This window comes from Engystomops pustulosus, chromosome 5 (assembly GCF_040894005.1).
Source record: "Engystomops pustulosus chromosome 5, aEngPut4.maternal, whole genome shotgun sequence".
NCBI classification, from domain to species: Eukaryota; Metazoa; Chordata; class Amphibia; order Anura; family Leptodactylidae; genus Engystomops; species Engystomops pustulosus.
This window is the reverse complement of record NC_092415.1, coordinates 181,839,347-182,374,736: the sequence shown is the minus strand read 5'-3', so window position 1 is coordinate 182,374,736 and position 535,390 is coordinate 181,839,347. Positions and strand designations below refer to the sequence as shown.

Below are 535,390 nucleotides of genomic sequence, written 5' to 3'. Positions count from 1 at the left end.
AAGTTAAATCTCGTGCTCAGTCTTAATCAGTCGGATCATTCCGACGACACAATCCCCTGTTAAATACCTGTCACGGCAGGGCAAAAGCCAAAAACGTTGGGAAGTCCGACAAAAGTACGTTCATGGACCATTAGTAAATAAGTCCTATAAAGACAATTAAGCCTTCTGACAAAACAACATTCCAACAACGGAGCTCAGTCTGAGCCCAGACTCTTTCACACCTGACTAGAAACACAATGGTTTCAAATGGTAGCCTGGACCTGAGTATGTGAAGAGTGAGTGTGGTTGTCAACTAAGAATCTGCACCTCAAGGTTCCATCTGGAAAATTTGCTCCTCGCTACATCGGTTCTTATTCAGTAATCCAAAAGATCAATCCAGTATACCCCATACCTTCCGTGTCCACAATGGCCCACATTTTCTAGAAACAGTACAGTCTCTACTATGTGCACAGTTTTGTAGCAATGTGTTGCACACTTTACCCTTTGGGAGCTACAAACAGCCAAGGACCGATCCAAACCAAAGTCCCACAATTAAAACAAAAAAAAGTTACTCTGACTGGAGCTCCAGGTCTTCCAGCTATTTCCTTTTTTTTCAATAAAATGTTCCACAAGCTTTCTTTCGATAAATGTATTCTCTTCAAAAGACTAGCACAATTGCACAGATCCTCCGATAAGAATAGGCCATTATTCAGACCATCAACACTGTGTTTTGTCTTCCTTTGTTGCCACTATTCACCATAGTAGATCGCTGGAAGAAATACCCACATGGATAGCCTAGTATGTTCTTCACAGAGCTAGTGCGCACGCGCCCGCCGGGCCACGGAAGCCGCCACTGGTCGAGGAGAGGTGAGAGAGCCTGCGACCAGCCTGGTGGGGCACACAGAGGCACACAGGTGCGACTGCGACCCGAGACATGAGTCGCAGGAGCACCCATGACAACAATGAGCAGTAAGTGTTACACAAGAAGAAAATAAATTTAGAAATATTCATGTATCCAAGAGCGAGAGGGCCGTAGCCCTAACATCCCACACCATCAAATACATCAATCAACCGGATCAAGTGGAGGAGAGAGCACAGAAGAGTTCAGGGTGCTATGCTCTAGATCAGGGGTCAGGAACCTTTTTGGCTGAGAGAGCCATAAGCGCCATATATTTTAAAATATAATTCTGCGAGAGCCGTACAATATGCTTAAAGGGACACTGACAGAACAATGGCTCCAGCAGTCATTAGTACAGCAAGGAGTGTTCCTCTCTCTCCCCCCCCCCCCCCCGTACTAAGCTTCCACTGGACCAAAACAATTGTAATTCCCTGTAAAATAAAAAATAGATAATTTACATTCGAGCTTGTTCCAATACAGACGCCAACCAATGCAGAACATCCCTATACAGACGCCAACCAATGCAGAACATCCCTATACAGACGCCAACCAATGCAGAACATCCCTATACAGACGCCAACCAATGCAGAACATCCCTATACAGACGCCAACCAATGCAGAACATCCCTATACAGACGCCAACCAATGCAGAACATCATTATACAGACGCCAACCAATGCAGAACATCATTATACAGACGCCAACCAATGCAGAACATCATTATACAGACGCCAACCAATGCAGAACATCCCTATACAGACGCCAACCAATGCAGAACATCCCTATACAGACGCCAACCAATGCAGAACATCCCTATACAGACGCCAACCGCTGCAGAACATCCCTATACAGACGCCAACCAATGCAGAACATCATTATACAAACGCCAACCAATGCAGAACATCCCTATACAGACGCCAACCAATGCAAACATCCTTATACAGACGCCAACCGCTACAGAACATCCTTATACAGACGCCAACCGCAGCAGAACATCCCTATACAGACGCCAACCGCTGCAGAACATCCTTATACAGACGCCAACCAATGCAGAACATCCTTATACAGACGCCAACCAATGCAGAACATCCCTATACAGACGCCAACCAATGCAGAACATCCCTATACAGACGCCAACCAATGCAGAACATCCCTATACAGACGCCAACCAATGCAGAACATCCCTATACAGACGCCAACCAATGCAGAACATCCCTATACAGACGCCAACCAATGCAGAACATCCCTATACAGACGCCAACCAATGCAGAACATCATTATACAGACGCCAACCAATGCAGAACATCCCTATACAGACGCCAACCAATGCAGAACATCATTATACAGACGCCAACCAATGCAGAACATCCCTATACAGACGCCAACCAATGCAGAACATCCCTATACAGACGCCAACCAATGCAGAACATCCCTATACAGACGCCAACCAATGCAGAACATCCCTATACAGACGCCAACCAATGCAGAACATTATACAGATGCCAACCAATGCAGAACATCATTATACAGACGCCAACCAATGCAGAACATCCCTATACAGACGCCAACCAATGCAGAACATCCCTATACAGACGCCAACCAATGCAAACATCCTTATACAGACGCCAACCGCAGCAGAACATCCTTATACAGACGCCAACCAATGCAGAACATCCCTATACAGACGCCAACCGCTACAGAACATCCTTATACAGACGCCAACCAATGCAGAACATCCTTATACAGACACCAACCAATGCAGAACATCCTTATACAGACACCAACCAATGCAGAACATCCTTATACAGACGCCAACCAATGCAGAACATCCCTATACAGACGCCAACCGCTGCAGAACATCCCTATACAGACGCCAACCAATGCAGAACATCCCTATACAGACGCCAACCGCTACAGAACATCCCTATACAGACGCCAACCGCTACAGAACATCCTTATACAGACGCCAACCAATGCAGAACATCCTTATACAGACGCCAACCAATGCAGAACATCCCTATACAGACGCCAACCAATGCAGAACATCCCTATACAGACGCCAACCAATGCAGAACATCCCTATACAGACGCCAACCAATGCAGAACATCCCTATACAGACGCCAACCAATGCAGAACATCCCTATACAGACGCCAACCAATGCAGAACATCCCTATACAGACGCCAACCAATGCAGAACATCATTATACAGACGCCAACCAATGCAGAACATCCCTATACAGACGCCAACCAATGCAGAACATCATTATACAGACGCCAACCAATGCAGAACATCCCTATACAGACGCCAACCAATGCAGAACATCCCTATACAGACGCCAACCAATGCAGAACATCCCTATACAGACGCCAACCAATGCAGAACATCCCTATACAGACGCCAACCAATGCAAAACATTATACAGATGCCAACCAATGCAGAACATCATTATACAGACGCCAACCAATGCAGAACATCCCTATACAGACGCCAACCAATGCAGAACATCCCTATACAGACGCCAACCAATGCAAACATCCTTATACAGACGCCAACCGCTACAGAACATCCTTATACAGACGCCAACCGCAGCAGAACATCCTTATACAGACGCCAACCAATGCAGAACATCCTTATACAGACGCCAACCAATGCAGAACATCCTTATACAGACGCCAACCAATGCAGAACATCCTTATACAGACGCCAACCAATGCAGAACATCCCTATACAGACGCCAACCGCTGCAGAACATCCCTATACAGACGCCAACCGCTACAGAACATCCTTATACAGACGCCAACCAATGCAGAACATCATTATACAGACGCCAACCAATGCAGAACATCCTTATACAGACGCCAACCAATGCAGAACATCCCTATACAGACGCCAACCGCTGCAGAACATCCTTATACAGACGCCAACCAATGCAGAACATCCCTATACAGACGCCAACCAATGCAGAACATCCCTATACAGACGCCAACCGCTGCAGAACATCCCTATACAGACGCCAACCGCTGCAGAACATCCCTATACAGACGACAGCCACAGCAGAACATCCTTATACAGACGCCAACCAATGCAGAACATCCCTATACAGACGACAGCCACAGCAGAACATCCTTATACAGACGCCAACCAATGCAGAACATTATACAGACGCCAACCAATGCAGAACATCCTTATACAGACGCCAACCAATGCAGAACATCCCTATACAGACGCCAACCAATGCAGAACATCCCTATACAGACGCCAACCGCAGCAGAACATCCTTATACAGACGCCAACATGTGTCTAAGCTGCTGCATAACCTCACATTAATGTAGAAATGCAGTGGTGGGGGAAGATATGTGAGGATGATGCAGCTATGAAGCTCTCAGGAGAGCTTCATAGCTGCACACAGGACACTAAGGGGTTAAGGCAGAGTGTGAGGAGACACTGGGGGGGAGGGAGCACTTATCTCTGGCTGATCCCGGCTGCTGACTCCTTCTCCTTCATGTCTCCGGAGTATGCAGCTCTCTGGTCTCCTCTGTCTGAATCTCCCGCGCTGCTACATCCAGCCCCGGGATTGGCTGCAGGCAGACAGTCTCCTCCCCTCCCTCTCACACACAGAGGAGACTGCTGCAGGGAAGGAGAGGGAGGCGCCGCCCCTGAATTAACCCCGCGGACCCTGCGCTCAGGGCCGCCGATAGGGCAGTACAACTGGTACTGCCCTATGGGGCCCGGACTCTAAGACACTAGGGGGGGGGGCCCGGGGGCCCGGCCGGTGGGCCGCAGACTGTGCGGTCTGTGCTGCACACAGGTGCGGCCGGTCGGTCCTGGGCCGGTCTGGGGCCGGGCCGGCGCTGATCCGGGCCGCCCGCACTCCCTCCTTACAATTTTTGATTTAATGTATAGTACCTGCATCGTACGATCGTTCGATGCAGGTACTATTAATCAGTACACAGACGCAGCGCAGCACCGCTGCTTCTGCGTCTGTGTATACAGGCAGCTACACAGGTTGCGCAATCGACGTCAGGTTGCGCAACCTGTGTAGCGTGGAGGAGGCTGGCACTTACCATGTCAGCTCCGGCCCTCCCTGCAGCTCCGCGGCTTGGTGTGGAGGCGCGGGGCAGTGACGTCACTATCCTGAGCCTCTACACCAAGCCACAGAAGACCGAGGACAGGAAGAAACCTGCGCCAAAGGGGTGAGTATTATGTATTTTTTTTTTAATTATAGAAAGGGGACATTAATTTTATGTCTGGGGCAGGGGGGGGGGCATTATTCTGTATCTTGGGCCCGCAGGGGGCATTAATTATATGACGGGGGGTATTCTATATCTGGGGCTGGCAGGGGCATTATTTATGTGTCTGGGGCAGGGGGGGACACATTCTGTATCTGGGGCCCGCATGGGGCATTAATTATATGACGGGGGGCATTCTATATATGGGGCTTGCAGGGGGCATTATTTATATGTCAGGGGGGGGGGGCTTGCGGATATTATTCTGTATCTGGGGCCCGCAGGAGGCATTAATTATATGACGGGGGGCATTATTCTATATCTGGGGCTGGCAGGGGGCATTATTTATGTGTCTGGGACAGGGGGGGGGGCATTATTCTGTATCTGGGGCTGGCAGGGGGCATTCTATATCTGGGGCTGGCAGGGGGCATTATTTATATGGTGGGAGGCATTATTCTATATCTGGGGCTGGCAGGGGGCATTATTTATGTGTCTGGGGGGGCATTATTGTATATCTAGGGCTGGCAGTGGGCATTAATTCTATGTCTCGGGCAGGGGGGCATTAATTATATGTCTGGGGCGGGCTGGGGCCATTACTTCTATGTCTGGGGTGGGCAGGGGCCATTCATTCTGTGTCTGGGGTAGGCTGGGGCCATTCATTCTGTGTCTGGGGTAGGCTGGGGCCATTCATTCTGTGTCTGGGGTAGGCTGGGGCCATTCATTCTATGTCTGGGGTAGGCAGGGGCATTTATTATATGTCTGGGGTAGGCAGGGGCCATTCATTCTATGTCTGGGGTAGGCAGGGGGCATTTATTATATGTCTGGGGTAGGCTGGGGCCATTCATTCTATGTCTGGGGTAGGCAGGGGGCATTTATTATATGTCTGGGGTAGGCAGGGGGCATTTATTATATGTCTGGGGTAGGCAGGGGCATTTATTATATGTCTGGGGTAGGCTGGGGCCATTCATTCTATGTCTGGGGTAGGAGAGAAAGAAGAAATAAATTACCCTTACCATTACAGTGTGTTACATTATGGGGCACTATTTGTGTGGTACTAATATTTCAGGGGGCTCTATTACAGTATTTGGGGCACAGTATTGGTGGTAGCAGAAGAAGGGACAATGGGAAAGTGCAGAACATAAGACGTCTGTGTGGTAAACTCTGCAGGAATTCTGTGTACGTGGAGGAAGAGACAAGGTGATGGTGGAACTAATGGAGAAGAGGAACGAGAACAATCCGAGGACACGTCACCTGATGTCACTGGATGCAATAGGTGAGGATCTCATGTGTTTTCTGTAGCTGTATATGATAAATACTGATTTTTTGCATGTTCACTTCTGTGTATATATGTAGTATTATAGTAGTTATATTCTTGTACATAGGGGGCAGTATTATAGTAGTTATATTCTTGTACATAGGGGGCAGTATTATAGTAGTTATATTCTTGTACATAGGAGGCAGTATTATAGTAGTTATATTCTTGTACATAGGAGGCAGTTTTATAGTAGTTATATTCTTGTACATAGGGGGCAGTATTGTAGTAGTTATATTCTTGTACATAGGGGGCAGTATTATAGTAGTTATATTCTTGTACATAGGAGGCAGTATTATAGTAGTTATATTCTTGTACATAGGGGGCAGTATTATAGTAGTTATATTCTTGTACATAGGAGGCAGTATTATAGTAGTTATATTCTTGTACATGGGGGGCAGTATTATAGTAGTTATATTCTTGTACATAGGGGGTAGTATTATAGTAGTTATATTCTTGTACATAGGGGGCAGTATTATAGTAGTTATATTCTTGTACATGGGGGGCAGTATTATAGTAGTTATATTCCTGTACATAGGGGCAGTATTATAGTAGTTATATTCTTGTACATAGGGGGCAGTATTATAGTAGTTATATTCCTGTACATAGGGGACAGTATTATAGTAGTTATATTCCTGTACATAGGGGGCAGTATTATAGTAGTTATATTCCTGTACATAGGGGGCAGTATTATAGTAGTTATATTCCTGTACATAGGGGGCAGTATTATAGTAGTTATATTCTTGTACATAAGGGGCAGTATTATAGTAGTTATATTCCTGTACATAGGGGGCAGTATTATAGTAGTTATATCCTTGTACATAGGGGTCAGTATTATAGTAGTTATATTCCTGTACATAGAGGGCAGTATTATAGTAGTTATATCCTTGTACATAGGGGGCAGTATTACAGTAGTTATATTCCTGTACATAGGGGGCAGTATTATAGTAGTTATATCCCTGTACATAGGGGTCAGTATTATAGTAGTTATATCCCTGTACATAGGGGGTCAGTATTATAGTAGTTATATTCTTGTACATAGGGGTCAGTATTATAGTAGTTATATTCTTGTACATAGGGGGCAGTATTATAGTAGTTATATTCTTGTACATAGGGAGCAGTATTATAGTAGTTATATTCTTGTACATAGGGGGCAGTACTATGGTAGTTACATTCTTGTTTATCAGAGAATGTATTGTAGTATGTTTTTAGTGTACATATATGGCAGTATTAAGTTGTGTGCTCTTAAAATAGAAGCATTATTCCTCTATAATAGAGGCAGTACGAGTTGCATTTACTTTATCCATTGAATGCTGATGCTTATTTATTGGCATTCTTGTGACTACACACTTATAGATGCATGCATCTAATAAAGTTATTTTTATAGTGTGGTACATGAGTATTTTGTCTTTATATATATCCCTTGTTTAAAGGGAATCAAGCACCAGGTGCACAGCATAGTACCTGAAGGTATCATGCTATGCACCTGATGACCCTGACTTCAGCACTGTAAGTTCCATCAAAATGGCCTCTATGGTTATCCTTTAATGCTTTTATAAAGAATTATGTTAATTACCAGCTTAGGAGCAGTGGGAGTGCTCCAGTGCACCTAAGGGCTCCTTATGTCACCCAGCGGCCAGTCCTGCGGTGATCCGAAATCCCGATACCTGTGCCTGCTCAGCAGCCTCTGTGAATCAGTGTGCAGGTGCTGGGACTTTAGGTTTCCTTGGGGCATGCAATGAACGCTCCTTCTTTTCCTTCCCATTGGTTCTGAGGAAATATGAAGTCCTGACCCTTATGCAGTGATTCACAGAGGTTGCTGAGCAGGCACAGGTACCAGGACTTCAGATTACCTCAGGACTGGTGGCAGGGTGACGTAAAGAGCCCTTAGGTGCACTGGAGCACCCCCACTGGTAATTAACACAATTCTTTATTAAAACATTAAAAGATAGTGGCGGCCCTAGCAATTGCACTTTATAATGTTATATTTGTTATATGTTGTCTGTTAAACACTTTTATATGTTTACTGTTCACCATGCTTTAGTTTTTGATGCCATATTTGCACTATAATAAATATACTTGACCAAAAGTATGACTCCTATTGGCAATCTACCAGAAGAGTGTGCCTTGTCGTAGCAACAGGCCTCAAACCCTGTTTGTGAAAGGTCACTGCGGGGGGCAGGAGGCTTGTTCGGTTTTGGGGTGTGTTGGGGCCCAGACACTTTTGCTGTATGGGGCCCCGAATTTCCTGATGGCTGCCCTGCCTGCGCTGCTCTGCAGAATACATCCAGGGGCATAACTACAGCCGGGGGCACAACAGCCTGGTCTTGGCAGGCATATTAGCAGTTGCTGCGGCTGTAGTTAAGCCCCTGGATAGGAGCCCCGGCTGCGAGCCAGATGCGGCCATCAAAAGAGCCATATCTGGCTCGCGAGCCATAGGTTCCCGACCCCTGCTCTAGATACATGATGCCACCATCCATATTCTTATATGGTAGAGTCAAATTCATCAATTTCTTCCATAGGGAAATCGTGGGGACCCTTTTAGCCATCAAATGGTGGCAACCTCCTTTAAGAATTCTTCCTTCTATTAAATTGCCCCTGTTCTGTACCCTTATTATTAATATTTAGGGGCTGGAAACCCCCTTTCACTTAATTTATTGCGCTATGAAAGTTCCTCAAAATTTTGTAGTGACATAGAATTGCAATTTAATATTGTGAAAATTAATTTGTGGAGAAAAGGGAAAACTGTGATATAAGGAAACATAATAAAGTGCGTACTTGTATACAGTGGGCATGTAGGTGTGCAGACCATATGATCTTTGCTGTGCAGTACATATCCTGCGCGTATTGAGTCTTTTATAAAGCAAATCTGTGGAGATATCACAATCGTCAACTACTGGTGACAACTCCTCATCTCTGGAGCTTTCTTCATGACTGCTTCAGGTAGGAGAAGGATTCGGATACAATTTTTTATAAGTTATTCTGGATGAATCATACCCCAGGGTGGGTAAAAGTAAAGAGGTATGATGGTAAGTCACCTCTGAATGTAGATGTGATTATATGGAGGGAATATGACTTCACATAGACAGTTTACATGGAAGGTTTTCTGGTTCTATAGAGGGAAGTTATACTGGAGTATTCTGATTGGTGATTGGTGATACTGAGCCATTGGAAGGATAGAGAGGCACCTGAGATCAAGGTCTGGGAAGATAGAGTGGATATCCTCTTTTTTGCTGAGAGACAAGAGGAGTTTGAAAGTGGTGTAAAAAGAGATGGGATGAGGGACTTATGGCTGAATAGATCTAGTGAACAACAGCCCTTGTATTATCTATTAGCAAATTACAAAGACTCCTCTTATTTATCTGTAAAAGTGGATGGTCCAATACCATGTATCTCTTTGGGTCTAGGTTATTCGTCAACCGCCAGGGATGGGAGAGATGGGGGTGGGTTAAAAATTGTATGAATAGTCTATCCTCGCTGAAATTGATGTAAAGGAATTGTTTATGTATGTATATTGCGTATTCTGTAATGCTTTTCTTAAAATAATAAAGAAAAAAAAAAGATTTAAAAAAAAAAAGTAGATGGTTAGTTTGTATGAACATAATCCGGCTCTACAAAGAGGAATCTGACCCTTCTGTGAGGTGGTGGGTTTATATGGCAGTATTTTATCTCTACAAAGAGGGGGGAAATATATTTATAAATTATATAATAAAGTACAGGAAATGTTTGTCTACTAAAGACTTACCGTATATACTCGAGTATAAGCCGACCCGAGTATAAGCCGAGGCCCCTAATTTTACCACAAAAAAACTGGGAAAACCTATTGACTCGAGTATAAGCCGAGGGTGGGAAATGCATTGGTCACAGCCTCTCCAGTATGTAGCCAGCCAGCCCCTGCCCAAGTGTATATAGCCAGCCAGCCCCTGCCCCAGTGTATATAGCCTGCCAGCCCCTGCCCCAGTGTATATAGCCTGCCAGCACCTGCCCCAGTGTATATAGCCTGTCAGCACCTGCCCCAGTGTATATAGCCTGCCAGCACCTGCCCCAGTGTATATAGCCTGCCAGCACCTGCCCCAGTGTATATAGCCTGCCAGCACCTGCCCCAGTGTATATAGCCTGCCAGCACCTGCCCCAGTGTATATAGCCTGCCAGTACCTGCCCCAGTGTATATAGCCTGCCAGCACCTGCCCCAGTGTATATAGCCTGCCAGCACCTGCCCCAGTGTATATAGCCTGTCAGCACCTGCCCCAGTGTATATAGCCTGCCAGTACCTGCCCCAGTGTATATAGCCTGCCAGCACCTGCCCCAGTGTATATAGCCTGCCAGCACCTGCCCCAGTGTATATAGCCTGCCAGCACCTGCCCCAGTGTATATAGCCCCCCCCCCCTTCCCCGTCGTGCAGCACAACAATACCAGATGGATCACACAGAAGATCTACGGGTGCCGCCAGAAAGGCAAGTTTTGATTTATTTTTTTGACTCGCGTATAAGCCGAGTTTGTGTTTCTCAGCACATTTTTTGTGCTGAAAAACTAGGCTTATACTCGAGTATATAAGGTAATACCAATATATAAATGTCAGGATCAGTGGATCCTCTGGACCACCGCGGGAGATGGAACTAGCCGACACCTGGGACCGGAGCCCAAGTGGCACCTGGTTTTCACCAGAGCCCGCCGCAAAGCAGGTTGGACTTGCTGCGGCAGGATACCACCAGGTCGTTCCACAGGTGCGACCAGCCCGCGGTGGCAGCCGAGGTCGAGGTACCTTAGTGGATGACAGTCTTGTAGTCAGGTCCAGGCACAGGGTCAGGGCAGGCGTCAGAGATGCAACGTCAAGTCCAAGTCCGAGGTCAGCAACGGGAGGTCCAGGCAGGTGGGAGTGGGAACACAGGCACACGGAACACAGCAACACGGAGGAACTCGGGTAACACAGGAGCGGGAACACACAGGAATACACGGGAACGCAGGAATACACAGGAACACAGGAATAAACAGGAACGCAGGAATAATCGATTGGAAGCTTTCTTTTAGGCTATGAGGCACAAAGATCCGGCAAGGGTTACAGGAAGAGGCAGGCTTATGTAGAATTGGGCAATATGGCCAGCGCCAATTAATGGCGCGCTGGCCCTTTAAATTTGGAGAAGGTGCCGCACGCGCGTCCCCGACTGCTAGGGAGCGCACGTGGCACCTTCTCCAAATTTAAAGGGCCAGCGTGCCATTAATTGGCGCTGGCCATATTGCCCAATTCTACACAGCGGAGGGGAGCAAGCCAGGAGCCGGGACGGGTGAGATGCGCTGGCGGTGCCCTGGCGGGGGAGGGCAGCGCGGGTGAGCCCGCGATGTGGGTCGCGGGACCACCCGTGACAATAAAGATACTTTTTGCAACATAGCCTTCACTTCCAGTAACTGGAACACCGCTTTAAGTGTATCATGCACCATCCTACGGCTACATTGCTGGTGGTGTAACTCCGGCAATGACAGGACGACAAGACTTCTGCCTCCTTGTTCAAACAAGTTGGGTTTTTTTGCTCATTAAAGGGGTTATCCAGGTTTTAAAAATTACTGAGGGCAGTGCTGGGGTGGGCTATTTAAACATAATAAACATGTACTCACCTCGTCTGGCACTGCCGATGTCCCGCGCCGCGGCCGGTCTTCTCTGTGCGCCAGTTTCATTACAAGGGCACACAGGGAGCTTCCGGCCGTCCGGAAGCTCCCATCCGACACCATCTCCCAGCGCTTACAACGCTGAGAGATAGGGACGGATGGGAGGAGCCGGCCACATCGCGGACCGGAAGCTCCCTGTGCGCGGCTTCTGTGCCCCTGTAAACAAACAGGGTCACGGATCGAAGGGACTGCGGCGCGGGACATCGGCGGCGCTGGAGGAGGTAAGTGGATGTTTATTATGTTTAAATAGCCCTCCCCAGCCTGGCCCTCACTAGTTTTTAAAACCCGGATAACCCCTTTAATGTGCTTAATGTACACTCTGCTCCCCATCTTGACAGAAAAATGTAGATATTTATATTTAGTTTTTTATTTATTTATTATATTTTATATTTTTAGTTTATTGAATAAGAAATACTGAAATATCACATGCCCATAAGTATTTAGACCCTTTGCAGTGACACTCATATTTAACTCGCATGCTGTCTATTTCCTTCTGATCCTCCTTGAGATGGTTCTAATCCTTCATTGGAGTCCAGTTGTGTTTAATTAAACTGTTGATGTGAGCCAGATGAGGCACATCCAGCCTAGTGTAAATGTTGACATTTTTTGAGGCCACGCAAAGCTTACCGTATATACTTGAGTATAAGCCGACCAGAGTATAAGCTGAGCTACCTAATTTTAACACAAAAAAAGAGAAAACCTATTGACTTGAGTAAAAGTCGAAGGTGGGAAATGCATTGGTCACAGCCTCCAGCCAGTATAAAGCTAGCCAGCCCCAGCTCTCAGTATATAGCCAGCCAGCTCCTGCACCCCAGTATATAGCCTGCCAGCCCCTCTAGTCTATAGCCTTCCAGCTCCTGCCCCCCAGTATATAGCCTGCCAGCCCCTCTAGTCTATAGCCTGCCAGCTCCTGCCCCCTTGTATATAGCCTGCCAGCCCCTCTAGTCTATAGCCTGCCAACTCCTGCCCCCCTGTATATAGCCTGCCAGCCCCCCAGTATATAGCCTGCCAATTCAAGCCCCCCTGTATATAACCTGCCAGCCTCTGCAGTATATAGCCTGCCAGCCCCTGCCCCCAAGTATATAGCCTGCCAGCCCATGTAGTATATTGCCTGCCAGCCCCCGCAGTCTACAGCCAGCCCATGCCCCCTGTAGTATATAGCCTGCCAGACCCTCTAGTATATAGCCTGCAGCTCCTGCCCCCCTGTATATAGCCTGCCAGCACCTGCAGTAAATAGCTTGCCAGTCCCCCTGTATATAGCCTGCCAGACCCTGCCCCCCAGTATATAGCCTGCCAGCCCCTGCCCCTTTATAAAGCGTATTTGCTTTATAAAGGACTCAATACGCGCAGGATATGTACCGCACAGCAAAGATCATATGGTCTGCACACCTACATGCCCACTGTATACAAGTACGCACGTTATTATGTTTCCTTATATCACAGTTTATTTTCCCTTTTCTCCACAAATTCATTTTCACAATATTAAATCGCAATTCTATGTCACTGCAAAATTTTGAGGAACTTTCATAGCGCAATAAATTAAGTGAAAGGGGGTTTCCAGCTCCTAAATATTAATAATAAGGGTACAGAACAGGGGCAATTTAATAGAAGGAAGAATTCTTAAAGGAGGTTGCCACCATTTGATGGCTGAAAGGGTCCCCACGATTTCCCAATGGAAGAAATTGATGAATTTGACTCTACCATATAAGAATATGGATGGTGGCATCATGTATCTAGAGCATAGCACCCTGAACTCTTCTGTGCTCTCTCCTCCACTTGATCCGGTTGATTGATGAGCCTATGTGTGCCCCACCAGGCTGGTCGCAGGCTCTCTCACCTCTCCTTGACCAGTGGCGGCCTCCATGGCCAGGCGGGCGCGTGCGCACTAGCTCTGTGAAGAACTTACTACGCTATCCATGTGGGTATTTCTTCCAGCGATCTACTATGGTGAATAGTGGCAACAAAGGAAGACAAAACACAGTGTTGATGGTCTGAATAATGAATGGCCTATTCTTATCGGAGGATCTGTGCAATTGTGGTAGTCTTTTGGAGAGAATACAATTATCGAAAGAAAGCTTGTGGAACATTTTATTGAAAAAAAAAAAAAAAAAGGAAATAGCTGGAAGACCTGGAGCTCCAGTCAGAGTAACTTTTAGTACATAGTACAGACTGCACTGTTTTTAGAAAATGTGGGCCATTGTGGACACGGTATGGGGTATACTGGATTGATCTTTTGGATTACTGAATAAGAACCGCTGTAGTGAGGAGCACATTTTCCAGATGGAACCTTGAGGTGCAGATTCTTAGTTGACAACCACACTCACTCTTCACATACTCAGGTCCAGGCTACCATTTAAAACCATTGTGTTTCTAGCCAGGTGTAAAAGAACCTGGCCTCAGACTGAGCTCCGTTGTTGGAATGTTGTTTTGTCAGAAGGCTTAATTGTCTTTATGGTGCTTATTTACTAAGGGTCCACGAACGCACTTTTGTCGGACTTCACGATTTTTTCGGGTTTTGCGCTGCCGTGACAGGTATTTAACAGGGTATTGTGTTGCATGCGATCGGATTGTGGCGCAGCTGTGCTGGCTTTCATGCGGAAGAAATCAGAAATCATCAGACCATTCGACTGATTTGGACTGAGCACAGGATTTAACTTTCAAATTGTGTCACAAGCCCAAGCACTTACATGCAACAGGAAGAAGAAGGTGAACTCTAGCGGACCTGAGCGGGGAAGTGACACATGCAGGAAATCGGGCGCACGATCGGGCGGCAGATTGCATGTGCAACATCCCTCACCGGGGCCTAGCCTTTTCTTGGGGCCTGGAGTCAGCCGGGGCCCGCAGTACCTGAGTGGCTGGCGGTTGCGGCCTAAGCACGCTTGTGTCACGGTGCTTGGTATGGGGAACCGGAGGGCTGTCCTACAGCCTGGCAGGTCTCCAGCAGGGTGGGGAGAGGCGGCTATAGCGGATCTCCCTGGGGCAACCCTTTGGTGTCTAGAGTATGAGTCTCTGTGTGGTGGACAGGGTGCCCGTGATGGTGGAGTACTGGAGAGGTACTTGGAGGGAGCCACAGGATGTAGATCACCAGCCTGGATGCAATGGCAGGCTGGGAGGTAGCTGTGTCCTGGAAGGATGCTTCAGCTTTATCCTGGATTGCTTCAGGTATCACCCTTGAAGGTAGGATGATACCCCTTTCCTCTCTCTCTCTCTCTCTAACTTGTTCAGACTCTCTGGTCTGTCTGGAACTCCTCTAAGAGTCTTCTCTAGAACATTCCTGGCCAGGGGTTTTATTACTCCCCTTGGTCAGGTGGTGGCTGCTCCTCCAATTACCTCTCAGCTCACAGAGAGAGGATGCAACACATGTGATTGGCTGACACATATGACATCACATAAAACAATTAACTCCTGCCTTACCAGGCAGGATCTACCACTGCAATGTCCCCTGTGTGATGTAGTGACATGCTGTGGGGCTGACTAGACCCTACACAGGCTGCAAGCTACATGGTGGGACGTATTCGCAAACACAGCTCTGCCTTGCATCGGCGAGGGTGTTGCATACCCCCGGGGCAATTGAAAGAGCCGCCCTCGGCTCGACTACAGATGATTTGGGGGCGCAGCGGTGGATACGGGCACTTCGGGGAAGTGCAGGCTATGTGAGGTGTAGGGACAAACCGCCCATGGTCCTGGAGACAGGCACCTGGGTTGGTGTCGGACTAAGACACAGATATGTAAATGCTAAGTATGACAATTGGTCGCTAACGCCATTAAACCGAACTGTACAGTAGGAAAGGTGTGGTGTCATGTACTGTAATCCACTCCTTGCACCAGGGCCTGTATATTTGTTATATAAACACTTCTTCCCTAGCGACAAATATATAGGGTGTATATGCATTACATTAGCATATGTGACACAATTAAACATTATACTACATAGAGACGGTCCGACACAGCCACAGTACAACCTGTAAAGCCTATGAAAGGGTTAATGCAGACTACTGGCATATATTCTGACAGTGTGCAAACAGTAGGTAAATTCACATTGGCTTAGGAGCCCAATGGGTACACATCTTGAACGTTACAAACGTTACAGGAGGTAGGCTACTCAGGGTAGCAGGATAAAATGTCTCTTTTCCTGCAAAGGAAAGGCATAAAAAGGTGCAAGCATAATGTCCATACCTAGAAGGGAGGCATTAAGTGCAAAATAATAAGTGGTCAAATAGCAATAGCAACTTTTCCCTGGAGTTGGCAAAAGTCTCACAGAAGGTCTTTAATGGCAAAGTCCATCTTCTGGGCACAGCCCTTGATGTGGGGAAAAGTGCAATAAAGATGCAAATGGTCTCCTCTAGTGTAGAGGGACAGAGTCCTTTGTAGGAATCTCTGCTGTGGCAGAGGAAGGGGTGCTATCATAGCACAAGACAGTAGAAAATCTCTTGACTGAGATAAATAAGGGTAAGAGTCTCAGGACAGTTTCTGGCTCTTTAGGGAAAAGAGGAATAGATACACATATATACACATTGTACAGTACCTGAAGTGGGCTACAGCCCTTCAGGGGTTAGTCAGATGCATCGCTGGGTTTAGCAGGGACAGGATCCAGCTCCAGCAGGGAATCCTGTGTATTCTCAGCGGTGGAAGGTTCCGGCTGGGGACACCCGGTGGCAGTAGCGGGTACTGCAGGTGCAGCAACATCCTCCTGACCTTCAGGGGGAGGAGCGCTGTCGCCCAGGATGTCGGCTGTTCCAGCCGGGGGCTCAACTGAGCCAGGGACCACAGAGGGGTCCAGCAGTAAATAAATAGGGGCCTGCGGCAGCGCCGTGGCTCCCTCTAGCTCCGGTTCTTCTGGGGCCGGGTCATCACCCCATTGGTAACCGGCAAGTGGAGAAGTAGGCCTCGTCGGAACCTCCGGACAAGGTTCACTAGCTGGGATGTCTTCTCCCACGGAAGAGCCGCGGGACCTGGCAATGCTCCCGGCAGGGGAGACAGTGGGGGTGGCGCCCTGGATCATGCCCGGCCCATGGATGGCAATGGGACCCGTACTCACGATTACCGTGGACGGAGCATTCACGTGGGTCACCGCCCGGGGACTCGCAACCGAGGAAGAGGAGGTGTTCGGGGATTCCGGCCACTCGTCGTCCTCATACAGCTCGTCATACGGTGGGTAGCGGTCCTCATCGGAGTCGGATATCCGGATCACACCAGCCGCCCATGGTCCTCGGGGGCCCTCCTGCAGGGAGAACTCGATACACTCTCCTGGCTTCAGGTTGTGCAGGCTCTCTGGCAAGTCAGGCCTCTTAACAGACCGGCGGGGAATAAATACCTCCCGTCCGGTGTAGTCTTGGGTGGCGAAGCCATAGCCGCGTTGTTTGTCAAAGAACCGGACCATGCCGGTGGTGCGGTTCTTTTCCACCCAGGCTCCAGCTGCAGACCGGCCGGCCATGTAACGCTGGGCCTCCTTCTCGCGGCGTCGCTGTTCGGATACAGCGTCTCGGAGTCTCTGGCGGACGGCCTCACCTCGGCCTCGAGGCTGTGGAGGTGCCGGTGCTGGGGCTCGTGGCTCCGGTGCAGGCTCGGATCTCCGTGTTGGTCGGGCAGAGGCCGGAACAGGAGCAGCCGGAGGATCAAGAACCGTCTCAGCAGGGCTAGCAGGCCGAACAGCAGGGACAGTAGGCCTCGTAGCAGGTGGCACCGCAGCAGTAGGCCCAGGCGCTGGCTCGACAGGAGTCGGGGCCTCCCCACGTGGCGCCTCCACGTCGGCCCGCGGTACCGGCATGGTAACCGGGAGAGGCACGAGGAACCGCCCGGGTGGTAGTTGGTACTCCGTCACCGTCTGGACATATTTCCTGGTGACGAAGGCTCGGGTCAGCCCTCGATGCAGCCGGTGCCCAGCAAAGGGCCTCCGGACCGGCTGCGCAGAGACCACAACCATGGTCTCTAAGACATCATAAAACTCTGGACGCTCCACAGGAGGGAATGGTGGAGGACCCCACATGGTGCTGACCTCACAGTCCAAGATCCGCATGAGTTCTGGTGTTTTGTTGAGGCGGGGCAGGAAGTCCGCGTCGCGCCAGAGGGAGGAGTCCAAGTCCTTCCCGCCAAGAGCTGTGGCGGGCTCTAATTTTTCCTGCGCCACAGGAGGCGGGGTTCGCGCCCTTCGCGCGTGGGTGGAGCTTGGTGTGTCGTCTGGGTTTCCCGCCAGTGAAGGTTTTGGCGGGCTGGAATTACTTGCTGCGCCACAGTTTCTGAGGTAAAATCTTTAGGCGCGGCAGCGCCGGATGTAGCAGAGCTGGTACAGTTCTTGCAGGGATTAACCTCTTGAGTGCTGGTGCGGCGCTCGACAGCACGTGGCAGCATTAACACAGTCCAATCCAGAAACACACAATCACTTGGGCCTAAACCCGAATGGCAGCAGGGTTAGGCAGCACAGTCTTTAATAAAGGAAAGTCTTTAATGCCGTAATAAGGCACAGAAGTATCAATCCTGTTCGTGACGCCACTTGCAACATCCCCCACCGGGGCCTAGCCTTTTCTTGGGGCCTGGAGTCAGCCGGGGCCCGCAGTACCTGAGTGGCTGGCGGTTGCGGCCTAAGCACGCTTGTGTCACGGTGCTTGGTATGGGGAACCGGAGGGCTGTCCTACAGCCTGGCAGGTCTCCAGCAGGGTGGTGTTGGCAAGAAATGATGAGGGAGAGGCGGCTATAGCGGATCTCCCTGGGGCAACCCTTTGGTGTCTAGAGTATGAGTCTCTGTGTGGTGGACAGGGTGCCCGTGATGGTGACAGCCGGAGTTGCAGGGACCAGACGGAGGCAGAGGTTGAACAGAAACACTTACAGTTCTTTATTGGAACCGACAGGAACATCAGCAACGTGCCTTTAACAAGATGGTGGAGTACTGGAGAGGTACTTGGAGGGAGCCACAGGATGTAGATCACCAGCCTGGATGCAATGGCAGGCTAGGAGGTAGCTGTGTCCTGGAAGGATGCTTCAGCTTTATCCTGGATTGCTTCAGGTATCACCCTTGAAGGTAGGATGATACCCCTTTCCTCTCTCTCTCTCTCTCTAACTTGTTCAGACTCTCTGGTCTGTCTGGAACTCCTCTAAGAGTCTTCTCTAGAACATTCCTGGCCAGGGGTTTTATTACTCCCCTTGGTCAGGTGGTGGCTGCTCCTCCAATTACCTCTCAGCTCACAGAGAGAGGATGCAACACATGTGATTGGCTGACACATATGACATCACATAAAACAATTAACTCCTGCCTTACCAGGCAGGATCTACCACTGCAATGTCCCCTGTGTGATGTAGTGACATGCTGTGGGGCTGACTAGACCCTACACAGGCTGCAAGCTACATGGTGGGACGTATTCGCAAACACAGCTCTGCCTTGCATCGGCGAGGGTGTTGCACATGATTGTCAGACAATGTACTTTCTGTGAACTCCTCTGGAAGGGTAAGTAAATAGTATATAGCCTGCCAGCCATGCCCCGCAAGTATATAGCCTGTCAGCCCATGTAGTATATAGGCTGCCAGCCCCTGCAGTCTGCAGCCAGCCCCTGCCCCCTGTAGTATATAGCCTGCCAGAGCCTCTAGTATATAGCCTGCCAGCTCCTGCCCCCCAGTATATAGCCTTCCAGCCCCTGTAGTATATAGCCTGCCAGTCCCTGTAGTATATAGCCTGCCATCCCCTGTAGTATATAGCCTTCCAGCCCCTGTAGTATATAGCCTTCCAGCCCCTGTAGTATATAGCCAGCTAGCCCCTGTAGTATATAGCCTGCCATCCCCTGTAGTATATAGCCTGCCCATCCCCCCTTGTAGTATATAGCCTGCCAGCTCCTGTACCCCCAGTATATAGCCTGCCAGCCCCTGCCCCCCCAGTATATAGCCTTCCAGCCCCTGTAGTATATAGCCTGCCAGTGCCTGCAGTTTATAGCCAGTCAGCCCCTGTAATATATAGCCTGCCCATCCGCCCAGTATATAGCCTGCTATCCCCTGCCCCCCAGTATAAAGCCTTCCAGTCCCTGCAGTATATAGCCTTCCCATCCCCCGGTATATAGCCTGCCAGCCACTGTAGTATATAGCCAGCCAGTCCCTGTAGTATATAGCCTGCCAGTCCCATACTATATAGCCAGCCAGGCCCTGGAGTATATAGCCTGCCCATCCCCCCAGTATGCCAAGCCTGTAATAAACAAAAAAAAAATTAGCACTGTACCTTTCTGATGCCCCCCTCAGGTCCTTTTCTTGCTTCCGTTGCTCCGGTGCCTCTTCGGGGTCTTTCCGCTCCCCTTCTGGGGCACCGGAGCATTGAAAGCAGAAGAGGACCTGAGGGGGGCAATGGAAAGGTGAGTACAGTGTTATTTTTTTTTATAGACTCGAGTATAAGCCAAGTTAGATTTTTTCAGCACAATTTTTGTGCTGAAAAACTTGGCTTATACTTGAGTATATACAGTGTATACAGTTCAATTTGGGACCATGTGGACTTGTAGTTGGTTTATGGTCCCAAATCGACCTGAAAGGTCTTCTTAAAGTGCCAGGGTCAAACGCAAACATGGCTCTTAAATTATAGCGACACATTGGTGCTTCCATCTTGGATCCAATCATGCCACACATACCCCCTGCCCCTCCCATATGTCACCAGGGGCAAACATTGGTTGCTATGATGGCTGGGCGCCCTACCAAGTCACCCATAGCTGTCATAGCAAGATCTGTAATATAATGTGTAATATGGATCCATGAAATTGCCAATATATTGCAATTTGGTATATTACAAAAAAAAATTTTAAAATGACATTTTCCAGAAATAAAAATAAACATAATAATGAACATGTCATCCCCGCGTGCTGATCTATTAAACTATCGAATAGGATTATTCCCTGCTGTGAACTAAAAAAAAAATCTATACTTTTTTTGTCACTTGGCCACACATAAAAATTCATTAAAATGTGATGAAAAGGTCATATCGATGAAAACGTCAGCTCCTCCTGCAAAATATAACACTTTACGCAGCTCTAAACAAGGAAGTATGGGTGTCAGAATTCAGCGATACAATAAATTCGTTTTTCTTGAAAGCTTTTAATTATTTTTTTAAATGTTAAAACATGACAGAAACTATATAAAGTTGCTATCTACACGGCCATACGGACCCAAAGAATAAAGGGGAGGTGTCATTTGGAGTAAAATCCGTAAATACGAAGTCTGTAAGAAAATGGGTCGGTTTTGTTTTCTTGTCAGCTTATAGCATTTTGAAAAATTTTAAAATCCTATTAAAAAACAAACAAACTGGGATTAAAAAGCTAAAAGAAGAGCAGATCCTGCCAGAGGGGGCACACACCAGTATGTCAGTGTACTTGGTTTACAATCCTTCATCCTGGTGATAGACGTCTTTTAAATACCGACAATAGGAAGTGCAATTTCTCATGCAGATAACAATACAGTTTTGTAGAAGGAAAAATGAAATAGTGATGACCTTTTAAAGGTGGGGAGTGAAAAAATGAAAAACGCAAAAACGATAGGTTAACGGATGTCTGCTAAGGCTTCGTTCAAATCTCCGTTCCTTACCTTAGTTAAAAAATGGCAAGGAGCGGAGCTTTAATGTATCAGTTAAAAGTCCCATTGACATTAATGTAAGGCTCATTCACACTACAGCTCCCTACGTCCATTCTTTACCTCTGTTAAAAAAGTGAAGAACTGAGGTTTTACGTATCAATTAAAAATCCCTATGAGACGAAAAAAAATCCCATTGACATCAATGAAAATTTAAATATTTTGTTATGTTCCGTTTAGGCAGGGATCTGTTATCCATGTGTTTTTTGGAGAGAAAAAAATAGCGGAGGCTGCAGTACTTTTCCTCCATTTAAAAAAAAACGCATGGATAACGGATCCCTGTGTAAACAGAACATAACAGATTACATAAAATTTCCAAAGGGATTTTTAATTAATTAAACCTTCATTTTAACAGAGCTAATGAACGGAGGTTTGAACTGTAGCGTGAACTGATCCGAACAAAAATATCCGCATGCAGTGTGAATACGCCCCGTGCGATTTTTGCCGAGACCGGACTGTCCGCCTATGACCAAAGCGCTTACTTTGGCGTCACCTGTTGCTAGGAAATCGCCTTGAACTGGGAGGAGATCCCAGCCGCAGTCGGACTCCGCCCACTCAGCGCCGCCGGACTTCCCCGTGACGTCAGCGGCGGTTCCCTGCGTCAGGCGCAGTGCGCTCCGGGGCCGCGGCGTTTACCCCCGCCCCTATCTTTTCTCGACGGCCAATAGGTGGAGACAGCGGAGGCGGGACTTCCGGCGGGCGCAGGAAGTTACACTGTCTCGGTTTTTTTTCGTCCTCCTCCTTCTTTTTTTTTACGGGATAGAGAAATTGTCGTGAGGACCGCGGGCGTCCCGCCGCCACCAGCAGCTGCCAGCCCCGCCCTGCGTCCCGGACCTCACCGTGTACTCGGCTGTTCCCCTGCGGCCAGAGCTCCGGCGTGTGTCCGCCTTGTGTTCCCGTCGTCACGGAGCGGAGTGTTCCTTCTCCTACTTCTTCCTCCTCTGACAGAAGAGCCGAGAGAGGAGGAGGCAGCAGCCGGGGACTGCAGGTGAGAGAGAGCGGCCTGTGCCCGGACTGTCCCCTGCCCTTCCCCCAGCCCCTCCATAGCACAAGCTCTGGACATCATTGTGGCCTTCATCCTCCTCATCCCACTGCAGACCCTACAGTCCTCCATCACTGTGCTGGCTGATACCAGAGAGTAATAGAAGCCCAGGGCCTGTCACACGGAGAGGTGTGACAGAATGCTGCCCTGCATTGCATACATATGGTAGTCACTACAACCCTCATCCTCCTCATCCCCTGACTAATGACTCCCAGCCTCACGCCCCGCACTATCGAGCCTTTTGTATCCTAAAACCTTTTATCGAAATGTGAAATGAAATCGAATTGTCTCGTCATTAGAAGTGGTAACGAATAACACGTCTTGTTGTGTCTTATAATTTTTGGCCTTCGTTTATTTGACTATAAATAGCGTTATTTGTGTCACGGCTTGAGTAGACGGCCTCATGAGTTGTATGTTATCACTGATGAGGCCGGTCCCGTGCACCTGCTATTACTGGGGGTCTACAATATTACACAGATGAGTCTATAGCTGGATGCAGGACAGGATTTTGGTTAGTGAAGGGTCTCCCAATCTACTACTACAGCAGTAGTCATCTGTGTTGTCCTACTCACTGTAATTTGCAGATCCTATATATGTGGAGGGTAGTCGTCTGGACTACCCTGTTACCACCATCCGCTGGGGTCTGTTTTGCAGGAAGCCAGTTGACCTTTCAGTATATTTTTGGGATGTTGGAGGAAACTGATCTACCTGGAGCAAACCAACTGAGAACATTCAGAATATGGCGGGCATTTGTCAGTGCTTCTACACGTAGAGGTACCGAATAATCGCCTATGCCTTTTGACTTGTCTCATATATTCCGGCTTAATCCTTTAGCTTACCTGTGATGTGTGTGCCCATTGCCTCCATGTTGTGTCTCACTATCTGCGGGGTTTTTTTTTTTTTTAATTGATTTTTTATTTTAAATAGCTGCTGTATGTGAAGACATAGTAATGAGGTTCTCTGCTTTCATGATGGAACACACGGTAGTTTTATAAACTGTAGTACAGAGAAGAACTGATCATTGGCTCATGTAAATTATTCAACATCTAGCATGAGGTTTCACTATGGCACATAAATTTGTGTAAAGTAGTGGCCGCAGCCACAGGAGACTTTTTGTTAAAGTGACTCATCTCAGGCAATACTTGACTCTTCTCACCTCACTTGTAATTAACTTCCGAAGTAATTATTTTTTTTTTTTTTGGTGAATAAGGAGATTTCATATAATAAAGGAAATTCCTGAAATTATCTTTCATGCTCTACCTGGTAGATTAGTGGGGGGAAATCTGATGACAGATTTACTTTGGTGGAAATCTATAATCAAAATCAAGAGATTAATCGGTGAGACTTAATTCTAGACGTGACTGATAATCTTATATTTGTTATCCATTGCTTCCTTCCTTCTAAAATTAACTTTGAGAATTATGTTAATGAGCCAAAATGGCTGGATCCATCACAGGCTGTCTTGCTGTGCAACATCACCCTCCCTGCTCCATGCATTAGGCACAGGGAAGGGTGAGACAGTGTAACAGCCTTTGAAGACACCACATCGAGCGGCTATGGTAATATTTTTCATTAGTTGTAGACAACCCCTTTAAGATTGACTGTTGTTAGAGGAATACAGGACCAGCTAATGTCAGCTTGTACTCTGGTTGTAGGATGCACTGCTGAACTTGTGTAGCTCTGATTGATAATGACCCTCAGATTACTATGGAATGGGGACACATTTATTACATGAACAGTTTCTTGCTCCCTATAAAAAGTTGAACAATGTCTAGAGACATTTTTTTTTTTCAGAGGTCACAGCCTATGATGCGCTCCGCAGATTAATACTACAGGCTGGCGATGGGCCAGGTCCAACGTGGTTCCATATGTGCTCCACCACGGTTCACTTACGGTGAGCGAGGTTATGAACTCTACAGAAAAGAAAACATGTGGAAAAACATGTTTGATTTGTGGATTTTGACCCATTCGTCTGCTGAAACAAAACAGAATTTTGAATAAACGCGAAACAGAATTTCGTTTGCCTTCAGTGACATGTTAAAAATTATTAACTGGAGGAGCTTTAGGTGCAAAGATTCCAACAGATGGCAGGCATGATCAGTACCTCACCAAGAAGAGCTGATGAAAGCTGTAGGTCAGTGGTGGCGAACCTATGGCACGGGTGCCAGAGGTGGCACTCGAAACCCTTTCTGTGGGCACTCAGGCCATCACCCCAACTCCTAAATTGCCAGATAAGACTCAAAGCTTTCTCCTGTGATCCAACACCGCCCAGGACGTGCCAAGCTCAGCGCTATTTTAAAGCGACATCCTTGGCTGCCAGGACTACAGGAGGAGCAAGAAGGTGTGGATAGAGATGGATTGTCATTGGAGATCCTGCTGGAAGGAAGCTACAATCCAAATTTCTCCATTATCTATTTATTGTATTGGTGTCCTCAGGACGCCAATACAATTAAAACTTGATACCGCAGGGATCAATAAATTACTGCTTAAATTGTCATGTTGGCACTTTGCGACATATAAGTGGATTTTGGTTGTAGCTTGGGCACTCTGTCTCCAAAAGGTTTGCCATCACTGCTGTAGCGGCATATCTTCATTTTATCCATCAATAGGGTTCCTGGAATCCTCATGTTTGCTATGTTATAGCCATGTCGAGAGGACAGCTATGGATTTGCGACTAGTTCATTCATGATGTCTTCCAAACTTAATGTTTTTACTATTTTCAGGATTATTTACTGTTAAAATTTCTCTGATTTTGATGTGGCCTGTTCATTACATGGAATGTGAAAGTTTTAAGCATTTTTTTTTTTGAGACCCATTGAAAGCTCTGATCCTTTATGCAATGATCTGTCATCTTCTGAACCCCACAGCGAGTTACATTGGCTGCATAGAGGATGGGCTTTATACAGGTCCCATCAAGATTTTCACACAAAACCTCACTGTAAACTTTATGCCGAGGCTTTGGAATCTTTGTTTCGGCAATCGTTGGAATTGTGGACCTTCTACAGCAAATCCGCAGTGTTTGTCCCAATACTAAGGAAGTTTTCTAGTGAAAGTAAAATGACTAAGTGACAAACACCTTTTAACAAAATTTGATAAAATCCCATATTCTCTTAAAGGATCTTATCCTGTTGCTGCATTGAATCCCAACCCATAGTCTTGTCACAGACTATAGCAGGTCACCGGTACATTGTCGTTGACTGCAGCAATTCCATAATGTCATTGCAGCATCTAGTCCAATATGTATTTTTTTTTTCTTGTGGACCAAGTTCTCCTTGGCTACGTGCATGCCATCTTTTGGTTTTGTGCTAGCTGTTGTATCAAATGGTTCCATGTCCACATTACATGATTGTTTCCACAGTCCTGCGTATGAGTCGACTACCCGAGTTGCAGTTTATAGAACAGGTTCCTGTCTTGGTTAGTCTTAACTTCTGTCAATGAACACGTGATCGGGCTGCAACAACAGACCAGGCCCAGTATTGCCCACCTTAGGCTGGGTGTACACAAATCTGCTCAGCCTACAGAAATGGACCTGTGTTCTTCTCACTTTCCTTGGAACAAGCACAGAGTAGTGGATGGGAAACTTTGTATTATAGTGAATTATTATTCAAGTACTCTGACTGCCTCTTGAACAGCAGCATTAGCACTGTAATAACTGTATATCGCTATGATGCAAGGATTCCCGTCCACTTTACTCTGCTTGGTCAGTTGAATCTGACAGCACACTCATAAGTTCCCATGGATTGAGCACATTTGTGTTCAGTGGGCTTTTGATGTATTTTTGTATGTTTTGGGTCCAAACTTGCTATGCTCTCACAATATTCTAGTACTGAGAGTAAAAATAACTGTAATTTTATGAAGTTAAAGCTCCATGCACACGTCCGCAACAAGCCCGGGGGAGAGGGGGATGTGTTCATAGCTCCCGCTCCGTAAAGAATAAAGTAAGTCCTATACCTGCCCTGATTTGCGGAGCGGGAACACGGGCCAGATGCGGTGCTGTGAGACACAATGAGGAAGATTTATCAAGCTGTCTTAAACTCAGAATATTCTTGATTGCAAACAATCACAGCTCCCCTTTAAAATATTCATGAGCACTTGTAAAATGAAGCTGAGCTGTAATTGGTTGCCACGAGCAACTAAGAACATTCTGAGTTTAAGACAGCTTGATAAATCTGCCCCAATGTGCTCGCCGCATGGTATCTGTGTATAATGCACTTCTATAGGGGCCGTGATCTAGCTGCCATCTTTGTTGCCAGCTTATGGACGCCCTTCCCGGACGTGTGTGAGGTCTAAGATGTTTTTTTGTTTTATAGGAATATCTCTTTAAAAATCAGAAGGCTATGGGCTGCCGATCCATCTTGTATTGTCAGTGAATGGTTTTGCAGGTCATCATTGTCTCCATGCTCTGAATCTTGAGAAGGTCTTGCATTCTTTATTTATTCAATCATTGGTAAATCTTTCCTATTGTGGTGTTTTCAGCCACTGTATATGTTGATGGAGTGCCCACTACTTATACGATCATGTGGTTATTCTTAATGAAGCCATAAATGGTATTTTTTTTTAAACTTATAGTAAAAACTTCAGTTTATCTGATATTGCAGTGTTTTGGTTTTTGTAATCACACTGGAATGGGATCTGATGGAATAAGAGCGGCTATGATTGTCCAGGAAAACCTTAGGAACACTACCTTGGTCCATTAATCGCAGATTGTGTTCTGGCAAGGTTTCACCCTCCGACCACAATAACAGGGGTGGGACTCTGAGCATCATAGTTACACACGATGCAAGGAGTCCCTGCTACCCCCACTATAATCATAGTATAGTGTTGCTGCTGTTTGTAAAGAAGCAGGGACTCCTTGGCATTGTGGTTGGTGTGTGAAATCAGCTGTGGGTTGATTACGATGTCTATACTGAACTCTTTATGAATTACATCCCAACCGTGGCCCTTATCTTGTGTTTTCAAATCATTTAAGTGTGGGATGGAACTGGCAGCATGATGGAGCGGTATGATTTATATAGTTCTTCTGACCGTCTGTCTGTCCAGGAAGTTGTCTGTCATGGATAGTTCACTATGATGCCCATCTTAAACACTGCATAGATATACTGGTGCCCTGTGATCGTTCCTTGGTGCCTTACAACAAACCTACTTACTTTATATCCTATTGGAAGTGTATTGGATGATAGTAGTCGCACAACGGATCTCTCTCTGCCTCGTGGCTTCCGTTACGAGCTGTAGTCATGACGCAGATGCGCGCAGGGCCTAATGTGTATCCTCTGTGGCACCATCAATTACTATAATTAAACTAAGCAGCAGAATACTCTCAAGATGTTCCTGGTATAAGCCCAGATGTGTAACATTGATGGAAACAATGCTGGTTGTGTGTGGCATGCGAGATTTGTGGAGAAAGTCACACAATTGCTGATGTGTTATTTGTGGGTTCCTTGTAGAAGTATCTAGTAGTTATATTTGTGACAATGTAGCAAACCTCATAAAACAGTTGATGGATGTAAATTGTGAGACTGAGCGGACAGATCCATCCTGAGCGCCGCAGAAGGATGACGGATGCTTCGTCCATCCGTGTGGTTTATGTGGCTATTTCTGGAGCTTATGTCACTTTGTTAGTTGTACAGGTCATACATATTCATGTGGAGCAGCGCTGGTTATTCCAGCCTGGCAGTATTTGCTTTTCAATATCACCTTAATACATTATCTAAATAGCAGCGTTATGACATCACCAGCCACGCTCTCGCCCGGGCTGACACCCTGTGATAAAAAATCTCTTACGGCTGGTGCATGCACTGCCTGCTGTGTTTGCTCACAAGTATCTGTCATACTATAAGGAGTCTTAGTGAATGGTTTCCTTATAGTACATTCATATGTGATTTTAACCCTTAAAGAAAATCTACCATCAAAATCGTGCTGGGGGGGGGGGGGGGGACCAGGAATACTCATAGATTCGGACATCGTGACTGTGGTAATCTTATTTTAGTTAACCAACATAAAAAACTTCTAAAATTATGGCAGAGTCAGAAAGGCTTTAAGGGTGTTCTCGGAGCCCATCCATGCTGCAGATTCACAGGCTGTTACAATGAGCAGATCTAGCCTCACCCAAACCCCTGTGCTTGCTTGTATTCTCTCTTTCTCTGTGTGTAATCTAACAGCTACAGGAAGTGTAGGTAGAAGGGAGACTTGCTCTACTCAGTGTAATAGTCTTTGAAGCTCCAGCATTGAGGGGCTCTGGTAACTCCCCAAGAGAACTTCTGGCTCATGAGCATAATTTTAAACCTTGATTTTAGAAGGTAGGCGGCCAGGGATAACAAATATAAGATTACTGTAGTCACAGTGCCTGGATCTATGAGTAAGTGTCCCTAATTTATCCTGCTTTTATTTCATTATTCAATTATTACTTCCAGTTCTGAAACAAGGATTTATAATTGAATAGTACAGGTGAGGATAAGACATTTTGTCACGTCTTATGAAATTTGCTTTTCCATGTCAATATAAAAGTCGCTCTCGGTGCCCCCCACCAAAAAGTTATAAGACGAGATTAGAGCGTTTGGAGCAGCGCTGGGGGCTCTTCAACCCATATGAAGCCCAGCGCCAGATATCTCATAATGGCCCAAGATTTGTCAATGATGACTGGAGTTCAAGGATCGATCACTGTAGAAGGAACTCCAAGCCTCATAGTGATAAATGTCCCTTCTTCTTGTCTCTGTTTTGTGGGGAAGAATGGGCTCCTTTCATCATATATCAATGATGCAAGGAGTCCAGTACCCAGCACTGTGCTCAATCCATGAAATCCAATCCGCACAGTTTTGTGGCTTCATCTACTGCTCCTCCCCACACCCATATCTCGTTAGACATTATTTTGAATGAAGAGAGAAGTTTTTTTTTTACAACAAAATTTTGCATAAATATTTTGGCTTAAACATATCCTACTAGACCAGTGATGGGCAACCTTTTGAGCTTGGCGTGTCAAAATTCGCCAAAAAACCGAGCATAACTCGGGTGGTGTCACCTTGAGGAAAAAAATAACATAATTTTGTGATATTTATAGTTTAAATAACAAATATGTATAATTATTTAACTTCTAGGGTACTTTAACCCTAGGTTGTCTAAGTGATCCTACCATGTACCAATATGGCAGTATATGGGGATTTTCCACATCATCTATTTATTACAATGTGCAAATCAGACACGTGTGAAAAGCTTAGTAACCTGCAAACTTTGTCATGACAGTTCACAGGTTATAGCTGTAACGATGTCTTGTATGTATGATGAGAGTGGTTGTCCTCCCTCATCCCTGCTGTGGAGATGGTCAGAGTAGAGGTGACCTATCACAACAACTCCCCCCAGCACAACTATCAGGAGCTGCAGAGGAGTTTCTGGAGTTGATGGTCGGGTCACCTCTCCTGGTGCTGAGCCCCGGGATGATACCTGTGCTGACTGGAGACACGGGGCACAGCTCACACAGGGGGAGGGGCCGGCCCAGTGGAGGAAGAGGAGGAGGAAGTGCTGTGAGCTCAGTGCATGGGAATCTCTCAGCCTCCCGGCTACTTCACCTGGCCTTGTAGGAGCCGAGGATGAAACTTAACTCTCTGGCAGCCGCGTGTCACTGAAAATGGCTGGGTGTGTCAGCACTGACACGCGTGTCATAGGTTAGCCATCACTGTACTAGACTGAATAGTCTAGAAGTCAAAATAGTTTTGACACTTTTACCTTCCTATGCTGTATCCCTTGTAGCTGCCGATGCAATGGAAAAGTTGTCTCACAAGTAGTCATTGCTGCCATGGAAAAAAAGAAAAGCCGCATCAAAAATTTATTGTCAATTATTGGAGAAAAAAATAGATTTTGCCCCCATTCTGGTGTTGTACTCGTTGCTGTCAGCTGGATGGTGAGCTGTGTCAGCTCCTGCAGAGGCTGCACTGCGTCTGCTGCATCCTTCTGCCACTGCCAGCTACTATCCCCACTACTACTATGGGCCGCTACTCGCTATACATTGTGCAGGAGCTTATTACAGGACCTCTCAGGAGTTTTTGGGGCTCTTATTCCGTCTTTGAAAGTCGTCCGAGAAGAGAGAAGTTCTGCCTTGTTATTGTCACGAATACAGCGTTGCACTTCTTACTGTGATCGTGTTAAAACTTCTACACCAAGGATGTGAACACAAGTGCCCGTTGTAGAGATGTAGATACACAATATACTTGCCCGAGGCTGATGTCACATTCATGTTTTTAGTTTTAGTTTTTTTTTTTTTCCTGGTTTGAAAAGCGTCTATACTGTATTGTCTTGTGTGTGAATTATTCAATCAGAAACTACACCCTGTAGTATGAACCGTGTCTAATGGCATTATATTATTGCTCAGATAAGTTAAGGCAAAGGTTTCCGGCCAATCTATGGCCACATTTATATCTCTTTTATGGGTGTTAAAGGAGTATCCCTTTCTGAAGCATTTTATGACTGATTCCTTATCTAGCAGAATAGGTGACGAGTATCTACTACAACACTACTATAGATCAGGTGGGGGAGAGAAAGCTTTAGTCCTTTAAAGGGGTATTCTTGTCTCGGCATTCACATTCAATTTAATCTGCCATACATATGCATTTCTTCAAGTAGATATTATTAAAAAAACAATTACCTGTGTGAAGATAATTTCTCATACATGATAGGCACATAGTTCCTGAGAAACAAGACATTGTCCTTGGATACGACCACCTCTGCTGGTGGGATTGCATAAAGAAGCAAAAATTCTTTGGATATGAAATGTCCAGGAGTTGCTACATGACCCAAAACCGTCCTGTGGTAGTGAACACTGAAGCCAGGAGGTCAGCTAGGGCTCAATAGCCCATGTCTGGCCACCGCTGCCAGTGTGTGGGGTGGTCATATCCGAGGAAGCTCTCTTGTTTCTAAGGGACAACATGGCTACATTTTATGAGAAATTATCTTCATGCCAACATATTTTTTAATAACATGCAATTGAAGAAATGTTTCCATATGGCAAATGAATTTAATTAAATGTGAATGCCCAGATGGGAATACCCTTTTAAGTACAGCGCTGTACCTTGTATAGTGGCTGGTATTGGTAATGCAGCTCGGCTCTGTTCACTTGAGTGCAATTGAGCCTTCAGGTAATGTAATAAAATGGTCTTGACGTCCGAGACCTATGAAATGGGAGCAATAGACACATGTAACCACTACAGTTACTTTATTGGGGGTTCTGGGTGCTTTACGTATAGTTGAGCGATGAAACGAAACACAGAATGCGGCTCTAAAGTGGTTTTCCTGCCATTTAAGAGATTGTGTCAAGTTTGTAAGTTATTAACTGGGATATTCAAGATGTTGAGGGGTTATGGCAATTCGGAGAATGGGGGTCCTCTTCTCACTAATAGATGTTTGTCCTGCGTGTTGAAAATTGTGGTGCACAGCCCCTAACAATCTCCAGGACTCCTATTGTACTGTCTGAGACTACTGGAGATGGGCAGGCAATGCACTCTACCTCCATACTCCCATAGTAGTAAATGGAGCATCAGGACTACCTGCACCCATTGAGATCTCCACATATTGCTGAGGCTCCCTTCCGTACAATCGCTTTGTAATCCCCTATAAGGTGGGTATGAGATATTGTACAATCTTGGTACAACCCTTATAAAATTGGCTACCTATCCCTTTAGATAGGTGTTCAATAAGAGACTGACATCCCCAAGACTGCATCAAAACAATGTAAGGCTAATGTAGTTGCTGTTCCTACTAGTAAAACTCGCTCTGCTTCTATAGTAAATATCCTTTATCGGTCTTACAAGTGATATCTTAGGAGGAGGTTCATATATTTCTGACCCTTAGGAATCTGTCGTTTCCCATTAGTTCCGCTTGTAGTGTATGAGGAAAGGTCTGCAGTGACATTTGCCCGGTGATGAGCTCCACACCAGATATTTGTGCTGTGTAAGCTGAAGGCCCTATGACTGCACATCACCGAGCCAGAAAGACTGTGAATGCATGAAATAACAAGAGCATGAGGTCACATCTGAGCAGATGACAAGGGTTTTCCAGCTTTGGATTAGTGCCTTTTTCTCATCCCATTAGGAAGAATGCCTGTATCTAAAGCGATCCTGGGAATGTAGAAGAGTGTGAGCTCTTGATCTCCACTTGAAACCTTGTGCCCAGGTGCATTGGCCTTTAATAATCTTCTATACTACATAAAATAACCCTGTAGGTTTAAGGATGTGCTTCAGTTTTCTCCAATCAAGTGCAGAGTTGAGGAATCAAGAACAAGTGGAAGGAGAATCAGACCACTGCGAATCTACCATTTCAATATGACTCTTGCACCTTAGGATGTTTAAAGTTTGTGAATTCTTTTTGTGGCTTTAAACTTCTCCACAACAGAATCACAAACCTGCCTTCATGATCCAGAACCCTGAGACTAACACAAAGGAGGTGTAGTAATACAGAAACTGGATTAAAGTTATCGTAATCAGTCATTGGGGACAACATTGGATCATTCAGAGATCCTCACTGAACTTCTGGAGTCAGTTTGCTGCACTAAAAGTAAAGGGGCCAAATAATATTGCACTCTCCACTTTTATTTTAATTTTTTTTAAGTTTAAAATATCAAATAAAAAAAACATTACAATTTTATATCTTTGTTTGACGCCTAAAATGAGGCAAAAGGTAGAAAAGTTCAAAGGGCTGAATACTCAATCAAGGTGCTGTACTTAGACTAGAAGTGGTTGGTCACTAATGGGGCATGGACATATATAAATATATATATCCCTGCACTGCTATGGGAGTTGTTTTGACAGAGGTGGCATCAGCCTATACAGTCAGCAGGACACGGGACACCACAGGAAGTCCTGAGTCCTGCTGCCTAGGCATCACGTGACCCACAGCTTCTGACAAACTGACTAACTCCTTTTCAAGTTTAAGTTTTTAAGTTTAGGTATTGTAGATATGTAGTGTGTATTTCCAAATCCCCAGAAAGTAGAACCAGACACATTCCAATGTAGTGAAATCCTTTTATGTCGTGTTCATTATGCAGCAAAAAATGCAGCAATTTTTTTTTTGCGTTTTTCATATAGCCCTTCCCTCCCACACAAGATTTACAGTATGTAGCAAAATGTTGCACTTAGAACATGTAAGTTGTTCTGCTTGGTCCATGCAAATTTGTAATAAAATCCACTTTTCTTTTCTCGGGATGCTCCTGCATAAATGACTTGACTAATCAAATACATCCTAGGCCAGTGATGGCGAACCTATGGCACTGGTGCCGGAGGTGGCACTCAGAGCCCTTTCTGTGGGCACTCAGGCCATCAGCCCAGGACCAAACAGGAACAAATCCATTAGCTCTTCCTGCAGTCCTAGGCAACTTATGAGATGCTGCGCTCAGCACTATTTTACAGCGACACTTCATTGACTGTTTGGAACTGCTTGATAAGTGAGAAGGTGTTGAAAGACGTGCATTATCTTTGTGGTCCTCCTGCTGGACCCACCATTCTTCCTAAACAGAGAGACCCTGCAGAGAAGCTACAATAATAGTCTGAATTTGCCCACCTTGATTCAACTGTATCGGTGGCATCAGGTGGCCGATACAATTAAACAAGGGGAAAATAAGGTAGCAATAAGTTACTGTTTAAAATGGCACATCGGGGTAAATAAGTGGCTTTTGGTTGTAGTTTGGGCACTCGGTCTCTAAAAGGTTCGCCATCACTGTCCTAGGCTCTGGTCGCAGCCAGAATCCTACCCACCCATGGGGTGTTCAGTGAGTGCACAGGTATTTTTTGCCATTGTGGCCCTTTTCAGTGTTGGGGGTTGTGACCTTAGTTGATTTGCACAGGCCTCATTTAGTATCAGCAACGGAGTATCAGGCTTTCAGAAGTTGGATCTGTAGAACTTGGTGTGGGGTGGTGGGTTGCTGCTTGCTAGCCCGTGTAACAAGATACTAGGTATCGCAGCATAGCTCATACAGGCCGCTGCAGTTTCATGATGAGGGGATTTCTCTTCTGTGTATCCTTCATTCCTGCTGGGAGCTTAGTTCACTGAACTCTCGTTTTTAGAGCCTAACAAAGGGAGTCATCCAGTGAGCTTAACTAGGCCACCACTAGTTACTCTCGTATCTGACTCCTCTGCAAACGCTGAACATGATTAAATAGTTTGTACTGCAGCAACTGAAAAAGTTGCCATGAAACTATGAAAAGGGTTTATTAAATATCTGCACTTTTGTCAATGACCGATCAGAGATAATTTACCCTCCCTGTATAATATAGCAGTGACGTTAGACCACACTAATCTTGCCATCAAATATGGCAGAACCCTTCATGGAAGGGCTAAAGAATCTTTTAGCTAGCAGATTCTCATGGCATCCACACTAGAGACGCGTCATCTGTGACTCTTCTCGTATCAAACTAGGGTAAAAAGTTGAGATCTGGATTGGTAAATCTTACCATCCCTAACATTTCGCTCCAGCAGAAGTTGGTTGTCTCCCAGCTTATTACTAGTCTTAACAAGTTAAAGGAACACTCCAGTCACAGCTGATTCATTATCATCCCTTGTGCAGGTCCAGAAAGGAGGAGCAGGACTCAATGAGTTGGCTTCGACTAGAGTTCCTTTAAATGCATGCTCAGCCATACAAAGTGTGCATGTGCATCCGAGGGAGATTTTGGTGGCCACTGCAAAACTATGGGCACCATTAGACCTTAAAGGGAACTAGTCACCACATTTTCACATATACAGCCGGTGACTGGTTATAAGCCAATAGAGCCCTATTAACTGACGCCCTTCTTTTAGCTAAAAAATGTTTCCCCGTCCATATAAAATCACCTCATATATTATATTCCATGGCATCAGTTGTGGGTGTGTCCTGCTCAGCAGGCTCCTCCCATCTACTCCTTATGCTTTATGCCTCCTTAATATTCAGTTCAAGTCATGTGACCAGGGTGACATCATCTCAGGCCCTTTAACCTCTTTACATTAGCAAACTGTACACCATGCACTTGTATATTCTACTCCTCTCCATCCTCCATGGAGCTGCTGTGATTTCATGTGATCACGTACATGATGTACAACTTGCTATTGTTAGAAAGCTAAAGGACCTGCAGTGATGTCACTTTGGTCACATGACATGAATGTAACACAAGGCACTGTGTAAAAAAAATTTACACAATATTTCCTACAAGTACATGGAGCTTTATATGTCTGTAGTAGAATATTGGCAGACCGTCCCAAAGTACAAGGGAGCAGGGCCAGGGATATGAAGAGACAGAATAATGGGATGTGGCATTAGAGAGAGCCTGAGAGAGCCATTACCAGCCTGAGAGAGGGAAGAGTCACTAGACATGAGTCAGAAAAGCTCATTTGCATATCATAAAATTGTTTAATTAAGATAGTGCCCCCCAGGTGATATGGGGAGGACTTGTAACCATTTATCAGCAGGCATTGTTAGTCAGGGGGGTAAAATTCTGGCGACAGGTCTTCTTTAAAAAATTCTATTCCAATATATAATATTTAGTAAATGTTTTGTCTTGCAGGTTGATTGACTGCCGGATGTCTGACCTGTGACGCATGTGCGTTTGTGGACTTTACTTCAGTTTTGTGCATCTATTCGAACTCTTGAAGCAGCTGTAAATCCAAATACAGCTGACGAGCAAGGTATGTAATACATCTGATGGACAGTCTGCTTCTTCACGCTTTGTTCATTTGTTTAGATGGGTTTTATCCAATATAATCCAATTGCACAAGATTTATAAAGTGATATGAATATTTAAACTCATGTCCTGCATTGTATTGGAGATCAATGGATATTTAATAGGTTTGGTGAGAATAAAATCTGTGTGAAAGTACGATAAGAAACTACAATAAAATGTATTTTATTAATTTTTTTTAAATACTTTGACAACTTTGACTTTTGTTACATTAAAATTTATTTGCTGTCCTCCTCTGTTTAGTCTGTCCCTGCAGTGGCTGTGTTGATTATCTCTGTCACCATCCTTTTAAGTTTACACCAATTTTCTACTGGTTGTAACTGCCAGAGCAAAGGGGCAGCTGCTCCCCTCTCATTGTAGAGGGGGGTGGGAGAGGTCATTTTATGCTCTGTGTGTAGTTTGCAGGAGAGATCTGTCTGTGCAACTATGTGGATGTAGAAGTCTCCTACACAGTAAAGCAAGGTAAAAGGGCTCCCCTGTTCCCTATGAGTTCCTCCAACCCAGTATGTGGTACTGAATTACTTTCTTTCTGCACTACAAACCTTATCATACAGACTTCTCACTCCTCTGTGGACCCCCACCCCCCATCCAGCCTCTGCCCCCTCCAAACCAGCCTCTGTTCTACACAGGAGGAACACACTAACCATTGGTCCTCACCCAACACTTCATGTCACTATTTCACTGCTGATTTTTTTTTTTTTTTTGTAACGTTTATTATCATGTGTACCTCATGCACTTGCATTTTTACACATTTACATTTTTTTTTATCACAATTCAGCATCAATACTTAATGCAATCATTTTTACAACAATGCAATCACTCTCCACCCTCCCTATGCTCTGGCCGCAGATCTCCTCTCACTGCTGATTTCTACTTTTTATTCCATGCTCCTCCATGAGGTCACTGTATAGATCGTGTATGTACACTTTGTAGTGTTCAGTGGATTTGCTTGTAGGAATCACGCTTCATTTGTTGCATAACTTCAGTTAGTTTTCACTCAAGTTACTTTCTGAGAGAATATAAAGCACCATGGGAAGTGAGAGGAGCTTATTGACTCTGCTTTAGGGCAAAGACTGAAACAGTTTGGTCTCCGCCCACTTCTTTTGCAAAGGAGAATATATGGCAAGTAGCTTCATAACAGAACATGCCATAACTTTGGAAAGAAAAGGGATGGCAGCACAATGTTGGCATCATTCTGTTTGTTTTGAAAGGGAAGAATCACAAATGACAATTTGTTAAAAATCAACATGAAATAGAAGTTATGTTTTAAATTTTACAGAATTTGACATAGAGGATTAACACTAAAGCATCAGAAAGTTCTATATACAAATAAAAACTAATCGCATTGCCCCAAACATGTTTTAGGAGCCACAAGAAGTCAATCCTTTTTTTTTTTTTTTTTTTTTTTTATAATTTCAGTAATTGTATTGATCAACAAGATCTTGCCATACTCTCCAAATGTATTTTTGCCATAAATATTGTAATGTTCTTTTTAATGTACAGCGAGCCCTCTACAAATCAAATCCAAAAAAAACACTTTTGGGACTGTGTTTTTTGTTTTTTTAAAGCCCATATGTGCAATAAAAAATCTTAATGGAATTCTACAATCTTCTCGTGTCCACTCCATTCATTGCCCTTCACAGAGAGATCTATCAAAGAGAATCTGTCTGATGGCTCATTATTTGGCACCTGTCTGATCTCCTGTGGGTCATAAAAGCTCATATAAGGCTAATTATGGTGAGACACATGAGGTTTTTGATGTTTTTAAAATTTTATTTACATGGATCTAAAAGGAATATTAAAAAAATTGGTTTTCTGTCCGGCTTTCAGCATAGACAGCTTCAGCAAAATCTACAAACATAAACAGTTTATCAGATTTATCAGTGTCTACTGATGAACAATACATTTTGCAAAGTTTTAGGACGGCCTTGTCTTTAGTTAACGGAAACCTATTAATATGTATCTACCTAATAACGTAGATCTGATGGTAGGTTGCTGTTCAAATTCTCACCCCGATGATTTTCTGTAATGCTAAAATTCAGCAAGTTCACATAAAATCGTTATCTTGGATATGTGTTAATTATTGGCAGAGGCTACTGGTGTGTGGAATAGCCTCACTGTGGAGCAGGAGTAAGGGCTTATCCATGCCCAGATAACCTTAGGTGATCCACCTACCAGCGCATCTTCAGCTGCGCGGGCTGGCCCCCCAAGGCGGCGATATGCGCAGTAGAAGAATGAATCCGGCACATATCTGCGGCTTTAGGGTGAGGCCGTGCTGCTGAAGCTGAAGATGCACTGATAGGTGGATCAACTCAAGTTACTGGGGCATGAAGAAGCCTTTACTACATTAGAGAGCATTGCCTCTATTCCTTCATTATCCCTCTACATGCCTGTATACCCAAGCAATGAGGTCCTAAAGCTGTATGCAAATGTCCTGTGAGATGTCCAATGAGTCATTAGCATATTCATCTGTCCAGCTTATTCATGAGTGGGAGGCACAGCCACACCCACAGTGCTTGACTGACAGCCTGTATAATGATGTGCTTCCTGGTGCTGGCGCCCCCTGCAGCCTGTATCTGTATAGTAGAGATACAACAGCTCCAGGCAGCCATGTTATAGCAGAACATGTCAGGTACTTGTGTAGCTGATGTCTGTGTCTCAATGTGTATTAGGAGGGAGAGCATGTTAGGAGATAAAGCACAGACACCAGCAATGCTTTACTATACATTACACACAGACATGAGCAGCAAGAGGGGAGGGGTAACAGGGGTGACATCACTGCCTCTGACCATGTGACCAGCCACATAATAAAGAATAGATGATTTTATAAGGATTATTGTATGAAATGACTAGATAAAGGCTGGGATGGGATCCTTGTGAGCTGCTCCAACAGGTAGTGGAGACAGGACTAGTGACACAAACCCGATGAAAGGTGTCCTTTAAAAGGGACAGATCTCATTGTACGGTACAGATGACACCTCCCCTTTTATGCTTTGGACCAGTACTATCATGAAGCACAGAAACACCCATACATTTCTTTATCTGGATCATTGAATGAGGACTATGGGATGGTTTTAATGGCCAGGTAGCAGTGCCGCTGCGCAAGTAATGCAATTATTATGCATGTACAAGGTTTGCAGGGAGACTGTGACATCACTAGCTGTGTAGGAGGTGCCGGTGGGCCAAAGCGGGATCGGGGCTGTACATAAACGACATGACTATAGAGCTCTACAGAGCTCCTATAGCTAATTTGAATAAATATAAGAATATTTTCTTCAAAATTTGGCTATTCCAAGAAATAAACTAAAATTGCATACAATGTCATTCTCACATTGGTTATGTTTGCTGTGTAATACAGAAGACACCTGCCACATATGTATGTAAAGCTCAGTCTACGATCTTTCCCCGTACAGGGTGAATGACGCTGTACATACACACTAGTCCTTACAGGGGTTGTACCAAGTTTTAGGTTTCCATTAAGCTTGCAGAATTTTGGATTTTAAACTAAAGGGCACATGGTCAAAAGTCACCAACGGTAACCCTTTAATCCCTTAGTTACACATCCCCAGTTGCCTCTCACAAGTCCATCAGCACTGACTATCCTGTTTCATGTAACACAGGCAGATTTGTAGGGCCTGTAATATCTCCAGCCTATAAATGTAACATTTTTAGGGACAGACACAAGTTACAATGCAAAATCATAGAAATGATGTCAAATTAATGATATGAACTGGTTCTGAATCTATGGCAAGTTGATGAAACAAATGGGCTGAATATTGACAACTCTGACGGCAGTCTCTTACTCATTCGCACCTGGTTTTTTTTTTTTTTTTTGTGTTTTTGTTTTGTTGTTTTGATTTTCTAAATAAACAATCCTAAATTGGTTCATTAGTTAGGGTCTCGGGTCAGTTTGTAGAAGGATGGTGATATTTTGTAATGTGGCACAACTTGTAATTAATGAAAATGTGATCGGAGGTTGGACTCCTAATCCTCAAGTTTAGGGCAACCTTTAGATTATTTGTAGTGGTGGTGATTATATCTTTAGAATAAAAGATAATTGTGCCTGATGTGTTAGTTGTATTTATCATCAGCTTATCTCCTCCCCCTCCCTGTACAATGACCTCTATATAGATAACACTGACCCATTATTACATCACTACTGACAATAGATGATGTCACAGCTTATCTCCTCCCCCTCCCTGTACAATGACCTCTATATAGAGAACACTGACCCATCATTACATCACTACTGACAATAGATGATGTCACAGCTTATCTCCTTCCTGTACAATGACCTCTATATAGATAACACTGACCCATCATTACATCACTACTGACAATAGATGATGTCACAGCTTATCTCCTCCCCCTCCCTGTACAATGACCTCTATATAGAGAACACTGACCCATCATTACATCGCTGATAATAGATGCCCCCCCCCCTTCCCCCCCCCCCCCCCCCCCTGGGGTACAAGTCATGTATCACATCTATAAAACCCTCTACCTTATCCACATAAATGCTATAAACCATATCCCTAAATTTTCTAGACAGCAGTTCCGGAAAGATGGTTATCTACATAATCATAGAAAAAAAAAATGAAAATTAAAAAGAAAATTGGTGCAATAATTTCTACCTTTTATGGGTCCAGGCCCATGGTTTTATGTGTCTGCACTACACATTATAGCTGCGATTTGTCTGTCTGGTGGCAGAGCAAGCACATTTCTCAAGCTGAAACTAACCTCTCCCCCGCCAGCACAGATCAGTGAAGTTGATACAAATGCATCATGTAGAAGCCAAGCCATGTGTCATAAGTTTTATTTTATCTCGTGTGACCTGTTCTGTATTATCCTAGACACATAGCAGTCCGAGCCTGAACTCGTCTCTTCCAGGGAACTCCATCTAAGTCTTTTCATCTGTACTTGAAATGCTCAGAATTGGGCTTTGTTCACATGGCAGGAAATAGTTCTGATTTTGAGGTCCTGGTTTTCCTACTAGAAATTTGAGCTAAAAAAAGAAAAAAAAAAATCTCTGATTTTCATGACATAGCGGTTTATGCTGCGGTTCACTTATCAATATGGTTAAATTCTCCAAATGGGGTCTATTCCCATTTGCCAGGATTTTAACTCTTAAATGTGAGCACCCCCCCCCCCCCCTTCCCTAAAGCTTCCTGGTACTTGGCATGGAATAATAAATAACATCTCGGAAAAGTAAAATTTGTTACGCACACTAATAAAATTTGTTAGCCCTCACACCACTCTGTACACGGAAAAACGAAAGTTATGGCTTTTTAAAGGGGGGAGAGCGAGAAATGAGCGAAAAAACACTCCGTCCTTAGGGGGTTAAACCTAGGTTGCCTGATCCTACCATATGTGAATTTACCATATACTCTATTACATTGTGCCACTGGCACACTGTAACGGATTTACGGAAACAAGACTGCCTCGAACCTTATAAATACCCGAAGCTGTCAATGCAACAGATTGTCACTCCCTAATGACGTCAAAGGGAGCGACAAAACAAAGATGGAGGAGCCCATGTGCCTTCGGATTTTGACCACCACCGGGAGTGATCAAAAAAGGTTGGCACCTGTGATCGTTGCTAGTGGTGGTGGTTCGCTGTAGTATGCGGAAAACCAATGTCTGTATAAGGAAGGCTCAGCCCGTGGGTTCTCCATGTTTTCTTAATGCTCCATATACAATTTTGTGAGGGGGGAGTTGCAATACAGTAGAGGGTGGGCTCACATAATACTTGCATTATGAAATTTTGTATGTCACGTCTGTCACATGTGCTCAGTGTGAATCTGCTTTCATCTGTGAAGAGCACAGGACGCCACAGGCAAATTTGCCTATTCTGGCCCAAGCGTGGTGTTGGGATGTGAGCACAGCCCCCATCTGTGGACGTCACCCATTCTCATGGAGTCAGTTTCTAACAGCTTGTGCAGACACATGCACATTTGTGGCTGCTGGAGGTGATTTTGCAGGGCTCTGGCATGTGTTCCTCCTCTTCCGCCTTGCACAATGGTGGAGGTAGCAGTCCTACTGATGAGTTGTTGCTCTCCTATGGCCCATTCATGTCTCCTGGTGTACTGACCTGTCTCCTGGTAGCGCCAACACTGATAGACACCGCAAAGCTTCTGGCCACAGCTTGCATCGATGTACAATCCTGGTTTGGCTGCACTTCCTGAGCCACCTTTGTGGGTTGAAAAGTCTGTCTTATACTACCACGAGTGTGAAAGCACCACCAACATTTAAGATTTACCAAAACGTCAGCCAAAAAGCATCAGAACTAAGAAGTGGTCTGTGGTCCCCACCTGCAGAACCACTCCTTTTATTGAATGTTATTGAATGCTTATTGCATGTGAAATTGATTGTCAATTAGCATTGCTTCCTATGTAGACAGTTTGATCCACTTGGAGTTATATTGTGTTTAAGTGTTCCCTTAATTTGTTTTGAGACGTGTTTATCCAGTATCACAGGAGTAACATTCCCAAAGCTTTACTCTCTCCCCAATTTTGACGCATCTCGCTTGCTTGCGCACTGGAGCTGGAGTAGTGCACATGTTCATATAAAGAGGACGACACACTTTATATCGTGGTTGATCCTCGTTTTTCAAAACTAAAGTCTGCTCGCCATCACATGTCCAGGTAGAGCTTCAGTGTAGCAATTGGGTGGAGACACTTAATAATTGTATAGCCTGGCACAGTGTGTCAATTTTGGATATAGTTGTGATTTAATAATTTCCTATTTTTATGTATCATCTGAGGTGGCCCTCGCCTCCATCCAGGTCACATTTGTTTTTTAGCCGATTGTTAATCCAACCGAACATTATCCATACTTGCCCGCTCCAGTGAGAAGCCCACCCGCCTAGATGACATTTGAGCGCTGGCTGTATTTGTTATAGATATTTCATTGTACATTCATAATCTGTTGTATAATCCGCATATCCATCACTAGCGGCTAAGCTGGGAATAGTCTTGGCAGGTAACCTCTCCAGGAAGTCCGTGTTTACTTATACTTGTCGCAGTTCCTTTTCTACAGAACCAGTTGGCATCTTGTGATCAGCTTAGTTTTATATCGGATGAAACTCTCTGACATGTAGTAGAAGGTAAGGAAAGGATCTTGGTAGGAGAACTTTAAAGGAAATGTTCCACCAGATTCAAGCACCATACGCCAGGGACACTACATTCATAGATCCAGGCACCATGACACTGGTAAGCTTCTTATGTTTGTTATCCGTGGCCTCCTAACTTCTAAAATCAACTTTTAAAATTATGCTAATGAGCCTGAATGGGCTGTGGTGGGCCCCTCAGTGCATCATCTCAGCAGAACATGTTTTTTTCCTTTTGCCAGTGTAATCTAGCAGCAGCAAGAAGTGCAGGGGAACGGAGACCTGCCCTGCTCACTGTACCAGCCTGTGAAGCTACAGCACTGAGGGGAACTGGAAACACCCACCAGAGCCCTTCAGGCTTGTTAGAATACTTTCAGAAAGGAAGGAGGCCATGAATAACAAATATAAGAAGATTATCAGTGCCTGGATCTATGAAGTGTCTCTGGTTTACCATGATGTTTTTCGATAGGAGATTCTCTATAAGGTCCTCCACAGAGGTCTAGAAAACAATATTGTTCTACAGGAGCAGCAACTTTGTGTATTATAGGAGCTGTTCACAATCTGCCCAGAAATAAGAGGATCTTTTAATTACGTTCCTTACAAGTGTTAAAGGGGTTGGCCACTCTTTTACTTAAGTTGTCATGTGCCTTTACTTTCCTTTAATAATCCCTGAATGCTGTGTGCAGACTCTCCATGCTTCTTTGTTTAACATGTCTAAATGTTTACAGCTGAATAGGATGATGCAGCAGTGAAGTTAGGAATAATCCTTCTCCCTTCCCTCTTTCTGTCTGACGGTGAGAAGAAAGATTCAGTGTGGGACCCCAGAAGTTCCCTTGTAAATGGCCGGTTGGTCGTGTTGGCACTGCTCGCCCCTTCGCTCTCCTTAGAAAGCTGGGTGTCCACGGTGTGGTGAGACGCTCGATGTTCACCACACTGTGAAAGGTTGCCATAGACCTCTATGGCGGCGTGATCTGACCATGAATGTTGGTTGTGTGCCTCAGAGCAGTGAGGGGAAGTTCTGTATATGCAGAGGGCAGCCGGGTGAGAACAGGTAAAGGCTGACACTATCAAAGAAGGCAAAGACACAGGTACATATACATGCAGAGACTTGTCTAATGGAAGGGATTTATTTAAAAGTGATAAAATGTTATCTATTTTAAGAGGGTGGAGGTTTTACCAAATCCATCATGGAGATCTAGTTAGCAGAGCAGGAATGTGTAGAGCCGCTGACCCGCTGCAAGGTGTTTCCTGCTTGGCAGTAACTTACGTGATGCCGAGGTGTCATGAGTGCTTGTTTTTTTTAAGCACTTTCTTCCTGCTCCTTGTTTTATATGCAGGTTACGTTTTCAGGTTTCTACATAAATTTTGCATGATAAGATGTCTCCTCAATCCAGCTGTACATGTTCTGAGTTATTCAGATTAATATGTTCTAAAGGGAAATTTAATGTCTTTATTGTACAGAACAATAACTTTTCTAAAAGTATTTCTTGAAGAGTAAATCGAAAAATCAAAATAAAGCATAATAAACCAGGGACAATTCCATAGATCCATTATGCATAGATTTAAAAAAAAATAATATATTTTTTTTGCCCATTTTGGTTCTGTTTAATGTCGTGGTTACCCCTTGACAAACCATTAGATACTTTTGTATCCCGTCCGATGTGCACACTCGTAGTACTTCTTCCGTCTCAAAGCTTAGGTTTCTAAGTGTCATGTTGTTTATTGCCAATAGAAAAGTAAAAAATATAATTGCTTAAATGGTTTGTACCAACTATTTACGGTGGCTCAGTGGTTAGCATTACAGCCTTGCATCTGCAAAGAGTTTTTATGTTCTCTCCGTGGGTGTCCTCCGGTTTCCTCCCAAACATACTGGTAGGTTGATTAGATTGTGAGCCCCGTGGGGACAGGGACCAATCTGTCTAGTGCTGCATAATCTGTGCGCACCATATCAATAAAGGAATTAATAATATTATTTGTGCTCCCCTCCCCACATGATGGTTGATAACAAACTGATTGCTTAGGGTCTAACTGCTGGGATCACCAGAACGGAGGTCCCACACTCAGTAATCCAAGGAGCTGCTGGTTGAGTATTGGGTACTCCATTGTATTGTAGCATGGAAAAGCGCATCACTCGGCTATCTCTGACAACTTCAGACGGCCTGGCACGCTTACCCGTCTCCTGTCCAAGCACCTGGTACAGCGCTGGGACATGAGGACGGGAGTGCAAGCCAGGTGGTCCATGTTGTTGGGGCGAAGTTCTTGTGCCCCTGTAAACAGGTGGCACGAGACTCTGGGAGCACAAGGGAGCCAAGTACAGCTAGGTTTTTTATTCATGTCTGACAACCCCTTTAATTCCAAGCTGTGCTCAGCAACCTCACACTACCATACTGTTGAATATCGCAGGTTACGTACTTGTCCTGCTTTAACCAAACAATGTGGAGCGTGATCTCATGCACAGAGATCGGTATCACAATAGCCAACACACTAAAGAACAAGGTTAATTCAAAACAGAGAAAAAGAACAAGTGTGTAAATAAACTTTATTACAATTAGTAAACAATGACCGAAAAAATCCTACATGCATGATTAAAAACACTTTAAAAGTGTACAAATACACATATATACAACTGAGTGGGTCGGAGTCTGGTAACAAAGACCCACATACGGCCACAGGTCAACACAAAATATGTGGATGCAATTTCCTCACAAGAAATAAGGGTAAAGCCTTCGGCCAAGGGTCTGTGACCTCGCATTTCCTCCTCCCACTAGGGCTCTCATGCTTGGCAACTTTGATCATTTGGGCTCTGCTCTGTTCTTACCTGATGGGATCACCTCTGCTCCCGGTCTCACTTTTTGCCTTGCCGATTGACCTTAACCCTTTTTTTTTTTTCTGGGTACTGAATATCATTCCAATCCGGCTCCTTTTCCTGAGCTTCTGGACCTGACAATTTTAGTACCTTCTCAGGATAGAATTCAGGTATAGTTTTCAGGGCTTTACTTCTTATGTACTTCCTTATTTCTTGTGAGGAAATTGCATCCACATATTTTGTGTTGACCTGTGGCCGTAGGTGGGTCTTTGTTACCAGACTCCGACCCACTCAGTTGTATATATGTGTATTTGTACACTTTTAAATGTTTTTAATCATGCATGTAGGATTTTTTCGGAGATTGTTTACGAATTGTAATAAAGTTTGACTTTTTAGCCTTTACACACTTGTTTTTTTCTCTGTTTTGAATTATACTTGTCCTGCTGCTCTATCAACTAGTGAGAACATGAGCCCAGCTTTCCATATTGTTGGGGGTTCTGTCCTAGGGATAGTGGGGTCCCAGCAGTCGGCCCCTCACCGCTCAGATAAATAGGGCACACCACGCAACAAGTCAGAAATTACACATTGGTCCTTGCAGGACGAGTTAAAAGTTTACAGCACGGTGGGGAAATTTTCTTGTCCGGGTCGCAGGATTAGCAGGACCTACACTTTGATCTTTGTGTTGTCCAAGAGGGCGAGGGACTTGCACCAACCCGCACAGGAAGCATTGATGTTTCTTTCAAATTCAAATAATGGCACAATTTTGCTGTAACATCTGACTAAATAGCAATAGACAAATAATCATTTTTAGCACAATCTGTTACTGTGGTTTAGATATGACCAAGAGCATCCTGTTGTCAGGCCTTGCTGGAGTTTTTTCTGTACTTTTTTTGCTTTTATTTCAGACAATATTTATTATGCTGATGTGGGCTGTGCAGTAATGATCTTGGCATGTTATTATTGAGTAACTTGATTTCTTTTTTCCATTTTTGCAGCTCTCTGGGGTGACTCGTTTTCTCTGAGGAGCCTAGAAGCAGACGGCTCATGACTTCAGATCAGGATACTAAAGTTGTGGCTGAACCGCAGGTACAGCAAGTCCAAGAAGCCAAAGATAGTTCACATCTTGTAAGTACTGAATCATGTGGTGTCTGCAGCTGATGCATGCGCTGGTCCCTTCCATTGATCGGTACCCTCTTGTGGGCCACCCGGTTATGTGGTTCGTCCCACGTTCCAGCCCGTTCGAGTTACACGGTTGTGTGCTTAAGGCCTTAAATAGTCACTTAACCACAGTGCAGATCCGAGTACATTATAGTGATGTGTGATGCTAGAGGTCCCTTCTTCCCTGACTGGAGAGAGCAGCAGTGTTAGTCGGAGAGAAGGGACTCCTATGCAATGCCTGGCACTGTAGTGTGTCCATAATATCCAGCCACTGCGTTGTATGTGATGCGTGGTCTTGTGCATAATGATCATCACTCTCAAGTTTCTCTGTTGTCTGTCTTGATTGAGCAGCAACTCAGATGTGAGATTGCATAATGGTCAGAGATGAGGATGGAGTAAATATATTGGAATAAAATATTGAGATGTTTAGAGTGCATATTACTTATCACTTAATATATTAACATTCCTGCGACATTGCTTTCAGTAAGGTCGGGGATGTTGTGTCTGACCAGAGGTCTCTCACTGATTTGGACTGTACCGCACAGGTTCTCCACACAGGGAGGTGCATACTCCTGTCACAGCTAATGATGGTTATAAGTTAGTTTATGATAATTAAGTTGACTGTGCAGCCCTATTATATGGAATATATTGATAATTATTGCACTGTCCTCCCAGCAAGCATAAATGGCACAGTCTCTAGCTGTGCATGTGATGCTCTCCTGCTGCATTATGAGCAAGTTAAAAGTAACAAAATACATTTTTATAGTCATTATGTTGTGTCATGAGGGCAGACGGTATAGACATCTATGATGTACGCTGTAATCAGGTAAGGAGTGCACATATGGGGGGGGGGCAGTGTCTTTTCTGTAGCAATTCTTTCATATGTGCTTTCCTGTAATGTCCTATTTGATCCTGCTGATTCTGACTTTTAGGCCCCTTTCACACGAACTTATAAAAACGGCTATACCATTTTCATACGTGTAGCATATGGCCAATCTGGTCATCCATTTACACGGCCGTATTGTCAATCGTAACCTGAGCAAGACTTTAAAAAAAATGTATTGTTTGCTATTCAGTATTTCCATCGAAGTGTATGGGAACGTGCAGGATCCAGGTAGATCAGAACCAGTGGGGGGAGCCTTCTGTCAGCCAGCCATCATTTTCTGTGTAAGCATTGTATATTATATGGATACGGTTGATAAACTTCATGTATATACGTATTCATACTGCACAGAGATGGAGGGCTGGAGAAGTCCTATGTTTATGTGAAAGGGGCCTATGTATAGATTGCCCTCTACTGGGTGCAGGGTATTGGAGACCCCATAGAATCTGGGAATCTGGTCTTCACCACCAGCTTTGAGACAATTGAGAATTGGGTGCCAGCCACCTAGACTCCTAGGAGGATGATGATAAAATGTACACTGTATACTATTAATTTATTCATAGTTTGTAGGGAATCTAAGTTACGCTACTTGTTGTCTTCTGAGGCGCCTAGGGGTGAGATGATTTACTTGTAGTGATAAAAACTGGCGAGAAACTATCCTGTATTAGGGGCATCTATAGATGGGGGAGTCTTTTTGCAGTGTATAATCTGGAGGCCTATTTATGGCGATGAGTATCTTGCAGCGTGGCCTGTGCTGCAGACTGATAGAAATAGTCTATATGACAGGTGCAGTGCGGGGGTCTCAGTGTAATGTGATCATATCCTCCTGGGATCCCTCCTGCTGCCCTGGGTCACATATAACCTGCTCATGTACATTGTGGCCGTAGCCGCTCATTCACATTCTTATGTGGCATTTGTAGCTAAAGCTTCTTGGCCACAATACAGTAACATATAACTAATAGACATGATGGTAAAAGTTGAGAAACTTGAGTTTAGAACTTAAAAAAAAAAAAATAAATATTATTTTTGCCCAATAGCAAGTGAACCAGAATATCTGAGAGATTCACAGATTTGGGAAGGATTGTCCACTTTTTATAGTTATTTTGTTAGATGGGCCCCTTCTATAACAAGATGATTGAGCCTCCTACATGACTGCTCTAAATACAATACTTTTTAATGGATCAGTGTCTACGGCTGTTAGTTTAACCCCTTAAAAACTTGCCCCGTTTTTGTTGCATTTTTCACTGCCTACCTTGAAATATCAATAATCTATTTGTCCGTGTACAGAGATGTTTGTTTGGAAAAAAAATTGGACTTTTTAGTTATTCTATGCTGAGTACAGGCAGTCCCCGGGTCTGTAGGTTTGTTCTTAAGTTGAGTTTGTATGCAAGTCGGAACTGTATATTTTATCATTGTAATCCCAGCCAGAACTTTTTTGGTCTTTGTGACAATTGGATTTTAAAAATGTTGGGTTGTCATAAGAACCAGGATTAACACTAAAGCTTCATTACAGACGCCTGTGATAACTGTTATAGCTGATTATTGTAGCCTAGGACTAAACTACAATAAATTACCAATATCCAGAGGTCCGTTTGTAACTAGGGGTCGTATGTAAGTCGAGTGTTCTTAAGTAGGGGACCACCTGTACTGGGAAATCGGGGGGGATATTCTGAATGCAGTGAAATTGGTGAAAAAAAAAACATTTGCACCAGTTTCTTGTGGGCTCAGTTTGTCTTTCACTGGATCAGTATGATGAATTTTATATGGGTTTTATTAAGTTATAATACACTTTAAATAAATTAAAACTTTCTGTACGGCAGTTCTTCATTTCGCCATCTTTCAATACTAATAACATCGGTGTACGGAGCTGTGTAAGATGTAATATTTTTGCGGCGATGAGCTGTTCTCTAAAATATGTCATCTAAAGCACTCACACTGTTCACATTATGCAGTTTTGTCAATGCGTTTTCGGCCTCCGTTGAGGAATATAATCTCCCCGCTGCCGTTCTCCTTGGTCACTGTATAATGGGAATGGATTAGTTGCCTGATGATTCATTTGATTATTTTAATATATGGTTTTAGTTGGCTCCCGATTTAGTTCTTAAGCTTTTAGTGGATGAAAAATTAAATTTACAAATTTACGACGCTCAAAGCGTTTGCTGTGTATGACCAGTTTGTCGTTTCATCAGTTTAGTCTTTTAATTGAATAATTTATCAAACTTGATCCTTCCTGAGGGTGCTGTCACACGTCGCGTTTACTGCATGCGTTTAAAAACGCATTGCTACAGCTGAAGGGATATTTCCCTAATTAAACAGCTGTTAGCGCTTGCGTTTACAAAACGCATGCGTTAACCGCGATGTTAGCGCATGTGTTAACAATGCGTTAACACTTGCATTTTGTAAACACAAGCGTTAACAGCTGTTTAATTAGGGAAATATCCCTTCAGCTGTAGCAATGCGGTTTTAAACGCATGCAGTAAACGCGACATGTGACAGCACCCTGAAGGAGGACATTGATGTCTTGCAGCTAGGATAGACTGACCCGTGTAATCGTGCAGAGGCTGCAGCCCCTAAGGCAGCTGGGATTTAGACGACCATAGAACCATCAACTTACCTATCCCTTAGATAAGCCATCAGAATTGCTATCCTTAAAACCCTTAAAAAAAATCTCCAATCAGCTTGGCCTCCTTTTAAGTGTGTAGAATTCTAGCCCCATGACGGAGGTGACCTGAATGAGGATGTATAGAAATTTTCTATGGGCTGGTAAGAGAGAACCTGCGCCAATTCTGCAACAAGAACCCACATGTGAATTATTCTGCCACAGACCTCACTAAATCTGCTGCCGGTCTGTAGCTGAATCTTCATGTATGACATGCAAATTTCAGTCCTTATGTCTAACTGGGTTATATTGGAAAATCATATGTATAATATTTCTGCCGTGTGTAGTGCCTCAAGTCCATAGACCATAACAATCTGGAGCCGACTCGCTATAAAGAGATTTCAAGGCAAGATCTGTGCAGATAGAAGATGTAAGTAAGCAGTGACTTCATCTATTGTCAGTAGTGATGTAATGATGGGTCAGTGTTATCTATATAGAGGTCATTGTACAGGGAGGAGGAGGAGATAAGCTGTGACATCATCTATTGTCAGTAGTGATGTAATGGTGTCAGTGTCATCTATATAGAGGTCATTGTACAGGGAGGGGAGGAGATAAGCTGTGACATCATCTATTGTCAGTAGTGATGTAATGATGGGTCAGTGTTATCTATATAGAGGTCATTGTACAGGGAGGAGGAGGAGATAAGCTGTGACATCATCTATTGTCAGTAGTGATGTAATGATGGGTCAGTGTTATCTATATAGAGGTCATTGTACAGGGAGGAGGAGATAAGCTGTGACATCATCTATTGTCAGTAGTGATGTAATGATGGGTCAGTGTTATCTATATAGAGGTCATTGTACAGGGAGGAGGAGGAGATAAGCTGTGACATCTATTGTCAGTAGTGATGTAATGATGGGTCAGTGTTATCTATATAGAGGTCATTGTACAGGGAGGGAGAGGAGATAAGCTGTGACATCATCTATTGTCAGTAGTGATGTAATGATGGGTCAGTGTTATCTATATAGAGGTCATTGTACAGAGAGGAGGAGGAGATAAGCTGTGACATCATCTATTGTCAGTAGTGATGTAATGATGGGTCAGTGTTATCTATATAGAGGTCATTGTACAGGGAGGGGGGAGATAAGCTGTGACATCATCTATTGTCAGTAGTGATGTAATGATGGGTCAGTGTTCTCTATATAGAGGACAGTGTACAGGGAGGGGGAGGGGATAAGCTGTGACCTTCATTTTCTATAAACGAGTTGACTGCTGCACAAAAGACCCCCTACAGACCTGGCAAGTGTCTGTATATTATAAGGCCTCGTGACATCAGTAAAAATTGCATTGTCTTTTGACTCGTAACATTCAATATTTATTATAAAGTATTTGTAATATATTAAACCTTAAAGGGAACCTGTCACCAGGAACCTCATTTTTCACTAAAGACAGATTGTAAAAGCCCATTACACCAGCAGTGAGAACATGCCTTTCTGCCTTTTCTAAGCATTTGCATTACAATATAATTGTGTGTTGTAACTTACTATTCCTCCCTGACAAAATCCTGGAGTAGTCACAGGGGCTGGACTTTGGTTTGGATGCATTTCAAAAAACATGTGCCATGTCTGTGTTACTCACTCCTCAGAGCTTGGCTCCCACCTTTGTGCTCCTGTCTAGCTCCACCTCCTGCTTCTTCTCAGAGGTCACAGCCCAATCAGCCTGGCATCGGTGGGGGAGGGACAAGCTGTACAGGAGCACAAACATGGAGACAGCCTGCAGCTCAGACAAGTCACATGTTGTTTTTTGAAATGCATCCAAACCAAAGTCCAGCCCCTGTGACTACCCCTGGATTTTGTCAGGGTGCAAGAGTAAGTTTTAACACACAATTATATTTTAATGCAAATGCTTAGAAAAGGCAGAAAGACATATGTGCACTGCAGGTTTCATGGGCTTTCACAATCTGTCTTTAGTGAAAAATGCGGTCCCTGGTGACAGGTTCTCTTTAATCTGAACACCGTATACAGTAACCTGCTGCGGTTTTTCTCATGCAAAATTCACACTAATCCAAGCTTCTCGAAATATTAAGAAAATAAATCTTCTATTTTTTTTTCTGCTTTCTGTACTTGGCGACCCATCACATTGATAATTTCATGTAGACGAGTGAGAATGTGTCCTAAATAATAATAATGTTCTATGTAATAATATGTGTAATGAAAGGGTAAACCTGATGCTACATGACCATCATATATATCAGTTCCCGAAGGAGATCTTTTAGATAAATTCACTTTTTGTAGTTTTTAGTGTATGTGTTCTCCATAGAATGGATTTCCCTATAGTTGTACATATCAGATGTTACCATGTGGAGGGACTACTGTAACCAGGATTTGGAAATCCCATAACTCCAAGTCTCTGGTCTCCTCGGACCACCCCAACCCCCAGTTTTAATTTAACACGTAAGAGTTAAACAAGTAGCCGCCTGGCTTTGGCAGCTGTTGGTCTGCGCCTTGGCAGATCTCCTCAATACAGAGGCCTCAGTGTCTTGGATTGTAATTTGAGTGACAATAGCATGTGTTTTGATTTGTCTGTCTGAAGTTACTATTTTTGACTTGTGGGCAGTGGCCTGTATCCAGCTGTAGCGATTCCCTATAGTAGATTCATTAAAGCATCAGCCTCGGCACGGGCAGAGCATGGTGTTACAATGGGTTGCTGTTTTAGCAAAGAATTATGCCCACGTGCCAACCTTGAAAGGACCAGCTTGTTCGATTCCACATCATGTGAAGATTTAGAGAAAAGTCCCACAACGCAAAGTCAAATTGAAGATCGACACGTAGGAGAAAACTCATCAGATAAAGCGGTGATTCCGGACTCGGGCTCCAACTACTCAACGTCCTCTGCCGTAAAGTCAGCGGTGACAAGTAATGGATTGTGTAAGGGTTCACGCTATCCCTCCTACAACAGCATGGATAACACAGAGCACAATGGACCAGTGCAAAGATCCAGCTTAACCAGGTCAGTTAATTTGCTAAATCCCATAAACAGTGCAATAAATCGCCTGTCTAAGTACGAACCTTTACAGAAGGAAATCGATGTAGACGTTACAGAAATTTCTGAGTTCCAAAGCACAGTCATAGCAAATTGTACAACTGAAGGCAGTCGCGCTGCAGTTGTAGCCTCGTGGCCTCGGCATGACCATGCTTCAAAGGATCTAGTGTCACTGAATCCAGAGCAGAACTTGCAGGAAGTTCCTTCCTTAAAAGCAAACTTCTTGGCCAGCAGCCACACCGCATGGCAGAGCTCATTAACACAAGAGGAGAAAAATGCTGATAATCCAGAGAATAGGAGCGGATCGGATTACTTTCCTGCTAAAAGACAAATAAACGAAAACCTGTCACCTCAAAGCGATGCAGAGGTGATGCAGAATTCGAGGACTAACACCTTCTACAGCATATGTTTAGTAGATGATGATGATATCATTGAAGATCTTTCGGAGAAAGCTCATACAAGGAGGCAACATGATACTTTACCCAGCGAGGACTCAGCTGCTGCGGAAAGTATGTGCGACGCATCAAGCTGTCCGAATCCTGGGATAGAAAATGTATTTACCGAGCCAAATCACGTGCCCAAAGCGTTTCATTCAGATGAAATTTTGGCTCAAACTGCTGCACCAAGTTTGACCTCCTTTGGACCTCAAACAAACGATTTGAATGAGCTCAGTGACTGCATTTTCAACATGGTTAGCCAGGAACCCCTAACTGAGGTAGAAAATCCTACTGGTCATAGTCCGATAAATTGCAAATTCCAAGAAATAAGCTTTACTGCTGATGGACTATGTTTACTTGAAACCACTGATGATATTTCCACTTCAGTAGATGAAATAAAGGAGCAATCCTGTGATGACCAAGCCCAGTTGTCATTTACTCAACCATCGTTCCATGAGGAGGAGCCAAAAACCACATCTGATTCGTCAATCCAAAAATGTTTTGGGACCACTGAATTATGTAAAGAACCAATGGGATGTGCTCCAGAGATGGAATTTAATAAATCCTTGTGTCAAAGTTTTGAGGCTCTGCTCCTGGAACACGTGGTGGATGATGACCTTAAAGTCAACTATAATGTGAATAGTAAGGCCGAAGAAGAAGAGAACTTTCTTGAGAATGCTACAGAGGACAATTTTGTAGGAGATGACTATGCATCAAAAAGTGTTGAGCTTGTGCCACCAAATTTGGAATTCTGTAATTCCGTAAGTAATGGACAATGTAATGGATACTCTAGTGATCACACTTCTCATGTTCCCATTGATAAAGATACAGCCACTGAAATCTCAGGGTTATACCAGAAGCTTGATGGTACCACAGAGGAAAATATTTCTGATGCTTGCATCGATAAGGAGCCGTCCGATGTAGTGGAAATGGCCTTCCACATCGCCAGTCATTGTGATACATCCAATCCAGACTCTGACCTTAGCAATGGTTCATCTTATGTAGAAGATGCAGAGAGAACGGACCTTGGTACTGTCATAGAAGATGATACACCTCATGTGAAAGATGATTTGACTCCTGATCCATCTTCTGAAAAGCCAATAATTGATGGGGACATTAAAAGGAGTTTGCTAAGCACTATCTCTACGAGTAGTGGATCCAGTGTCGTGGAGTATTTTGATATCTCTCCAGTTATCAATTCTAAAGAGGATTTTCATAAAACAAAGACCTTTTCTAATTCTGAGTACCTGGTACATGAGAAGCTTCACAGTCCTGTATTTAACACCACTAATGGTGAATTCATTTATAACACATACTTACAGAATGAAGGTGTCGATGACATTGCAGACCAGTCACACAACGACCCCATTGTGGTCATTCATGGTCATAAAGTCCCAGTCACTCCAGAAACCTTAGGTGGTAATTTTGACGGAGGGGCAAACTCTTGCCACGATGTGGACACTGGACTCTCAGAATTAGGTAAAATGAATAACCTTCACGACTTTGGGTCCAATTTTGATGAGGACCAGGTTGACCAGTATGCAGCTACTCCATCTTATGAGATACACGCTCTATCCACTGACTTTACAGATGGCAAAGAGTCTGGGCAGATTAGTGAGCAGTGTGTCCTCGACTTGATGCAGGATCTACTTCGAGAATCTCAAAATAAAACCGGTGATCTTTGTGTAGGTGAGGAGCAGACTTTACCCCTCTCGTGTGTATTGTCTGGAGAACATTTCATGGTGGAGCCTGACTATAAAGTGGATTACTTGTGGTACGGTTCTGCACCCGGAGACCAGCATTGTGACCCCCAATATCGGTGCATGGATGAAGACTTGGAGGTTGCGGACATCAGCTCAGGGAAATATGCATTTCAGCTGCTGGTTCCAGAAAGCAGAAGCATTTGGGGTTGGCCTGAGATCAACGGGGAATCTGTAAGTTGTTTCTTATTGCTGGGTATATTGAAGGTTCCCTCAGAGGGAACCAATACATGAACAACCAACCTGTTATACTCAGGCTTAAACTACTAAACTATTGCTCTAGAAGTATGCTTAGGAATGGCTTGCTTATCTGCATGTTCAATCGGTTAGCAGCCGGCACTGTATACAGTGACAATGGTCAGTCAGTTAGGACCACCCCATTCACCCTTCGGCAGACAAGCTATAAATCAACATAGTGGATTTTTTGGAGGGATGAAGTGGGTCAAGAAGTGTCTAGACCCATGTCCCAATAGAACGGGTCATCTAGTTGATAGTCTAGGCAAGACACCACTGTGGTGTGGTGTGTGTGTTATGGTTTAGGACCAGATTGAGGGTTAGCTAGCAATTTTTATTTTTGGGTGGGATTTTGTAATCTTCAACAATATAATCTTTATCTTTCCCACTTGTAGGTTGAGATAATGACATACTGATGAGACGCTGTTTAAATGTAATGGACTTTAAGACGAACCCCCCTTTGGATAATAATACCGTGTGCCCGTACCGTGTAATTTATTCCTTCACATTTGCAATGTGATGGCGGTATTATGTAGAACACAGCTGTTGTGTTGTCAGGTGGATCTGTTTTGATTCCATAGCAATGAATTATGTTTCATTATCAAAAATATTTTATACAGGCCACATGAAGAATGTCTATTTAATGTTAGTTAATAGGTGAGATCCTACTACATGGAGGGCTCCATACGTCTGTGGGCTTACGATGATTCTCTGTGCAGAGTTCCTTGTGCCCAGGGTAATGCACACTCTTGATCCTATGTCAGTGGTGTTAGACCTGCAAGGACCTTTCCAAAGCGGCCATCGCCCCAATGTGTTTTTGTTACGTATCAGAAGACTATTTTCCTTTATATCATTTCTATTAAGTCAATAAAAACACATTTAGGAGAATTGAGCATAATTTTCACCCTCAATAATACTTATGTACGGTAAATGTAAGAATTAATAACCCCACAACAATATCCTACAAGTCCTTGCCGTGCAGTGTTGGAAAAAGATAAAATGCCGATTTATAATGCAAAAAGACTAAAATCTGAATTGATTCTTTTATTTTACAGGAATCAGCAAAGGTTTCTGAATTGAACCCCAATGCTAAAGTATGGGGGAATCACATGCTACATGTGGAAGCAGGTGGCGCTACTGACGGGACAGTCAGCCAAACCTGGGAGGAGCTGCCGGATGAACCTCCTGATTCTTCCAAAGAAGGTATAAACTTTCCTCGCCTAATTTTCTTTAAATATACTGTAGCACTATGGTGCCGAACAATCTATAAGGTTTCACATAAGTTACAATAAGACAGGTACAAGACTACAGTGATCAGGAGACGATGATGGCTCAAAATCAATATGATGGGGGGGATGGAGATGGAGACTTGAGGTGAGGGAGCACTTATTGTGTGTAGTAGGAAATCCTAAACGGGTGGGCTTTCGAATGGTTTAGAAGGTGGGGGTCAGTCTGACACATTTTGGACAGATCTAGTATGGAAAATGCACGGATGAAGTCCTGGAGATGGTTGTGAGAAGAACGGATGGTGATAGAGTGAAGCTAAAGAACTTGTTAGGAACGAATGTTACGTGTAGGACAGTACTGACTGATGAGCTCAGATATACGGAGGGGACAGGTTGTGGGCGGCTTTGTAAGTCATGGTTAGTATTTTGAGTTGAGTTTGCTGTTCAATGGGCAACTAGTGGAGAGGCTGACAAAGAAACAAGGAGATGGCATTGAGGATGGATTGCTGCGGTGTTAGAGAGGTAACTGGGAGACCACAGAGAAGAATGGCGCAGTAGTGCAAGAGGGAGATGATGAGGGCATGGACAAGCATTTTTGTAGACTCTGGATTGAGGAAGGGTCTGATGCGAGAGATGTTCTTGAGGTTGCAGGTTGTAGTAAGGGATAAGTCATATGTGCTGTAAATTCTGATGCAAAAGACAGAGAACAATTGAAGATTTGCCACTATTCGTGATGTGGTCTGTTATGACATCTGCATTAAGACCATGGACTGGCTGAACTCATAGTGACATCTAATGAAAGTGGTAGCTTCTCCCCCCTCAAACAGCAGCACTGGTCTGTGAATATAATGGAGAAGGGACTACTTGTATAATATATCCCTATTGTGCTCAGGGTCCCAGCCTCTGCAATTATTGTGGTTGGTGAAATTTGGTGGTCTGTGATTCATGGTCTGACCATGGGTGTCTAGATAAGCTCCTAATCAGTCAGTCTATCTCGCAGTGTGTCAGTGTCTGCCTTCCTTAGTGTCCTTCTGTCACTGCCTACCCCAGCTACATAATAATACTAAAATCACATAACCATATGAAAGAAAATAAACTACATGGTTGATACTTTAGTGCATTTAACCCAAGTATACTTTCATGTGAGGTGTTGACCCTCAAACTGGATCCCCCACTTCCCCCTTATTTGTGAAAAAGGACTTGGCTAACACTGCTACGAGATGCTAATTAACCTTCCTTTGGCACTTATGCCCGCCCCCTGGAGCAACCCCTCTGCCAGAGACGGAAGGGGCTTCTGTCACGTACACAGGAGCCCTTGAGACTCATTGACATATTTGTAAAAGTCCTTTCCATAATGTCATAAATCGCCCATGTAAAACTCTCAAGTAGTAAATTTTAAACATCACATCTAGAGTACATGTTTTTGTCACTCCTTCTGTTCATATTCCTTCCTACCGCCCCCCTCCCCCTCCCTCCCGTAATACTCTGTGCTGTGCCGTTCAACATTCAGACCAACACCTCTAATCCAGATTCAGGCATATAATCTGACCGCCCCTCTCTTCTCCTCTGCCTCGTGCAATCCCATGTAATGTCTCCATCCCAAATCCCATTAGACTGTAAGATCTGAGCAGGGCCCTGTCTCCTATAGTTATGTCAGGCCGCTCTGCCTGGGCTGGAGAACACTTTTCTACATCCATATAGGGTACAAGATTTAAGACTGAATCACTACTGTACATGTGTCCACGTCTTGTATGTTATCAAAGGTTATGTGCTTAGGATTTCTCAAGTGAGATTTGCACAACGTATCTACATCTATAGTACAGTAAATTGTTCTTGATGAGGATCTTGCACATAACTGGATTTAATATGGGTCTGAAGACGCCTCTGACCCATATTTATAGCATAAAGGGTAACGTCTGCATGGAGCACATCCATGTCACCACTGGCTCTCCGCATCACTAGAATATATATTTTATAGAGATTTTCTATTACTATAGCTGTTATCTATTATGTAATCTACATTGCGTATAGTCTCCCGCTGGGTACCCTGCTGCCTCTTATTACCCAGTGAGGTAAGGGTTCTGGCATGGTAGTGTATGATCAGTCATCTGAAGGACTAGTGACCCGTAATGGTAGCTGATCATTGGAGGTCCCAAAATATTGGCTATAAGTGACCGGCCAGTCTCTGTAAGGGCTTTATTTACAAGATGTGGCAGAAAGCCCATCTTTCTTGCTCCCTTTACTTGGCTTGCCATGTTCATAAAGTGTAACATCTTGCTGAACTTGTCTGTGTGTTTTTGCCTCTTTCTCAGTGCTGGATAACAATGGCAGCGATGAGCAGAAAGGACACAATGCTGTGCTAACACAAGACCCGTCTCCGTCGGTTCCCGTGTCAGACCAAACAGATATGAATACGATATCTCTGGGAAACTCAGAATATGAATCTATGCAGGAAACCACCCTTTCAGGTACAGTCATCCTTCACCAAAAAGTGCAGGTTTATGCCATTTTATCTTGGTGTGAAATGTAAAGATTTATTCCAAACGTATACATTTGTTCCGACCGGCACTTGTATGCACATCTAGGTATAGAAAGAACTAGAATATGGCCCTCCAGATCAGTCCTTTGGGAGCAGCAACAACCATAGTTAAAGAAAATTTACCATAAAAATCCATCATGATAAACCAGGGACACTTACTCATAGATCCAGGCACCGTGACTGTAGTAATCTTCTTATTTGTTATCCACAGCCTCCTTCCTTCTAAAAATCAACTTTAAAAATGATGCTAATGAGCTTGAAGGGATCTGTGGCCCTCTGTGCTGTCACTTCACAGGCTGTTACACTGTGCAGGCATCGTCCCTCCACCCCTCTGCTTGATGTAATCTCACTGCAGCGAGGAGTTTCAGTACACAGTGGGAGGTGGGAAGTTCTGCTGCACAGTTGACGGCCTGTGAAGCTACAGAACGGAGGGGCTCTGGTAACACCATGCTCCTTAGCATAATTTTAAGTTGATATTAGAAGGAAGGAGGCCATGGATAACAAATATAAGGAGGTTACCACAGTCACAGTGCCCGCTAAGTGTCCCTGGTTTATCATGCTTGATTTTTATTGTAGATTTCCTTTCAGCTGCTATGCCGTAAGGCCTACTGCACATGAAAGTGTTTGGCCCGTGGAAATGTACAAGTGTGCTGGTCAGATCCCACAGACAGACAACATTTCAGTGGATTGGAATCCTTGCCTCATACAGGATTATAATGCAAAGACTTCCTGTCTGTAGCGCTGCCACTATAATTATTCGTATCGGCACTGCTGTTTGGCTGGAGAACAGGGAGTCCTTGCATCATACTTCTATATAATACACTGCAATAGGTCCTTGGGACTGGAGCAGAACACGTGTCAGTTTCCATGGGCTCGGAAACCTGTGTGCTGCAGGCCTAAGTTGCTTTATTCACCCCATGGAGTAAAGCCAGTCTAGTGATCAAGTGTAATGTATTTTCTTTTTGTACCTTCAGGGGCTGTTGACCTACCACAGCCAGAAGGTCAAGAAGACCTACGAGATGTGCTCAAGAAAACACTGGAATTTTGCTTATCTCGGTAAGTTCATTTATTGTAGCCACACACAACATGGATGTTCACAACAGATGTGACCACTTTCAGGGCTGCAACTAGAAACACAAAACCCCATCCTGGTTTGTTCAGGTTGAGAAGACGCTTGTAGGACATTTCTTCGACCAACGACTCGACCCAGGGGAAAGCTACAAATCTCAAATAAGACTTCGGGCATTCACATTGGCTTTCCCTTGTTAAAAAAGGAGTTGAAAATTTCTACAGTGGGTTAAAAATATTCAGGTTCTTATCACCCCCCTCTACCACGTACCAGAGATACCGGTGGTGGGCCCTAAAGATGGTTCCTTTCCTACTCGTTATCTTTTTGTGATCAAAACATTTTTATACAAAAATGTTCTTTTGTAATGTGCTTACATTTTTTTTTTTATATTTTCTAATATTTCTTTTTTTTTTCTCCCCAGAGAGAATCTGGCCAGTGACATGTACCTTATATCACAAATGGACAGCGATCAATATGTGCCAATTTTGACAGTAGCAAACCTTGACCACGTCAAGAAGCTCAGCACTGACATGGATCTAATAGTTGATGTCCTGAGATGTAAGTATGAGCAACCTCTGACAGCACGGAGCATAACTCACATGTTTGGCCCCCGAAAGGAGGATGTGGGTTAGCTTGTTCATAGGAGGTCTGCGGCCTTGTGTTATCTATCCCTGCTCCTATGCTGTGCTAGTTTGGAGAACAGCATAGGGGTCTGGGTCCCCCAATCCTCCCCTATCCACGCTCCTCTGATGCAGCAACAGTCGCTGTCTTGTCTTGTGTGCGGCGTCTTCCCCGGCTCTGAAGCCTGCGGACATGGTGAAGACATCACATCTGCTGGCTTCAGAGCAGGCACATACAGATGAAGAAGAGAGGACTGTGGGGGCATTGTGACTACTGGCTACTGTGTGGGGGCACCTACTGGTCATGCCGTTGTCTCTGGTTATTTAATATGTGGATCCCCTGAAATGTCTCATTGTAATGGTAACCGTGTAGAAATGTAACTACTAATAGTAACTTGTAATCAAATGACATTCGGCCCCATATGGCAAACACAAGGCTGATTTGGCCCTCGGTGAAAAAGATTTTGACACCCCTGTCCTCCTCATTTGGCACACAAATACAAATATATAGAATTGGTGGGATCTCCTAAAAATTTAGAAATGGTCACCTTGTCGCTTGTACAGATCGGTTTAGCTTGTGCAGTTACTCCTGGTTATGGTACTGCCGTGTTTTAGTTGGCCCTCAGTACCGCATACTGAGATGTTTTAGCGAGCCAACATCCATTCCTAATTCTTGATTTTTTTGTTCTTTTTGTTTCAGCTTTGCCTTTAGTCCAAGTGGATGAGAAAGGAGAAAAAGTCAGACCGAATCAGAACCGTTGCATTGTTATTTTACGTGAAGTTCCCGAATCTACTCCAATAGAAGTAAGTTCGACGTCCACATCAGTCTGTCTTTTATATTGAAATCTGAGGAACAATAATAGTTTTATGAAAAATCTCATGTGTTGCCTTTTTATAGTCCAAAATAAACCAGTCAGGAAGAGTCCACATACTCTGTAGTGGTTAGCACTACAGCCTTGCAGAGCTGGGGTCCTGGGTTCTATTCCCACCCAGGTCAACATCTGTTAAGACTTTGTATGTTCTCTACGTGTTTCCTCCGGTTTCCAACACTCCAAAACATACTGGTAGGTTTGATTTGGCAAGCTCTGAGCAGCGCTGACGAATCTGTAGGCACTATATAAAGTAGTAGTAGTAGCAGCTTCTCTTTAGGCTAGTAACTGGAGTGGGTTATCTGAAACAAACCCTTCAGTGTCCCATCCACTGCCAGGGTTAATACAAGAACCTGTGCCCTGCAAACTTGTTTCTAAGGCCTGTTCACACAGTCATTACACATTACACTTTCGGCTTAATGAGAGTCCTGTAGGTTTGCCACTGCAATTTTAGGGTAATTGCCTGCCGATGGAAATGTCCTTATCCCATGTGCCCGGCTTTAAAGTGCCCCAGTGAATAGGAAGTTTTATATTAAGAAAGGTGGTAGGCAGGTAGTGGTGAAAGATGTAATTTACTTTACTAACTTATATCAAATGTCTTTGTTCAGAAAAATTTGGGAAAATTATGTAGTTTTTTTGGCCTTTTGTATTGCTGACTATCTCTTTTCTCTTGATCAGGAGGTGGAGGCCCTCTTTAAGGGAGAGAACTTGCCGAAGTTTATTAATTGTGAATTTGCCTACAATGACAACTGGTTCATCACATTTGAGTCAGAAGCTGATGCACAGCAGGTAATAGATTCAGCTTGTGCCTGTGTAACCTTTGACTCCCTTTACACGCATCTTAGGTTATAGCCTATGTGTAATTGGGGGAGGGGGTTTTGTCATATGCTGGGACATCGAGTGCTATTTAACCTCTTCCACCATGCCTGATCTATCAGGAGGTGACTGTGCTGCCGGGCAATTCTATGCCAGGTCCTGGCGCAGGCTATAGATGAGCGCCGGCTCAATACGACTCCCAGCACGGCCCCCTTCAAGCCCCTTCATGGTTCGAAACAAACAAACATTAGCCACCATAGAGGTCATACTAAATTTTTTTTTAGACAGGTTATAATACTTCTCTTAACAGGAGTATTTTTGGTGTATCAGGGGTATTATATTTTCACTTGTACTAATAACATTATCTACACCTACGAGTTATTGCAAGACCATCATTACGGTGCATAAATATTTGGGAGTATGAAAGAGGCGTTATACAGTGTAGTTAAAGGGGATTGGGTGTTATACATTGTGGCGGCAGGGAGATGGGTGTAGCTGAACTCCGGTCATACAATCTTCTATTAGGCCCGGAAGCTAGAGCATTGAGGAGACATGAAGAGACTGCAGCTCCCCGTACTGACATGGAGAGATGAGATTTGCTTTAAGCGGTTTTTCCAATGAGTGAAGCTGCCTCTACGTGAGCTAGAAGTAGAGGTGTTAATTTGATCTCTGGCCACCACCCCCCACACCATGTACTTTGTGGGTCCCCCACTGCTTTCTAAAACATGGTCCAACTCAAGTAAGAAATTGTGACCCACCAATCACTTGCCTAGGAAGGTAACCTCAGCCATTCATTGGCCGAGCACTCGTTTCCTGTGCGTCAAGAGAGCAGCGAGTTAGGCACAGCGGTTCCCGGAGAAACGCCGCAACAATTTGTTTTACGATTTTCATTTATCAAGAAACGCCGCCTGCCCCACTCTCTTAGGGAATAAGATGGTAAAATATGTATTTATTTACTACCCAGGAAATTTGTTGCGGTCACACTGATCTATACACTATCTAATGGAAAACATTTAATTTATTTTTTTTAACCTTGTTCTGTGCTGTTCCTCAGGCTTACAGGTACCTAAGAGAAGAAGTGAAGATGTTTCAAGGAAAGCCGATCAAGGTTAGACAATGAGGAGCAGTGATAATGCCGTTTATTTATTCTGAATCCTGAATTTTCGCTGACTTTTTACCTACCTTATGTCTATTTTCAGGCTAGAATAAAGGCAAAGGCCATCGCGATAAACACCTTTTTGCCAAAAAACGGTTACCGACCTCTGGACATGAACCTGTACACACAGCAGCGATATACAACATCCTTTTACTTGCCTCCAGTGTATAGTCCGCAGCAGCAGTTCCCACTCTACAGCCTCATCACTCCACAGACCTGGTCTACCGCACACAGCTACCTGGACCCTTCTTTGGTAGGTTCTGTTTATTTGACGGTCACGGTAAAATTAGATTTTTGCGCTGAATTTCACAAAAAATTATTTGCCATTACAAAACTTAAGAGCAATTGACATAAAAACCTGTACGTTCAGATACTAAAGCCAGCTCGATATATTTACCTAGGTGACTAATCTCCACTGGGATTCTCCTTTCTTTTTCCCTCTAGGTGACACCTTTCCCTAATACTGGATTCATTAATGGGTTTACATCTCCTACTTTCAAGCCAACGGCATCACCTTTGACATCTCTCCGACCTTACACACCTAGAAATAGGCAAGTTTTACGGCTATGATGACTGCAAATGTAATTATTTATGCGGAGTGACCCCTCTATTTCCCAGGCATTGAGAGAAATTACAATGCCCAGTTGTAAACTTCTCTGCAAATATTGGCTGCACCACAACAAATCTAATATAAAATTTTCACCCATCCTATGAATAGGTCTTGGTGGGAACCTCAATGGATCACAAGAACCAGGTCCTAGTGTCTGTCAGCTATACTAAGCTGTGGTCATGCATCACTCACTGCTATACTCTTGTGTGTTGTCCCACTGAATTTAGTGGCAATTCACGTGTCCAGTACTGCTCTATTCATACTAGGGGTTCTGGACCCCCTTTCTTGAGGTTAGCTGATGTGAGACCCCCCATTGATTAAGGGCTTGTTGAAAATTTCACTCATTCGCAGGTATAACCTATCCGTCCTCTCAAAGGAGTTGTCCACTTTTCCACATTTTTTTTTTTTAAATGTTTGTAGGGGCAGGGTATTGGGTAATATACCTATATACATCTATTAATGGTTCTGCTACGCTTTCTAGACATGTAAAGTGAAGCCTCCTGTCTTTCACCTCATCAGCCAGACATTCCTGACCATAAAATGGCCGCACATGGAGGGTCATGTGATCTCTCTCCATGAGCAATCGCCCTGCCAGGACCTTATGATAGTATTCAGGAATAGAAGATCAAGGTCCTGGCAGGGCGATTGTTCATAGACAGCCATTTTATGGACAGGAAAGTCTGGATGATGAGTTGGAACACAGGAGGCTTCACTTTACATATCAAGAGAGTGGAGCAGAACTATTATACCAATGTATATTTAACTAAATACAAATGTATATTGATAAATTATCTAAAATCCTGACCCCCACACACACGCACTCTTACTAACCTATCACAAAGAACACAATATCACATATCCAGGTATTGCATTTCATCTCTTAAATGGTTTCAGGCCCCATGTACATTGCTAAATAAGCCCCAAGAAATTTCTTTGGATAGGGGTTTCAGAGATGATCTGATCATTTGAAAACTTGAAGGCTGACCATCCTGGTGCACTGTAAAACATACATATTGTGCATTAACCACTTGTTTTCACTGCATTACCTATTCACCTCCCAACCAAACTCCCCCTACCCACTACAAGGACTATACTAAGGGCTAGGTAGGAGACCGGAGCCAGCCATCCACTCTTTATAGTCACTATGCAATTTTAAATGAGTTCTATGGGAGAGGATAGAAAAATATTTACCTCTGCTGGAACCCTGCGGAATATTGTGGGTGGCCATCTATACTGGGGACTTAAACGTAACTTGTCACTAGGGACATCATTTTCACTAAAGACCGGTTGAAGAAGCGCATTATAGCTGCTTTCTCTAAGCATTTACATTTCAATTTAATGGTGTTCTAATTTACCTTGCACCTTCACTTAATCCTCTGTGTAGTCCCAGGGGTTGGGCCTTGGTTTGGAAGCATTTCAAATAACATGTGACTTGTCTGTGCTGCAGACTCCTCAGCTCTCCGTCGGCAGCTTTGTGCTCCTGTACAACTCCTCCCTCTCCCACTGATGTCAGCTCACCTGTCTGTGAGCTCAGTGAAGGAGCAGGAGGAAGGAGCTGTACAGGAGCACAAAGGTGGAGGCCAAGATCTGAGCAGTCGGCTTCACACACATGTTGTTGTTTGAAATGCATCCAAACCAAAGCCCCAACCCCTGAGACTACACAGAGGATTCTGTCAGGATGCCAGGTAAGTTATAACACACAATTATATTCTAATACAAATACTTAAAGAAAGCAGAAAGGCATATGTGCAGTGCAGCTGTAATGGGGTTCTACAAGCTATGAAAATGTAAATAGGGAAAATAAGGCCCCTGGTGACAGGTTCCCTTTAGTAAAGGGCCCATCCTCCTCATTCGATCCTGTAAATAGCTCTCTTATGTGTATGGCCGGTCTTGCTGGACTTCTTATTTCATTTATTTTTAGGCTCTAAAATATTTCATTCACTATTTTAATTCTATTTACTTCTATTTTTACTACCCTTATAATGTAAACTCTCTCATTATCAGAACCTTTCATAACCTTCAGATTGTACATTTGTCGCTTTGCTTGCAGTGGACTTGCCCAACAGCAGGACTCTGATCAGTTTCCTGGATGGATTTCCTAAGTGCATGTGTCAACAGACTGAGAGTTCAGAGAGCTACAAATAATTTAGTCATTGGCTAAAATACCAGAGAGCAAAAAACTATTTGCTTGATGAATTTCCTGCAAGTGCTTCCCTGCAGTGATAATTTAGCATGTATCGTTCACAAGATGCAGTTTATGCGTCCTTCACTGCTGCACGAATGATGCACGACACATAACGACCTTAGAAAGTAATCGGAAACCACCAAAAATGGCATATGGGGGAGGGGGGGAGTTCTGGAGATTTCATTTTTGTTATTTCTCAGCATTTTTTCAGATCCCCCCCCCCCCCCCTTAAAGGAAATATACCACCAGGATGTGGGACTGTAAATTGGCGTGTGCTCCCTCTGGCCGGATCTGTTTTATTTTTTTTGTTTGTTTTTTTTAAATTTTATATTTATGTATTTATATATATTTTGATTTTCAACTATATATAGCGAATCATGGAATTTACATTGCAGGATATCAACAATGTCATATATCCAAAAGTCAACACAGGTAGTCGGAAATGCGTTTGGACTCTTCTCTACCTGTATACTGGATCCCGCAAGCGGCGGAGTAGAGCTTAAAAGAGATTTCCATATGAAGTCTTAACCTTACTTCGTGTATGGAGATCTACAATGTGCGACAGCTGCTCTTCAAGCTTCCAATGCCCTTGTTTTTAAGCGGGGGAAAAAAGGTGTTCAAATTATGCAAATTAGTCTGAGGGGCTTCACTACCACTTAAGGAGCCCAGAGCCCTGAAGGCTCATTTGCATAATTTTAAAAGCCTTTTCTTTTTCTTTTTTTTTTTGTAAGAACAGGTTTTAAAAATCTAAAAGAAGAGCAGATTCTGGCAGAGGGGGAACAAGCCAGTAAGTCAGTGTGCTTGGTTTACAATCCTTCATCCTGGTGGTAGATTTCCTTTAAATGAAAGGTTCCTCCAGAATCAAGAATTTTAAACCAACCACACTGGTGTGTGCCCCCTATGGCAGCATTTTCTCCTCTTTTAACTACTTATTCCCTTGTTTTTACAAAAAAAGGACTTCAAATTATATTCAAATTAACCCAAGGGTCTCAATTAATAGATATGGAAAAATGGAGCACCTCAGACTCACTTGCATAATATTTGGACCTTTTTTGGTCAAAACAAGGGCTGAAGAAACTAAGAGTAGATCCTGCCACACACCACTATGTCAGTGTGCTTGGTTTACAACCCTTCATCCTAGTGGTAGATTTCCTTTAAAGAAGCTGCAAGAAATGGAGTCCAGCTCCAATGCTCCGGTGTTCCTCACCTGTCTTTTATTTTTCTTCACAAATTACCTGGTCTATAGTCTTCTGATTTCTGCAGCCAATCCCTGGCCTCATGCTTAATGCCGCATTTGATGGCTGAGAACAGTGATTTGATGGCTGAGAACAGATGTTTAGTCAAATGTAGTCAACCCTTTGTATCCTGTATTGATTGGTTTTCCTTTTGCAACGCTTCAAGTGTATCCATCTGTGTTATGGGAGTCGGTCACACCAAGGATGATATCTTGACTATTTTTAGCTCATCACACTCAAAGGATTGGTGAAATCCTGGCAAATGCCGAACGTAGCGTGCAAACGTGACGTATATCTTGCCTCGCCATATAAATTCTCAAAGTTTGGAGAGTATTTGGTTGTTTGATTTAGTTTTGCAAACAGATATGGAAAAACTCAAAACGTAAGAGTTTGCAACCATTTTGCGGGAGCCAAAGACCATGCCACTTCATCTGACGTCTGGGATCCGTCCACCTCCTCGATGACTAGTAATGACTTGCATTGTGCATTGGTTGTGGTTGTCGCTCTTTGTTTCCGCTTTCTCCGGAACCAGTGTAGATCGCAATCATCTATACGTTATGGTAACGGGCCAAGCTGTAGTCTATCGGGGAACAGAAGATGTTCGCCGTGGTAGATGGTATATTTGTGTAGTGCCGCATGGGCGGACAACTTGTTTTACGTGAATGCTTTTGTGCTGCCAACTTCACCTTCGAGAAAACGGAATATTTTATTGTACTCTTCTCTTTACTTGCAACTTCTGTATTTGATAATCCTCTAGGAATCCTGGCAAGTCCCACCTTCGGCATACAATACCTAGTACTGATAGGGGTACGGCACTTCTTGATGGTCCAACTATCTTCAACTTTACTACTGATAGATTAATCAATGGTGTGCGAGGGCCACCAGCACGACAGCCAGGACAGACTAGAACGAGAATGCCGAATACGGCAACTTTTGTCAAGAGGGATGTCGGTACTGGGCGAGTGGAACCTACCGCTATTGATACCTCCCCTGGTCTCGGGAGGGGGAGGTGAGTTTGCGTGCGCTGAGGCCACAGATGATGTTGTTGTGTTTTACTTGTAAAGGATTTTTAATTTTTTTCCTACTACTAGGAACCGTGACTTCTATAATGGATTTGTGTTAATGTTTGCCTTGGGTCTATAGTTTCATGGATAACCAGACCTCTCTTTAATCCTTAGGAAAAATTCTTATGGATACAGAAAGAAAAGGGACGACAAGTTTGTGGTGAGTTTACGTGCTTTTCTTTTATGGGATTCCATCTTTGAGATGTATTTCCATATATGGCCATTTAATGGGGATTCTGTGATCAGAACTTTTATAAGGTGATAAACATGGGTTTTGACCTTGTAAAACTGAGGGTGATAGGTATGGGCTCTTTTAGATCTGTATAACTACCTTTTGCATGTATCTGTGTTGGTAGAAGCAGGGCTATGAAAAATGTATTTATATTCCAGGAATGTTTGATATCTCCTTACTGGACATAGCACAGCCCCTCTGCTCTGCTATAAGGTGTTGCTGTACAAGGATTCTGTTTAAACACTACAGCAATGAGTGATTTGTGATGTGTTCATTGAAAAGATCACTCACACCAGTGCATCACAGTGCTCCAAGACCAGCTACAATCCTGGAATATAAATCTAATGTTTATCAGTTTTGCTGCTACCTCATCAGGGTTAATGCATAATACTGTCTGTGGATTTGTATGGTCAAAACTGCTGACTGATTCCCTTTTTTGCCGGGTCGTGTTGTTGGGGAAGCTTTCTACATGGGCAGTGACATGAGTGGGGTAAGATGTAGGGCAAAGAGGTGATGTGAATCTGTTTTTTTCCTGTGTTTTTTCTCCTTCCAGAGAGGGCAGACACAATCGCCTCCACCCATTAAGCCACCGTCTCCTAGCTTTGAATTAGGTCTGTCAAGTTTCCCTCCATTACCTGGTGCTGCTGGCAACTTGAAACCTGAAGATTTCTTCGAGGCCGGTTTATCTAGTTTGGTAATAAGCACATCAAAAGATAAGGTACGAGCAGCTCCCCTGCCGCTGTGGTCAATTATCTCAGTATTATTATTATTTTTTTTATAAAAGTAAAGTTGGAAGGAAAATGCAAGATGAAGAAAAACCAAGCAGGTTTCTGTATGAAGTCGTCTTTGATGTTTATTATTTTTCTCTTATTGTTCATTTTCCATTTATTTTTTTTGTAGAACATTAATGTGGATGCAAGTACAAACACTGTCCCCTCGGGAATCCCACGGGAACCGCTGCTGCCAGTCCCTACTGTCCTACCAGTGACCTACCAGAGTCCTCCCTCCCCTTCACCTTCCCCAGAGTAAGTATTCAAACAAAAAAATCAATACCTATGTCCAGGAGCCAAAATCTAATGTATGAATGCTGTTATCTTTCACGATTGAAAGAACAAATCAATGAGGGTCCCTGGTAGTAGACCCCCATACAACATAGAGCACAGGTGTGCATTCCTTCACTTTTGTGACTTTTAGGACAGCTGTCCTGTAAGCCATCCCAGATGTCCCTTAAAAGTGAATGGCGTGCAGGTTGTCAGCGGGTTGCATTCTGTGTGTATGGAGGCGTAAAAGTTCCCTATTGTAGTCATTGTTGAAGGGCATCTACCACCAGGGTAAAGGAGTGTATGCAAATAAGCCTGAGGGGCTGCAGTCTCCATAGGTGTTAATGGAGTCTGGAGCCCCTCTGGCTCATTTCCATATAGTCTTTCATCCCGGTGGTAGATGTCCTTTAAGGATCCCATTGAACAAACCCTCAGTTACCCAACAGGTACCTTCCAAGATTAGTGTTGGCTCCAATTGTAGCGGTTTATGACAGATGCCTGATGTATAATACAGCAGACACCTGCGTTTACAGAGATGGTTCAGCTTTTGGACCCTCTCCATGCAGTATTTCCCAATGTGCGGCATACCGGTGTGTTGCTTGTTTAAAGTGTTCAATATGTATTCTATAGTACTCCCTATGTGGCAATTTTAGTCTTTATTCAAGATTGAGCTGCAATAGTAGCACACATCATGGTGAAGTACAATGCCGTTTTTGTAATAATGCGGCCATGTTTTTCAACCATTGAACAATCCCTTTAAACCAACACTTTGTTCCTCCTTGCTGCAGGACCACACAGATGCAGAGCAGTCCCTTGTGCCCAGTGCTCCCCTCTCCCTCCACCTATCTAAGTGTTTTTTGCTTCATTTATTCTTTCAGTGAATCTAAAATAGTTGACGTTCAGCAACGGGGGTCTCCAACTATTGAAAGGATTTCAAACACACTCAGTACTGCTAGTAAATCCATTCAGGTCAATGGAGCTGCTACAGTAAGTACCTATGTTGGTGAAATATATACTATCTGCCCGGTATTGTATCATCTCTTGGAATAAGTCATCATTTTTTTTTTCTTATTTCATTAGGAATTAAGAAAGCCAAGTTATGCAGAGATATGCCAGAGAACAAGCAAGGACGGGCCTGCATTACAGCCCTCGAAAGAACAGAAACAAAACTCTACCGCTTGTGTCAAAGAAGAACGGAAGGCCAACGACACATCGGTAGAGAAAGCCAGAGACACCCCTCCTCCAAAATCTAACCCAGGGCGGCCCAAAGACCAGAGGAGACTATCGGGGCGCAGATCTCCTCCACCTCCTCTGGCTGTCGGGAAGCGTGTAAATAAAGAACCTGGAAGCCCACTAAAATCTCCTCAATAGAAGGGGAAAAGGCCAAAGGGAGACCTACACATCACACATTAGCTGTCATGCCACACCCATGTATTACTGAATGAGTTGCTGGATAAGGACTTGTAGTTACAGACACTTCTGTTTTATCTACATTTTTTTCCACAGGTTAAAGCAAACCTGTCCGGCGATCTCTGCTGCCTTATAGGAGAAGCCGGTATGATAGAGGGAGAGCGGCCGAGCTGTTCAATTGGAGGCAGCAAATATGGTGTTATAGGGGTTGTCTCAAGTATTCCACAGGACACGGGACTATTAGCTGTCCGGTGAGGGTCCGACTGCTCAGACACCAATGACTAGAGCGGAGATTTGTTTCTTAGTAATGGGTGCATGCACGCTTCCTGTCGCTCCACCCATCCTTGACTGTCATGACCATGTTACAGCAGTCGGACCTCACCGATCAGCTAGTCCTGTGGATAGGGGATAACTGTAAGGAAATCTACCACAAGGCACAGTATGGTACACCAGTCACACTTACACGTTGGTGAATGTCCTCTGAAACAGCATTTATTCTTCATTTTATGCTCGAATGGCCTCATTTTGGAGAAAATCGCCTTTTAAAATTAAATAAATCCGCATCAGGGCCTCCTGTCTGCAGCACAGGAGCCTCTTCTGGCTCAGTCTTCCACGAACTATGCACGCCTCTGTTCTGCAGTGGGTCGGGAGTGAGCTGGGCAGTAACTCAGAGGCGTGCATAATTAGCAGAAGACTGATCCCGAAGCTCCTGTGATGTAGATGGGAGCCCCTGAGGCTTATTGGCATAATTTTAAGACTCTTCTCTCCAAAACTAGGCCATTGGAAAATAATGGAAGAACAGATACTGTTTAAGGGGACACACACTTGCGTGTAAGTATGATTGGTGTACAATACTGCATCCTTATGGTAACATTTTATTTACATACTTAACCCAAGGTAAAGGTAAATCCTGAAAGGACTCCTGGGATTAGGACAGGGTCCTAATGACACCCCCCCACTTATCCTCCCACATTTGGTGAGTGTCCTCTTCCATACACATTGATAGGGCTGTCAATCACATTGTGTGGGCGGGATTAGCCGGACTCTCGCTGTCTCTCCTAGGAGTCCTGCCAGGATTTACTCTACATATAACCAAGCGCAGCTTCTACCTCCTCTGATATGTGCGGGCTGCAGAGATGGCAGACGGCTTGGCTTTAGGTGACGCCAGTTTGTACCATTCAGCATTTGGATATTAAAATTCAAGTGACTTTTTTTTTTTTTTTTTTGTCTTTTTCTATTAAAATTTTATTTCCTCCTCTTTTTAAGCATTAGCATCTAATGCTACCAAGACAAACTGGCTACTGAAAGTTTTGTTTGTGCTCCCTTTTCATTTTTTATTTTTTAGGTCGATGCGATTTTGTTTAACCCTGCGACTAACTCCTGTCCAGCTACACATTTACAGAAAAAAAGAAAAAACACAAAGTTAGAGTAGTCGGATGTTTCAAAGCACATTGTTCTTGAAGATATTAGAGAACAGAGTTCAAGCACTTACTGCTTTCTATCTCTGCTCCAAGTAGGTTTTCATTTGCCCTCTAACCTTTAGAACTATTGCTCCTTTTTTATGTTTTTTTTTGTTTGTTTAAAAAAAAAAAAAAAAATCTTCTATTTTTTTTTCCTTTGGCCCATGAATCCCTTTATTGCCATGATGCATCAGGGGTAAAACTACTTAATGACATCTCCCAGTTGCCATAAACGTTTCCGTTTTTTGATCACACACCAAAAAAAAAAAAAACGGGAATGACGATGTATTAGAATTTTTGTTTTCTATATATCTAATTACATATATATATAAAAATATATATATCTATATATAATGGTGGGAGATGTCTCAACCACCTTGGGATTAAAGGTTTATTGCAGGTTGTATACATTTAATAGGTTTTTTTTTTTTTTTTTTTTTTTTTTTTTTTGGAAGGACAAGGATGCACTAAATTTAGCACGTTTCTAATAAAGAAGAATCTAAATTATTTTAGTTTTTGAAATATGTAAAGTTTAAAACAAAGTATTCGCAGCAGCGAAAGTTTACGCTGTAGGGTACAGTTTATTCCAGGCGTGTTTTCGTTTGTGTGTTTTTTTTTCTTGTTTTTTTTTTCGCCCTGCTTCTTTCTCTTTTACCGCTGCCGGAGATTTTCCTGCGAGATAAATGACAGGTTTTAGGCAGCGAGAAGAACTTTAACAGCAGTTTTCGTTTCCTATTTTTGTTTTGGAATTTCTAATTTTTTTTTTTTTTTTAACTATTTCCATCCAATATTTAAAGACTTGAATTTTATTTAAACTTGAAAATGACTTTGCCTTAACTTTTGTATAAGACAGCTTAGATTTAATTAAAGTCTGACCCCCCCGCCCGGGGTTAGCCTGAGTGAAATACAAAAAAAAAAAGATTAAAAAAAAAAAAAAAAAAAAAATAATAAAAAAAAAAATTACTTGGTTTCAGTGTGTACCTCTGTTATGACTGACCTGAGTAATAACGCTGTTGTACAGGAACTAGCAACAGGTTTTTTTTGGGTTTTTTTTTTGTAATATACCTTTAAGATCTCAAACATTTTTGATTTTTTTTTTCTTTCTTTTCCAGATTGTTGAAATTGTAAATGCAAATAGTCAATACTGTATTAAATACGTGCACTTGGAAGTGTGTGCTTTGCTTGTACAGTTGTAAATAATCAGAACATTTAAAAAAAGGTACCCTACGGAAAAAAAAAAATGCTAAAAAATTATTGTTGATATATTATAAATGTTGCTGTTGAGCTGGATGTAGATAAACTAAATGTTGTGGTTTGCAAAATTTTTTTTTTTTTTTTTTCTTTCAAAATTTTTTTTTAACTGGGTGTGTTTGAACTGACTTTGCCTATTCACTGCAAAAGGGAGATGATTGCTAGAGTCTTATCTGAAAGTAAAACCCTCATCTATTTCATCATTCTTGAGACAGACGCTTTCCGCCACCATTGAGTATCTTATTACGTAAGAGACCGTTTTATCTGGCGACTTGTGTAACGCTCATTGGTTTTGAGTCGATCCAGAAATACTATGTTTTTAAAAAATGAAAGACAAAAAAATATATAAATATAGCATGCTGAGAAAAAAAACTAGACCTGACAAAAACTTCTACCCAGAGCCATTAACAATGGGGGTTTTTACATCCGTCAGTCCTTGGATGGAATTTTTTTTTGTTTTTTGTTTAACTTTAACAAAGCGGTTTTCAACGAGAAGCTCGTTAGTCAATTAACCGATGTCGGCCATGACAAATTATCCAGGAGCGTGACGGGTGTCAGTAACACTCACACTACAAACGGTGAACTTTTATCCTTGCACAAAAACTTGACAATGTAATTTAAAAACAAAAACACTTAAGTAGTTAACTAAAGGGCTTTCACGTTTCGGGAATAGGTCTAAAAATGTCTTAAAGGGGTGGTCCACTTTCAGCAACTAACTGATATTATTGCCTTAAGGAAAAGTTAGACAACTTTCCAGTATACTTTCTGAACCAATGCCTCATGGTTACCCAGATCTCTGCTTGGTGTCATTAAACTGGAAGCTTCATTGTCTACTTCCTCGGTCATGTGATGTCACACAGGTACAAGGCTTGTTTTATCCCTGGTCATGTGATGTCACACAGGTACAAGGCTTGTTTTATCCCTGGTCATGTGATGTCACACAGGTACAAGGCTTGTTTTATCCCTGGTCATGTGATGTCACACAGGTACAAGGCTATACTCTGATACTAAAGAGCTGTGCATCTGTATGACATCACATGACCAGGGATATAAGGAGCCGTGCACCTTTTTTGACCTCTCATGATTGTGGACTTTTTTTTTTTTATCCACCAGAAGTAAACAATGAAGCTTCCTGTTCAATGACTGCAAGCAGAGATCTAGGAAACCGTGAGGAATTGATACAGAAAGTATATTGTGAAATTTGTACAACTTTTCATTACACAAACCATATCAATTACTTGATGAGTGGTGACAACCCCTTTAAGAGCCCACACCTATTTTGACAATGGGGGTTTTCACATCCTCCTTCCAGTTTTGGGCCACAAGTGCCGGAACTGCAAGTTTTGAAATCCTCCGAAAACGTATCATATAGAAGTTACCGGAAAGAGTCTGCCTTATGCAACCACCTTTTCCATCCTCCGTGGCCTCACTTAAACCCTTTACCCATTAGTGAGTGTGGTCCGGCCATCTAATCTGTGCGTTTGTGGGTTTTGCGGAACCCAACCTAGAACCACAGAACTGAATGGACCTGCTGAGATCAGTTCAGTGATTCTACATTCTGTCTGATAAATCACCATGAAGTGTGTGGAGCTTTATAGATGTGGGTCCAAACTACTCTTAGATTTATGGGATCTGTTGTGCCTGAGATAACCCCCCCACCCCCTCCCTCACCTCCCGGTTCGATTTCCTCTAGGCTTTATTTTGTGATTGCCGAATCGTCTTGACTCTCGGTTCAACACAAAAGTTCAAAGGAAATTATTATATGGGGGCAATGCTTGACATGTCGTAGCTACTAATCTATACAGTATTATGTACGTGCGGCTCCTCTACCTGCAACACTACAATGTTATGAACATTAAGCGACTCTTGGCTGTTGCAAAATTACTCTTTTTATGGTAAAACTCCATAGCGGGAAGTTGGGGGTATCATTAAAGGGGAGGGACTACTGTCATACTTAGGCAACTGTTTACATTCCCAAGATTCTACGGCGCTCAGTTCTTTGGAAGAAAAATCGCTTTTGTCATTGGCAAAAGTTCTTTTAATTTAAACATGAATTTGTTTTCAGTTGATCTTTAAAATGTTTTAATTTTTTTTGTTTTCAAAGTTTTTTTTAATTTTATTTCTTCTGGTCCTATATATTTTAATGTGCATTTTTTTAAGCCCGCATACACGGCAGAGTATTTTAGAATCAGAAGGCCGCAGTGTTGTACTGAGATCTATTCTGACTTTTCGAGGTGTATTTGGCAACAGCTGAGCGACTGTGGTACATATCTATCTGTCTCCTGAACTTCTGGTTAAACAATTTTTTTTGTGTTGTGAATCTTTTACACTAACGGCTGCAGACGGTTCACTTGACTTTGTGCAGGTGAATTTACGTGAAATAGAAACATCTGAGGGTTTTTTTCACTTTGTCCTATTTCTTCCATTAAGACTGGAATCAAGCATAACTGTAAAGTATTGGTAATTTAATTTTTTTTTTGTGACATACAATGTAAAAAAAAAAATGTCTAATTTGAAAAAAAAAATGTAGGTTATGAAAAAAATAAAGATTTAGGCACTGTTATGTTTTTTTCTTTTTTCCTTTAATAAAGGCTCTTTGTTTACGTTAATTACCTGTTCTGGTTCGTAAGAATATTTCCATAATTACTGTGAAGGTATGCTTAAAGGAAACTTACCATGAGTTATCTACCATCGAAAGTAGGTTCCTTGTATCTACATCTGTCTAATACAGTATATTTGACTAATTTTAAGACCTAATCTAACTTTTAAAATACTTTTATGAAAGTAATATGTAAATTAGAGGCTGCTGAGGTGTGGAGTAGCCTGGTTGGGCGCCATGTACATGCATCTATATCAGTCATTGGTGGCAGTGGCATGAATTGTAAGCATAGATTTGGAGATGCACGTCTCCTCACGGAGGCGGAGCTCTATAGCACCCAACAAGGTCTGAAAGAAGAGGAGGGCACCGAAAAACACGCAAGTGGGCGTCCCTGCAGAGGCTATTGGGACCCGAAGTAGCTTGGCCGAGCGCCAAAGCACCCCAGTATTGTCTACAGGCAATTTACATATTACTTTAATAAAGTTTTTGAAAAGTTGGATTCAGTCTAGTCAAAGATTAGGGCAGATGTATCTACAAGGAGTCTGCCATCAGATCTACTTCTGATGGTAGATTCCTCATGGTAGGTTATCTTTTAAGAATCTATAGAATGTGTATTGTCAACCCAAACTTTATTCCTGTTGGTTCACCTTAAGGCTTCATGCACACCACCACGTGGGGGAGTCCATTATATGGCCGCACAAATTTCATCCGTATCATGGCAATCTGTCATGGCCCATGATCTAGCGGCTTGGAGAGGAATGGGTGAGGAGCGCTTACTCCCCTTTCCTTCCCCATCCAGCCCAGGCGAGCACAGAGCTGTGTTCAAGCGGTCTTAGGCCTCTTGCACACAAAGGTATACGGCGGCTCGAAAACTGCTTCCATAGGAGTGCATTGTGCATGCTCTATCTTTTACCATAAGTACAGCCCATCAGCGCTCACCTTTCCAGCCGAATGTATCCTACACCCGACCCGGGAATAGCATATGTTTGTGTGAAAGAAGCCTTAGGCTTTAAAAAGATTGATGGTAATTTTACCTCAATCCATGTCCTCCACATTCTTTTCTCAGTCCTGTGATTGGCTGTAGGACAACTGGCTATAGCATCTGCCTCTCTCCTGTGTCTTCAAAATACAAAAATATCCATAAGCCATTTGTTCTTCACCCAAAGATGGAGCAGATGGTCAATAGCGTTTGTTCTCTGCAGGAATTTCTGCACAGTTAGCAACTGGGGCTATAGGAATTTTTGGACAAGAGCGTCCTTTACAGCGATGGCACGGTGTGCCCCTCATTGCCCATCTGTCTACCTTTTCTTACATATGGTAAATGTCTTGACAGAGAATGTGAAAATTACATTGAAAGGGCTGTGCCAAGTTAGGACGTTATCCCATTTATGTAGGTTACAAAATAACCAGGTGAGGGGTCTGACTGCTGAAACCCTCCCCGATCATGAGAACGGAGGACCTGTTCTCACTAATGGTGGAAGTGGCAGAACATGAGTAGAGGCTCCATCTCCAGCTTTCACTTTCTATAGGGGTGCCAGTTATTAGTGCCATGCACAGCAGTATTGGACACTCCTACTATTGAACAAAGTAACTGGACTCTTGCTCAACCTGCTGCTCTGACCATTGGGAAGAGTGGGACCCCTATTTTTGTGATCAGTGGTGGTCCCAGCAGTCATTCCTCCACTGTCCATTGGACAGATGCCAACATTCATTACTTAGACTTTTGTAGTGCACAATATGGTTGAGGTTGATTATTTTTTGTTTTCCGTCTGGAAGTGCTCATCGCTATGAGTTTGTGGATGACCTTGGTTCTTGCCAAACAATCTGCTCCCAAGAAGCGGAACTATTCAAGTCATAATGAAGGATGGTGGATCCAGCACAACCAGGTTTGTTTCAAAGTCCAACAGTCTATCGAAATATTCATAAGATCGATGTGACAAAGCCAGATCTTTGTGCACACAGAACTGTACAGCCATGCTCCATCACATTGTTTTGTTTTTTTTTTTGTTTTTTTTAATAAAGACTTGGATTTTAACGCTAAACCATTCGTGCTGGATCCATCGTCCTTCATTACAACTTGAATGAGCAATCATGAAGCCTTCTGCTGAGACCTGCACCTGAGGTTGGCTGTTCCAAAGCTTCCAAGTTTCCTTTGTCAACTGAACCCTTTGTGTCACCTCTAGATGGAGTGTTTGCCCCCTTGTCATACAAGATGATTTTACATGGAACAGCATTCACCATTCTTTTTTCTTTATACCTCCCTTCTTAAAGGTAATCTACCATTTGATGCATTATGACCCAAACGTACCTTGAGAATGCTGTAGTTACACTGATGCCGAAACATATCTTGTTTAATAGCTGAGATGAGTGGTTTTGCTCAAACATCAATTAAAAAATTATGATAAAGAGGCTCTGTTGCTCCTGTGGCTGCCCCAGTGCTTTCATCACTGTAATTATGCACTGCTCCAGCCTTGTCCTACCCAGCATAAGCTGAGAATACGTCAGCACTGTGTTCTCCCTGACAGGCAGAAGTAATCAATTGCCACACCATCCCCCAGCTGCTGAGTCATCCAGCTCAATTTGATTAGTCCTGGCTGGACAGGTCAGGAAGCTCTGTGTAATGTGATTATGTAGACACCCAGCTTTCCCAAGATCCTGAATTTTATAATTGTTTTTTGAGCAGAACCACTGGGATTAGGGATTAAACAAGATTTCTTTTTTGCATCAGTGTAGCTACAGCATTCTCAAGGTATGCTTGGTTCACAATACATCAAAACAAATGGTAGTTTTCCTTTTAAGACTATATACATTTCATTCTTTTGCTCATAATTGAGAATCTCCATACACTTTATTAATCTTTTGGCCCTCATTTGTACCTTGTACAACTCCAGGGCGTCCTTTTAATGAACCGGTGCCTAGAACTAAACTGTGTATTTGAGATAGGGGGGCATGTCCGGCACCCCATGCTGCTAATTACGCCGTCTCCTGCGTGACGTTACCTACCTCTCCAAGCATGGGAAAGGGGTGTTCATAATTAGCATATATATATATATATATATATATATATATATATATATATACACATATATACTGACCCATCATTACATCACTACTGACAATAGATGATGTCACAGCTTATCTCCTACCCCTCCCTGTACAATGACCTCTATGTAGATAACACTGACCCATCATTACATCACTACTGACAATAGATGATGTCACAGCTTATTTCCTACCCCTCCCTGTACAATGACCTCTATGTAGATAACACTGACCCATCATTACATCACTACTGACAATAGATTATGTCACAGCTTATCTCCTCACCCTCCCTATACAATGACCTCTATATATAACACTGACCCATCATTACATCACTACTGACAATAGATGATGTCACAGCTTATCTCCTCCCCCTCCCTGTACAATGACCTCTATATAGATAACACTCACCCATCATTACATCACTACTGACAATAGATGATGTCACAGCTTATCTCCTACCCCTCCCTGTACAATGACCTCTATGTAGATAACACTGACCCATCATTACATCACTACTGACAATAGATGATGTCACAGCTTATTTCCTACCCCTCCCTGTACAATGACCTCTATGTAGATAACACTGACCCATCATTACATCACTACTGACAATAGATTATGTCACAGCTTATCTCCTCACCCTCCCTATACAATGACCTCTATATATATAACACTGACCCATCATTACATCACTACTGACAATAGATGATGTCACAGCTTATCTCCTCCCCCTCCCTGTACAATGACCTCTATATAGATAACACTCACCCATCATTACATCACTACTGACAATAGATGATGTCACAGCTTATCTCCTACCCCTCCCTGTACAATGACCTCTATGTAGATAACACTGACCCATCATTACATCACTACTGACAATAGATGATGTCACAGCTTATCTCCTCCCCCTCCCTGTACAATGACCTCTATATAGATAACACAGACACATCATTACATCACTGCTGACAATAGATGATGTCACAGCTTATCTCCTCCCCCTCCCTGTACAATGACCTCTATATAGATAACACTGACCCATCATTACATCACTGCTGACAATAGATGATGTCACAGCTTATCTCCTCCCCCTCCCTGTACAATAACCTCTATATAGATAACACTCACCCATCATTACATCACTACTGACAATAGATTATGTCACAGTTTATCTCCTACCCCTCCCTGTACAATGACCTCTATATAGATAACACAGACACATCATTACATCACTACTGACAATAGATGATGTCACAGCTTATCTCCTCCCCCTCCCTGTACAATGACCACTATATAGATAACACTGACCCATCATTACATCACTGCTGACAATAGATGATGTCACAGCTTATCTCCTCCCCCTCCCTGTACAATAACCTCTATATAGATAACACTGACCTATCATTACATCACTACTGACAATAGATGATGTCACAGCTTATCTCCTCCCCCTCCCTGTACAATGACCTCTATATAGATAACACTGACCCATCATTACATCACTACTGACAATAGTGGGCGAACTAGCGAGTCTGGCGTCCACATGGTGGATTTTATATGCGCATGTTTTTATTCTATTTTGTGAGTATGTTTTAATAAAATAAACTCCATATATTTGAACATACTACCCTATCTGCTGCTTAATCTCTTCTATAGTAGCTGTACACTATTTGGCTACAGGATGCAAGAAAACGCAGCTTAAAACTGTCTGAATAGCGATCTATTCCCATCCAAATACCGTTTGTGTGGAAGTGTACTGAAGAACTTGGAACATAGTTGGGAAAGGAGTGAAATCATCGATTTATCAAAGGATATATAAAAGGACACACAAGGAGCTCCGGTCAGACTGTTTTATTTTTACTAATTGCTAGATGTGGGATCCATCTGTGACTGTTTGGCAGCTCCTATAGGGGATAGTGTGCATCACAAAAACAATTTTTCTTTTGTACTACTGACAATAGATGATGTCACAGCTTATCTCCTCCTCCTCCCTGTACAATGACCTCTATATAGATAACACAGACACATCATTACATCACTACTGACAATAGATGATGTCACAGCTTATCTCCTCCCCCTCCCTGTACAATGACCACTATATAGATAACACTGACCCATCATTACATCACTGCTGACAATAGATGATGTCACAGCTTATCTCCTCCCCCTCCCTGTACAATAACCTCTATATAGATAACACTGACCTATCATTACATCACTACTGACAATAGATGATGTCACAGCTTATCTCCTCCCCCTCCCTGTACAATGACCTCTATATAGATAACACTGACCCATCATTACATCACTACTGACAATAGTGGGCGAACTAGCGAGTCTGGCGTCCACATGGTGGATTTTATATGCGCATGTTTTTATTCTATTTTGTGAGTATGTTTTAATAAAATAAACTCCATATATTTGAACATACTACCCTATCTGCTGCTTAATCTCTTCTATAGTAGCTGTACACTATTTGGCTACAGGATGCAAGAAAACGCAGCTTAAAACTGTCTGAATAGCGATCTATTCCCATCCAAATACCGTTTGTGTGGAAGTGTACTGAAGAACTTGGAACATAGTTGGGAAAGGAGTGAAATCATCGATTTATCAAAGGATATATAAAAGGACACACAAGGAGCTCCGGTCAGACTGTTTTATTTTTACTAATTGCTAGATGTGGGATCCATCTGTGACTGTTTGGCAGCTCCTATAGGGGATAGTGTGCATCACAAAAACAATTTTTCTTTTGTACTACTGACAATAGATGATGTCACAGCTTATCTCCTACCCCTCCCTGTACAATGACCTCTATATAGATAACACAGACACATCATTACATCACTACTGACAATAGATGTCACAGCTTATCTCCTCCCCCTCCCTGTACAATGACCTCTATATAGATAACACTGACCCATCATTACATCACTGCTGACAATAGATGATGTCACAGCTTATCTCCTCCTCCTCCCTGTACAACAAACTCTATTTAGAGTACACTGTCCTCCACAACCTGCTGGTAACACCTGTGGGTCTTAACTGTTTTAATGCCCCCAGTGGGCTTGGGTTATTAGTGGGGGTGAGGGTCCGGGTAACCAAACCAAACTTTTAGCGTCAGGTTGGCCAAACCCCAAAAGGTCCGCTCATACCTACTAAGGAAGGAAGGAAGGGGTAAAAGTGATGCTGGCTATATGAAGAAAAATCAGCCTTGCTCCTCACCCCTCCCTCAGAACTTCTCTTCAGCTGGGTCAACAGTCAGTAAGGAGGCTGGGGTAGCTTGACTTTATTCTGAAGCTCTCCACCTCTATGACTAAAACAAGAGACATCAATTACATTTTTTTTTAAAGACTGGTGACTTGTAATCCCATAGGTAGAGGCATTAGTGGAATATATATACAGTTTAGACACATAAAAGGTACAACGTGAAGTTTGTAAGGGGGGGGGGGGTTCTCTTTAAGTTTGAGGCTGTAAAGACAAAAAGTTTAAGGGGTGTAAATACTTTTGCAATCCAATGTATGTGGCTTTAATTTTCACATTTGTAACATCATGACCCACCACCAAACATAACATGTGCCTGTCCAGCTAATACACCATTTCTCAAGATTGGATAATACCATAAAAGAGAGAAATGGAAACTAATCTGTTTCCCCCTATGGAAGGAGGTGAAGATGTGGGTGGAAGGACGGATGGAGATTTGCGCTGCTGCTGATTAATCATCCTGTAACCTGAGATTGGCACAGACAACGCGGACGTCACAATGTTTATCTACACTTTCCACCGGCTTATAACATTGACCGCTGATGTGAATACGCAGGAAACAAACATCCTCCTGTCACCCCGTGTGGAGCTCAGTTCCTCGTGGCTTCCTAATAGAAGGCGCTCAGTTAAGTAACCGGGATAATTGTATTTGTTACGGAAAACATGATTTACAAGTCACCTTTTCCGTACCTGATAACAGCGGGATGACAGTTCTGGCCTATTAGCAGGTTATTTTCCACACAAGCACAGTGTACTCGCAGTGTGTCGCGTGCGTTATTGAAAAGCACAGGATATATGATAAAGATTAAAGGGGTTGTCCACTTTCAGCAAATAGTTGATATGGTATTTGTAAGGAAAAGTTCTACATTCTGTATCAATTCCTCACTGTTTTCCAGATCTCTGCTTGCTGTCCTGCTATAGAAAGTTTCTTTGTTTACTTCAAGTGGATAGAAATATGTTTATGTGATGTCACACAGATGCACAGGTCGTTATATCCCTGATCATGTGATGTCATGTTGCACGGCTCGTTATATATCGCTGGTCATGTGATGTCACACAGGTGAATGACTCGTTTTATCCCTGATCATGTGATGTCACACAGGTGCACGGCTCGTTATATATATCACTGGTCATGTGATGTCACACAGGTGCTCGTCTCATTGTATCCCAGGTCATGTGATGTCACACAGGTGCTCGTCTCGTTGTATCCCAGGTTATGTGATGTCACACAGGTGAACGAATCGTTTTATCACTGGTCATATGGATGTCACACAGGGGCACAGCTCGTTATATCTGTGGTCATGTGATGTCACACAGGTGCGTGGCTTGGTATATCCCTGGTCATGTGATGTCACACAGGTGCACAGCATTTTATATCCCTGGTCATGTGTTGTCACACAGGTGCACAAGCCGCTATTATAACATGGTGGTGTGTCCCTGGTCATGTGGTGTGACATCACATGACCAGGGACAGATTCCTATCCAAAGAAAGTTTACACAAAAGCTTTCTATAGGAGTACAGCAAGCAGAGATCTAAAGAAAAAGGTGAGGAATTGATACAGAAAGTATATTGGAAAATTGCATTACTTTTCCTTAAACAAACAATATCAATTATTTGCTGAAAGTGGACGACCCCTTTAATGTGCAATGCGTGTACATTGATAGTTTTCACATTCATTTAAAGGGTTTGTCCTCGGTTAAAGGGATCTGCTTTTTTTCTAGTCCCACATCCATCGACACTTTGTTTTTGCTATTCTAACTCCTCGTCTGCAATTCCCTGGCCCTTTAAATGTAAGCATGTTGCATGTGTTCTGGAATAGAGTCACATAATCCCTTCGTCCACCCCGGCACGCTCATGTCATTATTCAACAAGTGGAGGTCATACTTTTCTAAGAATAAATGTGAACACAAACCTAATGTCTGACGCAGGAGGATGATTCACGCTGATCTTGATGCAATTCAATAGCCATCAAGAACTCATCACAATGACTCACTTCTGCAGATCTCATGTGTGCACCAAGAAAGTGGAATGTGATGACGCAGAACAGATTCCAGTTGCCATAATCTGCATAAGAGACCACCATGCCCGCAAGAGGACAGGCTATTCAATGGCTTGTTTGGATGGGATGTTGTGTCCCTTTAACAATTATCAAGTGGTCACAGAACTCAAACTATTGAGGCAATGCACTAGGTGGTTGTAGTGTTCTTAAGTGATGGTTACAACAGTGTTACAGGGCTCTATAAAGTGCTCCTGAATCAGATGTGGCAACACACAGAAGGTTAGCCACTGTCTGGTCATAGGCATTTTACAGTGATACTGTAATAACTGGGGTCATAACAAATGCCATCCTTACAATGCAAAAAAAAAACAACAACAATGTAAAGCCGCTTGTGCGTAAGTTTAAAAATCTGCACCAGGAAAAAAATCGCAGCTGATTCTGGCTACATGTGAGTCTACCGTAGGATGTCCGTAGGCTGCTCCCCGGTCTGTCCTGGTCTCCATCCCAGTGGACCCCTCAGAGAACTGTACAACAATTTTTAACTGCCTGACTTATTATTGCTGAATCGTTCCTAGGATGTTTTCTGTTCATTGTAGAACATTCCCTCAATTAGCCCTTGTGATGGACACTTGCAGTATAGTGTTTCCTGAAGTGTCCCACACTGTGCTCCTAAAGAATATATAACCCTCACAACACATCTGACCACATTGTTTCATCAACATTTATCACATATACCTTATACTGTAACCCCTAAATGAACTAAAAATATACTATACCCCTTTGAAAAAAAAATGATACAGTACCACCTATACAATAAAATACACTGTGCCCCACTTAATTATAAATATATATAGCTCACTCAAATACAAACTATGCCTTCACACCATATTATAATGGACACCATACCCCTTAATTATAGCAACCCACTGCCCCCCACAAATGAATTCTATAGAATAGAATAGAATGCTTTATTGTCCCCATAGGGGAAATTGATTTTTTCACAACGACAGCAGCAACACCTCTATTCATGATCACAATTATACATATACAAACAATCAAGATACTAGCATACATATATTACAAACAATTAAATACATCCACAGATAATTAAAAAAAAAATAAAAAAAAATTAAAAGACGGTAAAAAGAAAGAAAGCACCATGGTTAAAAATATTAATTACTTGCCCATGTTAACTAGTGCAATTACCGTATTTTCCGGACTATAAGGCGCACTTAAAAGCCTTGGATTTCCTTGGAAATCCAAAGTGCGCCTTATAGTCCGGTGCGCCCTATATGAGGGCAGCGGACCCTACTTACATAGGTCCCCGCTACCGGAGACAGCAGATCTCCAGCGGGAACTGCAGACCACGCGGCACGAACAACTTCTGCTGCGTGGTCTGCAGTTCCCGCTGGAGATCTGCTGTCTCCGGTAGCGGGGACCTATGTAAGTATTCCATTCTCCACCTCCCCCTCACCTTTCCCGCTCACCTTCCCCGCGTTCCGCGTCTCTTCTCGGCGTCGCGTCCCGTCACGTCCCGTCGGGTCTCCGCTCCGCCCCCGGACCTCCGCCACGCCCCCGACCCTGCGCCTTATAGTCCGATGCGCCTTATATATGGAATTATTACATATATAAGGCGCATCGGACTGTTGCGCCTTATATTCCTGTGCGCCTAATGGCCCGGAAAATACGGTACCCTAGGTATGAAAGAGTTTTTCTACATTTAATATGCAGAAACCGTTCACTAAATGTACTACGTTGACCAATCAGTGTGTTATGTAATGGGTTTTTCTCGTTACATACAATGGACTTAAATTTGGAGAGCATGCGTGCACACAAGACTGACTCCCAATCTTCCGTCTTAGAGCCAACAATTGAGCTCACCTTCCTAACCAATTTCTTAAATTTGTTTACGTTAGTCGTGCGTGCATTGTTTCCCCAGCACACCACCGCATAAAATAAAACACTTCCAATCAACATGCTATGGTCCACATCAAAAGACCTAAGGGATCTTAAAAAGTAAAGTCTCCCAGACTCCTTCTTATACAATTTCTCAGAATTTATATGCCACAATAACTTATCATCCAGATAGACGCCCAGATACTTATAGTTTGTGACACGTTCCACTGCGACACCCCAAATCTTTGTAGGCTCACAATCAGTATCCCGTTCTTTTTCGGAAACTAATTACCATTTCCTTGGTCTTCGATAAATTCAATTCCAATCCATTTGTGTCACACCACTCCGAGAACAAGTCAATAGTTGACCAATACTCAGACAAATCTCCCTCTTTTATACACCCTATTATCGCAGTGTCATCCGAATACTTCGTCAAGAAACACTGACTTCTATTTTTTTGGAAGTCTGCAGTGTAGATGGTAAATAAAAACGGGGCAAGAACAGTCCCCTGTGGGGCTCCAATGTTACTCACAGCCACATCCGACACAGTGTTTCCAATTTTCACCTTCTGCGGTCTTAATGTCAGATAATTAAAGATCCACTGGATTAGGCCAGAACCAACCCCCATTTTACCCAATTTCTGACATAGATTATCCTATTAAAAGCACACCCAAAGTCGTAGAACATTATCCTAATGTCAGACCCCGGCTCGTCCAGGTGCAGGTATACCCTGTGAAGCAGGTAAAGAATCGCATCCTCCACACCCAGACGTGTTTGGTATGCGAATTGTAGAGGGTCAAGATACGGTCCAACTACTTCAGCGAGATGTCTCACAATAAAACATTCAAACACCTTCATAATTATCGGTGTTAATGCTATCGGGCGGTAGTCATTTGGTTCTCTTGGAGCCCTGACCTTTTGTACTGGTATAATACACGACGTCTTCCATAACGTAGGAACCACAGCAGCTGACATACTACAATTAAACAGGACCAAGTTCCCGAGAGCACCTTCGAAGGATTTTCGCGCTTACGCAGTCCGGCCCTGACGACTTTCTAACCTTTAGTTTTAGTTCACTTATTACATCCTCTTCCGAAATTGAGAAACCAACATCATTATTGGCCATACTTCCCAAACTAAAATCCTCCTCGTCAGTATCCCCATCACAATCGGTACGGGGGGTCCTATCCCCTGTACTAAACTGATTAAAAAAGGACATTCGCATTGTCTCTATCCCCTGGAAGACCACCCATCTTTGCTTCATACCCTTCCAGACCTCACTGACATGGTTAGCAGCCAGTTTGCATTTCAGTCTCTCTTTATATCTATTTTTACATTCACGGATCATAACTTTAACCTCCTTCAGTGATTCCCTATACAAGTCCCCATCCTTTACCCGGAACGCTTTATGTTTCTGCTTCAATAGAACTTGAAGCTCTTTAGTGACCCATGGTTTAGAATTAGGGTATTTCTTGATAGTCTTGACTGGCACTATAGAACCTACGCAAAAGTTAATGTAATCCGTCACCATATCCACACACGTTAATGTCCCCTCCAGATTCACTAAAAAACAGGTCCCAGTCCGTTGTTGAAAAGCACAACTGTAATTCACACTCCACCTCCTCAGACCACTCATTGACCTGAAAAGATAACAGGGTTAGATTATGGTCAGATCTTCCGAACGGGGGCAGAGTAACTGGACGATATGCATCTTTAACATTGACCAACAACAGGTCCAGAACATTCTCTCCTCTGGTTGGGTTGGTGACATATTGCCAGAACTTTGGAAATAGTTTTTTCCCGTCCACGTGGTTAAAATCCCCCGTGGCGATTATCAGACCATCCGGGTACCTAGTTTGCATATCTCCCACCACCGCTTGCAGAGTGTCACTCGCAATTTCTCTATTTGCAGAGGGGGGGGATGTATGTACCAAATTCCCTTGGTAGATATATAGGTCTAATTGCTACTGCTAGAATCTCAATGTCCTTACAACAATGCTGGCCACGGATCGTTACCTGTCCCCTCGGACACCAGGAATCGTTGGTATATACCATTACACCTCCGCCCCGGCCTTTACCACTTAGCCCAGACCTATCCAACCTAAAGAGACTGAACCCTGGCCTATTATATACAGTGCAACCCACTAATTTACTCAGTATCCCCTTATATATACATATATACACCCCAGTACATCTATAGCGTGATGCAGGCAGCAGAGGGTTTAGATTCAGCACTGCAGGGGATCCCTGCTGTTAGCTCCTGCCATCCATATTGGAGAGTCCTTGTTCCAGGACATTTTGCTTACTTTTTTCCAGTAGGTGACTTTGTGTCCTTCACAGGGGACAGACTAGTGAGTCAATTCCAATTCCATTTACCTCCCCTTCTATCTCAGCTATTGGGCCAACAGTTGGGCTGTTCATCAGCACAACCTGCTCTTTTACCAGTCTGCAACGTTTGGCCACCATTTATGGTATGTAATCTTTTCGATACATCTAAGGAAGTCCAAGGACTAGCTCATCCACATGCCCTAACCAGTCATTACTTGACCTTTGCTGTATACTGCTAGTACCTTGTACTCATCACCAGCTACCAAGTGACAACCTGTATATAACACTTCTTGGCAAGGGGGTCACAAATACATAACTCTACAATAACAATACAAGTGCAATGAATAATTGAGAAGAAAGCATTGAACAGTGTGAATCAATTATTCCCAAATACAAAAACTAAATTATATGCACTGCTAGAATTATATTCATACTGATCATGCACTTATGCATTAGGGAAGCTGCCTCCTTCTAAGCCAACGAAGACGGAGAAATTGAGAAGGTGACCTGTGCAATATATATATATATATATATATATGCATAAAGTTAAAGTTAAATCATTTACATTTCCCTAGAAAAGATATAAAAATAAACAAATAAAATCAGAAATATGAAAACAATGATTCCCAGCAGCGAACTCCATAATGGAAAATAACGTCCAAGCTTCCAAATTGACACTTTATAACCATTTTGCATATAAAATTTTTTATTAAATATATCATCAAAAGGTTTCACTGTCTCCAAAATGGTATCACTGAAAACTTCAGCTTGTCCTGCACAAAATGACACCTCCATACACAAGAGTACGAAAAAAAATTGACATTTTTTAAATGTATACTGTCACAGGTGACCCCGTGCACTGCCCGGCCCCGGTGTGGAGTCATGGCATGGGTGGCCCCACGATCCATGATGTGGATCGCGGGTGCACCCTTTCTCCGCTGTCTGCTGCCGCTGCCCCGCTCCCCCGGTTCAGTACTTACCTCTCCCGGCTCCTGATGGCCCCATCGCGGTCCCGTCCAGGCCGCAGGTCTGTCTCTTGACTAGAACGCGCGCTCCCGTTGCTAGGGCGCGCGCCTACTCTCTAAGAATTTAAAGGGCCAGCGTCCTCCTTATTGGCGCTGGCATTCCAAGCCCTGCTATATAGCATGGTGACTCCAAGCATCCCCTGCCGGATCTTCAGGTCATTCTGCTGAAGAGAAAGCCTCCTGAGTATTTCCAGACACCTCCGTGTTCCTGTGGTGTTCTTGTGGTGTTCCCGTGTTCTTTTGGTGTTCCCGTATGTAATCCTGTGGCGGTCCTGTACTCCTGTGGCGGTCCTGTAATCCTGTGGCGGTCCTGTAATCCTGTGGCGGTCCGGTTATCCTGTGGCGGTCGGGTTATTCTGTGGCGGTCCGGTCATCCTATGGCGGTCCGGTTATCCTGTGGTCTTCCGAGGTCCTGCCAGCCGTCCTTCCGTGGTCCTGCCAGCCGTCCTTCCCATGGTCCTGCCTACCCGTGGTCCTGCCTACCCGTGTCCCTACCTTGGCTGCCACCGCGGGCCTAGTCGCATCCGTGGAGCGGACCATTTAGACTGCGCTCCCGGGTTGCGGCTAGCATCGTTATCCCCTGCGGAGGTCCAGGGAGCCCACAGACTTTAGCCCCAGAGACTCTTCCCGCACCCGAGTGCGGGACATATACAAATATAACCAACATAAATTTGGTATCTCCATGATTGTACTGACCCAAACAATAAAGGGGAGATGTCATTTGGAATGCAAAGTGAAATCTGTAAAAACAGGAAGAAAAAAGACACAAGAAAATGGCCTATTTGACATTTTTTCCAACTCTCCAGTACAAAGCATGGAATATTGTCTGTACATTGGATAAATAAAAAAAGTTTTTGAAAGTAAGGTAGCAAAAAATGGATTGGCAAAATGAAAAAAAGGGCATTAGCTGCAAGGAGTTAAAGGGTTTGTCTACTTTACCTCATGTTTTTTGTAATGTGTGTGTGATGGTGGGGGGGCAGTATATTAGGTAATTACCAATATACATCTATCTACAGTTCTGCTCCACTTTCTTGATATGTAAAGTGAAGCCTCCTGTCTTATACCTCATCAGCCCAGACATTCCTGACCATAAAATGGCCGCAGATGGAGGGTCATGTGATCTTTAACTGGTGATTGTTCATGGACAGATAAGATCACATGACCCTCCATCTGCAGCCATGTTATGGACAGGAATGTCTGACTGATGAGGAAGACAGGAGGCTTCACTTTACATATCAAGAAAGTGGAGCAGAACTGTAGATAGATGTATATTGGTAAATTACCTAATATACTGCCCCACCACCACCTACACACACATTACAAAAACATGAGGTAAAGTGACCAAACCCTTTAAGGGTAATTTCTAATGATAGTTCTTGAGAAGAAAGAGTGATGTCAACAATACCCTTGTAGGGAGCAGCTGAACCATCAAGTAATTTATGGCAGACAACTTGAAAAATATCCCCAATATTTCAAAGCAAAAACATTTTCTGCAGCTCTTTACAGGTCATGGGGTACAAATACAAACAAAATAAGACATTGCAGAGCACAAACATGGATCAGGTAGAAAAACAGGACCCTGTTCCCAAGAGCTTACAATCTATGAGGAGGGAGATGTGACAGAGGATGGGGTATAGCATTAGCCATTAAAATGTTCCAATTTCATTATATGATGGATGCCACTCAACCCCCATCAACTTATACCAAAGTCTAGGGTTCAGTCATGGGTTTCATCATTTTGACGCAATGGGGTTTATTTACTAAGGGTTACGGATCGCACTTTCGTCTGGCTTTTCACCGTTTTCGAGATTTGCCCGGCTTGGACAGATATGTAACAGGTATCTGCACTTGGATTGTGTCGCACGTGATTGGTTTTTGGCGCAGCTGCGCTGGCTTCTGTCCGACTGATTTGGACTGAGCGCAGGTTTTAACTTTCAATTTGTGTCACAAGACAATGCACTTACATGCACCAGGAAGAAGAAGGTGAACTCTATCTGAGCGGGGAAGCGACACATGCAGGATATCCAGCGCACAATCTTAGTGAATCGCGACAGAGAGCATTATCATCAGACAATGCACTTTCTGTGAACTCCGCGGATCGGGTAAGTAAATGTGCCCCATTTTTTTGCTAAAGAATTTACAATGAGGGGAAATGTGAATAAAAGCCTAATGATCAACTTTGTGATAAATTTCTACTTCCATCTTACTTTCCAATGTAATATCCATAGGATGCCGGTCATACCCAACCTTAGCACAGGACACCAGCAGTGCCAAATGCATTACAATGGTTCTGCCACCAGATGGCACAAGATGCCCAGGCCACAACCTGTCATTACATATTTCATTATTCGTTATGTGAATTGGTATCAACTACTGGGGACATGACCAGTACAAATGATTCTAGAATGTTATATTTGTTTTTATGACTTTAGTCCTCAGTTACCTTGTGACATTAACTAATAACTGTGACATTATAATTTTTCAGTTTTTTTGCCAAAAGATTTTTAACAGCTCCCCCCCCCCAACTAAATTCCATTACTTTCCATATCCTTAACATTTTATGTTACCAGATAAAATAGTGAAGCATCTTTAGGCAGTCTAAGGCAAATAATTCCATAAGGTGCTCCTGAATCAGGTTAGAACATAAATTCAGGTTGGGCCACACCTATAACATAAAAAACAGAGGTAGAGCAGAGAGGGGAACACAAAAGTAGGGGGGGGGTACACAATGAGAGAAGAAGCAGAGGGGGGGGGGGCACAAGGAGAGGTGGAGCAGAGGGGGGAACACAAAAGTAGGGGAGCAGAGGGGGGGGCACAATGAGAGAAGAAGCAGAGGGGGGGGACACAAGGAGAGGTGGAGCAGAGGGGGAACACAATAAGAAGGGGAGCAGAGGGGGGACACAATGAGAGAAGAAGCAGAGGGGGGGCACAAGGAGAGGTGGAGCAGAGGGGGGAACACAATAAGAAGGGGAGCAGAGGGGGGACACAATGAGAGAAGAAGCAGAGGGGGGGACACAAGGAGAGGTGGAGCAGAGGGGGGAACACAATAAGAAGGGTAGCAGAGAGGGAAACACAATGAGAGGCGGAGCAGAGAGGGGAACAAAATAAGAAGGGGAGCAAAGGGGGGAACACAATAAGAAGGGAAGGAGAGAGGAGGGTACACAATGAGAGGGGAAGCAGAGGGGGGAACACAATAAGAAGGGGAGCAAAGGGGGGAACACAATAAGAAGGGAAGGAGAGAGGGAAAACACAATGAGAGGCGGTGCAGAGAGGGGAACACAATGAGAGGGGAAGCAGAGGGGGGAACACAATGAGAGGGGGAGCAGGGGGGGGGACACAATGAGAGGTGAGGCCGAGAAGGGAACACAATAAGAGGAGGAGCAGAGAGGGGAACACAATGAGAGGCGGTGCAGAGAGGGGAACACAATGAGAGGAGGAGCAGAGGGGGGAACACAATGATAGGAGGAGCAGAGGGGGGAACACAATGAGAGGGGAAGCAGAGGGGGGAACACAATGAGAGGGGGAGCAGGGGGGGGGACACAATGAGAGGTGAGGCCGAGAGGGGAACACAATAAGAGGAGGAGCAGAGAGGGGAACACAATGAGAGGCGGTGCAGAGAGGGGAACACAATGATAGGAGGAGCAGAGGGGGGAACACAATGAGAGGCGGTGCAGAGAGGGGAACACAATGAGAGGGGGAGCAGGGGGGGAACACAATGAGAGGCAGTGCAGAGAGGGGAACACAATGAGAGGCGGAGTAGAGGGGGGAAAACAATAAGAGGAGGAGCAGAGAGGGGACCACAATGAGAGGCGGTGCAGAGGGGGGAGCACAATGAGAGGTAGAGCAGATGGGGGAGCACAATGAGAGGCGGAGTAGAGGGGGGAGCACAATGAGAGGGGGAGTAGATTGGGAAAACAATGAGAGGCAGAGCAGAGGGGGGAGCACAATGAGAGGAGGAGCAGAGAGGGGAGCACAATGAGAGGCGGAGCAGAGGGGGGAGCACAATGAGAGGCTGTGCAGAGAGGGGACACAATGAGAGGAGGAGCCGAGAGGGGAACACAATGAGAGGGGCAACAGAGAGGGGAACACAATAAGAGGGGGAAAAGAGAGGGGGATACAATGAGAGGGGAAGCAAAGAGGGGGACACAATGAAAGGGGGTGCATAGGGGGGAAAACAATGACAAGGGGAGGATACAGGGGGAAACACAATAAGAGGAGGAGTGGGGGGATTCAAGGATGAGCAGAGAAGAGGGACACAATTAGAGGGGGAGAAGAGATGGGGCAAAATTATATGGGAATCAGAGATTGGGGTGAACATCAAAAGGGGGATGAGGGGGGATTAAATGAGAAGGGGAAGAGGGAATGTAATATTATACAGTCTGGTGGGGTAAAGGGAAGGATGTGGTGTCACAGGAAGCAGCATTATATGGTATATATGCAGAGCCCTATATAATGAAATGAGAACATGTATGTGTGGGATTGTATATAAAGAAATGGGGGGTAAAACTGTATATCAGGGGCTTTATACACTCACCGGCCACTTTATTAGGTACACCATGCTAGTAACGGGTTGGACCCCCTTTTGCCTTCAGAACTGCCTCAATTCTTCGTGGCATAGATTCAACAAGGTGCTGGAAGCATTCCTCAGAGATTTTGGTCTATATTGACATGATGGCATCACACAGTTGCCGCGATTTGTCGGCTGCACATCCATGATGCGAATCTCCCGTTCCACCACATCCCAAAGATGCTCTATTGGATTGAGATCTAATGACTGTGGAGGCCATTTAAGTACAGTGAACTCATTGTCATGTTCAAGAAACCAGCCTGAGATGATTCCAGCTTTATGACATGGCGCATTATCCTGCTGAAAGTAGCCATCAGATGTTGGGTACATTGTGGTCATAAAGGGATGGACATGGTCAGCAACAATACTCAGGTAGGCTGTGGCGTTGCAACGATGCTCAATTGGTACCAAGGGGCCCAAAGAGTGCCAAGAAAATATTCCCCACACCATGACACCACCACCACCAGCCTGAACCGTTGATACAAGGCGGGATGGATCCATGCTTTCATGTTGTTGACGCCAAATTCTGACCCTACCATCCGAATGTCGCAGCAGAAATCGAGACCCATCAGACCAGGCAACGTTTTTCCAATCTTCTACTGTCCAATTTCGATGAGCTTGTGCAAATTGTAGCCTCAGTTTCCTGTTCTCAGCTGAAAAGAATGGCACCCGGTGTGGTCTTCTGCTGCTGTAGCCCATCTGCCTCAAAGTTCGACGTACTGTGCATTCAGAGATGCTCTTCTGCCTACCATGGTTGTAACGGGTGGCGATTTGAGTCACTGTTGCCTTTCTATCAGCTCAAACCAGTCTGACCATTCTCCTCTGACCTCTGGCATCAACAAGGCATTTCCGCCCACAGAACTGCCGCACACTGGATGTTTTTTCCATTCTCTGTAAACCCTAGAGATGGTTGTGCGTGAAAATCCCAGTAGATCAGCAGTTTCTGAAATACTCGGACCAGCCCTTCTGGCACCAACAACCATGCCACATTCAAAGGCACTCAAATCACCTTTCTTCCCGATACTTATGCTCAGTTTGAACTGCAGGAGATTGTCTTGACCATGTCTACATGCCTAAATGCATTGAGTTGCCGCCATGTGATTGGATGATTAGAAATTAAGTGTTAACGAGCAGTTGGACAGGTGTACCTAATAAAGTGGCCGGTGAGTGTATAATGAAATGGAGGAAACTGTATATAGGGGCTTTATATTATAAAACTGGAGGCTGTATATAAATAAATGAATTAGGGGGTAATGCCCCATATTGCCCATAATTCCCATATTGTGCTGCACACTATTTTCTTTTCAAAGTTATTGCATTTTCTCTTCTGAAAGTGTATAACAAAAATCTTTCTCACTAGAGGGGAAGTGGGAGGAGACTAACCTCTTCTGGTACTTGCCCTGAAGTTGAGTCAAATTCAATCTGCCCAAATATCCCATGATGCCTTGTGTTCTCTCTCAAAATAATTTAGCATTAAATACATTTAGTTTTCCACAAGTAAATCCACTGAACGCTGCACAGTGCACATACAGGATTTATATGGTGACTAGACTAGCCACAGGATATAGATAACAAAGATAATAGGCAAAGTTGTTCTACATACCAAAAGCTATTGATCTGTGGGGAAAAAAACTTTACAGTTGTTCCTTAACTTTCTGGCTGATGTCTGTAGATGTTGCCTCCATCAGCATAATAGAAATAGACAATAGAGCACAAGGCGCATGTGCAGACAGTTGTTCAGGTTATTTGAGGGTTCAACAGACCCCTGTTAGGCAGATGGCACCAAGTGGTTAAGAGGTTAACCAACACAGAGCTAGTAAGATCAATGAAATGTACTAGATTTCTAGGCTGGCTATTCACTTTAAAGAGAACCTACCGACCCGATTCTACCTATAAAGGTAGATCGGGTGGTAGGTGGATGAATGGGACATGAGGATAGCCCTTTTTTGGGCTAATCCTCACGTCCCGGCTACCTTTTAGAAAACTTTAATGCTGGTATATGTAACTTTTTTTAAGCGGCTACTAGGGCGTGGAGTAACCGGATATGAGGCTACAAGTCGCGGCTATTCCACGCCCAAGTAGCCTCTTAACTCCGTCTACCATTTAATCTTCGGCGCGCAGCTCCTCGCAGCTGCGCGCCCTCGTCCCAGTCCCCCGGCATCTGCGGCATTCTGCGCATGCGCAGTAGCTCCGGCCCCGGAGCCGCAGCTGCCCAGCTGAAGGCCTACGTTCTGCGCACTCGCAGAACGCCGGGGACTCGGACGAGGGCCGAAGATTAAATGGTACGCGGAGTAAAGAGGCTACTGGGGCATGGAGTAGCCGCGACTTGTAGCCTCATGTCCGGCTACTCCACGCCCCAGTAGCCACTTTAAAAAATTTACATATGCCAGCATTAAATTTTCTAAAAGATAGCCGGGACGTGAGGATTAGCTCAAAAAAGGGCTATCCTCATGTCCCATTCATCCACCTACCACCCGTTCTACCTTTATAGGTAGAATCGGGGTGGTAGGTTCCCTTTAAGGATATTTGAATGATGAACAGATACATGTAAGGATTCCTGAGTCATAAATTTGTCCATCTGAATCAATCTGGGTGGGATTAAATAATTCATGGTAATGGTTTTCATTTAACTTGAATTATTGAATACGAAGGATGTTATTTTTTTCATGAAATGAGTCACGGAGAAAGTTATGTATCATGATTAGAGACATTTTCTTTCTGTTTTAGGTGTTCGGTGTATTAAGCCCACATTTCATGGCAGAACTTTTGTCCTGGGCCCAATACCTGCTGCTCCGGTATCGGGAGTTTAAGCTGATTTTTTTGGTTATTTTTATGTTTTTGTTCTCCACATGGATTGAAGTTATACTGATGCAATGGATAAAGTTATCGTAGGTACCTTAAGTATTGAACCAAAATTTTTATTCCTCAATATGCAGAATACAGGCAGTCCCGGGGTTATGTACAACATAGGTTCTGTAGTTTTTTTCTTACGTTGAATTTCTATATAAGTCGGAATTGTATATTTTATAATTGTAGCTCCAGACAACATTTTTTTGGTCTATGTGACAATTGGATTTAAAAATTGTTGGGTTGCCATAAGAACAAGGATTAACAATAAAGCTTAATTGCAGACGGCTTTTATAACTGTTATAGGTATTTATTGTAGCCTAAGGCTAAAGTACAGTAAATTCCCAACATCCAATAGTCGGTTTGTAACTAGGGGTCGTCTGCAAGTCAGATGTTCTTAAGTAGGGGCTCGCCTGTGTACTGGTAGATAAAAAATTTTAATTGTACAAGGGTAAGAATGGGGAGACCAGGCAGAACAAAGCCGTGTGTAGATCTTGGGTCGGAAATGATGATCCCGTGGTCTGTTTGCAGCTCTACAGTGTGTGCCTAGGACAATAATAAAATACTGTCCCAAGCCGTAAGCTTGAACAGGGTTAGGACCTACTCATAACGATAGACTGGTCGAAACAAAAAAACTACTCGCCACAACCTCAAAACCAGAGAAAGAAGAGCTTTAAAAGCACTCATGCAAAACCCCACAATAGTAATCAAGCCAGCAGATAAAGGGGGCAGCACAGTGATCCTTGACAAAACAGACTATATCGCAGAGAGTCAACAAATACTATCAGATACCAAGTATTACAAAAAACTCACCCATGATCCGAAACATTAACAACTTAACCTCCTGTCCACCCTAATCAACCAAGCTTCTGAACAGGGCATCCTAACAAAGAAAGAAAAAAAGTATATTATCCCAAAAAAAACACGGACAGCCCTGTTTTGCTACCTACCTAAAATTCACAAAAACCCGACTAAACCACCCGGCCGCCCAATAATATCAGGAATCAACTCAGTTACATCAAATCTCTCTGAATACATTGACATCCTACTACAAAAATTTGTCCAGATCCTCCCTCAGAGATTCGGCACAGCTTATCATCGAACTAGCTAAAATACAGTGGCAGTCAGATTTTATCCTTATCACAATGGATGTCTCCTCACTATACACAAATATCTCACACACTCTGGGCATCAAAGCAGTAAAACAGACTCTCCACACGGACCCGTCATTACCCCCAGCACAGATTGCATTTATTCTGGACAGCATCCATTTCATTCTGGAATATAACACCTTCGCATTCCAAAAGGACATTTATTCACAGGTCAGGGGGACAGCTATGGGGACAAGATTTGCACCCAGTTATGCAAATATATTTATGGGCTGCTTCGAACACACTCACATTACAGGTAACACCAACTACAGTCACCAGATCCAATTCTTCAGAAGATACATAGATGATCTTTTCATCATCTGGAAAGGAACAGAAGCCCAAGCCATAAGTTTTGTTAAAGAGATCAACCAGAACTCCTGGGGTATCGAATTAACAGTCAACACATCCCAGACACAAATTGAATTTTTGGACCTCCTAATCCAAGTTGACGAACAGAACTCTCACTTAACCACCAAAACCTTTTTTAAAAGTGTAGACGTAAACAGCTTTTTAGATTTTTCAAGCTCACACTACAAGAAATGGTTACAAAATGTACCATACGGCCAATACAAAAGGATCCGCCGAAACTGTACCGACCACAAAACCTTTCAGGCGCAATCTAAAATTCTTAGGGATAGATTCACAGAAAAAGGCTATCCACCAGAACTACTAAAGAACGCATATCAGAAAGTTAACCGCCTTACACAAAAGGACTGCCTGATCCCCCCCATAAAAAAAAGCACATACCCCTTCATATAAGTCCAACTTCATCACCACTTATACCACAGACCATAACCTTATTAGACACATCCTTGAACAAAACTGGAATATCCTCAAAAAAGACCCATACATTTCAGAATTACTCCCATCAAAACCACATCTCACTTTCAGAAGGGCCCCTACTCTCAAGAACATTTTAGCCCTTTTTCCCAGAACTGAAAGGTTGCTACTAGAGATGAGCGAGTATACTCGTCCGAGCTTGATGCTCGTTCGAGTATTAAGGTACTCGAAACGGCTCGTTGCTCGGACGAGTATTTCCCCTGCTCGAGATCGAGCATTTAATTAAAAAAACACAGTGAAGAACAGTGAAGAATAGAATAAAAACAGTGAACACAGCATCATTTAAGTGAAAAAGACAGTGAAGAACACAGTGAAGAATAGATTACAGATGTTCTGCACATCTGCTTACTTGTCGGAAGATACGCGCGGAACGGCAGCAGGGAGACATCAAGCAGCAGGGAGACATCAAGCAGCACGGGGAGACATCGGGCAGCGGGGAGACATCGGGCAGCACGGGGGAGACATCGGGCAGCACGGGGGAGACATCGGGCAGCACGGGGGAGACATCGGGCAGCGCGGGGAGACATCGGGCAGCACGGGGGAGACATCGGGCAGCGCGGGGAGACATCGGGCAGCACGGGAGAGACATCGGGCAGCACGGGGGAGACATCGGGCAGCACGGGGAGACATCTGGCAGCACGGGGAGACATCGGGCAGCACGGGGGAGACATCGGGCAGCACGGGGGAGACATCGGGCAGCACCGGGGAGACATCGGGCAGCACCGGGGAGACATCGGGCAGCACGGGGACGACATCGGGCAGCACGGGGGAGACATCGGGCAGCAGGGAGACATCAAGCAGCACGGGGAGACATCGGGCAGCACGGGGGAGACATCGGGCAGCACGGGGGAGACATCAAGCAGCAGGGAGACATCAAGCAGCACGGGGAGACATCGGGCAGCACGGGGGAGACATCGGGCAGCGGGGAGACATCGGGCAGCACGGGGAGACATCGGGCAGCACGGGGGAGACATCGGGCAGCACGGGGGAGACATCGGGCAGCACGGGGGAGACATCGGGCAGCGCGGGGAGACATCGGGCAGCGCGGGGGAGACATCGGGCAGCGCGGGGAGACATCGGGCAGCACGGGAGAGACATCGGGCAGCACGGGGGAGACATCGGGCAGCACGGGGAGACATCTGGCAGCACGGGGAGACATCGGGCAGCACGGTTGAGACATCGGGCAGCACGGGGGAGACATCGTGCAGCACCGGGGAGACATCGGGCAGCACGGGGGAGACATCGGGCAGCACGGGGGAGACATCGGGCAGCACGGGGAGACATTGGGCAGCACGGGGGAGACATCGGGCAGCACGGGGAGACATCGGGCAGCACGGGGAGACTTCAGTGGAAGAAGAGGAGCGGATCCCGGGACAGCGTATCACCCCGACAAGTAAGCAGATGTGCCGAACATCTGTAATCTATTCTTCACTGTGTTTTTCACTGCGTTTTTCACTTAAATGATCCTGTGTTCACTGTTTTTATTCTATTCTTCACTGCTCTTCACATCTGATAACTTGTCGGGAGATAATATACGCGCGGAACAGTGAAGAATAGATTGCAGATGTTTGCATACATCTGCTAACTTATCAGAAGACATTCTTTTTCAATTAAATAACACATTTTATTCCTGAACCATGGTCCCTTTGAAAAATGCTCGGGTCTCCCATTGACTTCAATGGGGTTCGTTATTCGAGACGAGCACTCGAGCATCTGGAAAAGTTCGTCTCGAATAACGAGCACCCGAGCATTTTAGTGCTCGCTCATCTCTAGTTGCTACAAATGCAACAAGGAAAGATGTAAGACCTGTGACATCTTGTGCAACAAAACCAAAGATTTTAAGGCCCTATCCACAGGAGAATCATTTAAAATCAATTCATTCATCAATTGTGGCTCAGATTACGTCATCTATGTGCTTGATTGCCCATGCTCCATGCAATATGTGGGACGCACCACCCAGAGTTTAAGAGAACGTATCAATACCCATCGGAGCAAAATCAACTGTGGTTATCCCCTATACAGCATATCCCGCCACTTTACATCTCACCACAATATTGAAACTTATTCCAATCAAACAAATTCCAACCTCACACCCCGACAGGTTTAACCAACTAGTCCGTAGAGAAAATTTTTGGTTTTTTAAATTAAATACCTTGACTCCCAGCGGTCTGAATGAACTGATCGAACGTATTTGAATTTATAAATATCCACACACTCCTTGCAATAAGGTTTTAACTATTTATTTATGTATTTATTACAGCTATTTTTCATATTCATTACAACTGCACTTATTTGTATTTATTTATTGCAACTGTACCCATAGGTTATCCTCTGTCTGTTATCCTTCTATTCCAGTCCACCTCATTTTTTCCACCGTGCTTCTTGCTTCTGTCCTCCTTTTTCTTCCAGCAGACCTCTGGACACATCATTACCATATACCAGAAAATCTCACACATTTATTTATACATATACATTTCCATACCTTTCTATATAAAATCCATCTGTACACATATATATATATACTTTCACAACAAATTACACACGTCTTTTCCGACTCTACATAAACACACACTCATTCTCACCCACTCATACATTCATACCCACTATTACTATATTGCCTCCAACTACACATAATATATGTATTTCCTCCCAGTCCAGCTAATTCTCAGAACAACCCATTCACTCCTGTATATCCCATTACCGCAATAAGTATCTATCTCCTTGCCAACACACTCAGTCTATCCATCACATCCCTCTGTTCACCGCAGCAGCGATCCTACTACCTACTGCGCATGCGGCTAGTTTCATTATTATCCCTGCACACTTAAAGGGCTCCCGTTCCTATTGGGCGCACACTTCACACCGAAACTAGGCAAATAGCTTTCACCACCGGACCAAGTAAGTTTCTCTTTACCCCTGCGACCCTACCTATTGTTCCAACTAGGGGAGCATATCTTCTAAACTCCCTTTCACCCCTTAATAGCCGTCCTTTGCCTACTCTGGGTTACACACCTCACCTTGGCGATCAAGGTAATTCTCCATCTATTTTACATAATTGATATATACACCTTCCAAACTCATGGCACCACAGATCCTCTATTATTTTTACATCATTGACTCTATCTGTACATCCACTATACTATAGAATATTCCCCCAATTCTCATCTGCCCTATCTACTTTCATCTATTTTTTGCTACTATATTCTATGAATTTATATGTGCATGAAATTTTATATTTATTAACTAACATCTACTAACTACTTTTTTATGCAATTTACTCTATGATACTGATTATATGTCATTATATGTACCAAATGTATTTTATTCTATACCATCAATTATATGTCATTATATGTCAATATGTGTACCATACGGACTGTATTCTACAGACATACCCTTACATTTTAAAGTGGCTATCTCAGCCTTAAAAAAGTCTTTTTTATATGTATATATTTCCTAAATCACTTTTTACATATATACTTTTTTACCATATTATTTTGTTTAGCATTTGTCACGGACCTGAGGAAAGGGGTAGACCACCCCCGAAACGCGTAGTCCTTTTACCATTTAAATAAATATTACCTTGAACCTCACAATCTGTGTCGGACATGGCCTAATTGGGGCAGCGCGTCTTCTACAAACCCGGGTTTTTCAAATCTTTATATCCATGCTACTCTGCCATGGGCAGACGCCTTTCCATACATGGGAAAACAACCTCTTTGCATGAGCCCATAGAAGAAACTGGGAACGTGTGCTAGCTGTAGAAACAACAGCTAGCACACGTCCATAAAAAACAGCTGTGTTAGGGTGTTCACATCATGTTTACTGTAGAAGGTTTTGTAGGTTAATCAATTCAACTTGCCTCTCATTTTCAGGTGACAATCGGATGTACTGTCCATTAAGGCCCCATTCACATGACCGTTGGGGCAATGTATATCTGGCTCCAAAACTTCATCTGAATATACGCCCACCCCCCATAGATGGCTGTGGCTTCTGGGCTCGGTACAGTGAGCACAACGAGTGCTCACCGTTCCGAGCCATGGTTGCAAAAATGATAGAGCGTGCTCTTTGGCGGTAAGAACGCCCGTGCAGCTCTATTTTCTTTGGAGAGAGGAGGGGTCAGCAGCACTCATCTTTGGTGTGCCTCCTCTTTGCCGACCAAGCTACGGCCAGGTGGGCATACGTTTGTATGAATGCACCCTAAGGCTTAAGATGATCTGGCTGGATGAGAGCTCCTATCTGCCCTGGACTCTCTAATACCATAGGTCTGTCAACCTGTAGTAATGAATTTAGGGGAGAGGGACTCATGTCATGGGCCAACTTTTCAAAGGAGAGAAAGACCCAATGTCTGGTGCCCAATCACCAAAGGCCTCTACTCACCTTAGTACCTGCTTCACCCATGCAACTGAAACAAGAGCATGTTTGCCTCAAAACTTTATTTTATATACATGGTTTATCTTCACACAACTTATGGAGAATCATATTTACATCAACTTACCAGTTTGAAAGACTCTTTTTGCCCTTCCTGGGATATATTATGTGTGATTCTGGTCTGCTAATGGATCTTGAGACATTGAAGACAGTCTTTGATTGGCCTCAATCCCAGGGTGTGATGATCAAAGCATCCTGGTATTTGCAAATTCATCTTTAACTTTCTTATATTGCCCCCCCCCCCAAATGCTTGACCTCCGAAGCTAAAGCAGGCTTCCTGGTGACAGACATCTTGTTGTAGTATGAGTGCTGCTATGAGACTGTCCCCCGTGTCAGATAGGAGGTGGCATTTCCTGCAGTGTCGGCATAACATTATATGAGAAAAGTGTTTATTTGTTATTTGCAAGATTTTTTTTCCCCATTCAAAGAGAAGATCCACCAAGAAATGGCTTAAAAACTGAAAGGTTTTCGATCAGTTCATAGTTTGAATCTGAATCACATTGAGATGTTGTGGAGCCAGGGCTTCAATAAGAGTGGTGGGGGCCCCTGGGCCCAAAACTGCCGGGGGTCCCCAATAATTCTTTTTTTAAACAAAGCAAATACTTAATAAAGTAAAAATAATAGTTCTTCAGCCTTTTTTTAGATAAAGGTTGTTGAAAAACCTCTACATACTTACTTCAGTTGTACTTCATTCTAACTCTCTGTATATCATAGCATTCAGCAATATTGATGTCCATAGGACAACAATTTTGCTGATGATAAAGCAGGAATAGGGGAAGACAGGATGGTGGGGGCCCTCTCTTCCTGCTCTCTGCTGGGGGCCCGGGGGTCGTGCCCCTAATGCCCTTCCTATAATCCGGCCCTGTGTAAAAAGCTATTTAAAAGCAAATTTAAAAATATCATTACAAAAAAAATAATATAGAGTAGGAAGAAGTTTGTTCAAAAGTCTTCACTTTAAATTGAAATACAAGCCAGTTATTGATTGAATTGTTCACTTTAATCAATTCTCGATGACATCCAACACTATTTGACTCCTGAGCTGAACATTGACCTTTACCTGAATGGACAATATGATTATTGGATTTGCTTGGCTATGATTACATTAACAACCAGTCACTGTCAGGCTGCAGTTCAGCGCAAGTGATCCACAATATTATTTCATTACTACACGGCGACCAGTTTATTGATTTTCCTTTTTATAATACCAGGGTTAAATTTTCTCACAATATCGGATCAGCGTTCTGTCTAGTGGAATGGTTTGTCATTATAGAATGAGAAGTATTTGTCAACTTGAAAATAATAATTGTATAATACTATAGATATCAATTAAATGTGCATCAACATAGCTATACCAGAAAGCAAAGTCCATTTCCACAACACATTTTATTCCAAAATATCTATAATTAAAAGTAAAATATCAGTGCAAATAGTCAATAAAAATTTGCAGTTTTGTGTCTACTGAGTTGATCTATTGGGGCAGATTTACTTACCCGGTCCATTCGCGATCCAGCGGCGCGTTCTCTGCGCTGGATTCAGATCCGGCCGGGATTTATTAAGGCAGTTCCTCCGACGTCCACCAGGTGGCGCCGCTGCGCTGAAGTTCCACGAAACGCACTGGAATACACCGAGCCGGGCTGAGTGAAGGTAAGTGCAAGCTCCACGACACATTTTTTTTCTTAAATGCGGCGGTTTTTCCGAATCCGTCGGGTTTTCGTTCGGCTACGCCCCTGGATTTCCGTTGCGTGCATGCCAGCGCCGATGCGCCACAATCCGATCGCGTCCGCCAAAATCCCGCGGAAGTCGGCGCAAATCGGAAATATTCGGGTAACACGTCGGTAAAACGTGAATTGGGCCCTTAGTAAATGACCCCCATTGTGTATTCATGGTAAGAAGACTACAGACAACCGGTGTGAAGTCTGATCCTAGTCCCATCATACACCCAACCCTGTCCCTAATTCTTACTAATCTTTATTTGATAAGTAAGAGGACAAATGAAAAGTGTATGACTGCAGGATCCATGTACACAAGATTTGCTTGTAGTGAGTAACCAATGAGTAGATACTGGTAGGTCTGGATATGTGCTGTATACACAAAATGGTCAGAGGTTTTTAAATATGTTCACTGGTAAAATAGTAATTTTTTTCATGTAAAAGGGATTAAAGGGGGTTTTCTGGACAAAAATATGGATGAACTACCTAAATAGAGAATGCAACGAGAAGCAGGCAATTCGTTTCTCACCAGTAATGTACTATAGCCCCAGCTATAACAGTTATCACAGGTGTCTGTAATTAAGATTTATTGTTAATCCTGGTTCTTATGACAACCAATTATTTTTAAAATCCAATTGTCACAGAGACCAAAAAATTTTGCCTGAAGCTACAATTATAAAGTATACAGTTCTGAATTACATACAAATTCAACTTAAGAACAAACCTGCAGAACCTATCGTGTACATAACCCAGGGAGTGCCTGTACAGCTTTGTTCCCATTCAAATAAATGGTAGCTGATCTGCAGTGACCTAATGTGACCACTGCACAACGAAGGGAGCTGTATGCTTACAGTTTATCAGATGATCTGTAGGGGTGCTGGGTACTGGACCCCCACCAATTTCAGCAATTAAAATCAGCATAGCATAGGCTATTGGAACATGTCACCAGCTAAAAATGACTTTCATGATGACAGGTTCTGCGCTTTAATCATCTTTCCAAAATGGAAGAACTAAAAGCAATAGATGATGGCAGGGTCGCTGTCCTTTTTGCCCTTTGGAATCTGTGACTGACCTTTAGGTATTCCACCTCCTGTGCAGCTTGGGTATCCACTTCTGCTGTTCCATGATGATCCCTGCTCCACATGTTCCCTGGTCAAAGTTCTGGGTTAATAGTGATTATTTTTCTGTCTTGTGCGTCCCATTGATTACCTCCAGTATGGCTGAACGGAGACGTCCTCCCTTCTTTCCCTTTTTCACTCCTGTTTCTTTGTGTTGTCTAGTCTTACACTTTGATCTTTGTGATTTTGTGATTTGGATGACTTTTACTGATTGTGGCTCTTGTTGTATGCTGTTTGCTCCTCCCGCAGTCTCCAATACTATGTAATACTTTTCATGGCTGTACTCATCCAGTGGATTGTCTTTATTTGTTACAAGATTACATTGATTGGTTTATCTACTGTTCGATTACCTTGTAGCATGTTAAATAAAGATTTATTAACCCATAGATGCTAACTGCAATAAAAGAAAACTTCAAAGTTGATTATACCGGTGAATTATTCAAGTAATAACTACAACTATGGCTAACTCGCAATTCCATAGATTTCTGCCTATTGGGCACATTCATGGTACTATGAGGCAGTCTGCATGAACCTTGTCTCACCGCGCCTTGTATATGCCAAATGGGCGCGACACAAATTATATAGCAGGTCTTATTCCTGCCTGGATTTGAAACATGGCTGGTCATTTCCTTTGGATGTCAGCAGGGTAAGTGATGCCCACCCGTCGATGTCAGACGGGCTACAAATGATGGCACATGGCCGAAAAAATGGACACCATGAGGCTTAAGACTGACTCTAAATCTGAAGCAACTTTATCCTCAATGAGTCATGTTTTGCTGGACTCGACTTCTTTTACATTCTTTTGTACCATCAAGAAGCCAAAAGTTCCAGGGCAACATCTACATTCTCATACACTATGCTCAACCGAAGGAGCACCAGCCACATATAGCAGTCAAGTACTTTCTTCTGTCAAAATACAAACCACTTTTGCTTGTAGTCAATAATCACATAATGAAAATATACCGTGTGCTGGCTGGAGTCTAAATGATCCAAAATTCTACCAAACCATTGACAATGCTGTGTAGGGTCTTCAATAATATGGCCACAAACCGATAAGCAATCTAGAGGTAACCATCTGCATATTACTATGCAAATCAGACAGAAATTGCTCCAGCAGTAGACTTGTGAAGATTGTAAGCCCTTATGAGCACGGCCCATGTTCCTATTGTATTGTATGACCTTGCTATTGCTCTATAATGTCTTATTTTGTTTATATGTCATCCATGATTTGTGCAGCGCTGCAGAATAATTAATTAAAAATGTATCATATTATTTACCAACAGACACAGCAAATACGAGTCTCCCCTGGAATCACTATAAAACCCACCCTTATAGCCTGAAGTTAGGTTCATTTGCATTTATAGAAATAGATAATTATTTCCGCATTACTTCTTCTGTACAAAAAGTGTATGTTCCTGGTCATATTAAAGACCCCTACAGGGCACTATTATGCTGGGTAAACATTTTGAATTCCCAAATTAAGGACACCCGATTTACAGACAACCCCTACCTCTGGTGAAGCTCTCTGGATGTGTTATTTCTGTCCCAGGCTGCAATGATCAGTTGTAATAAAGTTTAATTGATAATCCTTGTTCCCGTGACAGCAAAAAATTTTAAAAAATCCAGTTGTCACAGGGAGAATTTTTTTTTTTGTCGGAATTTACTATTATAAAATAATTTGAGTGCGTTCCTCACTAACGGGAGTCCCCGCTCTTCACACTACCCTCTAGCGCTGCAGCAGTCATAGCACCGCATTCCACTTCCACCTCCTCTTCGCTTCATTTACCTTGCAATCCGTGGCTGATGAAGGTCTGAATTATTAAGACCAAAACGTTACAAAAATTGTTATTGGATTGCTTTTCTCGTATCATTGGAATAAAAATTTCCTCAATTTTCTTCAAAAAACCAAGGAGTGCCAAGTTTTTCTTCATTGACAATCATAAAATATACAATTTACAGACAAACTCAACTTAAGAACAAGCCTAAAGAACCTGTCCTGTACATAATCCGGGGACTGCCTGTATTAGACTACATTTCTGAAAAATACCACCATCATTTACCAATGCAGTCACAGGGTTGTATGTTCCTTGAGTTGAATTTGGATGTAAGTTGGAACTGTATATTTTATAATTGTAACTCCAGACCAAAATTTTTTTGTCCCAGTGACAATTGGATTTTCAAATTTTTTTTTGCTGCAATGTAACCAAGAATTATCAATAAAGCTTCATTACAGACACCTTATAGCTGATCATTGCAGCCTAGGAGCATCCAAAGATCTTCACCAGAGGTCACAGTGGGCAGAGGGCTCCGTCTGTAACTAGGGGTTGTTTGTAAGTCAGGTGTCCTTAAGTAGGGGCCCGCCTGTACAATTATATTAGTACTACATTAGTACTAATTAGTAAAAAAAATGTTCAGCATAGTTTTTTTTTTTATAACTTTAGTTTTTACTCTTCATATGAACCAAGCCTACCCTTCCCCCTTGCCCCAAACCCATTGAAGATGCAATGTGTAATAGGTAATAAGGTATATCCAGGCTACCAGTGCTATCCGTCCAACTTTTTCAAAACTTTTCTTTTTTTTTTTTTTTCCACAATTTTTTTCCTACTGTTCCTCTCCACCATAGCTGACTGTGGCATTACAGAAATTTTGGTGTAAGCAGAGACACTATATTCTCATTGGTTTCTAAACAATGTTAACTTTAAAATGTTCATGTTAAGTTGCAGCAAACTTGTAATCCCGCTTATTATACAGCCTATTGTTCTGGTTCTCTGGTGATAGCGCGTCAGGGATGTTTCTCCAACAAGCGGCTTGTACTTCCTACGCTCCCTTAGAGCCTTGTCTAGGCTCATTCTTCACTTGCTGTTTGTGTTTCTGTGTGTTCTTTCATTGTCTAACCTAAGGGACCTCTCTCTTATTTTCCTATTCTTTCCGCCATCAATCAGCAATATTTTCCCTCTGGTTTCTTATCTCTTCCAATCAATTTCTGGCCTGTGTTTCTTCTTTTTTTTCTACCCAACAGCTGCAGATTGCCTTTGAATATTAATGAAACTAGCAATTAAGTTACAGAATTTGTTCTTGTTATTTCAGCTCTGTAATATATTTACAGAAATGTTATGGCTGCATTAGCATAACGCCACATCCCACGCATTTATACTCCAGTATGGACCCAGTAGACTCTACGTGATATCACTGGGATATTTGTTATAACTTTCCTGTGCTAAAATCCTACTATAGAATCAATGACCATTAAAAATAAGTAATCATAAAACAAAAATTGTCATAACACATCTGGGAATATGAATGCCTTCAAATGTAGGGGTAATCTACCTAAAAGGGATTTTCTAATGTGTGAAACTTCAGAATTCTGATTTCAAAAAGTTGAGCTTATGGGGCACAAACTTTTTGCTTGCCTTTTTCTTTACTTTTTTTGTGACCTTTCATGGCGAATGTGCCTAAGACAGTCTCCCTCCAAAGGTCACCATTGTATAGTTTTCTGCAGTTATCACCTGAGTTATCACCTTAATACAGATTCATCAATAAGGAAAAACTGCTAAGATACATCTGACCCACGTGAAAGGCTAAAAAAACAAGCCAGACGGACAAAGCCAGACTTATGATACATGTACTATCATGTGCGCATTTGCGGCAGAAAATTCCAAGTTTTTGCATGTTTACATTCACACTCCGTTTTGTAGAAGTGTCTCTGAAAGTGGACATGGGTAGCCAGAAAAGACAGATTAATTAAGTGCCTAAATATCACTCCAGTAAAGTTGTGATGGAAAAAGTGAAATAACAGGCTGAGCGAGGACCTTCACCAATTCCACCCTTGTCTTTTGTCTGAAGAGAACATCACTAATACTTATAGGAGAATAAAAGAAAAACAGCAGGACCTGCTCACAGGAACTCCACTTGGATCCAGTGGAAATGGCAACAGAGGAGTTTAGAGACCAATCATCGGGGCGCACTGCGGACAGAAGAAGCGGGGTCCACCTTTTCTTTATTGAAGGGATACAATCAATGCAGGAAGGTTACACGCCGTGGCTAGACGACATGCCATTTCACGCATAAATCGCTTTCTCAAGCCTCATGCTAATACTTATGGCCATCAGATATTGACTAGTAGACTGCAATTCCGAACACTCATGATCCACCCTCTCATGAGGCTATCCCAAAACAGGATAGGGGACAACTATCTCCCGGGGGGTCCCAGACAGGTTTCCAGTTTTAGTGGGCAGCCGTCAAGTTTATTTACTCTGCTGCTCCATCTCAAGTCTATGGAGCTGAAGAAGAAGCCAAGTGTAGAGTAATGAGGGATGGAGAAGCTCTTTAGGTACATTCTAACTAGTAGCAATATACTAGACCTCTACAGGGACAAATGTTGCAGTCTTGTATAGGCTTAGCATCCAACTATAATAGAAACATCACCACTAGGGGTATCTGTAGCAAGCAGGACTATGGGGATTTATATATTACATACATTTCACTCCACTGTTTGTTTCCACTCACCAGTAGGAAGTTAGATTGTGGAAGGCATTTTAGTAGCAGTAACAGAAGTCTGTGGACACGGTTGGAGTCACAATCCACCCTTGACAATGCATTCATTACTTGTCAGATGTGATTATTCGCCTTTATTTCCTCTCACATCCCGGCATCCAGCGTTTTACAGCCCTTCTCACCCACTCGCTGCTGCAGGTGGATGAAGAGAATCTTCCGTCCAGCAAAATTCAAGTTCTTTTTACTTTTTCCCAAGGAACCATCTGGATCCAATAATTCATGCCAGAGACGGCAAGATTAGAGGTGGCAAGTTCAAAGTGTTTGTGCAGGCAGGATTATTTAGTGTGTGAGCCAGCAATAGTGTATTAGAGTAGACATGAGCCCAACACCTGTAATTCCTGGGGTCTGCCATAATACAGCAAATGCAGATTATAGCGTATGGAAGAACATCCAGCTGGTGTCCAGTTATCGTGGCGATTTATAAAGATACACAACAGCCGGAGAAAGATGTGTGTAGTATAAATATAAATAAAATATAACTCATAAATATGAGTATAACATAAATTTAAAGTGACCATTGAGTCAAAAGTAAAAATGTAACCATACATTGCCAACATAAAGTAGATATACTCGGTACTTTCCCTTTTCCCAATCAAATAATTCTGTATTGATTTTCCCTACGAAAGTCTAAAGTGAGCTCAAGGACTTGATGATGTCATAAGTCGTCTCCAACACATAGGCCCACATTTACTTACCCCGTCCTGATGTGTTGCCCAAAAGTGCATTGTCCGACCGGAATGCACTGTGCCACGAATCACTACGATTCTACGTGTCGCTTCAACGCTAAGGTCAGACGGAGTTCACCTTTTTCTTCCTGGTGTATGTAAGTGCTTGATTTTGCGACACAATTTGAAAGTTAAATCCCGCGCTCAGTCTGAATCACTTGGATCGTCCACCGGCACACCCCCCCCCTCCCGATTTCTCGCATGAAAGCCAGCACAGCGGCGCCACATTCCGATCGCGTGCGACAAAATCCCCTAATTAAATACCGCGAAAACGTCGGAATATCCGACAAAAGTAAACCCTTAGTAAATAAGCCCCATTAGGTTGATCCCATGCTCATGACATTATCGGACACGAAAGCCTAAGTGCAAATGGACCCCCTCAAGCTATGCCACAATTATGGATTCTTAGCTTAATAAATTCTGTTATCTACTCAGGGCAAATTGGCTGCGATTTTCAAAGCAAACATTGCATATGGCAGCCATTTTGTAACATGCAAATTGGGCTTTAAAACAGTAATATTGAAAAGAACGTTACATTGACTATTTAAAGGATGTCTACCATCAGATTCCCTGATGATAGATGATTACTGCTCGGCTTCCCCTCCCGTCTCCTTTGCAGGAATCTGATTCCAGTATAGACAGGAACGGCTGCATTTAGAAGAAAAAATGGTTTTTAACATATTCAAATTAGGCTGAGGTGCTCTGCAGAGCACCTCCGAGCTTGTCTGTCTTTTAATTTATTCGCTGCTCTACTCTTGCCTCCTGCCCACACTCTGAGCAGAGAGACGTCATCGGGTCTTTGCACTAGTGTGGACTGGACAAGATGGGAGGCAAGAGGAGAGCAGTGAATAAATTGTTCTTTTATGGGGGCGCAGAATTGTGGTGCTGCAAGTTAATCCATCACTTTTTCGGCATTTCTATTTTACCGAACGTTTTGTGACAGAGGCATATATAAATATATATATATATCTGTATTAAATAGTCTATGTATTTGTATCACGCTTATAACTTTCCATGCCTTTTTTGAATGTTTGTCAACTTTTAGCTTCCAATCTACCCAAATCCAAGATCTTCTGCTCATCATCTTTTTGGGGGAGAGAAGCAATGAAACGATTCAAGAGGTTTTCCAGAAATGAATGTAGAGCACCTCTGCAGAGCACCTCCGAGCTTGTCTGTCTTTTAATTTATTCGCTGCTCTACTCTTGCCTCCTGCCCACACTCTGAGCAGAGAGACGTCATCGGGTCTTTGCACTAGTGTGGACTGGACAAGATGGGAGGCAAGAGGAGAGCAGTGAATAAATTGTTCTTTTATGGGGGCGCAGAATTGTGGTGCTGCAAGTTAATCCATCACTTTTTCGGCATTTCTATTTTACCGAACGTTTTGTGACAGAGGCATATATAAATATATATATATATCTGTATTAAATAGTCTATGTATTTGTATCACGCTTATAACTTTCCATGCCTTTTTTGAATGTTTGTCAACTTTTAGCTTCCAATCTACCCAAATCCAAGATCTTCTGCTCATCATCTTTTTGGGGGAGAGAAGCAATGAAACGATTCAAGAGGTTTTCCAGAAATGCTGGAAAACCCCTTGGGGGGTTGTGCTGTTTAGGCTTCCGGCTCTCGCACCACCCTGCTACTTTTGTCCTACACGTGAAATACATTACATACCATATTTCTGCTTATTTTATTAAATTAATACAATATCTGGGTATTCTTATTTAATTTCATTCATCTGCAATATATGTACATTTCTTCAATTGAACATTAATAAAAAAATGTACTTTTGTGAAAATAAATAGCTGTGTTGCTACTTAAAAATGAGATAGCTGTTCTTGGATACAACCACCCCGCACTCTGGCAGTGGTGGCCGACTATGCAGTATTGAGCCCTGTCTGACCACCTGGATTCGGGGTTCATTACCACAGAATGGCTGCGGGACATGGAGTAACTCAGAGACATTTTATATGCAAGAACTATTTGTTTCTTTGTGCAAACACTCCAGCATTGGTGGTCGTATCCGAGGGCAACAATGGGACAAATTTATAAAAAGTGTCCTAAACTAGACAGTCTTATTCTGCACTAGAATGCTGTGTGTAATGCTGGATGATAAATCTGTCCTAGTATAAGACTGTCTAGTCACCAAAAAGTTAGGACATAATTCTGTTGGGTTAGCAGTATTTCTAGCGCATGGACCTTTTTGCCGCAATACCACGACCCTTTTATTAAAGTATCATAGTATATAAGGCTGGAAAAAGACGCAAGTCCATCAAGTCCAACCTTTAAGAATTAAATACATTTTTTTTCCCCATAACCCGTGATATTTTCTCTCTCCAGAAAGGCATCCAGGCCTCTCTTGAACATGTACATAGAGTCCGTCATAACAACCTCCTGCGGCAGAGAGTTCCACAGTCTCACTGCTCGTACAGTAAAGAACCTTTGTCTATGTTGATAGTAGAACTGCCTGTCCCCTAGGTGTAGAGGATGCCCCCTGTCTATGGTGATGGTAGAGTCACTTCTCCTCTAGGTGTAGAGGATGCCCCCTGTCTATGGTGATGGTAGAATGTCCTCTCCTTTGCCCTCTTGTCCTGGTCACAGGCCTAGGTATAAAAATATCTTTGGAGAGATCCTTGTACTGTCCGTTCAGGTATTTGTACATTGTAATGAGGTCTCCCCTCAGTCGTCTTTTTTCTAATCTGAATAATCCCAAATTTTGTAATCTGTCATTGTATTCTAATCCCCCCATTCCCCTAATAATCCTGGTTGCTCTCCTCTGCACCCGTTCAAGTTCTACTATGTCCTTTTTATACACTGGTGCCCAAAACTGTACACAATATTCCATGTGTGGTCTGACCAGGGATTTGTATAAGGGCAAAACTATGTCTTTATCATGAGAATCTATTCCTCTCTTGATACATCCCATAATTTTATTTGCTTTAGCAGCAGCCGCCTGGCTCTGGTCACTAAAATTAAGTTTACCATCCACCAATACCCCCAAGTCCTTTTCAGCTCCAGTTTTACCAAGTAATTGACTGTTTAGAACATAATTATATTTTTGTTTCCATGGCCCAATTGAATAACTTACATACTTGAATACATTTATCAACATTAAACCTTATCAACCATTTCTCTGCCCACTCCTCAGGCTTCCACAAATCCCTCTGTAATGCTAAACTATCAACCTCGGTATTAGTTACTTTACGCAGCTTAGTATCATCTGCAAATATTGAAACTCGACTGTGTGAACCCGCTACAAGGTCATTAATAAAAATATTAAAAAGAAGTGGCCCCAATACTGACCCCTGTGGCACTCCACTAGTAACATCAACCCAATCTGAGAATGTGCCATTAATGACGGCCCTTTATTTTCTATCACTAAGCCAATTACTTACCCAAATACACAGATTTACCCCTAGTTCCAGCAGTGTCATTTTATGTACCTACCTTTTATGCGGCACTGTGTCAAATGCCTTTGAAAAGTCCAGATATACAACATCCACAGCGTCCCCCAGATCCAGTCTGGAACTTACCTCCTCATAGAAGCCAATCAGATTAGTCGGACAGGACCGATCTCTCATAAACCCATGCTGACGCTGGGTTATAAGGTTGTGCACAGTGAGATACTCCAGGACAGCATCTCTAAGAAACCTCTCAAATATTTTCCCCACCACAGAAGTTAGACTCACAGGTCTGTAGTTTCCAGGATCACTTTTTGATCCTTTTTTGTATATTGGTACCACCAGTCCAGTGGAACATAACCAGTGGAAATCTTCAAATATTAAAAATAATGGTCTGTTTATCATGGTACATAATTAATGCAGAACCCAGGGGGTAATGCAGACAGTTTTAAGTGCAAACTATGACAGAATTCTGTTGTGGACAGATTAATAAATCTCCCCCATTATCGTTTGTAAGGGACAACATGGCTCCATTTATGGGAAATTATCGTCACGCAGCTACATTTTTTCAATAACATCCAATCTAAGAAGTGTATTTCTATGGTAGATTAATTAGTCATAGTCCAGATAAGAATAGCCCTTTAAGTTGAAATCTTAGTCTTAATCTTGGAAGTTTTGATTCCTGCTCCTGAAGCCACATTTACTTGTTTCCTTAGGTTATTACATGTTGAGCTATACTTATGGGCAGCATGGTGGCTGAGTGACTAGCACTTCTGCCTTACAGCACTGTGGTCTTGGGTTCAAATGACACCCAGGTCAACATCTGCATGTTTGTATTATGTTCTCTCCGTGTTAGCGTGGGTTTCCTCTAGGTACTCTGGTTTCCTCCCATACTCCAAAACATACTGTTAGGTTGATTAGATTGTGAGCCCCATGGGAACAGGGACCAATTTGACAAGCTTTGTGCAGCGCTGCGTAATCTGTGTGCGCTATATAAATAAAGGAATTATTATTATTTTGAGTGTTTCTGATCCTCAATATTATTTTTGCCCAGCATAAAAATCCCAAATTGTAATGTGTGTGTTGTTTAGCTCCAAGAACTCCAATACCAAGACAGGTAGTAGTAATACTGTATGATATATAACATGTTCATTGTACACCTGAGAGCAGAGGGCCTTATGCGGCATAATTCCCCAATGGAGGAGACCAGTACTATTAATAATACATACAGGTCTGGTAGAGATTTTGCATTGGGGCCCAGCACTTCACGTTACACCTCTGGGTAAGGGATATGTAAGAACAGCTCTGAAATATTTAGCTCGGTCTCAAAAAAGTGGAGTTTTTCATGTATGTGTCCCTATAATTTCTGGTTTAGCATAGATTGTTCTAAGATACCTGTGACACTACAAAATCTGCAGTAGGGGGAGCTATCTAGCCAGTGTGTATCACATAGACCGGACTATTTTGTGCTACTATGAAACCTATCAGTGTTATTGTTGGCAGGACGCATAATGCTTCTTCTTTCCCCACAGCATATACAGTGTCACCAAAGTGCGAAATACATTATTGTGCTAGAATCTCCTTCCTGCTGATGTGTAGGGGCAGGGTAACCCCATCCTGATTAGGATTGTGAGTGGGGTTTTCTCGTCTCCATCTTTATCAGAATTGCAGGCACTCCAGGCTTTTCCCATTGGTGGCTGCTATTGCTAGACCCACTCAGGATGCTTTTAGTTTTCTATATCCGTTAGCTATAAATCATGGTATAGACAGACACTATAAATAATATAATATTCAGTGTACAGTCATGAAATATACAACCAGCATCAACAATGCGATATCAGTGTTACAGGAAAAACAGCTTTTTTCAGAAATGATATACAAGGAAAAAATCCCCAAATGAATTATTATTGTAGCTTTTATATTGTTTTCAGACTCTGCACATAGTACAGTATACATGAATAATACAGATGGTCATGTCAAAATATGCACAGTGATGTCACAGTACAGGGATTATACACACAGTGATGTCACAGTACAGGGATAGTACACACAGTGATGTCACAGTACAGGGATAATACACACAGTGATGTCACAGTACAGGGATTATACACACAGTGATGTCACAGTACAGGGATAATACACACAGTGATGTCACAGTACAGGGATAATACACACAGTGATGTCACAGTACAGGGATTATACACACAGTGATGTCACAGTACAGGGATAATACACACAGTGATGGAGTCTGGAGACTTAAGCCCAGAACTGCAGCTCCATCACTCGGACTCAGTTCCATCTGAACCAGCCCAGCCTGCATCAGACTGCGTGCACCTTTCCTGTGGACTGGCTCTCCATGACCTTTACATCTTAAGAATCTGCTGTTCATTGTTTTGGCCATTGCCTACCGTTCAATAAAAAGTTGATTTGAACAATGTTGCCTCCGTGTGATCCCTGGATACGGCTGCTTACCACCACGGGCTTCTCCATCCATCACCCAGGGGTTGCCCCAAGGACAAACCATTGCATCAGCCTCTACCTCCATATTTCTTGCACACACCACCTGCTGGAGACCTACCAGGCTGTAGAACATCAGCGTGTCCAAGGCCGCACTAGCCAGCCACACTGATATTCTGGGCCCCGGTTGCCTCCAGGCCACCAAGAAAAGGCTAGGCCCCGGTGGGGGATGTTGCAGATATAAAACACAATGACACACACAGCTCTGCTATTTCACCTAATCAATAAAACACACAGTCAGCACTACTACCGCAATCCCTCCAACCCTCGGATCAAGAGCTTATCTTGTCTGTAGAGCAGATCTCCTCTGACTGGAAGTACCTCTGGCTCCGGTCCTTTCTGCATGCTACCCCACTTTTCACAGGAGATGTGTGTTCATGTGAGAGGAATCTGACCCGACAGAAAGACCTTCCAGACCATAGTCAAGAGTTTATGGTCGTATCTAAGGACAACCAAAATATACAACATCAAGTACTAAGAGAGACAGCTTATAATTATATCTGTGAAATGCTGTATTTTTGTTAATAACATTGAACTAGAGAATGTGTTATCTTGCCATCCTGAGCATATTTAAAAATTTTGTCTTTTGTGGGGACCTGGAGGTTTTTAATAGGCTGGGCAGGGAGCTACTGGCTATATACAAGGGAGGCAGGTACTGGCTATATACTAAGGGGGCAAGCACTGGTTGTATAGTAAGGGGGCAGGTACTGGCTATATATGAGGGGGCTGCTGGCTATATACAAGGGGTCAGGCACTGGCTTTATACTAGGGCGCTGTTGGCTATATACTAGGTCTAAGGGGGCTGGCTATATACTAGGGGGCAGGGGGCTGGCTATATACTGTAGGGCTGCTAGCTATATACTAGGGGGGCAGGCACTGGCTATATACTAAGGGGGCAGGCACTGGCTATATACTAGGTGGCAGGGAGATGGCTATATTCTAGTGGAAGGGGCTGGCTATATACTAGGCGGCAGAGGGCTGGCTATAAACTACAGGACATGGGCTGCTGGCTATGTACTAGGGGGCAGGCGCTGGCTATATACTAGGGGGCAGGTACTGTCTATATACTGGGGGACTGCTGGCTATATACTGGGGGAAAGGGGACTGGCTTGCTATACACTGGGTGTAGGCTGTGACCAATGTATTTCCCACCCTAGGCTTATACTCAAGTCAATAGGTTTACCCAGTTTTTTAATGTTAAAATTAGGTACCTCGGCTTATAGTCGGGTCGGCTTATACCTCTGTGAGTGTTGTATGATATCAACCAACACTGCTTTTTTTGTATGCTCTCTCTTTGATTGTATTCATACCCCATTGACATCATTATTTTGTATAATGTTAAGTTAATTTTCTCTTCAATATAATTTCTTTAATGTAAAATAATAATAGGCTGTGAAATACTAATAATGTCTTATCAGGAAATGTGAACCATGGCCATGTATTTTGTCAGGAAAAAATATAAATCACAATTTTCCTTTCCAAAGCTCTGATATATCAGTTATGGAAACAGATGAGCAGCTTTGTATTCCGCTCATGACTGAGGTTCACGTAAAGGTGGTGTCTTAGAAGTCTGTAGTGGAAGTTGTAAGGAGACCAGGTGCTCATCCAAAACATGAGATGAAGCTGTTGTGGGAGAACGTCATTCTCAGCTATCACAGCTTCCATGCAAGATATAAGCAGAGTCTCGAGATTTTGCTGATTTCCGAACGCTCTCCTGCCAGACAAAGACCTGGAGCTTGTGTTGATAAAGATCTGGACAATTTGTTTCCAATTCTTGGCTTCTGTGTCTATTAGATAAGCCATCCTCCACTTAATCAATTATTTGATTATTACCTTTAAATACCTCTGCGGAGATTGGGGTCGATAATCGCTGTGTTCTCCGGACATTTAATGACCTTTCCTCACAATGTGAGGCCTCAACGTCTCTGACCTCCTTCTGAGGTCAAGCTCCAGCCTGTGCTGACTGACGATTGAGAAACCTGAAAATATATATGTAATATATATAAATATAAAATACAGGCATTTATTTATTTGTTAAAATGTATATATATATATTTTTTAGCTAAAATAAAACTGGGTCCTTTGTCTTATTTTTTTCTGCCTAATAGAAATGATGTTGTCGTATTTTCTACACGGGGCCACAGATTATTGTATACGTGTATAACATGTAATAAATGTATAAGTGTGTAGCATGTAATATTTGTTTGTCATTTGTTTGTTTTTTCATTAGTGTAGTCTTACGCCATTGTTTTAGGTTTAATATCCAGGAGCTGCATGGAAGGTAATGGTAAACCATGAAAATTTCCAAAGGCCACTGACTACCCTTAAAGGAAACCTACCATGAGGAATCTACCATGAGAAGTAGATCTGATGGTAGATTCCTCCTGCTGCCTCTGCCCTAATCTGTAATTTAATAATCCTGGAACCTAACCTAACTTGTTAAAAACTTTATTTAAGTAATATGTAAATTATCTGCAAAGGCTACTGGGGCGTGGCATAGCCTTAGCTCCCAGTGCCCGGCCAGGCTTGTACACGTCCCAGTCAGGGGTGCACCTAGCCTTTCTGCTGCCTGAGGCGAGCTATAAAAAGACGCCCCCCCCCCCCCGACTCCATATATGTAATATATCAAGGAGTGTCAGGACCAGACCCAGATGCAAAATACATAGAGCATCCCACCGTGTACCATATAATACATACAGCGTGCTGCCATATACCATATAATACATACAGTGTGCCGCCATATACCATATAATACATACAGTGTGCCGCCATATACCATATAATACATACAGTGTGCCGCCATATACCATATAATACATACAGCGTGCCCCTATATGCCATATAATACATACAGTGTGCCCCCATATACCATATCATACATACAGCGTGCCGCCATATACCATATAATACATACAGCGTGGCGCCATATAGTATATTTTACATGGTGGCACACTGAATGTACACACATACATACACATATATAAACAGTATATACAGCAAATATACAGACATACATATACAGAATCTATATATTACACACATACAAACACACACAGACACATCTATGCATAGATACATTCATACACACACATATATATACACATACATAGTAGTTACCTTCACTCTTTTCTTCTTTTCTCGTCGGCCTTGTCCTCCGGTGGGGGGGGGGGGGGTTGCCGGGGAGGTGAGAACCGCAGCCGGGGTGGGGAAGGGGGGTAAGGGGATGTCGGAGCCGGAGGGGGGGGGGGGCGGCGGAAACGGAGCGGGGGGGGGGGGGAAGGGGAACGACGACGACCAGCGCGGACACTGGGCTGGGGCAGGGACTGGTACCTGTGCCGGGCGGTCGGATGTGGTAGGCGGGCCTCGGGGGTGGAAGCGTCGGCCGGCGCACAGGTACCTGTGCCGGCCGCGCACGTGTTGAATGGATGGGCGGGCCGCGCATTTGCCCGCGCATTTGTACCTGTGCCGGGTGTTTGGATGTGAAGGGCGGGCCGCTGGGGGAAGTGTCGGCCTGCGCGCTGGTACAGGTGCCGGCCGCCGGCGGGTGAATATGATGGGCGGCGGTAATGTTGGGGGGGGGAGTTTGGGGGGCGGTAAGATGTGCCGGCTGGAACACTTGCCAGCGGGCGGGAGCCCGACGCCGCCCCCTAGTCTAGCAGGAGGCGCGCCGCCTGAGGCGAGAATCTCAACTCGCCTCATGGAAGGTGCGCCCCTGGTCCCAGTGTTCTCTGCAGTAAATCTGTGCTGCCATTTTGGGGTGGGTAGTCGCTACCCATGACATAATCAGGGAGCCACAATCCTCCTAGCTGGTTTCGTAGTGCTGGCCCGCATGGCTGCATTAATTTTAAATAAAGGAATTAATGGCAGAATGGCAGGAGGTTGAGCGAACTCGGATTCACAAACTTCAGGACTACTCATCTCTAAATGTAGATGCCTCTCTTATGAGAAGGCCCCTCATTCCTATTGTTTCATCTGGCCATTTGTTTATGTATTTATGTTTGTATTTTGTTTGTTTAGACTGGTATAAAAGTGCTACGGAATATGATGGAGTCGTATCAATAAGGTTTTTTTTATCATCATCGTTATTATTATTTGGGACATTGTGAGTAAACACAGTAGATCAGAGGCCCACTAAATACCAGCACTGCCCTTCCTGGCCTCTTGACTGCTCCTCACAAATTCATGGAATTTGTGTTGCATGCTGAATAGTGCAACCGTGCTCCACATTTATCATGCAGTCTGACAGAATTGCGGCACACACCTCATGTTAAAGGTGCACCAAAAAAAATTAGTGCTCTCTGTCAGGGCAGTGCAGGGGGCGCCAGATTAATAAGGAACGTGCGCCACAAATCCTGAATCTGGTGCCATCTGCACACTACCCACTATGCACTGTTTTTAGTAAATGTGCCCCATAGAGTCATGGGGGGTTGCATTTATTATCGCCTTACAAACTGAAAACTGTTTTTCCATTGCTGCACCTCATTAATGAAGTTGCGGTGCCACTATTTTGCTTGTTTCTGGACTTGTTCTTTTTTTTTGGGCGCTACATTGTGTCTTTGATTGTGAATTTGTTACTTTTTTGCCACTTCTAGTTTACCAACTCCTTTTGTGGCACAATTTTTGGTGCAAAATTCTAGCATCTAAAAGCTGATGTAGGGAGTTCTATTTCACCTTCATGAATGTGGAGACCGCTCTAAACCTTATTGTTCGTGCACAAAATCATTAGTCCATTGCGCCACAAACTTACATCCCACTGAAAATTATAGCACGTCTCCTGCGCCCCCCTGCGCCCATGGACTGTTGACAAACGAAGAACCCACACTACATACCAAAAATCTTTATGTAAAGCAACAACGCCGACTTAATCCATTGCTATCAGGACACCTCCTTGATTTTTTTATAGCTGTGTTCAAGCACAGGAATTTCCGAATCTGCATCCTCACAGCCAGGATCCTGGTCATTTGCATGGAGAAGCTCCGAGCCCAGCGTGACATACAGCTTAAAAACCGGTATAAGGAGTTACAGACGTGTCATTAATGTACCGGCAGCTGCATTATCTCCTGATTTGCATAACTGTTACCAACAGCACAAATTTTACATGTTTGCAAATGAGTCCTGAGGCAGTGCTGGCATCAAGAGAGAAAGTGGAGATGACTGAAAGAATGATATGTAGAGGCCAATGCGCATAGACATCTGCATTCAGTTCATAATTACATTCATTCTGTAACAGTCTACGAGACTTGTAATTGCTATTATTTTTACATTCGGCCATGCAGACAGCTCAGTGCAGTTTCCAGATTAAGACGTTATTATGATGATCACATATGTCACCATTGTTCCTTCATGTGGTTCATCACAGAGATCCGCGCTGTCTTACAATGGAGCATCTGGACACCGTTTGTGAGTCACACAATGGAAGCTTCTATTTTATTTGGGGTTTTTTTTCTTATCGAAAGATCTAAAAGCTCATTTTACTCTTTTCATTCTCATTTATCAAGTGTCACTTGACTTATGTAAAAGTATTCAATTCTACAGGGATTGTTTAACTACAAACAGATGTATGAATACAGGCAAATCTCTATATTGAGGGTGGGGTCCAGTTTTCTACAGATTTCTTATGAATTGGTAGCGGAATGTGGCTGCAGTTACAAGTGATGACGTGAACTAAATCTACATGCTAGAAAATCTATATAAGTGATGATAAAATAAGTAGAACATCTTCATACGTACAAGCTAGAGGGGGTAGCTTTAGTCTAGGCATAAGTAGCAATAGTCATTTGGATTCTAATCAGACATTACATGTGATCAGTATAACAGTCTTTATTTTGAGAGAGTTTATTTATATTCAGGTAATACTAGAGATTGACATGCTGTTTTGTAATAGCGTTATTTGTCATGGCTAAATGAATCCCAAAATTCATAATTGGAGCCTCAGTCTAGTTTAGAGATATTTACAGATTTCTAAAGAGGTTTCATGAATTTATAGAAATAATTAAAAAAATTTTAACCATTTTCTATATATAAAATAAGTTACAGAATAACAGCTTAGAATAACCTCTGGGTTGTACAATCCCGTAGCTCTTTCAATCCATAATACCTTTTGATCCAATCACAAAGTTTTGTATTCCCAAAAATCTATTTTAAAAAACTGCTAATGTGACCACCCATACCCCATTCCCCTTGCCTCATTTCAGCTATGACAACCTCCTTTTCTGAAGCTTCCTTCACTCAGTAACACCAGTAGGCTCTCTTGCAAGATCTTTCACATGGACAGTAGATCTTACAGTCCGATGGCTCATTCGGTCCATTGTAATGTAGAGCAGTGTCATGCAATGGACCAAAGGATCTACAATATATATAGGATAGAATAGAGATGTAGCTGAGTAAAGGAATGTTCAGATAATGAGAAGTGGAGCAGATAATATGGGGGGAGAGAGTGGGTAGATAATGGGGGGAATTTACTAATTCTGGCTCAAGCATCGGAGATCAGTCTCCGGATAGCACAGCCCAATGTTTTAAACTGGCGCACAGCTGTAAGTAAATAATGGGTAGATGGTAATAATCAGTTGTGCGCCATAAATATGCCAACATCAAAGAGATATGCGCCAAAACCTTACAAGGACTCGCCTTAATTTTGCTCTCGGACTATTTTTTCCTTGTCTATTGTGCGCCAAAAATTGAGCCTAAAAGTGCCGACAAAATACACATACCGTATATTCCGGCGTATAAGACGACCTGGTGTATAAGACGACCCCCCTACTTTCCTGTTTAAAATATAGAGTTTAATATATATTCGTCGTATAAGACTACCCCTTTTCCAACGCATACAAAACACCGGTAAAAATTTAAAAAAAAACAGATTTGAATTTAACATGGTCCTTTTTTTAATTTCAATTCTTATGACATGCAGGTATATAGCAGGAAAACTGTCGCTCATAAACATAAGGCATACAACAACAACATTACCATTACAGCACAGCCCCCAGTAGTATACAGCACAGCCCCCAGTAGTATACAGCACAGCCCCCAGTAGTATACAGCACAGCCCCCAGTAGTATACAGCACTGCCCCCAGTAGTATACAGCACAGCCCGCAGTAGTATACAGCACAGCCCCCAGTAGTATACAGCACTGCCCCCAGTAGTATACAGCACAGCCCCCAGTAGTATATAGCACTGCCCGCAGTAGTATACAGCACAGCCCCCAGTGGTATACAGCACAGCCCCCAGTGGTATACAGCACAGCCCCAGTAGTATACAGCACAGCCCCCAGTAGTATACAGCACTGCCCCCAGTAGTATATAGCACAGCCCCCAGTAGTATACAGCCCAGCCCAGCCCAGCATTTTAAAAAAAAAAAACTTATATACTCACCCTCCGGTGGCCCAGATGTGCTGCGCTGCTAGCACCGATCGCGGGTGTTTTCACAGCGATGGCTGCCGGCAAAGCTGCCGGCAGCCTCAAAAAGATAGCGGCGCATGGGCGCATACTCACCCTCCGGTGGCCCCGCGGCTCGTCGTCAGTCTTCCGCGCCGGCTTCTTTCTTCTGCTGGGCGCCGCCATTGATCTTCCCCGGCAGACGCCTAGTATGACGCGCCGCTGCTGACGTCATACTAGGCGCCGCCCCGGGGAAAAACATAGCGGCGCGGAAGACTGAAGACGAGCCGCGGAGACATCGGGGCCACCAGAGGGTGAGTATGCGCCCATGCGCCGCTATCTTTTTGAGGCTGCCGGCAGCTTTGCCGGCAGCCATCGCTGTGAAAACACCTGTGATCGGTGCTAGACTTTTGTCTTCAAAAGTCGTCTTATACGCCGGAATATACAGTAAATGTGACTGATAATGTGGAGTCGGGATAGTCGGAAACATCTGTTCTTTCTGGCGCAAACTCATTGTAAATGATCCGCAACAATTCTGCGCCCAAAAAAACAAAAGATCCAGGCATTTTTTAGGCGCAGATACGATAATACATGTCCCCCAATGTGCTGGAGCCTACCACCAAAGTATATTGGACTAATTTGCATATTTAGAAAGGCATATTTGCATGGAGATACAGAACAAGACTGTTATTTAGGTTTGCGGGGCTATAATGACAAGACAGATTCCCTTTCAATTGCAATGTAAGATGCAACACTGGAATGAGGACTGTAAGAGATATATTGTTATTTACCCCTAATTTATACAAGAATGTCTTGGCTTTGAAGATTCCCAGGTTGTATTCCCCAATCAAAAAAATTGGGCAAAGGTCTTTACTAGTGAAGTGGTCATGTGACAATCAAGAAAATGAGACTGAAGCATAGTAAGAAACAAAGTCAAAGGTCAAGTTACCAAGCGATAAATACAAAGGGCAAGGCAAAGGCAATATCCTGAAACAAGGCTAAGATCAGAATCAGGAGTCAAAATCAGGATCAATTGGGAATTGAGATGAAGCATAATTGTCAGGCAAGGTCTGACAGGACAAAACCCCTTTAAACAAGACAGACAGAAGCTGGAGAAACGGAGAGAAGCATCTGGTTACCTAGTAACTGCATGCATCTGTTGGCAGGAGCTGCGGCCGCTCATCAGGATGGGGTGCTGGAATGAGATGAGTAACATTCTGCTGGCGTTATGTAAAAAACTCAGCCATATTCCATCAGATCCTGCGTACCAACCTATTCTAGAGGAAACAACAATAATACAGCACAAGCAAGGACATACAGAGCCTATAGCAGTGATGGCAAACCTTTTAAACACCGAGTGCCCAAACGACTACCAAAACCCACACATTTTTTTGCCAAGTGCCAAAGAGACAATTTAAGCAGTAACTTATTACTCCCTACTCTGTCACAGGTTTAAATTGTATAGGCAGCTGAGGACACCCATACAGTAGAAAGAAGGAGAAGAAGTTTGGATTATCATTGTAGCTTCCTTCTAGAGTCCTGGGCTGCCTGGGAGTGCAAGAGGCCTTGCGTCCTGTCTGGCGAACTCTGCGCTGGGGTGATGGCAAGGGTGCCCATATAGAGGTCTCTGAGTGCCACCTTCGCCACCACTGGCCTATAGTAAGTGGCAAACACACAGCAAACTGTACAGCAGTAACATTAACGCTTTTACAAAAATATTGGCAATTTGAGGACGAAGGTTGAGTGTTCACCTTCTTGGGTTGTTCTCTAGGACCAACAACCTTCAAAATTGTATAAAATATAATGGCTGTCGTGTAGTAAATTCAAAGAATTGGTGTTCATGGGAAGAAGGGACATCCAAATTCAGGTCTTTTGTTTAAGTGACTTTTATTTAACGGACAAAGCAGTTCCCCTACCAAATAACTTTCACATAACCAAGAAAACCACTATTAATAGTTACAATTGGTCTACAAGAATACAACCATCTAAAATAACTAAAAATAATAGGAAATAGTTAAATATACTTTATTGAAGTTATTGACACAGTGGTGTCGCAGCAGCTGACTTCATAGTGTGTGCCGGCGGGCAGAACGCAGAGACACTTCTCTGCCCGCTCAGTTATATGCGAAGAGAAGAAGGAAGAGGAGCCACATGGAGCATCAGAAGGTGAGTATGAAAGTTTTTTTTTTAATACACCCAGGGACTGCTGGGCATTTCATCAATAGGGGGCTGGATGCAGGGCATTTCATTAGTAGGTGGGGTTGGCTGCAGAGCATTTCATCAGTAGAGGGGGCTGGATGCAGGGCATTTCATCAGTAGAGGGGGCTGGATGCAGGGCATTTCATCAGTAGAGGGGGCTGGATGCAGGGCATTTCATCAGTAGAGGGGGCTGGATGCAGGGCATTTCATCAGTAGAGGGGGCTGGATGCAGGGCATTTCATCAGTAGAGGGGACTGGATGCAGGGCATTTCATCAGTACAGGGGACTGGATGCAGGGCATTTCATTAGTAGGTGGGGTTGGATGCAGGGCATTTCATCAGTAGAGGGAGCTGGATGCAGGGCATTTCATCAGTAGGTGGGTTTGGCTGCAGGGCATTTCATCAGTACCAGGGGCTGGATGCAGGGCATTTCATCAGTAGAGGGGACTGGATGCAGGGCATTTCATCAGTAGTGGGAGCTGGATGCGAGGCATTTCATCAGTAGGTGGGTTTGGCTGCAGGGCATTTCATCAGTACCAGGGGCTGGATGCAGGGCATTTCATCAGTAGAGGGGGCTGGATGCAGGGCATTTCATCAGTAGAGGGGACTGGATGCAGTTAAATATACTTTATTGAAGTTATTGACACAGTGGTGTCGCAGCAGCTGACTTCATAGTGTGTGCCGGCGGGCAGAACGCAGAGACACTTCTCTGCCCGCTCAGTTATATGCGAAGAGAAGAAGGAAGAGGAGCCACATGGAGCATCAGAAGGTGAGTATGAAAGTTTTTTTTTTAATACACCCAGGGACTGCTGGGCATTTCATCAATAGGGGGCTGGATGCAGGGCATTTCATTAGTAGGTGGGGTTGGCTGCAGAGCATTTCATCAGTAGAGGGGGCTGGATGCAGGGCATTTCATCAGTAGAGGGGGCTGGATGCAGGGCATTTCATCAGTAGAGGGGGCTGGATGCAGGGCATTTCATCAGTAGAGGGGGCTGGATGCAGGGCATTTCATCAGTAGAGGGGGCTGGATGCAGGGCATTTCATCAGTAGAGGGGACTGGATGCAGGGCATTTCATCAGTACAGGGGACTGGATGCAGGGCATTTCATTAGTAGGTGGGGTTGGATGCAGGGCATTTCATCAGTAGAGGGAGCTGGATGCAGGGCATTTCATCAGTAGGTGGGTTTGGCTGCAGGGCATTTCATCAGTACCAGGGGCTGGATGCAGGGCATTTCATCAGTAGAGGGGACTGGATGCAGGGCATTTCATCAGTAGAGGGAGCTGGATGCGAGGCATTTCATCAGTAGGTGGGTTTGGCTGCAGGGCATTTCATCAGTACCAGGGGCTGGATGCAGGGCATTTCATCAGTAGAGGGGGCTGGATGCAGGGCATTTCATCAGTAGAGGGGACTGGATGCAGGGCATTTCATCAGTACAGGGGGCTGGATGCAGGGCATTTCATTAGTAGGTGGGGTTGGATGCAGGGCATTTCATCAGTAGAGGGAGCTGGATGCAGGGCATTTCATCAGTAGGTGGGTTTGGCTGCAGGGCATTTCATCAGTACCAGGGGCTGGATGCAGGGCATTTCATCAGTAGGTGATGCTGGCTACAGGGAATATCATCAGTAGGGAGGACTGTCATGCAGGGTATTTTAACATTAGGGGGTGCTGCAGGGTATTCCATCATTGGGAGGCTGCAGGGTATTTTATTATTAGGGGAGCTGCAAAGCATTTCACCATTAACAGTGGGGGTGGGGATAGGCTGAAGGGAATTTTATCATTACAGGGACTGCAGGGCATTTCTTCATTATGGGGCCTGCATGGCATTTCATCATTAGGGGGGGGCTAAAGGGCATTTTATTATTTGGGAGTCTGCATCAGCATTTCATAACTAGTGGGGCTGCATCGGTATTTCATTACTAGGGGGACTGTATGGGGTGCTTCATTACTAGGGGCTCTGCTGCAGGGCATTTTATTATGGGGGGCTGCATGTAGCTGAAGCCATTAAAACTCCAACAGACATTTTAATGGCTCTATTAGTCTGTTATTGATGTAATTATTGTAAAATGAAGGTTCAAAAGCAGGTATGAACTGGCACTAACTTTTCACTAAGATTTTGTCACAATTTTTGAGCACATTGGTACATCTTTTGATTTCCCCCCTTTTCCACTTCACTTTAACGCTTTTTGTCAAAAATGGTATGATGAGTCTAATTATACAAATTAATCAAAATGGCATATAGAGGTACATTTAAGTGCGCCATTGTACAATAATGCTCCCCTTTCCCCGGGGAGCCAAGCGTGTGCCTGAATGTGCACCGGAAATTGCGCCTATTTCTGGGCTTGTACGCCAGAATTCAGGCATGAGAGTCCTCACAGATGTGCCCCATTAATCTGTAGAACCAGCAGTAATTATTAACATCAAAACTAAGAAATACAAGGCAGAAGACAATGGATATCATTGTAAGTAAGCCATGTAAAGAAGTTTGGCTAAAAATTACCATCTTGACACAGTGGGGCAGATTTACTTACCCGGTCCATTCGCGATCCAGCGGCGCGTTCTGTGCGGTGGATTCGGGTCCGGCCGGGATTTATTAAGGCAGTTCCTCCGCCGCCCACCAGGTGGCGCTGCTGCGCTGAAGTCCGCTGGAATGCCCTGAAATTCACCGGCCCATTCCTAGTGAAGGTAAGTGCAATTTTCGCTACACATTTTTTTTAAAAAATGCGGCGGTTTTTCCGAATCCGTCGGGTTTTCGTTCGGCCACGCCCCCCCCGATTTCCATCGCGTGCATGCCGGCGCCTATGCGCCAAAATCCGATCGCGTGCGCCAAAATCCCGGGGCAATTCAGGGAAAATTGCCGCAAATCGGAAATATTCGAGTAACACGTTGGGAAAACGCGAATAGGGCCCTTCGTAAATGACCCCCAGTTTCTCTCCAAGTCAAGCAGGTGGTTTCTGGATCTAATGTCAACTAGACCATGACTCCTGACAGCTCTTGTTGTTCTGTATAGATCTTACGTCCAATTTTAAGTTTTCTAATAAATGGTTGAAAGAAAGAATAAAAATATTTTAAAAGTTTTGCCATGAAAGAAAGCTCTCAAATGTTAATCCCCTAGTGATATTTACACAATAAAGATCATTTTCAACCCCTTTTCTTTACAATTTGACTCAGTTTTATTGTTGTTTTAACTCCTATAACACACACGCAGTCAGACCTGCTATACCTCCTTCCCCTGCTATAAAGGTCTTATCTGTAGTTTGTATATTAAGTCTTTGCTCACTGCTTTTTTCCAGCTTGTGTCTGAACTGGTCTTGTAATTCAGAGGGTGAGGGGCAGGAGGCAGAAAGCACTGCAGTGCGCAGATAGGAAAAGCTATTCATGAGAAGAATCTGCCCTGCCTGACCATAGTCAAGAGATTTACTGTCAGATTCCCGGACAACCAAATTGGATACACCAGGACAGGTTGGAATTATATATGTGAGATGCTGTATTTTTGTTAATAACAGTGAATTAGAGAATGTGTTATTTTGTTATCCTGAGTACATTTAAGAATCTTGTCTTCGTGGGAACACAAATTTTGGACGAGCAGCAATATCTGCCCATTGACGATTAGATTTTTGATACCGAAACCTACATAAACTTTTAGTTATTTCTAAATCCTTTCACAAACTTAATTATACTCCTCTTTGTCCCATAGTTGCTATGTGTAACATTATTATAAAAATAGTCATGATTTCTTTACAAATGGGATTAAGGATTTATCTTTATCACATGCAATTTATTACATTTTCTCGGCCTTTACATCCTTATACGTTACATATGATCACTCTAAACCTTATGACTCCTGTAGTTTATATGTAATTTTGTTTCCTGAGGCATCCATTTTTAGCAGGTCTTCTTTCTTCTTACATATTGTAGTCATATCATTAGTCTAACACAACATCAAAGAGAAAGTGAGGAGCTGAATAGAGATGTGGTGAATGATTCCCTGAAGACATTGTACTCTCGGTAGCAGATAAGTGGTAATCTTCCTTTCTCGGTGGTGGGAGATTTTAAATGCCATTTACAGACAATGGGTTCAAAGCAGTATTTATGTGCCCTAAGTGTAGCATCAAGTTTTCGATTTAAAAAACTGTCTAGTTAACTCAAATGCTTAGTAATGTTGGCTCATCTCTCAACCTGATCCACTCAATGACCCCCTTGGTCTCAAGAGGAGGATAAGATGATGTAAGACTATAGGCTTAAAAAAAATTGTTTCTAGTTCTGGAATCTGCTGCCTCCCCCTCCGAGTAGTGACATCACATCCATTAAGTATCCAATCAAGACACAGTTCACATGTCTATTATAGGGTTACGTTTACATCTCACTGTAGCCCTCTGTTGTAAGATAACATTGGTGGGATTCCCTACGCATCCTAAGGCTCCATGCACAGCTTTGCATGAGCATTGCTTGCTACCCCTCCATAGGGAGCAAAGTGGATGTGCAGGAAATCAGGGCAAGAATAGGACTTGCCTTATCCTTTGCGGTGCGGCTGTCCGGCTGTCCCAGTACAAAGCACTTCTCTATGGCGGTCGTGAGCTAGCTATTGTTTTTATTCCATACTTACGGCTGCCATTTGCAGACGTGTGTATGGAGCCTTACAAAGGAGGGATAGAATGTTTTCTAATGTATGCTCATACAGGAGTATATGTCATCTGCTTTGGCTCCTCCCCTTTAAAGTGGGAGGAGCAGTGAGCATTGCCCCCAGTAATTGGCTGCTGCTGATGTTCAGGGTTTCTCCAGTGATATTACTGGGGACATTAGGGACATTTACATCACACAGAACCTCCTAGAGCAGTGGTGGCGAACCTATGGCTCGGGTGCCAGAGGTGGCACTCGGAGCCCTTTCTATGGGCACCCAGGCCTTCACACCAATTTAGAGTTTGCCAGATAGGACTCACGGCTTTTTCCTGTGGTCCAATACAGCACAGGATGTGTCATGCTCAGCGCTATTTTAAAGCAACATCTTTGGCTGCCAGGACTACAGGAGGAGCAAGAAGGTGTGGATAGAGATGGATTGTCATTGGAGCTCCTGCTCTGGGTAACCTGATCCTTCCTCTTCAGGAGACCCTGGTGGGAAGCTACAATCCAAATTTCTCCATCATCTTTCTATTGTACTGGTGAACTCAGGACGCCAATACGATTAAAACCTGAGATACAGCAGTGAACAATAAGTTACTGCTTAAATTGTCATGTTGGCACTTTGTGACATCTAAGTGGGTTTTGGTTGTAGCTTGGGCACTCTGTCTCCAAAAGGTTTGCCATCACTGTCCTAGAGCATACATTCAGTGGAGGCTGGGGATGGATGCGAAATAAGCTATTTCAGTATACTGTTACTGTTTCCCAAAAAAATCTGTTAAAATATTTATGCAAATTACTTTTTTGGTACACCAGGTTGGGCCAGATCTGCTGATGCACGGATGTTCTTCTTTTTACACCTTCATTCTGAAAGGGATGTCAATCATAGTGCTGGTGTTGCTTGGTACTGGGAATCATAGGAAGTTCCATTTATATCCTGTAGCTGGTGGCGGGACAGAAGGCACTACCCAGGCAGGGGCCTGTGCCGTTGGCTTCAGTGTCCACTATATTGCGGACATACAAGGAAGTGGCCTGTGGTCCTGGGGTCGTGTTATAGCCAGAGCCTAAGGACCTAGCAGGGGTTGTAGTGCCTATAGTAGCACTTGCAGGTAATTTGCTGATTTTTAAAACAGGCTTGCCCACGAAATAAATTTTTCAAATTTTAATTGATGTTTACTCAATAAAGATCATTTTTAACCCTGTTACTTTACAATTTTACTCAGTTTTATTGCTGTTTTAGCTCCTATAACTCAGTGATGGCCAGTGTAAGATTCCAGAGTGTGGGAAGGGACTTCATGATTCCTCTGTGCTATGATATGCTGTGTGCTGACAATGTGCTTATATTATCAGAGTAATCAGGGGCGTAACTTGAAGGGGTGCAGAGTGTGCGGTCGCAACCGGGCCCAAGAGGTTTAGGGGCCCATAAGGTGTCAATTTCCCATATGAGAAGACTAGTACTATATAATATACATTATAGTCAGGGGCCTTGCACAGACTTTGCACTGGAGCCCATCAGCTTCAAGTTACGCCACTGAGAGTAATATATGGTTTATCTACACTTTATTTAGGTTTGCATTATGCTAGTATCTGACACATAAATAAAGAGAAATCAGAGCCATGAAATGGATATAAAACACAATGCCACACTCAGCAGTGCGACCTTGCCACATAAATTACAGTAAGCACTGGTTATCTTGTCTGTAGCTTGTAGAGTAAGTCTCTGCACACTGCTGCTTTCCGGCAGGAAGTGTCCGTGCCGGAGCTGGTTTGGTAATGCAGGGGGGAGAGGCAGGATGTAAAGAGCATTGTATCGTGCAGACAGGGAAAGCTTTCATGGGAAGATTCCGACCATAGTCAAAAGAATCACGGTCGTATCCAGGGACAACCAAAATTGTGTACACCAGGACTGACATAGACAGGTTGAAATTATATAATATACATATATATATATTATAACAGTAAATTAGAAAATACGTGATTTTATTATCCTGACATTCCGCTATCCTGGAGAATCTGCCAATGGAGCTACTCTGATAAGTGGTTTCCAGATGGTAGATTTCATTTATAGCGAACCTATCATCATCATATCACATTTTCACCCAATGACAGGTTACCATAGCCTTTTTTATAATCATTCCCAATCCGCTTTTATATTTATCATTACTGCTTCCGTTCACTTTTAATAGCTCACGTCTGCATGAGGGGAGTTGTTAGATATATGTGAATATAATAATAATGATTCCTTGACTCAATCCAGTTTGCTGGTCGGAAGCCAGGTATACTTTTACCAACTTTTAAATGTGAGTGGAACCAGTAATGTTAATTATAATAGCAGATAAGGAATTGGTGAGAAAAAAGCTATAAACCCATCTGAAATCCTGATGGCTGTTTCCTTTTAAACGGTAAATAGACCTGTAAAGTAAATTTACCATCAAAATCACCATGAAAAACCAGGGACACTTACTCATAGATCCGGGCACTGTTACTGTGGTAACTCTTTCCTTCTAAAATCAACTTTTAAAGTTATTCTAATGAAGAACATTACCAGAGCCCCTTCAGTGCTGCAGATTTACAGGCCGTTACAATGATGAGATCATGTCTCACAAAATCCCCCTCTCTCTTTCTCCCTCAGCTTGTGTTATCTAGAAGTGCAGGAGTACAGGAAACCTGCTCTGCTCATTGTAACAGCCTATGAAATTACAGCACTAAGCGGCTTGGGAAACACCCACCAGTCATAGTCCCTGTATCTATGAGTAAGTGTTCCTGGTTTATCATACTTGATTATGATTGATGATTCACTTTAATGGATTAAAATCAGAATCACATTTTACAGTCTGAATGGACTCTGGATTCTGAATTCATATCTTCTGAGCCACACACAGAGTTTCCTTGTTGGGAGTGAATTGACTGCTACCTTGCAGTAACTGATTCCTTGTAAGTTGGGTGGTTCAATCTGCAACTCAGTCTTGGTTTCAGCTGTGGGTTGAGTAATGCAGGGCCAACCCAGTCAGCTGATGGGGGCTCAGTTCACTCGTGGCTGGTTATTGTTTCTTTTGCGACTTGACTCAGTGTACCTGAGCCTGATCCAGTTGTTCTGTGACCTGTGGTACATTGGCCTGTTTTACTTTATACTTTTACCTGACTGTGTTTACCTCAGACTGATCTCCTACTTCTGTGTCTTGTGGTATGACTTATCCTGTCAGATTTGGATCCCTGTGTACCCCCAGCATGTGCCCCTACCTTGCACCCCAGTTTGAACTGTTAGTTGTACCTGATAATGTATCCTGCCTGATACATAACCCAGTTTCCTTATGGATCCGGGACCCTGGAACCTCAACCCTATCTGGAAACCCTGATCTTTAATTCTGTACCCTTTTTGACCTTTTGGAATCCTGTATCCTGCCTGATTTGGAACTCTGAATCTGTACCCTGATTCCCTGTACCCTGTTCTGAATGCTGTAGATAGTGTACTCCAAACCTGGTTTCAGAGCCTGTACCCCAATCCTGTGCCTGTTCCCTGATACTCATATCTGCATATTTATCTAAAACTCTGACACCTATGGTATCTTTTCACAACTCTCCCAATCCAGGTCCATGGCCTATGCTAAAGATGATTCCGACCATGTTCCTACGCCTTTTGTGGCAAGGTTCTGTTCCCAGGTCAACCATATACTGTCATAGACTACGAGGAGTCCTCAGGGTTTATAATATCTTCCGATATTATTAAACTACTCAGTTGTTCTTCTTAACCTTTTTTGGCCTTGTTAGAAGCCATAGCTACAGACCCAGCCGATCTACCCCTAAAGTGCCTTGTACTTGGTCCCCATGAGAAACGCACACATAGTAGCTGACTATTCCCCCCAATTGATTCAGAAGCTGCCCTGCTGTGGAAGACGTGCTCCCTAATGCACACCAGACTCCCTAATGCCTGTGGATTAAGTTCCATACCTTATCAATTTTGTTACATGGTCCAACCTCCATAAATGTACATGGTTTTTATTATTACTATGCAAAAGTGTTAGTGCATATCCCACCCATGATAAGTTGTTGGAAATGTGGTCGCCATGCTGGAATTATGCCCCCTTCTCCTGCTTTACCCCTCTTAGACCTAGCACTTGGAACGAGGTTGTCCAGAGGTTAAAAACCATTGCTGTATTCATCCAAAAACAGTGCACTCCTAACTATCTGTAGTACATGGTATTGCAACTATGCTCCATTCAATTCTTTACAAATGAGTTGCATTACCGGCACGATCAATAATCACTGTTTTTGGAAGAAAGCAGCCATGTTTTTCAACCCCTGGACAACCCCTTTAATGGATGACATGGTTGTCATCTGCAGATAACATATTTATGACTGCACTTTTTTGTTCTTTGTTTCAAGTTCCAGATCAACAACTGAATATAACAAACCTCCCTCTAGTCAATGACGTCACTTCACAGTAAAAACAATTCGTCCTACAAGCTCCTAACGATTACTCGCTACACTTACCATATTTTATACGTGTGTGCCATAGAAATATATTTGAAAGAATTGGGGAGTTTTGCAAAGAGTTTTATAGTAAAAGAACAAATGATACATCCACAAGGCTGATGCATGCATTCACCATCTGCCCACACATGCTGTAGCCTTTAGTCATGCTGAAGAAGTACAGGTTGTGCCATAGACCATAACAATTTTACGAACAAAGACTGTATCATGCATTCTTTTCACTGCTAGGGTGAATCTAAGGACTATGTACTCAAGGGAACCTAGAAATTGTATCTATTAATACATTTCAAGAAAAAACATAGCAGGAAGCCAGTGTGGGTCCACACAGCTGTATAGAAAATGCTACGAGGCCCAATATGCAAGAGGGCCAAACTAGTCACTAAACCTTTGAAATAGAAGTGCATAGAGCCGTTGATAATAGTAAATTTAGCGAAAAGCTTCATTATGGAAATCAGCTTCTCCACCATATTCTCTGCTCTTTCTCCTGTAGTGAGCAGTGAATGTTAAAAGCTCCATCCACTTCAGACAGATGATAAGGCTAATGATTAACTCTTTCATACCTATAGACTATTTTCCTCGATTCATCTCTCTGAGGAGCTTAGACTATCCAGGGGCTGTCTGTAAGGAGATAAGTCATTAGACACTTCATGAGGTCCCTTTATCTTTCAGCTGTGGATACAGGACAAAATGCTGATTTACACAAACTGCTTAAATGAGGAAGAAAGGCAGAGGAAAAAGAAGGATATGGGCCAAGATTTCTTTTATAAAGTGTATTGCAAAGTTTACTATTATCATCTGCACTATTTTGTCAAAAGTTTAGTTACGCTTTAAGGTTTTGTAAGCAATTTCAGAGTGGACCGGGGGTACTGGGGGGGGGGGGGGGTGTAGATTTTTCAATGAAAAGGAACATACTTATTGGGGCACATTTACCTACCCGTCCGACGAGAATGCACAGCTGCCGCAATTCACAAAGATCGTGCGTCTCATTTCCTGCATTAGTTGCTTCCCCGCTTTGGTCCGCTGGAGTTCACCACCTTCTTCCCGGTGTATGTAAGGGCATTGGTTGCGACACAATTTAAATATTAAATCCAGCACTCAGTCCGAATCAGTCGGATTGTCTGACGGCCCGCCCCCCCCCCCCCCAATTTCTGTCACATGAGAGCCCTGTGCCATAATCCGATCGTGTGTGACACAATCCCCTTCTAAATAGTTGTCACAGTGGCGCAAATCCCGAAAATTTCCAAAATCCGACTAAAGGACTCTTGGTAAATAAGCCCCATTGTGTCTCTTGGAAGTGTAGTAATATATATATACATTTTAATTGTTCTATGGACTGGGATGGGATGGAATAAATCAGTCATGTGCATAATCCCTGTTAAAACTTTGATAGATTTGTATTTTTGCACAATGACCAGAATCAGATGAGGCAGAGCTACAAAATGAGGGGGAAAAGGCAGCAGTCTGAAACCATAAGAAAATGACGACATATGTATCTGACTACCTTAGGCTTTCTGTAGGCACTGTGGCTAAGCTGTAGACACTGATGATCATTGTGGATGAAAAAAACAGCACACAATTATCCGTATGGTTGCATTTACAGATCCATTAGTATTTCCAATTTTTTTGTGTTCCATTACAGAAATAAAATAACAAGTGGGGAATGGTCCCTTATATGAACACACATGTGTTCTGATAGACTTGATTGCTTATAATGGGGTCTGCTGGGTTTCATGTAGAGAATCCATCATCGGGATGTGCAATGGAAGCTCATATTATAAAGATATGGACGTATCCTTATTTTTGAACTCTTAACTTTACATTCACTTTAATTGCATGTTTACTTGTAGTCAGATTGTATTAGAAGAAGTGATATCCATCACGATAGCTGCAGTAATAAGCTGGGCATAAAGATTAAGTAAAAATCAGTTTTTCCCGTCTACTTCTACTTCCTAACTAATGCGCAAGGGAGTCTCATGACTCCGCAGCAAAGAGTGCAAAAGGGGGGATGGAATGGGAATATTGGATGCTTATAGGAATCTGTTTCATTCCGGAGCGTCATTGTTGCCTAGCAATGGTTCCTAGGCAGTAATACCTATTGCAAATTTCACTAGAAGTGGCATTTACATTTACAGGTTATGCTGCCAATAAAAATCGCTTATATAGAAGAATGGTAAATAAAAATAACAAAAATAACAATAATTCTTACTATCACTGGTGACTACTAGAGATGAGCGAACACACTCGTCCGAGCTTGATGCTCGTTCGAACATTAGCGTACTCGTAACTGCTCGTTGCTCGGACGAATACTTCGCCAGCTCGAGAAAATGGCATCTCCCGCCGTTTTAATTTTTGGCGGCCAGAAACAGAGCCAATCACAAGCCAGGAGACTCTGCACTCCACCCAGCATGACGTGGTACCCTTATACGTCGATAGCAGTGGTTGGCTGGCCTAATCAGGTGACCCTGGAATAGACTAGCCCCTGCCCGCGCTGCTCGCATCATTCTCTGTCTGGATGCCGTTAGGGAGAGAGCTGCTGCTGCTGCAGGGATAGCGTTAGGGTGTTATATTAGCTTACTGTTAGGCAGGAGTGATTCTACAAGAACCCAACAGCCCCTGTTAGGGCTAGAATAGCCTTATATATTTTTTTTTTGTTTGTTTTCTTGCGGCTGGGCTTGCTGGCACTAGTAGTGCAGCTAGTACCATATTGTGAGGAATTTGCAGGGAGACTTGCGAACGTTATATTCAGCTCTTAGTGACACACACATCTCAAACACCTAAGTGGGACAATTTATTAGGGGTTTGATTGAATTAGGCACAGTCTGACGATTTTTTTTTCTTTCAAAACTTAAAGTTGTTGTGTGCTGTTAGAAACTTGGCAGACAAGAACCCAACCGACTTTCTTAGGCCTACAATAGCGTTATATATATATAACGACAATTTATTAGGGGTTTGATTGAATTAGGCACAGTCTGACGATTTTTTTTTTTACTTTTATTTTTTTTTCTATAACTCAAAGTCATCAGGCACAGCACAAAATCCAGTTGTGTGCTGTCAGTGTAGGTTATAAACTAGCCATAGCAATAGGATAGCATCGTTTTGTAAAAAAAAAACACAAAAAACACAAATAAAACAAAAAAACCCACAAAAAATCCAAAAAAATTTACAGTTTACACTTTAATTTTAAAAATGTTGAACCCGAGGGCTAGGGGTAGAGGACGAGGGCGTGGACGTGGGCGTCCAACTACTGCAGGGGTCAGAGGCCGTGGTCCTGGGCGGGGTGAGACACCACCTGCTGATGAGGGAGCAGGGGAACGCCGCAGAGCTACACTCCCTAGGTTCATGTCTCAAGTTACTGGGACTCGTGGTAGAGCACTGTTGAGGCCAGAACAATGCGAACAGGTGATGTCGTGGATTGCGGACAATGCTTCTAGCCATTTGTCCACCTGTCAGTCTTCCACGCAGTCCACCCATGTCACCGAAATCAGCACTCCTCCAGCTCCTCCACCTCAGCCTCCTTCCCCCCAGTCTGCCCCCTCCCAGGAAAATTTGGCATTTGAACCAGCGTACTCTGAGGAACTGTTTTCTGGACCCTTCCCAGAGTCACAAACCACTTGTCCGGTTGCTGCTGAGCTCTTTTCCGATGCCCAGGTTTCCAACGGTCGCAGTATGTGGGTGATGATGACATTGTTGACGTAGTGGAAGAACTGTTTAAAGAGGTGTCGGACGATGAGGAGACACGTTTGTCAGACAGTGGTGAAGTTGTTGTCAGGGCAGGAAGTCCTAGGGGGGAGCAGACTGAGGGATCGGAGGATGATGAGGTGACAGACCCAAGCTGGGTTGATAGGCCGGGTGAACACAGTGCTTCCGAGACGGAGGCGAGTCCTCGACGAGAACAGGTTGGAAGAGGCAGTTGTGGGGCCAGACGGAGAGGCAGGGCCAGAGCTGGTGCATCAGCGCCAAATGTTTCACGTAGTCAAGCTCCCGTGGCGAAGGGCTAGATTTACGGAAGTCTGGAGGTTCTTTAAAGAAACACCGGATGACCGACGGACTGTGGTGTGCAACCTGTGCCACACCAAGATCAGCAGGGGTTCCACCACTACTTGCTTAACTACCACCAGTATGCGAAGGCATATGAATGCTAAACACCCCACTCAATGGCACCAAGCCTGTTCACCTCCGGCCGGGCACACCACTGCTCCTTTTCTGTGTCATCTGCTGCCTCTGCTAGTCAGCCCCCTGCCCAGGACCCCGGCCCAAACACCTCCCTTGCGAAAACCACATCTTCGCCTCCACGATCCTCCACAGCATCCACCAATGTCTCCATGTGCAGCGTTCAGCTCTCCATACCCCAGACGCTGGAGCGCAAAAGGAAGTATAGTGCAACCCACCCACACGCCCAAGCCCTCACCGTCCACATCTCCAGATTACTTAGCCTGGAGATGCTGCCCTATAGGCTGGTAGAGACCGAGGCCTTTCGCAGCCTCATGGCGGCGGCCGCCCCTCGGTATTCGGTCCCCAGCCGCCACTACTTTTCCCGATGTGCCGTCCCAGCCCTGCACCAGCACGTGTCAGACAACATCATCCGTGTCCTGACCAACGCCGTTTCTGACAAGGTCCACCTGACCACGAACACGTGGACGAGTGCTGCCGCGCAGGACCACTATATATCGCTGATGGCACATTGGGTTAACTTGGTGGAGGCTGGGACCGAGTCTGACCCTGGGGCTGGTCATATACTGCCGACGCCGAGGATTGCGGGGCCTACCTCGGTCCAGGTTTCTCAGGCCTACTATGCCTCCTCCCACCCCCTCCTCCACCTCCTCCTCCGAATTACCATCCATGGGCATGGCGCCATCAGTCGGTAGCTCTAGGCACAGCAGCAGTGCCGTCGCTAAGCGACAGCAGGCGGTGCTCAAACTGCTGAGCCTAGGCGATAAAAGGCACAACGCCCAAGAGCTATTACAGGGCATCACGGCGCAGACTGATCTGTGGCTGGCACTTCTGAACCTGAAGCCAGGCATGGTTGTGTGTGACAACGGCCGTAACCTGGTGGCGGCTCTGCAACTTGGCAGACTGACACATGTGCCATGCCTGCTGGCCCATGTGTTAAATCTCATAGTTCAGCGGTTCCTCAAGACATACCCCAATCTGTCTGATTTGCTCACGAAGGTGCGCCGCATCTGTGCGCATTTCAGGAAGTCCAGCACAGATGCTGCCACTCTCAGGGCAGAGCAGCGCCGCCTCCAACTGCCCGCTCACCAACTGTTGTGCGACGTGCCCACGAGGTGGAATTCAACATTAACCATGTTATCCAGAGTTTACCAGCAGCGCAGAGCGATTGTAGACTGCCAGATGTCAACTTCCACCAGAACTGGTAGTCAGGTCAGTCAGCTTCCTCAAGTCTACAATGAGGAGTGGACGTGGATGTCTGATATCAGATTTCATGCTAGGCTGCCTATCCCGTGACCCTCGCGTTCAAAGAATTTATTCCAGCACCGATTACTGGGTATTCACTCTCCTGGACCCAAGGTACAAGCAAAATCTTTCCACTCTCATCCCTGGAGAGGAAAGGAGTGTGAGAATGCATGAATACCAGCAGGCCCTGGTGCACAAGCTGAAACAGTATTTCCCTTCTGACAGCGCTAGCGGCAGAGGGCGTACTTCTGCGGGACAATTAGCGAGGGAGAGTAGGCGAGCAGGCAGCTTGTCCACCACTGGCAGGGGTACTGTTAAGAATGGGTAACACAAAAGACAGGGGATAGTGTGCCCTGAGCTTGCCCCAGCCTCTGTCCCTTCCTATAGCCCCCCCACGCTAAACCGTGGGGCGACTACTTGAAGACTCGAAATACACTGATAAGTGTGGGAAGGGAAACACAAACAGACTGACAAACATAAAACACAAAAGAATGGTTAACTAGCCAGAGTCACAACAAGAGGGTACGTCAATAGCAAAATCAGTAGGCAAAGAGTCAATGTCAAAAACGAGCCGAGGTCAACAACGATACAGATACAGATACAGAGCAAGTCAAACCTAATGCTGAGAGCGAGTGGAGAAAGGATTTCAAACACTGGCACAGGTGACTAGTGAAGCTGCAATTTATGCAGCCGGAACCCCACCTCCAGAACCTGATAGGAGCTGGACAGCTTCTGGGAATTAACCCCTCATGGTGCAGAACAACCAGGCACCAAGCAGAGGTAGAACAAGTCCCAGCAGTTCCGAACACAACTCCTAGACAGCGCGAGATCTTAGCAGCCGCTGCCCAGGACGAGAGGTGGAGCTCCCTACAACTACTGGGTTTCAAAGCTGGACATGTGGCACGAACTGGCGCTGTACGCCTTGGAAGTTCTTGCCTGCCCTGAATAAAGCCTGGATTTCTCAGGATTTCTATTCTCCACCAGGTGAAGGAAGCTCAACCTGAATAATTTATGCACTCCTCCTCCTAATTTTCCTCCTTCTCCTCCTCTTTGTACACTAAAGCAGAGGAAACCGGCTATTTTTTGCCAGGGGCAACTGGCTCTAGCTATAGTACTCAATCTATTTAATTTTTCTGGAGGGCCACCTACCTGCTCCTATGGTTTGAAAACTTTTTTGGACTGCCACATACAGGCACTCAATCTATTTAATTTTTCTGGAGGACCACCTACCTGCTCCTCTGGTTTGAAAACTTTTTTGGACTGCCACATACAGGCACTATCCAAATTAAATTGTCTCCATAGCAGCCTCCACAAGTCGTCTTTTTAGCTGCCTCCACACGTCATCTCCATAGCTACCTCCAAAAGTCGTCCATATAGCTGCCTCCATACATCGTCCCCTTATAAAACGAGCTGTGTCAGGCAGAATTTTGGGTTGTTTTCATGGCTTCCACATCAAACTTGTTAACTTTGTCGCCACCCTGCTGTGTTATCCACAAAATATACTGGCAAACTTTTATCATTTACCGATATTATTTCAGCGCTTCTTGCGCATCTGTTTACATTCCCCTCACCCGCCATAACCCAAACTTATAAGAACACTACTACACTTGATCTTATACAAAAGGTTCTTAGAAGTGCTGTTTGGGGAGGAGCCGAGAGACAGGGGCTTGGACAGGCGAAAGCTCGCCTGGCAGTGGACCGCCAGCTCCAACCCAAGATCCAACTAACATAGTTTTAACTGCAGCACCTTTAATCTACTACTACCTTACTGCCTCCATACATCGTCCCCTTATCAAACAAGCTGTGTCAGGCAGAATTTTGGGTTGTTTTCATGGCTTCCACATCAAACTTGTTAACTTTGTCGTCACCCTGCTGTGTTATTCACAAAATATACTGGCAAACTTTTATCATTTACCGATATTATTTCAGCGCTTCTTGCGCATCTGTTTACATTCCCCTCACCCGCCATAACCCAAACTTATAAGAACACTACTACACTTGATCTTATACAAAAGGTTCTTAGAAGTGCTGTTTGGGGAGGAGCCGAGAGACAGGGGCTTGGACAGGCGAAAGCTCGCCTGGCAGCGGACCACCAGCTCCATCCCAAGATCCAACTAACATAGTTTTAACTGCAGCACCTTTAATCTACTACTACTTCACTGCCTCCATACATCATCCCCTTATCAAACAAACGTGTCAGGCAGAATTATCAGGTGTTTCACCAGATACATAATGGAACTCGGCCCATCTGTCGCCGCCATGCTGGAGACCTGAAGTTGCAATGATAGCAGCAATATGGATGCCCCATACTGTCACTCTTAATTATGGAAGTCGTCTCCAAGGCTGCCTCCACGCGTCGTCCCCTTATCAAACGAGCTGTGTCAGGCTCATTTTTCGGGTGTTTCCCCAGAAACGTTATGGAACTTGGTCGCTATGTCACCACCATGCTGTGTTATCGACTAAATATACCGTCAACCTTTTGTTGACATAGGAAATCATTTCAGCGCTTCTTGCTCACCTCCTTTGGTTCCTCTCTGCCACCCATTGGTTTGAAGCCTGAGTCCATTTAGGGTATGTGGCCATGACACTCTCTAGCCTGCCGCTGCTGCCGCTGCCTCTGCATGCCGTCAGGGTCAATTATTGCATGTTTTAGATGCTATCTAGCCTCATTTGGTCACTTTGTCATGGCCATGCTGTTGCCCATAATTTTGGCATAATGGTGTGATTAAGCAGCCTCAGAGGCATCCATGCATGCTGCCCCTGCTGTTTGCTGTCCATTTCCGTGGTGCTTACATCATTTTCTGAGGTTCCCAGGTGTTTGGCCAAGCTTCCCTGTGCAGACCCTTGGTCCCCTTGAAAAATGCTCGAGTCTCCCATTGACTTCAATGGGTCTCGTTATTCGAGACGAGCACTCGAGCATTTTAGTGCTTGCTCATCTCTATTGACTACATTTGTCTGATGTGAAATGGGCCGGCCCTTACTTCTTATAACACCATCCGCTGATTCCGAAGAGCGTATATAGTGGCTTCCAGCATGTCATTTCCCTCAGAGATATGTACTCTAGATAAAAATTATGCGCCAACAAGTATCATCTGTCAAGGGAAGAGTTAAACCTATTTCATACTTGGGAAGTTTGTCAGAGAGAAAAGAACAAGATGGAAAACGCTTAATGTGGCATAACAAATGTTTCTTCATTGAAAAGCTCATATCTCTATTCAAATGTCCAGACAGAGTTCTATATAGTCATGTGTCGTGTCCAGATACATTTAGATTCCATATTGCTTATGTTGGGCTTACAATTGTTGGCATGAAGGTGGCATAGGGATGCAAATAGTAGTAATTCCTGCACATGCGCCAGGAACTGCAACTATAACAAGGCTTGTAAACCAGAAAACTGGCATACAAACTTTGGCAATCCCCCTCAATGAAATCTTGAGGTGTCCTACTGAATCAAAGACATTTGGGTTGGACCATTAACCTAGTCCAGTAGGAAGTCCATAGAAATGAATGGAGTAAACCACACATAGATTGCCACCCAGAATGGGGGGTTATGGAGCCCCTTATCCTGGAGATAAGTATAAGTACCAGAAGAGAGGCCCACAACTATCAAACTTTTATGCCAAACCCTATTTATCTCTGGGAAATGTATTTTTGTTTTTGTTTTTATCAAAGGGGTTTTCCTACAAAACTTGATTCCCCTAGTGATGTTTACACAATAAAGATCATTTTAACACATTTCTTTTTTTTGCCCCCCTAGGTTACTTGAACCCTCGGGGGTCTGATCACCTCTGCCATGTCCTGCACTACTACGATATTGCAGTATATGGCATATTTGCTACTGGTATCTAAGCACCTGCTTCAGGCAGATACTTAAAGATCAGGCAGAATCACAGGTCCTGGAGTATTACAGAGACTCCAGGATGTCATGGTAACTGATCGCCACCCCCATGCGGTCACCTATGGGTGACGAGAGAATTCAAGATGGCAGCAGCTTTGCCAGTGGCTTTTATGTAGTTAACAACTGCGATCGGAGCCAGCACCAACTATGGGTATTACCGGGGGGGGGGGGGGGGTGTTGCAATATGCAATCCGTACACCTGGCCCAATGCTGTACCCTAATAGAATGGCGCATGTCGAGAACAGGTTAATATAAAGTGATAATAAGTAGTAATTACAGGGAGCCTACCCGTTCTCAAATCCCCTCAGAATAAAAAAAATCATAAGCCTTCCAAACAAACTTTAACTGTTCCCCAACAATTTTTGATTTTTATGAAAATTCCATTTTAATGGGAAACTTAACTAAAAGTGCTATTTCCGTGTATAATGCTTGGTGCGACCGATACATTAAGAACATGCGCCAGAAACTTTTTTGTGGTGCACCTTTAACATAGGGCATGTGACACAATTTGCATCTGAAATACGGCGCTCGGTCCAAATCAGTCGGACCGACTATGAGCACGCCCCCTAATTTGTCTGGCATGGAGGCCAGCGCAGCCGAAACACAAAAGGGTTGCGTGCAACACAATATCAGCGCAGACGCTTCTTAAATACCTGTGCAAACTGTTTTAGCCTAGAAGAATGTGCAAAGTCCGACAAAAGTGCAGCGCAAAGCCCTTAGTAAATGCGCCCCAATATGTATATAAATACAATTTCAGATTCATCGCCAGTGGTACCCCCATTTGCCGCTCATTACTGCACAGCATTGCCTCTGTACACAATGACTGACATCTCCCCTAAAAATAAGATAAAGCGAATAGAAAAAAAATGGAGCACCATCAGACATGATTTTGCTCCGAGTGCCGCAAGAATCCTATTTGAATAAAAATGAATTTTCTTGAAAATTATAAAAATAAGACTCTGCAAAACAGGAATATATTTATGTCTGCAACATTTATACAGTGCCCTGTACAATGCTGGTATTACTGCTGGTTTTATTTAGGAACTAATAGACATCTTAAAGGGGCTTACCAGGCCAAATCTATTGATAACATATCCAGAGAATTGGTCCTCAATATTATGCCTCATAGCAACGTGATTGTGCACAAGAGAGGTCAATGGTGGACATTACCTGGCTACTATGGACCATCTGTTCATTTGAATGGGAGATAACATGCAGTGACTCAGTTCAGCCACTATACAGGAAATGGAGCTATCAGCTTCACTTATTATTCACTGCTCATCAGCTGCTGGAAACAGCTCATCTGTGGGGGTTCTGTGTGTTATTCCCTCACCAATCTGATAACGGTGACCTACCCTTAGGATAGGTCATTAACATTTTTAGTCTAAAAAATCCCTTTTTTTGGTTTAGTTACTTTTGGTCCTTAATATTTATATATACAATAAAACCATACAATACTTAAACAAATGGAATATGACATAGACATTAAATATAGCTCCTTTAGTTCAGTAAAAAAAATGATGTCATTATTATATTAGGTCATAAAAATCTGACATAGGCCTTAAAATCCTGAAATATTTCCAATCCTGGGAAACACCATCTGTAACCAGAAATCACATGATAAAATCAATATTTGTGTGAACAGCGTATGTTAATCCAGCACATATTTCATGGGGCAGCCTCACAAGACACAACCTTCAGTGACATTGAGAGGGAAAAATGTATTTCTTCCAGCAGTTGTCAACAAGATGGGATAACAAAACACAGAGCAATATGGGCATGCATGAAATGTTTGGCATACGATCACGAAATCCCATCATAGCCATGTGAGCGTATTGAATATCTGTAACGTAATAAACCAAATGCCAGTATGCTGGCACTACATAGCATAAGATAATAGGGCTTATTTATCAGAACACTGGCATAGAAGCAGAGGCGGAGCTAGGGGTTTAGCGTAGGGGGGAGGCAAAACTCACCCAAGCAGGCCCCCCAACCCATGTGTACCAGTATTCCACCATACAGGGACCATATTAGTTCTCCTCACCCCTCCTTATAAATAATGATAGATAGATGGATTTGGGACACTACACTGGCCACAGGTCCTTATGGGAAGTTCATAAATCTCTAGATGTGAGTCCGATGAGACACCTAGGACTCACATCCAGAGCTCTTGGCGCCTTCTCTCTCAATGTTTCAATAAAGCTGCAACACTTCGGATTCATAGTGCACACTCTGTACCTAAAGAGCATGTGCAGTGAAGCCAGGCTGTACTACTCCGGATTCAAAGCACACACTGTGTACCTACAGAGCTCGTGCAGTGAAGCCAGGGTGTACTACTCCAGCTTCATAGTGCATGCTGCATTCCTACAGAGCTTGTGCAGTGAAGCCAGGGTGGACTACTTCATCAAGAGAATGTGCAAAGCAGTAATCAAAGCAAATGGAGACCACTTTGAATAAACTAGAATATAAGACATATTTTCAGTTGTTTCACACTTTTATATAATTCCATGTGTGTTAATTCCTAGTTTTGAAGCCTTCAGTGTGAATCTACAAGTCATGAAAATAAAAAAAAAACCTCTTTGAATTAAAAGGTGTGTTAACATTTTTGGTCTGTACTGTATATATATATATATATATATATATATATATATATATATAGAATTGTTTTTGGAAATTCTTGAAACTATGTGATTCAAAAATTGATATCTGTGTGGTACAGGCTAGATTTGTGATTTTTATATTCATTAGGGCTGGAAAAATACACTATGAAGTGGCTTGTACTCATTAGATTCATACATAAATATATTTTATTTGAAGGATTTTTTGATCGGACATCCAGTTTCAGATCCTATTGCCTGAACATGCTATTGGAGAGCGCCCATCCCCCAATTATTATTTTTTTCTGTGATACTACTATGCTCATTTGCCTCCAGCATTGCCTTAAGGAAGGAAAGTGAAGGATGACAGGCCATTGAAATCAATGAATGTTCTTGCAATGCTTTGTTTATGTCTTCCAGTCTGGGATCTCTAATGGCTTTAGCTAATAGAGTGTATATGTCTGAGAAGGGACTCTATTAGCTGTAATAGGACATATGCAAAATTGATGTCTAAAAGCAGACACCTCCCTTTAAATTGTTGTCAACACGTATTTCCTTCAGGTCCTTTCCCACAGGCCCATTCATATGGACACATCATCTTCTGAACGTTCATTGGTATGAAGGTTTGTTTCTGATCTTGGCCCCTTGTAAATATGTCCAGTGATCAATAATGTTGATCACATCTTTGATGCTGAAATCAAAATGATTGTTTTTTGAAAGTACATTCCCTTGTGTAAGAATAATCGGGCAGATCTCTTAGGCTTGAAGCGCTCTATAAATCACTGGACTGAATATAACTTTAAGTTTCAATCTGAAATGGTCCACTCATCCTTACTTAGAGGAAGTACAAAAAAGCCCCCTGCAAATGGAAAAATGTAAAAGTTCTGGCTTTAGGGAGTAGGTGAGTAAAAAATTAAAATTCACACACACACACACATATAGAGCATATACACATCACATATACACATACATCCAGTGCTATATACAGACTTACAGCATATATACACACATACAGTATATACACATTGTTCCCTGGAGACACATAAACCATATACACAACTCAGATACATATACAGCATATACACTCAACGGCCACTTTATTAGGTACACCATGCTAGTAACGGGTTGGACCCCCTTTTGCCTTCAGAACTGCCTCAATTCTTCGTGGCATAGATTCAACAAGGTGCTGGAAGCATTCCTCAGAGATTTTGGTCCATATTGACATGATGGCATCACACATTTGCCGCAGATTTGTCGGCTGCACATCCATGATGCGAATCTCTCGTTCCACCACATCCCAAAGATGCTCTATTGGATTGAGATCTGGTGACTGTGGAGGCCATTTGTGTACAGTGAACTCATTGTCATGTTCAAGAAACCAGTCTGAGATGATTCCAGCTTTATGACATGGCGCATTATCCTGCTGAAAGTAGCCATCAGATGTTGGGTACATTGTGGTCATAAAGGGATGGACATGGTCAGCAACAATACTCAGGTAGGCTGTGGCGTTGCAACGATGCTCAATTGGTACCAAGGGGCCCAAAGAGTGCCAAGAAAATATTCCCCACACCATGACACCACCACCAGCAGCCTGAACCGTTGATACAAGGCAGGATGGATCCATGCTTTCATGTTGTTGACGCCAAGTTCTGACCCTACCATCCGAATGTCGCAGCAGAAATCGAGACTCATCAGACCAGGCAACGTTTTTCCAATCTTCTACTGTCCAATTTCGATGAGCTTGTGCAAATTGTAGCCTCAGTTTCCTGTTCTTAGCTGAAAGGAGTGGCACCCAGTGTGGTCTTCTGCTGCTGTAGCCCATCTGCCTCCAAGTTGGATGTACTGTGCATTCAGAGATGCTCTTCTGCCTACCTTGGTTGTAACGGGTGGCGATTTGAGTCAATGTTTCCTTTCTATCAGTTCGAACCAGTCTGCCCATTCTCCTCTGACCTCTGGCATCAACAAGGCATTTCCGCCCACAGAACTGTCGCTCACTGGATGTTTTTTCTTTTTCGGACCATTCTCTGTAAACCCTAGAGATGGTTGTGCATGAAAATCCCAGTAGATCAGCAGTTTCTGAAATACTCAGACCAGCCCTTCTGGCACCAACAACCATGCCACGTTCAAAGGCTCAAATCACCTTTCTTCCCCATACTGATGCTCGGTTTGAACTGCAGGAGATTGTCTTGACCATGTCTACATGCCTAAATGCACTGAGTTGCTGCCATGTGATTGGCTGATTAGAAATTAAGTGTTAATGAGCAGTTGGACAGGTGTACCTAATAAAGTGGCCAGTGAGTGTATATCTCAGATATATGTTATATACATATTCTGCTGTACAATGTGAAGCATAATGGGGCACATTTACTTACATGGTCCCCGGAGTTCATCGAAAGTTCATTGTCCGACAATATCTTGCATGTGTCGCTTCTCTGCCCCGGTCCGACAGAGTTCACCATCTTCTTTGTGGTACATGTAAGTGCTTGGGCCTGCAACACAATTTGAATGTTAAATCCCGCACTCAGTCCGAATCAGTTGCATTGTCTGACGGCACGCCCCCTTCAACTTGAGTCGCATGGAATCCAGCGTAGTTGCGCCAAAAATCGATCGCGTGCACCAAAATCCTGGCGCAGACACTTGCTAAATACCTGTCCAAGCCGTGCAATCCCCAAAAACGGTGCACAGTCCGACAAACGTGCAAAGCGTGACCTTTAGTAAATGAGCCCCAGTTTGTATATAATGGAGAACACCCTCCATTCTTTAGTGTTAAGTTGGATGACGGGCCCCCTGACACTGCTGGCCTGACATAGCGCCTGCTATGTGTGCTAGCAATGTAGTTACGCCCCTGGGGCCCATAAATATGGACAGAAAGGAGATGAAAAAATTCAGCATTCTTAAATAAAAAAACACATTAGAAAAAACATGTATATAGACATATTACTATGTGAGTCAAAAAACGAGCTCCGCCCTCCCCCAGACACAAAGTCCAGAGGCCTTAAAGGACACCTGTCATCAGGACTGTGTCACTTGTCCTGTCACTACTACCTGTTGGAGCAGCTCACAAGGATCCATCACAGCCTTTATCTAGTCATTTCATACATTAATCATTATAAAATCATCTTTTCTTTATAATGTAAATGAGGCTGGTCACATGGTCAGAGGTAGTGATGTCACTCCTGTTCCCCCTCCCCTCTCCTCCCCCTGCTCATGTCTGTGTGTAATGTATAGTAAAGCATTGCATCTGCTGACATGCTGCATCCTCCTAATATACAGGTGAGAGACAGACATCAGCTACACATGAATCTGACATGTTCTGCTGTAACATGGCTGCCTGGAGCTGCTGTATCTCTCCTATATACACACACATGCACACACAGGCTGCAGGGGGCGTGGCCACAAGCACCAGGAAGCACATCATTATACAGCCTCACATCATTATACAGGCTGTCAGTTATGCACTGGGGGTGTGGCTGTGCCTCCCACTCATGAATAAGCTGGACAGCTTGAATATGCTAATGACTCATTGGACATTTAACAGGTCATTTGCATACAGCTTTAGGACCTCATTGCTTAGGTTTACAGGCATGTAGAGGGACAATGAAGGGATAGAGGCAATGCTTTGTAATGGCAGTTTATGAAAATCTATTTAGATTAGGGGGGTTATTTTGCATGACGGGTTCTCTTTAAATACATTGCATGAATGGTTGGTTGTGTTATATTGGTTTGCAATATATATATTTGGTCAAGTTAAAATGAATGAGAGTTCACTGTACTTTGCAGCCCACTGTTCATTGAATCCTTCAAAGACCTCCAAGAGACATCATAGCTACAGGTGAGAATTCACACAGCAAATTCTGCTTTTATAAGAACTGCAAGTCAAGACCGTCATAAACAACATTTCTTGTGTTTTGTCTGTGTCTTCCCAAGCCAAAATTTTACAATGAATGAATTGCAATTCCAATGATATCACACTGTCATATGTCTATAGTGCGCCTTACTTGCTCAGAACGCTATGAATAAATGAAACCGAAAAGTACATTTTGGAGACCTGGGATGTTTAATTATCTCGGTAGGCATTACCATCCAATCCTTTCATGACAGAATTAGGTCTTTCAGGCAACACTCTTCATGTAGGCAGGAAAAGCAAATAGATCTCATGCTAAAGGTGTCAATAGTCAGCAGCAGATGGTGGTGTGAGGCAAAGGAAAAGCATACAGCCATGAATCAGAGGACTCACCCAGGCAGGAACTATTGATTAAGACCAAGGGTCCTTCATTTTGTGCAGATCTTGGATTAGAATACTAATTTCTGCCTTCAAACCTCTATGTGAAATATTGAGGATTCGACTTTTAAGTCAGTTTAAAGAATGTATCAAATATTTCCTGCACAGAATTTCTTAGAAGCGATTTGTATTCATTCAATCTTTTTGTGAAGTTCTTTGAGAACGACCACAGTAAGGGGGCAGCACACGCCTTGACCATAAGAACTGTATTGTGTGCTGGTCTCAGGTCATTTTCTTGTAAACCAAATCCAGGGTGTGACCAACAGTGCAATGGAAAATTTAGAATGAATAATAATAATTCCTTTGTATATATATATATAACTGTCCCCATGGGGCTCACAATCTAATCAACCTACCAGTATGTTTTGTAGTGTGGGAAGAAACTGGAGGACCCGGAGGAAAACCATGCAAACACACAAACTGTTTGCAGATGCTGACCTGGATGGGAATTGAACCCAGGACCCCAGCAGTGCAAAGCTGTAGTGAAAACCACTGAGCCACCATACTATCCATAGAATTTATTTCTGAACATGACTTACAAATACTGATACTACATACACAATAATACTGCAATGTAATAATAATAATAATAAATAATAATAATAATCTTTATTTATATAGCGCCATCAAATTCCGTAGCGCTTTACAAATCAGTGTAAAGTATTTCCATCACAGCAATTTGCTACTTAGAGGAGAATAGCCCTGTATCTGCCATTTTCAGGTCTTATAGAAGTTAGGGAGTTAATAGGTCATAAAAAGAATTCTACCATCAAAATCCACCATGATAAATCAGGGACAATTACTCATAGATCCAGGCTTCGTGACTGTGATAATCTTATCCATGGTCTCCTTCCTTCTAAAATCAACTTTTAAAATTAAGAAAATGTGCCTGCACGTCTCTGGTGAGTGTTTGCAAGAACCCCTCAGTGATGTAGCTTCATTGGCTGTTGCAGTGAGAAGAGCAGATCTCCCCTCCCCCTGCACTTCCTGCTGCTGCTAGATTGTAGAGGGAGAAGAGATAGACATGTTATGCTCATTGTAACAGCCTGTGAATCTGCAGCACTAATGGACACTGGTTACATCAGGCTCATAAGCATAATTTTAAATGTTGATTTTAGGAGAAAGGATGATATGGATAGCAAATACCTGTAGAAGAAGATTTCCACAGTCACTGTGCCTGGATCTATTGGTGTTCCTGGTTTATCATGGCTGATTTTGTGGTAGATATTCTTTAATTACTATTTTCACATAGTAATATTCTGTAAGTTGCATCAGAATTGCAAATCAAAGTTCATTATGTTGACAAAATATAATATAAGAGCTATTCATCTTTCCATTATGTGTATTTTCTGAAGGATGTGTAGGGTATTGGGTAACATATACAATATACACTCACCGGCCACTTAGGTACACCATGCTAGTTACGGATTGGACCCCCTTTTGCCTTCAGAACTGCCTCAATTCTTCGTGGCATAGATTCAACAAGGTGCTGGAAGCATTCCTCAGAGATTTTGGTCCATATTGACATGATGGCATCACACAGTTGCCGCAGATTTGTCGGCTGCACATCCATGATGCGAATCTCCCGTTCCACCACATCCCAAAGATGCTCTATTGGATTGAGATCTGGTGACTGTGGAGGCCATTTGAGTACAGTGACCTCATTGTCATGTTCAAGAAACCAGTCTGAGATGATTCCAGCTTTATGACATGGCGCATTATCCTGCTGAAAGTAGCCATCAGATGTTACAGGGTACATTGTGCTCATAAAGGGATGGACATGGTCAGCAACAATACTCAGGTAGGCTGTGGCGTTGCAACGATGCTCAATTGGTACCAAGGGGCCCAAAGAGTGCCAAGAAAATATTCCCCACACCATGACACCACCACCACCACCAGCCTGAACCGCTGATACAAGGCAGGATGGATCCATGCTTTCATGTTGTTGACGCCAAATTCTGACCCTACCATCCGAATGTCGCAGCAGAAATCGAGACTCATCAGACCAGGCAACGCTTTTCCAATCTTCTACTGTCCAATTTCGATGAGCTTGTGCAAATTGTAGCCTCAGTTTCCTGTTCTTAGCTGAAAGGAGTGGCACCCGGTGTGGTCTTCTGCTGCTGTAGCCCATCTGCCTCAAAGTTGGACGTACTGTGCATTCAGAGATGCTCTTCTGCCTACCTTGGTTGTAACAGGTGGCGATTTGAGTCACTGTTGCCTTTCTATCAGCTCAAACCAGTCTGCTCATTCTCCTCTGACCTCTGGCATCAACAAGGCATTTCCGCCCACAGAACTGCCGCTCACTGTTTTTTTTTTTTTTTCGGACCATTCTCTGTAAACCCTAGTAGATCAGCAGTTTCTGAAATACTCAGACCAGCCCTTCTGGCACCAACAACCATGCCACGTTCAAAGGCACTCAAATCACCTTTCTTCCCCATACTGATGCTCGGTTTGAACTGCAGGAGATTGTCTTGACCATGTCTACATGCCTAAATGCACTGAGTTGCCTCCATGTGATTGGCTGATTAGAAATTAAGTGTTAACGAGCAGTTGGACAGGTGTACCTAATAAAGTGGCCGGTGAGTGTATATATATTTAAGGGTAGGTCATTGAAGGGTATATATAAGGGTAGGTCATAGGTCATTGAATCAAATTTGTGTGGGTCCAACACTGGGCGAATCCATAGATCAGCTGTTGTTATCAGTTAATATACAGAGAAAGTAACACAGAGCAGACATCTCTGTGTACTGGCTGAAAAAAGTTACTTCTTGGAGCTTTATGTTTATCAGATGAACTGATTTCTGGGGATTCCATATGTTTTGCCTCTGTAAGGACCTACTGTATGCACATGTTATTAATATTTTTGACCAGAGAATAAGGGATTTTAGTAGGAAACCCCATTTAACATAGATATCCCAGGTCAATTGCACAACTTTTCACCTGAATGGTCTTTGAACTAATAATTACTTAATAGGACTTTACAGAACTATCCAAATCAAAGATCAATTAATGGATGTCTTCATTTTTCACTACATTTATTAATTTTCAAGTCATCAATAATAGTATCTGTCTTATTATAATCTGACTTTTCAGCCATCCCAAAAAACTTATTCTTTGCCACTTGGTCAGGAGGACCCAATGTTTATATCTAATCTATAAATGGCTTGTAAGACTATATTATCAATCAAGATAGTAGGAATCCAGAAGTATCAAAACTAAAATTCCCTACCAAGAACTAGCTATAAAGAATGACCCCCCTTCTTCTTCTATTGTTGCACAAATCTGATTGCTTCTAGCATGGAAAGAATGACCAACGACGTCTGAGGGCCAGCTGTCACCACACAAGACAGAGAGGATCAAGTAAAAACAAGTGACCCGTGTGCTCCTTCACAAGAGGCCCACTTGTAGACATTGTCACCCACAAGGCAAATATCACACGCGTTGGCCCTCATTACACTTTGCCAAACAACAGTAAAAATTAAGCCCAAGTGAAAAGCATGACTACATGTAAAGACACACAAACACACTGACATTATTTACCAGACAAACTAGTAACAAAATTACTACCAAAGAACAGTAAAGAGAATTTATCATTCCACTGCACCAGAAAAGTGGCAAATTGGAAGCAAACCTAACCTGGTATAGTGTCCTACATGGCCATGTCGGGTTCCCTTTAAGCACACAAGGATTGTGAGATGGAACACAAGTCTCATCATATTGCCTTATTTTCTATAGAATGGTGCAGATGACAATGGCCATTTCTGAGGATTTAGAGGGCTAAGAAAGAAGGGATCTCACCAGAAAGAGAAAAGGTGAAGTTATTATAACTTAACATTTATTAACAATTTTCTCTTATCGAAGATCCGAGGCTTGTTTTACATTGGGAAACAATATTGGGGATTTATAAACACACTTGCACCACAATTCTGGTGGTTTTGCACCAAAAACACAGTCAAAAATGTCTTGCACCACAGTTATCAAGGCCTTTAGAGCTTTTTTTGGCACTTTCCCGACTTGTTCGATTAAGGGGGCATGACCTTCGGGAGATGGGTGTGGTCTTGCAGGAAATCATCTGTGCCCAAAACTCTGGCACACAGTTTAGGCCAACTTAAAGCAGGTCTAAAGTAGGAACCGACTGTCTTATTCTTCATCAGTATTCATCATTACAGTGATAAATCTAGTGCAACAAAAGACTAGTGTTTTCCAGCTAGAAACTGGCAGAACCTGAGACACATTGGGGGGGGGATTAACTAATTCTGCACGACTGTCGGCATCGGAGATCAGTCTCCGGAAAGCACAGCCTGATGTATTAAAGTGGCTGTAAGTAAATAATGGGTAGACGGTAATAATCAGATGTGCGCCCAAATCTTACATGGACTGCGCCTTAATTTTGCTTTCTGACCATTTTTTTCCTGATCTATTGCGCGCCAAAAATTGCGCCGACAAAATACACATAAATGTGTGGAAATGTGGAAAAGTTAGGCCACGCCCACTTGCACACAAAAAAGACGGAGGAGTAGGGATAGTTGGAAACATCTGTTCTTTCAGGCGAAAACTCATTATAAATGATCCGCAACAATTCTGCACCTAAAAAAACCAAAAGATCCCGCCATTTTTTAGGCACAGTTACGATAATACATGTCCCCCATTGTCAGCACACTGACATACTGGTGTGTGCCCCTGTGACAGGATCTGCTCTTCTTTTAGCTTTGTATGCCCTGGTTTAAAAAAAAAGACTTGCAGAATTATGAAAATTAGTCTGCGAGGCTCTGGGCTCCATATGTTTGAATTTAATCATTTTTGAAGCATTTTTTCTCAAAACCAAAGGCATGAAAAGCTTAAAGAAGAGCAGAGCCCACCATAGGGGGCACACACCAGCATGTCTGTGTGTTTGGTTTACAATCCTTGATACTGGTGGTAGATGTCCTTTAAGACTGACTACTTGTGCGCCGGAGTGTATGCGAGGTCCAAACTGCCATAGATTTCAGCTTTTACATGTGCCAGTTATTTACCATGGTTGTCTCAGCCATTTCCTACCTAGTCATGCCGCATTTTTCAAAAGTAGGGACAAAAAGTTGGAATTTTTTGTGTGTGGTTTCCTAATTTTTATGCATTGTACAACCAAATGAGCTGAACAACTCCTTTAAGATTTGTATGTGTAGCTGTGACATATTCCTCAACTGGTTACTGCCGTCTGAGGGAATACAATGCACACTGCACTGCCATTATGTGTATTAGTAAAATTGCCTCCTCATACATTAGTAAATCATTCACCTTGAACTTGTTAAACTTTATGCACTGGGGCCTGGACAATCCCTTTAACAGACTAAGGTAATAAAAAGATTAATTGTCAGGTCACAGACCTTTAACCTCTTGGCAGCATGTGTCATATATAATTCTAACGCCAAAGTGTTTGTCAGTCCAACATATATGTATATTAGTGCTAACTATATGCTGCAGCAGCTGGGAATAGGGATCAGTGTAATCCCAGGCGTAACCTCTCTATATCAACAACAGAAATAGGGGGCTCTGGGTGCTGTTGGTTTGTTATGACAGCTAGGGACTACAAATGGTTCCAAGGTCCGACATTTTCTTAAACCATTACCATTACTGAGCATTGTTGATGTATGGAAAGGCTGAATTCTCATGTGGCATTTTGTCACATTTTTAAATGCATCCAAAACACACGTGGAAGGAGATTGGCCAAAACGCATATTCGTTTCCAATGAAAAGCATGCGTTTTATTGAAAAAAAAACGAATACGCATTTTTACAAAGCCCCTCCCACTTACATTTTGGATGGATTTAAAAACTTAACAAAACCGCCACATGAGAAAGCAGGTTCTAGTTCAGATGCAGAAAATGCTGAATATCCAGCAATACAATTATATTGCAGTATCTTGTATGAGCACTTAGACTCAAGATTCAAGTACCCTAGGGGGCCTAAAATCAAACAAAAGATAAATACAAGTTTAATCCCTGAAAGTGAGAATAGAATTAAAAACAAATAAGTAAACATAACCAAATAAGAAATAACTAATAAGTAAAACATAACATAAAAATGGTTAGCTACAAAAATTCTCGATCTATTGAAAAAAAAACAATTACTCAATGCCCCTAACAGAAAAAAAATATCCAAATGTCCGAATCAACACTTTTTTGTCATTTTCCCACCCATAAAAAAGTGATAAATGGGTTGTACAGTCCCTATAATGGTATTGTCAAGGAGATATTAATTGTGAATGTATAAGATGGGTTTAACAACGGGGTAATTACAAACTTTGTTTAAATATTTGGCATCTATTGAAGCGTCCAGGCAGCTTTTATGACATCCTGGAGCTTTAACAGCCTGATAACCTCTGACCTGAAGACTGGTCTGTTCAGACCCCAAAGGACATTTGGTCTCCCTACCCCCCCTCTTCTGCATCAGGATTTGGAAACAAAGAAATGTTTAAATATTCCTGGACTCTCCCCCCTCATTAAAACTTTGCCCAATCCTGAATGACCCTCTGGACTAATTAATGAATGGGAGGTTCTGAAATCTGAACCAAACTGAGAAGTTATAAAACAATATGAAATCCAAGAATTGGTGTTCACATTTTGGGGGCTGCTTGACAAGCTGAGTGTGTCCCTTATTTCTCCCACCTCCAGGGAATCAGGATTTACTATAAGTTGTAAGTTTCTGTTAGTTTTCTCCCTTTTTATTTTATAACTGTTTTGCCGTGTTGTGTGTCATTTTATTTTGTAATTCTTTTGTTTTTAATATCTTTTTATGCACTGATCAACTTTTTGTAATTAAAGCTTTTCACTTTAATTTTGGTCCCTGTATGCTCTGCGAACTCATAGCCTTGTGAAGTGTGACTAGCTGTGTTACTGCTAAAGTGCATGTCTAGTGGTGTGACAAAGTGACTGCTTGAGAGCAAGAATTGATGTAGAGTGGGATACTTATTGGTCCCAGTATAAATGCAATAAGTGGTGGCAGCGGTTCTGGTGCTGGATCTGTATGAGGTGTTATTTATGCTCAATTTGTGTCCTGAGTAAAAGGTGAGCGCAAGTTTGAGTAGGCTAAATTAACCCGTACAGTTGCACCCCAAGTCACGTGACGAGGCGGCGGCGTTCCTCGCCGTGACAAATTGGTGGCAGCGGTGGGATAGATTCATTTTTGTCAGAGCATTAAGTGTTGGGATTAAGTAACTAACCCCTGCACTTAAGGACTAGTGGAATCCTTGCGAGGAGTACCCTAGTTTTACACGGACCAAATCAGTGCTGTTCTAAGACACACGTGCAAACAGTTTCCCTTCCCCGTTTTTCTTTTCTATCTTTTATTTGGCAAAGGTTGCATTCAGTGATGGCAACCATCTACAAGAGACAGAGCAAGGAGGCTCTAGTCCACCTCTGTGAGCAGAGAGGTATCGACCCGGCTGACAAGTCCAAAGAGCTGCTGGTTTGTGCTTTGATGGAGCAAGATGCAGAGCAAGGATCTGGCACGGCTCAAGGGAGCCAAGATATGGACATTAATCCTGGAAGAGTTTCCCCTGAGGCTACCCACAGCAGGAGCCCTCAGGTAGGCATGGATGTGTCTCTACAAATGGCCCTACAGCAGCTAGGTGAATGTGATCCTAGCCTGCGTCTGCAGCTTATCCTTCAGTTTAATCAGGCGGCCGCAGAGCGAGAGAAGGAGAGAGCGGCCGCAGAGCGAGAGAAGGAGAGAGCGGCCGCAGAGCGAGAGAAGGAGAGAGCAGCCGCAGAGAGAGAGGAGAGAGCAGCCGCAGAGAGAGAGGAGAGAGCAGCCGCAGAGCGCCAGGCTGATAGAGAATTCAGGCTGGAAATGGCGCGTATCGAAAGGGGTATCAATTCTGTGCAACCCCAATCCCAGGATGTAGGCCCCAAAAGACCCCGTCAAGAACGTTTTCCAGTACTGGACAAGGATGGGGACTTGGACATTTTTCTGCGGTCTTTTGAGAAGACCTGCAGACAATACCATCTGCCCCGTGAGCAGTGGGCACAGTATTTAAGCCCAGGGTTAAGAGGCAAAGCCCTGGAAGTATTTGCTGACCTTCCTCTTGAGTTTGATGAGGACTATGATGCTATAAAAGCTGCTTTGATTAAAAAGTACAACTTAACTCCAGAGGTGTACCGCAAGAAATTCCGGAGCGTAAAGCGAGGACCAACTGACAGCTACGCTGATGCAGTAGGCAACTTACGGACTACCTTTCTACAGTGGACCCGAGGACTTTCTGTCAACAGCCGTGAGGATCTGGAGGATCTCATGATAAAAGATCAGTTTCTGCACATTTGTCCTGTGGATGTACGACAGTTTGTTTGTGACAGGGAGCCTAAAACTGCGGATGAAGCTGCGCAGATTGCAGACTCCTACACCGCCAACCGGATGCCTGAAGGAAAGAGGGAAACTTCCCCCCAAAGGTCCTCCAGCTGGAAGGAGAAACAAACCAGGACAACATCACAACCTTCTGTCTCCAAAGTGGGTGAGAACATTACACTGAGGGAGTCTATAAATCAGGGGGATATGCGCAAATGTTTTAATTGTAACAAAGTGGGTCATCTGAGGTCTGCGTGCCCAGAGAGAGGGGCGACTGTCTACTCTACAGCACCAGTAGTCATGCTGCTTTCTGGTGATATGGAGAAATTACAGCATCATATGCAGCCTGTGATAGTGGGTGATAGAGTCACCCAGGGATTAAGAGACTCAGGGGCAAGTTATTCTCTTGTTCGCCCTGAGATTATAAACCCTGAGGACATCATTCCAGAAAAGACTTTGCCTGTGAAGGGGATAACTGGGTGCCATCCAGGAGTGCCCGTCGCCAAGGTTTTTATGGACTGGGGTTCTGGTAGAGGTATCAGACAAGTGGGAGTGTCACAAGAATTGCCTGTGGATGTATTGTTGGGAAATGATTTGGGAAAAATGACAACTGTGTATGTGCCTGATGTACAACAATCATATGAGAAAATGGGCAGAAGCCCAAGGGGACTGATCTGGGAGGGAGGACAGGATAGCAAGAGCAAGGCTATGCCTGCTCCAGAACCAGAGGTGTCCCAGTATGAGGAAGCTACGGGGGAGGGGGTGGTGAACGGGCCCCCAGAGATAACCCTGCAGTCAGCAGATATGGTGAAGGGTGTGAGAGGCTGCCAAGATGGAGTCTCTGAATCTGCACCTCAAAGCTCTAAGGTCCTGAGTGTGGATCTGGTGGAGGCCATTACTCAAGGAGAGGTCCTAGAGCAGACAAGAGGTGTCAAGATGAGTAAGGCTCAGAGCATGAGCCACAAAGATGCCTCTACTCAGACTGGGGAGATGCAGTGTGTCTATGAGCCAAAGACAGCGTGTACACTAGAACCAGTGCTGAGAGAGGAGATTGGGGTCCACAGTGAGGTCGGGTTCCCAGTGATGAGTGTTGCCAGTGCAGTTTTGGGGAGCGATCAGAAAGGGGAGCAGGGGCATAGGGACTCTCAGGAGAGCGTTCAGTCAGTGGTCCAACATAAGCCCTGTAGTATAAATGATAAAGAGAGGGACTCTAATAGCTGTACAGCGGGAAAACCAAAACATAATGTAACTGGGTACAGAAGTCCTACACTTAACTCCATTGGCATTTCATCCAGCAGTGAGAGGGTTAACCATTTCACACTTGGGAGAGGGGACACAGAACTTAGTGTTTCTGCAGCACAAAGCCATAAAGTCAGCAGGGGGTCCCAGCACAGCAGTGTACAAGTGACCAGGGGAGATAGTACTTGGCCTTATACACGGGACAAAGGACCAGATGGTTGATGTGCCCAGGTAATCACATCTTATGGCAATGATTTTTATGGTACTGAACTTCTGCTATGTATTATTGGTAATTGGCTTGGGAAAATTTAAAATGGCGTGGGTCTTTTCAAATTTGCCCAATCTTGAAAGGGGGAGGTGTCAAGGAGATATTAATTGTGAATGTATAAGATGGGTTTAACAACGGGGTAATTACAAACTTTGTTTAAATATTTGGCATCTATTGAAGCGTCCAGGCAGCTTTTATGACATCCTGGAGCTTTAACAGCCTGATAACCTCTGACCTGAAGACTGGTCTGTTCAGACCCCAAAGGACATTTGGTCTCCCTACCCCCCCTCTTCTGCATCAGGATTTGGAAACAAAGAAATGTTTAAATATTCCTGGACTCTCCCCCCTCATTAAAACTTTGCCCAATCCTGAATGACCCTCTGGACTAATTAATGAATGGGAGGTTCTGAAATCTGAACCAAACTGAGAAGTTATAAAACAATATGAAATCCAAGAATTGGTGTTCACATTTTGGGGGCTGCTTGACAAGCTGAGTGTGTCCCTTATTTCTCCCACCTCCAGGGAATCAGGATTTACTATAAGTTGTAAGTTTCTGTTAGTTTTCTCCCTTTTTATTTTATAACTGTTTTGCCGTGTTGTGTGTCATTTTATTTTGTAATTCTTTTGTTTTTAATATCTTTTTATGCACTGATCAACTTTTTGTAATTAAAGCTTTTCACTTTAATTTTGGTCCCTGTATGCTCTGCGAACTCATAGCCTTGTGAAGTGTGACTAGCTGTGTTACTGCTAAAGTGCATGTCTAGTGGTGTGACAAAGTGACTGCTTGAGAGCAAGAATTGATGTAGAGTGGGATACTTATTGGTCCCAGTATAAATGCAATAAGTGGTGGCAGCGGTTCTGGTGCTGGATCTGTATGAGGTGTTATTTATGCTCAATTTGTGTCCTGAGTAAAAGGTGAGCGCAAGTTTGAGTAGGCTAAATTAACCCGTACAGTTGCACCCCAAGTCACGTGACGAGGCGGCGGCGTTCCTCGCCGTGACAGGTATGAATGGAAATGTCAGCAAAATGACACTGCTCCTAAGTAAAGCTCTGTGCAGCGCTGCGTAATCTGTGTGCGCTATATAAATAAAGGAATTATTATTATTATTAAGTATAAAAAAGTTGTGGACAGGGCTGCACTCTCTATGAGTGGAGTTGAGCCTCTTGCCTCAGGCTGCAACACCAGCAGGGACAGAGTGTGGGAGTAGTTGGATCACAGTTGACCACTATAAAAGAAAGACATGGCACTTAAAGGGATTGTCCGAGACTTCTTAAAAAAAAACAAAAGGTGGCCGGGAGAGGGCTGTTTGAAAAAATAAAGATGTACTTACCTTACGGTGCCCCCCGGGTGTCCCGCGCTGCTATCGCTCCAGTCCCCGCACCATGTAAACAAACATGGCCACTGGAGCAGTGCTGGACTCAGATTCCGGCCGGCTGTGCCTATCCACGCCCACCTGTCCCAATTCACAGCATTTTATATATACGGGACAGACGGTAGTCGGGTCTGGCCGGAAGCTGAGTCCAGCACTGCTCCTGCGGCCATGTTTGTTTACGGAGCGGAGCAACAGCAGCGCGAGACACCTGGAGGGTGCCGGAAGGTAAGTACATCTTTATATTTTTAAGCAGCCACCTTTTGTTTTTTTTAGGAAGTCTTGGACAACCTCTTTAAGAGTATCCATTTACAATACTTACCAAACAGAGAAAGGATCTCTCGTGTACACTTGTATCTCTTAAAACTTTATATCTGGTGGAGACACTGAGGCACATTTACTAAGGACCGTGTGCCAGTTTACTTTTGGACTTTGCACATTCTTTTATAGGCAAACTGCTTGCACATGTATTTAAGAAGTCCTCATGTTGTTTGAAATTTGTGTCGCGTGAAGAATAATGGAAGCTGTGACACAAATGTTGTCATTGAAATGGGTGTTCCGGTGCTCAGTCGGATTGTGCGCCACATTTATCACGTAGTCTGACAGAAATGTGTTGCACGCCCCTTATTAAAGGTGCACCAAAAAAAGTTAGTGTACTCTGTCAGGGCAGTGAATGGAGCGCTAGATTCATGAAGAACGGGCACCAGAAATCATGAATCTGGCACCCCCTGCACACTACACAGGCAAACTGCACTGTTTTTAGTACATGTGACCCACTGCATGATCAGGGGGCGCCTTTCTTTATTCGCCACAGGCACCATGGAAGCTATGTTCACCCCTGGTCATGGGCATCCGAATATGATAAATTTTGCAACAATAAAAAAAGATTTAGATTTTTTGTAACATAACAAAACAATACAAAACCAATATAAATTTTGGTATCCCAAGATTGTTTCAACCCAAAGAATAAAGGGGGTGCGTCATTTGCACCGCAGAATGTAAGCAAAGCTGCGAAAACAAGAAAATGGCGCAAATGTGTGTGGTTTTTTTGTCAATTTTGTCACAATTGGATTGATTTCCAAGCTTCCAAAAAAAAAAAAGTAGGAAAAAGAAATCATTGAAAAGTTCTGCCTTTTGGAAGGAGGGGGAGCAAAGAATGGAAACGTATAGAACACAAAAAAAAATAAAATGACAAATGTGAAAAGCGTTACATTGTGCAGAGAAGATTCTATGTGACATTTTCCACTTGTTTCACACTAGTGATGTCAAATCTGGGTCACGTGACGGCTTATCCACGTGGGAGCAGCACCAATGGAGAGCTGCCCATATGGTGAGAGGGTGATGCAGCAGGGCATGCAGTGAGCGCAGGGCACTGCGTCTTTAAGGTGCACTGTGTGTATGTGCAGCACTGGGAGCCCCTCCCTCCTCTTCCTCCTCACTGGAAGGAGCAGGGAATGATCTGCAGAGCTGCCAGGGTGGGCTGCCCGTCTGCTGCTTTGTGTGCTCCATGCAAATAGGAGCTGGCCTGATGCAGTGCAGCCCTGGGAAGTGACAGAGAAGCCTCGGCACCTTCATCCCTGGCACAGGAGGGGGCAAATCAGTGCATTTCCTCTGCAACAACCTCCCCCCCTTTGGCTCTTCCCATGCCTGGCTGAGGAGAAGCCTGACAAAGACACAGCTGGGGGGGAGACTGAGTGCTGCTTCTGCCTGAACCCCAATATAAAGCTGGAGAATGGCTGACCGCAGCCTGGACAGTGTGTCCCTTCCCCTGGAGGTGAGAGCCAGGCTGGCAGAGCTGGAGCTGGAGCTGTCTGAAGGTAAGAAGCTTCTTGTGCACCTCCTGATCTTGGGATGACTGCAGCTTTTCCCTCCCATGTTACTGCAGATCCCTCCATAGCATCCATCCTCTGCCGCCTTAACCCGTTCTGTGCCCCCCACCCCCATGGCTTTTATCCGTAATGAGCTTATGCCCTGTTAACCCTTTTGCCGAGTGGGCGGCGCTGACGGGGTTAAACCGCTGTCATCCAGGGCCAGATCCCTCTCCTCCTAATGCTGCTGTCATTCCGTGGAATAATACCATCACCATTCACCCAGGTTTTTGCGATTTAGACATGGCATGGCCAGGGTGGTGGAGACGTAGACGGATCTTCATGCCTCACATCCTAAAACATGTCCTAAAAATATCATTTACAGCGTGTACAATGTCACCAAGGCTGTGACATGCCCTCTGTGCCTCATCCCCCGGTGCTAATGCCAGGCAGACATTATTTTTACGTCTTGTTGTCGTCGCTTTGTTGTGTTTTTATGCTGTATTATATGCCAGGGGGTCCTTTGCAGCGTGCAAATTCCAAATTAGGGAACGATACAGTGGAAAAATATTTATCTGTCACTTATCCTTTGTCTCCCAGTGCCCGTATTTGCCTGGGGTTGGCATTAATCCCTCTCTCCCCCCTCCTACTACTAGATAATAATTGCCATAAAGAAGTAAAATATATCAAAATCTCACCCCCAAAAAAATGTTATCTCCCGAAGTCACATTTGTTTACTGTCTGGAATCAATCTCAATTACAACATTCCCTGTCTAAAGCAAAGGAGCAAAAGTATTGCTGGCATCACCATGGCAACCCTGCGTGCAGCATCCCCATTTAGAGAGAAGCCATCTTTAAATAGTCCGACGCCAACCTGTTTAGGTCTATACTTGAGTGTGTCCCTTTTTTTAAATTCATTTTTATGGATTTTTTGTAATTTTTTTTTTCTAGAATTTATTTTTTGTTGTATAAATTAACCCTATGGTGAGTCGCCCAGATTACAATTAGATGTGATGGGCATTGTTCAAAATGAATGAATATCGAAAAAAAAAATGTTGTTTTTGGACAGTATTTAAAAATATCCACCATAGAGAGTTTTTTTTTTCATTTTTCCCCCCATTGTCTCTGTGGTAATAGAATTTCAGCAAACATTCAGGAATAATGGGGCCTGGGGCCTACGTTGTTGCTCACTGCGTACGTTATTGTGCCATGCTTTTACCATAGAAGAGTGGATTAGACCACAGCGGCAGCATGTGCCCGACTTAACCAATTAGGGCTACAAAATCAAGGTGGTTTCTGGACGCGTTGTTTATGTTGTAGAATTTGATGACATAATCTGGGGTTCAAGGCCAGGTGATCTGCGGGTGTGATTTGTCACACACACGAGTAGACGAGTGCCCACATCTACACGTGCATTTAGTACTATAGATAAATCGTTAATAGTAATTTCATTCACAGTCACATGGAAATACTGTACTAGCGGTCCCCTACTTAAGGACACCCAACTTACAGACAACCCATAGTTACAGAGAGACCTCTGGTGAAGCCTTCTTAATGCTTTGATATCGTTCCAGATTACAATAATCAGCTGTAAAGTGTCTGCAATGAAGTTTTATTGATAATCCTTGGTCCCATTATAGCAAAAAATGTTTAAGCTCCAATTGTCACTGGGGCCAAATTTCTTTTTTGTCTGGATCTACAATTATAAAATATACAGTTTTGACTTGCATACAAATTCAATTTAAGAACAAACCTCCGGACCCTATCTTGTACGTAACCCGGGGACTGCCTGTATAGGTAATTCCTCGTTTTCTGTCATGTTGTCCATATTCCTATTCAGTTTTCTCAGTACTTATTTTTGGGAGTGTCTATCAGTATGGTTGTCACCTAGCCATAAATGGCTGCTCCTCTTGGTTTGTGGTATTAGCTCTTACGTACACATATGTAGTTTTTGTTTGTGTGACGTCTGAGAGCCTTAAAAAAAGAACTCGATTTAAAGTGAATATGTCTGTGAGAAAAAACGAAACATACACAGGCTTATGTAAAACAAGGCCAAAAATCTAGTTTGTGTGAATATGCCCTTACTGTGTGCCGTGTCATAAATACCTCAGAAAATTCAAGTGTTATTTACCTCAGGGCGCATTCACATGTGGCGTTGTGCATGCGTTTCAAAACGCAGTGTAATGACTGAAGGGAAATTTGTCTAGTTAAATTGCTGTTAACATTTGCATTTACAAAATTCAACTATTCTATAGGAAACATTTGATGTTAGGATTGATGTGCTGCTGATCCACATGTGGATTAGGCCCATTTATTGGGGCTATTTCACGTGGACATAATGTCAGGGAGCATGTGAACGAAGTTAGAAAGACCCTATTTATTTTTAATAGAAAATTTGTAAGGCTAAATTCACACTTGCGTCCTGCTGGTTCTATTAATAACAGGAAAAAGTTCCATGACTCGTCCAAAGAAATGTAATGGGCCATTATCTTCTATACATTAATGTGTGATGGGTATAGAAGACCTTGCACTTTTAGTTTCTTTTTCTCTCTCCCAAAATGGAGAGTGCAATGGAAAAAACCCTGATGTAAGTGTTAACTGGGCCTAAAAGTATGTGTCCAATCTTGAGTGTTTGAACAGGGCCTTGTTACCCTTACCTAATATAGCTGTGTTCTGTTAGGTCTCTTTGGAACTAGGCCTCAAAACAACGCATGGTCCCTGCCAACGTCTTCTCTGTGTCTTCTCCTTTCACATTTTATAAGCCTGCAAGTAAAATACTGTAAAGTGTCAGATGAGACTACAGATTCATAGCAATACAGTATCCTAAGGTGCACCTCCTCATTAAATTTTTTTGGCAATGACTGGGTCTAGATTTAGGGATTTATGAATAGAAGTCAAAGACGACAAGACTGCTTCTATCTACTGGTATGTTTTGTACTGAAAAATGCTGCATAATTTCATGTTTTATACATGATGATACAGATTTTTCATAATTTCCTTGTAGTATTGTCTCACTTCAATACAATTTATTACTTAATACTATATTTCTTTGGTTTGGTTTGGTACAAAAGTAACCGGCTCCTAGTGCTTGATCAAACGCCGCAGTGTTAGAGTGATAGCGTTATCAGAAACCTCCGGTAACGCTATTAAACACTGTGGCGGGGTACAGTGTAATCATCGGACAGCTTGCAAAGCTGTCCGATGTATTCATGAGGGGGCGGTCCGAGGCGCTGCCTCTTCCCCGGACTGCCCGCTAGCTCCATAGGCCGGCAGTGACTGCCGCGCGCTAGGTGGCAGTCACCGCCCCTAGCCACGCCCCAACCCCGCTCCCTCATGAATACGTCGGACAGCTTTGCGAGCTGTCCGACAAATACACTATACCCTGCCGCAGTGTTAGATAGCGTTACTGGAGGTTTCCGGTAACGCTATCACTCTAACACTGCAGCGTTTGATCGAGCACTAGGAGCTGCTTACTTTAGTAAGCAGCTCCTAGTGCCGATAAATTGGCTGACAGGTCCTCTTTAAGCTTAGTTATAAGCCTATAGAGTTTTTAAGGAACTGGCATTGGCAAAGTTCTGGAGTGGAAAGATTTGGAGTTGTTTTGTCAGTTATATTTTTTTCCCCTATATCAGATGCTCTTTGCTAAGGCATGGTTAGTCCGCAAATTTACAAGAAGCAGTGGTCTGCACTGTGGTGTAAGTCTTCTTGAGTGCAAATGAGGGACCAGCGGTCCCTTTTTTGTGGCCCATGTGTCATTGGAATGTGAATTTACATGACTGTTGAACAGATTAGGGATACGACCTGCTCTGAGTTTTGTGTCTCAGACATGGCATTTAAACGGGTTTTCCCACGAAGCAAGTCAGGTCCTATCCTGTGTATAGGGCCTAACTTGAAGGTCGGTGGTGGTCTCAGTGATGGGAACCGCACGAATCACAATAACGGGGGGGCCTATGTACCCCGTCACACCTCTCTTAGTATCACCAAGATGGATGGAGCAGGTCCTCGCACATCTGCGGTCTGCCTTGTTCATCTCAATGGAGCATACTCGGCAATCTCCGTCAACTCCTTACAGATGAGCTGGGCAACCTGGCCATGTGTGGCCGGCTGCTCTGGTCATTTTGGTGGTACTACAAAGAGTGTGACTGGGGTACATTGGACCCCTGTTCTAATGATCTGTGGGGGACCCATCACTGAGACCCCCACCGATCATCAAATTAGAACCTGTCCTGTAGGGAAACCCCTTTAAATGTTTATCAACCTGATCAGTGCCAATACCGTATGGTTGACTTAGCAGTGGGTGTTTACTGCAATATGCAGCAAACAACTAGTATGTATGTGGAGTACCCAGCCCATGCTTCCTCTTCATACATCCCTAACGATGCCATGATATACTATTCCTTCATGTGGCCTTAAGGTGTTACAGGGGCTCATTAACCTCAGGCAGTAAAAATTGGGGGCAGACCTTGGCCCGATCAGGTTTGCGTTTCTATGGAAACTCAACAATCAGTAACCAGAATCGGTGTCAAGCATAGTTTTAATGCAAGACATTCAGTTCTGGTTACCAATCAAATGAGTTTCCATAGAAAATCATACGCGATCGGGCCAAGACCCGATGCGAATTCTACTACAAACACATATCAAAAGAGAAGAGCAGAAATCTCTGTCGGGAAATGTCACATTACATATTGTGGCCATGTATAATAGGAGTTGCAGTATTTTTTTAACAGCTTAGATTATTCTAGATTGGACGCATGGAACCAATTGAAGTCTGTAAAATAAACGCATCCCACAGGGTACGAGAGTCAGCTTACATGGATGAGCACAGCCTAAGTTATATTGTGTCCAACACATGGAATGATTACTTGTTGTAACTGTTTCTTTCATACAAATGTATCCATTATAATCATATATATGGCCCAGATCCTTTAGGTATATAAAAAAAGGGTTAAACACTTTCCAGGAATCTGAGCCGAATGAGTTATAAGAAGGCATGGACGTGAAGCGGTTATTTGTAGTACAATATGTGATACTTTGACTACTTAGGGGCCTCTCTGGGTGACAGGCCGTCACCATCTGAACACTGTGAGAGGCTTACGTTTATAGGATCATCAGCTGTCCAGGAAGCTGTTTTTGTATGAAGCAGAGCTCACTTTGTTCTCTTCTGAGAATAATACTCTGCCTGACTTCATAATACTGTGTAAAGGACTACTACTAATCTCTATTATGTCCAGAATTGTCTGTTCAAACATTTGACTTTGACCCGAATACCCCCTCCCAACGTTTCCCTTTTCTTGACCATAAATAGGCCCCCTGACCCCCCAGGTCATAAGGATTGTTTGCTCTTAGAGAACTATGAATCTAGATTACATTTAGATTTTTTTTTTTCTCTCCTATTATAACCGTCTTGGAGGGCGCTCTGCCAAGAAGATGAATTCAGCTCATGCCGGCCCCGTCAGCACCAAGGAGGAGCATAAGACGTTGTATTCCTTATTTATCATATAAAAGGGTGGGGGTTGCAGATCTTGGCCCGTGGTCAGGACAACTCTACACTTTTTCTCTTTTTTTTGGGCTCATGATTTTTTTGATGTCACTGTTTTCGTAACAGCTTTTAAGAATCTCCTCTGACTTGGAGGGGTTTCACAACTTTCAAACCCTTGTATATGGGAACTGCTACCATTTTTATGAGAATATTAATGCTTTCGTTTGCCTGTGGTCTTTACATGATTTTGGTTTATGCTGTATATGTTGATACAGTGTGTTTTTGTATTTTATAGCCTGTGTTTTTCTGCTGTGCTCACTCATAATATCTCCTTGAAGGACCTTGCTCTATAGCCGCCACTGAAGCCATCTCTCCCGGATAATGTGAACAGAATATAAAGAGGGGGCATGGCTGTCATTCAGCTGCTGAGGGTCTCTGTGAATTTGTGTGTCTAAAGCTTACACAGGAATTTCATAGTGACATTGGCTTCATTCACTTGCAGTGATAGGTTTCTTTATATGGACAGACCTTTGTATTGTGTGTGTGTGTGTGTGTACGCTCGTTTTCTCTCTTCAATATGTTATGGACCCATCAATTTTCCTTGGATTCATTTATTCCTGAAAATATGCGTATAAGTCGACAGCTGGATGTTACCTTACCTTACTGGAAAATAAAACCTTACAAAATTTAGGCCCTGATCACATGGGTGTATTCTATCCTTCAAGGGACCTTGTTATCAGCTTTTACCCCACTAAACTAGCAGCCCCCACAGGTACGTGAAACGTCCTTATTAGTTTTCCTCTTTTTACCTAAAATATAATATCCTTCAAAGTCATGTGCAATGAGATGAACAGAGTCTGAGATGAGTCAAGCTGGGAGGCTTTACTGGTGTATCCTAAAAGATTAGAGTCTCCTCTTTCAAAACACATCAGGTTTGCGGTTCTGGGAGCTAGAACCGGAGATAGACGGTTAAAGAAAAAGTTGGGAACAGGATTTTTATTGGCATCTCTTGCAGGTGTGATTGTGTCGGAGAGCTCGGTGACGTCTCCGGCTCTCCAGCACTTCCTATTCAGGCGCACGTACGGTCGCGCGCATGGTGCGCTGTGAACATGTTATGGTGCGCCAAAGGGGGTTGAAATCAAATGAATAAAGAAGCTTTTCAAGCGATACAGCGGTTTGTGAAAATTAGGAAGATATGCTCCGGCACCAGCTCAACCTAAGCTGGTGCAAGGTATTTCAGGCTTATAACTAACATTTTTAAGTGGTAGGTTTCCTTTAGCTGCTTATATATCTGGTTCTGTATACCACAGAACTAAAAGCCTGGTATGATGTGAAAGATGAGATTTGTATTGTTAATTTACTATAAAATCGTTTTTCTAGGTAGTATAGAAGAGAAGTTAGGGTCCTCTGAATTACCGCCCCCACTGCAGCCTCTAATAGTGACTCTTCTCTGCTCATTTGAATATTAATTTATAAGTGATATATTTTATAGGTAAACAGATGACATTTAACATAAATGAGGCAAACCTAGGAAGGATGTTTTTATACCGTAGCTGAGGGGGCTGCTATTTTAGTAGGGTAAAAGCTGGTGACGGGTTCCCTTTTAAATACAGATAATACTATGGCTGTATTTGGCAGCTTGAACATTGCCCTGGGACCTTATCTCCTAAAATTATAGTCATCCATGATACAGGGAGTCCTTGTATTTCTTTGGGACTACAACCCATCATGTTTATAGCTTAGGGTTGTAGTCCCCTGGAAAATTAGGGACTCCTAATATCATAGATTACTCTAATGATGGTAGTCTGAGTCTTGGCACAGTGTTCACATGGCCATCTTAGATCTGTATTGTGCAGACTAAATTCGTCCATTTAAAGAGGTAGTTACCCATTTTGGGCTGCAGCAAAACTTCAGGTAATCTGTAGCAAAATGTAGCCATTTCTTGATGCAGCGACTTGCAGAAGGCAGTATAATCCTCAGCAATATATACTGTGTGTCCGTAGCCTTAAAGGGGCTGCACTTAAATATGTCAGGGGATCCAAAAAATTTTCTTTAAAAAACATGCAACAAAATTCAGATGTATTCTTAATCTTTATTTATATAGCGCCATCAAATTCCGCAGCGCTTTACAATTCAGATGTAAGATCACATGCAACAGTCTCTATGCGATTCATCGCTACAAGCCGCTGGTTAGCACTATGGCTACATGTAGCTCCTGTCAAGCACTTAATGTAGCGGACACCGTTTAGCTTACTCTATAGGTTTTTTCCTCTGTCATTAAAAAAAAAATCTACCGTATATTTCATACTTAAAAAAAAAACAATGAATTTAAAAAACAGAACCGATACCAGACAGAGACCTTTTAACCTTGACTCTTCCCTTATTGGTAGTGAGATGGGAAGTGTTATTTTCGGTTTTACATTTTGTAAATTATAGAGAAGGTGTTAATGGAAAAATTCTCTGAATGGACGATTTTCAAGAGGGAACATTCTCTCTGTGGTTAGAGCTTGATGGAGCTTGCCAGGGTGTTTCCTGAAATTGTCTGGGATTTTTTTCCACTAAGTGGGCAGCTGATCAGCTGAGACCTCCACGGGCTGATGCAATGTGCATGTCACTCTCTGTAGACGTCTGAATATCGGAGTTTAGACTGCAGCATCATGAACCTTCTCAAAGGAAATCTACCATTTAAATCCAGCATGATAAACCAGGGAAACGTACAGATCCAGGCACTGTCACTGTGGTAATCTTCTTATATTTGTATCCATGGCCTCCTTCCTTCTAAAAGCAACTTTTACAATTGTCGAAAGCCTCCGGGTGGTGTTACCAGAGCCCCTGTGCTGCTGCAGCTTCACAGGCTGTTAAACTGTACAGAAGCACCCACACACACTATTTGCTGGAACTTCCTCTACTGTTTGAGATTACATCAGGCAGAAGGAGACTGAGCAGGGTGGAGATTGAGACAGCGTAACAGCCTCTGAATCTGATAATGCTCCCAGAACCCTTCTGGATCATTAGCATAACTTAAGTTGATTGTTAGAAGGAAGGAGGCCATAGATAACAAATTTAAGAAGATTAACACATTCACGATTAGCACAGTAAGTGTCCCTGGTTTATCATGATGTTAGATTTCCTTTGAGTTCAGTTCAGCTCTGGTGAGTTATGGACTATGTCTTGTTCTGAAGATCTCAGGTAGCTCTGTTTGTTTACTGTCTAAGGGCTCATTCACACTGCCGTCTGCGGGGCCGTACATGCGGCCGCATGTACGTCCCCATAGACGGCAATAGCGGCACGGCGGGCCGCACCCCGCAAAAAGATAGAGCAAGCTTTATCTTTCGGCAGATGTGTGGCCGTGTGCCGCTATCTCCTATGGAGGGAGGAGGGGTCACCTCCTCCTCACCTCCAGCACACGGCGGTATGCCCACACGGCGGGCATACTGCGTGTGAATGTACCCTAATCACGTGCCAAAAACATGTTACAGAGCAGTAGGAGCTAAATAATTATTTTTTTGAACTTCCCTGCACATTCTGGGCTAATGAGTCCAGTGGACTACACTCTGTGGACTACAAGGAAGGAGTGTAGGACCACTCACACTTTGCTTCCACTCTGCTTCTAAGCCTAGAGTGTACAGGGAATTATAGGAATAAAATACAAATTACTTGTTTCTAGTTAACACTGCAATAGATTAGCTGTCGTCAAGTTCACGGCTCCTAATCTGTTGCAAGTACATCCCATGGGAAGCCAACCTTAGACTTTCTTATATCAAAGACCTTGTTCTGTGCAAGCACTCTTTAAAGGGGTTGTACAAAAATTTGTATGTGTCTTTTAGGACCCGTACAATCAGGAGAACAGTGTCCCAGTGAACGGGGGTTGTATGACTAATTGAATTATGAATGTGTCCGAAATTGCCCAGCAGAGAGCTCAGCTATCTTCATCATTCCGATTCACAGCGCCAGAAATAGCTGGATCAAACCCTCCGACACTCCCATACTGTGGAATGGAGTATCAGGACGCATGATCAACCTGCCACTCCCCCATTAGTGACAATGGTACCCCAATTCTCTGGATTGCTGGGGATACCATTTTCAGGTTGCAGCAGTCAAACCCTCACTGATCAGATTGAGTATCACCCCTTTAACTGCAAGTAATTCTAATCTTAACATAATTACTATACATATTGAGAAACATGGTAGTCAGATTGCCATGGAATATGAGGATTATCTTGTCATTAATGATATGGATACGTTCTCTGTTGTTACTGCACAGAACAGGCTGATTCCCTGTGGTGGCTAACCTATGGCACAGGTGCCAGAGGGAGCACTCAGAGCCCTCTTTGTGGGCTTTCAGGCCAAAGCCCAGGGACAGGAATCTTTCTGCAGTCCCAGTCAAGATAAGAACTGCTGTTTCAAAGCAACACATCCTTGGCTACTTGGAACTGTAGGGAAAAGTGAGGTGTGGACAGGGCTGGACTATCTTGGGAGGTCCTGCTGCTGCCCCCACAAATCTTCCTGTACAGGGGGACCTTGGAGAGAAGCTACAATGATAGTCTGAATTTGCCCTCCATCTTTCAACTGTATTGGTGTCCTCAGGAGGCTGATACGATTGAAAGCTGTAGAAGGGAGCAATAAGTTACTGCTTAAATTGCTGTGTTGACACGATAAATAAGTAGGTTCTGGTTTTAGTTTGAGCCTCTATAGATATGTGATCAGTATTGATAGGTTGGACCCTTTAATTTTTTTTTTTACATAACAGGCCAATTTCCCAGAAATACCAAACTGTATATGCCCCTATGGATACAGATACAATTAGACAATTTCTTTTTAAATTTTGATGTCCTTCAAAAATGTTGTGAACCTCTCTGCGTTTTCACTCCTTTTAGGTTTTGGATTTTGCATAGAACTAACCTTGTGACTAATTCCCCCCCCCCTTTCTTTGACCATCTTATGGTTTGTTGGCAGAGTCAGTGCCACATGAGTGTTAACATAATACAAGTCAGACTGGCAGCGTAATGTCATTCCTCGTCTTGGCAGGGGTTCTGCTCCAGTGAGGGACACAGTTCATTCCATCTTTTTTTGGCTTCTCATTGTCAGTGCATTATCTCCATTGTATATGGGAAATGACCTTGGTTAGGACAATAGTCAGGGTCCGTGAGGCTGGCAGGCTGTAGCAGCATTGCTTAACAATGGTCGCCACTGTGTTTTTGAGGACGGAGATGCTGCTTTCACCCACGTGGACTGATGTTTGGCACTAAAAAAGATCTGAACTCCCTGACAGAGCTTCTAAAGAGGCTAATATAGAGGGCAAATTGTGCTAATAGATCTGTATTGAAAGCTGTTCTTTACTGACAGCTGGGTCCCCACTTCTGCATTCCTGGGACAGTTTAAAGGGGAAGCACACTTTCTTAGAAAGTAGGTCATCTTAAGGTTCTTTAAAATTTTGAAGTTACAGAGTAGGATGAGCTAATAATTATTAGCTTATTTAAGTTTTTTTGCACACTCTCTGGACTAATGAGTCTAGTGGACGCTCCTACACAGTAATTGACCCGCTGCATAGGAGTATGCATCTCCTACAAGGAAGGAGTGTAGGGCCACCCACATTCTGCTTCTAAGCCTAGAATATACATGTTGTAGCTTGCACTGTGCAAGGGGTACTTCCCACTGTGTGTGTGACAAATGCTGTATTCCTCCCAATGTGTTTGAGACAGTGTAACATACTGTGAAGCTGCAGCAAATGTCTCCCAGACCATTCTGAGTATTTAGCATCATTTTAAAAGTTGATTTTAGAAGGAAGGAGGCCTCGGATAACAGTCACAGTGCCTGGATTTATGAGTAAGTGTCCCTGGTTTATCATGCTTGATTTTTATGGTAGATTTCCTATAACCTTTCAGAAGTTTGGGCCCCTGTGTTCAGCTGCAGTCTGCAGTTACCTTACCTGTGTCGGTGGCCTTGTCCTTGACATTCCACGGTAATTGGCGTTGGTGGTCTCCTGACTAGTCTCAAGCTGGATTTATACTACTTGCTTTATACATGCCCAATGTTCAGAGCATGCTCAGTGAAGCGAGGTGTCATCGGCTTCACTATGCACAGTGCAAAACTGTCGGGGGTTCTGAAGTGGACTCAAGCCATTGGACCCCACCACCACCTTTTCCACCAGGAATCTTGGGAGTGTGTGTCATTTATATGATAATCTTCAGTGAGTCAGAAGTCCGGTCTGGTGGATACAGCGTCTCTTCTGAACACTGAGATAAGACAGAGGCGTCTCTTGTGAAAGTGAAGATGCGTGTTCAGCACTATGACTGCTCGGTGATATGTGATGGTTCACAGGCAGAAGCAGAAAGCGGGTACGGTGGAGATTGTGAGATTAAGCAGCAGGCACAATGGTATACAAAAAGCAAACAGAGCCTAATGAAAGAGACTGGGTGTATTTGAATAGGTCCACTGCATCTATTGACTCTGCTTTTCAGCCTCCTCTTGAGGATCCTCCTCCCGAGGCACTGTCTGCATTTGTTGACTTTGTCATGGAGTAAGGTAATGAGGTTGCTATTTGGGGGAAATAGACTTTGCATGAAAGACGTGGATTGTTCTATACTAAGCCTTGCTCGATTGTTCCCTGGTTTATAAAGCATATCCAGTAACCCTTTAAGCACTAGATTGTTGTAGATCTGTGCCTGTTTCTCCCTGTTTTTCCAAGTTTGGAGTCTTGCCTTTCCATTTTGACATCACATTAGTACTGTAATGGTAGAGACATTGGGTGACAAGGTACGGTATTACCTTAAAAAATATTTGGAAACTTTCAAGGACATCTACTACCAGGATGGAGGATTGTAAACCAAGCACACTAACATATTGGTGTGTGCCCCCACGTGTCAGGATCTGCTCTTCTTTTAGCTTCTTGTGCCCTGGCTTTTACAAAAAAAGTATTTTTTTTTAAATTACGCAAATGAGCCTGAGGGGCTCCGCTTTCCATAAGTGTTAATGGAGCCTGGAGCCCCTAGGGCTCATTAGAATAATATTTAAAGCGTTTAAAAAAAAACAAAAACACAAGGGCATAGGAAGCTTAAAGAAGAGCGGATCCTACCAGAGGGGGCACACACCAGTATGTCAGTGTGCTTGGTGTACAATCCTTCATCCTGGTGGTAGGTGTCCTTTAACACTGTAAGCTGTTTTATTGCAATATCTACAGTAGATTAGAGAACTTGATTACATTTTCCCATTGTCAACTATTTGATCTCTAATAAAGAATATGACCAGATGATTTCAAAAATACACTTTCTATGAAATGAGAAGTCTGCTTACGTCTTACTGATGTGGTATATAGGCAGTAGTAGATGACAGTATGAGCGGTTTTGGTGACAACCCGAGACTTGTAGGGAACTCATTACCACCCATGCTTTGATACTGCTTTGTAGAGGTGATGAAGAGTGGGACCTCCAGTCCTGAATCCTCATACATCCTCTCAAAAGAGATTCAGTGAACTTTAAAGATCTAAAGGTCCATACTGCAGAACTGAAAGTCAAAAGAAAGGATCCATTTACTTTCTCAAGTAGTTTGATTCCTGTAGGTCAGTGATGGCAAACCTTTTAGAGACCAAGTGCCCAAACTACAACTAAGACCCACTAATTTATCGCAAAGTGCCAACACAGAAATGTAATTAGTGACTTATACTCCCTGCTCTGTCACAGCTTTCATTCATATCAGCCCCCTGATAGACACCAATAAAGCAGAAAATTTAAGAAATTTGGATGATCATGTAGCTTCCCTCCAGGGTCCCATAAACAGGAAGAATTGTCAGGGCCAGAGCAGGAGTTCTAATGATAATCCAGATCTGTCCACACGTTCCCACTCCTGCAGTAGTCCCAGGTAGAGCTGTCACTTTAAAATAGCTCTTTGCACAGTCCCGGGCTGTCTGGGACTGCAGGAAGATACCTGGAGTCCTCTCTGGTGATGGCCTGAGTGCCCACAGAAAGGGTTCTGAGTGCCACCTCTGGCACCAGTGCCATAAGTTCGCCACCACTGCTGTAGGTAGTATCAATATCAAACTATTTAATCAAATTTGACTTGTGGGGGCCCACAATTTTCATTCAACCCAAGTCTTAATGTGTGTGCCTCATAGGACTTTTTTAAAATAAAATTTCTAAAGATTTCAAGAACAGCACCCGCTACTTATGAATTTCAGGTTCTAATAGTATTCTACAATAAATGGACATTTGTTCACTCTCCATTTCAGAATTGCAGCTGGAACCCAACTTTTTAGATTCCTATAACTGGCCCTTTCTCTGTACATTCATTGTAAACTTTTTGCCCTAGTATAGTGACTCTTTCTAGGTATCTGCTCACTGCCTATGAGGATGCAGCACAACATTATCATCGTCCATAGAAGAAGGTGGAGACTTCTAGTTTTTATTTAGTTTCTATTAATATTCACGTTTGGGTTTCATCCGGTCACTGGTCTTCATGTCTCAACTTGTCAGCTATGGAAGGGGAGCAGAAATAAACTTGTACTTTGGCTTGTATTGTTCTTGAGTTGTGTAGCTGTATATATTAAAGAGTGACCTGTTGAGATGTTACATGATTCTTCTAAGCTTCATCAGGCAGTCCGCTCGCTATTTGACAGCTGGGATCAAAAGAGCTGAATGAACAAGGCCTAAGTGCTGTATTAAAAAAACTGCTATTTAATTCAAATGAGAATAAATCCATGGTCTTCTCCATCAGAATAAATAATATTACTGACTTGGAAATTGAGGACATAGTGAATTCTACCTACGGTAGCTTCTTTTACAGATTTGTTTTTTTGTAGCACAGATGATTGAATTCAAAGTGTTTTATGTCAGGACCTCAAGTGGTAATTTATGGGGAGTCCATCTACTCAAAGACACTGGCACCCATATACCCGATCACTGCCTGGCTACTAATGTAAGGTGACATCACCCTTCGAGAGGGTTTCTATCTTTTATTAGTATGTCATCATAAAAAATAACACTCAAGTTTTTCATGAGAAATCTATTCTATTTGAGTACTTTTTTTGTAACATTTATGTTTATATGGTAATGTTAATTTATTGACTACATAAAGCATAACGCTGTTTTACCTCTCTCCACCCGTGCCTTTCTTCCTAAAGCTAAGTCTACACCTACAAGAGATTTCTGTACTGAAATTGTTGTGAGTCGTTAATTCAGTATAGTCATACTTGAGTGTTTTTGCCAATTTTTTTCACTGCCTACTCTTTATTTTCTGCTCCTGGACAACCTGGTGTCTCTGTAGAATTTCTTGCCATCTTTTCTTTTGGTTTATGATTTATATGACTTGGTCTAGGCTTTTGCAGGGTTTTGTTCATACTTTAGCGAGTCTTACAGTTCAGATTGTTTAGCCACCAGATAACCCTCCTGCCCCCGACATGTGTTAAAGCCCCACTGGTCAATCATAATTCCAATGACGTCTGTAGATTAAGGAGGTAATCTACGCAACTGATAGTTGATCGTTCCGGTTGAAATTTTTCTGTGACATTTTACAAGATTGAGTTACGGTATGTTTTTCAGTCCCCTTTGGTATTGTGTATCTATACAGGTAAATTGCTGTTACTTTCAGGCCATTGCTGTAAAGATTGCAGTTCCAGCCAGTAAATGGTTTGTGCAAATTAGTCTGGCACCTACACAATTGCTTCTTCCCGGTGTGATTCCTAGAACTCTGTAGGATGCTACATAGCAGTGACATCTCTGAAAGTGACTTTTTCCAGACAAATGCTCTTTGAGGCAGCATCCTATGGAAGGTGACGTTAAAAGCTGCTCATTCAGGGCAGACATGTCCTTTGACACATACAGAGATTTCATCTCAGCTGTTCATGTTGGCTAAAATGACTAAGTGTGATAAATGTTTGTAGCGCCATGGATGTCACATGAGGAAGACAAGTTAAACATAGACATAGGAGAATCCTATTCAGGTAATCAAAATTGGAGGCAAAATGGGTAGCCAACCAAATTAATTTAGGATTATGAGTTGTTTTATCTTTTTGTTTTAGATGGCCAAAAATTTTGACAATTATTTTTGCTCAAAATTCAGGTCGTTTCAAGAATACATGATATTTTTCCCTAATTGGACCTAATCCCCATCCAGGTTCCAATGTAAGGAAGAAACTCAGTTGATCATGATAGTGGTAACATCCAGTTGTCTTGAAGGTCTAAGTAAAAATAAGTTATTATTTTGTGGGGAATACACACTTATACCAAAACAGACTTATGGGGGAAGCTATTGGGTTTTCTTGAAAGTGTAGTTCAGTCGTTTTTCGTTTTTTATCTGCAAACTTAAAGGCACCAGGTATATTTTCAAACTTTTTGTATTGTAGTGCAAGCATCTGAGGACTTTTTTTTTTTTAGGAAAAATAAATTTAGGTTCTATATGTAAAAGCTACAGGGACCTGTCAATAGGTTGATGTGTCAAAACCTTATAATACGTTCCCTTTAAACAAAATATACACATACAGGCAGTCCCTGACATAAGAACACCCAACTTACAGACTACCCCTAGTTACAAACGACTTGCATACAGACCTCTCTGCCCACTAGGCCCTCTGGTGATGCTCTCTGCATGCTGGTAATTTACAGAACATTGGGCCCAGGGCTGCACTTATCAACTCTAAGGGCTCATTCACAGGAACGTAATCATGCCCGATATGTGGCTGCACTATTTGAGGCCACATATTGGTCCCTATTGATGTCTATGGCGCCTGGTCAGTGTGTGGTTAGAACACAGTGGGGCACATTTACTAAGGGTCCGTGGAACGCATTTCTGCTGGGTTTCCCAAATTTTTCCGTTTTGCATTAAACTGGGGTTTTCGGCGCACGCGATCGGATTTTGGCGCATTGCCACTGGCTTTCACACAGCACAAATCGGGGGAGGGGGAGGCGCACTGTCAGACGATCCGACAGATTCGGACAATGCGCATCTCACATACACCAGGAAAAAGAAGGTGAACTCCGGCGGACCTGAGCGGGGAAGCGACACATGCAGGATCTCGGGCACACGATCTTGGTGAATCGCGCCGGACTTAATCTTCGTCAGACCGTCTGGATCGGGGATCGCAACAGGACCGGGTAAGTAAATGTGCCCCATTGTCTCCCCGCACCATGACCGTGAACAGAGAAATCTAGGACATGTCCTATAATATCTGCTCGCTTCTGTGCCGCTGTATGTGGTCAGCGAACATACATTGTGTGAATGTTGCAATGAAGCGTTATTGATAATCCTTGCCCCAATGACAGACCAAAATTTTGTATATCCTTTTGTCACCAAGACTAAAAAAATACTGTCTATGGAGTTACAATTACAAAATCTAACCGTTCCTACCTGCATGCATATTCAACTTAAGAACAAACAATTTGAACACATCTTGTAAGCAACTCGGGGACTGTCTGTAATCTATAAAGCAATCCCAATATAAATAAACACATCTCTATGGTATAATAATGATCTCATAGAATACAAGAAATGGACAAACTGGGTGCACACAGTCTGAGGGAAGGGAGAACCCCAGTTCCACCTCCCTGCTTTGTATGCATACAATACAATTTTGTTTTATAGATATGATTTATGATTTCATATCATAAAATATGTTTTTTTGCTGACATTTGCTATTCACCCTAACTTCTGGGAGGCCTGACTCGCTACACACAACAGCTCGGCGAGCTTGGCCTTGTCCCCTGCATTGCTTGACCTCCAATATGGAAGAGAATAATAGCTCCATTGTTCCAAAACATTTCTTTGAAATACAGTCAATGGTAACTTTGATATATAGATGGGACATTCCAGGAGAACGTGGGTTGTAAAGGGAAGGCTATCTGTTCTCTTGAGGATTCTTCTGCATCACTTGGTGTGAAATGTCTGATTTTACTACCAAGTTTACGTTGTATTGCTTTATAGATATAGAGATTCCAACATGAATACACCCATGGCAGGACTCCTAGGGCAGGACTAGGTGGCATCTCAAACATTAGGGAAGATTTACTAATACGGTCTTGAGCCCCATTCACATGAACAGCCATTTGGGACATTTGGGTTCTTCTCACTGTTTCAACACCCAGCATGCATCCTCATATCATTCTTAGTCCTCATACACATGCCCATAGTTTCTACATTGTTGTGTATGAGATTGGTTTCTATTATCATTTTCATGTCACACATGTCACACACAAGTCATCGGAATGGAAATGACGGTCCACAGGACTGTGTAGGTAGCCTTATAGACTGGACAATTTTTGATATGAGCCTGTAGTTGATGCTAGATAATAAACCTCTCTCATTATTAGACTGTTTTAGTATAACTTTACTGCTTTGATTTAGTTTATACCTGAATATTGAGTGGAAAATTATCCACATATTTAGCAAATGGTGTTACGATGAAGGCCGTGCCCAGTTTTGCTTACGTCACTCCAATATCTGCAAAAACAGTCAAAAACTTGGCCTACAACCCTGAACATAACTGATGCCCTCCATTCTTCCGTGGGGGCCACTGTTACTTTTTATTTACCTCTTCACATTGGATCTCTTTAAAAAAAAAAAACAAAGCTCGAGGATCAGGATTGAGGTCACCACACAAGGTTTTCTGAATGGGGATGGCTCATTTAAGGTCCATCATCCATATTGTGCAAGTGTGTTTTTCTTTGTTTATAAAAAGGTTTTACAAAAATATAAGTGGGCAGATAAGTCATCAAGATATATTTTATCCAGTGGAGGAAATAGAATTCCAGAATGTCCAGGCAAATTCACGATTCCTCCAAGGAGTCTTGGGAGATTTTCTTATACTGTTAAAAAATGACCCCAGAAAGTTAGCCCCCTATCTTCTGGGATTTGACAGGCTTTGCTTTCCTACTGCTTAGGATTGCTGCAGGGAGGATTTAGTTAATAGACTCGGCATCGCTGGTAATATTCAATCCTAAAGCCACATTTTTGGAGACTATGGAATTTGTATGGATTCAGAGTACAGATTGCATTTCATTGTAATTCCTGAAGCATTCACACAGGCCTCTCGTTCTTTTTCCATCCCAGCCATTTATATATAATTAAAAGGAGATGGTAAATCCAGCGCTGAATCTCAATCTGGAATTGTTCCACTTAGGGGGAGAGAAATATGCCAGTTATTTGGAAATGCGCTTTTTAACCTTTTGGCTCCCTGAATGACCTGTAAGAAGCCTGCAAAGAATTAATTAATAGTTATTCCATAAATCTGTTTTTCATTTGATGACATCGCTGAAATTTTTTTTTTTCTCCTTTTGCCTGGGTTCATGAGACATTTTTTTTCCATTACATAAGCCGTCTTACTCCGCGTGGAACAAAGTTAAAACTTAAGTCAATGACGTACATTTCGGCTATGGTTCTATCATACCAGCGATGTGTGGTCCCCAGGTGATATATTCATCAGATGGGGAGAGGTCACTTATGAGTACAAGAGGCACCTTAAAATAAAGCAATGAAAGCCGTTCTTGAAGGGATATTGGGGTAAAGGTGAAATAGAATAAGATCTTGTACTTGACCTCACTCTTTAGCGGAGTTCTTGCATGTAACTCCTTGGTAGAGGAGGACCAAGCCCATCCTAAACTGCATTCCTTTTATACACAAAACTATTACAGGGGGTCTTACTGTGGATACTTACTGTCACTTATACGTACAAGAGGCACCTTAAAATAAAGCATTTCTTAAGGGACTGTCCCAGAAGGACAAGTTTGTGGGGTACCACTGAAATAAAATAAGATCCTGTACTTGACCTCACTTCTTCACGGAGTTCTTGCACATGACTCCTTGGGAGAAGAGGACCAAGCCCATGCTAAACCGCATTGCTTTTATACATGCCACTATCAAGGGGGTCTTAACGTGGCTTCCCCCTATTTAGAGAACATTCAGACTGGTCTGGTCTAGCCTAATGTGTGCATGGTGGAATATGGAGTAATAAAGAATTTCACAAAAATGTTTAAAGTTTATGTTTTTGGTTGGCCTCAACTTCATTGCTTTTATAGTCTACATAAATATCAGTGTAGCTTTAGAAGGGCATTCCGGCAAAGACAAATTCTTAAATATACTCAGGATAACAAAATAACACATTCTCTAATTTACTGTTATTAACAAACATACAACATTTTAGATTTAAGTCCAACCTGTCTCAATTTAAGTCCAATCAGTCGTGGTGTATACAATTTTGGTTGCCCTGGGATCCAGCCATAAAACTTCTGACTATGGTCCAGCAGGGCAGATTCTTCTCATGAATGGCTTCTCCTGTCTGCACACTGCCTCCTGCCCCACCCCCATTCATTAAAAGACCAGCTCAGACACAGGCACTTACTGCCAGCAAGCAGCTTTGTGCAGAGTTTACTCTATAAGCTACAGAACAAAAAGATTTTTACCCATGGGAGGGAGACACTGTGTGTGTTCTAGCTGAGATGTAGCAGGGCTTAAGTGTATCATTGTGTGTTATGACCATCTCGTGGATCTCATAATCTCTGATGATTTTCATCTCTCATCTTTTTTTTTTTCTTTGTGTCGGATAATAATGAATGTTCAGAAGTTAAATAAAAGCGTAGATAAACCTGTACCCTGATAGGTACATTCCTGTGCTGGAGAGGAGGAGGAGGTGACCCCTCCTCCCTCCATAGAGAATAGCGGCGCACGGCCGCACACACGCCAAAAGATAGAGCATGCTCTATCTTTTTGCGGTGTGCGGCCCGGATCGGTGCCACACATGTGCCGCTATTGCCGTCTATGGGGACGTACATGCGGCCGCAAATTTGCGGCCGCATGTACGTCCCCGCAGACGGCCGTGTGAATGAGCCCATAATCTAAGCACATTGTCAGCACACAGCATCTCATAGCATGAAGTATCTGCTTAGAGAGTCCTCGTCCACACTCTGGATTATTACACCATCAGTAATAGGCGATAAAACAGTAATAAAACTGAATAAAATTGTTAAGTAAGAGGATTAAAAATGTGCTTTATTGTGTAAACATCACTAGGGGATTAAAATTTGATAACTTTCTTTCATGGGCAAACCTTTTTATCGATACAATACATTTAGCGTTGCCACCTTTGCAACTCAAAGATTAAGGGCACAGTAGGGGGAGGATACAAAAATACAGTCCACAATAACCCACAAAACCAAATACTAGCCTAAAAGAAAATCATAAGACCGGTCCAGTGGATCCGCCAAATTACACAGGCCTCACTTCTCCTCTGCCTGTAGCATGCAGGAAACTTGTCGTTGACCTTATTTAGTCTCCGGTGAGTTCTAAATACATGGCGGCCAGTGTCTTTCCATCAGTTAGTCACTGGACACTTCAGATGCTCGTATAACGCGTCCCTAATTGTATTTGTTGTCTCCATAACACTTTGTACCGTAAGGTCCTGTGATGTAAATCAACCCCAGTGAATGTATAGTCCAGACATCCTCTTACTGACATCTTGACGTCTTAATCTGTACAAACAGCCGCTAATATCTGCTTAGACGTATACATTTAAGACCTGCTATTAGCCGGGGTCCCTAGGCTTTCTATTTTACCTCCAGTAATGGGTTTATTCTTGTGCCTGTGACTTGAGGATCCGGCCACATGATGACCCAACGGAGACAACCAAGCCATGAACGAATCATTCCATAGTGGGGTTTCCCGGTGTGCACATAAAGGTAGATTAATCTTTTTGTGCTGTGCTATACATAGCTAGAGGAATGGTGTTTGTTGAGTCGTGAAGTACCAGACGTGTCACTATGGAAAGTCACACTGAGAAGATCACCCAAGGGAATGAAGACTCACTGCAAAGCGGCCGGCTAAGGAACAGCAGGGGGGGGGGGGCAGGATTTGCCTTCTCATAGGAGAGTTGTGTTTCATCCGCAAGCAGGTAAATGCTGAGATAACAACTGAGTGACCTCAATCTGTTCTTTCAATTAAAATGCTGGGTTTTCCTGGATACTGAACAGTATGTGATGCACCTGATTCTGTTTCATCACCATGACACCCCTGAGTGATGGAAAGTCTATTGGTTATTATATGAAATTGTGTATCTTGGGGCTTTTTTACCATGGGCAACCCACAGATCTGTCGGTTCAGACATCCGTTTTTTTTATGGTCTGTTATAAAACCACAGGGACATGCTCTATTTTGGGCTGTTTTACAGATGACACATGTCCAGTAATCAGTATTTTAGTCAATAAAGAATGGCAATGTGAATGAGCTCCAAGTGCATTTTATTCTTTAGAAAAATATTTATATTTTGCACAATTTTTTTTTTTTTTTATAAAAACCAACATTTTTGGCATAAAATTTATGATTTGATGTGCACGTTTTGGAGCACCTTTTGCAATTAAATGTATGATAATCGGTACATTTGTGTTGCTCCTAACACTTTCTAGTGAGGTGGATGTGTCAGGGGCGGGACTTATATAAGAAATTGGGTATCCTGAGACCAGAAGTGGCATATATTGCCGCTTTGGATCTACACCTAGTCCTAGCCGGCATATATTTTATACTCTGTTGCATAGGATGCTTCTGATTTTATCAAGAGGCCTACACTTAGGGGAAATTTACTATCATAATAATAATAATCCTTTATTTATAAAGCGCACCCAGATTACACAGTGCTTCACAGAACTTGCCAAATCGGTCCCTGTCCCCAATGGGGCTCACAATCTAATCAACCTACCAGTATATTTCATGTGTGGGAGGAAATCGGAGGACCCAGAATCAAACATGATGAGCCAGCGGCGCCTACTCTGCGTAGTCTTGTTATATTTGTTATCCTTTTAAGATCAACTTTTAAAATTATGCTAATGATCCAGAGGTTCTTCCGTGGTCCCTCTGTGATTTTGGTTTTAAAGAGTGGAACATTGGGGGTCATTTTTTTTCCCGGTCCTGTGGCAATCTAGCGGCGCATTATCCGACGAGCATTCGGGTATTCTGGCGATTCACTAAGGTCGTGCGCCCGATGTCCACCAGGTGTCGCTGCTGCGCTGAGGTCCGCTGAGGTCTGCCAGAGTTCACCAACCTATTCCTGGTGCATGTGAGTGATTGATTTTGCGCCATAATTAGTTTTTTAAATTCCGTGTTTTTCCTGAATCTGTCGAGTTTTCCGGCGGCCACGCCCCCGATTTCTGTCAGGGAATTCGGCTCACAACGGAAAATGTCGGGAAACCCGACGAAAGTGCGGCCGCGGAGCCCTTCGTAAATGATCCCCATTGTCTCACCCTCACCCCTGCTCCCTCATCACTGAGATTACAGCAGGAAATACTGAAGCAGGGGGGAGGGTGAGACAAGGTAACGGTTTATAAAGCCAAATCACAGAGGGGCTAAATGTAAGAGTTGATCTTAGAAGATGGAGGCTGTGGATAACAAATGTAAGATCACCACAGTCACGGTGCCTGGATCTATGAGTAAGTGCCTCTGGTTTATCTTGCTTGATTTTGATGGGAGATTTCCTTTAATAAATTAGCTTTTTTCTTCTGTTATGGAGTGAAGACCAAGACTAATGGAGGAAGCAGCCATCTTGATTAATCTTCCCTAGATTTTTTGTTCTAATTTTTGTTTGCTTTTTTAGCTGCCATTTTTTTTAAGCCAGCATATTCTCTAGTGTGACTCTACAGGGTATCTATAAGCACAGAGTGTTCTTGTCTATAATAAGTCCAAGTAAAAGTTGACCCTTTGGAGAGGGCGTTAAATTACAATTCCTGACATACTTAGTTTTAATGAAAGTTCTGACTTGTCCAATTAAAAGTGGCGTAAAAATAGTTTGTAGCTAAAGAGAATTGCTTTCTATGTGTACGACAGGTTAAATTTAGCCATAGACGTAGACATAAATTTTCTTTTAATAGGAAAAGGTTTTTCGTTATTTTTCCTAATAGAAGCTTTCACAACCAGCTGTGATGGCAGAAAGAGGTTTCCATTGAATGTCTGGTCATGTGAATGGCTGACCAGGTATTACATCCAGGTTTTCATGAACTCAAAGTCTTGAGTAGTGATATATTGTATCAGATTAAAATGTCAGGAGATAAAGCTCTGCTATTGCTATATCTGTACAAGTCTTGGTATAGATGTGGCGGCAGCAATTAGGCTTTATTTATGAACCAATAATCTTCTGTGACCACGTCTTGATTTACTGTGACTTCATGTCTTCGGCCCCATTCACACAACAAAGCTACGTCCATAGAACCAATATAGTTTGTTAGTACGGAGCTCTAAGCCCCCTACCAACCTACTGCAGATTATAGAATCAATGCATTTGGGTTTGGTTTGATTCGGCTCAGGTTGAGTACCACATGCTTCCGCTTCATGTTGCTGACGACAGAGCTAGTGAAGACCAATCAGAATTGAGCAGTTTGGACATGTGACACGATAGTTTTGCTACAGTTCACTTATACTGACTTTACTTTATCTGTATGTAGTTTTCTGTGTTCGTTGAAATGATATTTCGCTTGCCCTGTAGTATGTCTGAGCCCTGCTCTCTATATATCCGTCACAGCGTGTCTCCCAGCTTCGGGCCTGGTAAGGATAGGAGAGGGAGGGGGGCACAAGTGTATGTCCATGTTTTGAATTGCATTCCTTTCTTAAATTAGAAGCTCTTGAAGATCAGTTGTTGTTGTTTTTGTCTTTTTTTTCTGCGCTTTTTCACCCACGTGTTATCTATGCTCATAAATATAGTTTTTACTTTTACTACTTTGTGTTCAGTAGTTATTTTGCTTATTTTCTCAACTGGTTTTCTATTCTTGTTCTTATTGAATTTTTATGTAAGTCAAATTAGGTATATTTTAGAAGTGTAACTCCAGGCAAAGTATTTTTTTTTTATCCCTGTGACAATAGGATTTTCTTAATTTTGCTTTGTCATGGGAACATGTATTAACAATGAAGCTTCATAACACCTTTGATAACCCCTTACAGTTGATCATTGAAGTTTGGGGCTAAAGATCAGTGAATTATAGACCTCCAGAGGTTAGAGAAGGCACAAGGGTCTGTTTGTAACTAAGGTCCTCGTCAACATGGGGACTTCCCCTATTTGCCTAGAAATTGGTCCAATGAGCATCACGAAAACCGGCTTTGGTGCTTGCACCGTCTGCATGTTGTATTGGTAATGTCTGGAAAGTACACCCCAGCTTCAGCGCTGGGTCGCCTTAGGTCTGTACACTGTGTGGCATCGCTATTTCTCCAGCGGTCAATACAACATTCAATGAAACATGCCAAAATTGATGTCCTTATTAACTCATTAATTTACAGGGAAGGTAGAACAGATCTTTTTGAAATCAGAGGTAAACTAAGGTACTATAGCTTTCAGCGGATTCTGTGCAATGACCCGTAAAATAAGCTAAATATTTTATTTCTATTCTCTCTTTTGTATAAAACAAAAACGCAAAATAAAAAGAAAATGCATTTTCCACAACACTGGATATGCAGGACGTTTTTGTTAAGGGGAGGTCTGATTTTTTTAAAATTCTCCTATACCACATATGAAAGGAACACTCCCGTCATGCCTCACTGGTTTCTATAGGATAAAAGGATAAAACTATAGGATAAAGAACTCCACCAGTTCATATCTGGCCTACAGGTCCGAACTGCCGGTGTTTATGCCAGCATTTACTAGGATGCCGGTGCCTATTTGAGAATGCGGGCACAGGACTGCCAGCAGGGCCCTGCACCATGCATTATTCAATAAATTAGCTTTGACTAAAGGGTTCCTTAAAATTTTTGGTGCTTGTAATAAATACTTCTGTTATTATGCTTTGTCTGCAACATAAAGATCGACTGTTAAGAAAAATCACACTCACTATGGTCAGAACCTCCTCAAATGAAACTACCATACTTTTTAGTAATTTTTTGTAATTTTCAATAATGATCACCTATAGCACACTTTAACAGGGTATGTATAGGACCCTAATAGGATCACCCTGCTAAACTTAGGAGACCCTCAAACTAATGATATGCGAGTGAGTATGATGAAAGGGGAGTGCAGACAGTGATGACTGCACAGTCCCCTCCATCCTCCAGATGCCAGCAGGACATGGGAAGTCACAGGAAGTACTGAGTCCTGCTGCCTGGGGTCACTTGACCCATGGTAATTGGCATACTTTAGCAGGGAAAGTAAAATAAGGGTAAATCTATTAGGGTTTTATAATAACCTTGTAAAAGTTTAGTATGAGTGGTGTACCCCTTAGAAAATTGCATGAAATAAAATATTCCCACAAAGACCAAACCTGTGTTTGAGTTGCAACTCAGAAATAGGTCCCTTGCATCGCATATGGTAAAATTTTCATGCTGTACGTAATTTATTGAATTAAATACATACGATACTTGCCCAAATCGATGAGCAGAATACTTCGAAGTCGACTACTATCTTAAAGCTGCTACATTTTTTTAATAGAAATTCCTCCAGGATATCCTTCCGTTTCCTCATGACACAATTGTAAAAATCATGTAAAAAGCTGAAAGATCTACTGAAGCATGTAAAGTGTTAATATAAATACTTCTTCTTGTATAAAAGAGGCAAGATTACACCTACGAATTTGAATAAGAAAGTTTTATACATACAAAGTCATTATGAAATATTTCCTTTCTTGCGTCGTGAACTAGACGTCTAAGCTTTCCGTTTTTGGTTTACATGAAATGATGAAGCATCACATGGAGCGCAGGATAGTGATAAAGTGACTTTGGAGAGAAGTGGGTTTTAATTTCACTTTTAGTGGCTAAGTGCAGTGTTATACGCCAAGGAGACATCTATTAGGGATCTGTTTAAGTGACATGCAAGCTGGCCTGGTCTTCAACTGATCAATGCCAATCTACCTTCTCTAAGCCCCGATTATCAGCGGACATCAACAAGCCCACTGTGTCTAACCATACGTTGCCCTGCAACTTTCGATAAATCACAGACCATGCAATGCACCAGGTCTGTATGTGCAGAAGCTTCTATTATAGAGCAACTTCTTGTTCTAACACATTGGAAGGAATTTATTAAAACTGCCTTTTTAAATGCTAGTCTTAGAAATACCCCCGCTGGCAGTCCAGTGCAGGAGATTAGTAGATTCAGGGGCAATCCTGTTTAGACCTGGTCTGACCTAGTGGAGACGTTTCCTAACTAGCAGGGACAATAGCAAAATGCGTCGGGCTGCGGCATGCCCGCCCCACTCCCAACCTGGACACATCCATAGTGGCATGCAGGTTGTAAATTCCCCGGAACTGGCAGGGATCGGGAGATTTTCATGCATTCTCTGCCAGAAAACTGTTGGAGAAGGCATAATAAATTTCCCCATTGAGATGAGACGTTCTAGTTGTACAACATATTTGGAGTATTTTCATGCCCTGTGTGGGAGACGGGACAACTCTCTTTATAGCCTTAAAAAAATATCAGTACTATCTGGCTGATAAGAGCACTCAAACACTACATCAGACTTTAGTTTGTGAGTCCAGTGTATTCATCCTCTCGGACCACCCCCCTCTGTACAGTGCTGTCTGGAAGCTGTATATGCAGGTCAATCACCACTGAGAAAGTAGGCGGGGAAGTAGTAGGGGGTGGGCTACAGTAATTTCTTCTTTTGAATAATCAAAACAATAAGTTGGTTGTATTCTTTGATCGCTTGGAGTGCCTTATTTTTTTTCAGTTACTTTGGCTACTATTTTTGGGTTTGAGGACCTCACCTATGTTGTTCTTTGCTTAGTCTGCTGGGAAATTTTGCTTTAGTGGTAGTTCAGCATTGTACGGTGTGAACATAATTGATCATATTTTACCAAATCTTGTGACTAAGGCTCTATGCTCATGAATGTTGCTTTTTTTTCATTGTGCTAGCCTTTTTGTTTTTTAACAGCTACCACAGATCTCCAAGCATTACTATGTTCTCTTGCACTGGGCTATGGTTTCTACGGCCTAGCATGTGGGTTGACTACCCAAGTAGCAAATTATAGAGCAGGTTCTATTCCTGTCCGAGTTTGCCGCTCAAGCATCAGCGCCTGTGTGGCCTCACACGCTTATGAGACACAGGTCTGTTGTTTGGGGGCAGAGGAAGCCTAAAACTCCTTTTCTTTGGGTTTTTAGCCAGCAGGACATCAATATGCTGTAGGTTTACCCAGCATTCTTCAGGCTTTACATTGTTATGGTTCAAGGAACAGAAGACGCGTTGTGCCATAAATTCTGTGGCAAACTTGTCCTGATGTTACGTAACCTAACGCGTATGAGCACGTCAAAAAAGGAAAGAAAAGAAATGATGACAAGGCTTGTCTTCTTGTGCTCTAGGTTAGCACTAGGTTACCCTGGATTTAATGACATTGTCAAGGTGACACCAGCCAGAAGCAGCTAATACAGATCCCTAAGGGGTTGCCATCTATGAAAAGCAGTTTCCTTATTTCACTATGGTGCAATCGAGCATCCTCCCTCCTAGCTCTCCTCATTCTTTTTTATTTTCCTATGGCAAAACTCCGACCCCTGTACAATACATTGTATTTGTTAACTACAATATGCAAAAATTCTGCTGACTGCACACAGGCATTTGCAAAAAAGAACAACCACAGAACAATCTGTTTTTACAGAAAGTAATCACAATACAGAACTTTACCTGTTTGGCAAATACAAGCACAAAATAATAAAATCAAATTTTATAATGTCTGTTCTATACAACCTATTTCCCTATGTGGGTCTAAGACATTGGCCCACATTTATTTAAGTGTTTGCACCAATTTTCTGTCTGACTTTTCACTGAAAAGAACATGCAAAACTACTTGCACATGTATTTATGAAGTGTTTGTGCCGGTATTGTGTCGCGGCTAGACGATGCCCGACATGCCACAACATTCTGCACCTAGAGGGGCATTCCTGTGCAGAGTTAAAGGTGCACCAAAAAAAGTTGGTGCCCCCTTCCGAGCAGTGCAGTGGGTGCCAGATAATGAATACTGTGTGCCAGATTTCACAAAATCTTCACGCTCCACAGCTAAGCTGCAAATAGTTTAACTACTTTTGTTAAATGTGGCCAGTTGTCAGGGGTCGGCTGCAGGTTTTAGTAGGCCTCTGGGCGAGAGAGCCTCTGTAGGTCCCTTTGCAGTGAACTTGCGTGCCAGCTTTATAAATTCAGAAACTAAACCAGTCTCCTGTTTCCTAAAATATTCCCTAGTTTATCATCTCAAACAGCTGCCTAATGGTTATTTTATATAAAGCCTCCCTCACACCCTATAGATTCCACAACACTTGCCCGGGAATGCCCAGTGCCCTTCCCGTTCTGTATGGAGATGACAAGGGCTTTTTTATATGATTCAGGCCACTTTACTGAAATCTATGGCAAAAGCTAGTTAAAAATCTACAATAAATTTCAATGAACAATTTGTGAACAAAACAAGTTTCCAGGAATCTCCTAGAATACAGTAAAACTCTAAATCCATGTGTACTCTTGACCATGTGACTTCCCCTCTGTAGTGAAGTGACCCTTTAAACATGGGAGGAGATCTGTACCGTTTTGCCAAATCCACAATGTATAATGAGGAGATGCTGTGTTTTATATGATGGTATAAAGTCGTCCATGTCGCTCTGATAGTAAGGCGGTTTACATTCGAGCTTGATGTTTCAGTTCTGGGGCATGTTATCTGCACTGGAGCGGATATAATGTTCTCCTACTCTGAACATTAATGCTTCAAGTGGCAATTACTGCCCATAATTATATTTCTCTAAGTTTATCTGAACCAGGGGAAACATTGGAGCCTCTGTGATATGCAAAATTTAACCACAGCTCAAGTTCTTTTTCCTACTAGCCATACTCGGCTTTTTGCTATGCAAACGTATGCAGGATTCCTGTGCCAAAAAGCAAAATAAAAAAGTTACTACTTGTTTAATGGTATCATCCCTGAGAATTTGAATTCTGTGGGTTCCAAATGTTTTGAAAAGTTCTAAGACTGTGTTCTTACTGGTGGAATGTTGCTGTGCAGGATAGCGTAGTCTTCTATAGGATTCTGTTAACTATAAAAAAAAACGTACACCTCATGTGACAATCCCTTTGGATCTATAACAAAAAATTGATTCTATTCTTCTTAACTTTTTAAAGGGGTTGTCCAGTGACAACATATTGGCCCCTAGGATGACTTGCTGATCGGTGGGGGTCAATCATGGATCATGAGAATTGGGATACGTTGTACCCCTGTTGCACCCTAAAAGAATGGAGTGGTTGGTTGCACATGCATTCTGTAGCCTATTGAACTGGTGGAATTAGTTGAGCGCGGCGCTCAGCCAGCGACATAGAGATGAATAACGCAGCTGGGCGCATGAGCAACTTGCCGCTCTATTCATCTGGGGCACAATGGGGCTACGACGGACCCCCGTTCTTGTAATCCGTGGCTAGGAGATAACGTGTTGTCACTGGACAATCCCTTTAAGCTTTGATATATAGTCTAATTACAATGTTACAATGCAAGTACAGGCGGTCCCCTACTTAAGAACACTCGACTTACATACGACCCCTAGTTACAAACGGACCTTTGGATACTGGTCATTTATTGTACTTTAGTCCTAGGCTACAATGATCAGCTATAACAGTTATTAATGGCGTCTGTAATGAAGATTTAGTGTTAATCCTGATTACTATGGCAATCCAAAATTTTTAAAATCCAATTGTCACAGAGACCAAAAAAGTTCTGTCTGGGACTACAATGATAAAATATACAGTTCCGACTTACATACAAATTCAACTTAAGAACAAACCTCCAGACCCTATCTTGTATGTAACCCGGGGACTGCCTGTATGTTGTTTGCACCCTTTGAGACTTCTATAGAAAGACTTTCAAAGGTACTCAGTTCATACACGGGGCTTTGAAAACTATGGCTGTGTGTATGAGCCCACAGAAATTAATGTGCATGATCGAGTAATGCCATCTGTGAACCTCAAAAAAAAATGTAATAACTCCTCTAGATAACCTGATTGGTGGCAAGTCGACTAAAACAAAGCTACTAATGACCCTGGTATCTTCGCCCCAGTTATTCTGTTGTAGTTGTAGATCAATACTTGAAAGGCATAGCCCGTCTTAGCTTATGTCTGTTTAGAGAAGGTTTTTTGGTATGCTAGGCCTAGTCTTTTTCGGTAAAAGCAGCATCATTAAATATTCATGATGACATTTTTCTGCTATTGTCCGAGCCAGTGTGATCAACCTGAAGGAATTCAAATAATTCAGCCCCATATCTGGCTGTCAAGGCCTTTTTTGTAGGCTGGGTGAGAATAATCCAAAGGGCGGTACAGGTGAAATTCACCAGGGACATTCCAAGAAAATTGGTCGGAGCTACGATGTGGAAACATTGGAATGAGACAACAGCTGTGTCAGAGTGTTTTGTGGTATGTGCTCTTAGCAATGAAGTCCCGGATGAACAAAATATAGAGAATGTAGATGTTTCCACATGATCGCCACCTAGGAAATAATTTCATTTTATAGAATGAGATATATACTGGATGGGGGAAGTTACAAAACATGGAGGTGGACAACTAGAGTCATCACTAGACCTTAATGCACCTTCAGGGTCAAGGTAAGGACATCTGAGAACGAGGGAACATATCTGAAACCTCTGAGATGCTCTTCTTCTCAATGTCTTTATCTGAGATAGAAGCATATCATTTACCAAAACATTTGGGAGGATGTAAGAAAAAAACATTAGCCTAATAGATGCCTATATTTCCTGCAGGCTCAGCCGTATACTCTGGACCAAATATAGCCAATCCTTTTTTTCCCTATTTCCCAGACATTCTAGTCTAGATTCATAGATAGTTTATAGATATATGTTGCAGCAGGTTTTAGAGTTATAGAGTAACTAAACCATTGAAGAATTTTTTTTTATTTATTTCAGAAATAAAAAGTGCCACTTTTCTGTGTCTGTTTTCTGCTCTTTCTCCTGTAGAGAGCAGTGTATCTGAAAGATGTTTGAGATCTTTCCTTTTTAGATCGATAAGAAGGATGAGGATTAACTCTTTCCACACCTACAAAATATTTCCCTTGATGAGTCTACTTTATGAGGTGACTAGCATTTCCTTTCTCTCCATCTTCCAGCTGTCTTTGGATACAGGACAGAAAGCTGATTTACAAAAAACACTTAAATGAGGAAGAAAGGCAGTAGAAAAGAAGAACTAAGGAACATATTTCTTTAATAAAATAAATCACAAATTTCACCGTTCTCATTTGCACTATTGGTTTATGCAATTTTCTGAAATCTTTAGTTACACTTTAAATGCAGAGTTCCTCCCAGGAGAGAATGAAAGAGTCTTGAAATCTTGATTACAAACCCCATACAAGATTATTAGTACACATATTCAGGGTCACTGTATGTGGTTATCAGGACTCCCTGGACCACATTTATCAAAAGTAGTGCAGTTTGCCTCAATGTTTGACTAATGTGCAGGGTGCGCCAGATTATTGAATACTGGCACACGTTCTTCATGAATCTGGCGCCCCCTGGCCTGGAATTTTGTCGAGTCGCAGTAATAAAGGTGGTGCAAGCACAAGTAAATACAAGTGTAAGCAGTTTGCATGTTCTTTTCAGTGCAAAGTTGGACACAAAACTGGTGCAAACACTTTAATAATTGTGGGCCACTGTCTCTCCTAAGATTCTAACTTGATTTACTTTGCCTTTTACTCAAAAGCTCTGCTGTTAATCATATGAACCAGGTTTGTCTTAATTTAATGGTTAAAGGGGTTTTCCCACAAACAAAAGTTAGGCCCTATCCACAGATCACGAAAACAAGGGGTCCAATGGGGTCCCACATACCTCTGTCGGACCCCTCGTCGCTCCATCAGATTAATGGAGACGGCCGTTCTGCTCCATTAATCTTTGTGACGGAAATTTCCGACGCCGCTGCTTCATTACTTTGACGGAGCGACAAGGGGGTCCGAAGGAGGACTGAGAACCCCCCACTAATCAGCAAGTTAGGCCCTGTCCCGTGGATAGGGCCTAACTTTTGTTTGTGGGAAAACCCCTTTAAGTTGATGTTTATAGGATACCGTTAAATTGAGAATAACAAGTCGGTTTCTATAAAGTAAGCTTTATTGTTGCTTATTCCTCCCACTGTCACTAAGTATTCCTGTCTTTTGCATCCATATGGTAATGCCTCTCTCCCACTTCTATGCCATGGGCTGCATGTCTATGACGTATATTTTTCATTCATACAGTGTATAACAAGACCCCCTGGCATGGACGTATATAGAGCGACCTCGTCTTAATTGTGCCTTCCTGATTTGTTTTTCCATGTCAATCAGATTTTATTTATGTTCCACGGATCTTGGATTGAACAAACCCTGGAGAGAAAAATGTTCTTCTGAGAAACAAATGTGCCTAATAAATCTTTTTACGAGTGGCTAAGTGAGCGGAGTTTTCCAGATAAACATTGCATTACTTTATTTACTCTGTAACTCGTGGGCTCTTCATTTTCAGGGGGTTGTAGCTTTGGCCAGTCCTGTCATATTCGTTTATTAGTAAAAGGATTCTCTGTGCTGGAGGATTTCTCCCAGGAAACTGTAGATATTTTAAAAAATGTTTTGCCACAGGACACCCTAATTTTTTTTTTAATTAACAGTAATACACTGTTGTTGTAAGTAAATAAAGAAAGGAAGACCCCCGGTGTGTTGTAATGCCACACAACAACGGAACACAAAAGACCCCATTGACTCCAGGGTTTGTTATCGCTTCATGCATAAATTCTGACAGGACTCCTAGGAGAGACAGTGAGAGTCCTGATTACCCCGCCCACACACAGTGATTGACAGTGAGAGTCCTGATCAAAGAAAAAGAGAAAGCAAGTTACCCTCACCAATTCCTATGATGATGGTGTTGATGGCCGTTACGACTGTGGTCCGAATACTATAGTGACGTCTCTATACTATTTTAACTTTGTGGATTTTATTTTTCATATTTTTGGCTGGATGCTGGACTTTTTTCTAAGAGTCCTGATTACCCCGCCCACTCACAGTGATTGGCAGTGAGAGTGCTGATTACCCTGCCCTTACACAATGATTGACAGTTCTCCATTCTAAGGGTGTGTGTATACAGACGGCTGTGTCTCTACTAGGAGTCCTATCAAGATTCATGCTGGTGGCACACAACCATGGTTGGTCCATGAAAAATGGACTGTGTCCAACCTCCATCCGCTGTCTTGTGGGGAAGAAGGGACTCATTACATCACAATATGTCACAATGATGCTCTGGTCATGTTTCTCAGCACTGGGTCGGTCGAACCATAATCTTGTGCCGCTGGCCTCAATCTAAAATGAATTTCTTTCTAATAAGCCAGTGTTTTATACACCACATGTGAATGTATATGTAGAAATATTCCGTTTCTGTTGGAATATGGTATTCTACAGTTTTCTAAAGCGTGGTTCAAAATTATTACAAAACATGATTTAAATTAACTACTAGATGAGTTAAAGTCTACAAATGTACCTCCTTCCAGGCATAAGACTGCATATTACTGCAATGTATATTGCACACTAATATGTGCGGGATTCAATGAGAAGATTAATTTTACATGATTTACATGTAAAACAGAAACTGGGTCATATATGCATTTACAAAATGTCTATGCATAGAAGCAGTTTTTCATGATCTCTTTAATCTGTTATAAATCTTCTTTGCAATTCATGTTAAGGCAGCCATGGAGGACCGTATATATCATTACTGTGCTCTCATTCTAGATGAAGATAATCGATAGCTGTAGTGTATCTGTGAAATAGGCCAGGAGTGTTTCTGGAAAGCAGGGATCAAGGACACCAGTAATCTTTCTAAAGTTTGCCTCCTTTATATATAATATTAAGATAAACAATTCTCACAAATAAATAAATGATGAAATGTAGTTTTAGGGAAATTTAGATTTGGCATACTGAAGAGTCAGACAATGATAATAAAAAGATCCACCATGGAGCCATCTGAGAGTTTTAATCAAGGTATTGTGTACTAAAAATGCTAAAAGTAATAGAAATAGTTCCCAGTAAAAGTTTGGATTGGATCTAAGCCCTACATTTACAACCAACAGGGGCAGATTTATCAACCCGTTTAATGACACAATTTAATTTGCTCCAAAAACTAAAATGCCTTACGCCACATTTATCAAGGCCTTTAAACAGATTGACTAGGTGCATTGCTATGTTGGAAGTGAAGTGGTGGTAGCCGTAGTATACTTTTACAGAATTTAGGTATATTATTTTTGTGAATCATATGCAGTGGCCCCCACATGTTGAGCCATGATGTTGGAGCTATGCTGGGGGTCCTGAGCGCTAAATGGGGCTCCTGAAATGCTGTAGAGGTCTACTTTGTGCTTGCTGGATTATTCATCCAACTGTTTTGGATATACATTTTATTCTAGTGTAAGGGCAACAAGACTGATACATCAGTATGGCAGTGGCATAACCTTGTGCAGACAGATAAAAGGCGCCAAGTTAAAAACTATCTAATTTTGACTCGTAACTAAGAATACATTTTGTACAGTTGACGTGGCAAAAAATGTAGCCCAAAATAAACACCTTCTAAGTGTTGTTCCTTAGTTTCCACTTTACAAGTGGAGAAACTACAGAGCTCGGTTTATATGGTAAAGGGTGGAGTGGAAAGTGTTCACATTATGTGCAGAATCGTGAAGTAAATTCCTTTAATCCATATCACTTTGTAGTGCAAAACCTTGAGATAATCCAGATATTACAAGACCACAAATGTAAACTTTCCATAGATATAAGTTGTCATGTGATCTATGAACCTACTACAATCTTATATATTTAGGACATTATATATAAATCAAACCTTTTTCATTTTTTTTGATCAGTTGTGTCTGATTTTTGACGGTCAATTCCATAGTTTTTGGTTCTCCGAGAGCTAATCTAAACCCTGTTTATTTTTTATGTTTATTAGATCATTCAATTCAGAAAGAGAAAATGTAAAGGGGAATTAACATACAACAGACTGGTTGCACACTTGACCGTGTGGCCCCAAATCGGTCACAAATGTGGATATATTCTGGCCCAGGTTGTGCTGTGGTTTCTCCAAGGAGAGAACAGAGATACACTGAAAATCTGCAGAAAAATTGATATGCCTTGGCTTTTAATTTCCATTTTGGTGAAGATTTTAAAATGACTGTAATCTGCAGGGGATTATCTACATTCAGTTGCATTTGGGAATCTGCCGCATATCTTGACTGTGTGCATTTACCCTTAGGCTACCTGCACTCAAACAATATCGGCGTGGCCATACGGTAGTGTGAAGATTCATACAAGTTTCTGTTGCCGGATGATAAATCTGCCGTAGTTAAAGACTGGCACCAGGTCACGTCCCCTTTATTGAACCAGTTGTAGGAGAGCCAGAAAACTGTCAGATTTATGGGGGACGTATATAAGGCCAACATATATATGGCATATATACATCCCCCATGCATCGCAATGGCCTCACGCCGTTGTACAGGAGCGGTACGAAGCGGCATACGTGCGGCACCGTTCAGTAGCCATGTTCTATCTTTTTACGGAATACAGTGCGGTGCGCTGTATATTTCTATGGAGAGGTGCGCTCTCCCCCTCCTCCTCTCCCTGGCTCCGATGTATGCCCACCGTACTACGATACGGCGATACGATACATACATACGATACGATACATCGTGTGCATGTAGCCTTAAGCGCGGTCCCTTAAAATAAAGGCTGTGGGCACTGATGCATCAAAAAATGTAATCTTCAGTTCTGGTCTAAAAAGGTGGCCGATTTTCACTCCACTTAAGGGGAATCCATCACCATGTATAACCATCTCTAACTAAGTGGTATGTTACGTAGGACTATCCCCACACACGACTTGAAACCCACCAAGCAAAACTTCTGCAATGTCTGTGCGAAATATGAAATTTTACAAAACAGATGACAGCGACCTATCTGTGATTGATATTCCGGATTGTTTTATAATCAGTTACAATCAGGTCCTGTGGTTGGCAGATTCAATGTGTTCTCCTGCAGGGAGTAGTTCTGCCCCACATTTCTGCCTGGTACACGCAGGAGATGAACAGTTAAAGCTATTTAGCCAAATGCAAGCAAATGGTTTGGTAATGTTACATGACAGCTCTCTCCAGCAAGCCCTGCATTTCATTCCATTTTAACATGCCTGAGAGTGGATCTATTTTCCGGTGTAGATTAGTCACAGTACAGGGTTGCTGTGTTAATTTGACTGAAAAAGACAGATGCGGGCTCTGCTGCTTTAGCAAGGCAACCAAGAACGCTGAAAATTTTGGCCTCAAATATTGACTTTGACTTGTTTGTTTTTAGCAGTTTAGCTGGAATCTGTATGTAACATTGTAATGGTTCTGCGTCATAAAACTCTGTGGGGCAAGGTAGAGGAAAGTGTGCTCATAAATCATGGATTTGGGTTCCTGCGCTATAAATATCTGCACATTGGATGCATGCTGACAGTTCAGTGCTGAAAATACATGCTGGTTATGAAAAGATGACGTCTCAGGGAACCTTAATGTATAGGCCTGGTAATCCTGCAGGAAGATGATGATGGCCTAAAAGCTACAGAAATTCAGATTTACAGGAGATCCATATAATGTATCTGCGGGATATGTGTACAGATAGCAGACCAAATATAAGTGTTTTAGGTGAAAAATTTGGTTTTATAATAGTGATAGTTGTGACTGTGTCATGGTATCAAAGATTATTTTCATCAGTCAATAAAACAAGATGGGGGGGGGGGGATTGCCCAAGTGCCAAGTGCCCAAATTACAATCAAAACCCAATGCGACAATTTAAGCAGTAACTTATTACCCCCTGCTCTGTCACAGGTTTAAATTGTATAGGCACCTGAGGACACCAATACAGTAGAAAGAAGGAGAAGTAGTTTGGATTATCATTGTAGTTTCCTTCTAGGGTCCTGGGCTGCCTGGGACTGCAAGAGGCCTTGAGTCCTGTCTGGCGAACTCTGCACTGGGGTGATGGAGCGGGTGCCCATAGAGAGGGCTCTGAGTGCCACCTCTGTCACCCGTGCCATAGGTTCGCCACCACTGGCCTAGGTCATGGCCGATCCCATATGCATTTTTATGCAAACACATGCACTCGGCAATCAGCTCCCGGTGTCTTTCATTTGGACACAGGCACAGCACCCTCTGTTCACTTGCTTCGTTTGAATTATGTGAATACAATTCAAGTGCAATGGGGACGTTTCCACCGAAATGTTTGTGATCAGTAACGAGCACCATGGGGGAGATGCATCAATCTGTTGTACATCACAAAACTGGAGTAATTTGCACCTGAACCAAATTTATTGAAGGTTTTAGACCATTTTAGGCAGTTTTGTGAATTGTCCAAAAAAGGCCCATGTTCCTCAGTAACAAGGGGGAATGACCAGAAAATTCAGTCTGTGCACCAGAATATTCTATATTGAAGATCTATTGTTGGATCGTTTGATTCAACTAATCAGCTTCTGAATACATCACTGCATCACATATAGCGCCATACATTTATAGTGGCTGTTCCTGGTATTGCAGCTCAATCACATTCACATGAAATTTTCTATGCTTCAACCTTGGTATTTGACCTTCATTCAAAGCCCCATAATGGGAATATAGTGATATTCCATCACGACATAAAGTAGAAATATGCTTTTAGGCTCCATTGACACTAAACACATGTCTTCCATGTATAACCTAGATATGACAGCTGTGGTGGATCTGTTATTTTGATGACAAGAACAGTAACGTGGATGGTCAAGTATCAGATTAGAGTCCACAAAAAAAGTTTTTTTCTGCTCGAAGTGAACAAAGCCTGAAAGTAAGCAAACGATGAAACAAACAGGATTACGGAGGTGTGCGTATCTCTCCACCTCGAGCTTGTGTGGATTGATTTACTTTCCCCAGATCTCTGTACACTTTGGGATTCTGCTTGTGTTTGTCTTGCGATGTGACAGCAGAATGTCGGTCCAGGTGACTGATAATGTTGTCACCCTCCCTGCACAGGACACGGTGTGAGTGCACCGGGCCGGGGTGGCATGGCGGCAGTTGGGTGTGAATCGGCTGGACGTGTTTGGGAAGGGCGTATGCTGGAAGGTTTGCTATGTTCTTTGACAAGTAGCAGCTGTTCCCTTTTTCTAGCATGTGTAAAATCAATGCTTGGATTTTGGATAGGGATGGAGGTTAACACTTTCCACGCCAGCCATGTTGCTTTTCCCTCCTGTCGGCCTACACTGACGTTAGATTGCACTGGAAATGGGATTTTCTATAAACAGATCAACCTTGGCCTGTGTTTCGGTAAAAAAAAAATGAGCTGCCAAACGCAAGCCACTCTGAGGGATGACTAACCGTCTATTGTGAAGGACAGACATTTGTAGAGCTTTTAGCTGGAGCAGGTGTCCCAGGGAATTGCCTCTTGAATAAAATATATTGAGTTCATGTGTCTGCGCTATTTATTTTTGCATATAATTTATGGGGAGCATTGTATAGATATTGTAAGGTGTATATAGATATTACTCACAATTCCTCCCCAATAATTTTTTTTAAGCCAATAAAATCCATCTAGTAGATTTTTTTTTTTTAATGATCGTTGTACACGGCTCATTCGGGTCTCACAAATTCTGGTCATGCCTCGTCTAGGCTTACTGGACTGAACCCTGTGCAGCTAAGCTGAACGCAACATGGTTCTGTGTTTGGGTTGGTAAATCTGGATTGAATGGAGGGTGACTGCTGAGACCAGGGATTGGTTTAACAGTCCCATGCACAATGCACATAACATCAACTTATCCAGGACATGTAGCAAGGGAGAAGTTTTAAATAAAATCGGAAAAAAAACCCCTTAAATAAAACTTATTGGAGTTGCTTTCTTTAACTCTCTCATGAATATCACGGATAGGGGTAAGCAGTTGTGATCCATAATATACTCAACCATAATCGGGTTATTGAAGTTCTAAAAGGAGCTCATCAGTATTCCCATCTGTTGGAGGCAGACACCCGGTACGTCAGTGGTTAGAGTTTAAAGCTAACTCTCTGCACCATTCTCTTTTGTGGTGGCCAAGCTGGGTAACTGCAATTGGTTGTAGGACTTCCAGTAATCTGACGTCGATGACATGCCGGAAAAAGAGGTACCAATTTTCTCAACCTGAAAAACTCCTCGAAGCCAGTTCTGTAGCTTTGAAACGTTCTTCTGGGATTTGCAGTCCTTTTTTTCCTTTCTCTTATTGTAGGGATCACTTATCCTGTGAGTGAGCTCCACTGTGAGGCACAGCTGCTATAGTATGACAGTGGTGTATTTACCAAAGAGTGAAGACTTTTATGAGTGTTGATTTATTTGGTTTAAAGGGAGTGTCAAAGAAAAATGAAAAACCTCCAAGTGGTATGGGCAGGGGAGTCAATAAATAAAAAAAATCTTTACACGTACTCACCCTGTGTTGCTCCACAATATCTTGGGCCTGCTTTTGGCCACTATTCCCATGGATCACCCAATGAGTAACCGCCTCAGTCCACCGTTTAACACAGGAAGTGAAGTCCGTTGGAAAATCGAAAGCCAATCCTTGGATGGAGCTAGTTAAAATCAGAAGTACTGGAGCTTGTCTAGAATCGAGAGCCGTAGCCGGGGAATTATGTGGTCTTGTTTTGGTATCAATAAATAATATATTCTTTTTGACTTTGTTTGTACTTGACTAGGCTTTACCAGGGGGGTAGTTATAGTTTTTTCGCATCCTCTGTTTTCGTGAAATACCTTGAGGCCGTAATGTACTACTTTGATGAAATCTCATTAGCAGGACAGTCCAGACCCTATAAACTGAGTGGCAAGTATACCATCTGTTGACAAGAGGCACCACAGTCTGGCAGAGCGCACTTCAAAAGCTTTGTTCTGAATGATATGGGCGTCGGGCAGACGAAGATTTCTCTATTGCATTTGTACTTGCTATTAATGGAAATCTGAAGGGAAGAAATCAAGCTATAAAATTTCATACATAATCTGCTGTGTGATTAAGAAGATTCTGACAGCCTGACCTGTGCTGCTCTGGAGTTTATTCAAGATAATGGCATGAGGTTTAGATGTTCTAAATTCACTCATTTTAGGAAATATTGTTTCATTTTACTTACAGGGAATGTGTCACTAACTTTTGTTTTGACCAAAATATATCACTTATTTTACTTGTTTCTATTTTTTAATTGTACATTTTTTTTCTCTAGTAGCAGCATTTTGTGATCTGTCTCGCAGCAATCTCATGGCCATAGACAACAATGGACTGTAGGTCATTGTGCAGGGAGAAAACTGTGATATCATCTATTGTCAGTAGTGATGTAATGATGGGTCAGTGTTATCTATATAGAGGTCATTGTACAGGGAGGGGGAGGAGATAAGCTGTGACATCATCTATTGTCAGTAGTGATGTAATGATGGGTCAGTGTTATCTATATAGAGGTCATTGTACAGGGAGGGGGAGGAGATAAGCTGTGACATCATCTATTGTCAGTAGTGATGTAATGATGGGTCATTGTTATCTATATAGAGGTCATTGTACAGGGAGGGGGAGGAGATAAGCTGTGACATCATCTATTGTCAGTAGTGATGTAATGATGGGTCAGTGTTATCTATATAGAGGTCATTGTACAGGGAGGGGGAGGAAATGAGCTGTGACATCATCTATTGTCAGTAGTGATGTAATGATGGGTGAGTGTTATCTATATAGAGGTCATTGTACAGGGAGGGGGAGGAGATAAGCTGTGACATCATCTATTGTCAGTAGTGATGTAATGATGGGTCAGTGGTATCTATATAGAGGTCATTGTACATGGAGGGGGAGGAGATAAGCTGTGACATCATCTATTGTCAGTAGTGATGTAATCATAGAAGTATTATCTACTATTGTAATTTATGTATTGTAAATATTCTATTATTCAATAAAAAGCTGTATGCCATGCATTTCTCTCTCTGGTCCAAAGAAAAGACTGACGCTAATTCTGTAGGGGATTACTGTGTAGCCCAAATTACATCAAAAACAAGATAAACATTAGAGGATAACAACTCTATAGAAAACACCATTATTCCACCACCGTTGACCTAAGATAATGTCAGAGCTTATTTACCTGAACAGGTCATGCCTAGAAAAATCTCCATAGACTTCAATGTGTCAGCACCAAATTATTTCTATAGACTGCTAAATGCTGTTACTTGATCTCAGGGCAGTTGGAAGCCCCCATAATCGTCATCATTGAACTAGCCCATATCTTTAATATACTTATACTATATTTAGTGTCTTGGGCTCCTTAGGGTACTCGTCACAGGCATGTATTTAAGAATTGCTCCAAGAGCTTTCCATCTGGGTGTTACCACTTAAAGCTTTTGCCCTGCCAGGACTTGGAAAGAGCTCCTGTCAGGTAGATTTGTTACTGAACCACCCACAGGTCCTTATGGACTGCATGTGCTGTCACATGGTGCATTTTTGGACCATTTTTAAGTTTATGTTTACCATGCGTTTGGCTGGTTTTATTCCATTTCAAAGCTGCCTACACTTCCAGAAATGAAGACACAAAAGATTCAAACCAGCCAAACGCATGGTAAACCTACAAAAACGCATGCATTTTCAGTGCATTTAAAAAGTGTCCAAGAACACACCATGTGACTGCACCCTAAGTGTCCCAAATGGCCCTGTATTATTTCAAACCTGGCTCACAATTAATAAATAACACCCATATATACTTAACCACATAAGCAAGTGATTTGACCCCTTTATGACCGAGGGTCACTTTGTTTTTTTCATAACATTTGAGACTTTAACTTGATAGGATAATTTTGACTACAAATATATAAAAAAATAAGCATTTGTTGTGTTTCTTTTTATCAAAGATTTTTTTTAATAAGTGGTAAAACTGAATAAAGTTTTATTAAAATATTTTATAAATACGTACATGGTCATCCCATCCCCTTTTCCAAGTTCAGCTACAAATGCAGATGGTGCATGTACTTCTGTAAACAAGTCTTTCCTGCAGCTCCTTCTAAATTCTGGAGGGAATGCCTATATCTCCTGGCACCTAGAAACATAAATCTGGTGTCTTTGATTTAAGATTGTGTTTGGACAGAGATATGCACTGTTAAAGTTACAGTCGGAAATTGAAAGCTGCATATAAAAATCAAATTTTTTTACTGCAACTTTCAGAGTGGATATCTCCAGGTCTGTGAAGCATCCATACACTATCCTTCTGTTAATATGACACCAAGATTGTGTTTTTAGGTGCCAGGGTTTAGGAGATATATCTGTTTGACGTTTGCCACTGTCGAGGCATTCATGAAGGTCCTTTCTGCATCGGGCATGTGCAGATAAGACGTATATAGCCGCATGGCAGTCATGAAAGGGTTACTTGAAGCTGGTGTAGTATATTCCAACTCCACTGTACATGAGCAGTAGATTAGACACATGTACAATAAAACTGTGGTGTAAGCCGCCTGCTTCAGTCAATCCCTCGAAGCACCAAGAGATGGGTCCAATGCTCCTCATATATATATATGTATTGTTTTACAGCAGTCACAGAGTTTTAATACCGGGTAACTTGTGACATGAATCCAAAGGTCTACCCTGACAGGTTCTTTTTAACTGTGTACCGGTCTGCCCAAAATTGTTATCAATTCATATGTTAAGTCTAGGAGTAAGACATGTTAAGTGAGACTAAGTCAAAGGTCATCTTCAAGCCATTCCTCTTTCTTCAGAGGCCTCTTCCAGACATTATCAGGTTTTCCATTCAGATTTGCATGTTTTTGGGTAAAAGCACTTGCAACCAGCAGGCCTAGTGGTGTTCTTGTTGGTGGCACAATCAATGTTGGCCTCCTGAGACTTTTGGATCCTTTTTGCACTCAATTTTCAGAGTTTGTAGTCATTGATCTCGTGGGGTTGACCCCATCCTAGTACTAAATGCCTTAGTACACAAGTTGATTTAGGCATTGTATAGTGTTATATCATGGATAATGGAGTATGTATTGACAGTCACAGCACAATATTACTGTATAACAAATGTTCACAATGTGGCGGTATTCAACATCAATAATTAACCTAAGCCCTTATTGATTAGCGCATCATAACCAAGGTAATTACCCCAAGAGCTCTTTCTGAATACTAAACCTATCTGATTCCTTCATTCCCTTAAGATAAGGATTTTTGGGACCTTATGGATTGGCAGGCCCAAGAACCGCAGCAAGAATTTATCTTGCGCTGTATTTTTTAAGTCAGTTTTGTTGATAGGGCATCTATTTTTGTCTGATATTATTCTGCGTTTCTATGTTTTTTTCTATTGAATGGCATTTCATGTAGGAGTGTGGTGTGTGCTTTTGTACCATGCTGTGTTTCATTGTGGTGGTTTTTTATTTTTAGCTTCATAGGAAAAGTAGGTTGCTGTTTGTATTGGATATTTAAAGAATAAAAACAAAGAAAAACTAAAATGTTATCCGAAAATCACCGGAGAGAACATATTAGATTATCTCGGCAATTTACTAAAGATTATTCAAAAAAATGTTTCTTCATCCATTACTCTGGCTTTGGCATTAAGAACTGAAGTGGCTTTTGGCACTGCTGGTACCCCCTTGATCACAGGAATGGACCCCAGCCAATCACGAGAATGGGGGTCCCTTGTTGGAGCGACAGGTTCTGCCTCTCCATTCAATACTGAGAAGTAATGGAAATTTCCAAGCACAATGATCAGCTGTCTTTTGGATTTCCCATTATTTGAGTATTGGAGATGCCCAGTTGAAGGTACCATGCTCCCATTGTATTGAATGGAGCTACAGGTCAAGTATGGACTCTCCAACACCCTCCGGGAAAGCCGGTAATAGCCGACCATTGTTCACAACAATTTCCGTTGCTCCTTAGTAGTGAATGGAGCCGCAGGACACATGCTCAACCTGTTGCTCCAAAAATTAGGGAGAAATGACCCCATTCTCGTGATTGGTGGGGTCCCAGAAGCTACAAATGGTTCTGCAGTTTTTGATCCCAAAGCCATCAATTAGTGAGAACGGGACCTCCTTTCTTGTGATTGGTGAGGTTCCCAGCAATTAGATTGTTGTCCCCTATTCCTTTGATAAGAGATAATAATCGAACTTGGTCCAAGAGGGGCGTTCATTAATGGATTGTTGGGGGTCTAACTTTTTGCATTCGCTGTTCTGGTGGGCATTTTGGCCTCTTCGTTGCGGTCTATTAGTAGCGACATTACAAAGCATTGCAGTGTCTTCCTATGTGAGTGAATAGGATGAAGCTGGAGGTGATCTGTGAGCAGACCACATCATCTGAGCACACCAAACCCCCTCTTCTCAGCACATTGGTGGGGGTGTCATGGACCCCCAATTAAGCGGATTGTCATAATAGTCAATTCTTTTTTATTATGTAAAATCCTCTTAATAAAAAATTATTTTATTTTTATACAGAAATTTAAAATTAATATAGAATTCTGCTTCAGTTTAAAATCCAAATGCAGCCTGTATGTTATGTATTTAGTGAAACACAGAACTATAATAATGGCTATTTGGAGGCCGTCCTCTCATCACCTTGTCAGGAAACTGTCTTAACTTCACAGGTACATTTAGGAAAATACACAGCGAGCAGCTCGGCACCTGTGTAAATAGATCCCCTCACGTTTCTATGGGATTTTATCATATCCATCATATAGGGCTAGAAAATCCAGGTGTATCGCCGTCTGGTATCCTGCGCAAACTGTAAGGCATTCATGTAGTCTGTCCCGAATTTAGTATGTTTACCTGTATGATGTCATTATTTATTACATTAGTCCATATGTTGGTATTTTGTGAAGTAAAACACCTCTTATGTAGTATGTGATGGGGAGGAATTTATCACCTTAAAGGGGTTTTTGGGGGGCTAGAGGAGAGGTAACCGGAGACTGTGTTAGAGCCATATGTTGGGAGCAAATATCCGAAAGATTGTCCAAGATGCACTGAAGCCTCTGACGTTTTGCACTGTATGGCCAATCGGTTGTGTACAATGTATCACTACATCATGATAAAAATGATAGTACGCGGTATATGTATTTTGTGGTTGCCCTGCTGTTAAATAGAAAAAATAAAATAATGTTTGCCAGGTCCATGGAATCTAAAAGGACTGCAAAGACTGATTGGGTGAATGGAGCCCTATAAATATTTACTTATGTTCTGCACTTCCCATCATATATTCTGAACGTGCAAAGACCCGGACATGGGTCATGATTATAGAGAAGGCATCATGTAAGAATGAAATGGGTTTCTCGAAAAAAAAAAAAAAGATATATCGGTATATATAGGTAATGGGGATAAAACATTTATTTAATTCTTAAGGTTGGACTAGATGGACTTGTGTTTCCGTTCTTATATACTATAATGTCCAGGTGATCTATTATCCACCTATGTACTTCAGTAATATTAAGTTTTTCTTTTTTTCTTTCTCTCTTTTTCTTTCTTTCTTTCCTTCTCTTTCTCTTTCTCTTTCTTTTTCTCTTTTTCTTTTTCTTTCTTTCTCTTTCTTTTTCTCTTTATTTTTTACTTTCTTTCTTTCTTTCTCTTTCTTTTTCTCTTTATTTTTTTCTTTCTTTCTTTTTCTTTCTTTTTCTCTTTCTTTCCTACTTTCTTTTTTTCTTTCTTTTTACTTTTTTTCTTTCTTTTTCTCTATCTAAACTTGGAGTTCTGCCTGCCTTTCTGCATATATCGTTTGTAGACGCTGCCTGGACCTGTGGGCCCTGCACCCCTCTCAAGTAGAGTTTTCATCACACAGTGATGCATTGGACCTTCTGTTACATATCTATCTATCTATCTATCTATCTATCTATCTCTCCCTCTCTCTCTCTCTCTATCTCTAAATGAAGAAAACCAAGTCAAGCACAGTGGAAAACACCTCAATAGAGGGGGTGCAGAGCCTCCATAGATCCTGGCAAGATCCTTGACTAGTAAAGTCGAAACAAACATAGGCAGCACTCCAAACTTTGTAAATTCTAAAGGGTGAAGTTTATTGAAACAGTGGCGACGTTTCGATGTGAACTCCCTTCATCAAGCTTGATGAAGGTGGCTCACAACGAAACGTTGCCACTGTTTCAATAAACTTCACCCTTTGGAATTTGTGAAGTTTGGAGTGCTGACTACACTTTTTTCAATCTATCTATCTATCTATCTATCTATTCATATCTTATATCTATTTACGGTATATATCTCAAATATCTATCATCTATGCATCTAATACCGATCTTCACTTGAACTGTTTTCTTTGTCCCTGTCCTTGTATTGTCCTTTTTTATTAGTATTTTCTTGTCTTCTGTTCTCTTATAATCTAGATTGTTTACAGCTCCCCTTTCTAATGAGTCTCTCTGTTATCAAATGAGAGCTAATTGGAAATCGGATGATAGTTGAATGATTTCCTCAGTAATGACCTATCTGTAGTTGTGCATTGGGGCACATGTATTAGATTGGTGAGTAGGGAAAGGGTTACAAATTAGCACTTGTGGCCTTAATCATTTCCAGCCATTTGCTTGCACTTCTGGAATGAGGATGATGTCACGTCCTGTGATATAACAGAACCTGGTTCAATCCCCCCCCCCCCCCGTGCCACATTCTTTAACCCTTCTCTTTCTAGTCACCGTCTGACATACAGTGAATATTTCATCTTCTGTATCCAGTAATATTACGTGTATTCCTGATGATTACCGAAAAAACGTTTCACATGTTCCTTTTTCTGGCTTTTACGTCTTCCGTTAATATAAAATTGAATGTAATAAATGTGTCTGTAATAAATATATCTCGGCTTTTATAGTCAAAAGGTCACTGAATGGGGACTTAGAGGAACAATACGCCGGATCTCGGTGTAATTTAAATGTATAAATGTTTTGTTGTGATAGTCTTATTGGATATAACAAGATTACTTGCTTGGTCGAGAGAAGCTTTTCTTGGATAAATTGCTGGTAAATTCAAGTCATTTTATCTCTGTTACTCTGTATGGCAGGTAATGACTACAGGAATGGCATCGCAGTATGCGGCTCATATTTCATGATGACAATGTAAGCGGCATAGCAGATTCCACATACAGTAATAAATACCAATATGCAATAACAAATTGGGTTCTTCAGTTCTGAACAAGGATCGGTATGACGTCAGCATAGAGACTTGTTGGCTTTGTAACTTGTTTGCTGGATGTAATGTATTGGATGTTGTTACATGGTGGGGAAAGAAATTAAAATTTAGTTAAAATACAGTCAATCTGGGGGCAATCAATCCAGTAAAAGTGCAGAGAATTCTGCCTGTGATTGTGATCAGATGTGGGTGGTCACTTCTTGTCTATTGGTGCCTGTTTCTTGTTTACAAGTGGTATGTATGCCTGGTCCTGGACTGTAAGTTGTGTTCTGTTCATAATGTAATTTATAAAGTAAATCTACCATCAAAATCCATCATGAGAAACCAGGGAGACTTTCTCATAGATCCAGGCACCATGACTGTTAAACTAAATCATATTAGTAATCAACTTTTAAAATTATGCTGCTGAGCCTGAAGAGCTATGGGTGTGTTATAGAAGTCCTCTGGCTTCACAATATGTTGTTACACTGTGCAGCAGCACGTCTGTCTCACCCTCCCCCCTGCACTTCCTATTATCTCAGCAGCAGTGAGGACATAGTGCTTGATCAGAATGTAATGACAAGTGAACCTGCAGCACGGAGGGGCTCTGATAATAGCCTTTCTAGTTAATTAGCATAATTTTAACAGTAAATTTTAGAGGGCATTGGGATAGTAGATAAAAGAAGATGACCAGAGTCACTGTGCCTGGATCTATCAGTAAGTTGTTAAAGATTTTCTTTAATAATGAAGCCTCATAGGAGAATTTGAACCGCACTCACCATTAGATGACATCTAAGCAGTATTGTTAGAATTCAATCATTGAATGGAGGAAGGTACAGGACTAGAGATGAGCGAGCACTAAAATGCTCGGGTACTCGTTATTCGAGACGAACTTTTCCCAATGCTCGAGTGCTCGTCTCGAATAACGAACCCCATTGAAGTCAATGGGAGACTCGAGCATTTTTCAAGGGGACCAAGGCTCTGCACAGGGAAGCTTGGCCAAACACCTGGGAACCTCAGAAAAGGATGGAAACACCACGGAAATGGACAGGAAACAGCAGGGGCAGCATGCATCGATGCCTCTGAGGCTGCTTAATCGCACCATTATGCCAAAATTATGGGCAACAGCATGGCCATGACAGAGTGACAGAATGAAGCTAGATAGCATCTAAAACATGCAATAATTGACCCTGACACTATAGGGGACGGCATGCAGCGGCAGCAGGCTAGAGAGTGGCATGGCGACATACCCTAAATGGACTCAGGCTTCAAACCAATGGGTGGCAGAGAGGAACCAAAGGAGGTGAGCAAGAAGCGCTCAAATAATATCGGTACATGATAAAAGTTTGCCAGTATATTTTGTGGATTACACAGCAGGGTGGCGACAAAGTTAACATGGAAGCCATGAAAACAACCCAAAATTCTGCCTGACACAGCTCGTTTGATAAGGGGACCATGTATGGAGGCAGTGAACTAGTAGTAGATTAAAGGTTCTGCAGTTAAAACTATGTTAGTTGGATCTTGGCATGGAGTTGGCGCTCCGCTGCCAGGCGAGCTTTCGCCAATCCAAGCCCCTGTCTCTAGGCTACTCCCCAAACAGCACTTCTAAGAACCTTTTGTATAAGATCAAGTGTAGTAGCGTTCTTATAAGTTTAGGATATGGCGGGTGAGGGGAATGTAAACAGATGCGCAAGAAGCGCTGAAATAATATTGGTAAATGATAAAAGTTTATTAGTATATTTTGTGGATAACACAGCTGGGTGGCGACAAAGTTAACAACTTTGATGTGGAATCCATGAAAACAACCCAAATTTCTGCCTGACACACCTCGTTTGATAAAGGGACGATGTATGGAGGCAGCTATATGGACGACTTTTGGAGGTAGCAATGGAGACAACGTGTGGAGGCTGCTATGGAGACAATTTAATTTGGATAGTGCCTGTATGTGGCAGTCCCAAAAATTTTTCAAACCAGAGGAGCAGGTAGGTGGCCCTCCAGAAAAATAGAATAGATTGAGTGCCTGTATGTGGCAGTCCCAAAAAGTTTTCAAACCAGAGGAGCAGGTAGGTGGCCCTCCAGAAAAATTGAATAGATTGAGTGCCTGTATGTGGCAGTCCCAAAAAGTTTTCAAACCAGAGGAGCAGGTAGGTGGCCCTCCAGAAAAATGGAATCGATTGAGTGCCTGTATGTGGCAGTCCCAAAAAGTTTTCAAACCAGAGGAGCAGGTAGGTGGCCCTCCAGAAAAATAGAATAGATTGAGTGCCTGTATGTGGCACTCCCAAAAATTGTTTAAAACAGAGGAACGGGTCGGTGGCCCTCCAGAAAAATTAAATGCATAAAGTACTATAGCAAGAGCCAGTGGGCCCTGTCAAAAAATAGCCAGTTTCCTCTGCTTTACTGTACAAAGAGGAGGAGAAGGAGGAAAATGAGGAGGAGGAGGAGTGGATCAATTATTCAGGTTGAGCTTCCTTCACCTGGTGGAGATTGGAAATTATGAGAAATCCAGGCTTTATTCATCTTAATAAGCGTCAGCCTGTCAGCGCTGTCAGTCGACAGGCGTGTACGCTTATCGGTGATGATGCCACCAGCTGCACTGAAAACCCGCTCGGACAAGACGCTAGCGGCAGGGCAGGCAAGAACCTCCAAGGCGTACAGCGCCAGTTCGTGCCACATGTCCAGCTTTGAAACCCAGTAGTTGTAGGGAGCTGTGTGATCATTTAGGACGATGGTATGGTCAGCTACGTACTCCCTCACCATCTTTCTGTAAAGATCAGCCCTACTCTGCCGAGACTGGGGACAGGTGACAGTGTCTTGCTGGGGTGACATAAAGCTGGCAAAAGCCTTGTAAAGCGTACCCTTGCCAGTGCTGGACAAGCTGCCTGCTCGCCTACTCTCCCTCGCTACTTGTCCCGCAGAACTACGCACTCTGCCGCTAGCGCTGTCAGAAGGGAAATACTGTTTCAGCTTGTGCACCAGGGCCTGCTGGTATTCATGCATTCTCACACTCCTTTCCTCTGCAGGGATGAGAGTGGAAAGATTTTGCTTGTACCGTGGGTCCAGGAGAGTGAACACCCAGTAATCGGTGCTGGAATAAATTCTTTGAACGCGAGGGTCACGGGATAGGCAGCCTAGCATGAAATCTGCCATATGCGCCAGAGTACCAACGCGTAAGAATTCACTCCCCTCACTGGCCTGACTGTCCATTTCCTCCTCCTCCAACTCCTCCAACTCCTCTTCTTCTGCCCATACACGCTGAACAGTAAAGGACTCAACAATGGTCCCCTCTTGTGTCTCGCCAACATTCTCCTCCTCTTCCTCCTCATCCTCCTCCACCTCCACCTCCTCCGATATGCGCTGAGAAACAGACCTAAGGGTGCTTTGGCTATCAACAAGGGAATCTTCTTCCCCCGTCTCTTGTGACGAGCGCAAAGCTTCCGACTTCATGCTGATCAGAGAGTTTTTCAACAGGCCAAGCAGCGGGATGGTGAGGCTGATGATGGCGGCATCGCCACTGACCATCTGTGTTGACTCCTCAAAGTTACTCAGCACCTGACAGATATCAGACATCCACGTCCACTCCTCATTGTAGACTTGAGGAAGCTGACTGACCTGACTACCAGTTCTGGTGGAAGTTGACATCTGGCAGTCTACAATGGCTCGGCGCTGCTGGTAAACTCTGGATAACATGGTCAGTGTTGAATTCCACCTCGTGGGCACGTCGCACAACAGTCGGTGAGCGGGCAGTTGGAGGCGGCGCTGCGCTGCCCTGAGAGTGGCAGCATCTGTGCTGGACTTCCTGAAATGCGCACAGATGCGGCGCACCTTCGTGAGCAAATCTGACAGATTGGGGTATGTCTTGAGGAAACGCTGAACTATCAGATTTAACACATGGGCCAGGCATGGCACATGTGTCAGTCTGCCGAGTTGCAGAGCCGCCACCAGGTTACGGCCGTTGTCACACACAACCATGCCTGGCTTCAGGTTCAGCGGTGCCAGCCACAGATCAGTCTGCGCCGTGATGCCCTGTAATAGCTCTTGGGCGGTGTGCCTTTTATCGCCTAGGCTCAGCAGTTTGAGCACCGCCTGCTGTCGCTTAGCAACGGCACTGCTGCTGTGCCTAGAGCTACCGACTGATGGCGCCGTGCCCACGGATGGTAGTTCGGAGGAGGAGGTGGAGGAGGGGTGGGAGGAGGAGGAGGCATAGTAGGCCTGAAACACCTGGACCGAGGTAGGCCCCGCAATCCTCGGCGTCGGCAGTATATGAGCAGCCCCAGGGTCAGACTCGGTCCCAGCCTCCACCAAGTTAACCCAATGTGCCGTCAGCGATATATAGTGGCCCTGCCCGGCAGCACTCGTCCACGTGTCCGTGGTCAGGTGGACCTTGTCAGAAACGGCGTTGGTCAGGGCACGGGTGATGTTGTCTGACACGTGCTGGTGCAGGGCTGGGACGGCACATCGGGAAAAGTAGTGGCGGCTGGGGACCGAATACCGAGGGGCGGCCGCCGCCATGAGGTTGCGAAAGGCCTCGGTCTCTACTAGCCTATAGGGCAGCATCTCCAGGCTAAGCAATCTGGAGATGTGCACATTAAGGGTTTGGGCGTGCGGGTGGGTTGCACTATATTTGCGTTTCCGCTCCAGCGTCTGGGGTATGGAGAGCTGAACGCTGGTGGATGCTGTGGAGGATCGTGGAGGCGACGATGGGGTTTTTGTGGCAGGGTCCTGGGCAGGGGGCTGACTATCAGCTGACACAGGGGAAGGAGCAGTGGTGTGCACGGCCGGAGGTGAACGGGCTTGTTGCCACTGAGTGGGGTGTTTAGCATTCATATGCCTGCGCATACTGGTGGTAGTTAAGCTAGTAGTGGTGGAACCCCTGCTGAGCCTGGTTTGGCAAATGTTGCACACCACAGTCCGTCGGTCATCCGGTGTTTCCTTAAAGAACCTCCAGACTTCTGAAGATCTAGCCCTCGCCGCAAGAGCCCTCGCCACGGGAGCTTCACTAGTTGACACATTTGGCGCTGATGCACCAGCTCTGGCCCTGCCTCTCCGTCTGGCCCCACCACTGCCTCTTCCAACCTGTTCTGGTCGAGGACTCTCCTCCGTCTCAGAAGCACTGTGTTCACCCGGCCTCTCAACCCAGCTTGGGTCTGTCACCTCATCATCCTCCGATCCCTCAGTCTGCTCCCCCCTCGGACTTCCTGCCCTGACAACAACTTCCCCACTGTCTGACAACCGTGTCTCCTCATCGTCGGACACCTCTTTACACACTTCCACTACGTCAAGAAGGTCATCATCACCCACAGACTGTGACTGGTGGAAAACCTGGGCATCGGAAAATTGCTCAGCAGCAACCGGACAAGTGGTTTGTGACTGTGGGAAGGGTCCAGAAAACAGTTCCTCAGAGTATGCCGGTTCAAATGCCAAATTTTCCTGGGAGGGGGCAGACTGGGGGGGAGGAGGCTAAGGTGCAGGAGCTGGAGGAGTGGCGATTTCGGTGACATGGGTGGACTGCGTGGAAGACTGACTGGTGGACAAATTGCTCGAAGCATTGTCAGCAATCCACGACATCACCTGTTCGCACTGTTCTGGCCTCAACAGTGCTCTACCACGAGTCCCAGTAACTTCAGACATGAACCTAGGGAGTGTAGCTCTGCGGCGTTCCCCTGCTCCCTCATAAGCACGTGGTGTCTCACCCCGGCCAGGACCACGGCCTCTGACCCCTGCAGTAGTTGGACGCCCACGTCCCCGCCCTCGTCCTCTACCCCTAGCCCTCGGGTTAAACATTTTTAAAATGAGAGTTATAGCTTTAATTTTTTTTTTACTTTTTTTTGTGTTTTTTTTTTTTTTTTGTGTTTTTGAGTTTTTAAAACCAAACAATGCTATCCTATTGCTATGGCTATTTTCTAGCCAAGTATGAAAGCACACTACTATGCCAGATGAGATGACACCGAGTTATTAAACAAAATAAACGTAAAATAAAAAAGGACAAATGGCAGACTGTGCCTAATTGAAATCCAACCCCTACTAAATTTTCCCACTTCGGTCTTTGCAATGGATATGTGCGTCACTAAGCGCAAAACACAGCGGTCGCAAGTCTCACTACAAATTGCTCACAATTGGCTAGTAGATGCACTGCAGCAAGTACAGCCACCAGCAGATCAACCAGAAATCAAATATATAACGCTACTGTAGGCGTAAGCCGTTTGGATTCTCCTATGGCTATTTTCTAGCCAAGTATGAAAGCACACTACTATGCCAGATGAGATGACGCTGAGTTATTAAACAAAATAAACGTAAAATAAAAAAGGACAAATGGCAGACTGTGCCTAATTGAAATCCAACCCCTACTAAATTTTCCCACTTCGGTCTTTGCAATGGATATGTGCGTCACTAAGCGCAAAACACAGCGGTCGCAAGTCTCACTACAAATTGCTGACAATTGGCTAGTAGATGCACTGCAGCAAGTACAGCCACCAGCAGATCAACCAGAAATCAAATATATAACGCTACTGTAGGCGTAAGCCGTTTGGATTCTCCTATGGCTATTTTCTAGCCAAGTATGAAAGCACACTACTATGCCAGATGAGATGACGCTGAGTTATTAAACAAAATAAACGTAAAATAAAAAAGGACAAATGGCAGACTGTGCCTAATTGAAATCCAACCCCTACTAAATTTTCCCACTTCGGTCTTTGCAATGGATATGTGCGTCACTAAGCGCAAAACACAGCGGTCGCAAGTCTCACTACAAATTGCTCACAATTGGCTAGTAGATGCACTGCAGCAAGTACAGCCACCAGCAGATCAACCAGAAATCAAATATATAACGCTACTGTAGGCGTAAGCCGTTTGGATTCTCCTATGGCTATTTTCTAGCCAAGTATGAAAGCACACTACTATGCCAGATGAGATGATGCTGAGTTATTAAACAAAATAAACGTAAAATAAAAAAGGACAAATGGCAGACTGTGCCTAATTGAAATCCAACCCCTACTAAATTTTCCCACTTCGGTCTTTGCAATGGATATGTGCGTCACTAAGCGCAAAACACAGCGGTCGCAAGTCTCACTACAAATTGCTCACAATTGGCTAGTAGATGCACTGCAGCAAGTACAGCCACCAGCAGATCAACCAGAAATCAAATATATAACGCTACTGTAGGCGTAAGCCGTTTGGATTCTCCTATGGCTATTTTCTAGCCAAGTATGAAAGCACACTACTATGCCAGATGAGATGACACTGAGTTATTAAACAAAATAAACGTAAAATAAAAAAGGAAAAATGGCAGACTGTGCCTAATTGAAATCCAACCCCTACTAAATTTTCCCACTTTGGTGTTTGAGGTGGATATGTGTGCCTCTAAGAGCTAAACACAACGGTAGCAAGTCCCCCTGCTAATTCCTCACAAAATGGTACTAGATGCAAATAAAAAAAAAAAAAAGTAGAACGTTATTGTAGCCCTAAGAAGGGCTGTTGGGTTCTTGGAGAATCACTCCTGCCTAACAGTAAGCTAATAGAACACCCTAACGCTTTCCCTGACCAGCAGCAGCTCTCTCCCTAGCGGCATCCAGACACAGAATGATCCGAGCAGCGCGGGCAGCGGCTAGTCTATCCCAGGGTCACCTGATCTGGCCAGCCAACCACTGCTATCGACGTGTAAGGGTACCACGTCATGCTGGGTGGAGTGCAGAGTCTCCTGGCTTGTGATTGGCTCTGTTTCTGGCCGCCAAAAAGCAAAACGGCGGGAGCTGCCATTTTCTCGAGCGGGCGAAGTATTCGTCCGAGCAACGAGCAGTTTCGAGTACGCTAATGCTCGAACGAGCATCAAGCTCGGACGAGCATGTTCGCTCATCTCTATACAGGACATATACAAACAGTGCAAAGACCTCGAGTGCCGTTCAATTTCTCCTATAAGATTGTGATCAGTCAATCACAAAACCAAAATCAAGTGGGTTTGCATCTTCTTAAAATAAGCCCCAGAGTCGATTGGCCTTTTCTAGAGCTGCACCAGTTTTCTAGATTGTGCTTTTCTGGAGAACTCAAATTTGTCTTCAAAACAAATGGCTTGTCTCATTGTTAAATCTATCTGCAGTGTATAGTTTTCCTGAGTTGATGCTTTCTATATACTCTACAGTATTCCTCACATATCGATCCCTTAATCTAACAGGTCCCAAATTTCACCCAGACCCCTTTGCTTTGCAAAGGGCAAAATACTCTGCTATCCTCAGACTTTTATGTTAATTTGTATCTTATAAATTTGCATCCATTGCAGACAGGGCGAGATATACCGGTATATTGATTTTCATGACCTGTCATGTTGTGTCATCGTATTATCAGAGGTGAAACATGAAGCTGCTGCACCTCAATGGAAAATCAATAGCAGGTCCCTACTGGAATATATCTATATTTATAGCGCTGATTTCTTCATATGGGATAGAGATACCCTATGGGCCCTAAAAGCTTGTAGTAATCTCACCTAAATTACTTTTCTGGATATCATTTTATCTAACACAATTAACCCTGTTTGCATATGGAACATACCAGCAATGGGAATTAGATTTTTGTATTATTGACCAATGCGAAGATATTGTAATTTTTCTATAAGCTATGTTATACCATTATTATGCGAGTCTTTCAATAGATAGTGATAGCGGCACCTCCCACAACCCTTTTATAGTGAACGGCTTCACAGAGGGTAGGATCGGAGATAATCTTGCTCGTGCTCAGAGCCCAGAATCATGTGGTGCCAATGTCCCGAAAGGATGCAAGTCCAAACAATTCAAAAACAATTAGAAGGAGGAAGGGCGGCACTCACCCAAATTCTGTGTGAAATCAAGGTTCTTCTTTAGGAATAAAATCCAGACATCAACACCAGGGTGCAGCGGGGAGGGAGTGATGCATGGTGCATGCATGCATGCATCACCTAATAAAGAAGAACCTTGATTTCACACAGAATTTGGGTGAGTGCCGTCCTTCCTCCGTCTAATTGTTTTTGAATACCATTATTATGCATCTTAACATCCTCTATCACATGTTGGTTTTTCCCTGACATTGAGGCATTCACAACACACTCTACACCTATGTGCACATGTACATACAATTTTACAAGGTTCTGAGGTCTCTGGAAGCAGTTACTTTACTCTTCTCATTCAGGAGCCTGATAAAGTGTCTCATGACTTCAGTCTTTATAGACAATTTCTGGATAGTCTAATCTCCTAAGGGAGCTGAATTTTTAAGGGAAATATTCTCTAGGTATAGAAAGAGTTATTTTTAAGCCTCCTTATCTATCTGAAGCTCAGAATCCTTTCAGATACACTGCTCACTACAGGAGAAAGAAGCAGCAAAAAGGCTCAGAGAAGCTGCTTCACTTAATGATGTATATTGTTAAGTTTACTATCATTACCTTTACCATTCCTTTCTGTAATAGAAAAGTGGCTTCCAAGGTATAGTTTTATGCTTTAAGTAAGTGACTTTAGGGTAGCATATTTCTTGTCTGTATTAGGACAGGATGGTGATCACTGGCACCGGATCGGAGTTTTATTTACTGTCAGATACTCCCTGCTTCGCTGTTCATTTTTTATTTCTGTTCAGCAATTTGTCATTTTGTTATCCCAGGTAAGGAACTTCTATCTAACAATTCTGCAGAGTACAATGTTTCAAGTGACTAGTGAAAGATCTTGACAGGTCCATGAATTTTACAACCGCTGATTGATGGGGTTGCTTTGTGGAAGCAATGTATTATTTTTCTTGCCTTGTGATGGTGATTTTTCAACAGGTGAAATATGGTCAAAAGCGGAATTCCCACTTCTTCCCTGTTTTTAGATTTTCTGATTTATTACTGAATATTTTATGCGGAACAAAACACTTTAGATGACAAAAGGAGGAGATATTTGAATACTTGGATACTTCTTTTGAACAAAATGTGACACATATTAAGAGTACAAACAAAGAAATCATTACCTACTAAAAAAGATATAGAAAATGCAACATTTTGCCTAATTTAGAAATCCGAATGCAGACAAGTTAAGACAAAACTGTTAGTATACCCCTCTTTTCTACTCGGAAAGAGACTCTTTTGGTATTCACCCATTAACCCCTGCACAGGGGTTTGCATTTTGCTAAGACTTGGAATAGTCTACATATAGAAGGCAGGTGATCATGGCAGGTCAATGGACACAGGTAAAGAGTGGTGAGGAGAAGGCTGAGGTCGGGGAAGGCAACGTTCTAAAGCAGTTGAAAAATCTTACAATGGACCGAAGATGGGGATAGGCTGTAGAGAATCGCAGTCAAGAACCAGAGCAAATGGAGGGTACAAAGAGTGTAGAGAGCAGAAGAGAAACACAAGGAAGGCCACGAGAAAGGATTGAGAACTTCCTTTTTTGAGCAAGGGGGGGGGGGGGGAGTGGACAGTGGGAATGAAAGTGGGAATATGATGTGTACAAGTTTATATTGTGTTATCTAAAGGGCTAAATAATTAAAAAATAATAAAATAAACGAACAGGGGTCATCAGGAATCGGTCATGGACATTTTAATGTGGGTCTGGTGTCTCCTTAAATTACACGGGACACACAGTTCCTAGAAGTGCAACAAGTAATATCTATTATTCTACAAAATAAGTTTTGGAGCAGTTGGGACGGTGTCCCCATTTACCTACCTATAAAAGGTTTAATCGACTTTAATGTAATATTATCTCAAGGCCACCTAACATATACTGAGACACCATAACTGTTACATTAAGGTACAAATGACAGAATTTTATTGTTACCGGAATATCCCATACTTATGCTCTTAGTAGTACCCTCTGCCATGTTGACATGTGAACCATGTGCGGTCGTGTCCGTATAGCATGTACTTGGATGTGTCATCCCCTGTAATCTGTGTTTACATTGTATCTGTTCAAATTTGTCTTGGTGGAAAGAATAATGTGTCAGCACTATTGGATTAACAAATAACAGGAGAGATACAATATGATATCATTAATATAATGTTAATAAGTTACTTTATAACCAAAAAAACCCAGCAGCCTGGATAATTAGGTGGTGTTTGCACAAGGCTTGTACAGACTAAATAAAAGCTAAGCATTCCTCGCCTTCCCTTATCCTGTCTCCTCTTCATATACAGGTCATAGTCTGTACTGCACAAAATATGACCCCTCTATTTACACCCTGTGTTATATGGGTCTCTTGTTTTTATTACGTCAATTTATGAAAGTTGGGTAATGATACTACTATACCCTTTTGTTGTGTTTCAGTGTTATTTGTATTGTTTTCATAGAATTGAGAACTTAGCAGTAAGTTGTAGAGGTCTTTTCTGGTTTACAGCCTCTGTTAGATTATGAATGATTGTCATTTACTAACAGATAGCAGAGATCTTCCAAAAATAACAAGGATGAAGGAACACAGTTTTTAAAAAATTTATAAAGAGGTGACACAAAGCGCCTAAGTGTAACCTGGACATTGCATTTATGGGAATAAAGCTTAGCCACCTCCTCACCTCAGGACTTCGGTTTTCAGCACTGACCATCAGTTGGTTGTAGGACCGGAGTGAGTTGGGGGTCCTAGGTAATGAGTTATTGGAATGTAAAACAAACTTGTGGGTGCAAGGGTGCAGCTTAAAGCTACGAGCTCCAGTTTGAGTTTTTTTTTTTTTTTTTTTACTTATCCTTCTCCATATACCATAGGCCATTTAAAAGAAATCGGCCACTCAAAAAAACACAAACACAACCTAGAAATACCGCCGCTCCTCTTCATCTTGATCCCAGCGCTGTCCGTCATTAGTATTGACACTCTGGGATCACCTATAAAAAAGTTATCTTTGGAGCGCGGGGACAAGATGTCTGAGGCTCTGGGGTGCTAATTATGCACGCCACTGTGCCTCCGTCTCCCATGCCGGGAGCATGGGAGAGCGATGTGATGTCACGAGAGAGGCGTGAATTCATGCCTCTCCTGTGACGTCCCTCTCGCAGCATGGGAGAGGGAGGTGCAGGAGTGTGCATAATTCTATCACCTAGATACAAAAGTTATAATTATCAGTACGGAGTGCTGATGTCCGGCGCTCCGTGCTGCTAATTCTAACCTTTTTCTTTACTAAGTGATCTCGGCGTGTCAAGACTAGCGACAGAGAAGGTGAAAGTTCCAATTTTTTTTTGTGTGTTTTTTGAGTGGTTGATTTCCTTTTAAAATAACGTCTTCTGTTGTAGACACCAGTAGCTGCCTCTACTCTGTAGTCATATCGATTTAGGAATTCTACATTCTACTTCTATTCCACGTAAATTAGTATTATTGTGGAACCTATTCCTTGCATATTCACAGCAATTGTAAGGTAGGTAATGGCCCCATGTGTGGTGTATCTGTCTTTGGTCTGTTCATGGTATATAACTACTTGGAAATGGACTTGTGTCAAAATACTTTTTCCTATAGAGGCCAGTGATACAATATTTCCTTGGTAGTTCGCCAATATATATATTTTTGAAAAAAGTTTGCCCATGCATGGAACTAAAATTAATCTACAGCGGGGCACCACAATAAGCTGTTATGTAATGCAACCCACTTCGCTTATACTCCTTTACCAAAGCTCCCAATCCCAGTACCACAGGAAATACTATGAGAAGCTGATCAGCCAGTGATTGGCTGGGCGGATCTAGTATTTCCTGTTGTATTAGAGACCCAGGAAGTGGAATAGGGATTGGGAGTGTTGGTAATGGTGCAGTGGAATTGTTATGTATTATTAGTAGTCATCCCTTGTAGAGTCCCATTTAGGTATAGTTTTATTTTTTGGGACAACTATTTAGTAGTAATAGTTCTATTATGAGATCCGAGTATTTAGATTTCATAGCATTTCATGACATAGTACTAGTCCGAATACAGCTCCGGGAACCAGGCAGAAGTGTCATGGTCTTTACTTTATGGTGCTTTGTAATTAGATATTAGTGGTGATTGTATTATTTGAAGATTGGATCATTTTGGGTATAATTAGGCAATTTTATACTTTTTATGTTGTCATGTTTAATGTGTTTGCTATGTCCTGTGGCTCCTCGGTCGTGTTATAGTGGACTCAGATGTTCCGTCTATTATTTTCTTATAGAGGGACTGTAACTTCTAAATTATTCCCTAGTTGACGCACATCAAAGGCTCAAGGAGGTCAGTCAAAGTGTACACATCCTTATGGGTCATTAGGGGGATCAGTCACAGGAAGAACGCTTTCTCTTGATCACAAATTGGCACAAATACCCAACCGCACATCCCTGTTTTTTCCTTCAAAATGACGTTTTTCTTCTCTATTTTTTTGTAGTGTTCTACCTCTTACAAGTATGCACTTCATTAGCCTGGCAGCCCAACGAATGCAATAAACTGACAGCTCTTTGATATCATGATCTAAGATTTCACCTATAAAATAAGAAAGTGGCATGTTTATGCTTTGTGTAATGGTATAAAATGTGGGAAATATTAATCCATTATAACTGAATTGACATCAGAATTTTGGTGGATTTGTTCGGGTTTTCAGAATGTAAACATATGTTCTACTATGAACAGCTTCATTTGGTTTGTATATATGTGTGTGTGTGTGTATATACAGTGTATAATACTGTATAAAAGATACAAAAAAATCATTCTTGCCGTGTTCTATGCATCTGTCAAACAATAAAAGCTGGTTTAATTCAGTTGTAGTAGCAGTCAAGATCTGGTCGTTGCATGCGTTAATATAGGACTGCAGGATTGGACATTATTGGTTATTAATGGTTTATGTTCTGATTTTAAAATTTGTAATGCTTTTTTTATTGTATTTTATTTCTATGTTGTTTGTGTTTGTCAAACAACAATCTTCTTTTCCCCTTTTTGGGGACAATAAATGTAATTATTATTATAATACAGTGTGTTTGTGTATGTATCTATCGCTATATAATCTCAAAGTTGTCTTACTTTTTTATTACATCTTTGGGTTGACACTTATTCAAGGATTAGAGGGCGTCTACCATATCCCCTGGGGGTATGAACTGTTGGTATCATGTTGTAGAGATATGCAATGATGAATATTATTATTTCTATCCATTTTGGCTTTTTTGAGAAAGTTCCATTTCAATATATATGCAAATGAGGTAGTTGGTGCACCAAGGTTGCGTCATTAGCACCCAGAGCACTGCTAATCCTACCTGGACCACCACCTTTCCAACAGATAAGCAAGACATTTATCTTGTAAGAAGCATGGTGTGACGCTGGAAGAAGACGGAAGTGATTTTTGTAGGAATAGCAGTGCTCTAGGTGCTGAGGACATGACAATTTCCTTATTAGCATATGGATAAAACTTTGGAGGTAATAGCAGTAATATTTTGGAGAGGGCAAAATGGATGGACACAATACAGATAAGTGGTTTATCTACAACATGTTGCTAGTAGATAGTAGACTCATTTTAGGAGTTGAAGTTGATGGAGGTGGCGTAAGTTCTTTTTGGAATTTTGGTTCCATCTGCTATGAAAACAAAATTTCCATTGTTGAGGCCGTGATCCACTGCCATGTGTGATTTTGTTAGAAAAATTGCAGTAGAATGTGTGTATAGAGACCACTCTAGAAGGTTTGTGGTGATCGAATATGGAACCCTGGGCCGTGTAATGAAGTCATAACTTCCTGCTTGTGTGTTGTTTCATCTCCTCTTAGTGGATTCTATCAGTATCTCTCCACTGATAAATGTCACGGGAGGACTAAAAAAATACCAGAAGCTTCATATGGGGAGGACTAGACACCTGATTTGTTTCCTAAAGAGAGATGAGTGAGTCATTGAAGCTGTCAGCTCCGTATCCTCAGAGTAAATTTATAATCTGTCTCTTGGCAGTGCCACCTCCATACCATCCAATACTAGGAAAGATGCATCTGCTGGTAATACAGTATGCTTCTCCAAAGCACTTACTCGCCTTCAGATTTGAGAACTTTACAGCTCGTTGGACTTTATTGATGTACTGATGTACATTGTGTTGGAATTTCTAAGTAAAGGGGGCTTGTTCGAACCACTAACATTTATGGTATATGAAAAGGAGATGAAACCTACATAGATTTATACAGTATGAGGTGTTTTATATGAATATGCATATGTATGTAGATATGGGTGGTGGGGAGGTTAAGGACCCCCTTTACATCAAATGAGGTGCCTCTCCAACTCCAAACTCTCCATCCCCTGCCTGGAAGTGGTGACCTTCTCATTAGATGGATTAGTCGGTGAAGGCTTCTCATACCCATATATGTGTGGGTTAAAAATATGGATCCCCATCTTGGCTTGTGCACCCAGGCAGAGACTAGACGCCTTGTGCTTTGGTTACTGCATTCACTTCTATGACGGAGCTCTGAAGGAGATGTGACCCACTTTTGTTGTTTTTGGTATATTCTATTGATGAAATACATCTTTGAAGGGTTTTTAGGGCTGGGGTGGTAACAAAAAAAATTTGTACTGATATTGCTACGAGTCCCAGTAATTACAGTATCTGTCAGAGGAACGGACGCCCTGTAGTTCAAGGAGACCACAGATTGGCGTGTAAGGGGTCCCATAATTTTGCTCTTGTGGCTTGGCACAGGTGCCGAAGAATGGGAGTACTGGCACAACAGGGAACATACAGACATGTCCACCTATACCTAGGGAATAGATTTTGTTGTGTTTGGTTTTGTGGGTCCAGTACAGTCATCCTGACAACATTTCACCTTTGAAAAGTGAGAAATGCTGTGTCATCACAGAATCCATTAGTTCAGTGTCCTGTTTTAGGAGCATGATAGTAAAAACCTGTTTTCACACCTTTATTGATAAAAATGGTTATTTATACCGCACTGCTTTACAAATTATAGGGGACATATACAAATATTATATTACATTACAAAGTACAAACAGTCATATGGAGCAATAGGAGGGAGGGCCCTGCTCACAAGAGCTTACAGTCTATGAGGATGAGGGGATGACACCAGAGCTTACAGTCTATGAGGATGTGGGGTGACACAAGAGCTTACAGTCTATGAGGATGAGGGGGTTACACAAGAGCTTACAGTCTATGAGGATGAGGGGGTGACACAAGAGCTTACAGTCTATGAGGATGAGGGGGTGACACAAGAGCTTACAGTCTATGAGGATGAGGGGTGACACAAGAGCTTACAGTCTATGAGGATAAGGGGGTGACACAAGAGCTTACAGTCTATGAGGATGAGGCGATGACACCAGAGCTTACAGTCTATGAGGATGAAGGGGGTTAAGCAAGAGATTAGTCCATGAGGATGAAAGGTTTGATACAAGAGCTTACAGTCTATGAGGATGAGGCGATGACACAAGAGCTTACAGTCTATGAGGATGAAGGGGATGACACAAGCTTATTGTCTATGAGGCTGAAGTGGGTGACACAACAGCTTACAGTCCATGAGGATGAGGGGGTGAAACAAGAGGTAAAAGAGCTTGTATAATGGTCTAGCCATTCTTTATAAGGTTTGAACCAGCCATCAGCTGCCATCTTATATACAAGGTCAAAGGTGAAAGCCTGTGGAGAAGCCTGGAGCTTGGTATATATCTGGTGTTTTCTGGATAACCGACGGGAAGAGGACATAGGATGGAATAGTAAAGAGAGAGTTGAAATTTCATGCAGTTAGCGTGTGTGATAGATCTGCCTAAAGTCATGGGTTTTAAGAGCACGTTTGAAACTTTGGTGGTTGGATATTAGTCTGACGGTCCAGGGAAGGTAATTCTAGAGAATTTGTGCAGCTCGGGAGAAGTCATGGAGAAGTGCGTGAGAGGTTCGAATTAAAGCAGAGATTAATCTAATCTAATATAATTTCCCTTTACTGATATTTGTCTGGCCTGTTACCCATTGTGTAACTCTTACCAATCACGGAAACCATGTACCAGTCTAATGCCATAGCAGATTGCTGTCATTTAACAACTACTGAGCGGGACTTTATATTCCTTTACATCGAAGAGGTGAGAGAAAAACCTTCTCCACGTTACAGATCCGATGCTGATTAGAGATGAGCAAGCACTAAAATGCTCGGGTGCTCGTTACTCGAGCCGAACATTTCCCGATGCTCGAGTGCTCGTTTCGAGTAACGAGCCCCATTGAAATCAATGGGAGACCCGAGCATTTTTCAGTAAAATTACAAACTGAACGAGCACAGTGAAAGAACACAGTGCAGAACAGATCGCAGATGTTCGGGAACATCTGCGATCTGTTCCGGAGACACGCGTGCAGAACGGTGTTCTCCGCAATAGTATTTGAAGAACAATATGTGTGAAGAACAACTTGCAGATGTTTGGAAACATCTGCAAGTTGTTCTTCACACATATTGTTCTTCAATACACCGTTCAATACACCGTTCTGCACGCGTGTCTCCGGAACAGATCGCAGATGTTCCCGAACATCTGCAATCTATTCTGCACTGTGTTCTTTCACTGTTTTTTTCAATTAAACAATTAAATTAAATGTTTTAATTGTATCTTTTTACTGTTCTTCACTTTTTTTTTTTAAATTAAATGCTCGTTATCGAGCAGGGCAAATACTCGTCCGAGCAACGAGCCGGTCCGAGTATGCTAATACTCGACCGAGCATCAAGCTCGGACGAGTATACTCGCTCATCACTAATGCTGATTGAACATACTCCATTAAATTCACTGTATTTTTCTTCTCTATCGGAGGAAAGTAACTTCACAGCCAGTCATTTCTATAGCCTGTGTGTGTCAGCTGGTGACTGCATATGTATGTGGGCAGTCAATTAAGGCTTTGTGCAATATCTGCTTACTTCTCGACAGGAGTTATGGACACAGATGCAGGGCAGGCAGTGGGATTCCCAGGTTATTTTTACACCATTTATCTCTCTCTTTCTTTTTGTTCCTTACTTTTATGTTAGTCTTAATCTGCGGTGCTTGCTTTTAGATGTTTTATATATCTATTCCTAGCGGTGGGCGCTTACAGACCGACTGCTATTTCTCTACATTAAGCTTTTAGGTTAACAAATGAAAAGAATGAGCAAACAATTCGAATAATTAGGATGAAAATATATACTAATTAGGGAAAAATGTCATTTTGATCTCATTTTAATATTTTTCTTATATTGTGATTGCTGAAGAGAAATTTCTTCTAAATTGCAATGAATGAATAGTAAATATTTCGACTTTAAATATCTGAATTATACTCTTATTTCCTGTCTTCTAAAGCGGTAATGAGAGTAGGGTTTACTTTCACTTGCACAGGGAAATTGTAATATTACATGATTATATTATATGACTATATTAATGACAAGTGACCTACAATGTGACTTGAACATGGCTACTATCGGTTGGGGGTCAGTGGCTGAACTTATGGGTTTGTTCTTATCTGATAGCTGGGGGGTCCCTAAGTTTAGACCACCAGTGAATATAAGAACAGAGGCTTGCTGGTGAGTTCAAGACTGACCTTTGCTCCATTCACTTCTAAGGGGCTGCTGGAGATAGCCAGTCTGGCTTTCCCATTGATAGAGTACCTCACCTTTCAACAGATTTTACCACAATCACTAATTCCTCATGTTGAAATGAGGAATAACACAGTATCTGGTCACTTGTTATCTCTATTTTTCACTTTTTTGTACTCTGAAACCAAGATTTGTCATTTATAGAACTCTGAGCTCGAAGACCTAGCTGCTGTGACTCCCTGCTCCTTTACATAGATGTTCTAGGTAATCTGGTGGCCTAGTGAGCTTCATCTTGAAAGAAGTTCAAAGTTATCAGGAAGAAAGAGAGCATTGATAGGAATACAGTAAGCGGATATTGGTGATAACCTATACAGGCGATCCCCTACTTAAGGACATTCGACTTACATACGGCCCCTAGTTACAGACAGACCTCTCTGCCCACTGTGACCTCTGGTGAAGCTCTCTGGATGTTACTTTAGTCCCAGGATGCAATTAGACTATGGAACTCTCTGCCGCAGGAGGTTGTTATGGCGGATTCTATGTACATGTTCAAAAGAGGCCTGGATGCCTTTCTGGAGAGAAAAAATATCACGGTTTATGGGGATAAAACATTTGTTTCATTCTTAAAGGTTGGACTTGATGGACTTGCGTCTTTTTCCAGCCTTATATACTATGATACTATGAAAATTTTTGGATCCCAAATGGGCATAGACCACTATTAACACTACAGGCAGTCCCCGGGTTACATACAAGATAGGGTCTGTAGGTTTGTTCTTAAGTTGAGTTTGTATGTAAGTTGGAACTGTATATTTTATCATTGTAATCTCATCCAGAACTTTGTTGGTCTCTGTGACAATTGGATTTTAAAAATGTTGGGTTGTCATAAGAATCGATATTAACACTAAAACTTCATTACAGAAACCTGTGATAACTGTTATAGCTGATCATTGTAGCCTAGGACTAAAGTACAATAAATTACCAATATCCAGAGGTCCGTTTGTAACTATATGTAAGTCGAATGTTCTTAAGTAGGGGACCGCCTGTACTAAGAAATGCAATTTTTTTTTTAAATGTTAAGCTTCACTGTATGTAGATCATACAAATCCCTGTTCAGGAATAGTGTTCTGGTATATTCTGCGTTGCTCATGTAGTCTGTACTGATAAGTTGCAATTATTTCAAAGCCAATCCCAAAAATAAATTGAATCCTCTATCTATCATTTCAGGGGAAAATAATTCAGTTTCCACTAAAAATAAAAATCTAAATTCCATAGATTGGTGACTCCAGAACTAAAGCTCATGATTTGTCTGCCGGCGAGTGCTCATCCAAGTAGAGAAAAGCTCATTGCCTTGATACGAAGCTGCAAGTTCTCAGGAGAATTTATCCAGGTACTCGACAAGGTGGTTTTTAAGTGAATTGCTGGCCTGGCTTTACGTGGAGAGAACTAAAACTTGTGGGAGGCTGGAAAGTCATTTTTATTACAAATGAAAAAGCTTATTCTAGCCGAGTCCCTGATACATTATTCTCAGCCGGCTCCTTCCACTGCAGAATATTAATCCACTTGGTTTGCATATTTAGGATTTTTGTAGCTTTATTTCCAGTCTACCTAAGGACAGGTGGTAATCACTATTTAAAACAGGATTTTATAGAACAGGATGTAAGTCCCTGAGTTTTGGGGTAAAATTTGTTCTGTTTTTTTTTTTCTTTGCCTCAGCTGAACTAAGCTGCAGGAGAAGTGGATACTGATATAAAAGTTTTTATACTGTGATGAACTAAAAAATTGGGTTGGAGTAAATGGAAATAAATTTTCCAGGATGCGACAAGGAAAACCATGCCTCCTTCGCTACCTCGTAAGGCAGCCCCCCTTCCGTCAAGCATGACTTTTAGGAATTCTAATGACACTGGTATATCATGTGACGTTCATGAAGATGTGTTGCATGAATAACATGACTTTAATCCCAAATGCATGAGTTTATTCCTATATATTGACAAACAACTGAATGTAAACCTGCCAGGGTGACACTAATCCACCCACAGGCTATTATGCAGTGGTGGTTAAAAGTCCCATTTTCCCTAAAGTGAGCAGCTCCTAGCACTCTCTAAGATGCAGCAGTGTTACACAGCGTTACACCCTCCGATAAAGCTAGCAGACACTGCCGCACTGTACAATAGGAATGCCGAACCGCGCGAAAAGTGGTCATGAGGGGACTGGACTAGGAGGAGGTGACTGCCGCATGAAGCTCGGCAGTCACAGCCAGCATATGGATTGGGCAGGGCGGTCCGGGGAAGAGGCAGTGCCATGGACCTCCCCTCATGTTCCTATTGGTCTTCACAGCAGTGTCTGCTAGCTTTAGGGGGTGCTCTGATAAAGCTAGCAGTGTAACACTGGCAGCACTACTTTAGTAAGCAGCTCCTAGTGCTTTTTTTATGGGTGACAGGACCTCTTTAAGTAGGCCCCCGGGCAACATAGCCTCTGCGGGCCCCTTTGCTGCGGGCCTCTGCAGGCCCTTTTGCTAACTCCCAAATTTTGCTACGGAGAAAGTGCCCCAAGGCAATATTATTTTCTTACATTAGGGAGTTGAATCCCTGGGACGCCCCCTTCCCCCACCTCGAGTGGGCCCTCCAAGTTGTTCTGGGTCCCGGCACTTGCCAGGGTATGCCAGGTGCTGGTGTCGGCCCTCTTTATGCAGATCTCCAGTCGAAATACGGTCTGCAGCTTTATATGGTCAAAACTGCTGACAGATTCCCTTAAAAAACATCAGTAATGGTCCATGCAGCCTCGTTGTGTTTTCCCATAGTACTCCACTGATTCTGGTGAAGATAGATAGATTCTTCTCTGTTACTCCCCCCGTTACTGTCCGAACCGCATTTCTAGCTCAGGACCACTGATCTGACAGTGGATAGTCTTATTATCATAGGGTGATAGGGTGTGGGGAATCGCTCTGGCAGACGCTAGGTAGCAGTGCAGGAAGCAGGGACACACACATTTCGACTATATTATCCAATCAAGTGTTTTGTTTTCACACTTTAAATGTCACAACATAAATTCAGCCTTGGCGTAGGCATGATCAAAAGAATTTCTCCCCGGCTGGGCACTGACTAATACAGTATCAGACCCTAACTATCCGAGTACCTGGCTGTCAGGAACTTGCTTTCATCCAAGAGGGTATGGAGGCATCGCGTTACCTTTCTGTTGGCAACACAGTCCGGCATTCAGATCTCTAGGTGGTGCCTCACATACTACTTCTCGCTTGCACCCTAAATAAGGCTGTAACAAGTCCTGTGGCCCACACCTGTGGTCTATACAGAAACCTAGAACCGAAGCCCGGATGGAGTTAGGCATCCCTCTATCAGCCTACCCCTACTCCATAATAAGCAGGCCCAGTACGGACATTACAAAGCTGTCTATGCTAGCTAGGCCAACATAGAAGATACAGACTTCTCCTGCTTACCACTTGTCTGCAGGGACCCTTACATTACTGCAGACAAGTCCAGGTTTTTTACCAAACACCCTCCATCTGCCTTTACGACAGATACTGGGTCCTACCAAACACAACAGATTTGTAGTACTGGGCTAGGGAAGACCTCTTGGAAGCGCCCATCAGATCAGTTGTGATCCAAAAATATTGATGTTGATGGATTTTTCGGGAAACCAGAGGACTACAGAGAAAATTCCAAATGTGCCAGGATCGGTGGAGTGGTAAAATTGTTGTATAATAGGGACGGAAAATCTGAAGTATTCATTCATACATCTAAAATGTAGATGACAATAGCTTTATTCTAGCAGAATCCATTTTCTAATATGTTCCTTTTATTTTTCACGTGGAAAGCTGCTATTAATCAAAAAGTGATATAAAGCCCTGGAGTCACAACATAATTGGTAGAAAACTTTCAATAGCAGTTTTTTTGCTATGAAGTCCGACATTAGAGCTGACATTGTCAGGCTGAAATTGAAGATAAAATAGGTTTAATATAACAGTCCACCTACTAACTGCCCCGGGCATCCAAAATACCATCCAAAATCACTGAAGACTGAGTATGTTAATTGAATTTCCGCCAGTGTAATTATCATAATTATTCTATGAATATGTTTCTCTTGATGGAATTGTAACAGCAATTTACTCTGGGAAATTCGGGAGCCTTGCTTTTGTTTTTACTTTTTTGTTGTTTTGAAAGGTATTAATAAAAAATTAACTTTCTTGACTACCGAATATACTCGAGTATAAGCCGAGACCCCTAATTTTAACACCAAAAACTGGGAAAACCTATTGACTTGAGTATAAGCCGATGGTGGGAAATGCATTGGTCACAGACCCCCCAGTATATAGCCAGCCAGCCACCTATAGTATACAGCCTGCCCCCAGTAGTATACGGCCAGCCCAGCTTGCCCCCAGTAGTATACAGCCAGCCCAGCCTGCCCCCAGTAGTATACAGCCTGCCCCCAGTAGTATACAGCCTGCCCCCAGTAGTATACAGCCTGCCCCCAGTAGTATATAGCCTGCCCCCAGTAGTATACAGCCACCCCAGCCTGCCCTTAGTAGTATACAGCCACCCCAGCCTGCACCAGTAGTATACAGCCTGCCCCCTGTAGTATACAGCCACCCCAGTAGTATAAAGCCACCTTAGCCTGCCCCCAGTAGTATACAGCCACCTCAGCCTGCCCCCAGTAGTATACAGCCAGACCAGCCTGCCCCCAGTATTATACAGCCAGCCCCCATGTAGTATACAGCCAGTCCCCATCAGTATACAGCCTGCCCCCAGTAGTATACAGCTTGCCCCCAGTAGTATACAGCTTGCCCCCAGTAGTATACAGCCACCTCAGCCTGCCCCCAGTAGTATACAGCCAGCCCAGCATTAAAAAACAATAAACTTATATACTGACCCTCCGGTGGCCCCAATGTGCAGCGCTGCTCCCCGATGTCCGCGCGGCTGGTCTTCTGGCTTCCGTGCCTGTCTTCTTTCTGCTGTAAGATCGTGCTGGGCGCCGCCATTGCTCTCTCCCGGCCAGCAGCCGCATTTAGTATGACGCGCCGCTGCTGACGTCATACTAGGCGCTGCCCGGGAGTAAAACATGCCGGCGCACAGCATGATGTTACAAAAGAAAGAAGGCACGGAAGCAAGAAGACGAGCTGCGCGGACTCGGGGGAGCAGCGCTGCACATCGGGGCCACCGGAGGGTGAGTATGTAAGTTTATTATTTTTTAAGTATTTTTATTACTCGTATTCACTCGTGTATAAGCCGAGGGGACGTTTTTCAGCACATTTTTTGTGCTGAAAAACTCGGCTTATACACGAGTATATACAGTAATTGTTTTCCTTGATCAGATAAAATTCCAGTTTTGTAGAGAATTTTTATTTTTGTGTGACTGTTGGCCAAAACTGCCAAATTCAGTGGGTTTTGCCAAACATCTTATGAATTTCAGCTGCCCTCTCCCTTTCCTTGTTCTTGGGAACATTGGCCTTCCCCTTTTCAATCCCGTACACATACATTGTTTGAGCCGGGAGCAGAGTGACATAATGTAGCTGCTCAGCCCTCCTATCCATAGCCGACTTTTAGTGTCCATATTTTTATTTTATATTACACTTTATTTAGGCCAATTTTTTGGTTTACAAGAAACAGCATAAAATAGATAAAACAAAAGACTCGCCGAAGGCAAATATGCAGTGAAGGTAAAAACATCCAAAAAATATTGCAGCAGGGATGGTAACATAGGCAAGCAATTTCCACAGGTTAATGGGGAAGTTAACATCACAAGTGTCCATATTTCCAAAGAAGCCTACCAGGGTTACTCTAAAATAGTGAGTGGGTTACAAAAGCAAAACAAGATAATTCACACCAATGCTCACCGTAAACATTGGTCAGACCATTTAATGTATTGATGTTCTCTCAAAAATAACCATAACAATTTTTGTAGCCACTCTAGATAATAGATGAGGGTCATGAATCGAATGACCTCAGAATTCACTAACCGCTTATACATTCAAAGTTTTTCCATACACGACAAGCAATTTAATGAATAAAAAAATGACAAAAAGTTACTTGATATAACAGTTACTTTTTATTTATTATTATCATTTATTATTATTTTTGAACTTTCTCAATTTTTGAATTTTTTTTCAGATTTTAACTACTGTTCCCTGAAATCTTTGTAATCTTCCATTATTCGATAGCAGTTTGCTCTGAGAAAGTGTATAATATTGCTTTTAGTCCTTTAACGAGGCAATGGTGTCGGTCTCTTTGTGCCCTGGTTGCCATGGCAAAATGTTTTCCGAGCCATGCTTGTAAAATCGGCGTATTGAGTGGTCCTGCCGGGACCCCCTTCAGCTATAAAATGGATAGTTATACATTGTTTTCTGCTGCCAGGGAGAGGCTTGAAGGCATTTCAAGCAACATATTTCTTGCGACTGTACGTCTACTGATGTCACTTGCAAGTCCCCGACACGTCTAATCACCCTCCCTCATTAGCAGGTTGTTATGACTTTGATTTCATCATAGGTTTTTCATTCGGGTTGCAGGATTTTATCTCTCTCCTTTCGCATCTGTTACAGGAGCTGTGAAATAAGAAAGTTACTTGGGGGAGATAATTTTGAAAAATCTGTATGTTAATAGTAACACTTGCATTGCAATGACTGTCTAGCTAATCCAGTTTTGCTTAAAACCCCAGCGTATGCCAGCACATCTCTCTTGTAAGGTACAATCAATGTTTTATGCAACAATTTCTCGCTGCATAATTCATGGAAGAATTTTTATAGGCTCCAGAGAGTCTACATCGAATGATAAGAGCTTAAAATAAACTTTTCGTTTTTGTATATAAGATTGGTTCCATTTCTATGGAGAGTAGTGTCTGGCTGGACACATCTACTTTGGCCGTTGCTTAGCCATTGTCATCACTAGGGTTTTATTGGCTGGAGGTCCATGTTGTAATACATCTCAACTAGGAGGTCTAGGTTTCTAGCAAATTTTGTCCAAGTTTTTATGTTCCGTTAAGTTGGTCTTTTACATTATACAAAATATTAAGTAATTCCTTACTATGGCGAGTGTTATACATTGATCCAATTTCTGAGAAAGGCTCACTGGAGCTGAAACCTTGCTTTTTCACATGGAAGAAATCCACTAAGGTATATTTTTCACTACAATCGGGTGTGCTGCCTTTTTTTCCTTTGTATCTATAACTGGAGGTCCTTTGTTTACCCATTGTCTGTTTTGATAGTGCTGCTTGGATCTTTTCTTACTGAAAAAGTAATTGGCGACAGTGAAAATTGCTCCCAAATGCCAAAATTTGCCAATTTTTTGCCATTTCACAACATCTAAAAAAAATACTGTCAATTTGAAGTACAATTTATTACGCAGAAAACAAGCCCTCACACAGCTCTGTACTCACACAAAAAAAGTTATGGCTTTTTAAAGATGGGAAGTGAAAAATGGAAATTCAAAAAACAATAAAGGGCGAAGGGGTTAAAGGGATTGTCCGAGAGTTTAAAAAAATTTATGGCCTGGAGGGGGCTGGTTAAAATAATAAACATTTACTTACCTCCTCAGTCCCTCCCGGCATCATGCGCTGCCATCTCTCCTGTCCATGCCCCATGTAACCAAACAGGGTCACAGAGGGCACACTGCGTTCCGCTTCTGGTGAAGCTGAGCGCGGCGCAGCTTCCTTGCCCCTGTTTGTTTACATGGGGAACGGACCGGAGAGATGGAAGCGCGGGACGCAGTGATCGACCAAGGTGGTAAGTATGGTAAATGGTTATTTTTTTTAACCAGCCCCCTCCCTGCCACCAATGTTTAAGAGAATAAAGGATACTCTGCTTAGGAAAATCTTTATATTTTAAAGAGTTTCAATTCCAGTTCACACGTGCATCCAGATGTTTCCGTTATTTTCACATCACGTTATATCTATGCCCTACCAGCACATACGCTGAATGTGTCTGCTGACTTATACTGCAGGTGGAGGCCTTCTTCAGGCCCCGGTTAGATCGGTATATGTCACATCAAGCAAGATGCAAAATAAAAAGCATAGCACACTAGAAAAAAGCTGCATACACTCAGCTGAGGCCACTAGCAGTTATTGGGAAGGATTCCTACACCTGCTGATTTATTCCATTGTTCTTCTCCCCATCATACACTTTCCTGTTCGCACAGGCTACACCTACTTACCTGTACCGCAGATTTCTTCACGTTATTTAATTTTTTTCTTTCTGAAAATATCTTGCCAGCAAATGAAACCTGGGAGACCTGTAGGTTGCTATAGGAACAGTCGTCAGCCCACTTAATAATTTCATTTGTTGATTGTTACCACGGTAACAAATCTTCCTAGATTTGGTTTCCGTTTTTTTTATTAAGTCACAAATATATCTCTTTTCATGATATGTTGCCTTAAAATATTTCTGCAGTTTCAACAGTCCCCCACCCCAAACACTGAGAAGTATTCCACCATTTAAAGGTTTGTTATCGTCCTGTGGCGTCTTCGGAGATCCCCGTGCAGCTGTATAGCACTTGTTCATCTCACCTCCTATAAATAGATATCATTGTTTTATAATTATATCGTTTTTATGAGTTGTTTATAATTACGCTCACACGTAGGGGGCGATATGCGATCGTGTGCAGGAGCTCGTCTTCCACGTTCATCCTGCTTACATATTAAACTCTAAAATTTGTGAAATGTTTCCACCTATTGTTGCACGAAGAATATTTTGGAGGCTATAGTTCTCCTTGATACTCCCTGTAATATGTGTTGTTTACTGTGAAGCGTGGGAGTTGCTGCTAGACACCTAATACTGTTTATCTGTCTGACAACCCCCATAGGCAGTAGATTGTCACTAGGTGCTAGATCGGTTCCACAGAACGTGTTGTTGAAATGAATAAAATAGTCTAGTCTGGCTCCGTTCACATCTCTATCGGGGCTGTATGTCAGGTTTTCTGTCACATCAAGCACAGCATGCCGTGCCTGCCTTGCCGCTAGAAGAATGGAAACCCTTTATAAGTCAACAAGACTCTTTGGATCCATCATGCCATAGATCTGCCTTGTCGAAACCCCATTATAGTATTATCAATGACACCGACTGAACCTTATTTAATTGATTATGTGATAAGTACTGTCCCTAGACTGATCAATTCTGATTATAATCACGGGAAGTAGCATAGCATTTCCATTTTAGTATTTCCTCTACTTTACAGATTTTTCGACCCAGTGCGATTGCTACTTTACTGCTTCACCTTTTTTCTTCAATTGGATAATTCATAGGGGCAGATTTATCATACTCATACTGGTGATGCATATAATGTAAGCACCAACCAGGCCCCCGCCCCCCTTACATCGGATTTATTTGGAGGCTTCGGCCAGTGGGGTAGTTCTACGGGCACGTGTTACAGCTAGTGCGCAGGAGTAGGGCATGGACGTCCCATACCAGCCCACTCAGCCGTTGGACACCCACCACTGCACCCCAATCCATGGCACTTATCGCGGAGGTGGCGTAAGTGAATGCGCCGGGAATTACACCTATTTCTGGGCTTGTACACCAGTTTTCAGGCATGCGTGCCCTGAGAAATCAGTCCCATAGTGTTTTATAACCCATGTTTAATGTATGCCTTGTTAAAAGCAACATAGACTTTTCCCAACTTTTTTTTTTCTTTTGGGGCCTATTAGATTAGGCTAAAATAATTTTACCAATAGGGATATATTAGAACTTTCCTACCCTTTGTGCCAAACAGTTTGTATGGGTGACTAAACCCAGCAGGGATCCCCTGCTCATCTTTCACCAAATTCTGGTAAGCTTCTGATCAACTCCCAATATGTAGGAGCTTCAGTTAGAAGCTTCAAAAAAGTCCTGGTGCTCAGCTTACTCAGCCACATCAGTCTTTTTCCCATCTCACAGCAGAAAGCTCAGTTTAATAGCTCAGTCCAGCTGTATCCTTCCCTCAGTTAGACCCACTCCTCCATTTGTAACACTCACTACTCAGTCTTTCCTCTCCTCTTCCTAATAGTGTTCGTACATCATCATAAGATCTTTGACTGAGAGAGAGAGATTTTTTACGACACATTGGAGAAGAGAAGAAGTTTATTATGCAGTGTGAATAGAGACGGGAGTTGGGAGCAAAGTACAAGCTGTGCTTGTGTATGTGAGATACAGACAGTAGACGACCAGTGACCAGTGCTAGTGAATACCCCACAAAACCCCAGTGAAGTTTGGGGATCCGGTAAGCATTGCACTCATTTCTCTTAAAAGGTCATGTGAGGACACGGCTGCCTTCTCACCAGTGACTTTACTCTGTCAAACCGTTGCTAGGGGTTGCACAAAATTCTTACTGTAGCGGTTTTTTTAAAATATAATTTATTTTTTATTTTCTGAATATAAGATTTGTACTTCATTGTCTAATTTAATCTAACTGCTGGTGTCTGAAAGGTTATACAGGGAGATAAAAATCAATATCTGATTCATTATTAAAATGCAGTCTCCAGGGTAACACATCTCAATGCTGTGTGCATATTTGCATGAACCTACTCTTGCTGTTATATTATATGACGTGTGCATCTTATAAAAACTTTGGAAGAAATATTATATGTTTTTGTAAGTTTTTTTTGTATATATCTGAAATATGTCTTGACAGGAATTCATATTTTCGTGGTTTTCTACGTAAATTACGGCATGGGTAATGGATTTTCCAAGAATTTTGGTCTATACTAATGGTAAACGAAGGCTATCATTGTATAAGGGGTCATAAATGGTAATAACCAGCAGAACTTGAGGGCTGGGGATCTCTAGCTCTCTTACCAAAGCCCAGCTATTTGAAGGCTATATGAGGCAAAGTGCACACATTTTATTTGCCTTAAGCTGGTTGCTCAAACTGCAACCAGCTTACGACTACCATTGATTTCCATGCATGGTCACGGTGCAGTGACTGAGCTGGGGTATCGTGCCACAAATAGAGGAACTACTGTTTCCACCCAGATTTGTGACAGCTCAGCTCCTATGGAAATGGGAAGTCCCAGGGCCATCGCCAACAGGGCTGAAACTTCACCCTGTTTGTGAACCTATTCAAGTTCATGAGCAATGTGCACTTGGCCTTGGTAAGATTCCCTTGGATTGGAGTTCAACCGATCACATTGATAGTCTTTTTTGGATAAATTTACAACCAGTTTTTCTAGGATAGGAATACTGCCGGCTATAGTGATATATACCCAGTTATCAATTTTACGTTATTTGCTTTATTTTGTGCTCTTTTGCCCACGGTTAGTTTGCCGTTTTGACACTAATTCCGGCTATTTTCAGCTTTCACATATCGTTAACTCATGCAGGGTTTATTTTTAGATACTGCGTAAGGAAGAGTTTGGTGAAATGTTTCCTGTACTCCAAAATCATAGGAACTAGAACTTTATGTTTCTAAATTGTTTTACATATTAGTTTATTTTCAAAGAATTAGGGAGTTTACACTTTTTTTTATTTTCTTGTAACTTGGAATTCTGCTGTTATTTTAAAGAATATTTGAATAAATGAATTAGCAATATTTGTCCTTGTAAATGTGAAGTGTAAAATGGAATGGATTGATTGTGCTCCATATATTTCGAGAACATGTATCAGAGATTTTGCAATGTCAGTGAATTATGCTTGTGTGCGCACTACTTTGTGTCCTGACATTCGCCAAGTGTAACAAATGACAATCACCAGATCCCCCCCCCCCCCCATTGGAAAATCGGTCCTTCTGTTCCTCTTAACAAGGTCACGGTCTTTGTGATCCTCCATAACAGTCAGTGAGCTCTCTATTTACTGGAATTTATAGGGTTCTGAGTTCTGACAAAATTTCTGTGCAGATTTTCCACCCCTGTCCGGCGCTCCAGTTCAGCGTTTGTATGCAGAGGACCCGTTGTGATGCAGCTTCGACAGCCGCACACCTACTACAGCAGCAGTTGCAGGCAGTAGTGGACGTATTCCCCTTGATGCAACGTCGACTTGGAGCCTCTGTATATGAACAAAGGTTGGTGTTGATGGGCACTGAACTGCATAGCCACAGAGGGGTGAAGGTCCACATATAAAATCTCCTACATCACACATGTTGGATTTCATAAGGGATAGACCCACAACAATCTATGTCAAATCTGGTGACAGCCAACATGTCGTCCATAGGAATCCTTTTTCTGCTTACCCGTGGATATGCAGGAGAAAGTTTTTAAGACTTTTCTGTTTTGGTTCCATAAAGGAAATTCAGAGGATGGCCACGATCCTTACAAAGGCCTACAACCACCACCAACCTGTTGTCCAGAATGGTTCAAGGATTCGATTGGTCTCCTTCAGAGTTCTCGAGGATTCTGGATTATGCTCAACTTTGCAGGCTTTGTATTCTACTGGAGCGTATATAATTTGGCTGAAAAAATTACAGCTGTATTTTGATGCGTTAATATTATCCTCCTTTTCATTAAAAGTGTCTTTGTTTGCACATGATGATGGCCTTTTAATGAATAGTTTGAGTCTTTGGTGACTATTGGATTTTTATATCCGGTACAGGGAGAGATACAATGTGATTCCATACAGTGCAGTGTAAGGATTAGCAGGCAGTACATTGCTTACAACAGTCTAATGAGCTGGACCTCTAAATGTTGTATCCACCATCTGTCGCGTGATTGTTTTGCCGCTGATCTGAAGTGCCATCATCTTTTATGACAATCAGATTTTTTTTCTGTTTTTTGAAATATGCAAGTAAGCTAATGAACGCTATCTCATGAATACACCCATTGTCTTCCACCGTGATATCGTTATTTGATCAAGCACTTGCACTTGATGTCATGTTGAGGTCCATCTCCGGTGCATTGATAGTAGGTTAGTATTACATAGCTTTTTCTATAAACTTGGTCTATTACTCTTAAGGCACTAGTCCTAAAAGTGTATTCTTCAGTGTGGGGGAGTTAAAGTTACTAAGCAACCACAGTACTTGACTTGGCCGGGGGACCACCAGTTCTATCTGCTATCCAATTATATACAATATACCTATACTTTACACAAGCATGTCTTAGATTTCCGTTACTGGGGAGCATTAGCTCTATCACTAGAGATTATACTTTTTATTGATGCTCCGTATTTCTCCTTCATTTTCATCTCTTCTGTTGGTTCTTGAGTCACATACCTAAAAGAAAACTATGAGAGGTTGGCCATACCCATGGTGCACTAAGGCCACAGATTTTCTCTAGAAAGGCATGCTTATGATGCAGGATACTTCACCTTTCAGGCCTTATGTTTAGTTTAGTAGTGGTAGGGGAGATAATAGATTGCCTTTAAAGCATCCCTTGTCCCTTACCCAGACCTTATGTCAGTGATGGTGAACCTTTTGGAGACAGAGTGCCCAAACTACAACCAAAACCCACTTATATGTTGCAAAGTGCCAACATGACAATTTAAGCAGTAACTTATTGATCCCTGCTGTATCACAGGTTTTAATCGTCATTGGAGACCCAGAGCAGGATCTCCAATGACAATCCATCTCTATCCACACCTTCTCACTCCTTCTGTAGTCCTGGCAGCCAAGGATGTCGCTTTAAAAAAGCGCTGAGAAAGGCACGTCCTGGGCTGTCTTGGACCGCAGGAAGAAGCTTTGAGTCCTATCTGGCAAACTGTGTGGTGGGGTAAAGACCTGGGTGCCCACAGAAAGGGCTCCAAGTGCCACCTCTGGCACCCGTGCCATAGGTTCGCCACCACTGCCTTATGTCAATTATATCTGCTATGGAAGAATAAAGCCTCCATATTAAAGAAAGTACGGGCGGGACATTGTTCTCATTGACCCTTTTTCTCCACGTAATGGTGGAAAACACCACTGACACCACCACTGAGACTTATAAACTGCGGGCAGCATGTTGCAGGGAAATGCGCTGTGATTTCAAAACTACCTTTATTATTTCTTCCATTGTGGGGTTTCTGATTTTAATGAGACAGTTGGTGCACCAAAGTTGTATCCTTGGCACCTGGCATACTGGACAACTGCCCTTTATGTCATATAAGAAGGAGACTTGTCTTGTGAGCAGCATGGGTCATCACTGGGAGAAGATGGAAGTGATTAAGGCAGGTTACTGAGGACACAACCTTGGTGCCTCATTAGCATATGGATAAAACTGGAAATTTCCCAGGAATGGCTTAGTAGACAGAAATAAAAAAGATGCGTTAGAGATCATAGTGCATTTCTCTACCACATTCACCACCGGGTAGAGGTGGAGAACACCCTTTTAGCAACATGTGCCACACTCAGGGGAATAGTCTTAATTGTAATCCTTTAATTAAATATATTCTACAAGTCAAGACCTCATGGTCCTCTACAAGCAACTGTTCCTTGTACTGAAATCTCTCCTATTCACTTAAGATGAGTTTCTATGCTTGTACAAACAATGAAGTGACTCCTCCATTGTTCTGATCAATAGGGATCCCGTAAGACGGACCCCATAATCAAACATTGATGACAAGAGAGAGCAAAATGAGGCTTTCAAATCCTAGAACTGCACTCCAGGAGGTAATTGGCCAATTTTAGGATTGTCAAACATAAGAATATATAGTTATGTACATGGAAAAATATAACAAAACGAAATTAGAACTTTTATGTGATTTGGCTACCTGTTACACCATCTATTAATGTGATTTCTGTAACGTGAGATAACAAAGAAGGACTCGTAAAAGTTCTACATTGTGACATCAGAAGCCCAGTTGTGTCTATGTGAGACATATTATAAGTAATATCTCATGTAATAATTTGAATCTGCAATGTTTTGAAGGTGCAGCACATTTGAGGGTATAAACACAGTATAGACCCCTTGTGTCCCTTATAATGTAACTTGTGTGCACCTGTTACTGTGGCTCGGTGCCCAGAATCCACTGTGGTAATTACTGTAAGCCCTTGTGTGACTAATCCATCCTACACTCACAGGAATATGTTAGCTGCTGGAAGAATGAGAATGTATGGAGATCATAGTCACTTCTCAAGAAGAACACCGAATTATGTGCATGTATCTCGGGCACTGTATCTGTACCACTTTATTAAAGACACACGAACCCCATTCTGCAGAAATAATTTCTTATGTAGTGTAATAATAGAGTCATAACTAAGTACAGGTGGTCCCCGACTTAAGAACACCCAAGTTACATATGACCCCTAGTTACAAACGGACCTCTGGATTGTGGTAATTTACCGTACTTAAGCCATAGGCTACATTGATCAGAGGTGTCTGCAATTAAGATTTATTATTAATCGTGGTTCTTATGACAACCTAAAAGTTTAAAAATCCAATTATTGCAGAGACCAAAAAATTTTTGGCTGGGGTTACAATAATAAAATATACAGTTCTGACTTGCATACAAATTCGACTTAAGAGCAAACCTGCAGAATCTATCTTGTACCTAACCTGGGGACTGCCTGTACTACATTGATACTGTAGGAATACAGGGTATAAAAGTTACAGAATGGGTATTGGAATTCACAGTTAAAATATACACGTAATGCATAGAGATGCAAGAACCGGAAGATTGAAGAGACCCCTCTTTATTGGGAGTAGTGAGTCGCCCTCTCTACCTTTTGACAATGGAAAGTAGATTTGCTAAAAACCCAATCATAACTGTATTTTCACAGATTGGTTCTTACATGCGGATTTTGGTTTATATTCCATAACACAATCGGCACCCCTTTTAGATGAAAAAGCCACCTAAATATAGGTAGGCTTCTTATGGAGAAGTTGAAAATTGGCTCCATTATACGAAATGAGGGTTAGTCCTCATGCAGGTCCATATAAATGCAAATTGGAAATCTAGTTCAAACCAGAGTTTCATGCAGTACATGTTTTCCAGGGCCTACTCCCAACATGAAGACCTAAGATAAAACCAAGAGGTGGAATGAGGTCTCCATCAACCCTGGGTCTAGAGTTATTAGTTTTATTGTACTCATTGTTAATCTATTTCAAAGTGATAACATCTTAAAATATGTATATTATGTACGTATGTATTGATCTGTACATTTTCCGCTACGTTAATATGGACTCTTGTATTTGTATGTTCCCTTCTTGTCCATGGGACAAACTTTTTATCCTTTTATTTGTTCTTTTTACTGTATTTAGTCTTTTTTCACTTGAGATAGGGGTACTTTTCCCCAAAACGCGTTGTGATGTGAAGACAATTTTTAGTTTTCACTTCTGAGTGCGCCATTCAATTAGACCACCCCCACAAGTACTGGGTCTAGAGTTGGCTTTGTCATCCGTTCCTGGGATGTATTACCTCTTAATTACCTGCACATAACAAACTATGAGACCTAATTAACCAAACTCCAGGCCAGAAAAAAACTCCTTTACTTCACTCAGTTTGGGCATCTTTCAATTTGCCCGTTGGGATCTAAAACCTAAGAAGCAAAGGACCTATCCTACTTGAGATCCATTGGTTTCTGATGATGCAGTCTCCACATCACATCTCCAGTCGTACTATGTTCCCTGCTCAGTGGCGTAACTAGAAGCTGATCATGACTAAGATGCAGTCGCGTCGAAACGCGCAGATCATTGTATTGTCCATTCCATATGTGTGCGGTTATTTGAACAAATCAAGAAGAATTTTAATGAAGTTATCGTGTGGAGATATCTGGAGTGCTGCCAATCCCTGTTTTTGAAACTATAGTATTAGTCCTCTCATATGGGAAAGTGACACCATAAGGGCCCCCTAAACCTCTTGGGCCCAGGTGCAATCGCACCCTCTGCATCCCCTCAAGTTACACCCCTGTCCCTGCTGCTAAACCAATTATCTTCTGCTCTAACGGTATTTACCTGAAAATTCCAGAATCTTCCCATCCGAGTTTTGTTCCCAATCTTCCTGTCGTAGGTGCCGGCAACGTGTGAGCTGGATAATGGTGTTAATACAGCATCTTATACATCACGCTATGTACAGTCTGCGTGAGAAGAAAGTTCATGGATTCCTTTCCCCAGAGGATACAAAAGTCATATTGGATCTAATAAACAAATCAGTGTTCACTGGGAATAATGGAGAGCGCCTTATTGTTGCTGAGAAACTGCTCGTGGTGTCATCTGTGATCAATGTAACTAGTTATTTCTACACCCCCCTCCTTTTTCTTTTTTTGTTAGTGGTGAAATTAATATAATCCTTCTCGGTTACATAGATGTTGACAAATGCAATTGCAGATCTGCCATTTTGTTGAGGTTAAACCGTGCTATTAGCAGACATCTTACTGAACCATATGAGGCGAGGGAGATGACTAAAGGTATAATTAATGCACACTGTGAGGATATGCAGAACACTCTCTTCAGGTTTACTCACTGCTTGTGTGCCAGCGAGAAGAACTGATATATTCCCAGGGATGGTTCATTCCAGCCCACACCTCCAGATGGGTTGATACATTACCAATCTATTTTACCTATTTGTTCATGAGAAAAAAAGGAAAAGAAGATGACAAAAAAAAATAAAATTTTTTACATAAAGTCCTGGAGACTTGTTTTAAATTTCAGTGTCTTAAAGGGGTTCTCCCGCAGTTGAAAAATGTGGCCGCTCTCTTCCGAAAAACACTGCCACACCTGACCATGGTTGGCGCAAGTATTGCAGCTTAGTTGTAAAGAAATGAATGGAGCATAGTCGCAATACCACACACTACCCATGGTCAGGTGTGGCGCTGTTTTTGTAAGAAAACAGCTATGTTTTTCAACCTCAGGAGAACCCCTTTAAGGAGAGATCTTTGAGCACACTAGAGGATAAAGTAGATCTACAGACCCCACTTTTTACCCGACAAAAACGAAATATCCAGCAAGGTTTTATTTATTTTTTACAACATTATAACGGTTTGGCCTCTCTTTTGACATAAACTGGCCCTCTGGCTTTACTGCCTTAATAATAATCTCTGAATGTTTATCAAGTGATTTATCAGTCTTGCTACTTACTTTAGTGCTGGGTGTAGACTCTCTGTGATTCTTTGTTGACATGTGTGAGCTCCGATGAATAGGAGGGGCGGCAGCAGCAGAGATATGACTCCTCCTGCCCTTCCTCTCTTCCTGTCTCTGTCAGTGAGTTGGACTGTGAGTGGGAGAGATGCACAGTGGTGGATGCCATGAGGACAGGCTGGAGCTGTGAGAGACAGGAAGTTGTGTGTATATGCAGAGTCAGCTGGTGAGATAAGTAAAGGCTGAAGCTTTCAAAGGAGGCAAAGGTACAGGTAGATGTAGAGACATGTCTAATGGAAGAGATTTATTGAAAAGTGGACAACTCCTTTAACCCCTTTCTGACGTGCGCCTTACAGAACTTATTTCCTTGGGATTATTATTTAAAGGGGAAAAAAATTGACCAAATAAACTATAACCAGTATGTTGTCTAGCAGCTTTACACCTTCCAAATCATGTTTCTTTCATGGCCCGGCATGGTTTCATCACCCAGAAAATCTACTTTGAACAGAGATGTAAATTGGTATAAAGTCAATGAGGTGGGGAGTTTAACACTAAAGTCAACCTCTCCCCAAATCAGAACGCCTCTTCCTGTGATTTACATCATGCACTGGACCTCTGGAGCTTAGTGATATCTCTTACAGCTGAGCATTGCAGCCTGGGGCTGTAGTTCAGGACACTAGGCAGCGAGGTCGGTTTGTAAGTCGGGTACTGTGTGCATAGCTACAGTTTTTTTTTTTTTTACTGTGTTTTGCTTGGAATATAAATTTCACCCATAAAAACTAAATATATGTCAAAATATGTATAAAATATATGTGATGTATGATGGTGATATAGGGGTATATATGACATAAAGCATATTAAAGGACCGTAAATGTCATTAGTAAAGCAAAAAAAAACAATGGGCAAAACTGAGTTAATGACCTGCAAATAAATCGGAACAGATCTGTTTTTTGTTGAAGGATTGCAGACATCATTTAATCCATCCTCGATGGTTAATCTGTCATTGTACATAGTGCTAATCCATGTCCATGCTAATTGAACATCTTATACTAATAGCACTTTACCACTAATTAGATTTCCACCCTGTTGATCTTTTAGTGAATTACGCTAAATTGATTACTTGTATTTTGATGGAAATTTTACTTAATTTTATTTTTAAATATTTAAAAGGGTTTGTTGTTTTTCAGAGAGGGCTGATACCAGTAGCACTGGATGCCGCAATTTAGACTAAATGTTAAAGGGGAACCTGTCACCAGGGACCTCATTTTCACGAAAGACAGGTTGCAGAAACCCATCACACCAGTGCAGTGCAAATATATCTTTCTGTCTTTTCTAAGCATTTGCATTACAATATAATTGTATGTTATAACTTACCTTGCACCCTGACAGCCTCTGTGTAGTCCTAGGGGTTGGGCTTTGGTTTGTCTGCATTACAGGAGCTCTACAGGAGCACAAAGGTGTGGGCTAAGAGCTGAGGAGTGAGCAGCACAGACAAGTCACACATTGTTTTTGGAAATGCCCAACCCCTGGGACATAACAGAAGATGCTGTCAGGGTGCAAGATAAGTTATAACACAGTTATATTTTAATGCAAATGCTTAGAAAAGGCAGAAAGGCTTCTGCAACCTTTAGTGAAAATGAAGTCCCTGGTGACAGGTTCCATTTAAAAATATTAATGTATGTTCATTGGGGGTATAAGTACTTGCCCTCAAACTAGTGTTGGGTGTTCCTTCAAGGAAGCTTAATTGGATCAGTGGTAACACATATGCTATGTTTAAAGTATTTTGAGGCTGATGGAGAATAGTAGCTAAAGGGGAGTAGGAGATCTCCACATGAATACACTGGAATCATAAACTAATGGTCGGAGTAAATTTGTTTGTTTTGCATTGCTCCTTAGCCGTATAGACCTATAGATGTGCATATAGATAATTTTGAGGCTGATGGAGAATAGTAGCTAAAGGGGAGTAGGAGATCTCCACATGAATACACTGGACTCATAAACTAATGGTCGGAGTAAATTTGTTTGTTTTGCATTGCTCCTTAGCCGTATAGACCTATAGATGTGCATATAGATAATTCCTCTAGGCAGGTATTTCTCAAGCGTTACATATGCCTATGGAAGTATTGTAAATGTGGAACCCATGGAAAGAATAGATCATCTGAATTAGGAACATTGACAAGCAGGAACAGTTCTATTACTACTACATATTATATTAATCTCATCATGGCTCATTCTGGGAAGGCCGGTTTTGTGATGCACTTAACAGTAACCATTTCCTTGAATCGTTATGGGGAGAAAGTAGAGCTATTAAATCCGCCATCTCTATCATTCAACCACATCCACTGCTACGTCAGGAGAGGCTTCATTTACCCGCAAGATCACGGAGGATTTTCCTCCACGGTTAATAGGGAAATGCTCTGAGATATCCATAAACAGGAAAAATTTGAGATCACATGACTATAACGCCTGAAATAAATAGTTCACATAATTTCGAAAATGTCTCTATAGTTGTGTAATTTATCGCTTGTGCTGTAGACCTCCGACCTGCTGATGGCGCCATCATTGTTAGTAGGAACTCATTGTTGACCTTTTTTTTTACATGTCTGGGCATTTGCAAACCTATAAATGCTGTGTGATTTCAGTAACCTAAATTCTTGATGTGGTTTGTAGAACAAGTCACTTTCCACACTTAAAGGAAATCTTCTTTCAAAATCCATCATGATAAACCAGGGACACTTACTCATAGATCCAGGCACCTTGACTGTGGCAATCTTCTTATATTTGTTATCCATGGCCTCCTTCCGTCATCAATGAATGTTTTAAATGATGTTAATGAGTCAGAAGGGCTCTGGGGGCATTACCAGAGCCCCTCTGTGCTGTAGCTTCACAGGATGTTACACTGTGCAAAGAGCACTTCCCTCCTAGGAACGAGGTCATGGATAGCTAATATAAGAACACAGTCACAGTACCTGGATCTATGAGTAAGTGTCCCTGTTTTATCATGATGGATTTTGATTTCCTTTTAAACTTTTTTTTATTCTAACTTTATATATCCCATAATGGCTGAAATTTAGAACTATAAAAGTTATGCCTGGGGCATTCATGCTACGTCACCCGAGTGCCTCATGTGCAATGACGTGTCTCCACCAGTATTGTGTCGTGGTTTCTCTATGCACGCCACAACAGATTTCCGTGCACCTGTGGCGTTCCTATTTGCACCGGCCACCACATTTATGTTGACAAGTCTGACATAATTTTGGTTCCCGCCCGTTAAAATGAGTGTGCCAGAAAAAAATTGGTGCACTCTGTCTAGTATTTTGGGCGCCTGCAGGGTGCGCCTCATTCATGAAGACCGGAGCACGGGTGCACTCTGCACTTGCCTCACTATTAGTAAATATGGTCTGTACAGGCGGTCCCCTACTTAAGGACACCCGACTTACAGACAACCCATAGTTACAGACAGACCCCTCTGACCTCTGGTGAAGTCTCTGAATGCTTTACTATAGTCCCAGACTGCAATAATCAGCTGTAAGGTGTCTGTAATGAAGCTTTATTGATAATCCTTGGTCCCATTACAGCAAAAAATGTTTAAACTCCAATTGTCACTGGGGCCAAATTTTTTTGTCTGGATCTACAATTATAAAATATACAGTTTCGACTTGCATACAAATTCAACTTAAGACAGGCTGAGATTTTTCATAAGAGAGAGATTGCTCGACAGAGAATGTCATACCCTAGGTGGGAGAGCAATTAGTTTAATGGGGTAAAACCTGGTGATGGGTTCATTTTAAATTTAACTTTAAGACTATATTATTGGTAATTACAATTCCAGGAATGGAGTTTACACATGTTCTTTCTTGTGCTAGAGAATCGTCATAAACATGACTTGATGGAGCGGCTCTATTTCTAATTGAGAGTCCGTATTCTAAATCATGGCCTAGAATTCCATGGGGGGGGGGGTCACATCCCACTAAATTGTAATTAATGTACATTTCTACACGCTGGACACTTGCTTGCATAAAAGAACAGTGACAAATGGCTCCCTATGGATCTAATCAGTATGCGAGTGAAGTGGCCCTCCTCAGCGACAAAATATTTTGCTGTTGTGCCGCCTTCGGGAAGCTGTAATTGGAGATGAGAGATAAAACCTTACAATAACGGTAATGGTCATTCAACGATTTTTCGGGCAGTATTTTTTTACTATGATTCAGGAACAGAATAATGAAAAACATTTGCTCATCAGCTGAAAAGTATTTTATAGTATTTTCCTTTTTGTTGTTTTTAGTGATTTTTTTTGTAGGATGATACAGTGGGGCAGATTTACTTACCCGTTCCATTCGCGATCCAGCGTCCTATTCATGGTGAAGGTAAGCGCGTGTCCAGCGACACTGTTTTTTTTTTTAGATGCAGCGGTTTCTCCGAATTTGTTGGGTTTTCGTTCGGCCAGGCCCCCCGATTTCCGTCGCGTGCATGCCAGCGCCGATGCGCCACAATCCGATCGCGTGCGCCAAAAACCCGAGGCAATTCAGGAAAAATCTGCGCAAATCGGAAATATTCGGGTAACACGTCGGGAAAATGCGAATCGGGCCCTTAGTAAATGGCCCCCAGTGTGTCGCATACATGTGTTCATATTCTCTGAATATTCTTGTAATTAGAAACTTTCCTTTCTTATTAAAGGTCATCACGTTAGCAGTTTGTAGTTTGGGGATACATGTTCCATTACTGCAGACTAGACAGCTGAGAATCCAACAATTGGAGCTTTCTTATCGGGATAGAATCATATGATCGGAACATTCTTCCCGAGTCTCGGAGTTAATGGTATGCGTTTAACCTCTTTACACACCATAAGAGTAGCTCTACAGTATAAGAGTAGGCAATGTTTTTTGGTCTGTTAAAATCCGATCTATTTTTAACTTTATAACTGGACTATTTTCTAATTTATTTTGTGAATCCAGATGTGGAAGTGCAATTTTTTTTTTAATGTTGCAAATTTAGGCCCAAATCCACCCCAGTCCACTGGTGGAGAAAGATTTTCACAGGACACTGGATTCCCATCTTGGTTTTCCCTCTGAAGATTCACAACATATATTTCCAAACAAAGGGCAACAACATATCCCACTGCATTTATACATCCTGCTGTTCAGCTCCTCTCCCCAAAAATCAGGAGGAGCAGTAAACATTTGCAGCAGGCAGTGATTTGCTGCAAAAGATCGATGATCATGGTATTTCATGTGACATACCGGTACTGAACACTGAGGGAACACCGAAGGTCTATGTTCAGCAGAGGCCAGGAATGGATGCCATACAGATTGGAATGGCCGCTGAAAACATACTTTTTTTTCAACAGGCATCCGGATGAAGAAGAGTGGTCTTCCGGACCATCAACACTAGGTATAATCACATTGCCATTCCACAAAAAATTGCATGGTATAGAATGGGGGTCATTACAGTCCTAGGCCTAGTAAAGAAGTGTATTATACCCCAAAAAGATGGAGTAGCAGAGAGTATTTGCTATAACATACAGCTGACCTCTTGCTGCAATGTTCAGAACTGGAAAGAACTCTACAGCATGGAAGTGGTTAGACTGAGGGTGGGGGTGGGGGTCTCAGTGATCAGACCTCCACAGATCACGAAAAAATGATGGGGTCCCATGTACCTCAGTCGGACCCCTCGTTGCTCCCAGAGAGTAATGGAGCAGAGGATCGCGCGTGACTGTTCTGCTCCATACATCTCAACGGAGCCAACGGAAATTTGTGGGAAAACGCCTTTAATTGGCTCCCCAATGAGAACTCTTACTTCCTGACCCAAGTCAAAAGGACTTTTGACCCCCATTAATAACACCTGATATGGATTTAACGACATATTCTGGGAAATTATTCTTAAAATCTGCAATAAGAGAACTGAAGTGGCCGATGATGTGTAGTCATATAACATCAGGATCTTTCCCCTAGCCCTAGACTGTGGAGTAACAATAATGTCTAAGCCGGGGGAATCCCAGATTTTTTTTGTTAAGTGACATATGAAGCTTAGGGCTTTATAAATGTAGGTACTGCTCTATTATGGAAATAACCGGATATCATGGAGTGTCTCTTTATCTTTATGGAGGTCAGAGTGCCTTCTGAGTATCTGCCTGGCACTTATCATACAACATAAACCATGGCCTTCTAGTGTTACACTGAACAGACAGGCCGTCATGTGAAATGTCACTTTGTGCTTGTCATAGTTAAGGACTGCTATTTAGAACAAAAAAAAAATCCTCTAACCTTCAAAAAATAAATGAAAATATCACATCTGTGAAAGCCTGACCAGTGATCCGGCTGAGAATGAGGGAGACATGTGCTCAGCTTATCTTCTCCATTTATGTTGTAAGTTATCTCGTGTTTATAGCTTTTCCTGTTTCTCAGCGTGTTATCAATATCTGATATTTCATTTCCTGGAAGGAAAATAAAGAAAAGTGAATATTTTGTAAGTCTGCCAGATTTGTATAATAATGTAGCTCTGCTGAGGTGGATAACACTGGAGCATTGTAATCCTTATTACAATTATGTCTCAGATCTCTTTGTTGGTTGGACCAATTTTTATGAGATTTGAGGAGATTTTACCTAGAACTAAAAGAAACAATCACTGATGAATGAAAAGTGTGTGTTTCATTACTCCTGTGATGGTGCACAAGGTCAACTTAAAGGAAATCTACCATTTGATTTCATGCATTGTTAACCAAACCTACCTTAAGAATGCTGTAGCGACTCTGATGCAAAAACATATCTTGTTTCATCCCTGAACTGAGTGGTTTTGCTAAAAAAAACAATTATAAAATTCCAGACCTTGGAAAAGCTGGGTGCAGACTGTCTTCCGTGCAAAAAAGAGCTGCCTGAACTGTCCAGGCATAACTAATGAAACTGAGCTTGATAACATATACACAGCACTGGGGGAAGGTGCGGCGATTGATTACTTCTGCCTGTCAGGGACAACACACTGATTACGTATTCTCTTATGCTGGGCAGGACAAAGCTGGAGCAGTATACAATTAGGGTAAGAAGAGAAGAGCTGGGGCAGCCACAGGAGCGACAGAACCTCATTAAATTGTACTTTCAGCACTCAGTTCAGGATTTAAACAAGATCTGTTTCTTCATCAGTGTCGGTACAGCTTTTTCAAGGAATGCTTGCTTTTATGCATTATGAACCAAATGGTAGATTTCCTTAAAATACCAGGAGTTGCAGTGGATTTTTTCCGCAAATTAATAAAAATTCCAGGCCCTGATATGTCTTTCAGCATTGAAGGGGTCGGCCACTTTACCTTATGTTTTTGTAATGTGTGTAGGTGGTGGTGTGGGGGGGGGGGGCAGGATATTAGGTAATTTACCAATATACATCTATTAATAGTTCTGCTCTGCTTTCTTGATATGTACCTCTTCAGCCTGACATTCCTGACCATAGATGGAGGGTGATGTGATCTCTATCTGTCCATGGCAGGGCAATTGTTCATGGACAGATAGAGATCACATGACCCTCCATCTGCGGCCATTTTATGGTCAGGAAGGCTGATTAGGTAAAAGACAGGAGGCTTCACTTTACATATCAGGAAAGCGGAACAGAACTATTGATAGATGTATATTGGTAAATTACCTTATATTCGCGCCCCCCCCACACACACACACACATTACAAAAACATGAGGTAAAGTGGGCAACTCCTTCAAGCTTGAGTAACATACGGTACAGCAGAATTTTACTAGAGCATTCCTTTAAATGAAGCAAAGATGCAATTACTGAATACAGGCAGTCCCCGGGTTACGTTCAGGATAGGTTCTGTAGGTTTGTTCTTAAGTTGAATTTGTATGTAAGTAGGAACTGTATGTTTTATCATTGTAACCCCAGCCAGAATTTTTTTTGGTCTCTGTGACAATTGGATTTTAAAAATGTTGGATTGTCATAAGAACCAGGATTAACAATAAAGTTTAATTGCAGACACATTTTTTAACTCCTACCGCTAATTATTATAGCCTAGGGATAAATTACAGTAAATTACCAACTTCCAGGGGTCTGTTTGTAACTAGGGGTTGTTTGAAGTTGGGTGTTCTTAAGTAGGGGACCGCCTGTATTACCAAGGCAAGACTTGTAGTGGGGGATACCGGGCATAGGAACATTGTATAGTTTTTCCACACTTTGGTGACATTATCCCAGATTGTCCCGAGTGTGAACAGAAACATTTTGTTTTGCACAAATAAATGTCACTGTAGATTAGTGACAGATACACTACATCTAAATATTTGAAGGCCGACTTCAATTATCAGCTCCTTCAGTATGTGCGGCTGCATTCAGTAACTCTGCTAATGGACTTCTGGGCTCTGAAATACACACTCGATCCTGGGAAGCATATTTATTTCATGTTTTGCTTCCACTGTATAATTTATGAGACTAAATTTGTCTCAAATACTCTGCCGGTCTCTCATACTGGATGTATATACTCTAGTTTTATACCTTATCGTATGTACATCTAGAAGGTGGAAACCGGGGGATAGTATATTGTATGAATTGTCGCAGTTTCCATATTTCCCCCCTTTTTTTTTTTGCAACATTTTCTTTGGTTTTCAAAAGAAAATATAAAACAATGAAATAAACTTTAAACATAATTCTAAACCATAATTTTACAAAAAAACAGATGATCATAATTTAGTACAGGGCCCTCAAAGTGTATCTAATCTTTTGACAGAATCGCATAAAGTAATAGTACAATATGTAATATAACACTGAAATAAAGCCCCAGTTACCATTGAGAGGGGTTGGTTGATAAGTAGGTTACTGTCCCCAAAGCAGTCATGTAGGGCCTATGGCATCGGTGCAAGAGGTGGCACTCGGAGCTTTCTATGTGGGAACCCAATATATCGACCCAGCACAGATTTCACCAGACAGGAATATTCATGCAGTCGGTCTGGAAAGGGCTGGTTTATTTTGGAGCTCTTACTGCTTCCCCCTAGTTTCTTCCTGTACCAGAGAGAAGCTACAATGATGGTGTAAATTTGCCCTTTTTCTTTAAACCGTATTGGTGTCCTCAGGATGCTGATACGATTGAAATATGTGGCTGAGCTGGAGCCTAGTTTTTCAGCACAAAAAAATGTACTGAAAACCCAAACACGGCTTCTACTCGAGTAAAACAAATATATAAAAACTCACCTTTCCGGCTTCCCCGCTGCTGGCTATATACTAGTGCAGGGGGCTGGCTATATACTGGGGCAGGGAGCTGGCTATATACTGGGGAATATGGGCTGGCAGGCTATATACTGGGGGGCAGGTGCTGGCTATATACTATGGGGCAGGGTCCGGCAGGATATATACAGGGTGGAGGATGTGTCCAATGCATTTCCCACCCTCAGCTTATACTCGAGTCAATAGGTTTTCCCAGGTTTTTGTGGTAGAATTAGGGGCCTCGGCTTATACTTCGGTCGGCTTATACTCAAGTATATACGGTTGTTGCTGATTAATTTGCTGTTTTGGCAATTTGTGATAAATCATGTTTTGGTTGCACTCGTTCTCTAAAAGGTTCACCATCTTTGCCTTAAAGGGAGCCTCCAGGCTTCCAAACCAGGTTTTTGTAAGAGATTTAGAAGTCACCCAGCATACTTGACCTGTTTAAGTGGGATATGTCATTTTCTCTTTTATGCACATTAGTTTCTATGTAGACTAGGGTTGTGCCTTCTACTGCACCCATTTGTTTTTTATTCTGCAATGCCCAGTGCCCCTGGTATAATAATTGATGTGGAAACAAGAATTTGGGCCGAAAGACAAACTTTGCCACTCCCGATGAATGTCGCAGAGGTGGGAGACACATCTATTGTGTATTTGTCTATTTTATAGGGGATAAAAAGTTGGCTAGTGAGGACTCCTATGATCCAGAGAACAACGGTCCAGTTCCCACAAATTGATGGAACTCCAGGCGGAGCATGCCCCCTGACACTCCATTCCAGTTTATCAGAGTGCTGCAGATAGCTGAGCGCTATGCTTGGCTCACATAAGTGAAGTGAGCGGTAGGGCCCCTGCGTATCCTGCAGCTCCAACAATTTGTGAGATTGGGATCTTCGTTCTCCGGATAGCGGAGGTCCCATTAGTTAGGGCCTCCCTCATCAGCTTGTCATTCCCTATCCTGTGGACAATGTATAAACTTCGGACAATGGGTTTATACACGAGAACACTGAATACCACTGCAAATGTGTGTTTTTCACTCCTAATTGTGATGGAAATTTCCCTTTTAATTTTGTGACCCAGCCAACATTCTCTTTCACATAAAGCTTCTTAAAACATTCTTCAAAGTAAGTTTGCTTATATTACACATACTGCTTCATCTATATTAAGCTTTATCACAACACAGGTATTGATGAAATGAGAAGATTAGGTGTCACGTTTTGTTAGAGCTGCCACCTGCTTTTCCACGACTCTCATTTCCATAAAAGGTTATCTATTTCTAAAAGTATATTTCCAATAGCATGATCAATATTTCATGTGGTATTGGTAAACTTACAATATATTACAGAGGTGTTCCACGTGTAAAATATTGAGCAATCACATTTTTATTGCTGGTTCCAAGGCAAAATGTAGGCTGGATTTCGGATGTGTATTTCCACAGTGTGATCTGTGAGCTTCAAAGAGCTTGGCCACTTTCAAATAAATCTCTTGCATTAGACATATGTATCTACCTCTCCTTTGTGAGAGGTAGATAAACAGCTTCTTCTCTCTCACTTTTGGCTCTTCTCATGGCATTTCCCACTGTGTCTTTCTTCTCAAAGTCCATCCTTCCTGAAAGAGTGAAGAGCAGGATGAGTCATAACTATGGCTACAGCTTTTCCTAGTCAGCCAAGCTCAAACATGTAAACAAAGAAGCAGGGGGAGTTTGCACACAGTACAAAAGTAAGTAGCAAGAATGCTAAATCACTTGATGAGCATTCAGGGATTATCCACAAGGCAGTAAAGGTTAATGGGCAACTTATGTAAAAGAGTAGGTGACCCCTTTTAAGATTGTTATTCAATACTTCGGTCTTAATAAATTCCACCCAGTGAATATATTGTTAGTGAATTTCTCTAAAACTGTGATGTTGAAAACATCGCATTAAACCTTTTGTAAAAATAAGTTTGTCCAAAATCTGTGTTTGGGAACCCAAACCAGCAATGTTAGGCACGGACTCAAACATTTAGTAAAGTAAGCAGCAGGACTGATGAATCGTATGATAAAAATTCAGGGATTATTATTAATGCAGTAAAGGCACATGGCCAACTTATGTAAAATAGTTGCCAACCCCTTTAAGGGAAATCTATCACTTGTTTTTATGCATTGTGAATCAAACATACCTTGACAGTGTTGTAGCTAAACTGATTCAGAAACATAGATTATTCCCTAAGTGGTTTTGCTCATAGAACAATTATAAAATTCAGGACCTTGGGAAAGCTGGGTGCAGACTGTCTTCCATACATAAAATAGCTGCCTGAACTGTCCAGAAATGTCTAATCAACTCGAGTTGGATGACTCATACAAAGCAGCTGGGAGATGGTGCAGCGTTTGATTACCTGTGCCTGTCAGGGACTACATAGTGATGATGTATTCTCTGCTTATGCTGAGCAGGACAACGCTGAAGCAGTGCATAATTTGGGTGAGGAGAGTGCCCTGGGCAGCCACAGGAGCTCCAGAGCCTCATTATCAGAATTTTATAGTTGTTTTTTTTTTTTTAGCAAAACCATTCAGTTCAGGGATTAAACAAGATATGTTTCTGCATCAGTGTATCTACAGCATTATCATGGTATGTTTAGTTCAAAATGCATAAAAGCAAATGGGAGATTATCTTTAAGTAGAATAAGGAAAACATGAGCCATGTAGCTATTGTGCAGAATTATACGTTTCTGTAGTATTATACAAACATAATTTATTTTTCGTCCTCCCCCAGCCCCTCCTTAAAAGTCTACAAATCTGAAATGTTGCAACTTATTATTCCATGAATATTAGTATTACATACATCTGGAGATTCTGTACATTACCCTGGTTCTATGGTTGGTTTGCACTGGATGTGAGACATTACTGCCAGCACTGCAGTTTTAACTGCAGAGAGAAGCTATACTGATAGTCCTAGTTTACTCTTTCATTTCACGGAACATTTTCCAGATTTCCATCAATTTCTAAATGTTTCTTCCTTATGTTTTATGTATTTTTAGATAAATGTAGAGGTAAAGCAATAGGTGGCGCCTGGAACTTGTGTCCGATCTAGTAGTACCGCTCGTTAGTAGCCCTCTACCATCAGTATGGACAGTTTTTGTCTGTTTAACGTTAATGTTAACATACATGTATAAAAAAAACGGCTACAATTACACGTTGCAATTATTTGCAGTTTTTTCCATGTTTTGCACTGCAATCATTAATATTATACTATAATGCTTCCACAAATTAATTCAGGGCTCATTGGCACCAGAAACTGTAGTCTTTAATTTGTTAACTACCTTCATCTGCATTGGGTCTCTTTTGTGCATAGAAAAGATGCAGTCCAAAAATAAAAAGATGGCAACATACAAAACAATACAATTTTAAAATTGTATAAAACTATAGGTTTTAATCATTTAAATGGGTTTTCCCATGAAACAAGTTAACTAGCTGATTGGCGGGGGTCTCAGTGATGGGAAGATCAACAGAACAGATCACGAGAACAGGGGTCCGATGTACCTCAGTCAGACCCCTCCTCACTCCTTGTACCAGCCAGTTGCACTGCCCAGTTCATCTCTTTGGTACCGATCTCATTATGGATGGCCTATTTACTGATATTACTGCTTTTGCTGCTCATATAGGGTTTACCACACAACTTTCCTAAATTCTAAAGTAGAATTGTAGGCCACATACTGTAGTCACTTGCATTTCTACTGTAATTGTATAATAAAATCTGCATATCATGTGGAGTATGTTAGGTTGTTGTCAGGCGGGGACTTTCTCTATTCTCCTTATTGACAAAACATGCATCCTTGGCCGAAAGTGTGTATGAGTATGTGGTAGACAGGAGTAATAGGTTAGCCAGGTTTTCTAAATGCATAAGGACAGAGTCAGGCATGTGATAGGCCTACTAATGTCTTTGGTTATATTTGGCATATGCTAGCTGGATTTTGGGGTTATTATACGTAGACCAAAAATGTTGCATGAACAAAACCTTCAGTTTTGCATAACCATTCTGTATGTAAAGGGTTCTTAAAAGGCTTTCCCAACTTAGGAAGTTATCCCCGATCCACAGGATAGCGGATTATTTCCTAATCAGTTAGGCTCCGCCATCTAGGACCCACACTGAACATGTGAAATGGGCCACCAGCAATTTGGAGAATGGGGATCCAATTCTCACTAATGGGTAGAGCGGCTGGGCGTGCATACAATTCCATGAGAGCAACCACTCCCTCAATTCACTCCCTCCCTTAGTGATAGTAGGATTTCCACTGTCTTAGTTGCTGTTGGTCCTGTTGGTCATGACCAGCTGATGACCCTAGCTGATTGGTAAGTTATTCCCTATCTTGGGACCTCACATTCTGATGACGTATAGGACCGCCGGACTGTTGTTTATGATGAAATTCCTATACGTCATCAACATTGGATTGGTCGGGGTCAGGCCTGGCACCCTTACTTATTGGCTGTTCTTGGTTACCTTCAAGGTCGGAACTGAACAGTGTACAAATGCAGTACTGGTTAACAATATAAAAGGTTCCCTGTATTCACAAACACTACAGACTATGGTAATGTTAACTAGTGCTGCATTGGTATAATAGAGCCAGAATCGGATGTATCCTTACATAGTAATCTATCAAAAGGAACTACCATTCAAGTGAATGTTGAGAACATCTGATGATGGTATTGAACGTTAGACGCCCCTATCAATCAGTCTATTAACTATCCATTGGGGGTTCAAAACATTTTGAGATTTTTTTGTTTTTTACTATTACAAATTTAGTCTTTTAGTTTGTGTGTTTTTTTTTTTTTAGTGTTTATTATTTTAGAATAGGTGATGATGAAGCGTCTTCCCATCACCTTATCTGGACAATGGAAACTTGTACATACAACATCTAGAGTCTATATCCCATTCGACGATCTGTGATTGTTTGTGCTCGGCATGATGAACAGAAGCTCGGTTCCAGCCAGACCTCCTGTGTACATAACACATAAAGATAATATACGTCTGTTTATTCTGGAACACACTGAACTTTGTACAGCTGTTTCTCCCAGGATTAATTGACGTCCAGCTCTAAATTTATAGCCGCAGGAATAAATCTTGTTTAAATAAGAAACCTTTATGGTAAACCAATAAGAAATATGGGTATTCTTTACAATTTATTGCCTCCTAATTATGCTGAAGCATTACTGTGATTAAAAGAACAAAATTAAGAAAATAGGAAAAAAAACTTCATGGCCTATTAAAAGCTTGCTATTAAATCGTGACCTTTGTGTCCTTTCTATGGTTACATTGCTGATTGAATTTGTAGCTTAGGACAGGTTCTCAGTTTGTGATGTCCCCCACCCCCAAATTATTCTTTGTCCGTTTGTTATGGCCAATTTGCTTCATATGTTGTCAGTTTTTCACAAATCCTCATGAACTATAGTGTCTGAGTGGTCCTTCATTGGTTTTTCCTCCCTCCCTTTTTATATCACTTTTATATCACATATGCCTTTAGATATGGCAGGCATATAGGGTGTTATCTTGTCGTATTTAAAATGTAATAGTTAAATGTGTTTATATATTTGAATAAAAGAAATGGATAAATTATTTATGGTTTCAATAAAGCTTTGGCCGACCATTGAAAATGGTTAAGCAATGGTTTTCCGTGTGGTTATTTATGTTTGGCCTATGCATTATTAAAAGTGCCAATCCTACTCTGGGTTAATAAATGTTTATTATTTAAGCAGTCTGATTAACCCAGAATTTAGTTGAAGTTGATGGTTTTTATTCCAATTTAACCTTTTTGTATGCACAAAAGAAAATAAAACTGACACAAACAGAGGGCGGCACCTACAGTGATGACCTGTGACCAAGGGGAAATAAACCAGACCACAATTGGGGTGCTTGGCTGTATTCCCCTTGATCGTTAGCCTGTAACTAATCAGGTTGATAAGCCTTCAAATGTCCTATGAGAGGTGGTCGGAAACAAAGTAGATTGGCAAAAATTGTCTGTTATGGTATCTGAAGCTAACCTTGGCCATACAACCGATAACCACTACAGGAGATCGTTAATGAAAGACATGCGTAAATGGCACAACGGGGCGCCGATAATCGTAAATGGTTTTAGGGAGTCTCAACAACAGTAAAAACTAATTCTGATCCCTTTACTTTTAATTGAAAATATTTTTTAAATTGATGAAGTACAAATTCAATAAAATATATACCCAATAAAAAATAAAGTCCAATTGACGTGATTCGGATTAGAAAAACCCTTAGTAAAAGTTAGGACATAGATGGGCACAGATTGAGCAACAATGATTCATACCAATTGGATTATGACCAAACTCCATTTGTACTGGAGATTGGTATAGAACCCTATTTAGTCCTTTTAAAACACAGATTTCCCATAAAAGTTTTTTAACAAATTTTCCTTCACCCACCCCCTTAGCTAGCTATCCACCATTTTCAAAGTGAATCATAAAAGATTCAGATTGGATTCAGTGCTGGAGAAACGTCAGATTCATACCGAATCTACAAACCAACCTTATTCTATAACATTCACTTGTCGGAAAAACACTGATTATGATTTGGAATTTTGTGCAGCAAAATCTGCATCAATTTACATAATGTGAACTTATCTTTTAACAGAAAAGAATAGTAATAATTACTCAGAAATGAACACAAGACAGCCCATAACAGAGTAGAATCAGCGGGCTTTGGAATTTTCCTGATCTTTCCTAACAATTATTGTGGACTTGGAGAAGTACACTGAAAAGCAATTATTACTTTCCATCAGATGCCTTTAACAGGAAATACTGTAACTAGGGGATAACCAATATGGCCGCACTTCCTGTTGTTGTCATGTTTGCAAGATATGGCTTCTACAGCATAAAATGCCAACTACCGGACAAATGTAGTATCCCCTTGGTTCCCTTCACATGAACATAGAATTTGTGTGCTCTGCACATGGACAAATGCTTTTCTATGTGTGAGTGGCGTCCAAATATAGCTGAAGTGAGTGGGCGAGAGGGGGAAGAGTCTGAGATTTATTAAGGCTTACGTCCTAATGGGAGCATGCGAGGAGATAACATGAATGAATGGCTTGGCTCTGTGCTTTGCATTAGGTTCTTGTATGGCAGTTCTATTTTTAGATTTAATTAAGAAAAACGTATTAATGCATTTCACAGTTGTTCATTAATTAGCTTTCAGGTTGGGCTACTTATCGGCTCTGCATTCCTCTAAACAGATGCAGTACGAGCATTGTTGCCTGTGGCAGACTGTATGCCCCCCAGGCCCTCCTGGTTCCCACCCATATCCACAGAAATCGCGTTGTGTACCGCCAGTTTTACCTTTGTACCTTTTGGTTGTACCTTTTTTTTCCGCAGACTTCTCTCTGCAACAAAATCATTGAAAGTTTCTGTTCAGGTTTTTAAATCAGTTAAAATTCCACTGAGGGGACACTAACGGGTGCTATGACCATATTCACAGGTCAGTGATCATCGATTGGAAGTTTTGGCTTGGCAAGTCAGCTCTGATTTGGTGTGGTCATTCTGAACTCCTGATATTACAGGACATCTTCAGTTGTGGCCACAAATGCAAATAATCAAGTAATTTCCAGGTGAACACCTTGAGATTCGGGGGTCTCCATCAGTACACTTATTTTGACGTTACTATTTGAGGTCCTCTTCTTTTTGTGCAGTTTTACTCTGAGACAGTCTTGATACACGAGCTCATATCCTTATATTATGAATTACTACAAAGGTTTATTTCAAGCAACTGAGGATCAAGGATTTGTTCTCATCTAACAGATTACTTTGCCTTCAGTAAATATATAATTTGCAATTTAATTTGTATGTTTTCAAAATGTACAGTAAATTCATTTGTCCATGGTCGTCTTCTAAACTGTTCTAAACTGTTCTAAACTGTTGGATACATGGCCATATTGGCCATGGCCATATTGAGTGTGGCCATGTATCCGGTGTGAAGCACCCGATTTACATACGACCCCTTGTTGTAGACTGACCTCTCTGCCCCCTGTGACCTCTGGTTAAGCTCTCCGGATGCTTTACTTTACTCTCAGCTGTAAGGTGTCTGTAATAAAGTTTTATTGATAATCCCTGGTCCCATTACAGCAAAAAGTTTTGAAACTCCAATTGTCACTGGGACCAAAAACATTTTGTCTGGAGCTACAATTATAAAATATACAGTTCCGACATACATAAAAATTCAACTTAAGTACAAACCAAAGGAACCTATCTTGTATGTAACCCAGAGAATGCCTGAATGCCGTAATTGGTGGAGCAGTGCCTATGCAATGTGTTTTAGTTGGTGGGGACATTTTGTAAGTGGTGACATTACAATAAAAAAGAGTATCAAATCTTATGATTTGGGCCAGTAAAAATGGAACAATTTTGAGCTGAGTTTGGTCCGATTTTAGTCCTAGTGCTAGTATCTATTTTTGTAGTTCTTTGCCGTGTCAGATTTTCACATCATTTTCAGATGGCTCTGAGATACTTCAATGATAGACATCAAAAATTGACTAGAATGACATCCTGATGTTATTTGTTTTTTTTTGTTTTTTTGTGCACCCGTTGACTTCATTGGCCGAGTTTCACACACGACTAGGATCAGTCTGTGAAAAACGGACTCTAGCACAATAGTCCATCATTGGGTCAGAGTTCTGTCTGAGTGCTGTCCGATGTAGACTCGAGAGAACCCTTCGTGGTTAAATGACCATAAGAGAAGGTTGTTTTTGTTTTTTTTTATTTCGTTTTTTTTCTTAGTATTGAGTGGACTCATTCAGAGGTTCTTGTTTCAATAGGTTTTTAAGGTAGATTTAATCTGATTTTGGTGGAGCGTTGGATTGGACATTGACTTGTCGTTGCTGATTTGTCTGCTTTGTGAAAAGCACAACACTTGATGGCAATGTAATTAGGTGCAGCAGTGCTGCTCGCTCTCCGGAGTAGCTGATGCAATGCAGCACCAGCAAACATCTGCCTCCGATTACGAAATAAAAATCCCCTTCCACTTAATCCAGGGATGGGAAAGCAACTTGTTCCTCTTATCTTGTGGATTCTATTTACAAACCTTTTTTTTCCCCAATTAATGTGCAATAAAGGAAGTCTAATTTCTAAATAATAGAACTGATTTGCTGGTGTTATAATTTCTGTATTGTCGGCTAATTAGTATGTTTTTATGGCGGTTATAAATTGCGGAGTCTTTTTTTTCTCATATTGGTTTAATTTTTGAAATGAAAACTTAGATACTGTTTCTTCTCAACACTTCCTGAGATCTTTGTCTGTTTAACAATGCAATAATTGGACACACTGAAGATTTCAGTCATGTGTTCTGCTGCCGTCACGCAGTGAAGAAGAGGGGGGGGGGGTGTCTTCCTGCGATCGGTCTCCTCTGTGCGTTTGTGAGCGCTGTGTAAAGTTGGTAATTGATGTCAAGTGTGTTCTTCATAAGACTGAAGTATACACAGCGAGGCTTTATTAGTAATAGAGCCGGTTGTCATTTAGAAAATCTTTTATGTGGCAATCCAGATCTGCTTTTATTAGCTTGTTGGTAATAATCCAACAATATCCTGGGCCTACGTGCAGATAAACTTAAACCCATTGGACTAGAAAATAAGAGAAAACCTTTCGTAAATTAAATTATAGAGAACCTGTTGGATGGTTGATTACATTAAACCAGTGATGGCAAACCTTTTAGAGGCTGGTTGCCCGAACTACAACCAACACCCACTTATTTACCATCAAGTGCCAACATGACAATTTATACAGTAACTTATTGCTCCCTGTTCTTCTACAACATTCAATTGTTTGACCCCCTCAGGACACTAATACAGCTGAAAGCAGAAGGGTAAATTAAGACATCAATGTAGCTTCTCTCCAAGGTCTCTCTATGCAGGAAGCAACATGGGGCCAGCAAGGGACCTCCAAAGATAATCCGACCCTGTGATCTTCAAATAATGACCTTTCTTATGGTGGCCCTCACTAGTTTTTCTGTTGCTAAAAAGTTCTTAGGTTCCAAACGGAGTCATCCAACTTTGGTTGGCAACTTTGGGTGGCGGACCAACAGACAATTTGTATTCCAGCAATGCCATGTTTCTCCATTGCATGGTCCTCAAGTGAACCAAGCTTAACCATCACACTATGCTTGTCGTAAAGTGAAGAGCAATGAGTCTTGTAAACCCCTTTAACCTAACAAATAGCTTTTTTTTATCCTCCTAGTCATCTCATGGGACCCCCTTAAGTACTTGGCTTCTAGCCCCCAGACTATCATCCTACATGGTCCTTGTAATTCTTTTTATCTATCTCTCTGTCAACCATCTGTGTCCCTTATGAGATAAACGAGGGGGCGGAACTGGCAGAACCGTTAATTTGTGAGAATCCTATTCATTTGAATAGCAAAATCTTTTCGGCTGCTCTGGCTCCAGCATTTGTTAATAATATTCACCCATTTAGTAACCTAACGTCATGTTACAGATCATGTGTTACAGTTTTGTCCTTGAATAAACTGCTCCCAACTGTATTGTTCAAACAAATTATGTTTCTTAGGAGATTTCCCCCCTCTGAGACGTTATATTTTAAGATCTTATTGACCCAAATCTGCTGCCCGGACAGATGTTAATAAATCTCCCATAGTATTCCAGAATTTCTATCCACTATTCTACTACAGTACATTTTGTGGTTTCTTCTTTTTGGCGTATTTAAATTATACCCAGATGCATCACCAAGTCACTGATTGGCTGAATGGGTATTCCCAGCCGTTTCCTGCTGGTTTACGACAGGATCAGGAAGTAGCGATGCACAATGGTTCGCTCTAGTGAATGTAGGTTTTCAACTTTAAACTAATTTGTATCCCACTGACCCCAGTTATGGTCCAGCTAAAAAAAAAAAAAACACTTGACACTTTTGGTTCCAACAAAATGATTTTTTTTTGTTTTTTTCATTGCAACCTTGCAAATGCCATAGCTTGTTTTTTTTCTTTGCAAAATAAAATAATTAAACTTAAAGGGAACCTGACATTGGGTTTTGGCCTAATAGCCAATTGTCAAACAGCGTAACACCTTCTAGTTTTTGTTTGTTGCATGGTCCACTGTGGTGACATCATCTAGAAAATCGACTTTGAAGTGAGATGTAAATTCTGAAATCAAGGTGCGGGGCTCTCGACGCCTCCTCCTCTGTGATTGACATCATGCGACCGACCTCAGGAGATCTGGTAAGTGAAGTCTCTGGATGCAGGACCATCAATTACCGTGAAGGGGGCTTTCTGAGGAAGAGAGACCTTGACTTCAGTGTTAAAATCTCTGCCTCCTTGACTTTATTTAACCAATTTACAGCTCACTTCAGGTTGATTTTTTGAATGATGCCACCTCACTGGGTCGTGAAAGAAACATGCGTTCAGCTGCTTGGCAACATACTGGTAGTGGTTTCTTAGGTCAATTTCTGATTACAGATTTCCTTTAATAATGTATTGAGAATTGGCAAAATAATTATTTTTGGCGGCGGAATTTAAAATATAAAATGTTATGACCATAATATTAGGTTTAATTCTGGTATACAATTTCTGATAAAAAATTACCTTATTCTGTGGGTCTGTACAAAAGCAGCAATACCATGTTGGTGATCAGTTATATGACTCACATAAAAATCTTCACTCTCCAGTCCTCGCAAAATTAAGCTTACTTCTTATCTATCCACATGGAAGGTGATAAGTGTCTTAGCACTTTAGGTTTTACTGCTGGGACCCCAACCAATCATTTACAAGGGAGTCCTGTGCTCCCCATTTAAATGGAGTGGTGGTTGAGCATTTGCACTACCTGTCCTTACAAATCTTTTTGGGACAGATAGTAATAGCGATGCTCAAAGTTATGTTCTGGGGGGCTGCACGGCAATAACATGTTACCCGGAACACTAACTACACGCTCCCTATGCTGCGTATGATGCTCCAATATAGGCCGTCCTAGGAAGTCTATTTATATTTATTATATACATTTATAGACCACCATTAATTCCATGGTGCCGTGCAATCAATAAGAAATTAACATACATTACATTACAAATGCAAATACAAAAACTATAGAGATCTGGTAAAAGTGGAAGGAGGACCCTACCCCTGAGGGCTCACAATCTATACCGGAGGGAAGATGGAGACACGAGCTAAGGAAGCGCTTAGATCTAGGCACCTTGAGTGTGGTAATCGGCTTATATTTCTTATCCACGGACTCCTTCCTTCAACTTTTAGAATTATGTTAATGACCCAGAAGGACTCTCAGGGTGTTACCAGAGCGGCACAGGGTGTGACACTGTGCACACTTTCCCACTGTGTGATATTACAGCCGGCAGAGGAAGTGGATAAGTGCTAAAGGAGCAGGGTGGGAGAAGTTCTCCTGTGCACTGTAACAGCATGTCAAGCTACAGCATGGAGGGGCTTTGGTGCACCTTTTGGTTCATTAGCATAATTGTAAAAGATGATTTTAGAAGGAAGGAGGCCATGGATAACAAGTATAAGAAGATTACCACAGTCACAGTGCCTGGATCTATGAGTAAGTGTCCCTGGTTGACTTTGATGTTAAATTTCCTTAATAATTTTCAAATCAGGGTCATGGGGCATTGTTTTGGTAATTCGTGGAGATAAAAGTGGATAGATTGCCATGGTTTGGATGCATCACCTTAAGCACATAAACAGATTTTGCAGCCGGATACACGTCCCCATAGTAGCCTATAGTGCCCTGCCATGGTACGTTGAGAACCCGCACCGTGCCAAGCACTAGGTGTTGCTATGGAGAGGGGAGGAGCGAGCAGCACTCAACCCTCCGCCTCTCTGTCCGAATGTATGTTATGCCCGGGATGTAGCTTATGTAGTTCGTGTGCCAGAGGCCTTAAGGTGCTGCCACACGTCACGTTCTTGAACCATTTTAAAGCATGCATTTTCAGTCCATTTAAAAACGCTCCAAAAACGTGACGTGTCACAGCACCCTAACTGTGGAAAGGTGTCATTTTTTTAATATTGGGGATAATGCTGCAAAATCTTAGTAAACACTGTGTAAATCACATCTACATCCCCGATCCAAATCTTCATTGCCATGTGATCTTCCGCCTTTAGGTTTTCCGCATGTGAAATTAACCTTATTGACCGACACTGTGCTTGCTTGTCCTCTAATCCCCCTAAGAATAGCCATATTTGTGTGCATCGCTTTGTGCCATTCAGCAAGACCCGGCTAATGAAGGGGCCTAATTGATTAGCCGGCGCTGCCTCGTGTGCGCGGGGCTGATCCTATTTATAGCTGGCCATACAATAAAGCAGGAGTGTCTTTCAGGGTTCAGTGAGCCAGGGATTTCAGTATAATTACAGGTATCGTACCTGCAGGCATCACTGCTGCCACAAAACAAAGGCACAAATTTATTTTTAAGAGGCAGCGGAGGCTGAGTCATTCTCCCTCACATATAACTACACGAGGAATAATAACCCGCTAAGGAAATGCTTCCCCCTTGATTGCTTTAAAAATAAAAAAAAATAATGATGTGGCTTATCCAAAGGATTTGTCATGCTTTTCCTTCTACAATTTTTTTTTAACAATTCTAGTCCTCCCAAATTTAGTGTTGGGCAAAACTAAAATCATAAAACCAGATTACTAAATTATGCATTTCTATGGAGTGCAGTAACCTAAAGGTGGCTATAGGGCTGATATTCATATTGGATCCAAGGGACCTGAAATTGGAGGACTAGGGGTTACAGTTGGGTTTAGCTCTGCTCTTCTTGCTCTATAAAATACTACCTGCAGATGGGACACAACCCTATGTAAAATCTTCTCAGTTCCTCCTGATCTATAATGTGCTGTCTGCAGATAGGACACTGTACTATTTGCTCATCTCCTCCTGCTTTATAGCATGCTGCATGCAGATGTACACTATGTACAAGCAGCTCAGCTTTTCTTGCTCTATAACATGAGACTTGCATATAGGAAACTATGTTCAATCTGCTCAGCTCCTCCTGTTCTATAACCTGCTGCCTGCAGATATGACACAACGTACAATCTGCTCAGCTCCTCCTGTTCTATAACCTGCTGTCTGCAGATAGGCACTATGTCCAATTAGCTTAGCTTTTCTTGCTCTATAACCTGAGACTTGCATATAGGAAACTACGTACAATCTGCTCAGCTCCTCCTGCTCTATAACATGCTTCCTGCAGATATGATGCTATGTATAAGCTGCTCAGCTCCTCCTGCTCTATAACATGCTTCCTGCAGATATGATGCTATGTATAATCTGCTCAGCTCCGCCTGCTGTATAACATGCTTCCTGCATATAAAACTCTATGTATAATCTACTCAGATTGTAATTTATAATTGAAGCGTGGGCTCACTTGCCCTAAAGTTACCGGTGTTACCTATGTAAGGTTGTGCATAGATTGTCTTTTGTTTTCTTAATTTATTGCTGCTTCACACACATAAAAGCTAAACTGAGAACCAGAGTAACAAGTGTGAGGAAGTTTTATCAGTGCTATGGAAGTGCAGTGTGATTTCCGGGTCTTCCCTGCTGGCAATGCTGTGATTATTTTGTATCCAATGAAAATATTGACACGTTTAACATCTCGTGTTCGGAACGCCACATACTGCGGCCAGAGAGAAAACATCACATGTTCGTCTGTATAAGATCAGAGGGGACGATGATGATTTCCATTGCGCGTTGCCATTTTCTGATATTAATGGGGTTATCTGCTGCAGCTGACAAAACATGGACCTAAAACTGAGCCTATAGGGAAATACTATAAATTAAGTACATTAGATAACAATAATGGTAAAACTGCTGCAAAATCTGTCTTTTTCTGATGTCCTGTTCCCATCCACATGCAGACTAAGAGTTCCCGCACATGAAGAAGCCAAAACTTTGCCGCAAAAAAATAAGTTTCTTCCATTTTACATGACCGATCTGTCTTATATACGTTTTGCACGTATCGTTGGGTATTCTATACATGATCCATGAAAAAAAGTTTCTGACTGGGACATCTTGTACTTTAATGGCTCGTGCAATACAATAACAGCCATTGACATTCAAATGTATTGCAGCTGTTTGACCGTTCCAAAAAAAGGTTTTTAACTGTCACGCGTTTTGAGCCATAGTTGTTTCCCATATTACGGCCTGATGTGTGGGATAGAAGATGTGAGAGTGTAGGGAACGGGAAAGTTAAAGGGGTTGGCTTCTCTTTTATATACATTGCCTGCCTTTACTGCCTTGTGGCATGTGATGCTGCAGTCCTGCCACTTACTTTTGTGTGCAGAATCTTGATGCTTCTTTATTTACGTGTCTGAGCCCTGCTGAATAGGAGGAGCTGTAGCAGAAGAGTTACAAATCATCCTGCTTCCTCTACCTGTCTGTCAGTGAGGTTGGAAGGTGAGAATAAAGGTACAGTGGAAGACGCCATGAGAACTGTCTAGTGTAGTGTAGAGGAAGCTGTGTATATATGGAGTAGGCAGCATGGTGAGAACAGGGAAAGGCTGACTCAATCAAAGTCAAAGAAGGAAAAGACACAGGTACATATACATACAGTGACTTGCCTAAGGGAATTGATTTATTAAAAGTCTCCAACCGCCCCCCCCCCTCCCATCGACATACAGCATGCCAAATTTACCAAGAGGCAGGGGCGTCTTATTAAAGGGGTTGTCTGAGCTTGTACTTGCCTCCACAGTCCCTCCCGGTGTCCTGTGCCGAGATCTAACTGTGTTGTGCTCAGACCTGGCAGATCGAGGTGGCTGGCTGTGTCCATCCGTCCCTATATCCCTGCACCTGATACAGTGGCCAGCCACCTTGGCATTCTGGAACGGGTCTGAATACCGCTTCTGTGCCCCTGTAAACAAACAGGGGCACAGAGACACCGTGGCGTGGGACACCAAGAGGGACCCAGGAGGTGAATACATGTTTTTTATATGTCTCGGACAACCCCTTTCAATCTGGAGGTGTGCTCCGCCTCCGGAATAAAATCTCTTTTTAGACGTAGTCTGATGGTTTTTTCCGGCAAGACAAAAGTAGAGAAGGCTTGGGGCACCACCCTATGCAGACAATGCATAGATAAATGTCCCACAATGTATAGTTGAAGACTAGGCAGCGTTCAGGGTGCCGACTTGGAAAAATTCTAAGAAACCAGAAACGTTAGAATTTATTTTTCCATGTTGATTTGCATTAAAAAAAATTTCCAGTAGATTATTATTGAAGCAAAGTGTATAAAATTTTTCAAAACTTTTAAGTGCCTCAAACATGAATAAATCTCGCTAGTACTTTCAAATTTGATGTGGGTTATCAACACACATATAGGCGTTTCAATGATTGGGATGACAAATTATAATAGGTTGACATCAAATTGTTTTTTCTTTAGCCCCTTGAAATTCTATTTAGCTATATGCAGATTTTACCATGTTTTTTCGTCCTCTCAGTAGTGATAGGAAAATCCAAGGCAGAGTAGAGTATGCCCTAATATTCACATATATCATAGAGGTCCTATCTGTTGTATTGCATTGGCCAAATGTCACCTGTATATGGAAACACTAGTAGAATATATGGTCCTGTAGTGCACAATATGGAAACTACAAGTCCACGACGGACTCTCCTGAAGATGGTAACCACCATGCCTGGGTAAGAATGCTTTGGCATAAACATAAGTAATATTCCAAATGGAATTATCCCTTAATAGAGGAACGAGCAGCTGGAAGTAAAGACGGGGTAATTTCTGTAAAAGCTGCAGCTGTCAGTGAGTTAGATCTCCGTCTTCAATCATATTCATTTGGCGTGCAGAGAGTACATATTTTGAATTGGAGAATAAGATATATCTTCCTCTTTTTATGTGCCTCAAAGAATATTAGTTTTCCAAATTGCTGAATTCCGGATGGCCGGCAGAAATACAACTACCAATTGACTTTCAAAGGAATCATGAAAAAGACTGTTCCATTACAAAATAGATTGCGAAGGTTGTTAAGACGGGTAGAATGGGCGGCACTTGTATGCTAAGCAATTCTGTGTTTTGTTCTTTGTGGTGAAGTTATCTGTTCTGTAGCTATAGTGGAACTTGGTATTGGCCAATCGGCATAGCAGCTGTTAGGAGGTCAAGACTAGAGATGAGCGGAACCGAACTTTGTTTGGTGTCCTCCGTTCTGCAACTCCGCATATTCCAGTCGTGTTTCTTGATAGCGTTTCAGAGAGCTTTACCGACCCCCCTCAACCACCAATTGCAGACATGCCTAGTTACTAGGATATAAAGCTGCCTGATGGGCTGCTCTACCTTCCATCAAGCAACACTTTCAGGTTAAGCAGAGCAACCAAATAGAGGACGCCATACTAAAGTTCAGATCTGCTTATCTCTAGTCAAGAGCTATAGAGAGTGGTAGTGCGTATACTCTACTGCTATCATCAGGAGGGTGGAATATGAACCTTGTTCTCATGACTGGTGGGTTAGACCTCCAATGATCAGGATGTTCTCACCTTCTATGTGTATATGCTTGAAAAATGCCCCTAAGAGTGGAAAAATCCAGTGTATGAAAAGTACCATATGGCTCTTTGAACTGAAATATAACAAATGTCCAACTGGGCTTCCTTGGGTACACTGGTCCACAAAGTACTCTAAGGCCTCTCCATTGATCTGTCTAGAACATGGGCAGGCTTGATATCATTGCATAAGAAACAGACACAAGTAATAGATCATTTGCTTCAAAATCTTCACCAGATTGATAAGATTTCTAGGATCTTCTTCTGGCACAGTCCAACATGTAAGACTTGTTTTTCAGACTTTTTTTCAGATATTTGTGCATTTGACTTCTAATGTTGTGAGTAATAAGTTGCGCTCAACTTTTGCCTTGTGTGTTTGTATTTGGCACTGATTCTCCTTCGAATTGTCGGATTTGACAAATAGAGTTGACCTCCATGTTGCGGAGACCTTCTCCACCTCAAGGATAGTTCGGAGCATTTGTTCCAGTCACTGGTTACAATTCTTTGTGCATCATAGTCTTAGTATAGATGTTTATGCTAGAAAATACATCTGAATTTTCTGAAGACTGTCCCCATTCGCGGCCGTCAGAGGTATCACATTAGTGGAGACTAGTGCGAGGAAGGACTTGGGTTTTGATTCTTCAATCAGCTCTTCATATTTCAACAGGATAATCTTTTTTTAAGAGAATTAAAATTTTCTGCAATACTAACACATTTCCAGACCCCCAGTGATGCCAACTCCTGACATTGACTGGTCCCTTGAGCTCTGTCTAAATTTCTGTATAAGCCAAAACCGTACAGTGCAGGTTTTCGCCATCTCCAATCCTAAGGTATTGTCTGTAATGAGAAATTTTTTTAACTTTTTATCTTGTTCTCAATATATATATATATATTTCCGCTGATGTGGCAAATTCGAGTCTCCTAACTAAATGACACGGAGAGCTTGTGCTTCGTTCCTGTGAGACAAGTGTGTAGCATTTTGGATCCAACCAGTACAATCCGCGCCAGACAGATCTATTTAGATGTCATAAAATATGTGCATCATTTGAAATGACTCCCATTGACTCCAGTGCCAAAAGCAATGACTTCCAAGCATTAGACAGTAAAAGACATGGCCCCTGCCAACTGTCCGGCCCCAAAATACTTACAATTTAGAGCTTTATACAAGACAAGTTACAGCAAACGGAGACTAAGATGTATGTATAAAATAATCAAATTTGATCAAAGCTGCATTATACTTAGATTAATTTGTTATTTTAGGACATTTTACAATGTGTACAATACTATCCTACTGTTTGTACAGTAACTTAAAGAGGACCTGTCACCCAATTTATCGGCACTAGGAGCTGCTTACTAAAGTAAGCAGCTCCTAGTGCTCGATCAAACGCCCCAGTGTTAGAGTGATAGCGTTACCGGAAACCTCCGGTAACGTTATCAAACACTGCGGCGGGGTACAGTGTAATTGTCGGACAGCTCGCAAAGCTGTCCGACGTATTCATGAGGGGGCGGGGTTGGGGCGTGGCTAAGGGCGGTGACTGCCGCCTAGAGCGTGGCAGTCACTGCCGGCCTATGGAACTAGTGGGGAAGAGGTAGCGCCTCGGACCGCCCCCTCATGAATACATCGGACAGCTTTGCAAGCAGTTCGTTGATTACATTGTACCCGTTTTGATCAAGTGTTTGATCAAGCACTAGGAGCTGCTTACTTTAGTAAGCAGCTCCTAGTGCCGAAAATTTAGGTGACAGGTCTTTTTTAAAGAAAGAAGATATAACTAGATTGCACAATGTACCTTACATTGTTCTGTATTACACTCATTCACAATGTGGAGGAACTAAAATGTCTTGGCTTTACATTATGCGGAATGACATCTGTACATTAGTCTTATGAAGTGAAAAAAAACGCCCTTTTACTATATTATAGGAGCTGAATTTCTGATCTGCTTGGTAACTGTATACTCAGAATTGTGATTCCAGCTCTGGAGCATCAAACAGGCTGTAACTCCAGATAAGGATAAGCAATGAATTAGATATACAAATCTACCAACAAAATCCATCATGATAAACCAGGGACACTCACTCATAGATCTAGGCTGTGACTGTGGTAATCTTCTTATATTTGTTACCTCCTTCCTTTAAAAATAATTTAAAAAAATATACTAATGAGCCTGAAGGGCTCTTAGCGGCATTTCCACAGCCCCTCTGTGCTATAGCTTCACAGGCTGTTACACTTTCTCCTCCCTTCCTCTGCCTGCTGTAATCTTACTCAGTCATGGGGCGGGGGGCGGCAGAGTGCTCTTGCACAGTGTAACAACCTGTGAAGCTAAAGCGTGAAGTAAAAGTTGATTTAAAAGATGATTATGAAGGAAGGAGGCCATGGATAACAAATTTAGGAAGATTTCCACAGTCACAGTGCCCGGATCTATGAGTAATTGTGCCTGGTTTTTTGATGGTAGATTTCCTTTAGTGTCTCTCTCAGAACCCCAAGATAGTCATGTAGCTGATTATGTAACTGACAGAAAGAAGTATACTTCCAGGGGAACACGCTCTTGTAATATTTTTCGTGTCTTGGACTTTTCAATCTTTTTGTGTATTGATTTTCACTTTGACCTTTACATTATGTGTTTTCCTGTGTTCCATACACTACTGTTCTCCTTGTTAGCAGGATCTGTCTAATGGATTTTTAACCATAGGATGATATAGTAATTTGTCAGTGTCGGAGGGTTACACACAGGCACGGTCCTACTCTTCATTTTATGATTTCATGAAACATGATTATTGTTTTATAATGATGTTTCATTTGAGACATAAACACCAGATATCAAGATCATAGTGATCTTCCACGCTCCCATGACTGAACTACACTACCATGACTGCAATCAAAAAGATGACTTTTGGCTAAAAAACATTAAGGGGTTTGCCCATGAAAGAAAGTTCTCAAATTTTAATCCCCTAGTGATGTTTATACAATAAAGATAATTTTAACCCCCTTACTTTCAATTTTATTCAGTTTTATTACCGATTTAGCTCCTGTCACTCAGTGATGGTCGGTGTAAGATTCCAGAGTGTGGGCGGGGACTCTCTAATCAGACACTTCATGATCCCTCTGTGCTGTGAGATGCTGTGAGCTGACAATGGGCTTAGATGATCAGGGTCCAGGGTTTATCTATACTGTTATTTAGCTTCTGAACTTTCTACTGACAGATAGAAAAAGACAGATGAGAGATGAGATATAATGAGATCCATGAGATAGATATAAAACACAATGACACTCTCAGCTAACTCGCCTATAACCTATATGCCTCCCTCTTGGATAAAGACCTTACCTATCAGTAGCTTGGAGAGTAAGTCTGTGCACAGCTTACTGCTTACTGCAGGGTTACTGCTGCTTGCTGGCAGTAAGTGCCTGTGTCTGAGCTAGTCTTGTAATGCAGGGCAGGAGGCAGAAAGCACAGCAGTGTGCAGAGGAGAGAAGCTATTTATGAGAAGAAATTTGACCATAGTTAGAAGATTTATGGTCATATCCAGGGGAAGCCCAAATTGTAAACACCAGGACTGATAGACAAGTTGAATTATATCTGTGAAATGCTGTATTTTTTATTAATAACCATTAATTAGAGAATGTGTTACTTTGTTAACCTGAGTATATTTTGGAATCTTGTTTTTGTGGGAATACCCCTTTAATGCACATACGTTTGCTAAAAATTATCCCTGTGTGCTCTTTAGTTTTTAAACCATTTAATTCAATGGGTGAATCGTCCATGCAAGCTGGCTCATAGGTACACCAAACCAACCAATTACAATATGTGTGTCCAAGACCCCTAAAGTGCACATGGCCACCCAAACCACCCACCAAGTTTTAATCTGCTCTGTTTTGGGGACCTTCACCCATATACTGCTACACATGTGTACCAGCTCCTGATACACACCTTCTAGGACCATTGAAAGTCATTTAAAGGTTCTAAATTGCAGAACTGAAAGAATTAGACAGGGACCCATCGGTCCAGTAGGACTCATCGGAGCATTAATCTGCCTCAGCTTGTAATTTAATTTGCTTGGCTTGGCTAGGCCAAGATTAATACAAAACAATTTCAAGAGAATTCCAAAAAGGGACTTTTTTTAAACTTGGCTTGTGCTACTTTTTTACCTTGTCTTGGATTGTAAAAGGACAAAGTTTATTTACGCCACATCCAAAATTGTTTTATCGTTGAAAATATCAATGTGTCAATCATTTACCCGAGCCAAATTAGACAGCAGAATCCTAAAAATATACAAATAAAAAAAGACCTAAATACTATGTAATGGACTTACCCATAGGAGACCACTCATTGCAGAGAGGCCCTTAACCTTTTAAAATCGGTCTTAAATACTTGTCATTAGGAATATGAAGGTAATTTTTGATGGAGCTTTGAGTGATAAAATGGTAATTCATGGTGACAGGTTCCCTTTAATATCAGATTAACTGTCAGCAAGTGGTAAATTTGTTTTCCGACATATTAAATTGCCACATGCTTTTATTTAAGGGAAATGGTAGCCAGGAAGCCATAGCAAGATGACAACTAAATCACAGCATCAAAACGACTTTATATCCCGATAAGCTCCACAATCAGGCAGGGAAAGAAAGATGGTCACAGTAAATCAGCCGTCTCCATAGTAACCCTCGCCTCGAAGCCGACTCCGCCATAGATCTGCAGTGCAGTATAAACACTGCGAGCAGGGGCAACTAATCCCGTTTTTCTGAATGAAAGACGCATTTAAAGGAAACTGCGTGTATTCCCAGACAACATGTATTAGTAAGTCGTAAATGGAAAAAGACTATTTCCAAGAGATTAACAGATCTATTGATCCCCTGCTGACTACGGTACATGGGGATGATCGTCTTTATTTTTCATCCTGTGGTCGTTTTGTATAGTTCAGGAGTCATTAAGTAACATTTAATACATGTGGCATTACACATAACGTGGCTCATAGTAGGAAATACCCTACATTTTAATATGTAACCTTGGTAGATGTCACTTAAAAAGATTCTTTAAGGTATCAAAATTGATGATGATCAATAGTGGATATGTATTAGGTAAGCTCAACACCTTACACCCCCCAACACACCTAAACGCATAACCAAAAGCTGATATGGCATCCTGATGTCTGATCAGTTGGCTCCAACCATTAGGGTTTCTTCTTTAAAGGGAACCTGTCATCAGAAATTTACCTAATAAACCACAGCCAGTATGTTGCAAAGCAGCTGAACACATTCCAGATCATGTTTCTTTGGTGACCCAGTGTGGTGGCATCTTTCAGAAAACTTTGAAGTGAGATGTGAATTGGTTGTAGAAAGTCAAGGAGGCAGATATTTTAACACTGAAGTCAAGCTCTCTCCTCTTCAGAAAGCCCCCTCACAGTAACTGATGGTCCTGCATTCAGAGACCTCAATAACCAGATCTCCTGAAGTCCGATGCAAAATGTCAAACCAAGGTGAGGAACTCTAAACGCCTCCTCCTCTGTGATTAAGTTTTAAGTTCTCTGCCTCCTTGACTTCATACAACAAATTTACATTCCACTTCAAAGTTGAATTTCTGGACGAGGCCACCAACCTTGAATATGGAAGAAACAAAAACTAGAAGGTCTTACACTGCCTGAGAATATACCAGAAGTTGTTTATTAGGTCAATTGCTGATGACAGGTTCACTTTAAATGTATTATTTTTTGTGTATGTCAAGCATGCACACTAACATTCTGTTCAAAGTTCTTTGGACTGCCAAAGAAGCCCCAACAATCAGATGTTGTTGACCAATCCAAAAGATAGACCATCAATATCATGATCCCAGGAAATGTCTTTACTAATACTCGTAGCCTAATTTAGTTGCCAAGACCCCAAAAACCTTTCCCATTCTCGCAATCCCGAATTAATTGTACATCCTGTCCAGCCTGGCATAAATTTCAGCTATAACTCACGCCAGGATACTGGCTCAGGCTATAATAACTTACCGATAGTCCTCCACTTAAGAACACCTGACTTACAGACGAACCGTAGATACAAATGGACCTCTCTGCCCACTGTAACCTCGTGGCCATGCAGCAGGAATCGTGACTTTTTCATGCCTTTAGGACCACAAAATACAATGGCATATAAAGAAGTTTAACGTCCCCTTTGTGTTGTTGCGCTTTTTGATTTTAATTTAATTCTAACTAATTTCTAACTACACCCCTTATTAAAGAACCTACGTGGTCACCTAAGGCCATAATGTTTGATATAAGGGTGATGACACAGATACTGGATACCGTATGGTCTAATGAATGCACAATGGGGGTCATTTACTAAGGGCCCAATTCGCGTTTTCCCGACGTGTTACCCGAATATTTCCGATTTGCGCCGATTGTACCTGATTTGCCCCGGGATTTTGGCGCACGCGATCGGATTGTGGCGCATCGGCGCCGGCATGCACGCAACGGAAATCGGAGGGCGGGGGGGTGGTGTGACCGAACGAAAACCCGACGGATTCGGAAAAAAACGCCGCATTTTTTAAAAAAATTGTGTCACGAAAATTTCACTCACCTCCATCCAGGATAGGCCGGTGTATTTCGAGGCATTCCAGCGGACTTCAGCGCAGCAGCGCCACCTGGTGGACGGCGGAGGAACTACCATCATAAATCCCGGCCGGACCCGAATCCAGCGCAGAGAACGCGCCGCTGGATCGCGAATGGGCCGGGTAAGTAAATCTGCCCCAATGTCTCATGTAACCTCACTAGGCCATCGGGCGGCCATACATTGGGACTACCTTGTATGCCGTCATCTTTGGATTTTTTTGTGCCTTCTCTTGGCACACAGGTTACACAGCACACACTCTATGAAATGATCGCTTCATCTGTATGAAGAGCAGGTAGTCGAATGTCTGTAAAAGTGTTATATGAAATAAAATGTTTTTCTAGGAGAACGACCGAAGGCACTCTTCACAGCCATGAGCCACATATTCCCTAGACAAGAAATTCATTTTACAGAGAAATAACTTTGTGACACTCTGAACCAATTTCCTTGTCATTTTGAGACAGCTAAAAACAAAGTAATAGTGGCAATTTTTAAGAGAACCAAAAGAATTTTTTGTAGTTTTTTTTTTTTTTCAATTTGTTTTTCACAGTAATAGAGGAAACCTTAACCTTCCTGCTTTACTTTGGAAGTTTTTTTTTTAATTAAAAAAATACATTTGAATAACACGAGGTTCACGCTCTGAGCAGAGGTGTCTTCTTCTAGAGCAGCTGGAATTATGTCTGTAATTGTCTTTTAAGACTGATGCAAATTGAAGGGTAAAAATGTAGACTCCATTGATGCTGAACATTCATCATTTTGTTCAGCCATCCTAAACGAGGGTGGAAATGTGTTGGTTTTTTCAAGCTAAGTGGTTTTGTGTGACAAATAAATATCACCTGTCTCTTGTGCAAGCATCCTAGTCACCACAGTCAGAGATCTAGCTCGCTCTAGAGACAGGACACCCACTTCTGTAACTTCTCGAATGTCCTTCATTTTGCCCGATACTACATACTATATACACAGAGCCACATAGGGTTTCATATTGGATAGATGTTTTTGGGAAGAAGACAAGATACTGTATATATCTTTTTAATAAGTATCAGTCCTACTAAAGTGTTTTTGCCCCTAATATGTGGCAAATGGCCTTTTTTCTTTTGCTCTATTCAAGATCAAAATTCAAGATAGAAATTAGGTTGGGCTTGCCAGAACTGTGTCTTTCTTCAACCTTTATTAACTATAAAAGGTTAGATTCGTCACGATTTTTCTCTCAATTGTAAGTACATTTAGTATATTTATATTTAGTGCTGCCGATGGACAGGGTATCCTCCAAAGAACATGGTCCTTATATGGACAGTTATGTCATTGGGGAAACACCCACAGCGTATGTTGAGCATACTGCCATACAGTCCTCCATGGGCTAATATGGCCTCTGCTGAGCACTTTCCTAAGTTTTTTACCTAAGCGTGGGGGTCCGAGATGTCAGGAAACAAATAGTGATCTGGGTGCTAAGAAGTCAACAATGAACCCTTCAATACATTAAGCTGCCAGTTTGCGATTTGTCCTTATAAACAGATGTAAAATATGTAATAAAGTCCAACTCAAGGATACTTTAATCTTGATAAAAGAGCAAATTTTAATTAAACATCTTTAAAAGCAAAAGCAAGCCACTGATACACAAATCTTGAACAAGAATGTGAACAGCAGCCTAGCCCTTTTGGGAAAGCTTCCTTCTTCGTGGCCGAATAATCATAACTGTTGCAATTGTACATTACTCTACAAAAAGCGTTAAAAACTTTTATTTTAAATTCAAATCCACCCTTTGCTATGGATTCTATTTAAATTATTTAGTGAGTAAATTGGGAGAGTTTGTTTTGCCTTGTATAGAAGCTATCGGAAACCTTTCAGTGATTTCCTTTCAGTACTAGCTATTTCTGGGATTTGTTAAGCAATAAGGATGCCCTTAGAAAAGGAAAAAGTCTACAGGTAACGTTATAGAAATGGAGTTATTAGAGTCCGGAGCTAGGAGTAAGCTGCGTATCTGACTCGTCAGGAATAGATCGGAAGCCAGCATTGATGGACTCCATTTAAGAGATGTCATGAATGTTGATACTGATGAACGATAATTAAAGTGCTGACGGGTCATAATGTTTCGGCGAGGCAGCATTTTTGATAGCGCCTTTGAAATACTGTGGGTTATAGCGGATTACTCTACACACTGCAGTCTGGTACAGCTTTTAAAAATTATTTTTTTTGTTTTTACATTCTATTAGATTAGATTTTTTTAATTTGTGTCCAGCTGTACAAATGCACTTTTGGATTTGTATGTTGGTCTTGTTTTCCGGAGGAGAACTTTAGGTGCAGATGTGTAATGTTTAAAACTGTGTCATTTGCAGAAAATTCCTGTAGGAACAGCACTTGGGGGGGGGGGAGGGGGAGATTTATGGAAATGCTATACTTACCCTTTCTAGAGAGTATACTTATATATACTGCTCACGCTGCTTCTACTCGGTTTCACCTTAGACATCAAATGTATCCTTGGTAAATCTCGCTGACCAAATGGGTTGATGAAGAGGAAAATGGATATTTGTTGGAATATCGATTTCCAGTTTTTCCAGTATAAAATTGCCCCTCATTACCCCAAATCTTGTTAGTTGCGTCATTTGATTGTTTACATGGGAATAAAATTATTTTTGAGTTTGGAGTTAGGAACTTAAAACAAAAAAAACCCCAAACCTAAAATTGATCACGCTCCCAGTTTGAAGTAATTCCGGATTTCCGGTTCCGGGTCCTGCGCTCAACCAGAAATTCCAAGGGGTTACAATATCTACTTCATCCTGTGACTAGTCACCTTGGACCAAGGGACAGCACAATAAGTGAATCGAGGTGACTTCCTATGTCCGAATACACCTGTTATTGAATGAAACGGGTTCTGTGATCTCAAGTCAAACACTGAAACACTGAACACGAAAAACGACGCCAAAGAAGGTAAGTATGTTCTTTCTTTTTTTTTCTTGCCCTTACACATGGTTCCCTGAGGGTTTTCCAGCTGAACAGAAGTCATATTACAGTAAAATGTTTTAAAATTTCCTACATTTGTTATAAGATGATAGTTGTTCACGATAAATTTTTTTTAAAGTGAATTTTAGCACTTTGCAGGTTCATCAATCACTGCAGCGGCTTAATTCACTATAATAACACCTATAAGATAACACATTCTCATCTCATAAGTCTGCAGCTTCAGAATCATTTAAAGGTTTCTTTTAAGTTATGTCTTAAAAGTTTTTACTGCTTCTGCTGAATACAAAAGCAGATGTGAATACAGGCTAATTGGTTCCCTTACCCTATTTTTCCTCTCAAGGCATTATTCCGATATGGTTAAGAATTAAATGTTTTCTGCAAGATAAATTGCTAATTGCACCTAGCAATTCCCATCTGTAGGGAAAAAGTTATACATAATGGAACCGTAAAATAAAATAGAGGATTTAGTCAAATAAAATCGTCATAAATGAAAATCACAGTTTGGGTTTTATACACGTCTACATTTATTTAGGTGTTGCCAAGTCAAAAGTTACGAATTGCTTTGTGTGCTCAATTTTGTTAGGTAAATAAGATGGACTATTTACTCTGGAATATTTATTTCTCGGAAAAAAACAATAATATAATCAACCTCGGTGGTTGTCTTAAGACACTTTTCACTTATCCAATGTATGGGTGTTAGGGGTCCTAATGCTGGCACCCTTATAGGTCTTAAATACAGGCAATATAGCAGAAGTTGCAAGCATTGCATTGGTTCCAAAAGTCACATCAAGTCTTGAATTACAGAAGTTGAGAACGTAGAGATCCTGGATTTAATGGTTTGATGCTCACCAGTAGAAGTAGTGTGACACTAGAGGATCCTCTAGCAGGCTCTGTCATAATAATAATGATTGGACAAGAAGGAATCGTGGACAAGTAGGTGTCTACTTTCAATGGAGTGTTGGTCCAAAGAGCCTGTTCAAATATAAAATTTTTAGGGGCTATGGACACCTAATAACTCTGTCTTTGGTAAATAGAGAATACTTAGAAGATATCGGCATTGGGTTGTCCCCTCTGTCGAAACAAACTTGGCACCACGTAAAATTTAGAGAAACTGTTAATAATATGAATCAAAATAAATTCCAACAAATGAATAATCATTAAAAAAAAATGTACTGCCAGGGCTATGTGTTGCTAAGGTGGCAGTGTAGGCTCCACACTGAATGCCAAAACTCTCTGGAGATGAAGAATGTTTTTAAGGTAATTATGGATATGGACATAAATCCTGAATTTTGTCTTCATTATGTTTCCCTGAACTAAAGCAGATACTATTTTTGTCTAGAATCCGGCCTGCCAGTCTATTAACGAAATGAGAAAAACGTAGACGAAATGAGCAAAGGGTAAACACCCCTATGTTACCTTTCATGGCAATAGCATAGCTTAAACAAAATTTCCAAAATAGCTAAATTTTCACATCACTTAATAGCACAAAATTGTGACTTCATGAGGAGCAGCACTTTCTGGAATGTGTGACTATTATTCTGCAATTTTAGCAGTTTTTGTCCTAATCTTAAAGGGATTTGCCACTTAGAGAAAACTTTAAAAGGATAGGTATAAGATCTTAAAAGGGTTACTCATATTACACTTGCCCTGCTAAAGTTTCCTGCACGTCCTCTCCGTCATAAACACTCCGATACTAGTGGTTAGAGGGGCGTGTAATGACTTTAATGTAATTGATTATTGCACAGTCACCGCAACATACTGGAAGCCAGCAGGACATCACAGGAAGTTACTGAGTCCTGCAGGCCAAGGGTCATGTGACCCATGGATCCTGGTGGCAATTGGGAAACCTCTAACTGCTGTTTTTGTTTGTTCTGCTGGTCTCCACTTAGTCCCTCATCCCTCTTCATTTCTTCTACTCTCTATAGACCTCTTAAGGCTCTTAAAAGTTTAGTATAGGGTCTGAAGTGGTGCCAAATTCATCTCTATGGTGAGCATATGTACTTTAACCAGTATGTCTACTGCACTGTGAACATACAGTAATTGAACATGACTTTTTCAAAGATATGTAACTAAAAAAGTTGTAATTAAACCAAGTGACCTTAACCTCGACCTTCATGTAATTGCCCAGAAAGATTGGTGCTGAAGAGGCAGCGTTGCTCATTGAGGATAATCACATGCTGTGTATAAAATGTTTATTCATCTTCTGATATTATCACCATCCATAATTCCATTTCTCAAAATTCTCCATTTTGAAAAACCATAGGAAAGTCTGAAACTGACCTAAAGTTGCAGCTAAAGAGATAAACCAAAACAATGGAGGTGTATACCGTATAATATACAGTAATTGTGGAGACATTGGTGACCACCTCTATGAGCACCTGTAACGTTAAATCCATATGCCTCATATTGTGCAGATCACCCCAGTGCCACCCTAGCAGCTCTGACCCATTTGCCTAACCATCACATTTAGTCATTCAGATCCTTACAGTTGTCTATTCTTCCTGCTTCTAACTCATCAACTTCAAGAACTGTCTTTTTACTTGGTTTCTATTTTTTTAAAACTTCTTGCAACTCTATAATTCTATGTAAGGTAATCGTAAAATAACAGCTTGAGGTTGCTTATACACTATATAACCCAACCACATGTGACAAGTTTTTATAGTTAAATACCTGGTTGGGTATTTCCATCTCAGCCATTCATAGCTGAGGCTCGATTGGGCCTTGCTCTGCCCTGCTTCAGTGGTCGGAATGGCTTTTCTATGCAACTTTATAGCAAATTGAAGTTACAATTCAGAAATGGTGTTTCTGTAACTTCAGGAACAGCTATAACGCCTATTTACCTCTTTGAAAGTTACGTAAACTTTGTAGAACAGCCAAGTTCCGCTTCTGTAGCTCCAACCACCTCAACGTGACAGACAGGGCTCTTCTCATTCCCAGCCACGAACAGCTGAGATGGCAAAACCCATACGTCAGACACGTATAATGATGTTCTAAAAACTTCTACAATGGATGGCAACTTGGGGATTCTTCTATTACTAGGTAATTTTTGACTTTGCGGGAAATGTACTCAGAACATTGTTGAAGTTCGAGTTTATTTGTGTATGAAAGGGCCGTTGTAATGACTTAAATATGTCTTGCCTGCAATGATTAATTTCACTAGCTGTTTCTTCCAAAATAACTGTTTTCCAGGTCATCCATGTATCTCGGGTCCCTCAGCAATGAGATGGCATGGGAGGTCTTGGAAAACAGCAGCATTATGTAAGAAGGATTCATACATATTTTCAACATTTGATTGTGTTTGTGTCGTGTTTCGACGTCTCCTCGCCACCGTGATTCCTGTGATTTATTTCTGCAATCATGCAATGTTGTGCTTCTGGGAGTGTACCAATCAGGAGCTCCTTCATGGTGACAATGAGAAATTAGGCTCAAAGAAAGTCAAGAGCTTGTTCTCTACCTCAATTACCATGACATGAAATGGCGGTCTATAGCGTGTCATTTCATGTGTTGATTATCCATTGATTTGACTGTTATGTGTAATGCTATGTGATATTTATATAGCATTCGATACGAAATTCTAAATTTACACACATCATAATTTCAAGTGGTGTGTGTGTGTTCAATGACGAGCTAATTAATAAATGAAATGGAGAAATAAACACACAATATCTTAGGTGTATAACTAGTAGTGTAAGTGTTTCTGGTTCTGTATCTTAAAGTTGCTGGATGATAAAACCAAAGCTTCTGGGCGCAGCCATTTTCCTATGCAGTCCTCAGGGGAGGTACATTAAATGCGAAGCCTTGATTAAAATAGAGACTGTAATAAACATAAAAGTGGCATTAAGTCATATTATAGTAAAACGTGGCATTAAAAGATGCGCCACTTTATAATTTTTTGACTTGCATAGCTGTTTTTGACTCCCTAGCAAGACATATCTACAATAATTTGTGCCAGAAGATAGGAGCTAGTTATAGCCAAAATAGAATTAAAATCTGAACTGGCATCATCCAGAATATCATCTTTGAAGTGAGATATAAGTTAGTTCTATAAAGTTACAGAGGCGGAGAGTTAAGCATTAAAGTCGAGCTCTACCGGCCATAGAAAGGCCCCGCTGCTGTGGTTCACCAGACTTCATCCACATGTTATGTTCATTGATGAAGAGACATCGAAGAGGATATTCTGAAATGGGGAGAACTCGACTTAATTGCTAAATTATCTGCCTTTAAAGGAATATGATTTGAAAGTTAAGCTGCTTCACAACAAACCTGCTGATGGGTTCCCTTTGACAAGTTAGAGACCCATAAAGAGGTTGTACGGGATTGCAAATTTCTTTTGTACTAAGTGGTATAAAAATAGCTCTATTGTGCTCCTCCCAACACCATCAGTCACTGGCATACATAGGCTCCGTGGTCACAATAAAAGTGTGTACCCGCTACTTCCGAATACCATTGCAGGCTGTAGCAGGTGCTTGCGAAGCAACAAAATCTCCACTGAGTTTCTGCATACCAAGAGAGAGCGGAGGTGACTGGAATCACCGCACTCGAGAGCATCACTGCCGCCACAGGTAGAATCGATTAAGTAAGGAGCGAGATATTCCAGTCTAAATATATTCCCCCTTAAAGCAATTAGTGATAACTTTATATACATTCTTCGGTACCATACCTCCAAAATCTGATGTCTGCAATCACAAAATGGCTTCACCCTGAGGTTACTGACAATAAGAATGTTAACAGGATGAATATCAAATATGTGTTATTAATCGGGATGATTATGTGAGCATTACATTTAAGAGACATTTTTATTTTTTTGATTACTAAACATATTAAGCCTTGGAATACCTGGCCTGAATTTCATTTTCTAAAAATCTTATTAATAAAGCAGAGCAATATAGAGAAAACATTTCTGTCTCTTTAGGTCATGACTTTTTGCTGAGGACTGAGTTGTATTTTTGTGCCGATAGTTAAGTCATAAATTTTGGCCAAACTATGGGTCTTGACCATCAACTTATTAGTTCTCTAATGCTATTATTTAACTCGGTGATGGACAATATCTTGATCAATTAGCTGACCAATCAAAGAGCACTGTATCATCTTCATCATTTACTAACTACAGCACCAACCATTGCATTGCATTGCATTCCTGGTACAGGACTAAGCTACTTCCAGTGTTTTACCTGATAAAGAGGAAACCTCCACATCATCGGAGCCAAGTTCAGTTTTCTGATTGGTGGGGGATGCCAGAAGTTGGATCTCCACCAATTGCTTAATTGCTAAGGATAAACTATAAATTGTAAAGTCCCATGAAAGCACCAGAGGTGCTAACATTCATCCTTCATAAACAAGGGCAAAGGGCAGCGGGGTCAAAAACAAATTGTTATTCAGATCCTTTTCCCAAATTGAGCGAGAAAAATATATTTGGATTTTGAGATTTCTACTTTACCATATAAGAGAAAAGTTTTTGTAAAAAAAAAAATTATTATAATTTTTGTTTTAGTCTATATTTTTTAAATCTATGCTGTCTGTGAATGAAAATATTTAATTTCTACATCTTAAGAACAATTGCTCTGACACAAGGGCATTGTTGGGCACAAAGTATATTAATACTTTGCAGAAGTTTTTATTCTGTGAACTTATTCTGTGTAGGTGGAATCCCCTTATATAAGCGAAACAATCAATCTGTGTGGTCAGAGTATAGAAAACTTTTTCCAATGTGAAACATTTTTGTAATTGTATGAAGCTTTTTAATTCTCTCTTGTGTTGATTTAATTCTGTGGGTGTGGAGTTTTTTGATATTCTGTAGGTTCTTCTGTAACTTTAAAGTTCCTTTATGTACTCCATCAATAAAGTTTCTTAAAGACTTTACCAATGCCAGCCCATAATATAAAAAACTTATTGGCATTTGTCTGATTCATGCAGTCTGGGTAAATATAGGTGGCTTCAGGCATTGGGAGATTTGCTGATCTCAGATGGTAATTTGTTTGGCTCCAAAAAAAATGACATCAGCCAACTAATGAGCAGTTGCCGATTTGTTGATGATTGGGCCACCAGTCGGGAACAAGCATTCATGCCAGATTGTCAGTAGGGAGCAAAACTTTCACAATCCAATTTGACCATACTGAAGAGCAGATATAAGGGAAGAGTTTTTTATATTTTGGTTCATTAGTCACATTATTCCCATTTCCACTTTACGCTATTTTTGAAGATGGAGTATTATGTTCGTGTCTGTTCATCCACCATCACTTTGATTTAATCTTTCAAAACAGTTGTTATTTGTTGGGTTCCCGATAAGAATGGCTTGTTGTTTGAATGATAGAGCTTGCTTCTTAAGAGAGTTTTGTTTCTCTACCTTCTTCAGTTGATCATTACACAGGGCAGAGATGGGCTTGGTAGTCTTCTCAGGAAATGAAACTCAGTTTGGACTGTGCCTGCAGTAATGGTGGACCAAAGACAGTGTTTTTATTTGACAGATCCATTGTTGGCCTCTGATCACATATACTTAATGGAGACTCATCAAAGATTCATCAGATATGAATTTTTTTAATTTCATAGGTAGCGGAACGGGATCTGATCTGACCTCATTATAAGTCAGCGGTGTCCTTTAAACGTTGGTGGTATTTGTCTTGTGTGGGTCCACCTATGCATCATAGTTTCCTTCATAAGGCGGGGATCATATGGGTTGTAATTAATGAGGGTTAGAAGTGGAATAACTAGTGGTCAGTAGTCGATTATAAAATAGGGCTGTAGCCCAGGGCCCAAGGCATCCCAAACCACCCACCAAATTTTATACGGAGAAGAACCTCCACCTATGAAATCCTTGGACATTTGTTTCTGCTCTCAATACACATGTACACAAGAGGGTCTTCCAACGGTTCTGAAACTGCAGATTGAAAGCAGTCAGAAGGAACATATCCTCCATTTTCCTTGAGTTTAGTCCATATGTAGGAAGTAAATTCCAGACTTGTGGGGTTATAATATTCATACAACCCAGGGCCCATGGCTAGTCATAATCCGCCCCTGATGATGGTTAACCCTAAGTGATCTATACTGTCTCCATAGTGGATAGGACTCATTGAGGCTCAAGACCAAAGCAGAAATAGGACATTTCTTCCACACGGAAATCCCTACGGACATGTAGCCCAGGTCTAAAAAAAGAAAACTTCTGAATATTATAAACTACATTCTTATTAAACATAATTCTATTATCACCTAAAATAATGTTTATCTTCCTCTCCAAGTAATTCATGAACAGGTTAAATCTGTCTCCTCTGTCTGTCTGAGTTTTGTATGAATCCATTCAGGTTATGAGGAAAAATAGGACATCTAGCTCGTAGCGGATCCTTATTTTTTTTCCCTTCTGTTATTCCTATTTGCTAAATTTCCTCAAATAGAAACGACTGGATGTAAAGTGCATTTTACCTGCGCTTGGGATGATGTCCTTGACATAATGTGGAGCTGATCACTGCTATAATGAAGTGGAGAGTAGAGACTTGCTCTATAAATAGACATGCTTAGTAATCACGACGTGTTACCAAGAGTAACAACAGGGATTCACTGCTGACGTACGAGAGAGATGCTGTTACTTAACCCAGACTATTCCAAGAACTTGTACTTTTCCTTATGGGTCCTATAATAATGTGTGAGGGATCTGACTTAATTGCATTGATGTTTGGAGTGTGAGAATATTAAAATATGAAAAAGGCGAATGTGCAAAAAGTTATTTATCTCCTCACAATTGTTCTACAGAGCTTCTCAAGTCCCATCATTGATGTCATCTGATGATGTTGTGTGATACTGACTTCTAAATGATGCGTATGTACAGGTAGATGGATCGGTCTGGCTATGACAACTTGGTTTGGGAGTTCATCGGAGTTGACACGTCTTGTATTCAGCTAGTCAAGTGTAAGGATAATATTTGCTTTTGTGAATCTACACTAAATTCTAGAGAGGAAAAAAGTTCCAATTCCCTAGTGTAATTTTTGGAAAAAAACCATCTCTATTAAAATAGAGGCTGATTTTTCATCACTACACCATGTCCAGTTCCATATGGGATTGGCCCTATTTTAAATTAGTGTCCCACTTCGGTTAGCACTTTATTAGCATCTAGTGGGCATGGCATTCTGTAGAGAGGGCACCAGTACTGTCACATAAGGCATGGTCCTAGAAAGGGCATTGAAGATATTGAAGGAAGCACCAAGACACTTGTTCAACCACTATTTTATTAGGGTTGCGCAATGTATAGAAACCTGGTACTTGTTTGATACTTGCATACTCGAAATGGTTCAATACTGGGTCATTTTTGATATCGAATGACTTGTACCTTTCTACATACTCTAAGTAGTTGACTGCAGGGAAATCTTCAGACGAGACTTAGGGCAGGGAATCCTTTGGATAGATGTGTCAGGCCTTTGGAAGAGCAGGAACCACGTCAGGGATATATCATGAACTGTCCCTACGTCACTAGGAGCTTCCCCTGACACAAGGTCTCAAACAATATTTAATTGAATAACATAAAATAATTTACAGACATCCACTCTCTACCTGCCATAGAGATACAGAGCCTCTATCCACTAGACCAGTGATGGCGAATCTTTTAGAGACCGAGTGCCCAAACTACCACAAAGACCCACTTATTTATTGCAAAGTGCCAACACAGAAATTTAATTTGTGATTTATACTCCCTTCTCTGTCACAGTTTTCAGTGAGGACACCAATAAAACAGAAAATAGTCCCAGGTAGTCCTGTCACTTTAAAATAGCTCTGTGCACAGCAAGTCCTGGGCTGTCTGGGACTGCAGGAAGATACCTGGAGTCATCTCTGGTGATGGCCTGAGTGCCCACAGAAAGGGCTCTGAGTGCCACCTCTGGCACCAGTGCCACAGGTTAGCCATCACTGCACTAGACTATGGGTTTACTGGTTGTTAGTGGGAGGACTTTAACTAACTAAGAGCTTCCATAGAGATACACAGTGACACAAGCTCATTTCATTGGTATATAGAGTATATATGTATTTTCTGAGATCTCGCTATATATAACTACATTATCCTTTTTTAAAAAGCATATAATAATTATTATTACATTATTAGTACATTAATACAGTTAAATTGAATTAATAAAAATGTAATTAAAAAACACACAAAATAAATTATACATTTTATATTACATTTCCAAGACAACCTTCACAATACATAAACAAATAATAAACTGTCATAAAAAAACTAAAGCTCTCCTTGCAAAACGCTGGTTGAGTGTTACTGATCGCATATGTTTCACTGGAAATGCAATGTAAATGTCCCATGCGCCCACACCCTTAACATTAAATTCAGACAATTCTTTTTTCTTTTCTTGAAAGCATCGTATCAGGATTGAGTGATACTTTTCTGGGTATCATATCACACTCATACGCGCTGTCTGTGCAACCCTATGTTGCTTTTTAACTTCTCTTAGTGGCAGCGTTCCTTAGCAGGAGAAATGGACTTACCCTACCTTTAGTAAGCTCTTGATCATTCAGCAATATACAATAACTTGGGTCTCACTCCATTTCATTGAAGCACATTGGCATTTTTTAACCTGTTTCGGACAGGCAAAATAGAAAGTTCCTTCACTCCTTTGTGAAAATTCCAGTAGTTAAAGGGGTTTTCCCATGAAGGCAAGTTAGGGCCTATCCACAGGATAGGGCCTAACTTGCTGATCAGTGGGGGTTTCAATGCTGAGACCCCCGCAGATCGTGAGACTAATGGAGGAGAGGCCGTGCATGACCGTTCTGCTCCATTAATCTCTATGGAGCTGACGGAGATTGGTGAGTGCGGCGCTCAACAATTTCCATCAGCTCCATAGAGATTAATGGAGCAGAACGGTCATGCACGGCCTCTGCTCCATTACTCTGAGAAGTGGCGAGGGTCGGTCGGACGCCTTGTTCTCGCAATCTGCGGGTGTCTCAGCATTGAGACCCCCACTGATCAGCAAGTTGGGCCCTATCCCGTGGCCCCATTTTTAGGAAGCCAAGTTCTGCTGCTCTAAGTGCTACCAGCGTTATGGGTAGTATGAGCGACTATTTATTCTTTCAGTAATATAAAGGGGTGATAAATGTAGGACCCGCTCACCATGTTCCTCATACCTCACCATCTGGCTTAACATACTCTTATCTATATGACTGATAAATGCGCGTGCGTACTAAACCCCAACTTATTTAATGGTCAGTTAAAATCTACATTAATTTTAACAAGCGAAGCAAATTGTAATGAGAAGTCAGGAAATTGCTCTGATTGTTTATAAATGGAAGCAGACAGTACGTAGACATCGAGAACCGCATGGCCTCCTCCAGCGAACCAACAGCACGTAGCAGAACTTCACAAGCCGTAGTCATTTCTCCCGCCCATTGAACTGATCTCTGTATTCATTTCACAGTGAGCCGTTTGCTGCAGTTTTGGATGTGCTGACCTTATCTCGGTCTCCCGCTCGTCTTTTTTTTTTTTTTTTGCTTTAAAATTGCTTCAGAGAAAGTCTGAACTGAACAAATTAGAAAGCTTACACATCCAGCATTGCAGAGATGAATTTTTCGTGAGTTTCGCGTCTAAAAAGGAACAAGTTGTATCAATTTGGCAAAATCGGAAATAAGGAGAGATCTAGACTACACAATCATTCGGGTGTTAAGGGGTCCATCCTAGACTAAACAACACAGGGGACACATCACACTATAGAACTATATTTAAATATCTTTTATGGGTAGTTTAGTTGCAAATGACTAAGCTATGCTTATAGGACCACAGTTGACGGTCTTATAACTGACACTACCACTGTAAACCACATACATAACCCTGCAGTAAGAAGTTTGTATGGATTGTTGGCCAAGCATTTGTGGTGCTGCACTGGGTGCAAATTAAAACTGCCTTTGGCCCTGGGCTATGTAAGTATGAAAATTTTGGAACCCCCCCCCCAAACTAATCTATTTTTTTATAGTTTGACATTGACTACTTACATACAGTAACAGAACAAAGCTTCAGGTGAAAGGAGAGGGAGGTCCTTTCGGTCTGCTTTTAGTTCTGTTGTTTATCAACCATTTAAGGACCTTCAAGGGTCCAAGAAGGGCTCTTGTATACTTGTGTGTTGAGATATGAGGATTTCCTTTCTTTATTATGTCTACAGGGCAGCATTAAACATTGGTGGTTTGGGGGGCCATGGACCTCTAGAAGCCTTGGACCCTGGACTGCCTCCCAAATCTCCCACAAAATAATATACAACTGTGATGCACTATTCTTTTATTGGACTGAGAACACAAGATCTAGCAAAAGGTAGTGAATGGCTTGGGACCCCTATCTAGTGAATGGTGGAGGTCCCTGCAATCAATATTTGAGGCCTAGGCCTGAGATGACGAGTGTTGATTGTGAGGAAGCTATCTAAGACTTTGGTATAGGTATGTAATTTTACAACCCGTATTATAACTTAAGTTTAGGGGTCCCTGATATTACAAGCCCCTGAGATGGGGTAAGTGCAATAGAGCAACTTTGATTCTTGAACATGGGTAAAAAAATAGCAATCTACTACTAACTAAACGATGGCCTTGGCCTAGTTGGATTTGCTATGATCTTTAGGTTATGTTTTTTTGTAGTTGGGATATGTTCCAACCACAGACATCACCAAGATTTGGTGAATTCTTTACCCCATCTCCACCAGTTGGTACAGTCCTGTTACAGCTTCCTTAAGACAATTGTATTAGAAAAATTTTCATTAATAGAATAGAGATTCTCCATTATAAATCTGCTTAAGAGTGTAACACTAGGTATTTACTAGGCTGCATTCTGTCATGGAAACAGCAAGAGAATGGAACATTTCATATCCCAAGACCAAGTGTTTGGCTTGGCACATGCCGTTCTGTTGGCTTATCACCACTGGCATGCATGTTTGACATTGTTCACTTTACATTATTGAAATGCTTAAGCAGAGGGGAAGAATTTTAGAGCCGGCTTTATTGATCGCTTAAAAGCAATTATTAGCAGATTCCAGTCGGTTGGGATGGATAGGGGACGGAGCTAGTGAAATTTTTTGGAAAAATGCAGCTGTCAGTTGGTTCCTGCAGAAAAGAATTCTTGTTCTGGATCGTAGATCGCTGCATGAAGTAATTGGATTCATGTGGTCTCACTTCAGGACTGCCAGCATTCCTCCTCCGGAAAAGGGGTCACCAGTTGGATATCTACGAGTTACATTTTTATTACTCCCTTATGTTCTGCTAAGCAGGGTGACATTTATTTTATGCAATGTCAGGGAAACGCATATTGTTAATATTATCCAGCTTATCCATCCAGGGGTGGGTTGAAGCATTATCAAAACCATACTGTATAATGTATAAGTTGCCATACTTTACAACACGTGGAATGTTTTGGAAAGTTTATGGGTCCAACTTTGGTTGAATACATCAACCACAACAACATAAATTTCCACCATGTGTGTGTATATATATAAATATATATATAAATGTTGATTTGATCGTTGACATACTTTTCCGACTTTTTGCCTCTGTAGTACCGGGTCTGAGGCAGGATCAAGATAGCCAAGGATGAGGATTCCACAGCCTGACAGATTTTTTTTTTTCAGGTTAAATCTACTCTTACTTTTGACTGGTGTAGATTCAGATTTTGACAAAAAGGACCCATCTTTATCAGCTGCAGCTGGTCTCATTGTTCTTGTGCAGAAGTTCAGATTTCTTGAACTGGTGTACATTTAAAAAAAATGTATATCACTGTTAGTTTCCTCCCCACTGTTTTGGATCCAGTGGTTTTTTGGATTGCTTCTGTGTTATTTATTGGTCCGTCTTGACCAAAGAAAATAAGACCTCTCCATTCATCGCTAGTATATGGATCACCTCTGTGACCAGTGATTGGATGACCTTTCTGTGACAAGAAGGTCCCTGAACTAGAAACTGCTAGACAACCAGATCAGGAATGGCTGGGAATGGTTAAATATTAATATTGTTACCCTTTCTAGTATATAAAAACTTAAAACTTTAAAGATGGATTTGGGACACTAAACAAACGACAGGTTCTTAATCACCCTATATGAGCTCTTTCAATGGATTCTTAAGAAACCAGTGTATGCTTACCTAGAGGTGAGTCTGATAAGGCACACCAGGCCCAAATCTGTAGTTCTCGGCACCTTCTCCGGTGATTCTTCAATGAAGCCGCCAAAACACCTTGGATTCATTGAGCATGTGCCGTACACCTGCAGTGGACTACATCGGCTTTACTTGCAGCAGTTTTCAGGCACAGAGTGGGGAAGACTGAGGTGAGTATTTTTATTTATTTATTTATTTTTTAATGTGGTCGCGATCAGGCTTTTTTTTTTTTTTTGCACTAAACCACTAGGGCAAGGACCTGCGGGTAAATTAGGGTCCCAAATTCAACTGACCGGTTCCCTTTAATTATTACATCCTTTTTCTTCAAACAATATTCATATATATTCACATTTTTTGTATCTGATATTGTAGCTCAGATGAATATAATTACCACATACTCGACTGTTTCTGTGTTTTTTTGTTTTTTTAAGACATCCTAAACTTCCATAGGACAGCTAAGTTCCAAATAAACCGTATAAAATGTATAATAGTGAAACAAAATATTTTAGGGCAACTCATATTTTTTAAACTACTAATCGTTTTTTTTTTTGTTTTCTTTTTCATAGTGTTGTGAATACCCACTTTTTATATCCATTTGCATATGTCTTTTTGGTTTTACCTTTTTTTCCCCAAAAAAAATCACATCAAAAGAGCTGCATACAGATCGCTTTCACATATAATTTTGGACCTATACACTTCCAAGACCTTACATGAACATACTTTTTGGGCTACATGTGTAAAAAATTGGACACCAATGTAAATCTACCGTAATCCCTATATTCTATTATTTATTATCTTTTTTTACTGTATAACAGTATATGGTACAGATGGCCTAGCTCCCATCCAATAACACATACTGTAGTCCTTGTGGACAGTATGCCATATAAAGCAGTAGCAGAGGAAAGCAAATATTTTACTAGGTTCTAATGCCCATAAAATTCCAAAAATGGAAATGACTGTGTCCTTGATGCAAAGTGTCTGCTGCAACTTTTAAAATCATGAAATATTCTGACACTAGATATGGAAAACTCACTGTAGAGACAGCCTGTGTTTACTTTTACAGTAAGCCAGTCCATAAAAGCAGCACAGCTCTAGTCCTCCACTCCCAGGGAGTTCTGGGAAATCCAGGACGACCACACAATTCTCTGGCCTAAGACTATTTACGTCTCTCGCTGGGTATTCGCACCATTGGCTGCAGGCCAGTACGTGGGGAATTCGCTTCTGCTCTTGGGACACAGGATGTCATAACACGGCTGCCTTGAGCCGAACATGAGACAAAGCTTATTCTTCATCCCAGTGTGTCTGAATATTATCTTGTCAGCAGATGTGTCCAGTCTCTATGACCGTGATTAGGCTCTAGAGCTGAGCTCTTAGTAGAGGTTTCCATTACTGAACTGTTTCCGTATATGAGATGTATGTATTGTACGCGTAGGAAGTCGCCATTGTTGATTGTAAATGTAATATTAATGCAAGATACTAATTCACCATAATCATGGACTGGTGACTGGAATGAGAATTAGAGGCAATTTATTACCAATTTTCTTCTATTAATCTGTTTACTATTCCTCATTGTAGATTTTTGTCTTCTTATATTTCCTCTCTGTGGTTATATGAGCTTTTATCATGATGGGAGTTTTGATAACAGCATTTAGTTATATGCTTTAAGGCAGTTTATATGACCATTAAAAGCCAAAGACTCTAACCAGGTCTGTAGGGTGCATGTCCATACCATTTGCTTTTATGCATTACAAACCAAACATACCTCGAGAAAACTGTAGGTACACTGATGCAGAAACATATCTTGCTTAATCAACGGACTGAGTTGTTTTTCTGAAAAACAATCATAAAATTATGACAATGAGGTTCTGTTGCTCCTTTTATCCTCTTCAGAGAATGATGTAATCACTGTGTTGTCCCTGACAGGCAGAAGTAATCATTTGTTGCACCATCCCCTGGCTGTTGTTTTTAAACATCCAGCTCAGGTTGATTAGTCCTGTCTGGACAGTTCAGGAAGCTCCATGTAATGTGTTTATGAACAGCAAGCAGCATGCAACCCAGCTTTCCCAAAGTCCTAAATTTTATTTTTTAGCAAAATTATTTGAATCATTGATTAAACAAGAGTCTCTGCATCAGTGTAGCTACAGCATTCTCAAGATATGTTTCGTGCACACTGCATAAAAACAAATTCTATATTTCCTTTAAGCTGTGACATCATCTATTGTTAGTAATGATGTAATGATGGGTCAGTGTGATCTATATAGAGGTCATTGTACAGGAGGGGGAGGAGATAAGCTGTGACATCATCTATTGTCAGTAGTGATGTAATGATGGGTCAGTACGATCTATATAGAGGTCATTGTACAGAGAGGAGGAGGAGATAAGCTGTGACATCATCTATGATCAGTAGTGATGTAATGATGGGTCAGTGTTATCTATATAGAGGTCATTGTACAGGGAGGGGAGGAGATAAGCTGTGACATCATCTATTGTCAGTAGTGATGTAATGATGGGTGAGTGTTATCTATATAGAGGTCATTGTACAGGGAGGGGAGGAGATAAGCTGTGACATCATCTATTGTCAGTAGTGATGTAATGATGGGTCAGTGTTATCTATATAGAGGTCATTGTACAGGGAGGGGGAGGAGATAAGCTGTGACATCATCTATTGTCAGTAGTGATGTAATGATGAGTCAGTGTTATCTATATAGAGGTCATTGTACAGGGAGGGGGAGGAGATAAGCTGTGACATCTATTGTCAGTAGTGATGTGATGATGGGTCAGTGTTATCTATATAGAGGTCATTGTACAGGGAGCGGGAGGAGATAAGCTGTGACATCATCTATTGTCAGTAGTTATGTAATGATGGGTCAGTGTTATCTATATAGAGGTCATTGTACAGGGAGGGGGAGGAGATAAGCTGTGACATCTATTGTCAGTAGTGATGTGATGATGGGTCAGTGTTATCTATATAGAGGTCATTGTACAGGGAGCGGGAGGAGATAAGCTGTGACATCATCTATTGTCAGTAGTTATGTAATGATGGGTGAGTGTTATCTATATAGAGGTCATTGTACAGGGAGGAGGAGGAGATAAGCTGTGACATCATCTATTGTCAGTAGTGATGTAATGATGGGTCAGTGTTATCTATATAGAGGTCATTGTACAGGGAGGGGAGGAGATAAGCTGTGACATCATCTATTGTCAGTAGTGATGTAATGATGGGTGAGTGTTATCTATATAGAGGTCATTGTACAGGGAGGGGAGGAGATAAGCTGTGACATCATCTATTGTCAGTAGTGATGTAATGATGGGTCAGTGTTATCTATATAGAGGTCATTGTACAGGGAGGGGGAGGAGATAAGCTGTGACATCATCTATTGTCAGTAGTGATGTAATGATGAGTCAGTGTTATCTATATAGAGGTCATTGTACAGGGAGGGGGAGGAGATAAGCTGTGACATCTATTGTCAGTAGTGATGTGATGATGGGTCAGTGTTATCTATATAGAGGTCATTGTACAGGGAGCGGGAGGAGATAAGCTGTGACATCATCTATTGTCAGTAGTTATGTAATGATGGGTCAGTGTTATCTATATAGAGGTCATTGTACAGGGAGGAGGAGGAGATAAGCTGTGACATCATCTATTGTCAGTAGTGATGTAATGATGGGTCAGTGTTATCTATATAGAGGTCATTGTACAGTGAGGGGGAGGAGATAAACTGTGACATCTATTGTCAGTAGTGATGTGATGATGGGTCAGTGTTATCTATATAGAGGTCATTGTACAGGGAGCGGGAGGAGATAAGCTGTGACATCATCTATTGTCAGTAGTTATGTAATGATGGGTCAGTGTTATCTATATAGAGGTCATTGTACAGGGAGGAGGAGGAGATAAGCTGTGACATCATCTATTGTCAGTAGTGATGTAATGATGGGTCAGTGTAATCTATATAGAGGTCATTGTACAGGGAGGGGGAGTAGATAAGCTGTGACATCATCTATTGTCAGTACTGATGTAATGATGGGTCATCGTTGTCTATACAGAGGTCATTGATTTGTAGAGCGCTATGGAATGTGATGGGGCTATATAAATAAAGATTATTATTATTACTGTATAGGGAGGGGGAAGAGATAAGTAGCTTTGACATCATCTGTAGATGGAGAATAAATAGAATCTGTTAATTTACATTAAAGTTTGGGGTCAGATAGTAATGGGGTTAGACACAGGCAGATGAGAACAGGGCGGCTGCAGATTTAAGTTCTCTGTGTCCAAGGGTTATTGGTGCCTGAATGTCCATGTCAATTTTATACTTTTTTTTTCATGACATGGGAGAATTTAACTTGATTTTATTAACAACATGTTTTTTATAGAGTTTGGAAATAACTTAAAATGATAAAAACCAATGCTTTTTTTTTTACAATTTTTCCCATTCATTTTTATTTTATGAATATGTGCAGCATCAACCCATCACCATTTTCCCTATAGAAGCAGAGGGTGCATGTACTTTTGCAAAGTGTCTTCTGCACCTCCCCTTGTATTCTGCCTTGGACTGACAGGCTAGAGGGGGCTCACTTCAAACGGTCCTATGCCCTGCAGTGTGGCACCTAGAAACACAGTTCTTTTCAAAGACAAGAATCTCCCCTTTTAATATGATGTCACCTAGATACACAGGTTTGTGTTTCTAGGTGACAAAGAACCAGAGAGAGATCCCAGTTACAGCTGGGAACTAAGCACAGGGGGGCATTGGAGAGGAGGGGGGGGGTGATCGCTGCTGACCCCCTTCCCTCTTCATTGTGATGCATGGTGCCCATGGTGGTGCACGGTACGGTATGGTAGCACTCTTGGCCGGGCATCATAGCTGTCTATGGGGACGTATATCCGGCTGCAAACTTGGGGCCAATATACGTCCCCACAATGGCAGTGTGCAAGGGGCCTAAGGATAGAAACAGCTTTACATGTTGTATATCACAAGAATATGACAAGCATAACCATGACTGTGCGCCGAATTAATTTTTTTTCTGGTATGTCTGTTGTAAATTAGGTTTTTTTTGTGTGTTAGAGTTTTGACTATTTTTCAGCATTTCTAATGTTTGGGGTGGAATGAAAAACATGTGGCCATTATCTTTCCATCAGGAATGTTTTTTTCGGTTTTATAAATATTGCATTTGGGTTCTGCGATTGTTGAGCTTGAGTTATTGAGCGGAGTATATTAATGTTTCCTGTGTGGCCCTCGGCTCTGCGTCACACAATCTGCACGCGCACGTATTGATTTACCTTATTCTCAGTATATTCATAGTAAGGGAACATGAAATGGTGGAATATTTTAGACCAAACTATTATTTGGAACATTATAGTCTATGATTCTTGCTGGTTTTCTGTCTCCTCACTGAATACAATCTGTATGTGAGCAAATGTAACTAGAGGAGTTGTTCTCTTCAGACCCTATCAATTTGATGATAAATTTTGGTACTGTGGGCCCCATAAATGCAGGGATTTGTAAGAAGCTGATAGAATTGAGAAGCTACCACTTTCTCTAGTTAATAGTCTACATTGATGTGATTTGTTCCAAATGTATCAAATGTTTTATAAATTTGGTGCAGCATTAAAGAGGACCTTTCACAACCTCACAATTGGTGGACATGCTTTAAAGGGGTTTGCCCATGTAAGAAAGTTCTCAAAGTTAAATCACATAGTCCTGTTTACACAATAAAGATCATTTTTTATCCCTAACTTTTCAATTTTACTCAGTTTTATTGCTGTTTTAGCTCCTATCACTCAGTGATGGTCAGTGTAGTCCCCGCCCAGGGAGTGGGCGGGGACTCTGAAAGTAGATACTTCATGATCCCTCTGTGCTATAAGATGCTGTGTGCTGACAATGTGCTTAGTTTATCAGGGTACAGGGCTTAGCTACACTTTTATTTGGCTTCTGAACAGTCTAATAGTATCTGACACAGAAAAAGCGAGATGAGAAAGATCAGAGCCATGAGATGGATATAAGACACAATGAAACACTCAGTTCTGCTGCCTCACCTAATTAATAAAACAGAGTCAGCACTGCTATGTCACCCCCTTCCCTGGGATTCCGAGCTTATCTTGTTTATCTCTCCACCTTGCTAGAAGCACGGCTGAACCAGAAAGCGCTTCAGTCTGTAGTGTGCTTTCTGCCTACTACTCCTCCCCATCTCCTGCAATGCAGAGGGGATTGTCTGACCTAAGTCAGAACATTTACGGTTGGATCCAGGGACAACCAAAATTGTGTATACCAGGACTGATAGAGACAGGTTGGACTTAAATCTGTGAAATGCTGAATTTTTGTTAATAACAGTGAATTACAGAATCCTGTTATTTTGTTATCCTGAGTACATATAAGAAACTTCTCTTTGTTAGAATACCCCTTTAATATAGGGCTACACCACAGATTCTGGAGCACTTTGCTTTTTTTTTCTAGCCCCATGGTTGCTCAGATAGCAGTCCCAGTATATGAACATTATAATCCTCTCAGATGTCAGAGAGAATGTGCTGGAGCAGAGGAAGAGGGGGCACATATCAGGATAGATACCAAGCAGGTTATCATAATTTCACCTCCTCTCTGACAGTGTAGAGGATTACAATGGTCACATGCTGGGAATGATATCTCAGCAATCCTGGAGGCTAGAAAGAAAATGTCTATGTACACCCTTTCCGACTTTTTTTTTTTGTCTGTTTTATTTATAAAACATTTTACCAATAAGATTGTGTACAAAACTTACTCTGCATTATGTCACACAGTTTTCATGCATGGCGTTACACAACACAGCCTCTTGTTGCTTTCTTACAAATTCATTCCCTCTTTCTCCTCATGCTCCTGTCTACATACTCCAGCGAGTCCTGCTGATCCACTCCCATCTCACAGCAGACAGCTCAGTCTAATACAGCAAGTGCTTCCATCCCTTGCTCCTCCCTCTATGTATGTAACACCTACTCACTGCTCAGTCTTTCCTATCCCAAATCTAGATGAGTAGATGACAAACGCGATCTTGTAATAACTATCTCCCTCAGTCTCTGTATCCGTATTAGGTTAACTATGCATTTAACAGGCCACAAATAACAGTCCTGTGGTCCATATTAAATTGGTGTGTGCGCCTCACTTACCTTCTTGTACTTAGGACCAAAAATGTGTAGTGACACTAAATGTCCTATATTGCAAATGTTTAAAGCCAGAATTCTGCAGTGAAGGGCCTGATACATTCCTGTATTTTTAAATTTCTGTATTATGGAGTTTTAAAGGAAATCAAGTATCAAAATCCATCATGATAAACCAGGGACATTACTCATAGATCCAGGCACCATGACTGTGGTAACCATCTTAGATTTATTATCCATTAATCCTTATTTCTAAAATCAACATTTAACATTATGCTAATGTACCAGGAGGGCCCTAGGGAGTGTTACCAGATCCTTTTGTTGCACTGTCTTCACTGGCTGTTACACTGTGCAGGAGCATGTTTCCCCTGCTCCCTTGGCATTTACCCTCTCCCTCTAATCTCTCACACAGTGGGAGGGGGGGAATGATCTTACACAGTGTAACAGCCTGGGAACCTACAATTCTGAGGGCCCTTGGTAACACCCTGAGGAGACCTTTAGGCTCATTAGAATAATTTTGAAAGTTGATTTTTTTTTTCAAGGAAGGAGTCTTTGGGTAGCAAATAGGAGCAGATTACCAGCCGGGTGCATGGATCTATGAGTAAGTGCATCGGGTTATCATGCTTGGTATTAATGGTAGCTTTCCTTTGATTTCAGTATGTGGGGCTTGGTGGGAGGGGGGCAGGTCTTGCAATCAAAAAGATTTAACATGGTGTAAATGTATAACTTCTAGTGGCAAAGACCCAAGAGGTCACAAGCAAGGGCATTAGTGTAACGTATCAGGCGAGACTGAAGGCGACTTGCTGAAGTTACATTGAAATAGAATTATCTAGCGTTGAGCGGCTTCAGGATAGTGTCAGGATACATAAAAATAGTATTGTCGTAGAATGTCCAGATGGGTCATGAGATTGTATATTTCTTGCAGGCGGCTCAGTGAGGATTAGTTCATGTTTCTTTCCTTTTTAATTGGTAACTTTTCCCATTTCTGAGGCAGAAATAAAGGTCCTTAGAGAATAAATCCGTAATCAATCTAAAACGCTTGAATTGGTAAAGATGGTATAAAATATGACTCATGAGTTGCTACACAAACAGCTTTATTTCTCGGTAATCCCTGCTGCCAAGCGGCTGACACCAAACTTGAGTCATCAGTAAACAATTCTCAGAAAATTGTTTCTTAGGGGGAAAATATGGAGCTAAAAATAAAAGAGAGCGAGAGAAATGTTTTTATCCAATTTGTATTCAGTCATAGAATAAATTGAGAATTATATACAATACAGTTACATAAAATGTCAAAATCAGCAATAATTTTTTTTTTTACCACAAGCGAGTCCCCATGATTCATTGACAAGCCTTAGTTACCTCATAATTTCACTATTATGCATAGTTGCATTCAGAATTTTGTTGAATATCTTTGTACCGTTTATGAAAATAGGCAAAGAACATAAAAATTTTGTTTCTCTCCATGTTGATTCCTTTTGATTTGGATAATGGTGGAATTTATTTACAAACTGTGGTAAATTTGAGGTAAATTATGGTAAAAATTGATGTTTGCGCATGGAAGGTGTACATTTCCTGTTCTAGCTAAAGGGGTCGGAGTAAGAACATCTTTACCTCACTGTAGCTTATCATTTGCTCTGTTGCTTTCGGTTTTGGTCCTCATGGGGCACAGGACTTCACTTCCTGTAGGTATTTCACTTCCTGTATTGTCCCCTGATCCAAGGAAGTGACTCCTTGGTTGAAGCAGTTCCTGGCAGTCTGGCGCAAACCTAGAAGTATTGGGCCAACCTGGAAGCTTTTCATGGAAAACCCCTTTAAAGAGGAGCCGTTGTAAATCCTTTCCACCACAGATAGTAAGGATAAGGACGAGCATCCATTGAGTGGACCGGCTGGCTCCTGCCTAGTGTGCGTAACAAAGGTGCTGAGGCCTAACTCCAGTCAGATGGATAATTAGATCTCAATAATCTAGTTGATCAGTCTCCAACTTACATCCTTGAATCAGGATGCTTTCTCCAAGGCTGAACAAATGGAGGCAATAACTAATAGATGTCTAGAGGCAGCAGTGAGAATATCTAGAATAGGCCGCATTCAGACGTTGTGGGGATGTATATCGGATATACGTTCCCATAGATGCCTATGGCACCAGGGCGTCATCGAAAAAAAAAAAGATAGAGCCTTCGGCTGTAAGAACTGCCATGCGGGGCTTCTGCCATTGCATCAAAGCACCAGAGATTTCTTGTGATGGCACATCACATTTCTTGTGGTTTTAGCTCTGTAAAGGGAGCTGCACATGGTCAGTATTTGATCTGTATTTTGCATCAGTGTGTGTTGGATTCCACTTTTGGTTTTTGACTTTCAAAGAGCAAAGGTGTAAGGGAATGATGCCTATATCAGTTACATGTTTTGGACTATATAAACCTCATAAACTCAGGTTAAAAGTATAGTTGGGTGACTGACTGAACTGTGGCTCCCTATTATATATTTAATAGGGAGCAGTTCAGGACCAGAAGAGCCGGCTCTTATCAGTGAGCGGAGCCTAATGATCCAACTCACTAAGAAGAGCCGGACTTCCCATCACTGCCATATATCATTACTATCTAGACTCTGCTGGTGTCATGGGAAGCATCACCCTGTTTTATTAGTGGACGTGATGCAGCCGCTCTGCAGACGTCTTGGACAGCTCCCACGCGTTTCTCCTTTGGATGCATTTCTCTTTTAATCCTTTGGACTGGGAGGTTGCCAAGAAAACGTTGATTTGTTTGCATTTTGCTACGTATTGAGCTCAGCCTGCGTCCACACGTGCCCTGAATCTTTCCTTTGTCTAGTCTAAGTTGCTGCACCAACAATTACATTGTTTTCTGTTTTGAGTTTTTTATGGCTGTAAATGTGAAACTCACATTTAACTTGCATATTGCATGACCCGTCTGTGTTTTGAGTTTGAGATTGTCAGCAAATTATGAATTAGTGTAGTGTAAGGGTTTTATTAGAAAAGGTTTGAAGCATGACCCTATATGCAGTTTGCTTAGCTCCTCCTGCTCTATAACACACGGCCTGCAAAAAGAGACAGTGGGGGGAATTTATTAAATGCCAGTCTTAAAATTCTGACGCCCATATCTCTTAGTAGTAACGGGTGCAATTGCCACCAGGATTAGGTCTGACCCGGCTGAGATTTCTGTTATAGTCTATGCCGGGCGTTTACACCCCCTGCTTGCCCATCTATAACTCTATGCTCTATAACTTGCTCTATAACTTGCTGCCTGCAGATAGGACACTATGTACAAGCTGATCAGCATCTCATTCTCTTTAATATGATGCTTGCTGATAGGACACTATACAATCATCTCAGCCTTTCTTGCTTTATAAAATGCAGTCTTCAGATAGGACACTATGTACAATCTACTTAGCTCCTTTTGCTCTACAACATGCTACCCGCAGACAGGTGTCTATTCATATTGTGCTCAGCTCCTCCTGCTCTATAACATGCTACCTGTAGACAGGGGTCTATTCATAATGTGCTCAGCTCCTCCTGCTCTATAACATGCTACCTGTAGACAGGATCCTATTCATATCAGCCGAGCTTTTCCTGCAGAATATTCTACATGACCAGTTCCTTTAAATCAGTGCCACACTTTTGCATTGTTTCAATGATATGTTGCGATCTTTGTTGTACTTTCTCTTAAACTTTCTCAGCTTACCCAAAGGTTTTTCATCTTAAAATCAAATTCCAATGTCCACATCTTTCTGAAATCAATAGTAAAGTTAAAATGAGGGCAGTCGGCCGGTGATGAACTATCCGTCAGGCTGTAATCCACCTTATTTGTCGCAGCAGGTCGATGTGACAGTCTCGCTGTGACCTGCCACAACTAATAAAACGGATTACCCTCTGATGGATACATGCATCATATACACTGCCTAATACTCCATATTTTACATTCCGTTTATGTACTCCGGGAGAGATCGGCATCTTTAGCGCTAATGTGTCACCTACTTCATAAATTGATTTATTTAAAGGAAACAGGGATGAAAGGGATTCCATCTCGGCGCTCTATGAAACGCGTTTCATGCCTGAAGATTTTCAATTACCCATCCATCAGGGCGTCCACAGGCTCCAATATTATGTACAAATATGTTGGAATCTTCTCATTTAATAACTGTGGAATCCGCATACTAAGGCGATGTTCTCTATTTAATGAAGTAACGCAGTATGTTCATGGAAATCAGTTCTGGCACCAGTTATATCACCAACAATGGCAGTGTAGCAGCGTTTTTTTTCCATTTCTAACCTATTCACAAGATATCTATTAAATAGGATACAATTTATCATAAGCATATACTAGAACTTAAAGGGATTTTCCAGGCTAAAAATATTGATATCCTATTTATCGAATATCAGTCTAGTATGATAGCTGTTCTCGGCAGTCTAGCGGATCCATTAAAACGTTGATACCTAATGGCTTCCATCAGTGCCCTTTGAACCGATTCTGTTAGGCTTCTGTTATTTGACATGAAAGAAAACTGCAAAACTAAAAGAATTTGTTCCAACGGACACTAACAGAAGACATTAAAAAACAACATTCAATTGGCAGAATTGTCCCTTCTAGTTCATCCTTAAAGGGAACCTGTCACCAGGGACCTAATTTTCATTAAAGACAGGTTACAGAAGCCCATTACAGAAGCATTTGAATTACAATATAATTGTGTGGTATAACTTACCTTGCATCTTGTCAGAATCCTCTGTGTAGTCCCAGGGGTTGGGCTTTGGTTTGGATGCATTTCAAAAAAACAAACGTGACTTGTCTGTGCTGCAGAGTCCTCAGCTCTTGGCCCCCTCCTTTGTGCTCCTGTACAGTACAGCTCTTCCCTCCTGCTCCTTCACAGAGGTCACAGAGGGGTAAGCTTACATTAGTGGGGAGGTAGGAGCTGTACAGGCACAAAGGTGGGGGCTGAGAGCTGAACAGTTTGCAGCACGGACAAGTCACCTTTTATCGAGAAAATTACAATGTTAATATTGAATACTAATAAGACTCTAAATTTGTGGACATTGGGAGCTGGTAGACACCCTTTAACTCTTTTACTTTTTAGACCTTGTTTTACTGTGGATCTAAAAGGAGTGTTGTACAGTACAGACCAAAAGTTTGGACACACCTTTTCATTCAACGAATTTTCTGTAGTTTCATGACTATAAAAATTGTAAATTCACACTGAAGGCATAAAAACTATGAATTAACACAAGTGGAATTATATACTTAACAAAAAAGTGTGAAACAATAGAAATATTCTATTCCAGGTTCTTCAAAGTTTTCTTTGATTACTGCTTTGCACACTCTTGGCAAATGTATATGTAATAAATTATATTGTATAGTACATATAAATTCCATTATTATGGAGGCACTGTATGACGGTATTATTTAGATTAGATTAGTTATATTTTGTTTGTTGTATTATTTGGACACTGAATGGCAATTTGGCTTGTAGTGGTTTTTACTTACGGCGGAATTTAGGGCCTGGTAGAATCGCTTACCGTATATTACTTTATTATATTATGTAGTCACTATATGCCAGTATTATAAAAATTTACTTTTTGTCTGGCAGTACTACTTGGACACCGTATGGGAGATTTCTTTTGGCTGTGCTATGCCTTGTAGTGGCTTTTACTTGAGAGATGATTTAGAAGCTGGTAGAATCACTTATTATATTACACTATTATGTAGGCACCATATGACAGTATGTTTAGATAATATACGTAGGGTTTATTTTATTTAGTTTGTAATATAATTTGGACACTGTATTGTGGTGTTCTTTGGGCTGTGGTATGTCTTGTAGTGTTTTTTTTTTACTTAGGGGCTGGTAGACTCACTTGCTTCACTACATTATATTATGTAGGTACTATATGACAGTATTATACAATCATGCCATTATTATTACATTTTGTTTTGTAGTATTGCTATATGGCAGAATTCTTTTGGATGTGGAATGTCTTGTAGTGGCTTTTACTTGTGGGGGGATTTAGGAGCTGGAAACTCACTTATTACACTAAGTTATTATGTAGAGTCTATATTACAGCATTTTTAGATCATATATGGAGGTATTATTTATATTTTGTTTGTCGGTATTATTTGGACACTGAATAGCCTTATTCTTTGGGCTATCAGTATGACTTCATGTCTTTTCACTTGATGGGTGATTTAGGAGCTGGTAGACTCCCTTTAATTGGGCTAATCCCCCAGAAACCTACGTTATAGAAGACCTGTCACCACATAGTCCAGGTAATAAACATCACTACTTCCTATATTATACCATGACACATGATGCTGGCTATCAGTGCTCATCTCCAGTTTCAGCCCATGAAGCTACTGAGAGGATCAATTAGATTAGTCCATAGGCTCCTACACTTTAATGATGACGGTTTCAGTGGTCCCTAGAGACTTAGGACGGCAGATGTGCCTCACGCTCCCAAGCTCTTCTCTCATCAATTTCTATAGTACATCATATACCGCTAAAGTTCCCAACCTGACGATATCGCCTAATGGCAGTAATATTGTGAACACACATGGGGGAGGGAAGCATATTAAGCCCATATTAGATATGTGTGTGTGTGTGATTGGATGTACCAGCATTTTTTCGACTAGTCTTCATCCACCTTCATGTACCGTTTATATTCTTCGACTGCAATTGTGGTAACACTCACGCATTGATCACCGTTCACATCCTGCAGATCCGTCTTTAAAAAAAAAAGGGCTTTGAAATGTTTCTTCGTAAAGGTGATGATTAATTTAGATCTAAATGTCTTCTTTAAGCTGGAGACCTCATGCAGCTTTCAGCGTCTACTGTGACGTAGGGAGGCCTTCTGTATGAAGCATTAATGTGCGGTACATTGAAAGTCACCCTGCATTATTAATAATAGGGAATGCAATTATGTAAGAGATTGCTGTGTGAGAGGTATAGGGTATTGTTAGACTGAAGGAGACTGCACCATATTCACACGTGGTTATAGAGAGCACTGGGATACAGTCAGCACATGGATTTCTACAAGCCCCACTTAGATAAATGGATGCACAGAGAATTCTGCAGGGAAAAAAACTTGATCAAAATTTACAGCTCCCCCCCCCCCCCGGTTTTGAATAGATACAGCCCCCCATTAATGAATTTATACAGCTCCCCCCAGTAATGATTATACACAGCCTCCCCATTAATTAATATACAACTACCACCGGCCGCCCCAAGGAATACATACGCAACCCCCCAATAACACATAGATATATACACAGCCCCTCCTCCCCAGAATGACATGGATACATACACAGCCCCCCAATAATACATAGATATATACACGGTCCCCCAATAATAGATAGATATATACACGGCCCCCTGCTGGCATACATAGATATATACACATCCACCCCCAGGAATACATAGATCAGTGGTGGCGAACCTATGGCAAGGGTGCCAGAGGTGGCACTCAGTGCCCTTTCTGTGGGCACCCAGGCCTTCACTCCAGCACAATATTTGCTAGACAAGACTCAAAGTTTCTGTCTCTTCAGGGGACCCTGGAAGGAAGCTACAATCCAAATTTTCTTTCTATTGTATTGGTGTCCTCAGAACGCAATACGATTAAGACTTATGATACAGTTGGGATCAATAGGTTACTGCTTAAATTGTCACCTTGGCACTTTGCGACATAAAAGTAGGTTTTGGTTGTAGTTTGGGCGCACTGTGTCTAAAAGGTTCGCCATCACTGACATAGATATATACACAGCCACCCCCAGGAATACATAGATTTATACCCAACCCCCCAATAATACACAGATATATCCACAGCCCCCTCAATAATACATAGATATATACACACAGCCCTGAATGCTCTTCTCACCCTCCTCCTCTCCATCTCTGTCCAGGACTCCCCTGCTGTTGACACTCTCCAGTCCAGTCAGGAAGTAGCTTCACTGAGTGATACTGCCACCTACTGGACATAATATTTATCTCTCCTACAAAATAAAGAGGAGATAATTATTGGTATGTACTGTCAGCTGAAGTTTCTTCCTCAGAACCTACATACAGCAGAACAGAGCGGACTATAATCTCCCACTCTGGCTGCTGCAGGTTTGGCAGGATTATTCCAAACCTGCAGTTCTGGTGGAGGCCCTGGGGCACGCGCCCTGAGAGCCCTCCCTATAATCCTGCCGACAGCAATAGTCCTGAATTGATTTACTGAGGTCTGCTGGAGACTTTTCTAGACATGCTCCGTGCAGATATAGGGAGGAGATAATGGTGATCACATCTTTGTAGTCAAAAGACTGAGCGCATTGTACTGGATGCGAGTCCTTGCATCATGCAGAAATATGATGCAAGGCTTCCTTGTCTGGTGGACGAACTGCAGCACCAACATTGTAAGAGTTCTTACAGTACCTATACTGAAGTTTGTCCATAGACATGGAGTTCTTGCATCATATCTCTGTCCTGTGCAATGTTTTTAGTGCTGCCTCAGCAAAATATAGTCCATTGTTTGTAGTATATTATGCAATTTTTACTCTGGATGCTAGAAGAGATGAGCGGATCCGATGTTTCTGTTTGGGTTGGGGTGCGTCCAGCACAACATGGATATTGACAAATTAGTTGGCAATCAACCTATCCGGCAATCTGACGTCAATAGCAACTAGCCATGGCTGTGATTGGCCAGGGGTGTCTGGCCACCAATCTGGCCAACATGTCTGAGTCACCTTGGGTGAACTTCAACCCAAACTGAAAGATACGATCCGATCATCTATATTAGTAACCGACAAGGTGCTGGGATTGGCCTTGGCTTCTTTTAAGGTTACAATGCACTAGGTTAAGGTTAGCATTTAATTTTATTTTGCCGGAAAGGGCAGGATCGGGAAGCTGGATTTCAACATGGCTGATACTATTGTTCTCCGCATCGGATCGAGCAGCGGCATCCCCCCCCCTCTCTTTATTTAGAACATATGGACGCTTGGTGTTGGTGGATTCCATAACTATTTTCAATGACAATATTTTCTTTGAGTGTCTCCTCTATAAATAAAGAACAAGGCGAGGTCTTCATTGAAATCCTTCATTTTAATGATGTCATTTGTACTTAGCACACATGTGCTAGGAATATCCATTAGTAACACTGTTTCTGTGTCTGCATCGCTTTGGCAGGGACTATGGTTGTTGCGGCCTGTGTTTTGCTGACCTTTTATTTGGCTTGTGTTTCCCCCATGTCTGATGTAACATTGGTGAAATTTCACAAATTTAGAAGCAACAAAAAAGTTCCCAGCCTCATACATTTCTCTTTATTTTTGGCAGGTGACATCACACAGAAAGGTTATGAAAAGAAAAGATCAAAATTAATAGGAGCCTATTTGCCTCAGCTACAAGGTATGTCCAAAGTTTTATAAGCTAAGTTTTGCGTTGGTATGTAAAGGAAATCTACCATCAAAATCCATCATGATAAACCAGGGACACTCACTTATAGATCTAGGCACTGTGATTGTGGTAATCTCCTTAAATTTGTTATCTTTTACCTCCTTCCTTCTAAAATCAACTTTTAAAATTATGCTAAGGAGCTCATCCCACCCCCCTGCTCTCTCCCTTTTCCTTCTGCCTGTGTAATATAGAAGCAGTTGGAAGTGCTGAGGGAGGGGAGACCTGCTCTGCTCATTGTAACAGCGCCTGAAGCTACAGCACTGATGGGGCTCTGGTAACTCGCACCAGAATTAATTTGGCTCATTAGCATTGTTTTACAAGTTGATTTTAGTAGGAGGCAGACCACAGTCCTGGTGCCTGAATCTCTGAGTAAGTGTCCCTGGTTTTTCATGCTTTATTTTGATGGTATATGTTCTTTAGTGGCAAAGATTGATTTCTTCTGTAAGGTCTATCTTTAGTAAATATTTGTCCTCTTGGAAATATGTGAATAAAATTATAATATTCTACACCTTGGAAAAGTGATTAATTAAAAAATGTATTGCTCACTCTTCCTTTTGCACCATTTCCAGTTCCTGTTGCACTTCACTGTGGACAGGAAACATTAGGTGGGGGGGGGGGGTGCGGAGGCAATTACTGGTTGTATGGGTGACCCACCTCTACCGCTGGTTGACATAGGGCCCTATTGGTTGGTACTTCAGTGATGCAACATATTAACTTTCATTAAGTAACACTGGGGGAAAAAAAGGGTCCCATAGAAAAAAAAGATACCCTGGGCCCCAGGACTATATAATGGTTTGAAAGGAAGGCTTGGCTCACTGACACTACACTGGGATCAGACACAGGCAAACTTTGCATCTAGAAAGTTGTGACAGTGATTGTGACTGTGTTTGTGCTACATTCTGGGACCTCTTCTACCAGCTATGAGCATTGCAGAATTTGTCTTTGGCTCCTTGTAGCTCCTTTCCACACTGCACCCCTGAAAATACTACAGTCACTCACAGTATAGAGCTCCCGGAATTAACACTATTTCCCACACTGTGCCCCTAAATAATTTTCCCGCAACTGACCATTAATAATTTATTAAATACACTATGGTATGTTGTCAAAGCAACTTTTACTCACTTCATAAATAATGTATGCAGGCCCCCTATTTATAAACTATAGTCCCCCTGAATACATTGTAGCACATACAGTGCATTCAATTTTACTCTAAGTTATAGCACCTCCTACCCCTAAACTCCATATCCCCTAATTTATGTTCAGTACCTCCTTATAATTATTTATTTATATACGGGCAGTCCCCTGGTTACGTACAAGATAGGTTCCATAGGTTTGTTCTGTAGTTGAATTTGTACGCAAGTCGACACTGTATATTGTAGTTCCAGACAAAATGTATTTTTTTGTCCCTGTGACTAATTTAATTAGAGTTTCAACATTTTTTGCTGTCCTGGGACCAAGGATTTTCAATAAAGCGGCATTACAGACACCTTACAGCTGATCATTGCAGTCTGGGACTAAAGTTAAGTATCCAGAGAGCTTCACCAGGGGTCACAGGGGGCGGTGAGGTCTGTCTGTAACTAGTGGTGGCCGTAAGTCGTGTGTCCTTAAGTAGAGGACTGCCAGTACTTCATACCCCTAATTAAGTAGTATACAGCCCTTAATAATTAACTTTACTACAGCAGTAACCCAATAATTTATACAGTGTACAACTTCATAATTGATGAATAATACCCCCCGCCCCTCCATCATTTATATTCCATTTTCCTATTTTCTATATTTTTTTATTTTACTACCTGTATGTCCAGGGCTACTTATTTTTACCATTTCTATGGAGAACCCCCTGGGCTGCCCCTTCAATCCGATTCTTCTGCCTGGGCTCTTGAGGAAGGATGCAGTAGGTGCATTAGGACCATGCGCCGCCTGTATCATAGAGAGAATGTACACAGAGATTAGCACAGGTGCCATCCTTCTTTGTACAAACTTTATGAATTTGTCCTTGTATAATCTCCTAGTACATTACGTAGATTCCCGTCTCAAGCCAGGATATAAATTGGGTTCATATTTTTGTTAGATATCAAACAGCCGGAAGGATTGTGCCTTCAACGTGTCAAATTGAGCGATTCCAATTCTTGACAGTCGCCTGAGCCAGCCTGAGGCCTCATTATGTTATGCAATATTTTTGTAAATTATTTATTTTTGCTGAGAAAATGTTATTGGACTGTACATCTAAACTGTAAAATAATCTACAGTTTTTCTATCTCTATTGCATGGACAATGTATTAAATTAATATTTTTGCATTATTTATTTATTTTTTTAACTTATTTTCAATTTTTTTTCTCAAATCTAATCAGATTGTTCTTGGGCCACTGAAGGTGGCTTGTAGCTGGGCCATGTCTTGACCAAGGAGGGCATTAGCCCAACACATTCATAAGGATGATGTGTGTTGTTGCCATTGTGAGATTTTAGGCCCCTTTCACATGAGAATTTTTTTTGACGCGCAAGTTCTGTACGTGCAGGAATTGCATTGAACTCTGATCCATTGTATTCAGTGGGCAATGCATTTTTTTCCACTTACACATGCATGTTTTACATACATGATGTAAATTCTCTTGGCTTCTCAGCGCATTTTGCTTTTTTGGTCTACAACAGTAGCAAATGTATTGATTTAGTTTAGATTTAGATTGATTTAGTCTCTAAGACAGCATTAAGTTCTATACAGGCACCACCAGGATGAAGGATTGTAAACCAAGCACTTACATACTGGTGTGTGAACCTGCTGGCAGGATCCACTCTTCTTTAAGCTTCTTATGCTCTTGTTTTTAGGAAAATAAGGATTTAAAAATTATGCAAACGAATGTGAGGGGCTCCAGGCTCATTTGAATAATTTTAATAGCATAAGAAGCTAAAATAAGAGCAGATCCTCTCAGAAGGACACACACTAGCATGTAAGTGTACTTGGTTTACAATCCTTCATCCTAGCTGTATATGTCCTTTAAAGGGAACCTACCACCACAAATCTACCTATAAAGGTAGATTGGGTGGTAGGTGGATCAATGGGACGTGAGGATAGCCCTTTTAAGGGCTATTCCTCACGTCCCCACACTTTTTTTTGATAACTTTTATTATCCCTATATTCAAATTTACTTATGCGGCTACTGGGGCGTGGAGTAGCCGCATCTGAGGTTACACGAGGCGGCTACTCCACGCCCCGGTAGCCACTTTACCCCTCCTACTCACCCATCTTCGGCGCGCAGCTCCGTGTAGCTGCGTGCCCTCGTCCGGCGATCCTGCCGTCTGCGCATGTGCAGAAGAGCAGGCCCGTGCCTGCGCGCTCACTGCTCCGAAACAGGCGCGGGCCTGCTCTTCTGCGCATGCGCAGACCGCAGGATCGCTGGACGAGGGCGCGCAGCTACGCGGAGCTGCGCGCCGAAGATGGGTGAGTAGGAGGGGTAAAGTGGCTACCGGGGCGTGGAGTAGCCGCCTTGTGTAACCTCAGATGCGGCTACTCCACGCCCCAGTAGCCGCATAAGTAAATTTGAATATAGGGATAATAAAAGTTATCAAAAAAGTGTGGGGACGTGAGGATTAGCCCTTAAAAGGGCTATCCTCACGTCCCATTGATCCACCTACCACCCAATCTACCTTTATAGGTAGATTTGTGGTGGTAGGTGCCCTTTAAGAACACCCAACTTACAGGTGACCCCCCAGTTAGTAATGGACCTCTCAGTCCACCGTGACCTTTGCTGAAGCTCTCTGGATGATTTCAATTTACTGACCTTAAGCCTTAGACAGAAATGGTTAACATAAGAGTTATCAAAGCTATTTACAATGAAGCTTTATTGATAATCCTTGTTTCCATGACAACCAAAAATTTTGAAAGTCCTTCCTCAAAGGTACATAAAAAATCATTTGTCTGGGGTAGCACTTACAAATTATGCCTGTTCCGATTTACATACAAATTCAACTCAAGAACAAACCTACAGAACCGATCCTGTATGTAACCCGGGGGCTGCCTGTAATCTTCCACCTGCATCTCTATACAGTCTTTCAACATCAGAATATTATTAACTTTCTTATAATTAATTATATTTTTTTAAGTTTGCTATTTTTTTTACTTTTTTTTTTACTGATATTGATATAAAATAATTTTATTACTTTAGGTGTGGATCAAGTACTACCACCGGAACGTAGAACCCCTGTCACCCCTTCCTCTTCCTCTAGATATCATCGTCGGCGCTCCTCAGGCTCAAGAGATGAACGCTACCGATCTGGTAAGAAGATCTATCCAGACGTGGAAAAATTGTAGTTTGAGGAATAAAAAATCTTTCAGGTTTTTAGATGTTGCATGCTATTATACAGATTATTAGAGCAAGCCCTGGTTGGCCCCCGAACAAGATACTAAAGTTGGGAGAATATATATGATGCTTTGGCCTATAGAACAGGCTTTTATCAAATCACTAGTTACAACTTCAGTGTAAAGTATGGGGAAAAACAGAGTAGCAACCTGTGCACAGCCTGAAAAGAATATAGTAAAGTACATTTGAAAGCTCCCTGAAGGTAGTAACCCAAGTTTATCTTTTGAAACGCAACTGTAAAGTAAAGTTTTTTTTATATAGCTGTAATAGCTGAAAACTATTTTTGTTTTCAAATATACATCCATTAGCTTATTGCAACAGTTTTTCTGCTAATCTTTAACTATCATCCTGTCTTGAGCCTCTCCCCTCAGCTTGGCAGCTAAGAATGATCTGTAGACAAAGAGAAGGGAACAGTTGAAGCAGTCTACGGATTGACTATACACTGTGCTAGTTTTGATCGGTAATTACAGGAACCAGCGGCATTTCCGTCATGTCTGCTCTGTCTCCACTCTGCTCTCATGTTCCCACACATAGTCTCCTCCTCCTGCAGCTGCTCGATTCAATAAAGAATCTGTTATCATTCATGAACCTTGTCTGCACACCATCAACTTCTCTCTAGGCTTTCACATGGCTTTAGCAGGATCAGTGAAGAGAATGGGGTAGGATCAACACAGCAATCTGATACATAGGAGCTGCTAGTGCTATAGTGGAGAGCTCAGCATTATGGGAAGTGAGATAATCTGCTCTGGCCTCAGGAATTGCTTGACCACTCCAGAATAAACTACGGATGATTTCACAAGAAAGACCGATAGATATACCAGGATGTATCTCAGGCTAGCAGCAGCTAGAAGAACCCAGCAGCATGATATAGGTCTTGTTTAAATTGCTGTCAAAGGCTCTCTTCAGCTGTGCTAAAACTACTATTGTCCAGGTAACTTCAGAGCTGCGCTTTAGGGCTTCAATGTCAATTTCATATATTTTATTCTCTTTTGTCATTTAATAAAATGGGGAGAATAGTTTGTATGTAAGTGATGATTACTGCTGTTGTAATTTGCTGTTTTTATAGATGTACATACAGAAGCAGTCCAGGCAGCTCTTGCTAAACATAAAGAAAGGAAAATGGCCGTACCCATGCCATCGAAACGCCGCTCCCTTGTAGTGCAAACATCAATGGATGCATATACACCCCCAGGTAAGCTAATACAGAATCATTTTCAGAACATTGTTGGAAACAACCAGGTCATGCTTTACTTAGTGTTTTTTTTACACCCCAAAAAAACTTTTTTTTCGCTGTATATGGTAACTATTCCTAATGAATAGTTTTGTTACTGGGAGCTAACTACTTTTTTGAATAACCTTTTAGCTTAAGGAGATCGGAATGCTATCCCTAATTAAAATTGGTACAACCCTGTTAAAAGATGAATATTTTTTAGTTACAATCTTTAGACAAAGTTGAAAGAATTTTCAATAGCTTTTGTTATGGGAGGGTGAATCCTGCACCCCGCTCAATCTGTCAGAAACTCACCGCTATGATATTGATGCTCAATCCTAAGAATAAAATCCTGGAAAACCCATGTGGTGGCACCACTTGTAAATTGGAGCTTATCCAATTCCCACACAGATTACAACACTACTACTACTAGCAGCTTATACATGTACAATAGTTTTTATTAGATGCACAAACATGTTGCTTCTGCCCCAAAGAGGAGGCCTTTCCTTCACACTAGATGCAAATGTCCTTTTGTCATAACTTTTAACTCATCTGTCTGAAAGAGATCTTTTTGGGCGTTGGTACATTATTATGCCTGTTTCTATGGCAGATACCTCTTCAGGGTCAGAAGATGAAGGTTCAGTACAAGGGGACTCCCAGGGAACTCCCACATCAAGCCAAGGAAGTATAAACATGGAGCACTGGATTAGCCAAGCAATCCATGGGTCCACCACATCAACCACTTCTTCCTCTTCAACGCAGAGTGGGGGCAGTAGTGCCGCACACCGATTAGCAGATGTCATGGCCCAGACGCACATAGGTATGTAGTAACCCCGCTGCTGACTGTATGTATTAAATTCTTTCTTTGACAGAAGAGACATGTGTAAGCTCAAGGGTGTCTTTAAATAACCCGGACAGACATTGAAGAATCACACTCCTGCAATAAATCCATTTCCTTGCTAAGACAATGTCTCAGCAATGGCTGTACTACAAGATGCTGAGAGGAACACTAATAGTCTTAGTGTGTGATTTCCTACACTAGTTGTATGTGCCTGAGTGAGCAAAACAAATACAAATGGTCATCTTAAAGGAGTGTTCTGGATGTGGTGAATATTTTTCTAATATGCTTCATTAACCAATCCTTCTTAGTTTTTTGTGTAATTAATCTACTCCTTACAATAGAACTGTGTATTCCTGCCTGCACAGTGTGTGCCTATGGAGGTTGCATGAGCTTAAATCTAATTTCCCTGTGTTTGGTTAAACAGCTGGGAGAATGGAGGATTAACCCCTTCACTTTCAGCTAGATCTGCAGCCAGGGAGAGAGCAGAAAGGGGTTAAAACTCACAGCTGTGTAACAAACAGAAGAGAAGAAAGAGACCTGTCTTCTTCTAGTTAACAGATTTGCTATGTAGAAGTAACATTGTAACTTAGGGGCACTTAGCAGTCTGTTCCTTTACAAACTAAGAAGAATTTCTTAATGAAGAATATTAGAAAAATGTGCACTACAGTGATGGTTACACTTTAAGGGTCAGCAGTGTGTCCATATGAGCTGGGTTCGGTTTTATAACCAGTGGGGATTAAGATCAGTGGGTATTTATGTACCAAAAACTCTGTAATCCATAGAATATTACAGCAAAAAGTTTTCACATTGTAAATTGGTGGCTGAAATTAAAGAGATTTTAGACGAAGAGCAATGATTTCCATGGCAGGAGGGATGGCTTTAGTACAAAAATATTGCCATTTTCACCTTTCATTGCCATTTTGAAGGCAGATAATGCTTCAGCCTATAACAGGATTTGTGATTGGCTTAAGGGAAATCTACCACCAGGATTAAGGATTGTAAACCAAGCACACTGGTGTGTGGCAGGATCTGCTCTTCTTTAAACTTCTTATGCCCTGGTGTTTACTAAAAAATGCTTTTAAAAATATGCAAATGGACCTGAGGGGCTCCAGGTTCCATCAGTGTTAAATGAGTTTGGGGCCCCTCAGGTTAATTTGCATAATATTTAACCCCTTTTTTCCCCTTAAAACAAGGGCATAGGACGCTTAAAGGATAGCAGACCCTGCCACACACCAGTAAGCTTCCTCTGCCCTTGATTTTAAGAAAAAAAGGCTTTTAAAATTATGCAAATAGGGTCTCTGTGTTCCATTAATACATATGGAGGCAGGAACCCTGAGGTTTTCAAAAGCTTTTAAAAAAAAAAAAAAAAAACGGGACATAAGAATTCTCCAAAGAAAGGCTGAAAAACGTCCCTATTTATTGTGTTACAGCCATCTCTGCTGCTAGGGAACTTTTTGTTTTCCTTGGATAACACCTTTTTAATAGAAAGACTCTTTTTTTTGTTTGTTTTTATAGTGGTTGAATTCTGTAATTCTATCTATTAATTTATGTTATCCTTATCTTAAGCTTTTAATGGAAAGAATACTCACAGGTATTAGGGGTCAATAGAGTGATTAAGACTTTTAGAGTTCAATATTTTTGTAATAATTTTCTAATAATAAGATTTATGAAACCTTCAAAAAGAAGATGTTTATTTGGTGCCCGCGTCAACCAATCACATTGGTTGTTATTGAAAACAGTTTTCTTTTCGGGAGTTTCATAAATCCTCCTTACTGTCTCTGACCAATAGACCACATTGTCATTACCATTGTACCTATACGATGGCCACCCACCATTAGTGTAGGGGATGCTATCATAGAATATCTTCAGCATCTCTTGTATTTTATCTCACAAGTTCATTGAGACTTTGCTATCTTGGCTTACAATTGCTTTTCTTTCCTGAAGGGAATAGGAGGACAGATGGACAGTATCACAGTATGTATAGCTGACTTTTTGCATCTTGAATTTGCTCTCCAGTGCTCGCTGCCCAAGCTTCTACCTTGTTATGTTGACTTGTCCCCTTCCCTAGTATGGCAATATGCTCATTTCCCAGTCATGTTACATACAATCCACAAGCATTGAATGTCATTGGGTTTATTGTTTGGGGATTGATCAAAGGGTTCCTCCTTTATTGGAGAATATTGGGTGGTGGAAGACGGTAATGCTACTGAGATATCTATGTATCACAACCATTTTCTTCAACAGTCTTTTGATATTAAGTGTGCCTAATGGACTTCGCTAGGCCAGAATAGTAGTTTAAGACATGGCATAGATTTTCCTTGAAAATCTGTTTATAATCTGTGAGTTCTGCAATAAAAACATCTTGGATTATAAACCATCATTGCACATTAACTCCTTCACTGCTTAGCTGAAAGGCGATCCTCACATCTTGGTGTTTTACCTTCACTGACAGTTGTGCATTCCATCAAGGAACACTTTCAAAATGAGTCACATGACACAAGTGGTCGCGGCTTTTTCTTAACGCCCAATGGACAGAATCAGGCGAGTGCTAAAGGTGCTTCTTGCCATTGGCAAAGCACACCTAAAAATGGTGAGTACATCAAGTTTCAAAGAATCCTTGCTCCTCCCTTCCATTTCTTTGTCCTATTTTGTAGACATATTTTTGGTGTGATGTTGTGCCCCTTCACATATATAAACCTGAACTGCTCAGACACCAGGTAGACTCTACTGGAAAAGAGATATTTTATGCCAGAATTTTGGTGGTTTCCATTGACTGACTGGCTTTTATGTTAGATAATTCACTATTTGTTTAACCCACTTTCTTTAAAACCACATTACAAGTTATCATTGTCAAAAAAACATTAAGTGAACCTGTTACATTGTAAATGATCTTTGATTTGGAGTGATAATGATATAGAACAGGAGGGGCTAAGTCAATTGATATATAGTTTTATGGGAAAAATCAGCATAACATGTTCTGTCCAGGTCACGACCTCAATAGAAGTCATGGCTGCTTGGCTTTCAATGGAGAGAGGAGTGGTGAGGAACGCTCACTCCCTTCTCCACCTGGCCATGTGTTACACTCGGGATATGGTCCAGGCGAGCACACGGCTATGTGAATGTGGCCTTAAGTGAACGTCACCTTTTCCTTAACTTTGCACAAATCTATAGTCCACTTAGGAGAAACTATTTTCGGTTATTATGTGGCTTGTAATATTTATTCTTGCTGCATAGGAGTTTGGCTGCTTTGACTCTATCCCTTTCCCTCTTGCTAACTAGATGAAATTCTTCAGAGATTTTTGTTAAAATCTGGTTACCACATGGGCCGGGACACACGGATCAAGCATGCTCATGTGTTTTTTAGGGTCTAGTTACTAGAATGGTTACAAGTTTAATTACTATTCCCTTTTTTCAAGTATTTAAGTCCTTTACTATATTTGGGTGATCCGCTTTGCATAAAAATCAGACTTAAATTTTTACAAACTTGACTAATATTACAGATTTATTTAACTTTTTTGTGATTTATATGTCATGGCTTGTTCTTGTTCGTAGTGTTTTATGATCATTCTCCCACAACCCTTTTACCCCTGAGAATAAAAAACCCCACCATACAAGCAATTGTTTGTCGGAGTTCAGATACGTTCCCTGTTCCGTTTCTTGTTTTTGCTTGTGGAGTTTGTTGAGCATTAAGACAAAACCCCAGCATGGGCTTGCAGTATTTCTTGTCGTTGTGAGACATTAATGGAGTATTTAGAGTTTGATGTATGATGGAAGGTTAACTTGACTCGGGTCAGTACTTCCAAATTGTTCCTGGCTGATGCTTTTTGATACATCCCCGCTGTGCGTTGGGGAGGGGTGATTTGTCTGGGAAATTTGTCTGTGTAGTAAACACTGATGCTGCCTCAGAATGGCTTTAGTAGAAGAAGCAATCAATCACCCAGCCGCTTCTGGTTTTTGCATGCCAAAAAAACCTGACATCCTAGAAGGCTCATTTTTTACATACTTTTACTCATTACAAACTTCAGTGCATGCAAACTCTATCCCGAAAAACAATAATACATTTTTGAACCTCACGCTGCTACTGGATTTAAAGTGAACATGTCCCAAATCCTGAAATGTCAAAATAAATCCTTGTATTCTGCATGAAATAACAATCGGAGATCAATCAGAGATCTATCTATTGCTTTATTAACATCCAAAAATGTTCATGAATTCATTGACAGTGTGTTTCCCTATAGGCTGATACTCTCTGCACCAACTAGCCATTTCTTTCTAGGAACAGGTCCTCTGTGGGGGGGCAGTTTTAAAACTATGCCCACTTTTAATTTTGTATGCAAATTAGAGTAAGCAGTAGAGTAGAATAGAGTAAAGTAGTTAGAACGACTACTATCAGGTAAAGTTGGGCCCCTTTGATATGACAGTATATGGAGGTTGCATGATAGCCTTAAAAATGGCAGCTTGCATATGGCCGCCTTTTAAGTGCATTCTGCATGGCATGGTATAGTGGGCACATGTGTATCACCGTACCGTGCTGTTGCCCAACAAAAGGATAGACCATGCGTACATATGGCCCGGTGGCATGCCTACCTATAGAGATGGTAGTGGTGAGAATCACTTACCCCTGCATCTCTCCAGCAGATCGTACAGTACGTCCCAGCCCAGGTGTAGCCTGGGTTTGTGTAAAAGAAGCCTTAGCTGTAGCTTGTAGAAATGACCTTCCCTCATCGGAATGGCATTGACAAGTATAATGGCCTTTAACCAGTTGGTAGACAAGACCCTACTCCAACAACTCTGAATTGAACCTGAGCTACATATTGTTGGCTGCTAAAAGGCATGTGGTCCGTTGTTGGCATCTGAGATGGCCACAATAAAGACTGCCCAAGCCACAAACTTGGGTCAAAACAGGACCTTCCTTGAGTTCTGCAGAACAGGGTGTCGGCTTATACACGGAGCCATAGTAAAATGCATTCTTTATACCACTACGAGAATGCTTCCAAGAAAAGAAAAAAATAAAACTTTTTTGGTCAACTTGACTACAAAAATTAATATAAGCTAAAAAAAAAATCTGAACTTGCATCTCTGTACTTAAGACTTGATTCTTTATGTCCATATGCCTCCATAATATAGTATATATTGGATCATTCCCCCTTTAGTTTCTATAGTAATATCCTGAATATGATACAATAGGCTGAACGGGCCCCTATTTGCTTGTGGAGCATCAAAATATTCTGTAGACATTAAATAATGGTCATCACCCACATTGGTACCTGACCTCATTCTAACTTGAAATGGTTTTATGATTCATTTATAGAGCAACATTAATTCCATAGTGAAGGGAAAAAAGAAAAGAAAAGTAATGGTATCGGCTCACCCCAATGTAGCAGCAGCTTGTGTTCGACGTGAGATCAGGCCAGGTGCACGGAATGTTCCCACTCACTGGTCCGGCAGTCCACAGTGATATGCTTCATAATGAAAGGAAAACGAAGGAAAAAAGGGTCGGGAATCCGGCAGCCATACAAGAATGTCCAAGGGTAAAACGACTTCTTAAAAAAGTATTCCAAAAAGGTTTATTTCAACAAAGTTAAAAACATACCTAGCCCACATGCTAGGGTATGGACACAGAGGCAGGCAGACAAAAGAAACACAGCACAGTGTGGTGGAGGTAATTCCATAGTGCTGCTGTGCTTTCAATGAAAGGTTCACATACATTACATTAAGAGGAGAACAAATGGTAGTAGATAGGAAGCTACGTTGAACTACAAAAAGTAGGAACCATTATCTATAAGGAAGAGTATAAGGAGAGATGAGGTGAGGCAGCAGAGCAGTGAGGTTGGTAAGTTTTCAGGTTATACTTGAGTTTTTGGAAGGTTGGGGACGGTCCGACACATTTTGGTAGAGAGTTCCAGAGTATGTAAGGTGCATGGGGAAAGTCCCGGAGACGGCTGTGACAAGAGCAGATGGTAATAGAGTGAAGAAGATCTTGTTTTTCGGAAATCCCACCATAAAGCAGAGATCTATCTCTGTTTTCCCTGTAGTGGTCAGCTCTGGGAACTTCAGTTGCACTACTATTCACGTGAATGGAGTATAGTGTTAGAGATTGGGACAATACCCTCATAATCTTCATGTAGATGTTGCTTCATGTTAACCACATAAGTGGACCATTTATCTTCTTAATTTAAGCAGCCATAATCTCATTAATGGAGCAGTTCCTTTCACTATAAATCAATGTGCATAAACATATATACGGTATATATTGCTCAAAAAATAAATGGAACACTTAAACAAGACAATCACAATCTGCAAAATCAACACAGATTGTGAATCGGTTGTGCAAATTCTACAGACAACAAGTTGAAATGGCAGGCAGTTAGCAAGACAACCCCTTTAAAGGAGTGGTTCTGAAGGTGGTGACCACAGACCATTTCTCTGTACTCATCCTATTTGGCTGTTTCTTGGGTCACTTTAGCATTTTATCATTGCTCTTACCCCTAGAACAGTGGTTTTTAACCTTGTTTGAGGTACCAAACCCACCAGTTTCATATGCACATTCACTGAACCCTTCTTAAGTGATAAATATGTGTGTGTCTTGACCTCTGTGGCGGAGGCTGTGCCAAACCCCTGAGACTGACTCACCCAACCACGGTTAAGAACCACTGCCCTAGAGGAAGCATAAGACAGGGTCTACAACCCACCGAAGATGTTCAGGTAGAACAGTTCATCTAATATTTGGCAAGAAGGTTGGCTGTGTCTGTCAGCATGGGGCAGATACCAGATAGTTGATAGTTGGATCAGCCTGAAAATTGATTTTCCACTTTGATTTTGAGTATCATTCCAAATTTAGGTCTCCATAGGATTTTCATTTTGATTTTCATTGATCAATTTTATATCTTACTGTTTTTAACACATTCCACAATGTAATGAATAAAGCATTGAAACTGGAATATTTACTTCTATGAGCTCTAGGATGTGGTATTTTAGTGTTCCCTTTATTTTTAGAGAAGTGTATATTGTGTGTACATTGTAACTGTTCATGCATTTATTACATACATTACACTTACTAATACTTTTTCCCGCTTGCACCGTTGATAAAAGAAATCTAAAAAGTTAGTTTACAACTTTCATATTTAAAGTTATCACACAAAATATGTTGTAGTTCCTTTTACTTTCTTTCATACTATCATCATACCTTCATACGCTCATAGCCTGACACTGTGTCCGTGTTCAATCCTATTAAACTCACAGAATTCACAGTTCTGGAAAGCAGCACTGGACAGCATTATTTATTATAATTCATTATCAATGAGGAAGAATCCAGAGCGATTTACGGATGGAAATGTGCGTTCCGTTGAGACAATCTCCATTAAAGCAGAAACGCTTTCTAAAATGATTTATCATCCTATATACAGAAAATATGATGTAGCAGTCATTAAACATGGGCAACCTGTCGACCAAGATAATAAAATAGCGTTATTTATGTTTGTAAACATTGTATATCAAGGATACATGATGTTTTATATGCTTTTGGTTTTATATGTTGTAATAATGATGTAAGCAATGCAAGAAATGCTGGACTACAACTCCTGCACTTACCTGATATGTCTATGGAAATTGCCGTTCTCCCTCCCTGAAATTTTGAATAGACATTGGATGCATTTTTGTCTCCCTGCTCCCAGTTTTTGCTTTGTTTGCAGATTCCCTGGCTAATATTTGTTTTTTGTTAATTTCTATAATGAATGTTTTATACACTTGCAAAGCATCTGTTATGGCTTCATGTAGAGTTTTATCATTCTTACGCGTCGATGATGTTTGCTCTGTGTGTAATATTACGTCCATTCTTGATACGGTCTGACGTTCAGTTCTGAGATTCTGGTCCAATTTATTGTTTGCATTTTGTGGTCTGTTTCCAAATGACGCAAATGTGTCTTCTCTTTTAGCTCAGTCGTACTTTGTATTTACAGAAAACCATTCAGCGCCTCCAGATGTTACCACGTACACCTCAGAGCACTCCATACAAGTAGAACGACCACAGGGATCCACATCACGGGCCACCTCGAAGTATGGCAATGCTGAACTTATGGAAACAGGAGATGGTAAGTAGCCGATCGAACTGCTAAAGGAAAATCTGATAACTTTCATGAGATCTTAGGCTATTCCTGACATGTCTCCTTTTTTACATACTTTTTTCAATTAAAAAAATTATATTTGGTAAGTTCTGGAGCATCTTTTCATATATTAATTTATTTTTAAATTATGTTATTTTTTTAAATATTAAGGGGTGTGACACAATTACCACAATTTACCAGGGTAAATTTAATACCCTAATGGTGCCCCATTTTATACTGATTCCCTGTAAACTTTTCCCTTCTGAGTGTATGAGCTGCAGGAGACTCAGCCACAACCGCTTTCAGGACTTCCAGTGATATCCCAAGTTCTAACCAGCTCTCTTTACTAAATCCATGCTCCATCTTGGAACACTATTCCCATGTCACTGGATGGGGAGCAGTAAATCCGGGCTGCCAAAAGTAACCTTTTTGGGCTCTTGAGACTTGCGTAGAATTTCTGAGCTAAACAGTGCAGAGCAGTAATGATGAAATTGCTTTGTTGCATGAAATCAACTCAGATGATTTTTACCTAAATTATTCTCCTGCTTGACTTCCGATTTCATTACCTTGTGCCTAATTGAGATAATATAATGCATATACTGTCCCTTTATGACAAATAAATTGTGACACTGTGGCGATACCTATTGAAAATCACGAAAGCACTCAACGAATTTATACTTTTAATGAGATTATTCTTTTACGGTAATAGGCACTAAAAATAACATTACCTACGGTGTACCGCCGTATAATAACCAGTTATTTTCACATACTCCTAATTAGTTTTCTCTTTATTCATTCATTCCTGTATTAAAACCAAAATCAAGTATTGTCGCTTGGAGAAGAGATCCGGATCTGTATAAACAATCAGTACAGTGTATTGGAGCTGATGTTACCGTAATTATTTTGAGGGGGAAAAAAAACAATCATTTTAAATTATGCAAAAATAATTACAGCTAGCTGCATTTCACCAATAATGCGGAGCAACGACTTCTACGGTAATGGATATTGCCTTCGGCAAAGTTGTTTACTGATTTTTATCTTTTTCTACTGGAAGAGATGATTTGGTACTTTTCAAACTTGGACTTTTAATCAGGAAACCATGACACTGTGCTGGATCCATTGTATGATAAATTCCATTAGTACACGACAGACCATATTTTCTTATACAGGCAGTCCCCGGGTTACGTACAAGATAGGTTCCTTGGGTTTGTACTTAAGTTGAATTTGTATGTAAGTCGGAACTATATATTTTACCATTGTAGCTCCACACAAAATTTTTCTTTATCCCAGTGACAATTGGATTTTCAACATTTTTTGCTGTAGTAAGACCAAGGATTATCAATAAAGCTTCATTGCAGACACTTTACAGCTGATTATTGCAGTCTGGGACTAAATTAAAGCATCCAGAGAGCCTCACCAGAGGTCACAGTGGGCAGAGAGCTCCGTCTGTAACTAGGGGTCGTCTTTAAGTCGGGTGTCCTTAAGTAGGGGGCTGCCTGTAATGATAACACTGGAGTTTTTCACCTGATTCTGGGTATTTTTGAACTGTTGATTACAAAAATACATTTCATACTTTTAATACTTTCTCTTTAGTAGCTCTAGTTTATTAGATGTTGAGTGTTTCCATCAAGAAATAAGTATAATGGAAGAATGAAAACACAAGACAAAGAGTGCATTCAAATTGGCTCAAAAAGTATTGCAAAAGACATCTATTTTTATTATTACAAAAAACAAGCAAACAATCAGCAAACACTAAAAGCATTTAAAATACAAAAAATGTACCAGAACAATGTCCAGTGACCTGGTATTGGTACACCATGACTGCCTACTGTCAATCACCCAGTGGTGATAAAGTACCTCCCCAAAGAACACCCCTCAGTCTAATCGAAACACATAAGGTATATATCGAACAATACAGGGGTAAGCGTGACACTAATCGATGGAGAAGAAGAGAGGTGTAACGGATAAGGAATTACCGCATGAAGGTCTGCATGCTATCCAGGGAGGTAGGCAAGGACAGGGGCACTAGGCTCCCCACGCGTTTCGTCGCCACGAAAGGGCAACTTCCTCAGGAAGTTCGATATATACCTTATGTGTTTCGATTAGACTGAGGGGTGTTCTTTGGGGAGGTACTTTATCACCACTGGGTGATTGACAGTAGGCAGTCATGGTGTACCAATACCAGGTCACTGGACATTGTTCTGGTACATTTTTTGTATTTTAAATGCTTTTAGTGTTTGCTGATTGTTTGCTTGTTTTTTGTAATAATAAAAATAGATGTCTTTTGCAATACTTTTTGAGCCAATTTGAATGCACTCTTTGTCTTGTGTTTTGGTTGAAGTTTATTATTGTGCATTTGGCTTATGTACAATTGGGCTGTGCTACACCCCTTAGTCCTCTTTGCATCCTATAATGGAAGAATGGTAACATGGACCATGGGATACACATATGATGGTCAATTACTGTTCATCCAGCGGGAATTTCCAAGAATACCTCATTGCAGGAAAGCACAGGAACGAGGTTTTCTTTGACCTGGCGGAAAATCTCTAGTCTACAGCCGCAAAATATGACATTCATTTCCAAAATTTCTTTAGTACAATATTGACTGAGGACTAGTTTGGGCAGCGTATACTTTGTAAGGTGACAATGGCAGATCTCCATATATACAACAGAGGGGAAGATGGGTGTCATTTCTATAATCAGGGGCCCAAAGTACTTAAAAACAGTTCCAACTTTTAAGACACCAAAATGAGTGTTCCCCAGGGTAATCCATCCTAAAGACAAATCATCCAAAATCAGATCAGTTGGGGTCTGATATCCAGACCTTGCGCTAATCTGCTGGGATTCCTTCAATGTGGGAGATGGAACCAGAACAGAAGTAAGTCTCTATTTAGGAGAATGGGAGCTAAGCAACATTACCCCTGCATGACCACTATACAGGCCACAAATCCTTTATAGCTGCCTGAAGCAGCATCAATATCAATAATGCCCCCAGCCCAAAGACTGGATTTAGTTGAGGGTTTAGTTGTAGTATCTGAAATTGACGGCTGGATGTTCTGTCCTATTGTTACCCCATTGTGTGCCTCCTGCAATAACTGATACTCCTTATAGTCAATAGCATTTTACAAAGCCACCTTATTCCCTTGTTCACATTTGACCAGGGTTAAGAGCTAAAAGGAATTTCCATTTGGGTTTACACCTACACCCAAAAATATACTGCTGTGTAATTGGCCTACTAAAAAATGTACACTGGTGTGTTTATTTTTAAACATAGGATTGTGAGTTTCTTTGCCACTAGTAAATCGCTAAAATATAGCAAAAAATGTGCTGAAACTTGGCTTATACTCGAGTAAAAAAAATCAACTTGGTACCCACCTTTTTGGTACCCCCAGGTCCTCTTCTTTATGCAGGCAGTGGCAGGTACGTGCATGCTGGCTGCGCACAAACTATGACGTCAGCCAGCGTTGGCATTATAAATTTTTGTGCGGCCAGCACTCAAGAACCTGCCAATGTCAGAGCACAGGAAGCGAGAAGAGGACCTAGCGGGGGCGTTGGAAAGGCACTAAGCTTATTTTTCTATATACTGGGGGCTGGCTATATACTGGGAGGATGGATGGCTGTATACTGGGGGCCGGCTGGCTATATACTGGGGGCCAGCTGGCTATTTACTGGGGGCTGGCTATATACTGGGAGGATGGCTGGCTGTATACTGGGGGCCGGCTGGCTATATACTGGGGGCTGGCTATATACTGGGGGCTGGCTATATACTGTGGGCAGCGACCGGCAATATACTAGGGCAGTGGCTGGCTAGATACTGGTGTAGGGGCTTTGTAGCTATATACTGGAGACAGGGGGCTGAATAGTTATATGCTGGGTGGAGGCTGTGACCAATGCATTTCCCACCCTCTACTTATACTGAAGTCAATATGTTTTCCAAGTTTTATGAAGTAAAATTGGGTCCTTCAGCTTATATACAGGTTGGCTATATACGTTAGGTGGTATATAAATGAACAACAAAAATGAACTCCTAGCAGTAGCAACTATATATGGAACCAGTGTTATGGCAGTATTAGGCTATGCCCATCATACCCTCCCACCCCCACCCATATCAGTTGTTGACAAATTTCCACATATAGATGATTGATCTCTGTAGAGTAAAGCACTCGGCCTCTGCTGAAATCAGATTGTAGAGTAGAATACAGGAAAATCCAAATATGTTCTAGGCTTCTAATACCTTTTTGTGACATCCATCATCCTTTAGCGCTCCATGCACTGGCACTCCATTACTCTATGATCAATAATCTCAATGTGAGGCTCTGCTCCCCATCAAAAAGTAAAATTGAATGGAGTATAGAAAAACACCCATGTTTAGAAGGCCCATCTCATATTTTTATTTTAGTCTTAAAATCGTCAGTCTTGTTATTTTTTACGTCTCCCAAATCCTAAGAAGGCTTGAAAACACAAATGTAACATTTTACAGAAATGGCTATAAAACTGGATATAAAATTGTGATAAAGTAGGGTTTTTTAAAAGAAAGTTTACAGTGAATTACAGTAATTTCCATGGCTTTTTTTTAAATTTCAGTTTACATAAAAATAAAGAAAACCACATTGAAATAAGTTTAATATTAACTTCTTTGTTTTTAGAGCTCCCTTGCAGACTGTGCATCCCAATGGTAACAGACTGCAAACTATATGTAGTCTGATCCTGCAGTAATCTTTTTCTTCTGTCCTAAACTTAGGGCTAGCTTACAAAATGTATTTTGGCATAAACTGGGGAAGACAAATTCAGAGAGTTGTATGACCGGTTATAGATCTGCACGGTGTAGAATAGGTTTGCTGTCTGAAATCAAGAGGTTGTTTAGATTGTCGAGGCCTACAGTAACAAAAAGTAGTTTGCATATAAAGTAAGTATAATTTATCAGTGTCGATAAGTTTGGTTTGACAAGGACCTGTCGGCTTAATATGTTGCTCTCTAGGGGACAGCATATTTTAGCTATAGGTCTGTAGCCCTAAAACAACCAAAAACAATGTAGTTCCATATGGCTACCTGAGTACACTTTAAGTCCAGCAGTATTCATAATTGGTGCTTTAAGCTCCACCCCTTTCCTTTTAACTACAGCCTCGTAATCACTGCCCTTACTGGTTAAGAAGGGCAGGATGAGAAGTGTGCTCATTAATACAGCTGGACTTCAGCTATGAGACTTGTGTTTTCTTTGAGGACTGCTATTTGTATGCAGATTCCTCCAGCTTGTCGATATATATATATATAACGCTTAATGCACACAACATTGTGTGCAATACAGGTGCAAACATTGGAAAGTGATCCCCAGTTTACGGCCTGTTTTAGCCAGTTGGCCATTGGCAGAGCTATTCACCCTGTCCTTGGCCATACGGCATGCACGGGACTGCTAGGCCGGCTTACGGTGTGATGAGACATGTTGCACGAAGCCTGCCTCAATGCAGCGTGACCTCATTGGGGTTGTGAGCTATTAGCAATTTTTGCGGATAACTCATGGCCTACAAAGACAGGCCAAATATTCAAATTGATAGTGGGGAAAAAATGGAAGCCTTATCTTGCTTGTGTCTGTATATTAGTTTCCACATGTACCATAGAGTGACAACTCAAGATCAAAGGGAGTATTTGGTTGGATTGCTTCACCACCATAGATATAACAGTCTGGGTAGTGTGAAGATAGTTGATAATTTTCTTCCGTTATTCAGTGTGGGTAACCATTGGAACCTCTATAATGTCTGTGTTTAGCCTGAATTGCCAGTGTATTACTGATGTTTTTGTTCATTTATGTTTTTGTAGGAGTCCCTGTAAGCAGTAGAGTGTCTGCAAAGATCCAGCAACTTGTCAACACCTTAAAAAGACCCAAACGGCCACCGTTACGGGAGTTTTTTGTTGACGATTTTGAGGAATTATTGGAAGGTTAGTATTATGAATTATTATGTTGCGCACTGATGATATACTGACGGCAAGGAATGTGATTGGAAATTATATCATACTATAGAAATACGGTACTGGAAATACTGGAAAACATTTTATGGCACGAACTTGACAATACTTTTTTAAGGGTTGTAAGAAGTTCAGTTTTAGTTGTGGAAGCCAAAATCCGCTTTGGAGAACCTGTAAAATGCAGCTGGTTCTTCAACTTTTGAATCCATTCCCGGTTTTAGCTTAAAGAACTGCAAAAAAAAAAAAAAAAAACTTGAACATGTGTCCTTACCCTAAAGAAGGATCTTAATTGGCTTCTGAGGTATAAAATCTTACTACCGTATATACTCGAGTATAAGCCGAGGCCCCTAATTTTACCACAAAAACCTGGTAAAATCTATATATTTTTTACTCAAGTATAAGCCGAGTTTGGGTTTTCAGCACATTTTTTGTGCTGGAAAACTAGGCTTATACTCGAGTATATATGGTAATTTATTTTCAGCAGTAACAAGGATTGAAGGCCTCCGGCGGATTAGCCGGTGACAGTGGTCATCTATGAAAAATTTTGTGTAGTATTATTTTTTTTAAATTGTGTTTTAAAAAGTGAAACTAATTTAATCCTCTCCTATCAGCACTTGAAACAACTTCCCAAGCACAGGCCCTTCCAGTCATGGTCTATGTGCTGATCACTTTTTGACTTAATTCATATTGGATTTTGAGATTTATCTTTAATAGATTCACGTCTATGCATGTGATAATTACATCTGGTTTGATGCTATGGGGGTCATTTACTAAGGGCCCGATTCGCATTTTCCCGACGTGTTAACCAAATATTTCCGATTTGCGCCGATTTCCCCTGAATTGCCCCGGGATTTTGGCGCACGCGATCGGATTGTGGCGCATCGGCGCTGGCATGCACGCAACGGAAATCGGGGGCGTGGCCGAACGAAAACCCGACGGATTCGGAAAAAACGCCGCATTTTAAAAAAAAATGTGTTGCAAAAATTGCACTTACCTTCACTAGGAATAGGCTGGTGAATTTCAGGGCATTCCAGCGGACTTCAGCGCAGCATCGCCACCTGGTGGACGTCGGAGGAACTGCGTTGGTGAATCCCGGCCGGACCCGAATCCACCACAGAGAAACGCGCCGCTGGATCGTGAATGGGCCGGGTAAGTAAATCTGCCCCTCTGTGTCAGGCTCATAACAACGGACAATTTTTGGACTAAACACCATGGACAATGCGGGGAAATCTGGTAGACAGTAACCTGTAACCATGTGGAATCCTTTGTTGTTGGCGTCTGTAGCATCACAAATATTGGGCTACCATATATTTTTTTTTTCTGCTCCTAAGACCTAACAGAAAATCAAAACCCTATGTATTTAAGTATGGAAATAAATTTGACAAGATAGTCAAACATTGGGGCACCTTAAAGTACCTTTGTTGTTACCTTGGACCTTCCTACATCTGCAAAGGGGTGGTCCAGACTACAAAGAGGCGTTCTAGACTGTTATGTAGCAACCAACTTCTTTCTTTTTTAACTTTTAGGGTCAGATGAGTCTTCTTGATATGAATATATCTTGAAAACTAATAACATATTATTATTATTATTATTATTATTATTATTATTATTATTATTATTATTACAAATTTGAACTCACTCCTCACACTTAAACTCCTGGTTTGAATGTAGTTTACTCTCTCTGTTGGTTCCTATGCAGTTTTACCTATTAATGTACCGCTTTCTGTAACTTGATTAGGGCTGGAGACCTCTGGGATAAATACTCATCAGAATACATTTAATTAGCCTATTTAGATGCCATCCTAGTGATAACAGTGCTCTTATGTTGCTCTTATGTTGAGTTTTGCCTCCCCTCACAAAACCTTGATGTTGAAGCAGGAGGCACAGAACTGTTTTTTTTTCCTATAGTAAAATAATTTTCTTCTTCCCCTGCGAAAACCACCACATACCAACGTCGTTTTGTTGAATACGTTTTACAGAATTCATTTTTTTTCACCGAGAATTCCATAAAGATTCCAAATTTTTTTTCTGTACAACAAAATGTTTATATGTTAGTGTTTACTATAATTTACTTCTACAGGTTTTTCCAGCCAATGTTTTTTTTAGAGAATACTTAAAAAGTAAATTTTCAGATTTGCAGTTACGTATGTTTTAAATCTTTTAGGACTGGAGACCTCAATGAAGTACTCATTAGAATACATTTAAAGGGAACCTGTTATAACATTTTTCACACACAAAGTGACAGGTTCCCATAGTGTCCTATTAACTAATGTCACCCTTTAGGTTCACATAAACAAAGTCAAATGTCAGACTGTGGTATAATAGGCCTACCAGAGGGGTTGATCTTGAATGCCCACTGTTAAACCAAAAATTACCATGTATACTCAACAAATTCTAATAATCCATAATATTTGTTAATTTTGCTATAAAAAATACACAAAGTGATTGGACCCATTGCTTTGAAATGGGTTGTCTTCTGCTGTATCATGAGGCCGATTATAATGTTTAAGACCCTGAGCCCACCAGGGGATTCTCTGCTGGGCCAGTCATCCCAGTATACAAACACAGAACCTATAAAGGCAAAAAATGTGACATCTGATGTAAAATGAGACCCAAGACAGTTGATGATCTCACCAAAGAAGTGTTGACCCATGTGGCAGGCGGGAAGTGACCCCACGTACACCACCTCCAACCTATGCTATCTACAGTGTTGGTGACATGCCTTTAGTCTCTTCTCATCCCACCTTCCCCATGGGCTACCCACCTGTGTGGTAAAATAATGGACTTTTCCTTGAGTAAGACATGTAAACATATATGTAAAAATATATTTTTTGCAGTATTGTTTGAGATATTGGGGCACATTTACTAAGGGTCCGAACGGCAAATTCCCAAATATTTCCGTTGTGCGCCGAATTGCCCCGGGTTTTTGGCGCACACGATTGGATTGTGGCACATCGGCTTGCATGCAACAGAAATCCGGGGGTGTGGCCTGGCGGATTCGGAAAAAATGTGGAATTTAAAAAACGATTTGTGTCGCAAGATCAGCACTCACATGCACCGGGAAGAAGAAGGTGACCTCCGGGAAAACTTCGGCGCATCAGCGACACCTGCAGGAACTCGGGCGCACGATCTTAGTGAATCCCGGCAGACCCGAATCCTATTCGTACAATGCACCGCGGGATTGCGACGGGTTCTGGTAAGTAAATGTGCCCCAATGTGTGTGCACACATTGTGAATTACATACCTACTATTCTGTAATAAAATCTGTGCTAAACACACAAAGATTTTCCTGTTCATCATATACCTGCATGCAAAATATCCATGGGGGGAGATTTCTCAAATGTGTGCCAGTGTATTATAGAATCCTTAGCCCAACCACTTAGGAGGATTATGCCTCCTGATGCATCCGGCGGGTGACTGCGCCAGCAGCAGATATATACGCTAGATGCTCTCTGGCATAGCTTTGCGCAAAAACCATGCAAACCTCCGCATGGTTCGCATGGTCTAGGTAGTGTGCAGGGCAGGAACACCCACTGGCCCATTCTACCGCCGCCCCCGTATACCTTGCATGCCCACTCCATACACAGTTAGTGGCGTAGAAACCCTGATAAATGTCCCCAACAAATGAATTCCAATGTGCATATAGCCTAATAGTGATAAACACAGAGCTGCCCTTCCAGATCCTCTTCAGCAGATCAGCCGACATAAGCAATAGGCGATCTGACTGTAGTAATACACAATTCCCAGCTCTGGCGTCCGTCTTTGGAGAGTATTAATAAGCGCTACACACCTGACTCCGCTAGGATTGGCATGCTGTCACGTTTCCGCTAATTGCATCCGATCAATTTGTCAACTTTCATTTGTTCTGAATTGCGAGAGGTGCCCAAAGCCAATAAATACTATTTACGATCTGGCAGGAAGCTAATATCATAATCATCTCCTTCTTTCCCCATAGTTTTGCTTAATTACATAGCAGAGAAAACAGCACAGTAACATCCCGCGTGCCTGGTGTCCTGTACTAGTCTGTATATGGATCGGTACTGCCCGATAGAAAGAGAAGACATTAGCATGTGTTGTGGCTGTCATGTGAAGGTTATTATTTCCATTCCTCATGCAGATGTCTGACACTATTCAGCATACGCGCTGTGTTGTGCAGATACATTTGCAGGGATCTATTAGGACTATTTATCAGCAGGATGCACGCCCTGTGGATGTATCTGGTGTAGCTTAAAAACAACACAAGGTCAGACCTGGAAATGTTTTCAGACCTTGTTTTAATTAGAAAAGTGTGGGAACATTCTGATATGTGAATCGTTCTCAGCTCATCGCTTAGACTCTTTTTACATTTGTTTGTGGCACCAGCTTCAGAAAACTAGAGTAAATACATCTGCCCACATTCCTAATCTTGTGCCGAGTTATAGTCTCATCCACAAGTCTCAGCATGAAAACCTGTAGCTTTAGGGCTGTTTCACATGAGTCCGTGATCATGGACGTGACAAGTGCCATGCCATGGACTGATCACTATGGTGGGGATTGAACTCCACTATATTGATATCATATTATATTTATATACTAGCTGTAGCTCCCGGCTTTGCCGGGGATAGTAAATAACTGCTCCTAGCTATAACAAAATAGAATGGGTTAACAAAAAAGGCACTCTCATTCCAGTGACTGTTCTTCCCGGGCACTCTCATTCCAGTGACTGTTCTTCCCGGGCACTCTCATTCCAGTGACTGTTCGTCCAGGGCACTCTCATTCCAGTGACTGTTCGTCCAGGGCACTCTCATTCCAGCGACTGTCTGTCTCGGGCACTCTCATTCCAGCAACTGTCTGTCTCGGGCACTCTCATTCCAGCGACTGTCTGTCTTGGGCACTCTCATTCCAGCGACTGTCTGTCTTGGGCACTCTCATTCCAGCGACTGTCTGTCTTGGGCACTCTCATTCCAGCGACTGTCTGTCTTGGGCACTCTCATTCCAGTCACTGTCTGCCCCGGGCACTCTCATTCCAGTCACTGTCTGTTTAGGACATTCTCATTCCAGCGACTGTCTGTCTCGGACATTCTCATTCCAGCGACTGTCTGTCTCGGGCACTCTCATTCCAGCGACTGTCTGTCTCGGGCACTCTCATTCCAGCGACTGTCTGTCTCGGGCACTCTCATTCCAGCGACTGTCTGTCTCGGGCACTCTCATTCCAGCGACTGTCTGTCTCGGGCACTCTCATTCCAGCGACTGTCTGTCTCGGGCACTCTCATTCCAGCGACTGTCTGTCTCGGGCACTCTCATTCCAGCGACTGTCTGTCTCGGGCACTCTCATTCCAGCGACTGTCTGTCTCGGGCACTCTCATTCCAGCGACTGTCTGTCCCTGACACTCTCATTCCAGCGACTGTCTGTCCCTGACACTCTCATTCCCGTGACTGTCTGTCTTGGGTACTCTCATTCCAGTGACTGTCCGTCTTTGGCACTCTCATTCCAGCGACTGTCCGTCTCGGGCACTCTCATTCCAGCGACTGTCTGTCTCGGGCACATTCATTCCAGCGACTGTCTGTCTCGGGCACTCTCATTCCAGCGACTGTCTGTATCTGAAATTGGTTTCCATGGGGAACTGGAACAGTTTTATCTCAGACATTTCTGATAAATCTCCCTAGGTCTACTAGGTTATCCTAGTAACCAGTCACAGCTCAGAGCTCATATTAATGACCTGTAGCAGAACAGCAACCAATCACAGCTCAGCTAGTAACCAGTCACAGCTCAGAGCTCATATTAATGACCTGTAGCAGAACAGCAACCAATCACAGCTCAGCTAGTAACCAGTCACAGCTCAGAGCTCATATTAATGACCTGTAGCAGAACAGCAACCAATCACAGCTCAGCTAGTAACCAGTCACAGCTCAGAGCTCATATTAATGACCTGTAGCAGAACAGCAACCAATCACAGCTCAGCTTCCAACTGCCACAGCAGCAGACAATGGCTCCTGTATATGGTTGTTAATAAATGGATTTTGGAAAGTGCGGGGTGAAAATTTTGGGTCAAAACCTGGTCTATGACGTTCCCTGATTCACAGAGAGCGGCTGGTGACTGTAAACGCGATGGTGCAGATTCCTTTAGCGGGCACACACACGCATACACTCAGCTTTATATATTAGATGATGCGCAGAGTTCTTATTTTCACAATATGTAGCAGAGATGTAATATAATTTATTCACGTCTCGGGGGCGCAGCACTACCCCAAGAGCATTCTAAGAGCGGGTGACATCACCGGCTCTTGCACCTGGCAGAGATTTTCACATTCCCTGCGCTACTGCCCCGCTGACAGCTGAATAAAGAACACCCAAATAAATTATATTTCGGCAGAGTCTGGTGGGGCTCTGCAGAGCACCACAGGCTTATTTGCATATGTAATAACATGATTTTTCTAAAAAAAGCAGTCATGCAAAGTTATAAGAAATAAAGCTCACTACACACAGGGATGAGATAGGGAAGGTAAGTAATGATCATCTACCATTAAGTAATCTGCTAGTTGATCCTTTGAAATGCATTAGTATTAGGGAGATCTTTGAAGCCAGCAGAATTGTGAATGCTGCTCTGGAGTATAATACAGACTGTAACTCGGGATTAGTACATAAGTCAATACCTGCCATCACAGTTTATGTGAGTAAAGCACTGGCGTGTTACTGGTGCTAGAGATAACTCTCTTTGTCTGCATAACGAGTGCAGCATCCTGCTATGCAGTGAATAAACTAGTGGTCTCCTGCAGATGTTGCCTTCCGCAGTTTTGGTCACTTGTAAAAGGCACCCCACAAACCTTCAAGTTTTTGAGCCACAAGACAGGGAAAGGTTGGGATTTAATCACCTTCAGGGAAATCTGTTATCAAAATCAAGCATAATAAACTATGATCCAGAGACTGTGACACTGGTAATCTTCTTATATTTGTTATCCATGGCCTGCTTCTTTCTAAAATCAACTTTTAAAATTATGCTAATGAACCAGGGGAGCCCTGGGGTAGTATTATCAGAGTAACTTCATAGACTGTTACACTGTCCCCTAATTCCTCCATTCCCACCCGCTGTAATCACACAGTGGGAGGGGGAAGTGCTTCGGCACAGTGTAACAGCCTGTGAAGCTCTAGCATGGATGGGCTGAGATAAAGCCCCCCTCCCCAGATTCCTTTAAGCTCATTATCTTATTTTTTTAAGTTAATATTAGATTGAAGGAGCCCAAGGGTAACAGATATAAGAAGATTAACACAGTCACAGTACCTGGATCTATGAGTAAGTGCCCCTGGTTTATCTTGCTGGGTTTTGAGGGTAGGTATCTTGCTCTAGACTTCTGCTGTGCCAACCATTTAAAGTGCCGGGCCATAATTGAGGTTGCAGGGTTGGATGGTGTGTTGGTCTTATGTCCACAAACAATTTAAACCTTGTAAGGAGTTTTTACCATACTCTTATTGGTTCTCATTTAGCTGCAAATACAGCAACCATCAGTCTAGAACAAAACAGAGGACCCCACATGTCTCTGGTGGTGGCTTTACAAACCTGAGAACAAGAAGGATCTGGCACCCAAAACTGGACACGCACATTAGATGATTGACCATTTCAAAGTCGCCAAACTTGTGGTTTTTGGGTGTTTGTATGTGTTTGAGCAGTTTTATCCACAGCATAATCATATCTGTACATTACTTAATGTGAAAACAACAACAATATTATGTATGAATCAGCTTCTTGTGCTAGTGATTGTTCATTTCTGTAAAATTTATATTTATATTTTTCTTTGAAGTCCAACAGCCAGACCCAAACCAGCCGAAACCAGAGGGAGCACAGATGTTAGCCATGCGAGGAGAGCCCTTGGGAGTAGTCACAAACTGGCCGCCTTCGTTAGAAGCAGCACTCCAGCGATGGGGAACCATATCACCTAAAGCGCCCTGCCTTACCACTATGGATACAAATGGAAAACCACTCTACATATTGACATATGGTAAGAGTCTGGATCTGTGTTGGCTCTCATAATTCAAGAAAGAAAAGATCAAAGTATGTTTAATGTCATTGACCGCACTTAAAGTAAATGTTATGAGACCAGATGAGGAGGCCTTTTTCTCCGAAACGTATTTAAATGAAGAACATATGGGCAGATAAGGTGAACACCGAAGGTTAGTCTTAAATAAAGGCTATTGAAGTTGTACAATTGACTTTTGGGCACAAATTAATCAGTAAAAGTGAATATAATGACGGTGATGTCACTTTGATTAATGGCTTACTCCGGCGACTTCCATACATGTTCTGACATCGCTACCTTCCAGATCAAGGAATGGAATTATTATGTAAATGTATTTCTGTTTTATAATCTGCTGCTGTTTTGCATAGACCATGTGGCTGGTCATGTTAGGAGGGCCAAGCAGCCATTACTTTTTGTTTCTACTTTTTAAAGGTTTGTTTCCTGGGTAGGCTTTTTAAGGTGGAACCTTCTGTTAAAACCTGGGTGTCCGCTTGTACAACTAATGTACAGTAGTGTTATGTATACTCTATATGAGCATTGTATTCACAGCTTCTTATCATATAGCAGTAGTGTCTTAGCCATTTACACCGGGGGCCAAATAAACCCTATTGTTGCCTTCAAAGGGCCATTCTACTCTACTCTCAACCAACAACACCTTCTCCCGCCTTGTCAACATAATTCTCATCTCAACCAAGTAACACCCTTCCAACCGTGCTCCACTCAACCATTCATCAGTTCATAGTTCATATTTTCCTCAACACTTTTCATCCAACCAGCCCGGCCCATCTTCACCAGTAACATTCTAAGGATGGGAAGCCCGACGCCTAAGGACAGCATGTTAGCTTTATGTACTAGGGTTGTTGAGGGGACAGGAGCATGAACTCCACTGAAGATTGTGGAGTGGCTGTTGTGGTGCTGCAACTAAAAGCTGCATTTGATTTTTAGACTTTGCATACATTATAGGCCCAAAGCGGGTGGCGAGCCAGGTTTGACCGCAGGCTTTGTGTATGACATGTGTCTTATTTGCTCCACCTTGAAATTATGACATTGGTTTACAACAGTTTGGTCTAAATAGTCTATATACAGTTGAAACCATAAGTTTACATACACTATATAAAAAGACATACATGCATGTTTTTCTTTCTGACTTGAAATCAGATTAAACCTGTCCTGTTTTAGGTCAATTACGATTACCAAAATTATTTATATTTGCCAAAAGTCAGAATAATGAGAGTTTGAATTTTTAAGGCATTTTTATTACTTTCTGCAAAGTGAAAAGTTTACATACACTAAGATTACTATACCTTTAAACAATGATGACAGCCTATATGATGATGGCTTTTGTTTGAAAGCTTCTGTTTTTTTGCATACCTGGAGATGTATTTGAAACACACTGCTTCTTTATGTAACATCATGGGAAAGTCTAAAGAACCAGCCAAGATATCAAGAACAGAATTGTGGACAAGTGTGGTTCATCCTTGGGTGCAATTTCCAGAAACCTGATGGTGCCTTGTTCATATGTACGTACAAATATATGCAAGTACAAACAAGATGGGAATGTCCTGCCATTAAACAGCTCAGGAAAGAGATACCCCAAAGATGAATGTGCTTTGTTCTTGGGTTGATATGTCTGACCAAAGAAAAAAACCTTGTGAAGATGTTGGCTGAAGCTGGTAAGAGTGTGTCAATATCCAGAGTAAAACAAGTTCTGTATCCACATCGGCTGAAAAGCCACTCTGCCAGAAAGAAGCTATTACTCCAAATGAAACATAAAAAAGCCAGAGTCTGACGAAACGAAGATTGAACTATTTGGATAATGACCCTTGTTACATTTGGAGGAAAAAGGGAGAAGCTTGCAAGCCTGAGAACATCACCCCAACTGTGAAACACTGCATCGTGTAGTTGATGGACTGATTCACTTCACAAAAAAGATATCATAAAAAGGTATCATGAAGAAACAACATTATGTGGCAAAACTCAAGCAACATCTCAAAACATCAGCCAGAAAGTTAAACATTTGGGATCAAATGGGTCTTCAACATGGACATTGACCCGAAGCTGATGCCAAACTGGTTACAAACTGGCTTAAGGATTACAAAGTGAATATTTTGGACTGGCCATTACAAAGCCCTGACCTCAATCCTATTGAAAATTTACGGGCAACGCTGAAAATCAGGTGCAAGAAAGTGGCTACAAGCATGGCTCACTGACTCCAGATCTGCCTGGGCCCATATTCCTTCCAAATATTGTGAGTAGCTTGTTAGAAGGAGATCCAAAACATTTGACCCAAGTCATAAAGTTTAGGGACGATGGTACCGAATACTAATGAAATGTATGTAAACTTTTGACTTTGCAGAAAGTAAAAAAATGCCTTAAAATCATCTCTCTCCTTATTATGGCATTTGGCAAATATAAATAATTTTGGTAATCCTAAATGACCTAAAACGGGAAAGGTTTATACTGATTTCATGTCAAAAACCCTTCCTGCCATCTTCCTTCTCCAACCCTGCATTTCAGCTGGTTATCTCCAATTCCAGCACATATGTGGTCTGCTCAGAAACGGCTTCAGAGACGAAGCTTCATTGCACTTGGGGCTGCCATAACGGTCCGACCACTCGAGGTCATCGATAAAGAAAGGGTCGGAGGAAGGAGGTGGATAGGAAGGGCTGCGAAAAGGGGTGCAAGATATTCTTTTATATTACAGAATTCTTTTGGTAGATTTCCTTTCAGTTATGACCGTTATGGCTCCTGTTGGTCTAAATCCATAGATAAAGACTTCCTTCTTTGTGTTCCTCTTCGAGTTACAAGTTCCCCACATAACACTATGAGGGGGGGGGGGGGGTTTATAAACGCACTTGCGCCACAGTTATCAAGGCTTTTAGACCCTTTTTTTGGCACTTTTCCGACTTGTCCGATTAAGGGATGTGACCTTTGGAAAAATGGGCGTGGCCTCACGAGAAAGGGACGTGGCTTGTAGGAAATCTTCCTTGCGCCCAAAATTCTGTCGCACAGTTTAGACCAACTAAAAGTAGGTCTAAAGTAGGAACCGACAGTCTTATACCGCACCAGAATTCATCATTACAGTGATAAATCTGATGCAGCAAAAGACTGGCCGAACCTGAGACACATTGTTAAATCCCCCCCCCCATGTCTCTCTGGCTCTCAGAGCCACTATGCATTCTGTATATGTGTATGCTTTGACCATAGCTCCGTTACAGACACCTAGAGAGAACTGTAACTTGCGCTTCTCCTTCCCTCCTCCTCCGTCCTCTTCGATTGGCTGCTGTGTGTAAACACACGAGTATCACCGGTATCTCCCACTATGGAGAGCTGCTTTCTAGTATAGAAAAGATGGGAATGATTACAAATTACAGATGACTTCTATGTATGACCCTTCGTATTAGCCGACAGAACTGCCACTGGTTGCTTTATGAGAACAGTCGCCAGAAATCCTTCATTGTATTTGTTGCCGAGCTCTGAAAAAGCACTTAGTAAATTGGTTCTAAATTGGAGCACTTAATGGTCGACACGATGATCCAGTCAGGCTGTCTGCAGATGATAATTTCTAAAAATTGCTCCAGTGATTTGTTGTGCGATCAGACAGTGCAAACACCCGTAACGTGACATGAAACGCAATGTTCCTGGCGATGACAAATGCACTTGTCTGAAATGGCAGCTAGCGAGCAATCACATATTCATTTTCTCTTTACCTGTTGTGCTGAGGGTAAAATTATATTGGAATTAGTGTTTGTGGCCTTCTGAAGATCTGAGTCATGTGTATTGTTTTTAAAAACTAATAGAGTTATCCTTGCTGAAAAATTGTGCTATATATACTATATTAAATGAGCGTCCTCAAACGGCACACTGCACATCTATATTAGAAAGAGATGGATTTTCATTCGCTTTAAAGGGAACCTGTTATCAGGTTTTCACCATTAAAATTCATGACAGATTCACACAGAAGTCTGTTTCTGAAGTTTCCTTTTCAGTGTTTATTATAAAATTTCATAACTCATATATTTATTAAATCAATAAAAAAAAGTAGCTGACACTTTGCAAACAGACTCAGCGAGTCACAAGGGGTGTATTTTTTCTTCTCCAATGTCTCCATCAGCTCCCTCATTTCCCTCTCCCTCAGGAATTTCTCTTTAGAGAGTAATTGTGCCAAATTCTCCCTCAACTCTCTTATTCCCCTTCCCTCATTCCTGAGGAAGAGAGAATGAGGGAGTTGAGGGAGACTCAAATTCCGGAGGGAGGGAGAATGCAGGAGCTGAGGAAAATGGAGCAAAAGAGTTTTACATTTATTTAGTGAAGATATGAGCTATGGATTTTTGTGATAAAAACTTAATGGAAAACAATGAGAAAACTAGGAGCCTGTTATTAAGTTTAACAATAAAAACCTGATGACAGGTTTCCTTTAAAGGGGATGTTTGGTACCCAAGGATAGGTCATCACATCTCTTATTGGTGGGAATCCAACCCCTGACCCATTACCAGTCAGCAGTTCCAGGCTTATTCTCTCTTTACAGTGGACATGACCAGAAGCAGAAGGGCTCCATACCTGAATACTGCACCTCTGCCTTTATTAATTGAATGGGAGAAGAACTAGTTCCCTGTCACTGCCCTTATACAGTGGGGGCTTCCTTCTGCTTCTGGCCTTTTTACACTATAGTTCCAGTATAGGACATTGCTCTCACAGTGATGATTGGTGCAGAGTGCAGGAGTTGGACCCCTGCAACTCCGATGACTTATCCCAAGTTTAGGTTTGCAGTATAAAAATAGGGCAGATGACCAGAACCCCCTTACAAATAATTCAATCTTAAATTGGTTAAATTGGATAAATTCATGAACGGGGTTCACTGGGGTCTGAACACAAGGACTCCCATCAATCACAATAGGGCCCACAAGTCGCTTGAAGTGTCACTTGTGAATGACGTTTTCACCCACTTTGCTTCAATCTTTTCACAAGATTTTTACTTAAAAAGTGTAGTAATACGTTTTTGGTTTTCGCTATCTGATCATGAAGGTGGGCGAGCAGCTGCTAGTGGAAGCAAACTTTGTACCCCCATAGATTTAATTGTTGCAGATCTTGTGCCTCCCTCTATTCCTCTTTAAGATAACCCCTTTATTTACTGGAGAGGATATCTACACTGCTGTCTTTGTAGATGTTGGGTCAGTAGATATGTCATAATTGCCTTGAATTGGAAATCCCTCTACAACATGATCTAAGATTCACATGTCTCTGTTGATTCTAGATGTAATATGTAAAATTTCCTGTTATATTAGGTGTATTGGGCAATTCTGCTGAGATTTCTTGTTGGTTTATTAGTGTATATAATGTACAACAGTTGCTGACTCAGTGGTTACAGCTGGTATTTATAACCTTGACTGCCCATCTGTCCATGTAGCAACTAATGGTGGGAGATGGGAAAACCTGCCCATATGCCCTGGTCAGGAATGTTTGGGATACTGGAATAAGCCAAATAAGCGATACTCTGCTGTTTTGGTAACACTTTCACCTCTGGAGTTTAGAGAAACAGCACTGCAACATGTCGACCTGGAGGGGAATACTTGAACATTACAGATGGTTTAGTAGTTGCTTTGCAATTAGTCATTGGTGCAAATTTACAAACACCATTCCCAAAATTAGCCTATACAACCATCTAATGCACCAGATTTATCACCGTGTCTGATGCTGGGTGATGCGTCCGGCTAGGTTCAAGAATGTTGTGACATATCTGATGGCTTAGGCTATGCCCCTTTGCCATCAAAACTCATCCCTTTCCTGCTAAATCACTTCCCCGTAATCTGTTCTTAGGTTCAAATTATATAAATTATTCTTGAAGGGGTTTTGCTCATAAATAAATGTATCCCCTATCCAAAGCATAGGAAAATGCCTTACAATAGGTCAAGGCGCAAGGTGTACCCCACACAGGGGAATCAGTAATGAAAACAGATTTTTTTTTTGGGGGGTCCATAGCCAGCTTCTGTGTCGTTCAAAACAATAAAACGTAGGGGAATCAGCTGACACATGAGGCTGTGAAAACCATGGTCATGTGTACAAGCCTATACATGGGAACATTTGCACACCATTGAGTCTACGGCTAGCGTTCTTGTACATGAGGCCTTTAACTGATGGAAAACTGGAGTTTGACCTGTGACTGGGTACAAACATGGGATGCATTTTATAGATGAGATATAGAGTAGAGTGGAGGCTTATTTGTATGATTCTCAGAATCAAGAGTATCAATTAAAATGTCTGGAAATGCACCTCAAGGACTCCCACTTCAGTGTGTTGGTGTCCAGTACCAAAGACCCACAGTATACTCTTCGTATAGATGCAACCAAAAACCGACTCCAGGAGAATAGGTGCTTCAGTGATAAAACAACTTGTTTCTGCTTCGTACAGAAGCCATGGACATGTTGTAACCTGAATAATGATTCTATATGGAGCCGAAACGCGTTGCTTTATCGTTGTTGTAATAATAAATGAAAAAAGGTGCAGCACCTACTCTCCTGGAGTCTTTCCTTACTTGTATATATACTATTGATGCCAAACTTTTTGATGGGAAATTTTTTAGAAGGGCTTCTAGAAAGTTTTACTTGAGTTTAATCTCTTGGCATTGATTCGTATGGCAGTGGTAGTTACAGTAACAGAGACTCATTTCTCGATTTAGAATTTTTAGTAAAACCTCTAGAGGACAGATCCAGGCTGTGATGTTAGGACTTGCCACAGTATTAGAAATTTGCATCATGCAGTAGATGTGGTCGATCTTGTTGCCTATTTTTAATTCAAGAAGCTTTATTCAGCAGAAATATAATCATACATGCACATTTATACATATGTCTGGAGCCTTTTTTGAATTGTACAATAATATAACTAAGGGACTTAATCAAAACAGTAAAACTAGGGAAGCAAGAACAGACACCACTTATAACATTTAACCTTAGTTAAAAAAACATGAAAATATAACATGTAGAAACACTGAGCGAGAAAAGTATGTAGATTATTTTGGAAGTGTGAAACCAACCGTTTTATTATTAGCATAATCCCACAGTTTCAGTTTTCTTGAATTTTGACTATTTGCTCAGAACGTTTGGTCCTTCTCTCCCGTCGTAAATCTTTGGCAAGTAAACTTTGAAGACTGTGTTGATTCTCTTGACCTCAATGTTTACATTTGAAGTGAAAAGGCAAATCTTATTAACAAGTCTCGCACTCCGACTTCCTCTCTGTTAAATGACTGCCTTGCCCCTTGGCTGCAAGAAACTATATAAGAAAATAAAAGAGTAGATTAATTTTGTCTTGACGTCCCGGTTGTAGTCACTTATTAACCATTAACGCTATTTCGCCTGAAATCAAGCGGATTGAATATTAAAGACAAATAATGACTGTGTAACTATAATAAGGTTATAGAAGGAGCAGCCATGGTTAAGTGAACAATTAACACGTGGGTCACTAGTATAGAGGAGAACTGCAGAAAGTAGAAGTTGTTTCGTTTCATTGATAGGTCAAGGCTTGGGTTCCATGTAATATAGAAGTACAGTTCTCAATTCCTTAAAAACAAGCAGTAAGTTCAGATGGAAGTCACTCTCACCGCACCAATACAGTCCAGGATAGATATTCTGCAATGGGGTTTCGTGCACTTTTTGGCACTTCGTGAACTCTCTGCTATCGGCAATGCGCCACTTCTATGACTGTAACTCGTCCTGGGTCCTACACACGGGGGGCAAGCGTGTGGTGCAGATCACACAGGCATACAGTAAAAGATTTTTTTTAATTAATATACTCACAAACAGAGTTAAAACATGCACATAGTACCGTGTTTCCCCGAAAGTAAGACAGTGGGGGTCATTTACTAAGGGCCCGATTCGCGGTTTCCCGACGTGTTACCCGAATATTTCCGATTTGCGACGATTTTCCCTGAATTGCCCCGGGATTTTGGCGCACGGGATCGGTTTGTGGCGCATCGGCGCTGGCATGCGCGCGACGGAAATCGGGGGGCGTGGTCAAACGGTAACCCGATGGATTCGGAAAAACCGCCGCATTAAAAAAAAAAAATTGGTCATACGGGCCATACTCACATGCACCATGATGAAGACGATGAACTCCGGGGCACCTCGGCGGACTTCGGCGCAGCAGCGCCACCTGGTGGACATCGGGCGCAGGACCTTCATGAATCGCCGGAAGACCCGAACACTCGTCAGAGAAGCCGCCGCTGGAACGCGAATGGACAGGGTAAGTAAATGTGCCCCAGTAAGTCCCACTATGTCTTACTTTCGGGGTATGTCTTATATTGGAAAAAAAATGTCGGTATCCCACACATTTCCCATAGGGTTACAGCCCCATACAGTATCCCACACATCTCCCATAGGGTTACAGCACCTGTTACCATAATGGCGATGGGATCAATTCCTCTGCAGTGCTGGGTAGAGGTGTGGCTTCTTCTTCCTCGTGAAGGAGCCGCTGGTCCATTCAGAGGCTGCACATGAGGGCACGGAGGCTGCGTGTTTCTGTATGCCCCGGCCCCGCGATCTCCAGCCTCCGCCGGCATCAAGCTCCCGCCCACCCTTTGGCAGGCTCCAACCCTCCCCCCACATACAGTACCTCCGCTTTCCACCCCTCCGCTCCCGGAACCTGCATCGTGCTCCCGCCCCCGCCAGCCGACATCAGACTGCCGCCAGCAGCCACCAATCCCCCCTCCGCTCCCGGCTCCACCCTGCTGTCCATGGTCCTGAAGCAGGCACCGTATAATTGGCTACCGATACGTCTAACTTTCGGGGTACGTCTTACATTAGACGTCCCCCCTTACACCCCCGGTACGTCCTACTTTCAGGGGTGTCTTACAATCGGGGAAACACGGTATAATAAAAATTGTCTTACTCAATAGTTGGCAACCTACCTCATATAAGTGTACATAAAGCCATTTGTCTCATCTACTTCCTCAACCCTAGTCAAAAGCCTCTCACTCAGCTAAACCGGTTCCCTAAACTGTACTGCAGAGACACAACCACTTTAAAACAGCTCTGTCTACAGTTAGAAGTCTCTTCCTTCTGGAATAGATATACCAGTTTCCCTTTAATCCCACATCATGTCATTAGGCTTCCTAAAAGTCATACTTGATGGTAAGAGGGCTTAATTACAAGGTAGCAGAATCCCCTAGTGTAGCATCAATGGCTATAAATCTTCACATGCCTATAAGGCAAAGTCTCCATAAGGAGAACTCTTACTTCATTGACCTTATTTTGGACTATGCAGAACCTTCCTGCTCCTAAGACTGATAGGTTCCCTTTAAGGCCCACTGGCAGCTCGCTCCATGCTTGATTTACCAAACTGAACCTATAGATGTTTAACTGAACTTAAAATACCAGTAGTTCTAGATTGGACTGAGTGAATCCTGCATGCGCACTGAACGAGTCTGTTGGCACAAATTCACTTGTGGGCTGGGGGGCCTAAGAGGGTGGAAGCTTATTAATGTTACAAATAAATAAGATCACCTCCAAGTCATCTTTTTAAAAATAATTGTAAGCAAGTCTATAAAACTTTTATCGGAAAATTCGAATCCAACCCCTGTTCCATCAAATTATACCGATGTCACTTTCTACATCATGCCCCCCTCCCCAAACAATAGGCTCTTTGTGACTACTTTTGAGTCACATATAAAGTAAACATTTGTCCTTGTATGGCTCAAGAGTCTTTCATTTTTGAGAAAATCTTTGACTTTACTGGAATGCAAATGAGTTCACTATGGGTACAAACCATTTTTTCCCAGTTTGGGAAGCAGAGTTTCAGAAATGTAGCTGATACCCGGCTAGGCCAGACCATAACTGCATATATCCCTTATATATGATCTCGGTTCTGGAAGAGTCCCTTTAAACTCTTTAATAACAAAACAAGATAATGTATCTAGTATACTGTATATTAGAATGCTTCTTCAAGATTGGAAAAAATATCCAGTGGTATCCAGAGGACACCTCTCCCACATCTTCCCACATCTTATTCTTCCTTGCAAGTAATTTGGGCAGAGCTGCAGTACCTGACACAGTCAGAGAGCAGATGTGGTGCTGTTTCTGTGGGGGAAAAATTCTTCATTTTTCTTGTCTTAGATGACCTCTTTAAATAAATCTCTTTAAAATTCGAAAACTTGCACAATTACCATTTCACTTTCTATCAAGGGTCTATTTTTCTTGACATTTTTCCCAAATCTGTGTCCATTTTTACTTTCCAGCCTGTCAGCTCAGTTCATCTTATATCAGAGACTTCATGTTTCTATTAAGAGCTATTTATTGCTTTGACCTGTCAGTGGATTACATCCAGACCCAGACTTAATTCTCCTTACAGTCTGACATGAACAGACGTATCTGAATATGAACATTTTTCATTAAATTTAAGTTTGCAGCGCATTTCTCTTTTGCTTTATTTGAAGTGACAGCTCGGCACATGTTTATACGGCTTATTTGCAGTGGATCTGTCTCCCCCAAATTATAAACTTATGTAGGGGTTCAGGGTCAGCTCCAGGTTTCAGTAGGCCCCTGTGTGACAGAGCTTCAGTAGGCCCTTTTGCAGTGAACACATGGCGGTATTAAAAATTCAGAAACTAAAACAGTCTAATGTTCCCTAAAATATGCCCTAGTTTATCATCCCAAACAGCCCCCTCATGGTTATTTTATATAAGCCCCATCACACCCTATGGATTCCTTATGTACAGCTTTATGTGGGCCCCACCAGCAGCTCTGGGCCCCCGGCACTTGCCCGGTTATGCCCAGCACTGGCGCCGGCCCTGTAGGGGGTCATGAGAGTAGCTGTTCTAAAGCTGCTGTTTGCACTTGAGAGCTATTCTTCCAGAAACTCCAACTCCAAAAAGTTGCAACTTTACTTACATTCGATGTAGGTAGAAAATAATGTCTTTTAGAAGCTAATCCCCCAATAATACATAAAAGTATATGCCAGGTTAAGACATTTTACCCTCTTGCCAACTCTCTCATGCACATGATATCCCGCACGTACACCCCAAAAACAAAGTACATCCCCCACTCGTATCTGTCAGAAAAAGACCTGGAAGAGACAAATATATAAAAATGGGATAAACATTGTAAGTAAGAAATAAATATTGACTTTTTGCCATTTGTGGTAGAAAGTAAATAGTGGATTAGTGATACATACATCTGTTGATGGACACATAATCCAACTGATATCTGAAAAATTTACATTAAATGTCTTTGTCCTATGGGCTGACTGTGTATTATGTTGCTGAATATTATGTTGCTGCTCTGTTATGTCTTGTATAAATGTTCAGTGACAACTGGGTGTTTTGAGATTTAAAGGGGTTTTCCTAGGAAACAAGTTAGACCTATCCACAGGATAGTGGGGTCAGTGGGGTTCTCAGTGATGAGACTCCCTACAGTTCATGAGAACAGGGGACTCACTGGGGTCCGAGTTACCTCCTTCTGACCCCTCGTCGCTCCCAGAGTTGAGCAGAGCAGGTGGCAGTGCATGACCTTTCTGCTCCATTCATCTCTATGAAGCTGATGGAGATAGCCGAGCGCCTGTGGATAGTGCCCAACTTGTTTCCTGGAAAACCCCTTTAAGCATGTGTTCCTGTAAAGTCATAGGACTTGTGCCCACAAAAAAATGTTCTCGCACAGTGTCTTTCCGAGTCTGATCCATTGGGCCGTGCACATGTCAGAAGCTTTTCACTGTCTTTTGATCCTATCCTATAAATTGCAGGATACAATATTTATTATCTGATTTATACAGGAAACTCACCCATTGAACTCAATGGCAGCATGGGAAAAAATGGGCGGCACTCCGATGCCATCTTAGTGCGGACATTTTTTCCTCCACGTTTTTCAAGGGTATAAAAATCAGATGTGAAAATCTGACACAAAACTGGCGACTACATAAACAACAAAATTGTCCGTAACTCAAGAATGAAATATTACAGTTTCCTTAGGGTTCTGTCATTACGATGTTCAGTCTCGAGAAATGCTGTTGTCTTTTTAACCTTTATTTGAAAGTTTTTGAAACTTTATTCTATATTTCTTATATTTTTAACAGGAAAACTGTGGACTAGAAGTATGAAGGTTGCCTACAATATACTACATAAACTGGGAACTAAGCAGGAGCCGATGGTCAGGCCTGGAGACAGGGTGAGGCTACACTCTACACACTCTTGTCAGTTGCATTACAAGCCACCAAATATTTACTTTCTTTGTATCTTGTATCTATTCATGATTTTTTTTTCTGCAAACGAACATATCCGATAGTTAAGTGATCCCCTCCCCCTCTGCAATTTTTTTTCTTTTGTGTGAATAATGGGATCCATTCATATTTTAAATATGTGATTATTAAGGTTTTTGGGTTTTATACATTTTGGCCCAGATTTATCAGAAGTAGTACAGACTGTACTATAGGCAGGTTGCCTCCCCAATGTGCAGAGTCCGCCAGATCATTGAATACTGGTGCATGGTCTTCATTAATCTGGACTGCACTGCTCGGGAAGTGTGCACCATTAACATAGAGCGTGCAAGACAATTCTGTCGAGTCGCAGTAATGAATGTGGCACAAGATCCAACTCTATCACAAACACTCAAACGCTACTAAATGTGAAATTTGGTTTCATAAATATTTTTCTCAAAACTTTTTCCCCTTCTGTGTTTAACCTTCAGGCCCGAACTTTAGGTGTGGCGTCGTCACTTTGGTAGCACTGCCTAACCCGGACAGGCAGCGTTACACTCCTAGCAACTAGGCATGGTTGTGATTTGGCCAGGTGGGCACCTGGTGGACACACCTGACCAATCACAGTCATGTCTAATTGCTAGTGGTGTAAAGCTGCATAATTGGCTGCTCTGCCGCCCATCAAGCAACATATCTCCAATCATAACAAAAAAATCACATGTTAAAGTGTAATGATGAAAGTTTGTATTATACTTTATTCATGAAAACTTTTTCTTTATCTTGCCATTTGTGTGTATACATCAGCCCCCCCCCCCCCCAAAAAAATAAATAAATAAAAAAAATTACTGTTAGATTAAGAGTCTTAAAGAATCTATCATGATGATTGAAGATGATGAAAACCAGCATCACCTTGTAGATCAGGGCACTAAGATTCTGGAACTGTCAGAATAAAACTGATTCTTCAAAAAAAATAGGCTTCTTCCCCTGTCTCCTTCCTCTTCTGGACCTCCCTTGACAGCCAATGATGTCACACATGTGGGGATAAATCTGAATTCTGTAGGGCAGTAATGGTGAACCTTTTTAGGGCCGAGTGCCCAAACAACAAGCCCAAACACTTATTTATCGCAAAGTGCAACACAGGAATTTATGCAGTAACTTTTTGCTCCTGGTTCTTTGACAACTTTCAATCGTATCCGCCTTGTGTGGACACCAACACAGTTAAAACAAAGATAGCAAATTTGGACTAGCATTGTAGCTTCTCTCCAGGGTCCCTAATTTCAGAATGAATTGTGGGGCTAGCAGAAGAACCTTTGAAGATAATTTGACCTATGTCCACATCTTCTCACTCTTCCTGCAGTCCCAAGCAGCCAAGAAGGTGTCACTTTAAAATAGCACTGAGAGCAGCGTATTTTAAGTTGCCTGGAACTGCAGGAAGATTTTTTTTGAGTCTTGTATGCTGAATTATGTGCTGGGTGATGACCGGGATGCCCACAGAGAGGGCTCTTGGTGCCACCTCAGGTACCCATGCCATAGGATTGCCACCACTGCTGTTGGCGCTGTTTCACAAATTCTGGGGCACTTTGAATTTTCTTTTCTTACCCCCAGGGTTGCTGAGATATCAGTCCCAGTGTCTGACCATTATTATTCTCTAAACTGTCAAATAATAGGTCCTGGAGCACCTCATGTGTTATGATAATCTCTTTTGACAATGAGACACTGAGAAAATGATCATACAACACACCTCTCCTCTGCTCCAACACCCCCTCCATGACAGTGAATCATAATGGTCAGATAAAAGGACTGATATCCTGCAACTGTGGGGGCTAGAGAGAAAATGCAATGTGCCCCTGAATCAGTGTAATAGCCCCTACAGAATAGTAGGTTCATCGCCACATGTGTGAGGTTCTGAAAGGTCCTCTTTAAAGGTATTGCATCAAGCTAAATACCTCAACAAGACAAACCTGCCTAATACTTGTGTTATGTATCAGTATGTGTGAAATGTGACATCCTGTAGTTCCGCTGTTTAGCTCACAGATAATTAGAGTGGCCAAAGGATTTCCCATTGGCAAATGCAAAGTGAATTGAATTGAATGTCAACAAGTTATATAAGAATATAGGGCAATAATCTGTAAACCCAGAATGTGTGACCACATAGCCTTAGGCTAAGTTCACATTTGAATTGTGATTTATGGCTGGAGCCATGTCACAGTACTGGATTCATTACACACAAGAAATCAACCAACAGACTTTATTACACGTTGCACAATATTCCCAATCAAATGCAACGTTTTCGGACCGCTGAGGTGTGTGCTAGGTCAATTAATTATCGTTTTATAGACGCTCCCTAAACGCATGGGTTGTATTAGGCACAGGATGTGAGTTAGGGCTATCTACACAACCTCCGGATATGGCACAACACTAGCTTACAACCCTAAACGGCTGAAAGATCGCTTTCACTCACCTTAGTGAAACACAACCTTATCAACCCAGTAGGCTGCCACCAGCTCTCTTTTGATATAAGCTGGAGAAAGTGGGTGACTGGTACTAGCACTGATAACTATAATGCACCCTCACCCAGGTACATGTATTTTACTCACAGGGATGAACAGAACCTTTGAAATATACTAAATATAGATGATTATTTTATTCACTAACGGCAAAAAAGCTCCTGAAAAAAAGTATATTAGAAGGATGCATAATTTTTTTTATTATTATGTATCAGTTTGTGATGTTTAGTTAATGTTTGTTTTATTTGAAAAAACTTTCACTGAGGATAATTAAAAAAACAACCAAAAAAACCCCTTCAAAATCTATAAATTAAAAGATGACACAGAGGTCTCTGCTGCGTTCCTCTTCCATACTACAAAATGTCACTGCACTGTAAAGGCATAATTATGTTCTAACACATAGTAATTTCACAGCTCTGTTCCCTGAAAGGGCAGGATTTAGCAAGGACTTACAGTGCAGATGGAATTCATACAATCGCATTGCCTGGTCTCACTAGAATAAGTATGCTCTAGCCGTTTAACTACTTTTTATGTTGTTTTCCACCCAATGTGGGAGTGAGACCAGCTTAAACCTTTAATTTCCTTCTGAAAATACATTTCCAAAGACAGCTTTTTAATTACTGCCGTGTAAGTACAAATCTCTCATATTTGTGGGGCCACAATTACAACGTACAGCTTTGTGTATGTTTAATACTTTCAATCCACTGCATAAGATGGAAAGTTTAAAAAAAAAAACATCTGTGAAAATATATTTTAAAGGGAACCTGTCACCACATTTTTCTCTAGTCCAGCTATTGACTGGTTCTGATAGCACTCTTTTAAAGGAAATCTACCATTTGCTTTTATGCATTATGAACCAAACATACCTTGAGAATGCTGTAGCTACATTGATGCAGAAACATATCTTGTTTAGTACCTAAACGGAGTGGTTTTGCAGAAAAAAACAATTATAAAATTATGATAATGAGGCTCTGTTGCTCCTGTGGCTGCTCAGCACTTCTCCTCACCCTTCTTCAGACAAAGCTGTATTCACTGTGTTGTCTCTGATAGGCAGAAGTAATCAATCGATGCACAATCCCCAGCTGCTCTGCATGAGTGTTCCAGTTCAGGTTGATAAGTCCTGTCTGGGCAGTTCAGGAAGCACAGTGTAATGTGTTTACATATGGCAGGCAGCATGCAACCCGGCTTTCCTAAGGTCCTTATTTTTATAATTTTTTTTTGAGCAAAACCACTTGGATCGAGGATTAAACAAATAATGTTTCTGCATCAGTGTAGCTACAGCATTCTCAAGGTATGTTTAGTGTACAATGCATGAAAAAAGAAAATGGTAGAATTCCTTTAACTAATGGCTACCCTTCTTTAAGATATAAAAGTAGTCCTTTCTTTTCCCTTTAAAACACTTATGAATCTCACCTGGCAGCCTGCGAGTCTTATATCCTTTTCCGCTTAATCCAAACACCCCTTCCATGATCCCTACCAGCTACTCCTCCCATGATCCCTCCCAGCTGCTCCTCCCCTCCTCCAACATCATCCATCTTGCCTGATAAATTCTCCCCCCTGTGCTGCGCTATGCCGACACTTGTCATGCGTAAAATATAGATGAGTGGGTTTGAGTCCTCAGCCGGCTCACCGCACATGCACAATCTCTATAGGGAACTGCATACTGCTCTCACTGCCCAGCAATGCATGTGGAGGAGCCCTATGTAAATGCATAGCAGTGTAAAGGCAAGGGAATTCATCAGGCTAGGAGGAAGATGTAAGAGGAGGGGAGGATTAGCTGGGAGGGATTAAAGGAGGGATCTTTGGACAAAACAATTCTTTCCTACTTCCACGCAATAATAACAATGACAAGGAAATCTACCATCAAAATCAAGCATGATAACCTATGATAAATTCATAGATCCAAGCAACGTGACTTGTATTTGTTATCCACCTTCTAAAATCAACTTTCAAAATTATTCTAATAAACATAAAGGGGTGGGGGTTTAAAAGAGCCTCTCTGTGCTCTGACTTCACAGGCAGTTTCACTGTCTCCCCCTTCTCCCTTAGCACTTTCCACCTCCCTCTGCCTGATGTAATCTCACTACAGCAGAGAAAAGTTCATCACACAGTGGCAGGGGGAAGTCTTCCTGCACAGTGTAACAGTCTGTGAAGCTAGTAACACATCCCCAGAGCCCTTCAGGTTCATTAGGATAATTATAAAAGTTGTTTTTGAAATTAAAGAGGCCATGGTTAACATATAAGAAGATGACCACAGTCACGGTGCCTGGATCTATGAGTAAGTGTCCCTGGTTTATCATGATGGATTTCCTTTAAAACATAGATTTAAAAGGAACCTGTCATCAGCAATGAACTTACAAAACCTATACACGAAGGTGTGGAGCTAAACCATGAAGTAAAGAATCGTTGTAAAGCCCCAATCATCGCTTTACAACAGATGGGGTGAGGGGAGGGGAGAAAGCTTGATTTTAAATTGACCAGAGGGAATAAATGTGGATTTAAGACCAAACAGGCTGATGGACTGGAAGCTTATAAGATCCTGGATTAGGTTATAGTCCGTGTTTTAAATGCTTATTGCTGCTGACAAGTTCCTTTAAATATTATTTAGTTCTCTTTTGATTGTGAGTTTTATGTTTTGTTATGTATTTCCATTACACCTAATTGAAAACTATATTTTGTTGCACTTTGTTTAATTGCTTTCCATTCTTGGTTAACAACTTCTTTGTCTTCTAGGTGGCCCTCGTATTTCCAAATAATGACCCTGCTGCGTTTATGGTAGCGTTTTATGGCTGTCTATTAGCTGAAGTTGTTCCAGTTCCCATTGAAGTGCCACTTACAAGGAAGGTGAGGTGCCGTGACCCCATTGCTGCCCGCTGTGCTTACAAAAATGTCCATGTAATTAAAACGACTAAAACCAGCTCCATGTTTTATATGGGATGCAGTGATGTTCAGCCCTGATACTGCTGGTCAGAAGACATGTATGAAAGGTCCTCTCACTGTTGATAAAATAATTGATGTGAAAGTTTTTGCCGCTCTTCAAATCTGTTGTAATTTGAACCCAAAATGAGCAAAATGTACAATTTTTAAAACCACATTTTACATTATGTGGTGCTGCTGTTGTGGCTTTCGATAATCCAGTGCAAATTCAACACATCTGAATTATCAATCAATCTTGGTGGTAATTGAGGACCATATGTCTTGGTTTTATTTTTATGATGTGAGGTTAGTTAGCAGGTCATCTCTGGTGTCTCTGTGTAGATGTCACTGGTCTTGTAGCTGAAATATTTAAAGAAAAACTACTACTTACAAAATTGCTTTTTAAATCACACATATACTTTTAGGTAGCTGGAGGCATGTTGATGCAGGATGTTAGCTTCTTGAGCCATAAAGCCAAGTGATTTAGGTAAAAAACAGTTTTTAAAATTATGCTCATTATTCTTGAGTGTTCAAAGATGGCCCTCTCCTATGATCCCAGTTATGCACGCCTCAAACGTGCATAAGTATACAGTATCCCTTCCTCCTGGTGAATGCGCAATCGGCATCACTAGCGCACAATCAGCTGCTCTGCATGCACAAGAGTTCCCTCTCTCTATGCTATGTCACTAGCTCTTAGGAGGGGGAAGGGAGGTGTATACCAATGCACACCGGATGCGTGCATAACTAGGGTAATAGGAGAGCGCTAAGCGCCGTCTGTGACGTGCACATTTTAGGAAAGTGGAAAATGAAAGAATGGAAACACAAAAATTGAAAATGGCTACAGTGAGAAGGGGTAGAAAGTCAAAAAACCTGTTACCCTGCTTGTGAAACGGGATAATCACTAGTGATGACCAAGTAAAGTCACCACCTAACAATACAGCACATCTCATCTTTCTACAGTAAAACTACTAAAAACAATGGGGAGGATACACAGTATAAAGATATGCCCGGTCTCGATATTTACCCCACCCGCCAGGTAGCGCCAGCTGATCCCTCCTAGTACAGCTCCAACCCACACTGGCCCCACTATGCGGCTTTGTATGGCCCCACCATGCCCCAGCACTTGGCATGTAGATGGCATAAGGGGGGAAGCCTTCATACCCCCAACCCCTCAAAATATTTTCAAAGGTGTTCAAAGGATATGGTTGCCTTCACATCTGTGTGGATTCAACATTTCTCTTCTAATGAGTTGAAAGTTTTGCAGCTAATACTAAATCTCCTTTTATTCTTTTATTCATGGCTCTACCTCATTCCATCGGACCTCTGCTTTTTGATTTTGTTAGTCTTTCACCTCCGTTTTCAGTCCTTTTAAGCTTATTTATTGTGTATATCTTTGCTATCGAACTATAATTTTTTGTTACATTCATTTCAAATAAATGTGATATTTTGTTGTAAAACTTTTACTTTAAGAAGCTTTTTTTAAATTTGCCTAAATCGCAATTTAAATAAATCTAGGGAAAAAAAATGATCTGAGATGAACGTTCATCTATTTTAATGCCACATATTCACCAAATCACTGTACATTACATAGTTGAAGAATTATCTTCAGTCCTTCCGGCTCGGTTCAGTGCTGCGGGGTTGACAGAAGTCTATGAGTGCTCACAGAGACGCGTAGCCTGCAGCTGTGACGATGACGAACTGCAGGATTATTTTAAAATATGCATCTTGTAGCAGAGGAACACACGCTCCATCACATTTATCACGTTTTTCAGCTTCTTCACCAGTGTAATGTGTAGAAGTCTGATATGTTTTGCTTTTGTCTCCTGGTGGACCACGGGACGTCTGTAGAACCTGCTATGAGATACGAGGTTTGCTCTTGTATCACAATGTTTCATTTCTACTCTTTTTCAGGATGCAGGAAGCCAGCAGATTGGGTTTTTGTTAGGAAGCTGTGGGGTTACTGTGGCCTTGACTAGTGATGCCTGTCATAAGGGGCTGCCAAAGAGTCCTACGGGGGAGATACCACAATTTAAAGGTGAGCATTCATCGCTGCAAACCTGTGTACATGAGACATAACACTCATGAAAATTGCACGACCAGCTGCTATGTCTCATGGGAAGTATCTGCTCCATAACTTTCTTTATCCTCAGCAGCAGGATAGTACAGGCCATGACCTGAGTACTGACCTGTATTGTTGTAACTAAAGCACTTGGTGTTTAATAGAAACTCCCTACCTAGCTCCAGCAGGCTCCGTCTGTGACTGTGTATCAGTCAGCAAAAGTTCACTCATCCCCCTCCCCTCTCTTTACACTTCTATGTAGTCAGATACCTCTGTGTATATAGATGTCATGCTTCTAGTATGGGGTTACGGTCCATTTCCATCTCCATTCTGCATGTGCAATCATATAGACTTCTATTCTCATTTGTCATAGTGCGGAAGATAGTGGCATGATTCAGTTATCACAATGTTATTATAGATATCTATTCTCATTCATTTTTTACAAGAAAAAAACTGCAGTGACTCTTCTTTCGAATGATTGACTGTTAGGGAGGTCAGACTTTTATTGATCATGAAGTGATCCACCGAATTTGCTTTCTAAGGATACCATTTATCATTTTTGCCCTGTGTTTTCTAAGGTTGGCCGAAGCTGCTTTGGTTTGTCACCGAATCGAAACATCTCTCCAAACCTCCTCGTGATTGGTTTCCACATATCAAAGATGCAAATAATGACACCGCCTACATAGAGGTAAGCATATAAATCAAAATTCTGTCGATTTTACAGGATAACCTGTTCTGCCACTGAGTCCCCAATTGATCATTAGAATGGTGGTACCATTACTCGAAATGAATGGAGCATTCAGTCTAGCATACACACTGTCGCACTAGCCTCTATGGTGTTGTGCTGCAATACTAAGAAAATTAGACGGAAAAGCTAACCGGTTTTTTTTATCACAACATTTTTATTAACAGTTTTACATTTTATAACATTAAGTTGCATACAGACAACACATACATTTACATCATTGGTACACAAGGACAAGACGTTTTTGTATTTTTAATCTCAAACAACCCTGTTAAGTAAATAATGATAATTATTCATCTATGTTACTAAAAAGGTTTTGGATTAATCCAACCACATCCACTCACTTTATGGAACCCTCTGATTCACAATGAAAATACAATATATACTTGTGCCTTCCTTTTTAATCTTTATTTTTTGGTGAGATTTTGCCAACTACAGTCCCCTTCTTATTTCTTTAAAATAGCCACCATCTCAAATATCTCCAAATACCTGACTATAGCACTTCCATACCCACCCTGATGGTAGATCATGGGCAGATGGTACATGTCCGAGAGATGAGGATCATCCAGTTGCTTTTCCAAGTCGGGAATACATGTTTGTAGGGGAGTCAGGAAAGATAGTCGTTAAGCCAACAGCTAAAGTTTCTTATGTTTTTTATGACTAAATGGTGATTGATGACAGATGATATGAGTTGTGAATTAATTCTTCTTTGTATCCTCTACAGTACAAAACGTGTAAAGATGGCAGCGTGCTAGGGGTGACCGTGACCAGAATAGCGCTCCTCACACATTGCCAAGCACTCACACAAGCCTGTGGCTACACGGAAGGTAAATATCTCCCACTATTCTTCATAATATTGTAAGGTTACGATACATTTTATAGGTTCTTGGTTTTTTACTATTTTGCATTAAAAAATCTACTTTTTGTAAAATATGCATTAGATGAATTTTTACATTGAATGGACTAAATTTATTGAAATTCTACCTAATTAAAACCCAATGAATGAAGGTATCCTCTTTAGTGACCTCTGCCATAAAGTATTGTCACTTTATATTAAAAAAGATGTTTATTGAACGCTCCATGAAATGCCAGCACTATTAGAGAGAAGCTATAAGGAGAGATTCACTCCCAGAGTTCAACATGGATAAAAGTGGATTTGTCAACTTAAAGTGAACCTGTCCCCAGGAATGTAATTTTTAGCTGGTGACAGGCCAATGCTATGCTTATTTTAAAAATGCCTTTGTCAGGATTTCGAATCATTTCAGTACTTAATAATAGTTTATTTTACAATACCTGGCTCCCTGCTAGCAGCATGTGGTAAGTACCGAGAGGGGGCAGCCTGTATGTGCCTGTGTCAGTCTCCTCTCCTCCACACTCATCCAACTCCCTCCCTACTTCCTGACATGTGCATTTATCAGGCAGCATAGGGAGGAGGATGGTGTGAAGAAGACGAGAAATGGAGGAGGAGACATAGGCACACACAGGCTGCAGTTGTTCCTAAACTTATATTAACTACTGAAATTGTTCAGAATGCTGACAAAGGCATTTTTAAATTCGGCATAGCATATACCAGTGGTGGCGAACCTATGGCACAGGTGCCAGAGGTGGCACTCAGAGCCCTCTCTGTGGGCACCCAGGCCACATTGCCCCAACCAGTTCACCAGGCACCACTCAAAGAATGTAGATAGTACTCTAAGCATTATTTTGAGACAACACATCCTTGGCTTCTTCGGACTGTAGAAAGAGTGAGATGGTATGGACAGGAGCAGTTTATCGATGGAGGCCCTTCTTCTGTTGAATTTGTGGCAGAACAGAGAGCAATAAGTTACTGCTTAATTAGTTGTGTTGGAACTTTGCAATAAATAAATGGGTTCTAGTTGTTATTTGGGCACTTGGTCTCGAAAAGGCTTGCCATCACTGGCATAGACTATTGGAACCTGCCAGTAGCTGAATATGACATTCCTGGTGACAGGGTTTCTTTAACATACAACCCTATGTAAGGACAGTATGGCACAGTTATAGGTCCACACTCCTATTAGGCAAAATTGCATTAAAATTATAATAACCTTTGGTTTATAGTATTGCTAAAAAGTATATGCTGGACAAGATGGCTAGTGTGGTAGACCATCTGATGTGTGTGGATACGTTCTCGCTCTTTAGCAGTGTCCGATGTCTGGTGAGGTTGTGGACAGCCAACCATAAGGCCCCCATACAATTTAGATGGAAATCTGTTGCATCCACTAATTTCAGCAAGTTTGGTGGCATCTCCTGACTGTTCCCCTATTTCCTCCAATGGTTTCTATCTGGGGAGGATCGGGCAAATTGGAATTTACCCTTGATACTTTTATAGATTCAAAAGCCAAAACACTTGTTGTCTTCATTCATTGCACATTTCTGTTGAGCCGATCTATCTATTGATTATGGGGCTTTTACTCTCCACTCCTCATTCAAGACCCTTAGACGTTTGGCAAATGGAACTAGAGCGAATAGCTGTAACCCAAAAAGCACCTTCATTTGTATGACCAACAATCATTTATCTCTCCATCGCCACTTAGGGAAATGAAAAAGTGCTACATATGCATATCGGCCTGTCAGTCACTACTGAGAGGGTTTGCTAGGGGATATTCCCTCCTCCTGAATATACTAGACTCATAAATCACTACGGCATGTTCCCAGTGTAGTTCACTATTAGCCAAAGGATCTTGTTTTGAGCCATTTTGGTTTCAATCCTTTAGCAGTGATCTGCTGTTTTTACATTTATCATATATGCTGTGCTATGCTGCTTTTACTATATATGATATTGAAAAAGTATATGCTCTTTGTGTACATGTGGATTTGTGCAGAGTCTCTATAATAGGATTGTCTTAGCATAGTCTTATGGTATAACACTACATACCCTGTTTCCCCGAAAATAAGACAGTGTCTTATATTAATTTTTGCTCCTAAAAGGGCACTAGGTCTTATTTTCAGGGGATGTCTTATTTTTCCATGAACAAGAATTTACATTTATCGTTGAACAGAAAATCAACTTCTCTAACACCCTTCTGACTCTCCAAACTCTGAATTTCATGCTGTATTTCTTGTGACTCCATTTCTATTAGAATCATTGGCCCCAGTCTCTCATGTTTAGTAAAAGCACTTTCCATAAATGACTCCATCTTATCCTGGTAGCTGCCGGTATCACATTTGCAGCACAACAATCATTGATTTAATTCCATTAATTCTTCCCCATGACACAACCTTCTGCAAAATCTAAAAGAATTCCTAATACTAATGTATGATGTGGGGGGAGCTGCTGCAATGACTGCCGCTAGGTCTTATTTTCAGGGGAGGCCTTATATTTCTAAACCTGAACAAAATTGTACTAGGTCTTATTTTCGGGGGATGTCTTATTTTAGGGGAAACAGGGTATTATAATACTAAGGCCCTTTGCATTGGAAATCAAGACTCCAGAATTTATTGTTGACTTCTCCTTTAAGTGACGCAGGTTCTTGTCTTGATGTCTTACAGATACCAATATGGTTTTAAGTGGTTATAACAGGTATAAGTGGCAGAATAGAAAGTTGTACAGTAAGTGCATATGGTGCATTCATAACCTGTTAATCTCCTCCTTTACATAATCCCTCCAGTAGATTAGTAAGGGTTAATATAACCAATGAGTCTTTAGATTAGAGTGTATTGTATTTATAGTTTTATTTTATTATCAGTGTATATATTTAGTTCCTAAAATTTTCAATCTTCTTGTTGTAGCGGAAACCATTGTGAATGTTTTGGATTTCAAGAAAGATGTGGGGCTCTGGCACGGCATTCTAACGGTATGACATACAGGTTTTCTACTACTTATTGGTCACGTTATAATTGTGTCTTGTGAAGCTTTGTCTTTTAATGTGTTTTGGGTTTATTTGTAATATGAAATACATTTATGTTTTATTTTTGTCACCATATACGCTGCTGTTTATTGTGTTGTTCTCTTAAAGGACATCTACCATCAGATTTTTCTGATGGTAGACTTCCCTACCTCACTTGCTAGTTATGTCTGCTAGGGGATGGAACTATTTTTATTATGACCTGAAACATGAGAAATCTGCTGAAAATGAGTTTATAAAATTATGAGCTGGAGGCACTTTAGCCTACAATACTGGAGCACTTCTTGGCTCCACCGGTTGTTAATTTATGCACACACACCCCTACTGCTTTCATTGCAGCATCGACAGCCTGTGACGTGATGATCGAGGGGTGGGACCATCAGTAAAAAACTTGGGGTGGCGTTTGTTTTTGCATCCGTGGTTCCATAGGCTTCTGTGTTTTATCACAGATATTATTTCGGTATAATTTTGTTTTACTTTAAATTACTTTAGTAGTAAAACAACATTTTCCAAAACAGTTCTAATGAGAGTTGTCCTTATCTTGTTTAATCCCTGAGCTGAGTGGTTTTGCAGAAAAAAACAATTATAACATTCAGGACCTTAGGAAAGCTGGGTTGCAATCTGCTTGCTGTTTATAAACACATTACACGGAGCTTCCTGAACTGTCCAGACAGGACTATGCAACCTGAGCTGGATGACTTATACACAGCAGCTGGGGGATGGTGCAGCGATCCGATTACTTCTGCCTGTCAGGCACAACACAGTGATTACATCATTCTCTGAAGCAGTGCAAGAGGAGAAGCGCTGAACCAGGCACATGAGTGACAGAGACTCATTATCTTAAATTTTATAATAGTTTTTTCAGCAAAAACAATCAGCTCGGGAATTAAACAAAATATGTTTCTGCATTAGTTTAGCTACAGCATTCTAAAGGTATGTTTGGTTCATAATGTATCAAATCAAATGGTAGATTTCCTTTAAGGGAACAAAGAAAACCTTTAAAAAAAACAACATTAAAACACATTTATACATGCAACTTTTGGGGGGGGGGGGGGGTTGGTCACTTATGGTTAGGCTCAGAACTCGGTGTATAAAGTGGCCAATGCCAGATCAGTGTTGTGAGGAAGCATCTGTGGAGTAAGCATTTTCACTCTTCAAAGGCATGTAAGATTAACATTGATGCCTAATAACGTGGTGTTCATGTATAAACCATGTACAAAAACTTGCTGTCCCAATGGCAACTGAAAGATGCTCACAAATCCGCAAAATGAGGCAACTTATGATGCCAGTCTCCTCACTCAATCACTAGTCCCAGGTCTGCAATATACATAATATAAAGGCTGCTAAGTGCCTACAGGACCAGAACTGACTATTTTCTTCCATCTGATTTGGATTTCATGTGGGTGGGTTTTTTGTCTTTTTTTTCCGTTTTTGTTCCTTAATTTTTGTAGGATTACTTGTTCCTTAACATAATATACCTGGCAATTTTGAGTTCTTGCGTCTTCACCTCAGGACGTCAGAGAACATAGCCCAGATGTTTTTGGCCTCATTGTCTTCACGGAGCGGTACATTGTGTCATGCTACAGGATGAGCCGTCCGCGGAGGGCCTTTCATTGTAAGAGTCATTAGGAGGCTCTCCGCAGCCGCGGCTCATTTTGCTGCCAGTATTCACAATGGCACCTGTTATATGAGGGTGTACTTCCATCTTTTAATGTCACAAAGGGCCTTTTAAAAGCGTAAATGGGACAATAATCCTTCATTACTGATTACATCGGTGTGCGTTTGCTTGCGCAGTACAGTCTGCTGACAAACAGTCCTAGTGATTCATCTGCCGAGTACTTCATCTCCGTATTATCACCTGCCTTCTCCCGCACACAGGGCTCTGGCCTCCCAGAATCTCACGTTTCTGTTTGAGATGATTTTCTGCTCCACTTCATTTTGGTGGATCAGCCTTTTCGTGTATAGAGCTTTTATAATAGCCAGTAACATTATTATTATAGCGATATAATATTATTCATATTATTAATAATAGGAACCTACAATTTTCTTTACAGTTCTGTTTTTGCCTTTTTAAAACAAAAAAAGTGGGTTCACTTTTTCTTGGGCCTATTGTGTCCTTACACCTTTTTTGAGGAAGGTCCAGAGAATTGTCGAAATTTTCTCTGGGAACAACTAGACCCACGACGGCTTCTCCTCTTTGCTTTGGTTTCTTATCTTATCTCATCAACACCGTCCCATCCCATAGAACTGAATGGAGCTGCACAACCCATTGGGAACCCTGATCTTGCTCAGGGGTTGAGTTCTCATGAATTGTTGTGGGTCCCAGCTGTCAGGCAATCTCCGATTAGGAAGTTATCCACTACCCTTCATATTAGGGATGACTTCCTAAATTGGGGAAAGCCCTTTAAAGGTGAAATTCTGTTCTTTAAAATAACATCAGGGTGTCAGGGATAAGAAGATATAGCTGTTTGAAGTTGGCCACTGTCATGACGTGTTACATGTGCTATCTGCATGCGGAATGTGCCGTTAGGACTTGTATATCCGTATGGCATGAATTGTTTAAAGAGGTTATGAAATTATGTAAAAGAGAAAAAAGTGAGGGAAGGACGGGTTTTCAACTTTTTTGGGTTGTGAGGAAGTTAGAACACACAAATGGCTTCATGTTATGACTATCATCCTATTGTCCGGGGTACAGCCAGTAGGAATACCGATGCTGATCACGGAAACATAGCATAGGGGTAGCATAGTACAAGGAGTGGGTCTGCGATGCAGTCTCATAAGAAGAATACACTTTAGGTGCTTCTCCGATAGAGGTGAGTATAGTTTATTGAGGTAGATTTACAAATACATAAAAGATTAATTGGCCATGAACACATGGGTTTACTCAATAAAAAAGAAAAAATTAAAGGCATGAGTCTCTACAGGCAGCCCCCTACTTAAGAACACCCGACTTACAGATGACCCCTTGTTACAAACGGACCTCTGGAAGTTGTCAATGTACTTTAGTCCTAGGCTACAATAAACAGCCATAACAGTCGTCACAGGCGTCTGCAATGAAGCTTTATTGTTAATCCTGATTCTTATGACAATCCAACATTTTTTAAATCCAATTGTCACAGAGACCCAGAAAAAAATTGTCTGGAGTTACAATTATAAAATACACAGTTCCGACTTACATACAAATTCAACTTAAGAACAAACCTACAGTACCCATCCTGTACGTTAACTGGGGACCACCTGTATTTGGTTCAGAACCCGAAATGCGTCTCATGCCCTAATTTTATTTGTTTTTATTGAATAAACCCATATGTTCATGGCCAATTACTTGGTCAGTTTGTAAATCTACCTCAATGAACTATACTAAGGTGCCTAACGTGGATTTTTCTTCTGAGCCTACATCGCAGACCCATTCCATTGTATTTGAGTAAATTCTTGCATTCATCATAAAATATCCATTCTGGAGCAACTTTCTCCTAATCATATTACTGTGACAATTCTCTGTCGTTCCTCCAAGATATGTGTGGATAAATTCACATCTAGGTGTTACCGTCAAAGGGGCGTATCCAAAGATTGTGACAGCACTGACTGGACAGTTCTGATTGTGTGGGAACATGCTCCCAAATTGGTGACATAACAGAAGAACTACAGTTATGAGAAAAGATGACCCAGAATTGGCAATTTTTGTGGGATACAAATGGCTTAATTTAATTTTTATTATTTTTTGTTAAATGTTTTCTATTTTTAGTATTCTTTATAAAGGGACTTCCAGGTGTTTTATATTGCTTCCACTAAATGAGGGATGAGAAATCGGGGATAAACATTTATTTACAGATATTTTCTTTGTGATCTGTCCCCCGATCTGTTCTCTCCAGTCCTGTGTGGCATCAGTTCTGTAGGTGATGATAAGTTCGGAAGAGATAGGCCGCGGTGATCTCCTCTTAAATCCACCAGCTGCGCTTCCTTTTCCATTACTTTGCCCTTTTTGAACCTCGGCTTGATTTGAACATCTCACATTTCCATCTAATTTGAGTACGGAAATATATTCGTAGTAGATGCGTGAAGGTGACTCGGATGCTGGATCCCCAGGAGGGCGCTCTGCTTGTGATCTGCAGGAACAAAAGTTGAGAAGTTGTTTTTGATATGTGTTCAGTGTTGCTTTGGGTAATATTTCTCTTCCTAATAATGGCTTTGTTAATGTCGTTGAAGAGAATTGATTTTTTGGGGGATTGTAACAGAGCAGGTGATGCGGCTAAATGAGAATTTCATCCATAAATGTAAGTTATCCTCCTATGACCTTGGGTCTTCTGACACTGAAAAACAAGAATTGGAAATGTTCTTTTATGGACAAACCAAAGGTGTCTTGTCTATTAGGCCCCCAAATATATTCCGCAGAGATTGTCACCACTCACATTCTCTATTAGTCCTCACAATATAAAATATTTTCTTTTTTTGGTCACATTTGTGGAACCCACACAAACACTGGGAGAATGTACAGTCTCTGCACAGATATTGTCCTTGATTACGGTCAGGTCTAGGACCCCAGCGCATTAAGCCAACTGCTTCCAAGGGATGATTTGTAAAATTAGCATATATGTTTAGGTTTATGGTACTGACATGGCTCCTAGAGCAGCCATTTAATAGCCTGTAGACTGTAAATCTGTTAATGGCTATGCCCAGTGTGTGCTATACAATCTCTTAAACTATGTGAAAACTATACCGTTTGGTCTGTATTGTTAGTAGCAGCAGGACTGTGAAGAATGCATTCATAACCCTGAATTGTAGCTGGATCTCACAGCACAGTCCCTCCCCTGGGGAGATCAAAGAACACAGCCGTTTAAGGAGACTCCCTCAGTGCCCCCTGTCCAGCTACATTCCTGGATTATTAATGCATTTTTGTAGTTCTGCATTGCAACTACTAGACACGGTCTACATCTGTTAGTAGACTTCCTTTAAAGATTAGTTGTTATTTCACTGTATTCTACACCACATTCACATGGTTGCCCTCTCCTTTGAAAGCTGAGTGCCCATGCCTGCGACGCAAATCAGCCAAAATATAGGACGTGGTATATTTTGTAGCGCAGCAGCCCAAATCGGACTTACCCTGTTTCCCCGAAAATAAGACAGTGTCTTATATTAATTTTTGCTCCTAAACAGGCGCTAGGTCTTATTTTCAGGGGGTGTCTTATATTTCCATGAAAAATAATTTGCATTTATTGTTGGCTAAAAAAAAATCAACTTCTCATATAACTCTCCAAACTTATTTCATGCTGAATTTCTTGTGACTCCATTTCTATTGGAATTATTGGCCCCAATCTCTCATGTTTAGCAATATCACTTTCCATAAATGACCCCTTCTTGTCAGCACTTCCTGTCCGGGTAGCTGCTTGTATCACATTTGCAGCCCAACAGTCAGAGATTTTATCCCACGATTTCTTCCCGTAGGTCACAACCTCTTGTGGTATCTAAATAATCTACTAATACTAATGTACAAGACAGGGGAGCCGCTGCAATGACTACCACTAGGTCTTATTTTCAGGGGAGGCCTTATATTTCTAAGCTTGAAAAAAATTCTACTAGGTCTTATTTTCGGGGGTGCCCTATTTTAGGGGAAACAGGGTATGTGTGGTGAGACACCGTGTGCCATAAACTTCCAGTGATGCCGTCATACTGCGGCAATTTGTGCGGCCAAATCACTGACACAATAATGGCCCACAATAATGGGCACTTACGTAAATAAATAGTTCAGGTGGATATAAGAAACTTTGTAATATATGTTATCAGAGTAAAATCCCTCAATCCCCTCTTATCAGACATCTCAAGTCTGCTAAACCTTTGTGTGCGCCGTTTAGATATGTCTTAAGTTATTTATCGCGGGCTGATGCACTATTATATCCTAGCAGTTTTATAGCAATATTACAGCAGGATATACCGGTACTAAGCAGCGTAGATGTGAATAAGGCTCTGACGAGACAGATATCTTATTATTGTCTGCTCAAATACTTCTGTGTCTTTGTCTGTATCCTTCTTGCTCCCCTGTTCCTCACTGAAGATTAATCTAAGCAGTTTAGCAGGCAGGATAAGGATTGTATTAACAAAATAAAACTCTGATAACATGTTTTACAAAGTTTCTTTTATTCACCTAAACTATCAACTTCTAGAAATATATATTTCCTGCTACTCTCCATTCTTACTTTTCAGTAGATTTTAAATTCGGATAGAAGTGAGCTGTGACATATAGCAATCAATTCTCTTTTCATAGATGGCTTTTGGTCTTCACCAAGACTCATTGATTGATTTTTTTTAAATCATGTTTTTCATGCCTTATAATTAGAAAGTTTGGTACGTGCTTTAGTATGACATTATGGGGGTCATTTACTAAGGGCCCGAATCACGTTTTTTCGTCGGGTTTCCCGAAAAATTACTGATTTGCGCCGAATTGCCCTGGGTTTTTGGCACACGCAATCGGATTAGGGCACATCGGCGCCAGCATGCACGCGACAGAAAACGGGGGGCGTGGCCGTCGGAAAACCCGGCGGATTCAGGAAAACCGCCATATTTTTTTTCTAAAAAATGTGTCGCTCGACACGCACTTACCTGCACCCAGGATAGCTTGGTGAACTCCAGCGGACTTCAGCGCAGCAGCAACACCTGGTGGACATCGGGCGCACTACCTTAGTGAATCGCCGGAAGACCCGGAGAACCTGCCGCTGGATCGCGAATGGACCGGGTAAGTAAATCTGCCCCTGTATGTCTTTCTATAACTTATATTATAGGGATTTTCCCACGTGGGGGTTTCAGTGATGAGATCCCCACAGATCACAAGAATGTGGGTCTGATGTTCCTTTGTCGGACCCCTTGTCGCTCCCCGTTATGAGCAGAGTAGCCGGTCACGCATGACTAGGCTGCCCTGTTCATCTCTATGGAGCAGAGGGAGATTGTCTCGGGGAGTGACAATGTGTAAGGCGGAGGTATACCGGTCCTCCCATCGTGTGATCTTTGTGGGTCTCATCAAATTCGGCCCTATCTTATAAGCCCTAACCTGTTTCGTGGGAAAACCCCTTTAAGGACTCATTAGTTAAAGAAGTTTTCCTCAGAAGTTTACTGAAGGGAATCCAGACCGGACATTGTTTTTTGAGATATAGAAAAGTTTTGTATGATATCCAAGGAACGCATGTGGTTCTATTAAAGGAATGATGTGGGCTCCATCGGATTAATGGTGGTAATATTAGAAACTGTTGGCCAAATCTGGAGATTTGTTTGGACCAGCAAGTAGCTAAAAGTGTATGGGGATGTTTTGAGGCTCCCTCAGTACCAGAAAGAAATTTGGGCTGTTGGATTTCATCATGCCCTATTGGTGGCTTATTCACCTCACCCAAATGCTTTTGTCTGGCAGATCTCCATTACATATTATCGTGGTATCACAGTAGATAAGGTTAATGAGTTCCATCAAGTCCAACCTACAATCCACAGTGATAATCCTGCAGGTCTCCCAGTCTACATATTATAGTCAAGACAAATTTTCACTACTTTTAGGAAAGCGGGAATGTTTTTAAGAATCCCTCCATAAACATCTGCCTGGGTATACTTCATCTTCACAAGGACGTTGCTGATAACAGCGCCGTATCGTATATTTTCTCCGATAATGTGCAGAGCTCTTTTACAACACAGTAAAATGTTCATGTTTCTAAATTATTATGAACATTAACTTTAAGTGTACTCGTGAAAATGCCTAGAGAAGGCAAAAATTAAATTAGAAAATTAGCGTTGCTGCTGTTTGTGCGGATTAATTATCCTGGAAGATGTCTTCCCTCCTTTTATAATCAAGGATCGCTGTGCTTTGATTTCAGAGTGTCATGAACATGATGCATGTCATCAGCATCCCCTACTCGCTCATGAAAGTCAATCCCTTATCATGGATACAGAAAGTTTGCCAGTACAAAGGTAAATATGGGCTTTGGTTTTCATCTTTTCTCAACTTACTAAAGTTGCCCATGATGGGCAGCTAGTGAACCTACTTAAGAACCCTACTTAAGAACACCCAACTTACAGACGACCCCTGGTTACAAACTGACCTCTGGTAATTGCTAATTTACTGTACTTTAGAACTATGCTACAATAAACAGCTATAACAGTTATTAAATGTGTCTGCAATTAAGATGTATTGTTAATCCTGGTTCTGATGACAACCCAACATTTTTAAAATCCAATTGTCACAGAGACCAGAAAAATTTGTCTGGAGATACAATGATAAAATATACAGTTCCGACTTACATACTGCCTTAAAAGTTAGACATTTTAACCACATTATCAATAAATCTTCCCCGTTTTTTATTGATTCTGTTTTTATTATAAAAAGATATGACCAAGATTTTCCTTATGAGAACATAAACAATGTAGAATATTATAAACCCAAATAAGCATCTGTAAAAATGGCCATGCACTGGACTTGGCTATAATGAATGTAAAAGACACACATATGTGACCTACCGCGCCATTCAATTAACGGAGATCTACCATCAAAATCCATCATGATACACCAGGGACACTTACTCATAGAGCCAGACACTGTGACTATGGTAAACTTCTTATATGTGTTATCCGTTGCCTCCTTCTTTAAAAACTATGATAATGAGCCTGGAGGGCTCTAGGGGGGGGGGGCATTACCAGAGCACCTCCATTCTGTAGCTTCACAGCCTGATACACTGTCCCCCCCACCCCTGGGAATTCCCTCCCTTCATCTGCCTCTTGTAATCTTACACAGTAGGATTGGAAAGTACTCCTGCAGAGTGTAACAGCTTGTGAAGCTTCAGCGTGGAGGGTCTCTGGTGACAGCCCCCAGAGCCATTCTGGCTCATTAGCATCATTTTAAACATTGATTTTAGAAGGAAGGAGGCCATGGATAACAAATATAAGAATACTACCACAGTCATAGTGCTGGGCAAGTGTCCCTCATGATGGATTTTGATTTCCTTTAAGGGTACAGGAGACCTATAATAGTGATTTATGAGGTTCAAGTAGTCAAGCCCCCAATAATCAGAAGGTTATCCTCCATGTAACCGATAAGGAATAATGTTAAGGGTGCTGTCACATGTGGCGGGTTACAATATGATTTGGAATTCAATTCAACAGCTGTAGAAAGGGGATCTACATTGCGTTTACATGTTAACAAAATGTAAATGCATAGTGTTGACATAGCATTTGCAAAACACTGTGTTAATGCAATATAAATAGGCAAATCTACATGTAATCACATCCTAAATAACCAGACCTAAATAACATCCTAAATAACCTTTAAGGCTTTCTACTCATTTTTCTACACAGTTTATAAAATGTCTCTATTATCAGCACTACCAATTTTCTATGATTATAGAGCATCAGTGTCTACAATATTTTCTTTGAATAAAGTGGCCAGAAATGTAGGGTTACTATTTAGAGATTCCTCTTTCTACATAATCTTGTTAATCTTTCTTTTTTCTTTCCTTTACCTATAGCAAAAGTTGCATGTGTGAAGTCAAGGGACATGCATTGGGCCCTGGTGGCACATCGGGATCAGAGGGATATTAACCTTTCCTCGCTACGCATGTTGATTGTGGCTGATGGGGCAAATCCTTGTAAGTACTGTCCAGGATCCTGTAGTAAAAAAAAAATGTATGCACTCTTGGTAGTCTGTGAGGAGTAGTAAGCCAGAGTTGGCACCAAGAAAACCTTGGAAGATGCCATGGCCTAGTTGACGTTGGGATGCGTTGTGACTTCGGTCAACATGTTCTCTGCTCATATATATAGCATGTGAATGAGTCTCGTAAGGGCCCTTCTAACCTGGAGTCGTCCTACATAACCTCTTTAGGGAATACACAGTACAAGAAGTTATTGTTTACTCATGGATGGAGCCAGATGACTGAGGAACACCTTCAAGACATGGACATTGGAGGGTTGGTCCACAACAACGACCATTCAGTTCCATTGGGGATTGTGTTAAAGTTTTTACTAAGTTCCCTAAATACATTCCCTTGAAATGAACTTGATCTTTGATAAGAAGCTTTATCTGTGCGGCTCATCACAGGGTGTCATGTTTTATTTTCCAGTTTTGTATTTTTTGGGGGGATTTTGTCCTTCTAACAGCAAACTGATGTGAGAGTTGTTGTCGGCTTGGCTTGTACGCGGCAGACAGAGACTAATGAGCTGCTGGTTTACAGTTTGTTTCTTGTAGTGTTTTAATGCCGTGAGACAAGTCTGAAGATGAGCCTTCCCGAATGTCCTCACTGCTCTTAAAAGAGTTCTAAATCATCTTGTCCAAATGCTGTATTTCCTGCACATTTGTTATCACATCCTCTTCGTGTGCTTTCTCCTCAGGGTCCATTTCTTCTTGTGACGCTTTCCTCAATGTCTTCCAAAGTAAAGGCCTGCGGCAAGAAGTCATTTGTCCTTGTGCCAGTTCACCAGAGGCTCTTACAGTGGCCATAAGGAGGTAATGTTTATTTAAACTATTGATGGAATATCTGTCGTCTTGGCCAAGTCTTAAACCTTACACTGCAACCAGGGACATTACTAGAAACGTACAGGGCCCTTAACTTTCTTTAGTCATTTATACCACTGGCCTCCTACTATGGGACAGAGGGGCCTTTCGAGGAAAACCCCAGCAGTGGCAGTTGTGGGAAATGTGTTGCCCTGGGAAAATATATTTCCGATTTTCACGCGATCGGATTGTGGCGCATCAGCGTGCACGCGACGGAAATCAGGGGACGTGGCTGAACGGAAACCCGATGGATTTGGAGAAACCGACGCATTTAAAAGAAAAAAAAAGTGTCACTGGACATGCGCTTACCTTCACCCGGCAATGGATCGTGAACTCCGGCGGACTTCAGCGTAGCAGCGACACCTGGTGGACGTCGGAGGAACTGCCTTAGTGAATCGCCGGAAGACCCGAATCCACCGCAGAGAACGCGTCGCTGGATCGCGAATGGACCGGGTAAGTAAATCTGCCCCACTGTGTCCAAGAGAATAGCAAAGTTACTTAAAGCTTAATGTTCCCTGGATAAAAATGATGGCCCACACTATGCTCCTAAATAATATATACTCTTCACAACTGACCACTCTTTGCCCCTCCTTCTGTATACATCACAAACTTCCGCATACCACAGTTGGCCACAGTGTGCCCCCACATATGTAATATACACCTGTCCCAGCATATATCAATGCTGTCCCCCAACATAAATCAAAACAAAAACACCCATGGCATATACTGAAAAATAGAGTTCACCCCTCATCAATATAGTGTAATAATATAATATGTGAACTGTAAAATTATATTTTCTTTAATTTAGGACCCCTTTAATTATATACAGTGCCTCGGTAATAAATGATACTTAACTTTGTTTTGGTAATGATAACTACTACTCTCATTATGCATTTTGATCACAGCTCAAGTAACTGTAGTAGCCTTTCTTTAAAATGAATGTGTCCCCTTCTTAACCATGTAAAACTACAAACAGTGTTGGGTAGCATCACTGGAGACCTGTTTAATGATATCTTTGTGTATGTTGTAGGTAGCAGTGGCATTTGTAAATGATGGCTTTAGATTCTGCGTTTGTACTAGGGCTGTGTCCTCACACTGCTGTGTTCTGAGCTTCCTGTATTGTGTAGCTCCGAGGCTCCTCCCTAATGGTCTAGTAACTGCTGTAGTATTCAACTAGAGGCCTGCTATGTTTTTTCTCCTCCTAGAATATTCATCTGCTTTAATGGACTTACATAAGCTATAATTATACACCCCTTAAAAGCTGCTAACGGACCCAGTCTGCAGTTTTACATGGTCAGAACTGCTGACAGATTCCCTTTCAGCAGTAATATTATCGTTTTTCTGAGAATTTTACAGAATAATGGAAGTGTTTTATCCGCAGACTACCACTTAAAATAACAATCAGGCAGAAGTCATAAAAGGATTATTGTAAAGCAAAGTGGCAGCACTCTGCAGAATAACAATTGCACAGGCAATTTGGATGGTTTATGTGTGCAGGTTTCTGCTTAAGAAAGGTCAGATGTATAGCTGATTTATGTACTGTATGTATCCTATAGGGTGGTTGACAGGTTTAATGGCATTGAGTTGTGTAGCCACTGGGGCACTATGCACTAAAACCAGCGCAGTCTGTACTATGTGCAGTTACCTGTGTAGTGTGCAGGGGGCGCCAGATTCATGATATCTGGTGCATGTTCTTCGTGAATATGGCTCCCCCTGCACTGCCCCAATAGAGTGCACCAACTTTTTTTTGGTGCACCTATAACCTGGGGTGTGCAACACACTTATGTCGGTCAGTGTGTTGCCTGAAGAATAGTGCAGACACGACATAAAAGGGTCGCGACTGCCAAATATGTGGTGCGGACACTTCTTAAATACATGTGCAAGATGTTTGCACATGAAAGAACGTGCAAAGTCCACCAGAAAACTGGTGCAAGGTCCTTAGTTGTGAGGGAAGTAAATGTGCCTTACTGTGTCACCTAGCTCATTTGGGCTTTGGGGTACTCCAAGGAGCGTAGTCTAAGGATCCATGTTGGTTTATACCCTGTAAGCCCTACAAGCGGAACAGCAGGTTTCTACGTCTTGTGGTAGTCCTGGTACAGGCAACATCTGACCCAGGTGGGTCAAAAGATGCTGTTATAATGTACTGAGGGGCCATTACTAGATTTTGTACCTTGTCAAGGATCAGGCCAAAAGTCATAACACGTAGCTCAGCATAGTGGTCAATATCTAGTGGGTTCATCCAGGTTACACATTAGTGTTTAATCTGCATACAGGAGCACATGCTTGAAAATCGGGACACAACAACACACCTGGGACCCGCAGGCTGTGACCACCATTCTCCAAGATGCCAATGGTCACTTTCCATTCACATTTTCTCTGATTTCTTCAAACTCCACCATTAGAAAACCCTACAATAAATGCTTGATTTTTCTTTCGAGGTCCACACAGGTCAGTTAAATAAACTTTTGCTTTAGTATCATGTTATAAAATTCAATGATAACTACTGCTGTCCTCTACTTCCCGAGGGTCTCCCAATACCACTGAAAGGCGAGTCACCTTTAATCTCCGTGTCTGGTCTCCTTCCCTAAGCACTTAGAGAACATCATTGAGCTGGTCAATAGAGGTCCTTAGTTAAAACTGTAATTACGAGGTTTGGGTGGAATTGATAATACAATGCAAATCCCAGAGGTAGGAACTTTAGAGAGGAATCAATGTGAAGACACAGGCAATCTTGTGACTATTTTCTGGTTGAAAGACCCCATTAATGCAGGTATTGAGAATGCAGCACTCTGCTTATAGATACAGATGTAGATGTGAGGGAACTACTGGAGGTGAACATGACTATGAGATGAGGTTTTCTCGTGGTATACACCATAGTATTCCTCTTGATTGGAATTTCTCCTCACGTTTTTTTTTTCGTGAATGTTTTTCAGCCGTTGCTGTCAGCCCAGATGCCATCGCTACCAGATCTGTCTCTCATATTTCTTCATATTGTCTCTTCCTATTGACGCCTGAAGGCTTTCAGTTTCCGAGATCTCTGCCGTTTCAGAGCCGGCTCTTGCATTAACCTTTAATTGAGATTTATCACTGCAGGTTTTCAAGCAAAGCTTTGCAAGAGCCTGTATTGCTTTCCAAATTAACTCGTGTCATATGACCTGTTAGAAGAGCGCAAATAATTAGTCCTGAACGGAAGCGCCTGGCGCACTGGATAAAAATTACACAGTAGAACCTCGGGAGACCTACAAAGATGCTCAATGCTTTTTCCTGCTACATTTGCCTGGGCTATTTAAGTAACTTGATATGTTTTGCATGTAATTGTCATTTATAACCCAGACTGAATTGCATTATCTTCCTATTTGCGTCTCAGAGTGAAGCCGGATGGAGTGGTGTCTCATCTCATCCCTGAAAATCGCTGTGACATTTCTGTCTGGCTGAGTTGACTGCTTCAGTGAGTCAGTCGGGTATATGACATAGGCTGTGGTTCTAGGGATACATCCTATATTCCCGCTTAATGACAATTTGCGCTTTATGCTATAAGGAACTGGCGTGCTGACAGCATAGCAGTATTGGTAATGAGCATGGCGATTTCTTCATCGTTTCATGGGTGGTAACAATTTTGTTGGGTTCAGCCCTAAATAATGCAGCCCTTATAGCTATTATAATCCAGTTTAATATTGCACTTACTTGTTTTGTTTTATTTTTACGGATTATCAAAAATATCTAAAATTTCAGCATAGAGGACAAAGCATGACCCAATGGCGCACTGTGGTAGGGCGCACAAAATTTCCACAATACTTTATCAAACTACACAGTAAATTACTTATCTATGGGCAGATGTCTCTGTTGGTTACCACCAACATCTTCTCATAGTAGTTCCACACAACATAGGTTTAGTTACCAATGTGTCATTCAGTATTGTGACCACCCTGGTGCACCCCCTTCCCCCCCACCAATTACTTTAAATAACAATAGTTATACAAAGAAATTATACAGTGCCTTGCATCAAATCAAATTGCATCAAATTCTAGGCAGGTTGTCCACAGGAAATCCTTGGTCCGAACGTAATTCCAGTAGCTTGTCAGAGCAATTGGCCTTATTTTACATTATACATGTTCCACTGATGTCTCTATCCAAGACAGAAGTCTTGTGAAAAGGACTTTTATGTATGCCCTCAGTTCCATTCATGGTGGTGGAGAGCTTCAGTATACAGTCTGTATACCCCGCCTCTTCACTGCTGCTGACACTAGTAACCCTTCCCCTCTCATGAATGAGAGAGATATGTGACTGTCTGAAGACAATTCCTGAAGGCACTTTGTGGTTGATTTCTCTTCAATAAGCCAGGTCTCTCTGAACCCCCACCTTTCTGAGGGAGTGGCTAATAATGTAGCAGTATTGAGTCACACGACCACCGTCTGTGTGTGTCTCTCTATTAACGTCACAGCAAGGGATTATGTACAACTTCCTACTGCCCCTGAAGGTGAAAGTAAAGGGAGCTGTACATGTCTGTAGTTGAATATCAGCAAACAGTTCCTGAGTACTAGTTCCATGCCGGCACCATGTTTGTACCAGTGAGACCTGTCAATCAGGAACATAGAGCCAGGGCAGTGCAGTGATCATTGCATATGCAAGACCCCATTACTATCATTGGACTCACATCAGGTGAGTTACATATCTGTTTATACAGATTTTTTAACATTGCAGCCATACAAAGAAACCATTTAGGGATAAGGGCAATGCTTTTTATTCATAGATTTTAATGAAGTATTTATTTTGGGTATTTAAGTGACCAAATAATAAAAGGTATGATGAAGACATAATATATCAGCAAATGCTCAAAGTGTTCATTTTGATCTTTTTAACATGGATCTTCCAGTTTTCAGTAACCCTCTTTCTTTCTGTAAAATAATGGCTACTATATACACATTGACCTTTGGTAATCAAAACTGCTCAAGGCTGGTCCTACCTAAAGCAAAAAACAGTGTCTCAGACTACAGTATGTACATTGTAATGCAATGGCCACGGTTGTAGGAAATGAGTGATCATAGGGAATACACGTTGTGCTCCTGTGATGCCTTTGTTTTTACGTTTTTACAGTGAGTACCTTGACATTTATTTTTTGCTTTAAAAATGTTTCCAACTATAAGGAGATCCATTCTTATGTTATATTTATCCCCAGTGGAAAGTTATTTATATAATAATTCTTTATTTATATAGAGCACACAGATTCCGCAGAGCTGCACAGAGCTTTCCAAATCACTTCCTGTCCCTAATGGGGCTCACAATCTAATCAACCTACCAGTATGTTTTGGAGTGTGGGAGGTAACCGGAGGAAACTCATGCAAACATGGAAGGAACATACAAATTCTTTGCAGATGTTGACCATGGGACATGAACCCAGGCCCCCAGCGCTGCAAGACTGTAATGCTAACCACTAAGCCACCGTGCTGCCTCTCGACCCTGTGATGGCGTTATTACAAATTTACCTGTCTGGAGATTGCTAACTTTTTGGTAGGCTGATAAAAATGAATACATTTGGTGGCAGCCAGACAGCTTGGGGTGTAAATTACTTTGCCCGTGGTTAAAAGGCCAATCCTATTATTTCAATTTTGAGATAAGCTGCATTGAGAATATCTGTCAGCTATTTCCCATCGTTCCACTAAAGGAATTAACATCCATGTAAATCCTTTTAAAATTGACATTCCAATCAGAGAGTGACTTTTCGTAAAATGTCAGAAGCTGAAAAACTGAATTCAGTCTCAATATTTTGTTCTTTTGAAACCCGTGATAGCTACGGTCGCCTTATCTTCAAACTTCTCATCCCCTCAGCAGTCTGGGCGAAGGTGTAGTCACAAATCGAGTCCATTGTCTAATATTGGCAACCAACTCTGGAGACATCTTGTAGCATTGCCTTGCCAGCTGCTGGTGCCCTCTCTCTGCTCCCCAACTACCCTCCTCGGTCATGTTCCAGTCTCTTCCTATAGAGTCCCCTGACCCGTTCTAAAGTTGTAAAACTTAATGGGGATCATTTACTAAGGGCCTGATTCTCGTTTTCCCGACGTGTTACCCGAATATTTCCGATTTGCGACGATTTCCCCTGAATTGCCCCGGGATTTTGGCGCATCGGTGCTGGCATGCACGGGGCGGAAATCGGGGGGGGGGGGGGGGTGGCCGAACAAAAAAACAATGGATTCGGAAAAAACGCTGCATTTAAAAAAAAAAAATGTGTCGTGGAGCTTGCACTTACCTTTACTAGGAATAGGCCGGTGAACTTGAGTGCGTTCCGATGCTCTTCAGCGCAGCAGCGCCACCTGGTGGACGTCGGAGGAACTGCGGACCTGAATCCACCGCAGAGAACGCGCCGCTGGATCGCGAATGGACCGGGTAAATAAATGTGCCCCATTGTCTCAGTATATCCTTTTTAGAGGAAATTGCTTCTGTCTCTGCTTACTTGGCTCCTCTCATGCTTTTCCTCGCAACTTGATAAAGTTAATTTCTCTCTAGCAAGTTCAGACTAAAAAGATCAAATAAATATCACTGCATTGAAGTCAATGAAAAAGGGAGAATTAGAAGGGACCAGTAATAATAATAATAATAATAATAATAATAATAATTCTTTATTTATATAGCGCACACAGATTACGCAGCGCTGCACAAAGCATGTCAAATCGGTCCCTGTCCCCAATGGGGCTCACAATCTAAACAGCCTAACAGTATGTTTTGGAGTGTGGGAGGAAACCGGAGTACCAGGAGGAAACCCACGCAAACACGGAGAGAACATACAAACTCTTTGCAGATGTTGACCTGGGTGGGATTCAAACCCAGGACTCCAGTGCTGCAAGGCAGAAGTGCTACTCACTCAGCCACCGTGCCGCCCCACTAGCCAAGTCACTGAAGCTAGGTCTCCATCCAGTAGTTCAGGGACCTGATAAGCACATACACCTCCAGCTATGGGGCAAACTGCGAGAAGGCTGGCACTTTGGACCCCACAGATCAGAAAGTGGTAGCCGATTTTATCAATATACCAACTAAAAGTTTCAGATAACTAAATTCTACATTGGACCAGAGAGTAAAAGCAACATCTATAGCAGATGGTTAATCTGTTTCCAGATTACTTTTATCTGACTTCCACCTGCCATGACCTATTACTTTAATTAGTAGAATAGATAAAGCAACACTTTTCCCCTTGGGCCTTTCTGGGGCTGCTGCAGAGACTTCTCTAAGAAGTAGTGACCTGGGGGATTACAGGCAATGAAGTTCTCTGTCTACTTTGAAAGGTAGAAAACCAGGGTGCTACAGTGGGTAAGGAAAGTATTCAGACCCCTTTAAGTTTTTCAATCTTTACCAATTGGTAACATCAAAAAAGTTCTTTTCTTGTTCATTAATGTACACTCTTTCCCCCATCTTGATAGAAAAAACAGAAATATAGATATTTTGCTACTTTATAAAACAAGAAAAACTGAAATATCACATGGTCATAATAATTCAAACCCTGTGCTGTGACACTCTTATTTAACTCACATGCTGTCCATTTCCTTCTGATCCTCCTTGAGATGCTTCTACGCCTTCATTGGAGTCCAGCGGTGTTGAATTAAACTGATTTGACATGATTAGGAAAAGCACACACCTGTCTATATAAGACCTCACAGCTCACCGTGCATGTCAGAGATATGAGAATTGTGAGGTTAAGGAACTGCCCAAGGAGCACAGAGACAGAATTGTGACAAGGCACAGATCTGGCCAAGGTTACAAAAGAATTTCTGCAGCAGTTAAGGTTCCTAAGAGCACAGTTGCCTCCATAATCCTTAAATGGAAAAAGTTTGAGATTACCACAAGCTTTTCTTGATTTTGCTGTCGAGCCAAACTAAGCAATCGTGGGAAAAGAGCCTTGGTGAGAGAGGTAGAGTAGAACCTCAAGTTCACTGTGGCTGAGCTCTAGGGATGCAGTAGGGAGATGGTAGAAAAGTTCACAAAGTCACCTATCACTGCAGCCTCCACCAGTTGGGGCTTTATGGCAGAGTCTGTTGACGGAAGCCTTTCCTCAGTGCAAGACATATAAAAGCCTGTAAGCCTGTAAAAAAAAATTAAAAATTAAGGACTCCCAGACTGTGATAAATAAAATTCTCTGATCTGATAAGAAGATTGAACTTAAAGGGAACCTGTCACCAGGAGACCCATTTTTAGTACTCCCCCAGTCCCCACAGAGCATAGTACATACACTGTTTTTGTATTAAAAATCGGTTTTACAGAAAAAAAGATATGTTATATTGTACCTTTCATTAGCATCTGCTGTGTGACTAGGCAGTTGCCAAATGGGAGGGGCTGGAAAGGAGCAGTTCCCCCCCACCCTTGGGGAACAGCTTCTCCATGTGACCTTTTCAAATATATGAAAATACCCATCACTGGGCTTAGCGACGCCCCCTACAGCCAATCCCGAGTGTGGGGAGTTATTCATACATTTGAAATGGTCACATGTTTCCCAAGGGAGGGGGGAACTGCTCCTTTCCAGCCCCTCACTTTGGGCAACTGCCTAGTCACACAGCAGATTCTAGTGAAAGGTACAATATAACATATCTTTTTTTCTGTAAAACCAAATTTTAATACAAAACCACTTTGGCAGTGTATGTACTATGCTCTGTGGGGACTGGGGGAGTGCTAAAAATGGGTCTCCTGGTGACAGGTTCCCTTTAACCTGCTAAATACAATCCCAACAGGGACTCATGTTGTTGGTAGCATCATGCTATGGGGGCAGGCTCGGACGACTGGTTGCAATTAAAGGAAAGATGAATACGGCCAAGTACAGAGATATCCTGGATGAAAACGTCTTCCAGAGTGTTCTGGACCTCAGACTGGGCCGAACCTTCCAACAAGACAATGTCCCTAAGCACACAGCTAAAACAACAAAGCAGAGGTTTCAGAACAACTCTGTGACCATTCCTGACCGGCCCATCCAGAGCCCGGACCTAAACCCAATTGGGCATCTCTGGAGAGACTTGAAAATGGCCTCCACCAACGTTCACCAAGAGGCAGAGGATCTCCAAATCCTGGTGTGAGAAACTTGTTGCATCTTCCCAAGAAAACTGTGCTAGCTCCAAAGCTGCTTCCACTCAATACTGAGCAAAGGGATATTTCTGTTTTTTTGTTTAATACGTTAGCAAGAATATCTAAATTTCTGATTTTTTTGGGGGTCAAGATGGGGAGCAGAGTGTACATTAATGAGCAAAGAAAATAACTTTTTTGATCTTACCAATTGGCTGAAACAAAGAGTGAAAATTATAAAGGAGTCTAAGTACTTTCTGTACCCACTGTACTTAGACAAGGACCCCCAGGTCAAATATGTTCTGTACACCAATACAGAGGAAAACTCAAAGTACAAGTACTTACATATAGGAGGTGCTAATAACATTTTGGAAGAGAATACGAACAGCTTTGGCTATAGCGATGGCCATTTAGATCTTGCAAGTGCTTCATCCGCCCTCCATTTAGAACCTTTTTTGCTACCAATGCTATGTTAAATTTTACCCCTCACAGGCAGGAATGACAAAAGTCCAGTGTGAAGGAAAATGCAGTAATGAGATCATATTAAAGGTGATGTTCATAAAGAAATGATCGTAGTGAAACATGAGTCATAATATTTCAATTTCTTTTTGTGGATGGATCCGACAATTTTCGGAGAAAAAGAAAGTAGAAAATAGAAACAATGTAAACAGGTAGGAGGGAGGGCGGCCGGTTCGTCAGCGTGTTGTATTCATCACAACAAAACCTTTATTTTTGCTTTATGTTTTGCTGCCTACGTGTATTATAATTTTTTTTACCAGCTTTGGGGAGGGGGGGGAGCCAACAGCAGATATTTATTAGTAGAGAAAATTTCTTTGTAATTTCAACGGTAACACTATTGACGTCACTGAATGGAAGTATAATATTAGATTTTTATTTGCAAGGACACAATGAAACTATATTTGGTACATTTTTTACTGTGAATTATATAAAGCCTGGTGAATGGCAGCAGGATTCCAATATGAACAAAAAAAATAATAAGAAACAACAGATGAAGGATCTTAAGTTTCCAAAGAGGCTTCCTACATGAAATCATTGAATGATGAAATGCTCTGCATAAGCACACGGGATTTTAGGGTGCATCAAAAGATTAAAACCTGGGATCTCAGTGTAGAGCTAGTCCACTGTTAATCCCTTGGATGCGGGATTCAGTTCTGGCCGTCTTTGTGTTAAATAAGGAAATAGAGCTAGAACATGTCTAGAGGCGATTGGACTGTCAATTGTGGTGAAATGTCAGTGATGGCGAACCTATGGCACGGGTGCCTGAGGTGGCACTCGGAGCCCTTTCTGTGGGCACTCAGGCCATCACCCAGGACAGAGTTCTCTTAGTAAATCCAAAAGGTTCTGCCATTGTCCCCTGATTTACACTAGGTTGGGCTGCTTTAGAACAAGTCAAATCTGACCTAAAAACAGGAGCGGTCTCAACTACAAAAAATCACCCCTATTTGAGGGTTACTATTATTCTTACAGTTTTTTATAGACAATTGTAAGGTTAACTTCAATGTTTGTAGCTTTATATGAAACATTTTTGATTACGGGAACAAAACTTTTTTTGGCAATGTGATCCTCTGTATTTGGAGGTGAGGAAGAAATTCTTCCCTACTATCGGGCCAATTGGTACCAGCCTTGTAGGATTTTTTGCCGTTTCTGGTTCAACACTGTAGGACTATGGATTGGACTTGATGGACCTACCTCTTTATTTCCGCTTTATCTACTTACAATATTTCTGTGGAAGAGAAAAAACTGATTTCAGTAATATTAGTATCTGGCAAAATCTATTGCACCAGGCCTGATTTTTTAACTGTTCCTCTCCTTTTGCCACAGGCCGACTGATGACAGCAACCAGCCTCCAGGAAGGGGGGTATTATCAATGCAAGGACTCACCCATGGAGTCATTAGGGTGGACTCGGAAGAAAAACTATCTGTACTCACCGTGCAAGATGTTGGGACCGTGATGCCTGGTGGTGAGTGTTCCACAAAATGATCATTATGGGCGGTGTTTTTTTTTGTCCTAGTGACAATTGAATTTTCATAATTTTTTGCTGTCGTGGGAACATGGATCATTAATAAAACTTAATTACAGACACTTTATAGCTGATCATTGCATCCTGGGAGCATCCAGAGATCTTCACTAGAGGTCACACTGGGCAGATAGGTTTGTCTGTAGATTAGGGGTCGTCTGTAAGTCTGGGACCGCCTATATATACATCCAGATTTCCCTGTATTATCTATAATCGCTATCTGGAGTACTGGGGACACATTATATCATTCCTTATAGAAAGGGAATATATTTACAGAATTTTTAGTGATGATTTCCTCTGGTCATCTAAGGCCAGAGATTGGCTGAGCCAAAGGGATACAAATCTACAGCTGAGCTAACCACATTGTTTCAGGCAGTCTCTCGAAAAACAAAAAAAGGGAAAAGTGGAAGATGTGAGCGATGCCTTTACACAAGATTGCTTGCAGCTGCTCTCCGCTCCGCACTCGTCTGCTGCCAGCGGGAGGACAACTTCTCCTTCAGTTTTTCCTTGTTGTAAATTTGAAATAACAAAAACAGAATTGTTTACCTAATTTACTTGTAATCCTTCTTGACATACGAGACGTACAATTAAATAAACATGTGCATGTTTGTGGATATTGCTGTGTATATGTACTTATCGATGTAAACACTGGAGAGACGAACACAAGAGATGTGAGGGCAACGTGTCTGAACTAGTAACATCACCGCTCATACTCACAGAGCAGGAAGATGTCAGCATCAGGCAAACGTTACTGCTTACGGGCATAAAACTTTTTAGTTCTCATTGACATTAGATCCTTGTTGGAAAAGCAGTTGGCAAGTATTACTCCCGACCTCCTGATACACATGCACCCTGTTCTTCATCCAGTTTTGGGAACAAGGAGAAAGCATCAGAGCCTTTAAGAACAAAAGGATGAGACATGTTGAAATCTACCAATCACAGTCACTTTTCTCCCTGAGATTTGCTATCATGATACGCCCATGCACATTATATAACTCGGAAACCAGTATCTCTGAAGTCTTTAGGCTTAGACCTCATTAAAGGGTCTTTTTTTTTTTTAGAAACCATAGACTACCAGCTTCCTCAGTTAGGGTATGACATCTCCTTTCTAGAATTCACTGCTTTTGTCATACAACTTGCCAATTTATCTTTAAAAAAATATATCACTTCCACAGTTGTATGTAAATGAACAGAGAAGAGTCACTTTTTTTCTGAGATGAGTCACTTTTAGAGGCTGCAGGGAGAGTGTCACTTCAGATGCTCCTATCTTGAATGCTATAGTGGGTAGAACCATGGCTTGTTGTCACTTTACCTCTTGCAATAAGTAAGGTAATGGATCTTTTTCTGCAGCTCTCATTCCAAACTATGGGGGAGAAATATCTGAAATATTAGCTGTTGACTATGCCACCTCCACTCCACTTGGGTTTGAAGGGGCACTGCCAGCGCTAACTTTCAGTATTGAATGCCTGACAGTGTATCCGCCGAAGGCTGGAAGGAGCTAGAACCCCATGATGTATCCGCTTCGGCGTGTGGGCAAGGCCTTTGTCATACACAGAAGCATTGGCTACGATATATGACCCTCTATGTCTGTAACACCTTTTATCTCCAGTCCTATATCTCAAAGAACCACAAGCCTGATGCATTTTGAAAGATGAAAATGCAAAACAAAGCTGTTTTAAAGCCAAAGCCTCTAAAAGTGTCGAATCTCAGGCAGAAAGTGACTCTACTCAACTCCTTTGCATATGACTTTGAAATCATTTTTGCTTTAGCTAAAAGTTTTAACATGAAAAATGTAATTCTAGAAAGTGTATTTCATACATTACTTGAGAGTCTTGGTAGTTTAGTGGTGTTAAGCTTGAGTTTCTTTCATTGTGTATTGCCAGCTAGGGGGTTATCTGTGCTAAAACATTGAGGAACTTTTACCATAAATAGGTCCTTAATATCATATTGGTGATAGTCCAATTTCAAGCACACTGATGAGCAAAAAATGGAACAGGAAGCAGACAGCTCTATTTGAAGTATTGTGGCCAAGCTGAGTCACTACAGCTAAACCTTTATTCAGATGACTGAAAGCAGATCTGCAGTAACCTGGCCTGACCACTATACAGAAAACAGAGCTGTGAGTTTCCTGTAACATCCTCTTGTTTTCTGTGAGGGTTGTGGTTGTTGGACCCGCACGAATCACAGATTGAATGTTCACACCCGATAGCACGGGTCGATAAGATAATTCGCCGACATACGGACTGATTCCCAGCCATTAGATATAAAAGGAAATGTTTTGGAATATTTTTGTGGTAACCCTTTTTTGTTCTATTGCAGCTATTATGTGCTCGGTGAAGCCTGATGGGATACCACAGCTGTGTCGGACGGATGAGATAGGCGAGTTGTGTGTGTGCGCTCTGGCGACGGGCACCTCTTATTACGGTCTGTCCGGTATGACCAAGAACACCTTTGAGGTTAGTGTCAGCACTTTATTAGAACGGATTAACATCACTTCCACAGTCATATATTTCCATATTCCGCTGCCAGGATTACAGATGACCTTTACAAGACGTCCTGTTTCTATGGATATCATATCCTTGATATCAGCATCTTCTAGATGACGTCTTCTCAGCAGTTTTGTGCGAGAGAAGAAAATGGAACCTTTCAATTTATTTCACATGTTACGTTTAGATGTCATTTACCAATTAGACCACTTCCAGTTACATTTCTTAGCGTTTAGGTTATTGATCATAAGTATTTTCCAGTTATTTATCTTGTGGTATTATTAAAGGGGCTGTCCAGTCACAACAAATTTTCCATTATCTACAGGATGGGGGGTCACAGTGGTGGGACCTCTATGGATCATGAGAGCGTGTACCCCAAATAAATGTAGGAGCAAGTAGGACATGTGCACCTTCCCCTCCACTCAATGGGGCAGATTTACTTACCCGGCCCATTCGCGATCCAGCGGCGCGTTCTCTGCGGTAGATTCGGATTCTGCCGGGATTCACTAAGGTAGTTCCTCCGCCGTCCACCACATGTCGCTGCTGCACTGAAGTCCGCCGAGGTCCGCTGGAATGCCCTGAAATTCACCGGCCTATACCTGGTGAAGGTAAGTGCAATTTTCGCAACACTTATTTTTTTTTAAATGCGGCGGTTTTTCCGAATCCGTCGGGTTTTTGTTCGGCCACGCCCCCCGATTTCCGTCGCGTGCATGCCGGCGCCGATGCGCCAAAATCCGATCGCGTGCGCCAAAATCCCGGGGCAATAGAGGGAAAATCGGCGCAAATTGGAAATATTCGGGTAACACGTCGGGAAAACGCCAATCGGGCCCTTAGTAAATGACCCCCAATGTCATGGAAACTGACTTGGATAACCCAGTACAACACCTGGCTATCTCCATCAGCGCCATAAGAGATGAATTGAGCAGTAGGGTGCTTGTGCAATTGGCTACTCCGTTCTTTGTAAAACATACCCCTGTTCTAGTGATTTATGGGGTCCTTCCACCGGGACCTCCACCAACCAGCAAGTTATCTTTCACTTGAGTCCCCGGACAACCTTTTTTTTGAAACCCTGACATCTTTGTATATAGTGGCAGCTACATGGTATTGAGAAATTAGATTCCATCCATGCAGTAGTTCTATCAAGGTCATTGAATGTTCTAAATAAGATACATTTACAGGTCTCGAAATGGCATTAATCCTATAGGATCACACCCGCAACAGCCACCTGTATGATGTTTTAATATTAACACCATTATCAATAAATTTGTACAATGAAATAACGGAGAAGTACTGCTTTTAAGTAAGCTCTGAAGTCATATTAATCTAATACTTACTATGTTATAATGTGTTTAACCAGAGAACTGAGGCGTCCATTCCATCTCATGATATGGTCTCGTCTTTATTAGCTTTTTTCATTTTTACATTGGGAAATAGCATTAGAAAGTGCTTGGTAACTGATACTTCTTCAGTATCTACTTTAATTTAATTGGCAAGAGATGCAAATCGGTACCAGAATGATACGGCAGATCTCAGTGTTAGGCTGAATTCATACAAAATTCTGTTGTAATTTATGGCAAAATAAAACGGTTTTGCCACTTTTACAACTATTAGAACAAAAAGGCCTTGGCCGCAGGAAAGGGGCATGCACGAAAAATTTTGTAAGTGCACCAGATTTTTGCAACATTCTTCTGGCGTAAACTATACCAACTAATAGAAGATAATCCACAAAAAGAGAAAGATAGTGCTTGGGAGAAAAAGAGGGCGAGTACCCACAACTATTTCTAAAATAGTACTTTATTATTATGGCCACCTATATAAAGTACATAGAATTATATAATCTAGAAACCTATATAGATATATACAGTAATGGGCAGGGAGTGGGCTGTACACCACATAGAACAGAATGGGGACTGGAGTTGTATCCTTGGCCTTAGGCTTCTAGGATACTTTCAGCAATGTACTTCAGGCAAAGTTGGGGTATAAATTATTTTTCTATATGGTTTTTTGGCATAAGTAATCTACATTCCATTGTTCTTCCCATATATCCGTAATCTCGGATATTGGAGATAATGTTGTGCTGCTCACAGTAAGTTAAACAGTGAAGGTCGTATCATGTCTGGAGCAGGAGGCTGCTGTCAGCGTGCTGAGCGCTCGCCATTAAAGGCGTTTGTCTGTAGTGAATGCTAATAATTGGAGCGAGCGTCCTGGCGGTGCACTTGGAAGACAAAACCAGTGAGGATTTGCAAACTCTGTGCAGTTTTTCAATTTGAATGTTTTTCTGTAAAGTATTGTAACCTAATATAAATTCTAATGGTGTGAACACAAGGAAAAACAATAAAGAGGAGAAGCAAATAATTTGTCCTAGAGGCAATGTTTTCCAGATATCTCAGATTACTATAGACACCGCAGTGTGGAATATAGCGAACCTATAAGTAGCAATGTGCAAGCGGCCCATATTAATGAGGAGCATACTAGGCATTATGCCTTTGTCCTTCATATTTGGTACTGTTTACTGCATGATACTTCTAAATATGCCTAAGCACCCGAAGAAGAGCCTATACTGTACAGTGACCAACACATGATGTGTATGGTGTCTCTCTTTAAAGGGACTTTGTCAGTAATTTGGACCCTACAAAGCTACAGACGTTGTTAGATATTGGCTCTGAAAAGCTGTGTTTCCATTTCATTCTCTGTGTTAGTAGCAGCAGAACTATGGAAAATGCATTTTTATTCTAGGATTGTAGCTGGACTGGTGCACTGATGTGTGCAATCTCACAACCCAGTCCCCAACCTCTGCTCTGAGTAAGAGTTGTTACAGGCTTCTGATCTGATTATTGCAGAGTGGAAGGGCCGTGTTGGAGTGTGGATGCACAGTACACAGCAGTGTGAGGATGCTCCCCCCAATTTTCCAAGTTACAATCCTGGAATATAAATCCGCTTCTCACAGTGCTGCTGCTACTAACAGCACACACAAATGTGTGGTTACACAGATCTCCAGGGCCGGTACCTAACACTGTCTGGAGCTTTGCATGGTAAAACAATTAAAATTATGCTAATGGGACAGAAGGGCTCTGTGTGCGTTACCTGTCCCCCTCCATGCTAGAGCTTTACAGGCTGTTACATTGTGCAAGGAGCACTTCCTTCCTCCCACTGTGTGCTAAAACCTAATCTACTACCCTGAGATTACATCAGCCAGATGGAGAAGGAAGTCCTTTGCAGGAGGGGTAAGACAGTGTAACAGCCTGTGAAGCAAGAGCATGGAGGGGCTCTGGTAACATCCCCCGAGCCTTTTAGGTTCATTAGCAGAATTAATTTTTCTTATTTGAGAAGGAAGGATGGTAACAAGTAGATCTATGAGCAATTGTTCCTGGTTTATCATGCTTGATTTTGATGGTAGATTTCCTTTAATGTTTCCATACTCCAGCTTTATGTAACAGTCATGCTGTCACACAAAGCTAATATATAGGGAGTTTTTATAGAATGTCTTCAGTGAACTGGTAACCCAATGATGTCCTAGAAGTGCCAGGCGTTTTTTCATTACCTATGCCTTGGATTCCTGGAATACCCATTTTAATGATCATCAGCAAGTTAGACCATTTCTATTAAAGCAGAAGTTTGGGGAGTTTGGTTATAATCCGTTCCCTAACAATTTGAGGTCAGTTCTGCTCACTAATAATTGATTTGAAGAACTTTTACATATATTGTTACTTGGATGTGGTTAATATATTCGTTTGTATTTTCTATTCGCAGGTTTTCCCAATGACAAGTTCAGGAGCACCGATAAGTGAATATCCATTTATAAGGACTGGCCTTCTTGGATTTGTTGGACCAGCTGGGCTGGTCTTTGTGGTGGGAAAGATGGATGGCCTGATGGTTGTGAGTGGACGTAGACACAATGCTGATGACATCGTAGCAACGGCGTTAGCAGTGGAACCAATGAAATTTGTCTACAGAGGAAGGTTTGTGAAAATTTACACTTATTGTTAATCATTGGGTTAGTCCTACGTCTTGAAAAATCTGAAAATACAGCTGTCGCACTACTGTGTATTTTTCTCCTCTGTTTGGTGATCCCTAACAGTCTTCTGATTCTCCTCTCCTAAATTTAGGTCTCATTTAGTAAAGGTTAGAACATATCAAGGGAAATGTATAGGACATTTCCTCCTTCCTATGCACATGATTATTGGCCAGACCATCTTTTATTTTTGCTATTTACAACACTCTGGGTACCTACATGTCCCAGGGGAACCCAGAAGATGTTACATTATTACTGTATATGGATCAGGAGAGTAGTATGTAGTGTAGTGTATGTTTACTTGGGTCCTCCAGTTTCCTCCCACACTCCAAAAACATACTGGTAGATTAATTAGTTTGTGATCCCCGTGGGGACAGGGTCTGATTTTGCAAGCTCTGTGTATGTGAATATGTTGGCTACATATAAACAAAAGAATTATTATTATTGTTCGGGAAGGGGGCAGTAGATTGACCAAGGCCATCAACTGTTGTCAAAGGCGGATCTTATGTTATATGTGTTGCCTGGAATGATAATCAGAAGACAGCTGAAAAGTGATCTTCACAGAACAGGAAAGACCAGAATATTATGACACTCATTGGCCAGAGTGAAATCTGGACAATTTTCCTTTTACAATAAATAAGTTTTTTGAAAATCACTAAAACAAAATTGGAACAAGAGTTCATTTTATGAAGATACATTACTTTTTTATTGTTCATACTCTATCTCTTCGTGTTCAGATATTGGATCTACATAATGTTCTACTAATCCCTGTCCCCAGTTCTCGCTATAGATACACCCCTTGGATGGTGCCATTATATCTCAGTTGCTCTGTTATGTCTCCAGTCATTGTACCCGTTACAGGTTTAGCCTTTTTTTTTATGTATGGGATGGTACATAATAATTCTTGGAATCTTTTGTAAATGTTTTTGTGGTCTTATTTCATACCTTATAATCATTAGTATTCCGGCTACTCGGTGCTTCTAGTCTAATTCCCTTTGATAGTTAAGCCATTTACAAGCCTTTCACAATACCTTAGAGAAAAATGCAATTTTATGCAAACCATGTCATCGTCTTTCTTTTGTCTTACAGTCTTTTTAGACTTCACATCAAACTCTTATAGATATAGCCTCAGAGGACGTCAGTGGCCTAACAGGGTGTATACCGAGAGCCAATTCCCTGTGATTTTCTACAATAATGTGATAATGAATTTCTAAACATGTCCCGATAAAAGCTCAAATAGCCTCGAAAGTGTCGGAGGCTGTAATGACTACAGTTGTGTAGTATAGTCACGGCATAGAGTCATTCTTTATTCTGCTTCTTCTTCAACTACAAAAAAAGTTTTAAGCCAATGGGAAATAAACTTATAGCCATTTTGCTTTTACTTTTAGCTGCACTTTCTGTGCTATACATTTCCATTATATATGGCATGAACCCCTATATTACCGAGCGTAGTGTGATTGCCAAATGCACCTGGAAAATACTAAATGTACACTCATTAAATATATAGAATAAGTCCCATATGCTGCGGGCTGCTGTACAGTAAATCCAGGCAGCTTTATGGAGGGAAGTGATCATTTAGCCTGTTAGCCTATAAAAAATCATGGCCCCCAAAGTCATGTGAAAATAAGTAAAGTCAACTTTTGCCTGAAATGAATCAAGCCTAGATGCCCCAGGGGGAGCGTCACTTCAGATTCCCCCCCTTTTTCTGGTTCTATAGCACCTAGAGAAATGCTACTGGTGTTATATGAAAGATAAGTATCTCATCTTTCAGATTGTGGAGTTGTGATTTACAGAACCAGAGATGCAGGCAGTTAAAGGGTTAATTTTACATTACGTGTCTTCCTGTGAGCATGGAATTGTCTTCTCCTCAAACCTTCCCCCTCAACTCCTCACTTAGGCAAGAAGTGGACCGCACACTGCAATCTAAAAGATGTGTTTATTATATCTAATATGACGCCAAAAGCACGTTTCTTAGTACTATAGAACCAAAGATAGGGATGTCTGTAGTGTAATTTCCCCTGAAGCCTCTAAACTTGGCTCATCTCATAAATAAAAAGGCGAGATTTCACATTAAAGAGGAAATTCTGTAAATGACATTTCATATCCTACATGAGGGAACTAGTAGATTAATGGGGTAAAACCTGGTGACAGGTTACCTTTAAGGAGAACAAGCGGAGACCATAACACGTGCTGTCTCCAAAACGCATTAGACTGAAATTTAGGTTTTTGTTAAACCCCCTGATCCTCACAAACTTGTTTTCTTAGACTCTGCCATACACTAGGGATTTCCATTTCACCTGAAGGTTCACATTCAGTGAATGCAAACAGAAGTTTTGAAGATCGTAAGGAATGGATAGATGATTTATCCCTTATACCATGATACTTAATAACCCCTTATGGTTATGTGCACCATGATGAGGATGCAGTAGGGTTATCTTCAGTCCTATGTAAAATCAAAATGAGTAGACACCAACATCTATCTGTCCATCCATCCATCCCTACATAGTATCATAGTATATAAGGCTGGAAGGAGACGCAAGTCCATCAAGTCCAACCTTCAAGAATTAAATAAATGTTTTATCCACATAACCTGTGATATTTTTTCTCTCCAGAAAGTCATCCAGGCCTCTCTTGAACATGTACATAGAGTCCGCCATAACAACCTCCTGCGGCAGAGAGTTCCATAGTCTCACTGCTCTTACAGTAAAGAACCTTTGTCTATGGTGATGGTAGAATCGCCTCTCCTCTAGGCGTAGAGGATGCCCCCTTGTTCTGGTCACAGGCCTAGGTATAAAAAGATCTTTGGAGAGATCCTTGTACTGTCCGTTCAGGTATTTGTACATTGTAATGAGGTCTCCCCTCAGTCGTCTTTTTTCTAAACTGAATAATCCCAAATTTTGTAATCTGTCATTGTATTCTAGTCCCCCCATTCCCCTAATAATCCTGGTTGCTCTCCTCTGCACCCGTTCCAGCTCTACTATATCCTTTTTATATACTGGTGCCCAAAACTGTACACAATATTCCATGTGTGGTCTGACCAGGGATTTGTATAAGGGCAGAACTATGTCTTTATCATGAGAATCTATTCCTCTCTTGATACATCCCATTATTTTATTTGCTTTAGCAGCAGCCGCCTGGCTCTGGTCACTAAAATTAAGTTTACCATCCACCAATACGCCCAAGTCCTTTTCAGCTTCAGTTTTACTAAGTAATTGACCGTTTAGAACATAATTATACTTTTTGTTTCCATGGCCCAAGTGCATAACTTTACATTTATCTACATTAAACCTCATCAACCATTTCTCTGCCCATCCCTCAAGCTTCCACAAATCCCTCTGTAATGCTAAACTATCGACCTCAGTATTTATTACTTTACACAGCTTAGTATCATCTGCAAATATTGAAACTTGACTGTGTAAACCCACTACAAGGTCATTAATAAAAATATTAAAAAGAAGTGGCCCCAATACTGACCCCTGTGGCACTCCACTGGTAACATCAACCCAATCTGAGAATGTGCCATTAATGACCACCCTCTGTTTTCTATCACTAAGCCAATTACTTACCCAGATACACAGATTTTCTCCTACTCCCAGCAGTCTCATTTTATATACCAACCTTTTATGTGGCACGGTGTCAAATGCCTTTGAAAAGTCCAGATATACAACATCCACAGCGTCCCCCAGATCCAGTCTTGAACTTACCTCCTCGTAGAAACCAATCAGATTAGTCTGACGCTGGGTTATAAGGTTGTGCACAGTGAGATACTCCAGGATAGCATCTCTAATAAACCCCTCAAATATTTTCCCCACCACAGCAGTTAGACTTACGGGTCTGTAGTTTCCAGGATCGCTATTTGATCCTTGCGGATCGCTGCAGGATGTGGCTTCTCCCCAAGGTTATGTAATAATTACCATTACATGTCTATGCCCTGGATTTCCAGCTAGCCTTGTATATGTGGATAAACAACCAGTGCAGAGTACACCGAGAGCTTGTACCATAGGTAATAACATAGTGTACAGATTATTTTGTTGACAACAACATGACATGAACTGAATTGCTGCTTTTCTGGGTGGCGAAATAATACGATTTCTTCAGTACCGTTGACAGCTCACGCGGCTCTAGGCTTTACTCGGCTGATAATTACCAGGAAAAACTCATCCTGGCCAGTGTCTGTCATGTTCAGGCTACGTGATGTGACCACATCTGAAAGACTCACATACACATGTCTTGCTTTCTTCATCTTTATACATTCATATTGAGATCTGTCCTCTGTATAATACTAACAAAGTGCTCCCAGTATAAAACTTATAAAAATGTACCGGTATATATGTTAGGATTTCTCCGTTGAGTGCGGATAGCTCCCAAGCAGGGAACTTCTATACCGACCTAACAAGTCATCCAGACCCATGACATAAGCTTATATCAGATGTAAAGAACAATTGGCATATTGGCTGCAACATGTCCGATCCTTTGCTCCCCCGACAGTAAAATAGTTTGTGCTTAGACTGTAAAAGTTAACTCTTGAAACTCAAGTGATATTGCAGATACGATTGCAGCAATTGTTTACTGCTAAAAATTATATCATGTGTCCACCTTCCCATTGGAAAAAACAACCCAGTACACCGGCTTTCGAGATGATGACCATGTTCTGGACATAGCATAAAAGATAGGCCCTCACACATTACTTGCAGGGGTATTCAGATGTGCCATTTTTTTCTTTTGTTTCTGAAATAAAAAGATGTCCTGGAATTTTTTTACTGACCCTGGGCAACAAAATGGGGACTCAATATTTTCAGTGATTTAGTCTGGTCTTTCATTGACGGGATGTGGTTCTATCAGTTCGAGTACTTCACAAACCCAATAACAAATGAAAAAAATCCAGCTTAGCAGATCCACTTTTCAAAAGATATTTTCTTTGGTTTTCATGTAGCATTTTTGTTAGTGTCACAAAGAGAGACTGATGGTAGTCAGAAAAAAGTCTCCACTGACCACCTCAAGAAAGTGCCCTACTAATATTACCTGGGCAGTGGGTAGTAGAAAATCTTGGTTGATTTACAGTTGCAGATGGTCCTTCAATTGCTTCTGGCAATACTGGTGTTTGTACACTCTCACGCCACTAAGGACTTAATCTTGTGTCCCAAACTTTAAAGCGTAATTAAATGTTTAACAAAATTGCAGCATCTAATTGTGAAAATGGTAAAATTAAACTTTGTAATATAATTTATCACAGAAATCGGTTCCTGTGTCTTTCTTTTTACTCTGCCTTTCTTCCTTTGTGTAAATCGGCTTTCTGTCATGTATCCACTGATAGGTTCCTTTATCTCTCAGCTACTTTTTGGATGTTCTGTGGTATTAACTCTGCGTTTTTTTCTTTCGGGTCTTTTACTAAGGGCCCGAATCACGTTTTTCCGTCGGGTTACCCAAATATTACCGTTTTGCGGCGATTTTCCCTGAATTGCCCCGGGTTTTTGGCGCACGCGATTGGATTGTGGCGCATCGGCCCCGGCATGCACGCGACGGAAATCGGGGGGCGTGGCCGTCGGAAAACCTGATGGATTCTGAAAAACCGCCGTATTTTAAAAAAAAAAAATGTGTCGCTCGACACGCACTTACCTGCATCCCAAGCTAGCATGGTGAACTTCAGTAAACTCCGACGGACTTCAGCGCAGCAGCGACAACTGGTGGACATCGGCCGCACTACCTTAGTGAATCGCCGGAAGACACGAATCAGCGTCGGAGAACCCGCCGCTGGATCGCGAATGGACCGGGTAAGTAAATGTGCCCCTTTGTCTGTATAAAAGTCCACCTTTTTTTGGGGAGGGGGGGATTGCTCGTTTACAGTGGCAAACAGGTAATATACAGGAGGCATATGACTGTTTTTGCTAGTACAAATACGGCCGCAGAACTAAACCAAAAAATGCATATAGTTGTGTGCATGAGGCCTTACAGACCAGTCCTTGGATAGTTTAATCTCTGTACAGAGCTGAATCATGAGATATTCTCTAGGTATGGATGTTTAGCCTCCTTTCCTTATCTCTGTGCTGTGCATGGGACATTATGCCTTTGGCAATGTTTATAAGCCCATAAGCTGATGTGATGCCAAGTTCATGTGAATATTAATACCATGTTAGTCCTCCCCTTTTATATTGTTGCCAAACATTGTCTCTCTTAGGCCTCATGCACACAAACATAAGCGCACTATGTGCTGGAGGGTGGAGGGGTGAGCGCTCCTCACCTCTCCCCTCTCCAGTGAATGCTGAGTCACTGTGAGGTAAGACAGATCATGCTCACCTCAATGTGAATGGGTGCCATTCAGCGGCTACCAAATGTTTGTGTGCACAAGGCCTAAGGTTGCAGCTCGTCTTTCCTCAACCTTCTAGTAAGTGTCTTGTATATCACATAACTTTGGCTCTTGTGGTCTTTGTGCAGGATAGCCGTCTTTTCAGTGAATGTCCTGCATGATGAGCGGATAGTCATAGTAGCGGAGCAGCGGCCGGATTCCACAGAGGAGGACAGCTTCCAGTGGATGAGCAGAGTTTTACAGGTGAGGCACATTGTTCTCCGAAACTTTACCATGTTAAAGAAGGTGAACCTCTATGGAGGAAGATGTATTTGAGGGCAAGGTCACAAGTTCAGGTTCATGTAAAGACTTGCATGGGTGGTAATGGTTTTTGCTGTTCTTGTGTTTTCTTTTAGGCAATCGACAGTATACACCAGGTTGGAGTCTACTGTCTAGCTCTAGTACCAGCAAACACACTCCCCAAAACCCCTTTAGGTGGTATTCACCTATCAGAGACCAAGCAACTGTTCCTGGAGGGGTCACTTCATCCGTGTAATGTGCTCATGTGTCCTCACACGTGTGTGACAAACCTTCCTAAACCAAGACAGAAACAACCAGGTGAGTCCTAGATGTGATATCCAATGCAGATTCTAAGTTCTTATTTAATAGGGGGTTCTTTCGGTTAAATAAATATTTCATTTAAAAATACTATTGTTATAGGTTTGTTATTATTTTATTTTTTGTGCATTGCTGCATTTCTCTGAATTTTCAAAATTCTAATATATTTTTTTGCCTTAATGTTTATACTGCTTATAATGCTAAATAATACTTCCATAGAATTACCTCATAGTACAACCATTGAGTAGTCAAATTCTGACTGTAGAATCCAAATAAAACTGCCACATAGTGCCACACATATAACCTTTTTATATTTCCCGCAAAATACTTTCATACAGTGTTCAAAGAATCTGGTCATATTCTGTAATACCTAAGTAAATGGGTAATAATTGGTAGGAAACTATAAAGCTGCTTTGCATATGTCCAGGTAGACCTTGATAGTGAAACTACTACTGTAGTTATATCATGCTTTCATTTTGTTTTGTTTTTTAGAAATCGGCCCTGCCTCTGTGATGGTGGGGAACCTGGTCTCTGGTAAGAGGATCGCACAGGCCAGTGGAAGGGATCTAGGACAGCTAGAAGACAATGATCAGGCCAGAAAGGTAAGTGTTACTCAGAGCTATAGATGAATAATTGTATAGACTTACCCAAAAATATCTTCAAAACAGTCAGCAGTTAAAGGGAACCTGTCATCAGAAATTGGCCTACCAGTATGTTGTCAAGTAGCTTAGCAGCTTCTAGATCATGTTTCTTTCGTGGCCTGATGTGATGGCATCATCCATAAAATCAAATTTGAAGTGAGATTTTACGTGGTTTTATGAAGTCAAGGAAGTGGAAAGTTTAACATTAAAGTCAAGCTCCCCTTGCCTTAGAACTCCCCCTTCACTGTAATTCACAGTCCTGCATCCAAGGACATCATTGACCTGATCATGATTTTGCATGATGTCAATCACATAGATGGAGGTGTTCATAGGCAGGGAGAGCTTGACATCAGTGTTAAACTCTCCTCCTCCCTGACTTTATACAACCAATTAACATCTCACACAAAGTTTTATTTTCTGGATGATGAAACCAAGCTGGGCCATGAAACAAACATAATTTAGAAGCTGTTCAGCTGCTTGACAACAGGTTCCCTTTAATCTTGGTTTTCATATTGACAGTTTAATTACAGTTACTCCTCTTGTCTTTATTGCTGTGCTCTCACTAGACCTTTGTTTTTATATTGAGTCTATATCTCTTTTTATGGCTCATGCAAGAATATGTGTGATTCTATCCCTTGTCTGTCGGCCTATTACCAAACTCCATTGAGACCTTGATGAAAAGTGAAGGCCCCCATTGACAGAAAAATGCAAAAGTCCATTCCCAAAAATATACTAATGTGCTAGGATGTCTCCTGAGTCTTCAACGTGCTTGACGTCTTATGTGCCCTAGTCCAAACAGAGTGTGCACGGGTATAGGGTATTGGAGGAAAAACTGTGGGCTAAATGAATGTATGAGAAGCAGTTGCCAAGGTTTTATGAAGTCTAAACTATTATGGATTGCAAAAAAGGTCACAAAAATCCCTCTGTAAATGGAAAGTCTCTTAATTTATGTTCGTACTGGAACCTTGTCTTGCTTTGCCCTGTGGAAATGGAAAGTTGTGGTCATGTATTGGGGTGGATTTCCCCATAAAGTGGCCCAAGTTATTGCTGGTCTCCCCAAAGATCAAGAGAACGCCTTGCACTGCAATGAAGGTATTGAAGCAAGAAAAAGCTAGGGTTTTATCATCCCTTTTCAGTTTTTATTGTTCCTTTAAATGAGGGAAACAGAGGTTGAGCCCTCGCAGAATTAAAGGAAATTAAAGGAAAACATTTGTTTTTATATATTGTGAATAAAACATACCTTAATGCTGTAGCTACACTGATGCAGAAACATCTTGTTTAATCCCTGATCCCAGTGGCTCAAAAACAATTATAAAATTCAGGACCTTGGGAAAGCTTTCTGAGCTGTCCAGAAAGGACTAATCAACCTGCGCTGGATGACTTGTAGACAGCACCTGGGGGATGGTGCAGCAATTGATTACTTTTACCTGGCAGCAATAACACAGTGAAGGAGCTTTCTCTGAATCAGTGCATAATTAGGGTAAGAGAAGAAGTGCTGAAGCAGCCACACGAGTGACAGTTATTTACAAGAAGAGAAGGTGATGTCCAATAAGGACAGCTATACCCATTGGTCACTAAAATGTAACTTTTATTTATTTAATAATTAAAAAATGAAAAGAAAATACTCCATCCACGAGTGTGATATTAAAACTATCAGCAGATACCAACCGCAGTCACAATACGTGGGTTGGATACAGTCAGAGCCACCAATGTGCTATAGTGGGTGCTGAGAATCCCCTTCACATAATGTATCCCTATCAGTCTTCCCCTAGTATCTCAAGGGAGACGAGACTCCCTATTTCCCTAACAGCTGAGCTCAGCGTGCTAAGGGGAGGAGGGGGGAGGGGGGAAGGGAGGATTCCTATCAGGCTGCCTCACACACTATCCCTACTATAGGTACTGCATAATATCTCCGAGCATTGGTGGACTTGATCCTATCTTAATTCCCTGCTTGAATGGCTGCTATATACTGCTGCGCTAAAATAGATACAAAATTAGCCCCCCCGACATGTTTCGCCACTCAAGGTCACACGAGTGACAGAGCCTCGTTATCATAATTTTATAATTGTTTTTTTTTTAGCAAAACCACTCAATTCAGGGATTAAGCAAGATATGTTTCTGCATCAGTGTAGCTTCAGCATTCTCAAGGTATGTTGGTTCATAACGCATAAAAACAAATGGTAGATTTCCTTTCATCTCGATTTCATATCCTAAGAAGAGACCTTCGATTATTGGGTCTCTTGTTCCAGACCACCTTCAATCTAATATTGATTCCCCAACCTAAAAACAGGTGACCAAGAAAATCCTGGAAAACCCCTTTAAGTCCTAGAATTTGAAGCCTCAATGCACAATAAACAGGTTAATGTTATAACATCTTCATGATGAAGACTGCTGCCTTTTGCTTGTTATTACCTTGTTATAAAAAAATTAAAAATCATGTTTCGGCTTTCCGGAGTAATTCAGAGTGACATTGTAATTGAGATTTGGAAAGAACGCGCTGGTTGTTTGTGACCTATGGTTTATAGACGACCTATCATTTTATAAATGTGTTAATATCGATCCTTGTGAAATAAATAGCAATAACTAGATACAGACTCCAGCGAAAATGAATTTATTATATTGCACTGAATGTCAGGACACTCTGACTCCTTGTTAGAACGTAACCTGGTTTTTGTATTTTTGCCATTCAGTGATATAATTAGGTTGGGAAAACAGAAACGGATCGCTTCATACTGTGTGTGTCATGTATATATACTGTATACCAGTGATGGCAAACCTTTTAGAGACCGAGTGCCCAAACTACAACAAAGACCCGCTTATTTATCGCAAAGTGCCAACACAGAAATGTAATTTGTGATTTATACACCCTTCTCTGTCTCAGTTTTCATTGATACCAGCACCTGAGGACACCAATAAAGCAGGAGATAGTCCCAGGTACAGCTGTCACTTTAAAATAGATCTGTGCACAGCAAGTCCTGGGCTGTCTGGGACTCAGGAAGATACCTGGAGTCATCTCTGGTGATGGCCTGAGTGCCCACAGAAAGGGTTCTGAGTGCCACCTGTGGCACCAGTGCCATAGGTTAGCCATCAATGCTGTATACTCTATGTACAGTGGGGCTTATTTACTGAGGTTCCGCGGATCACACTTTCGTCGGATTTTCGAAACTTTCGGGATTTGCACCACGGTGACAGGTATTTAACTGGGGTTTGTGTCGCACGCAATCAGAGCTTTCATGCAGCAGAAATCGGGTGGCGGCCGTACTGATTCAACTTGTGTCGCAAGACAATGCACTTACATGCACCAGGAAGAAGAAGGTGAACTCCGGCGGACCTGAGTGGGGAAGCGACACATGCAGGAAATCGGAATGCGCGATCTTAGTGAATCTCGGCACAGTGCATTTTACTCGGACAATGCACTTTGGATGAACTCCTGCGGCCGGGTAAGTAAATGTGCCCCTGTGTGTGTGCATACAGGTAAATATAGGCAAGAGCCAAATGCACCATGGTTTTACTGAAATAATTGTGGATCACCAAAAGGTTGATTCTAACTAAACCACAGGAATCCATACGAAGGGATATGGAAAACCCCCAGGTGGCCGGAGTGGGGATAAAAATAACGCATAACTCACTGGATGAAACTGAACTTCCTGCCATGAAACGGATGTACCCGAGCAATGTGGGAACCAGGAGCCAGTCTTTTTTGAAAAAACCAAGGCATAAGAAGATAAAATAAGAGTAGATCCTGCCAGAGAGGGTGCACACCAGTAAGCCTGGTGGTAGATGTCCTTTAAGCAATATCCCCTGTGAGCCTGAATGTATTTTCCATCCATCTCTGGTCATGTTCTTATATCTCTAGTCTCCTGTCGGTTGTTGTGCCGGCCAGGTTTCTGACAGTGCATTTAGTCTGACTCTTCCACCTCATCCAAGACATCATAAAATTCATATTAGTAAAATGATGACATTGTTCTGAGACACAGGCAGGAAGTATCAAGTGGTTTTGGCCTTGGCCTGCGATAATACCTCTCAATGGATTAAAAGAAAAAAGAAATGAAAATAAATCCCTCTTATTAGTAATCAGAGAGTGCTTGTGTGATCTCCATTTACCTCCGCAATAAAATACTTCAAATGATGAGGTTAGGAAATATAAAGTCACCGAAATGGACATCGCTGCTGCTCAGGCCCATTGGTGTGAAGGAAGCTAAGCTGCAATACTGAGCACAGCCACTATGCATTGTATGGTGCTGTGTTTTGTAAGGCGTAAAGAAGAAGCTGTTCTCTTCTAAACTCTGTAGATTCGGTAAGAGTACCAAATTTGCTGCACTTGCCGATCTATTTTTGTGAGCACCTATCCATTGCATATAATGGGGCATACCCCTCTAAAGATATTAAAGGAAATCTGTAGTTGACAGATTTTGTCACTTTGGTCAAAGCCAAGGGGCCCCATCTTTTCTAATGTCCCTTATCATAACCACCAGTGTAGTCAACTTTATTCTCTATCAGTGAATGTCCATGGAGCGCCACCACACGGACCATGAACATTGCATGCGTCTAATTGAAATGCATTTCCTTCCTGTGTGAACATACCCTTAGAAGATCTGGATTTTTGTAAAAAAAAAAGGCCTCAGCAACTGAATTGTCTCCACTGGCACCAGATCTCCCACAACCGGTATATTTCCATCTGGAGGTACATCATGGACTTTAAGAATACTAGAGGTGGCTTTGATGTTCTTGCTGCCCTTGTGCCTAATAACCTATTGTATATGATACCTTGTGGGCTCCATGCACAGTAATGTCTGTGCTCTGGCGTGACCTGATTCAATGCTTTCTACATGAGCATTACTCATGTAGTCACTGACGCGGAGCCCGTCCTGAAGTTTTAAGGCTGTTGTGCGTTTGTAGATTGTTTTGGCAGTGTTCAGGAGTGACTCATAGAAACTAGAAAGGGAAGAAACAATGACCATTTCCAGACACGCGTGCATCACCGAACAAGCACAAATTACCCGCTCACTGCTTGACAACTACTCAAGAGCAGAGGCCTATACTTAAAGGGAACCTGCCATCAGCAATTAATCTAATAAACCACTACTAGTATATTGTCAGGCAGAATATCAATGTAATGAAGTCGTTGCAGTGCAACAATGCAGTGAAGACAGTAGGGATGTTGCGAGGGAACCAAGAGAGGTGAGTATTCTCAGCTCACCACAGTTTTGCGAGATATGTAAATCCTCTCGTTAATGCATTTGCTGATGATCACATGAGCCCAGTTTTATATTTTTAGTATGGTAAACCACCTCACCAGAATAAATAAAAGCGATACCAAATATTCTGCCATATTACATTGTGTTAATGTATTTTGATGTCATGGAGTACCATTGCATTGCTTTATGCTTGATTATTTTATGGTATATACAATGTGAGTCTCTTTTTGTTTTCTAGTTCTTATTCTTGTCTGAAGTTCTACAATGGAGAGCTCAAACAACTCCTGATCATGTGCTTTATACATTATTAAATTCTAGGGTAAGTTCTTCACCTCTTATGGGCCTCTAGTGACCCATTCAGTGTATCATATTTTGGCTTTTTGTTCCAGAAGATGTAACACAGTTGGCTTGGTAGCACAGTAAATTTAACAAACATAATAGTTCATCCCATGTTTTTAGTGGTTGTATGAGATTAGTTGGGTGGATATTCATGAAATGTGACACCTCGCGAGTGTGTGTTTGTTGTATAGCACATGCAGTGTGTCACATCCCTGCTGACATCTGGTGAGAAGAAATGCTTTTTTTATTTCTCAAGTCCTATTTTGTAGCAGGTGACTACACCCCTAATGCTGCTCCCATCTTGCTGCAGTTGGTTCTGCCTGAGGCAAGGGGCTCAACTTGATTCATTGCTGGAACACCCCTGTCCGTACCCCTTTTGTGTTCCTCTAGAAATCCTTATTCCCCTGATTTTTTTAATCAGAAAAAGAACATGCCATGTGGCTCTGTAGTACGATTTTACGAATAATTATGGAGGTGTCCAGCAACCAAACTGCTGGGATCAAAATGAGGTGCTCTCTAACCTACTACTACTCTTTTAGGTTTCAAATGTATCCACAATCCAGTCTGTCTTCATAAAACTATGGTGGGTTGTGGCATATTTATTATATGGACAAACCTGTAAGAGGGGACCCTCTTTTGTGGCTGTAACAGAAGCCACTTTTCATGGAAGGCTTTTTGCAAGCAAATTTGTTTTTATTCAACCCACAATATATTTGCTTCTTCAGTTGTTGTTGAGCAAGAAAGTGACTGTAATCATCCCCGGCTTGTTTGATCGCGCTTGGTGTTAGACACTTGCGTTACCATACATTGAAGAGCGAGCACGGTCACCCTGGAATAGGACAGTAACGTATTATAATTCCCTCCATAAATACATATTTGAGGATAGAATTCCGAAGTGTTAAGGATCCGGCAGTTAGATTGCCTCATGCTTTTGGTTCTTTGGAAGGTAAACTTTCTAAAGATTGGGATAGATCACTCTCTTATTTAGCAACCTACGGTAAGTCATGTCTTCTGCACATCAGACCTGAGATATAGCGTCTTTGATAAAATCTTCAAAATAGTCTTTCTTTTAAGGATATACAATAAATCTCACTGTATTTTTATTTGCAGGGAACAATAGCCAATTCTCTGACGTGCAGCCAGTTACATAAGCGGGCTGAGAAAATAGCAGTGATGTTAATGGAGAGGGGACACTTACAGGATGGAGATCACGTGGCTCTTGTGTATCCACCAGGTACAAAAAAAAATGTATATCTCTGGGATACGATCACAGATCATATATGTAGGATATGAATAGTACTGTGCTTTGCCTATATACATATACAAGATAGTTGTACTAGTAGTAGTCCTGTAATCTGTCCATATATATAGGATAATACTAGTAGTACTGTGCTGTGCATTGATCATATACTCGGGGTAAGAGAAGTAGTCCTGTGTTTTACTTATATGTGCAGGATAATACTGGTAGTACGGGGCAGTGTCCACATACACAGGGTAGTATTAGTCTTGTGCTCTGCCCAAATATACAGGATGATAATACTATGATGTGTCATATGCAAGTTTATCTGTTTAGTGTCTACATAAACAGCATAAGAGTATTAGTACCCTGCTATGCCCACATATACAGTATAGGAGTATTAGTTCTGTGCTATACCCATATATACAGGATAGGAGTATTAGTACTGTGCTGTGCCCACATATGCAGGATAGGAGTAATAGTACTGTGCTGTACCCATATATACGGGATAGGAGTAGTAGTACTGTGCTGTACCCAAATATACAGGATAGGAGTATTAGTACTGTGCTGTACCCATATATACTGGATAGAAGTATTAGTACTGTTCTGTATCCATATATACAGGATAGGAGTATTAGAAGTGTTCTGTACCCATATATACAGGATAGGAGTATTAGTACTGTTCTGTACCCATATATACAGGATAGGAGTATTAGTAGTGTTCTGTACCCATATATACAGGATAGGAGTATTAGTACTGTTCTGTACCCATATATACAGGATAGGAGTATTAGTAGTGTTCTGTACCCATATATACAGGATAGGAGTATTAGTAGTGTTCTGTACCCATATATACAGGATAGGAGTATTAGTAGTGTTCTGTACCCATATATACAGGATAGGAGTATTAGTACTGTTCTGTACCCATATATACAGGATAGGAGTATTAGTAGTGTTCTGTACCCATATATACAGGATAGGAGTATTAGTACTGTTCTGTACCCATATATACAGGATAGGAGTATTAGTAGTGTTCTGTACCCATATATACAGGATAGGAGTATTAGTACTGTGCTGTACCCATATATACAGGATAGGAGTATTAGTACTGTTCTGTACCCATATATACAGGATAGGAGTATTAGTAGTGTTCTGTACCCATATATACAGGATAGGAGTATTAGTACTGTGCTGTAGGACATGTCCTATCTTTTCCCGTATTACGGTGCCGTGGCCCATATCTTCCTATGGAGAGGGGCGGGGATGAGCGGCGCTCACCTCCTCCTCCTCTCCCCGCGCTGCCGTGTGCACGCCGTGCTACGGTGTGGCGGGCACACGGCAGTGTGCATGTAGCCTAAGAGTAGTAATAGTCTACAGTGCCTAAATGTGCAGGATAGGAGTAGTAATACTCTGCAGTGCCTACATATGCAGGATAAGGGTAGTAGCACTGTGCTATACCCATGTATGCAGAAAAAAACGGAATAGTTCACTACAATGTACTGTATGGGAGATTTGCTTGTACTTTTACATGTGTTAGATATACTTAATTCCTGGTAATCGGCTTGGCTTTACATCTTTGTTTTAAGAACAATGTTTTATTATTAGCGCAAAGTATCAAAAATCTCAAACTACTATGTAAAGTAGCCTCTAGATCACAAGATATGGGGCATCTTTTCAAGATATTTGTTTTACCTATAGACTAAAGGAAATGCATAAGTAACATTTGATTGATGATGTTAGTGGTGGGACTCGTATTTCTTTGTTAGTTACTGATGACTTTCTCTGATGCTCCTTTTGCAGGAATAGATCTGATTGCAGCATTTTATGGCTGTCTGTATGCTGGTTGTGTGCCAATAACAGTGCGACCTCCACACCCGCAGAACATTGCCACAACGCTGCCTACGGTGAAGATGATTGTTGAGGTAAGTTATTTGTCTTTTATCAGAGCCGTCATATTATGAACTATTGCAATAATTGTAATATAAACTAACGAGCCAATTGGTGAACATGATGCAGAATTTTTTTTTTAACCCCTTAAGGACGCAGCCTGTTTGCAGGTTAAGGCTCGCAACTTTTTTTGGAAATTTGACCAGTGTCTCTTCCTGTGGTAATAACTTTTCAACGCTTTAAGATATCTCTGTGATTTTGAGATTGTTTTCTCGTGAGACATTGTAGTTTATGTTAGTAGTGTCATTTCAGTGATCCGTTCCTTTTTTGGGGGGTAAAAATTCAAAAATTTTGGAAAAATTTGAAAAAAATAACTATTTTCAAAGTTTCAAATGTTATAATTTTTAGACAAAAAGTGATACCACAATTTTTTTTTGATAGAAACCTTTTGCCATTGGTCTTCTTTTTATATCCATTATTTGTTTTACGTTTCCATTTTTTTTATGGATGTGAGAAGGTTTGAAGTTTTAGTAGCAACTTCTCAGATTTTCTTGAAATTTGAAAAATGCGAACTTTTTGGTGATCAATTCAGTTTGGAAGTGCCCTATAAAGACTTATGTACTATATACCCCCACAAGTAACACCATTTTATGAAACTAACATCTCAACCTATTCAAATCAGCATTTAAGAAGTCTGTTAACCCTTTAATTATTTTTCCGGAAGCATATGAAAATGGAGTGGAAATTTTGAAGTTTCAATTTTTGATTTCAATCTTTCCAATTTAGCCCTAAAACGGATACATTCAGAAGGAATTTGAGGTAAATATATATTCCTAATTTCTTGCCCTGCTTCTTCCGAGTACGGCAATACCAGACATGTGGATGTCAGCTGCTGGTTCCCCGCACAGCGATGTCCAGAACAGAGTTAGCGATACTGGGAATTTGGAAGGCCAATTTGGCTGCAAATATTTTGTGGTGCCACAGTGTAATTGAAGAGCCCCTGAAGTAAAAGTACAATAGAAAACCCCCCAAAATGTCACCATTTCGGAAACTAGACCCCTCAAAGAATTTATCGGTGGTTGTGGTGAGCATTTTAACCCCCGACACGCTGGTCAAAATTGAATGCAAAGTAAATGGTGCAGAGTAAAAATTGTGTTTTTATCTCAAAAATGTCATTTTAGTGCCACATATACTGTGCCCAACCCATGCCACTTTAGACAAACACCCCAAAAATCATTCTGCGGGTTGTCCCGAGTACAGCAATACCACACATGTGCCAATAATTTACAGACTGGGCACACAGAAGGGATGAGAACGGAAGGAGTGAAATTTTGATTTTACAGCTCCGTTTTCACATGTTTGGATTTGGAGTGCCATGTCATGTTGGCAGGGCCCGTGAGGTGCCAGTGCAATAGAAACCCCCAATAAATGATACCATTACGGAAACTAGACCCCTCAAAGAATTTATCGGTGGTTGTGGTGAGCATTTTAACCCCCGACACGCTGGTCAAAATTAAATGCAAAGTAAATGGTGCAGAGTAAAAATTGCGTTTTTATCTCAAAAATGTCATTTTAGTGCCTCATATATTGTGCCCAACCCATGCCACTTTAGACAAACACCCCAAAAATCATTCTGCGGGTTGTCCCGAGTACGGCAATACCACACATGTGCCAATAATTTACAGACTGGGCACACAGAAGGGATGAGAAAGGAAGGAGTGAAATTTTGATTTTACAGCTCCGTTTTCACATGTTTGGATTTGGAGTGCCATGTCATGTTGGCAGGGCCCGTGAGGTGCCAGTGCAATAGAAACCCTCAATAAATGATACCATTACGGAAACTAGACCCCTCAAAGAATTTATCGGTGGTTGTGGTGAGCATTTTAACCCCCGACACGCTGGTCAAAATTAAATGCAAAGTAAATGGTGCAGAGTAAAAATTGCGTTTTTATCTCAAAAATGTCATTTTAGTGCGTCATATATTGTGCCCAACCCATGCCACTTTAGACAAACACCCCAAAAATCATTCTGCAGGTTGTCCTGAGTACAGCAATACCACACATGTGCCAATAATTTACAGACTGGGCACACGGCAGGGGTCAGGAATAAAGAAGCACAATTTAGGTTTTCAAGCTTCGTTTTCACTAGATTGGTAATGGGGGGTACCCCCGAGGTACCAGTACAATAGAAACCCCCAAGTAGTGAACCTATTTTGGAAAGGGCACCCCTCAAAGAATGTATGTAGGCTTGTATGAGCATTTTAACCCCCAACACGCTGGCCAAAATTGAGTGCAAAGTAAATGGTGCAGAGTAAAAATTGTGTTTTTATCTCAAAAATGTCATTTTAGTGCCTCATGTACTGTGCCCAACCCATGGCACTTTAGACAAACACCCCAAAAATCATTCTGCGGGTTGTCCCGAGTACGGCAATACCACACATGTGCCAATAATTTACAGGCTGGGCACACGGCAGGGGTCAGGAAGAAAGAAGCACAATTTAGGTTTTCAAGCTTCGTTTTCACTAGATTGTTAATGGGGGGTACCCCCGAGGTACCAGTACAATAGAAACCCCCAAGTAGTGAACCCATTTTGGAAAGGGCACCCCTCAAAGAATGTATGTAGGCTTGTATGAGCATTTTAACCCCTAAGGTGCTGGCTCAAATGTAATACAAAGTGAGTAGTGCAGAGAAACAATTGTATTGCAATTTATCAAATATGCCATTGAAGTGACAAAAGTATTTTGCCCAACTCATGCCACTGGGGAAAAACACATCAAAGATCATTCTGCGGGTTACCCCGGTTAGGGCAATACCCCATAGGAGGCAATAATCTGTAGAATGGAGACACGGCAGGGCTCAAAAGGGAATAACTTGTTGGAGCACAGACATTGTACATTTTTTTTTTTCTTTTTGGCATCATGAAAGATTTGTAGATGCCAATAGGGGCCAGTACAGTAGAAACCCCTAAGAACTGACCCTATTTTGGAAACTACACCCCTCCATGAATTAATCTAGGGGTATAGTTAGCATTTTAACCCCACAGGTGGACCCCTGAAAAAGTGCATAATGGATAGTGCATAGTAAAAAATATCCATTATGTCATTTTTTGCCCAGCTGCTGCCATGGGAGACAAACACCCTAAAAATCATGATGCATGTTTTCCCGGGTAAAGCATACGGGGCAGTAATCTACAGGCTGGGCACATGGCAGGGCTTAGAAGGGAAGGTGCGGCATGCGGCATGATGTATAAGCTGTGCGTCAAGGTAACAACAGGGTATTCTAAAAATCCAGGGATGTATGATAAATTCGGAAGCAATCTTTCATACATAACCCTGGTTTTTCTGGGCATGTCTCACAGTGATGAATGGTGTCCTTCCTAATGCCATTTTTGGAGCACACCCTGCACCTCTTTTGTGACCTTCCCTTGCTGGCTGTTTGGGGAACTACTCCTGGAAAGTGCTGCCCTGGTACAATACGTGATGTGGCCTCACTTCCAGATGTGCTAGCACTCCCCCCTTCCTGGTCTCCAAAAAGAAAGTACTTTATTACCTCCTCTTGAAATTCCAGGAAAGTTCCCCTCTGGCCGGCATATCGATGCAGCACATAAGCATTATACAATGCCATCTGCATGATGTGCACGGCCAGCTTCTTGTACCACACCCTCGACTTCCGCATGGCATTGTACGGCTGAAGCACCTGGTCAGACAAGTCCACCCCTCCCATGTATTTATTATAATCTAAAATACAGTCTGGCTTGGGGGTTTCTGTACTGGCACCTCGTACTGGGACAGGGGTGGTGGTGTGCTCATGTATTGTGGTTAATACAAGGACCTCTCTCTTGTCCTTGTACTTAACACACAATACAGAGTCGCTGCATAGTGCCCTGCTTTCGTGCCTTTTAAGTTTTTGCCCAAGCAGCGACTTAGGGAGACCTCTCTGATTTCTGCGTACAGTGCCGCATGCCGCAGTATTTCTGGAAGTGAGGCACTTGAACAGGGTGGTGCTGGTGTAGAAATTGTCCAGGTAGAGGTGGTAGCCCTGGTCCAGCAGTGGGTGCACTAAATCCCACACTATCTTCCCTGTAACACCCAGGAAGGGGGGGCATTCTGGGGGCACTATAGTGGAGTCCTTCCCTTCATATACCCTGAACTTGTATGTGTACCCTGATGAACTTTCGCACAGCTTATACATCTTCACACCATACCTTGCCCTCTTATTGGGCAGGTACTGGCGGAAGTGAAGTCTCCCTTTGAATTGTACCAGGGACTCGTCTATGCTCACATGTTTGGCGGGGGTATATGCCTGGGAAAACTTGGCACTAAAATGATCTAATATGGGCCTGACCTTAAATAACCGATCATAACTGGGGTCACCTCTGGGTGGGCACTGTGTGTTGTCAGTGTAGTGCAAAAACTTATGGATGGCTTCAAAGCGCATCCTGCTCATTGCCATGCGGAACATGGGGGTGTGGTACAGTATGTCTGTGCTCCAGTAGTCCCTGATTGAAGGCTTCTTTACTATCCCCATGAGGAGTATTATGCCCCAATACTTGTGCATCTCTGCTGCAGTGACAGGGGTCCACCTGTAGGGTTGTGCATAAAAGGATGTGGGGTTTTGGGCAATATGTTGTGCAGCGTAGAGATTTGTCTGAAATATAATAATATTCAGCAGCTCCTCATCAAAAAAAAACTTAAAAAAGTCCACAGCTCTGAGCCCTGTCGTGTCAAAGTTAATTCCAGGATGGCCCAAAAAGTCAGGGACCTGAGGGGTATAATTATCTGGGGCTACCCATGTGGGGTCAGTGGAAGCCCCAGACGCTTCTCCTGCAGAAGTCCCAGAAACTTCTCCTGCAGAAGTCCCAGGCACTTCTCCTGCAGAAGTCCCAGAAACTTCTCCTGCAGAAGTCCCAGGCACTTCTCCTGCAGAAGTCCCAGGCACTTCTCCTGCAGAAGTCCCTGGAACCCTACGGCGCCTTCTTGGGGGTCCTTCCAGGTCACTGGAAGATGAGCAGGAGGATGATGATAAGTAAAAGGGACCATCATCCCCACTAGCTGACTCGGTGTCAGAGGCAAGCATGTTATATGCCTCCAACACGGTGTACGTCTTCTGAGACATTGCACACAAAAAAAATATAGAACTAGAAAAATTAGATAATGTGCACCAAACTACACGGATAAACCGTCTAGCAGGCACACAAAAAAAAAATATAATGCACACCAAACTACACGGACAAGCCGCACAGATGGCACACACAAAAAATAATGTGCACTAAACTACACGGACAAGCCGCACAGATAGCACACAAAAAAAAAAAGATAATGCGCACCAAACTACACGGACAAGCCGCACAGATGGCACACACCAAAAATAATGCGCACTAAGCTACACGGACAAGCCGCACAGATAGCACACAAAAAAAATAATGCGCACTAAACTACACGGACAAGCCGCACAGATAGCACACAAAAAAAAGATAATGCACACCAAACCACACGGACAAGCCGCACAGATGGCACACAAAAAATAATGTGCACTAAACTACACGGACAAGCCGCACAGATAGCACACAAAAAAAAAAGATAATGCGCACCAAACTACACGGACAAGCCGCACAGATGGCACACACAAAAAATAATGCGCACTAAGCTACACGGACAAGCCGCACAGATGGCACACACAAAAAATAATGCGCACTAAGCTACACGGACAAGCCGCACAGATAGCACACAAAAAAAAAAGATAATGCACACCAAACCACACGGACCAGCCGCACAGATGGCACACAAAAAATAATGCGCACTAAACTACACGGACAAGCCGCACAGATAGCTCACAAAAAAAATAATGCGCACTAAACTACACGGACAAGCCGCACAGATAGCACACAAAAAAAATAATGTGCACTAAACTACACGGACAAGCCGCACAGATAGCACACACAAAAAAAAAGGTAATGCACACCAAACTACACGGACAAGCCGCACAGATAGCACACACAAAAAAAAAGATAATGCGCACTAAACTACACGGACAAGCCGCACAGATAGCACACAAAAAAAATAATGCGCACTAAACTACACGGACAAGCCGCACAGATAGCACACAAAAAAAAAGATAATGCACACCAAACCACACGGACCAGCCGCACAGATGGCACACACAAAAAGTAGCTACGGGTACACCTACGGCGCTAAAAAAACCTATGTGCACCACGCAAAAAGGCGCTACAAATGCACCTAGCTTGCCCTAAGACAAACTAACTACCGCTAAGACTGCTAAAAGATTCTGTGCAGCGCTATTCACACGGCGCACTGAAAAGTGCGTCCAGTGCAGAACAACGCTAACACAGCGCACTGAAAAGTGCGTTTGGGTTCAGAAGGGACAGACAGGGAAAAACGGAAGACACGTGGGATCACACAAGGCGATCACACAGGGAACACACAGGACACAGGAAAAAACAGATAGGGATGGGAATTTGTAGGGAACAATAGGGATCAGATAAGGATCAGAACACTATTTATAGTGTAAAAGTGTATTTTGGTGCACACAGTAACGCTCTCTCCTCTCTCCAGCGATACCAAACCAAAATGGTGCCGCTGGAGGAAGAGGAAAGGGCTAAAACCAAGTTTTTTAGCCTAAAATCGCCGTAATTGGCCAGTCAGGTTTGACTGGCCAATCACGGCGATCGGCTGGCGGGACCGATTTGATTGGTCGGGTGACAGAGACAGGAACTCCTCCTGCCTCTGTCACCCAAATCTCATCCGCGACATGGTGACAATTCTAAAATAGTATGTGCTAATCGTCGGAAGCTGCGCAGTACAGCTACGGCGCGGAGCGCTAAGGGGTTAATCAGATATTTGTTATGTTGTTTTGTAAACAGTTTAAAACCAAAACAACCCAACATACAATTTTTATTGATGGCTTATACACAGATATCAAAATCTGATTGGTGAAGGACTGATACCCAGCCCCACAACTTTGGCTCATATCAATTAAAGGAAACCTGTCATCAGAAATTGGCCTACTAAACTATGACTAGTATGTTGTCAACCAGCTGAACAGCTTTTAGATCATGTTTCTTTCGTGGCCCAGCTTGGTGGCATCATCAAGAAAATCAACTTTGAATTGAGATGTTAATTGGTTGTATAAAGTTAGGGAGGTGGAGAGTTTAACACTGATGTCAAGCTCTCCCTGCCTATGAACACCTCCACCTATGTGATTGACATCATGCATAGGAGATCAGGTCAATGACCTCCTTAGATGCAGGACTTTCAATGAAGGGGGAGTTCTAAGGTAAGGAGAGCTTGACTTTAATGTTAAACTCAGGTGTTAACTGGTTGTTTAAAGTCAGGGAGGTGGAAAGTTTAACACATTTACATCGTGCGCCACACTTCAGCAGATCTGGTTAATGATGTCCGTGGACTCAGGACTACAAATTACAATGAAGGAAGTGTTCTTAGGCAGGGGAAGCTTGACTTTGGTGTTAAACTCTTGTAGTATGCTTGATAACATACTGATAGTGGTTTATTTGGGCAATTTGTGATGACGGGTTCACTTTAGGTTCGTTAATAACAAAGCCATCTTCTTCCGTCTTTGTGTAGTGTTGGGCTCTGACAGCTGATTAGTGGTAGTGGTTTATTTGGGCAATTTCTGATGGCGGGTTAGCTTTAGATTCGATAATAACAAAGCCATCTTCTTCCGTCTTTGTTTAGTGTTGGGCTCTGACAGCTGATTAGTCTGGGGCTATATGTGAGCCCACTAATGATCACATCCAGAGGTCATCATTAAACATTTGCTTGAATCATTTTTATTCTATTAAAAGACCTCCATCAGAGAGGAGAGAAATAACAGTACTCTGGCAGCCCAAATGTACTCTTCCAGAGCAGGTCGCATGAAAGTTCACCCGACAAGGTCTCTGTGTACGGATCCTCACTCCACAAGGAAAAACATATGGAAACCAGCATCCGGCCTTAGGCTTGTTCCATTGGGGCACATTTACTTACCCGGTCCTGTCGCGATCCCGTGGTGCGTTGTCCGACAGGGATTCGGGTCCGCCACGATTCACTAAGATTGTGCGCCCGATTTCCTGCATCAGTCGCTTGTGCGCCGAAGTCCGACTGAGTTCACCTTCTTCTTCCTGGTGCATGTGAGTGCTTGATCTTGCGACACAATTCCGTTTTTAAATTCTGCGGTTTATCCAAATCAGTTGTGTTGTCTGACGGCCCGCATCTCCGATCTCTGTCGCATGTAAGCCGGCACCGATGCGCCACAATCCGATGGCATGTGTGCCAAAAACGAGGTAATTCAGCGCAAAACGGAAAAATTATGGAAACCCGCCGAAAGTGCAGTGTTCGGACCCTTTGTAAATGTGCCCCATTGTTTTCATTTAATTTCAGAATGTTTCAAATATAGTCTACTAACCAACACGTTTTGTATGTCTATGAGTAAGGGTACATTCACACGCTGTGTGCCGTGTGCTGGAGGTGAGGAGGAGGTGACCCCTCCTCCCTCCATAGGAAATAGCGGCACACGGCCGCACATCCGCCGAAAGATAGAGCTTTCCGAAAAAATATCACATTTTTTTTATTTTTATTTTGTGTGTCTGAAACTTAACCTGTGTGTTTTACATGCTTATATGTAGTCCTGGCTCAGACGATGAAGCAAATTCCTAAAAGGGGTCAATAAAGTTGTATTGTATTGTATTTTAATCTGAACATGCCTATGGTTGTATGTTGGATCACATATGTTCTTTAGGCCTCTTGCCCATAAGCAAGTGCAGTCGGTGAGAATTGCCCCATGCGAGGAAGGGATCTCCCAACCCAACTTCTGATCACTGAAGCTTTAGGGTGAAGACACACATGGCGTTTTTGGGCCGTTTTTGGGCCGTTTTTACTAAGTGCGTTTTCAGATCGTTAAAAACGCATGCGTTAAAAAACGCATCCGTTTTTTAAAAACGCATGCGTTTTTTGAAAACGCATGCGTTTTTGTCCGTTTTTCCGAAATTGCGCAACGAAAAACGGACAAAAACGCATGCGTTTTTAAAAAACGGATGCGTTTTTTAACGCATGCGTTTTTAACGATCTGAAAACGCACTTAGTAAAAACGGCCCAAAAACGGCCCAAAAACGCCATGTGTGTCTTCACCCTTATACTATTCCAGAGCACCCTGGCACTGCCAATGTAGGGACCATATAGCATCCAGATGAGCCATAGCATCTAAGGGGTTATAGAGGGAATAAGACCCCTCTGTGAGGCAACGGAAGCCCACAACTGTGTTTGAGTCATTACTTGGCAGCTGACGATCCTAAAGGAAACTCTAAGGTCTTCCGAAGTGCAACATACATTTATAAAATTGGGTAATATGATGCAATACAATCTAAAACAATAATTCTGTTTTTGAACAAATTGTCATCAAAATCGATCAAAAAGACTTACTTTGCCCTAAAACGGCACTGATTACAAACGTCAGGGCGCGTTCACACGTTGCGCTTTGGTTGTGTATTCATTGCGTTTTAAAACGCATTACAACTGCTTGAGATGAGGTGATTTGCCTAATTACATTACTGTTAACGTTTCTGTTTACAAAACGCATTGTAAACACCTCTCCTCAGCTGTTGTAATGCATTTCAAACGCAATGAAGACGCAGGACAAAACGCAATGTGTGAACGCGCCTTCAGGTGTACAAAACCAAAGTGGGAAAGCAGCAATGCACAAAAAGATATACAAGTAATTTTTATTGCGCAAAAGTCTTTCCTCCGCAGTGCTTTCTTCTGAGCTCATGTCATCAGGTGGAGCTTGTATTCTAGGCAGGTGTTCTGTGTCTAACTCTGTGCATTGTATTCATTATCTGTACACATTACTAGTAATTCATCTTAATTACCTTTTAAGTAATGCGAATCATTATTTTATAACTTTCGGGTGAAATTGATTTCCATAGGATTCTCCGATGTCATGCTTGTTAATTGTTCAGGCTTCAATCATCCACATCAGAAGTGTTTGTGGTGGGAAACTGCACATTAATTATAGTCACTTAGATTATCTCCGTACTTCTTTGTATGTGCCATGTGCAGATGTAGAAGGATCCCACCGAAGGGATGAATGTCAGCAGGTGACAATGTAGGATGTTCTCTATGAGGATGCGTTCACACGTTGCGTTTCGTTTGCGTTAAACGCATGCGTTTTCCAAGAGCTGAAGAGGAGATTTGCCTAATTCCATTGTTAACATTGTTTAAATTTACATTGTTAACAAAATGGTAACACATGCGTTAACGCATGCAGGCAATGTTGACAACAATGTAATTGGGCAAATCTCTTCTTCAGCTGTTTGAAGACTCATTTGCGTTAAAAGGAAACAAAACGCAGCGTGTGAACGCAGCCTTAGGGTGATTCCACACATGGCGTTTTGAACCCGTTTTTGGTCCATTTTTAAGCAGTCCTTTAAAAACTACATGCGTTAAAAAACCCATGCGTTTTTTTAAAACGCATCCATTTTTAATTAAGATAATTGGTAAAACCTGTCAAAAACTGATGCGTTTTTTAACGGACTTCTTAAAAACAGACCAAAACCGGGTTCAAAACGCCATGTGTGACATCACCCTATGGGTGGTGGCACACGTGGCGTTTTTTGGGCCGTTTTTAAGCAGTCAGTTAAAAAACGCATGTATTTTTAAAACGCGTACGTTTTTTAACGGACTGCTTAAAAACGGCCCAAAAATGGGTTCAAAACGCCACGTGTGCCGGCCTTAGGTCACTTGTTTGCTTTTTCAGATGCTGTTTTTGAAGCATGGATTGTAATGGGTGAGGAGTTATCATTGTGCTACTTCTCCCCTATTTTCTCTCCACTCCTGGTTTGGGAATAAAAAACTGCATCTGAAAAACTGAACGTGTGGACGCACCCTTAACCGACAAGCTAATACACTGAACTGACATGTAAACAATAGCATATTGTACTACTAGAAAATGCTGGAGATGAGGCTCTTTCATGTCAAGGTGACTTAGTCCAAAGTAATTGACATAAAAGGGTATTTTATTTTTCTCATTGAATATAGCATTTAAAGTATGCCGAGCACATCATAAATTGGGGACCGTAAGCATATTACAGAGCAGGAGGGTCTGAGCAGATTGGACATAGTGTCCTATGTGCAGGTAGCATGTTATAGAGCGGGATGAGCTAAGCAGATTTTACTTCCCATCTGTAGGTAACATGTTGTAGAGCAGTAGTAGATAGGATACTATATACAATCTGCTTATCTGCAGACTGTATGTTATAGAGCAGGAGAAGATAAGCAGATTGTACCTAGTGTCCTATCTGCAGGAGGCATGTTGCTGAGCAGATTGCATATAGTCCAATTTGCAGGCAGCATGTTACAGAGCAGGAGGAGTTAAGCAGATTGTACATAGTGTCCTATGTGCAGGAAGCATGTTATAGAGCAGGAGGAGTTAAGCAGATTGTACATAGTGTCCTATGTGCAGGAAGCATGTTATAGAGCAGGAGGAGTTAAGCAGATTGTACATAGTGTCCTATGTGCAAGAATCATGTTATAGAGCAGGAGGAGTTAAGCAGATTGTACATAGTGTCCTATTTGCAGGAAGCATGTTATTGAGCAGGGAAAGTTGAGAAGATTGTGTCCTATGTACAATGTTACGGAGAAAGAGAAGTTGAGAAGATTGTACATGACAGGCAGCATGTTATACAGCAGGAGGAGCTGAGAAGATCCTACATGGGGTTCTATCTGCAGGCAGCATGTTATAGAGCAGAAGGAGCTGAACTAATAGCACATGTTTTGTGCAGGCTGCATGTTTTAAAGTAGGAGGAGCTGATTCGACTGTAGGTGATGTCTTGGCGGAGTCCAGTGGGTGGTCCTAATTAGTCATTGATAACCTCTCTAAGGCCACACAGCTGACTATAAGGACTAGAGTAACTTGACCAGGTCATCATTAGTAACTAAGTCCATAGTCTTTCAATACTTGAATCAGTACTCCTGCAGAAAGGGTGGTTTTCCACTGTTAAACCGGATTTATAATAATATCTATTGATTCAACAATGGAAAACCACGCTTTCTGCAGGAGTTATTTGTGTAGACACTTTACCTGTGCAGTTACCTGCATAGTGTGCAAGAGGCTCCAGATTGAGGATTTGTGGTGCCGCTCTTCAAGAAACATGCACTGCCCAACAGAGTGCACCAACCTTTTTTTTTGCTGCGCCTTTGTCATGGGGTATGCAACACATTTCTGCCGGACTTTGCATGACAAATGTGGCACACGGTCTGACTCAACACCGGAACGCCCCCTTCATTGACGAAATTTGTGTCGCGTGAAGTATAGTGCAGCCCGCACCACGTGTGACACATATGTGGCGTGGCCACTTCTTAAAAAGTCTGACAGAAAACTGGCGCAAGGACCTTAGTAAATGTCCCCCTTTGTGTGCGTTACTAGACAGCTTTAAAAAGGATCTAGAAAGAGGGCTGGCCTTAGAGGCGTCTTCCATCAGGGCAGATGTTATGGTGGTTCGTCCTGGCATTGCTCACTCACACAGTAATACATTACATCCCAGTGATAGGTATATGACAGCAGAACTTCAGATCGATAAATCCTTGCAGTGAAGTTTGATCTCAGGCCAAAGTAGTCCTCTAAGCAAATCATAAATGATCATCTGTCACCGCAGCTTTGTCCTTGGCAAACATTCAGGCAAACACTAATAGTCTTCTCCTGAGACCACGTCTACTTGTGCAGGTTATATGTCATATTATCTGTGCCCCTCACCCAGAACTCTCACTCACTGATTGTTTTCTATTAGATAATTACATCTACATTACTTTTTGGACCCCAGTTGTCCTATAAATGATCTGCAGCCATATCATAGAGCAATGTAGTGGCAGGAAAAACAGTTTTCTTACTATAATCTTAATTAAAGAGAACCTGTGACCAGGGTTTACCCCACTAAACTAGCAGCCCCCTCAGGTCAGGGATGAAATGTCCTTTCTAGAATTCCCTCTATCGGGGGCATCTGAGGTGACCCCGATACTCTGCTATGTTTTATTAAATTTTTTTGTTTGTTCCCAGGAAATGGGCAAACGGTTAGCTTCTAATTTAGCATATTGCCCATCACATACCTATTCATATTTTTTTTCGAATTTTTTAAAAAGACTACATTTTTGTAAAAAAAATCACATTTAGATGTAGAATAAGATTTATTATCAGGCCTACATAATACATTGTTTTCCTTACACTGAAGCTTCCATATATCAGAAACTTCCATATAGAAAACTTTTACTGCCTCCATGCACCACCAATGAGGTTAGTTGAGCCTCTTGCCACAGGTAGCACATTCTGCAGCAAGACGGGGGTTGGATCAGGGGTGCTGTCACCTGCTAAAATCAGGGGACGGATTAAGACTGCCATGTGCCCTGGGTTGTATGAATATTATAGCCCCTACAAGTCTGTGATCACTTCCGCAATTTATGTACTAGAATCAGCTTCTTGGGGAATGGATGATATTTTCCTTTCTACTGACTCTCATTCTGGGGTTTCCGAACCTTTGGAGGACCTTCAAAGGTCATGAAATGGCTCCTGTGTAAAGAAAGCAGAAAGAGATGAACGAGTATTTCATGGGTGAAGGCTTTTCTCAGTATCAAATTTGGTTGGTGGTTTGCCCATATTATAATCCACTACTGGCTACAATCACAGCCAATGTCTCCATTGGTGTGAGACACTGCATGGAGAACCTACCAAACCAATAACCTCATGTATGATTACTACCTTATTTTTCGGACTATAAGGTGCACCGGATTATAAGGCGCACCATCATTAAATACCTGCTAAAACGTCTAGGTTCATATATAAGGTGCACCGGCTTATAAGGCGCACCTAATTATAAGGATGAATGACCAGCAGGTGGCAGACCTGTGCACAGTTCAAGGCAGCTGTTGTCTGTAAGTACGGTTCATATATAAGGCGCACTGGAGTATAAGGCGCACCTTTAATTTCTGAGAAAATCAAAGGATTGTTTTGTGCGTCTTATAGTCCGAAAAATACGGTAAATGTGAAAGCTAGCGGGGGTGTTCTATAGCTCTCTTCTGCCAGCAGAACATTTAGGTTCACCCCTCTCTACACTTAACAGATTAGCTGGTCCATGCGGATAAGTACTCGTTTACTTTGGGTTGATGAGATTTCAATGTGTTGGCAAGTTCCGGATCATCTCCTTCTGATTACAATTCCAGACTTCTACCACATAGTGTTTATTACTCAAAAGACAAAATATTAGTTACGTGTCATTCATCCAAGTTGTATTGAAGAAGAATGTCCTGGTTGCAGTAACCCCCGAGGAGAGAAGAATTTTTCTAAACCTGTTCTGTTTGGAATCGTGGAGCGGACATAATTATTTCCTCATTCTCTTCCTCCTTGTCTCCCAGGTGAGTCGTTCTGCCTGTTTAATGACCACGCAACTCATTTGTAAACTGTTACGGTCAAGGGAAGCAGCAGCCGCCGTGGATATTAGAACGTGGCCTCCGATCCTGGATACCGGTGAGAATTTACTATATCTTCTCTACATAGTAAAGGGATACCTTTCATATTTTTTTTATCTGTCTGTGAATCCTGTAGTAAATATTAAAAATGAATGTGATGGACATCTTGGAAAATTCATGGGGGATAAATGAATATTTACTGTTTCAAGGAAGGAAATATCTTGGTTCATAAGGAAACTTCGAACTTTTTGTTAAAAAAATGTAATTTGTGGTGTATTAGGGTATATTCACATGTTCCAGATTGTGATGCAGAAAAAAAAAATGTGTAAACTGGCACAAAATATGCATGTTATGTATTTTCTATTTGGATTTGTGTATTGTGTACAGACAATTTTTTTCCTGAAATTGTAGGTAAGTCGGAACAGGTATGTTTAGTAAGTGGAAATCCAAATTAAAAAATTTTTTGTCCCGGTGAAAAATAGATTTTCAACATTTGGGTTGTCATAGGAATAAGTAACCTATAAAGGTTTAATGCCGACAAGTTTTATAGTTGATCATCACAGCCTGTAAATTACCAGCATCCAGAGAGTATCACCAAAGGTTACAGTGGACAGAGATGTTTTTATCTATGAGTTGTCTGTAGATCAGGTGTCCTTAAAGTGTAACTGTAAAGTTATAATGATTTTATCAAATTATAAAATGTGATTCCACTTTAAAAAGAAACAGAATCATGCCCATATTGTGCCGCTTGCCCTTTTCTTCCCACAGTTATGGCGTTTTCTGTTATGAAAGGGTTCCTGTACTTGCCCTAAAGTTGAGTCCGATTAAATCTGCCCACAGATCCCATGATGCCTTAAATTAATTAAATTCATTTAGATTCCCACAAGTAAATTCACTGAACACTGTACACTGCACATACAGGATGTATTTGGCAGCCTGGCAGCTTCCATCACATGGAGGAAAATGTAATAAGTGGAAGAAATTATAAGTAAAACCGTTACATGCACTCTATAGCATGTTCTATATAAGCACTAAGGGTTAATAGCTTATCTGTAGAAAGCTGATACTGTTGAGTACAAGATGGAAGAGGGGAGCAGCATGAGGTGCGTAGAGAGACACAGAAAGTTCTGTAGAATCACAGACTGGATAGGGTAGGTAGGGACTATCAGGGGAGATCTTGTACCTCTCTATTCTGTGCAGGAGACATCTGTATCCATAGTCCTGAACACATCCAGCTCTTCTACATACATAGAGAGAGTACAGTCACATGACCTCCTCCTCTATGAGCAGGTTGCAGCAGGCCCTCCCCTCCTAGGAGTCCATAGATTTTGTTTACAGGAGGGACTCCAGGGCTTGTCAGCACAGGCAGAGGAAGGAACTACTTCAGCACTGAGATGATCTGAGGGGTATAACAAAGAAACCGATGGATATAAGTAACAAAGATAATACGCATCTTTTACTGTATCTTTAATACTAAGCTCCAAAGAAATAGGTTTATTCTGTAGTTTGTTGGCGATGTGTGATAGCTTTACTGATTCCTGACACCCAACTTACAGATGACTACAAACAGGTAACTGGTAATTTACTGAACTTTAGCCCCAGACTTCAATGGTCAACATAGGAGTTATGAAAAGTTTCTGAGATGAAAATGTATTGTTAATCGTATGACAGACCAAAATTTTGAAAGTCCTATTGCCAGAGGGATGAAAAATTCTTTGTGTTGAGTAACACTTACAAAATACATCAGTGCCGACTTACATACAGAGTCAACTTAAAGGGGTTTTTGGGTTTAAAAAAATGTATTTATCTGGCCAGGGGGGGACTAAGAAAACAAAAAATGACTTATGCTCCCCTTCTCCAGCGCTCCCATTGTCCCACGCCGCCGCCCATTGGTGCTGTGCCAATGTTTGTATACAGAGGCAGACACGCCCACCCTTCCACTGCCGCGTCCTGGACATGGCATTAAATTCAATGTTGTATCTGCGACCGGAAGTAGTCATATCAAAGCGTCTGCCTCTGTAAACAAACAGCGGCATGGCACCAACTGGTGGCGCGAAGATGGGACCACCAGAGAAGGTAAGCATAAGTTCTTTTTTTTTTTTTTCTTAGCCACCCTGGCTGGATATATATATATATATATATATATATATATATATATATATATATATATATATATATAATTTTTAAACCTGAACGACCCCTTTAAGAACAAACTTCAAGAACCTATCTTTTAAGTAACCCTGGGACTAACTGTATACCCAAATATTTTGCACATTTAATAGCTACTTCACCTACATATGAAGTCTGAATTATTTACTAAAATTCTGATAATATTTGAAGGGAGATGAGAAGTGACCTCAAACACTATCTCCCTTTTCTGCAATTATTTGAAAATGTGCGTTCTTGTTAGGGGGCTGGAGGGGGGGGCAATAATATTATACCATAGAATGTGCATTAGTAATTCTTTTCACTGTCCCAATAGTCCCGTATGTACAAATATAATTATACTGCAGCAATTGGTAAAATCGCCTTTAACTGTGCTCCTCCTGCCCTGGGCTGTAGGTCATCTTTACAGAAGCAGCTGGAGACGAATTAATGAAAAGGCCACTGCTCCGGAATCAGTTTAAACATCTCTGTAATGATATTTTACAGTTGTGGTTTCTATCCACTTCATTATTAGACTAATTCTGGAAACAGCTTGTTTGTTCAGCCTGGCGCTATAGTAGCTCACATTGGTGCAGGATACGGGCAAGTTTATCTGTACACTGCTGCACTCAAGTATATAACTATATGAACGAAGCCTTGTAGGGGTTGTCCCAGAACCTTTCACCTATACATGGGGTTTCATGATCCTGTTGTCAGTCCATGGGACAGTAGACCAAGTCTTTAACACAACTCCTCCTATGAACGTAGCGTTATAGGAGTTGTCCAAGAATCACAACTTCTTACCTATCCATGGTGTCTCGTGAGTCTCTCATCAGTCCATCATACAGTAAACTAAGAATTTGGGACATTTCCTCCTTCCTTATATCTATACAGTCTTGCTACATACATATATATAAGAGGAAGCAAGTCGGTACATAGTTAATCCTCTTCCCCCTTTAGACCTGATTTCTTGTAACGGATTTATAAAATACATCAAGTATACAGTTTTTTTTTTTTTGTTAAGATAGATCTTTCTAGAAGAGCATTTTTTGTGCAACTTTGGGTGGTAGTGTCAAACTAACCAAAGGCCATAGCTTGCAAAAGTTCAAAATGGCTGACTTGGAACCCTGTGGTGCGGTTGGCATTACGGGGTCTCCGAGCATAGTTAAATCTTGAAGGTCTTTTAATGTGTCGGAAAAGCAAGTGCTTTGTTCCTTACTCCACCAAAGGAGCCAATAGCATTTAAAGAACACATGGAGGATGAGTTTCTGCATCTGACATCTTCTCTCTTCCACAACCTGCTGGAGAACCAGCATTTCTACCACTTTGTTTGCATCCCCCCTGTACAATTAAGTACCACCTGCTATCAATAGATCATCATAATTCGATGAAGGTTTATAACAACATAGCAAATTCCTCTTTTTTTATTTTTTGTAAGTTTTGTATGTTAATTGGTTGGAAATCTGAAGGAAGACTTGCTCTGAATGGCTTTAAACTTCATGTATTTTGCTGACTTATTTTGACTTGGTTCAAAAAGTTTTTCTCTCCCCTTTTTAAGATGATTTGCCAAAGAAAAGACCATCCCAAATTTACAAACCCTCAGACCCGGAGACATTGGCTTACCTTGATTTTAGTGTATCTACAACTGGAATGCTTGCTGGGGTGAAGGTAGGTCCAGATATTCTATGTATGTGTGACCTCCAAATCCTATATCATGATTATGGACAGCCTAGGTGGGATTGATAACCTTGTGAAAGTAATTTATTCATGTGTCCAAAAATGGAGCACATTTTACAACTAGTATTACTTATGCATCTGACATAAGTAATTATAAATAACAGATTCTTACAGCATTGCTGCATTGTACGTTTTCTACATTCATCGTAAACTAACAAGCAAAATATTGGCTCCGGCCACCAATGGTCTGACTCCACTCTGTATATATGATGGTCTCTTAGGACGCCAAAATGCTTGTAAAATATTACAACTTTTGGGAAAAACATTTCTGTCAATTGATTGCAATGAAGTAGCTGAGTTTTTGTCAAATGGCCTACATTTACTTTCTCGGAAAAGGAATTGTACTGCGAACGGATCCAAAGGCATTTATAGATTGCACTAACAAGCTGTAATTTCCAACTCAAGCGACCAGTGTAGTAAAAATGTCCCTGTGTATCATAAAGATTTAATGGCTCATACGCTGCGGCCAAGTCATCATTTTCAGTTCATTAGAAACATATTTAACATTGAAATAAAGCCTCGGCCTAGATTTATCACGATGCCCGTTTTGTAATTTGCAGCAGTTGCAACTCTTCCGTTGCCAATCTCTTCTGTCTCTAGTTTGTAATCACTGATGTACTTGATTTACTAATAGCCTAACATTTGAGGGGTTATAAAGTAATAATAACTTGACCTTGGTGAGTATATACATCTTAGCAACCAAATACACTTAAAAAACAAAAATGTGTTTTGAGTATACAGCGCCAAGGCACAACTATGTGTCGCCATGGCTACAGACTACAGTCAACAACTATGTAGTCTGATCCTCCTTTCATGTGTTGCTACTTTATATTTCTACCTGGCAATTTTGTCTTTACTTTTGCCTTTTTTTTTCGAAATTACAGAAATTAGGGAAAGAGTTTGGTCTAATCTAACAGGCGAGTTGAGACCCAGGTTTAGGGATGCCAGATCTGCTATCGTAATGGGTCCTTGGAATCTGTTTTTCTCTTTTAGATGTCCCATGCAGCCACTAGTGCCTTCTGTCGATCCATTAAACTTCAGTGTGAGCTCTACCCTTCCAGGGAGGTGGCTATTTGTCTGGACCCTTATTGTGGACTGGGCTTTGTCCTATGGTGCCTCTGTAGGTAGGTGATGGGATGTACAGGCTTGCTGTCATTGTATAATTGTATATTTTTAATATTTAAGTGTTTTTATATCCTAGAGTTTATATTTATATTCCTAAAATATGTTTTGTTATTGATGACAACCTTAACTTACTCAACAAAATACTAGATCGGTAGGGGTCTGATTGTTGGGACCTCTTCAGAACATTGCAGTACCCTAGACATCCATGTATAGACATCCCAGTGGCTATAGTGTAATGCAATAGCCCTTTGCATTAGAAACCTTTAATAAGCCAGTGTTGGGGTTAAAACACATGGTTGTTATTGGTTTTGTGCTGTGTCCTGTTTCATGGACTGACCACACTGCCAGGGATGGAGACTACAGGCGGTCCCCTATTTAAGGACACCCAACTTACAAACAAATCCTAGTTACAGATGAAGCTCTCTGCCCACTGTGACGTAATTAATACAGGCAATCTGTAGGTTTGTTCTTAAGTTGAATTTGTATGTAAGTCCGAACTGTATATTTTATAATTGTGACCCCCAGATAATGACACATTTTTGGGGGGGTCTCTGTGACCATTGGATTTTAAACGTGTTGGGTTTTTATAAGAACCAGGATTAAGTATAAAGCTTAAAGGAAATCTACCACCAGGACGAAGGACTGTAAACCTAGCACACCGACATACTTGTAGGATCTGCTCTTCTTTAGGCTTCTAATGTCCTGGTTTTAAAGAAAAAAAAAAGGATTTAAAATAATGCACCTGGAGCCCAACAGACTAATTTGCAACATTTTAAAAGCCTTTTTTTGTGAAAATCAGGGCATAAAAAACAAAGAGCAGATCCTGCCAGAGGGGGCACACACCAGTATATTAGTGTGCTTGGTTTACAATCCTTCATCCTGATGGTAGATGTCCTTTAATTGCAGACACCTCCGATAACTCTTACAGCTGATTATTGTAGCCTGGGGCTAAAATACAGCAAATTACCAACATCCAGAGGTCCGTTTGTAATTAGGGGTTGTCTATAAGTCGGGTGTTCTTAAGTAGGGGACTGCCTGTAATTATAATCAAAACTTTTCATAAGCCGGCACACGAGTAGTGGTATATGATATATCCCCGCAGCTTCCACTCTGTGCTCTGTGTTGCCTACGGCAATGGAGGCAGCTTATGGGTGGGGGTCCTCATGGATCTGATATTGATGATCTATTCTATGGATATGTCATCAATAACCTGTAAAGCTCATATAAAGTCTACAATATTTTCAGTAAACGGAATAGTGCAATGGACAAAAAGACAAGACAAGTTGTGCAGCTTTGTATAAGGATTTGTTGTGTCAGACATCATCCCTTACAAATTCATATATTCAGCATTGCTTGTATTCTGTCTAAGACATAAAAAGCGGCCATAGATTAGTGCCATAAAGTAGTACGTAAGGTTTAATGGCTGTGTACAGGTCCTAGGAGTTTGCCTAGTCAGCAGTGCTCATGTCATAAAATACTGCAGCCTGACTCCCGGTGCATGCTAATCTGTCTCATGTCTTTACAGCGTATATTCAGGACACCAGTCCATTCTGATTCCTCCCTCGGAGCTGGAGATCAATCCTGCCTTGTGGCTCCTTGCTGTGAGTCAGTACAAAGTGAGAGACACATTTTGTTCCTATTCTGTAATGGAACTTTGTACCAAGGGACTTGGCTTGCAGACTGAATCCCTAAAGGTAACTAATGCATTTTGCCCCAAGGTATATTGTTTATTTCTCGACTTCAAAAAGGAAAATGAAAGCTCCTCTTATGTTTTTCTTAGACGGTGCATTAATTTTACATTTGTCGTGTTTTTTTTTTTGTTTTTTATTACTTGGATAGAAATTTTTGGTTTAGTCCTGGGGCTGATCCAGAAGCGGAATATTGAGGGGGAGAATATGAAACTAGTTGAGCCTTAGTGAATTTATAGCACCATTAGTAGCTGTGTATAATACTGTTCACCGTATAACATTAGCCTTATGCATAGATATTCATAATCAGCTATATTAATCAACATAATATGACCCTCTGAATCCATGGACAGAATTCTGACCATGGTCACACAGGTGCGCGGCTCGTTATATCACAAGGCTCTGATTACTCTCTGTGATACTAACGAGCCGTGCACCTGTGTGACCATGGTCAGATTTCTTTCCACTCAAAGTAAACATAGAAGCTTCTTATAGAAGGACAGCAAGCAGAGATCCCGAAAACTGGAAGAAATTGGTACAGAAAGTATAATGGAAAGTTGTATAACTTTTTAAAATACAAACAATAACATTCATTTGCTGAAATGGGACAACCCCTTTATGGATCTTTGGTGTAGTGTCCCAAATCTCCCTATATGTTCTTACGCTTATACATGGTGCACAGCTTCCATCTCTGGTACAGTCACTTAGTGAGACAGGTGTAGTACACATGTGTACATTATGTATCTGGTTAGTACTACTCTGACTTTTTTATAGAATTATTTCCCGGATGGAGTCTTTTCTTATTAATTATTTCCTGTACAGAGCCCTTTCTCTTTTGTTTTAATGTTCTATAAAACACCAGTGACTACATGTAATAAAACTATGGTGGTACCCACCGACTGGTTGGAGAGGACTTGGACCTGTAGAGCCTTGCTTAGGCCCCATGCACACCAACATATGCTACGTCCGAGCCAGGACCCTGGCATAGCATAAATTTGGCTGGATAGGGAGCTTTGCAGCTGTGCCGACAAAATATACAGCATGCTGTATTCTTTTTTCTGCAACCGCATGGTACGGTGACACACATGTTTTCTCGCCATACCCTGCCGTGTACATAGCACTTTTATGACAGCAGTATGCTAGCTGCCGTATGCTAGCTTTTATTCATATGGCTTTCTTACAGCCGCCATATACAGTATGTCTGTGTGCGTGGAGCCTTAGAATATATAAAAGCCAGTGAGTTCACTTGAAGTTTGTTCTGGAGCATACAGGTTCTACCGTTTAAGGCTGCATTCAGATGGCAGTTGGGGACATATATAAGGCCGACGTATATACGTCGGATATACGTCCAAATAGGCCAGCAATCAGTGCGCGGTGACATATGGAGCGGTGCATTGCTCGTGCGCCACCGTACCTTTCTGTAGCCGGGAAAAAGATAGGACATGTCCTATCTTTCCCCGGAATAGGGCACCATGCACCATGTTTCTCTATGGAGAGGGGCTGGGGTGAGCGGCGCTTAGCCCTCCTCCTCCCCCCGGCATCGGCGTGTGCCTGCTGTGCTAGGGTACGGCGGGCACACGTTCATCTGAATTTAGCCTAAATTTGAGGATTTCTTGAATCTTGCCATGTATCCAGCAGTAGAAGTTGGGAGGTAGTTGGACACCTCCATAGCTACTCTGTGGGGAAACTCTGTAAAACTCATTAAGAACAACCTTACATGAATTATACGTATTTTAAGTAAGAAAGCGGCAAAGCTCCCTCACTCCCGATCAACCACAGCTCTGTTATTCTGTATCGCTTCCAGTCCAGATCACTTCTTTTGGCAGTCCTAGTGGGAGGATTAAGCCACCGCGTTGTTTTCATGTTCCTACAACATGTCATTTTTATGAAGTGTTTTTCCCCTTTTGTCTGATTTCTGGTTGCTCTCTAAGCCAGAACATTCACACCAGCAAACCTGCACACACTTGACACAATACTCTAATTTCCTCTCTATTAGTCTTGTATAAATGTGAACAAGTTATGTGACCCTCGGTTACCCTTTTCTGTGCTTTGAAATTTGTAGAGTTTCCATGATGTAGAGGTCATATTCATGGGGGCCTTCCTTATATGCCTGTAAATGGAGAATTCCTAATGTACAATGTGAATAGTAGCGGTGTCCTAAGAAATTGAACATAACATGAACATAAGTTATATGGTTTGTTATCTTATCTTCCAGGCAAGGGGCTTGGACCTGTCTAGGGTACGGACATGTGTGGTCGTGGCTGAGGAGCGCCCCCGAATCTCTTTAACCCAATCATTCTCCAAATTATTTAAAGACCTGGGTCTACACCCGAGGGCCGTAAGCACATCATTTGGCTGCCGTGTTAACCTAGCCATATGTTTACAGGTAAAGTATTTTTTATGTTTTTCTACAAGACAGTCTCCCATGTACACAATGTCTTGGGGGGTAATTTGATCACTGTACATTTGCTGAATAAGTAACATCCTTCTTCTTATAGAAGGACATGAATTAAGTATTGCTCACAAGTTTCTCCCTGCTCATTGTGTTCTTATGGCCATAAGCTTGGCACAATATCATTTAGGGTATTGGCAGCGTCCCAGCATTTAGTTTCCCCAATCCTTTGTTCTTAAGGATGATAAGCTACTACTAAAGAAGTTTGGCAGCCGATTAAAGAGGGTCTACTATTCCTGACATACCTATTGTAGGAAACCCATGATCTGACAATTTTGGAGCATGTGTACTTTCACATCTATAATGTGTGAGGTTTCTCTGTTATTCTTTCAAGACTAAAAATTATGTATGTCTCACCGGTGACATGCCTTTCACATGAAGATTGACCTTCATCTACATCATTTGACCTTTATCAGACTTTAGCAGGTTTAAAGGAAATCTACCAGTCAAAAAACTACAAATACTCACCCCTGCTCCTCTTCATCTTGATCCTGGCCCTGTCTGTCGGTAGTGTTGTAAAAATTATAATAAGCAGCACGGGGCACTAATTATGCTTGTCCCTGCACCTCCCTCTCTCATGCCGGCTGAGAGAGATGACATCATGCCTCTCCCCTGAAGTTAGCTCCCTTTTGAATGCTCCCAGCATGGGTGAGGGAGGCGCAGGGGCGTGAATAATTAGCAGCCCAGAGCACTGGACATCTCGTCCCCGTGCTGCTAATTATAACTTTCTTGAGTATTTGTAGGGGGGGGTTTGTTTTTTGACTGGTAGATTTCCTTTAAGTTGCACCGCCACCTTTACATCTTTGCCTTACAATCTTTAAGTCTTTCTTATCCACAACTCCTACATTTCCGTTGAGGTTTTTCATATCTCCGTTGAAGTTGAAAATGTCTCCAAATCTGCAAATTGTGCCTAATAGAGGTACTTTCTGTGACATTTTATGTCCTTCTGGCAGATGGAGTAGGCCAAGCAGTGATTACTGTCCGCATGCCCCCTCCGTCATAACCACCCCCATATCAGTGGTTGGAGGGACGGATGCGGATGTCCTTGACACACCCCTCCAACCACTGACATGGGAGTCTCTATGAAGGAGTGGGCACGCATCCACCGGGAACCAGCAGGTCTAACGGGGTAAGTATAATATGGGTGGCCTTATACCTATTATTGGTCTTACACTTACCCGGTTATAGTTTGGGGCGAACCCCTTTAGCAACTGAAGCTTAAATTCTTAGTTCTAGGAATCTGTTGGCTCTTTCGTGAACCTCTTCTTATGTGTGCAGTGCTTTAGTGTGGGCCAAAAATTACGTAACAGAAGTGGATCTACACCAAGAACAATATCAGTCTTGCATCAAGTAATAATAATATTTTTTTCACACTTGACATCCATAAAAAGAGGAAAACCATACAAAAAGTACTAGCATAAGCTCAGCCAAGAAGGCATTTTATGTTTTCAAGTAAGTCGGTGTGTTTTTTGGGAAGATGAATGGAAAATCATTCACGTTTAGCTATGTGTAATGGTCATCTTCTGACCAATTAGAAATGCCCATAAATGAATAGGGAAAGCCCCCCCCCCCCCCCCCGAATATTTTTTGGCAGTGTTCTTTCAGTAGTAGCAAATATATATGTGGCTATAAATTTGTAAAGATCTTGGCTTTTTCTGTATCATCCAGCTGTACAGTAGATTGGTAAAGTTTGCAGCTTCTCTATGGCTTGTGACTATCCTTTATGACGAAAATTGAAATCTTTCATCGGGTTCTTGTACCTGCACCTGCATAGCAGAGCGTGCCCTGAAAATGACTTTGTGGAGTATTTTTATTTCCATGCTTAGTGCAGCTGTTGTAAGTTCCATCTCTATATTATCCCCTTATGGGGCTGGCATAGCCGCGAAACACACAGGTTCTCTGTACACGTTGCTGTCTTTATGTATGTACTCCGGGGCTTAGGATATTGGGAGCATTTATATGTCACAAGCTGTTTATTACACTGGTTAGGGCTCACCATCTGTCCTGTTCTGGCTTCAAACCTCTAGCTTATATAATATTACAGTATCCATCTACGCAGATGCATTTTGAATTCTACCTGTCTGAAGTAAAATGCTTTCGCTGTGAAAGGAAGAATCTAGTTTTTCTGTATTCACAATTTGCATTTTACTGGGAAGTGTAGGCCTGTAATTCATATTCCATAGAACATTGTTATGGGGATAGATGGATGGATGGATATCATGGCTCCAGTCTCTGCCTGGTCTCCACTCCTCTTTTACTATAGCTTCTGCAATAATTAATTTTGCGATACCATGCAAATGAAATTTTTCACTCTTTGTTTCATTGCCACCATTTAGTAAGATCCAAAAAGGTTTTTTTTTTTGCTCAATAATGTACACTATGCCACCATCTTGACAGAAAAAAAACATCCATGTCCATGTCCTTCTGATTTTCCTTAAAAGGAAAACACACCTGTCTATATAAGACCTCACATGTCATGTTAGAGCACATGAGAATCATGAGGTCTAAGGAACTCCCCAAGGAGCTCAGAGACAGAATTGTGGCAAGGCACAGATCTGGCCAAGGTTACAAAAGAATTTCTGCAGTACTCAATGTTTCTCCGAGTACCGTGGCCTCCATAATCTTTAAATGGAAGAAGTTTGGGACAATCACAACTTTTCCTCTACCTGGCCATCCAGCCAAACTAAGCAATCGTGGGAAAAGAGCCTTGGTGAGAGAGGTAAAGAAGATCCCCAAGATCACTGTGGCTGAGCTCAAACCGATGCAGTACGGAGATGGGAGAAAGTTTCACAAAGTCCCCTATCACTGCAACCTCCACCAGTCGGGGCTTTGTGGTAGGGGGTGCCGAGAGAAGCCTCTCCTCAGTGCAAGACTTAGAAATGCTGCATAAAGGGTGCAAAATACATGGATTTTGCACCCTTTATGCAGCATTTCTAAGTCTTGCACTGGCTATGAGAAATAAGATTCTCTGGTCTTATGAGACAAAGATAGAACTTTTTGGTGTTAATTTTAAGCAGTATGTGTGGAAAAAACCAGGCGCCGCTCATCACCTGCCAAATACTATCCCAAAAGTGACACATGGTGGTGGCAGCATCATGCTTTGGGGGCAGGGACCAGACCACTGGTTGCAATTGAAGGAAAGATGAAAGCGGCCAAGTATAGAGATATCCTGGATGAAAACTGGATGAAAATATCTGTATACAACATTGAACCAATGCACTACAAGTTTTAAAAGTGCCACTCTGCTTGGTTTCTCCACTGGACACTTTGATTGGCCAGTCACTTAACCCTAAATGTAAAACACACAAATAAAATTTTGGCACACCATTGTTTTCTGACCAGGTCACGTGCCTCATGGTGGCCATATGAGGATTGTTACTTTCTAGATGAAACATTTTTATACACCTTGTTTTTCTGTCTCTGTTCAGTTACTTTTAGCTCTGTGCTGTACAAATCTTATTCAGGTCCTGCATTAGTATTCCAGATTCTGAGCTTAAGAACATAATGCCATTTGCTGATGTTATTTAGTGAAATCTCTAAGATTATCATCAGAGAGGTTGATAAAAGACAATCTCCAGCTCGTCAATCTGTATTCATATGAAATCTCACGACTAGCGTGGCTTCATTTCTTAAGCGTCTAGAATTCCTCTGCTTTCTCCAGCATTTACTTGTAATACATGGGAAAATCACCCACACAGGTTCCAAAGAGACAACTGGGACTTTCATTCGGCAGATCACAAACTTATACATTGTTGCAATTGAGTTGGAAAAAAAAAATCTGATTAATAATACCAAAATCTGCTTAATAATACCAATTTAGATGGGATTACATTGGGAAGAGCTACTAAGTCACTGGTCTGGTGACACCACAACACCAGTTTGGTTGCTATGTATAAACTGCCAAGCAACGGCTCCTTACAATAGGATTGTCAGACAGTATAACTCTAGAAATGAGTCTTACATAAAAGTGCTTAGCTGCTATAGCTATAGGGGGACGTAAAAGGTCCATATTTGTTGTTGTTAATCTGTCTTTCTGCTTTATCGTGTAGCCTTCCTCATACTCAGACCGTTTAGCAAACTTCAAATTGTATAACTATGTGTTTTTAGTGTAACTACCTCTGTAGAGCTGCAAAAATAGTATTGGAAAGTGCTTGGCAAGGGGGAGTTTTTCATGAACTGTTTCGGACAAAAGACCAACTGAGCCTAAGTGGGACTAATGTTCACATGGTGCCCAGCTCCAGCCCTCAATATTAGAAGTATCATTCCAAACCCAGCCAACCCCTTAGTATACAGAGGAAAAGCGGCTTATGACATCCCAATTGGTACTTCTTCACGCGGTATGCCAATCAGTACTTAGGTCTGAAATGGTTGTCCGAAAGGGATTGTGTCGTCTGTATTTCATCACTTAAAAACCTATGAGCACAGTTAAGGTTGGGCGTGTAATAATTGCTCATGGGGAACCCCTGCATCCTTACGGTCTGAAATGTGTCCTTTATCGTCCTTCATAGGTTAACCCCCTATTGTAGATGCAATACCCTGGGCCCCTGTGCAGTCTCCATGTCATGCCACAATCCTACCTTTCGTTTCGGGAAAGTCATTGTTTAGCAGTGCCGCAGTAAATCTCTTGTAGTTACGTGTATGGTGTATGTACTAGGAAGGATTCTGTCTACATAACATTTGTGTTGTTGTTTTACCATTTGTAGTATATGATGTACAACAGGAGAAATTAGTAGGGTACATATGTATGAAGCATATGGGGGGGGGGGGTCAGCTTGTTCTGAGATAACACCACACATGCCTTGTGTTGCTGCTCTCTCAAGTACATGTCAGACATTAAATGTGGCTTTGGCATCAACTGTCTCTACTAAACTCGTAGACATCTCATCTTTTAGTTGTTTTAAACGTTTAACTGATAATTTTCTTTTGTTATTTCCAACTGTTTTTGTTTCATTTGATAAAGTTTCTATATTTGACATTTGTTCTTTTTGTTTTGTTTTACTCCCTGCTTTTGGCATTTTCCTTACATCCCTGTTCTTATATATGTTTGACTTTTTTTGCATGTTACCTCCTTCCTTTAATTTTCTCCACCTGTTCCTTACTGTCCCTTCACTCACCCTTTTGCAATCCCTGCTGATATAGCCACACGGGCTGGGAAAACTGGCTGAGCAGGTATGGGATTTTTTTGTTCCCTAAAAAAAAACACCTATAACCTTCCTTTAGTGGAGAATAATAATAAAATAGAACCTGGATATAGAATGAATGACACCTTTTGTTATAGTTGTGCTTATTTTTAGATATTAGAGATAGATCTGTTTTCAATTGATATGACTATAAAGGAGGATTGATGTGGGTCATAAAGTAATACAATTTTGTCAAATAACTCAAAGTGAACCTGTCACCAGAATTTAGCCTATTTGCCTACTAGACCCTTCATGTAGGATATAAAATGTCCTTTCTAGAATTGTGAAATCTCTCCCGTTTACCTTTAAAAATGATCCCTTCCAAGTCATGTGAAAATGAGAAGAAAAGATTATTTTTCATATGAGGAGGTTGCAGGGGGAGTTTCAGTGTGTCAATTTCGACATTACTATCTTTGGTTCTGTAGTATGTAGAATATGGTGTCATATTAAAGATAAAATTCTCTTCTTTCTGACCACATCAGGTTTGTGAGTCTTTCAGCTACAGAACCATAGATACAGGTAGCTAAATACAGAGTTAAAGTCGAGCTGTAGATAAAATTCGAATACCCACATATTTAAATTCCAAGCCAAAAAATTCAGCTGGGTCTCCAGCATCAATATGCAGAAAAAATTTGCATATTAATTTCATTAGTAGATTAAAATTAAAACATGTCGTCCAAATAAACTGCCGCGTTTCGGACAACGTGTGTCCTTAGTCGTAGCCTAAAAACAAAGACGAGTTGCAGGCATTTTAAGGAGGAAACACCAAGGGATAATGGGAGAAGAACTGTCGCCACCTGTAGCATAATCAGTACTGATACAAGATTTACATTCATCAAAGATTGAACTCGATGTTATGTTAAAGGAAACCTACCACTTGTAGTGGCAGGTTTCAGATGGAAATACCGGGCACCAGCTCAGGGTGAGCTGGTGCCGGAGCTTATTTTTGTTAGTGTTTTAAACCGCTGTATCGCGGTTTAAAACACTTTTTAAACTTTATAGCCGGCGCAGGGAGGTACGTGCTCGGCGCTTACCATGCGCGTGGCTCTCCTTCACTTCCTATGTAACCGCGTGCATGGTCGCACGCATGGTAAGCGCCGAGCGCGTACCTCCCTGCGCCGGCTATACAGTTTAAAAAGTGTTTTAAAAAAAATAAGCTCCGGCACCAGCTCACCCTGAGCTGGTGCTCGGTATTTCCATCTGAAACCTGCCACTTCAAGTGGTAGGTTTCCTTTAATTTAACCTGTTAAGTACAAATAGACATTAATACAAATATAACAGATCACTTCTAGAATTCATACCAGCAGATACACAGGTTTTCAACTCTAGGATCCAGAAAGCCTCTTGCATACGGAGACATCTGGTCCAAAATATTTTTACTATGTATATCTCTGGTTTTGTAGATCACAGATCACAAAACCTCAAGCCTGATATGATCTGAATAATGCAATTCTTATTTATAGTCGTTACAGAAATAAAGAGAGGGGTAAGGCTCTGCTTTGCTCATTTTCATTGTCAATGATTCTTCTCACACTCACTGGTGGTTGTCTTTTCTCTTTTACATATAGATCAAAGGAGCAACATGATATCTGAGAGTGTATCTCTTATCTGTGATCATCTACGGGGTTAAAAATACTCATTTAATAATTTAAAGGAAAGATGAGAGGAACACACTGAGACATCAGGCTGCTTCTCTGACAGATTTAGGAAAAAGGAAAAAACCTTTTATTTGAGTGGGAAAAGAAGCATCAACAGAAGATAAACCATGCAAAATGTTATGAAAATTAAATTAATCCAGTATAGATGAAATAAAAAAATTGGTATACAAACCAAATGAAGCAAGTTTGTAGATAGATGTGATTTATGAAATCCTCTGTTTTTTTTTTGTTGTTGTAGAAAATAGAAAAATCAGACTCCACAATGCCTGTAGTTATAGACATAAAATAATAATAGATTAGCAGTTTTTGATGAATGTGATTAATTGATCAATTTTAAGGTGTACCAGGTTAGTAATATTTGCTTGCAAAGGTATACTAAGCATTAAGTTATATTTTTCATTGCAAAACTATGGTACGCAAACTTTCCTTTTCAAAGGCCAGATATTTAAAAGGAACCGGTCATCAGGATGACACTTTTTCACCTAATGGCGGGTTCTCATAGATCTTTTAATACCAATTCATTCATTCATTAACATTACTGGTTGCTCTCGCAACTGTGTTTTCATCATCATTATCTCCTCTCTGCTCTTACTCTCTCCCGCAGACGTGAACTGACAGAGATTTGCTTGGAGTGAGGGAGGGGGGAGAGAGCTAGCAGAGCGGAGAGCAGATAATGATGATGATGACAAAGAGACTGCAGCCTTGTAATGAATACTCGGTAATCCACAATTTACCTACCCAAAATAACTGCTGTGTTGCCTTTTGCCACCATACTGCCACCATGCTGCTTCTGTGCCACACCTTTACTTTGGAAACATAAAATTGAGACTTAAGTTCTTTGGGGAGCATTAGCAGAGCACCTCATGGTTATGGCTCCACAACAATTTCAACTTCCACCATTCAGTACCTTCTCTCATATTCCCCCTTCAGATAAGTCACTCCTTGGTCCAGCAAGTGGAGCAGTGGGTGTTGTTTTTGCTGTGGAGCCAGAACCCTGAGGTGCTCTGCTAAACCCCCACCATCACCAAAGTTCTTCTGCCTCATTTGCATATTTCTAAAGTCAATTTTTAAAACGTAAGAAGCAACTGGAAAACAAAAACAAGAAAATTCTTAATAAATTTCTTTTGTATGGTGCACTAAGCGGACATCAAAAAAACAGAATTCAGGAAAACAATCTTCTCATTATTTGTGTACACAGCGATGTAAAATTCAGATCATGTAAAACAATGAAACAGAACAACACACTGCCGCTTGCAGACTACTGATATACCAAGACAATTATTAGGTACCAAAATACACACAATAATTGCTAAAAGTATATCTATATTCTACATTCTACAGAGCTCCAAACTTCTCTCAGTCATTTCTCATCTCCATTCACTGGTTAATCTTCAATGCATTGAGTTAGTAAAGTGTAACTGGGGAGACAGACCAGTCTCTCCACACCTCTTAAATTTGTCAGGACAAACCCTGCGTCTATATGTTAAATCATGAAAAGTAAGAACACCAAGTTCACCTATGTCCTTCACATTGAAAGGTATTGGGGACGTGGGGCCATCCATTGTAAAGCAATCGCCTCTCTATTAAGAAACAATGCTTCCTGAAGGAATTCCATAAGACCCCTACTAAACACATTTCAGGAGCAAGCGGAATTGTGATGCTGATAACAGTGCAAAGCAAAGGTTTTGCTTCTTACCGGTATGAATCAATAATTGGGAAGGTCCACAATATGCCGGTGCTCCTGCGCCAACGTATGATTGTGGCCGTGTCCCTCTTGTCGTGCCAGATACATGAAGAGGTCTCTTGATGTTTCTGGCAGGCGGTGTGTCCACCAGGCAAAACTACGCCAGGTCCGTAAAAAGGATGCCTGATTTAAAAAAAAAAATGCAAATGAGAACGCCCCATGACTGCGCACCGGCTGCCGTGCCCCTCTATGCCGCCTCTGCACCCACATGGCGTGAAGCTAGCGTATTTGCACTGCGCAACCAGGAGATGGCTTGCTACACAAACAAATCCACTAACTCAGCTCACCTGGCCATCGCTTTTATGACTGGTGCACACATCTCCACCCCGGAGCAGGTGCCAAACATGTAGCAAAGAAAGTTGCGCTCCAGCACTCAATCGAAATTAAAAAATTCTTCTTTATTGTAATCCATAAAAGTCCATAAGGCACATACTACAGTATACATCCTTTACACCGACGCGTTTTGACTAAATGTAGTCTTAATCATGATTAGTTGAAATGTGTTGGAGTAAAGGATGTAAAGTATGTGCCTTATGGACTCTTATTGATTACAATAAAGAAGACATTTTTTATTAGATTGAGTGCTGGACCGCAACTTTCTTTTCTACATGTTTGCCTGCTACCCCTCTTGTGTAATCTAACCTGGGTGAGGTAACTTTGGTAAAAGAAATAGACCAGAATAAGTTCATTATTAGTTGATGGGGACACATTCAAGGCAGATTCCAAGGCTTTGCTAGACGTGTCATCAGTTAAGTTAGGTGTCAAAGTTCTCCATTGCTCCAGAGCAGCAGAAGGATTGTTAATCACTTTATCTGTAATGAGATTGGAGTATATTGTGGAGATGAGGCCTCGATGGCTCTGCGACCTAAGGACCCCAATAAGACGGTAACTAGAGAGGGAAGTCTGGAAACTGTGCTTCCAGGACGTGTCTAATCTGTAAATAGTTCGAAAATTGGGTTTGTGGAATATTGCGAGAGTTCTTCAATTGTTTGAATTAGCATAGAGTAGAATTGTCGTAGAGGTTAGATAATGTACAAATACCAAGTGTACTCCAGGACTGTAAGTCGGATAATTTATGCAGTTGAAAGAGGGCCAAATTATTGTAAAAAGGAGCTTCCGCAATCAAATCCACAAATTTAGTCAGATTTAGCATGTTGCCAAACAGAACTTGGCAACTTATGCATTGGCAGTAGTCGGCCCAGGAAAAAATGGTGGGACTCTAAAACAGACCAAGGACTTTCAATATCCAGATAGTAAGCCAAATAATGTAACTGGTCCAGGAAAAGCCAGTGTCTAATACGGCCCAACAAGTCATTGACCTGTTGGGAAAAGAACTGCATTGGAACACTACCTCCATATGCTGTAAAACATACAAACACTTAGGTAATACAACCATTTTACAAGATTGATCCACTACGCAATAGATTCATGGTGCCCATAATTATGGTTTTGAAGTGGTCATGTAGAGGAAGCACATTGCGCCTTTGGACAATGGAAGGGTCAGTGGAGATAACCAAGGTGTTTGCTACCTTCCCCATGAGAACTGAATCGCCCTCTACTCCAGCGGGTCTAGTAGATATTTGCTGAAGTTTTGGACCAGTAAATATGCAATCCTCAGTAAGTGTCAAATGGGCAGAGGATCAGACATCTCGTGGACCTTTTATAATTAGGTCCAACCCTACATTTTGACACTTACTGAATGGGGGGAATCTATTAAGCCCTTGAGTCCAAACTTATGGGGGAAAAAGGTACATGAAATCGGGTTTTAAAACTTTTTGGGCTTATTGGCAAAAACATATTGTATTCTCCATAACTCCACTTTGTGGTTAGTTAATCACAGTTTTTAGTTTTCCATCTCTGGTTTTGAGGAACCACAGAAGGTGCAAGTTTGGTACTAAAAAAAGCACCCGATGTCCCTCATGGGCAGTTTTAGTTGTATAGGAAATAAATTTACCCTTCCTCGAAAGTTCTGTGACCCACACTGGAAGCATCATTACAGGACAGGACAATAGACACGTAGGCAATGGCTGAATACACATGTATGAAACCAACCAAGATTGTTGTTGGCTTCTGCCTCCTCTCAGTTTTTCAGCACATTTATTTACTCCGCCTACAGTGCAGCAGTTCCTCAACACTTACTATCCCAATCATAGCATCAACATATATTTTTACTACATACTGCTATGAAAATGCCCTACTTCTCTTTGTTCTAGCTCTAGTTTTTGAATCCTTGCCTTCGTTATCCTGTTGCTAATTCTGTAACCCAACTTTGTGGTTGATTATACAACTTTATTTGGCTGTAGCCATTGGAGTAATTTTTTCCAAACCCATTGGGGGGCTAATATGTATAACCCAATAAGGGGTGGAATAAGACTGCCATAGGCTGTATGAATATTACAGCCCTTACAAGTCTGGAATTTGATTCCTACATATGGTACTAGAAACAATCTTCTTTGGGAATGTGTACTTTCTGTCTGCTTCCAATCTTGGGCTTGGGACCTTTGAAGGACTGTTGGTAGCCCCAGGCTACTGCCCAAAACGCCTATATTATAATCCAGTACTGAACCCGACACCAATGGTCAGTCAAATGAGATGAGGATAGAATTGATTGATTTCTTAGACTTCTATCCCTGGAGTAGAATGATCAGGCGTTAAATTTCAACTTGCTCAATCTTTGTCATGGGAGGACAGTTGGGGGGAGGCTCCATGGTTCTCAGCTAAATTCACCACAATCAGCAGATTCAGCCGATTCCTATTCTGTATGTTTGAGGGTCTTGGAATGGAATGGAATAATCTTTTATGTGATATAGTAGATACAGTAGAATTTTGACTTGTTTTTTTTCTGTCCTATTGATTTGACCATATTGTAGATTTATTAGGATTTTTTTTGTGATGCGCTGTTGAGATATAGGGATTATTAAACCTAAAGGTCTACTTTCAGAAGAGAACGTACAGGACCAGCCATTGCATGCGGTTATACTATAGACTATTTTGTGCAATCTGATTATTTTATTGTCACTTTCTATATTGCAGGGAACATCCGGACCAGATCCAACGACTGTGTATGTGGATATGAGAGCGTTACGCCATGATCGGTATGTGGGATGCTTTCCTAAAAATATCCTCCTTTTGCCAGGGCTACACAAATTGCTCTGTAATGTGATGGCTCTGATTTCAGCACATCACTCCCTCTCTTACTCCATTTATAAGAATGCTGTCACCTGTACACAGTGGGTATAGTCTATTGATGGCTCTTAGTTGCACAAATACATTATTTATACACTACTACTACTACTACAATATTGTGACACTACAATCTACTGTTGTAATGTCACCATATAGTGCCAGAGTTCCTAAACAATACCGCTATATAAAACTGTGTGCTTTAGTTTGTGTCCTGGTGTGCATTGTTTCATATCATAATAAGAGGCCCCCAAATTTTTAGATGACGCTATATTCTACAGCTTTGAACATGGACTTTACTAAATCTGTATACACCCTGAATGTTCCCTTGTTAGGGTCTCATGGAACAGTTTGCTTGGATCACACCTGAAAGGAGATGGAAAGACGGAACTTGATAGGACTACATAGTTAAATAGACTTCAGATAAAAAGGGGTTGGACACATAGAACTCCCACAAACACTGACAATGGAGCCGTGTAGTTGAGCTGTTACTTTAGATCAGCTCCTGTTTACTAATTTACCGTACTTGAATGGGAGCAATAGTAGTTATTTGGGCTGAACACCACACAAAGAATGGAGCTGTTCTTCTGGCTGTGTTCTCTTTACTCATTTAGGCACCTAACATTGGTGGGGGTTCTGAATTTTGAACCCCCAATGTGCTGAAATTGCTGATCTTTCCAACATATTGGTTATAGATACTAAATGGGCAAACCCTTTGGGATCATACACTTGGGGCAAGCGATTGGCTACAGCGATTGTATGTGTTGTATGTGTCAAAGTTTGATCATCAATATGTTAGTAATCAAGGGGGTAACTAGAGGGGTAGCAGCCATAGCAGCTGCTGTGGGGCCCACAGTGTCAGGGGACCCCTGCATCCGGGATATTGGGTGTGATATTGGGTGTGCATGTCTGTGGTGTGTATATACAGGTGGTCCCCTACTTAAGGACACCAGACTTACAGACGATCCCTAGTTAAAGACGGACCTCTCTGCCCACTGTGACCTCTGGTGAAGCTCTACTATAGTCCCAGACAGCAATGATCAGCTGTAAGGTGTCTGTAATTAAGCTTTATTAATAATCCTTGGTCCAAATACAGAAAAAAGTTTTGAAACTCCAATTGTCACTGGGGCAAAAAAAAAAAACATTTTGTCTGGATCTACAATTATAAAATGCCTGTACTGGATTTGTGTATGTGCTGTATATGGTATTGTATGCATGTGTGTATTTGCTGTATGTCTGTGTATATGTGATGCGTATATGCTCTATAAGTGTGTGCATATGTGATATGTATATGCTGTATGTCTGTGTATATAATTCATGGGTGTATATGCTTTTTGTATGTAAAAAAAAGTCCAAAAGAAGTAAGCGGCAATCTATACAATTCAAGGGTTTATTCATTTATGGTGCAAGGTGATCTATTACCACAGTGCCACCCTTTCTTTTGTCGTGTTTGCTTTATGTAGGTATATACTGTGTGTGATTGTTACTCACATGTGTGACTAAACCTATATGTATATATAAGGGGGCCCCAATCAGAAGCCTGCCTTGGGGCCATTTCTATCCCAGTTTCATGTGCATCCTTGTTCTTCTTGTGATGCAGCCATCTCAGATCTTTTGTACATTACCATACAGGAGGAAGCACCATCCATATGTACCATGTACAATATGACTAGAAGTCGGGGGCATCACCAGTTTTTCATACCTACCATATAATTTTCAGCATATTCTGCATAGTATACGATTTCTCTGGTTTTATACCTTTTTGCTGCAGGCTCAGTCATGGCCGCCCAGTTTACTACCTCAATTTTTTCTTATGCATAATTAAAGGAGGAACTTCACGGCGAGCTGTAATTTTGGAGTACAAATTGTTAAATATGTCACTATTTAGAGCAGATCTCCACCGCGTGTAATACCGAGCGTAATTGCTTCCGGGACCCATTTTACACGGACTGCTCCGATACTGTGCAGAGCCTCTACCCTGGTGTCTCGTTATTTCCTTGTAGTGTAGCAAATGTTTCTTTCCTCTGCGCTTTACTTATTCACTTATCATTACCTGCCTTCTGCAGCGATACCATCCATTCCAGGAACATTTGTGACCTGGGACTCGGCTCTAGTTGGCAGCCGGTGGAGTATATCTTGTAAAAAATGTCCTCCTTATCTGCAGGAGGCAACAAGAAACATTCAGCCAGGGCTTATTTATAGTCCAGTCTACAAGAAGATGTATGAGGACTTTTTAATCTTTTTTATTCCAAACATTGATGTTTTGCCAAAAAAAAAAAAAGAGTCAAATCCAAACGTATACTCATCTCGCCAGTTCTCTGGACAGGATAGCAAAGTTAGTCTCCTCCCTTCATAATTTTCATTCATTATATTACCCACTGTATGCCGACCATATAATAATAATCTTTATATAGCGCCATCAAATTCTGTAGCGCTTTACAGATTATGGGAAACATATACAAATGAAATAATACAGAGTAATAACATTGTTGTATGAAATAATCGGAATTATATCCCGTCGCAAGAGCTTACAATCTATGAGGATAAACGTATTTTTTTCGGACTGAATACTGACCGGGCTCCTGGCATTTTGGGCGTATATGAAACAAGTAGTCACTGTTTCTCTATGTGATTACACCTTCATGTTTTGAGTTAAGGGTTGATGCAGTTACTCCCAGTTTTAACTCTACTGTACACCAGGGAATACAGGGGGTTATGTGCCCAGGTGAAGGGGGCTTGAAGAGAAATTTCTATCTTATTAACCCAACTAACTAGACAAAAAAAGCATAACCCATTGATACTATTGCCAAGTCTCAATAAGCACTGCTGATGCCCTATCACAAATCATAAGGGTATTCACTCCTTGACTAATGATCAACCCATTAACTGATCCAAAAATGGAAGAAAATCCATACACCACATACTATAAAACATGCATTTTATTAGATAGGCATTAAAAAATATATTTAGTTGAAGTAAAAACAATGCAGTGTTTACAGCATTTATAAAGATCCTAACTCTAAGACCCCCATTGACCCTAAGAACGGAGGGTCTTACATAGTTATCCCTTGAATATGCTTGGCCGTTGTTCCAGGGCCTCCGTTGTACATGGAATATTAAAATTATTGATCTGGCCCTTTTAAAATCAGATGTTTTGGGGTTTGAAGAGGGTGCATTCCTTATATCTTTGTGTTCGAACCAGTGTTCGAGTAATGGGATATCTTATTTGTAAGACCATCAATTTATAAGATGGAAATAGCCCTTTACACCTCATGGACGTGGGATAGAAGCTGTACCACAATATACATAACATCATTTGGTCCATGTGTTACAAAGCAGTTCCCTTCTATATGTTGTGTTATCACATTTTCCAGATATAAATACAGGGACCGATATATGTGATGTAAAAGGAAATTTGTGCAATGCCCCTTCTTCAGTGTCGGCCACAAGTGACCCGTGTAACTTAGTCATCCACAACGTTGCATCTCGCTGCCGGCTTCTGCCAGTCTGGTCCTGCCACCTGGTGGCTTCTCTAGAAATTTTCTTAGGAAGTAAAGAGTCATTTCTAGAGTCTCTACTGGTCTTTAGGATATGGAAGGAAAATGGAAAGTAGGCGAGTTGAGGAATACATGCAATGGGGGCTAAGGGAAATTCAATGCCCCATTTAGGTTGATGAGCTTTTCATTAAACTCCCATTAGTTCTTACCATGGGAATACAGGATAAGTAACCGATGCAAACGCCAAGTAACTTCATTCCTATTTCTAAGGCCATTCCCAGGTTTATTTAAACCAAATCAGTCTTGCCAAAGTTTTGGCTTCCAGTGGCTTAGTGCGAGTCTATGTGACACCATAGAAAAGCAGAATATGTCGCCATTAGTGCCGTGTAGAGCATAGACATACTAACCACATCGCAGCGCAGGGCTCGCCCCTATGTAATTATAGATACAGAATGTACTGAGCATGGGCAGTGCCGTAAAATGTAGACAATTACCCACAATTACTCCAGGCTGGCCAAGAACATTCTTTGCACATTTTGCATCCAGTCTTTCTCTTTTTTGCTTCTGGAAGCAGATTATAAATCCACATTAAATCCCGTCCATCCAGTAGGGGATATATATTCTTGGCCTCGCAGTGGTTGCGGTGGATCACCATTAGAGCGTGGTATGTGGGCTGTCTAATGTAAAATATTAGGAACATGTGTTTGCCATTTATCGCTAATGATGTGGTGTTCTCGGAGCAGACATCCATCCCTCTTTCCATAGGTTTCTGTTATATCCCTGTGTCATAGACACCTACATTCCCTTTCCATGCTGCAAGTTATAAATTATTAGAAAAATGTCTTACTATTATCAGTAGAGTCCCAAGGAATGTAACCTTTATGGAACCCCAAGAAAATCTGGAATTCATAGAATTTGAAGCAGACAATATTGCAATATTTTGGGCTTATCTAAATTGGGATTTGTATGTAATGGCTACTACTGCTGGTTAGCAGTTCTTTAAGTACAACATGGATTTAGTTCTTCTAAACTGAGCACACTTACATGCTAGGTTGTGACTCCAAAAACAGGACCTTGTTTTTTTGTTTTTAAAAAAATCATCTTTTAAAATTATGCAGAAGGGGCTACAGAAGCCCCTTCTGGGCAAAATTCTGCATCTCTGCCCGCTATTCCCTCGCCAGACAGAGAGGTGAATGGAGGCATGAATAATAAGCAGACCGGGGAGCCAGAAGGGGCTTCTCTGATGTAGACAGTAGCCCCTAACGCTCATTTGCAAAAATTTTAAAAATTGTTTTTTTGGGGGTTTTTTTTCAAAAAATTAGCTATTAAAAGCAGAAAGAAGAATGGAACCCTATTAGAGGACTCACACCCCAGCTTCAAAGTGTGCTTGGTTTAGTGTGCTTAGTGTGGCAAATGTACTAATATTTTATAGATATGGGCAGTGGTCATAAACCCACAAACATACAATTACATATATAGCAGCGCTGACAGCTACTCTGTGGATCTGAAAAAACATTGATCCCAGAAAGTAGCCAGGTTCTGTGATCATACATGCACCTTTCCCAGATCCACCAGGATGGATTCACCAGATCACAGTTGGGCCAGTCCAAGCCTAGGGGGACAATTAGTGGACCTATCAACCCACATTACATCCATGTGTCCTAACTAGACTTAGCAAGAGGATAGGCAACTCTTGTTTAGTCACGATGATATGGAGTAAATTGTATATTATTGCTGAGTTATACAGAGTTATTTCAATACATGTCCTTTATTGAAATTTAACCTTATTATTTACCTTGAGACCTTTACATTTTTTTGTGTTTCAGAGTCCGTTTGGTAGAGAGAGGATCTCCGCACAGTTTGCCTCTCATGGAGTCAGGAAAAGTACGTTTATTGCAGTTTTACTTTTAATGATATCACATCTCATTCCTTTTTTTAAGTAATCATCTACCTATAGATGTATCTATATTAAATACACATTTTATAGTCTGCTTCTCTCATACACAGATCCTTCCAGGTGTTCGAATAATAATTGCAAATCCAGAAACAAAGGGACCGCTGGGAGACTCGCATCTTGGTGAGGTGAGTCACCTTGTCCCTTGTTCCGATGACTAACGCTCTCATCTAGGTCATAGCTTGATATAAAAGACGTGTTTGATCTAGATGACAAGTTCAGAATAAATAAGTGGTCCGTATTGGGATTGACGTGGTCATAAAGATAAAAGGAATTTGATGAGGTCCAGAACAACTTATGCATAAGACAGTACCACTTATGTCTAAGGATGAATGGTAGCTTAGCCCAGTTCTTCCTCCAAACATTGCGGCAGGGAGACAATATATACGAGGCCACAACTCAAAGGAGAAGTAGAAAATAAACTGTGGAAAATACCCGGCTCATTGCGCACCAGGACCCTGAGACATTCATGGAGTCATCCTCTTCATTCTTCTCCTCCTCCCTTCTAGTTACATAGTTGGCGGTGCTGTTTAAATTGGGCATCGGCCATTTCTAAGTAGTGGGGGCTGCACCCCAGCGTCACTGTCCCCATGCACATACGACAAGATTAGGACTTCACTTCTACGTGCACATGCCCAGTGCCGGATGTAGTCAACTACAACTTAGAACAGAGGGGGAGAATAATTCAGAAGATGACTCATTGGGGGACATTTATCTGGGCTTCTATGCCAGAAAAAAGAAGCCCTGGAATAACTGCAATTACTCTTGACATGCCAGTAATTGGGATTATTATCCTCTCTACACCATCTCCATGCCAAGTGATCATGGAGTGGACAGGAAGCGGTCACTGACAGCAGCATATTGGTCCCGCCTGCCCTGCACCTGAGCACAACCTAGACCATGTAAATGTTCAGCTTAAATGTCCACATGGTTTTCGCAAAGAAATTTAGTTTTGTCCACTTGTGCAGCCACCTGCCGTATACATCAGCAGGCCTCCTCACTGACGTATGATAAATCTCCCCCAATGACTCCTGTGAACCACCCCTATGACTCGGGTTCCTTGTTGACAATGAGCCAAATGTATTTTCAAACTGTATTTTCTACTCAACAGAGAAAAGGACTTTTTGGAGAAAAACTACTTTGTTTTCTGTCTGTTGTAAACTATAGAAACCTTTCACCAGGTTAAGAGGTCAAAATCTGAAGACAGGTTCCCTTTAAAGAAGTTACCCCAGAATCAGCGGAGGCAAGGAAGTGTTAGGCCTAGTGACAAGTGTGAGAACTGCAGTATTTTTTGTTTTTCATTATCAAGATTATAATAATCATAGATCACTTATGGAGGCTCATGTGATTTCTAACTGTCCATGAACAATCGCCCTGCCAGGACCTTATGATAGTATTCAGGAATATAAGATTAAGGTGCTGGCGATTGTTCATGCACAGATAGAGATCACATGACCCTCCATATGCGGCCATTTTATGGACAGGAATGTCTGGCTGATGAGAAAAAAGGCTTCACTTTACATATCAAGAAAGCAGAGCAGTGCTATTAATAGATGTATATTGGTAAATTACCTAATATCCTAACCCCCCCCCCCACACACACACACATTACAAAAAGCATGATATAAAGCGGCCAACCCCTTTAAGAGGGTATTCCAAAATTCCTAAGTGAATCATTTTATCGCTGTTCTCTATGTGGCGTTGTTTCCCCAATTAGCAGTTATTTTTGTGCTTTATGCCATTGTTGCGCATTTTTTCTACATTTTATAATCTTTTTAATTCTTCTCTTCCTCTGCCGTCCAATACATAATATATCTGCAGATCACAAATCAAAGGGACTTCCAACTTACTGCTGTTTATATAAGATATTACATCTCCTTCTGAATCGTGACAGAACGTTAATCAATGGGATTTAGCAATTCCCATGGTTTATGATGTCGCCTTTTCTTGCCTAGGACATGAATGTATCACTTTGCCAGCGTTTAATTCCATACGATTAACTCGCATCTGAAGTATTTTCTCTATTAAGATAATGACTTTCTTGACGGGATATTCTTTTTTTTATATATTAAGCTTTATAGGATCATTGTAAATCATTCAGAGACTAAAATAAAGATTTTTATCACTGAATAATAGTCACAAGCTTTAGCACCGATACTGGAATATATGATCAGTGATATCAGGGATTGACTCTAACAGTCACATGACCATTAGGAAAACCTTTTCTGAAGTTGATGTAGCGTGGAATCGTCTCTTCTATGGTTATTTTTGCATTCAGAAGCCATGTGAGATGTAGAATTTTCTTATTGGTGACTAGACCTGCAGATATAACACAGGTTATGATAGTATTGGTGAGGGTCCACGAGAATGGGACCCCTGTTATCAGGAGAATCGGATCCCCATTCTCACTAATGGGTGGAGAGGCAGGTCGAGCATGTATCATTCAGTAGTACGGGAGTGCCGGAAATTACTGCTGCTATACTATGATGTAATTAGCCGGCAACAAGCCACGTCATAGCGTGTGTGCGGGAAGAAAGCATAGGCATGCCTCTGCCCATGCTGCCGGGGGGCCAGAACTGGGGGGCTTTGCTGCTGGATATTGTGTCAAAAAGGAGGCTCTGCTTCTGGACATTGTGTCAGGAAGGGGGTAATAGTGCTGGACATTGTGTCAGGAAGGGGGGCTCTGCTGCTGGACATTGTGTCATTAACGGGAGACTGTAATCACCCCCTGTCGCCCTCTTCTGCCTAATCTCATCTCCCCTCAGTTCCACCTTCCTGGCAGTGCGGGCATAGGCTTGTCTTTGCTCTCTTTCCGTGGACACACTATAATGTGGCGTGTCGCCACCTGATTACGTCATAGTAATCAGAAGAGGGGCTCTGCTGCTGGACATTGGGTCAGTAAGGGGGCTGTAGTTCTGGACATTGGGTCAGTAAGGGGGCTGTAGTTCTGGACATTGGGTCAGTAAGGGGGCTGTAGTTCTGGACATTGGGTCAGTAAGGGGGCTTTGCTGGACATTGTATCATTAAAGGGGTGCTCTGCTTCTGGACATTTTGTTAAAGAGTAGTTGCTGCATTTCTCACCCTAGGCTTATAATCAAATCAAAAAGTTTTCCCAGCTTTTTGTAGCAAAATTAGGTAGCTTGGCTTATACTTGAGTGTATAACTTGAGTTATAAAAGTTGACCTTTTTTACTATTTGTGTTTTGTAGATTTGGGTTCACAGCGCTCACAATGCCAGTGGCTACTTCACAATTTATGGAGATGAGTCCCTGCAGTCCGATCACTTCAGTTCCAGGCTTAGCTTTGGAGACACGCAAACTGTCTGGGCACGAACAGGTTACCTGGGATTCTTAAGAAGAACAGAACTAACAGATGCAAATGGCGGTAAGATAGAGAATATAACCTTACACGATTTATAACGCACAAACCTCACTTCTCCCTAATCGCCAGATGAGGAGATCAGGGTTATAGGAGCTGGTGTGCCCAAATCCCTTTTACCATTCGTGTCATGGAAATGAAACGTGGTGTCCATGCCACTGCATGACATCTCAATGGTGGAACCCATTAATTAGACACTGATTTACTATCTTCAATATTTAGTTGCAGTTCCACCATAACTGACTCCCCTAACTGTACATATAAATGACAAAACAAGTTTTGAGGATTTTTATTATGCCTTGCCTAATGGTTGACAGTCTCTAAAAAGTTTGTTTTGGCTCTGTATAGAACGACATGATGCTCTTTATGTGGTTGGAGCCCTGGATGAAGCAATGGAGCTACGAGGGATGAGATATCACCCAATCGATATAGAAACATCTGTCATCAGAGCCCACAAGAGTGTTACAGAATGGTAATGTCTTTCTTCTTTTAATTCAGATCTTGTATATAGTCTCCAGCAACACGATGGAATAAAATGCTGCCGTCTTATAATCAATTAACTTAATTCATCGAAATCAAACAAAATCTAAAAGAATTACAGGCAGTCCCCGACTTTAGAACATGTGGCCCCATTGGACCTCTGGTGAAGTTGTATGGATGCTGGGAATTTACAGAACTTAGGCTCCAGGTGTCCAAAATGAAACTTTATCTTTAGTCCCACAACATACAAAAATTTAGAATATATATATATATATATATATATATATAATGTCCCCCATACACTTCTATGGGCTCACAGCCCTGTACGGGAGCGGTACGGTGCAGTAAATGTGCGGCACTGTACCACTACGTAGCCCATAGAAAGATAGGACATGTCCTATCCTTCTACGGAATATGGCGCCGTGCGCTGTATACTCCTATGGAGAGGGCCGGGGGTGAGCTGCTCTCACCCCATGCTCCTCTCTGCAGCGCCGATGTATGCCCGCATTACTACGGTACGGCGGCCATAAATCGCCTGACTGTTGCCTAACACCTCCAAAATATATACCTGTTCCCGCTTACATATAAATTAAATTTAAGAATACACCAATCCCTAGCCCTGGGATTGCCTATACTGTATATTGTAAAACTATAGCATTTTCTGACACAGTTTTACTTCTGGGTGAGGAGACTTCATACTGTCTGTATGTATGATCGTCCTATAAAAACAACCAAGACAACTCACAGGCTCTGAGTTGTGGGAATATTACTTTACCCAAAAATTCTCCCTACTGATTTCCCATTCCTCTAAGGCAGGGGTCAGGAACCTTTTTGGCTGAGAGAGCCGTGAACACCACATATTTTAAACTGTAATTCTGTGAGAGCCATACAATATGCAAATTCCCCCCAGTAGATAGGTAGCCACGGCACATGTCCCCCAGTAGATAGGTAGCCACAGCACTTCCCCCTCTAGTAGATAGGTAGCCCAAGTACATGGCCCACCAGTAGATAGGTAGCCACAGCACATGCCCCCCAGTAGATAGGTAACAGCAGAACATGGCCTCCAGTAAATGGGCAGCCAAAGCACCTGCCCCTCACTAGATAGGTAGCCACATCACATGGGGTCCAGTAACTAGGTAGGCCCAGCACATGCCGCCCAGTAGATAGCTAGCCCCAGTACATGTCCCCAGTAGATAGCTAGCCCCAGTACATGCCCCCAGTAGATAGGTAGCCACATCACATAACCCCCAGTAAATAGGTAGCCACGGCACATGCACCCCAGTAGATAGGTAGCCTCAGTACATGTTCCCAGTAGATATGTAGCCCCAGCACATGCACCCAAATAGACAGATAGCCCCAGCACATGACCCATAGTAGATAGGTAGCCACACCACATGCACCCCCCCCCCCAGTATATTAGTAATCACGGCACATGCCTCATAGTAGATAGGTAGCAACACCACATGCCCCCCCCCAGTATATTAGTAATCACGGCACATGCCTCATAGTAGATAGGTAGCACCATTGCATGCCTGCTAGTAAATAGGTAGCCACAGCACATGCCTCCCAGTAGATAGGTAGCCACAGCACATGCCCCCCCCCAGTATATTAATAATCATGTCACATGCCCCATAGTAGATAGGTAGCAGAATTGCATGCCTGCTAGTAAATAGGTAGCCACAGCCCATGCATCCCAGTAGATAGGTAGTCCCAGCACATGCCTCCCAGTAGATAGGTAGCCACAGCACATGACCCCAGTAGATAGGTAGCCACATCACATTGACCCCAGTAGATAGGTAGCCACAGCACATGCCTGCCAGTAGATAGGTACCCTCAGTACATGCTCCCCAGTAGATAGGTAGTCATAGCACATTCCTCCAGTAGATAGTTAGCCCCAGCAAATGCCCTTAGTAGAAAGGTAGTCACAGCACATGACCCCCCAGTAGAAAGGTAGACAAAGCACATGCTCCCCAGTGTATAGGTATACACAGCACATGCTCCCCAGTGTATAGGTAGCCACAGCACATGCCCCCATTAGATAGGTAGCCAGAGCAAATATCCCCCAATAGACAGGTAGCCCCATCACATGCCCCCAGGACCCAGTAGATAGGTAGTGGCAGCACATACCCGCCCCCAGTAGATAGGTAGTCGCAACAAATAAAAAGGGAATACTCACCTACCTGTCTCCTTTCAGTGGCTTCTCATCACTCCAACACTCTTCTCTATGACCCAGGCGCCACTGCCATCATTGCTTCGGCAATTGGGCCTGGGTCATACAGTGGAGTGGATGCTGCTCTACTCTATGACACAGGCGCGGTCACCTAAGCAACGGTGCGGCGATGGTGCCTGGGTCACACTAAGGATGCAGGCAGTGGTAACATCCCGGCCTGCATCCAGTGATCATCGCTGTGTTTGTCTTACATGTACACACTGGCGATTGCTATTAATCAGTGATTTGTCTGAGAGCCAGATGCAGCCATCGAAAGAGCCACATATGGCTCCCGAGCCATAGGTTCCCTACCCCTGCTCTAAGGCTACATTCACACTACAGTATGGGGGACGTATATACGGCCGGCGTATATGCGGCCGATATACGTCCCCCATACACTTCTATGGGCTCACGGCGCCCTATGGGAGCGGTACGGTGCAGCACACGTGTGGCACCATACCGCTCCGTAGCCCGGGGAAAGATAGGACACGTCCTATCTTTTCCCATATTACGGCGCCACAGCCATATATCGCTATGGAGAGGGGCGGGGGTGAGCTGTGCTCACCTCCTCCCCCTCTCCCCGCGCTGCCGTGTGCCCGCCGTGCTACGGTGCGGCGGGCTCACGGCAGTGTGCATGTAGCCTAAGGCAGTGGTGACGAATCTATGACAAGGGTCCCAGAGGTAGCACTCAGAGCCCTCTCAGTGGGCACATAGTCTCTAAAAGGTTTGCCACCTCTGCTATAAGGGATTGTAAATAAATGTAAGCTGAACTTGCTGATTTCAAGTGAGTGAGACAGCATCTACTGTGTGTGGTGGTGGTCCATTTCTCCCCAACTATACATTTCTAAAAGGGGTTGGCCGACTTCCTAATTATTTTTTTTTTACAATCGGTCCCAGGTGGTATAAATATACTGTATCAAAGACCTCATACTTACTGGTCCTTGCATCTGGTCGAGTACAGCTTCTCCTGTCATCACCAGCCTCTGTTGTTGTACCGAGGCTAAGCAATGACGTTGCATTGATCTGTAGGTACCTGGGGCCAATGGTGAAAAAAAAATCTATTTATCTCCTTTTAACGTAAATAAACTACTGCCATAGGTATCATTATTTCAGAAATGATTCTTAATCCAACTTTTTTTCTCCCCTACCAGTGCTGTGTTTACCTGGACAAACTTGTTGGTCGTTGTGGTAGAACTTGATGGCTCTGAACAAGAAGCTTTGGATCTGGTACCACTAGTTACCAATGTGATTTTGGAGGAACATTACCTTATTGTAGGCGTGGTTGTAGTGGTGGACATTGGTGTCATTCCTATCAACTCCCGTGGAGAGAAACAGCGTATGCACCTACGAGATGGGTTTTTGGCAGATCAGCTGGACCCCATATATGTGGCCTACAACATGTAGTCTTGTAATTTTAAAAAGGCTTCCATGGACTTCACAATAGATGTATAAATTTTTTGTGTCCACTAAAAAAAAAAAAAACCTACAAAAAAAGGAATTACCAACTTGCAAATAGGGGATTTAACCTTTGTTCAGAATGGATCAGTTTTTTGTCATTTTAACGTTCCAATTTCTCAAAATTGGGCAGACAGAATGTGAAATGTGCTTTTTGTTTTTACCACTACATTTTAGCACCAATAGACTTTTTTTAAGGTACTTTGCTGCCTCAGTTGAACGGGCTGAGAACTCTACAGGTCTCCATTGTATGAAGACCTTGTGTGACCCTCGGCTTTTTTATTATTATTTTTAAATGCCAGTTTTGCAAAAGAAAAAAAAAGTTTTTTGTCTTTTTCTTTTGTTGTTGTTGTTGCTAGCCCTACCCCAGTGTTCTCATAACGTAGCTACGTACTTTACAAAGGATTATTTTTAAATGGAACGAAATGGGCTGAAAAAGTTTCACGTTGACAGGATTGTTACAGGGTTCACATCTTTGTGTCGGAGACAATTGGATCCAGTCCTGTTCTATACGGATTAAAAAAACGGTACGAACACAGTACAGAAAAAAAAAATCCAATTTCATAGTGACACACCAAGGATCAAAATCATAGTTTTAGCTTTTTTTGGGGGTACTGGATTGAAGCCAAAGTTTGTAAGCTGCTAATCTGTCCAGTGTTTTAACCCCTTAATATCAGAGTGGATTTTTTTTTTATTATTATTATTTTTATTTCTCCATCTGATACAGCAAGAAGAAAGGTTATTGGCTGCAAACCCAACGTGGTCTTGGTTGGGTCCTATCGCAACCAAAAACAAACTACTGTAGAAAGTTTATTAAATGTTTTTGACTCCTCGGAGGCTTACGAATGACGGATTTGAGGTTATGGATCGTAACCTCGCAATCTGATTTCTGCTGCCGCGAGATGGTCTGCATAGCAATTCCTGAGTAAGCACACAAATGAAAAAAATTGCTGTTCATCTCAGATTGAGAGTAATATATCTAGTAAACATAGTACGCATTAGGTGGACTTTGGCAAGTCTCTTTGTACTGAACTAAAAAGATAAAATAAGTTAACTCTCCATATGTAATTATGTATAAAATGTTTAATTTATTTTGATCTCTTTAGAAGTATAAAAAGGTAAAAAAAAAAAAAAACGGCATTCAAGAAAAGTCGAGTTCTTGTAATGTTTGCTAATATAAAAAAAAAAAAGCGTTGTATTATCTTGAGTGGATAGTATCACATCAAATATATATATATGAAATTATAAATTCACTAATGGGTTATGCGGGAAGGGATATATTTTAATGTTTACGATGCAGTACGTGTCACTTGCATGGTGTCTCCCACTGTATATAACTGGGTGTTCTTCACAATTCTTTGTTCAGAAACTGCAATCGTGGATTGCCTGTGTTCCCGTATACGAGATTTACTCTAGATACCAGCAAGTGGATTTTTACACGCCATCCTTTAGATGGTGTACGAAACGTATGTCTGATATGCACTATCATTTTTTTTTCTTTCCTTTTCTCCTAGAGAAGCAACAGTAGATACAATTGTAGAATGTGTGTGCTGATCGGAGGATGCATTTGACTTAAGTGTAAAAAAAAAATTCATGTTGGGGAATGACGCGGTTTTCAAAAAATTCATAGTTGTATCACGATCATCCTCATGAACCTTGTTCCCAAATGTGCTGCCTCGCATCATCCATGGGCATTCAATATTGTCTACGGTGTAATGATAATTGGATTTCTAATTTAGGCAACTTTTTATGACGACCCAAATTTTGAAGCCCTGTGAATTTCGAATTAAAAGCCACCTACCTATGAGAAGGCATCATCCATGGTTATTTGTGTGTGATACATGGAGATTCCATCCATCCTTTGTACATCTGTCTCCAACAAATCACATCATTGCTGCTACATTCTAAGATTCGTGTCACGTTCTTAAGTTGTGTCTAAAAAACTTGACAGACAACGGCTGACAATACAGAAAATCTTCAGACAGGGTAACATTAAAATAAATTCAAACTTAAGATCCGTTCATTTAGTTTCAAGAAAATTTGTGACTGCAGGCAATGGAAGGAAACTTATTTCCGATTCAACTTGGCTCCTCCCATCACCTCTGGGGTCTGTTGGTGTATAGAGGCTCAGTGGTGACATCACTTCGACAGAGCCCACTTGCTACTGGTGATGTCTAAAGCAACATCACAGCTAAGTTGTGGAATATCACTTGGTAAATTTGTACATGTCATATAACAAGCCATTCACTATGGGTCAACCCTCTCCTCCTCTATAAGATACCTTTGGTTTCGGCTCTATTCCCCTGTGGACACTGAAATTTACAAAAAGTTACAGTAGTACCGAACTCCAGCAGACTATAGAAGCTATGATGGCTATGATGTCCTTATACCTAGTAAAACATGTAGTATCTTGTATTTAGACTGTGTTCTCTGTTCTGTTAAATAAAGGCAGTTTCCCTATATGGAAAAAAGTTGTTAACGTAAACAAAGACAGTAAGCGCTATTAATTCAATTAGTGCAAATAGATTTCTGGCACATTGTCAGGATCATGGAGTTGTTTAAGGTTGAAAGGTTCTGCTTCTTTCATACTTTGTTGCTGGCTTTGACCAGTGTGTATAAGCAATATTCAGAGAGCTCCCCCTAGTGGTGGCCTCAGACAGAGGGAATATTATCACTGGACTCTGTCTGTGCCTGTAGTAAGAATTTGGGGCCCTGTATTTAAAAAAAAAAATCAGAGCTTTATCGATTAAAAAATCTAGACAATTATTAACTTGCTTAGAATTTTGGATCTTAGTAGATTTATAAATGGTGCTCAATGGTGGATATTCACTTTAAACCTCAAGAGGGGTGGCACCGGATGCATATATGCAATGACACAGAGAGATAGAATGACAAGGTATGAGGAACTAGGGCTTTTAGCTTACTGTCGGAGTGCCATACACCTTCACCATGCCGCGCAGAGCAGATTATACAGGACCACTTTTGAAGTAGACCAAGAACAGTCTACGGTGAGGAGATTTTATTTTCCTATTGGAAGCTATGAGGTAATTGGGCCTAAAACAGGAAAAAGTTATTCAAATATGCTGCTTTTTTGGATTGTTTTTAAAGATAGTGAAGGCATACCCAATGTAGAGCGGTAAGGTTTTAAAGAAACAGCACACCTCCGTTCATTGAATAAGGACAACATGCACAGTCTGTAGCTTTTTTTCCAAACCCAGACTACTACTTACAGTTCCCCAACTGTTCTGTCACTGATGATTGAGAAAGGACCTCCCAATCCTTCTAGCCAGTTACTGATTGTAGTGGGTCACCATCATAGTCACTGCAATACCATCGCTGAACCAAGGTGAAAAGAGCTTCGAAGGAGCATCTAGTGTTGAGAACAGGGCAATGGGGGGATCTGTGAGGTAAGTATGTAAGTATTTTTTTATAGTGTGGTGGGTCATTTATTTCAACTGACATCCTTTAAGGCACCTTGATTACGGTGATCCCTTTGGTTAGTTTCTCATCTATTGGCATACTTTGTTCCTCTTGAAGGCACAGTTGTAAAGTAGGGGTCTAATAGATCAGATGATGAGTTGGATTATTCTGGCATCACATCAAAGCTAAATCCTTCACCCTGAAGTAACTAAGAGACCAGACAGTTGGGATCCCGCCCACATTGTTACTTGTACTGCAGGCATCCCCTTGGAGGTCCTTAGTCTCCTTGAGACCATTGCTCCATGACTGAAAGTAGTTTACCCCACCATACAAATGTAGAAGAGCTGTTCACTCACATGAGTGAAGCTTCCTGACTCACCATTCATTGTTAAAGTGCAGAGTAAGAATAGTGTTCAGGCCTAGTACATGTTCCAAGAAATCGGAAGAATTATTGACCGTTGTCTCCCAGTGGAACATTATTTTATCTGTAGTTAAAATTTAGATTATCTGGTAAATTACTGTAAAGGGAAGAGTCTATTTGTGTCTATAAAACATGTATTATATGAGTTGTTTTATTTTTTTACTTTTTTAATTTCTCTACCTATTCAATAGATACTCTGTGTGCAGAGATCATGAAATGGGGATAATTAAAGCTTAACTAAATTTTTAAAGTGATTAATTGAATAAATAATTATTGCAGGTGATAGTGAAGCAGATTACATAGTTTACAATTAACTGTGCCTTTTTTACTTCTTCTTTCTCCGGTAGTGAGCTGTGTATGTGAAGTCCTGCACACAGCGTAGATAAAAGAGTCTTGATGATTCAGCTCTCTGAGGAGATCAGACTATCCAGTGACCGTCTGTAAAGAGATAACTCATTAGACAGTTTATCAGGTTCCTTTATCTCTCCGCTGTCAGTGGACACAGGACTGAAGGCGGATTTACACAAACTGCTTAAATAAGGAAGAAAGGCAGGGGAAAAGAAAGGGCACAGGAACAGATTTCTATAATAAAGTATATTACAAAATTTACTATTATCTGCACCATTCATTATGCAATTTTGTTAAAAGCTTAGTTAAACTTTAATTTGTATCCTCACTGACATAACCTCTACCTCTACCCATAAGGCCCCATGTAGAATCAGGTCGAGGGATCTGTATGGTTATTCACTCCCATATATCTTTACTCTATTATTTTATGTGTTTTAAACAATTGGCACATAGGTTTGTCTAAAAGTGTCTGAAATCTGCAGCAAATCTTCCTCAAAATCCAAACATAAGACTTGTAGATTTTGAGGCAGGGTTTTTATTATGTATATTTCTGGTTATGTTGGCGGACTATGCATTATATTACAATTTAATCTCATCCACTTAAATGGGTATAATGTAATATCAGAAATACCCAGGGTCAAAAATAACTCAGTTTCTGAAAATAGAAATGTGACCTTTTGCTGGTAATTATTATATGGATTTGCTTTTACATATCAAAATAGTGCCACAAGGGCTGGATTACATGTACTGTGGGCCCCCAATTAATTACATTTTTATATATTTAAATACTTCATAAAGTAAAATTAATAATTCAGAGAAGAAGGCTGCCACAGAACCTCTACATAACACACATCAGCTGCTGCAGAACCTCTACTTACACACATCAGCTGCCTCAAAATCTTTACATACACACCTCAGCTGCCACAGAATCTTTTAATGCACACCACAGCGGCAGCAGAACTTCTTTATACACACTATCAGACACTGATATTGCTGATAATTTGAGGCAGGCAGGATGGTGGGGGCCCCAGGGCCGAAGCCCCTGATGCCCTTTATATAATCCGGCCCTGAGTGCCACTATTTTCTAATGTGTCCAGGATGAGTGCTGCAGTCCAAAGTAATGAATTTACAGGGTCACTAATGCACGCCACAGCTTCAGCAGAACTTCTTTATACACACAATCGGACACTGATATTGCTGATAATTTGAGGCAGGCAGGATGGTGGGGGCCTCAGGGCTCAAGCCCCTGATGCCCTTTATATAATCCGTCCCTGAGTGCCACCATTTTCTAATGTGGCCAGATTGAGTGCTGCAGTCCAAAGTAATGAATTTACAGGGTCACTGGATTTAATATAATCCCATAGATGCTTTATTCTATATATATTTTATTATATATTCCTTTCCAAAAGGAAATTTTAATTTATTACTAGTCTGGTTTTTTTTTCTGTAAGAATGGACGGAGCTAGGATTCTAATTCTTTCGCTTTTATCACTGGCCGCAGTGTATAACCACATAGATTAATGAAAGCAGAATACCCTGATCACTGTAGATAAGTTAATTCCTTAAAAATTACAATTTGAATCAGAATTATTTAACAGATCTTTAATGGTACGTTTGCCCTCTGCATATTTCTTGCAGAAATTTCTACATCTACCCAAAACCACTGCTTGGGACTTTGAATAATCCATCGTCCTTCTACAGACCCAATCCTTCTCTTGTTCGAAACAGATTTTTTCAGCCCCAGAAATTTCTGCAACAAATCTGATGTGTGTGAATATACCCTTATAAGCAAAGAACACAAACTACAATTCTTAAGATAAAAAAATTATTTCACAAATGTAATAAGCACATTTCAGCATATATTTAAATAGCCTGGATAAACATCCCGTAATATATTGTGAAATTAAGGGATTTTTCAAAATGTGCATTATAACCCCTATTTATAAAATAGTATCAAAAGTTTCTAGTTAGATGCTCATCTCTTGATCAGGGTAGAAAACGGTTACACAGAGCGCCTCTCGTGCTGGAGGACCTGACCATCGTTGTCCATTTTTTTGAATTTGTGTCCTGCTTACTTATTTATCCTCCAAAGTGTCTTATGGTCTTATCACACTGGGTTTTGCAATCTATTTCAGAGTTATATGTCAGGAGGATAGGCGTAACTTGAAGCTATAGTATTAGTCGTCTCATATCGGAAAGTGACACCTTATGGCCCCCATAAGACTTTTGGACCCAGTTGTGACCGCACCCCCCCAAGTTACGCCCCTGGGAGGATCTCTAATTGTGTTCTTACAGAGACATCTGCTGCCCGTAGGCCCCAGATGTGCAAGATTTTTTTTTTAGTTTTTTACTAGATTTTAGTCTGCTGTATTATTCCATACAGCAAAAAGAAAAAGTATATTGGTGTAAAATGACCCAAAGGAGGACAATCTCTTTATGTCTATCTGGGCTGATGGGTAGGCCTACACTTGTGCCGGTAGTACAGTGTGAATGAACCCTAACTAAGGCCGGTTGTACATGAGCAAGTTTGTTCTGACAAAATCACCCTGTAAGACTGTGGCACTTACCAGCCCAAATGAAGAACTGCTGAACTGAAGGGATGCTTAGATCCGTTCTGCTCTTCTACTTTCGGGAAGTAAATCTGGCAGACACACGGAGCGAGTTTATTGGAACAAATTCACTTGTGTACAATGGGCCTACTGCAGAAATGAGGCAGCCGTTTTATGTCATTCCATAATTAGAAGAATTTTCTGTGACTACTTCATCACAAGTTGGAATCACTTTGAATCATTGCCACCAGTCATCATAGTCTTCATCGGCTTGTCAACTTTGAATAGACGATTGTGGTGTTTGTGACCGTAAAACGATTCTTGTGGTTAAAACTATTGAACACACTTTACAAGGAAGCAGTACTGACCTGTTGAGCTCCTCACGGTCAAGTGGACTCAAAATGCCAGCATCTGACCTCAGGTATTAGATGGCCAGGAGCAGCGATGACTTCGCTTAGGAGGGACGTCAACCAACGATGTAGTAAAGACAGAAACATGTAGCACTATCTGCCTGCAAATCGGAAATGTATAGTAATAGTTACCGGATCTTTGTGTATTGTGCCCATCGTACATGGCACGTGACTGCCCTCTCTGGTGCTGGCAAGGTTAAGAAACAGCAATAAAGGAAGATTCTGTATTAGAATGCGTACTGTAGATATACCATTCCTGGGATCTTGTAATGTCTGTCTTGTGACCTTTTGTGCTTTTTTTTTGGAAATCTGATGTGGGTAGACCGAGAGGAGAGTGCCGATAAACCCATACACTCAACACACAGTCCAACAGATTCCTCATGGTGCTTGTTTTATGATCTATTTAATTCTGCTTGACACTTTACCCCAGGGAGAGACCGTCCCTGTCTATCAGTTGAATGTTAGCAGAAGCGTTACTTCATGGAGTGGTGACTGGTTTGAGAAAAGGTCATTTACTCAGCCAATCACAGCTGAACCGATACAAACTGAATTAAAAAAAATTTTTATGTGCAAAAGACAGCAACCTTCTTGTTTGTTAAACCACCAGTACGCTTTGTACATCTGTGATAACGCCTGTTTTATATTCAAATGAACAAATAAAAGCTTTTATTTTTGTTGCTCTGAATCTCTGCTCCACTTGTCTTATTTCTTATCACCCCTCCTCTCTCCATACACAAGTACAATGCACTCCGATGGCGGCCATATGCTATCTGCCGCTCTACAGCTAGCACATGCAAAGGGCCATAGTCTGAAAGAAACACCAGGTCTTGTCATGAGAAGGCCGAAAAACTCAAAAGGCTCTGAGGCTACTTTTCTGTAGTCTACATCTTGGTGAGAGATTGTTGATGGCTTGACTAAGGGAAACCCAAAATATTTGATGGCCTTTGAGAGGGGGCATATTAGTGGACTGAGAGAAAAAGGGTTGCTAGAAATCTAGGCCGTTCCTGCCTACCCCTCAGTTGGTCTTGGGAGTTAAGTGAGGACAGGCACACATCCATGCCGGCTCCAGCAAAGAGCTAATGCTGTGAGCTGCAGTGAGATTTCTTGCATATGGAGGTAAGGGGAGTGAGAGAAGAGGCAGGGGAGGAGTATTATGGAAAACATGTAATAGCCAGACCCCAGGGGGCTCTGGTGACACCCCACAAAGCACTTGCAAGTAGTTTACATAAGCAGAGCTACTAATAAACATATATTTCCATTGTGATCTACACTACAGCGATAATGGTTAAAGGGAACTTGTCTCCAGGGACCTAATTTTCACTCAAGACAGGTTGCAGAAGCCCATGACAGCTGCATTGCAAATATACCTTTCTGCATTTGCATTACAATATAACTGTGTGTTATAACTTATCTTGCGTGTAGTCCCAGGGGTTGGGCTTTGGTTTGGATGCATTTCAAAAAACAACATGCGACTTGTCTGTGCTGCTCACTCCTCAGCTCTCAGCCCCCATCTTTGTGCTCCTGTACAGCTCCTCCCTCCCTTACTGATGTCAGATCACCAAGCTATGACCTCTGTGTAGGAACCAGAGGGAGGAGCTGTACAGAAACACAAAGGTGGGGGCCAAGAGCTGAGCAGTCTGCAGCAAAGACAAGTCACATGTTTTTTGAAATGCATCCAAACCAAAGCACAAACCCTGGGACTACACAGTGGATTCTGTCAGGGTGCAAAGTAACTTATAACACACAATTATATTGTAATGCAAATACTTAGAGAAGGCAGAAAGACATATGTGCACTGCAGGTGTAATGGGCTTCTGTAACCCGTCTTTAGTGAAAGTTAGGTCCCTGGTGACAGGTTCTCTTTGATCTACCACTAACAAGCTAAAAGAAGAGTGGATCCTGCCAGAGGGGGCACACACCAGTATGTCAGTGTTCTGGGTTTATAATCCTTCATCCAGGTGGTAGATGTCCTTTAAAAAGACACATCTAGGGGTAAGGTCCTGGACCCCGATTATGAAGAAACCAGCAATGCCTTATGCTGTGTATAGGTGTTAAATGTCCTATGTGAGAAAATGCACTCAATAAATTATATTTGATATTAAATCTCTACTTGCTGCCTTGTGGAACCTGAGCAGAGTTATCAAAAGAGATGGAGTAAGGAACAGCGGCAGGGGCGGACTGGCCATAAGACCCACCGGGAGAAATCCCGGTGGGCCGATTGGTTTAGGGCCGGTCTGGGGCTGGAGGGGACTGCCTGGCTGTATACTGGGGCTATGGGCTGCCTGGCTGTATACTGGGGCTATGGGCTGTCTGGCTATATACTGGGGCTATGGGCTGTCTGGCTGTATACTGGGGCTATGGGCTGCCTGGCTGTATACTGGGGCTATGGGCTGCCTGGCTGTATACTGGGGCTATGGGCTGCCTGGCTGTATACTGGGGCTATGGGCTGCCTGGCTGTATACTGGGGCTATGGGCTGCCTGGCTGTATACTGGGGCTATGGGCTGCCTGGCTGTATACTGGTGCTATGGGCTGCCTGGCTGTATACTGGGGCTATGGGCTGCCTGGCTAGTTATATTCTTGTACATAGGGGGCAATATTATAATAGTTATATTCTTGTACATATGGGCAGTATTATAGTAGTTATATTCCTGTACATAGGGGGCAGTATTATAGTAGTTACATTCCTGTACATAGGGGGCAGTATTATAGTAGTTATATTCCTGTACATAGGGGCAGTATTATAGTAGTTATATTCCTGTACATAGGGGCAGTATTATAGTAGTTATAGACTTGTACATAGGGGGGCAGTATTACAGTATATTTTACTTAGGGGCAGTAGTATTATACTAGTTACATTCTTGTTTATTGGAGAAGGTATTGTAGTATGTTTTTAGTGTACATATATGGCAGTATTAAGTTGTGTGCTCTTAAAATAGAAGTATTATTCCTGTACAAGGAGGCAGTATGAGTCTCTTTCTCTGCAGTGTACATGTTGACTTAGACCATCTATTAACAGTTTGTATGAAGTTTAGTAACTTCACCCACATCACAAGTCCACTCCTACTTGTTTTGACCCCGCCCACAGAATGGGGCCACTTTTACAGTTTTTTCCAGGGCCACTTTAAATTCCCAGTCCGCCCCTGAACAGCGGATTGCTCTGCCCTCTTGCTTCAGTGATTGGCCGCAAGACTCTGTCCCAGGTAACAAAATCTACTATCGCTAAAGCACTTATGAGGTTTTACAAATTGAAAACTAACTTTCAATACAATGGATCTGTAATTGAAGAAGAATACGTTCAGCTTCATGTATGGAGGAAAGATTAATAATGGAGAACATTCTTTGGGAAGCCTCTTTCTGAATGGTAATGCTGAAAACAAATACAAATATTTAAAACATGCAAGTTATATAATGGGGCAAAGGTAAGTGACAGGGGATTCACTTTTTTAGGAGCTAAACATTATAACCTTGAAAAAGACAAAAAAAATTACACTACAGTCCCAGTGTATAAGGTTTTACAAAACTGGAGACGCAAAGGGAAAATAAAAACTGTCTACAAAACAGACATCGCCTGTCTCACATGATTTTATTTGACTGTAGTCACTTATAAGGGTTGCAGTCAATGGAAAGAATTTTATCAGTGTATGCAAAGTTGCACAAAAGTCTGCCAGGATCAGCTCCAGGTCTCAGTAGGCCGCTGGGCAGCAGGGCCTCAGTGGGCCCCTTTGCAGTAAACTCACATGGTGGCATTGAAAATTTAGAAACTAAAACAGTCTCCGGTTCCCTAAAATATTCTCTAGTTTATCAGCTCAAAAGTTCCCCTCACCCTCTATGGATTCATAAAATACAACTCCCTTCACCCTCAGGGATTCCCTATGTACAGCCTTATGTGGACCCCCGCCCCCCAGCACTTGCCCGGGCATGCCCAGTGCTGGCGCCAGCCCTAACTGGCTCAACTACCAATTTGCGCATAAATTTGTGACATTTGCCAACCTACTCAACTTTTCACTGTAGCCTACTCTAATTCAAGTGAATTAAGATATGGAAGACAGGTTTATGCAGTGTGACATTTAGAAAACTATTTGTGCAATTTTATTCCCCCAGTGATGTTTACACAATAAAGATAGTTTTAACCCCTTTACTTTACAATTTCATTTGTTTTATTACGGATTTAGCTCCTAGAACTCAGTGATGGTCAGTGTAAGGATCCAGAGTGTGGGCGGGGACTCTCTTAGCTATGAGATGCTCTGTGCTGACAGTGTGCTTAGATTATCAGGGTACAGGGTTTATCTGCACATTCATTTAGCCTCTGAACATTTTGCTAGTATCTGCCACATAAAAAAAGAGAGATGAGACAGATCAGAGTAATTAGATGGATATAACACACAATTTGGTCATTTATCTTATCTGTGTTGTGTTGCTAGTTTTTACCTGTCTTTTTCACCTTCTCAAAAATTATTTTATATTTTAGCTTTCGTTAAATGTGTCTAATTAGTAAGATAATGGAAAGAAGCGACTTGAGACATTTCATAAAAAAGTTGCAAAAAAACCATTTTCCTTAAGTATGGGTTCAGGTGGAATTTTGACAAAATGTCATTTGCAACATTTAGCACATCTGAAATAGAATATAAATGCTGACCCCCAATGATACACTCAGCTCGACTATCTCGCCTATAAAAAACACATTCGGCTCTGCTATGCCTCCCCTTCCCCTTGGATCAAGGACCTTATATTGACTGTATTTTTTAGACAAGGTCTCTGCACGCCGGTGCTGGATAGGCAGTGCCTGTGTCTGTACTGTTCTTTGTCTCCGTAGTACAAGAGAAGCCAGAGGAATCTGCCAGACCATAGCCAGGAGTTTATGGTCAGATCCAGGAACAACCAAACAAAAGGTTGGAATTATAGCTGTGAAATGCTGTATTTTTTATTAAAAACAGCGAATTAGAGTGTTATTTTGTTATCCTGAGTATATTTCAGAATCTTGTCTTTGTGGAAATACCCCTTTAACACCTCATAGATCTCATTTTTTTTTCTCATTTTGATTTATCAAGCGGTCTAATCCACTATGATAAATCTGATATACAAAAAGATCCCAAGAATTAAGAATCATGCCCAATCATAAATCCCCCTAATATTTTACAAATAGTTTGCAATATATGTACACACACGGGCAGCTGGCCCAATCACAATCAAAGGATTCATCCAACACGTATGTAAATTTATATTACTACCTTCACCCGGCGTCTGAGAAACACACACCACACTGGAGAAAAGCATTTCGAGGACACGGCCAATTAATTTTAAATACATTTATTAACAAATGTTAACACATATTGCTAGTAAGAGCAGCTTACAAAATGGCAGAATGTGTCAAAGAACTAGACCAGCCACAATGGATAATTACAATGTGCATAGTGGCCAAGCTTAACATCTTAGTACAGCTTAAGAAACAGAAGTGAATTCAGTTTTGTAGTAACTGCCTCAAAACAATTTTTTTTAATTTTATTTTTTTTTGCATTTCAGGTTTTTTTTTTGTTTTACTTTTAAACTTACAACATATACAAAACCAGGCCACAATCTTGATATTTCATTTTTATTTTTTTTTAATCACACAGATTTGACTCTGCAATGTGCAACCATGTCAAAAGACACAGGAAAAAGAAGCCCAAATAACACAAGTCTTAATCTCATGCAGATAACCGCTATGTTGTATGTTTCCTGGAATGATATTACATCAATGTGTTTTTTTTATTTTTCGTCACAATACACTTTTCGTTCATAGGTCTGGATCGATACTGCGGATGTTTGCCAGGACTGGGCCGTGGCCTGTTACAAGTGGCGGAGTGGTATATTTTGTATGGATGGAATGAGGAAGATGTCGATGTCGTGGTGGGCGGGTGCCGTCACGTCAGGCCGATTTTATGCATGAAGCGAAATATGAAAAACACTGCGGGAGCCAATGGAAAATCTGGAATACCGATAGACGCCCCGCAGCAGCCAGAGCCGCCCTGTTTAGTCGCTCGGCACTTATGGCTCCCCGGTGACAAGTTCATTTGCCATTTTCTAAATCACTTCCAATAAATATAAAAGTTCTAAATAAATATTTACAAATCTTCCTCAATATTCCTTCCTCCAAATATCTAACGGATCAGGTTTTTTACTACATTCCTGCTCAGAATCCACACATAAAAGAACAAAAACAAGAACAGAACATGAACCTCGTAACCAAAATCGATAAAAATAAATCAATGATAAAAGTGGCTAATTTCGTGGTTAGTAAAACAACCCCCTGCTCCCAGCAACGTGAATGATTTAAAGGTGAAAATCATTATTCGACCATCGATCCATTCCTATAGTGTAAAAAAATTTGACAATTTACATGAAAACTGGCATGCACTAATCTTCAATGTGTGTGGACGAAGCGTCACGTCACGGCTTCCATACTGATCGGAACTGCTGTAGACATTCGGGTCTCCGACATCAAGGCAATTCTATTCCTGGAACGTTGGGAATGGACCTAAAATGCTCTAAAATATTATCCATTTCACACCTCATCTTCACCAAATCAAAGAGATTGTGGGTCGAGTCCAACTTTGCAAGCAGTCATTTTATTGATTGGTTCAACGCATCCAAAATAAAACCATCTACAACTCCTATTAAGAACAATAGGTCTCCATGGTTACAGACTACAAACCAAACAAGTGTAGTCATAACCCTTTTATCACTCGAGGGTTGTTAGCGAGTTTCAATAAAGACATATAGGGGAGGCCTTGTATGTATATAGGCCATATATCAGGCCTTGGATACCAATATTCCAATTTATAAAGAATAAAAACGATGCAAATGTGGGAGCTTAACTTTATGAGGCTTTAGAATCCATCGTGACACTTTTTGTGGGTGTGGCTTAAGGCTGAGAGGGCTTGGCCAATCAAATTTACTATAAGTTGCGCAAGAATTCTGGTATAGGCGATGGCCAAAATAGACTTCAACTGGGAACATCTTAATAATTTCTATGTGTCGCATGATGGGCGCGGTGATTAAAGGGGTTTTTCAGTCTTAGCAAGTTAAGCCCTATACACAGGTTAGGGCCTTACTTGCGGATTGGTGGGGCGCTCCTGCAGAGTACAGCTCTCTGCTACCTCAGTCAGCGCCGGCGCATCCATGACTGGGTACTCCGGTCATCCCGTCACGGAGACCCCCATTGAACAGCAAATTAGGCCCTATCCTGTGTAATGGGCCTAACTTGCTATGACTGGATAAGCCCTTTAAGCTACAGTCTTAACAGATCTCCAATATACGGTATTCTTTATTTTTATAACATCTATGACCCATCTAAGTCACTTTATTATTTCTGATGCATCTGAGCAATACAAACATTTGCTTGTAAAGTTGGCCCGCTACGTATAAGAAGCATTCCAGGAATTTTTTCTTCTACATTTATGACATTTAACTGGAAATATTTTAGTGGCCTAATTTACTTTGTCCTCACTCTGTGTCATTCTTACATCTTGATCCCCTTCACCGGGTCATGTGACTACAATGAAGTTTTTACTCCTTTATACAGACAGAATGTCAGTGTCTCTTTACATACTCAGCTCCTCTAGAGTGGAAACTACAACTACAATAACTCCCATCATCTGATCTGCAGAATCTCCAGTGGTTTAGCTTCATATTGCTTCCCATGCCTCCTGCTTGTAAGAGCGAGAACAAGGAGAAACCAATGAAAAGCAGGAGGCAGGGGAGACAGACTGAAGCCGGGACACACAGGATACAATGAGACAGCAGTTCTATCTTCTGGATCTATGGCCATAGCTATAACAGAATTGTAGGCTGCCTTAGGGAAACTATGTTACAGGAGAGAAGGAATATAAACCGCTATATGGCACATTAAACAGCACAAGTATTCACAACATATACACAAACGCCTCTACATTAACATTATAAAATGGCCTGTTATACACTGTATAGGCAAAAAAATTGCTGGAGTGCTTCTTCCACCAAGTCCATGGATTAGCCCACAAGTCTCTCCTACAAGGTAGGTGCAAAATCATCCGGTATATTACACATATCCCTATGCACAGACTGATTGTAATAGCTTATATGGCAGTGGTGCCCTGAATATTGTGCATATTAGTGTGACATGTCCAATCCAAAACCTGCAACACTAGAACTCTGAGCTTCCCGACGAAGAATAGAGTCTAATTGTGTAGCCCCCAGTATCGTCAGGACGTCTATAACCCCCGACAATAGTTCATGCCTAGCAGTAGTGTGAACGGGTTACAATAACGGCACATGGGAGATGGTAGGAAACCCTGTAACAAGTCCAAGGTTGACGCTTGGGTCTGAATTGTCTCTTCACTTTGTGCCTCCATAGGACGATGAACTGTGCAAAAAATTGTAAAGAAAAGATAAAGATTTTACCTGTATTTAAAACTATGCAATCAAAGTTAATATAATTTTTTTTATCCATTTCTTTATAAAAGTTATATATTGAAAATAAGTAATGAACAAACATGGGATTATATCTTACAAATAAAATAGGCAAGAAAAAAAGAACATTTCTTGCTTTTTTTTTTTTTTTTTCGTGAACCCTGTTCCCAAAAGAAATATTAAAACCCCCTGGTAGAGAATAACTAAAAACTCATAATGCCTTTTCGTAGTAGAAGGAACGTAATGACACAAGCTTGGCAGGGCGCGGGATTTATCAGGTAGAAGATTATTCCCCCCCTTTGGGTTTCTTTACATTCACAGATCCATGGCTCCACATATCTGGGACACGTATATCGATATCCGCTACATATGTGGTCCAGGAATACTCCAAGAGACCCAAATATGGTCCCCGTTACCCACTGAATAAATGGGGGAGGTTTAAGCCCTGCTGCTTGGATGTAGGATGGCTAAAAAAAAAAAAATTAAAAAAAAATTGTAAAATGTTAAAACATTTTTTTTAAAAATGCCTCGACTCTGAAATGCTAAAATCGACTACTAAAAACGACTGTGTATCAGCAATAATTTCATAATCAATGTAAAACGCGCCTCCGACTTCTCACGTGTTAGTACAGGAAGGAACAACGTCTAACCCCCGGATGACAGATCATGCACTTATCGGAAAAAAAATTGTAAATAAAAAACCCCCGAAAAACCACCACACTGCGGGATCCTCTGCAGCGAACGGGTTAGAGACTGGATACAAGCACACGGAGGGTTGTGCAAAGTATTTCTGCCTGGAGAAAAGTTCTCAGCACTTTGGTACCGGATGTTCTTCCAGTACGGAGCAAACTATGAGCTGCTTCGGGAAATGGGATGCAGATAGGAAGCGAGTGCGGCATCTTGGAAATTAAAAACACAGAGTTTGAGTAGAGAGAAAGAGAGAGAGGGATGGAGGAAACGAGACGGGAGGGAGCGCTCATCTTTTCCTGCGGCAGGTGCGCTTGTGTTCGGCGTGCCAGTGCTCCTGCTGGCATTTGATGGAGCAGTACGAGGTGTTCCAGCAGCAGTGGTACATGGCTTCCTCTTCACAGTTGTAGCACTGTAAGGGTTAAAAAAAATAATCATTAGAAATCTCCAGAGGCACACAATGATTTCAGAGATAAAGGTCACCACAAATACTGTGTTTCTCCAAAAATAAGGAGATGTACCGTATATACCCGAGTATAAGCCGAGATTTTCAGCACCATTTTTCTATTTCTGTTTCGTTAACAATGAGTCCTGACCTATCCTACACAAGGACCGGGCCCTGACCTATCCTACACAAGGACCGGGCCCTGACCTATCCTACACAAGGACCGGGCCCTGACCTATCCTACACAAGGACCGGGCCCTGACCTATCCTACACAAGGACCGGGCCCTGACCTATCCTACACAAGGACCGGGCCCTGACCTATCCTACACAAGGACCGGGCCCTGACCTATCCTACACAAGGACCGGGCCGTGACCTATCCTACACAAGGACCGGGCCGTGACCTATCCTACACAAGGACCGGGCCGTGACCTATCCTACACAAGGACCGGGCCCTGACCTATCCTACACAAGGACCGGGCCCTGACCTATCCTACACAAGGACCGGGCCCTGACCTATCCTACACAAGGACCGGGCCCTGACCTATCCTACACAAGGACCGGGCCCTGACCTATCCTACACAAGGACCGGGCCCTGACCTATCCTACACAAGGACCGGGCCCTGACCTATCCTACACAAGGACCGGGCCCTGACCTATCCTACACAAGGACCGGGCCCTGACCTATCCTACACAAGGACCGGGCCCTGACCTATCCTACACAAGGACCGGGTCCTGGCCTATCCTACACAAGGACCAGGCCCTGGCCTATCCTACACAAGGACCAGGCCCTGGCCTATCCTACACAAGCACCGGCCCGTGAACTGTCCTACACAAGGACCGGGCCGTGACCTATCCTACACAAGGACCGGGCCGTGACCTATCCTACACAAGGACCGGCCCGTGACCTATCCTACAGAAGGACCGGCCCGTGAACTATCCTACACAAGGACCGGGCCGTGACCTATCCTACACAAGGACCGGGCCGTGACCTATCCTACACAAGGACCGGGCCGTGACCTATCCTACACAAGGACCGGGCCGTGACCTATCCTACACAAGGACCGGGCCGTGACCTATCCTACAGAAGGACCGGCCCGTGACCTATCCTACAGAAGGACCGGGCCGTGACCTATCCTACACAAGGACCGGGCCGTGACCTATCCTACACAAGGACCGGGCCGTGACCTATCCTACACAAGGACCGGGCCGTGACCTATCCTACACAAGGACCGGGCCGTGACCTATCCTACACAAGGACCGGGCCGTGACCTATCCTACACAAGGACCGGCCCCTGAACTATCCTACACAAGGACCGGCCCCTGAACTATCCTACACAAGGACCGGGCCGTGAAGTATCCTACACAAGGACCGGGCCGTGAAGTATCCTACACAAGGACCGGGCCGTGAAGTATCCTACACAAGGACCGGGCCGTGAAGTATCCTACACAAGGACCGGGCCGTGAAGTATCCTACACAAGGACCGGGCCGTGAAGTATCCTACACAAGGACCGGGCCGTGAACTATCCTACACATGGACCGGGCCGCGAACTATCCTACACAAGGACCGGGCCCTGACCTATCCTACACAAGGACCGGGCCCTGACCTATCCTACACAAGGACCGGGCCCTGACCTATCCTACACAAGGACCGGGCCCTGACCTATCCTACACAAGGACCGGGCCCTGACCTATCCTACACAAGGACCGGGCCCTGACCTATCCTACACAAGGACCGGGCCCTGACCTATCCTACACAAGGACCGGGCCCTGACCTATCCTACACAAGGACCGGGCCCTGACCTATCCTACACAAGGACCGGGCCCTGACCTATCCTACACAAGGACCGGGCCCTGACCTATCCTACACAAGGACCGGGCCCTGACCTATCCTACACAAGGACCGGGCCCTGACCTATCCTACACAAGGACCGGGCCCTGACCTATCCTACACAAGGACCGGGCCCTGACCTATCCTACACAAGGACCGGGCCCTGACCTATCCTACACAAGGACCGGGCCCTGACCGATCATACACAAGGACCGGGCCCTGACCGATCCTACACAAGGACCGGGCCCTGAACCATCCTACACAAGGACCAGGCCCTGAACCATCCTACACAAGGACCGGGCCCTGAACTATCCTATACAAGGACCGGGCCCAGGACTCTCCTACACAAGGACTGGACACTTACCCACTGCTTCTTCTTGGTCTGGGATATCAGCTGCTTGTGTTGTGCTGCCAGTTTCTTAATTTCTTCAACAAACTCTTCCTTGCACTTTTCTTTCACTTGTTTGCACTTTTTATCCATCTCTCCTTGTATATTGGCCACGGCTTTGCTGACTGCTTGCCGCTTCTCCTCCTCCATCTCTGATCGAAGCTGTGAAGAGATATGAACTGACTCATCACAATGTAGCAATGGCATGACATCCATACACAGAAACATGGACCAGGGACTGGTTTTAGATGTTTAAGTGACACAAAGAGAGACAAGGAAGCAGCGCCTTTACACTGCTTTGCAATGATGCTCTGGCCTAAGACCACATGGTGTTCCGCCTTCTGAGAGGCAGTGCGTTATTGTCTCATGTGTCTGCCCTGAAGACATCCAGCCCCCTTGGTCGAAGTAGCTACCAGACATTTTGGCTGTCTAAGTATGTGATGGAGTGGGATAGATGTCTCCTTAACCCAATCTCAGATTCAGCCAAACCAGTTTCCTACACTGTACTAAAGAGATACAAACCCATGAAAACAGCTCTGTGCACAGTGGAGAGTCTGTTCCTACTGGTATGACTATTCCGCATCATTTCATTAGGCTTTCTGCTTGATGTTAAGGGGGCTGCCATTCAATGTAGCTAAGAGGCAATGTTTTGTTATCTCATCCTGGAAAACACATTTGCCTATGTAATTTCCCAGCACCCCATACACAATCTTCTTCTAACCTTGTCCATGGCTTCCCGCACAGCTTTTTCGGTTTCCCTCTTGTTGTCTGTGCTCATCCTTTCTTTGAAGTCGTTGAAGATCTTGCTGTACTTGTCATGACACATGTTCTGACAGGCGCTGTCGCTGTTGGTCTGGGTGCTGCGGTGTGACATTCTTGGGGACGAGGCACTTTGCTTCTTGGTCTGTGTACACACAGACACCTTTTCAACTGGTGGAGGCAGAGAAGGAACTTCTTGGCTTGAGCTCACAGCTTCCGTCTCAGGTTCTGGCTCTGGGTCCTACAGAGGTAACAAGTTGGATGAGGTTTAGATAGGGTCTATATGTGTTGTAGGCAATGATTTATAAGATTAGCACAGTCTTAAAACAACATTTAATGAAAAGAATATTTATTCTGTAAATGATAATCTATGACCAGAGGCGAAAACCCTTCACCATAAGAAATCGTTTGATATTCCTCAGCCTTTCCCAAGGTTTGTAGAGACAGGTGGAAGCATTCGAATGGAGTCTCAAAGGCAGGAGAATTGTCAAAGTATATGGACAGGACTGTGCAGATAGTAAGGTCCAGTTCACACCTACGTTTGGGCTTGCCGTTTTAGGAGAGTGAAACTAACTGGAAGGTGAAAGCAAAGTCTTTAGTTCACCTTCCGTTTTCCATAGACTACAACAGACCTTCTATTTTGTCTCCGTTATTTATAAGAAAAGAAATTCCTGGACTGCGCCATTTTATATATTGAGAAAGTGGAACACAAATGTGAACTCAGCTTAAAGGGGGTAGTCCCAAATTTAGAGATTATCCTCAGAATAAGCGATCACCTTGGATCACAATAATGGGACCCTTCCGATCCGCAGAATGGGGATCCTGTTTTCCCTAACTAATGGAGCAGGAAGACCACGCTCCCTGCCTTTCCATTCTATGTTCGGATTGGACTCGAACCCCAACTAGGAATAATGTTTTTTAACCCGAACCTGCAACGTTCGGCACGGACATAAACATTACAGGTTCCGGTCTGCTCATCACTGTAACCGTCATAATACCAGCAAAAACTGGGTTCAATATGAAAAGCCCTATTATACCTATAGCCATCCTCACCCCTGATTCCATCAACATCAGCTCAAGGAGGGTAGATTATGAATTGAAATCCTAAAATCTTAATGACATGCATTCTCTAATACACCAGTCCCAAAATAAAGACATGTAGATCTAGAGTGATCTCAAAGACCCTTTACCCCTGATCCACAGGATCAAGCATCTGATATATGAAGATCCAATCATGAGAACCGGAGACCAGGGATCAGGATCCCTCCATAGAGGAAGTAGTAGAGGTCTACAACTACTGCTCCATTCATGATATAAACCAATCAGACACCATTTCCTCCAGGTATTAGATACAAAATACTAAGTAGAGAGAAACTAGAACTTACTTCCTTCTTGGGTTCTACATTCTGGTTACGACGCCCCTTCTTGGCTCTTGGTTCCTGAGTTGCCTTCTGCTCGAAAGATTAAGGATACAGAGTGAGTGTAATCCGGATAACACAGAACAGATATCTTACATCCCGCAGAAATATACGGCCACAAGATAATCTGTACATTGTGCAGAGCCGCTTCACGTTCTGTTTATAGCTCGTCTGGGTCTCAATTAGAAGAGGAAACAATTCACAGACTTGTCTTGTTGCCCAGACAATATATCTCTTTATGTCTGCGGGGAAACTAGGACGCGATGCGGAGGGGTTGTGTGAGGACTCCAGGTGTACCCCAGGTGATCCGTCACTGCTCCCTATAAATACCAGCAGACATTACACTAATAAATGGCACCATCCAGGCAGCGTCTCAAAGGATGAATTACCGGGGACGAGGATTGTTTATTGCTTCATTATGGATCTTATTTATTGAAAAAAATAATTATTATAAAAATAATGGAACGTTTCACACATTAATAAACATGATGTATCAAAAAGACATCACAAACTGACACATGTCCCTCTTTTAGCACCACTAAAACTCTATTATGTTGTCTTAAAGGGGCATTTCAGGTTTGCCAGAAAACCTATTAGGGAAAATTTGTCACCCCCTTCTTATGGTGTAGTCCCCATTCCATCTTTTAACAGATAAGCACAAACACGGAGGCTCGTGTGACGGCTGTGGTGATCAGGGATAACACGGCAGGAAGCAGAATATCACTTCTCAACGTTATTGTATAAAGGGGTTGGCCACAGATAGGATGTTTTACCAGTGTTTTAATAAGGTCACCCATTTGTATTTACCCAGGTAAACTTTTTTTTGCTTGTAGGAGCTGTGGGTTACATGATCCACTATCAGACACTTTCTAGACTTTGTGACATCTCATGTCCTTTAGTCTTCCAGCGAATCAGGAAAACGTGTGATCATTATTGAATGATCCTCCAGTAAGACACCTACCGCCAACAGGAGACATGATAGTGGGTTCATGGAGGGCATTCAATAATCAGCGTACAGACCCTCACCCACAAGTCCACAGGGCACAGGATATCTCATAAGTGGTGGGTCATGTGACCACTACAGACAAAAGTGGAAAGTTACCCGAGTGAGTACTCACCGAGTGGGTGACTATAAGGGTATATAATCAGGTACATAACCTGATAAACTTTCATATTTGTGGCCAATGCCTTTAAAGGCAACCATCAAAGTCAAGTGAAAATTAGTCATATTTTGCCTGAGAGGAGTCAAGATGAGACACGTCTTAGGTGACGCTCCCCCTGCAGCCTGGACTCATCTTTGGCAAATATGACTCTTTTCAGCTCATTTTAACATGACCCTGGAGAACATTTCATACCCTACTTGAGAGAGTTTGTTATTAAATGAGGTAAAATCTGGAGTCCCTTTCAGTAACCTTAAAGTAATGATTGTACATCAGTCACAGGATCCTTGTGCAGAGGGAACAGGAGCCAAACAATGACGACAGTGTTTGGATGATGAATAGTACAGCATGCAGCGTACTAATAGCCTAAAGCTACTACACAGAAATTACAATACATTAGATATCCTGAGGACATGTGCGGTATAACAAGGTGTAGTAACCTCAGCATCACATCACCCAATAGTGACATGATGACCGGCGGCTGCACATGTAATAGGTGTAGGACCTAATCTCCAGTTACAAGCGCCGCACCTCACAATCTTTATACAGGCAGTTCCCGTGTTACGTACAGGATAGGTTCTGTAGGTTTGTTCTCAAGTTGAATTTGTATGTAAGTCGGAACTGTATATTTTATAATTGTAGCCCCAGCCAAATATTTTTTGGTCTCTGTGACTATTGGATTTTAAAAATGTTGGATTGTCATAAGAACCAGGAGTAACAATAAAGCTTCATTACAGACACCTGTGATAACTGTTAAAGCTGATTATTGTAGCCCAAGGCTAAAGTACAGTAAATTATTAATTACTAGGGGGCGTTTGTAACTAGGGGTCGTCTGTATGTCGGTGTTCTTAAGTAGGGGACTGCCTGTATTGTATATAATCGCTGTTAGCCACTTGCCTGTTCATTACTAGTTGATGAGATACTAGATTCGGCTTCTTCCTCTCCCTTATCTTCTCCTTTGGATTTCCAAAACCGCCCTTCACGTAGGAAGCGCTGATGCAGCTGCAACTCATCGCAGGCTTTTTTCCAGCCCATGCTCCGCTTTACATGGAGCTGATGGACATTAACTGTAATTTCCTGAATATTTTCGGATGGAATCCATGCCCTGTTATACAAAGGAAGATTTAACAAGATAGCAGTGTAATGTCTATTACAGCATTCAGAACTGATATGTTCAAGGGGTACTACACTAACCCCAAACTTAATGGGGAAAATGAATGCCCCTCGCCACTAACCATGGCCATGGATGGGCCAGGGGGACACCCAATCATACCCATGGCTAGTTGATAGAGGCGACAATTTGCCAGACTGGCTGTTCTAGGGCCAATCCGGCAAAATGTCATGGTCAGACGGCCGAACCTGACCAATGGCTCCGCTCAAGTCTATTGATCATTTATGTTCAGGCAACATTTTCCATTTTCTAGCATTTACCTTTGGTGGTGATGGCCAAAGAAACGCACATCCACCTGATTGTCTTCTCTCTGCATGATTTTAGCAGGCCAGAAACCAAAGCCCTTCATCTTGGCCCAGACCAACTCGTGATTCGGGATCTGCAATAAAATAAAATTTAAAATAAAGATCTTTTTAACTATCGTTATCACCAGCAGACAAGCGAAGAGAAAACAAAACAATTAGAAAAAAAGGAACAATGATAAAACAAGGGTGGCACTAATGGGACGCATGTTCTCATAGGCAATGAATGTGAATACAGTTTTACTAAACCTGATGTGTTAGGGGGAAAAAACTGTTTAAATTGTACATAATGGGGCAGATTTACTTACCCGGTCCAGTCACGATCCAGCGGCGGGTTCTCCGATGATGATTCCGGTCTGGCTGGGATTCACTAAGGTCCGTGCAACGATATCCACTAGGTGTCGCTGCTGCGCCGAGGTCTGCTGGAATTCACCGTCTATTTCTTGGTGCAGGTAAATGTGTGTCAAGCGACACTTTTTTTTTCAAAAATACCACGATTTTTCCGAATCCGACGGGTTTTCCGACGGCCACGCCCCACAATTTCCGTCGCATGCATGCCAGCGCAGAAGCGCCACAATCCGAGCTCGTGCACCAAAAACCCGGGGCAATTTGTCGTGAATCGGAAAAATTCGGGGAACCCGATAAAAAATGTGATTCGGGGCCTTAGTAAATGACCCCCATTATCTCAACCCTAAATTGGAGTAATTTAAAACTCTATACCAAATCTGCTACTCAAAAGGTTAAAAATCTGGTGTATAAAGGGTTTCTGGACAATCTTCAATGGTTTCCAAGGTTTATGGATACATCATTTCCACAACATAATTGGGAGGAGATTTACGATCCGTCAATTTGATAAGAGACAATTGAGACAATTGCTGCAAACAGTATATTTAGAAGTTGTACAATTACATGAAAAAGTTACGAAATGAATGTATGGACGACCAATTCTAGGTTTTCAATGCTAGTGTACAGAGAAAATTTAAAGTCTCGGGAAAAAAATCCAAACTGTAAAAAGTTGGGGGGCCATGTCCATGATGTTCAGCAAAAAGGATTGTATAAACTGACTGGTAAAAAGGGAGATAAATCGTTGTTATATGGATCCCCCTCTGTCCAGAAGGAACAGTCAGAAATTGTAAGGTACTAAATCCCAACTGAACCAAACTTAAAAGGAAAGTGTCAGACCAGCAATTATTAACCTATCAATTATATAGAACATATATGCCGAATATATAAAAGTGGGTGATAGGAAATGAGCAAACTTAGGTCAAACACTGTGCTGATATGTTATCCAATCACACTTTGTCTAAAACATTTGGGGACATTTATCAGAAGTGTCTGAGGCAAAACTATTCTAGTTGCCCATAGAAACCAATCAGAGATCAGATGTAATTTTATAAACAGCTGTGGGAAAATGAAAGCTGAGCTCTGATTGGTTGCCACGAGCAACTAGAACAGTTTTACCTCAGACACTTCTGATAAATCCTCCCCATAATCTGAGGGAGACTGTACAGAGGTGTATAACATACGTACACATGGATAGCAGAACCAATTGTCCGGCCGAGCGTTTGACAAAAAGAAGCAATTTTTGCACAACTGCAGCTCATCCAACTGAAAAAAGAGAATAAAGTCATAAGATGCTCAAATAAAGACATTACTTTTTTTTTTTGTTCAAAAAACACACAAGAAGAAATTAATGGAAGGTAAAATGGAAGGTAAAATTATGGAGCTTTCAATAGCTAAATTATTCAGTTACCCTCAGGGTGATAAAAGTAGCAACACGACCGGTTAATTTTTTTTTGCACCTTGACACTCAAACAGTCTGGTAAACTCATGGGGGAGATTTATTATAAGTTTCTGAGGTGAAACTGTTCTAGTTGTCCATCAAAACCAATCAGAGCTCAACTTTAATTTTATAAACATCTGTGGGAAAATAGGAGCTGAGCTCTGATTGGTTACCACTGGGCAACCAGCACAGTTCTGCTCTAAGAGACTTCTGATAAATCTCCCCCATTATTAGTAAGCTTCCCCTCAAATAGAATAGAAATCTACTTATAACATTACTTTATCATCCGGTGAGCATAATATGCCAGTAATATAAGTTTTAAAGGGAACCTACCACCCCGATTCTACCTATAAAGGTAGATCGGGTGGTAGGTGGATGAATGGGACGTGAGGATAGCCCTTTTTGGGCTAATCCTCACGTCCCGGCTATCTTTTAGAAAAGTTTATTGCAGGCATATGCAAATTTATTTAAGCGGCTACTGGGGCGTGGAGTAGCCGGACATGAGGCTACTAGTCGCTACTGCGTTCTGCGCAGGGGACTAGGACGAGGGCGCCGAAGATTAAATGGTAGGCGGAGGAACGTGGCTACTGGGGCGTGGAGTAGCCGCGACTAGTAGCCTCATGTCCGGCTACTCCACGCCCCAGTAGCTGCTTAAATAAATTTGCATATGCCTGCAATAAACTTTTCTAAAAGATAGCCGGGACGTGAGGATTAGCCCAAAAAGGGCTATCCTCACGTCCCATTCATCCACCTACCACCCCTTCTACCTTTATAGGTAGAAACGGGGTGGTAGGTGCCCTTTATAAAGATTTTCATCATTTTGTGCAGTTGTGCATGACTTTCCACCTAAAAAACTGGATAGAACACTGACTTGTGTGAACAAACTCCTACGTCTGTGCAAGCAGCAGTAAAGAAGCCAAAGGGATGATGGGATATAACTCGCAATGACAGCTGGGCCGAACCTGGGCTCCTCTTACCTCATGACATGTGTCCTTGTACAGAACCTTTGCCACATCGGCCTCCTCGCTGTCATCTGTAAGAGTTACAACACAGAAGATGTTACCCAACATCCTCTAAGACATTCATTGCAACAAACACTGTGACAGCTTCAAATTAAAAACTTAGATTTCCAAATAATAAAAGCACAAGATGTAGCATCTACACAAATACTCCTGAGGCCAAGACTATGGGGATGGATACAATGTCTAGCCTTCAGCTTATAACAGCCTGATGGCCTATAGGTCCACACATCAACGTTTAGGGGTAGCTTGCCTAAGGCCATGTCAATGCAGGAGCAGTATCCCTATCTAAGTGTGTCTTCACTGACAAGTTCAGCTGCCCCTCTCCTAAATAAGTCCAATTGACTTACCTTTGTGATTCTAAAGTATCTTATGTAGGGTAGACATGGATTCAGTTATAACATGGTCATACACATGGGCCGATCAGGCGTGCATGTGCTCTCAGTTTATGGAGGGGAGAGCCACTGCCGTCCTAAATGGTAGTATGCCTAAAATAATAATTTGAGGAGTTCTGGCTCCATGCACGTGATGGGTCCATAACATAGGACCTTTGATCTAACACTTGCTGCTGTGCATAGGGAAGACTGCATTTCCTTACACAACCGTCTCCTTAGCCGAAGATAAACAGGATGTACACGCTGTGTCCTGCTTCCTCTTCTCTGCACTAATCCGAGGAGGGGAAGGGGGAGAGGTGTGCAGTCCTCATGGGGATCAAGAGAAGTGCTTTATCAAGGGGTCAACATGTCAGTGATCAGGGGGATCTGGGGCGGCTCAACCATCCTGACTGCACACTCAGGCTATTTGCAGGGACCCGGGCATATCATACATTCAGCTGGAGAGGGGGAGGGATGAGAGCTGCTCACCCATCCCCTCTCCATAGGGATGCCTGGTGCCCAGCTGTCCTTATGGGAATAGATAGAGCATGCTCCATCTTTTTGCTGACAACAATACGATGAGACACAGCTGGGCATCATAGGCGTCCATGGGGACGGTAATCGGACCACAAGTTTTTCGGCGATATATATGTCCCCAGAACGTTTGTGTGCAAGGGGCCGAAGAGTTCATTCATTCAGCCATCATCTGTCCATGAATTCATGATCAGGACACAGTTCAGAGGAATGGACTCAGAGCATCATAGTGATATATGATGAAAGGAGTCATAGCGCAGAGCATAGTGCTGAACTGTAAACAATGGGGAAGCAGGGACTCCTTGCATCATATCACTACAATGCACAGTGCCCCTTTCTCTGCACTCTGATTGGTTCATGAAATCTGGCTTTTAGAGCAAAGAAAGTTTTCCTTCCCTTGTAGTCATAACTATATGGTAGTTTCTTTCCTGGATAGAAAAGGGAAAAACAAACAAACATTACCTCCATAAAAAATAATAGTGTTGTGGAGAAGGAGCTGAGCGTCAGCTTTGAACTCATCATAAGTCTTATACTTTCCTTCATTTACTTTCTGTGGGGGGGAAAAATACAACAGGTTAGAGATTTGCAGGAGGGGGCGGGGGGTACTTGTAGTGTTCAAGAACGAGAAATTGCTGCCGAAACGCTCAGAGCAGTAGTTAAAGGGAAATTGAAGCATCGCTCAGTGTCGTTATTATCGGAGGACCCTTGTGGTGCGGTAAGAGCTTCTGTAGAGCATGGACCTTAATAAGAAAGGGGCAATAAGATGCTTCATGTGTATAAAGGTGTGTGAACGGCATAAAATATGGATTGTTGTACAGTCCATTTAGTAGTGGAGAGTCTTGCTCCATATTTATAGGGTTATAGATACCTCATTGATAGTGGCGACATCCATGGCTGTATGTACCAACCGTCTGTACATGGGATGTTTACTGTCCTTCCCTTTCTTGTTTAGTTCAATGGCCTGAAATGATACAATAATCAGACATGACATTAATGTGTAATATTGTTGCAGTTCACTCTGAGGCAATATCATTGAATAAAGAGGTGGTGTCGGATCAGTACATGACACATGTCTAGCGCTCCTTTGTCATGACATGAGGATAGGGAGTCTGGAGCACCTTTTACATACGAGAATAAAATATTCTTCTCTATAAAAAGCATCAGGGTAAGTGGAATGTGCAATCGACAAGGAATAGGAACACAGGCAGCCAAGAGACCCAATTATTTACGTACAAAAGTGGAGAAGTCTTTAGGCTGCAGCAAGAAGAATCAATCAGAACCGATGATACTTACTCACACTCGTAGAGGGGGTCCTGATGGAGGGCCCCTTGTAAGATGGGTCTATACCCTATTGTGCCCTACACAGCATTCGAGCTTCAAAGTGAGATTACTCATCAGAAAAGACTCCAGCCGTATACAGCAAACATATCCTAAAGGAAGCCAAAAGAGAATCCAGGCGGTCCCTGACTTACAGGTGACCTCTCTGTCCACTGTGACCTCTGGTGAAGATCTCTGATCTAATTTACTAAACTTTAGTCCCAAACTGAAAAGACCAGCTGTAATGTGTCTGTAACGAAGCTTTATTGATAATTCTTGTTCCCATGACAGCACAAAATTTAGAATATCAAATTGTCACAGGCACAGAAAAAAAAAAACTGGTCTGGAGTTTCACTTACATAATATACCTGATCTGACTTAAATACAAGTTCAACTTAAAGGGAACCTGTTGCCACATTTTTCACACATACAGATAGTGGTAGGTTCCCATAGAGCCCTTCTTTTAGCCCAAATTCCCCTTAGATTCCCATATATTAAACTTTATAATTTTACCCGGTGTCCAATGAGGTCTACAGCGAGTTGAGGTGGGCGTGACCTCCTTGGGCTGAATCCAGCAGCTCTTCCCTTTGCTATTTCTGCAGGCAGCAGTAATGTCATGTGACCAGGGTGACATCATCAATGGTCCTTTAGCCTTCTAACAATTAACAAACTGTACAACAAGCATATACCTCAAGAAATTAGAGCAAACCATATCACATGAAGTCACAGCAGCCTGCATGGAGAGGAGTAGAAGTCCATGCAGACTGCTGTGATTTTTTATGTGGTCAGAAATGTGAATGGGGTACTGCTAATGTTAAGATGCTAAAGGACCTGTGATGATGTCACCCTAGTCACATGACATTGAGCCAAGCCCCTCAACTCGCTCTAAAGATGCATAGATACCAGGCAAGTATATCTTGTCAGGTTCACTTTAAGAACAACCCTATAGTGTACATAGCCCTGGGGCTGTCTGTAGTATACTGCTCCCTTATGCTGGCATGTGTACAACACTCTAATAGGGTCGCCCAGAGGAGGCCCAGGCCATGTGACAAGCTGACAGGAGCTTTTGTGACTTCCTTCTTTCTGGCTGCTCGGAAGAGCTACTTGACAGAAATTAAAAGCGGATGTGGGGGAAAAGGTCTGAGGATGATAAGCGCCAAAGTAAGTGGACATTTGTTCTGATCAGATATCATACAAAGTTTTTTGGAGTCACTTGTACTGCTGATTTTTGCAAAGTCTGTCTGAAAGGTTAATGACTATTAAACAAAAACTGCGCTGAAATCCGATAGAAGCTATATAATTGATCATTAGCAAGTGTGACCACCTCTATAAAAGAAGTAGTTTGGCCAGCAGCCTACACCAAAGCCACCTATTGGAAGTTAGAAGATCTACTCCATTTTTACCATAATCTAAGAATTGAATTTAAAGAGCCAGGCTACTTACTCCCTCTACTGAGGAGACAGCAATGGGTATCCTATTGATCCCACACTTTCATATGAATGAATGCATTGATAAGGATGGTGGTAAATGGCTATTCTCAAATACAAGAACAGACTACTTTTACTAATTAAAAAACATGCTGGAAGTCCTCGGGTCACTTCTATTCAGCTGCTGGAGCTTTGAGGTTGAACAAACAGCGAGAAATGAGTATAATTAGGCATGAAGTAAAATAACCCCCCCCCCCCCACACACACACACTTATCATTTCATCTTAATCACACGGCATATGTAGTCTCAAAATGCCCATATATACACATTGAAGCAGTGAGTGATCAGACATGCATATGAGAAAGGCGGCTGATTACCATGTGCAGGAGACGACACGGGGAATCAGCTTACTCTAGAAGTAACACCTACCCTCTCCTTCATACGGGACACAATGAATCGCAGGTATTTACCCATCTCCTGCTTGTTGCTGCTTTTCTTCTTCATACTCTGAAGAACAAAGGAAAAGTAAGGGATCTGAGGTCTTAGTCACTATCCATTAAGCAGCCTGGTAAATCTGGCCATACTCGTTAGATTAATGAGATTGCAGGGGCATCCCCCACCAGCAGATGTCAGGAGTGTAGAGGATACAGGATAAAGCCCTGCCAGAGGCATCTCTACATTCACAACATGTGCATTCTGGGTTCGAGCCAGGAGCGAAAGTATAAGCTGTCAGGTTAAAGGGGACTGTTACCAGGTAAGTACAAGCTCCTAATAGGGTCATCCATATTATGTTCACCATGGTACAGTTTCTGTACAGTAGCCGAACCAGGAGGTCACAAGACCCACCAGCAGCAGGACTCGTGAATATAAGGGGCACTCCAGTTGTTGCTATGTGCAAGCCGACTCCAGCATAACCCCTCCCGGACCATGGTTTGGAGGGGTGCGCTATAGAGATCAGCACATCCCTCAAACTTCTATGGGAGGGGTTATGACGGAGGGTGGGGGCGTCCTGCACAGTCTCCATAGAACAGGAACTGTGTAAGCACAATATAGGTGACACCATTAGGGTCTTGTACTTACTCTGAAAAAGTTTTGTGACAGTGGCCAACCCCTTTAATAATGATTCAGCCTAAGTGTATGGCCAGCTCAAAGGAAATCATCATCGAAATCAAGCCTGATAAACCAGAGGCACCTACTCATAGATCCAGGCACAGTAAATGTGGTTATTTTAAATTTATTAACCATGGCATCCTTTCTTTCAAAATAAACCAGAGGTGTTACCAGAGCCACTCTGTGCTGTAGCTTCACAGGCTGTTACACTGTCTCACCCTTCCCCCGCTCCCTTAGAACTTTCCCCCTCCCTTTACCTTTATCTCAGTGCAGCAGTGAAAGTGTCAGCATATGGTGGGAACAGGGTGTAATAGCCTGTGAATCTGGTAACACCCTCTGTAGTCTTTTAGACTCATTAGCATAATTTTAAAGTTGATTTTAGAAGGAAGGAGGCCATGGATAACACACTGTCACGGTCCCGTGATCTGTGAGTGAGTGTCCCTGGTTCATCATGATGCATTTTGACTATAGATTTCCTTTATAGACCTGTATAAACTTGTACAGACGACATGCATTTAAAAAACAACAATAGATTGATATGGAAGATGCACGGCCACAATCCAGAATGTGAAGTATATAAAACGCAGCACATATGGGGGGAAACAAGAATCTTCATTTTTATACAACTTAGAGGTCCACTTTATTGTAGGCACAGAAACTTCACTGCACTTTTCAAGGGAAAGTATCACACATTTTTCGGATTTTCTTTTTAAATTCCATATATATCAAATTCTAAATACATCCACTACTGACATTAGATGATGTCAAAGCTTTACTTCTCTCCCTCCTTGCACGGATCATGCATACAAAACCTTCCAAGAGACTGATAACCATTGGCTCCAGTCTATTGCTGCCTATGGCCATGAGGCTGCAGTAAAGCAGATCCCTAAATGCTGTTACCAAAGCTCAGGCAAGATGGCAGCCCCCCATAATCATGGATAGAACATATATTTTTTTTTTAATCTAGAATCAGAAAATATAAACACTAGAAAAAAAGTGATATTTTTTAATCTGAATTTTACTATGAAAAATTGGTGATAAATTCCCTTTTAATAAGTGGTCAACTGTATGGCAGGAATCAGCTACCAACCAGAGCACAATCATAACATAGTTTATCATCATTGCTTTACACCAGCACATTGCATAGTAACAATGCCACATGCCCTATTTGTCAAGATTTTGTCATGTCTTTCCACAATGAAGCATTGGCATCCACAACCCTCTGACACTGCTGCTCGTACTCCCTCCCTTGCTGTAGAGGTTGTAGTGGGCATGCCGGCTCCTCATAGCGGAGTGTGGCCTAAGAAGTCAGATGGGTGTATTATACCTGTGTTTAATAGTCTGAATGTTGGGTGTTATACACAGTTCACATCAGGGAGGGATGACCCTCACCCAAATAGGCGTTCTGTCTACCGCCGATATGTATACAGCATAGCTGTATACTTGGATTCGTCAGGCTGTTCTTGTTTTTTGATGGCCTGAGCTGGGGTAGTCTTTCTTTTTCAGATAATTAGAGATTTATTCCTAATACTGTAGTGCACTTCCCCTGATCAGCAAGTGTGACCACCTCTCTAAAAGCAGAAGTTTGGATATTTTGCTGATCTGGAGCATTGGGGTCTTTGGTAATATAATGTCAAAGAGGAAATATATAGATTTCTTGCTGTTCATAAACCTAGAAAGGGTTGTAAAGCGATTTCCAAACAATTTTATTACTTACAAAGGGATAACACTTGAAAGGGGTTGTACAAAGTTTGCAAGTTATCCCAAATGCAAAGGATAGGGGAGAGCAAGCTAGAAGCAATCCGGAAAATGGCGTTCAGTTCTTACTAACAGACGGAGTGGCAGGTTGTACGTGCGTCCTGCATCTCTATTCAACAGAAATTGCCAAGGACAAACCTGTTTGCATAAAGGCAAAAATTGTGAATACAAATAAATGAAGCGTAACCTGCCAATAGGAAGTGAGAATTTTTTGGGCGTGTATCAAGCACCAAGCTCTGCTATGTCCTACAGTGTGAATGAGAATGCAGGCGACAGTCTAGAACACTTCTCTGTCATTTTTTCATAGATTGAGCAGAGTACGAGGACTCCTGCTCAACCTGCCAATCTGCCCAGTAGTGAGAATGGGACCTGAATCGCTGGGGGTCCCAACTGTTGGGTCTCTGTTGGATCCTGTGGATAGGAGATAAATTGCAAACTTAGTATAACCCCATTGAAAATGTTGACTACCTTCCTTCAGCCTAAGGAAGCTGAAACAAAAAAAAAAAATAATCACAGCTACATCTCAGACCATAGGAAAGGTAATCAATATCAGATTACCGGGGTCCACACACCAGCGGGACCCCAACTGATCATCTGATTCCACCACTGGGACCAACACAGAGAGTGGAGTTGTTTTCTGCATAGTGCCCAGTCTTGGTATTGCAGGTCAGATCCCATTAACCTGACCCACAATGATCTGATATTGATGACCTATGGATAAAGCATCAATTAAAATAAGGTTAAAAATCTACTTAAAGGGAACCTGTCACCAGGGACCTCATTTTCACTAAAGACAGATTGTAAAAGCCCATGACACCTGCAGTGCAAATCTGCCTTTCCTAAGTATTTGTATTACTATATAATTGTGTGTTATAACTTACTCTTGCATTCTGACAAAATCCTGGGGTAATCACAGGGGCTGGGCTTTGGTTTGGATGCATTTAAAAAAAACAACATTTGACTTGTCTGAGCTGCAGGCTGTCTCCATGTTTGTGCTCCTGTACAGCTTGTCCCTCCCCCACTGATGTCAGGCTGACCTGGCTGTGACCTCTGAGAACCAGCAGGAGAAGGAGCTGTACAGGAGCACAAGGTGGGGGCCAAGCTCTGAGGAGTGAGTAACAGACAAGCCACATGTTGTTTTTTGAAATGCATCCAAACCAAAGTCCAGCCCCTGTGACTACCCCAGGACTTTGTCAGGGTGCAAGGTAAGTTGTAGCACACAATTATATTGTAATGCAAATGCTTAGAAAAGGCAGATTTGCACTGCAGGTGAGATGGGCTTCTGCAACCTGTCTTTAGTGAAAATAAGGTCCCTGGTGACAGGTTCCCTTTAAGGCTACCTGCATCGCTTACCGTTGGTGGCTCATCCAAGTGTCCAACCACAAATCCAGGCAGAATTTGCAGCACGTTAACGGTGTGGTGAGACACAAAGGCCTCATCGCACCAGGTCCAATTTATTTCCATTGAGAAATGTCCAATTTTAATGTGATGTGAAATATCATTCAAACTGTTATATTTGTAAAGTTTTTTCAAACCTCTAAATATTATCAATGTTTGTTTATTGACAAAAAAGTATTAATTATTTTATTAAATTTGGATTTATTTTTTTACTTCTCTGCTTTCTTATGCATTCATTTTATATGTACTCTTTACATATTTTTTACTATAAAATCAGACTGAAAAGATATGACCTTACCTTGCAAACCGGGCACTGCCAATGGTTACTGCTATCCCTGAGTCTTAAATCATCAGGTAAACATTTAGGGTGGTAGACACGAAAACACTGGTCACATATCATCACCTCTCCGGGTAAATGACATTCAAAACAGTACCAGTCATGAGTTTCTGTCTCCCAATCCTAGGAGAAACACACGGTTATTTGGCAAGGCAAGTGGTTAAGGTGTTTGGAAAGGTAAGTAGCTGAACCTAAAGTTTCAATTAGCCATTAGAATGACAATCTTTATTAGAGGACGACCTATCAGTGTAGCAAGAGCTTGTAATGCGTTGCTCCTTAACCCTAGGGATAGGCCCCTCTAACAACAGTAATAGTAAGTTTACCCAGAAACAATCTACACTAAGCAAAAAACTCCCCTTTAAAAATCTCCCCTAACAATTGTTTCCCTCACATGTCCATGTCCATGTTATAAACTTGCCTGGTATCTATCTAAAGAGTGAGTTGGGGGGGTGGCTTAATGTCATGTGACCAAGGTGACAACATCACAGGTCCTTTAGCCTCTTAACATTAGTAAACTGTACCACAAGCACCCCAACCATATCTGACCACATGAAACATCACAGCAACTACAGTAATTGATGATATAAGTGATATATGCTTGGTGTACAGTTTGCTAATGTTAGGAGGCTAAAGGACCTGTGATGATGTCACCCTGGTCACATGACTTACTGCTGCATACAGAGAAAGCCTTTGGAGGAACTGCTGGATTCAGCCTGCCATCCTTGGATACCAGGTAAAATTATAAAGTTGAATTTATGGGAATCCGAGGGGACTAATTTTTAGCTAAAAGAAGAGTGTAAGTTAATTACTAGAGCCCTATGGGAACCTGCCAATTCCTGTATTTGTCAAAAATGTAGTGACGGGTTCTCTTTAATGCAATAATTGCATTGTGCTAAAGTTGCCTGAGGGTGCTCTATAAATTATTATTGATAATGTGTTAAAGTTAAACTGAAGGTGCACATTCAAACTATGATATTGTATGACACAATAAAAGTTAACCGAATGTGGGCTTTGTGAACATAGTATAATAATTATTTTATAGTATATTATCTTAAAAAGTCAGCTGAAGTTGCACTTTCAAAACATAATATTATTTAACACCATAATTATATTGTGCTAAAGTTGCCTAGATTTATACTTTATAAACATAAAGTTCTATAAATTATAATTGACAACATCCCTCAAATGTTCATGTGAATGCCCCCTTATTATAAAAGACCCCCATTTCCTAACCCTGTACAATTGTAAGTAATCCACCAGTTGGATTGGATGTCAAATCTATAGCAATTATTTGGGGAGACAAAGTGGCAACACATTACAGGCTCTTCCACTGAAGGGTTAACAAAATGCTGCGGTCTACATGTTCACACTCTAAAAGATTAGTGAAGGGGAAAGTAAAGGAAAAACTGTAATTTACAGTAATTAACCCCAAAGCAGACTTGCCTCCCACGTTATTTAGGCTACTTCATATGGTCCCAACTGCTTTGACTATGGAAAATGACAAATAAAATTGTTGGCTTACATACTTGCAAAGCTTGATATCAAAGCACTTTAACAAACCTCAGGTGAATTCACTGATTTTCCCTCTCTTCCTTGAATTTGGTGATGTTTCATCTGCAATAATTTACAAAAGTGTTGTGCTAAACAGAATTGGCAAATTTTGGAGGGATTGCAAAAAAAAAAAATCATCAGGTAAAATGAATGACATTTGGCAAGAAAAAAAACCTATAAAACCTGCAGACCTCCACAACGGCACCGAGGTCCGGCAGACGTTTTATAGATACGTTTCTTGTGTTCTAAATTCTATTGGAAGGGATACTTTGTTGCAGATCAGGCAGCACATGTATGTGTAAAGTGGAAAACAATTCTTACCTCCGTCCGAATTTTAGATGTATTTATACATACAAGAATATAATAAGCCAAACACATCTGTATGATATTACACCCATGTTACATCAGATCTCCTGGGACCCTCCCCAAACTGCATCACTTTTAGGTCACATGGGCACTTTATGTGTCGGTCACCTCCCTTAAAAGGGGCGTGGCCAACAAGTTAAAGAGCCTCGGTTACAAAAAGTAGGCGGGTTGCGACACATATGGGTAAGCGATGTGAAAAATAGGATGTGGGCACACCTGAAATTTTTTGTAATGGGCATGGCAAAGATGTGAAGGTCCATGGAGGAAAGCCTGGATACTGAGACCCCACTGAACAGCAAGTTAGGCCCTATCCACGGGATAGGGCCTAACTTTGCTTCATGGGAAAACCCCTTTAAGCTTGATAAATGGCAGGACAAAGTACCACTTCCCATGTCCTGTATACAAGGACAGGGCACAGTACCACTTCCCATGTCCTGTATACAAGGACAGGGCACAGTACCACTTCCCATGTCCTGTATACAAGGACAGTGCACAATACCACTACTCATGTCCTGTATACTGGGTGTAATTGTCTGTACCTGCTCCTACTCTGTACAGTACCACTTCACATGTCTTGTATACTGGGGGTAATTGTCAGTACCTGTTCTTATTCTGCATACAAGGACAGGGCACAGTACTACTTCCCATGTCCTGTATACTGGGGGTAATTGTCTGTACCTGCTCCTACTCTGTACAGTACCACTTCACATGTCTTGTATACTGGGGGTAATTGTCAGTACCTGTTCTTATTCTGCATACAAGGACAGGGCACAGTACTACTTCCCATGTCCTGTATACTGGGTGTAATTGTCAGTACCTTCTCCTACTCTGTACAGTACCACTTCTCTTGTAATATACACTGGGTACAATCCTCAGTACCTGATCTAACCTGTATATATATATACTAGCAGTTCTCTTCCATATGCTGGATATAATTTTAAGCCCTACCCCTACATGGAATGGGATCTGTATTGATTTTGAGGTGTGGAGTCTGTGGTTACCCTGCAGTTATCTCTTGTATGCAGTTTTAGTCTTGCAGGGGCCGGCATTAGTTTACATGGTTTGCTATAAGTATTTATTCCAGAGTGTGCTCGGAGGTCTTCATTAATTTCGGGGTCTGGTTGATATTCTGTTTTTATTTAAGACTGTAATCTATAATATTCTGGAGTCTTTATTTTGTTAACTTATTTTTAGGATCTGTATCTATTCTTAGAGTTTTATATAAAAAATGGGGTGAATATTTATTTAGGAGAATAATGAATTCATTTGCACTAAATGGGATTAGTTTTAGGTGTCTACGGAAACTAAATAAAAGAAGAGAATTAGACCAGTGGCCGGTGTTGGAGGTCGGTCCATGCAATGGTCAGATTCATGGACCGTCCTCAGTACAGGAGTCTTAGCCTACGGTCACACCTGGTGATTTGAACCCGTTTTTAAGCAGTCCGTTTGAAAATGCATCCGTTTTTGTCTGTTTTCTCAGTTATCTTAATTAAAACTGGTCAAAAACAGATGCGTTTTCAAAAAACGCAGGCGGTTTTTAACAGGCTGCTTAAAAACGAGTCAAAGTCAGGTTCAAAACGCCATGTATGACCGCAGCCTAAGCCTCACAGTAAAATATGGGTTATATGAGGAGTCCCTTTTGCTAAAATTATAGTTCGGTGCTGCTGTTCTGCAGGGAAGCAGGGACTCCGTCCATCATATATAAGTAGGATACTCAGAGTCTCCTCTGCATTGTAGTCGAGCTGTGAAATCTGCCCAGTGTATGGTCCGTGATCCACGGGTCAATCATTGGCGCCTGCTGCTGGCCTTACAGTACTTTTTTTGCTGTATCCACGCCATTTATGTGCATGTCTAGCCTATAAAAGTGTTATTTTTGTACTGATAAACAATATGGCAACTAAACTATTAACTAGGAATTTAAAGGTTAATGTATTTGCTTGATATAGAGCATCAACAAAAATGTGTCTGAGTATTCAAAAATAAAAACCCTGCAGTATGTTATGGAATAAGCACTGCATGCACACACATACTAACAGGATGGAAACTGAGCAGATACATGCACCACGAATGGATGATCTATACATCTGCGAACGGTATAACATGTCTAATGGCCACCGCACAAAAATATAGAAGGTGTTATGAGCCCAACTAGTTTTAGGGAGTCCTAACATGAATCAGAGCCATCTGGTAATACAGCCAGGCAGAGATCTTTAATAATGAGTTGTCTTTGTAAGACAATCCTTTTAAGAAATGTAATTGACAGTGATGCTTTAAAGGGACCAGTTCTGCTCATATTTCTCTACACAATTACAGAACGTATACATGAGTCCTTCCAATACCTTTGCTGCTGCTCCCGCTATTTCACGTGCAAAGAAAATTAACTACAAAAGCCCCAGAGAGCACCAGACAGGTCTTTGCAGTTTGGTAGCAAAACCCAGAGCATGTGCTTGGTCCAAAGCTAAAGCAATTCAAGGTGTTTTTACTTTCAGCAAATAATCGATATTATATGTGCAATGAAAATGTATACAATTTTCCAATATACTTTCTATATCAATTCCCAGCAGCATTTCTTTTTATATCTCTGCTTGCTGCCATTTAAAAGGAAGCCTCATTGATTCCTTCTTGTGAATAGACATCTGTAACTGGTCACATAATGTCACACAGATGCACAGCTTATTATATCACACACAGAGAGTAATCAGAGTTGTGTGTTATAACGAGCCACACACCTGTGTGACATCACAAGACCTGGGATATAATGAGACGTGCACCTGTGTGACATCACAAGACCTGGGATATAATGAGACGTGCACCGGTGTGACATCACAAGACCTGGGATAAAATGAGACGTGCACCTGTGTGACATCACAAGACCTGGGATATAATGAGACGTGCACCTGTGTGACATCACAAGACCTGGGATAAAATGAGACGTGCACCTGTGTGACATCACAAGACCTGGGATATAATGAGAAGTGAACCTGTGTGACATCACAAGACCTGGGATATAACGAGACGTGCACCTGTGTGACATCACAAGTCCCGGGATATACCGAGCCACACACCTGTGTGACATCACAAGACCTGGGATATAATGAGACATGCACCTATGCGACATCACATGACAAGGGACCGTTTTCTATTCATAGTAAGTAAACAATGAAGCTTCCTAAAGCATCACAACAAGCAAAGATCTAGAAAACTGTGAGGAATTGATACACAAAGTACAGTTGGAAATTTTATTCTAAATATTATTACTCTTCATTACACAAAGAATATCAATTATTTGCTGAAAGTAGACAACCCCTTTAAGACACAAGGAGTCATTTTAACAAGTCATGTGGCAAGTCGAAATTATCTGAAAGTTAAGACGTTTATAGATGGACACCCCCTTTCTTTCATAAACCAATAGGAATGACTGCCAGTAATTGGACTTCTCCGTTTCAGCTTTTTCTTATGGCCCAAACGGTACCTGCTGTTAAAGGGACCAATTTGGCATTTATGATGCAATTTGGAATTTATGATGCAAACATAAAAAGGAAGCAACATATACAGTATACATGTGATGAGATGGCTAGATGTGATCATGCTATATAGGGAGCACATATATGTTATATACTTACAATTTCATCCCCTGGTAACCAGTAACCTTCCTGCTCAATCCCAGCTTTGGATCCTTTACATCCAACAGTCAGAGTCTCCACGATCAGGCCATCTTTTACGGCTAGGCTAAGCTGGCGTGTGATTTCCTTTGGGTGCATGCCATGAACACGGGTCATGTACCTGGTGGTCGGTAAAAGGAAATAAAAAATAAAGTGACAATTGATCCAGACATGACTGAATTCATCCATACAGAGATTAAAAGATCAGGGATGAGATGTCAAATGTCTTGTTGCCAATGGTTTGTCCTTCCTTCTACACACAGTTCATTGACACCGTGATGTCATACAACCACTGGAGCTAATAAATGGCCTTAAAGGCCATAGCATAAGTCATGTAGTGATGAGCATGGCTTTCTGTAGCGTCTGCTACACAGATTCAGGGGCACTTTGAATTTCCTATGTAACACACAAGGTTGCTGAGGTATCAGTCCTGGCATCTGACCATTATAATCCTCTCCTCTGTCAGAAAGGAGATGTTGGAGCAGAGGATGGGGATTGTGTTATGCTAACTTTCTCTTTAAATGAGATCATCATAACATAGTCAACGCAGCAGAACCTCCTCTCTGGCAGTGGAGAGGATTACAACAGTCAGCTAACAGTACAGGCAGTCCCCGGGTTACGTACAAGATAGGGACTGGAGGGTTGTCCTTAAGTTGAATTTGTATGTAAGTCGGGTTGCTGGTAACTAAGGATGCATTAGCTGGTGCGATCTCACGCTTCCTTAGTTACCTGGAATCTCCGGCTTCTAATGCACTGGCTGGTAACTAAGGAAGCGTGAGAGCGCACCAGCTAATGCATCCTTAGTTACCTGAACCCCCGATACTGCCAGCAATTACTTACTTTATGCATCGGCAACGGATTGTGCTCCCCGTCACCTCCATGGCCCGCTCCAGCCTCTCGCTCCGCCCAACGATCCCCGTCACCTCCACGGCCCGCTCCAGCCTCTCTCTCCGCCCAACGATCTCAGTCACCTCCACGGCCCGCTCCAGCCTCTCTCTCCGCCCAACGATCTCAGTCACCTCCACGGCCCGCCCAATGAGGAGGCGCAGCGCTATTGAAACCCGGAAGTGGACTGCGCATGCGCGGGGTGCCGAGTGCCCCGTTCGTATCTACGGGTTGTCCGTAACTCGAAACGCCGTAAGTCGGGGACTGCCTGTACTGATATCTCAACAACACTGGGGGCTAGAAAAAAAGTCCTCCTGAATCTGTGAATCAGATTACGTTATTACTTGTTAATTACCACATATGTGTGGTGGTAAAAGATCCTCTTTAACTACCCTTAAAGGGCCAGTTACAATCTGCTTTTTGGATTTTGTTTATTTAAAAGACGGATTGCAATTTGACCCCTTAGCGCTCTGTGTCTGATATATCGGACGCTGAGCACAGTGACTTAACGCTCAGTGGCCGATTTATCGGATGCAGAGCTGATGCCACTCCAGCTTGAGATTTGAGGGGTGTCGACAGCCAACACCCCAGTGTAACACCCATAGTTGGAGATTGATCTAAGTGGGTTTAATCTGTTATTTGCATAGGATTCATTACAATGGCAGCAGACAAGAGGTTAACACCTGGGTGTTAGCAATGGGTCTTTGCTGCAATATGCAGCAAAGCCCATCTCTGTATGAAGAGGGCTCACAGAGCATCCGTCACAGAGCATGAAGGGGTTAATTCGCTTTTTTCATTATTTCATAGCCATCTGTTTTTCTATTCCTACTATCTGCTCAAATAATGGAAGGTCTAATGGAAGATGTAAAAAAGGGAAACTAATGGACACAATTGAAGTCAATGGGAAAAATAACCTGATACGTTATTCATCCTTTTTTAAAAAAAATGAAAACTGAAAAACTGATACTAGAACACGAGCCCTTAAATATATACAATTCTACTCCAAGTCCACTTTCTGGAAGTTTTCTTCCATATTTGCACTTTTCGCCATTTTTCTGTATGACAGTTTTATTACTTAAACTCCCCCGAAGCAGCTTTCTGCCTGCGGCCTCCTATATGTCTGAATTCATGTTTACAGGAAAGTGCGGAATCTAAAATAATGTAGTTCTGCGCCCTCCGAGTATATCCCTCAAAAGAATTTCTAGAGAAGAAACAAAAGCAAACCTCTGACACCTATATAGAATTTATGAGCGGCCATAGATCACTGAGAGGGAAATATTTTCCGAGCAGCTTTTAGCAAATAGAATTTTACTTTAATGAACCTCCTTCCATTTCCCAACAAATATCACTATTATGAGGTTGAAACTGAGCCCTTGTGTGAGATGTGATCAATAAGTAATAAATTACCATCAGAGAGGGGTGGCAGGGCGCCAAGGTCTCCGCCACTTCCAGGATACGAGGCTGAATGCATTACAGGTACATGGACACACAGGAGTCGTGTTCCTGGGTTATACGTGTAAACTATGTAAAATAACATAATAACCGTATCCAGGTTTAGGACTTGTAACCCTTATGAATACAGAGGACCTCGCTGCTCTTATTAGGACATCACAGAAATTCCCCTAGCGGTTTTCCTTAAAGGGTTTGGCCACTTTACCTCATGTTTTTGTAGAGTGTGTGTAAGTATGGGGGGCAAGATATAATGTAATTTACCAATACACATATATTAATAGTTCTGTTCCGCTTTCTTGATATGTAAAGTAAAGGCTCCTGTCTTTTACCTCATCAGCCAGAGATTCTCAGCCAGGTCCATGTGATCTCTATTTGTCCTTGAACAATCTCCTTGCCAGGACCTTATAGTGTCAATGAATATAAGATTAAGGTCCTGGCAGGGCGATAGTTCATGGACAGTTAGAGATCACATGACCCTCCATCTACATTCATTTTATGGTCAAGAATGTCCGGCTGATGAGGTAAAAGACAGGAGGCTTCACTTTACATATCAGGAAAGCGGCGCAGAACTATTAATAGATGTATATTGGTAAATTACCTAATACCCTGTCCCCCCCCCACCACCACCTACACACACACACACACACACATTACAAAAACATTAGGTAAAGTGGCCGACCCCTTTAAGCATTTCAATAGTGAGGGATGGCTTATGAGAAGGACTTAATACACTTACTTAGTAATCCGGTCTATATTAGCGATTTGTTTCTGATTTCTGATCACTTCTATCGCTGTCCACAAGTACTGAATGACTTTCGTATCCGCTTGTCGCCTCTTTGTTAGACGAGCCATGCTCTTGTCCGGTTTCATTGGCCTGCAAAACATGCAATGAAAGAGGAGCCCTCAGTTATTAGGGTAGCAAAAATCTCTTTTACCCTAAAATCAATAAATAATAATTCCTTTATTTATATAGTGCTCACAGGTCAGTCCCTGTCCCCAATGGGGCTCACAATCTAATGAACCTACCAGTGTGTTTTGGAGTGTTGGAGGAAACCAGAGTACCTGGAGGAAACCCACACAAACACAGAGTGAACATACAAACTCTTTGCAGATGTTGACCCTGGGACTTTAACCCAAGTACTCAGCGCTGCAAGACTGTAATACTAACCACTGAGCCACTGTGCTGCCCTACCTCTTGCAATAGATCGCCATGTATAGGACTGAAAATAGAAATAATTACTGGTGTGGGATAATCTTGTGGTGGAGATGAAAGGGGAGGCTGGAAGGATATTTTAAAGCTCTGATGCAACGCAACTGCAAATATTACAGGATACAGATTCTCCTCTACTTTCTGTGTGTCCTGGATGGGAGACATCATAGCAGATACCACCAGCTCTGAGAATTAGTGATAGATCCCAGAGAGGGGAAAGCTGCTACAATTACAGAAAACCAGTCATGTCCTGGACAGAAATTGGGCAATTCCTGATATATACTTATAGTACTATGGATTGGTGCACTGTATGTATGTTTAAAAGAAATCTACCATAAAATCAAGCATGATAAACAAGGGACACTTAAGGTTAAAATTATGCTAATAAGCCAGAAGTGCTATGGGGATATGTTACCACAGCCCCTGTGTGTGGTCCCTACCTCTCTGCTCCCTCAGCACTCCCCCCTCCTTCTGCCAGACGTGATCTCACGGCAGCAGAGAGTTTCCCCCACAGTGGGTGGGGGAATGATTCTGTACAGTGTGACAAATTATACAGCTGCAGCATGGAGGGGTTCTGGTAACACCCCCAAGAGTAATTCAGTCGAATAAGCCTAAATTTAAAAGTTGATTTTAGAAGGAAGGAGGCCATGGGTAACAAATATAAGAAGATTACCACAGTCACGGTGCCCGGATCTATGAGTAAGTGTCCCTGGTTTATCACGATGGATTTTGAAGGTAGGTTTTCTTTCACACTCAGGGCCCCATGAGGAAATAAGAAGGAAACAAAACAACAAACTGCAGTCACAGGAACGTGTGCCCACCCGGCTAAGGCCAGGTGGGCACCCATTGGGTGCACTGGAGAGGAGGAGTGGTGAGTGCTGCTCATCGCTCCCCTCTCCATAGAAAATAGAGCAGCGCGGTCGTTCTTACAGCCAAAGATAGAGCTGGCTTTTTTTTTGCGGCCATGGTATGGTGTGCACACGTTGTGCTCACCGTACCGAGCTCTGGCACCATAGACGTAGATATGACCCCCATAGGTTCGTGTGAATGCAGCCTAACTGGCACACGGGTGCTGTACTTCTGGTTTTGGGCCCTGCACCCGACAACACAGGAAGTTAAGTCAATTGGAAAACTGAAGTCGCATCCCATGTCTGAAGAGGCCACCCATTGAATAAAGAGGGTCACCTGATCCCTTCCTATGAAACTTCCTGTCTGATGCAGTGCCCAAAAATGTAACCAGGAGCCAGAGAGGGTTAAATATTTCTTTTTTTATCTTACCCCAGCCCCATGTGGGGTTTTCCTATTTATGGAAAACCCTTTTAAAGGAAATCTACCATTTGATTTCATGCATTATAAACCAAACATACCTTGAAAATGCTGTGGCAACACTGATGCAGAAACATATCTTGTTTAATCCCTGATCTGAGTGTTTTTGCTGATGATGAGGCTCTGTCGTTCATGCAGCTGCCCTGTTGCTTCTCCTCTTAATTATGAACTGCTTCAGAGAACGCTGTATTCACTGTGTTGTCCCTGACAGGCAGAAGTAATCAATCGCTGCACCATCCCCCAGCTACTGTGTATATGTGATCCAGTTTAGGTTGATTAGTCCTGTCTGGACAGTTCAGAAAGCTCCATTTAATGTGTTTATGAACGGCAGCCCGCATGCAACTCAGCTTTTCCAAGGTCCTGAATTTTATAATTGTTTTTTTTTAGCAAAACCACTCGGATCAGTGATTAAACAAGATATGTTTCTGCATCAGTGTAGCTACAGCAACAAACATTAGATGTATTGTAACACGCCCTTCATCACACGGACCAGAAAAAGTTCTCATCCCTTAGAAGTAAACACGGAAGGTTCATAAAGACTGACAGCAAGAAGAGATCTTGATACAGAATGTATATAACAAATAATTTAAAATTGATAAAACACTAATATATCTCTAATAGGTTTTCCATTCTACAGAATGTCATATAATATCATATAGAATGTCACATAATATCATATAGAATGTCACATAATATCATATAGGATGTCACATAATATCATATAGGATGTCACATAATATCATATAGGATGTCACATAATATCATATAGAATGTCACATAATATCATATAGGATGTCACATAATATCATATAGAATGTCACATAATATCATATAGGATGTCACATAATATCATATAGGATGTCACATAATATCATATAGAATGTCACATAATATCATATAGGATGTCACATAATATCATATAGAATGTCACATAATATCATATAGGATGTCACATAATATCATATAGAATGTCACATAATATCATATAGAATGTCACATAATATCATATAGGATGTCACATAATATCATATAGGATGTCACATAATATCATATAGGATGTCACATAATATCATATAGGATGTCACATAATATCATATAGGATGTCACATAATATCATATAGGATGTCACATAATATCATATAGGATGTCACATAATATCATATAGGATGTCACATAATATCATATAGGATGTCACATAATATCATATAGAATGTCACATAATATCATATAGGATGTCACATAATATCATATAGGATGTCACATAATATCATATAGAATGTCACATAATATCATATAGGATGTCACATAATATCATATAGGATGTCACATAATATCATATAGGATGTCACATAATATCATATAGGATGTCACATAATATCATATAGGATGTCACATAATATCATATAGAATGTCACATAATATCATATAGGATGTCACATAATATCATATAGGATGTCACATAATATCATATAGGATGTCACATAATATCATATAGGATGTCACATAATATCATATAGGATGTTGGTACAGGCTTTGCACCGCATGTACCCAGATCGTTATGTTGTGTAACATCTCTGTTTATGAGAAGTATCTGGAGAAACACTATCTAACAACTGAGATCAAGACACGACAAGTATCCATAGAGACGGCCAACAAAACAAACAAATACTAAACATGCCAAAAATAATATTTCCCCAAACAATCCCCGGCCATTACCAGGATAGGAGGCCCCGTCCCGGCCCGGTCTTCTCTCTATACTGGAGGACGGATACCATCCCGACCATAGAGGGTCATATAAGAGGAGAAGCAGCAGCAGAGAAAAGGTTCTCGCTGTCACAGCTGCCCAACAACTACTGGGACTTACTCCCCTGACATCTACGTGAGAAAAACACAAGACATTATCACCTGGGAGACATTTAACCCATCACACTAAAGCCGGATCCGCATGACGTAAGATGTCCCATGATGGAGAGATCGAGGGATTTGTGCCGCTCCGAGGAAGGGACGGATGCATAACCCTTATGAAGACGCCCAAGAGAAAACATGCGTCTGATTTTACCTGCTAAGGTTTTGCAAAGTTTTAAAAGCAAAAGGATATTTTTTATAGTACAGGTGGTCCCCTACTTAAGGACACCCGACTTAGAGACAACTCCCTAGTTACAGACGGACCTCTCTGCCCCTTGTTACCTCTGGTGAAGTTCTCTGGATGTTACTATAGTCCCAGCTGTAAGGTGTCTGTAATGAAGCTTTAGTGATAATCCTTGGTTCAATCACAGCAAAAAATTTTGAAACTCCAATTGTCACTGGGGCCAAAAAAATTTTTGTCTGGAACTACAAATCTAAAATATACAGTTTCGACTTACATACAAATTGAACTTAAGAACAAACTTATCTTGTACGTAACACGGGGACTGCCTGTCTACATTATATCAAAGACTATGTGGAAAATGGGAGTCACACCCATGCAGCTAGGGCCGCGTTCACATGCAGCGTTTGTACAGCTTTTGGAACGGGGAAGAAGCTTAGCCTGATTGCAATACGTTAACCTAGAATTGACATTATGATAACAGTGTTAAAATAAACACTGTAAACTCAATGTAAACACAATCTTAAACTGAATTGGTTAATGGCCAAGCTCTTGCCTACGGACTTTGAATTACATTTCGAAACGCAGTGCAAACGCTACGTGTAAACGCGACCTGTAATACACCAGCCAGAATTCAACACCCAGGTAGGGAACAAATGGAAAAGGAGTCACTTTCACTGCTTACAAAAGATTAGTGAAATTTCAGGATGCACCTGAGGATTTGTTCACACGTTCCGATGTACAGATGCAGTTTTTGAAGCCGGGGTGGATCATATGAGAACATATCATTAAAGGGAACCTACCACCACGATTCTTCCTATAAAGATAGAACGGGTGGTAGGTGGATGTATGGGACGTGATGATATCCCTTATTAGAGCTAATCCTCACGTCCCCACTAACTTTTAAAAACTTTAATACCCTAATATGTAAATTTTCTTAAGCAGCTACTGGGGCATTGAGTAGCCGGACATGAGGCTACACGTTGCGGCTACTCCACGCCCCAGTAGCCTCTTTTCTCCTCCTAACCTTACATGTTCGGCACACAGTTTGGCGAGAAGCATGCGCCGTAGCTCTGGCTTTGGAGCTGTGGCTGCGCAGCCGCGGGCCGGACGTTCTGCACATGCGCAGAATGACGGCTTCCCGGACGAAGGCGCGCAGCTACGAGGAGTTGCGCGCCGAAGATGTCAGGGTAGGAGGAGAAAAGAGGCTACTGGGGCGTGGAGTAGCCGCGGTGTGTAGTCTCATGTCTGGCTTCTCCACGCCCCAGTAGCCGCTAAAAAGAGCTATCCTTACGTCCCATACATCCCCCTGTTCTACCTTTAAAAAGTAGAATCGTGGTGGTGGGTTCCCTTTAAGGAGAGTTACTCCTCCTCTTTTGCTCACTCTACTCCATGTTTAGACATCAAAAACAACATCTAAAAAACTGAACATGGGAACGCACCCTGAACTGTCCTCTATCCTTTACAAGTAAACTTAACCCCTTCATGACTGCCATTTTTTATATATAATTTTCAATTCATAACAGTAAAGTAAATAGTAGATATCTCTGGTTCTGTGGAACTTAGAAACACAGTCCTGATAGGATATTAAAGGGAGATTCTCCTCTTTAATAGAACACCAGAGGGCTGTTTCTAGGTGCCACAGTTCAGGAGAGGTCTCACGTTAGAGTTTGCATGCAAAACCATGTACTTCAAAATCAATCCATTTGACTGCACCTTGTGGATTGAGACATAGCAGATATCTAGTCGTTTTATTGAACCCTAATTGGTTCCACGAAAGATGTAATGACCATAAATGTAAATAATGCTCAGGTCATTATATCTATAACTAATATTCAGCCTGTGTTCAGACATCGCGCTGTCTTCTGTGTATATCACGTGCGCACTCAGCACGAAGAGTTAATGTTGTTATCCTATCTCCACTACATGAGCTGGGAAGTATCTGTAAGATTGGGGATTATTATTCAGAGACGTAGCTGTCTGGCCTGTACACGTGACATGGTGACCGGATCCTCAATAACAAGGGACCGCTGTTGACAGCTGATGTAATAGGAGATGCAGGGAAGCCCTTGTGTGTAAGGGGAGATCTGCGAGAAGCCCCTGAATGATGTCTGTCCAGATGCCGCCTGCACAATTCTCTATATAATAAAAGTCGCCGTTCCCTCCTTCGCTGTGCACTTGAATACACTCTATTGTTCCCTGGAAGCAGCCAGCTCAAGAGAGAAAAACTGGCTAATAAATTGACATATGACCGGAAGCCTGGATTATCCCTGCCCCATGATCCCTACAATATCTCAGATAATATCACGGATACTCGTAGGACAATCTTTCTTCTCTGTTGGATGTAGCAACCGAAACGCACTAGAACTTCTCTGTGGCGACTAGTCCTAGGATTGTGTCTCCGGTTACATGATGACAATGCTGTGTGACCTGACACTCATGACTTTCCCATGGCTGCATATAGGTCATTGGAAATGTCATAGCTCATTCACAGCCATTATGTATGAAGAGCAGCGGTGCTGGGGGTCTCACTAACCAAAACTAAGACATTGCTGCCCATAGGAACAAAGACAATTTCCATAAGGAGAATGAATCCCTTTCTGACCTAGGTCTATGGCCTCTCACTTACTGTAACCTATTATACTGTGCTGATGAGATGTAATAACATCACTGCACTGTCTACTGTTCAGTTTCTGTTCCTTTTGGAACTAATAACCTACTAATTTGGTTATTATACTGGAGACCCCCAGAGGAGCAACCAAATACTGGAGACCCCCAGAGGAGCAACCAAATACTGGAGACCCCCAGAGGAGCAACCAAATACTGGAGACCCCCAGAGGAGCAACCAAATACTGGAGACCCCCAGAGGAGCAACCAAATACTGGAGACCCCTGGAGACCCCCAGAGGAGCAACCAAATACTGGAGACCCCCTGAGGAGAAACAAATACTGGAGACCCCCTGAGGAGACACAAATACTGGAGACCCCCTCAGGAGACACAAATACTGGAGACCCCCTGAGGAGAACCAAATACTGGAGACCCCCTGTGGAGAAACAAATTCTGGAGACCCCCTGAGGAGAACCAAATACTGGAGACCCCCTCAGGAGACACAAATACTGGAGACCCCCTGAGGAGAACCAAATACTGGAGACCCCCTGTGGAGAAACAAATTCTGGAGACCCCCTGAGGAGAACCAAATACTGGAGACCCCCAGAGGAGAACCAAATACTGGAGACCCCCTGAGGAGAACCAAATACTGGAGACCCCCTGAGGAGAAACAAATACTGGAGACCCCCTGAGGAGAAACAAATACTGGTGACCCCCAGAGGAGACACAAATACTGGTGACCCCCAGAGGAGACAATACTGGAGACCCCCTGAGGAGAAACAAATACTGGAGACCCCCTGAGGAGAAACAAATACTGGTGACCCCCAGAGGAGAACCAAATACTGGTGACCCCCAGAGGAGACAATACTGGAGACCCCCAGAGGAGAACCAAATACTGGAGACCCCCTGAGGAGACACAAATACTGGAGACCCCCTGAGGAGACACAAATACTGGAGACCCCCTGAGGAGACACAAATACTGGAGACCCCCTGAGGAGACACAAATACTGGAGACCCCCTGAGGAGACACAAATACTGGAGACCCCAGAGCAAACAAAAAATAAATATTGTAATCCCTCAACTTCCCTGTCAGGAGTCAAGTCACCAAGCAGAGCAGCAGGAGAGGACCCGGGAGGAGAGAACTTCTCGGCTGCACTCACCGCTACACGGCCTCCAGCACCAATTATCACTTCCATCAATTATAGAAGAACATAGGACAGCAGGGTGCCGGCCACAGCTCATGGCTTGACAGGCTGCACGTGGCTGTCAGCTGGGTTGTGCGCACCTTTTCTAGGCTTTTAGCTGAGATGAATGTGGCTGCACTTCATGTACATGCTCAGTGGTGGAGCCTCTGCTACAGATCATAAGGCCCTAGTAAGGAATCTCCACATTTATCTCAGCACTGCTAGAGGGACCAGGAAAACAGGACTGTGGAGTCAGGAACCATTTTGATAAACTCGGAGTTGTAGCTAGGGAAATTAAGGAGTCTAAAGTTTTGCATACGGTGCATTCACAAGTGTAATTTCATGCATGAGTTTCAAAACATACTGCAACAGCTGAAGAGAGATTTGCCTTATTAAATCGTAAATGCATATGTTAACATCAATTTAATTAGGCAAATCTCTCTGCTGTAATGCGGTTTGAAATGTATGCATTAAATGCCAGGTGTGACCCGACAGCCCGGCTGTTACATCCCTGGCCATTGCAGCACAGCCACTCCGAGCAGACGCTCTTACTTTTGCTGCAGCAGTGACACAACATTCATCCGTGTAACTGCTGCAGCCCACTGGCCTGAGCAGCCTGGTGCAATACATACATGATTTAGGTGTATCATGCCAAGGCCAGATACTGGCTGCAGCAGTAACAGGAAGGAAGGATATGTAAGTGGAAACATATTTAAATGGGTAATCTAAGGGTTAAAGCTAATTTACCGTCAAAATCCATCATGATAAACTAGGGACACTTTATCATAGATCCGGGCACCGTGACTATTGTAATCTTCTTATATTTGTTATCCATCACCTCCTTCCTTCTAAAATCAGCTTTTTAAATTATTCTAAGGAGCATTAGAGGCTCCTAGTAGTGTTACTATAGCTCCTCTGTGCTGCAGATTCACAAGCTGTTACAGTGTGCAGGACTTCCTGTGCTGCATTGAGATTACAACAGGTAGTGGAAGGGGGAAATGCTGATCAAGCAGAAAAGAGTGAGACTGTGTTACAGCCTGTGAAGCTACAGCTCGTTGGGGCTCTGGTAACACCCCCAGAAGCCTTTAAGGCATTATTCGAATAATTATAAAAGTTTTATGAAAGATAACAAATATAAGAAGATTACCACAGTCACGGTACCTGAATCTATGAGTAAGTGCCTCTGGTTTATCATGGTTTATATGATTATATTATTATGATGAATATTGACTGCAGATTTCCTTTGCAATCAGAATTTCTGATAATAGACGGCCTACACTAACTTGGCTGCTGCATTTTATAGTATGAGGAACAGGTTTTCTAATCTAAAGGAACTGCAGGATGCCCCTAAAAAATAACTTCTAAAAATAAGCTGAGTCGGAGGTGCTCTGGTCTTACGTCAGCGGAGTCCGAAGACTAATTACGTTACCCCCCCTGAAGTTGCACCTGATCCAGAGAGACCAAGCGCAACTTCAGATAGCGGAAGCGTGCATATTTAATTAGTCTTCGGAGCCAATGAATAGGACGCAGGGCCATCGGCTCATAAGCATCGTTCTTTTTTAGTCCAATTTCATATAAAATTACCCAAATGCGATCATATAAAATACTAAACTATATTAAAGGACATCTACTACCAGGATTAAAGACTGTATGCAAATGAGCCTGAGGGGCTCCGGGCTCCATATGTGTTACTTGGAGCCTGGAGCCCCTCAGGCTCATTTGCATACAGTATTTCATCCTAGTTGTAGATGCCTTTTAACCATTAACCTCTGCGGCCGTTGATGGGAACATCCCTGCCTTATATTTGTATTACCATCCACTGCTCGGTGTGCAGCCCCCCATATGGAAGAATTTCTGGACTGTATAAGATTTGTACAGAATGACCCCCACCAGATCCTGCCTCCCCGTACTGCTATCCTGTCTACAGTACTAGGGACTCCTTAGGACGCTGCTCATAAATTATACGGGTGGCTTACACCCATGTGAACGAGGCCTAAACATGACGGTACCTACAGGACCAATTTACACCGTGTGATAGGCCCGGGTCACAGCGTGTTCAGATCTAGCGCTGAAATAATAATAATAATAGTGGAGCTGTTAATGTCTCTTTGTACCACGTCCGTTTTATCTTTACATGACAGGAGATAACACAGGATCAGAGTGTGACCTGGGCTTACATGGTGCAGAATAGGGAAGCCTTCCTTACAGTCTGAACAGAACCTCATTTTTGGAGCGCTGCGCCTTGCGGCATTTGTCTGTCGCAGCCAATGACTGGCGGAGCGGTGACAGGCCCAGTGATTGGCTGTAACACCAGGGTGAGTACCGGCGCTGCAGGGCTGGATCACTGAAGAGGTGAGTAGTGTTTGTATTTTATATTACAGCATTATGTTTTAACCCTTTAGCAGGAAGGTATTTATTTCTGCAGATTTTCTGCTCTCCTCTTCCTATAGGAGGGAAACCTTCTGTGCATGAAGTGTGCTGCACAATGTGTGACCCCTGTGGGTGCTGATACAGTACAGGAGGGTGCTGATACAGTACAGGAGGGTGCTGATACAGTACAGGAGGGTGCTGATACAGTACAGGAGGGTGCTGATACAGTACAGGAGGGTGCTGATACAGTACAGGAGGGTGCTGATACAGTACAGGAGGGTGCTGATACAGTACAGGAGGGTGCTGACAGTACAGGAGGGTGGTGTATACACCCCCGCCGCCATAACCTGCTCCTGGGCGTTACACCCCAGTATACACTGTGCGTTATCAGGTGCCGCAGAGGAGCAGCGGCCGCTGTCACCTGTACACACACAAGTGTCCACAACAACAATACCGCACTCCAGGAGCCAGGGCACGGGCGGCGGGCACGAGCACGGGGCGTAGTCACGAGGGGGCCCGCATGCGGGGGCAGGGGGGGTGGCTCCACCGGAGGGGGGGAGGGGGGTGGATGAGGAAGGGGGGGGGGAGGGAAACGGGGGCCGCAACGACGCAGCGCCGGTCCGCTCACTTACCTGGGCTGGATCGGATGATGACTGGCCCTCGTCCCCCACCAATGGGAGCGCGCAATCCTGCTTCACAGCCGCTCGCTGATTGGCTCATTACTGGTTGGTGGATCGCACACGTCGGGAGTGACGTGTCGCGCCTGCGCAGATGAGAACCAGGCCAGAAAATCTGCGCCGTATTCCGGCCTGCCGCCATTACCGTGCTGCTGGGAGAGGCGGCACCGGCGGGTGACCGAGGCCTAGAGCCGCTCCTGAGACTAGAGGCCACAGAGCACAATGATTGTCAGGGAGGAGACGGGGCCAGCTACCTGTGGCTCTCAAGTGGTTGTGGAACTACATGTCCCAGCATGCATCTCCAGCCAGAGGCATCATGGGAGTTGTAGTCTTCCTCTAGCATCCTGTGCTTCACCCCCTGGCTGGGCTGATTTTGGAGTTTTTGAGTTTATAGACTGGTCACTCTGTTATATAGTCTGTGTTTTATGATGATATGATTGGTAGTTTTATATATTATTTTGTAATCTTCATTAGTATATACATTTTATAGTATAGTACATGTTTTACCCTGATCCTGTTGTCCCATCACCAGGACCTTACGTAGACCATGGCGCAAGTCCTGTCCTTAAGAGCATCAAACTTCACCTGCAGGGAGCTCCCCGGACCTCAACCCGTAAGGACTGCTACCTCCTGCCAAAAGGGAAACCTGGAATGGGGGGCTCCTCTCGTATAGTCCAGGCTCCCATCTGTCCTCCCCATAATTTTGGGCTTAATGGCGGTAACCAGTTCTCCCTGGACTGTCCCAGTATATTGAGATTTACTCAAGGTCCTGCAAGTCTTGCAGGATTTCTGATTGTTCCCCGTCTCCGAAATAAAGGCACTTTGGCCATTTCCAAAATAGAGAAGGACCCGGGCATACTAGTAGATCATAAATTGAATAACAGCATGCAATGTCAATCAGCTGCCTCTAAAGCCAGTAGGATCTTGTCATGTATCAAAAGGTTTCGACTCTCTGGATAGGGATGTAATATTACCACTATACAAGGCATTGGTTTGGCCTCACCTGGAATATGCTGTCCAGTTCTGGGCACCGGTCCATAAAAAGGATTCCCTGGAGCTGGAGAGGGTTCAACAAAGAGCCACAAAAATGATAAGGGGTATGGAGGGTCGAGACTACGAGGGGACATGATTAATTTATATAAATATATGAATGGTCCATACAAAAAATATGGTGGTAAGTTGTTTCAGATTAAATCAAATTAAAAGATGAGGGGGCAATGTCTCCTGTGGAATAGCCTGCCTCAGGTGCTGGTCACAGCAGGGACAGCAGAGAGCTTCAAGAAGGGACTAGATGCCTTTTTACACCTAAATAACATTGCTGGTTTATGTTATATAGAATTGTTTCCCCTAAATCCCTTCCTGATCCAATCCCTTCCTCGGTGGACATGTGTATTTCTTCAACTGTATAAACTATGATATCCTTCAGCGCTTTACAGATCATGGGGGACATATCCAAACAAAATAAGACATTACAGACAATAACATGGTTATAAAAAGATAGGAATGAGGACCCTGCTCACGAGAGAGATCCAAGATGTGAGACCAAGCTTGAAACTTATCACATAGAGATGCCTGGAGTTACAGTGCATGTGCTTTATTTGCCGCTTTATCCATACGGGGGACATGGGAGTCCTCCCCCCGAGGGAGTCATCGTCTAGTCTGTATATACTGTAGGTGTAACATTGGTCCACTTCCTGCAAGTCTACAGCTGCAAGGTTTATAAGTAGCCACGCAGTGGTTAAGACAAGTACCACAAATTTGCTTGTTGAGGGGAGATTTTCCTGTCGATGTTGCATTGATTTAAATTGGGATTTGTTGTGTTTTTCAATAGCTACAAAACCTCCCTCAATAGGACTGATTTACAGCGCTCTATGAGTTGTACACTATATTCTCATGTTGCTGTGTAGCCTGAGGGAGGCCCACTGTATCATCTTTACAAACATCTTGTGACATGTCAGAAGTTGGTTAGGTTACGCTACAGTCCCTTATAAAGGTATCTGCCTATGTAATTACATATCTGTAATTCTACAGGCATCAGAAACCGGATGAAATTGTCTGGTTTTTGATGCATCTTATGCAGCGGCTTCGCAGCAGGGTGGCTGATTTCTACACAGTCATCCACAATAATTAAATAATGTGCTACAGATCATAAATCCACAGCAGAAAGCTGTTTCCACTGCAGATTTTTCTGGCCTTGTGTGTATCAGATAAATCTCGCTGCTCTGAGCAATGCTGGGGGGCAAGATCTCCCCAAAAATTGTGCCAGTCTGATAGATAAGGGGCAGTTCAGAATAGCCATGTGGTTCTTGTGCCACTGGTTTTGCACACAATAGGGCACATTTACTTACCCGGTCCGCACATGCACTGTGCTGTGATTCACTAAGATTGTGCGGTCGATATCCTGCATGTGTCGCTTCTCCGCTCAGGTCTGCCGGAGTTCACCTTCTTCTTCCTGGTGCATGTAAGTGCGTTGTCTTGCGACACAATTTGATACATAAATACGGCGCTCAGTTCAAATAAGTCAGCCTTGCCCCAATTTGTGTTACATTGCAGCCAGCGCGGCTTACACCTCATGATGTATCCGCCGGATTTTCTGGCTGGCGGACAAAACTACACCATGCCCGACCCGATTCTTTTTATTCAGTAAAAATCAGCAAACCTTCACCGTTGAATGTACGCTGGGTTTTAAAAATTACACAGGCACGGGGCATGAATGTCCTGTGCCCCCCCCCCCCCCTCTTCTGGCGGCTGTGCCCCTCCATGCCCACATGGTGGGAAGGTGGCCTTGTCGCTGGAATGATCTCAATTTCTTAACAGTGCTTCTACGCCAGAACTAGTGTAGATGCAATGATAAATCTCATACATTATTTTTTTAAGTGGCAGGTCCTGATTTGTAGCAGATAGCTGCCCCCTATATTGCTGCAGGCGGTGCTCCCTGAGGCAAGTGGCTCAACTCCCATCATGGCTGGTGCTCCCCTGGAAATACTCTGCATTCAATTGGTCTGTCCTATCAATATTTTACAGTCCTAGAAATACAAAAGGATATTATTGGTAATTTTAGGTTTAATCCACGTTTATTAACGAGAAAAAAGAACATCATATACATAATTCTCATAGCATGAAGGGTGGTCTCACAGGACCCCAGCAGTACAACATATCCAACATCATATTGCAGCATAAGAACAGGCTGCAGGGTTGCGCTGAGGCAGAGATCATATTTGTAACGCATTGCAGGGATACTGCCAGCCCATTCCAGCCGCAGAACAAGGAAAATATACCAACAACAGACGTGGGGGAGACAAATGAGACGAGACAAAAACAAGGCGAGGATAGGGGAGGGGGGTGAAGGCAGTCTCCAAGTCATTGTTCAGATGTACTCACTGGACGTGACCGTAATTCTTAGTAATTGCCAATAAAGAAATCCTAAAAGGCTTGGTTTCAAGTATACTGTAGAGACTATAGTTTTAGGTAAAGAGATCCTGAAAGGCAGGAGTTAGCTGGTAATTCTCCCAAAGAGGCCCAAACCATGGTTGTTTTGCTCAGGTCTGGTGATTCATCGGCCACCAGCTCCTCCATTCTACGTATATAGCGGAGCTCCTGTATCCACTCCACAGCAGTAGGTGGCGGCTCTTCCAGTGTCGAGGGATCACCGTCCTACCGTAAGGAAGTGTCGAAGGAGGCCCTTTTTGATGGAGGAGATGGTGCCTGGCAACACAGAGAGGAGGGCTACAGGTGGGCTGAACTGTACGGTCTTACCGGATACCTTGATGTGAGTGTCAAACACCATCGGCCAGAAGACCTGTATCACCGAGCCGCTCCACCAGACATGCACAATGGATGGTAATTTTACACTATGGTGTTGGGAAACATTCTTTTTGCATTCTGTGTGATGAATGTTTTTAATGATGTAATCAATTTTATATTTTAACTCTCCCTATCCTGTTCAGGGAAAACACAATAACACGTTAATTTCACTGGACCTGCTGGACACATGAACTTGTTTTTCACAGATCTGTGTGGAGGTTATAGAAAAATCAGGATAGGGACTATTCCTGCCCAGGTTTGTGGCTTGTGCCTTCCCATGGATGTCAATGAGAATGTGAAAAATACAGAAGTGACAAATACATGTCCACTTTCGGTCCTTATTTGCAAATCAGTTTATAGTTAACACAATTGTGTGACCCTTATAGAGGTTGGGATAGACTCATGACCTCATTTGCCAGGCTTCCATTTTTTTGCAAATCTGAAAAGAACCTACAGCTTTCGGATGAACATGATCCATGTTTGCGGACTCACGTCTCGGCAATGGACTATACACTGATGATATATGGACTGCAAAAGCGGACCCTGGCCCAAAAATAAAACTTTTACAGCTAGCCTTATAGTGAGTCGGTAGAATGAAAGTAATTGTACGGGAATACAAGCCTAAATTTATAGAAAAAAAATTCTCAACATATTTCAACGTGTTATTACTTGTGCGGCAGGTTTTTCCTGGTTTGACTACTATTATTGTGTAGTAGAGACTTTTTATTTTAGCTATTATAGATAAGACAGAAATAAAGGAGTTGACTCAAGTTTTATTGTTATGCCTTATTCACTGCATAGGGGGATACAAGATAATAGGTGGGAGATCCGACTGACTGGGGCACAACTCAGCGCTCAGCTGTCTCTAGACGCTTATTCATCCTCTATGAGATTGCCAGACATAGGCAAGGGTTGTCCTTGGTTATTTTTAGCATTTTAGAATTTTTAGCATTGAACGTAACGGCATGATGTATCCATGACCTATTGCTCTGTCACATGTCTGGTGGCTTTACACATACTTTACCAGGGAATGTAGGTAATGTGGGTAAACCTACATGGATTGTACTTACCGTACCCTGCTAAAGTTTAGCAGTAGTGGCAAACCTCTTTAATTTAGGGTACTGAAAACTTAGGTTGATCATGGGGTTGAGCTGTTGGACCCAGCAGGTTATTCCCCATCTAGTAAATTGGGTGCCACCCGTTGATGTTTTTATGTGACAATACAAAACAAGTAAAACACAAAATTTGTTCTTGAATTTATTCTGCATATATTAAGTACATGATCGCCACATGGTATATCCAGTTCCTTTGTCGTGTTGTGTGTGACACCACATAGGAAATACTGGAGTTACATTATGTAGAGCTGAAAGGGTGCAAGGCACAAGCCCCCTCCCCATTTGATGTCGTTTTATGTCATTGGCAGCGGTACATCCCCTCTTTACACAATATGTTTTGCCGACAATGATTTGTGAGCGCTCATAAAAGATGCAATCGACAAATAAGGCTTACAGTAATGTGCGGTTTGATGTGGTTTCACTGAACAGTGATCTGATTTAAACTTTGGTTCTTGAAATTTGTTATATTCCCTTTAAGTGGTTGTATCAAGTTTGCAATTTATCCTCTATCCACAAGCTGGAGGTCTATATAGACCTTAGTGGAAAGATTATCCCGGTACTTGCTCCACAGACTTGCAAGACATACGTAGTAAAGATTCTCTTTTATTGAATACACAAAATACAACTGAGAACACGTATCCAAAGAGTCCAATACACAGACCTACGCGTTTCGGCGGTCACGCCTTATTCATGGTCTTCACACTGATCCACGAGCACCTGCACAGTATCAGAGACGGAGCAACAGGAAGGGGTGAGCTGAATCGACACCTTGTGTGTGTATTTTGCTCCTTTTTTACACTCTATATAGACCTTAGTTACACTAGGACACTGTACAGTTCCCACATACACTAAAAATCCAAGTAAAAACCTACTACTAAAAAACGTCACCATTCTTACCCCTCACGCTCAAGAATTTTTTCTATATCAAACCAGACTTTTTGAAAACCTGGATGGAGCCGGTCAGGGAACTTGTGATCTTGACATTCAAATCCCCTCCCCACTGCAATTGTACATTAATCTCCTGATAGTTGAAATTGTATTTCATAAAGTGGACATGTCACCCCCCAAAAATACCCCCACCAAATATTTTCCCCCTAATCCTCTCCCCAGCCCCTTTACATTTATTCAATTTTTGTTAAAAGTTTTGTGCGCAAAGTTTGTTTTAATCTATCTGACCTCTTACCAAATAAGAGGTCGGATCCTCGTACAGGTCCCCTGGCAGTCGGCCGTATTCACAGCGCTGGCTGAACATTCAACCGGTACTGTGAATAAGCACAGCGCGGCCGGCACTGTCAGTGTGCCGCATCACCGAGAGCCGGCAGCGATTGAGCAATATATGCGCTGCTGCCGGCTATATTTTTTACAGGTCCCCGACTGACAATTCTAGAGGGAATTCTAGAAAGGACAGTTTATACTCTCCCTGAGTGGTCGAGTAGTTTCATGGGGAAAAATCTAGAAAAATAACAGATTGATCGAGCACCAAAACGCTATAGTTATTTAAAAAGTTTTGTCTTCAGACTTTATTTGATAAATTCCAATCAGTAAAACATATTCAGCACAGGTAGATGATGAGCCATTATTAGGAGCGCTGTTGCACTTGGAACGCATAGGTGATAAGATGTTAGCTGCTTCTGTGCTGGATATATTCTATGGATTGATTGGAATTTTTCAAATAAAGCCTATTTTCACAAATACAGGTAGTGACAGGTTCCTATAGAGCTCTAGTAACTATCTGACACCCTGCTTGTAGCTAAAAGTAGTTCCCCTCAGATCCCCATAAAATCAGAGTTATAATCTTGCCCGGTATCTATGCAGCTTTGGAGCGAGTCCACAAGGGCGTGGCCTAATGTCATGTGACCAGGGTGACATCATCAAAGGTCCTTGAGCTACTTCATATGAAAACTATACCAGATATATCTGGCCAGATAAAACAATCACAGCAGCCTCCATGGACTTCTACTCCTCTGCATGCAGGCTGCTGTGATTTCATGTGATAAAATATGCTGTGATTTCATGACATATATGCTTAGTGTACAGTTCCTAATACAACAAAAGCTATAGGACCTGTGATGATGTCACCCTGGTCACATGACATTATAGCAGCATACAGAGATAGGATGGGGAGGAGCTGCTGGATTCAGCCCTAGGAGGCCACACCCACCTGGACACGCTGTAGCCATGCTTAGTTACCAGATAAAACTATAAAGTTCAATATATGGGAATCTCAGGGAAATATTTTTTAGCTACAAGCAGGGTGTCAGATAGTTACTAGAGCTCTATAGGAACCTGTCACTACCTGTATTTGTGAAAATAGTGGTGACGGGTTCCCTTTAATAGGTGTCCACAGATTGCAGCACTGTTTTTCTTCCACCATTCCCAAGTATTGAGTGAAGTTGATTTTGGAACTCAATTAATATTGCTTTGGCCTCTAAATTTTTCATTTGACATTTATTTGTTTCGGAGGGTGTGGACTATTTTTGGCTCGGTTGTTACATAAACAGCCAGGACTGACCTTGAAATTGATATAGTTCAGTCTGTTTTTGACTAAACCACAACCAACATGACACTGGAGAACGGTTAAATCTTCTTAAAGGGAAAAAGCTTATATACATTGGCACAGTAGACAGGATCACACATGGTAGTGAATAATTAGGGAAATTGGGCCTACGTACACTGGCTCAGAAGACGCTATGATGTGATACGATACAATGTGATACATCTTTGTTGTTTGTACAAAATTGTTTGCATGCATTAATATATGTCATACACTACTCACAAAAAGCTAGGGATGTTTGGCTTTCAGTGAGATTTACAGAAAGCATAACATTTTGGTGATATTATAAAAATTGGGCATTTTAGTGGAAGCGTGTGATGGTCTGTAACAATTCATTAATACAAAAGCCAACACCAACGCCGGGTGCACCCCCACAAAAATGTCAGTGTCTTAATAACTTTTCACTTGGCCTTGAGCAATAATTACGACTTGACAATGATGTTTCATGACTGTATCACAAGTCCACTAATTGTCTGCGGCAGTGGCACCAACTCTTTTTAACCTCTCAGGGAGATTTGGGACACTAAAACACCCACAGGTCCTTGGTTTGGTGTCCAAAATTGTCCAATAGTTTTTTCCTCTATGCCTGCAAAGAAAAAAACAGGCTTCTATACTTACCCCGGTTCGGTGCATGTACAGTGAAGGCGCTGTAGTTCACCTGCTTCACTGCGCATGTGTACGGTGTACGTGAAATGAAGGTGGACTGTGGTGCACAGGTGCTGGGAGCAGCAGAGATGAGTCCGATGACGTGTCTTATCAGACTCTAGGTAAGCGTAAAGGTTTGTTTTGTTTTTTTACAGAGGCCATGGAGAGAGCTCTGATTTGGGACAATAAAGCACAGGTCAATAAGGACCTCTAGTTGGTTTAATAGTCCAAAGAGCCCAGGCAGGTTCTCTTTAAAGTGTGGCCCACAGGTCATTGAGGTTCTGGGGCACAGAGTTACAAACCTCTACACATTGACTACGCTGATCCCATAGGTCTTCAATGGAGTTCAGGTCTGGAGAAAGTACAGACTCTTCAATGTGAGGTCTCTCAGTCTCCAGCAGTCGTTCCCTAATGATGTGACCTTGATGTGCTGGCACACTGCCCTTCATCAAGATGTTGTTCATGCTGAGGCAGAATGACTGGATAAATGATGGTATTCAATTAATATGGGGTTATCAATGTACCTTTCCTAGTGTAAAGCGTACCACCACCACCAGGTGACAACATTGTCCTTGACCTCTAGTACATTGGTGCCGGCTATCATTTCTGCTAAACTCTGTATCCTGTCTGTCACCTTGTGTGTTGGATAGGAAGTATATATACATGGCACGCTTATATACTATCCAAGTCACTGTCATCTCATGAATGTTTACTCCATCTTTATCCAGAAATCGATAGCAATCATTATGTTCGTCATTTTCATCATTTATCTTCTATTCTAATAAGATTTCTTGTAGCTGTGCTGTAAACTGACATTTTTGTAATTCACAGGGTGTTTGTACCTTTATGATCAAAGCAAAATAAGGACAGTTATATGGTATCTAAATTGAAAAATTTAGAAATTTTCAGAATTTGCGCTGCTGTGACAGCTATTTAGAAGGAGATTGTGTCACACGCGATCGGATTTTGGCGCGATCACGCCGACTTTCATGTGACAGAAATCAGGGGGCGGTCTGCCGGACAATCCAACGGATTCGGACTGAGCGCGGGATTTAACTTTAAAATTGTGTTGCAAGACAATGCACTTACATACATTGGGAACAAGAAGGTGAACTCTGGCGGACCTGAGCGGGCAAGCGACACATGCAGGAAATCGGGTGCATGATCTTTGTGAATCAAGGCATTATTATGAGACACCCTTGATTTTACTATATTTTAAGCCATGCAATAGAAAGGCGCTGCAATATTGCAACATCTGTGAGTCTTCAGGGGTCTGTGTTATCCTTTGTGAGTCTTACATCGGCTGGGGACTGCTCCTTTCCAATCTTAACCCCTTACCGCCCAAGCCACTTTTCACCTTCCTGAAACGGCCCATTTTTTAAAATCTGCCCTGTAGTTATAAGTGGTTTGTAACGCTTCAACATATCCAAGTGATTTTGAAATTGTTTTCTCAGGACACTTTGTATGCGTGACTGCGGCGTGTAAGGGGTTAACATCCATGATTTGTAATATATAGAGGACACCCACAGCTTCTAGCAATAGCTCCATTCGGCAGCCTGCGGCCAGAGGCAATGTCGGAAAGGAGTTAATGTAGATTCATGTAGTTGCGATCACAATTATTGCCACCATTTAGTACAAAAGCAAAAAAATCCATTATCAGAAATATGTGGATGTGTTCCTACTTTGTAGATGCCCTAGATATGATTAGCGGCCTAAATAGTTCCCTAATACCCATGTGCATTAATATTAAGAGGACGTGTCACCCTAAATAAACCCTCTAGGAGCACTTACTAAAATAAGCAGCTCCCTAGCCCTACCCCAGTGATAGCAGTGTTAAATCACTAGTTTTATTAGAACATACCGATAAAGCTAGCGAACACTGTACTACATAGCCCTCATGAGGGGGTGGTCTAAGGCGCTCCCCTCTCCTCTGCTTCACCCCCGGACCAGGTTTCATGCGGCAGTCACCGCAGCTCTGACCCCCTTATGAATATGATGGAGCGCTGTAAACTGCAAACTTGGTCCAGCATTCGGGCGGCTATGTACGGCAGGCTTTGCTAGCTTTATCAGTATGTTCCGATAAAGCTAGCAGTGTTAGACTGGGTAGAGCTAGGGAGCTACTTATTTTGGTTAGAAACTCCTAGAGCAGTGGTTCTCAACCTGTGGGTCGTGACCCCGGCGGGGGTCGAACGACCGAAACACAGGGGTCGCCTAACGCCATCGGAGCCATGATTTTATTGCATTTTTTGGCACAAATACAATAGTCTTGTACATGGCTTGGGGTTACCGCAACATGAGGAACTGTATTGCGGGGTCAATGCCTTAGAAAGGTTGAGAACCACTGTCCTAGAGGGTTAATTTAGGGTGACAGGCCCTCTTTAAGTTTCTTTTCCCTGTAGCAGATTTTAGCTCTAAAAGGTTTTATATTTGGCTTGAGATCGGGACTTGTTGGTGACCACTGTTTTCCTTTATAACCATTCTCCATTCCTGTGACATTTTGATTGTGTGCTTTGGGTCATTATCCTGCTGTAAAATCCTTGTCTTATAGCAATTTTCTGATTTAATTGCCTATAACATATTCTGGGCCTCCAGTCCTAGAAGCAGTAAAGCAGTAACACAATAGTGTAGATCCCAGTATGAATATTGTGCTCCAGATATCTGGTAATGATAGATCTGTTCAGATCCCTTAGTTTGCTAAATATAATATATATATTTTTAACAAATATTTTAAAAAATTCTAATTCAATCAAATTTTCAAAAAAAAAAATTTAGCAAATGAAATTGCCTCCTTAATATGTAATTGAGAAATATCCATTTAAGGGAATGTATAAGATCATTCTCAGACAAGGTGGAGAACACTCTTGTATCAAGTTATACCAACATGCTATGTTGCCCTCTACTGGTTCAAAAAGGAACACCACAAATACAAATGTGGTGATACATAAAACGACCAAAAACAGGATACAGATGAAATTTCTTATTTATACTGTATTTATCATTATTATGGTGAGATGGGTGCAGTTTAATTTTAGACTTCGGAACAACACACTAACTTTTTCTATTCTCTTCCATTGTTCTCTTCCAGCTTTGCTAGGATTAGGTGGGATTGTGGCATTAGAGGGAAATATTGATTCCACAGCATAAGAGCCCCCTTCCCCCTTCGTATCCTAGGAAATTACTTTCCAATAGTTCCTCCAGACTTAAAGAAGTTATATAATCTGTGCACGTAATACAGCACTCCCAGGGTTCCTATTGCAGGAAACTGAGACAGGATCCATTTGCTCTATGCAAAGAAAGTATCTAAGGGTCTTTTGTGCTAGAATTCTTGGTTTTAATGATTCACGATTTGTCTTACATTGCAGAACACAAAAGTGACATCAGAAATAAAGGATCCCCATGTTATTGCCACTTTAAATTGTATCTGCTTCCTTAGGATGTGGATACAGTGGGACTCATTTACATGTGTAGGTCACAGGCTTCCTGTGTCATACATAAAATTCTAGCATGCTAAAGATCCTAGCAATGCCCATTTGCTTGGTTATTGTGGAGAGTAAAACCGGTATAACTGTAGTAATAACATCTTTTAGAAGATGTTAAAAGACATGAGAAGAGGCAACAACACACAAACCATCCCCAGTTAGAAAAAAGACCCAGTTTATTCTTGATAAATGAACCCACAATGTTTTTAGCTTGAAGTCGAGATCACAAGTTAGCATCAGGCAGCATCAAGGGGGGGGGGTCATGTTAGGGTTAGGGGGTCAGGTGTCACATCAGGGCAAGATATCAGAGTAAGATTTGAGTATCAGATGAAAATGTTGTGTGTCAGCAACATGGATTAGTCAGGGATCATCATCAGGTGTCAATGTCAGTTGTCAGAGTTGAATTGTAGGGTCAGATAACAGTGAGTCAAATCTCATGATCAGATGTCACAGTCAGACATTAGAGTCGGGGGGGGGGGTGAGAATCAAATGTTAGCATCAGAAGTAATGTCTCACATCAATGTCAGGACATCATGCATCAGGACCATATAGCATGTAGCGAGGCATCACTTCTTAAAGCAATTTATCAGGACAGTAAGATATCACCATCAGATGTCAAAGGTCATAGTCATGCATTAACATCAGAAATTGTGATAGTCAGAGGTCACTGCCTGGAGTCAGGTGTCAATATAGCGTATCAAAGTTGTCACAAGGTGTAATTGATAATTGAAAATCACAAATGAGACGAAAGATCTCACAAAGAAGTCAAGTAGCGGGTCGAACTACAACTAAAATTAATAGGGTAGTCTCACCCCTGGGCATAAATGTTTGATGTTCGTATGTCTGAAAACAATATGGTACTATATAGCAACTGGATTGCTGACAATGTCTCTTAGAAATGTATGTTTCTTTTTTCATCAACATTCGTATTATGAAACATTACAGTTGTATAATGAAAACCAAATAAAATGTGTTGTTTTTGTTTTTAAAAAAGGGTGTCAAATTCATATATCAGAATCACATATTAGGATAAGATGTTAAATCAGCTGGAGATTCAGATGTTATCAGTGTCAGGCCTCAGCCTTAGCGGCAGCATCAGTGTTACATGTCGGCTTCAAATGTCAGGGTCCAGCATCAGAAACTTTCAGGTTGTCAGGGGTCAACAATAGGTGTCAGAGTCAGGTATTGGCATTAGATGTTTGAGATCAGGTATCCCACAATAGTAGATAGATCCTCATTAGAGATGAGCGAACACTAAAATGCTCGGGTACTCGTTATTCGAGACGAACTTTTCCCGATGCTCGAGTGCTCGTCTCGAATAACGAACCCCATTGAAGTCAATGGGAGACTCGAGCATTTTTCAAGGGGACCAAGGCTCTGCACAGGGAAGCTTGGCCAAACACCTGGGAACCTCAGAAAAGGATGGAAACACCACGGAAATGGACAGGAAACAGCAGGGGCAGCATGCATGGATGCCTCTGAGGCTGCATAATCGCACCATTATGCCAAAATTATGGGCAACAGCATGGCCATGACAGAGTGACAGAATGAAGCTAGATAGCATCTAAAACATCCAATAATTGACCCTGACACTATAGGGGACGGCATGCAGAGGCAGCGGCAGCAGGCTAGAGAGTGTCATGGCGACATACCCTAAATGGACTCAGGCTTCAAACCAATGGGTGGCAGAGAGGAACCAAAGGAGGTGAGCAAGAAGCGCTCAAATAATATCGGTACATGATAAAAGTTTGCCAGTATATTTTGTGGATTACACAGCAGGGTGGCGACAAAGTTAACATGGAAGCCATGAAAACAACCCAAAATTCTGCCTGACACAGCTCGTTTGATAAGGGGACGATGTATGGAGGCAGTGAACTAGTAGTAGATTAAAGGTGCTGCAGTTAAAACTATGTTAGTTGGATCTTGGCATGGAGCTGGCGCTCCGCTGCCAGGCGAGCTTTCGCCAATCCAAGCCCCTGTCTATAGGCTACTCCCCAAACAGCACTTCTAAGAACCTTTTGTATAAGATCAAGTGTAGTAGCGTTCTTATAAGTTTAGGATATGGCGGGTGAGGGGAATGTAAACAGATGCGCAAGAAGCGCTGAAATAATATCCCTAAATGGTAAAAGTTTGCAAGTATATTTTGGGGATTACACAGCAGGGTGGCGACAAAGTTAACAACTTTGATGTGGAATGCCCTGTAATAGCTCTTGGGCGGTGTGCCTTTTATCGCCTAGGCTCAGCAGTTTCAGCACCGCCTGCTGTCGCTTAGCGACGGCACTGCTGCTGTGCCTAGAGCTACCGACTGATGGCGCCATGCCCACGGATGGTAATTCGGAGGAGGAGGAGGTGGAGGAGGGGTGGGAGGAGGTATAGTAGGCCTTTGAGACCTGGACCGAGGTAGGCCCCGCAATTCTCTGCGTCGGCAGTATATGACCAGCCCCAGGGTCAGACTCGGTCCCAGCCTGCACCAAGTTAAGTGTAGTAGCGTTCTCATAAGTTTGGGATATGGCGGGTGAGGGGAATGTAAACAGATGCGCAAGAAGCGCATGATGCGCATGGAGCTGGCGTTCCGCTGCCAGGCGAGCTTTCGCCAATCCAAGCCCCTGTCTCTAGGCTACTCCCCAAACAGCACTTCTAAGAACCTTTTGTATAAGATCAAGTGTAGTAGCGTTCTTATAAGTTTAGGATATGCCGGGTGAGGGGAATGTAAACAGATGCGCAAGAAGCGCTGAAATAATATCCCTAAATGGTAAAAGTTTGCCAGTATATTTTGTGGATAACACAGCAGGGTGGCGACAAAGTTAACAACTTTGATGTGGAATCCATGAAAACAACCCAAATTTCTGCCTGACACACCTCGTTTGATAAAGGGACGATGTATGGAGGCAGCTATATGGACGACTTTTGGAGGTAGCAATGGAGACAACGTGTGGAGGCTGCTATGGAGACAATTTAATTTGGATAGTGCCTGTATGTGGCAGTCCCAAACATTTTTCAAACCAGAGGAGCAGGTAGGTGGCCCTCCAGTAAAATGGGATAGATTGAGTGCCTGTATGTGGCAGTCCCAAAAATGTTTCAAACCAGAGGAGCAGGTAGGTGGCCCTCCAGTAAAATGGAATAGATTGAGTGCCTGTATGTGGCAGTCCCAAAAATTGTTCAAACCAGAGGAGCAGGTAGGTGGCCCTGCAGTAAAATGGAATAGATTGAGTGCCTGTATGTGGCAGTCCCAAAAATTGTTCAAACCAGAGGAGCAGGTAGGTGGCCCTGCAGTAAAATGGAATAGATTGAGTGCCTGTATGTGGCAGTCCCAAAAATGTTTCAAACCAGAGGAGCAGGTAGGTGGCCCTGCAGTAAAATGGAATAGATTGAGTGCCTGTATGTGGCAGTCCCAAAAATTGTTCAAACCAGAGGAGCAGGTAGGTGGCCCTGCAGTAAAATGGAATAGATTGAGTGCCTGTATGTGGCAGTCCCAAAAATGTTTCAAACCAGAGGAGCAGGTAGGTGGCCCTCCAGTAAAATGGAATAGATTGAGTGCCTGTATGTGGCAGTCCCAAAAATTGTTCAAACCAGAGGAGCAGGTAGGTGGCCCTGCAGTAAAATGGAATAGATTGAGTGCCTGTATGTGGCAGTCCCAAAAATTGTTCAAACCAGAGGAGCAGGTAGGTGGCCCTGCAGTAAAATGGAATAGATTGAGTGCCTGTATGTGGCAGTCCCAAAAATGTTTCAAACCAGAGGAGCAGGTAGGTGGCCCTGCAGTAAAATGGAATAGATTGAGTGCCTGTATGTGGCACTCACAAAAATTGTTTCAAACAGAGGACCGGGTAGGTGGCCCTCCAGAAAAATTAAATGCATGAAGTACTATAGCAAGAGCCAGTGGGCCCTGTCAAAAAATAGCCAGTTTCCTCTGCTTTACTGTACAAAGAGGAGGAGAAGGAGGAAAATGAGGAGGAGGAGGAGGAGTGGATCAATTATTCAGGTTGAGCTTCCTTCACCTGGTGGAGATTGGAAATTCTGAGAAATCCAGCCTTTATTCATTTTAATAAGCGTCAGCCTGTCAGCGCTGTCAGTCGACAGGCGTGTACGCTTATCGGTGATGATGCCACCAGCTGCACTGAAAACCCGCTCGGACAAGACGCTAGCGGCAGGGCAGGCAAGAACCTCCAAGGCGTAGAGCGCCAGTTCGTGCCACATGTCCAGCTTTGAAACCCAGTAGTTGTAGGGAGCTGTGTGATCATTTAGGACGATGGTATGGTCAGCTACGTACTCCCTCACCATCTTTCTGTAAAGATCAGCCCTACTCTGCCGAGACTGGGGACAGGTGACAGTGTCTTGCTGGGGTGACATAAAGCTGGCAAAAGCCTTGTAAAGCGTACCCTTGCCAGTGCTGGACAAGCTGCCTGCTCGCCTACTCTCCCTCGCTACTTGTCCCGCAGAACTACGCACTCTGCCGCTAGCGCTGTCAGAAGGGAAATACTGTTTCAGCTTGTGCACCAGGGCCTGCTGGTATTCATGCATTCTCACACTCCTTTCCTCTCCAGGGATGAGAGTGGGAAGATTTTGCTTGTACCGTGGGTCCAGGAGAGTGAACACCCAGTAATCGGTGCTGGAATAAATTCTTTGAACGCGAGGGTCACGGGATAGGCAGCCTAGCATGAAATCTGCCATATGCGCCAGAGTACCAACGCGTAAGAATTCACTCCCCTCACTGGCCTGACTGTCCATTTCCTCCTCCTCCAACTCCTCCAACTCCTCTTCTTCTGCCCATACACGCTGAACAGTGAAGGACTCAACAATGGTCCCCTCTTGTGTCTCGCCAACATTCTCCTCCTCTTCCTCCTCATCCTCCTCCACCTCCACCTCCTCCGATATGCGCTGAGAAACAGACCTCAGGGTGCTTTGGCTATCAACAAGGGAATATTCTTCCCCCGTCTCTTGTGACGAGCGCAAAGCTTCCGACTTCATGCTGACCAGAGAGTTTTTCAACAGGCCAAGCAGCGGGATGGTGAGGCTGATGATGGCGGCATCGCCACTGACCATCTGTGTTGACTCCTCAAAGTTACTCAGCACCTGACAGATATCAGACATCCACGTCCACTCCTCATTGTAGACTTGAGGAAGCTGACTGACCTGACTACCAGTTCTGGTGGAAGTTGACATCTGGCAGTCTACAATCGCTCTGCGCTGCTGGTAAACTCTGGATAACATGGTCAGTGTTGAATTCCACCTCGTGGGCACGTCGCACAACAGTCGGTGAGCGGGCAGTTGGAGGCGGCGCTGCGCTGCCCTGAGAGTGGCAGCATCTGGGCTGGACTTCCTGAAATGCGCACAGATGCGGCGCACCTTCGTGAGCAAATCAGACAGATTGGGGTATGTCTTGAGGAAGCGCTGCACTATCAGATTTAACACATGGGCCAGGCATGGCACATGTGTCAGTCTGCCGAGTTGCAGAGCCGCCACCAGGTTACGGCCGTTGTCACACACAACCATTCCCGGCTTGAGGTTCAGCGGTGCCAGCCACAGATCAGTCTGCGCCGTGATGCCCTGTAATAGCTCTTGGGCGGTGTGCCTTTTGTCGCCTAGGCTCAGCAGTTTGAGCACCGCCTGCTGTCGCTTAGCGACGGCACTGCTGCTGTGCCTAGAGCTACCGACTGATGGCGCCGTGCCCACGGATGGTAGTTCGGAGGAGGAGGTGGAGGAGGGGTGGGAGGAGGAGGAGGCATAGTAGGCCTGAAACACCTGGACCGAGGTAGGCCCCGCAATCCTCGGCGTCGGCAGTATATGAGCAGCCCCAGGGTCAGACTCGGTCCCAGCCTCCACCAAGTTAACCCAATGTGCCGTCAGCGATATATAGTGGCCCTGCCCGGCAGCACTCGTCCACGTGTCCGTGGTCAGGTGGACCTTGTCAGAAACGGCGTTGGTCAGGGCACGGATGATGTTGTCTGACACGTGCTGGTGCAGGGCTGGGACGGCACATCGGGAAAAGTAGTGGCGGCTGGGGACCGAATACCGAGGGGCGGCCGCCGCCATGAGGTTGCGAAAGGCCTCGGTCTCTACTAGCCTATAGGGCAGCATCTCCAGGCTAAGCAATCTGGAGATGTGCACATTAAGGGCTTGGGCGTGCGGGTGGGTTGCACTATATTTGCGTTTCCGCTCCAGCGTCTGGGGTATGGAGAGCTGAACGCTGGTGGATGCTGTGGAGGATCGTGGAGGCGACGATGGGGTTTTTGTGCCAGGGTCCTGGGCAGGGGGCTGACTATCAGCTGACACAGGGGAAGGAGCAGTGGTGTGCACGGCCGGAGGTGAACGGGCTTGTTGCCACTGAGTGGGGTGCTTAGCATTCATATGCCTGCGCATACTGGTGGTAGTTAAGCTAGTAGTGGTGGAACCCCTGCTGAGCCTGGTTTGGCAAATGTTGCACACCACAGTCCGTCGGTCATCCGGTGTTTCCTTAAAGAACCTCCACACTTCTGAAGATCTAGCCCTCGCCGCAAGAGCCCTCACCACGGGAGCTTCACTAGTTGACAGTGGCGCTGATGCACCAGCTCTGGCCCTGCCTCTCCGTCTGGCCCCACCACTGCCTCTTCCAACCTGTTCAGGTCGAGGACTCTCCTCCGTCTCAGAAGCACTGTGTTCACCCGGCCTCTCAACCCAGCTTGGGTCTGTCACCTCATCATCCTCCGATCCCTCAGTCTGCTCCCCCCTCGGACTTCCTGCCCTGACAACAACTTCCCCACTGTCTGACAACCGTGTCTCCTCATCGTCGGACACCTCTTTACACACTTCCACTACGTCAAGAAGGTCATCATCACCCACAGACTGTGACTGGTGGAAAACCTGGGCATCGGAAAATTGCTCAGCAGCAACCGGACAAGTGGTTTGTGACTGTGGGAAGGGTCCAGAAAACAGTTCCTCAGAGTATGCCGGTTCAAATGCCAAATTTTCCTGGGAGGGGGCAGACTGGGGGGGAGGAGGCTGAGGTGCAGGAGCTGGAGGAGTGGCGATTTCGGTGACATGGGTGGACTGCGTGGAAGACTGACTGGTGGTGGACAAATTGCTCGAAGCATTGTCAGCAATCCACGACATCACCTGTTCGCACTGTTCTGGCCTCAACAGTGCTCTACCACGAGTCCCAGTAACTTCAGACATGAACCTAGGGAGTGTAGCTCTGCGGCGTTCCCCTGCTCCCTCATCAGCAGGTGGTGTCTCACCCCGCCCAGGACCACGGCCTCTGACCCCTGCAGTAGTTGGACGCCCACGTCCCCGCCCTCGTCCTCTACCCCTAGCCCTCGGGTTAAACATTTTTAAAATGAGAGTTATAACTTTATTTTTTTTTTTTTACTTTTTTTTGTTTTTTTTGTGTTTTTTTTTTTTTTTGTGTTTTTTGTTTTTTTTTGAGTTTTTAAAACCAAACAATGCTATCCTATTGCTATGGCTATTTTCTAGCCAAGTATCAAAGCACACTACTATGCCAGATGAGATGACACTGAGTTATTGGCTAATAGAAATCCAACCCCTACTGAATTTTCCCACTTCGGCCTTTGCTATGGATATGTGCGCCACTAAGCGCAGAACACAGCGGTC

General features: G+C 42.1%; 4 protein-coding genes across 17 annotated transcripts; 3 read left to right on the top strand and 1 right to left on the bottom strand.

Moving 5' to 3' along the window:
- The first annotated feature begins 22,224 nt into the window (after nt 1–22,224).
- Nucleotides 22,225–72,983, top strand: LARP4B (La ribonucleoprotein 4B). Of its 2 annotated transcripts, XM_072153991.1 has the most exons (18): nt 22,225–22,655; nt 36,221–36,341; nt 47,304–47,433; nt 57,477–57,624; nt 59,960–60,115; nt 61,161–61,242; nt 61,677–61,813; nt 62,576–62,679; nt 63,423–63,533; nt 64,615–64,668; nt 64,760–64,969; nt 65,161–65,267; nt 69,504–69,755; nt 69,925–69,970; nt 70,596–70,760; nt 70,943–71,067; nt 71,961–72,069; nt 72,163–72,983. In XM_072153991.1, exons 3-18 carry the CDS (start codon nt 47,353–47,355, stop codon nt 72,451–72,453), a joined length of 2,178 nt encoding a protein of 725 aa, XP_072010092.1. In that variant the 5' UTR covers nt 22,225–22,655; nt 36,221–36,341; nt 47,304–47,352; the 3' UTR covers nt 72,454–72,983. The 2 variants fall into 2 exon arrangements, with proteins under 2 accessions (XP_072010092.1, XP_072010093.1); XM_072153992.1 differs by lacking the exon at nt 69,504–69,755 and having other exon boundaries at nt 22,226–22,655.
- Nucleotides 72,984–161,258: 88,275 nt separating this feature from the next.
- On the top strand, nt 161,259–166,616 carry LOC140134151 (uncharacterized). Its single transcript, XM_072154788.1, has 3 exons — nt 161,259–161,829; nt 161,866–163,702; nt 166,543–166,616. The coding sequence occupies exons 1-3, from the start codon at nt 161,434–161,436 to the stop codon at nt 166,614–166,616; spliced, it is 2,307 nt and encodes a 768-aa protein (XP_072010889.1). The 5' UTR covers nt 161,259–161,433.
- Nucleotides 166,596–469,871, top strand: DIP2C (disco interacting protein 2 homolog C). 10 transcript variants are annotated; one of them, XM_072153980.1, is made up of 42 exons: nt 166,596–167,099; nt 290,218–290,286; nt 316,553–316,624; nt 320,834–320,944; nt 322,095–322,220; nt 322,849–323,058; nt 325,024–325,053; nt 325,532–325,669; nt 331,038–331,169; nt 336,996–337,115; nt 344,919–345,116; nt 357,189–357,280; nt 362,549–362,659; nt 364,643–364,766; nt 365,369–365,478; nt 366,260–366,362; nt 369,046–369,105; nt 369,286–369,350; nt 377,249–377,342; nt 378,893–379,012; nt 379,752–379,866; nt 390,793–390,932; nt 393,309–393,445; nt 397,226–397,434; nt 403,920–404,034; nt 404,187–404,388; nt 404,881–404,990; nt 410,466–410,546; nt 411,677–411,800; nt 413,604–413,725; nt 428,101–428,212; nt 431,858–431,967; nt 433,030–433,160; nt 434,687–434,855; nt 437,065–437,235; nt 442,441–442,470; nt 448,917–448,978; nt 454,390–454,447; nt 454,571–454,645; nt 457,726–457,900; nt 458,243–458,366; nt 461,735–469,871. In XM_072153980.1, the coding sequence occupies exons 1-42, from the start codon at nt 167,015–167,017 to the stop codon at nt 461,985–461,987; spliced, it is 4,995 nt and encodes a 1,664-aa protein (XP_072010081.1). In that variant the 5' UTR covers nt 166,596–167,014; the 3' UTR covers nt 461,988–469,871. The 10 variants fall into 10 exon arrangements, with proteins under 10 accessions (XP_072010081.1, XP_072010085.1, XP_072010083.1 ...); XM_072153984.1 differs by lacking the exon at nt 290,218–290,286; XM_072153982.1 differs by lacking the exon at nt 325,024–325,053.
- Nucleotides 469,872–474,478: 4,607 nt separating this feature from the next.
- On the bottom strand, nt 474,479–516,281 carry ZMYND11 (zinc finger MYND-type containing 11). 4 transcript variants are annotated; one of them, XM_072153977.1, is made up of 16 exons: nt 516,165–516,281; nt 505,486–505,623; nt 502,374–502,533; nt 498,394–498,447; nt 496,795–496,956; nt 492,660–492,737; nt 490,354–490,446; nt 489,948–490,035; nt 488,536–488,591; nt 487,306–487,383; nt 485,734–485,852; nt 485,200–485,407; nt 483,110–483,175; nt 481,687–481,965; nt 480,942–481,127; nt 474,479–478,713 (listed from the first exon to the last, which is right to left on the bottom strand). In XM_072153977.1, the coding sequence occupies exons 2-16, from the start codon at nt 505,617–505,619 to the stop codon at nt 478,591–478,593; spliced, it is 1,884 nt and encodes a 627-aa protein (XP_072010078.1). In that variant the 5' UTR covers nt 505,620–505,623; nt 516,165–516,281; the 3' UTR covers nt 474,479–478,590. The 4 variants fall into 4 exon arrangements, with proteins under 4 accessions (XP_072010078.1, XP_072010076.1, XP_072010077.1 ...); XM_072153975.1 differs by lacking the exon at nt 516,165–516,281 and adding an exon at nt 509,002–509,135; XM_072153976.1 differs by lacking the exons at nt 498,394–498,447; nt 516,165–516,281 and adding an exon at nt 509,002–509,136.
- Nucleotides 516,282–535,390: the final 19,109 nt, after the last annotated feature.

Coding starts and splice junctions, on each gene's coding strand:
- LARP4B (XM_072153991.1), top strand. CDS start 47,353: ATGACTTCAGATCAGGATACTAAAGTTGTGGCTGAACCGCAGGTACAG. Junction 61,814..62,575: donor AATAGTTGATGTCCTGAGAT/GTAAGTATGAGC, acceptor TTTTTGTTTCAG/CTTTGCCTTTAGTCCAAGTG. Junction 64,669..64,759: donor TTCAAGGAAAGCCGATCAAG/GTTAGACAATGA, acceptor GTCTATTTTCAG/GCTAGAATAAAGGCAAAGGC.
- LOC140134151 (XM_072154788.1), top strand. CDS start 161,434: ATGGCAACCATCTACAAGAGACAGAGCAAGGAGGCTCTAGTCCACCTC. Junction 161,830..161,865: donor GAGAGAAGGAGAGAGCAGCC/GCAGAGAGAGAG, acceptor GCAGAGAGAGAG/GAGAGAGCAGCCGCAGAGCG. Junction 163,703..166,542: donor CATTGGCATTTCATCCAGCA/GTGAGAGGGTTA, acceptor GTTTCACACTAG/TGATGTCAAATCTGGGTCAC.
- DIP2C (XM_072153980.1), top strand. CDS start 167,015: ATGGCTGACCGCAGCCTGGACAGTGTGTCCCTTCCCCTGGAGGTGAGA. Junction 345,117..357,188: donor ACTCTACATATTGACATATG/GTAAGAGTCTGG, acceptor TATTTTTAACAG/GAAAACTGTGGACTAGAAGT. Junction 379,867..390,792: donor CTTACAGTGGCCATAAGGAG/GTAATGTTTATT, acceptor CTTTTGCCACAG/GCCGACTGATGACAGCAACC.
- ZMYND11 (XM_072153975.1), bottom strand. CDS start 509,069: ATGGTCGGGATGGTATCCGTCCTCCAGTATAGAGAGAAGACCGGGCCG. Junction 502,534..505,485: donor AATATAGACCGGATTACTAA/GTAAGTGTATTA, acceptor ACCGACCACCAG/GTACATGACCCGTGTTCATG. Junction 485,853..487,305: donor ATTGGTTCTGCTATCCATGT/GTACGTATGTTA, acceptor ATTTTATTGCAG/ATCCCGAATCACGAGTTGGT.